We start from the raw sequence: 543102 nt of genomic DNA, 5'->3' as shown, positions 1-543102 counted from the left end.
TACGGAGTGTTTGGTACAACGTGGCCTTTTGTAGAGCTAATAACCACCTACAGCTGTGACATCTACTCCCGGAGTCGATTGTCTTGTTACTTTCTATGTGTCTATAGTACCACCGGGTTCACTACTTCCCTTACAGGCATAGTAGTCCTATATCATTTGGTTTCGTGCACACAAGGCAGACAGTCATGGTAGTTCATTTAGCCCCGATCGCTTGAGCTACAATATATTGACTGAATACCTAGGCTCAAACTCCCCAGCAAAGGAAGGCCAACGAAAGGTTCGCGAAGCAGGAATCTGCAAAGCGTGGTAAAGGCAAGACAGTTGTCAAGTCAAAGCAGACTCCAAGGTCGCCTGTGTCCACTGTGTGGGTGGGTATGTTGCGAACTGCTTTACGGCCACCTCAGTCACCAAGGCTAACTTTAGAACAGCCATTCTCGCGTTCGTTGTCTGTGGAGGAATCTTCCTTGAAGTTCTAGGGATCGTACCGAAGCTTTGGTCCACCGTGGTCGCAAGCGTCAGCCGCTTAATACTTTGAAACTATGAAAGCTTGTAAAGACTGTTAAAGTTGCTTTTAAGAACAGCGGCGGCGATAATAGTGATGCACCTAACTGATATCCCGAGTCTCTTGTTTTGCGCGTTCTTGTTTTACGTGCTACCGACGTTTTGGTATCTTATTATTTGTCATGCCGTGAAAAGCGCAGGTCGCATGTGCGGAACTTCTATTAGACACCACTATGGTGACTACCTGAATTTATTTCTCTTAATTTCAAGTTATACTGATTGACAGTCATCCTCAAGAAGATGTCACCACCCTTTGGTTTTTGGGCCTCTTCTTCTTCGGCTTGCGCTGACTATTTCCATCTAGAACTGGTTCATGCTTCTGTCCACTATCCCGAGAAACAGGGGCCGTAGTCTTCTTTACCCGTTTCTTCTTTTTGACCAATGTTCCCTCGGAGGGAACTCCTGTTGGATGAACGCGCTCTGACTCCCTTTGCAATTCCAGTCGGAACCTTTCCACTTGCTGCATTGCCTTGGCCATTTCCGCATCATCTTCGGCCCTTGGGACGCTTCGCGTGTATCCTGAGGATACCCCCTCCTCCCCTAAAGTGAGGCGCTGTAAACCGCTGGAATCCACTAAAAGCGGTGACCGATTTGATTTGTTAAGGGAGTTAGTGTCTTTGACACCAAGCTCCTCTTCGTGTCCGATCATCTCATCCGGGATTACATGATATCTTCTAAGTCGTGATCCGGCCGTGGACTGGGTCTCTTCAGGCGGGGGAGAAGACATGTGATCGCTGTGTCGTTCCCTCGTTTCACTCAATTTGAGATCAATAATAGGAATGGCGTCGATGTTTAGCTCGCCTTCGTCCGAGATCTGCAACTGGGGCCGGGAGGGCTCAGATATAGCGGTCCACGCATCTTCGGTTCCAATGTAGAATGGGTCATCTCGAGTGCGCTCTTTTCGGTAGTGTTTCCGCCTTACAAGGGCGGCCTGATCATCTAGATGATCCAGTCCGGTGGTCGCAAACGGCATCAGTTGCAAATCATCTGAGGTGCTGTCCATGCCCTGCTTATCCGGGACAAATGTCTCTCGACTATAATAATATTCGTGGAATGGCAGTTTACTCTCTTTCTCGTGAGAATTCCCTTGTTCATGACTGAAGAGCACCCAAAGATCTTCGTTAAATGTCTGGTGTAACTGCAGCTCGTCTGGCGATTGAACTTTCTTCTGGGCATTAACAGAGACCGGGTTTAGCTCGAGGCCATCGAAAAGACCAGGGATCACTGAAGATAGCAAAAATGGGATATCGTGGGCATCTAGACTCGTTGAATGTGCGGCGTCAGCTGCCAATCGCATAATCTCTAGAAACTCGATGGCCCTTTCCTGCACATTCAAATCTGGATGTGCCCCCAGGGCTTCCAAGAAGTCGATGATTCGGGCCAGGTTCAGTGCAACCTCGCTCCTTTTGCTCGAGCTCCAGTCTCGACCACCGCTGCAAACGATTTGGGTGAATATCTTCGGTATAGCTTGGACGTAGAGGGAAAGAGTTTTTGCTGGCAATGAAACGTTGGACACGTCTATTAACGAGTAAAGAGTCTGTCTAGGCGACGAGAGGTATTGAGCATACTCCCCAACGACCCATGCAAGGGGGCCTAGAGCACTATTGTTCGACATTGGTACTCCAGAGAACAGGGTCTGCCTGTTGTCAATAAGAATTAGAGACTCCGCAGCCCTAGTCGCTTCCATTCGAACATCTCGAACACGGACAGCAATATTCCGTATCTCTGAGCCAATTCGGTCCGTTATATTGCTCTGAGACAAAGTTTCTTGCTCATTATGTGTAGCATTCGTCATAAAGGTATCCTCGCTGTCTGCCGGGAGAAGGGTCACCAGCCGTATCAGCACGTCCACATACCATTCGAAGTCTGTCAGGTTTGAGTAATTGTCAAAGGAGCATATATCTAAAATGCGATGTATCACTTGAACCCTGTATTCTGGCGGCAATATAAGTGGCGCCTTATTCGTCCATTCACTTCGCTGCTTATCATTCTCCCATTCGGGGTACCCATCCCCAGGTTCAAGGTGGCTTCCCTTCTTGAGTGGCCGGGAATCCATAAGCTGGGAAATCAGCCGACCAACGATTGACTGTAGGCTATCACTCGTGACCATTCTTGCTGCAAGCTCAAGTGCTTGGAGACGGATGGATATATCGGCATCATCTAAGCAATGCATTATCACATCCTGTTGCAATGACACTAGGCCTGGATATGTGAGCACGATCTTGTTGAAGGCCAGGAGCGCCACATATTTGACTTGTGCTTCTCTGTTAGCCTCTCTTCTGGTTCAATTATTCTTATGTTTGTGTTATAGAAGGAGCGCTCACGGTTTGGATCCGAGTCAGAAACTACCATGCCCCGAAGTTTGCCAACACACAGACTTGCAATTTCATCCTTTTCTTCGATCCCCGCATCGAAGTCAAGTATACCGCCCTGAATCAGACCGTTGATGCACTCATAGAGTAATGACATGGCCGTGGTCGTTTGGATTATGTTCACCAATGGACGGTGCAGCTTTCGTATCAATCGCGGTTCGAGAGGCGTCAAAGTCGCAAACTATGACTGTTAGGAACGTGATATGATCTGAGCATGGGGACCAACGTACGAGCTTTATTATCTTGATGGCCATCCAATTATTACCTCCATCTACCAGCAGCTCAAAGAATCTTGGAGCAAGTGGCAGAAAATCATGAGGCCTCCGCCACCCTAATTCACATACAACGTTGAGCACAGCCGTAGTCACACTGGTGTCCTCCTGGTCATCCATGAGCCTCTCCTTGAGCTTAGGCCATGCTAGTTTGAGTGCATCAGGGTAAGCTAAAGCCAGTCTATAGAGACATATGATAGCCTTCTTCCGCACCACGGAATGGGAGTGAGAGATTCGAGACAAGACGTCTGGAAGTAAAGACATTGAGAGGGATGTCGTTGCGATGTTTGGCAGTGTGATCAGTGGAAGGGACATATTCGGTATACTGTGAGACACGAGATCCTATAATATGCTAGTCAGCGGAAAGTTGTCACTTCATTGAATGGGAGTCTATGACCTTTTTTAGAAGGTTTGTTGCAAGCATCAGCACCTCTGTATCTGGTCTGAAACTCTGGACTGCTCCGAGGTACCCAGCGCGTTTCTGTAGATACTTCGCGGACGACATGACCTCCAGAACATGAAACGATGCCCACGACATGTCATAACCAAACATCTCCAAGTATATTAGTTTGAGGAGTGCTGTGGCCTTTTTGTCTACCAGGAGTAAGTTTTAGGCAAGCCGAGCTGAATGAATGAACGCACGTACCCATATCCTGTGATCTGATTTCGGTCTTGCATTCTCGCAAACTGTCTTGTATATATTCCTCCTCTGTTCCTTTGTGGTGTCGGAGACCCTTTATAAGATCATAGAGTGATTTCTCAAACCTGGTTTGACCCGGATTAGCATTTGGCAAGGATATCAGAGTAACGGGTGCTGACATTGTGCCTGGGCTGATACTGGCGCTCGAACCCCACTGGCATTTGGTAAGGCTTGTTGATGTTGGTTGGATTGATTCTATTAGTACCTGCAGACGTTGGGTTACGTATTCTGGTATGAGACACTGGGCATGCGAGGTAGGCGCAGTCACATAAGTAGCTCACGCCATACAATTTTAAGTACAGACTACGGAGTACTACTCGCGTATCTGCGGAGTAGCTAGTTATCTAATACCTATACCGGGCAGTCGGCGGGTAATATCCCTCCTTGCCCAAGTTGGTTAGTTAGTTAGTTAACTGATAATCAACCAATCAAAATGTTAGTTTCTAATGCTCAGCTAGTACCCGCCTGTGCCAGCCACCCATGTAACGCCATACAAAAGACATCTTTCTTAGATTAAGCTATATCCATCACAAGATCGTCATAGTAGTAATTGAGATAAAGTACTTCGTGTATATCTTATATATATTATGACCAAATGCTAGTATATTTATGAACTTCGAATCATACAAAATATTGTAAGCATGAAATCTATATATTTAAGCTTCTATAATAGTATTAATCAATAGTAGATGAAAGACTCTAAGAAAACTAGATAAGTTACTACAGAGACTAAATGTATCTGTTCGGTATTTCACATTCAAATGGCTCCTACACTTATTGATCTATCTAAATTTTATAAAATGACACTTTTATAGTAAGTACTGCAAGGGAGGATGAGAACTACGTACGTACCCATTTTAATTAACTAGATACGGCAGACTGGCAGCTGACTAACAATGTTACTTGAATCCTATTGGCTTGTTGGGCCATCCATGTACTAAGCAGTACAGTACTGATGCCCCTAACTACTAAGTACTAGTCACGGGAGCTACCAGCATAAAGAAAGCGATACCTTGGTTGACCGATAATGTTGGACAATATGAATACTACCACCTGGCAGCATTGTCGAATCAAATCATTTCCATCTCTGGCTAGCACATCAACAGATTTTGGCTTGGATATTCGCATTCTATCCTGACCCAAATATCCTCCTCTCACAAAAACAAGATCAGAAACTGTCACTGTGGAACGTCGTGGTACCTCTAATACAGTCCTAGCTACTTCATCGCCGGCTCCATAACATGCAGACGACTCCTGAGCCCCATCTCGCGAATGGTTCGAATTTGATAACCACTTTCCATCTGGCACAGAAGGCACCTCTCATACTTAAGCGTCAGTCTTCCAGTGTGGAAACGGTCGCATCCTCACCGGTACGAGGGATTGAGAACTATGGTGTAGTAGAGCAACTTTTGTTTTCATGCCTACAGTCGGGGGACGACAAATCTGCGCTACTTTGTACTGAGCAACTAGCAGCTCGATTTGGCATGACTGATGAAAGAATAATAGGATTAAGGGGCATGTATGAAGAAGCGGTCGCCGAGAATCCTACCAGACTTGAAGAATGCTTGCAAACATATGACCTCGCGCTTTCCGAAAACCCCGTAAACCTGGTCCGTCCTCCCTGCCTCTCAACAGACTCGATGCTAATCTACAAGGAAGCCCGTACTAAAGCGTCGGATCGCGCTCCTACGCTCGCTGTCCAGGCCTGTGGATGCCATTTCTAGTCTCATCAACCTCCTAGACGCAGTCCCAACAGATGCGGAGGCTTGGTGCGAACTCGCAGATCTCTACCACTCTCAGGGGATGAGCTCACAAGCAGCTTTCTGTCTTGAGGAGGCCTTATTAATTGTGCCAAATTCTTGGAATGTATGAATATAGGATCGTGGGAAGGGCAGCGAGCCGAAAGCTGACTCAATCCACCTTTAGATTCATGCGTTCCTCGGCGAAATCTTGTATTCGGGTGCCTGTGCTTCTGAAACAACGGATTGTTCCCAGCTTTTGGAGGTGTCGATACATCATTTCTCTCGCAGCATAGAACTCTGCACTGATTATTTGCGGGGATTTTACGGATTGGTTTCAGTAGGGCCCCTAATATTTTACCTCGATTGGTGTTGAATACAAGACTGACGCTGAAGCAGGCGACATCCCTACTGGGAAGGAAAAGACGTCTAATGGATCACTCTCGTGACTCTTCACCGGCTCAAGCAAGCCATCTTACTGACAAGCTCCTCGACGAGCTGACCCTTTTCGCAAGAAGCAGACTCGATGAGATTGTGAGATCCCGTTCTTCAGACCATCAGGCTTGGAAGGATAACCAAGGCGAGCTTATTGCGGCGAAGGAGCTCCTTCACCGGCTCGACGAATCTCCCCTATAGCCTTTCTGTCACGTAAATTGAGTGTCTCGTGGCGCTCTGCAATTGCAATAATATTCCGTTAGCTGTCGAGCCCACAATAGTTAAGCATTGCTCTCGAGCAAATAGATAAGTAAACGTTTCTCTCATATATATCTCTTACAAACATCGCGAATAGCTTGACATCAGGTCTAAAATGGCCTACATGTCTTCCTATCTCTCTTAACACTACTGCCTGGTTGTTATTCATTATTTGCATTTTTTTCTTGCTAATTCAGTTTGTGTCTAGAGAGCGGATACTTCTAGAATCTGTGGCATGACAGCGATGAAATTGCTTTGGATTCAGACCGGTGGAGCTTGTCTTAGGCCATCGGGCGCGTAAAACGGGTTGATCTTGTACTTTGTGTGAATGTTGCCCTTCGTAATTATGGGTCTATACTTCGTAGTGACTAGTAGTACTGTGTAGTAGGGCCGATCGAATCGCGCCGTCACACCTCGCAGGTACGGTAATCAGTTGTTACCAGGCATTCAAGTTGACTAGGCGTCTTTGCGAACCTCCCATTCGACACTGACGTACTTGACGACGCATGCAATTCTGATTTCCCCTGCTTATCTATCACTGTACCTGAAGACCGGCTATTTACTTCTTGGAGGTGTATATAAATAAGCTACATACACACACCTGACCTTAAAAGATACAAATAGTGCACTGAAGTTACTGATAGACACATACACACACACACACACACAAAGACACAGGGTGGGGATCTGTTGCAAGTAGCCTGGCATTCTGGTGGGTAGCACTCACTCTGTTAGTCCTACGTACCAGTATCATTAGTGGAGACCGAGTACGGACTGTACAATACCTCAACTCGACATGGAAATGATTGGGCATTTGGGCAGCGGACTGGCTAACACCTGAAGGGAGAGAGGGCTGCCAGCTCAGTGCCTAATAATACCTTAATAATAGCCGTGACGCCATCTTAAAATCAAAACTTGCCCTCGATTTATGTCTGGCTTGCCCGAAGATCCACTACCGAAATTCCAGTAGGCCCAAACAGTTGATCTAATCGGGCCGTCAACTCTGCATTCTTCGTTCGTTATATTTTCCCCGTGACAAGGTGTTTCGTCCCATCCCCGCTTCGTGCTTCCCTGCTGTTCATTCCGGACTCGTTGCGCTATATGCGAGACGCTCCCTTCCTCTTTCATTCCTATTTGCTTTGTTGCCTGGCCTCAGACTCGAAGTCCTGCTGTGCTCCGCAGCTGATGGGCACCCGATCCCACTAAATTTCAACCTTAAATTCCACGTCCAATTGCACACCCGGGAAATCTCATTTGGATGGTACTCGCCACTATCAGACATAAACAATGAATACTACCTTTATACCCCTCGGCCATTAAGGGTTAGGACGTCTCATACAACTCAGGCTAGTCTGCAATTACCCAACTCGTGAAATACATATAACAGTCAATTTATCTCGAGCCTGATTGCCGCCGTTCAATCAACACCAGCGCATTTCGGATACCTTGAAGTATCCCACTCGTTTCGCTGATTTGAACTCATTGCGTGACCCTGTACAAAACTTGAATTCCAGAAGTGAGGGTGATGAAACGGAATCAAGGACTACTTGGCATCCATCATGACGTGTGTCTCATCCCACAATGAAACCTGATAGTCACGCCAACTAACTTACCTGCAGGCTCAATATTACCATTGGTCCTAGCGCACACGGTTCAGACCGTTCCTCCATAACTGATGAGGAGGACTCCTCTGGAGTACAGGTATCTCCAATTTCCGACTCTGAAAGCCACGGCTACAATGACCCTTATGAAGAATGGGCGCATCTCACGTATCCCGACGAATTAAAGCCGTCCGATTCAGCATCTCGGCCCCGGACATCACGTCATCCTCGCCCTCACAGTACGATACGTGGCCCGACCTCGACCACAAGCCGCCGACACTCAGCAAGACGACATATGGTTCAGGAACGGGACGCGTACACCCGTCGTTCTCGCCGACATCCTTCGCCAGATTCGCCTGAAAGCGCTGACTCGGCGGATGAGTACGGAGGGCCTTATGGTCACACAGCACAAGAAAGACGATACTGGTCAACCGTACCTCAAGTTCCGGGCTACGCCCGCAGTTCGTCACCTGGGCAGTCATACGTTTATCCTACCGGGCCTGGTATGCCCCACGGGCAGTTCATGCACCCACCTGGTTTCCCCTCTCCATCAGACCAACTTGTCAGACTAGGCCATAATGGTCAAGCCCCCCAGCAGACGGCGTACCCTCACCCTGTTTACGGGTATGGCGCTCAGTTACAGCAACCTCATGGCCCTCCTATACCCCCATTCTTCGTTCACGAGCATCACCCCGGTCATCATGCACACCAACTTCCGACAGCATCCCATGGCCGAGGAGAGGGTAACAACCCACCTCAGCGCGCAATGTCTCATATGTCGACTCATGGTCCCCCTCCATATGGTGGGCCACCTTTGAGCCCTCACGAACTGGTCCCTTATGGCTCAGGGGGTTATTACCCTTATCGGGAACCATATTCAATGGTTCCTGGGATGATCCCTCCATACTTCAACCCCTATCCACGCGTGCCTTCTCCAAGTCAAGTCGAGTCGCCCGAGTCGCCCGCCCCCGCCCCTGTTGATACAGTGAAGGATGAGGCTATCGCAAGGTTGGAGAAGTTGATAATGGAAGAAAGGACCGAACGTGAGGCCCGTGAAGCCCGGGAAGCTGCTCGACAAGCCGCAATCGAACAAGAGGCCGCAGAACAAGCCGCCAGAGAGGAACGAGCTGCATATGAAAAGAAGATCACAGAGGAGGCTGCAGCGCGAGCTAGAGCAGAGGCCGAGCAAAAAGCTGCTGAAGAAGCCGCAAAAGCAAAGCAAGAGGCGGAAGAAGCGGCGGCAGCGGCGGCGGCAGAAGCAGCGGCAGCAGCAACAGAGGCTGCGAACGCAGCAGCGGCAGAGGCAGTCGCCGCAGCGACAGCAGCCGCAGCCGCAGCCGCAAGCCCACCTCCTCCAGAGAAGAAAAAGCCTATAAAGTTCAAGGATGCTATAGGAAGAAAATTCAGTTTTCCTTTCGACTTATGCTGCACTTGGCAGGTAATGCACATCCCGCCCCATGCACTATATGTCTTGAAAGATTGTATATCTGACTACAGTATCCATTAAGGGAATGGAAGAACTTATACGTCAAGCTTTTCTTCATATCGAGATAATCGGACCTCACGTTGCCGAGGGTCACTATGACTTGATAGGACCCAATGGTGATATAATTCTTCCCCAGGTCTGGGAGACGGTCATTGAGCCCGACTGGACTATAACGATGCACATGTGGCCTATACCCGAGAAGCCAAAGACCCCCGAACCTGCCCCGCCACCTGAACCTGTTCCTCAAGAGCCGCCGCCTCCCGAGGTTCCAGAAGCGCCCTCTGAGGAAGCTGTCATTGTACTTGAAGAGCCCAAAAAGAAGCCGGAGCCGGCAGGTACGAAACCCAACCAACCCCCCTTCATATTTTCTGTTATAATGAACCAATCTTTGATTATCGTCATACACATGCTTCTTCTGATCTCATACGTCCCACTAATCAATTTATAGGTTCCAAAAAATCACGCACCAAGGCCTCTGACCCTGGCCCACTTGCATTATGGATGGTTGGTGGTAATCGTTTGCGCCTAAACAAGGCTTTAAAAACGGGAAAAAAGCCTAAAGCAGTCTATCACGGAATCTCTTGCCGTGTCATGTGAAGTTTCTCGAGTTTACGGTCTGTACTCACATATCACAAATCCGTCTATCTATATGTGTATACGATCGGACTGGACTATTTTTGAGGAAGCAGCTCCATCCCGATTCGGGAGATATTAACACGAGGTACGTGTCATTCATTACACCATAGCTCATCACCAAGTTCAGGAATACTAACCGGATCATTGTCTCATACAGTAGTACTTTGTGTGACATGTGTTGTGAATCTCGAGCTTTCTTCACTCTTGTCTGCTTTAGTCGGGGCATGGCTTTTCCTCTCGATTATTCGGGATTGGTTTCTCATGCCCCTGGGGTTGGCTGATGATACCTCTTCACTTCATTTTCTTCATGCCTCCTTCCATCCCCCAATCTTTCTCTTTCCTTGTCTACTTCGGCAGTAACCTGCTATCCATGTCATTGTTTTAGAACTCTACCATCAGATGTTTCTTATATCGAATACGAACATGTACATATACCCATAGAGTATTGCTTGTGACCGAGTGTTATATAACATGTCTATTTATTTACCAGACCTTTCAATCTTCAAGCCACCTTACAGGTGTCTAGATGCAATACAAACCAAGTCAATGAAGGGCGCCGAGTAATCTGATATCTAACTATCACAGCCCTACAAATGAAGTCACAGGACGTGTCACTCGGGTGTAAGCGGCCTCCAATTTAGGTCATCGCTAATGGCCTCCCCAAGAAGGTCTTTCGTATTCGTATTTGGTCCTCTTTCCGGAGATTCAATGCTTACACTGGGAGAATCCAGGTCTCTCCGCTTTTGCTCGAAAACATATTGGTCATCTTTGAGCCACTTTTCCGTTGAAGAGTCCCTCTTCCGCAGGGAAGACTTGGAATCAGGCCGTGGTGGCAACCGAGGATTTTCCGCATTGGTGTTGCTGTTGCTTTCGGCAAGTAGAGGGGTAGGACACCAATTAGCAGGTCCGTCACATAAGAAGGGGTTCGAGTCCCGATGGATATTTAACACATAATCCTTGGCCGGGGGGGCTAACTGCGACTTCACAGGGATGCCTTAAGCATATAGATCAGTATATTTATTCGAAGAACAGTCAAGGATTGATGAGTACGTGATATTGGTTCTGTAACCTAACATACCATGGTTTAACCACCATTTATATTGCTCAGAGCTAGCAGGTGGAAGTTCCGAAGCAATGTGCTCAAAAGCTATCAACTCACCATCCACTTTTTGTACCTGAGTCGTCATGTCACCGAGCCTGAGATTGTTTTGTCGTTCTTTGTATAGGGATTGCTGGATCTTGCTCTTTCGGGCCTCATCGACAACATTGATTATGCATGTGAACACAGCCCAGACTGGGCGATGATCCGAAATTCGGAGATCTGCAGAGCCATAATTTATTTGTCGGAGATTGGTTCCTCTCCAAAGAATCCGGTCACACCATGCGGGAATACGCGCCTTTTCCCTATAAGCGGTTAGCTACCTTCGAATATATCGTCAACGGGGCCCTTACGAGTTATCATAGTCATTTCTACCGATGTTATATTTGTAAGTCGGCGGGAAGCTAATAGGCCCTTCCGTGTAGAATTGGAAAGCCCTACCCGCCACCATCTGTAAGTTCAACTGCGCTTTGTTAATGAAGGTCCACGAGCCTTGCAAGAGAAGCACAAACCTGATCATTATCGTATAGCGTCTGAAAATCTCCTTGCTGCACAAGCTCCCTCGCTTTCTGATTACTCAGACCAATGCGATAATTGAAGTCCCCTAGCCATATGACAGCATCATGGTCCTCGATTGATCTGTTCCTTAAAAACCTCAGACCGCGAAGAATAGTCTCATAGTCTCTATTCCTCTCGTCGTAGTTCGCAAAGCCAGCAGCAAGATGGGCGGTAACGAAGCAAAGTCGAGTGTTAGAATATTCAAAGCGGATGGCACAGCCTCCTTTATTACCAGCCATTCCCGAAAGGCCCGTCTATGCGGGTCAGCTGAATTGTCTCACAGAGTACTGATGGTTCATACCTTTTTAACGTTTCCCTCAACATTTTTTATATCGCTTAAAGCATCTTCTCTCGCATATATCATTAAAGCAGAGCCCACAAGTTGGCCACTTCGCAAGAGGACATACTTGGGAGTGCCCATGGCATCTGCACGTTTGTTGAGGCAGGTGTGTACTGCAATCTCCCACGCCTTACGGGTGGTAGGGTCTGTGGACATTATCTGCTGTGGACTTAACGTGACGATTTCTTGAAAACCGACGGCGTAAATCAGGGGGTCCTCGCCCTGAGAATCGTGCTTTGGGAATAACCATGCCCTCAAATCACCATCGGGTCCTTCATGGCGCCCATTGACATTAAATGTTCCCGTCCAAACCGTGACAGATTTAGAATAAGAAAATTCCTCAGAGCGTTGACTTAGTTCCTCTAACACGAGATCATTGATCGGGTCGTAAAGATGTACTGGAACTTGGTCTGTCAACCGTCCCAATAGAAGATCAATTGTGTTTTGACGGGCCTTGTCCGCGAAGTTGTTGACATAAATCCGGGTAGCTGTTTTGCGCGCATCGGCGAGTGCCCCAGCAATGGACATTTTCCCGTGTCTTGTGAATGAGCTTTTCAGAGCACCAGTTCCAGCGTACATTTTTGATAGGGCATCTCCATTATCTGCCCAGAGAGTCGAGTGGCGCAGTTGCAAATCGGGGCTAATCGTTCCTCCTTGTTGACTGAAGAATATTTCAAGCGCCATTGAACTGATGATTGTTTGTACTAGGTTAGTTCTGTCGAGACAATCCAGGCAATTTGTTCTGAAAACCCCCTCTTGTTGCAGGATTACGGGAGCATTTCTTGACGCATGGTGCTTGTCATATAGAGCTACCGGTCCAATTTCGCCGGATTGAAAATATGCGAATCCTTGTAAAGAGTCGAAGATTTCCTGCCTTATCTGAGCGCTAGCTCCATATCCCAATGGCCCTCGCGCTTCCGCATGGAAATCGAACTCTGTTACCTGCAGCAGAGTGTGATCCGATGAATGCTTATTGAGTGGGCTATTCTGTAAGTGGTTCCGGAACCTAGTCGTGAGACTATATTCACCGGGCTTCAATTCACTGAGAAGGTTAACCACATGAATTGCTCCATAATCTAGTTCAAGAGATCTGAAATGTTTATCGAAGGCATGCTTCGTTGCCTCAACAGATCTGGTTATCTCGATCTTTTGCTGACCAGGAAGGAATCCTGTGGCCTGCTCCCAGAATATAGGCACTGAGCCACGAACCTGAACATAGGAAAAAACAATGTCAGGTGGAATCCAGAGTATGGTCTCTGTTTCCACGAAATTGGCGACGTGACCATCGTCATCGATGCCTCGAGCATTGAATCTCGTACCAGCACGCCGAGACGACTGGCGCGATATTATTGTTAATGAAGACGGAAGGTGCGTTTTGCGGGTACCAGGCAAGAGTTGAGTAGAGGCAGGAACAGTCAATGTCCCACAGTATCCCCGTATGACGCACGTCAGAATTTGAGAGGAGTCGAGATGCTGCTTTTCAACCGAAGAAAGCTGATTTCTAAAAAGGAGAAGTGGGTGTATCATGTACGAATTCCACAGCATGTCTCGATCAAGAGACTCTATGTCAAAAATTCCCGTTTCGTCTGAGCTAGAGTTCATCAGTTACGGTGCCGTTTGGCAGAAAGGGGTTGGTTAACTCACCGGTCCTGCAATCGATCAGTAAGATTGAACTCACAGCTGTAGTAGAAGCTGCCGTCACTTAAAAGCTTCTTTAGAGCTAGGAAGGGAAAGTCTGGATTCGTCTCTTTGCTCTCAAAGTTAAAGTCATGGTCGAGGTCCTGACCAGCGATGGAGGACTCCAATTCGTAGTCAACTCTGTCATCGTATTTCGAATGATTCAGGCAGACTTCTCTTTAAGGTCAATTTCTGCACGACAGTGACCAACAGGGTCCGTTGGGGGCTTACAGAAATCCACACTGTGTATTCTCAGGACAGTCTCTCCAGGCCTGATGGATGCGGCCTTGGAGGAGCCAGTGACCACGCACAGAAAGACCTCATTATCTAGTGTAACCAATCCGAGAGTCCCATGTCCATCACCAATGACCCTATAGCCTTTCAGGTCCACAGATGATAGGGGAGCAAATTCAACCAAGCAGCGCGGCGGAGTCTTGAGATGAGACGCAGTGTTGACATCCGCTCCTGCCAAGCTATGGCGAAAGATAAGTACGTATTCAGATGTGGCTAATGCAATAGTACGATATGGATAATTTTGAGTATAAATGCGTAGCCCGGACATTGTTAACTTATGACCGGATCCTCCTCGGTCCTCATGATGGAGCGCTCAACTTAAGTCCAGATTGCAGCACACGCTTCGGTTGGCACTCAAAGCTTGGCACTCTTGCTACCAGCATTGCGGCGCGGTCTTAAGTTTGCATGAGCGAGGGCTAGCAAGAAGTGTTGTGAGAAGTACAGCAATAATGCAAATTTTGCATTGAGACTACATTGGTATTTTACGACCGAATCTTGCCTACTTTGCAGGTAACGCAGAATCTATACTGATACGGATGCAATAGCCAACAGGTGTCTGCCATGAAAGCTGACGAGAACGGAATTCAGTGGCTACAGGAGACCATATGCTGTTCTACATATCATGAGTCTCAGTGAATTAATATGAACAGCAACTTCGACGGTCTTTCTTCTAAACAACTGAGAAGACAGAGATACCTAGTGACACCTAGTGACACTTGCGCTTCGGAATCTTTTCGAGAGATTGCGGATGTGAATTCGGAGGAACCCCGCAGTATCCATTTGCCCCGGGTCGAGACCATCTACAGTCACCGAATAAAGTAAGCGGTCACGGTAGGCCGCCGGAGGAAATTTTTCAAGGTTTCTTCTCGATCATTATCAATGTCATGACTTCTCTGTTTTACTCCCCTTAATTACCATCCTTGCTTTCAATCTTACGAATCCGCACAATTTTGCATAATCTTTGGCGATAGAAAAGGAGAATAAAAGTCCGTGAAAAGGGGCTAGAGAATCCTAGGAATCCAATTTACCTACTAAAAGGTGAAATAGGGCAGTGGAAACCGAAGTGCACTTTCACTCCTTTGTTGAATTCTTGAAATCGCTGCCTTACTCTATCGCAGCAAATGGGACTTGCAGCACCTCGCAAGTATGTTTTCACGGATTATTTCTATGTCCTCCACTATCTACCTTTGCGGTGTTCTGACCAGGCAGTGACCTAGGAAAATCAAAATCTCCCATGACCCCAATAATACCAATTGGGCACGGTCAACAAGCGGTTTCGGACACAAGATCTTGAGCTCTCAAGGATGGACGCCCGGGAGCTTCTTGGGGGCGCGCAATGCCGCACATGCTGAAATGTTTACTCAAGCGAGTGCATCTCACATCAAGGTTGTCCTGAAGGATGATACACTGGGCCTAGGGGCGCGGCCTAAACGTGATCCTTTAAATGAGCCCACTGGACTTGATGCATTCAAGGGACTTCTTGGCCGGCTAAACGGCAAGTCAGACGCGGATTTGCAGGTCGAGCAGCAGAAGCGCGACAACGTAAAACTGGCTCGATATGCTGCCACGAAATGGCAAGCAGTCACATTCATAAGTGGCGGTTTGCTAGCTCAGGAAAAAATGACCCCCATTGTTACTAAGGAGCCGCAAGGAACCAAAAAAGACAAGCAAGAGGACGGACTTTCTGCTACGTTACCTGCGCCGGATAAAGATCAAGTGAGCTCTGATGGCGTGGAGGGTTCAGGTTCAGGCAATGTTGAAGACCAAAGCGATCACCAAAGCATCAAGAAGAAAAAATCGAAATCCAAGAGCCATCGGGAGAAGAAGGACAGAAAAAGGAAACACACTGACGGGCCTGAGTCCACCGACTCCGGAGATACGAGCAAGAAGTCAGCAGAGGAAAAGAGTAAAGCCCCAAGAGATGATGAAGAAAGCTCTTCAACAGCTTCTAAAGGTCCGTCGAGGGAGCGCCGTCCGATGGGGAGACACGTTTTTAGAGGCCGAAATATTGCGCAGAAGAAAGCGGCTCTCATGGACGAGAAGTCTCTCAACGAGGTGAGAACCGAACATTTTATTGTTGTATTTTCAGATCGCAGAAGCTAATGTGTTATAGATATTCATGGTCAAATCATAGCGCCGCATATATCTCTTTCATGACATACCCTAGACTTATAGACATAGATATACTCCTTACTGGTTTGTTTCGGCAATTTCCTACAATCGTCCATGACGACCCTTGACACGACACATACTTGCATGTAATACATATAGGTAGACGGGAGTCTTTGGTGATTCAGGCCAGGTGCTGTGCCGTCATAGATTATGAGGCGCAGGGTTCGCATCAAGCAAAATATGTTGCACCAGAGCCTAAATATTCTAGGCACAGGCCTTTTCTTTGTGGTGAGGGAGCGGGAATATGGCATGCGCATACCATGTACGGAGTATTATCAATCCGTCCCCTATCCGGACGTACTCACTTTTCATTGATAATCAATCTTATAAAAAATATATAGAATTGAACCTCTCTCTATGAGATGCTGTTAGGCTATCAAAACAGCTACAAAGACACAAATATACCACCAAAGCTAAGGTGACTATGAAGTACACAGTAGATAGCCAATTAAATTTGAACAGTACCTGGGTACTTATTGGTCCTACTAGTCGCTACTTAAGTATACACAGTAAGGGAAAATGACGTGGGGTGCCTGCCCACGGACCCACAGCCTAGAAACCAACCCCGTCCTGGCAGCAACCTAGTTGTTACGTAGTCTCTCACGGTCTCACACTTCGACGAAGCATCTGCATCTTCTAGCCGCTAGCTCCAAGGCTTTTGGGATATATTCGCTGTCTTGGGCGCTATCGAATTATTTGGCTCTCAATCATTACCTGGTACTCAGGTGATAAGCCCACAATTGAAGCCCAGTCAAAACAAGTTCGGATTCTTTTGACGTGTTCATCATCCAACCCCAGATAAATATTTCAGAAGCGGTGTCTCGGACTCGCTCTGGTCTATTTTCTACGCATCCGGTCAACCGGATGTCGCCCTCCGATACACCACCAGGCCTTGTTCCATCTGGCCAGGAAAATGCAGCGCTACAACCTACAGCTACTGAAGGGTCTCTCAAAGGGCTCTGGAAACGAGCCAGTTTGCCATACAAGGCAAGGTCGTCCGTAATGTCTGATGGTGCTGCTCCCCAAGCAGCCCAAGAAACCATGCAGGAGTCAAGGGGGCCAAGGTAGATATCCCATGCGAGATTTCCCCCTCGAGTCTCGGTCTCTAACAAGCGCTCTTCTAGTATCCGTTGGGCCCCACTCAATGTTGGACTCGAAAGGCGCTTACAGACTCTGGTGGTGTTATGCCATACTCTGACCATAGCGATCCTGTTAACAGCATTTTTCTTCGTGTGTGCAATCCCCTTGTTCTGGCCTATCATACTGCCTTACCTTATCTATATATCCCTTTTTTCAACGGCAGCCACGTCGGGTGATTTGAGCGGTAGGTGTGACTTCTTACGTTCACTCGGCGTGTGGTCAATATATGCATCGTATTTCCCGGCCCGCTTGCATCGGTCAGAACCTCTCCTCCCAACCCGGAAGTATATTTTTGGTTATCATCCGCATGGAATCATCTCTCATGGCGCTTTTGCAGCGTTTGCTACCGAGGCTCTTGGTTTTGCAAGACTCTTCCCTGGTATCACCAACACCTTGCTTACGCTTGATTCAAATTTCCGAATTCCCTTCTACAGGGAATATGCGCTAGGCATGGGGATTGCCAGTGTCTCGCGCGAGTCATGCGAGAACCTGCTATCAAAGGGCGGCATTGATGGGGAAGGAATGGGACGTGCTATAACTATCGTCATAGGTGGTGCTCGCGAGTCTCTTGATGCTCTTCCGCATACATTGCGCCTTGTACTCAAGAGGCGTAAAGGTTTTATCAAGCTGGCAATCCACACTGGCGCCGATCTTGTGCCTGTACTGGCCTTTGGTGAAAATGATCTCTATGAACAAGTGCGCTCTGAAAACCATCCTCTTATACACAAATTGCAGATGCTGGTCAAACACACTTTGGGATTCACTATCCCGTTATTCCATGCCCGTGGCGTGTTCAACTATGACGTCGGTTTGATGCCATATCGTCGGCCACTCAACATTGTTGTCGGTCGTCCAATCCATGTTGTACAGCAGCGCGATAGGGGGAAGATCGACGATGATTATATAAACCATCTCCATTCCTTGTACGTGCAGGAATTAGAAAGAATATGGGAAGAGTGGAAAGATAAATATGCAAAGGATAGGACATCGGAGATCGAAATCGTTGCTTGACGAACGCTAGCAACGAAATCTATCGGAGACAAAGGAGGGGGTTTGTTCTGTATCTTTATCTTTAATCTTTATACATATGCTTATACATACTTGTGTCTAGATATTTAGGTTATTAGGCACATAAGGTTTCAAGTGAGAACGGAGTTAGGCTCAAGGTCCGACTATATCTCTGACTATATCTATTATTATTATCATTATAGAAGGTATAAAAATGCGATTACTATTGATCATTGACGTATATCTACATAGAATAGTCAATTCTGAGTTAGCTCTGGGGCCAGTGCTGATATATATTTAGAAACCAGAGGGCTCCAAACGTGTACCCATCTAGACCTGTCTAGGTCCTATCAGGGTTTTAGTTGGAATGCACCAAATCTTAAAATCTCAGTACTAGGCTGTTGATTTCACTTACAAGCCGACCAGCAGTGTTTTGTTAGGAGAATGTAATTTTATATAGTATTCATCTAAATACCGCATGATTGCATGCTGGATACACCCTACTACTCCTCCTGCCGCAGAGAAGTCCGTTGGCAGGAAAGGTATGCTTTGACCACAAAAGTCAACTAGCTGTATCAACACCTGTTCAACTAAAGGCCCAGGTACATTCCAACAGTTAGACCTAATCCACCTAGAACCAGATTCAAGAAACAAAGATCCCAAGTCACCATCCCCATTCCACGATATAATGACCACTATTGGTTGCTATGACACGGTCCCAAGCAACACTTCCCTAGGAATATATGTCCAGGCGGAACCTCTTAGGGACCGGATTAGGATTCTCCACTACAGACCATTGGGAATAAAGGTTTGGAAAGGAATGGTTATGTCCTTCTACCCTCTCAACGTATTTTCATTATGTCATTACCAATCAACATGCCTACCACCAGGCAAGCGTAACAGGAATACTAAGACAGAGAAATGGATGAAAAGGAAGCACAAGACGAAGCCAGAAAAGAGCAAGGGAAACCGGGTATCTAGATCAGTCCACACAAAAAGGGTATTATAGAAAGAAACGTGGAATGACAACGAAGAGGGTGCGAGGTAAGGCAAGGCGGAAGAGGTGAGAACCAAGAGCCAGAGATTGTGTGCTGAATGGCGCGTGGCGGAAAGGCAGTCAAACCACAGACATACTGCCTGCCCTGAGCAGAATTATAATAGACATGAAGAGGAAAGAGTGTCCTGCGAAAAGACGGGCCGAATTGAGAACAGAGGACGTAATTCAAGATTGCTGGCCTCAGCCAGAGCTTGCCAAATCCGTAGTGCCCGTGCTCAACCCTGGCAAGCCGGTCATAGATTCAGATGCCCGCCTACTTTCTGCGGCAACGCGAACACTCCCACGAGAGCCCTTGATGAGGTGCCCACTCTCAAGGCGGTCCTGTAACATCTCGTCCAAAATGCGTGACACGTCGTCCATGCCACGCCTCTTTTCTTCCGTTTCTTCCTCTTTGAGTGGTGAACAGAGACCAACGGCCGAGTCATAAGCCGCTGAGTCATCGCCATCGGATTGATGTTCCTGACGCCCGGGTCTCTCTTTTGTGTCTGACACGAAGGAGTCGGCTGCTGAATGGGCAAGATCTCGGTGTCGAGCAGCAGAACGAAGGGCAGCAAGCATCCGGTCCTTATCGTCTAGTTGTAGACGAAGCTCATTGATCTCCATGTCTTTCTTCCGTAAAAGAGCTAGTACATCAGGGGCGTCAGAAGTAGTGCCCCCAGCCTTCACACCTATGGACATGCGGGAATGACTGGACCGTCGTGCTTGCAGAAGCCGCCGCTCTAGCGTAGAGATATAACGATTTTTGTCGTTAAGGTCGGCCTGAAGGGCTGCGATTTGTCTTTGGGCGCTTGCTTTTCCATCCGCGAATTCGCCAATAAAATCATCCTCATCTTCATTCCCAAGATGACCATTTGAGAACGGTTGATTACCAGGGTAATCACTGCTGTTAACAGAAAGAAAGGAGACTGGTCGGAGCGACGAGTGCCCATATGCGCCTAATGTAGACTGGCTGAGTGACGAACGCAAGGATCGAGACCCAGTTTCGGTAGCCGACATCCTTGAAAGGCGACCAAGAGCGGATATGCTTCCATAGGTATTTACACCAGTAGACTTTGAACATAGAATCAAACGATTCAAATGCTCGATCCTTTCCTTTAATGCCGTCCGAGCCAGTTGCATTTCAAGCATTTGCTCTTCGTGGCGTGCCTGTGCTTCTTTTTCGAGCTGCTGCTCTTCCAGCTTCAGCTCCTTCTCAGCTTGGGCCTTGGTCTGACTCTCTAACTGGTTACGGAGCGTCTGAATCTCCATACGGTACCGCTCCAGGAGAACTCTGCTTCCAGCATCACCTCCACCACTACCAAATGCTTCCTCCGCGCGTTTAGCATGGCTGACAATGCTGTTCTTGGCTCGAGCTGCGAACTTCAAGGTGTTGAGCGTTTCGCCGGAATGAGACTTAGCTGTCCCTCCTAGCTGAACCGTGCAAAGAATACTGACCAGTGAGTTCCCTGACAAAGCAGGCTGCAGTAATCTCGTGAGTTTGCTGTCCCGATATGGAAGGTGTTTCCCCTCTTTATCAGTTGGGTTCCCGGTCTTATCTCTTGCCTCCGACAGTTTAGAGATAATAGTTCCCAAAGTAAGCAAGCTTTTGTTAATATGGGCACCTTCCGTACGCCGTTCCTTGTCCTCAGCAGCGCGCTCTGAACCAGCAAGATCGATTAGACTCAGCGTCGACACTCGGACTCCACCTGGGACCAAGCCTGACCGTCTATCTTGAGAAGCTCCGGCAGGCACTCGTTCCCTGCTCTCGACAACAATTTGGACAACCGCGTGACTTCGAGAGCTGCGAGCGTTAAACTGCGTGCTACCAGTCCGCCTAGCATGGTCGCCCCTCGCGATCACACGGAGAAGCTGTGTCGGGCTTTGAACAATCTCTTCTTTCAGTGGCGTGGCATATACACCACGTTTGCTGTCTTCGCGGAGCTTGATTTCCTCCTGTTGAGGGGCAGCGGTTCCGCCAGATACCGAGGCTGACAGCAGATCGTGAATTTTCTCATTGTATATCTCCAGATAGCTGACACGCAACAAGAACTCTCGATGTGGTGTTTCCCTAATGAAGGAGAATATGTCTGTTATTGCCAACGGTATCACTCCCGGGGAGGTTGCAGTTCCTTGCATGGAGAACGTCTTGCCAGTACCAGTCATGCCGTAAGCGAAGACTGTACCATGATATCCTTCCATTACCCGCCTCACTAGACGTTTCGCTGCAGAGTCGTAAATCTTCGCGTTATGTTCATGAGGGGAGAACACGTTATCTAACGAGATAGAGAAGCGTAAGCCACGTATACCTTGCTGTGCCCAAAGAGAATACGAAGGATATCCTTACCAAACGAATAATCGCCGCCCTCCTTTCCGTTATAAGAGATGAGGCCGTGCCTCCCATCTACTGACCATTCAGGGGTCTTTGCGGTTTCGGCACCATTCACATCAGGGCGTACTCGGACGCTCACGATGACATTCCCCTTTGTCTCTTTCGGCCTAGAGTTTGATTTCGGTACGCCTTCATCGGCATCTTCAAACGTAGTTGCACTAGTTGAGTAAGATCCTTGCGCAGATGAGCTTCTGCTTTGTGAAGGGGAGCCTTCCGCATCTCGCGCTTCAGTAGTCGAAATGGATTTCGCATCCCCAGCGCCACTCAGCAACGATGCGGTTTTAGAACTCCGGTAACTACTGGTGGTTCCTGTACTTAGTCTCGAGCTTTTCCTGGCCTTAACACTCCCAGATGGATGGACGCCCTGTATTCCCGATAGTGAAGACGCAGTAGAAGGGCGGCTCCCTGATCTAGGTGGCTGAGGAAACGCTGCAATGCTGATGGTTCGTCGGAGCGATTTATCGGGGCTACTCGGAACCCGGCTACCGGCAACGGTCCGCGATGTGCTGGTATTGGTCATCGAATTAGACAGGAGGTTTCGTCCAAGACTTGATCTAGGGCTAGAAGGGGTGCGCGTCTTGAGGGACGTTTGGGATGGGGACGGTGCCCTTGACGTGTCAGATGCAACAGGTAGGCTTTTCCGTGATCTAGGAGCTGGGAATTGAGGACAGGGTCCAGCCGAAGAGTTAGAGGCCGTCCGCGACGACGGCGGTAAGGTCGACATTCTCAAGTGACTGTCTATTATATGAGGCTTATTATACCATGCGGTGTTGGCACATGGACTTATCAATCGGTGTTTCTTGCGGCGGCCATCCGTATGGGTCCGGTTAGAGTCCGAATTCGCGCCTATATTAGAAGATATGAACCTGTTAGACCTGGCAATAAGAGGCTATCAAAACATGCAACAACATCACCAGATGACTGGCTTTCAGATTGGAGCGCAACACTTTGTTACGCGTTTGTGCCTCTGTGGAAAGGAGCTTGTTTGATATGTGAAGAGACAGGGGGGCAGTACAACGATAACAGGTAAATTCGGCTGTCAAGGTCCGAGCTATCGAGACTCACCTTGATTTAGTATGAGGCAGTTCCGTCTGTCGAAGGCCGATTCTCAAGTCGGACGTTTCCGCAAATCGTCCAAAGACTAGTAGGATGTTGCGGGCTGAGATAAGGGGACTGTAACGTAAACAAGCGCCAACCTTTGCGCACGACACAGATGTGTCCGAAAGCCCTTGCTGGCTGGGTCTCTTGCAGCGTTGGGCACGTGTGTAGGTTATGGGCCGACGTCAATTATCCCGTTTCAGCCCTGGCAGGTTTGAACAGGCTTCTTTCTTATTACGACAACAGCGAACTGCAGACCAGCACTGCCAAGTGATGGATGGCGTTTGAGGAGAGGGCGCTGATCGGGAACGTTAATACTTGAGAAGAGGGCCTGTGTGCAAATCAGACATGGACCCAGAGAATGGCTAGACAAGTAATCAATCGCTTCAGATAGGCAGGATACCCCGTACGCCGCAATCCGCCTCGAACGCGAGGCGTTGGGTTGAAGGAGGCTCCAAGGGTTGGTCCTTTCAATCTTTAGTGCCGCACGGGACGGGTAAAAGGCCGGGAGTCAGGTTATGAGGGGCGTAGTAGTAAGTAGTAGTAGCAACTCACCCACTTCCTGGTTAGAGCAAAATAATTAATTTTTATTTATTCATTTACTACTTGTACTATACCGTCGTACAGTGTGATGATGCTGGTAGTAGTTGAAATCATTACCGGCACCAATGAGTTGACTGTTGCTTCCACCGGTACCGTATAGCATGTAACCCCAGTATACAACCCCTATGTGGTGCAGTTTAACCCCTCTCGGACGGTGGACCTTTCTGGAGCCTGAGATACCGGCCAAAAAAAAAAAAAAAAAAAAACTAAGCTAATCAGGGATCCAACAAAAATATGCGGGAACTTTGTATAGGATACCTCCTATACGGTACTACCTGGAAACTTACAGTAAATTATGGATCTATACCCAAGGTGCCTAGGCACTCGGACGGGGGATTTTAGTAGAAACTCAATTACCGGACGATGTTTTATCTAGTGCTAGGGCTTAAGTATCTTAAGATTAACTCGAAAATTTCCCTGGTAAACCATACTGTTGTATTCGACATCAATACCCATCCAGTACCAGTGTCACACCAAAAACAAACTAAAGTAGATGTGTTGCCCAAATGTGCAGTTTGGAACTCCATATGCGGCAGTTCCAAGTACTTTCTTTCAACACCACAAATTATGACATACTTAGCGCAATGAAACAATTACCTTCCCATTGAACTGTTTTCACTGATTATTCCGCAACACGGTCCCTGAATTCCCAAAGGGCAATATTATCGGATGAGGCACTGTTCTGTCATCTCGAAGTTAAGCAGTGACAATGCGAATAGAGGTACAATGTCTGTGCTGTGTACCTAGTTGGTAAAGGAGACCGAGCATCAGTTGCTGTCTCATTTTTAAAACCCCTCTCAAGTGGGAATACTGTAGGAGGGACCAGACGCTAACAGACGGAGGCCCTCTTTTAATGTTTAATTAAACCTCCGTAAGGGGCTTTGTGGTCTTTATCATTTGTAGCAGCCATCCACTGACCAAAGCGCATTTCACTTCATATTATTTATTAATACTCCCCCCATATTCCCTTCAAATACTTGTCTCGAAAGAATGAGGTGGCTAATTCCCTTGCCCGATCCAAAGGCGGCTGAATAATATTTACATGTGTCCTGCAGGATACAATAATTTCCATCAGATTCAGTGTGCAGTACAGAACACTTATGTTCCCACGATAGGGGGTGGGCTTTGTCGATCAATTTCTCCAAGAAGGTATCAATGTCGATCCCTGCTACTGAGCGATCCTGCTTGCGTTTCCGCACATACGATGCCAAGAAAACAGCATACACAAGCGTCAACCCTTCTAGCCGCAGAGCCCGTTGGACGAACACATGCACACAAGAATTCTGGGGAATTTCTCCTTGTCTGAGACCTATGTGGAATAATACGGCTGACCCCTTCGAGTCATGATGGTTCCGACTCCACAACTGTTAAGGTATTGACGATCACACGAATCCGCGAACCATTGAGCGGCTGGTGTTAATTCGACAACAACTTTCTGCTGAACTTGCAACTCTTGATTTGAGCCCGCATTGATTTGCGATAATCACTCAGTTACCTTTGTCGCTAATCTCACCCGCATATCTGGGCGCAATCCACACTGTCGATGAGCGGGTCTTATCTCAAGAGATGAAGTTCACCAATGATGGGCCGATTGCCATGTCCCTTCCTTGATGGCGTGGCACAGGTCGACACTGCGGGAGATCAGCCCTTCTTCTGCGTCGGATGAATTTCTATATGCCTGAGGATACCTGACATATATTGTTGCTCATCCTTGAACTCTGTATGACTCAGAATTCCCGATGAACTTATGTTAGATTTTCCCCGAACCTTCTGATCTTTGACCAATGGTATGGCACAGTATACTAAAGTACCAGGAAAATGCAAGTATGACCGTGTGCGACTGGGAAGAGAAGACGCACATGCGTTTATCAGTCCCTTGCCGCGCCAAAATCCAATTGTCGAGCGGCATTTTTGAAGGAAGTATCGTCAAGCTCCCCACCTCGCCTCGTTAAATCATCGCCCATCTTTTTGGTTCCGCCAACTTTTCTAGGAAGATCTTGTTTCTTAGTTGGCTTCGGTTCAGCAAGCCACCAGCCGTGTTGTAGGATTTGGCAGGCGGTGCCTCGTTTTCTGGGATCCAGGGTACACATCGACATGAGCAAATCTGCCCCAACAGGCCCAGCCGTGGGAAACTGCCGGAGAAAGAAATCTCGACCTTGTAAAGGCACAATATGATTCGGATCGGCAGGTATGTAATTTGGCAATCTAGTCACGCCTGGCCAGTTCTCCTCAGTTGGTGTCCCGAAGGCTTCGCAAATCTTGGAGATTTGATCCAAGTCTGAATTCCCTGCGACAAATGGAACCCGTAGAAGGAGTTCAGCAAAAACCATTCCCATGGACCAAACGTCGACAGCTCCAGAATACTGTCGCGCACCGAAAAGTAGCTCGGGAGGTCGATACCAGCGTGTGATCACCTGGTGTGTCATATTCAAGTATGGGTCGGCGAAGGACCTGGCCAAACCGAAATCTGCCAGCTTGACCTCGCCGTCAGCGGCGACTAGAAGATTGTTTGGTTTGATATCTCGGTGCAGAATGTAATTCTCATGACAGAACCAAACACCCCTGGCAAGCATGCCCATCCAGGCTTTAACATCGGCGGCACCGTAATGGATATTGCTATCCCTGATGAGCATCTCAAGATCACCGCGTGGCAGGTATTCGAGGACCAGATTGAGGTTTTGATCCTTGGACGAGAACACATCGTGGAGTGCAATTATATTTGGATGAGAAAGCTCTTGGAGATATTTTACCTCTCGGATAGCGTCCATAGAAAGCCCATCCTTGTATTCAGCATTGACCTTGATCTTCTTTATTGCAACAAATGACGATGGGTCGGTGCGGAGGTGTCCGAGAAACACTACGGCATAAGTTCCCTCACCCAACTTCTTATCTGTGAGTTGGCTATGATTAGTATCGTAATGCTGGCACCACTGAGATAGTAAGGAAAAGACTTATGAAAATGACAGAATATGTTTGACAAAGGAGTTAAGGCAAGTGATGGGGAGTCAGTACCTTTTATGTACTTGTGCCTCACATCGTCGTTAAGTTGCTCCGTGATTTCACGGTCAGGGTTCTTCATGCGCTGGGGCGACGATGAGCGCTTCGTCTTGTTAGGTGAGTTGGTGCCAGAGTCATTCTCGAACTTATTGCCTGCATTTGAGCTTGAAGCTGCAACTGATGAAGCGTGGGGGACCAAAGGCGAAACCGCCATCGTCTGCTTATATGCCCTCAAACCCAATGGATAGGGAGAGAATGATTAGTATCACCGACGCAGCAGCAGCAGCATGCCAGAGAGTGAAGACTGATGGGCAGTGAAAGTTAACAGCCAATAATGTTGGTCTGGTTGGCAAGATATGGCACAAGTTGCCTTGAGTATATATGAAGCTAGGATCAAAGTTCGGAGTTTTGTTGATCCCGGGACTTGCCCCGGAACTGCGCATCCCGCCGAACTTTTCTCCAGGATAGTCGGGACCGACAGCGAAGGCATCTAACTCTAACTACGCTACCGATTCCGGACGATTATCAGCGACGGGGAAGGGGCCCGATATTTTCTTATTTCAATTCCGTACCCTCCCAGATCTCGTGTTTTTCAAAGAATTGTCGACACTTTTCAATCCACATCTCCGAGACCGCATCGGTTGTCCTGAAGAAACCCCGACGACAAAATGGCGACGCGCAGCTCGCACCGCTTGCCCTTGCAAGTGATGAGATCCTTCACGATAAGCAAACAGTTCATACGAAGTTTTCATAAGAACACGGGCGCCCCTTCTCCGCCGTCACCCACTCCCTTTGTTCCTGATGTCGAGACCTTTCTTAAGTTGATCGGGCGTGGGATGCACAAACATGCGAGCAAGCTACCTTCCTGGGATAAGCTATTCACTTCCAGCTCCTCTGAACTTCGGGATCTAGGCATTGAGCCAGCACGCCAGCGACGTTACCTGCTTCGCAAGATGGACAAGTTCAGGCAGGGCATCTATGGGCCTGGTGGAGACCTGGAGAACGTGGTCGATGGCGTTGCGCAGCTTCGAGTTGTTGAAGTTCCGACATTGAACAAGGAGACATCGAACCCTTTGAATTCCTCGGCTACTTTATCTCCAGGGATGAAAAGAGTCATCGTCAACATTCCGCCGGATGCTTCTGAATACACCCATGATCCCACGAAACCCCTCAAGAAGTTTGCGCGCATGAAAATCACTGCCGGTTCTGCTATCAGCGGCCCGTATCTTCAACCGATCAAAGGAACAAATGGTAGTGCAGCCCTAATCAAAGTCGAGGAGGGCATGTGGGAGGACAAGCTCGGCCACAAGGTGGACGGTGGTGAAAGGAGACGTGCTGAAGTTCGGGCTAAGAAGCGAAGTGAAGAGAGGAAGAAGGGAAACTAAGGACCACGACACAGAACACACACATACTTGTCTTTCCCACCTCTGTTGTATCTTAAAGGGCGCTTATATTGCAGTCATGTCACATGTATTATATTTCTCATAGATCAACGGTTATTCCGATTGTTGACACTGTTTTCCATCGCGTTCAGGAAAAGTATTATATTTGTGGTAGAATGGCTGTCCCATATAACGCCTGTATGGGACAGTTAGATTGGCTATAGATACATTAAGGCCTCTTCAAATGCGAGCAAATCGCGTACCCAGAATACAATCCTCACTCATAGTCAACCCTAGATCAAGACATTGGATTGAAGTACTGTACAAGCAGACATTACATGAGAGGAAACCGGCCATTAAAGCCCCAAGAGAGAAACGAAATAAAAACAATTCCATGAAAGACTGTTATTCAGTCATTTCTATCATATTACATAAGAGGTTTGAGAACAATCACAAAAGGCGGTTTCTATGCAGTAACAGAGGCAGGTCGTTATGATTTAACGGTGGTAGCGCGCTTCTCAAATTGAATGATAGACTTGCCAGCAGGCTTGGAGAAGAGAGACTAGAATTGGTCAGCCTTGTCAATCGTAGCCAGAAAGGTCGACGCATGATCGCTTTGAAGATGGCGTGACTTACCGAGTAGTCTGTTTCCGGAATATCCTTGACGTTTGGCAGGTTGCGGAATTTGAATAACCTCACCAAAGCCGCGGTAATTGCACCAAGTTGCACGTAGGCGAATTGTTCACCAATGCATCTGTGACGTCCTGCACCAAATGGAAGGTAGGGGCTATTAGTGCCTTTGCTGACAAGACCATATCCATAATCAATTTGATCTTCTTCTTTCGCATTGGCTGCAATAGTCTCATCCCAGCGGTGAGGATCCCATTTGAGAGGGTTAGGGAAATATTCCTCTGATCTTGCGGTAACACCAGGCGATGAAAGGACATTGTGACTGGTTGGGATAACATATGGCGTGCCATCCACAGGCATTGGGTTTTTGACTGCGCGGATGATTGAATGGATCGGCGCGTGAATTCGTAGTGTCTCTTTGATGACCTTAGCGTGCAAGTCAAGCTTCTGCAAATTTTCATAAGTAAGAGGTGGAAGATCTGACCCAAGCACACGGATCTGTTCGGCATATAACTCTTCCATGATTTCTGGATTTCTTGCAAGGTGCAAAACTATCCATGAAGCTGTCGATGAAGAAGAATGCTGGCCAGCCATAAGCAAGGCAATCATCATGTGTGCGATTTCCTCGTCTGGAACAGGAGTGCCATCTTTGTATACGCAGGACATGAGGTTCCAGACCATATCCTCAGAATCCTTCTTGTTTCCACCCGTTCGGCGTTCTTTGACAATCTCCATATAGGTTTCGGTCATCTTTTTCTGTGCAGCATCACGTTTCCGGTTGTGAGGAAGGGGTGCCCAAGGGAGCATGAAGTTGATAGGAGCAAACCCCATGTCAAGATCATGGTATAGTTCGGCGAAAGTAGAATCAAACCGACTGCGGACTTCCTTTCCTTGAAGAGAACGTGACGCAGTGTAGATGGTAATCTCTGCGATGGTCTTGCAGACGTCAAAAACGCCACTTGATCCCTGGAAAGCCGCAGAATGCTCGACAAAGTCATCTACCTCGTTGGTAATCAAACGAACGTACGAACGCAGGGCATCTGATGTGAGACCGAATTTGACAAACTACAATCATTAGTATACGTGTCAATACTCTCTCCATGCTCAAGCTCACCTTCTTCTGCTCCATAAGTTTGGCATTGGGACAATCATACACCACGTTACGCCCAAAGACAGGGGTTGTAAGTGGGGAGTAAACTTCTTCAGCACAGACATCACGTAGCTTTCCGTTTAAAATGAAATCATTGCCCCTGGTTCCCAGATAAACTGTTGTCTTTTTGCCGAGAAGAATGAAGGTGAAGATATCGCCGTACTGTAGGTAGACACGAGTCAGCATAAAAACAAAAGATCGATACTTTCATATTACTAGTCCATACCTTTGCGCGACAGTCGAAGAAGAATTTATAAGGATCCATGCCATAGCTAATTGTGCTACCTATGAATGGAAACCAGTGAAACACCAGAGGGGGCTCATTGGGGTTCTTGAATAACAACTGTCTTAGTACATTGAGAATGACGGAGACAGCCAGCAGGGATGACAGTCCGATCCCCAGAAGTACTAGAATTGACGTGTTCGAGCAGCGCTCGCAGAGGCTGTCGAGAACGACCGCGAGCAGGCCCATTATGGGACAACAGCGGAAACAGAATGACCGGAACAGACAATTGGAGTGCGTTGGTTATGTTCACAAGGAAGAATGATTCAAGCAGAGGCCCCTTCCTAGCCCTCGGCGTGGAAGCGCGACAGATGTGTGAATTGCTTGCAACGGCGAAGGAAAGTGCACTTTTGGGTAAGTACAAGCAAGAGAGAAAAACGGCAGCACGCCACTTGCCAGTAGGTGAGCGCCCTTAGTAAAGTACTACTACTAGTAGCCTCGACCCGCTCACGGATTCTTGGTGGGCGTACCAATCTGAACGGCTCCGCGCCCGCGGCTCCTCCCCTAGCAGGAACTGGACAGTCCAGAAGTCTGAAAGGTACTGGTACTTACTAACCCAGCCGCTCCTCCGAGTGGATCCAGGCCCGTTCCTGCCCCTGGTACTCCGAACCGCGTACAATACGAAATACGCATTTCGCTACCCAGTTACCTCCTAATTAGTAGTTAGAATCTAACTAGTGATAGTACTCCATACTAGTACTATCATACGTTCCCATAGTGTACTAGGGCGCCGATTCACCCTACCCTCCATGCTATACATTGTGGAGTAGATGACTCGTCCTAATCATTCTGCTTCTTAAAAAGAACAAGCCCGACACTCACTATGTAAATGTGTGTGCCGGATACGCAACCCACCGATGCAGGTAGGTCTTGCATACAAAACAAGTAGGATTGCCCGTCTATTGAGGAAGCATTCCCTTGCAGCAACATGAAATCAACTCTTTTTCTCCCTCTTTTGAGGGGGCGCTTCCTTGGTTCTTTTCGGATTTAACTCGCACGTTTCATTGTAAAAGTAGCTATCGTATGATATTGGGCCGCTCTTGTAAGTGTCCCTGGCTAGTAATTGATAGCTAGTGCGTTTACGAGGTGAAGCTCCCAAGTCTATGTATGCTGTAGACTGTCAACTCAGGCTATTATCACTCTAAGTATTAAAAGTCGATTAGAGAGTAGACTAGACTTTATGCCCATGCCCTCAAGTACTTGTAAAGCGCGCTAATGTCACCCAGCCAAGGAAGCGACAGTCCCTGAGAAATACACTTAAACCGACCTTGGTTTCTGCCACGGTCCACATACTCAAGTCGATGGCTTCAGAGAATCTTCAGTCGCAGAAGGCTTTCTTCTCTTCAGTTACGCCCCTTTCTCAGGTTATCATCGAACAAAACTGGATCACCTTGTTCTCCAAGGTTGACGAAGTTATTCGGGGCACTTTTCTCGTTAGGGGATACTTCACGCTCTTGTGCATTCTTTGCTGGATGGTTGTGAACACGTTTGCCAGCATTGTTTTTGTGGAAAACTTTGACAGGAGCACCACTTTTCTGCTCATGTTCACTGTAGCCAACATCATTGATATTGCTGAGAAGTGTCCTTTCGCGCGCTAGCTTTCTTTTTGAGAAGTCTAGCTTTCCCAAGGCCCCAGTCAGGCCGTCTGTGCTGTCAGAAACACTAGGCTGCTTTCCTGTAATCCAGGGGTGCTCCAAGCATTCATCCACCGTAATTCGGTCGTCAACGTTAACTGTGAGCATTCGGTCTATCAGATCCAATGCCAGATCACCCACAGTGTCCCAATACGGAGACGGATAGTCGAAGCTCCCTTGTTGTATTTGCTGTGCTAAAGTGTACGGGTGCTCAGGTGTGTATAATTCGTCAGAGAATGGGGGAAAACCGCAAAGGCATATGTATAAGACGACTCCGAGAGACCAGACATCCACAGCCTTTGTGTATTTCCGATAGCGCCGCTCCTGTAGTATTTCTGGCGCGACATCTACAGAATCAGTATTGATTATCTGGCTTTCGAGCGGATTAGAAGACTCACAGGTTGGTGTGCCGCATCTTACCAAATATAATCGTTAGCACAAAAACCAAGAATATATGGGAGTACATGCCATACAGTGTGGTAGTAAACGAGTCTTCACCGATAATCTTGGCTAACCCAAAATCACCAAGTTTCACGGTCAACTCTTTGTCTGCGACCAGAATGTTTTCAGGTTTAATGTCACGATGAATGATACCTCGATCGTGCTAACACACGGCTTTAGTCGCTACTATCGAAAAATAATGGACATGGAGGTGGTAGAACATACCAAATACTTCAGCCCCTCAAACAATTGGATAAAGATGCAACGAGTCTCACTTTCAGAGAATTTCTGCCGGCTGATAATCAAGTTGAACAATTCGCCTTCTGGAGCGAGTTCCAGGACAAGATAAACGCCGTCGCTTTCATCGAATGTATCTCTGAGGCAAAGCAGATTCGGATGACTGACGCCCTTCAAGATACCGATTTCCTGATGGAGAACCTCGTTCTGGGAGCGCTGCGAGTCACCAGAACGTTTCTCAAAAACTTTCACGGCATACTGAGCCCCCGTAGACCGTTCTACGCAAAGGTAGACTGTGGCGAAATGGCCTTTCCCAAGCTGTTGCAGAAGCCTATATTGTTGGCGGAAACGATTGGTGTCTCGTGTCCGAGGATATCTGAAAACAAAACGTGCTTCATCTAGGATGGTGACCTCATCGCCATCTTCAAGTTCACGGTGTTTATTTTGGCCCACCATTGCATCATTGACAAAAGTACCATTAGTGGAGAGATCCTGGAGAAAGGCAACGGCATCGCCTTTCCTATTTTCGGAAAATACCAAAGCATGTCGATTCGACACAGTAGGAATGTTTATCACCAGGTCTGGTAAGCTTCGTTAATTGTTTGTAAGACAACATGATCTGGATACCTACCGCATTCAGGATGTCGGCCTATTAGGTAGCCGCTAGGTGAATTCTTTTGTTTACTAACGGAACCCGCACTCGTTTTCTTGGGGTTGGTCGTAGATGCTGCGGATTTGCGCTCCTCGCATCCTCCGCGTTTCCTCAGTACCAGAGGACGGCGGACCTTATCATCAAGCGGAAGAAGGTATCCCCAGACTCCCTCTGCAGCTTCGTCTTCGACTTCATCGGCAAATGCTCTAGGGGGGTAAACGAATTGAGAAAGGGCTTGTGTATCGCTAGGAGGTGATGAACTATCTTGAGGGAGTTCCGAATCTGAAGGTGTCCGCCGATGTAATTTCCGGCCAGGCTCATCTGGTGTAGCAGTCGTCTCCTTTTCGATGTCTGTGGCAGTTGAATCTTGTTGGGTCATGGGTGTAGGCAAATAGGACTGATCGTCTAAAGCCTGTGCTTTGCTTTGGGGATTGTTCCTCTCGGAGCGTCGTGGCTTTTTAAGGTCTTGTGAATCATTATCGGCGGAGGCCTAGATGTTTACGCCATCGTCAGTCCAATTAGTCACAAGCGAATTGATGGTAATAACATACTCTGCCACGCTTGAGGGAGCTTTTTTCGTTCTGTGGTGCCATTTTATTGCCTATTCACATCCTGGCAAGTACCAATAGTCACAAAATCAGCTTGGCTTGCACGGCTCAAAAGTCAAATAAGGCATAGCAACCAGAGTAATAGCACTGCAGATATCGCCAGGTCTCTCCTATGCTTCGAAGCTAGGGGAGAAATGCTCAAGTGGAGAAGGTCAAGAGGGTATGTATGAACACTGGAGAAAATACGGGCGAGCAAATCAAAGGGGCAGCAAGAGAACCGAAAAAGTAATTTCACTGGAAAACCTAGATTTGGCTAATGCAAAGAGATAGACAGAGCGATCTATTGTAGAACAAATCAAGGCTGCAGTGTACATAGAAGTAGGTCACAAACAACCTTGAGCGCGTGGTACCTCAGCTCCCGGTATGGGTACGGCTTAAGTCGTCATTTATCATAAATACTGTCACCGCTTTCGACCCAGCACCCCTCACATTGTATAGATACGTGTGAGATTAAATCGGAGATGAAGGATATGTATACTCATAGACAATTTACTTAGCTGAAAATTTCTGCCTCCCAAATCGACTTTAGCATTCTTGACTCAACCTACAGGTTCAAAAAACGCCTGATACTTGAATACTGTAGCACACGTACTTTGTAGTTGGTTCTGAAGTTGACTCCGATGTCATCAATTAAATAACGAATGGAGTAATACCGGCTCTGACATTGAGCGACTTTTGGTCGCTAATTAAATTGGGTACCATTTAAGATCATGTCGCGATTGATGGGTGTGTAAACTATTATATATGGTATACATAAAAGCTTACACAGTAGAGAGACTGCAGGATTTGAGTGGAGATGATAGTATACTATCATCAACCAAACACTGCATAGGAGCATAACTCACTATGTAAGTGAAGACGGATAGAACTCTGCATGAAATCCTTATTGGTCGTTGAAGTCTCTGGAGGAAGCATTGAGCTCCTTAAAGAGACGCCTTCCCCAGATGAAAGCTAAACAGTCAATGTTCATGAGTGCAACTCAGAAGCGTTGAGGCCCACGTGTCTGCCGTACCGAGGTTCTCCGGGAGGGAACCAGCTCCCCGTACTCCGCGGGACGCTAACACATAATCTCCTATCAAGGGGCTCCCCCTTGCTACCTTTAGCAATTGACATTAGTGCTCAGGAAAACAACAGTTTATTCGTCACCACACGCACTTAAAGCCGATTAACGCTAACTAGCTGCATTAATCTGGGACTATGGATGGGTAGGCTAGCTGCAAGTCTAATGGTTAAGTTTTGTGCTGATAGGATCCGTAGCCCCTCGACTATCAGAGCTTCGGCTTTGAATAGGCTTGCGGCATTAGCAGTCAAGGGACCAGAATGCGGCAGCGATTCAGACATCGCACGACTCGCCCAGCAGTCACTATGCCCCGCACACCCGTCGAACGATACCCTTAACGGTATCTTGCAAGCCCAAGCTCCTACATCGCGGGTGCCTATGGTTCGTTAGCTCCTTTTCTCTGCTTCGTAGGTGGCTTCTAGACTGACCTCCTCAGGGTATGAAAGAGCTAGACGTGCTGGTTGCTCTATGTAAAGCGTCTCCTTCCGTGACCAATGTCGAGCATGCTTCGAGACTGGTATCACTTTTGTCACAATACCTTCCCGAATCGCATAGCCAACTTTTCCGCCCTTCACCCTTTCTTCACAATGTGAAACCTTCACCCTGGGAGAGCCTGACTCATAATCTCACGTTGGCTCTCCTCTCACTGGGTTCTAGCCATCCACAGCTGCGTAGTATCGTGGCCGGTGCTTTCAATGAGTATCTGAGCAATTGTGCCGAAGCTATCAAAGCAGTTGCGCCCCTTCATCACTACCAAGCGGAAGCAAACAGTCGGGATGCCGAACATGAATCAACCAGCGTGCTATCGATATCCGCCTCTCTTGTCGGCTTTCTGGGAGCTTCGGCTGCACTTTCTTCATTCTGGGCTCCAAGCGAGAAGCTTCATTTAGCCAACAACTTGCGGTCCATGCTCTGCGAGCGGTTCTTGGTAGCCGTTGAGACTGCCTCGTCTATAGTGCGGAATGGAAGCATGCCTGGTTATCTGCTCAGGGAGTGGAGAAAATACACTCGCCGTTATGATGCAGATGGCCGTCCTCTAGGGGCTATGTTGCTCCAGGAAGGTTTCATCAGGTTTATCAAGTCATGCGTTACACGTGCGGCCGACATAAATGGCACATCAGGTGTCGAGTTTTCACACGATAGCCTGCCTGAATTAGGCACCGCTACAAGTTCTGACGACACAGAGATCGCTCTTATCGATCGGGTGGCAGCCATCATCGCTGATGAGATCCAGCTCCTAGAAGATGGCTCGGATTATCTGCAACTTGGCTCCCCCTGGAAGCAACGACTTGCTTTTTCCATGAAGGCCCTAGCTCTAGTTGGATACTTGAATTGTATCATTCTGTGTGAAGATACAACGAATAAGGAAGACTTTGTATCATGGCTAGAAGACACACTTATGGATCCGAGACAGATGGCTTATGCCGAATTAGCAACAGCGGTTCTGACAAGCATGGCAGTCGTTTCGCGAGCTTCCATAACGATGGCATCCTCAGGGAGCCGCTCTTTGTTGAGATTCATCGTTGAAGGAGGTGCACCGACCGGTACCACCGGTTCTATTGCAGGCAAATGCCTTGCACATGTTCTTGGTGGTCTATCTCAAGATTCTGTTATTACTACACTCTACTCCCTAGGGAATGTTCTCAGCTCTGGCTCAGGCACCGACAAGTCGTATCAAAGCCACATGCTTGGGGATAGTTCCGCCCATGGAAATACACCTCTCGCATTTCCTACCACCAGAACTGGCAGTGTGGTTTCGTTTTCAGGTGATGACGAATCAAATAATCTTTCGTACAAAAATGTCGTCCGAGCTATTGTACAGATCGCAGCCAGCTGCAATGATGAGAAAATAAGCGCTTTGGCACAGTCCATGTTGCTACAGAAGATTGGGAAGGTGAATGCTACTATTGACGCTTTTATCATTACGGAAACAGCTGCTATATCATTGAGTACCGGGCAAGCCGAGTTTCAGCTCCTGCTCAAGTTCTATGATCGAGCATACCGTGATGGCATGGCCAGGGGCTACAACAGTGTTACTGATGCTGTTAAGAGTGCATTGGCATATCTCTCTATCACGTTGAAAAGAGACTCGCCACTATACGGTGTATATCTGGTTCATCTGCTGGAGAATGTCGTAAACAAGGGCGATGCTACCAATCTCGAAAATGAGAGGCAGAAGGAGCTTGCTCTTGCAGCCGACGAAATCGGTCCTCTTCTAAGGCCCTTGGCTTTGCTCGTGTCGTCAGACCAGAAACAGCAGGATAGTGCAGATACTATCACATACTACGATCAGGATGTGTCTGCTCTATTCCGAGATGCATGGTTCAATATCGCAGTACATGGGATATCCATGCATTCAGCTGTTGGTCAAAGTCATTTTGAGGAGCTGCGCTTACTTGCCAAGCACTCTCCTCCCCTTGTCTCCGAAGATCGTATGGAGGCAACGGAAAGCGACGTTGAGTTGAACACAATCCTTAGGCGAGGAATGGGCTCACAACGTTTGCAAGAGCAGAAGCGAACTCTCCTTGCTGAACTCCCTGGCCACGAGGCCGAAACAAAGCGATTAAGCTATCCGCAAGTAGTTTTCCTCAACGCTACGATCTTGGTCGAAAAGTTTCGTGCGCTGTCCGGCAAATGTACTGGGTTCCTTGATTACTTCCGCGACCCGGCCATAGCTACTACAGAAATGACCAGCTGTATGAGTGCGATCGCAGAGAAGGTAGTGGCCAGTTACCTTTCGCTGACGATGTCCGGGAAATCCGAAGGCTTCTCTGTTGCTTATCTATCAAGAGAACTAGCCGGTTTCTTTATCGCTTGCAGTCATCGTGTTGAAAGGGTACAGAACGTCGCTGTACTCTGTGCTAACAAGATTATAAACGAATGTCCATCGGCTCTGTGTGAGAAGCACTCCCTTTTCGCTTTGCTCGAGCTTCTGACCGTCATGTGGCGCTCATGTCTAGAAGGAGAACTGGATGAGTTTGAATGGAATCCGTCATTCACTTCACCCACAGGGTTGGTCAAAGCCGATCTACCCGACAACTATAACTTCAGGAAAAGAACATTAGATGTTCTGCTTGAACGATCTAAAACATGGGTAGCGGCGGCTATGGATATTGCACCCTTGGATGTAAAAGGCCTGCTCCAGGTATGACATTCTGCTATCTAAATCTCCGGAAAGCGACTGACCCACCTTGTCAAGACATACCTATCTCTTTCGGACGACCATGCTGGATATGGCAACATCCTGTTGGGGCGCTCTTTCGCGCTTGAGATGGGATCGCTTATCCCGAGCAGTGATCAACGTCTTGGTAGGACAACACTTCGGTCTTGACTCAGCTACTGTTTTTCTAATGTCCCCATTTTCTTCCAGGTTCAATGGACAGCCACGGCCTAAGCAAGATAAATGTCGCTTCCGACTTCATTTCCCAGTATTCCACTCGTCAGAACTATAGAACTTTGTATGCACAAAGTGTCAGTGGCCCAACGCAGGGACCCAATGGGCTTGGTGGTGGGTAATATCTCAATTTGTGAACGTTCAAGGTGCTAATATGGGATAATCAGCTCATAGTCTGCTTTCCGGGTCTTTGCTATCTGCAAATAAAGTCATGGAGGATACGCTGTATCAACTCAACGCACGATTGAAGTCAGGAGAAGTTGTCCCTACCGTCGCCGTTCGTGATGTGCTACGGCAAGCTGCGGGCCTCCTGTGCAGTGATAATGACCCTTCTTCTTTCATTGCTCAGTACTTGGTTCAGATACCTTTTGAGATATTCTCGAAGGAGTCGATGGACATTGGTATACCCCTCTGGCTCGGAGTAATGCATGAGAATCCGAGAGTGGAGTCCAAAATCTTGGTAGAAGTTATTGGATCCTGGGAAAAATCGATTCAGCGCCGAAAGGGGCTGTTTGACCTAAACTGCAAGTAAGTAAAGATCGTCTACTAGCACTTTCTGTTTCAATGCTTATTCAAGGGTACATAGCTACGTCGATCCAATGTTCAGCAAGATCGAGCTGCTCCCCAGCGACAAAGCTCTGATGGCGAAGAATCAACAAAAATCCCAAGGTATCCTGACACCACATTTCCAGCTTCTGCAGTTCTTCGAAAGTCATTTTGCTGCTGTTCGGCTTGCAAACTTTCAGGTCAAGTCACTTTTCGGCCGTTTTGTTGATAAAACAAGTGTGGGACTATTGCAGGCCAGTGGTCACCCCCTGGCCAGGGAACTACATTTTCGTATTGTCTTGTTTGGACTACGGGTATTGAAGGACTCCCGGTTACCAGACCGAAATCTTGAGTGGAAGCTCAAGGACCAGATTTTGTCCGCCGCTTTGACTTGGTTTAGACACCCACCGAGGTACGTTCCATCTGGTTACTACTTTTGAATATTCACACTAAGTTCACTCATGTGTAGGTGGTCGTTCGGTGGCAATCGTTTACAGATCAAGGCCGAGGACAGGATCCTAGGAGACGTTTCCTCCGCTCTAGCAGATGTCGCTGGAGTTACTGGTCACAGTCGCAGCTCTTCTAGGACGCTTCAAGCAAGACAGGAGCTTCTCCAGATCCTGCTGGAGGACGAAAGGTCACGCCTGAGGGTTTGGCTTTATCCCTTGGAACCAGACCGGAAACATAATATGGCACAGTCATCTGCAGTCAGAGTGTTTACGGAGGTATGTTATCCTGTCAACGAGCATACTGCTTGATGCCCGTGATAAACATAATTGCATCTAACACCTCGTCCAGGATGCAACCAATCTACTACGTCTGGCGTGGTCCGAAGCCCCAGCGTTGGCCATACATCTTTCTACCCGCTTCCCGTCTACAAAGTTAAAGAACGACATCCGGTGGTTGCTGCTCAACTTTCCGGACAAGGCTATTGATGAGCCAAGTGCCCTTGAAGTCCTTTTTGGGTCTGCTCTTCCTGCCGACGTCCATAGCCAGCTGAAGGTATGTCAATCGTCGCTTACGTTTCTATGATTCTGGACTGATGAGGATAGTTCCTCCTATACTGGGCCCCTGTCAACCCTGCCGAAGCCCTGACTTACTTTCTACCCACCTATGGAAACCATCCCTTCATACTGCAGTATGCGATGAAAGCCCTAGAAAGTCATTCAGTCGATGTTCGTTTCTACTTTGTGCCACAACTGGTCCAAGCTTTACGGTATGATGCACTGGGCTACGTAGAAAGATATATCATGGAGACAGCGAAGTTGTCTCAGTTGTTTGCGCACCAAGTCATATGGAATATGAAAGCCAATTCCTACAAAGATGAGGATTCTCAGATTGTGAGTACGACTGATGTTATCTGTCAATGAACTTATTAACGAGTAACATTAGCCGGACCCTCTCAAACCAACACTGGACAAATTCATGGATGCTTTGATCTCAAGCTTCACAGATGAGGAGCGTGAGTTTTATGAGAAAGAATTCTCCTTTTTCAATGAAATCACGGGAATTTCCGGAAAGCTTCGACCCTACATCAAAAGAAGCAAGGCAGAGAAAAAGGAGAAGATTGAAGAGGAACTTCGTAAGATCAAGGTGGAAGTCGGTGTATACCTTCCGAGCAATCCCGACGGTGTTGTTGTGGGAATCGATCGCAAATCCGGCAAACCTCTCCAGAGCCACGCAAAGGCGCCCTATATGGCGACGTTCAGAATTCAGAAAACCAGGGCACGGTCAGAAGATGACAAAATCACTCAAAAGACTGGTGATACACGACCTTCAAATGGGGATCAAGAAACCTATGAAGTATGGCAGTCAGCCATTTTCAAAGTTGGTGATGATTGCCGTCAAGACATGTTAGCTTTGCAAATGATTGCTGCTTTCAGGGGTATATTCGCTAGTGTTGGCCTTGATGTTTGGGTGTTCCCATATCGAGTTACTTCAACGGCCCCCGGTTGTGGCGTTATTGATGTGCTTCCCAATTCGATCTCTCGCGATATGTTGGGTCGCGAGGCAGTCAATGGCCTGTATGACTACTTTATCTCCAAGTATGGAGGGGAGGAATCTATACGATTCCAGGAAGCACGCACCAATTTTGTCAAGAGCATGGCTGCTTATTCTGTCATCTCCTATCTCCTACAGTTCAAAGATCGGCATAACGGGAACATCATGGTTGACGACGCTGGCCACATCATCCATATTGATTTCGGGTTCTGTTTCGATATCGCACCGGGAGGTGTGCGATTTGAGCGTGCCCCCTTCAAGTTGACATCCGAGATGGTTGCGGTGATGAGCGGTACTCACCATGCACACACCCATCCAGGTAGCGGCTCGGGTAGTGGGCTCGGTCTCCCCGGTGGTGGTTCTCATAGCCCTACTAGCACGCAGCCTTACAAGTGGTTTGAGTCACTGGTTGTGAAGGCATTCCTTGCCTCGCGTCCGTACAGTTCTAAGCTGTCCCACATCGTGTCACTGATGCTTGACAGCGGTCTTCCCTGCTTCAAGCCGGATACGTTGAAGAACTTCCGCGATCGGTTTGTACTCGATAAAACCGAGAGGGAAGCAGCTGAATACATGCGTGAGCTCGTTCGCAAGTCGTACATGAGCGTTTCGACAAAGGGATATGACCAATTCCAGCTTTTAACCAATGGCATTCCCTATTAGACCTCATAAGCTCTTTCTATCCGGGGAACGGAGCGGGTGTGAGGTCCTGCTACAGACTCCCTTTTCCCCCTCGTTTCGTTTGGCTCTTGGGGTATCCGCTATTGGTGAAGTCAAAGTCGATCATTCAACTCTGTTTCAATGCCACCATTCATTCTCATTGCAGTTACTTTCTTGCTCATATAAGGACAGAGTGGTGTCCAGTCAAAGCCCTAGAAATACCCGCGCCCCTTATCCTTATCACTTTGTGTGGTGCTTTCAGATGAAGGGCAGAGCCCGAGTTGTGGCTCAACGTGTTCGCGGATGTCGAAAACAATAGCTCTGACCCACTCACTTAATGCTCTATAGAAAACATTCTTCCAATCACTTTAATTTTTACTTGCGAGTAGTAATTAGCTTGGGCCTTAAGAACTTATATAATGCCGTCTGGCACATATTAAACAATTCTCTCGCAGTAATCCTCAGTCCCGTAGGTGTGGCAGTTGAATGTTTGTATGATTTATATACACTTACCATCTTACCTGCTACCTATACATCCAAAGTATACTACATGATCAACTCGAACTTTGCATTCTACCAGAAATAGACCAGACCACTCGCCATAGCCACTAGGTTACCAGTGACTCATATGATTGGAGCGTGTTTCAAATCCGTGAAAGATCCTGTAAATCAACGTCAGGGAACGATTCACTATATATAGCCAATCAAACACTTGACAAAATCCTCTTCCTGCCTATCTTCCTTCCCACTAATGTGGTTTTCACGTGCACTCTTTATGACATTCTTCCCCGGCCTTTTCACTTGGGGAATGTGGACAGTAGTACTGTAGTAGCCACGGATCTGACCTGGACACCTGAAGGGCCGACAAGATATATATATATATATATGTAGTATTAGTATAGTAACGGACAGATGATACCACTGGGCAGCCTAAACAACCGAGTGATCGTGCATCAACTATGTATGTATGTATGTATGTATGTATGCACCACGGACTGCTTCCCTGAGGTCATACAATACTTAAGAGAAGTTCACGGTATTTTCTGTGCTATTAGATTCTTTTTTTACATTGTTCACGTGGAAGAAGAACTCCTACTACAATGGAGTAAGAAAGAAAAAAAGAAACAAAAAGATATTCTTGTGTCCCCAGGGAGGATCGAACTCCCGGCCTTGGGATTTCCTGAAGGTTATGGCCTTCAAGTCATACTTGTTCGTATGAGACCCACGTGATAACCACTACACCATGGAGACATGTGCTGGTGACATCCTGGCAAAAATAGTGCATTATAAGCCAGTGCTTCCGATGTGATAACAAAAGATGGAATTAGATAACCGAATATGTAAGTGCAGCTGTATTACTACGGAGCAGACGTGAGAACTTGCCTATACACACCGCTATCAACCAAATAGTATCATATACTGTTTTTTATACTTCGGACACATAAGCTCCTGTTCGATATTCAGATGCTCCCAGAAAATAAATCAGCGTTCATTCGAAATAACGGGCAGTATCACATTGTAGGCAATTTGAGGGACCCAAGGATAAGAATCATAACTGGGTCTGACCAGCAAGCTCCGGAGTAAATCAAATCATAGATGAAGATTATATCACGAGCTAGTCCGCACGTGTACGGAATGACGGAAAGTGATGCAGAAACAAAGAAATTCATAAAAAGGTGCGTGCTAAAGGAAACGTTCGTCAAAGTTGTAGATCATGTCAATATCCATGCGACAGTAGGAAAATCTTTCCTCTTGAGTGTCTGAGCAATCCATAAGACAGCCGCCGTGATTGGAGCTGCCCGAATAAGTCCTTTCGTTTCTCTCTCTCCTCTCTCTTTCTTCCCCTTTCCCCATTAATCTCCTAGGTATCTGAGTTTCTTTTCTGATTTGGACAAGGAAACTCACGGCTTTTCAGTGCTCTTCCCCGAAAGGGAAGGACAAAAAAAGTACAATGAAATAAAGCATAAATCTGACGCACATAGCGAAGACAACATGGAATAAGGGAAAGAAGGAAAGGGGCGACAAATGAAACACCGCTTAGGCAAAGATGATATAATCAAGAAAACAGCCCTCATCTTCAGTCCATGAAATCACCCCGAAGGATCTTTTCCTGAAAGAAATCAGGCTTATTTTGCTTGGGCTGTTTTGGCATCTCTCGAGCTGGCTGCTCCATTGAGGCAATCGAAGCAGCCCTCTGATGGTGATTCTGGTTGCCCATATTGACTGCATGCTGGTTTTGAGGTGAATTAGGCGATACAACGCCCAAAGACGGCGCTCGCTCGGCCCGAGTCCGCAAGGCCTCAGACCAGTTGAAGCCTTCGCCTACTTGTCGCCAAGACGGGTTAGATCTATCGTTCTGGGGAAAGGCTTTGTATGTACTTGCAACAGTTGAGTTTGTGGGGCTAGGGGCAGAGGGAGGGCTGGCTAACGACGAATTGCGCCGCCCTCCAGCCGCCTGAGATGCAGAAGAGGGATATCTACCATTACCAATGCTTCCTCCACGGGCATCACGCAATGCCTGCGCACCAAAGGAGAGACGTCGAGTGAAAGGAGAGCTAGGGGTGGCATTGGGAGGTCCATTTTCGTTGTCTTCCACAACGGCTTCCTCTGGGTTTGCCGAATTGGATCCCACGGAACTAGAGATACTTCCATGACGGATGTGTCGAGGCCCAAAGGGAGAAGTTTGGGTTGGGGAGCCAGAGAGTCCCAATGTGGTTATCGACAGTCGTCGTCCATGATTCGGCTGACTGCCAGCGACCGTATTGGCCATAGAGCTAGGTGGTGCACCAGCAGCCCCTTGACTCCCGGATCTCGAAAGATAATCTGAAAAGGAAAGCCCGGATGCCAGAGATGCTCGACGCTGGCGCGACGAAGGGGGTGGTACGGAGATGGGAGATGTTTACCGGTCGTTTGACATGATAACAGAGATGGGTAGTCGATGGTCCCAGGATATTTATCACAAGCACAAGCACAAGCACAAGTATAGAAAAAAAAAGGGTAGATGGACGATGACAGACAGTCAAGTATAAGGCGTGAAACGATAATATCTAGTCTCCCAGACAAGGGTAACCACTAGGTGGAATGGGAAATAGATATACCGAGATTAGAGTTACTAAGATGAAGAAGAGTAGACTGAAATTGGAGATATTGATGATGAGCCTTCAAATCAATACCAGACTTATGACGTCAATCGGGTAGCCGCTTCGATAGGGAGAGCAACGGAAGAGGCAGCAGAACAACCCCCATTAAGAAACCTAGATGGGAGATACCGGAAAATGTCAGTCGGAGGGAGATATTCAGCGAAGAACCCAAACTTGGGACCTTCCATGTGGCGGTGGCAATACAATCCAGTGGTAATGGTTGAGGGTGTATCTTAGGAGCAAAAGGAACGGAGAACCAAAAACCAGCGCTTGAGTGCTATGGAACACTGCGCAAGGGAGGAAAGGGATGAAAGTGAAGGGAGGTCCAGACTCAGTGCTAGGAAGGAAACTAAGAAACAAATGATGGATTCACTACCGGTGTATTATGGGCTAAGCCAACTTACTGGAAATATGCAAACACCCAATGCTCCCCAATACCTTGAATTTATATGATGGTAGTGGCTAGGTGGGTAGTAGCTAGAATAGTGAGGAATATATGTATTGGTTCTTCTTTTGAGAATAAGATGATGGAGGGGGAAGATGCGTGAAGGAATGATTCGAAGAGGGGTGGGTAAAGTCAGTAAGCTTTCAAGTAGCCGTGGCTCGTGAAGAAGTGAAGAAGGAGGGGAAAGAGAAGAAAAGAAGAAAGCCAGGCCGTAGCCGGCAGGGATCTTGGGAAGAGCAATGTGACAAACGGTTGGTGATTGAAGAGAGGAGGGGATGAAGAAGAGGAGGGAACGGGACGATTCCAGTGGAAAGAAGGGGGAGGAGGGGGAAAAGAGAGGGAGAGGGAGAGGGAGAGAGCCTTTAACAACAAGAGAGCACAAGGAAAGGAATGAAAGCTTGGGAAGGTTTTACCCCACAAAACCACCTCGATTGACTCTTGACCGTGGGCCAGAACGGGTCTAGCCTTCTTGGGCAGGGTGCAGCTGAACGGTGAACCAGACAAGACGATCCGGGGTCGATGATTCATGAGTCGTTCCATCCATATAGACCCAGTAATTAGAGATCATCTACGAAGTACCTAACTTTTTTACCACTGGTTCGTTCTCTTCACAACTTGACGTTGAAGTAGGAGAAGGAGAAGCCGTAGGTACCTTTTATCAGCATCACTCATGAATATTCTTTCCGGTCACAAAAGTACTGTTTTGGCTGTTGTTGAATTTACTCAAAAGTAGGCAAGGGTAGGAAGGATGCGGCATCTCTGGTATGCATGGTATGCCAAAAGTACATACCTTACATAGTACTGTTGTTTCTTAAGAATATACCATATAAACCCGGTATGTTACGTACGGGTATTATTCTCTATGCATATTAGTTAGACCTTCGTATGTATGATGATACGGTATTGATTTTCAACCTATCCTTTTGCAGAAGCACTACCGAATACAACTGCAACTTATAGGTATTTGGAACATATATATATATATATATATATATTGATCTTGTTATGCGCTTATGAAAGCCGTGTTGGGAGCTGTGCCTTTTTATTTCGAGCTAGAAAACATGCCAATACTCATATGCCATGTGTCAAGTCTGTGGGCGTTTTTTTTGCTTTTCTTTTGGTCTTTTGCTTATATCCCAGACCATGTCCGTTTTTGTTTTTCTTCTAATGCAGTATAGCTTTCTATATAGATATGGCGTAGATAAGGTACGTGTACTGTCTTATCTCGGCCCCAGTGATTGAGGAGTTATTCGTATACCTCTGGTCTTTGGCCAGTCCTCAGGATGTGTGTTTCCTTATCCGGGAAGCAGAGGGCGTGTGGCCCTAGAGGCAGACATACTCCAGGTGAAGCATGTCCGCTTTCGACACACTCCCAGTGGGATGGGAAGGTCTCTCGGGGCAGTACCAACTTAGGTTGCAACAGTATGGCGCCGGACGATTCGTTTTTCAGCATCCCAAGCCATCTGTTCCTCCCTTCTTCTCACCCTCTGCCCTTTGTTCATTTCGCTTATGCATCTTCAAGTCTTCCTCGCGGTGGTCACATTCCTTCTCACGTTTTCTTCTGAAGGATATGCAGTGTGTCCTAGTCTTGAGGCTGTGAGTGGAATAACTGCAAAAGTTTCCACCCCACCTCCGGCTCGATCTCCGTACCGTCGCGAGCGATCTTCACTTCTCGGTTTGAGTTCCAGGGATTCCGCAACCCTCTGGTACGATGAAACGGAACTCGTGTAGTCGAAAGCCATCGAATTCTGAACGGTTTCCCAATCAATTGTGCCCCCATATCTGTAGCTTCTTCCGACTTTTCGTTAATAACCTTCTCCTTCTCCTTCTCCTTCTCCTTGCTCGCACCGCTCTCATCCTCTGAGGTCTCCGCCTCCCAGAATATGGTCTCCCGCGCACTGTCGTTGATTATTCGTCCGTTAGGCGCAGTGGATGTTGCTGGAGTGGGCGTCACGTCTAGAGCCTCAGGATCAGGGGGGCTGTCCAGTCGCGAGGGCATCTCCATAGCCAAGTTCTCGTCATCTTGTATCGGCGACATCATACGGGCATATCCATAATATTCACCTGACTTATTGGCGGAAAAGATGAGATAGACATCATCAGCATTCTGCTAGATGGTCAGCGATCTAATATTCTCCCCTGTCGACAAGACTTATCTGGTGGGGGCACAGAGCTCACCTCATAAGCCTCGTTTAGCTGCTTCTCATTATGAGTTTGAGTGGCCCAGATACTGTTCTGTCGACTGATTTCAAGGTCATCAACACTTAGGCTTTTGACTATAAAGTATCTGCTAGGGACCCGAGTATGCGAAAGGCTAGCTTCTGTAGCCTTCTTCTCAGTCACAGCGTCCGATGGCTTGGTTTCTTCATCCTGATATATAGCAGGGGTAGAAGAGCCCATAGATTCGGGATTGGAACCCAGCGAAACAGCCCCTTGGCGTAGCCGACATACAAGACGTGCTCCATGGAATCTAGAGTCGTTGAATCTTGACAATGCCGCAGCACAGGCGGCCTCCGTTTTGTAATTGATGAATGCGCAGTTACTCTTAGAGATGAGGAAGACGCTCTCGAGTTCCTTTGTGGCGTCCTGAGAAAAGTAGTCCTTCAGGTCAACAATATTGGTACCGGGAGGAAGATTGCCGACCCACAGTGCATGTCCAGATTGCTTTGGCTTTCGCGGCGGTCCCCTTGGAGCACTTGACGTAGTGGTATTAGATGAATGCGATCCTGAGTCTGGTATACCGAAGTCATGTCAAAAACACATAACTCGCTGCTCGCATGGTCGGGCCCAGACTTACCAGCAGGAAATGTTTGAACGGGGTGGGGCCTCATAGGTGTTGATCCGTCCACGATGGTCTTGGAGACGTCATATTCCAGATCCAGACGCCGTTGCTTATTTTCTTTCCCCAAGCCGGGTGTCAATTTGGTTTTTGGACCCAATGTATTCCGAGGCTGAACGCGTGGCTGCACTTGCACTGGAGATGATGTAGTCGAAGGACCCGGGCCGTGTCCAAGGGCTGCTGTGTATGTGGTCTGGGTGTAATAGTTTGGACCGTATCCAGATTGGCCAGGTATATGGACATTCATGTGAGCGGCTGAATGGGGCCCCAAAGACTGGTAACCCGCCACACCGGGAGGCAGAAGAGGGTCCTCGGGTTGCTGCTGAAGATAAGGCGTGTATACCTGATTGAAGGGACCGTTGAAGGCCATATTAGGATTCATTGAAGGCCCCGTAAATGACGGCAATGGCTGCATTGCGTATAAAAGGCCGTGAGGGTGAGCTGTCGGAACAAAGGGCTGCTGAATATGATGCTGCTCATATAGGATGGAATGGCTCTGATACCCAGGCAATGCGGATCTCATGTCACGCATGCTAAATGGAGGCGCCCCTCCCCGTGCGGCCTGTGCCATCTGGGCCTGTGATTTGGGTTGTTGTTGGTCATTATCCGATCGAGGAGCTTCGCGGGAGGTGGTGATTGTCGACACTGAGCCAGATTTCAGTTCTACCAGAGATCCCACAGAGCAATTATCCCAGGTAAGAAACATAACTGATTGTGGAGGAGGCTCTACTTCATGCGACTTATTGAAGGCCTGTGGTTTGGCTCCGTTCGGACCCCCCTGCGTTGAGTTCGAGAGAGCCGAAGGAGCGTCACCATTGGGATATGTCATGATAGACACAAACAAACGATAAACCCAGCACAGGCACACTCCTCCACATGATTAGTTGAATCATCTTAAATATACCTGGGGGGTTCGGAAGCCTAAAAGGGGGGCTGGCAAGGGACTGGTGCAACAACTTACCTTGCCCCAACCTGTGGGTTCAAGTACGCTCTAAAAATTGCGGGTAATAATTCCGCTGGGGAGCCAAGTGATGTGCCTAGGACATGCAAACACTGGTTAGAGCCTTGACGGTGTCTTAAAGATTGATTACTTCCACAAAAAGTTCAGACGGTGTGATTTGCAAAGTAAAGGGACGATGAATGCAAATGCCCACAAGCGAGGAAGACTGATAGCCTGAGGCTGCGGTAAGAAGAGACAAGAAGAAGAAGAAGACGAAGAAGAAGAAGACGAAGAAGTAAGAGGGGGGAGAAAAAGCCACAAACAACAAGAAGGATCAATAAGAGGGTGGAAATGTCCCCGACAACTGGGTCGCGTAAGAAGGCATGGACGAGTGGGATTACTGACTTGTACAAGCAAGAACGTGAGAAAGAAGGACGCGGAATCTACACATGAACCAATAGAACAAAGTGATGTAGGCCAGAGAGGATATGTAGAGTGAAGAAGAGAAACACTTAGACGATTATAAGAGGTTGAGCGAGCACACCAAAACACAAGGGAAGGTCCGCCTGACATCTGAGTGCTAAATCGTCGGGTTCTTTTTGGGGGCAAACAGTGCAGTTGTAGGACTGGGCGAACGAAGACACGGGGCCACTCAGTAAAAGATGCACGCACGAATCGCCGCGCTGCCTTAGGAGAAAAAGGGTGGAGAACAAATCAAGCGTGGAAAGGATTATAAACGGGACAATTGGGTATCAGAGGCATAAAAAAAAGGGAGGGGCATAGGCGGCTACGCGCACAGAGGCACGGTGCAAAACCACGACCAGGAAATAATATCCATAGGCCAGGGCAAAAATAAGACAGTATAGAAAGATGCACGAGGGGAAACAGATGGTATATAGCAGCAACTTCCAGGCTCTTTTACGCCACAGAGACCAGAAAACGAGCGTCGCGGCGAAGAGGTACGTAGGGCACAAGCACTGTGCCGTAGTGGCCCTTAATCACGCCAAAAGACGATGGGTCACTGCAAATTGGAGGAAATAGGGTGTCTGTCCCTCGAGCGCCTGTGGCAACCACCACAGAAGCCGCGTTCTCCGTCCCCCTGGCAGTTTCAGAGGTATAGGAAAATTGGCAGACATTTGTGACTGTTGAGGTGGATTATCCAGGTATTGGTAGGGGAAGGCAATTAATTGCGAAAGGGTGTGTTCTCCCCCATGGGCGTTGAGCCAGGGGGGGTGGGTGAACTTGCAAAGTGAAGGGTGAAGGGAAATGAAACACCAAACAGTCCTGTGGGATCGCAACCGAAGAAAAGGAAAAAGAAACGGAAGAGGAGGGGGACAGATAAAGACGACTATCGCCAAACATACCTTAGGATGTGAACAGGGCAGGGAGAGCGATGACAGAAAGACCGTGCCCCCCACGATGATAACAGAAAGAGGAGCACCCTGCAATCAACAGTTGGTGGCTTTGATGTCGGTGACGGGAGAAATAATCACGATAATAATGAATAATCCTTGTGTAGACGCACCGTAGCCAGGCCTGAAGCGGAGACTATGGAGAAGGAGGGCCCTTCAGACCAACCAGGTCAGCAGAGCCCAAGTAGTCCAACGGATCTTCTGACCGTCAGAGCTCGGAAGGGCAGGTCCTTCACAGCCAGGTGGGTAAAGAAGACTATCGGAACGGAAATGAGGGCAATAATGGGCCCCCCTAGGGACGTGTTCGTCAGAACCCAAGCCAAGTCTATATTGGCGACTGGCCGGTGGTGGCGCACAGAGGATCGTGAGACCGTGAAAGCCCAATGATCTGGACTCCTGTCTCTCTGCCTTCCTCCGCCCTTCTCTCTCTTTTCTTTCTTCCCCCCTTTGTGGCTGTGGCTCCCTCCAGCCTAGAGGATATCCACAGTTTAAAAATCGGGGCTGCGATGCGGATCGGGCCTTGCTTCAACGCTTTTAGTTCTTTTCCCATGCAGAGGCCCAATCAACTACCACACACGATCGACAACAAGCTCGATCCCGATCTTTTCCCGGAAATTTCACCCAGACACAGGCAAGAACAAAAATGTGGTTTGCTCGTACCGGGGATCCGGAGGGAAGAGAGGTAGCGAAAAAGGCGCCGATGAAGTCAACTGGCCACCAGATGAAGAGGCCCTCTCGACCTATTTTATTTATTTTTTTTGTTTTCGCGATTTTCCAAGATGACTGTGGATGCACAAGGAAGACAAGAGTCTAGGGGAAGGTTGAGGATGAAAAAGGTACAATGGAAAAACAGGGGTTGGAAGCACAGGGAAAGATAGGACGGGGAAAATCAATACCACAACCACAACCACAAAAAATAATAATAAGAGTAATAATCATAATAATAACAACAGAAATGATAACAACTGTAGTAATGGCAGTAATCGTAGTGATAGGAAGGAATCAATAAATGAAAATAGAATAAAACAGACAATTATGGAAATGGAGAGGAGAGCATCCACATGGGCAAAAAGAAAAAAATATAAGTAAAAGGAAAGGAAAGGAATAAGATGAACAAGATGGAGAGAGAAAGAGAGTATACTCCAATCACACTGAGCGGGAAAGTGGCTCACTTCAGGAAGAAGGCCCGGAAAGGTGGCATGTCCCCCCCTCCCCAAAAAAACGACAAAACAGCCACATTCATTGAGAAATGGGACTGCGTCGTGCTTAGGGTTACTTGGGTTAAGTCAAAAAGGTCATTTGGCAAGAGGGTGAAATGGACGGTCTCGATGGCATCGATGGCTTTTGTGGGAGGCCATGATTGGGTACCGGAATTCTGTCCCCAGCCGGTGGAATCCATGGATCTTCCTCTGACAGTTTAAAAAAGGGATTGCCAGTGATATTGCGAGGACCCAAAGGAGCGTAGCCAACCCGCTTTGGTGGTATGAGTTAGTAGTAGGTAATGTTGTAGTAGTAAATGACACTGCTGGAAGGTGGCAAATTCGAGAGGGTCCTGCATGTACTGGTTCCGAGCGTTTGATGGGCCTTAGCCCGAGGTGCATGCGTGGCAGTGACCATCGGGATTGACAGCTGCAGGAGATTTATAGCTCCAGAGAAGAATTGATCTACAGCGCGACACCACTCGCCAGCATGTGTCTTTTTTAATTTTGTTTGCTTTTCTTTTCTTTTTGCTCCGTGGTTACAGCTGCCCTTAGGTCCGTGTCGACGGCGGTCACTAAAACGACGTACTTAGTAGTACTAGTAGTAGTACGCTGAAGAATCGGGGTTTCTTATTGGATGATCGGAGGATCTAGGCAGCGTTAAGAACTTGAGATGCATTAACAATCAACATCATATAAGGAAGAGATCTGGACCGAAGTGGGTGGCGATTGCAGATTCCAGAAAAGCTAGGTAGATTATTTTCCAGGTGGCTTCCTTGAAAAATTTACCGAAAAGAGAAGATGGCAATGACGAAAGATAATAATAGATAGAGAGAAACAGAACTTGAATGGAGAAAAGACCAGATGAGTTTCGGGGGAAGACCGTTCGGGAAAGCGAACATGCAATTGGAAAGGGGAAAGAAGTGGGGAGGAGGGACAGGGAGGGGTGTGCAGTTGGGGGTGGGAAAGAAAAAAAAGTATGAGAAGTAAAAAAACAGAAAAAGCGAATAAACGAAAAGGTAAAACGAAACAAAAACCACTGGCCCGTGTGCATACACACTTCTTCAGATTTGTTGCTCTGCTGTGTTTGGGGAGGGGGGCGTGGAAGAATAGTAAGAGAGAAACTTAAGCCACGGCCAGCCCTAAGACCAAATAGACTGGAGGTGGTGGGGAAATAAGAACAAGGCTTTGGTGATACTGCGTACCGTGATTGTCGAAGCTCCAGACGGTGTTCGGAATGGGTCACCCAAATCCCGTCATGGCCCATGGCTCATTGTTATGCGGGATCAAGGATCGGTTCACCTCATAACTAGTCATTCTGAGAGCTGATAGGAAGGAAAAGAGAACAACGGGGAGCGATTGTGGAGGCAAAAGTTGGGATGGGGATTACCTGTGAAGAGAGGGAAAAAAAGAAAATGAAAATGAAAATGAAAAAAGAAAAAAGAAAAAAGAAAAAAGAACGAAGTAGAAGAAGTCGGCGTTTGTCTTCATGGACTTTATTTTCTTCTTCTTCTTTTTCTTTTTTCCCCCCTTCTAGTACCTCAAAAAAATAGTATATAATAACGGACTCATTGTAATAGTAATGATAATTAATGGATGGTGATAGCGAAAGCTAACCTTAGTACAAAATAGTCTGCCACCTGACCAGGCAAGGGTACTACATTCCCACTAGGGCCCGATCTCCATCCCGCCCAGTGAGCATTACCTCCTACCTACTACTGTGTACAGCGTCAAAACAACCACTCCTGCTGCTCGGCTTTCTGCGGGAGTTGTGGCACGTATGCAGCCCATCCCTTCCCCCCTTTTCTTTTGGTTGTGGCTGCAGGACCTGTAGGTTATGAAAGCCTCTATGGGGATGCGATCATCCTACAGAATTCTTCTGCCTGCATCGTTAACCACAAAATGAAGTAGCTTTGGTCCTCTGAAGTAGTACATGTTAAACTGTGAAAGTCCTTCCTTCCTTTTTTCCCTATTTACTCAGACAGAGGGAATTAGAACAAAAGCCACTAGTGCTGTGTAGAGGATACGGATCCAATATAAGTGATCTCTCAAAAGTAGTAGTGAAAAATCCGGCACTGTTGCCCCTCTATGCAATACATCAAGTACTCATATTGTCCTCCGGGTCTCCAAGGTTAGCTACTGTAGTACTTTGATCGTCTGCATGGGAATATTGCACTTCTAGTATGTACCAAGATTTGAAGTCCGCTCAATCTGTGGTACTAGGACCTGAACATTTGGTTCTCCCGCTGAGCTGGTTATACTTTATATATATTAGCCTGTTTCGCTTTCACCGGCTGCTCCTCGTCGGTTCATTCTTCCGTCGCCTAGAGCTTCTGATCTCCCTTGATCCATTCTTTCCCACCTCCACCCCCTTCTTGTGTCTTGGTTCCTGTTTTTTATATTTCTATTCTAATTTTATTTTACTATTATTCGCTTCGTCTCTGCTGATAGCCATCCTTTTACCCGTTCCTGAATCCAGCCCCGTCCTTTGAAACACTGTCTATTGCCTATTCGGTATCTGGAAATTTGTGGCACCGCATGTACCGGAGTATTTCGTACTAGCAGTGCTTCGGAAGGCTCCACACCTGATTTGGGGGACCGGATGGGATACCAGCCAATCAATGCAACACCACTTCAACTTCATATCGTCCTTTTCCGGAAACCCCTTGGTCCAATCCGAGCCGCCACCAGCGGCGTGGCTGGGTCCTTCGTAGCATATGTCGCGGTCAGCACCATGGCAAAAACCCCCCACTATCAATACTTTTTCCGAGCTCTCTTTCTTTCAAAAAAATTTTTTTTTCCCACTTCTCATCTCCTTCTAGCCCCAGGCGCGTCTTCTGCCGGGGCCACTGTCGGTATTTTATTTTGACTTTTTCCAACTTTTCGGGGGTTTGATCCCGAACGGTTGTAGTGAGTCAAGCAACCACAACTAGTAGATAAAGACCCCAATGATCAAACCCAGGATGGGAAAATGGACGAGTTTGCTAGGGTGCAGAAGTCCGGCGCAGAACCAATGATAGCTGCAGGAGGCTGCTGACGACGGTGCTCCTAAGGTCACGCTAAGCGGCAGCTTTGTTGAAGTGGAGATCGCGCTGTCTTCTGCGACTTGAGACCTGAATTCGTTGAAGTCGTTGAAACTGTCTCATCATAAGTGGTAGAGCTGGAGAAAGACAGCAAGGCTTCTTCTCTAAAGGCCCCTTTGGCCTTGTTGGGTACTTTCATGCCTTTTGGTACATGGCGTGTCCCTCAATCCAAGCTCCGACCGGGAACCTTTTCTGAGATGCAAGGAGACTTCCAACGAAAGGGACGATCTTCTGTATAGGCTACCTTTATATCCATCAGTATCAATACCAGAAGGAGTGTGCCAAAGTGACTCTTTCATAACGATATGTTCTATAGGTGGTCTGGGATGTTAGTCGACACAAAGCTACTGTGTGATGCGTGACAAGAGTACTGCTTCTCATGGCCTTGTTAGGATGCCTGAATGGTGCCCAAATGCTCAAATTTTTCATTAGTCGCTGAATGTTAGCATTTGTAAACATCTATTCTGTACCTATACCTCGGTATTGAGATAATAGATATCAGTGTACACAATACTATTCGCGTGGGTACCGGTTTAGATACGACTAGAAACCCCCAGACTGGGTAAAGTAGTAGTAGTAGTAAGTACTCACACGTACCACTAGTAGATACGTAAGCTCAATATCCTAGTATAGGATACTCACTGTCAAGTAGAGATGATGCTCCAGTTCCATTGAATTGGTAACCACACAATCTCTTCGCCAGACATCTTCCAGCCAGAATTCCATGGTATCAATAAAATGTTGACGCCCTTTTCTGATGTGGGAGAGATTCCCGAGAATCGATCGTTCCAGAACCTCCCCAACAGCCTCAAAGCTTCAAACCATGGCGAATCAGCAGCAGCCTCTACCTACCTTTCTTTCTACCACAATTTTGCCTCGAGCCTCCCGAAAGAAACAAGACGGACAAGAGGGAAACCAGTCGATATGATCTAAACGATGGGTTTCACACAGTGTCACCCTTCACCGAGCCATTGGCTCGTTCACCTAAGGCTGTGTAATCACTAAGCATGCTTCTCCGGCCAGCTCTGCAGAGGCCATCATGCATGCTCCAGCCAGGTGATGCACCCACCCAGGATTGAAAGCCCCTCTTCCCTTTCACCATTCATGGTATCTGATCAGTCTGTTGGAGAAATGTTTGAGATACACAAACACAGGGTCTGCACCCACTTAGAATATGCGGATTCTTCATCCGTCTCGGCTATCATTCTGTTCCCGCTATACGGAGTGGTGAACTGTCACGACTATCACTGCCATAAATCACCAGAAAGATGGAACCATTCGGCCCATTGCAGGCTAATTTCGAGCTATGGACTAAATCCTGTTGCATTAGCACGGACCCATCCAATCTCGGTGAAGCCCCATTTTGTCGACTGTGCCTGGTACCTTACTATGGAAGTAGGGGTAGTGGATGATGCGATCGGTATACAGTGGTCTCAACAATGAGTGATTCATGCACATCATGTACACCGTATGGCATGATCGATCAATCTCTCATACAGAAAGGGGGGGGAAAGTGGAATGGAATTTGCCACCCAAGAGGAGACAGACAGGTGGAAACCAACTCCATCATGGCGGGGATTGACATGGGACTAGCCAAGTGGGTAATGGATGTGTGTGCTGCGTGTGTGTGTGTCTCTCTGTGTGTGTGTGTGTGCGCGTAGACTGACTTGAATGCATTATTCAAAGCACACACCACAAAGGAGCTCTTCTCCTGCCCCCCCGGGCTTGCAAACCACAGACCATCCAAACGAGCTCCCCCCCTCCACTCCAATTCATTAAATTGTTCTTCGCCCCAAATTGAATCTCGAGATCATTCCCGACCAGGTGAGGGGGTTTGGAATCTCATCGAAGGAAAAGATTGACCGCGATCGTCCGTTTCTTTCCACCGCGGCTGCCCTCTCGAACGCCACGCCGAAAGCAAATGACTATGACGTCATCGAATGCTCTTGAATGGGGCCGCGAACACCTCGCATCCTCCAGCCTTCTCGTACCCCCCTCCTCTACGGCCTTTGTTGATTCGAGCATTCGGAAAATGAGAATTTGGATGTGGGATCCCTACAGCCACGGCGTCGGTACCTCTGCCTGACTATGAATAACCCACCAATTGGTACCGGGAAAGCGCTGGACAATCTTACCACGGGACGAACGATCCGCTCATCGATTTCATCATCGGCCGACTAAAATTCAATATACATGGCCCTGAATAACTATGCATGACCGCATCCGATCCGATTTTTAGGAGGGAAGGTCTGACTACGGTACACAGCACACTCAGGTCCAGCGCCGACCCTGCCACTACCTAGCATGGATGCTGTCTCTAATTTACGTTAGTATCTGCCTGCACCACTCCATAGCACGAAGTCCCAGGCTCGTCTCCACAAACGGGAAACGCCATCTCGCCAGCTCATCCCCTTTGAGGTATTAGGCGCTGCGGTGGCTTGTGTAGAGCTACTGCGATCGTCCAATGGGGGCGTCGGTGGCTCTGTAATTCGCACGAGGGGGGCCAGATAGTGATGCCTGTCGCCGACATCATGCGCGCTTATCAACTCGGCTCGGCGGCGGCATGTGTCCCTTCATCCGCCAGGACCGCCAGGCAGGAGGATCATCCTCATCCTGTCGGATACCAGTCACACCGAAGGACACAGGTCAACTACGGTGGCAAAAGCACATTGCAGAGGCTGCGCCAGCTGATTACCACCCCCCTGTTCAATCAGAATTCCCTTACAATGGATTCGCGTGCGCAGCTTTCTCTCATGGGCAAGGGCTCCACTACTATTGTGGGTGGTCATGCTACGATAGGTTCCTTCTCAGCCGATGTCTTAGCCTTCTTTCTACGTCGCATAATGTTCTGCTCACCGTGTTCCACCATCTTGCCGTGTTTCTGTGCCACTTCATTCTCGATGGCGTTGGATTCGGCCTTCCGGCCTTCTTCACATCCAAAAGGGCGAGCTCCATCCCGCCATATTTCGAAGGGATTATGACCGCGTGGCGCAGTCCACCCTATGTGTGAGATTTTTGCGAGGCGAGACGACTGCTCTGGATCTAAGCTTTCCCTGGGAGGGTTCATTTTGAGTTACCTACGAGCCATGGTCTATGACAGGCACGCTGCGACCATCTTTCTACAAGCCTGACGGGGATAGGATCGTGACTAATCAGGTGTATAGTCTGCAGTAGTGTCTAGAAGCTCATATACGGCATGAATGTTCATTAGTATCAGCATAGCAGAACAGGTTCTGGGTCTAGGTGGGTGAAAAGCTCGAACACAAGCGTACGATGCCGGACCAGCCGGATCTTGCTCGAGTTTACGCAGCACTTCCGAAGATGAACAGGGGACATCAGCTGACAAAAGGTGAAATGACCACCCTGCACATTGAAGGTTGGGTAGAAAGAAAACAGGGGCAAGGCAGAGAAGACAATGAGGGCGAAACACGGTGGATAGCGGTGGGAGCAAAAGGAAGTAAGACCGGGGGTGCTTTCCATGTGTCAGGGATAATATATCAACAGAAAGAGACAAAAAGACTAAGTGTATATTGTTGCATAACGACAGAAGCATATTGTTCCGCCGGCAACTATGCAGACTGCAAACGTCTCAAACAAGAGCTTCAACATCACGTCGTGTCTACTTGAGCTTCGTTATAATTACTATTAAGGAATAGTCCCACCACCATGTCTGGGAGAAAGGGCTCATGAATAATGTAAGAATAGCCCTCACGGCGAGGACTTGCTAGCGGTCAATTCCCAGGGAGGCAACCTTTCCAGCAAACCTGGCCCCGGCGCTGCCCCTTTTCTGTAGTTTCTCACGCTCCTTGCTGTCTATGGAGCTCGGCGCTTGAGTTGTTGGAATGACATGGTCATTCCCTGCGCCCCGAGTTGCAGGTCCTGAACCGAGAGAGTCGGATGTAGCTTTCCCAGGTGATGGAGCAGCTGGAGGTGTACCAAAAGCAGATACTCTGGCGGTTCTTTGGCTCAGATATAACTGAGCGGCTGATGAAAGAGGGATGGGAGGCGGCTGCGAGGGAATCTCGGCCCCGTTCTGGACCAGCAGCTCTGCGATAGGAAATGGGATGGCTTTCACTGTTGGTGCCCCGCTGGGTTTGACGGAGAGGTTTGAGGCCGCACCAGGTGATGCTGGATCTGCTGCGGCTAATGCAAGAAAAATGGCATGCGTGCTGCGAGAGCGATCTGTAATGTTCACATTGGCACGAAGGGCAATACCATATAGCACGCCCTGAATGTCATTTCTTTTGATCGCGGCCAGAAGAGTCTCGTCTGAGGTGGTAAACCGCGACAAGGGGGAAGGAAGTGGCTGAACAAATGCCCGTTCACTGTATTTGGCAGTGATAAACTTCAGCCGCTGCTCACGAGTAGAAGCCGCCACCGGCTTTTGAGCCTGATCGAGGGTTGCTTCCCAAATCATATTGCTGACACGGTTGCCAATCTGCAGCAGGATTTCAACGATGTCATTCGAAAAGGAGTTGACGTCCAGTGTAAGCGAACGTATCTTAGAAATGTGTGTTCCAAGTGACCGGTGGATACCACTGCACTCGATGCAGAGGACAATCCCCAGATTGATTGAGACCCATTCAACCTTGGATGTAGACCCGCAGTCTGCACACCAATTGTTACCCTGATCTGCGTCTCGGATGGTTTGAAGCAGTTTTGAAGGATTTTCCTCAAAACCGAGACCGTCACCGCGTACGTAGCTTGGTCTTGCACCCACAGTTGTACGACGGGTGACACTGTTGTTGGAGCCTGTTGACTGGGAGTGCTGAACAGTGTACGAAGTACTCTTCCCGGTTAGCACTGAGCCAATATCGCGGCCAATGGACGCGTTGTCATTGCCGGACGAGACTGGGGGTGGAGACATGCCGCGGCCCTCCACGGCGCTCTGCAGAGCATTATTGATAGCTCGAATCCAGTTGGCCATGTCTTCCTCTGATGTTGCCTGATAGATGCGCTTGTACTGTGGTGTGATAACCTCGAAACAGAATCGGCGTTCCGCATTCCGAGCTTCTCGCACGGAAGCCATCCGCAAGTCGATAGGATCCATGTGCAAATCCAGTTTCTGTTTCCAATTGCTATACTCCGAGAGCTTTCCCTGATCTAAAACGATCCAGAATCTGCGAGACAAAGATCAGTTTGGAAGCCCGAGTCTGTCAGAGTAGAGGACAAGCTTACTTATGCCAAGCCTGCTTGTTTATTCCCTTAGGGTCAATATGAGATCCTGGGCGCGACAGTGCCCAGAGTAAGCCTTCCTTCCTCTGCTGGCCTGTGACGATACCGGTTAGTGATAAGGCTAATATATAACTTGAGATGAAGAATGTACACTCCCCAGAAAGACTCCATAGGGTACATACCGGTTGAACTACTGGTAGAAGCGAGCATCGAGGGACCGCCTGACTGGCTGCCAGAGTTGGTCTGCGGCAAAATCGAAGAACTGTTGCTGATGACACCTCGCAATTGGGATCCTGTGCTATCTGCACGTCCGAGCTCGTTCTCAGACTTTGGGTTGCCGCCACCATTTCCTGAATGTACCGATGATGCACCCGCATTGGCCAAAGAGTCAGGCTCGATATACATGTTGCTGCTTTTCTCCAGATTCCTTCGCTTTTCTTCCCTTTCTGTCCGCTGGAACTGGAATTCTTTATCCGCTTGGTTCACCTCATGGATAAGTGCATCCAGCTGAGGAACCATATCATCAACCTGTTTGGCGGCTGCCAGAAAACTCTTCGCTTGGGTGTCTGCATACTTGGTAAGATGGGAAAGAACCTCTTGCTCCTTACGGCCACCATGGAGATCCTGCATGAAGGACGAGTAGTCGAAGCGCTTCAACTCGAAGTTGCGTCGCTTTGCCTGATACTTTGAATCACTTTCCACCCGCTTCTTTTCCTTCAACGAATCCTGGCGTTGACCGAGATAGCGGCTAACATAGGCGTAGTAATCCCTGCTCTCTTCCTCGAATTCCTTCTTCTTCGCCTCCGCCTGTTTAATGTCATTGTTGTATAGCTTAACCAATGGTTCTATGACGAGCCTCTGGAGCTGGATGGTATTCAAACGCTCGTAATTCAATATTTGAACTGCAGTCCTTTCAAAGTAATGATCAAGGGCGGGCTGTATGGCGTTCGCGTTGGAGGTTGAGGCTTCCTTTAATGCGTTGAGGAAGGCTTCCACGGCTTCGTTGCAGGCAGTCTGTGCCTGCTGAGCGGCTTCAGCTTTCTTGAGGACCTTCTTTATCTTAGCACGCATATTCCCTGTCTTCTGTTCCAGAGCTTTCATAGTAGCCCGAAATAACGGACCATCTTCAACCACACTCATGTCCTCTCCGGGACGCGAATGAGGAAGGTCGACTTTGACAGGTGGAGGCGGTGCTGAGACGTGGGGCAGTGTGGCTGTTGTATCACCAGCTTCCGGGGGTGTAACAGGGACATTTTGGGAATTGGATGCGGCGTCCGCATCGCTAGAATGGGAGAGAACGGACTGCGACGAGGGAATGCGATTGCGGAAAGGGACATTGACTTCCAGATTCGGGGAAGAAAATTGTGGGCTTGGAAGCGAGCGTACTGTATTATGCACCCAAAATGAGAAGTGAGCAAGGGTGTTCAACCGGTTCGCTCTTTGATCATAATCCAGAAAGCTGCAGCTATTTCTCCAACCACCCCCCTTATCTTCGACCACTTTGGGGGGTTTCCATTTCCAGGACCAGTCGAACTGGACCGAGGGACTACCTGCGGTGGAGTAGTCTCCGACTAGCTGTACATTGGAGTTATTTTGCAAGTTGGGGTTGGCATGGAATTCTCTGGTGATCAAGTTGTCTAATTCCCTTGAGTTGGGCGCATGCGCAAAAGTAAGGCCTGTGAGCACCGTGTCGGCGACCTCGGGCAATGATGTTGAGACACCATTGACAGTCGAATTCGCAGCGGTCCCCGTTTGTGTCTGTCTCAATATAAATGTGAAATTGAAATTCAACTCGTCTTCGTTGTTCAATCGCAGAAGGAAGGTGGGCACAGGGGCAGACGGCGAAACATCGGGATCCTGATAATGGTCGACGAGAGCAGTGGTTAGCTTCTGAAAGGGCATGACTGGTTGCGCCTGTAATGGCAACGGTCTCAGGAAGAGATTCTGCTGATTACCTGTATATATTCTATTGGGCTGTCGTCGCCGGTCTCACGCTTGGCAGCATATCTCGTCGCGGGGAAGGAGTTCGGTGCAAGGCTTAAAAGCACGCGCCGTTTGCTATTCGTTATGGTCACGGAAGCGATTGTGACTAGTAGGCGTAAATCGGGTTAATAACGATAGAGAAGGAGACAAGGACAAGGACAAGGACAAAAATAGGGACCATCAAGGGCGCGAGCATTTGGTACCAGCGCCGCGTGGGCAGAAACTTACACTTTGTCTGATCCTTGAAGTACAAGTTCCCAGAGTCATCTAAGCGGCTTCCAACATTGCCCATGGTGAAGTTGCGGGGCCTTTGCTATGGAGATCGAATTACCACGCAGGAGAGAGGTCAGAGACGTGACCGTGGCAGTTGAAGGTCACCATCGACAGTCAGCGTGCCCGTAGTCGGATCAGAGGCCGGCCTGACGAGAATGCGGCGGTAAATGGGACCACTCAGTAGAGCACTGGTCGTCATCCAGGCACAAATGCGATCGCCAGGGAGGTCGTAGTCAAGCGTTTGGTCGTAGATTGGAGCGCGAAGAGGGTCGGGAAGGAGATTCAGAGGGATAATAATATGCGGGAGTCAGGAGGAGTATCAGGTGGTCGCGGGCGGAAATCAATAAGGGCGACAAGCGGGGGCAGGAACGGGGGGGAGGGAAAGTCTCGTTGGCGGTAATTATCCCGGGTGACCCTCAGCAGGTAAGTACTGATAGTAGAATACTATAATTACTATTAGGGATTGGATGGAAGTGAATTATGTCGAGATTGATGGAAGAAGAGCAGAAGAATGAAGGAGCGAAAAGGACGACGTGTACAGTCAAGTTATTGCGGCATCGCAGTAAGATAGATGGGCAACATTATTATTAGTAGGAGCGGGAGGGAAGCAGTAGTTCTGACTTGTTGACTTTGGTTGGTTAGTTCACTTTTTTTTTGGTGTATGTAAGACGGATGAAACAGGCGGGCTGGAGAGAAGAGAAGAAGAGATAAACTAGTAGTAAAGTAATTGGTACTTGGTAGATGGGAGGGCTGAAAATTGGGGCTGGAAAGCCTGAGGTATGTATGTATGTATGCGTGTCTTGTATGTATGTATGTATGACTGAAAAATGCGTGTATGTAACATCATTGATCCGATCCGGACTTCTTTCTATTCTACAACTGCCAAAGACAAGTAAAATAAAGGGAGATCTCGTAACTTACTGCATGCACTATACCACATGGATAACTGTGACATGCCCCGAGTTTGATGGGTGACATTGTCTTTTTACCCCCCTTGTTCTTTTCAGTGAGAGATGATAAATACCATATCAATACAACTTTAATTATCCTACATACATCCGCGGGGTTACCCATCTGATACCTCACAACTACATGTATTCTGTGCAGAATACTAGCAGTAGACAGATAGAGGGACCATGCACTGGGGCCGAGATTGGCTCGTGTTCCTTTCCCCAACTGTGGGGGTATGTTGATCTGACTCGTGATCTCTTAACCTTTTCTACCAAACGCAACTTGGTTTCATGATACCCACCATCATAGAAGCTTATCCGTCCAGCTTTCATCCTCGTGCTATGTCGTCGCTCCCTACTATTGGGCCGCGCCACGAATTTATCACAACCCTCCCTGCTTAGTAGTAGCTTTGATGGCTAATACAGGCAGTGATGAGAGTTACAAAAAATTAAAAATTGCAAGAACGAAGAACAGGCATGGAGACCCCTTCATTAGCATTATTTTATACTGAATGAATGATAACCGGCAATTTTCTTCGGCCTATCAACACAGAACCAGCCGTACAAGGCGTATTACAAGATATCGTCAGTAATGATATTGGGAATGGAGTAAAGGTCATGGAAAAAAAGATAAAAAGGAAAAACGTAAGGTCATTCATGGAGGCACATTAGGACGGGTTATTTCACCACATGAGGTGGGGTGGACTCCCTGAGCTTGTAGGTAAGTTGGTAATGTAGGTAGGACAGGGCAGGATTCATAGACGCCTCAAGAAGCCCACACTGAGCTTGTATGGAAGCTAAATTCGGCCGTCAGCAGCGAAAGTGGCTGTGCTTTCATCCACGCCATTCTCCACGGCGGGTTTTGATGCTTCTGAGCTGTGCGCTGCCGCGGTCCTTTGGCGCCCGGACCGACCTTCAGTATCATCTGGTCTACCATGATTGTCTGACTGGGCCCATTTCATCATTTGACCCTTCAGGTCTCGCATATCGTGGACCTTTTGCGCAAAGCCATCCTTTTTATGAGGCTGCAAATCATTGCGCTCATTGAGCTCGTCTTCATCCGAGCTGGATATGGAAAGAGAAGAGCTATTGCTGCGCTGGAGGAAAATCATATGATTGCCCTCGTTCTTCTTGAACTCTCTCTGCTCATTTTTCAAAGCCGCCATCCGCTCTGCATCCTCCTTGCAATCAAGTGTGGTGACGTGAAGGCCTGGTAGATTGGCGGAGATGAACTGTTTCAACAAGGGTAGGTATTGGGCATTGGGACGATAAGTTCCGCTATCATTGTCGATGAAAAGTTCATAGTCGGCCGGATCAATTAATATCTCCGGCTCTACCAGCGACTCATCACCGGAGTAGCGTGTTTCCGAATGCCGGATTGTCTCCGGGTGTCGGGAATGACGATGCTTCAGGCGACGCAAGAAGAACTCACCAGAGTATGCGATATATATCGATACATCACTATGCATTGTGTGTTTACTCAGCAAATCAATCCCGAATTCCTTGCCTGTTTCTGTGAAGCGGAATTGCCCGTCTAGGGTGATGACATATGTAAAGATCCTCCCGCCTTGAGCATAGTGCACAAATTCAAGAAACTTCTGCGTGAGCTCGATACAGGGGGAAGGAAACTGTCCACTGAGGGTGGTCTTGTCAAAATTATAGATACGCTCGTGTTGATGATGCAGCGCTCGATTGAGTATTCTTCCACGAAGACTTTGTGACGTGAACATCCCCGCTACAAACGGCTTAAACTCAACGTAACGGTGATAGAGCGGCGTAGGCACAGGGCCCTTGAGCTGTATTTGGATTGCCTGAAAACTGAACAGAGAGACTGTAAGCGTATCATCTTCTTCAAAGGGTTTAGGGCAGGGGGAGGGACGAACTTATATCGAGTAATGGTTTTCTTCTCATCACGATGGCTTTGGACTTCATCTTTAGTGCCCGCTATCCTCCCGATGAGGGGAGAAAAATGCTTGAACCAGTAATTTGGTCCAACGGTATACATATGAGCCCCTTCATCTCCTGGTGTTTTCCCTAAGCACTGCACGCTGATTACAATATGTGACTGCACATCCAGACGTCGCGACGCCAGCGCAGCAATGTTGCCGAACAAGTAGACCCGTTTGCTGCCCATGCGCTTCTTCAGGCGAAGGTTCTGCTCCTTTATGCCGGGCCACTGTCCATTGACCGAATCCACGTCGATATAAGCGTTACCGAGTTTGTCGTCATGGTCCGCAGCGTCTTCATCGTACACATGACATTTTAGATGGAAACCCGACGCAGGGACATTGGCAACGATCCATTCGCTATTCCATTCTGGATCGCGATTTTTGCGCACAGTTGGAGTCCGGAAAGACATAACGGGGTCCTGCTTGTGGCGTTGGGGTAGGTCGACGATCAACTGGGCGAGAACATAAGGGTCGGAAGAAAATGTACCAAAGTCTGCGCAGGGAAGGTTGACTCCACGATGGAAGGTGAACTTCAGTGTATAGCCCGGTGGTGCATAGGGGTATGGAGTGCTATCGAACCCCCCAGCAGGCTCTGACTGAGACGGGTGGTCACCACTGAGAGCAGCCTTCATAGCGGCAGCCCGACCCTGCATGTGCTCGGACTTGTCATAGAACTTTGGGCCATATTTATCGACTGGATGCCGTCGCCGGGTTCGCGGTTGGGGGTCTTCCATGATTTGGGGGCCAAGAGTGGTGGCGATGATGGTGGGCGGTCGTTGTCGCTCCTAAGTAGTCACTATGGTTGTTGCCTGTGCGAGGTTTGGCGAGTAGCGGACGGGATGGGGATGTCTGTCGCGTAGGGTCCAAAGTAAATAACTAGGACGGATATCAGACGATCGGCAAGTTTAGATTGGAATCCCCCTATTGATGTCAGTGATAATCGGAGAGCCCAAGTGATAAAAATTGCGATCCACACATCCCGGGCTGATTAATGGGGAAGAGTGAGAGATCCAATGGTTCTTGGCCTTCCCCCTTTAACCCCACGGGATGGAGATTGGAAAATGATGAATCTACGCAAGCCTTGCAAGGCTAAGGCAGTTTAGTTTAGTAACTTTGGCCGGAGGGCGGCTATGACGATGGCGGGACACGCGGACCCCGACGGATAGGGCAGATAGAGATAAGGAAGGAGAAGAGCGCATTCGGGGGAACGAAGAAAAGCAGGTTGGTGATCTTCCTCCCATCATCAGAGGCACTTTAGTGGTGTGTCTGACATCATTTTCAGCGCCCTACAGGGCTATCTGTGCAAGGGAGGTACGTAAGAGGAGACACGAAAAGTACCAACCAGGATGATGGGGAAGTAAGAAGTGTGGTACGAAGGTAGGACTTAAGAATAGAATGACCACGGAAAATTAAGGCAAAATGCCCTGCAGAAGAGATTGTTTGGTTGACCCCCAGGGGCCTCCCGAAGTTAAAACCTCTTACTAAAAAAAACCTCTCCTGAGTGTTTATGATTTTTTTTCTTTACTTTTTATTTTACTGCATAGAGTAGTATGTACCGAGGCCCCAGAGCATACATAGACATCATGTAGATATGAGATCCTTTAATCCACCGTCATCAAGAACGCCGTCATCGTTATGTACCAGCGAAATCACAGAAATCCCTCCCCCACCCCCCACTGATACCAGTTTACATAGTTACTGCCCTTCATTTAATCCGCTGTTCTCTTGACTGAGTTTCTGACCTATGTCTATCTCTACACGCTTGTTCCCCCTCTTTACTCTTCCCTTCCCCTGCCTGACCAAGCCTTATGATCCTCTAAACAAGAATTGCATGTCTTCCGGGGTAAGCTTCTCTAGTTTCTCTCCTTGATCTTTGTTAATGGTACCGTTGATCATGTTGGCCTTCTTCTCTTGTAGCATAACTATTCGAGATTCTACCGAATCTTCAATGCACAATCGAGTTATGACACAAGGTCGGCGCTGGCCGATGCGGTGACATCGGTCTGCACTCTGCCATTCTGCAGCTGGGTTCCACCACCTAGCACCAGTAGAGTTAGTTGGATAGACATTCGTTCGCGTTGCTAGTCAATGCCACTTACGGGTCAACGATAAAAACCCTCGAGGCCTCGGTTAAATTCAAAGCCACCCCGCCGGCCTTGAGGGAAACTAGAAACACTTCGACATCGACATTGTTCATAAAGTATTCGATAGAATTTTGGCGTTGTGCCGGTGTCATAGTTCCATCGAGCATGACGGTGTTGAAACCAGCTCGACGTAGACGCCATTCCACAAGTTGCAACATCGAGGTGAACTGGGAGAAGACAATTGACTTCAGTGTCTGCTTCTTGCTTCTCAGTTTATAGAGCTCGTAAACAAGCATCTCAATCTTGGTTGACGATGTCCAGTCCTCCATGCGGATCCGATTGATGATGGAATTTTGCTTGATGCATTCTTCCTCTTGCTCGATGTCAGGTTGTTCGAAATCGATCGACAAAGGGATGTGGCACCGAGGGCAATCGACGATTGAGCCCACATCGAACGACCTAACATAGTCTTTGGCGCATCTTCGGCAAAACTCATGATGGCAACGGGAACGAATTGCTTCTTCCGCCGGTTCGTCGCAAATGCAGCAGACAAGTACGTTTTGCCCGGTTTCTGCGTGTTTCTTCAAAATGAGGTCCGGGTGATTCGCAACCTGGCGCATCTGCATGATAAGGCCGAAGATATTTGCATAATTGTTCAACATGACACCACGGCTTACATACGTATCAAACTGCCTCGTCGTATTAGTCATGATGCTCCGAGAGAAATCACGTTCAATCTCTCCAAAGAATTCGTTATGGAGAATGACGCTGGTATAACGTTAGTACTTCTCTCAGTACACCTGTGCCAAGAGGTTACAAACCGCTTTGGTGGAAGCTCCATCGAAGCTGTATGATCTCTTTTTACTCGCCGCAGCATGATTCTATCAGTTATGAGGCGAAGCTTCGACAATGCCTCCTTGCGTCCTTCCGGATTATCCCTCTCAGTGACTCCCGGAAAGTTAGTGAGGTCTCAGCGTACATTGATACACAACTTACTGGGATTCAAAATTTCCTGGTTGAAAATTGAGACATGGCTGAACCCACTAAATTGAGAATGACATTAGCGACTTGATCATTGTAGGTGCTGATGAAGGACCGTACCTATGCCCGCAGTCAGTGCATTTTTTGGCTGCATCCTGTGACCAGTGAAGCTGCTGGCACTGGCACTGTTTGCAAAAGTAGCAGGCAAACGGCCGGACATCCAGAAAGCGAAGGAGAGAAAAAAACTCTCCAATCCGATTTTGGACAGGAGTACCCGACAGACACCATTTGTAGTTTGCTTTCAGTGCAAAGCATGCACGGGCGACACTAGTTGTACGTTGCTACAGACGTAAGCCGTCAGTGTTTGATGATATGGCATCATAAAAGAAAGACCGACTATACCTTAATGCTATGCGCTTCATCCAGGATCAAGCGATGATAATGAATAGAATGGATGACGCCTTTCCTGGTTAATATACGCTATCTTCTGGGTCATCGACGGGAGTTCTTACTGTTCTCCTGGATGATTCCATCATCGCGATTCCACCCTTTCAATTCTTTGCGGTGAATTGATTCGAGACCAGAATCTAAAGAGAGTACATCACGTCAGTTCTTAGTGTCCTCGACTCATTTCTTTTATAGTCACCGTACAAGAAATCATTATCACATCATAGGCCAGAAGATCCTGCTTTGAGAGGGTTTTGACCTTCGGGTTCGAATTGTGGTAGATGAGGACATTCAATTGACCATTCGTATATTCCTAGTCCAATGCATTAGCGATACTTTGATCCCAGGGTTTCATCAGACATACTTTGATCTCTGATCGCCATTGCATCAAAGCAACTGGAGGAACAACGACAAGCGATGGCCTACCAGCCGGGTAATCAGACATAAGAAGGGAAACGGCCTGGATTGTCTTTCCCATGCCCATCTCGTCTCCCAATAACCCTCCCTTGTAATGTGATTCTTCTTGTTGCATCATCCAGCTGAGACCTTCAAGCTGGAATGGCTTGAGTGCTCTCGATATACCCGGAGGTTGTTCCGCCATTACCGGCTTCATCGGGGGAGTGTTCCTCAAATCATCCCACATTGTAATGACGCATGGATGCTGCCTTTCAAGTTTTAGTCTTTCCTTGAGAGCCTGTGTGCTTTGTCAGACATAATTCCAAAGATAGCTCAAATGAGAAACATACACGGGACCCCCTCCTTCCTGTCTCTGCTGGCTCTGGGCGAGGATTTCTGCCCGCTCTGCGTGAAAACCCTCGTGTGGCGGCTCGTCCTCTAGCATTACGCATATTTCCGATCCTGGAGCGCCTTGGTGGGACTAGAACTTCATCCTCATCTGAGGAAGATACAGAAGACACCGAGTCAATTTCAGTCAGAGGATCGTCGCTTGATTCGCCATCGCCCACATCAGTAGGGGATATCTGGCGGAGGCTACTCTTGTTAGCTGATCGAAGAGATCTCCTTACCCCGCGCGAAGGGGCCGGTTCCCTGGATAAATCCTCATATGCATCGCGATCAGAATCGAGCCCAAGGACATTATCTTCTTCGGCCGAGTCTTCCATTCTGGAGTGAAGCCGTCTCGAGGTCCTTCGTAACTTGAAAGGTGGTTCTTGATATTCTTGAGCTTGAAGATGCTGAGCCAATACTGCATCAGAATCTTGCAACGTGGGATGGCTTATAGAAAGTGCCGCTGAAGACCTCTTGGACCCTGGCGGTGTATGTAAAGACATAGCACTCGATCGTAATTCCTGGGCACGTGTAGAGGCGCTGACCCTCTTCCTCGGTCGGCTTGTATCTGATTCCACAGGCGTGACTGCCATACTAGTTGCGGGTGTACTGTATGCAGGCGTTATGTCTTCATCGCCGGATATATCATCGGTTGGAAGGGGAGAAGCAGATGAAGATGAGACCGGATATCTCTTTAGAGGTATTGCAACTTCGATAGAGTATGGTCTATCCCCAGAAGACATCGCCCCTTCCACCGCGGGCTTCCGGCCTATGGGATTACCTCCATTTTCTGAATTGTTCGAGTTCCCAGTATCAGCTGCTGAGGATGCTCTAGCCAGTCTCGCAGAGGTTCGTCTAGGTACGGACGAGGTATCTGATTTGCGCCCAAAATGTCAGTTACTGCTAATAAAAGTCCGATTGACTTGCAATCATTTCGTTTTGAGTTGAGGTATGCGAATATCTCCTTCTGGCGTCGTTGCTCCTTCGGAGTGGAAGTAGACAAGAGGGTGATCCGACAAAGAGACCTCACCAGCTAGTGGGGTCATTCCCCTCCCTGTAGTTGATGATTTCCGATTCATTCCTGTGAACCAAGTGATCGAATGTTCGTGAGAGCTAATAACTAAGGGCTGGAGATTGTTTGATGGCTGTCACAGGTGTATCTGACGAAGAGTGAGGCAAACGGCTGAAGCAACGCCACCCGGGGATGGATAGCTAGGGGACGTTGTGTACTCCGTACCTTGGCCGCGGTTATCGGAATAATGTGCCAGGATGATGGGACTTTGGGGCGAGGGAAAATTTTTTCTTTCTTCCCAAAAAAGGTTTCACTGCATCGATCTAGCCATTCGATGGAGCAATTTTAGGCACCAAATCACCGTTTTGCTGACTGTTGCCTGGCCTCAGTCTGCCTTACACATTTAATTGTTATCTTTCCCCCTTGGCCGAACACGAAGCCGATAAGCCCGCCCGGCGACTCTCGCGTTAAGTGGAACGCGAAATCACCACGGGTTCCTGTGACCTGCAAGTGTCGCCACCTTGAAGCCCTTCAAGGAAAAAGAAATCACTTTATCAACTATATTCATCTACACGATTCAATATTGTATTCGGCTTGAAGAAAAAAAATGTTCGTATCCGATTTAGTGTTGAAGATATATATATTGGTCATTGACAACAGTATATCAGGGCAAACAGAAGGCAAACGAGGAATCAGATTCGGGGCCCGTATGTTCTCAATAGATTCTGTCTTTCCCCTGTCATCACCCACAGCCTTTACTAAAAGTCACTACTACTTAGGCACTCTGCTCTAACCGATTTTCTGGCTGTAAGTAAAGTGTTTCTGTTTGTTCCGGCTTCCGCTGTTTCCCCGATCATATGCGAATTATCCTGGAGCCCCCCACTGATGAATTTTTGATAAAATTCAGTCGAACAACATATCTGCCGCTCAAATTCAGCAAGATCACTTGACGCGGTTAAGGCAATTTGAGCGCCAGACAGCTGTTGAACGACAAGAAACTGATCATGTCAATGTTGATGATGATGATGATGAATACCACAATGTCGATGAGTCGGCAGCAGACAAGAAAAAGCGGAAAAGAAAAGAGGCTGTCGCTCTCGCGAAGATAAAGAAAAGCAAAGAATTCGCTCGTCGTAAGGCTCAAGGCACAGGCGAATCTGATAACGATGATGATATCGCCCGAGAGATGATGGGCGCGAATTCTCAGCCCTTTGCATTTCAGCTAGAAAACTGTGAGATATGTGGCAAACGCTTTACAGTAACCCCTTACAGCAAAGCTGGTCCCCGTGGAGGTCTCCTTTGCGCGAAATGTTCGAAGGAGCTAGCGGATGATGAGAAGAAACCCAGAGCTAATAGGCGGGCCCCAAGAAGTGGTCGTCGCCAGAAGCAAAGTAATCTGCTCGATGGGTTTGCTCAACCGGGCGCTCCAAGCCTAGCGGAGATGTGTACGAAGGTACGTCAGGGCTTGTTCAGAAACATGACTTTTTGCTAACCTCCGGCTACAATAGAAAGTAGCTGACAACATTAACGATATCGAAGAGTTTGGAGATTTGCCCCCGCAATTGCTTCATCGTCTCGGTCAGATATTGTGCAAGAGGCGTGTCTTGACTTCAAGAACTCTTAATTTGTTTCTTCGGTCGGATCTTAATTTCATTGATATCTATGATGCTGCAAGTACGTTCTGGCTTTCCACTTCTTTCTTCCTTCTCCCTCCCCTTGAATTCTACCAGCTTTGTCCAGTATCTTTTCGTCATCCCGCCACTTTTGATATCCTGCTCGTTTTAATCCTACTTATGCCAATGAGTCAAGGTATGAGTGTGCTAATTGCAGCAGAGCTTGAAACACAGGACTTCGAAAAGATCTTCGCTTTTATGCCTAATCTATATCACGTGAACTTTCGCTTTGCTAGTCAAATGAAAGATAAGGTAGTTGATTACCTTTTGGATCGCGATTTGAAGATCAAGCGCTTGCAGCTAGATGCCGCAAATTTGATATCAGATGCATGTTGGCAGCAGCTGTTTCGAAAACTGGGGCCCCAATTGGAATCTCTAAAGTTATCCAATCTCGATTCCTCCTTTGACGATGAAACAGTGGAAGTGATGTGCAGGGAGTGCACGGCGCTTCAACGTTTGAAGTTGAAGCAGTGCTGGAAAATGGGCAATCGCTCTCTCCGAGCCATTTCCGAGCTGCTATCTTTACAGCATTTGTCTTTGAACTTTGTTCAGGAAGTGGATAATGAGATTCTCCTCAACACAATCTCAAAGACCAGCCCACGCTTGCGGACGTTGTCCTTGGAGGGGATATCTACCGCAGATGACCGTCTCCTAGATATCATACATGTCAATTGCCGCGCCTTGACGAAGTTTCGCTTTTCTGACAACGCAGTGTGTAGTGACAGAGGCTTCGTCGCTCTCTTCACTGACTGGAGCAACCCACCGCTAGAATTTGTGGACCTTTCATCCACGAGAGATGTTGACAATTCGAACCCTGATGGACCTGCGGATGCGATTGGCCTTGCATCCCACGGTTTCATGGCTCTCATGAACCATTCAGGGCCCGGGCTACAGAAATTAAATATCGCATCCTGTCGCCACGTGTCCCGCTCTGCTTTTGAAGAAGTTTTCGCGGCCGGGAAAACGTACCCCAATCTTGAGGAATTAGACGTGTCCTTTCATACAGTCGTCGATGACTATGTTGTTGGTCGGATCTTTCAGTGCTGTCCCAAACTCCAGAAATTGGTTGCTTTTGCCTGTTTCAACCTGCGAGATGCTCAGGTTCCGGCCGGAGTTGCTCTGATTGGCGGATTGAGGGCCCAAGACCCCATTGTACTTGAAGGCCATCACTACTAGATAAGCTTGAAAGCTCTGCGTGGCCTATACCCCTCGCCCCTGGTTGCTCGAATGATGAACAGTTCATTTGCCCTGGTGTTGACAAATGCTGTTACATCATCCCTTTCAGTCTTTGTTTGCTAAATTACTACTTAATAGGGTGAATTATAACTGTTGTTTGCGGTCTGCCGAGCCTGAGCATCTCAATGGAACGGGCATAACGAGCTGTTTTTGCGAACAAATCTCAGTCCATGTTTCGGGAAAGCTTCTTTGAATGGGGATTGAACTTTATCATAATATGCAAGTGCTTGGTTGCGTCTTTAATGTACTGAAAAGCAGGCGCGATTAACAATGAACCGTCGACGATAACAACGTAAGATGGAATCGGCTGGAGGGGTTTACATATGATTAAAGGGTACTAGATAGTACAACCTCGCAGACTTGCCAACCCACAATGCGGCCGGAGATCATGAACAATCAAGCATCCTGGTTAGTCTAGCATGGATGAAGATTATAAGATACGAAATCCCGAATAGATGGTTATCCAGATATAAGGAAGTATGTTATAAGAATATGATAGTACAATTCATACTATATGCTTTTGAGATACTGGGTGTGTGTATCGAGTGACGCTGAGGGATTCGACAATGAATCCACTTTGTAGTATCTGATTACACACCACTAATAGTGGGACACATAACTAACGTACTAGAATGTCAACATCGGGCATAATCCCATTACATAGAGAATACTCCGCAAGTACTCTGTAGTCACCAATGCAACACCATTGCATCCAATAGTCCAGCTTGATCGAGTAGCATCTATATAGTAATGCTGACTGTGGGCGACTAGATACCTGGTAAAGTGATCATCTTCCGAACGTCGAAACTGACTAACGAGAAATGTTCAATATGACAGGTACATATATCATGTGTAAGTAGCACCACTACCTAAGTCCGATAGGTTTAGCAGTGGGCCGCCGAACAAGAAGAATTGAAAAAGTGATGGAATGGGATACCTATAAGTGGGCGGCGGTAAGAGGGAAGAGCTATCTACTTCGCTACTTTGAGAAAGGAATGCCTTAGCCATCAGGTGGTACGTCGGATGGCGGTGGTTAGTCGTTTGGCCCCCTTACATGACATTTGACGGCGGTGGAATGGTGGAATGCCTTGGAACGGACCGTGTCCCTATCAATTCATCTACCTCGGCCAGTTCTAGGCCTGGTACCAACCCCCTCCCTCCCCACCTTTCATTGATTTCTCTGTTTTTCCTCTTCCTGCATTTTCGGAGATGGGAACAGACATACTCGAGAGAACCATGTTTTATGTACATTTCCGGTTTCCTTTCAAGCATCTTCTCCTGCACCAGGGTGGTTGGTTAAAGTGCAAAGAAACACACATTAAGTGAGTGACTAGTAACTGTAGGGTCTAGATTGATTAATACCTGACAGGGTTGTCAGCTACCCGGGCGGCAAATATTATTAGTAGTCATCCATAAGTTACTACGTAGGTCGTAGATAAATAGTGAGGGTGTTTATGATGTTTATAATTAGTCTTAGAACCAAGGGAAAGATTTTCAATCTGGGATGGGTCTGACCAACCAAATCGGCGGTGCCGACTGAGTTTTGGCTGGCATTGCTCACTCACTACTAACCGCTCAGAGCTCGGAAGACTCAGAGCCAGAGTCAGAGATACTATATTTGGCGTTGCTCGCCGCCGGACTAACGCGCCGGGCTCCACCCTCCACATCCACCCACCCTCCCAGGGTCTGCTGAGTGCTGAGTGCTGACTGCTGAGAGAATGTGAGACTGAAAGTGAGAGAGAGAGAGAGACAGAGAGAGGAAGATGTCTTGGGTGGATGCCGCTTGTTTCTATTCCTCTTCAGCTAACCAACCTTCTACTCCATAGTCCTAGATAGATAGGACTATTTCAGTCTTTTCCCCATGAAACATCTGGGCTTCTTAATTCAAGCGGCTGCTACCGCTGCTATAATTATGGGTTATGGTTATTACCATTACTGTTACCATTACGAAGTACTATTCATTCCCTAATAGTACGGAGTAGTAGTATGATCATTATTTAAGCCAAATTTGCATCAGGCTTACTTTTAGTATGTCCATAACAAAAAGTAGATAACCTGAACTAGTCCGGCGTAGTCTTTTTTTTTCTTTCCCATTAGTTTTTCTCAAACTCACTAAAATACCGACTGATCTGCGCCCTTTTCCTTTCCATCTTCCCCCGCCCCCCTTTTCCCTTCCGAGTCGTCAACTGGGTGTTCTGATTCTGCCCACTACTATTGGATTTTTCCCCTGATTCCCTTTTGTTCCTTGTTGTCGTTGTGTCTTATTATTATCATTATTATTATTAATTGATTTTACTTTTTTCTTCTTCTTCCTCTTCTTCTTCGTATTTCCTTTTCTTGTCTCTCAATTTCTTTTTTGTCCCTACTGTATTCTTGTTGCGGTTTCTGTTTGGCATTTCTTACAAGAGAAAATTCGCCTTTGTCATCGCAAACTTATCCATCATCCACACGCCCGCCGCCCCCCTTCTGGTCTCCCGGGTGGGTTTGTTTTATTTACCCTTCTAAAACCGATCGGAGGAGAGGTCCCCATCCTCGCCAACAACGACCGGAATCCACACCGATGCGTACCTATGGCCCTTCTTAATTTATCATAACTGCTAGTCTCTAAGCCCCGCTGGCCGCATGTGAATCAGAGGGTCCTGGCTGCTCTTGATCGATTATACGGTGTATCAGAAACCTTCTCTCAGGCCACCTCGCCTATTCTCTTGATCTTCTCCTGTGACCCCCCCCTGAGTGAGCTCAAAGCATCCTTATCCACCACAGGATTTTCTGGACGCTATTTTCGCCCATTCACGTCATTCACTTCATTTCCCGGCAATCTCTTGACCAGAAGCCCCGCTACGATCGAAATTCGTGTGGATTGGACAGGCCCAGAATCTTCCCAAGCCCATAACCCCTCCCCTCCCTCCACCCGTCGCGGAATCCCGGTTCATGGGAATCGAGTAAAGCAGCCGAGAAGGGGTTGGGACTTTCGTGGACTTTGGAGCCGCTGGCTGCGCCCTCAATTTCTCTGAAAGTGGTTCCGGCGTCACTAGTGGTCGCCTTGGTTTCAGCCCAATGCCAATCAAGCTTCCTAAGGGCTTCGCCCGTCGAAAATCGTCTAGCAATGCTCTAGAGGAAGTGCAAAATCCTCCCCAGTCGTCATTCCGAGTCTTTGAACGACCGTCCGGAGACAAAAAGTCTTTGAGTGATGGTAATTTAGTGGCAAAGCGCTTAAGCGAAGGTCAACCTTTGGATTCCCCCTCGGAGGATGACAATAACATCTTTGCTTTGCATAATTCCCAGCCAACAAGACATCAGTATGAGACCCCTCTTTCGTCCGATGAGTTCTTACCCCTTTCCCTCTTCCCGGTAGGAAGTGGCTGAGCTGACCTGGAGTGGTGGTGGTAGTACATTCGAAGGTACATCATCTGCGCGACCTCGCACATCTGCACGCCGTTCAACAGACGGGCCACAGCCCGAATCGCAGTCGCCACACACTCGAAACCTCTACGATATACCAATTCCTCCCCTATCAGGTGCGATTCGCGCAGCTGGTCGCACGTTTTCATTCGGCGGGAGATTCTCCAAGACATCTGCGCCGGTACCTCCGCCTCAGCCATCTACACCGGGCCCTTCTAGAAGCAGGGGAATGACAACAAGCACGTCAAGCACTGCAACACCACCAAAGCTTCCCGATACAGAACTTCGAATTGGAAAAATTGACGACGACTTCCAAAATATGTTTGGTGATATTGGAAAGCGCTATTATGGGTCGAAGGACTCTTCTCTTGATCAGCCAGTAGACTTGGTAAGATGGGATTTCCTTTTCTGTATTCAGTATCTCGGTTTCAAGCCTTTCTTGTTGCATCTCCAATCCCATGAAGTAATGCAGCACAACGCTAAACTTCTACTGTAGGACTCACCCGGACCTTCCAGTCGACCAGATGCCTTGCCTCGAAAGGATGAGAGGGTCTCACGTCCTGCTCCAATTGATACTGACCGTTCAAGGGAGGTTGAGCCATCACCATACTCTTGGGATAGCCGACATTCGGAGGAGGGCCTGCTAACCACTCTTGATTCACCCAACGAACAACCGACAACACAATCATACCAACGCAATATCGATCCAGTCTCCGTTGGAGACCGGCGCAAATCTATGCCTCTGTCCGGTACTACGCCTTTGGCTACTACCTCCCATCGTTCTTTGGCAAAGCCTCGAACGACGGCGGACACCGGTTTGAGGAGAAGCGGGGTTTACTCTAACAGGCGGGACTCTGTACCTGTTGAAGACGAGGACGCGAAATTAATCATGGAATCTCTCTACTCTAAGAGGAGCTCGCAAATACCATTCATGGCTGACCACGCGGCTTCGGATGCGGAAAATGATGGGCCTTTATTCGACCAGCCTGGGGCAAAGTCTTCTCGTCCCGATCGCCGGGAATCTATTCAGAACTCATTGAGCTCCCCCGTGCTGTCAGATCACCTGGATCCGTCGATTGCAGCCCATGCCCGTTTGGCTGCACAGTACGAAAAAGCACAGCCAGTATCGGTCTCTTCGACGAACAAAGTCATGACACCATCTCAATTCGAACATTATCGTCAGCAGCAAGAGCTCAGACGGTCGAACAGCGACGCCTCGAAGAGTGAGAATTCCGCAGAGAGCGATTACGATGACGATGACGAGGTGGAGAAAGACCGTGAGGCCGAGAGACAGCGGCGCAAGCAAGAGGCCCATCTTTCAGTTTATCGCCAGCAAATGATGAAGGTGACCGGCCAGGAGTCTCCTGCACCAGCTATGAGAACCGAAATGGACCAGGCTAGTAAAAGTGCGCCGAATCTATTACAACCTGGAATTACCTCGGGGAGCGGGAAAAGCAGTGATGGTGATGATGACGAAGAGATTCCTTTGGGCATTCTGGCAGCTCATGGATTCCCCAACAGGAATCGCCCCCCAAGCCGTCTGGCACCATCTAGCTCCATTCCTAACCTTCGGGCATCTTTCCAGCAACCGTACTTGCCTTCCCCGTCTCCTGCTTCCGTCGCAGAACGGGATCCAAACAATCGCGGGAGCCTGCCTGTTTTTGCGCGAAACTTGCCGCGAGACCCTTACTTTGGAGCCAGTTTGGTTAATCAATCCAACAGAGAGTCTCTGGCCTTTGGAGGAGGAGCATCGGTCCATGGTGGACCTTCGCCAGCGCTACCACCCGGAGGCCTAGTAGGTGTCATTGCCACGGAGGAGCGAGCAAGGGCAATGCGGCGAGGTAGCCCTAATACCCAAGCCATGTACGACTATCAAGGAGGAATGCCTGTGCCACCTGTTCAACCTGGCGGCATCCCGAGGCCTTACACGATGATGAGTCTAAGCTCGCCGAATACCGGTGGCGGTCAGCCGGCGATTTCTGCGACTGAACAGGCGCAGATAGAATTGTCTCAGCAGATGACGCAAATGGTGCAGATGCAAATGCAGTGGATGCAGCAGATGATTCACATGCAAGGCGGACAGAGCACCCAATTAATGCCACCTGGCGGGCCTCCACCCGCGCTAGGTGCCAACCTGAATGCGCGCCCATCTTCAATGCCCTCAGCTGGCAATATGAGTAACGCCCATGCTGGATACTCGGGCGATCAGCGGACACTAAGCATGCTTGATCCGAATGTTTCCTCCCGTCTCAATAGTGCAGCTATGCCACATGTATCTGGGGCCCTCCGGCCAAGCACGCCGGCTGGGCAAGGGTATGCGCCGTCTATTGCACCATCGGAACGCAGTAACGTTGGTCTGGCGCCTCGTTACAGACCCGTCTCAACATTGCAACCCGAGTTAGGAAATATCGGCTCTTCGTCCATACCGAAATCATGGAATGATGAAAACCGCAAGTCCTCGCTTTCAGCCGCAGTTCCGGCGGCGCCACAGGCGTCTCAGATGAGCCACCGTCCCATGCCAAGTGATAGCAAACCGATAAGGGCTAGCAAGCCGAGTATTGGTGCGGAGCAGGATGACGAGGACGATGATGAAGGCTGGGCCGAAATGATGAAGAAACGAGAAAATAAACGCAACAACTGGAAGATGAAGAAAGAAACGTCGAGCTTTGGAGATCTGTTGAATGCTGTGCATTAGACAGGCTGTCAATTGACATTGTTTGCCCTCGCAGCAGGGGTATCATGTCCTGTGCATGTTATGCTTTCGCTTATTTTTGCTTGGCTGTGATTTTGCCATCGAAGTCCCGTGCTCTTTATAGGGACCTGAAGGAGTTTTATCTCACTTTGTGCATTTGTGAGCAGTGAATATGTTTTGTTCTCCAGCTATTTCCTATTATTGTTGGCGCGTTCTCCTCTTGCGTGCCCTTTTACCTTCCCTTCCGTTCTTTTCTATATTGTTTTACCTTCTTGGACATGACCTGATCTTTCTCTACGTTTATACGAGGGGTCTTCTCTCCCTGATCTCCCAGTTTCCTAATCACTATTAAAGCAGGGTGCGGGATCATGACAGGCGTTTCTACGGATTGATGATTTCCAACCCAATGAGGGTTGTAATTGGATTGCCTTAGCAAGTTGTGCATGCATTTTCTGTCTTGTATACTCAATGTGTAGCCGATTAACATCACAATTTATGGTTAAGGGAGTTGATATCTGAGGCTGGTATCTATATAATAATCTGATCGGAGCCCCCCGCCTGCGGACGGGGAAGCCTTAGTTCAAATGCCATATAATGCGTAGTTTATCTCTATGATCTAGCGCAGCAGCTGGAGTCAAAAGTCGTGCAGCGCGAAAGTAGCTTAGTAACCAAACACACTCCACTTGGCCCACACGGACAGCGCCCCAGTCACGTGATGAACATCACGGGATTTCAACCTTATTGGAGCTTGCCATGACCAGCCATTTTGCAATCCCAGCATTGCAGCATCACTTTCTCAACAGTACGGCGGGAGTTTCCAGTCGTATTTATATATAAATACTCTATCAGGTGATTCAAATATTTTTTATACTAATGGCGTGTCGGTCAGACAACTAACTCAATTCAAAGGTCCAACTGAGCAAGGGAAACAGTGGCAAAACCAACGTGAAAGGCCAGAAGTTGCACATCAAGTGGTATTCATATCTATTGGATACATTGTTTCATTCCCTGCTTCATCTATACAGCACTCTGCTCGTCCTTTTTGGTGGCCATCCACTTACAGGCCTAATAAAACCACGAGATATTCAATATCCCGTCCAGCTATTTCACTCTTTTGGTATACGCACCTTTGGATATAACCAAAACTACAAAATGAACGCACCAGACCGGTAGGTGGAACGTTCTTCTTACATATACTTAATCCATATTGTATCATGTTCTATTTCACTTGGCTTTCCACCCCTTTTCTCTCATGTTCTAGGTCCGGGAGCTGTTAGCTGGTGTGAATGATGTGACAGTGAAGTCTCACTGTGGACGGAGCTATCAACCGGGCACATGCTCTTGCCTTCCCGCTCCATTCACTGCCCCAGGGTGCTGGACCATGTTCTGGACTTTACTCGTGCTCCCCTCTTTTAACCCCATGCCATTTCAGTGTTTATGCCCCTTTGTCCAGATTCTTCATTGAATGGATCGATCTCGAGCTTTGCGTTGTCTTCACCCTTTAGCATTTCTGTCATATGTGAATCTTTCCCAGACAAAAACCCTTTTCAGGATGGAGTCCATCATGCCTGCAGAAATGGTGTATGCGCGCCTAAAGAATGGCAGTGGTGGGTCTCGCGTCCGCTGCCAGTCCACCATCAATGTTTCTCATGACCAGCAGCCGAGGTCCGCTTCGGGTTTTCTTTGATGATTCTATTTTCCTTCATTTTTGAAGCGTCTGTTACATCCAGTCCACTGACGCAGTCCGAAACCTAGATACGAGTCTTTCGTTCTTGCGAATGGCGAGAACAAAGTTGAGATGGAGATCGATACTCGTATGTCATCTTAACCTCGGACCTAAACGGCTTGCGTTCATTGCTAACATGAGCTTCTCACGCCAGGCATCCCTTCTTCTGCGATCTTCACCTTCAACAAGGAAGATCACACATTGGGGAATTTGATCCGCTCTCGCCTCTTGCAAAGCTCCCATGTTCTCTTCGCTGCGTACAAGGTATGTCTGCAATGGTGATATATACTCGCCTCTAGTTCCGGGCGCTCTTTATGCTCCTAGTTGTTGCTTTTCCTTAGATATATTGAGTTAGTATGCGTCAGGGCTGACGTGACTGTCACAGGTTCCCCATCCGCTTGTTCCCAATTTCCAGCTTCGAGTTCAGACCGATGGCGATGTCTCCCCCAAGGATGCGGTAATCGCAGCCTGCCATGAGCTCGTTCGGGACCTGGGTATTCTCTCCCGGGAATTTACCAAGGAATATGAGCTCCGTAAGATGGTAGGGGCTACCGCTCAGCAGCAGAATGGCGTCCAGGATGGTGTTTAGCCATCGACAGGTGGAAATAGAGCATGAAGAGCTGGGTCAGCGGTCACATACATGCTTTCGCTTCGGATATACGCAGCTGGTCATGCGTGTCTTTGTTTCTTGGTCATACCCTTTATTCTATGTTTGTTCTCTTTGCTTCCAGTGATTAGTCGGACCAAGCCTTTCGCTCCAACCTGCCTCGGGACCAAATGTCAATTGCTGCCGTAGCCGTTAATCATTCAACTCATCCCCCTGTCTGTCTCGTTCCAATTTCTTGTAAATTTGGGACTGGTAGCAACATAAATCGAAGAAAACCGTATGGTATGCCCAGTGGGGTAGCGTAGATAGTGTAGACAGCTTCTGGACTCATCGTGATAGCTACCCGATGGAGCTTAGTGCACCGCTCCGCGGATTCCCCCATCGGCGGGCGTCCCTGATTACGTAACTGGGGGCAGCGTCACTGCTCCTGATCGGATGGATGCTCCTGATCCCCCCTCTCCGTCGTTGCCTGGCCACTTCCTATGCTTCTCCTCTTCCTCATTGTGCGCCATCAGCTTGGTTTTCTGCTTCCTCGGCATTGTTAATCGCTTCTTCGTTAGCCTGTCTTTGATGTTCGTCCTGTCTTTGATGCAACCCTTACTCCGGTAATGTACTCTTCATCCAACACCTTCCTGGGCGGCGCCAACAGCGCACGTCCGGGACAGCCTTTCATGCAGCAGTCTCCATACTCGCAACAATTTGCCCCTGGCCAACATCAACAACAACAACCGCCACAGCAGGGTGGATTTGCGCCTCAGCCGACTGGCTATGGCCCTCAAATGTCCAGTTTCGGGGCCTCTCAGCTGCAGCCTCAAGCCACGGGGTTCCCGGCTGGTCAGCTCCAACCTCAGTTTACAGGGTTTCCGGGCGCAGTACCACAATCGCAACCAACTGGCTTCCAGCCCCCGGTTCAGCAGCCCCAGATCACCGGTTATCCCGCACAGTCGCAGCCTCCGCAGTTCCAGGTTCCCGCAAGCACTGGCCTCCCTGTTCGTCAGGCGCCTCGGACTTCGTCGGAAATAGCGGATTCGTTCCAAGATGTTGCTGGCATGGCTCCGCCTCCGCCACCTAAGGCGTCTGCCAGTAAGATACCAAACATTCGGCTCTCCTTCATCACTGCGCAGGACCAGGCGAAATTCGAGCAGCTCTTCAAGTCTGCGGTTGGAGATAATCAGACAATGAGTGGTGATAAAGCAAAGGAGCTTCTTCTGCGGTCAAAGCTGAATGGGAGTGATTTGTCCAAGATCTGGTGTGTATCCGGTTACATCCCATAGATTGGAGTGAAGTGTTAACCATTACAGGGTGCTCTCGGATTCTACCAAGTCTGGCCAGCTCTTCTTCCCCGAATTTGCCCTGGCTATGTACCTGTGCAACTTGAGAATCACGGGTAGAGAATTGCCTAGCGCCCTCCCTGAGAAGATCAGGAACGAAGTCTCCAGCATGGTGGACATCATCTCCTTCCAAGTCCCTGATACTCAGCCGGAACCTGCTGCTAGAACGAATGTACCAAATTTCGATGCACCTCTCTTAGAGAATAAATCTGCTCCCCCCGCCCCCCAGCAGCCGCAGCCACAGCAGCCGAGTAATGCGCAGCTTCTGACGCAGCTCACAGCGCAGCCCACGGGTTTCCCTCAGTCGACGGGGTTCCAACAAAGTCAATCCCCTTTCCCGGGCCAAAACTCTGCCCTTGCCCCGCAAGCCACTGGGTTTCCTGGACAGTCCCAGCAATTACAGCCACAAGCCACTGGTTTCATGACCAATCCTCAGCCGACTGGGTACAGCGGTCCTCGTCCTCCAATGCCTCCAATGCCTACCGGCTTCGGGTCAAATTTGAGTCCTGCTCAAACTGGAGGAGTATCGGCTCTGACCGCGCAGCCTACCGGCATACCTGGGCAATGGGGCTTCGTGAATGCGCCGGCAACTGGCTTGCCTAACATAGAAGCTCTCAAGCAGCAGCTGATGCCGCAGCCAGGCCGCGAAGGTGGATTCACTACAGTCGGTCTTTCTGGAAACGCTCATATTCCCTGGGCCATCACCAAGGAAGAGAAGAAGATTTATGACGATCTGTTTCGAGCCTGGGATGGTTTCCGTAAAGGCTTTATCGGTGGTGATACTGCTATCGAAATCATGGGACAAAGTGGTCTAAACCGGTCTGATCTGGAACGCATTTGGACGCTGGCCGACCCAAACAACAGGGGACGCCTGAACATGGATGAGTTTGCCGTGGCAATGCATCTAATCTACCGGAAGTTGAACGGGTACCCAGTCCCGAATCGTCTGCCCCCGGAGCTTGTTCCCCCATCCACCAGGAACCTGAACGATTCGATAGGCACGATCAAGTCCCTCCTTTCTCAAGATGCAGAGAGCCGAAAGGCGTCTGGCGCGTTCTTGCAACCACAGAAGACTGGTGTGAGCTACCTGAAAGAGCACTCCTTTCGTGGTGGTGCGGTGTCTCCGGGTGTAGGTCGGAAAGATGCTACACTATTCAAGAATAACGACGAGGCGGCTGCTGGGTATCGCTCCAGCGCGCGTCGTCGAGTTGGCAACAATGGACGTACGCCATCACCTGCTGCTTCCCAGGCTTCCGAGGAAGAGCTGTCCGTGGACCAGCTGAAGAAGAAGATTCGTGAAGCCCAGATCATGTTGGATGCGGTGGATTTCCAAGACGAAAATCAAGCGGAAGAGGATGATGCTCTAGATCGGCGAGACCGCAGGGAAGCGGAGAGTCTTATGGACCGGATACGACGGGTACAGGACGATATTGACACCCATCCTGATGCTTCCTTCCGTAATCTTGATACCGGGGCCGAACGGAGGTCGCTACGTCGTCAGCTGCAGGCTTATGAAGATCAAGTCCCGCAAGTGGCATCAGAAGTAAGGCGTGTTGAGCGGGAAATCGCGGAGGTTCGACTTGAATTATTCCGCCTGAAGGATGCAAAGGAACATCCTAACAGTGCATCCTCTATCGTGGGTACAGGCCCAGGGGGCACAGTCACCGAAGCCGATCGTATTAAAGCCCGTGCCCGTGCCAGAATGCAAGCCCGCGCCGCTGAACTTGCCGGAAGGCCCGTTCCCGCCAGCCAGGACGACGATGGAGCTGCAACTCGCCGACTCGAGGCCGAGAATGCTACTGTTAAAGCTGAAAGGGAGAGAAACGAGACCATGACTCGCGACGTCGAGGAAAGTGTCAGAGAGTTTGCGCGGAGTCTGGAAGACAGTCTTAAAGATGGTGGTGAAAGTTCGACGCGTGAGCATGAACGGCGACGCTGGGAGGACGCCTTGGGTGTTGAAGATGTGGTTCGCGACTTTATCTACGATTTGAAGCGTAGCAGCCGCACCGCGCATGTTCGCAAGGAAGAGTAAGTATCTTCACTCTCTCCTTGGAAGATACGAGTTCTATCATACAGAAGGGCATACACTAATCATTGACCAGACAACAAAGAGCAGCAGATACGCAAAGCCAGCGGTCCCGCTACGATGAATCGCCACTGGGAGGCGCAGCTGCTTCGCAAAATTCCCCGACGCCTACCGGCTCAGTCGTATCAGCTGGCTCTACGCATGAGGACCGTGTTGCGGCTGCTAGGGAACGTGCGCAGAAGCGGATCGCTGAACGGATGGCTGCTGCAGGGCTCAAGCCCCACAGTGACGCAGGAGAGACTCTGCTCCAACGGCAGGAGCGCGAGAAAAAAGAACGTGAAGAGCGGTTGAGGCGAGCAGAAGAAGAAGATGCTAAGCGGGAGCAAGAGCGACAACGTCGTCTGGCCGAAGAGCAGGGTGGCCCTACGGCGCAATCTGCTAAGCCGGCTGGCAAGAAGCCTCCTCCAGCACCGCCTTCTCGTAAGGGTCGGACTGACAGTGCAGGCCAAGCCGAGGCAAAGAAGGCAAGGGAGGAAGCAGCTAAAATAGAGCAATCTACACGGGAACAAGCTATTAGAGAGGAACAGCAGGCGCAGGAAGAAGAGACAGCCCGCCTAGAGTATGTAATCCTTGCCAGCCCTACTAATGACTGTTGATGCCGTTACACAAACTAACATCTCTTACCAGGACTGCCGCCAGAGAACGCGAAGCAGAATTTCTGAAGGAGAAGGAGGCCCAGGAGGCCCGTCTTGCCGCACTGCAAGAACAGGTCCGACAAGGGAAGATCAAGAAGCAGGAAGAGAAGCGTCGCAAGGAAGAGGCAGCCCGTGCGGCCAAAGAACAGGAAGCGAGACTCGCCACCCAGCGTGCTGAGCTTGAGATGGCCAAAGAACGCGAGCGTCAACTTCAATTGGAGCTGGAGGGCTTGGATGAGAGTTCCTCGGATGAGGAAGGCCCTATCAACATCACGCCGCAGGACAGTACTCCGACTCAGAGTCAAGTTCTTCCTGCCGCAGATACTACAGTGCCGACCCCAGCTCCTGCGCCTTCGGTTCCAGCTCCAGAGTTAGAAGTCGTGACCAGTCCCGCTGAGTCTGCTAGTAGCCACGCTCCGCCCACCAGTCTTAGCCCAGAAGCTGAGTCCAAAAACCCTTACTTCAAGAGAATCAGCCAGTCCGACAGCCAGGTGCCGCCTCCACCACCTGCACCTCAGCCTGCCGCTCCAAAAGCCGAGTCTCAGTCGACCAACCCATTCCATCGGCTGGCACAGCAGCAGGAGAGCTCCAAGCCTGCATTTACTGCGCCCGGTCCGCTGGAGCGCAAGTCTCGAGTGCGTCCCGAGGCGGATGATGACTGGTCGGCGGCTGGATCGGAGTTTGACGACTCTTCTGATGATGACGATGAACGGCCGGGTGGTGGTAGCGCGAAACAACTCGCAAGCATCTTGTTCGGCACCATGGCTCCTCCCCGGCCTCTGAGTGCTATGGATGACAAGACTCCTTCAAAGTCGTCTACTCCCGTCCAGGATAGTCCAGCAACCCCCGCACCGCCGACTGAGGCGGCTGAACCCCCCGCTGCCCCCGCTGCTGTGCCTCCTCCCCCGCCGCCCCCGCCTGCCCCCGCCCCGGCAGTGCCCAGCCCCAGTGCTGCGGCACCGCCGCCGCCGCCGCCTCCGGCTCCCTCCATGGCGCCTCCAGTGCCACCTCCAGGCGTTCCCCCGCCACCTGCGCCCCCGGCTGCTCCCATGGGCGGCTCTGGTAGAAGTGCCTTGCTAGCGTCGATCCAGGCGGGAACGGGGCTTCGAAAGGTCCAGACCAACGATCGCAGCATTAGCTCTTCCGCGGGGCGTGTTCTGGACTGAGCCTTTACGTCCCCACGCATACCCTGTTGGATACACTTTTGCGCTTTCCTCTGAAACTACCTTCGTCATGGGTTGTAGGGAGAGCAAAGAAGGAACCATGCTCATTGATTTTCTCTATCCTTCTCTCGTCGGTTTTCTGTTTAATCACAAGTTCAAAGCATCGGATGCTTTTTGTTTTTTTTTCTTTCAGCCTGTATTGATTCTGGACTTCATACTAAAGAAGACGGTAATAGCCAAGGTTGCGTCTTGTGTCAGATGATCACTGTATTCGTAAAACCAGAACATGCCAATATATACATAAAATATGTACAGTATGTGTAATGAGAACACACAAGTATATCCATAGATATATGGATTGGCGAAAATCAAAACCACAGAGAGAAAAGAAGCGCTCGCAACACTGAAGCAAGAGCCAGTCATTATAGACCCTGAAAAACGCTTACAAAGAAGGTAGTTGATAAAGGGCTCTTTCTGACTTACGCTTGAGGCCTGACCCTCAGAATAGAAGCTCGGCGAGGACATTGCCAAGCGTACTAATGACCCAGAGAACAACCAGGCCCCAGCCAATTTTCTGGTCCATCCTCCATTTATTCAAGGGGACGACGATCAGCAGACCAATCAAGGTGATGAGTAGAGTAGCACCACTGATGACGAGGACCTTGGAGACTTCAATCTCGTACGATCCGCCCGTCGCGGCGATGGCTTCTGGCTTGGCGTTCACGGTCATGTAAAGCCCGCCTAGGCCAATACCCAGAAGGATATTCAGCATGGGGCCTCCGAAACAGGCGCTCAGCGCCATTACGGGATATCCTAGGCGGGCCACCGTGATGTCTGCTACCAGGTCGCCCAAGGAATTACCCACTGCAAACACAGTCAGGCCGAGGAGAGAGTCACTGATGTTCAAGATTACGCCTAGGGTCTTGAGAGAGCTGACAACCTCGGTGGCGATGGTTGCGATCCAGCAGATTGCGACGATGAAGCCTAAAAATGCTAGAACGGGACGCCAGGCACCTGGAGGCTGAGAAGTGAGGTCGTGCCGTGTGCTGATCATCAGGCAGGTTGTGCATATCAAGGAGAAGAGAAGGGAGACCATGGACGGCAGGAGAAGATTCTCAACATCTAAATCGGAATCAACTGTCGTCCAATACATCAAGGCCACGAAGAAGGGTCCCACGAAGAGTTGAATCCAGACTAGCCAAAGGCACCACTCTTTCGCAGGTGGCGGTGGGGAATCCATGTTTGACTGGATGGCCGGCAATTCGGAATCGAAACGAGAATGTCTCGGGATAGGTTCTGGCTTGCCACTCTGATCAATCGTGTTTCGTCGTGAAATGGACTCTTGGTCAAGCGCACGAAGAAGTGGACTATCTTCAGGCAGTCGCACAGCAGGTGATGGTGCACCATCGCCGTCAGCCGAAGTTACTATGACGGGAACAGCGTTTGCACCCGTATCAGGTTGTACAGGTTCAACCACTGGGAGGGTAATTGTCAGGAGCAATACACTGGGGGCAGCAACAATTCCCAAGAGTCGCTCCCAGAAGGACTTGGATTTCCAGCCTGCCAAAGTCGGGAATAAGGTGGGAAGGATGGGCTGGGAAGTGAGTTGCAGGTGCGGCCACCATGTCGGGGTTGCCGTCCGGTTACTCCCAGCATCGAAGGCGCTATCGTGAATCTGCAACCGCTCCGTCGGACTTGATGCGGCTGGAAGGCGCAGGCTGGGTGCCCCAGAGGATGGGAAACTGGGTACATCTTGAAAAGGTGGGAATGGGCTAGTAGGGCTTTCCGGGAAAGCATTTGCTGGGCCCGGGGAGAGGGTCGTTCCGCGCGGGGACAACGGAAGCGGGGATCGAGGACGAGAACTTGACACTTGATAAGTTGGTGAATGGAAAGCACCAGGGGGCGCAAGGAGGTTCGGGCTCTGAAGATGCGTGTTCGACTCGGTACTGGGGGCTTGCGAGACGGCCAATTGAGGGGAGAGTTGTGATCCTGGGCTCTGATCGGATGCTAAGGCGCCTGTCGTTTCTGAGGGCGATTGAGTATCCACCGAAGGCCGACGAACAGTGAGCAGCGGCTGCTGAGTATTGACAGTGAACATGCTTGTGTCTAGTTTCAGATCTGCGGCAGCGTTGGCAGACACCGCTCGAGTGCGGGCTGAACCAGCGCCTCCATTGGGAGATAAGCGGTCGCCCAGCGAGGGACGACTGGCACGCGGATGAGACACAACGGAAGCATTGTCTGACAGGCGCGAATGCGAGCGGGATCGTTCACCATCTGAGCATCGCTCGAGATCAAACGACTCGTTGCGATGAATATTCCGCGATCTTTGAAGTGAAGAGAGGACGGACTGAAACTCCAAAGCACCCACTAAACTTGGTCTAATGGGATTTAAGGTATTGCGCCTCCTTGTAGTGGGCCGATAAACGTGCATGTTGTCGCGGATCTCAGCAAGGTACCGATTACGGGTTTCATCGTCCTCCTCCCCTTCTTGCCAGGCTGGAACACCGGATCTCTCAAGGGCGTCGAAATCTTCGCCATGAAGGAGACTTGTAGCCTCTGACGCGACGCCAGGGTCATCTTCCTCCTCTTCTTCGATGTCAAGTTCTTGGTTGTCCGGGATGTGAAAGTGTGACCGAGCAGCTAGATTCCTCTCGTAGGAGCGACGCTGTCGAGTCAAATACCAGTGCCACGTCACCACCAATACAACGTAGAAACAATAGAGCGCCACCATCATGGCCGATTCCCAGACATGGAGGCGGCCGTCGCCCAAAAGAAACATACTAAAGGCCACTGCTAGGATAAAAAATCCGACGTCACGAACGAAACTCCTCCGGGCGACCCTGAAGGGGCGGACCAGCGCCATTGATCCAGCAACGACGGATGTGATGAAGCTTGCCGCACCGAGCAGCTCTCCAATGGCCAGACTCCCACTATTCGAACGCATGGCGGCGAAGGTGGAGAACACGTCCGGACTGCCATTTCCGAATGCAAGAAAAGTGACACCCGTGAGACTTTCACTCAAACCGAGGACACTGGCTAGGGTACTTAGATCTACACAGAGAAAATCGCTGGCAGCAATGCCAATGGTGCTAAAGAGAAGCGATAGCCACAGGACGATGATGATAAAAGCGATCGGCTTGGCCTTTGCCGCAGTGCAGTAGTAGAATTGAAGGTAGGAGAAGAGACCCTCTTCGTGATCGGCGCAGTTCGATAGGACGAAGGCACATTGATCTTTGGCTTGACGGACGAGACGACACTGTCAATCAACACAGCAAGCTTAGCAAATCCCCAATTCGATAGAAGGTGTTTCAATTGTCATACCTCCAGCGCGTTGTCCCGCTTCCGAAGCTGAGCGACATTGTGAACCGAGACCCGCTCGGTTGGCTCGGCCAGGCGACCAGAAACCCAGCTGAGAATAGCCAGGAGAGAGAAAGCAAGTAAACACGCCCAAAAAGGTCTGGCCGAATATCCACGCTTCCGAGAAGCGGGACGTCGAGAGAGAAACTTGGGTATCAATAGAGGAGACATGGTGGACGATCGGATTGCGGCATCCTGGGCGATAAGCAAGCGATGGTGGAGAGTGTCACAAGGCCGGATGAACTAGTTGGTTAGTTTAGGTTGAGGAAGCCTGGAGGGAGGAGGGATGGAGATGGAAATCGGAGAAGGGAAGACAGGGGAAGAAAATGGAAGCAATCAAAGCCAAGATAGGAGAGTAAGCAAGGGGGAAGGTAATGGGATTAAGATTTGGGCCGTTTGCCAGAAACTTGACGATTGATAGACATGGATTGGAGAAAGTGACGGAATTGATGTCAGAAGAGCGGAGAGTCCAAGCAAAGCACATCAAGCTAGATCGGGAAGGCGGTGGGAAGGGAAGAGGAGCTGAGATGCCGACGATGATCCATTTAGTCGATCAATTGAGTGGGTACAGCTTGCTTGGACTGAGATAAAACCCATTATGCAAAATGATTCAAACTGCATGAAAGTTTCACACAAGATCATTTTATGTCTTCATCTCTAACTACTCAACAACCAAATATATTGCATGTACTGTGTAATAACTCTGGTATCTTTCCGATACCTACAGGGAATATCTATACGGTACCGGGTACCGTACCGGATACCGAGTGCATGTAATGTCCTGTAATGTATTGTGGATCACTCAAAGAAAGTGCGCGGGTGGTTGCTGCCGCGCGGCCGTATGTTTATGTTGATTGTTTCCCTGTCTTCCAAGTTCCTTTCTTCGGCTTCTTCTTGGAGTGGACTTTCTGCCTCTCCTTTTTGCGACACATGGAAAGGCGGTGATCGGGGCACGCTCAACTTGATATTGCGATATTGATCTTTTGCCTTTCCCCTCCTATCAAATATTGATCTGATTCTTCTTGTCACCAAAGAGGAAGTCGCTACAGTTACCGTCGTTCTTTCCCCCTCCTCCCCCCCTCCTCTACGGCCAGGGGATTAGATTACTTCACAATGCCCCGCGTCGCCAAACCCCAGAATCGCCGCTCCACCGGCGGCGCATCGACCCCTCATAAGCACTCACCTATGAAGTATGTCCTATACTATCGCATCCCATCTCATCCTATAATGCAGCCATGGCGCTGACCGTACTAGGATCCCGCTCAATGATGACATGGGCGAGAAGGCGGCCCGTATGGAGGCCAGACAGGCGCGACATGATCGCCAGATGGATCAGATCAAGGCCGCCGTGAAGACCCCCATGCCTCCTCGACGATACACCGGTCACGACTTCAACAACATGAGCCCGTCGACGCCCCGTGGATCAGGACATCGTGGTCGCGACAGTGATGTTGACGGACGCCGTCGGGCAGTCACCCCAATGAAGCGCGTGCCTATCTTGGCAAACTTTGAAGAATGGATGAAGATGGCGACCGACAACAAGATTAACGCCAATAACTCCTGGAACTTTGCCTTGATCGACTATTTCCACGACATGTCTCTCCTCAAGGAAGGAGATGGTGTGAACTTCCAGAAGGCCAGTTGCACCTTGGATGGATGTGTGAAAATTTATACAAGCAGAGTAGACAGTGTGGCAACGGAGACGGGTAAGCTGCTGAGTGGTTTGGCGGATAGCCGGGATAAGAGAGCTCGCGAAGCTGGCGCAGACGAGGAAGATGCCGAGGATGATGAGGACGGTGATGAAGGTGCGGCCAGGAAGGCGCGGAGAAAGGTTTGTAGGCGTATCAAACATATAGACATCCTTCAGGGTAACTAACTTGGCACTTTTAGGCACAACGGACACATGAAGCTACCCTTGCCCCCTCCTTCGCTTCGCTCCAGCTGAAGAAGTTTGAGCTGGAATTTTCAGTTGATCCTCTGTTTAAGAAAGCCTCGGCGGATTTTGATGAAGGTGGTGCTAAAGGCCTGCTCCTTAACCACCTATCAATAGACAGCCAAGGGCGCATCGTGTTTGACAGCAGTGACGATGCCGCTGAGGAGACCTCCAAGGATGCAGAGGATGCCAATCAAGACTTGGAAGAGTCAGAAGAACCCCAGCAGCCAGGCTCACCATCCGGCCCCAGCCAGTCGGCGGATAATGTCTTTGATGATAACGCAAAAATCGACATAGCTCCGCTGGCGAGCAAATTCTTTCCGGATCTGGACCGCCTCGAGACCCAGGATATCTGCCCATCACTCAAGAACTTCGACCTCGGTGATCCGAGCGGCTCGCTAGATATACCCTTCCTGAAAGCCCCCGAAGACTGGCGTAATGACAAGGAGGAAAGTCAGCACCCCAACGATGCATCGGGCATCATGCTCGATGACGATAATGCCGTGGGATTCGATGATGACGACGCTACGTTAGCCGGATTCGACCTGGGTGGCGATGCTGGTTTTGGTGACGGTGGTGAGGCGTGGGCACGTGAGGCTGCTCTTGAACCAATGCTCAAGGTGCACCGCGTCGATAGGGAAGGTGACGAGAACGCTGATGGTGAAGAGCTCGACAATGAAGATCCATATACTATCTCTCTCAGCCACCAACCAGAGAACCGGGACCATGAGAACATCCTCAGCTATTTTGATAACGCCCTGCAAAAGAACTGGGCTGGCCCCGAGCACTGGAAGATCCGGCGAATCAAGGAGCAAACGGCCACAACGAATGCCAATCTGGCACCAAAGCAGCGCAAGGAGAAGGAGCCCTTTGAAATCGATTTTGGTGCTCCTTTGGATCCGGCTATTGCTGAGATAATATACACTCCGGCCAGTTCCAACTCCACCATATCCCTGCCCAAGACGCAGTGGAAGACTAAAGGACGCAACCTACTTCCGGATGACAAACACTTCAATTCGCGCCAGCTACTTCGTCTGTTCTTGAAACCTAAGGCTAAGATGGGCTCAAAGAAGCTGACAGGTCCTCGGCAATTCACTCAGCGACGACAAGACCAGACGGCAGGTAACGGCGAGATGGACGAGGCATTCTGGGCTAATCACAAGGTGGAAGATGCTGCAGCGTCCGAAGAAGGCGCTCAGGGTGCTTATGATGCCAACTTTTTTGCAGATGATGATGGTTTGGCATTCCCCAACGGCTTCGGCTTGGATGATGATGACGACAACCTCCCCTTTGCAGATGCCAGGGAAATGTTGTCTCCCCCTGCCGATGGACCTCCAGGCACATCTGCGGGCGAGGCCGGCGGTGCAACAGGTCTTAGTGCCCTTCTCAATATGATGGGATCGGGCCCTGGGGCCACGCAGAACAGTGGTGGGTTTGGTTCGCAGCTGGTAACGCAGGGCGCACGTAGGGCACGACCTGACTACGTGGCATATGCACGAGTTGCCAAGAAGGTGGACGTCCGGCGACTGAAAGTGGAGATGTGGAAGGGCATGGGTGAGCGGCTGATATCAACTACGCATTTCGAGCCTGCTCCCCCGGCTGAAGACCCTACAAAATCCTCCGAGGAAGCAGAACCTCATGATGCTGAAGCTGAAGCGCAGCCGGAGCCGGAGCCGGAGCCGATGGATACCAGCCCAGACCATGGACCGGAGGACGAGAAACAAGCAAACGAGAGCCTTCGATTTACCCAGATCATGAACTCATTGAAGACAGTGTATCCCCGAGAAACTCTACGCGACATCAGCACCTCCTTTGGGTTCATTTGTCTGCTTCACTTGGCCAATGAGCAGGGTCTGGTCTTGCGGAACGATGATGGGTCGGACGGCGTCGGTGCCGGCAAGCTGGAGGAGATCTTCGTTTCGAAGGATGCAAATGCCGTTCTCGAAGAAGGAGCCATATAATCCAGAGCTCATGTGACAGTTCTGCCTTTGCGTGTGTGGACGTGAATGATTGTACAGTCACGGTCTTTGTATGGAATGCCAAACGATGCGATACGAGGGATGTTCATTTTTCTTCCGGTTGGATATAGGCTTTGGGTGCTATTGGGAGGGAGTTTTAGTGGCTGGGTGGGTGGTGTGCGTTTCTTTAAACTTATTCGCGTTCCACTTGGGTAGGTGATAGACCTACATGTCAGGGATGGTTAACGTTATGATTTCGTATTTATTTTACATGTTCATACGTTGCTGGATATGTCATGAACGCCATGACACTTCCTTGTTTACATAATAACTAAGAGATCCGGTTACTCTTTACTTGTAAAGATCTTAACTATTTGTCCAACCACCATCCTGGCTGTTGCACAACCGAGAACAACAACACTATAATTAACCACCTCCAACCAATATTTATATTCCGCAATTACATGCCATGATACGCCTGTATAGGCCACGGCATAAGAAAACAGAGAAAATGATTAGACAAAAAGCCAACGTAGTTGAGTGTATCACTGGTATAAAAACAATTGAAACAACAGAGCTGACACTTATATAGAAAGTGAAGGGTAATCAGTAGATAGGGGGAAACGGCCGTGAGGTAGTCCAGAAACAGGCGAGGGACCACGTCATATCGAAAACAGATCAATCATCATCAAAGAGTACGAGAGCTATAGGCAATGTTTGAGGGCCAAGTCTTTGAAAGCTGGACTGGTGCGTCAGTATTTAAAGACATGATCCTTTTCCTTACTTTCTCTTCTGGACTTATGTCCAGCCAGCAAGGCAACGGTCAGGGGTTTTACTGGTGGGTTCCGTGCGGAAAACTAGGACTCATAGGGCCGGCATAAGCACCGGGAATGGGCACAGACTCATAGGTGCGTTCGCCGGGTGCTGCACCCATGTGCTGGTTAGGAGCGCTTGGAACCGGGGCCGGTGCAGGTGGCGGTGGGAATTCACTCTGCACTGGTTGTGGAGATGCCTGCTGCACCCTAATCGGGGGCGGCTGAAGCTGGAACGCCGACTGCTTTTTAGAATCAGTCGGAGGAGTGGCGAACTGGGTTGTGCACATCTGTCCGTTCTCAGCAGCAGAATACTGGTCTTGAGGAATTGAGGTTGACACGAAGGGAGCCTTGGGCATGGTGGGAAATCCGGGTGTGTTGGGGTCCATGTTCTGGCGGAGCTGAGCGATGTACAGGTCTGTTCGTGCTCTGTCTCGACGGTCCATCGACCTGGCCAGCTTTCTCTTGCTCCAGAAGCGGTAGAAAATGACACCGTAGATTACGAGGACAAAGACTTCGAGGACGATTTCAATGACGGCACAGACCAGTCCCCAGTCCTATAGATGTTGGTTAGCATGTAGCAGGTACTGGTTAGATAGCTGACCTACCTGCAGACGGCAGAGGAGTGCGTAGTCGATTTGGTCCTTAAATAGTTGTTCTCTCTCGTTATGGACACAAGCCCAGCCCCATAGGTCTTTGTCGTCTCCAGTAGCCTTCGAATGTTCAAAGATTGCGGCGGCAACAATCCACATGACTAGTTGGAAGATGAAGAGGAACACCGACAGGAGCGAGTAATAAGCCGCATATTTCTGTGCACGTCTGCGTCCCCCTCTCCAGTAGCCCCAGAAGACACCAAGGCAGGCAATCAAGGAGAGACATGAAACGGCTAGAAGCAGATATTGTGGCCAAGGATTTGTACCAAATTCCCAAGGAGGGGAAGTGTTTCGCTCAGGCAGTGACTTCGTTGCGTTGAAGACAGTCAATGTCGTTCCCAGGATGGTAAGGACAATCATACTGCAGCCAAGGTTGATGAAACGAAGGAACACCTTGGCTACCCGAACACGCAACTTGATGCGCTATAGCAACCCGGGTAAGCATCCCGACAAGTCAACGAATACACTCGCATTCACTTACCAGGTCTCTCTGGTTTTCCTTTTCCGTAACCTTTTCTTGCTTCTCCACGAAAAATTCCTCTCGAAACGTTGGACTCAACGGATTCAAAGTCCGGCCTGGTGTTCCTGGAACCTTGAGAGCGCCCTTCTGGTCATTGGCTGGGATATCGTGATGCGAGGCATGCTTAGCAGGGTCACTCGCAGCTACATATCCGAAGCCGAGGTCAGACACGTCAGGGGGCGTCTGCGAATTGCTGGGAGGGTCGGCAAAAGGAGACTTTCCGCTGTCTCCGGGACTAGAAGGGGAGTGAATCATGGTTGCTTCTGCGAAGCGAGCTGTTCGACCACCCTTCAGCGAGGAACTCGACCACTCGGAAGAGCTCCGTTCCTCTGTAGTCACAGCAGGCTGTGATGGTAGCGCCATTACCCCGGGTTTGCTGTGACTGGATAAGAGCCACAGGCGACACTGCTTCTAGAGGCCGAGGGGAGCGATAGTGACTGTCGGGCGGTGCAGGCAGGCAAAGTCGCTGAGCGCAAAGGAGGCTTGCAGAGAACTCGAAAGGTATGAAGAGAACCAGCTCTCAACCTTCGCCCGGTAGATTTCCAACTGTGGAGTACGGCAGGCTCTTGTGACAGCACAGCTATACAAGCATCAAGCCTAAAATCACACTAATTAACTTCCAAGCAGAAAAAACGAAGGAGCCAATGCAAAGTGTGTAGGATCATGTCCCCATGAATCGTAAGCTGAATACCCAAAAGGCACGTACCTAAATGTAGGACGACGATGAGGCAAGCGTGCAAGCCCTGACTGTGAAGGACTATCAGTTGGACAAAGTTGACCTTGGGAGACATAGGGTAAGGGATCAATGTGGAAGAGAACGAACCGATGGCCTACTGCTTGGCTTTTCACCTCACTTGAACTCACTTCTTGGATCGTGCACAGGTTGAACCAAGGGGCGGGCCACAGCGCAAGGCTGAAGTGATACGTTTGGAGTCAGAGAAGAAAAAGAAGATGAAGGAGCCGCGAGGGCAAGACGATCTCTGGGCAGCATGACCGATTTGAATATCAATGATGGGCCCTGGCCTCGCCATCCGTCGCCTGGCGGGGGAGCGCACATCGCGAGCTGGATTGTATGGACTGTATGTGAAGGGGAAAATAAGCGCCCGGCAACATGCAGCACATCAAAGGGAAGCCGGTGATTGGGTGGTCGAGGGATGGTCTTGGGTGTGAGTAGAGGACGACAGGGGTGAGGAGCACGATGACTGGATATCAAGCAACACCACTAGAGCAGTTGGACTGGCTTATCACAGTGGGGAAAGTCGCGATACGCCGGGGCAAAGGCCATGGAGGTTCCCGTGCTGTCACTCCAGATGCACGGCCTGTCACCCGTGGAGCGAATGAGGAGAGTCAATCAGCCGGTCTGGCTTCTTCTTCCCGGCGCCAACTGTTGATCGTCTCGGGGCCCAGCCAACCACAGGTGTTGCAGAACCGCCGGCCATCAACGCCCGCGAGAGTCAACAGCAGGATTTCTGCTGCAGGTTCCGAGCAGCTCCAAAAGAAGAAAAAGCCATGAGGGGTTTATCTACTAGTACTGTAGGAAGGGATCAGTCAGTTGATATGGGGACAGTTGTGTGTGTGTATGTGTGTGTGCTTTCGGAAAGACAACGGAACAGAATGAACACTCACCCTGGCCTGATCCATACTTAGTCGCTGCGAGTGACATCGGGGGCAGGGGAGGAATGAGAGAATTGAGAGAACCAAAATGATGGGTTGGGAGTGGATGGGGTGAAGGTGACACCTTCCCTTCCTTCCTTCCTTCCTTTCCTTCCCTTTCCCACCCCTCTTCGTCCCCTCACGTGTTGAGCTACTAGTCCCTGGCCAGCTGCACTGGTTATCACATCCACCATTCCCGTCACGGCGCTTAAGCGCCCTCTTCTCTGGACTCTTCCGGCTGCTTTTCTCCTCCTTCTGTGCCATGACAATTCTTCCTTGTTGACATGCCAACCCAGGCCATGAATTTCTCGTCCAGGATAAGGAACCTTGCATCGAATAGAGAGGGAGGCGAGCACTCAATGATGTGATCCCAAATCCAAGGACCAGATCAGGTACAGGGGTATTGTCTGTATGCGCACCGAACCGACTTAGGGCGTCTGTGATATCTCAGAAGCAGTATAGATTGAAGTCTAGAAAATCGGCCTCTCCCTCCAGCCTAGACCAATGAGCTGGCGTAAATCCAAGCGTTCGTGCTCTTTAGCAACGAATTTGGTACTCCAGCATCAGGGGCTGCAGCATGTGTTGGGACACGAACTTTGAGAACATGGAAGGGGCAATGGTCGTGCACATTGCCTTTCGTGAGCGCTAGCTCAAATTGCAGGTCATTTCTTCCCCCTCTCCTGACGGTTGAGAGCTGCGGAGACACTATTTGTCGGACGGTCAAGCTCAATAAACGCAACGTTCAGCCCTGCGATTCCTGTTTCTCGGTCGCACCCGAAACTTTTCACAAAAGCTCACAGTTAGGCCTGCCCAAGAAAGGAGATGCCGACATCTTTCCCTCGAGCGTTGGGTGGCATTTTCTGTGCTCGTAAGTCTCTCAAACCCGGACTATAGAGGACTCCGATAGGCGAGTTGTGGTCCAACATTGAGAATACATGAGAAGCATAATCACGGATAAAGAAAAAGATAATCCTCGCTCAACACAAATGGTGCATTTTGGCCACATCACAGATAGAGTCTTACGCTCCCCAATCTTATTATAAGCCGTGGACATCTTCTAAGGGAGCTCTATCCATTACACCAGCATGGAACATAGTAAAATTTCAATAAACAGTATGAAAATGTCAAGTAAGCAATTCTCTATCATGACAAAGCATGAGCGAGCAAATTGAGCCCTCAAAAAAGATCAAATATTGTAGGAATCTGGTTCATGAAGAATACTCCCTTTATTGCGACGATCAAAAATCGGTGACGACATTGTTAGCTTAGAAGTCGACGATCAACAAGAACCCTAGACTTATTGTCCCGGGAGATGGAAACGGCTCGAAATCAACTATCATTTATTGAGCTGAACCGAAAGCCATATATATGCTACTACCAAAGTAAGAGGAAACATGGTTATACAGAAGAACAGTTGCCCCCGGATAAGCCGCCTGTAGCTGCCTTGCTAACAAACTGGGTGCATCATGACATGACAGATAAATGAGCAAATCTATTGAATATTCACTCAGTATATTGTTCTGTGCTATGTAGCGTATGACATTCAGAGACTGATATCACTAAAGAATCTGCCGTGTATCCTCCCATACTATCATCACGGCAGGTAGTTATTGAACCACATGGCCATGTACCAGTGCGTAGGTACTTGGTAAGCAGGGTCTTACTACCAACCCTGAAATCCCACTGATAGTACAACTTGCTATTGTATAAATAGGACATATTCTTCATCATCGTGGATGCCTTGACCACTAGCACATGACATATCTGGCTCGATGTTGCCTAAAAATATCATGACGAATGCTTTGGATCACCTACTACTGATCCACCTTCCATGATACAGAGGGCCAAGAAGAGTTTTCTACCGAAAAAAAAAAAAAAAAAAAAAAAAACCACCGACTCGTTATAGCACCCTCAAGTAGTTCACAGCCCAGCGCGTAATTCAAGGGGTCTACTATCAGAACCATGTTATTGTGGACAAAGTTTAGAAGACACGCATGCCATGACTCAGGGCTATCAGAATTGAACATCAAAGGGATCCGGAGTACTCCGAGAAGATGGATAATGACATAACGGCAAGGGGGACAATAAGGGAGCTTGCGGACGGAGATCGCGGCCTCGGGAGTAGTAGGAGGAAGGATCAGATATTAGGCGTATGGCCTCTTCTTAGCTTCAGATTCACATATTGTAAGACCCTAAATGTCTCGATATTAAGGCAAAGGCAAAAAAGGAAAGTAAGTACTAACGACTGGACCTAGTAAGTTTGGCGTGCAGAGACCATGAAATAGTAGTGAGTAGAGTACTGAGTAGTGAGTGAAGAACTACATCCTATGTAGTACCAACCTGGGTCACAAGGGTAACGAGCAGCATTGTTAGTACGACACAAAGTACTACTCCTTTACTCTGTATGAGTAGTAGTAACATGAGTAGGAACAAAACATGGCAGCTGTTGGTGGGTGGAGAACAAATGAGAAGAGGCCCAAAGCGCATGTCGGGCAGGCGGTGGGCCTGTACAGCCACCGTGTGACCCCCCCACTCGGTTCTAGAAAACGGGTTCCAACTGGTCAGGCGCCCAGAGCCACCAGCTTTCTCCGCAGCTGGACTGCCAGCCACAATGAAGTTTCAGCCTAGCCACACAGCCTCATTTTCCATCCGTCTCTCCTGAATCTAGTATAGCCTTCCCAACCCAGTGGCCCAATGTAGAGGAATTTTTCTGTAGTTCCACTGTCCCGCATACGGAGAACACCGTACTCTATTGGCACCTTCAGCTTTCTCTCCCTTTAGTCTCCTCTGTGTGTTTTTCTCTCTCTCTCTCTCTCTCTCTCTCTCTTTTTTTTTTTTTCGTCCCACTTTTTCATGCATAAATGGGAGTCGGCAGACCCTGTCTGTATCCTCTCCGGTTCAGCCACCCAAATATGGCTGTGTCTTGTGCTTTACGCTCATTTCTTCAGGCTCTGGAATGTCCCATAACTGTGGCAAGGCGTCGCTTGTCAGCTAATGAAATCAAGTTTTCAGCTGTAGGGTCTGTTCAAGCCAACCAATAGACGTAAACGTACTATGTAACCTGCAGTAGTATGGTCTGTAGTAAGAGTAGGCGATGCTCCACAGTTGGACATTACTTACGTACAGTGGCAGCAACCCCTTTATTCCGTGATTGTTTGATAGAGACAGGTTATTGAACTTACACGACATCCTTGAATGAAGCAATTATACACAACACAAGATGATCAGTGTAGACTGCGTGGATGTGGATCATAAGAATGGTCTACTATCTTGCCTCTCCATGAATGCCAAGACGCACTCTCTATATTAAGCTGCTTCTCAGTTATCGAGACTAAGAACTTTAGTGTATCTGGTAAGGCAGGCACTCTGTACACCGTGCTCTGTAGTAAATTACTAGTGAGTAGTTCACTAGTAAGTACTCCGTAGATCTTGTATACTCAGCCCCAAAGGCCCATGCTGAGGGGAAAGGTTCTGCATCATCACCCTCAATATGGAGGAGAGCATCACATTAAGATATCCAGTAACTGTATAGTAGTAATCTTCAGAATGATGCCCAAAATGGGCGAATTTACTTTTACTTCATACTACATACAGGAGCATCTAGTTCTCTGCATGCTTTCAGTTTGCTCAGCCCATGCGGCGGTGATTAAATACGCAACGCCTCAAATGGGACGGGAAAGTTGGAAAGTTTCCGGTTTCCTGACCAGCGTCCACCCGGCAGAGCCGCCCGTAACCTTGGTCATCAATGGTACGGGCCACTTCTCCAGCCACTCTGCCTCCCTCGTGTTCTTCTTCCGGCTCTTCTTTCCTCCTCTTTCTCTCTCTCTCTCTTTCCCCTCTCTCTGTATGTGTACGCTAAGTTATATCAGACTTATCTTGGTCTCACGGTGAATATCTTCTCATTTTTGTGATTATACCTTTTTTTTTCTCCTCTCTAGTCTTGTTTTTTTGATAGAGATCTTTTTTTTTTCTTTCACCTGGAAGTCTGTTTCGCTTTGACCGCCTGACCCAATCAGGAACGATCCCCGCGGCTGCTCCCTAGGCGACCCGAAACCAACATTACAACCTTTCACAGTACTTTACTTATTTAGGATTATTACTGCTGCTAGTTATTCACCTCCTGCTTACTACTGCGAACCAAAGTGAACTAACTAATCAACTACACTATTCTCTTGCCTGCCTGCCTGCCTGCCTTCCCTCCTGTATCCATTCTGCCACTGTCTGTCTGCATCAGGTTTTATGCTTCTCTCTCCACCAACTGACTTCTTCTTCCTCTTTTTCTTCACCTCCTTTGGCGTCTCTCTTTATTCACTCCACTTCGTAATAAACGCGGTCCCACCTCTTCCATCTTCCTTCTGACGCTTCATCACCGTCCAATAGTCCTTGTTCTTTGGGGATTTTCGTTCATTTCTACATCCTTCCGCCAACAGTCCCTCTTCCGTCTCCCGAAAGCTCTCCATCGTTCCTCCCACCCTTTTCTCCTCTCCCCCTTGCCTTTTCTTTTTCTTCTTTTCGAAGACTTCATGCTTTGCTGGAGATTCATGTCACTTGTACATTGACCAGCTTTCAACGACATAGCTCTGCATAATTCTCCTGACGTCGTTGCTTTGACAATCGCGGGTTCCAGCTTCCTCCCTGCAGCCTAACCCAAGCATTGTCATTCCGCCGTACAACCCCGGTCTCATACGGCTTTCCACCAGATGGACTAAAGTCCCCTCCACCCCCCCCTCCTCCCACCAGATCCGGATCCAGATCGTGCGGGCGCTAGACTCAACCTTCTTCATCTGATTGCAAGGCTGACCGCTATTTTTACCTCCTGCGAGGCCCGTATCTGTATCTGTGGGACCTCATTGTCTGACAAGACATCGCGCGAAGGCTGAACCTCCCGTCAGCTTGCGCCACACTCGGTTCTAGGTGAGCGCCCCACGCAACAGTGCCTCTGATCAATGTTACTCGTTCTTTTGTCCTGCCTCATTGCTTTCTATATGTCCGTTGTGCCCTCGGACATCTGGTGCCCTTTTATCCCCTCTTTCTTGGTCGCCCCGGATCTTCCACGACTCCCCACTCATCACCGGAGAAAGACTACTCCTACTGACATGGCCTCTGTTGACTTAGCTTTCTCACACCTTCGCCAACCATTCCAGGCTGGCGCAAAACATCCATTATCCATGGCTGCATTGATGCAATCGAACAACGAACCTGTTCCCATCTCGAAACCATTGCCAGGGCCATCGAACCCCGTAATATCCGCTCCGTCGGAACCGCTCGCTTTTCTGAAACAGTCAAAGCCTGATTCAAGCCTGTCCTCTATCGCCAGTGCAGGTCTGAACGTTTCGCGCTCCGGCGATTCGCTACCACCGATGACGACGACCGCACCGCCAGCCACGGCTGGCCAGACAGATCGCCCGCTGGAGCACGAGAAGGAATCGGAACAGCACAGCTCACAAGTTGCGAGAGAGGCCCTCGGTGCCAGCGAGAAGCAGACAAATCCCGTGAATGAGGCCATGCAATCTTCGTCAGACCAAATGCAAGTTGATTCACATTCAGGACCAGGCAATGCACCTGATACGTTCGGGGCAGCCGATAACAATAACACACTTATCGATGCCTCAACCGTGGCCAGTCCTGGTCCTATCGAGGATTCTGGCTCTGCAGATGGCGATCATCCTCGCCACCGTGATGACGGAGAAATGCCGCAAGAAACAGGCAACAAAGCCTTCTCGTATCCCATGCCCACGGCTAGTTTCAATGACCCTCGCCGTGGTCTCAGCTTACCCGGTTCTGGGTTTCACAAAGGCCAGCGGTCACCGTCGGCCAAAAAGCATCGTTGCCCATACTGTGCTACGGAGTTTACCAGGCATCATAACCTGAAGAGCCATTTACTTACGCATAGCCAGGAGAAGCCATATGTTTGCCAAACATGTCAATCGCGCTTCCGTCGGTTACATGATCTGAAGAGACACACAAAGCTTCATACTGGCGAACGGCCCCATATTTGCCCTAAGTGCGGGCGCAGGTTCGCCCGTGGCGACGCTTTAGCTCGCCACAACAAGGGCCAAGGCGGATGCGCAGGGCGCAGGGCAAGCATGGGAAGCTACGTTCCCGAGGATGAATACGGCGAGGCTCCGGCCCCTGGAGCCGCGGATGATACGATGGATGGACTTGTGTACACAGCTGAGCCAGAGCGCATGGATGAGGAAGAAGAGCGGCGACTCATGCCCAGCATCAAGAAGCATGACATGTCTACGGACTCCATTTCACGTTCAAACACTACGAGCTACCAACCACGCCAGCCCAGCACATATCCACCGATCGCTTCAGGAAGACCTTCCCCGGGGGGTCTATTTCCTCCTCCAAGCCATGGTGGCTCTAGTGCGTCAACGTCTCCCGTATCGCAGTCCGGCAACATGACATTCCCACCGCCTGGTCAGCCGTCAGGGGCATCGGTTTTCCCCACCAACATCACGGGGAGCCCGAAACCATTGTCCCCAAATGCACTGTCATCGCATCAGCTTGGCCATGGGCCGGAGAATAACATTCATCATCGTGCTCATTCGCCCGGCATGGCTCAGTCGTTCCAGCAGCAGACATTCGGCAGGACAGGATCTTCCTCGAGTTCGGTAACGAATCATGCTGCTTCGGGCTTGGGTTTGCCTCCACCGCAACCGGGTGCTCCCCAGCTCCCGCCGCCCCCTGGGATGAACTCGTCTGAATCTCGGTTCGGCCTTCACTCTCAAGGATCAGTGCCGCCGGCGCCTTCGACAGCTACAAAACACATGACCCCTCACAATCACACAAACAACCACGGCGGTCCACTACCGACAAAACCTGGATCAGAAGGGACCTCGAATAATGGCAACCAAATGACCAGTCCTCACGAGTCCAACCTCATTGAGCAGTTCCGTGAGCGGGAAGACAAGCTGTGGGCTTATGTCCGCTCGGTGCACGACGAATTGAATGGACTTCGAACGGAAGTCGCCGCTCTAAGAGCCCAACTTGCGTCAGCTAACGTCAACGCACTAGCAATGTCAAACCAGAGTGCCCCTCAGTCTCAACCCGAGACAAACGCTGCTGGTACATCCCAGCGGTGAACCAGTTCCACTCACGGAAGATCCGTGTCAATGTCTAAACATCTCCTGTTCCTTTTGTTCATTATTAGATATCACCTCCCCATTCCTTCTGTGATGGATTCCAAACGCGCTGATGCGACTCACTATAATACCCTTTCTATAGCCAAGTGAATAATTCTCCTACCGTTGACGACTGTCTTAACTCCCAGTTCCTTTCCTTTTTCCTTTTTCCCCGGTTCGGTTCTTCAATCCCATCTCCTGTTTGCGCGTTGCATTATTCTACTTTGACTATACATCTATGCTACTCATGAGGTGGTCGCAGAGTCGACCCGCCCTGTTTCCTCTTTTTCATATCGACTCGCACGTTTCTACGTGTGGTATCTCATGATTGTGCTTCTTTTAAGGTCAAAATTCTTCTACTTATATGTGGTAACATTCCATCCGCCTGCCAGTCTCTGAGTATTGGCAGGACATGTTGGAAGTTCCTGATTCACAGGGTCATTCGCAATTCTTCTCTACTTTAGCTGGATGACAGCAACTCTTGTCTTTTTATATCACGTTGTTTTATTGGGCGTCTCATAGCCGCATGCCCTGTATGTATCAGCATCCCATTGCCGTGAGAGAGGAGCCGGGAGTCTGGAGGCCAAAAATTCGATTTATTAGCTCAGGAGACCACTATGCGTGAGCGACTGGCTTGATTAATTCAATTGTTTATTCAATAACGAGAAGTGATGGAATCGTAATCTACAACTTCGCACCAGTACAATCTCGAGACCGTGACACATGAAGCGGTCTCGAAGTGCAATCCATCTGTAGTACTTCTTCTTCTGCACCATTGTACCCAGTAATTACCTCCACACTGTCTTAAGAGTCGCCTATGATCTCCGGCGGGCCGTCCAGGCCAGAAACAAGCCCACATCAGCGACAACAGCCTTAGGGACTCCGCCCATGGTCCAGCTCCGCTGGATCCACTGAGGAATCGCCCCGCCAGCATCGGAAGTAGTCGCCATGGTCCATTGCAGCCCGTCCGCCGTCGCAACGACCTCCTCCACACTTGCATAGGACGCGAAGATCGTATTCCGGGGCACTGCCGCCATGATCTTCTCCCGGATAGCGTCGGGACTCGACTCAACAGCAAGTGGGATCTGAACTGTCACAAACCCTTGCTGCTCCCCAGCTGCTGCTGCTCGGTCTGCCGAGATCACTAAGACCAGGAACGAGCGAGGCGCAATTAGAACTGTGGGTTGGAAGGTATGCGTGATTAGGTTCACTGCATAGATTATAGTATGTAATTAGTATACTTATATCCCTATACACACGCGCGCGCGCAACACACCATAACTCCAATGAGGATTAAAGATGTCGCCAGACAAACGAGGAAAATTGAAAGAGGAAAGGAAAAATAGAAGAGAAAAGTACGGGGTAATTACTAACCATGAGCATCCACCTTCTCCCAACCACCTTCTACATCAACCTCAGACGGCCACTCCAGCAACTTCACCACGGACGTCACACTCGGCGTATAATCCATTTCATTTTCGGAGTGGTTATCTCGTAGTCCGGAGCGGAATTCGTCCCATGAGGCGGACCCCGTCACTGCTGCGTCTTGGTGCGTGCTTTGTCGACATACCCAGTAGTCTCCGGATCCATTGTCGGTGCGCGTGTAGAGGTGGACGGCGGCGGTGGATGGCGGTGCGCCGCGGGGTTTGCGGTGGCGGCGGAATGTGGTGGGGACGGAGGAGAGAAGGACTTGGGATTCGGTGAGGCAGGCGTGGAGGAAGGAGCGGAGTTGGGGACGAGATGGGGTTGATGGTGTTGAGGAAGTGGTGTTTGTTTCGTCAAGAAGGGCGGGATGAGAGGGGAGGATGGAAAAGGGGTGTGGGTTGAGATGGAGGTACATTGTGAGATAGTCGTGTGTTGGTGATAAGGAGAGAAGGGATGAAGAATTGAAGAATTGAAGTAGTTGGATACTAGTGATGGTTTGGGTTATAAGTGGAAGGAGTTCATGTAAAGTAGTATCGGGTGGAAGGTGGCATTAATATTTTCATCATCCTTCCTTCCTTCCTCATTGCTTGCTTCCTCTTTCGGCTCATTCCTCTTCTTAGACTTCATCATGGGGTCGGAGTATGATATGTCAGTGGGACTCAACCCACAGAATGCCATCAAACTTCAGAATTACGGGTCAGTATTACATATATTCATTGTATATCTGGCGCGCATGCGACGTGTCTCAGCTGGTCGCGTTGACCAGCACGGTTGAGGCGCAATATATATTGCAGCTTCACGAATGTATAATATATATAGGCTTCGAGGCACATGGTGGAATCACCAACAAAGCCAGAAGTCAGAGGCCACCATATTCGCACCGCGATGGAATTGAATAGCTTGCTCTGTCGAAAACCGTCACTGGCTCTTACCTGCCGAATATTATCTGATCGTCCGCATCAACTCTACGCATTAAAGATAGATTGGTCTGGGTATATGCTAGGCTATGTACATGTTCTATTGGTTCATATATTCATGAGCTCACATGCTCCGGAGAGCAACCTGGAGCATTGACAGTCATTTGGTCGTGAGAAGCCGTCTGGTCCGTTCGACTCCGCGCCTATCGGCATCGCCTCCGTGGCAGACGGCTCTGTCGAGCACGCATTGCAATGCAGCCAAGATTATATGGCAGCATGCTTCACGTCGTGCCTCAAGTCTTTTGGTCTAATAATCATCTTTGATTGGACAACCTCTTGATCACAAGCAACGCACCCCGGGGCCAACGCTGCCAGTGTCGAAGATTTCGACCAACCCCGCCCCGAGCGCCTCCTCCAGAGCCCAGCGGAAGTTCATCCCGTAGAGATCCTTGTACTTTTTCGTCCGGCCTGGCAAGATGCCGGAGAACTCGCCTCGAACTCTCTTCGCCACACTGAAGCTCTTTTCACTCTCGACTGCCCCATCCCAGCGGTCACGCAGGAGGTAGACAGGGATCTCGTTCGAACTAGACCTTTTCAGAAGAGAAAGGAGGTGTGAGCGGCCAGCGCTCAGCAGACGAAGGTAGGGACCTGTGTTTGGAAGCGAAAGAAAGAGTGTCGTGGTAGTTGATGATGAGCGAGGGTTCGCTCCGACCTCGTGTGGTGGGTAAGAGCCACTTCGACTTGCAGAAGCCGGAGTAGTCGAGGTTGTAGGGAGAATAGGGAGGGAAGCTAAGCTGGATGAGCCTTTCGCTAGGGACGAAGAAGAGACGAGAAATCCAGCCCGGACCAGGGCCATACACTCCGGCGGAGTGAAAGCTGCTCCAGGAATTGCACATGTGTTTCCGATCCGACCAAGCAGCGTGAGAAATTTCTCTATTATGGATCAGCTTGCTGTCTGAATGACTAAATGAAAGCGATAGCCTCACCTTTCAGGGGTGCTTCCAATGCAAGGCTATCTAGCACCAAGCGGTTCCATTCCTCGAGCAACACTAAGCAATCGCCTAAGCCCGCGGCATCATTCCCTCTCCCGGGGACAATCAAGCGGCGGACCCGACCGGCGCGAACTAGCTCCATGATTTCCTTCTCGACCTTGGTGGGTGCCTCCAGCAGAGTATGAACGTGTGCGACGGAGGCGAGGGGAGGCAGGGAGCGACGAAAGTTGAGGACCTCGGCGATGCGCGTGCTATTCATGCCCGCTCGGCGGGGCAGATCTTCAAACATGCTGTTGCGAATGTACTGGAGAGCCTCGACCACATCTGTTACGGGAGCAGTTTCGGGGATGTATCGTGATGGCCCGAGATCTGGAAGGGGGCCTTGCTCGTACTCATCCTGCTCGCTGGAGATCTTGGAGATGCCGGATGATGACGGCGCCGAAGGTTTGCGACGGGCATGGGCGGCGAAGGGAGAGGCCCGCGGCCTCGAGGTAGCGGGTTTTCGGTTCTTCCTGATACCAGAAACGGGAGCCGATGTAACGCGCAGGGACATGGCAGGGTGAGTAAGTATACAATTGAATCAGGCACTAGGGAGGGGAGAGGAAACGAAGAGGAAGAAGAGGAAGAAAGATAGAAGCGGAGAATCGATGCGCCGGAAATGGAAGGGAGGGAATTAAGCACCTGAGGCAGCCGAAACTGATCGGCGGAGATAAGGTCATGTGACCTACTAGCATGATTTGGGCCAATGGCGGGACCGAGTGGAGACCCGTGAAGAACATCAGCAGAAAGACTTGTTCAAAGTCCCCCAAAGCAGGGGAACCATTTAGGCACAAAAACAGGGAATGCCAGAATAGTACTGAAATAATTTCTGGTCGACAGGAGAATCGTCTGATGGAAATGGAGAGAATTACCTAAGAATGGTGTCAACTTGGAACCAGAATCAAACAAAAAAAACCCGCTGGGTTGCTTTGCTTTTCCCTTTCCCCAGCACATGACGTAGCCATGAGAACTTGCACTTTTTTGTTCTTCCATTCATCTTCTTCCATCTTCTCTCTCCCCGTTTCCTCCCTGTCCATCCCTTCCTCTTCTTCCCATTGTCCCGTCGCGATCTGCCTCTAAGTCGTAGGTTAATTGTCAGTCTTCTGTACATCTCGCCCTCGTCTTCTACTCCCTCTTCTCTTTGGGTTACTGGGTTTGACTCGTCCCGGGGTCCCAGCTACCCCGCTGTCAACATGACTATCTACATCGCCTCACTGTAAGTGATTACCCACTATACACATACACAACTCTTAGGGTTCTCTCTGACCGGCGTGTGGTTCAGTTTCCTACCCTACACGGTTAATTTCCATCAGAATGAACCCGAGATTCGTCCGGCGGAGGGGACGAGCCCTCAACCAACCAATCCCGCCGAGAATCCTACTCCTAACCCGAACGCGACTCTGAGCTTGTTCGAGAGGAACAACGGAGCGCCCCAGGTCGGCCTTACACCTGGTGCCACTACTGAACATGAATGCATTTTCTCCACAGATATTTCCAAGGCGGAACAAGAGCACACCGGATTTCCTTTTCCCAAGACCGACGGCGATGTGGCCTTGTTGACGGAGAGCGAAGCTCACTCCCCAGCCTGGGGTTCCACCTTGGCCCTGAACCAACCTCGCCCGCGAGCGGCATTCCCGGCCTCGCCCTCGATTCTCAAGCATCAAGAAATCAGACCTTCAGGGACAGAAGCGCCCAAAGAGAAGCCGCGATCTGTCCCGAAGACGCCAACCTCGCATATCCGGGACAGCTGGGCGGACCACAGCCGCAAAAGCTCATTCTCATACGCCGACTGGACCATCGAAACGGCCGAGCAGGGCAACGGAGGCTTGCGCAACGCCGTGCGATCGGCCACGGACGCCGGGCAGCTGGAAGACAAGGTCTGGGTGGGTACGTTGGGAATGCCCACTGATGCGTTGCCGGAGCACACCAAGGAGGCCATCGCCGAGAAGCTCGAAGATGAGTACGGCTCCGTAACCGTTTACGTCAGTGACGGTGACTTTGATGGCCACTACACACACTTCTGCAAGACGATCCTCTGGCCCGTGTTCCATTATCAGATTCCGGACAACCCCAAGAGCAAGGCCTACGAGGATCATTCCTGGATCTACTACGTCAAAACAAACCAAGCCTTTGCCGAACGCATCGCAAAGAACTGGAAGCGTGGTGATTCCATCTGGGTGCAGGATTACCACCTGCTGCTGGTCCCGGCCATGCTGCGGAAACTGCTTCCCGATGCCCAGATTGGCTTTTTTCTCCACATTGCCTTCCCATCATCGGAGGTGTTCCGGTGCCTGGCGCCTCGCAAGGAGCTTCTCGAGGGAATGCTGGGTGCTAATTTAGTCGGATTTCAGACGGATGAGTATTGTCGGCACTTCCTCCAGACGTGCAGCCGCATCCTCAATGTGGAGGCCACCAATGATGGGCTGCAGTTGGAGGATCGTTTTGTCAACGTGAGCAAGTTCTCGATTGGCATTGACCCGACTTCATGGGATCAACGCCGGCAGGCTGCAGACGTGGAACGATGGATTAAGACCATTTCGGAGCGTTACGAGGGCAAGCGACTCATCGTGTCGCGAGACAAGATCGATCAGGTACGCGGAATTCGGCAGAAACTGCTGAGCTACGAACTCTTCCTCAACACGTATCCCGAATGGCGAGACCAGGTGGTGTTGATCCAGGTGGCGACCAGCACCACCGAGCAGCCCGAGCTGGAAGCAACCATTTCCGATATCGCGATGCGGATCAACTCCACTCACTCCACGCTTGCGCATCAGCCATTGGTCTTCTTGAAACAGGATCTGGCTTTCCCACAATATCTTGCCTTGATTTCCGTGGCAGACGCCTTGATTATCACCAGCTTGCGTGAAGGAATGAACTTGACCAGCCATGAGTTCGTCTACTGTCAGGACGGTAAATGGGGCAACAAAAAGTACGGATCCCTGATACTGAGCGAGTTCACTGGCAGCGCGTCTGTGTTTGGCGACCATGCCCTTCTGGTCAACCCCTGGGACTACCGTCAATGTGCGGAAGCCATCCATACCGCCTTGTCGAGGGATGAGCAAGAGCGCCAGGAAGTGTGGACGAAGATGCATCAGGCAGTGCTGCAGAACTCCACCCACAACTGGGTCAAGTCATTCAGTGAGACGTTGAGCCGGGTCTGGAACGAGCAGTCATCCCGGGAAATCATGGCCGTGCCTCGGCTCCAGACAAACAAGTTGGAGGAAATGTATCATCGGTCGTCGCGCCGGCTGATCATCGTGGACTATGAAGGCACACTCGCCTCCTGGGGCTCACCAAAGAGTATCATCGTGACGACGCCGCAGCGCGCAATCACGACGCTGGCCGAACTAACCGAGGATCCGCGGAACGTGGTGTATGTGATGAGCGCCCGCATGCCTGAGGAGATGGAGCGGCTGTTCCGGCTGGTCACCAACCTGGGTCTGATCGCCGAGAACGGGTGCTTCGTGCGCGAGCCCAACTCGGAGACCTGGCTCAAGCTGACGGACAAGGTTCAGACGGACGCGTGGAAGGCGGCAGTGTCACATATCTTGGAGTACTACCAGGAACGCGCAGAAGGCAGCTGGGTGGAACAGCGGCACTGCTCGCTGATGTTCCACTACGAGTCGGCGGAGGACCAGGTGGCAGCGTCGCGGCTGGCGTCGGAGTGTGCGGGCCACATTAATGATGCCTGTTTGAGTCAAGGGGTGCATGCAGTGCCCGTGGAGCGTGCGCTGGTGGTGGAGCCAGCGGGCATCAATAAGGCGTCGGCAGCGGAAGTGGCATGGCGGTCATGTCTCAAGCAGAGCCAACGGGACGAGAATGTGCCGCGGCCGGATTTCCTGCTGGCAATCGGAGATGGTCGCGATGACGAATCGGTGTTCCGGTGGGCGAACAAGCTGGACAATGCGCGGGCAGTCAACTACGCCATGACGGTGACGCTCGGATCTCGTAGTACAGAGGCAAAGGCGACTCTGACACAAGGAGTGACTGGTAAGATTTTCTCTATGATTGTAATGAGTGGAAGGATGCTAACCGCACGTTGATGGATAGGAGTCTTGTCGTGTCTGGAGAAGCTGGCGGCAACCCGAAGTGGGCCATGAAGAGATGAACGATGCGAAATGAGCATATCTACGAGTACATGACTTGAAGCGTACATGATGGACTTGCGTTGCATGAAATGGGTACATATTTCGGGCATATGAGTACACTGTTATTTGAACATCTCCAATTACAAAAGCAAGAACAAGCAGACAGGCGTGTGGGCTGGATTTCAATGTATTCGGGGGTGTGAAAAGAAATATAGAATGAGAGGGAGAGAGAGCAGCTGCGGGAGTTCAAGGGGGTCACATAGATGAGGCCATAATACACGCAGAATCTCCAAACCACATAGTCTAATATGAAGCCGTGAACTATGTCCCTGATAGTGATCTACACAGTAACAATCAATAGATAAATAACTACGTAGTTAACTAAATCTTGTGACGGGTTAGTAATCCGCCAAGTGGAAGATTCAACCGAGGCATTTTCCGCCTCGGACTTGATCTCCCTCGGTATCCATTTTCGTTTTAGATAGAACAGTAAGATAACCAGATAACTAAATTTTTTATCCCTCAACTTTGGGTCTCTCCTTTTCTTCCATGGATAGAACATACGACTATCTCTAATACCTACACATACATACACCACACCACTTTCCTTCCTACATAGAAGACCGACGTACATACCGATAATGTCTCCCCCTCATCCTCCAGCCCACGGCCCGGCCTTCGAGTCCGCGATCAAAGTAACTCCCCTCAGCTCGCACCGCTACTCAGCCCATCTTCGCAAAGAATGGTGCATCGGAGCAGGTAGGATATATACATACACCTTACCTTCCCGCTCCACATATCGCATACTCACTGTCTTACTACAGTCCCCCACGGCGGCTACACCACCTCCGTCCTGTACCGTCTCGCCCTCGTGCACTTCGCACATACCCACCCAGCTCTCTACAAGAACAGTCCCGCGACCCCGATCTCCATGCAACTAGCCTTCCTCCGCCGCACAGCGGCCGGTCCCGCCGTGCTGAAAGTCGAGGATACGAAGCTGGGACGGCGGACGAGTACGCTGCATGTGATGCTGCTTCAGAAGCCTGATAGCGGCAAGCGGAAGCAATCGCAGTCATCTACTACGGAAGGGAAGAAGGGTGAGGACGACGACGAGGACCTAGAAGTCAAGGTGGCAGGATACATTACCGTTAGTCCCGCGGACGCTGAAGAGGGACTTAGTGCTACGACTGGGTGGAAGGTTAGCAGTCCTGCGCCGGCGGCTGGATCGAATGGAGATGGGTCGGTGAACTTCGAGACGTTAGGGAGGACAGGGCGTGATGGGGCGTGGGGGAAGCTTATACCGGAGCATTCGGAGTTCCGGAAGGCGACGGGGCAGACGGAGTTCTATGTGCCTGTTGAGCTTAGTGAGGAGGAGAGGAAGCAGAGGAAGATGAATGCGGAGCAGTGGGCGAGGTTCCGGCCTGCGGGGGATGTGAATGCGCGGTGGACTAATGAGGCGCTGGTGTATTTGACGGATATGTTTCCTACGGCGTTGGCTGGGTTTGATGATGCGGCGGAGGAGGCGGCGGTCGGGGGTGGGAAGGGGTTGTTTTGGTTCCCCACGGTCACGTTGAATATTGATCTGAAGAAGAGGTTGCCGGAGGAAGGGGTCGAGTGGTTGTATAGTCGGGTGTATACGAAGAAGGTGCGGGATGGACGCACGGATTTGGATGTCACGGTCGTGGATGATAAGGGGGATGTGGTGGCGTTGAGTACGCAGGTGGGCTTGGTGTTGAGTGCCAGTCGCAATATCGGGTCTCGTGCGAAGTTGTAGATGCTTTCGCTTTCTTTCTTTTCACCTCCTTCTTTTTTCTGGCTCATCATCATCCTCGACCCGGTTCCTTTCTTTCTCTCTTTGTCTTTCTTTCTCCGAACGACAGGCTCTATCTACCGGTCGATGCAATATGTACATATACTATATACACGGGTAATAGAATCTAGATCTATAGAACACACAGCGGAAAGAAAGAAGAAAAAGAAAGACTTAGAGCGACGGTCCTGTCTGCATCCAGAACGCCATCGCATCCGTGGTAAGGCGCATTGGTTCGCCCTCTGCCTTGGGAGAGGTAACAGCACCTTCTGTATCCTGAGGCTGGAAGGCCTGCGCGCGCACCCAGAACTTGCGACCCACACGAGCGAGGACCTTAGTCCGAACGACCAGATACCCCGGCGCAGCAACGGGACTCTTGTAGCGAATGTCCAATTGGGCAGTATAGAGCATTCCGCGCGGCGTAGGCGGGACATGCGGGCCATCCGGCTGCTCGTCCTCTACCAGCTTCGGGCCCGTCTCCGGCGCATACAGTGCCACAGCATAGGACATGGCCTCGTCGAGAGACGTAGCCAGGACTCCGCCATGAGCAGTGGACGGATGGCCCGAGACACCGGGGGCAGCAATGTCGAGGATGAGGATTAAATCGGGGTCTTCTATTGGAGTCGGGGCGCCGGTGGGAGCGGGCCAGGTGGGCGGGGAGTTGGGGAGAAGAGAGAGGAGGTGCGGACGTCGACGGAGTGTCAGGACGTGGGGGATAGTGCGGGCGGTGGCTAAGGTGTTGGCGAAGTAGCCATCCTCGCCGGTGGAGGGTTTAGGAATGCGCGAATAGGTGCGGACGGGGAGGTAGTCTGGGTGGTGGAGGAGAGATCGGAGAGATGGGGAGGTGGCATTGAGGAAGGGGGATAAGGAGGCGGGGTCGGGGGTGTCGAGGATTGAAGAGGACATATTTACAAGTCGGGTAATGTATGAATTGATGTGGAATTAGAGGGATAGGAGGTGGTGTGGTTGTGTGAGGTGTCGAATTGAGATAGATGATATGATGTTTCGGAGTAGAAGAGAGGGAGGGATGAGGGGAACGGAAGCAATAGTCTGGATGGAAGGAATGAGTGGAGGAGATCAGCCGAGGGATAACTCGGCGGAATCACATTGTTGCAGCTTTTCCCGCAAGGTACAATACCGTCAATTTACTCCGGTTGGTATGGTTCCTGGTAAAGAACGTCTGTCTCGGACGGTACTGAACCGGTTACTATTGGGATACCGGAAGTACCTTGCCGGATTGGGGTATGACTGTTTTGATATCATGTGCCCAGCCTTGAATTCGGCAAAAGAAAAGCGGAGTAAATCCTATTCATTTTCATTCAGGATTGCTCGCTTCTTTTCTATACAGTAAGACCGCCATCTATTTATTCGACTTCATATTTGGCTAAACATATCTCCGTCGCCACGCCCAATTATTTGCTGGTAGTTGTCTGATGATAACTATTAATATCGTCCCATCAACACCATTCCCCTGACACACCGGACAAAAATTGACTAGACTGCTTGCTTCCCTTCTGCCGAACTGACTGGCTGGATAAACCTTTGGAAACCACCTGAAGCCCGAGCTACGTATGCCATGGACGCCCGTCGCGACTAACGCTCGACTAGTTTTTAGGCTCCAGTTCTGCAGCCACTCATCTGTTGCGCCGGTCACTTTAGCTCACGGCGCTACCGGGGATGAATCGATAACAAAGAGGAGAAATCAGTCCTGCGAGGGCCCCAAGAGGGGACTCACTCACACCGAATATCCCGGATCAACCAGCCGCCAGCATTCTCTCATGCCATTCCATTCAGGAAAAAAAAAAAGAGGGGAAAAAAAATTGAAAAACAGTAGAAGTAAAAAAAAAAATAAAATAAAGAAAATTGGAGAATTGTTGCACATTCCAGGCAGCGACAAATGGGTAGAAAAATTCTTCAATTCTCCAATTTTCTTTACCTTTGCCTTTTTCTTTTCTACTGGTGTCTCTCTTGTCTCTGTGGTGAGTACTGAGTATGTCTTGGAGAGGAGTTTGTCTCTCTTGCAGGTGGACCAATGGAAACCAGACAGGGCATCTGCAAGTCTGCGACTTCCTCCTCGAGGGTTAATTAGTATCCCTCGCGTAGGGCAACAAACAAATCGCCGGCCAAATCATGAGTCCGTTGCTGCACCAAAACAAGGAACGGGAAATTGGAGCCAGAAATGAGGGGGAAAGTCTGAGAAACAGTCAGAGATGATTATCGACTCTTTTTCATTTTTGCTTTCGAATTGAAACACACGACGTATGGATGTTATCTATTAGTCTGAGTGTTATTATACTATTGTTTCTTATTATTATAATTATTATGATCAGGACTCCTGCATCGTCTCTCCTCCTGCAGACCCAGTCAGTACTTAGTCGTACTTAGTCCAGCTAGCAGCAGTATCTATCTAGTTCCTTTAGTTATACTACTTTGCTAGTTTAAACGCATCCAATCACTCTCCTCCCACTGGTTCTCATTCACGTCCCGGAAGCAAGAATCTTCTGCTCGAATAAAATAAAATAGACTAAAATAAATAAACAGCCGGAATTCCTGTCTTGTTTTTGCTGCCCCTTCCCGTTTTGTCCTCTTATCGCCGGCTTTCTTCTTTCTTCCCTCCGTCGCTTCCTCTTCTTCGCTTCTCTTCTCTTCTCCTCTTCCATTCTTCTGCTTGCCTCTTCTTCTTCCTCTCCTCCTGGTCTCCCTTCTTCCCTTCTCCTCTCCCATTCCATCCATCCATTGATTGTCTGCCTCTTTTATCTCATTGCCAGACTATCCAATCCCAGATCAACATCTCATACCTCACCCAACAATCTATCTTACTTCCTGCATTTTCAGCTCAGCTCTACCGGCAGTAGCTCTTTCGCCATGCTTCCTCTCGTCTTGATGTCTCTGGCTGTCGCGGCTACCGCGTCCAGCAACTACACTCTTCCCAGCGACTTCAACATCAGCGCCATCAGCTTGTCGGAGCGAAGTAGGACCCCTTGTGGTGGATGCATGACCAGCACTCATTTACTGACTACTGCCCTCTAGACTCCTGGTGCACTGCTGAGCGCAACTCTTGCCCTGAAATCTGCGGAGGTGTTGCTACGAGCAACTCGTGTGATCCGGTAGGTGGCACCAGCACTCTCGGCGCTTTTGTACCCTTGCACCCGCTAACCGGTTTGGCAGAGCACTCTGGACTTCTCCTGCGTCTGCTCCAATGGCTCCACTGCCGATGTCGCTGAGTACACTCAGACCATCCCCTTCTTTGTCTGCGAGGCCACCTACGCTCAGTGCATTGAGGACTCGCCCTCTCTCGATGAGCAGGAACAGTGCCAGGAGACGCGCGACAAGGACTGTGGCACGTTGAATGCGTCGGCCTCAAGCACTACCTCTTCGACAACCACGACGGCCGCCTCTCTGACCACGTCCACCGGCTCGTCCAGCAGCACTGGTTCGGGTAGCAGTGGATCGAGCGCCTCTACCACCACCACCAGCAGCTCGTCTTCGACCACTTCCAACGCGGCGATGCGTCTGGCTCAGGAGCACGCCACGGGCCTGTTGGCGACCGTGCTGTTCGTTGGTCTGCGCCTGATTCTGTAAATGATCAGTCTTGGGTGAAAGAGAGATGGGGAGTACTGTTATTGCTGGATGTAATAATCACATTGGGGTCGCAATTGGCCGTGTTGTAATGAGAAGGGGGAAGATGTTGTAATGATGGCCGGGGAAAAGAAGGAGGATTCCAGTTGCAGTTGCATGTTCTACGACTTGATGGTTCTTTTTATTTTATTCTCGTACGATTCCCCCAAGCGCGCCTGGGAGTTATTCTTGTAATAATTGCAGATTGAGTACTGAGTTGATTAGTATGGAATGAAACCAGAAAAAAAAAAGTTGTGATTGTTGTTAAAACTTCTGGAGTAAATGAACAATAATAATAGTACTCCGTAGTAAATGTCGAGACGATCTCCCGATGCAGCGGCGCCAAGAGTTTTTCCCACACTGAATTTTCTCCACCGCCCAAATCCCTTCCACAGAGTCAGTCTCGCAACACCAAGTCGATTCGATCAATCCCCAAAGCCTCTTCTCGCTTCTTTCCCTCTTTCCCTTCCCTCTTCCTTTGATTTCTTTCCCTCCCTTTTCCCCCTCACCCTTTTCTCACAACCTCCCATCCCATCATGCCCGCCCCCTCCACCACCCTCCTCATCGAGGGTTCTTTCACCGAGCTCGCCGACGAGTTCGCCCAGTACATCGACGCCCTGCGCAAGTCGGAGGCCTCCAGCAGCCTCCAGTCCGAGATTTCCCCGCTTCTGCAGCCCCTTCGTGAGCAGGAACAGTCCGAAGCAGAGCCCGACCGCAAGCAGCGCGATGAGGTCCTCAAGAAGTTGGTCTCCGCGGCCGTTGTCCTGAACAGCGCCCCCGAGAAGGGTACGTATTATCGATAGAACCACCCCTCTATACACGAGACGTGGGATCCAGAGACTGACGGACGACGACGAAAATGAATTATATTATACAGAGATCATCTCCGCCTACAACCTTCTTGTCCACCTTGTTCACCAGGCCTCCGACCCGGATATGTTCTTGTCGCGCATCTGTACCTACCTCGCCAAACCCATCTCCTCCTCCCCTCAGTTCGGCCCCTCCTTGGCCATCTCCATCCTGTCCACCATCTTCAACACTCTTGCTCCCTCCGACTCCAGCCGCTACCATGTTCTCCTGGCTACCGTCGCCGTCATCCGTCAGTCCAGCTCGTCCATTGCCTTTGACGCCCTCAAGTCCCAGCTGGTCGCTCAGCTGCCCAGCTGGCTCGCCGCCTGGGAGCTGGACGCCGACGAGGCCCAGCGCCTGCACCTCGCCATTGCCGATGCCGCCCAGGCCTCTGGTGACCCCGAGTTGGCTCAAACCCACGTCGTCCAGGCCCTGCAGACCATCCCTGCCGCCAACGCCAGCGCCCCCGAGGCCCGCGATCTCGCTGTCCGCGCCCTGACCTCCGCTCTCACCCACCCGGCTGTCTTCGACTTCACCCCCCTGACTGCCTCCGACGCTGTCCAGGCCCTCCGGTCCAGCGACAGCACTCTCTTTGAGCTGCTCGAGATCTTCACCGCCGACACCCTCGACGCCTACGAGGCCTTTATCTCCGCTACCCCTCTGGCCAGCATCTCCGGCGGCGTTCTGGCTGAGGCCGGCGAGGCCCTGCAGAACAAGATGCGCCTGCTCACTCTGGCCTCTTTGGCTGCTTCCACCCCGTCCCGCTCCCTCCCCTACGCCACGATCGCTACGGCCCTCCGCGTGGAGCCCACCGACGTCGAGAAGTGGGTTATTGACACCATCCGTGCTGGCCTCGTCGAGGGTAAGCTGTCTCAGCTGCGCTCCGAGTTCCTGGTCCACCGGGCCACCTACCGTGTCTTTGGCGAGAAGCAGTGGGCCGAGGTGCAGGGTCGCCTGATGGTCTGGCGCCGCAGCCTGGAGAACGTGCTGGGTGTTGTTCGCAGCGAGCGGGAGCGGTTTGTTCGCGAGGGGCTGCAGGCGGCCCAGGCTGCCGAGGAGGCTGCCCAGGGCAAGGGTAACGACAAGAAGGGTGGTGACCGTCGCCGTCACAACAACAACAACCAGCAGCAGCAACAGCAACAGCAGCAGCAAGCACCTGCGGCGCCCGCCGCTGCCCCGGAGGCCGTTGCCGTGGAGTAAAGGACTGATGACCGTTTGGTTGAATGATTGATTGATACACAGAGAAGCATACACATTGGGATGAATGAATAAAAAGTTTTCTGTGTGTTGTTGTGAGTTGTGGGCTTGGAAGGTGTTCTTTCTATGTTAATGTTCTGCTGTGTCTACACTTTTTTTTTTATCCCCATTTTCCCTTTATTTCCATCTCACGGGCTCCAATTTCCTTTTATTTCTCTTTTTTATTTATCATGGTAGCTATTGGATTCTAGACAGGTTTATATCCACATTTCATCATGAGAAGGTGGGGGGAATGCCTGACTGACAATGATACGAGTTATGCCGAGTGTGTAACTGAGTTTTTATGTATATTCCCAGTACTACTTTCAGACATACATAGACCAATTTGGGGTGTTGCAACAAGGGTAAATTACTCAAGATATAAGCATATATATATATATATATACTACTAGGATCATAATGTAGTTGAAATGTACTACTCATCAATGTGGCTCTCACGTATCTACCGACCATCTATCCATCTATGTACTACCCAACAATACACATGATATAATATTTTCAGAACCCCCAAAAAACCAACCTTACAAAGGATTAATGCCCTTACTTTTGAATCCCTCGCGAATGCGCTCATACACCTCATCGACCGATCCCGTCGCCGTCACTGAAACCACCTTATTTTGCTCCTCGAACGCCTTGACAACAGGCATACTAGTCTCGACGAACGTACGGAACCTCTTCCGGATACTCTCCGCATTATCATCATCCCTACCGGAGGTCTCTCCACGCTTCAACAACCTCGTCTCCATGACCTCCTCAGGACAATCCAAGAACAGGGTCATCTCCGACGGACACACGGTATCCTCGAAGAACACGGCCTGGTCGAGCTTGCGGGGGAATCCATCAATGAGGAAGCGGGGCTTGGGGCCACCTTCGTGCTGTTGTTTCTTGCCGGAGGCCAGGGCGTCGGCCATAGCGTTGGACAGCAATGCGACGGTGATCTCCATGGGCACGATCTTGCCCTCGCGGATGTAGGTCTTGATGAGGTCGCCGTATTGGCTGCCTTCGCGGACTTGTTCGGCGCGCAGGAGATCGCCGGCGCTCAGGTGGGTGAAACCATAGTCGCGGACCAGGTTGCTGGATTGTGTGCCTTTGCCACTGCCAGGGCCGCCGAGGATGAAGACCACGGTGATGTCGGTGGGGGAGAAGCGGGGTTGGGTGGTCATTTTGGTGGTGGTGATGGTTGGTATTGTGGGATCGGATTCTGGGGAGGGAAGAAGAGGAGGTGGGGTGGTCAGTTTATGTGGTTGTTTGTTTGTTGGTAGGTAGGTAGGTAGGGGAGGTTGTTATTGTTGGAGGGGAGAAGAGGGGGGTGGTGGTGGTGGTGGTGGGCAATGGTGTGGGTTTCAAGGTACAGAAAAGAGGGACATACAGTTGGAACCGGGCTTGGGTTTATGCACGCCGGTGCGGGATTTCACGAGTAAGACGTAGGAACCTGTGCCCACAGCGAAGAGGGCAACAAAGGGGAGGACTTTGAAGTTGGAGCGGCTGTATTGGGTAGGGTTGTTGGAGGATTGAGAAGAGGAGGAAGAGGAAGAAGAGAGGGAAGAAGAGGACGAATAGGGGCGATGGAGAGACAGTCGGAGATGTCGGTGGGGGGCCACCACGGGCGGCAGTGTAGCTCCTCGCTGTAGTAACTTGATAGACATTGGAAAGAGATGGGATGGGATGGGTTGGGATGGGATGAGGATCGGGGGAAATGAGGATAAAGTATTAAAGGGAACTGAAGGGGAATTGATGACAATATAAATTGAGCTACTAAAACTGCAAGATTTGCAAAGAAGTAATGCAAGAAGAGGTCAAACCCAGATGAAGGAGAGGAAAAGAAAAGCAGGAAAAGGAAAGTTGGAAGTTCATCTCGCATTTCGCTACTTTGGGACTAGCGCGGATGGCCTGATCTATACAATCTGAGAGTTGGTGTTACATACTTCCCTTCCCCATTGTATAGTTTCATCTTCTTCCTCTCTCTTCCTTTTTATACGTACAGTCACTTGAATAATCTTATTCATTGGATTGTGGCATCTAATAAAGGTCATGGACAGGTAGGATAGATACTATACGTTCACCTCTTGACAGCTCTTCTTGCCAACATTCATCACACCAAATACACACATCTACAACATTTCATCCAAGTGAACAATTGCTCGCTGCCACTACCTATATCGCATCATTCTTGCACGTCTTCCAACCATATCTCTTTGTCTTCTGGCTGTCTCATTCACCCCAACATTCTCGCCATCTCATAGCTTCTTCCTCCCTGCTCGTGCAGTCTCCCCCAGCAAGATGCTCCATCCTCACCCCCCAGCTCCAAGAAACCATCGTGCGCTTGCAAGAGCACCTAGAGCACCCAGAGGTCACTTTCAAGCAGCTCTGCATGCACAGCCTCTTGTACATTCTCAGCCTTTCTCCCGAGGTCAACAGCACCATCCTTTGAGCGTGAGTGGTCTCTCCCAACATGAAATGCACACACACTCACACACCCAGTCCCGCGGAGGACAATCACATATCTACCAAAGTCAGAGAGGTAGTCCTAGAGGACCAATGTATACAGCCAACTTTCAGCCATCATGGAGAGCACCAAACAGTAACGGAGCTCCCGGCCGTAGTCGTTCCAACTACAGAGGCCGCAGATCCAGGAAGAAGTTTCCACCCAACGCTAGAACTCAGAACTCTAGACATCTTACTACAATGTCTACAGCTCCATATTTCAACCTCAAACATCAATCTTCCAATTCGACTGAAGGGAAAGCAGTAGCGCAGACACCCTCGCCCTTTCAAAGGCTCCCACCGGAAATTCGCGACCAAATATATAGCCATATATTCGAGCCTCACCGTGTCGAGCTCATACGAAGAAGCGAAAAAGATCCGATTAAACACCCAAAGAGAGTGTACTACCGCCTATATCACAAACCCATTCGATCGCGCGATCCAATCACACAGCAGATCCAGGACCCCTGTCGGAAAAGTCAGCTCCCTGTGCCCATAGCCCTGGTTTTTACATGTCGTAGTATCTATTGCGACACCCTTTGGTGGCTGTACTCCACTACCCAATTTGTCTTTACTTCGACGAGGACTATGAATCGCTTCTTTAACACCATCCCCTCGGAAGTACAGCCTGCTATTCGACACGTCGAAATTAACCAGGAAATGCACAGTGAACCAAGTTTAACCGAGCATCGTATCCACAAGGTCCGAAGTGACTGGGCTTTCACAATGGCATGTGAGAACTTGGTGAGGTGCTGCTCAGGACTGCAAGTCTTGTACATTTACTTCCGCATCCGTGACTGGCCTATGAGCCTCGAGATCGGCGAACCATGGTCATTGCCAATGATGGCCTTTGCGGAATACAAAGGTAAAGGCGGCTTGGACGTCGTGACCATTAATCTCGACATGCCGAGATTTGGGGTACAGAAGTTGAAGAATATGGCAAAAGCCCTCGAGAAAAGATTTATGAAGCCTGAGGCGTTTCAGATCAGGGAGGATGAGCGACTGGCTAGAGAGTTAAGTTGCTCTTTCATGGAATTGCGGGTAGAGGGACATGACTGATATCTCTTTTCGTTCATGTCCTGGTCAGATTGATAGAGAAGATGAAGACTATCTGGTATGTTCGAAGGGTGGGGGAGGGATGATCGGTGATATTCGTTTCTTCTTTTTCTTTCTTTCTTTCCTTCCTTCCTTCCTTACTTCTTCTTTCTTTTTCGTGTTACTCAGTTATGGATTCATGAGATAACCACAGTATGTTTCTATGATACGTTTCTTTTCTCAATACCCTGAACAGAAAAACAAAAATGGAAATACCACTCCGTTGAGTTGAAACAAGGTGTACTGGCTGTCTATTTATGCAAGTCCAATTAAATGTAGTCAATATGTACGTCAGTCGTCAAGGGGGGAATATACGGTACAAAAATGGTGGGTGTCTAGACATGCATGAACGCCCGCGATATGCAAAAGATAATGACCCGTCTTTCCTTCCTTTCTTTTTCCTTCCTTAATGCCCTTCAAACAAGCGAGCAAAACCCCAAGTCTTGCCCGCGCCTATATCATCTTCTATCCGCAGCGTGCTTCCCTCTCTTTTTCGGGTTTACTCCCTCGACCTGTCAACTTCCGTCAAGGATTGGCCCTCTTCGGACGGAACCTCGTGGTATGCCTGCATACGACGACGACGAAGGAACCAATAACCGCCCGCCAGGACCCCGCCCACAGAGCAGATGACCAGAACAGAGATCAGCAAGCCACCGACTCCGTGAATAACCTCGTACGCCTTGTCCACGGCCATGGCTGCTTGCTTGGCTGCTTCCTTAGCCTCCGCATTGGGGTCCACCTCTTCCACATCTTCTTCCACCTCGGCCTGCTTGGGGCCGTAAAGAATGGTCGGATCATCGGCGGTAGGCTTCGTGTCACCCTGGAAGCCGGCCAGGCGCCAGTTCTGTGGGGTCTCGGTGCGGTGGATAGGAGAGGAGCCGATGACGTTGCCGTCCTTGTCGACGGCCTCGACGGAGATCCAGTCGAGGTAGCCGTCTGCGATGTACATGGTCTCGAAGTCGAACTTGGTCGTGTTGCCGATCAAGACGGGGATGCCGTGGCGGTCGGCTCGAGCGTAGAAATTCCAGGTGGCTATGTCGGTAGCACCGTTCCAGCTGACATGGAAGATCGTCGCCAGGTCGGTCTCATCGGTTCCGTAGACAGAGGCGATCACGTCCGGGGGAGTGTTGGGGCGGCCGACGAAAGGGAATTTGTACGACCGGTAGGTCGAGAAGCGGGTGGATGCGAAACGGCCTTGCATGAGGACCTTGCCGTCGGGCGAATGCTCGCTCTGCATGCCTTGTTCACTCCAACCCACGAAGACGTTTCCGTTCGGCAGGGTCTGAACACTACCACGGAGACGGGTCAGGCCGTTGTCTGGGCGGTTGTAGCGCTTGAGCAGACGCGCGGTCATGGGGGTCGTCGTGGTGTCGATCTGCACGAACATCGCTGCGGATGTGTCTTCCTCGTTTTCGGCCTCATCAGAGGCATTGTTCAGGAAGGAGACAATGGCATGGGTGGCGTTGGACTCGACAAAACGTGCGTGGTGTTGCTTGGAGAAGGTGAAGTCCTGAACGAAGTCGGAGTACTTCCCACCAAGGCGCCATTTGATCTGTCCATCCTCGCCAGAGATCAGGTATAGGGTGCTGGTGAATCGTGCAGACAAGAGGTAGTCTCCTGTCGTACTCTTATCAATGGAGTTCACGTGGACATAATCCCAGCCGGGTTGAGAAGCCGGCGGCGAGCGAGAATCGACTTTCACAGACTCATGAATAGGGATGTAGCCGAGAGAAGACCATTCGTAGAGGACTTCGCCGGTAGCGGTGTCCAGCTCGACGAAGCCACCGGCGACAACCCAGCCGTACTCGTTGGGACGACCGAGGTCTCCCAGGTCGACATATTCGTTGCGGTATGCGCAAGCCAAGGCAGTCTTTCCACCAGGAAGGACATTGAACTCGTGCATGTTAAATGCTGAGAGATCGTTGGTCACCGGCACAGCAGTTTCGACCTCATAGTTCTGGTCGAGAACGTATCCGTATCCTTTGTCCCTACCACCATCTTGATAGCCATGCTGAAGGATGAAGGACAGATGAGATTTGTCGTCGATATTGTTGACGGCTTTGAAATCGAAAATGTTGCGGTTGTCGAACATGCAAGATCCGGCCCAAACCAGAGTCTACGTATGGCCGGTTAGTAAGCTACTTGCTCCTTTCGGGGATCTCACTCATTTTTGAGAGACATCCCTTTCCTGACGAAAGGGGGAAATGAATTTCTGGGATAAGGAATGAGGAAACGTACGCCATCTGCATCATAGATGTAGGGTCCAACTTGGCAAGGCTTCCATTGCTTCGTGGGAGCTTCTGGGTCAATCACGCCATATGGCGCAACGAACCAGTAGCCTGGGCTAACCGATTCGCGATCGTAGTATGCAACATTAAACTTCAATGCTCTCACTTCCGGAAGCTGGCTGCTCGTCAGCAAGAAGATCATTTATATATATACGCTGGAAATTCTCCTACCGTCACAAAGGACATCAAATCATCGTCCGCCTCCGCCTCCGCGACAATCCCGCGAAAAGAAAGAAACAACAGAACCCAGAAGAACAACATTTTTTGAAGGAGTGGCTAGGAGAGGAAGAGTTCCTCCCCCAAGAAAAAAAAAATTGTGACGATTAGCTAGGGAAAAGGGCAACGATTAGCGGAAAGGAAGGAAGGAGGACAGCGGGAGACGACCGGGTCATTAAGACAGACGGTCGCTGTCTGTCAAGCAGCCAAGTGGACGTCGGTCGATGGTATCTATCCGAAAGATCTTCTCCCTGGCGCGCAGGGAACAGTAGTCAAGTATGGAGGTGCCCCCTGCAAGCACACCCCATCCACGACACCGTCGAAACGGAATCCCATGAGCCAGCACAAATTGGGAGAGGCTAAGACTCCGCAAAGCATTACGGAATCTCCATAATTTGGGTCGGGCACGGCCAGTGACAACGTAAGTGCTGATACGGCCGCTGACGATCAGACGAGGCGGACACTCTTGGCAGCGTTTCGGACAGTGGAGCTGCGGGCCACGCTGCGAACTTCATCAGCGCAGGAGACGCTCTGATTGCTGGATAAGGTGCAGCCGGAAGTCGCCCAGATTCGTGGACGGGTCATCCCATGATCCCACTGGGTGGCCACGCCAAATGAAGCGACTTTGACCCGGCAATTCTACGCTGGAGGTGTGAATATATCGAATCCTCTGAACCGCCACCCCCAAACCCTCTTGTTCCCTCCCTATACGTGGAAGGGGGAGGAGGGGAGGCTGCGTTATGCGAGTATGTATGTGAGCAGCAGCGCCACTAACCCCGAGCTGATTCGGACCTCGGGCATGAAACATTAAACTCTTTTCCACCCCGAGTTTACCCCTTCCGGAGATCTAGACCGACTGAGTCGCGAGTGTGTGGCTGAAATGGACTATTGGGAGACCCATGGCTATGGCCGGTTGTCTGATTCTACCCGCAAAATCAGTTGTCAATTGGCGACGGTCCACGTACTCCCAGTTTCTTCCCACGGACTTGGCGCACTAAGCGAAATTGGCCGTCTAAGACTTACTTTTCTGGAAAGAGTTCTATGGTGAGTCTCCAAGCCGGTTACCCGCAACCACGAGCGAACCGTGCCGCCTGGGGAGAAAATTCCTGGCGGATTGGCGAATGAGAGAATCCATGGCATGCCGGTGTCGGTGTCATTTGCCATTTCAGAGTTCTCAGACCCATGGACGCCTCAGGCTAACCGCCGACTTCCATCCAGGAGAAGCGATCGGCAGTCCATAGATATAGGCTCTCTTTTCCATCGTCCCAGACAGATTATCTTAGTGATTATCAAGGATACGCTTGTTTTGATCAGCGGGTCTTCTCCGTTAGCACCGGTGGTGGTGAGCTGAGTCTTGCTCCGTAGCTTGGGCGATCTGGTATGATGGTATGCGTGGTGCAAGGGGGTGGAAGGAAGGATCTGGATAAAAATTGAGTCTCTTTTATTGTTTTCCTTTTCCCGATCTCAGATGGACCCCTGGAATTGGATACAGTGGTATCCTGAGAGGCCACGATGCACAAATTCCGGGGTAGCCCAACAAGCTATGGAGTAAGTATGGCGAAAGATAAGAGTCGCTTGAATTGGCGAGGTGAGGAAGGTGTGCAATTGAAAATGGACTGGCGTGACCACCTGACAAGCCACGTGATGGGTATACAATTCCTTGAATTGGCTTTCGTCCAGCCATCCATTTTTTTTATCTTTACTGCGATCAACTCCTGTTCGTTGCACGATCTACCAAACCATGGCAAAGAGGTTTGGGTCTGCGACCATGACTTCTCAGCACCGGAGTAGAAAATGCGGAAAATTCCTATTCCCTGTTTCCTACCTAGGTCAGGCGGTTTCGGTTGTGTGTGGACTACGTATACACTGAACGACAGTCCCGCCAAAATTCCGTTGCGGTGGGTTGATCTCTGCCAATACAGTTCGGGTGAGGGAGACGATGACGGTTGCCACTCAGTTCTTCCGGCTGGATCTGATCCACTTGTTGAAGACTTCCGTGAAACGAATGCATTAGCCTATAAGGTCAAGCTCATCTCGAGCCACAGGGATCCCCTTCTGGGAAGTGATCGTTGGCCTGCGCAGAGAGTGCTTGGCTGTAGCCAAGTATAAACCTAAATACAGATGTGTACGTATGGGGTGCAGTGACCACCTATCTGCCTACTACTTCTCATCCTTCAAGTTCGGTATTTCACCCCTACTCCGGGCGCTGAAGCGGCATAGCCTATGATTTCGGGTTCCGCGAATGTCTTCGGTCTATACCTCAGGGTTTCCGACAGAGCTACTAGTACAAGTCCTTCCGTGCCTAGCAAGTCGTCCAGACCGAGCTGTGGAGGAATTGGTTGCTGACACACGGTGGTGACGTTGACTCGCGAAGGGTTACCGGGCCCATCATGGGTTAGCGCGTCGATGGTAAGCGCCCATGTAAGTGGGTTGTATAGCACTCCTTTATGCGTGTACAATCCTCCTGCGGGCTTGTGGGCGCAAATAGACTGTAAGTGATTATTGGACACGCCAACTCCACGTGCATCCTGGAGGATCGCGGATGCTTGGTCTCCATCCATCGGCTGCACAACCTCGTCAAATGAAGAGTAGATGGTCGTTGTGTGAACATACGCCGACTCCCCCCCGAGTGCCCTCAGGGTGCGAACGAACTTAGCGTCCCACCCCTGCTGCCACAGTGCGGGGGTGCACATTACCCCCGCAAGCCAGGGGCACACCAGCCTGGCCTCGACAGTCCCTCGGAAATCAGGGCTTATTGCAATGAAATCCTCCACTGAGGCCCGGGTGGATGGCCAATATTTGAGGGCCCACTGTGTGTTCAACCCGCCCTGGGACCAAGAGATGATGTTAACCTTGGACTGGTAGAGACTGGACATGTAGTTAATGGCATATGCGATGTATTCAGCGGTAACCTGGACATCTCCCAGAGAGGCTTGGGGTATATTAACCCAAGCCATGTCAACTTCCGGGATAGCGTGACCCAGCTTCCCGAAATTATAATAGAACGATGTTCCAGCAGGTGCGGCCGTTCCTGGAACCAAAATCACTGGTTTCCTTCCACTGTTGTTCACCTCTTGGGAGAAAGATGGCATATGGATAGTCTCTCTAAGAGCTGCTTCTGGGATGGAATACGGTGCATCCTCGGTTGCTTTAGACGGGTATATACGCCCGCTTTTGAGGTCAGGATTTAGGTTATGAGCCGAGTTAATTTTGGCGTTCAGATAACCATTCAAGACGGTGAGGATCTTGGGAGGAACTAGGCCGGAGGCCACTATGTCTTTTGCAAAATCCAGCATTGTCGAGCTGCTCTTCTTGGTGAATATTGCCTCGACCTTTTTTAGTGCCAGTTGCACCTGCTCATCCCCAGAATGTTGCAAAGTCTCGTTTGTCGCAAGACCTGATATGATGTCTGCAGCCACAGACGATACCCTCTTATTTACCATGGGATCTTGGGCTGCATTCGACAAAACAGAGACAAGATCAGGGTTCGAATCTGGCACAGGCGCCTGTTGTTGGGGAATTGAGATACAGAGGCATACGGGGCTCAAGAGTACCCCATGAAGGATATGTCTAGCTAGGGCAGACAGCCGCATGTTATGCAGGTTCAGTGATACACGATAGAGAGTTGAGAGGTGCACCCGCGATGAATGCGCCTACCGGGCAGAGAGGAACTGCTGACGGATATAGCCAGCAAAAGTGTGCCTCGTATCTGACAGCACAGAGTGTTCCGAATTTTCTGACAGGCCTCGGTCTCATATGCTGATATACTCCTTCGTCATTGATTTGCGGTCTTGACCTGGAGAGAGCCAAGATCCAGTCGCGATCCAGACATCAGAATCGCAAGCCCATGGTTACTGAATAATGGAGCGATTGGATGCGTCTTGCTGAGAATAGTTGCATTATCACTCGAGGGTCAGCATTCTGTCTGACCTTCAAATGGTCGGTCTCCCACTCCGCGGGCCACCCGTGAGATATCGGGAAACTAAGACAACTTTTATGCTTTGCCACTAACTCCGAGCCTGCACAAGGCATCGTGAATTGATTTAAGAGGTATGGTGTATGAAGCTAATCAGCAGGTATCTGTCATACAATTGGTCCAAAGCACAACGTCTGCAGCGGTTCACTTGATCTCCCTGTCGCCACTCTATTTCCAGTCGGAGGAAATCAGTGACGGGCAACGGGAACGTGAAGATGATGGTCAAATGACCATGTTTGCGACGTATGAACAGCTCAGTGGCTTCTTGGACCGGTACTTTTGGTCGGTTTAAGCAATAGTGGCTGGCTGATGCTGATGTGCCATTGCTCCAGGGCCTTTGAAAGATCAAGCTTGGAAGCAGGTGGTTGAGAAAGGATGGAAAGAGCGATTGAGATCCCAACCGGCGCCCATGTTCCCCGGATATACTATCGCTACTGGGAACCCAAAGCACTGTGACAGTACCCCAGGCTCGAGTCATCTACATTGCAGTGCAGTCCGGGGGGAGGACCACAAGTGCAACCACCACAAAGCCAACAACACCCAGCTGTCATCACTCCAGTATTTTCCAAGAGATTTTCGATCCATTAGTGATTGTTGGATTCTTAATGGCTTCATTATTTCACAAACACCTCAGACCTCCGTGGCTCCGCCCCGACATCATCATCCCACTTCATTCCGTCTTATCCAAAGTCTTCGGATTATGTGCTACACGATGTCCATGCTGATCGTGAAAGATGACCTTTGAGAGGGGTGAAAAAGGACCGTCAGCCGCATGTGCTCGATGCCTCGAGTCTGGTCTGCGGGGACTTGCTTACTTTGGGTGGATTGGCTACCTCTTCTTCATGTGCTTCAGCCTCGTCCGTAACGACCTTGTCAACCTGGGTTGGTTCAGTTAGCCGTGTGCGAAGACTAATTACTGAATTGCGAAGCTAACATAAGCCGTTCAACAACGACAATGGCACCGAGATGGGGAACGGTAGGCTTACTTCTCCCTCGTGGGTTCCTCCACGATACCTTGTATACACGTAGTCTCCTTCGTTGATCTGTTCTCCCGTCTTGTCTTGAACTCTTCTCGTCGGCATGATGCGAGAAGTGGTTTCAGTGTTTATAGCAGTATGTAAATTACTGGGTGTGCTCGAGGAAAAAAGAAATGCGGCTGTTACAAAAGAAAAGAGTATACCTGAGTGAAATATACGATGGACTTGCTAGTATGCACACTTATTTCACAACTGGGGGTGATGTCATGATGAGGCAGGAACGAACGCCTCCCGCTGGAGCCTGAAACTATACTAAAACTCTACACAAGTAAGCAAATGTCAATCTACACATGGCCGCTGTCAATCTCTCTCTCATCTTCATGTCGATATTATTCTCGATCCCCGAGCACAGATCTAAACTGGGGATTTAGCTTCGGTACGGTCCTATACCACCACTGTTCAGACCACCTTTGTCAAGTATATCTTAAATAATTTTCTTGGAGAATTTATTCGTGCCATTATCCTTCTACTAGTAATATGAATATAATGAGCGCTGTTTAGATGGATACTGATAGAATTTAGTACTAATAGAGAGTGCAAGCACACCGCACAGCAATCCCATAGGAATATATACTTAAGTACTGAGGGGTCCCCTATGACAGAACTATGATGAGATTATTATTTACTGGGGACTACTGCCATTGGAAATGAAGCCATCACAAACACATGGATCAAAGAGAAAATGAGGATAGGAACCACGTCACTACCAGCAGTTCTCTAAACCCCCATCCCCTCTCTCCCAACAGAAAAATAGAAAGTAAGCGCGAATACCGAGCCATTGTCACACAGTGGCAGTGATGCAAGATGGGGAGTGGATGATGGTGGTAGTGCAAGGCTAAAAGTTGGGTGGACCAGGTAGTTGAGCACGACAGTCTCATTGAATGTATAATATAAGTCCGACATGGTGTGAGTAGCATTATATCGATGATAGTCATAATGATGATGGTGGTGAGTGGTGTCGCCATCTCTTGTTGGTCTTACAATGTTGCAGCAGTCAGTGGTGTTCCCCTCTCGGATGACCCGGACTACTTGGACTTGGCTCATTCGATACGAGGTCATGGAAAATATGTACCCGACCCGCGTTATCTTTAGTGAGTGAGTAGATCACGTTGCCGGGGCTTGGGTTGCATGACTGCTCACTGTAGATGGGTAGATGGTGCTAGGATTGTGGGTCCTGGGGCAGAGGATACTGTCGACACGGTATCAAATGGTTCATCATTGTAGCTCTGTCTTGCTAGCAAGGTATCTTCGCTTGAGAGCAAGTAGTAGTGACGTGGGCTGAGGGAGAGTGTGATTTCCTCTTAGTAGGTGTTATAGTGACTTTGGCGTCATTTGTATAGGAGATGATGATGATGATGACCATGATGTTACGACCTGCCTGGGCAGGACTTGTGGTCGTCGAGGTTCTCCCATAAGCAAAGCTCGCATCGTTAGGATCAAGGTCTGGTGTTCTGGTGGGCCACGTAGGTCCACAGACACACGGGGTTGAATTTATGGCGTTCAGCCATGCCATGAACGCCATAAATCATGCTCCGTGGAAGATATGGGGGTGATGGATGGTTGGGAAGTCATGAGAACCACGTGGGCAGAGAGTATCTTGGCCCGTATCAGCAGCACCTATCATCTGGCTGCTATGTGGGAGTGAAACTGAAAGGTGCCCGACTCATCGTATACAAGTAGTAGTTGGTATATGCTATGATTAGATGAAATTTACAGATTGGACACTGCTGCCGAGTCATGACTGATTGCATCAGGGCAGCACAGCACCCCGACATCTATCAGAATGGAAATTTAGCGGGGATAGCGCCCCTTGCAGGATCAAAATCTCCTGGGTATCTTGACAGGCATTTGGTCCCTTGCACCAACCTTGGCCTGTCTGAGTGGTAGCGAGGAGGACCCTGAAACGCATGAGTACTACTAGATAACAGATCGGGCTAGTAGCGAGTTGGTCAAAATTGTCCTTGCCGATAGAGATCGATCACTCCTGAAATGCGGAGATGGATGATACTGTTGCTGATTGTTATTCTTGATGTGGTTATCGATGATTACCTTCCTGACTTTGTGCGTCTCAGCACATGTCCCGTTCCTTGGCGGAATCTTAGGAATGCGCAGTCTCTCTCACTGAGGTAGAAATGTAGTACCCCTACTTAGAGGTATTTAAAATTGATATGGTGCTCTGATGATTAGAATTAATTCGGCCAAGCACTTCCATGGCAAGTAAAACACCCGCATAAGAAACCGATCAGATACTAGTAAGTAAGTAGTGAGTAGATAGTAGTAAGAGTACTACTAAGTAACTTGCCGAGGGAGAGACGGTGATTGGTGGGGAGGAGGATGGGTAAAATGTAACACTCCCGGCCATTGGGAGCGGGCCCACTACCACCGTTGCACCCAGTCGCTCCTTTCAACCAAACGAAGGTGTCACATTCCAATTCCCTCTGGCTGCATCAAAAGTCCATCATGGGGGATTCTGGGAAAGGAGAAGGGAATGCCAGGGAGGCTGCAGTATATCCGATCATCCTCCTTGAACCCTACTCATCCCACTCATCCCGTTTGTCTGTGAGGAGTCACAGTATACCTACATACTCGGTTATGTGACTAGCCGGAAGAGATTGAATTTATTTGAATTAAATTGATGATTTCTCTGCCCGACCAACGGTTGGAGAACCGGTATAAGGATTACCGAAACAATGTCCAAACCGTATCCACAGACACAGACAGACACACACAGGGTTGATGTACTGAAGACCAAACCAGGCGGAGGGTCGATGACCTCCCCGATCCATTTTGGATGCAACTCTGCCGCTTCTAAACTTCACCGGGCCCCACTTGGTTCATCTGTTCCCATCACGCCGGGTGGTACTCTTCCCTTCCTTAGATCTAATACCGAGTGAGTATAGGGAGACCCTTTCCTCAGCACGGGAAACCATGTCAATGTCATTGATGGGTATTTCTTGTGTCTCATTGTTTCAGTCACCTATCTTCACTAGTAAGGATAAGCTGACTGCAGTTGCAATCAAACTTCCAGTGAGTTATGCTTATTCTTTATACCCCTGAAGAGACTACTGAAATACGGAGTACCAAGTCAATGATTAGATCATGCATCCGCCCGATTTCTGCGGATGATTAGATGACGATAATGATGATAACGCATTCGATGACTATTTTGGAACTCTTTCGTTGCCATGCGGTGTTCAAATGATCCTTGAATCTGTCTTCTTCTTAGAAACAGTACCTTCCGAGCATCCGAAGCTAGCCCTGGTCGTTCTAGACCAGACATGGATCCAGGTCTCACATAAAACCCAATCTTAGTAGTATTCTTTTAGCCGGGATGATGGATCAGATAACTATACCATCTCTTAAGTATTACACAATACACCACCACTGCTACTATGTAGGCAGTAGTAGTATCTGTTTCATGCACCATCGCATCATCCTTAGGGGTTCATGACGGCAGAGGTTCTCTTTCGGTCGCCATCAATAACTTCCGGGGAAAGTCCGAGTAATTACCAGCCGACAAGGTAGCAATCGGTCCTTCTCTGAATCAGTACATCAAATTGATTAGGTAACTAATAGTGTCTCGTTCACAATGGATTGATTTCTTCAAGTGAATCTCGAGTCAGTGATTGAATGACGGCATCTGTGTAAGTAATGGAGTCACAGGTAAATACAATACGGAACGAACCAGCTGCCAGGAACCATACCAGACAGACAGAGCAGGGAGAAAGTAGTACCACCCAAGTAAGTCGCAGTCGCAGTAAGTTAGTAGTCAGAGTGAGTTACCACCCTGCGACCTGACCGGCAAACCACTGGAAAGTATGATACCGATGGCCTGCAAATTCATGACTTTCTCTTCTTCTTCTTTTTTTTTTATTGAGATTTAATTTTTATTTTCTAAATTTTATTTTTATTTTCGCCTTCCTACAGTGCTGGATGGGATTTCTCTTTATCTCCCCCCCCCCCTTTGAATTGCAGATTCCTCAAGCAAGCCATTCCAGCCTGCGGGAAAGCCAATGCGGACGTTGGTTCCTGACGAGGAATGAAACACGCGTAGGTTGGTTCCCTTTCCTTCAATCGTCCCTCTCGTTTCCCGTTTCCTTTTCCCACCAAACCCGGTAGTACCGCTACTACCACTTACCACTAATACTACTACTGCTAGTTACCACTATTACTATTAACTACTACCACCGCTACTCTCCTGCTAAGAATACTTTGCGACTCCCAAAACTACAATACAATCGATACCACTCACGACTACTACCTCTTCTTTCCCTTCACTCTTTCTAATTTCCTTTTCTCCTCTCCCCCCTCTCCTTTCTTTCCTTCTCTCTCTTTCCCCCCTCCCTTCAATCAAATTCATCTACTCCATATTTTCCCTGGAATTATAACGCTACCATCTCTCGGGGCTACACCTCCATCTTTCCTTCCGTGCAACTCGATCCAGTTCTCTTTCCGCCAGGCACTGGAACGCCCGCTCGTCATCCAACTCCATCCATCCGCTCTCTCCCTGCCAGGTTCATCTACCACCTACTACTACTTACCTCTACTACTACTACTACTCCCTTTGCACTGGCAATCCCCGTCTCAACATTGGTTCCCTTTCCGCTGCACCCTGTGCAAGGATTCATCATCCCGGGTAATCAGCGGTACTTCTTAAAGCCTTGTCCATTTCTCTTGAATTACTTCATCGCCTTGGGATAGAGACTGGTTCTATTCTGCATTTGCATTGCGCATCCTTCCCGCTTCAGCGATTGTTATCACTTGGGCCAGCAAGCCTTGACTTGGCTTCTTTATTATCATCTCGAAGTGGCATTTGCTCGTATCGATGCTTCTTTGACCCTCTCCCAAGTTTCACTTGCCCGTATGAGCCCTTATCTGCGTTGACCACCACTACCCGCTCATACAACTACACCCCCTCATCCCTCATCACCATCAGCTTGGGATTGGGAAACCCTCTATGATCGCCTTCCTCACCCAAGACCCAAATCTCTCCCTCTCTAAATCATGTCGGCCCCATTGGTCAAAGTCTTGCATCGAATGCAAGAACTTTTTACAAACATAGTTGCCGCCTTGGAGGCTATGCTATTGTTCCCTTCCCTCTTCCGCGACCCCTCCCGTAAGCGGCGGAAGCCTTTCCATGGAGCGTATTGGGGACGTCGCTCCCTTGATGCGTTTGCTGACGAGGTGGATCGTCTGTTCACGGCGCCTTTGTCTGTGCAGAACATGGTCGCCATGTCAGACAAGATCCGTGCGCAGTTCAAGTCTTGTCTACAATCTAGCCCCGTCTGCATGCTACCTTCTTACAACCATGCCCTGCCCTCCGGAACAGAGACGGGAACGTTCCTCGCTCTGGATGTCGGTGGCTCAACGCTGCGGGTAGCATTGGTTGAACTACGTGGGCAGGGAGACATGCGCATCCTTCACGTCTCGTCGTCGTACATTGACGAAGATGTCAAGTTGCTGGAGGGCACTCTCTTCTTTGATTGGATGGCGGAGAAGATCGACTCGATGCTACGCGAAGTGGGCACCAACTATGGACGAGAGGCCGTGCCACTGTCGATGGGATTATCGTGGTCGTTCCCCATTGAACAAACGTCCAACAGTAGTGGTCTCGTTATCCACATGGGCAAAGGATTTCACTGTTCAAATGGCACCGTTGGGCAAGAGCTGGGTGATCTTATCGTTCAGTCTTGTCGGAAGCGAGACCTCAATGTCCAGGTGGATGGGATCGTGAACGACAGCTCCGCGACACTCCTCTCACGCGCCTACATCGAACCCAAGACACGCATGTCGCTTATTCTAGGAACTGGAACGAATGTGGCAATCCACTTTCCAGTTCATGAGATTGGACTGACCAAGTTCGGTACGAGACCGCCAGGTTGGTTCGACTACGCCAAGCACGTTATCGTCAACAGCGAAATGAGCATGTTTGGCGGCAGTATCCTCCCCAAGACTCGCTGGGATGAGGTTTTGAACCGAACACACCTTCGGCCGGACTACCAACCTCTGGAGTATATGATCACTGGGCGTTATCTGGGCGAGATCATCCGTCTCATCATTGTTGAAGCGGTGGAATCTGCCAAGCTCTTCGGCGGGGAGTTGCCTCATTCGATGCGCGATGCATATTCCTTCGACACCAGTATCGTTGCAGCACTGGAAGCTGATACAACCCCGCTTCTCTCATCGTCTGCGGCGCTTCTACAGAAGGAACATACATTTACTGTGTCACCGTCTGTCGAAGATTTGCGCTTCCTCCGACGAGTCTGCCAGGTCGTCTCTAAGCGAGCAGCAGGATATCTGGCAACGGCAATCCACAGCATGTGGTGCCTGCGGAATGAGTCAGAATTTCCCGCGACGCCCCCCTCGGCCCCCCCTTCGATCAAGGAGACTCAAGAGGTGACCGTGGTAGAAAGCGAAGAGAATCACCGGAGTCTGTCAATCGCATGCGACGGCAGTGTCATCAACAAATACCCTGGGTTCCGGGACCGTTGCCAGGGTTATCTGAATGACCTTGTCAAGGAGACGAACGCGTCGCGGCCATCGTCGGATACCACCACGGAACCTCAGGTGTGCCTGGACCTGGCACCTGAAAGCGCTATACTGGGAGCGGCCGTAGCAGTGGCTGTCGCCGTTGCGGAGAAGAAGCTCGAGTAGACTACGTTATCCAGCGTTACCTTGTCTCCCATCTGAACTCCATACTCTATCTCTATATATTTGATCCATCAGCCCATCGGCTACATTCGCATTCCGAGGTGTTGTGCGGCAGCTTTGCATTTACTTGGCCAACATTTCGCTCTTGGTGCTCTGGGTGTCGGACATTGTCATTTCCATTTTGTTGTTCTATTGGGGCTCCTCCTAAGCCACCCGATTCATGCATTTGTGCTTCCATAGGAGCATTCATTGCTTTTGCATAGACAGAACAGGTTCATCAATAACGGGGGCGGAGCATTTCTTGACCTTTTGGCGGACTAGACGGTTAGGCATGTGGCCTGAGATAGAAGCGGGGATTGTGCGTGTGTACATAATGTTAATCGTCAATACAAGAGTATCGAGCCACTGGGCGCACTGAGGGCCCAGTGAGGCCGAAGCCGAGGTTTGGGTTTTTTGGGTGAATCCCCACATTACAGCGTGCACCCTGCCAAGGCCTTGCCAACGAAAAGAAACAAGACCAAGGAGAATCATTTGTGCAGCTTCGCCAATGAAAAAGGGACAGACACACTCTCTAGCCCCATGATGGACCACAATAGTGAAATCTACATCAACTTGTTGCTTTTTCAAGCATCAGTCATATCATCGTATTGATACCAATCACTCCCGACAAAGATCCTGCAACAACTCCAACATTCTCAGTTGAAGCGCCGACAATTCCTCTCGGGAAAGCTGCTGCTGCTGTTGCTGCTTGACCGTTGGGGCAGTAGTTGTTGTTCTTCCCATATTTGATGGGTCCGACTCCGAAACAAGACCCTTCTTAATAGTGAAAAAGGGAATCCTGAGTGCCTTGAGCTCCGCTATCATAGCATCGGACATTTGTCTGGAGGCTTTGTATACTTTGGCGTCGTAGTTGGTTAGTTCCGCGCGGTCTTCTTCGGCTGTCTGTTTCATTCATCATTGAGTATTAGCTGTGTAGGTAGTTTTCTGTTGTGTTTTGTTTGTCTGTGTGAGAGATAAGGATAATCACCAGTACTATGGTGGATAATCTTCCTTGTGCTTCTCCTTCATCTGTATCCAGATCCGCATATGACCTGCAGGCAAGGAAATACATACAGAAACTTGCTTATTCTCATCAACGGGAGCGCCGACGGATCGTCTAATCCATTAATGATTAACTTATCTCTTTCCTGACTTCTTTCTCATTGTTGTTTCTTTTTTGTCGATTGATGACTGGGGATACGTAAATAGGAATAACGTAGTAGACTCACAACACAGCATCCAACTCCTTCTTCTTTTCCGTCCGGGCAGATTGTTTCTTCAAGAGCGCTTCTCGTCCCTGCCACCATTGTTTCTCGTGGTCGTGTTGGCGTTGGATTAGCCAGCGGAGACGGCGTTGGATTTCTTCGTTTTGGGCTACCGTGCGCATTACGTAGCGGAGGGCCGTCGGCCAGGTGGTTATGGTGGAGGTGTCTTCGGTGATGGGTCCTGCTGGTGCTGGTCGTGGCTGTGGGTGTGGTTGTGTTTGGGGATGTTGGGGTCGTGAGGAGGTGGGTTTCGGGGGGATAGGGAGCTGGGGAAGGGATTCGGTGGGTTCGTAGGGATCATTGTCTTCTGTTGGTGCTGTTTGTGTTGTGGGGTCTGGGTTGTGAGAGTAGGGAGGGTGTGATTGTGGTTGTAATTGTAGTTGTGATTGAGCTTGTGGTTGTTGCTGGTTGGATAAGGCGGAGAGAGTTCTGAGGACGGAGCTCAAGTCTGCTGCGTTGTAGTCCATAGTGCGATAATCATAGGAGATGTGATGAAATTAATGATTGCTGTAGCTCGACCATGAAGCTAACTAGAGTTGGTGTCAAGGCAAATAGCTGTCTAGATGATAAACTATGGAGTAAATCGGAAGCGGAGTTGTAGTAGTAAGTTAGTGTCCGGCTCGGCCTCGAATCGACGAGGTTGGATTTCTTTCCGCTGAAAATTTCCCCGGCCGGCAATCATTCCCAATTCCTCCTCCTCCAAACTCCGCCTGACCCCCGTTGGCTTCAGCTGCTCTCCCCTCGCCAGCTCGACATCTCAATCTCGTGCCTATTGGATTCGACCCTCCGTCGTCCTCTCCAATTAACCCCGACTTATTCCCTTGGCGCGCGCAACCCTTCGCCTCTCCCACCCCCCCGCCCACCGCCGAATGTACCGTTCCGATTGATTCCATCCCGGTCACATCATACCATATCACCACCAACAACTACTGCTACTACCACCCTCGGGCATCCTCACCGACAAATTCATTCTCGCCGACTCAATCTAGAAATGTCCCGCTCCGCTGCAGACGCGACCCGGTTCACGGCCACCGGTCCCTACGCGCACTCCAAGCCCGGCTCGGCCAGCTCGGCGGCCCCCTACAAGCTCCCTAGCTCGATGGCCAAGCCCACCTCCCAGCAACAGCAACAGCCGCAGCTAAACGCCAATGGCAGACCGGAGTCTCCCAAGGAAAAGGTCGAGCGGTTGAGGGCCCAGGCCCGCGCGGCCCGGTTAGCTCAGTCGACATCGCGGGTGGATCAGATGATTGAAGTAGGACGTCGATTTGCGAACAAGGCGCATAAGACGATGGTGTACACGCTGATTGCTGCATCCGGTATGTTTTCATCATTACCATGATACAAATGGACTACACATATGTGTTGGCCGCCGCGAGGATGTATAACGATTGACTGACGCGTTTCGGGAATGAAAAAAACAGGTGTCTGCGGAGCTCTAACAGTTTACTCTGTCATCTCTCTAACGCTATACAACCGTCGGCAGCGGGCTCTGTGGGTGGAGAAGGAAATGCAGAGACTGCAGGATGCGAAGACGGCGTATGCTGCCGGTACGGCCAACACGGAGCAATTGGAGCTGTTGAAGAATGAGAAGATCGGGGAGATCTTCCAGCAGAAGAAGGAGGAGGCTAAGGCGCAGCGGCCCTGGAATCAGGTCAAGAATTTCATCTTCGGTGGTTTGAAGCAGGATGAGAAGGCCGCCGCTGATAGCAGCAGCTCTATCCCCGATAGTGTTTTGGAGGGCGGCAACAAGTCCGCTGTGCTGGAGGCGCTGAACGCTAAGGCTGCGGAGGATGCGGCCAAGTCTACTGCTCCTGCTGTTCCCAAGGGCCAGCTGGATGCGTTGGCTGAGAACGCCGAAGATGCTGCGAAGCAGTCGACGCGAAGCTGGAAGAGCTGGTTTACTGGACGGTAAGGAGTCCAAGAAAACAAGAAATCTTTGGTATATGGAAATGGATGTATGACATATAGAGCGGAGGGAGGTGGTGGGTGGGTGTGTGTACGTGAGTGAGGATGGGAAAACAAGGAATGTCTCAGAGACGACGCCTATCACATTTACTTATGCTGCTTTTCTGGTTTGCATGGCATCTTCTTTTATTCTTTCCTTCTGTTTTTCCACATTCTGGGGTTGCGGCGTCTATGCGGGTTATATTTTATTTTTGTCTCGTTTTTTTTTCCCTTTCTTTCTAGCTGTATTCTTATCTTGCTGTTGTTTGCTTTCCTCAACCTGTGTATTACTGGGTGAGAGTTCTTGTCTTTACTCTTGTGTACATATACATATCTACTATTCTCTTATCTCTGGTATCTCTCTCGTCTCTTGGTTAAAGTAGTGTTGTCGATGGCTCAAGGTTGAAACTTAATCAAGAGGGTTCGGTTAATCGAGCAAAGTTGAATTTATACGGGCAATCAGATCTTATCATACTCATCATTCTATTATTGATTCATTACTGTCTACCGTGGACAGAACCTAAGTGAACAGGTACAGGCAGAAGAAATTATAAAAAGTGTAAAGAGAAGTAGTCAAGACTTTTACTGGAACAAAGACCGAAAATGCTGCCCGCACAGGCAGAGGCTGTCTGTCCAACACACCCATAACTCAGGAACTCGTGCCCGCAAAGTCAGATAATGAAACCAAAATGAGGTAAAATAAAGCACCCTGGCTATGGTATCTAGATCGGATTATTCGGAACAAAAGGAAAAGGGAATCACACTCGCTGGGGGTTTCGTAAACGCAGATCATCCATCCTCAATCGCTCAGTGGGTGCCATTAGTGGTCTTGGCCTGAGCGGCTTTGGCGGCGCGTCTGGCACGAACACCATCAGCAAGGTCCTCCAGGACCTGGACGGTGGTCTCCCAGTCAATGCAGGCGTCAGTGATGCTGACACCCTTGCGCAGGCCGGAGGGACCCTCGGGGGGAACCTTCTGGTTACCCTCGTTGATGTTGGACTCAATCATAACACCGATGATGGCATCCTGGCCCTCACGGAGTTGGTCAGAGATTTCCTTGGCGACCAGAGGCTGGTTGCGGTGGTTCTTGTTAGAGTTGCCGTGAGAGCAATCGACCATGATGACCTCAGACTGCTTCTTGCCCGCCAGGGCCTCGCGGGCGGCCTTGATGCTCTCGCGGTCATAGTTGGTGCCCTTGTTACCTCCACGGAGGATGACGAATCCATGCTCGTTACCAGCGGTCTTGGTGATAGCAGCCAGACCCTGCTTGGTGACACCCAGGAAGCGGTGGGGGTGAGCAGCGGCACCAATGGCATCAATGGCAACGGTGAGGTTGCCGTCGGTACCGTTCTTGAAGCCAATGGGGAAACTGAGACCGGAGGCGAGCTCACGGTGCAATTGCGACTCGGTGGTGCGGGCGCCAATGGCACCGAGAGAGATCAGATCGGCCAGGTACTGAGGGGAGATGGTATCCAGCATCTCACTGGCAATGGGCATGCCCATGCTGGTAAGATCAGAGTAGAGCTGACGTGAGACACGGAGACCCTTGTTGATGTTGTAGGACTCATCAATGTCGGGGTCGTTGATCAGACCCTTCCACCCCACCGTGGTGCGGGGCTTCTCAAGGTAGGCACGCATGATGACACAAAGGTCGGAGGAAAGCTTCTCGGAGAGCTCCTTCAGACGGCCGGCATATTCGAGGGCCGTGGCAGGGTCGTGGATCGAGCAGGGGCCGACAACAACCAGCAGACGGTCATCCTTCTTCTCGATAATCTTCATGGCCTGGTTACGGCCAGAGCGGACGGCCTCGAGGGATTCCTTTTTCTACTCATGTCTTCTGTTAGCCCCAATGGTCTGAACCGAGGCATTGACGATGAGAATAAATCTGAATGTGGTCGGGTTAAGAACCCAACCAACATGACAGGAAAGACTTGGAAAAATTGGTAGGGAAAAAGCAAGCGGGGGGACGATGTGACTCACACCAGGGATCTCATTCTGGAGGTACTGAGGGGGAAGGAGGGGATCATATCCCAGGACTGAATGGATTGACAAATCAGTACAGGCTCATTGGCACTCAAAATGAGGTTTAATTACTAACCGCGAGTGTCCTCATTGACTTCTGTGGTGCTGATCAAAGGCATGGTGGGGGGGAATTGGCTGTGTGGAAGGGATTATTCTGTATGAGGGGAAAGGAAGAAAGAGGAAGAATGATGGAAGAGGACAACAATACAGCCTTTATAAGGGGTCTAGAAGGGCCAGGAAGTGTGCAATGGAGATGAGTCAATGGAGAGAAGACAACCGAAGCGAAATCGGGGGTCAAAGAGAAAGCGAGCAAGGCACAAGCGAGAAAAGAAAAAAATAGAGCAGGGAAACGGAGCAAATGAGAGAAGATGGAAATGGCATGAAGAGACAGAAAGTGTGGGCCGCGGGAGCGCGGACCAGCCGATGATTCACACACTTGCAAAACTTAAGGTTGGTTGGCTGCAACCTACCGGTGGCGGTATCAATACCGTATTGTCTGTCCCATGTTGTCACCTTCCATCGTCCCATCGCTCTCTCTCTCTCTCTCTCTCTTTCTATCAACTCTTCCCTCCCTCCATCCACCACTTGAGGTAGATGCTGCTTCAATTGACCCGCTTCTAGAGTTCAATAGTCCTCCCTCCCCACCCCCACCCATTCTTGATACATCCATGGGTCCCCTTCCCCTCCCATCATGGCCCAGAACCACTGCCCTCGAGTCTGATGTGATCAATGCATCAAGGCTCCATGGTGTGTGATACTGCATGATTTGATCACACTCAGCTTATCCCTCCTTCTCGCACAATTATCCACCTCAAAAAGCTCATTCATGGTACGAATAAGGTTCCCGCTTTAGGTTGTGTCAATTCAACCCCCAGCATCTTATCGAAAACGATAGCCTACCGGTCCAGATCGGTCACTCCATGACTTAATGCTCTCTAGAACACATCATGATTCGGATTACTCCGGTTCTCGGTTTTTATCGTGGATTCTTAAACCGCTGGATGCCATTGTTCCAAGGCCTTGTTCCAGATAGCTTACGTCAATCAGCTTGTGACTCAAAAGCTTAGACAACCAATGCTCGAGCTGTTGCAGTTGAACGAGAGAGCGACTGAAGTCGGCCATTGTAGCGTAGCGTCGCGTCGGAGTTCTAGATTTTCGCCTGCATCTGATCACATAATGTGGATAGGTTTGTCTTCCTGATGCATGAGATCATCCGATATACGATTGCGGTCTATGCACACGAGGCCTGTGTGATAAGTGTCGTATCTCTCAAATCGTCTTATGGCGAACTCCGTCCGGAGAATTAAGTCGCCCAAGGCGGGGGTTATGGAATGGACGGCTCGCATGCAGGGTCATATGTACTCCATAGTAACACTGCGTATCGAGTGAGCCTGCTTCGTATGGGGGGGTAAGGACCTCCACATCAGTGGGCGTTTGTCCAAATTGCTGGGCAGTTCGATCACTGTCAGCCAAGCAACGAGGAAGCAGTGCGCGTCGCCATGCATGAGGCTTATTCTGTCTTCGGCCGAGCCTCCCATATTATTTGCTTAAATTGGATACGCCCAGTCACACGGAAGTAGGATGGCGGGACATGCTGTATCTCGCTCGGCTAACTTTCAACAAGCAGCATCTCTGCGAGACTGCCCCGGCTCCTAGCTGGATGGTGTTTAGGCTTGACAACCCCATGGGGCAAACATGGTGCGAGTATCCCCACGAAGGGGAAGTTGGGAGGCCAGTAACTCGCCCACCTTGTATGGTAACAAGCCCCTGTATGTACCCCATGTTGAGCTAGACGTAAAACAGAGTGGCCCTGGGCGGCAGTTCCCGTGTGGACCTGGGGAATTGACCGTTAGACCGTAGATCTACTCGATCTAATCAATTTGCATTCTGAATCCCTCCACTGGAGAACCATTACCACGGCTTGAGGGGAAGGGCTCCGATCTCAGTGGACTCTGACTGGACCTATGGTCGAGCTTGCAAAGGAAAAGGGCGAGTCAGACAGATCCTGTGGGTCTTCAGGGATGCTTCAGCTCGATTTCAAGAACTCAGAATGACCAAGAAGTGTTGGTAGCCAGTCGAAAAATCGTGTTGGGGGGGTGTTGAGGCATCCTGAGCCGGAATAGCGTTTTAGACCGGCTCGCGTGTAATCGCTTTGCCGCCCACCCACCGAGTCGAGGGAAGAACGCTTCCCCATCACGGCCGACCCCCAGCCCCTTCATCCCCACAGAATTGCCCTTACTGGGTTTCCCTGCATGCAGCCTGCTGTCGGTGCCTTAAAAACCAAAATACACACTAAGATAATTAAGGTGCTTTCCGTGGCCCACTGTGTCCAAAATTGCTGCTACGGAAAATCAGCTAAGATGCTCGTATTGAAACCTGTATCTGGTATGGTTCCAGCACTTACCACTCTCAAGCATTGTGCTGTTCATCTCAACCGACACCTCATGAATCTCGCTCCACACCTTGACTGACCGCAACTCCACATACGATACAAGAAAGAAAGATAATCGAAATAACAAAGTTGTCAAAATAAAGATCGGCCCATACATGGCATACAAAGACCCAAGGCATGCACTTCCTATTGTACCATCCACATCGTTCAAGGCAGAACCTCCTCTCCCTTCCAATCCCAACAGCGGCCCCGCCCGTCGGAGTCACCGGTCTGCATACCACAGAGATGCTGTAATAGCTTCACCGCAGATTCTTCTGGCTGCAACATGTGTCTGCCATCCCAGTAATCTTTCGTGAAATCAGTCTGGACTGTCCCGGGATGCAACGCCACCGCCAACGCTCGGTCTCTACTCCGTGACCGTAGGTACAGATCGAAAGTTTTGGTCAGCTGAAAGACGGATGCTTTGCTAGCACGGTATGAATACCAGCCCCCAGTTGAATTGTCCGATATGGACCCAACTCGTGCGGCCATCATCGCGTAGATCGCATGCGATGGAAGCTTCCACGGCCGTTGTACATGGGCCGACAGAGATACGTCCGCAAAGGTTGCAGATGACTTCGTTGGCAAAAAAGGTGCCAAGTGCTTCATCAGAAGCATAGGACCAAGAGCATTGACTTGGAAGCTGTGCAGAGCATTGGCAGCATCAATCTGCGTCGGCGACTTCTCCACATGCAGAACGCCAGGTACGGTGATTGCAATACGCAGGGGAGTCTGTGGAAATTCTTCTCGTATCTGTGCAGCCATGGCGTGTATGGTTGCCTCATCTAAGACATTGTTCAGAACCAGAACGCATGAGGAGATGGTGTACTCAGTACCAGTCACGTCAACTTCAAAGACTCGTAGCCTCTCATCCGCCTTTCCAGTCTCATCATTGACTTGCTCCAGTAAGACTTTCCGGAGTTGTCCAGTATCTCTCCGCGCAGTCGCAAGAACGGGGAGGTCCGTGTTGGACAGCAGCTGTCGCGCAAAGGCGAATCCCAGTCCTTTCGAAGCCGGAGTCACGAGGGCGAACCCACTTTTTGCAGGTGACATTTGAATAGCACGAATTTGATTGCATATATTGAGAATTGAGCTACCAAAACCAGAGAGACTGAATCCACATGGAGGATTATTCTGAAGGTCGAAGCTTGAAGCCTAGATTTCCGTGACGTCATGCACATGGCTGCTACTTTGTACAAAGTACAAAGTATGAATTTTCAATTTGATGGCTTTCCGATGGCTGGAAAAACAGGTGCCTTCGGTGGATATACATCTGCTCGCAAAGTAAAACACCATTGTTTGTCCGAGAGTAAGCTGGCGAGGGTTGTTGGTCGCAGACAGCATCAGACTCTAGACGGACTACTAAGCCTACTACGGAGTTTAGAATCGTCTTACTTTATTAGCCAATGATTGCACAAGAAGGCTTCTAAAAAAACAAAAAGCTATTAGACTGGTGTATTTACTATCCGTAATTGGATAATACATATGTGGAAATGTCAATAAAGACATACTTGGTACTTTACGAGTAATTGTCTTCCCCATCACCGAGGAGAGAAAGTTGTAACTAGAAAGAATGTACTCTCAAGGTACCTGATACATCCGCGGCAGTATTTATCAGTAGTGATCGGACTGAATCCGTAACATGTGACGGTACCAACCGTACGGCGCTAAACCCCGGTTGGACATTGAGTGATAAGTCCCGGTCTTTGCTGCGATGATCTATCCACGTTCCAGCTCCGGTTTCTTTGATTCTTCAACTACTTACTAGTGTGACTCCATGCATGCTTTGGACCAGTTATTCAGCGTGCTGCATAGCCATGGCCTGTCATCTTATTAATTACTAGCCTCCTTTTCTATATTACTTGCTTCCTCATTGGAGCCCCTATTCTCATACGCGTGTTGCTTTCCACATTCCTACGGAGTAGATTCATCAGACTCAATGTGACCTTGACCCTGGCTTGAATCACACTCACCGCAATACTCTGTTTATTCAACTCCACATCTTGGTCTCCACTGCCCTCTTTGTACGGCCTGGCGCCCAAAGCGCCATGTACGCATTTTCCACCAAGCGCCAGAGAGACCAGGACCAAGAGGACTTCGATGGAAATGTGTTCCGCGAGACAAAGGTCCGTGAATTTGAGACTGAAGGACACCTGCTATTCTCGTCCCGCAACTAATGGTAGTCAACAGAAACACAGGTCTCTTCCTCTCCGCGCGTCCCCAAGTGCCCTCCAGTTTTCTTCCCCCCCACAAAGCAACCGGCTTGCATCTGGCTTCGGTTTCTCGACTCTGACTCCAGTGGAATCCTCGGATGATGACAAGGAGGATAATGGTGCTGACAAATTTGCCCATCATGGTTCGACACAACCTCGGGATCAGCCATTACCATCGGAGCAATGGTGTATTCCTATAATGAGCGCAAGCATGGATATCGATAACGGAAAAGACGCACAATGTTCGACCAATAATGTTGAACACTCCAACCCGGGATCTGTCGCTGGATATACCAATTACAGTCTCCAGCCGTCGCCGATCCCACATAGTCTTGTTGACCAGTCGCTGGTTATAAGCGAAGAGCCGACTACACACTCTACGGAAGGGAACACTCCTGCCCCGAGAAGTCCCGTCGTAAGAGACATGGTGCAAAACTCTACATCATATACGTCGCAGGGCGTTCCTAGAGGTCCGTACGCGAGCCATGACAGGGTCTGGTGGTGTGGCCAACGTCTCCCCAGTCCGGTCAGTGACAATGGCGATGCCATGGCGATCAGCAGCAAGGACTCTGTGAGCGACGCTGATATGACATACATGTCCCAGCCAGCGTCTCCGCCACCATGGTATTCAGAAACTACGCCAGATGTGTCACAGCCGGCGGGTTCGATGGGCAACTTGAGACGAGAGCATCATATTCCCTCTTCCTCGAAGAAGAAGGCAGCGATCTCCATGGGCTATCGAGCGGATTGCGACAAATGTCGGCGCAGGGTCCCAGGTCATTACAGTCACATCATCCGTCACTGACATACTTATCCCTTTCTGTTCCTTTGCTGTTTTCTTTATTTGTTCTGCTTGACTTTTATCACTTGACGAGCTCATGATACCAGGCGCTATGGAAGGGTATGCACAGGGAAAGGCGGCTGTGCTGTTTTTACTATGATACCAACGGTTTTCGGGATTGTGGGGCTTTATTGGCATGACTTGCATTTGTAGATGCGACCAGTTGGGACAGAGGACTGGTTCTAGTGTATCGGAAGAATCAAAGCTTATACTTCGATAATGCATATTGTTGTCTTTTCTCGGCCCTGGAGAGCATTTGACGGCGAACATCTAGAAGTTCTATATAAGCGATAGAGTTCGGGCTATTACTCAGGGCCCTGTCAACTAACTAGTGGCTAGTTCGTTAGTTGATGGTGTTTTCCGAATTGCTCTTCCGATCTGGCTGACATAAGCGTCCGCATCCGATGGCGGAAGAGCAGGTGACTGGCACCGGATGTCTTTGTCGGACGTCAATCCGACAGAGATAGAGAGAGAGAGAGCTACATTTATATTGGACAATGGGGACTATTTGATAGTCGACATGATCTTCGAAGGTTGACATTGTAAGATTGTTCTCCGGACACACATCCCCAATCAGAATCTTAAGCAGAAGACGGGGAAACCCCCAGACCGGGACTGCCGACGACTCCACAATTTCCCAAATTTGCCTTCGTCCAGAGTCCCCAGCGGCAGTGCGCTTAGCCGATCTTCATTGCCGGTAGTTCGAAGCCAGCGTGCAACTGGCTCAGTCCGTACGCGAGCCATCCCGAGCCCCGGAATCCCTTCGGGTGGCTATATTTTGATATAAGTATGTTGCCGGGCCTTGGTTTTCAACCGGGGCGAAGCGAAAGTCGAGATCCTCTCCTTCCATTCCTCCCTGTGTCTCTTGCTTGATTCAGCAGTCGAATATCCGTCATCATGGCCTCTCCCATTCCCCGAGGCCTGCGCCAGGTCCTCCAGAAGTCTCCCTCGGACATTGTCATTCTTTCTTCCCTCCGTACCCCGGTTACCCGTGCGAAGAAGGGCGGTTTCAAGGACGCCTATCCCGAAGAGCTGCTCGCTCACGTCCTCCGGGCCACCTTGGAGGCGAACCCGAACCTTGACCCTGCTCTCATTGACGATGTCGCCATCGGCTCCGTCCTCCAGGAACTCGGTGGTGCGAAGGCTGGCCGTATGGCTCAGATCCACGCCGGCTTCCCCCACAGCGTGCCTTTCCACACGATCAACAGACAGTGCTCCTCCGGTCTGGCTGCTATCTCCACCATTGGAAACGGAATCCGCTCTGGAGCCATTAACGTCGGTGTCGGTGGTGGAATGGAGTCCATGACCAGAAACTATGGCTCCCGCGCCATCCCCACCGTTCTCTGGCCCGAGCTGAAGGAGTCTCACTCCCAGGACTCCCGCGACTGCATCATGCCCATGGGTATCACCTCCGAGAACGTTGCTTCGCGCTACGGCATCTCCCGTGCCGACCAGGATGCGTTCGCTGCCGAGTCCCACAAGAAGGCTACTGCCGCCCAGAACGCCGGTCTGTTCGACAAGGAGATCATCCCCGTCAAGACCCTCTCCTATGACCCCGAGAACCCCGATGCTCCTCCCAAGGAGATCACCGTGACCAAGGACGACGGTATCCGCCCCAACATCTCGGTTGAGAAGATGGCTAGCCTGAAGCCCGCTTTCTCTCCCACCGGTGCTAGTACCGCTGGAAACAGCTCCCAGGTCAGCGACGGTGCCGCTGCCGCTCTGCTCATGCGCCGTTCGACCGCCACCGAGCTCGGCCTGACCTCTCAGATCCAGGGCCGCTGGGTTGGTACTGCCGTTGCGGGTTGTGCTCCCGATGAGATGGGTGTCGGTCCCGCGGTTGCTATTCCCAAGCTCCTTCAGCAGCTTGACATGACCGTCTCGGATGTTAACGTCTGGGAAATCAACGAGGCTTTCGCCTCCCAGGCCCTGTACTCTATCCGCAAGCTGGGTATTGACGAGGCCAAGGTTAACCCCAAGGGTGGTGCCATCGCTATCGGTCACCCTCTTGGTGCCACCGGTGCCAGACAGCTTGCCACTCTGCTGCCTGAGATGGAGCGCACCGGCCAGGAAGTCGGTGTTGTGAGCATGTGCATTGGCACTGGTATGGGTATGGCTGGTATGTTCGTCCGGGAGTAAAGGATGAGCAAAACCAAAAGGCAGAAACAAAATTTGGGGCGTTTCCTTCTTGTACAGGTTATAGCGACTTTAGTTATCATGATATCAGCGTAGAGACGCATGTAAATACATACACGCACAAATACTATTTATACCCTGTATGAAGACCTATATTCCCAGAATGACATTCAATGAGACTATCTTCATCAACATACTATTGCTAGTATTGATGACTTCTTAAGCGATAAGGAGCTCAACTGATCCAACGATGTTGGAAGGGGTTATAAATTCAGCGATGTAAATCGACATACTGTTGCTAAACTTACGAAGGGATGAGAGACATGCCCTAGGGATATAGATGCAGGAACAAAGTAGACCCGAGAAGCCCCTTCCTCCTCAACAGTACTCTGTACGACTTTGAAAATATCCATCCCTATAGTTCCGTGTGAAAGTATACTACTAAATAACTCCCGACCGCCAAGCCGCATCCCATGCACGCCCTTCTCACGTGACCTCCCCGGCCGGAACCTCACCACCGCGAAACTTTTCGATCCCCCATCACCTCCGTCCGGGCACCCGCCAGCAAAACCCGCAACCCACCCCAATTGCACAGCACCATGCGACCGTCCGTGCGATTGCTGAGCCTCGACGTCCAGGGCGCCTCGCGGACCCTGTACGTCTGCTCAGTATGCAGAAACGAGGCGCGGCCGCGGCCAATTGTTGCCCGGCAATTCCTTCGCCATGCTTCCAACACACCGCTGAGTGAGCGAGTGAGACGCAGACTTTGGGGTACGGATAACCCGCCGGGATTGAAGGATCCGTACGGAGAGAGTTTGCTTGAGAAGAGGTTCGGGAAGGCTAAGGCTCAGCCGGAGGGCGAGACGGAGGTGGTGAATGCGGCGGAAGCGGCACCTGAGGCTGAGGCTATTGATCAGTTGGAGCCCGGGGTTGACTATGAGCCTGCGACGACGTGGGATGGGTTGGAGCGTGTGGGTCATTTGGGAGGTTGGAAGAACGTTCCTCGGGCTGAGGCTGATCGGGTTGGGACGTAAGTTGTTGTTTTTCTTCCGCATGGTTTTGGATTACGCGGGTTAGGGTGTTGTTTTTTGGCTAATTGGTTTATTTGTTTGATGGATAGGTTCGGTCTCAAGAAGAAACTCCGCAAACAGGGTCCCCTGTTTCTTGCTGCGCATCAGGCCGCTGTTGAGATCTGTCTGATGCATGCGCTGAACAAGCCGTTGACGAGCGTCTGCAACGTCACCGAACATGACAAGGCCGTTTTCAAGATGATCTGGAAGACTAAGATCGTGCCTAATGAGGCTGGTAGCTGGGGCAGCGCGCTGGAGTACCACAACAAGCAGGCTAAGGAGGCCCTCGTTTACATCTTCGAGCAGATCGGTGGTAGTCAGCCCGAGGCTGTGGAGCAGCAGCAGGCTGCTGAGGAAACCGCCGAGGTCGAGGAGTTCGAGGAGGCTGCTTGGGAGGGTGAGGAAGAGGAGACCTCTAAGGTTCCTTTCTTCGGATACCAGGATGCTCGTGATAAGGGATTCTTGACTTTGTCTTTGGAGGATCAGGAGACGAAGTTTGCTGTTAGTTTCCCGCGTTACTATTCTACTTGGATTGATGTGCTGTGCGGACAGTCGCTAACCTTTCTTTGTTGAACAGTTCCTCAAGAGATTCTCCCAGCTGAGCGGCCACTTCTTCCCCGACAACATCGTCCACCAGATCACCACCGTCAAACAGGCCATCGACTACGTCCAGGGTCAATTGAACCCCAAGCCCAAGAAGCTGGCTGAAATTCTGGAGCACAATGACCGGCTCCAGTCCCTGCCCAACATCAAGGTCTTCTCGAAGAGACAGACCCGCTTGCACCGCGATGACGAGATGGGCCGGAGGAAGATCATTGAAGCCGAGCTTCGTTCCAGAGGACTCCTTGCATAGACTGATTGCATGGCATACATATCTTGCAGGTTTGTTTGGTTGGCTGGCTGGCTCAAAGATTATCTATCTCTAGTTCTTGTAGCATGTTATATCTAGTACGAAATTTTGCTGTACAATAGGAATTGACGTCTTTTTTTGTTCATTTGGCATTGATATAGATCGCACCGCGATCTATCTTGAATGGCTAGCATTTTAGCATATCTCAAGCGTAATATGATATAGTGAAATAGAAAAGACCGGTTCCGTAGCCGGGCCTGAACCCCATACGCCTAATGAATTAACACCCATATATCTGTATCGAAGCTGCAAAAGCAAGCACCGCCACGTTCAACAACTACTTCCTAGCCGCTGCAGGAAGACTAAATCCTCTCGTCATAAAGTCTGTATTTTTGGCATGGGCATCCTTAGACTCCTTCGTGAAGAGACTGCTGATGTTGTCACTGGTCCCCAGCATCTTCCGCCGCTTTTTCTTCTCGTTTTCCTCCTCCAGCACCCGCTGCGTCAACAACGCAGTAGCGGCATTCTTGATACCACTCGAGCCACCGGGCGTGGGTGTAGACGTGTTACTCCGACTGGCATTGGCACTTGAAGATTTCTCTGCGGGCTTTGATTCCTTGCCCGCATCCGTCGCATCACCATTCGCGGCGTTCTTCTTGCGCTTCTTCGAGCCGGGAGCTTTCTTCAGCGAGTGCGTGAGACCTTGCTCTGCGAGCTTGTGTCCACGCTCAATGAGCTGCTGCTTATCGGATTCTTTGGTCGGGAGGATGGGGATCACATTGTCGGCGGTGTATGGCTCGTCGCACTGTAACTCATTAGCCCCCGATCCCACCAACACGCATATAGAAATCCCAAAAAAAAATGGTACAGGACGGTATAACATACCTGTAGGCACTTATCCCCCTTGAGTTGGCGAATCGCCTCCTCCGAGAAAACATGACCGCACGGCACCAAATAAACCGACTTGACATTCGGACCCAACTGCTTCGCCGTGACGGGACAGATCCACCCCTCACGCTTGTCCTGCTTTCCAGAGGCGGGATGGGCCTCGCGCTCGGTGTCGACTTCGAACTTCAGCTCCACGACGTCCCGGAGTCCCTTGACCCGTCCACAGAGAATCTCTTCGCAATCTGCCTTAGAGCTGATGCCGTCGGTTTCGTCGCCGGGGAGGAGGAATCTGAGAATGGCGTCTTTATTGTAGAGGTTCCCAACGCAGTCGGAGACTATAGGTCGCATTAATTGGTTGTGCGATATCGGACACGTCGTCCAGGAGTGTTCTTGTTGTTCGCGCTGCGCTTCTTTTACTTGCGCTGTGCTGGGGTTGCGGGCCGCTTCGCGAACGAGCTCGCGACGGGTTGGGATACTGGTGGTGCAGTTGGTTAGTGATTTGGATTTGATAGACTGGGAGGGTGTGAAAGAGGTTTTAAGAGCATACCTGCCACCATCATTACCCATATTTTCGCTGAGAAGTGCTATGGTAAGTAGTTGTGAATGAGAAATGAATGCGGACTTGTTGCGGGCTTGCCACTCATTTACAGAAACAGCGGCAGGCCGATAAGGAGCTGAGTCAGCGAGCCCCAGAATGGGCGGGAGATTATCACCAGCTGGCCAGAAGCTCTCTCCGCATTCCTGGTGATGGATTGATTGATTGATTTATTGATTGATTGCTTTTTGTCTCGTTCTCGCTAGTTTGTCTTCTAGTGCCCCTACACAGCATTGGTCAGGGAGCTCAATGCCGCCACTGCCACCATGATACTTCCTCAGGGATCGCTCTTCTTGGTGAGCATTGCTGCTTGCTCGACCGTCGTGGCTGCGGCGGGTGATGCCTCCTCTCGTCCCCGGGGTGTTAGTCCCGAATGTAAGTGCCATCTATATATCTAAGCTGAGGTCGTGCCACGCACACCCATTATACCTCAGGCTGCATCTTCGTCATTCATTCATGATCTGTTGCATTGCTCGTGCTAATTGGTTTCGTCTTTGACAGTCGCCAAGTTCTACAAAGACACCACCACCTTCACGTGCATTTCCCACCCGGCCATCCAAATTCCCTTCTCCGCCGTGAACGATGATTACTGTGACTGCCCGGATGGCAGTGATGAGCCTGGCACATCTGCCTGTGCATTCCTGTCCCGCAACTCCGCCCTAACACCGGGTGAGCGCCCCGGCAGCGACGATCTCGAGCTGGCATCCGCCCTGCCGGGATTCTACTGCAAGAACAAGGGCCACAAGCCCGGCTACGTCCCTTTCCAGCGGGTCAATGACGGCATCTGCGACTACGAGCTCTGTTGCGACGGCAGTGACGAGTGGGCCCGCGTTGGCGGCACCAAGTGTGAAGACAAGTGCAAGGAGATCGGCAAGGAATGGCGGAAGAAGGAGGAGAAGAGACAGAAGTCCATGACTGCGGCTTTGAGGAAGAAGAAGGATCTGCTCGTGGAGGCTGGTAGACAGCAGAAGGAGGTCGAGGACAGTATCAAGCGTCTGGAAGTGGAGATTCAGGCCCAGGAGCTGAAGGTCAATGATCTTCAGGCGGAGCTGGAGGAGGTGGAGAAGCAGGAGGCGAGCAAGGTCGTGAAGGGCAAGGCGGCGGGCAAGGTCAATGTGCTTGCTGGGTTGGCTAAGAGCCGGGTTGAGGAACTTCGGAACGCCCTGATGGACGTTCGCAAGGAGCGTGACGATACCCGTGCCCGTGTCAAGGAGCTTGAAGAGATCTTGTCTAAGTTCAAGGTGGAATACAACCCCAACTTCAACGATGAGGGCGTTAAGCGCGCTGTGCGCAGCTGGGAAGACTACGCCGCCAAGGGCACTCTTGAGGGCGCTGTGAACAACGCTCAGGACCGTGATTTGGATGAAATCGCCAAGCCTGATGATGAGAAGGCGGGCATCAACTGGGAACAGTGGGAGAATGAAGAGGATGGGTGTGAGGCTGGTCTTGGTATGTGATCTATTCTAATGAGGGTCATCGAGTTCCCGCGCTAACATCAGATTTAGTCTACCAGCTGGCAGCCTACCTTCCGTCTTCCCTGGTTGAGTTCATTGAAGGCAAGGTGCTCTTCGTCAGAGGCCTCTTGGAAGATAACGGAATCCTACCCAAGGCGGCCGAGACGTCTACGTCCGAGTCCAAGGTTGTGTCAGAAGCACGCGAAGCCGTGAAGTCAGTGGAGAAGGAGCTTGAGAACAAGCAGAAACAGCTGAAGGATCACAGGTCCGATCTTGAGACGGACTATGGTGTCGGGTCCATCTTCCGTGCTCTCAAGGGCGTCTGCATCTCCAAGGACTCGGGTGAGTACACGTATGAGCACTGCTTCCTGGACCAGACCAAACAGATCCCGAAGAAGGGCGGTGGATCCACACGTATGGGCAAGTACACCGGCATTGGATCCGTGAGTGTTGATGTGCTCAACGAGGCGGGCGAGATTGTCCCTGAAGACAGGGTCACTCTTCAGTACGCCAACGGTCAAGGCTGCTGGAATGGACCAGCCCGCTCGACGACGGTCATCTTGACCTGCGGCGAAGAGGACGCGATCCTGAAGGTGGCGGAAGATGAGAAGTGCGTGTACTCGATGCATGTCACGTCGCCGGCTGTGTGTCCCGGAGGCGATGAGGGCGCAGCCGCCCCGAACCGCAAGGATGAGCTGTGAGCGGCGATGGAACCATGTTCAGGGTTATATTAGAGCGCTACAATTTCATAGGTTTTGCTTATTCGAATTGCATACACAGCATCTGTTGTACTGAGAGTATCCATGAAGCTACTGACTTAATAGCCCTAGCGTTGGTTAGGCAGCTGCTACTTAGCAGAACCGCTGATTAGCGGATGGCATCGGAGTATCTTCTGGGGAGGTTATCAGTATCCCGGGCTCCCCTTCCCTGGTGTAGCCGACCAGTGAAGTAGTAGTAGTAGTGTCCTTTTGACGCAGCAGACAGGATCAGATAGGTCCGTCTGACCTGATGGGATTTTCCCATCCTGCAATCCCAACAATACAGTAGACGCAGTAAAAACTTGGTGTAGCAACCCCACAACCCTCAACACCGATCAGGCGATGCTGCAAGCAACTCACTCTGTTGGCTCGCCTCGTCTATCAACAAGCCCCATACCAACCAGGCAATGATTAGCAGATGGAAATAATCGTAATGACGCTGCTTGGTTGTTTGGGTGTTGCTTCTTTGGTATTTCTCTCGACCCATAGTACCCAAGTATACATACCCCGCCCGTGGGGCTGCTGATTAGTTGGTGGTGACTGCGAACGAACCTTCTTTTTCCTTTCTCTTATTTTATTCTACCTTTTCTCTGATTAGCGCGCCTTTCGCGGCTGGAGATACTACGTACCTACATACTAAGTTTTGCTTCTCATAAGCAGTGCTGGGAATTCAGGGTTCCACTCTTCTCCGGGGCCTGCCACGATCGAGGGTTTTGAAACACCTGGTGGGGGAGAGAAAAAAAGACTCATTCTCCATAGCTGAAAGAGGTAAATGGAGCAAGACATCGCTTTGGATGGAGTTAGTAGGGAAGTTTAGATACGAGGTATAATCAGTATCATCATACCTTGATCGTTCTGGAAGCAGCAGGGCATGTACAGTGGTGGAGTCTGTGGATGGAGGGGTTGCCATTAGCCATTATCACCACTAGCAATAGATACTAGTTGTACATAAGACTCTTCTCAGTTCTGGCTACATCCCCTACATGCAGTGATAGTTATTACAAACAACTAGAATAGATATGTAGAGAATGTGTCAGAGAGGAAGTGGAATATGATCTCACCGATACGGGTCCCCCACCCAGTAAAGCAAAGCAAAGCAAAGCAAACCCCTCCTACATCTCCGACTTGCTGCCTCACTTTGCTTTGCCTTTTTGACTCCACCTCCACCACACCCTCCTCCTTCTTCTCCTGATTCAACGTGGCATGATAGCTCCCCAGCATCTTAGTTGCAGGACCACTCCCTATTATTGACCGATTGGTCGTTGATCTGCTTCCCTTCCCAAACTTCCCCCCACCTTGACCATGGTAGACCAAACATCATCCGTCTAACATACCCAGGACTAAGTTTCCAGCCAGGGCACTTTTGGGATCAAGACAGAAGAAAATAAACCGGCTAGCAAGCGGGGATAGTAGTGACCAGGGTGTTCCATGCTTGTTACTGGTAAATTAACGCGGTGGCCTGTTTCATCTACTCGCCTTTCTTTATAGGGCATCTTTCTAAGCTTGGGGGAATGGGTGGTAACGATATCATCCATGCACGCAACACACTACTACTAGTAATAGTAGTAACGAGTACAAGTACAAACAAGTAAATAGAGACAAGAAAATACAAACCAAAGTCCCTAGTACCGGTGACTACTACCAAACCATACTCTCCCACGCCTGCTGCAGCAAGCAAAAGTAAACTTGGACCCAGTCATCTATAGCACGAATCCACCTCCACCTGCAGTTGCAATCTATGAAGTACACTACTACTACTAGTAGTAGTACTACTGTGGGACACAGCAAGTAGTAGTACCCATCGTGTATCCACTACAACTCAAAACCGATTATCCCCATCCGTCACCTGGCAGATTCTTATTCCAGGGATGGATGAATAGGATGAATTGAGGAGGGGCAAAAAGTAAAGCAAAGTAAAGCAAACAGTCGTACAGCATAGCGTTTTCTTTCCTGAAGAAAAGCATATAAAGACCCTCTTCTATCCCACATCCTCGCTCTTTTTTTATTCTCGCTCATCCACTGCTGTCTGTTCATTACGAAGTATACTTCACTCCTTCTCAAATACTTTCATAGTATATATACTACCCACCTACCCTATCTATCACCATGGCCCCCTGCGAGTGCAAGTGCTGCTCTGGCAGCTGCAACTCCTGCTCTTGCGCTAACTGCAAGGTGTGTTACACATCCTCGAATACTATATTCCATCTTAGTCATGAGAGGATAGTAGTAGTATGGATGTGGAATGATACTGACAGGCTACTATGATAGCACTAAACAAACCAACCCCAATACATTCCTACTATGACAGCAACAACAACGCCTCGTCCCTTTTTATCTTCGCTTCGCTTCGCCTCACCCCGCCTCGCATAGTTTGCCATCGTTGAAATATTACAGAAAATAAAACAGATGTCGAGTGCAAATGTCTTGCTTGCTACTATCATTATCATTATGTCTTCTTTGACTTCGATGCGACGGTTGAATCTTTAGGGGAGTGGGGGGATTAGGGCCATTGGTGTAGGGGAGATTGGTTTTGGTTGCATAGTGGTATGGGTGATGAGGTTATGAATTTCAATTATATTGTGATGTTTTGAGTGTTCAGACGTATATATTTTTGATTATATTATTTCAATGATTTAACTTGACTTATTGATTGAGAATTGCTTTCTTGGGTATTGTTGGTAGTGGTGTAGATTCTATTAGCGGGGACTGGGGTACAAACTAAATACTAATTATGTTAACTGATTTTGTAATTTGATTTTCTACCAGGTCTGGGTATATCGTTTGTTGCTATTATATTTGTTTCTTGATTGTGTAAGTATAGCTACCAAGTGATCACTTATTCTTCTACTGGTAACTGCTTTAAACTAGCTTGAAGACTATAACATGTATAATATACCATATACGATAGAGTTCAAGAAACCGAGCCATGAAGGGGGGGGAGGGGGTCAGCAGGACATACTACATGCATCATGCTATGACCACTAGCATTTTCGTATTTCATCACATGTCTCTTACTGTGTAGTATCTACGTTTTTTTGTTATCTACTAGGCTTGTCATAGTAAGATGATAGAACAAGACATAGGACAATCAGCATAGCATCTTCTGTTACTACTCCATGAGATCTAGACTCAGATAGGTACAAGCAGGTCGTCCACCGATTCTATTCGTATATCCCTTAGAGCGAGATGTTTATTTCTGTAGGATGAGAAATATAACTATCAGTATGGTCGTCAACAAGTAGTAGTAAGTTAGAAGGTGGAAACGTACGGGGCACTGGCACTGGCCGGCGGGGCACTGGCAAGAGGCGCCGCAGCTGCAACCGTGGTCGTTACCTGTCGGTCATCGAGGTTAGCGACCCTGTATACCATACTCAGGTGATGATAGTGTAATAAGATAATTATTTCAAGCACAAGTATTTGCCAGGACAAGGATGGTGATGCGTTAAAGCAAACATCAAACTGATTCGAGTCCCATCCATCCGTACCCCGCACTAATAAACAAACAAAACAAGGGTACTTGATGAGGGCTAAGCAAACCACCTACCCATGATGACTGGTTTTAAAGACGAGGAAAAAGTCTTTTAGATTTGGAGTCAAAGGACAAAAGTCTTCTTTTCCGTGGAGATTGGAAAGAAAAGTGGTCAGAGTGGCAGTGATTTGGGAAGACGGGAAGAAAAGAGAGGAGCGGGGTATTTATAGTTAAGTTGCGAGGGTCTTAGCGGGTCTGAACTTGAGCACATTTCTGCACCTCGTCTCCAGTCACCCTCCGCCATTCATCTCCCTGACTGGATACTACTAGTATTCAATCTTTCCTGTTGCTGCAGGTTGGTCGTAAGCTCTTTTCTATGCTTACCCAAGAGGATGCAGCAGGGCAGATGCATGCATGCATGCATTACTAACTACATCATTGTCTTTTACTCTTGTTTTCTCTCCCAGCTAACATGATCCTGACCCAGATAGTGAATGACCCTGCAGCTGAGCTGGGTTAACATTACTACTGCTCTACTGTGAAATAAACCCACTTACTTCCATCGCTATTGGCCAGCCCTCAAACATGCAGGAAGACAAAGTGACACCCATTTCTTGCCTGTGCGGAGGTGTGGCACAGGAGATCGAGCTGAAGCAATCTACCGACCATTCGGCACTCAATTTCTGTCATTGCACGGCCTGTCGCACGGTCACCGGAATGCTGTGCTCGACCTACTACCTCCTGCAGGCTAAGCCAGAGAGCCTTGACAGCCTCCAGGAGTACCAGGAAGCTGATTGCATAAGCCGCTATTTCTGTAAAACCTGTGGCGCTCATGTCTTTGCCCATTCGAAACACACAGGACAATATTTCGTTGCAGCCGGACTGCTGGCGGGGAGACTACCCCCAACCAAATCTATACGGCATTGGCGGGCTGCCGAGACGCGTGATGGTGGCCTGACACCCTTTCTCTCTGGACAGCCAGAAGAACCGGCTCCAGCATGTTGGCTACGCACGGTTTCCAGCGACCAACCAAGCCAGCCCGAGGCCGGACTCGAGCTGTCGTCCCGGAATCCGGACGAGCTACTTGCCCGTTGTCATTGCGGGGGTGTTGAATTTCATATCACGCGGCCCGATTCTTCATCCACCAAGCCGACCTCCCCGTGGTCCGATGTGCTTGCACCGTATCATTCACAGTCCTCAAGCAATCCCCAAGACGTGAAGTGGTGGCTGCAGGATGAGAATACTAAGTATCTGGCGGGTACCTGCGCCTGTCCTTCGTGTCGCCTAGCCAGTGGTTTCCCTATTCAGCCGTGGGCGTTTATTCCTCTATCGAATATTTACAATAAGGACAAGGTGCCGCTGGCATTTGGCGCCGGCACGATGAGACAGTACAAGAGTTCCCCAGGTGTCTACCGCGAGTTCTGCAGCCGCTGTGGCGCATCCCTCTTCTGGCATGACGACGAAAGACCACTGCTGATAGATGTGAGTGTTGGCCTACTTCGAGCAGAAGAGGGTGCTAGGGCCAGTGGGTGGTTGAAATGGGCCACACATAGAGTAAGTTTTGCGGAGATGGCAGCGGATAAGGCGTTGATCAAACACCTGCAAGATGGACTGAAGGAATTTGGGGACAGAGCTTGAATGCAGAGCCGTTTGAATTATGCTTGCCATTCCATACGTAAACTGCATGTTTATCTAGATAAATCGCTTGTAGTAACTAAGTTAATGGGCCGGCGGAGATAAGCAAAAAGTGGGATGGAGGGCTATCCTCACCGCCTTCCCAACGCAGCTCCAGACTTTCATTCCGCCGCCGCCATTTGAAAAAAAGATCCGCCAGGCGCGTCGTTGTGGGTTGATTGCATCTCAGCCTGTGTTGTCGCTGCACGTCATTCTCCCATTTTTTGACATTATTTTTCGATTCTCGTTCCTTCCTTTCTCCCGTCATGCCGCCGGCTTTCGAGTTTCGGGGAAATGACCGACGGTCAGGACACCAACCCCGACATGAGTTCACTTTCCGTTATGCGCGCCCTGGAACCTCCGAACGGCCGCTTTTGAGATCTAAGCGAGAGACAACCCCAGAACAGCTACTTCCCTCCGGCGCTGCGGACTCGAAACCGGCTTTGAAGTTCGCGCCTGTGGCGAACCTTAGCGATAGCGAGGAAGCCGATATGGACGTCTCTTCGGAGGATGAGGATGAAGCAGCCCACCCGCGCAAAAAGCGTGCGGTCGATCCCAACAATACCGGCACCGCGACGGCTGCTCCAGCACCACCACCGGCCCCCAAATGGTCCAACCCCGATCCCTATACGGTCTTGCCTCCTCCGGATGAGACCCAGGGTAAGCGAGTGGACGTCGTCAAGTTGATTCGCAAGGCCCGGATTGCTGCAACCGCGGCGGCACAACCCACACAAGAAGATGCGGTGAAGACCAACGAAGATTTTATTTCGCTGAGTGGCTTGGTTGATGAAGATGAAGGCGGCGGAAACGCGCCCGAAGGTGCACCAACCGGACCAAGGCGCCAGCTGGAGGGCAAGGACTCGGCGTTTGGAAACAGAAAGAGGACATACGATGATGAGATCAAGGGTGTCTCTAAGAAGACTGGGAAGCCGTTGAGCAAATACTATGATGATGGCTCGATCATTGACGAGTGGAGAGCCCGCTCGTCGGAAAATGCAACACCGTGGGCAAGTAGCATGGCTCCCAGTCTACATGTGGGCGCAAGGTGCGTGTCAATCTATGGTGAAGGAAAGAAGCAATTATTCTGACTCAAAGCAGGCTGCACAACGAGATCCTCAGCTTTTATCACTGGGTCAAACCCGTGCGCTATGAACAGATCGTGCGAGAGGACTTGGTGGCGAGGCTACAGGCTGCATTCCAGAGCAGGTACTATGGGGTGCAACTTCGGCCTTTTGGCTCTTTTGCGTCGGGTCTATATTTGCCCACTGCCGATATTGACCTTGTACTACTCTCCACGAATTTCATGCGCAACGGTATCAAAACATTTGGTGAGCGGAAAGGCCAGATCTATGCATTCTCTGCATTCTTGAAGAACCTGAACATTGCGGTGCCCAACTCGATCGAGACGATCGCTCATGCCCGAGTACCCATTCTGAAGTTCGTGGACAAGTTGACTGGCTTGAGGGTGGACTTGTCGTTCGACAATGACAGCGGGTTAGTGGCAAACGAAACCTTCCAGCAGTGGAAGGCTGAGTATCCCGCAATGCCTGTTATCGTGTCCGTCATTAAGCAATTCTTGCTCCTTCGCGGCCTCAATGAAGTCCCAACTGGCGGCCTGGGAGGGTTTTCCATCACTTGTCTCGTCACGAGTCTTCTGCAGCACCTGCCGCATGGTCATGGGACACCGAACCTGGGCAGCGTTCTCATGGATTTTTTCGAGTTTTACGGTAACGGTTTTGACTATGATTCCGTTGGAATTCGCTTTAACCCACCGGGCTACTTCAATAAGGTAAGCTCTGCCAATGATGGTTTGTGTGCACACCGACTAATGAATTCCTGTGTAGAGGGTCTATAAGCTTTCCTTCAATAACAGTCCCCGTCTATCAATTGAGGATCCCAACAATGCCGACAACGATGTTTCTGGTGGAACACGGGAGATTGCATTGATTTTCAGAGCGTTTTCAGAGGCCTATCAACGTCTCAAGGAGCGCATGATCTCCACAGCCACAGCGGGCCAGACGCAGGCCAGCATCCTTGAAGCCATTATTGCCGCAAACTATGAGGAGTACACTGAGCAGCGGTGGCAGCTCCGGCAGGTCTTTGACACCGATGAAAGATTTGCCCGGTACCGTCGGGATTCCACTCCTCCGCCCCCTCCTCCTGAGTCCCCTCCGGCTGATGCTGCTCCACCTCTCCCTCCAAACCCCCCTCCTGCTGCACCCAAATCGCAGAAGGATAAAATGACTAAGCTGCAAAAGAAGCAACAAGCTGCGCGGGAACGTTCTGCTCGTCTCAAGCGCTTGCGTCCCGACATACCGTCCATTCCCTACTCGATCAGCAATGAGCAGGCCATCAGTCTGGGCGGCTACAAGTCGCAATCAGATATGGACAGAGACCTTTTGATGCGAGAGAAGGGGATGTAATATCTCCCAGCCAGGACTAGGGGGCTTCTTTCAAAAGAAGTCGACTTAAGACTTGTACAGTTTTCTTTCGTCTTGGGTTACCAGTGGGCACACATTTTCTGTATTATACCCTGGGATAGTTTCCTCTTTCTCTCACTTTCTGATTTCTTGTCCGCCTTTGAGCGTCTGATACCCTTCTTTTTTTCCCTTGGCTACAAAAAAAGATATCTGGGAGCATGGTTTTACACTGGGGTGGTTTTCTTTTGCTGTTCATTCGGGGATATCGGAGCAATGCTAAATGTGGATGACACTATGCTATGGGCTATGAGCGCGAAATGGACTATTCTGAAGATATCTCACTAACAAGCTCAATAGAAGCTGTTGCTTGGATACTCAATTTCACTTGTCAAATCTGGTTGGTATTCACATTACCTATCATATCATAACCCACTGGCCAACAGCCCACGCCACACGTCCTTCCGCTAACACACACACACCCCCCTTTCTATAGGTTTAATAGATCTGTGTGATATGATCTCAGGCCAGATGTGAGTCCACAAACAACCGGCCTGCTATCGATCAGTCAAACAGAGACGGATTTCCCTTCCATGACCTACCTACCTGGCTACGCCAGCAGCAGCAAATTGCAAAATATTGATTGAAATTTAGAAGCATGAAAAAATCGAATTGGTACCGTACGTTCACACGGAGACCCTCGCGGGTTCTCTTGTGGATTTGCAAAACCTTACTTCCATCCCTTTTTTCCCGTATCCTTCTCATCAAGGGGGCGCTATATGCGGTCGCTTGGAGAGGAAGAGCGAGGTTTGGGAGTTGGTGGAGATTTGGACTTTGGAGTGCGGGATAGGTAGGTAGGTAGGTAGTCTATTCTATGCATGTGTGCGTGCTGGAGTTGTGTTAAGATCATAAGTGATATGTCATGTACAGACATTGCAGGAATGGTATGCGGTCTAGTTGTTTTAAATGAAGGGCATAGTTATGCAGTGAGCAAAGAGATGGAAGAAGCATCAAAGCAAACAGTCGTGTCTTAACAATGCATATGCATAAGTCATCATCAATCAGGCCTGGAATGTATAAGATATAAAGGGATCAACTATCTTCATCACAGCACAACATCAAGCGCTGCAGCAGTGGGTATCTTCTCAGCCGCATCAACTGCCTCCAGAGGCGGCGTCACCATGGACTCATCATTAGCGCAAGTAGCAGCAGCAGCAGCATCCTTGTCTCTCGCAGCTAGATGCTCAGCAGACAACGAATTGACAAAATCCGGAGACGGGCTGTCCCAGGCATAATCAGCCCACTCTGGGCCCAGGATCGTCCGGATATGCTGAGCCAGAGACGAGATGCGACCACGTCTGTCTTTCGACCAAGCACGGTCGGTAATGATCCCCTCCGAGGGGGTCAGGATAGCAGGCGCCTGTGCGGCAGAAGGCACAGCGGACGGGGGCTGCAGTTCTGAGGACTTCGGTTCGACGTCCTCGTCCTCGTCCTTGTTCTCCAATCCATCCACGATGCTATGCCAAACACGGAGGGTCTCATCCAGCTCTTCGAAGTTGCTCACACCCATCACACTAACTCCCAGTCTCTCCCCAGTGCCCATACTAGCCACGGAGATGAATCCCGGATCAGCATCTCCGGCCTTAGCCAGCGGGGCACCCAGCGCTCCAACCTGCTTTCCTTCGCGCAACCAGCTCTCCAACGAAAACCGGATAGCCACAACCTCCAACTTCTCACCCTGGCCATCGACCCAATCCGAAACCTCCCGGATCTTGTTGCGCAATCCATCTGGCGCGGGGTGGAAGTCACCCATACTCCCAATCGGCACGCCCTGTCTCCGCAACAGACCCATGCCCAACGGGGACGCATTCGTTACAACGTCCACGCCTGCACCCACAAACCTCGGCAACCCGCGCGACAAGAGTCTCGTATTCTGCAGAGTGTAATTCGCATACGACTGCACGATATCCAACGGCTCGCCGGTCTCGCGGAGAACCAGCTCCGCTATTTCCGCCAACACGTCAATGGGGAACCCCGAGATGCCGACATACTTGATGGTGCCCTCGGTATCGCGAATGCGACGCAGTTCCCGAATAGCGGCTAGGGCTTCCTGGCGGGAGACGAACTCGACGTCGTGGCAGTAGACAACGTCTAGGTAGTCGGTGTGTAGGCGCTGGAGACTGCGACGGACGCTCTGGCGCACCCAGGCAGGGGAGTAGTCGAAGGAGGAGGAGGCGATGCGGCCGACTTTGGTGAGGATGTGGTAGGATGAGCGGGGGTGTTGGGTGCGGACGTAGTCGGTGGCGAGGGCGCGGCCGAGGAGTTCTTCGGCGGGACCGTAGTAGGGGGATGTGTCGAAGGCGCGGATGCCGGAGGTGAAGGCGCGCTGGACCAGTTCAGTGGTGGGGAGGGCGAAGGGATCGTGGTTGTATTGGTTGTTGAAGGTTGCGGTGCCCATTATCAGTGGCGGGAGGGCCGCTGAGAGGGGGGTGGAGGGACGGGGCATTGTTGGTGTTTCTTTATGTTTTTGCTGTGTAGATGGAGTCGAAAGTAGGAGAGAAAGTATTTACAAGAAGAGAATGAGAGGAAGAGGGTGAGGAAAGGAAGAGGGAGAGAGGGAAGAAGAGGATGGCGAGGGGAAGTAATAAAAGAGCAAAAGGAGGGGAAAGAAAATCTGCGGCGGAGATAAGGGAATCTCACCCGGGCAATATTCCCCGCTGGGGCGTTTCCGCTCCGCGATGGCGCCATGATGGCTACCGATGAGCATTGCTTGATGTGATGTTCTTAAGATGATGGAAGATAATTTCTCATGATTGATTGTGAACGATGCTAGCATTTGTACACAACTCTCAGTGGAATCATGACCTTCCACGCAATCGTGGAGGGTACTAAAGTACAGGTATCAATCCTCTGAACAGGACACAAGAGGGGAGAAGGGATCATTAAGAACAGAAGAAAAAAAGAAAAGAACACAAAGATAGGGTCATCCTTGTGCCCTGCTAGGCTCGTAGGCCCTTCGTCTTTCGAATAATATACACATATACTCTCAGTCAGGACGTAAAATGGCCCGGCGAACAAGGCGCAACCAACCCAGACCGTCGACTCAGCCTGGAATCTGATATGCCATATGCCCTTCATTCAAGTCCGAGTCCATCTGTCTCGACGAGATGCAAGCCACCATATAAATATAGGAATCTAAACTCTTTCCAAGCTGCAAGTTGGAATCACCAAAACGCCATGCTATGCCGCGAAAACCGAGAGGGAGAAAAACAGGAGGTCGAGGAGATCGTTAAGAGGGGCTTCCGATGGTCGGTGCAAATGCTTCAACCCTGTTGATGAGAGCCAAGCTTAAATCGATCGAAACGCAAGAACTCCCAGATGGCAGCCCGAGAGCAATCAATCATTCCTGAAGAAGTTGAGCCGGGTGCTATAGGTAAAAAGAAACGCATTCACCGGTCCTTATATACCTTGGGCTTCCAGCCGTCGCGCAGCTCCTTCTCCTCGGCCATCTTGCGCTCGGCCTGTCGGACTTCCATCTCTAACCTCTCCCGGGCCCGAAGAATCTTGCTTTGCAGGTAGAAACTACCACCCTTCTGGGGATCGTTGAGGTCGAACAGCTTCTTGAATCGTTCCATCACTTGCTCCAGGTTGGCCTCGCCGTTTTGCGGGGGCTTGACGTTGAGAATCTTGCAGGCCTCGTCGAGAGTCAATCCGGAAGACATGCTGGCGCCGACCTTCTTGCCCGTCTGCGCGGCGTACTTGGAGGAGGCTTGGGCTTGCTTGTAGGCCTCGGCGAAGGCCTTGCCGAAGACACGGGCGCCCGTGACGACGACTTGAGTGACGATACGATGAGCCTGTTGGGTGAGAAGAGAGTAAGGTTAGTATACCTGAGCATGGCGGCCGATCGGGATAGAGAAGGCATCATATTGGCTTCAGAGGAGTGAGGGTGTCTCCACATACCATGATGACTGGAGATGATAGCCGATGAACGGACTTCAAGAATTAATCAAAGCTCCAGGAGCAACAGCGAACAAAAGAAATGATGCGACCGGGGAGTAGTGGAGGGAGTCCCTGGCTGGATCAAGAAGGGGAGCGGAAAGCGGATTCGATGGCGATGGAAACAGACGGAGAGGGAAAAATTCGGCAGCGCTTTTAGTCCGTTTTGCCGTACCGCCGCGGCCTGAGGCGTCCCCGGATTGGTTCCTGGATTGGATGTAAAGTAGACCAACCAACTATTGGACTCGATACTATTTGACCGTCAAAAAGAAAGCACTCACCCCCTACCTGATACAGTACTTCAGCTGCTGTGTATCTGCTGATTTGTCAAATTCAATAGAACAATGATTTGTTATTGCAGGGTCTCACTGTGTGTCTCTCACCTCATCTTCCTTGACTGATGCATCGCATCTATACGTATGTAACGGTCACTGACGGTATCCATACCGGCCTGTCACTTGATATCCACATTGTGTAAATTGTGCAAATTGTGTATGGTATGGTAATATCCGGGCGAGGCAGGCTGTCACATGTTCCGAGCAGCAGACGAAAAGCTTCAATTCTCAGCTGCACCCGCGGATCTCAGGCTATTCCCCCCTTCCATCCCCGCAGATGATCGGCCTCCAGGGACCTTGTCTCTAACTTTTGGTCCCCCATCTTTCGTTGGGTCTGACCAGCATTTATTGTGTGTCTCTCGCCCTTTTCCTTCTCCCTCTCTCTTCTCCGCGTCTCACCGCCCGCAATGACCTTGGATGCATATGACGTCTCTGTTGTTGGATGGCAGCTCTCGGTAGGTGATACAAACAAATGCACTTTCTGACTCTGACGACTTTCCACCTCCTATTCTCTTCGAATATCTGGTCCACGTGGACGAGCCGCACTCATCCACTACCGCCCTGAATACTAATGTCGCGACAGAAGATATTCCGTGGATAGATTCCATGGCCCCATCATCATCCACGCAGGACCATGCTGACTCTCAGCCTCCGACGGTCGCTGCTTTCTCCCCCACCACCATCTCAGGCTCGTCCGTCACATCGAGGCAGCGTTCCAGCATCATCGTGCATCGAAAATCGCCGCTACTGGTGGCCACGCCCCCTCAGATCACCCGGGCATTGGCCTACTCGCATCCGTTTATTCTCCCGTTGAACAAGCTCGTCGGATTGCTCACATGGACCACTGGAGACGGCTGGCAGAGCTTCCTGCTGGTAGCAGTATTCTGGACGCTTGTTCTCTATGGCGATGTGATTATTACCTGGACCGGGCCACTCCTCGTGGTCATCGGCCTTATTCTGGGCATGTACTGGCGACGCTACTCCCCGTTGTCTTCCAGGGCTCACTTGAGTGAGAAGCAAGGTCATCAAAGGGCTGCTTCGGAGACATTCCCCCATCAGCATGAAACGCTGGACGAAATCGTGGAGACGCTAAGGACATTTACCACGCGCTGCAATATTCTCCTAGAGCCACTCGTGGAATTTACCGACTTCCTGTCCACGCAGAGGACAGCGACTTCTGCCACCACCCGACCGGCTCTTACAACCTTGTTCATTCGAATCCTCTTCGTTACACCAATATGGATTGCCTTGACTCTTCCACCGTTGTATCTTATTACCACTCGCCGGGTTATCATGACCCTCGGCACTATCATTCTCACCTATCACTCTCGCCCGGCAAGAGTGTCCCGTGTCATTCTTTGGCGATCGTTAACGATCCGCCGGATATGCTCCATAATCACAGGCCTATCCTTTTCTTCTACAGTTGATAAGGCGCACTCGCTGTTAATGCAGAGCCAGGGCCATGCGATGAGCATTGCGACAAGACGTCGAGGAGACTCCTCCGGTGTGAGATTCACCTTTGTCATCTATGAGAACCAACGTCGTTGGCTTGGAATCGGCTGGACGTATTCTCTGTTCCCTTCCGAGCGAGCTGCTTGGACAGACGAGCATTTGAATCACGTCCCGTCTAAGGAGGACTTTGAGCTGCCCGGTGTCGCAAACGGAAATGCTCAGTGGCGCTGGGTCGAAGGGAGTGACTGGCGTATTGAAGGCGCCGACGATTCAGGAAAGTCGGACGCCAAAGCTGATGGCGGGGGCTGGGTCTACTATGACAACAAGGTGGGACACATTGTTTCCCATGTTCTGACAAATGTCCAGGTTCCAGGATTACTAACAGCATGGGAACAGTGGAACGACGGTCGCCGTGGTCAAGATGGTTGGGATCGATACACCCGTCGTCGGAAGTGGTGTCGTGACGCCGAACTGGTTGAGATTCCCTCAGCGGGCGAGAGCACCTCAGTGGAGACCAAATCCGGCATCGCCCAGTCACTGGAGCAGGAAAAGGCCGCCAACGCCCATGAGAAGGAGATCTCATCTACGGTCGACGCCGACGCAGAAAGTCTCGCCCCGTCAACCTCATCCAAGTCCCGCAAACGACGTTGGTTTGGGAGTACGAAGAGTGTAAGCGACAAAGCCAGCAGCATCTCCTCTGCTCCACCAACGTCCACCAATAACTCCTCCGTAGATCTCGGAAAATTGAAGTCCGCCACCCCTACCGGCAGCTACACGCCAACCGGGAAGTCCACCGCAACTGCAACCCGACCCATCAGTATTCCGCACGCCCGGAAATCGTCCAATTACTCGGGAGGCAGCGCCAGTCACAGCAGCAGCTTCGGCCGCGAGGGGAGTATCAGGGAGAAAGAGATGTCTCTCGCTCAGGACCGTCTAGACCGCTGGGGCACTCGCGCCACCGGGGGTACTGAACGAGCCGAGCGAGAGATGGGATTAGGTGATGAGGTCAATATGGGATTGAGCTGATCTTAATCAGTCATGAAGGAGAGGTGAAGCTACACTGCAACTGGCGGCGTCTCAAGAGAATGGCATTTTCTTTTTCTTGCAAAGCGGACTTCTTATTCATTGTTTTATTTCGGGCTTTTGTTGCGTCTGGTGGACGGGGTGTTTTGGGTACTTCTCTTCTTAGCCTTTATTATTACTCTGTGCGGTTTAACGCCTTGATGAAATGGAGATACCCTTGTTTACCCAAGAAAGATCTGCTCGGAGCAGTGCCGTAAGTCGAAGACTTGTCAAGTTGTGGTATCAGAAGTGTTTTTAGTGGTTATCATACGGAATTTAGTATTCACTTATTGTTCATACATACAGTATGTAGTATAGTGGTACGTGGTATCTAAGCAAGAATCAAATCCCACTGTAAGCGCTCCAACATATCAAGCCAATGCACATTCCCTTCTCCCGCCCAGAGGATACTCAACATCTCTTTTGCTCTTCTCACATTGCCGATGCCAAAGTTCGCCTCTAATTTATCCAATGAATGTATAATGAGCTCCTGGTCTGAGGGATGTTTGCTCTCGCAGCCAGCAATGAAGAGTGGGAATGTAAGGGCAGAGAATTCGCAGTGTTCGTCGAGTGGGAATTCCCTAATTCTGGACAAGAGCTGATGTAATGCGGTTGATCGGGGGAGGGAGATTGATGGTGATGGTACTGATTTGAATGGCGTATGTAGTGTTAATTGTAATGGGGCAGCAAATTGTGGAGATAGTGGTGATGCCGTTCTCTGGTTCAGTCTTTCCAGAGTGGAATGGAGATAGATGTACGCAGCATCGCGGAAGCAGTTGGCGACCATGCGCAGACGAATAAGGTTCGATTCGGTTATGCCCCGTGGGAGGATATATTCGGTGTTGGTGGGTGCCCAGTCTCGGAGGGATGTGTCGCTGTGTGGTTGATGGTTAGCGGGAGCTGTGGATGTTGTTGAGGGAGTACTTACATTAAGTGGACCTCTAGGTCCAAGGCTACAGGGTCCTGAGATAGGGTGGGGAGGTCGGCTATTCGGGCGCATATCTTGATGAGGTCTTCTGCGTAGCCGATGTAGATGTCGAGCTTGGAAATTTTGACGTTGCCAATATCAAGGTCGTAGTTGATGTGTTTGCGGTTGCTGATTCTGGCCATGTTATAGGCATAGATGTAGCTATGGTGTGGTTAGCTTTGGTTTCAAGGCAGGTAATTTGTAGAACGAGTCTTACAAGCCGCTTAGAAATTCCCTCATGTCATCTTTCAGGGCATTAACTCCACCGCGAGCCACTATGAGCTCTTGCAGGGCGTTCAGATGCGCGGTCCACTGCTGAACGCTTCCGCGTACGATTTCATACTTGCAAAGCATGGCTACCGCCAGGATGGCCTCATCGGGAAGGGTCCGCGCTGAATATTCGGCAATTGTCGACTGCAGTCCACTCAGCGTTTGAACGTAGTAGTCTGTTGCGGCTGTCTGGGCCTCCTGTTTGTCCCGGGACCGATTTGCAAAGTGTGTTGCAGATACCGCACACAAAGCTTTCATCAGAAGAGGCGATGATAGGGCCCGGGGTATGAGAAACGATCGAAGGGGGTTGTCGATACTCTCGAGGTTGGCTAGTAGCTTGGAGCCCAGCTCGGTGTGATACTGGAGATAGTGCGTATCGTGATGCGAAAGATGACTGAAGTACCTACTTGGCATGGGTGAAGCCACGGTGAGTGTATCGCAGGAGTCAAAGTCAGTTATGGTAACCTGTTTGTCTTCATATTCATTGTTCTCATTGTTCCAAGAGTATAGACTGCTGTTGTCAGATTCCGCCGGAGTTGTTGGCGCTGTTGATAGACTGCTCGAGACTGAGGAGCTCGGGGACAACCAGAGCTCTTCCCCCGCAACACGCGAATAAGTTGTTGAAACTGATGTTGTACTAACTCTGCGCCGTTTCGGTGCTCTGAATTGGCTGAAGATATTTGCTGATGGATCTAAAGGCTCTGCCCACATTGAGCCATAGCCCTCACATTTCAAGCCCAACCTGGCACAACTATGGCAGCTATTGTAATCGAGTAGTTAGTGCCTCGTATACCCTAGTACCGGGGGCGAACTTCATCATACCAGGGCTTCGCTTCATCACACCGCTTCCGACGACGCTTGCATGTCAAGCAGCCAGACCGTGTCCACTTGGCGCCTTCTCGTCTGCATCTCCGCCTCGTCGGGGTCCGAGTTGAAGGCTGTTGCACCATGGTTGCAGGATTGGATACTGTCATGATATAGGAGCAGTTTTGTAATTAAAAAGGATATTCCAGGCTATCTAGGCTTATAGAAATCAATGCTGCTGGTTTGTTCTCTCGATGATGCGTGGGACTACTACTAGTATGGAGTAGTCTGGTTCGGTCGTGGATGTATATTTCCGCATCGGCAACTTGCATCAACCGGATACTAAGCAGATGGAGAAAAGCCGGCAGCCAATGGATCTGTCAGGACACCAGCCGGTTGACCGTTAGACCGAGTCACCAAGCAAGTGTACCTTGCTTGAAGCAGACCAGATGGAAATAGTTGAAGGACAGAAAGAGAGACGAAGGATGAGCCTCCAAGAAGGGCCGGGGAAAGTCGGCGCTAAACCCAAAGAGGAAGGAGATACGCTGAGATTTGGCAGCTTTTATCGGAGATGGAGAAGATTCCCCCGCTTTTCGAGATTCCTTTGCTGAAGATCTCCGGGTGAGTAATTGAGAAATGCAGGGAAAAAAATATCGAGTATGACATTCGAGTACTGACAATTGCACTCGTTTATCTAGCAAGCATGTGGCTACAGAGATAAGGAAAAGACAGCCGTTATCGGCGGGAAGGGGGGGAAGTTTATCGTCGAGTCCGATCTGCTGGATGCCACTATACGGAACAAGTATGTTGATGGAATGAATGTCCAGTATTACGTCTCTCGGCAAACGAGCGCCTTTTGCATCGCTTATCCTCGCGTTCCTCGGACCCCGAAACGGAGGAGGGAGACCGCAAGGGGAATTCTATGACCAATGCACGGCGGCTATCAGGCTGTCAATCCATGGCAGATTAACAAATCGTCGAGATCTTGAAGCCGCAGTCCCAGACTTACCGCCGCCCCACTTGTCCCAATTAGGCATGTCCATCCAGACCGTGGAGATCCTTGGGTCTCTTGCGGCTTCACCTTCTCCATGAGCTTCCCTTTTTTGCCTTTGTGCTGGGTCCCTCGCCGAAAGGGTGAAGTGCTCAATGGACTACATATATCTCGGTTTGCCCCCCCGGGCAATGGACACTTGCTGTTCAATCTCATCCTTCTTGATATGACCTGATTCCCCCAAGGACTTTGTCCCAATATATCTTTCATCATTTCCCCAGTCGCATCATCTCTCCCCATCAAGCACACACACGCGCGCCTTCCGAACATGTCAATTGCATCTCAGGGGCCCAGCTTGGCCACTTCGGCCAGCCCTCACCCTTTTGATCCCGTCCGGCCTCAAGAAATCCGCTTGGCGGTCCGGATCCTGGAAGCTGCCTTCCCAGGTGTCAAGCTGCGCTACAATCGTATTGATATCCAGGAGCCCATCAAGAAGGATGTCGTCCCATACATCGAGGCTGAGAGGTTAAGGAAACCCCTTCCTCCGAAGCCCGCGCGTCTTCTCTACTCCTACTTCTATCGCCTTGATACCGGCGCATGGTGCAAGGCGTTGATGAACGCGGACACCGCATCCGTCGTATACGTCAAGGAATTACCAGAGGGAGTCCAGGTGTGTACAGTTTGATTTGACTATGAAGTTCTTGCGCTAACAGTTGGCCTCAGCCTCCAGTGGATATCGATGAATTGGCCGTTATCGAAGAAGTTTGCATGAAGCACCCCGCAGTGCAGGCGGAAATTGCAAAGCTTCAGCTACCCCCCGGCATGACTGTCTGCAATGACCCGTGGATGTACGGCACCGAGAGTCTGACCGAGTCAAGACGGATGTTCCAGTGCTTCATGTACATGGTGGAAGTAGACCACCCCGAAAACAACCACTATTCCTTGCCTTGCAAGTTCTCCCCGGTGTTCGATGCCTTTACACATGAGTTGATCCGCATGGATTATCTGCCGGGTGGCTCGGATGCACAGGAACAGGCCGTTGAGACTCAGCCCTGGAAGCCCGTCAAGGCAGTCCAATACGCCCATGACCTGCAGGATGAGCCCATTCGGACAGACCTAAAGCCCTACATTGTGCAGCAACCCGAAGGACCCTCTTTCTCGGTGGATGGCAACTTTGTCTACTGGCAGAAGTGGCGCTTCAGGGTTGGCTTCAACAACCGGGAGGGCATGGTTCTTTACAACGTCACCTATGATAACCGCAGCGTCTTCTACCGCCTTGCGGTATCAGAAATGACCGTCCCTTACGGAGGTAGGCAGAACCGGACATCTTTTATGTAGAAAGATATGCTAATATGGATGATAGATCCTCGCGCTCCCTACCACCGCAAGCAAGCTTTCGACGTTGGCGATGTCGGTTTTGGTCTCAACGCCAACCAGCTAACGCTGGGTTGCGACTGCCTGGGTCATATCAAGTACTTCGACGGCTACCGGGCTGACTGCAAGGGAAACCCGGTCCTGCTGAAGAACATCATTTGCATGCACGAGCAGGACAATGGCCTGCAACACAAGCACACCAACTACAGATCCGGCGCTGCTACCGTGGTCCGCAACCGCCAGCTTGTCCTGCAGATGATCTGCACCGTCGCTAACTACGAGTACATCTTTGCCTACATCTTCGACCAGGCCGCCAACATTGAACTGGAAGTGCGCGCAACCGGAATTCTATCGACGGTGCCTTTTGATAACACCAATGGCGAGACTGTCAAGTGGGGTACCAACGTTGGTCCGGGTGTGATGGCTCCTTACCACCAGCACATGTTCTCTTTCCGCATCGACCCGGCCCTGGATGGCCACAAGAACACTGTTTACTATGAGGAAAGTGTGCCTCTTCCCGAAGACGAGAAGAACCCTTGGCTCGTTGGCTACACCACTGAGCAGACTGTGATGGACAAGGCAGGCTCCGCCGACCTTGACATCAACCGCAACCGGGTCTTCAAGATTCGCAACGACAACGTCATCAACCCCATCACCTACAAGCCCATTTCCTACAAGCTCCACCCGGCACCTAGCCAAATGCTCCTCCAGAGCAAGAGAGCCATTGGCTACGGTCGTGCCGAGTTCGCCACCAAGCCCATCTGGGTGACCAGATACCAAGACGATGAGTTGTATGCTGCGGGCGAGTTCACCAACCAGAGCCGACGCGCTGTTGGCGTGGAGACCTGGTCCAAGCGGAATGACCCTACTGAGAACGAAGACGTGGTTCTCTGGCACAGTAAGTCCTACCACTCCCTACCCCCTTTGTTGTACATGTACAGAGATCAAGGATAATTCAGCTAACACGTACATTCTAGCATTCGGCATCACTCACAACCCCCGCGTCGAAGACTTCCCCGTCATGCCCATGGAACGCATCAGCGTGATGCTGCGTCCCGACGGCTTCTTCACGAAGAACCCGGCCGTGGATGTTCCTCAGTCGTCGCAGACCTTCAACAAGTCTACCCTCCACCCGGAACCTGCTGCGGCAGTCCCCTCCTGCTGCAGTGGATCCAGCAAGGCCAAGCTATATAAGCGCATGGACTAAAGGAACACAACCACTTTTGTTTAGAGATTTCGCGATGCATCTGGGATAGGGGAGGTGTATGATTTACGATACATAAGCACGTTGCTGGCGTTGTGATAGTATAATTATTATTTTGTATATACCATGAATCAGATGGATTCAAACTTCATACTTCAGCATTCATTTTGAGCATTCATTTGTCATTAAGAGTATGATATCAAGTAGTATATCCATCGGAAATTGTTCGCCAAACCAGCCCTACCTCGGGCCCGATCCATACCTGTCTGTTATTGGCCACCACATTGGTCCTTAGCAGACAATCCGGGCCCGAAGCAGCATCCAGCTTTACGATTGGCTGATACACACACCACCCATACAAGTATATAATCACAACATCGATATAACGACAATAGTATATTTACACAATCCCCCAACCCTAAACCAATAAACAATTGCAGCAAAGCCAAAGCAACCGACCAAACAAAAAAAAAAAATGACCGAACTCGACAAGCACGACCTCGAAGCATCATCCCCCACTCCCATCTCCATCCCCAACTCCACCAAACCCTCACCCCCCAAAGACAAAGACACATCCCCCAACCTCATCACCTGGAACGGACCCGATGACCCAGAATCTCCCCAGAACTGGCCCAGAAACCTCAAATGGAAAAACACATGGTCCATCTCCCTCTTCGTCTTCATCTCGCCCATCTCCTCCTCGATGATCGCCCCAGCAATGAACGATCTCGCGCAGTCGCTGGACATGATACACTCCGAATTCGAGATATATCTGTCCCTGAGTATCTTCATCTTGGGGTATGCGATTGGTCCCGTGTTTTTTGGGCCCGCGTCGGAGGTATATGGACGGGTTAGGATCTTGCAGGTGAGTAATTTGTGGTATTTGGGGTGGAATTTGGGGTGTGGGTTTGCGAGGCACAAGGGGGTGTTGTTTGCTTGTAGGTTTTTGGCGGGGGCCGGGGGGAGTGCGCCGTTGGCTGTGGGAGGTGGGGCTATTAGGTTAGTAGTTCTTTTTTTTTTCTCTCTCTCTTTCTTTTTGGGTCTTTGAGATGGGGGAGTTTGGTGTTGTCTGTGGGAGGGTTCGAGATGAGCTGAGCTGACTTATTGAGGACAGTGATATGTGGGCTGCGGAAGAACGGGGAAAAGCTATGGGTGTGTATACTCTCGGACCATTACTGGGACCTGTGGTGGGACCGATAGCCGGAGGGTTTATCGCCGAGTATTCGACCTGGCGGTGGGTGTTTTGGGCTACGTCTGCTGCTGCTGTCGTGGTGCAGATTGTTGGGGTGTTCTGGTTGAGGGAGTGTCAACCCGGGACGATTCTACGGAGGAGACGAGATGCTCTTGTCAAGGAGACAGGGAACCAGGAGCTTCATACCGCGGAGAAAGTCGAGAGTCTGGGATACAAGCTCCTTCATGCGTTTGAGCGGCCGGTGCGCATGTTCACGACTCAGCCGATTGTCTTCTGTATGGCGCTTTATATGGCGTACGTCTTCGGCGTGACGTATTTGATGTTTGCGACTTTCCCGGATATATGGACTGAGGTGTACCATGAGAGCTCTGGGATTGGGGGCCTCAATTATCTGTCCATCGCGATTGGGTCGTTCATCGGGCTGTTTTTGAACCTCAAGCTGGTGGACCGGATCTATCGTGGTCTTAAAGCCCGGAATAATGATGTTGGCAAACCTGAGTTCCGAATGCCGTCGTTGGCTGTCGGGTCGGTGATCAGCATCGTTGGGCTGTTCTGGTATGGTTGGAGCATTGGACATACTCATTGGATTATGCCGAATATCGGTGCGCTGATCTATACCATGGGCACGATCTCCTGCTTACAGGGCATGCAGACGTATATTGTGGACAGTTATCAGACTTACGCGGCTAGTGCTTTGGCTGCTTGTGCTGTGCTGAGGAGTTTGTGCGGCTTTGGATTCCCGCTCTTTGCTCCTTATATGTATAACGCCCTGGGGTATGGTTGGGGTACCAGTGTGTTGGCGTTCACGGCTATGGTTTTTGGATTGGGCGGGCCGTTTGTCTTCTGGAGATTCGGGCCCCGGTTGCGTGCCATGTCTGACTATGCCTCTGGTTGATGAGTGGATTTGGTGGCTGGCGATTCAAGCCAGGCGGAAGTTGTCGTTGGATGGAAGGATGTCCGGATGGGTGGTATGCGTATTGTATCATAGATTATTGTCATAGAGAAACTCCCCTATTGAGTACGAGATCGCTGTTATATAGTTCGTTGATGATTCACTCCCATTTAGATAGAAAGGCGCATATAACTGGTTATTCGTAGAATTTGTGGTCAAGTGAGCACGAGCATGACTGCCTGCACTCAGAGGTGACTTTGAGTCGATGACCACACGCACCTCCAACTGGCCGTTCCAGCGTTGGGCGGGCAAGGTAGCGGCACGATGAGACGACGTGATCATAGAGCTCATAGGCCATGGTATTTCTTGCATGAGTTACAGATGCATAATCTCAGGGTCTGCGCTCCGTAAGAATGGAGCCGTAGATATATTGATATATATGGTGAAGGGCATCCTTCCTGTCAGCCCAGACTGGTGTCTCCACACATTTGGTCCCAGAATAGCCAATCGGCCGACGAGTCGAGCTTGAAGGCATTGGGGTCGGCCCTGCTCATATCGTCGAAAAGCTCGTCGAAAGAAAAAGCCCCATCTGTAGTTTGGTCAACAGCAAATACGCTGCCATCTCGCTGATCGATGCCTTTGGGTTTGTGTTGAGCGCGCAGCGTAGTAATGAAACCCGGCTCGGGCGATGAATTACGAGGCGGATTTAGTAGCCAGGCCTTTAAAGTGACCTTACCAATCGTAGCATACAAGGTCCTTCGGCCCTGACTCAGTGCTTCGTGATCCGCGTAGACCTCTGAGACCCTTTTCCAGGCAGCATCGAGCTCTGATGTTGAATAAAACCCAACCTTGGCAATGCTTCTCAGAATGCAAAGGAGGGAATCCCACACGAAAAACGCTTGCAGCTGCCAGCGAAACTTTTGGGTTGCGGGATTACTATACATGGCATTTCTGGTGTCGAGCACCTTTTCAGCAAGCCTGCAGAGTTGTCTCTGCTGTGTGTCGGTTATGGTTTCTTGCTTGAGCAACGGCATCCTCGCGCGTAACCGGACAGCACTGATGGCGGATCGCATAACGCCGGTAGTCAGAAAGTGCAAAGGGCTCAAGATGTCGCAGTACCGTAAGAACTTCTTCTCGATGAGGTCTTCCACCTCGTCGATCAGTCGCTCGATCTCCTCTGGGGTGCGGAACTCGATTGTCCCCCCGCTCCCCTTCTGCTGGACCCCGGTTCGAGTGTAGAAATTTGACAGCTCCATCCGGGCCAAGCAAAAGATCATCTCCGATGCCCCTCGTTGGTCATGAGGCGGCTCGGTCATGCCGGGGAAGATCTGGTCATCGTTAATGTTTAGCGGTAGCTTAGTATCCCAGCTGCCGGGTGAGATGGATATACCCGTGCCGGATGTTTGACCTGCGTAGCTGTCCAGAGGTAGCAGTTGCCAAAAGAGCCGCCGGCGCATCTGGACCTCAAATGGGGGTAAACCGATGCTCTCGCCGTCTCGGTGCAGTCCTATGCGTTGAGCCAGGCGAATTCCAATACCAGTCAGAATCCAGAAGGTATGAGAATCGATTTGAGTGCGCAAGGAGATAAGGAAAAGAGTGTAGGCCTGTAAAACCGGTAACGAGTTCGTCTTCAGCCAAGACGCATTTACCAATGCCTGGGTGACTGCGGTTCGATATTTGTGCATCAAGTGGGCCCTGGAATTATGGAGTTCTTGTGAACACTCGTCGTCGGACATTGAGAATACGGCGAAATGATAGATGGCAAACAGCAAGCATTCGTCATTCTTGGAGGCAGTGGCTGGGTGCTTGGAGATGGTTTCAACTATCTTGGCGACTGTCGGAACATGCAGAATCTTACAAAGAGGCTCGACGTTCTCCACGTAGGCACACCAGAGCTTGGCCGCATGCTCGTAACTAGGGTGAAGGTCGGTGAGGCCTATCATGCTTCTCATACTTGCGTCCAAGATGGAATGCGCGGCGAGGGCACCAAGAAGATTGGTTGGAGTGGCTTTGTCGGGACCAAGCTCATCTTCATTATGATTTTGTTGCTCGGACTCGGACAACTCACCTAGGTCACCTTCTCCAGCGTCGAGGAGCAGAACATCGTCAATGTGGCGAGAATTGCCATAGTTGGGAAGCAGTTTATCCGCTGCAGCGTCAGCCTGCGAGTCCGCTGTCCCCGGAGTCGGTGCCTGTATACTATTTGCTGAGGCCTCCAAGTCTCTTCCGCTAGTAATCAAGGGAGTGGCTATCGGAAGAAGATTGTGGTCGTGCAAGATGCGCTCGTAACGTGCCAGACGTTCATGTACATCTTCCTCGCCCGGGCTACGTTTTCTCTTGCGCCGTGGCGGTGGTGGCTGATAGACACACTCGAGCTTGGCCTTGATGCAGTTGGCACACTTGGGCACCGCGCGGTTGCATTTGATCTTCTTGCGCACACAGGCTTGACAGTTGAAGCGGATCGGGGTTGACGAGGCGGATTCGCAGGAGCTATTGTGCGCATCAAGAGAGAGGTGCTTTGCCGGGGCGGAAGCAAGTGGGACAAGGTTCCTTGTATCCTCCATTTATGGGGAAGCGATGTGTAACACTCTCTCTTGTGCGGCTAACACTGCCGTAGTCTTTCGTAGTCGGTGTTTGGGTGGCATGGCTTGGGGAGGGACCCCCGGTCATTCGTTCGCGCTAACTTATATTCCACCCACGAGACTAGCTCGCCAGTCTCTGAGACTAAACATTGGCCAGTTCAGGGGGTGATTGATAGTTCATATACTAAGTAGATCCTATTGTTACATCACTCTGTTCACCCTCATTATAGCAAGTACAGATCAGTAGAGATAAATGATATATATAGAAGCATCGTGCCTAAACTATGAATAGAAAGAACAATAGATTTTTAGACTACATAGAAGCGCATCCAATCACAACGGATGTAGACGCTGCATATCACATCTTCTAGTATTTTCATTATTACATGATTTCATTCTGATTGCTATCAATCACATACAGCCTTTTCCGGAGAAGAGAAAAGAAGTAGTATATAGGTCAGAAACATTGTACATAAAAAGTAATGTGTCGTTCATTTCCATTTCCATATGAGAAAAGAAATCCCACTCCTCTCATTCCGGCATACCTTAGATAAAAAAAGATTGAGACATGGTTGTCATCCTCCTTTGTTCACTTCCACTGTCCAGAGTTTCCAGTTCGTTTACTGAAATCGATGTTTTAGAAAGTGCAACAGCCTTCTCAATGGACGGTAAATCAGTGCTATAGGCTGTTGGCAATGTCAAGACGCCTATTCGACCGGCATATTGCCGTAAGGGTACATTTAAGCCTTGTTAGGAACGTGAGCCTTGGGGACAGCACCGGTGCCGGCACGGGTGATGGCGGCCTCACGGGCACCGCTGAGACCATACTGGCTGGGGATACCCTCAACACGGTGGGTGGAGTTGATGTTCTTAACGAGGGTAAGCTGCCAGCAGGTAGCACCACCCTGGCGGGAGGTGATGGTGGAGTAAGCCAAGAAGTATTCCCAGATCTGGAAGTAGTCATATGTTAGTATCGTCCTGTCGTATACACTGAACGGGGGTTGGAGAACTCACTCTGAACCATCTCTTGCCGTACTTGGCCTCAACCTTGTCACGGTTGCCCATCCAGTTCCGGTACCAGCGCCACAAGGTAGCAGAGTAGTGAACACCAATAGTGTCAATGGCCTTGATTTCGAATCCAGCAGCCTCCAGTCTGTCAACGACGAAGCCAAGGGGAGTGCTAGCGTCAGCGCCAGGGAAGATGTATTTGTTCATGAAAAGACCCCAGATGAGATCCTCGTACTGCCAAGACTTGCGCAGACCAGCGATCTGCAGGAAGAAGACACCATCGTCGTCCAGCATGTCGTAGACCTGAGAGAGGAAGGAAGTGAAGTGACGGACACCGACGTGCTCGGCCATCTCAAGGCAAGTGATCTTCTTGTAACCGCCATCAACCCGAGGAGCGTCACGGTAGTCAAGGCACAGGATACGGCTCTGAGACTCATCAACACCGGCATTGCGGAGACCCTTGTTACCCCAAGCAGTCTGGTTGCGACCCAAGGTGATACCAGTGACCTGAGCGCCATAGTGAACCGAAGCATACTTGGCCAGAGTACCCCAGCCACAACCGAGATCAAGGACAGTGTCACCGGGCTTAACGCCAATCTTTTCGCAGACCACAGCCAGCTTGTTGTCCTGCAGTTCCTCCAGAGTCTCTTCCTTGTTGGGGTCGCTGATGATACCGGAAGTGTAGATCATACGGGGGCCCAAGAACCAAGCGTAGAAGTCGTCACCGCGGTCGTAGTGGTCACGAACCTGCTCCTCATCTAACCAAAGTCGCTTGAGTCAGCACGAAACCCCCACCACCGGGCCAAATGTAGTTAATTAAACACGTACCTTGGGAGCGGGTGTGCATCAGCATCTCGGGGATGAAACCGAAGAGGAAGTGCTTGTAGAGACCCATGGTGAAGCGGAAGTTGGCCCAGTCGTGTCTGAACTCCAGAGCCTCCAGGGCATCACACTTGAAGTCCACCTCGCCATTGAAGTACTTCTCGTAGAAGACCTCCATGGGAATCTTGCTCTTGCCACGGTAGGCAGTACGATCATGCTCGCTGTGGAAGTTCAGGTAGTACTCGACGGGGCGACCAGCATACTTGGCCTTTTCATTCTTGCGGGGAGAGATGGAAGAGGCGATGGACCAGAAGCCCATCAGAATGGGGACGGTGGTGAAGATGGCGAAGAAGATGGTGGTGTAGAAACCACCACCGATCTGGCGGGCGAGATACCATGGGACAAGGATGAGGAGAGCGAAGAGGAGGGTGTTGGAGAAGCTATCGCTACCCTGAGAATCCGCGGGGACGGGGGCATTTTTGATGGCCGGATACTAGCAAAAAACAGCAGAAGATTAGCTTACTGACATTGCGAATTGAATTGACCCATTCCTGTTCCGAAAAGTAGGTGTCAAGAACCCTGGAGGAGCTCTTCAGGAGCTGTTCATGTGCTACAACTAACTCACCGAGGTAGTCCGCACACCGCAATCGTCGGCGGGAGTAGTGCAGGAGGCGGGTGGAGTTTCAATGAACTCGAAGTCCTCTGGGGACTCGGGATGGATATTCGTCATGGCGGAGGAGACGAATTGTCGAGAGGGAGAGGGGGAGGGGGAGGGAGAGGGAGGAGGAGAGGTGGGAGGAGAAAGAGAAGGGGAAGAGGAGAGGGAATTGGAGAAAAGAGGGAAGAACAGGATTGCTTGTGAGGCGGGAGCGAGTGGATTATTGCTTGAGCAACTGATCAACCGCCAGGGTTCGGAAGACTGCGCCTAAGCAAAGAACATGAGAACTTCCTCCTCTCGTTCTGTAATTGGTCTACTAATTTTATCGAGTGATGCTACAGGGGTTTGAACAGGCATTCGTTATATTTATCTGGGTGATAACATGATGATAAAAGTAACTGAACCACCACTACATGAACACTCCTGCAGCAGCAGCAGCTTTTGCTGTAAGGCTGGGAGAAGAAGTGTTGATTGCTTGGACAAGTTTCCAAGGATTGATTCTAGACGAAGTGGTCCAGTCCAACTGGGTCTCGCCCGGGAGGACAAGCGGTGAGCGTCGCATAGATTAGTTAGTTAGTAGTATCGATTAATTAGTAGTTGGTAGTTAGTTATATTGGGGCTCTCTCTCTCTCTTCTCTCTTTCTTGCGTCAAGTGCCAAAAAGCACTCCTCACAACCGAAGGTCCTTTATTTGGCTGATTGCAAACCGACCTAGAACAGGAACAACCTTCTCACGTTCCGCGGTCGGGGACCAGGACACCTCCTAACCAGTTACTATCTTTATAAACGATCTCAACTTCCCCATCCAAGGTTGGCATTCGGTCTTTTCCTCGGGTCTGAAACCCAACTGCGGTGCGTGGCCCCTTTTGCTTGGTCCAGTGGGCTTAGTCATGGGCGTTGCAAGTGAAGTTGCCCCTTAAAGCAGCTTAATCAATTGAGCCATCAAACGGTTAGCCTGGGAGGGAACCACTGTTTGAGGGCCGGCAACACCCACTACAGGAGGGTCCATTACGAATATTCTGGCTATTAATCATACAGCCCAATTTCATGCTCAAATAGGGACAAGCCCCACGCCGGGGTCTTCCGTGGGACTCGTCAAGTCATAACAGGATAACACTGTAACCCCCATCGTAAATAGATACATCATAACTTTCTAGAACGCCCCCCCCCCTTTCAAGTCCCGTGCTCCATCTCGCTGCCTCCGTGAGGTTTCTTTTTCCATGACTGTTCTTGCCAGTCAGGAAAAGAATACTTACACGTTGGCGAGTGCAACGAAACATGGAAGACACATAAAAGTAAACCGGGAAACCAAAGAACACCACTCAACTACCAATAACATGAACCCATAAAATCCCATATAATACGCCGGAAGTAGACCTCTGTATTCGCCTTGGTTCTTCACACATCTCACGTCACAGCGTTAATTGAAAGTTCTGAGCTTCTTCATCTTCATCAAATGTCGGAAGCCCCTCCGCATTCTCCAAGTCTAGCCCAATCGTGTCGGCGATCAATGGTGGAGTTCCACAGGGCTGCAGATAGGTATCGGGTGATAGTATTCCTTGGGGGACTGTCTCCAGCTCTGTTGGACTGGCCGTCCTGCCATGTAACTTGGTCGACACTTCCCGGCCCCTACTATATCCCACCGTCGTTTGGGAAGTTGCAGCAGCGGCCGTTTGACGCATAATCGATGGATTGGTCGGTTCTCTTGGTTTTTTAGACGGGAACAAGGCAGAAGTAACCCTAGGCTTGGCCGAAACAGCCGGTCTGGTGCGTGGAACAGAACGCTGTGTCCCGGACAAGGCAGCAGCAGCATCACGAGCTCGGATGGTGGAGATATTGCTGGTATGTTTCGTCTTGTTGTTGGCCGCTCTCGTTCGTGAACGCGTTTGAATTTGGCGTTGAGTAGCGTCCGCTGCAGGCGGCTCCTCAATTGGAACGGTCTCGTATGTTTCTTCGAAGCCAATGCTCTCGACTTGCTTTCGAATCATTTCCTCAACCATTCTGTCGCAAGCAGCTGAATCTTCTTGAAATTTCCGCTCGCGTTTAGTGAGCCCATCGGGGCCAACCTCATTATCACCATACACACTTTCCAGTCCTAAGGCGAGATTTTTGGGCTGGAATTGCGGAAAGGTGGTATCATAAGTGACATCGTCCGGGATGTCAGGAAGATCTGCGATAAGTCAGACACAACGAGCCCCTTGATATCTCTGCGAGAACCCCGCGAAAGGACTACTGACCTTTGGGCTTAGGGGGCATATACTCAATGTCAGGGACATCATCTTCTACCGGTTTCGCCTGGACCTCTGGCTGACTTGGCTCTACAAAGGGAGCAAATTTCTTCGCTCTCTGCGTAGAACCTCTTTTGATGGTCCTGTCAGGCTTCACCGTCCCTCCAGGAGGGGCTGGCGTCTGCAATCCCCTGGCTTTGGCATTTGTCGTCTTCATGCCGAGAGGGGCACGCTGACGAGGATCTGCTGCAAAGTGTGTTAGTCTCATGAATAGCGAATAGCAAGGATCAAGTCATGCGACTTGAACATGGTCGTAGATTCCCATTACGTACCCGCCGGAGTGATGAAGGCATTTTTCGTGGTCAAGTTGATATTCTCCTTCTGTTTACCCCCCTTCACGGTTTTCTTCCCAAAAGCCAGCGGATCGTTCTCATCATTCTTCAAAGGGACTTTAAATGGCGTTTTTGGTACTCGAGCGCCGGGGGTCTTGGGTTGCAAATGTCTCACGCCTTGATTGAGTGGTTTCGACGCGGCAACGGTCTGGTGAGAGTGGACCAGGTTTTCTTGGTCGCGTACAGCCAACATGGTGGCAGTTATGTATTCACACGGCTCATTCAACGAGCGAAGATCGATTGGCGTAGGTTATACTGGAGGTCGGAGCTAAAGGTGCTGGAAGCGGCGCGTCAGCACTGAAGGAAGGAGAGCGGAGCTTGTCGACATGGTTCTAGATGCAGCGTCACGCAACCGAGATGTTTTCGTGGCGGTTGCCCGTGGAGACAATACAACTGACTGTATTCCGTAACACCGGGACGGTAAAGTATCAGCCACAGCAACTGTGGCACTGCCCATCCAGGGGGGGCGATGGCATCCCCTACCATACCAAAAATGGATCGGGCCCAACCACTAGTCGCGGCTGACCGCCAGGCCAGGCAAGAAAGTCAACCTTACCTGAAAGGCCCTCCTCCACTTCTCTTCCTTTCTCCCTTAAACCCAAAACCCATTTGTCCTTTTGACTACTTGCTTCCCTACTGCATCTCTGTCTGGTTTATCGCTGAGCGAAAGCCGTCCCGCATCCCCAACCCATCGAAACATCTACTTTCTACCATACATATTCCCCGTTCCTTCACTGCAAATAACTGCCCAACATGGATAAGATCAAGGAGGTGAGATTCCTTTCCCTTCCCCTCCCCCTGTTGGCGGGGTAGCTTCTAAGCTGCCTGGAACTGCAACATGCACCACCACATGCGTTCTTATGTCTCCCACCGCATCACTCATTATGATCCATCTATCTTCATTACCACAAACAGAAATGTGTAAATAAACTGGAAATATCCGAAGACTGACCACCATGATTCTAGAGAATGAACAACCTCCGCCTCGAGGCCGAGGAGGCCCAGGAGAAGGTTGAGGAGCTTAAGAGCAAGGTCAAGACGCTGGAGCAGGAGAACCTCGCCAAGGAGCAGGAGATCACATCCCTCAACCACCGGAACCAACTTCTGGAGGGTGAGGTCGAGAAGCTCGAGACCGCTCTTAAGGAGGCCAAGGATTCTGCCAACCAGAGCGCTCAGCACGATACTCAGAACGAGGCTCTCCAGCGCCGTCTGCAACTTCTGGAAGAAGAGGCCGAGGATGCTGACCGGAACCTCCGGGAGACCAACGAGAAGTACGTTTATTTCCCATTTCCGCCCCCTCCCCGCACCGCATTTCTTACGTGTCCGCAACGGAGCAACACATATACTGACTATGCTCGTGCTCTAGGCTCCGCCAAACCGACGTCAAGGCTGGCCACTACGAACGCAAGGTGCAGGCTCTCGAAGCGTCCCGTGACCAGTGGGAGAGCAAGTACGAGGAGATGGCAAAGAAATACGCCGAGTTGCAGAAGGATCTGCACGACCTCGAGGTCTCCATCAGCAATGTTTAAAAAGGAGATGGCGCCGAGGCCCGGAAGATGCTGGATTTCAGCCTTTTCCCCAAATATACTTTTACCTTTGCTTTCTTTTCCTGCACATCACAGTCTGATCTATATGTCCTGTCTGCAGGGAGACGGATTTTAGCTGTATCTTTTTTTCGTCGTGTCATCTAGCTGGCTTCATCCGCATCATCAACCGGTCTCTCCGCTCGTCCCCGTGACCTTGTTTAACCTTTTATTGTTTACCATATTAGTCATTGTGAAGGTACATAGAGCATATTTAATTGGGAGCGCCCCTCTTCTGGCTTCTGTATTCTCATCCGTATGCTGGTTCATAAATGTGCTGTGCTGTGTTGTATAGGACTGGATATTATGAGCGGTCTCGTCGAGCCTGGGCTTTCCTCGATTTCGCCGCGCGCTCCTTCACCCTCGTAAGCTTGCGTTCCTCTTTAGACTCGTAGCGGAACTTCTTCTTCTTTTTTTTCGGCTTGTTATCGGTCTTCTTTTTCGTCTTCTCGCCGGCCGCGGTTGATTTGGTGTCCGGTGCAGGTTTCGTCTCCGTCTGCTCCTCTTCCTCGTCGTCCGACTCATTGCCTGCCGATCGCAGTAGGCCTTCCCTGGAAGGATCCATTTCTTCCACTGTGACCGTCGTGTACTTGTCTTCGTCTATGTATTCGGCCTCGTAATCCACGGCTGGGGGTTCTTCGAACCCTTCCCATTCCTGGTCGTCTTCATCACCACTTCCCGAACTCGAGTTGTCCTCATCACTGTCCTCTTCCTTCAATCTCTTGAGTTGTTTTTTATGTTCCTCGATAGCGCGCTGGAATTCTGCGGTTCGCTCTTCGCGGATCTAGATTGCAAGCAAAATTAGTTCCGGTGCAATTAAGCAACCTGATCGCCGGCGAATAGACATACCCTTTTGCGCTCCTCACGCTTCAGTTCACGGGCCTTCTGCTCGGCCACCTCTTGTGCATGTTTAATGCGTTGTTGTTTGCGCTTGCGAAAGCCTGTGAGAAACTGCTGGCGATCGGCAGCGTCGAAGGTAACTTCTTCGACTTTGCTGGCCACCTTTCTCCTTTTCGCTGCTGGCCCCATGTTTGTATATATGCGACAATTCGAATGAATCGTCTAAAATTATGGAAGAAGTGATGTTGTTCTCTGAGGCGGGGATTTTTAGTTCAGGGAAAAATTTCCAAAACGGCCGCATTGCCAGAACGTCACGGCCGGGGAGACAAGTCGAGCTAAGCCGTGCCGGTGGTTGGCTCGACCGCCTCCGAGCCGTCGTCGGCCAATCCACCAGCCTGGCTCCAACATCATCATTCATTCCTCCCGGAGGTTCTCTAGATAGCCGTCCGCTCGTCTGATAGCTACCCCCCTATTTCACCACCATGCGTTTGGGAACCTTTTCGCTGCTCGCTCTGGGAGCGACGACGGCGAACGCAATCCGCGACACCTCTCCCTTTTTCCTAGCATCGACCTCCCAGTATGCGTGACACTTGCTCGATTGCGGGACTCCCATAGCATGTCCCAGCTAACTAGCTTCTACAGGATCCCTTCTACGTCGGCACAGCTGCGGACTGCTCCCGCTATCTTAGAAGATCTATCCACGGGGCTGAGTGGCTGCCCTTCCGACTACTATGTTATTGCTTCTCAGCCCGGTGTGCACAGCACCGACTTCGCTACTCGCCAGTCCGCACCGCGTCTTGGTGGGAAGATGACGGGGAAGGACAAGAACATCCGGACAAAGACGATTGTGAATGAAGTTGTGGGCGAGATAGAGGCGAAGGATGTCCAGAAGTTGCTCGAGAAGGAGTGCGGGGCTGAATCGACCGTGATGGACGCTTCCTGTAGGTGCTCACTTGTGTATGAGTGGTCGATTGATGAAGGACATGACTGACAGCAAATGATTAGCTGATTCTCACTCTGCCGACTTCGATGCGGAGTCCCGCATCATCGTTGTTGACTTGCCTGTCCTGCCTGCGGGACATGATCGGAAGAAGCAGCTTTCGAACAACGGTTGGTGGCCCACACGTCTATACTACTCCCGCAGAGATGCTTATTGTTTTTGTAGATGGCTTGCTCTTCAATGTCATTGACCGGCTCCCGGAGTCCAAGGGCTACACGATCCTTTACGTCACTTCCCCGAGGGAACTTGAAGACACCGGTTCCGATTTCTACCAAGCGGAACAGGATCCCCTTCACATGGACCTCAAGCGCGACTACTCTGCTCATGACAGTCAATCTTCGTCCAACAAGACTCTTTTCCAGGAATACCAGTTCTTTACACCCGGTATGTAGACCGAAACCAAGCCACCGCAAGACTTAATCTGACCGTCAACAGGCATTTGGATGGGACTTCTCGCGACCCTGGTGTTCCTGATGATCTTCTATGTCGGACTGTCTGCTCTTTTGAGCTTGGAGGTTCCCTATGCAGCATTCGAGAAGGACACATCGGCCGCTGTGCAGAAGAAGCAGCAGTGATTAGCGGTTGTTCTTCCAGATTCGTGTCATTAGTCTTGCTTCTTCTTTGCATAACTTGCTATATTATGAATAGGCTGTATATCAGCGAAGCGGCGTTTGCTTATTTGTGGAATCTATCATATTGTACGAGTGAAAGTGGCACCCAAGTAGGTATCGTTTGGGCGTCGAGGTAGATATCTAACCATCGAACATGATTGATGACGAATCCTAGAATGTCTCACATTTAGAGTTAATAATTAAGGGAATGGCCCAATAGCCTGAACTTACCTCGCCGCTAAGAATAACTTGGGTATCACGTGGGCCATAGTGTGGAAGCCTCAGGCCGGCCGAGGATGGCACGGGGCAACCACCGCTTGGCTGTCAAAGACCTCGTCTTTGCTCGCTCTCTTCATGCTCATCGCTCGCTTTGGGGGGTCCTCAAGACACGGATTAACCGCACAGCGGCTGTCGCTGTAGTCCCTCGTTTGGCTGTCTGCCCTACCTCGGTGATCACCGTCTTACCCTTGCATCCATCGCTTGTTGACCCTCTTGTTTTGGGTGGAGACCGATATTAAGTCCCGCCCGCCTGCCTGGAGACACCCGCTATCCATGCAATCAATCTACGACCAGAGACATCCGATTCAGTTCTTGTTTTGCTGACGATTTCGGATCCCTCTTGACTATGAAGTTGCGTCTCTTGCATCAACTCTAATTGCACCGGTCATTGCTGGTTCTACGAACTCTCGTTATCACTCGATCTGATACGTACCCAGGAGTCTATATCAACCATGGTAGCCCTGTCGGTGGGCCTCTCAAGGGCCCGCCAGCCTTCATTCATACTCCTTCTATTGTTTATCATTGTCTTTGTCGCGCAAGTTTCAGTCGCTCAGGATTCCACTACCGACGACTCTACAACCACTGCCGCCACAACGGCGGACACATCTTCAACTACGGACTCTGCGACAACCTCGTCAGATGACAGTACTACCACTTCAGCTGCCACCACGACGGACTCATCGTCTAGCTCAACGACAGATGCTTCGTCCACGTCAACTGACTCAAGCTCTTCTTCTTCCTCTTCCTCAACCAGTGGCTATCCCATCGTCACTGTTCCACCCACGGCCGATGCACCGTACATGCAGAAGTCGAAGATCCCCGAGGGGACTCTATTCATCGTTGTCGGGGCTGTCCTTGGTGCCATTGGATTCGCTATTCTGGCCTGGCGCGCCCTCGTAGCCTGGTCAGTCAACCGTTCCGTTCGTCAAGCCGCCATGGTTCGGTCATCCGAAACCAAAGGACTGCTTCGCACCAAGAAGCGAAGATCTCGCTCTAGGAGATCAAGCTCCGGACCAGGTGTCACCCTCGAGAAGCTGGGTGGTGGAGGGCATCATCACCACCGTCACAGCCACCGACACCATAGGTCACCTTCCACAAAGACCCCCAGCTCGAATAGCGCGCTGTTCTTTTCGCCCACCGCCGGAATGCATCGCAGCAGCAGCAGTAACAGGCGGTCTGCCTATCTCCCTGCAGGCTACTACAACACCGGCAGTGCAGCGCCTCCTCGGACTCACGAAGCACGCTTTTCGGCGGCCGATCTACCAGGCATGGGACCACAGTCGCAGGGTTATACGAGGGCCAAAACAGCCCCTAGCCCTCCTGAATCACCAGGCCTATCCCCAGCAGCCAACGAACAGGACACGACGCCCCGTCGTAGTGCCAGACGGTCCCGCGCAGAAGGCCCTTCTACCAGCAGCGTGAATCTCTCCTCTCCTCCTCAGGGTCGCACACCAAGCGCATATCTGGAAGATTTGTTCGATAACCACAATACGCCTCAGAACAGACATTGATATGACCTATCTATGCTGTTGTACGAGCGACGATTTCTCATTATTTTCTTCATTTCCATTATTTCCTTTACCGTGTTGTATATTTCGCATCTCTTCCATTATACAGATCTCTTATCTTGAACTTCTTTTCCTGCTTATATGTTTATTACTGTATTGTATATTTTATTCTATCATTTTTCTATTATGTCAGCTAAGCCCCTTTCACGATCAACGAGCATTTATCTAGTGATTTATTGTTCTACCTTTCTATCATTATTTATTCCTTCCATTCAGCGTCCATGCTATCACTGTAACTACCTCCACTAGTGAAAGAAAAGCAAGCAACTTATTAATAATCACCATTAGTATTACCGATTAAAGCGAGTGCACTGTCCACGACAGCCCCGATTATCATACTATCCAGCACTATGACCAACCCGCAGTCTTTCCTCCACCCCCAAACAGTACCAAAACGAGTGGTACTACTAGGTACCCAATACATAATGAAAGAGAAAAGCTACTACAACGAAAGGAATGAAAGGAACCCGAAGAGAGAGTGGCAAAGAAGAAAAAAAAGAGGGAGTATAAGATATAGGAAATAAAGAAAAGAAACAAAACAGACTGAGGATTTATACTATACGTTTTAGCGTATACGAAACAACACATGAACTGCTCCGCAACACTCCCTTTCCCTTTGTTTCCTGCCCAATATAATATGATACAGACGCCTCTCCGCCTCCCAGTAGAAAAATGGAAAAAAAGAAGAGAAGAAGAAAATAAGTATAGGTGTGTGTGTGTGTGTATAGAACAGACAAGTGTATAGTAAGAGGAACGGAACCAAGCCAATCCAAATCAAATCAAGTTTGAAAAAAGTAAATGGGCCGGATGGGCTCTAGACGCACCAAGCCAAACCAAGAAAAGGGTGGAAGGCAGGAGATAAAAGGCAGAAGGAAGAAAGATGTTCTTACATACGTAATCACAATAACGATGAATGCTGGCTACAATGTTGGATACACAAAAGTCATGTCAGTTTATAGAGGAATGGGCGAGAAGCCTTGTCTAGAAAGATGCGGCAAGGTTGTATAAGTTCAGTCTGCGTCCAATTTGCCGCCGAACTCGCCAAGGAGAATATCGTCGGGGGCAGGACCGCGGCTGTTTCGGACTGTTTTCGGTGCCACGAGTCAGTTGAAGGTGGCACGGTAACGTGCTTGTGTGATGGATGGGTGACTTACTCCACTCGGCCTCGACGCGGAGGAAAACCCACATCCAACGACGGGCGACCTCGGAGAACATGAGTATAAAAATTCCAAACTCGGTCTCACTCATCCAGACAAATCCCGGCACGTATCTAGAGAGCCAGGAGAAACGGATGGCCAGATCAATGATGATCGCGAGGTAGTATTGTCGGTTGGCGAAGTAGCGATGGCGGCGCAGTCCGTATGGGTGTTCGTGACTGTGGCGTGCCGAAGAGAAGAGGGTCAAATCCCAATCCTTGGTGACATCCCAGTAGAAGGAGTATGCGGAGTTGATGAATGTAAAGAAAAACCTGTAACAGAGGAAGCGCGGTTAGACAGAGCCACTCGCAGAAGGCAGGAAAGAGCAGTCGAGCACGTACAAGAGCCGCGAAAGGCTCATCTCACTGTAGCCGTAAAAGTCTAGAGGGTTGTAGTTCTTTAATTTGGCTGCCAGGATGATAACCGGGAACGCGGTGGCGTATTTCAGGGCGTTAGCCAAGTGCTGGCCACCCTGGCTGCCTGCGACTTGACTACGCTGGGTAGCCCGACGCACACGCAAGTATTCGATGAGACATTGGCGAAGTCGGATAATACTGGGAAAAGCGATGATCAAGGGAACGACGTAATCGTTCGTGCGACACTTGCGGGTGGGTTTGGACGTGCTGGAGACGTCCGTGGTAAAGAACATGCAGAAGGTAACAACCAAGTCCGCGAGGACTCTCGAATAGCTTGTCAGAGCATCTGCCAGCAGAATATCCCCGAATTTGCCATCTTGTGCTTCCGCCAGACCTCCAAGACTGATGCGCTTCAAAGTCATGAAGAACCGATATCGGCCCGAGCGCGCGATTCGGTAGAAGGGCAAGATGAGGATAAATAGTCCAATGAAGAAGTATGATTGCGGAATGAACTCCACCGCTTCGACGCGTTCTGCAGAGCCATGGGTGGCAGGCCAGAAGATAAGGAGGGAGACGACGAGCGGGATGGTCAGGATAGTGGCCAACTGGTATGTCGAGGCATAATGCGGGCGTTGACTGGAGGATTGTCGAGCAGGGTATTTAATGAGGGCAGGGACATCCTAAGAAGAAGCCAGTCAGCGAATGTATATAACTATAGACAAAAGAAGGTGTAAGGGAAGGGGGATGAAGAGGGAGAGGGAGGGGCATCACCCACAATATTGGCCTTTAGGAGGTACTGCAGATTAGCACCCCAACCCCAGAAACCTATCGATAACGAAATGTCAGCCAAATGAAATGCCGGGGATTAGAGGAGGGGGGCGATCATCCAAGGGGTAGCATACCAGCCAGCAGTATCACCGCCACGCGATAGGGGAAGGGGAGGAAGAGACTGAAGCGATCCAATTGAGCATGTTGATCGACACCCATATTCCATTGAAGAGACGGCGGCGCCGGGAATTCAGCACCAGAGGGAGACCGAGAGGGAGATTCGGAAGTGACTCGAGGGAGGCTCGAGGCACGGAGCCAGTAGTGAAGAGTATGTAGCGACAGTGACTGATCAGGCGAAGGGGGGAGAGGGGGGTTGGAGGGGGGGGAGATCAAGGAGCGACTCGGGGTGAGGTTTGACGACCACAAAGGGCACTCAAATCATGACCAGCGAAGCAGTTTAAGCAGCGGGAAGTGAAGAAGCTCAGGGACCGCCGGTTTCAGGTCGGCTTTCCACTTTGGACGGGGCCCAGCGGCTCCGCGCGGCTTTCCGGCTTGTAACGACGCGCACTGGTCCCGCTTTGGGTCTAGCCTGGCCTCTTTGGGACTTGACCCTTAGCACGTGAGTTGAGTCATGTGATAGGGGTCACGTTGCGGCTGTCTAGAGCATCACGTGAGTATTACCGAGGCACTGGCGATACTCCTCCGCCTTTCGGGGATCCGCCGTTGCATGCCGGCGCTGCTATACAATTCCACGCGCCTTATCTCCCTCCCTCTCTTTCTTTCTCCATCTCTATCCGGCCATGATAGCTGTCTCAACGAGGGAATAGCTCTCTCCCCACAGTATCTCCGCATTTCTTCTTCAACTCTCCACCTCTCGCACTCTCCCACTTCCCTCACAATGGCCGACGAAGATCTCTCCCTAACTACCTCCGCTCCGACACCGTCCGTCTCTCCCTCGGCCCATTTCTACCCTTTCGCTACCTCCCCAGATATCATTCGGTCGCATGAAAAGGATGTCTTCATGACAGGGAGCTTGACAAGCCAAGCCCATTCAATTGTTCGCTCTCTCCGCGGAGCTCGCTATGCACACACCCACTCCGATGCCATCAAACACCTAACCGAGATCCTCTACTTTGCCTTGACCACCTTCATCGGAAACCGGACCCTAGGAGAAGAATACTGCGACTTGGTCCAACTAGAAGACGACACCCTTCAGCTCCCTTCTCTTCCCAGACGAGCCGGGTACATCCTCAGCAGTATCCTGCTGCCCTGGACGCTGCAGCGAATTCTCCCCGCTTTCCGACAACGACTGCGATCGAAGCTGGAACGCAGTATCGCTCGACAACAATTCAAAGCATCCCAAGCCAAGAAGACAACAGTGGAGCAAGCCAAGGACAACAAGTCATCTAAGAAAACGTCCTTCTTCACGAAACTCCGGATCCAGAAATACATCCTCGAGCATCTGGACTCCATCACGTCGCTGTCACCCATATACGCCGTTAGCATCGCAACGTTCTATTTCACGGGCGCTTACTATCATCTCTCGAAGCGGTTCTCGGGCCTGCGGTATGTCTTCACGAAGAAGGTAGAGGAGGGTGAACAACGGGTTGGTTATGAAGTCTTGGGTGTGCTGCTTGTCTTGCAGATCGCTGTTCAGGGAATCCTGCACATCAAGAAGGTTGGGGCCGACTTAGGACAGGAAAATGAAGATACTGGACTTGAAGCAGATGCCGGTATGAAACAGTATGGGGGCTCCTTGATACCGTCACTCGAGAATCCCTCCTCGCTTCCTCTCCTTCCGGCTTCTGCTGCCCGGTACGATTTCTCGGAAGACTCCCATGCGATCCCGTGGATCCCTGAAGGACAGCAGCGCAAATGTACGCTCTGTCTGGAGTTGTTCAAAGATCCGAGTGTCACGACCTGTGGACATGTCTTTTGTTGGACGTGTGTGCGGGACTGGGTACGGGAGAAGCCGGAGTGCCCGCTTTGTCGACAGGAAGTGCTCTTGTCGAAAGTGCTGCCCTTGAGGGGATGATTTTGATGGTTTTATGACTTTACAGCGCTGTTTATATACATGTCTGGACTGTATCATGCTTTCTTGTCTATAATTATACCCCATTCATTTTAGAGGCAATTACTTTGGCAGTCTCGATTGTAAATGACTCTGATTTTCTATTCAGTTTCTGATGAAAATGTTGTATATATTGATGATTCTAGCAAGGGTATCATTTCATGTTCTAGTTCTGAGATCTATATAGATCCGATAGTCAAAGTCTAGGGCCCTGAAATCTGGTCATTTCAACCACAGAGGATATATCACGTCGCTCTATGTTTAAACCAGGCAGCAACTGACCTGGTTCATCGCGGGAGTTTGCATATGCTGTGGCAACCACTGTACCGTTAATCTGTCTCAAGCAAGCCATTAAGGCTTAACCACTTCGACATCATCAGGGACCGTCGTCACAGTCGGCTCCTGCACAATACGAATAGGCAGATCCAGATCCGCATGAGCAGGTAAAGGTGGTCGAGGATCGAGGGCTTTCCGCTTCGCATCCATAGTATCAAACAAGCAGATACAAGCATACGAATCGGATGCAGCATCTACACATACACTCATTATTCATGTGTCGGCACCAGGGGCGGGCGAATAGAACTTACATTGCACCTGGCGATAACTCAAAGAGACCGTCCAATCACTGCACCTCACATCTTCCGCTTTCTCCAACGGAAGCCCCAGGTGCTCCTCCACCTGCTCACTGAGATTGACAGGTCGTTTGTTAATCAGTTTCGGGTTACTCTGACAGTATTTGACCAGTTTATGGAGATGGCTAAGCTCGAAGATCCCGTGCGCATCGATCTTAAGGTACTTGCGGAGACGCGTGCAGTCTGCTTTGATTGATACTCCGAGCTTCGTGATGTCTGGAGATTCGATGATTTGTTTGAGAGATGGAGGGACGAGGTCGCTGAGTTTTCGGCCTGGTCTAAAGAGCGCGACGTGGAAGAGAGCGATTCGCTCCCTGTTTGCGACTTGGATCAGGGATACGTTGTCTTGGATGCTGTTCCAGGCGGAGGCCTGCGCTTTCCATTCCATGTCGAAGCCGAGGATCTTGTCGTTTAGGAAGAGTTGCGCGACGTCTTCGCTGCTTTTGAGTGTTTTGCAGTAGTGGACGATGATGTTTTTGCCTTCGGGGCTTTTGAGCATGGTGTGGCTCCAGAACTTGGGTGTTGGGGGATCCTCGGCGGGTGTGAGGACCGGTTTTGATTCTCCTGCTGGGTGGTTTTCTGAGGCAGACTCATCTATGTCATTGTTGCTTGCACTCAGTGTTTCTGACTTGGCTAGTAATACTGGTGATTCTGGTGTCTGGAGTTCTCCGACGTCTTTACTGTCGATTATATGCTCAATCATTGGTCGCAGGACTGTATTCGAGCTATAGCATCTTTCTTGTGCTGGAAATGGATAGGTTATATGTCTGTGGCTATTAGAAACGGCATTTTGGCGACACGTATATGGAGAGGTCTGATTGCAAAGTGTCGTGTCGCTGGCCTGTGAAGGCCGGGGTTTAAGTTCGCAGGACCGACTGTCGATCCTGGAAGAGACATGCCTTGTTCCAGGTAGGCTCTGTAGAATGTCTTTCTCATTTTTGCTCGAGCTGGAACGTGGAGAGCAGCTACTACTATTCAGAGCAGAGTACGGCCTGTTTATTGAGCCATTCAGCGTCATATGCTGAATCAAGGCGCACGACCTGCGCAGCAACCTTGAGCGAGTGGCTGTCATGGCAGCCTGGTTTTGCATTGTGCGTATGCACATATATCCATTGGTCGAGCTAACACATATATAAGAATTTGTTCAGTCATAAACGGGGTAGAAATACCAAGACATAGCTGCGTCGCGGAGAGCCATCATAGTAGACCAGATCAAAAGAAGTAAAAAGTGACGCTTGCCGCCGGCTTCTATCACCGCCACCGGTCTTTATAGATCGCGTCAAGTCTTACAAGTCACGCAAAGCACACTGACTGAAAGAAGTCCATAATAGAATATAGAATCATAACAATCTGCTCAATTAATATATCATGTAGGATTTCAGCAGCCTTGAACCGACAAAGCGACAGGGCGTACCTGAAAATCACACCCGATGAAGCGGAGTGGGATTGTAGATCTGATTGGGGGAGGCCATCCGGGCCGGATAAACTCTGCCACCGGGGCCCGCCAAGATTGTGTGGATGGAATCATTCCAGCATCCGTTCGTCAGTCCGCCCGCTTCATTTTCTATATCAGATCTAGGCAAGGGGCTCCTGTTTCCACCTAGAAGAAAAACAGTAAGTTGTCTATGGGTATAGATTGCATATCTTGGGGGATATATGCTGAGTTGGAAGTAGCTGCTTAATAACCTAATCAATCCACAATGGCGTCACAACTTCTTCCTCTTGGTAAATGACCCTGTCAGAAGCCGTGTATACATGGCGTACTTGTGATGATCTGCTTATTAACATGCGCGACAGAATTGATCGACAAGTGTGTCGGATCCAGGATATGGGTCATCATGAAGAACGACAAAGGTCTGCATGAACATCTCCCTGCGGGGGAGGGGCAGACGATAAGCTAGATAGCTAACATGCATTCAGAATTCGCCGGAACGCTGCTTGGATTCGATGACTACGTCAGTAAGTATTTCTCCTGTCGTGGTGTACGATGTGCGTGAACTGACCTGCTGCAGACATGGTTCTGGAAGACGTGACTGAGTTGTAAGCCCCCTTATCAGCAAGCTATCTGGATGGAAATCTCCTATCTCTGAGGCTCTCCTTCCCTTAGCTATCACTCTGTGTGTGAAGCAAAGAACCATTGCTAAACATGCGACAGCGATTACTCCGGCTCTCAAGTGAAACTCCCCAAGATTCTGTTGAACGGAAACAACGTCTGCATGGTATGTCTTCAGCCATACCTTGTGTTACTGATTATGCTCCAGACTGACAGTATCTATTATTCAGTTGATCCCCGGTGGTGAGGGACCCGTCGGTAGCTCTTAGGTCATGATATCCACGATTCTTCTTGTTTGATATGTCAAAATGGTAATAGAATGAACGCTCATGATTGAGATAGACAGTAGTAATGATGAAGTTTACTTCAGACAAATCCTGGCTACTAAGGTCTTGAGATCTACAGATGCAACTTGATGTAGTTTTATTCAACAGGGCATAGTAGTTTCCTTCATACATTCTATCTGAAATCGAGCTCTTGCTACTGTTCCTCATCCTAACAATATCAAGTTTACACATCACGTGGAAGAAGCATAACTCCATTCATAATCATTCATATATCGCCACATATTACCGTGCTTACACTCCGAGACTACATGCTCAGGTACAGCCCTATGCAACATAGCCTATGCTGCAAGCAGCCTCACGCAGGTACCGGTCAGGGGCTCCTGGACCAAACACCAAACATATTATCGTGCAGGGGTCAATGGAAAAGGAAACACATACTAGGACGTATAAATTTTATAAACTACCACCTAAAGAAGCCACATACCCTATACATACTACTTCTACTACAGAAGGAGCCTCTTTCCAGTAAGGAACAAGCGCACAAGGAGAACTCCTATTCACAATATCTCCTATAGAATGCACCTTCGCTACGACTTTCCTATTTAGAACAACAGCGTATCAAAAGGCTGTGTAGCAATGGCTATGCAATATGAGGTAGATCTGTACTACATTTGCCAATTCACTATGTACTGTACATAACAGGCTCAACAGTAGTGACGTAGAAAACTCGCGGAAGGGCAAGAACCTGAAGTGAAGTAGCAGCTCTAAACCTAAATATGCCGCGGTACTTCTTCTCTTACCTGCGTAGCAAATAAGAGCCACCTAATTAGCTATTCACTACTACTAGATGAAATGAGTAGTAGTGCCTAAATAGGCATTATACTTGACATTCAGTCCCTCTCTACTAAATTCCAGAATATATCCCTCCAAACCCAAACCCAAACCCCAACCGACTCCAACCCCACACGACGACCACCACCACAATCCCAAATCAAACCCGCCAACGTCGCATCAACCCAACCTACCAAAGCTAAATAGGACTACCCCAGACTTTCCCCCACCCCCAGACCCAAGGCTGGTCAAATGTATGTCGGGGTAAAACATACATAATCTTACATGAGACAATGACAGGTACTTTGATATTTTGCGGGGTTGAAAAGGACTGAAGACAGAGAAAAGCGGGAATGAATTGAATCTGTTATGTAACAGAATCTCTTCCCCGCAAAAAAATAAAAAAGTGGGCGAGGCTAGTCAGTCAGCTGAGAAGTTTATACCCTCATCTAACTTTAATTTTTACTTACATACAAAAACGTATGTTAGTAAGTTTGTCGGACTTATTCGAGACGGATTTGAGCCGTGGTTTGATTATGGGAGTTGATGTTACGTAGATACTTTCTTGACCTTGACTTTCTTTTTGCTTTTGTGAGGTGCAAATTATGGGGTTTTTGTTTTAGTGTCGGATGGATGGGGGTTGGATTGCGGGGTTTGGGTTTTCTTGCTTGGTTCTGCCGAGGGACGGGAGGGATACTTACTACGTACTACTAGTTGTGTCGGGAATCAGAAAAGAGAGTATTTTGACAAATGTTGTATTGGGACTTTTGTGTATCTTACTTATTAGTATGCATATGTCAATAATGGTTGATTCTAGATGCATTCGTATAGTTCTGCGGCGTGATTATGCCCCTGGATAACAGCCTACACAGTAGTAGTAATAACTCCATCAATATCTGGCTGGATTCGCTGCCTGTGCAGTAAGGGGCATTTTCAAAACAACAGAGCAAAAGCGCATAGACCTAGTCTAGAGCAGCTAGCACAGCCTGATTCTATTCTTCGATCAGTAATTTGAACGTTGACCTCGGTATCAGCGCTAGGCTCCATTTCCAGCTAGCTGGCTCTGTCTCCAGTAAGCTCTTCCTGCACGTAACCGGACCGGTCGCACAGCTGGGCAACCCCAGCGCTTCATTTGCTGGCAGCTGCAAGTCGCTTGACCAAACAAAACGTTGTAGATCTTTTGCTCGGACTGACACCACCGGGCCGGTGTGTGAGTACACGTACTTCTGGACGGAGGCACAGATTGTTCGTGCTAGTAGTGGAGATTCTCCGCTTCTTTACAGGTGCTGATATGCATGATCTTGGGTGATACTTGGTACTCTTCTCTCGAGTCTCTTCAGCTGACTATGAAGATGTGCTGCGGTTTTTGCTTTTCCTAGCCTTGCGATGGGTATGTTGATCATAAATCCTTCCCACTCTGAACAGCTCACAACTCTGAGAAGGGGGATTCCGCAGTATAACACAGCCTGTTATGAAACTACCATGGCAGGGCTGCATGTCGGAGCATTCGCAGCAACCAGAGCGATAGCTCAAACGGAGCGGCGGCCCAGGCGTCAGGCTACCACATGTAGCTTCGAAGCACAGTAGCACCACATTTCACATGGCCACATGGCTCACACGGCTGTACTTTGCCCGAAGCTATCCCCAATATTGCCATCGGTGTCTGACATGTCATGTGAAAGAAGTGAGCCATAAATTGATTCTCTCTATCTGTGTGGAATGGATGGCACCACCCACTCAAGAGGCAAAATCAACGAACAAAAGAAAAAAAAGAAGCTCCGCAAGAGGCAAATAAACAAACCCGTTGGCGTTAAAGGATGACCTGACTACGAACCACGGATGGGGCTTATACGAGCCGGCGATATCCGACCTTGCCACTAATTAGTAGAATCTGGAATCCTGATTGAAGGGCTCCGTAGGGGAGTACTAGACTAAGCAGCAATTCGGATATCCTGATTCAACGTTCCTCGAGGGAGGAGGGCGTGGGCTTAGCCTTGCAGGACTCGTCGGGCTATCGCGCCGCAAAGAAACTCCAACTGGCTTCTATCGGTCTTCCATGGGTTCAGTCCCTCCTCCCCCTGCTACCCTAGCAGCGACGCGACGGGACGAACGAGCGGGTGGTAATTGTGTAGTGCGAAAGCTTAGAGGCCCGATCGATCAGGAGAACCGAAGCCAAATGACAGGACGACGTTCCAGAATTCAGCCAGGTTTGGAATAAGCAAGGGGTGGTAGCCAGTCATATTTTCCAACCGGACATTCCTTCGGGATCCTTGAGGAACAGGAATACAAAGTATCACGATGTGGAAAATGGAAAGAGAAGTTGGTAAAGGGTGGCAAGAGGTGGCACAACTAGTAGTTACTGTAGTTACCTTTTGCTTCGTTGAGGTGTGCGAGATGAACTCCTGAGTACTTAGTTACTGCACTTACTGTCAGTGGTTCTCTGTATATTTCGTTACCCTGTTCTTAATTTGCGCCATCATGACACAGGCATCAGGAGTGATGTACCTGAGCGCGGCTGTATAACATAGTGGCCCTAAATGGATATTGCACTTGTTGATCACGTAGGGAGTAGCGACGGACAACGACGGAGGAGACTACTACTAGGGAGGCTATTGGGGGAGTGGATAATGTCTTGATAGGCAGAAAATGAACTCATCGAACCGACCGCAACGAGGGCTTATCAACATCCCTGCATGCGCGGCCTGATTGGTCCCAACCCCGGCCGCGTAAATTCTGTGGGTTGCGGAGATGATTTAGTTTTGGCCTGCGCCTGCCAGCCCGTTGATTGCGTTTCCTTCTAGTAACTTTGGAGGGCTCTCTTAATTCTCGCAGGGCCCCTTTTTGTACTAGAAGCAGGAGAAGAGGGGGGTTGGAGTATTTCCTACGAGGTCTAAATCACCTTAGTTAAAGCATATGTTGCAGGAGAGTTGTTCGTAGTAGTGTAGATAATTTCCCCTGTAGGTTACGCGTTAGCTTAGATAGTACTAGTAAGGACCAACTTGTCATAATTCGGGCAGAGGCGGGACACGTGGATTATGATAGGCGGCAGCGGACGGATTCCTACTGTGGGATAATACGAGATGCTAAGAGGATAGACTACTACCTTCCATGCAGTGTACATGGATGCCAAGCACAAATCTGATACTCAGGAGTAGAGTAGTGCAATCAGATTGAAATAGAAAGCGAAAAGAAGCAAAGATTGACTACGAATTATTATGTACGTGGTTTTGGCCCCCGATGAGACACTACTAGGGGGGTGGGAAGGTGCCATGATAATAAGATAAGTAAGGAAGCGAAACGGTTAGCTGGGGGAGAAGCAGAGATAAGGTGAGGTACAAAGTGACACTACTATGACCACCGGAGATAAGGGTGGATTTGTTTGGGGCGGGTCTCCACCCCAGAACGGAACCCTGGGGTCCATGGACCGCAGGAAGCCAAGATAGCCCGATAGATAGCAGATAGCAGTCCTACTGGGTATCACCACATCCCTGAAACTCAGCTCATACACAGGATTAGTATGATTGTGAACCATGAACCATGATGGCAGGAAATAATGCCCATCTCCTGCTTTGTCGCTTTGGAATCACACGATTAACCTACTGGGTAGTAGACAGTGGTATTGGTTCGGAAATAAACGAGCTTAGTGGCGTGGAAACCTTAAATCATGAAAATGCTACCTTCTTCCGTCACTGATGATGAGGTGATTTTCAATTCCATTATTATTTCCCCGGGTCAGGCTGAATTCCCTCGTCAGTGTCTGGTGTATGACTGCATTGTGTGCCATCAGTCAACTTGGAGTAGATGATGAAAGCAATGCTTCATCATTTTTCATCACTTTTTGCCCTTGTACAACTGAATGCTAAAAATCTCCTGGACAGAATAGCAGTAGTTATTTTTTTTTCTTTTGATAAAACCCAAGTGGATCCAGAAGGGGTTACAACGTGCCCATCGTAAGACGCAGTGCCGGGAGCCTAAAGCAGAGAGGAGAGGAGAGGGCTAGAGGGTGGCTTGGTCGTGCTTATCAGTGGCAGTAGTGAATCCCCCGATAACCAGTTATCTTGGGAGGCGTTTAGTTGGTGTAGGGTGTAATAATCATCCCTAAAGCAAAGAGTAACAGTTAATAATACCTTGCAGAACCACCAATCAGATCTAGTGAGAATCTTATTTTGCTCTTAATCAATTAATGAGGTGGTACTCGAGGGAGCCCCCCGGGGCCATGGTCAACTTGGACGCTTTCACCGATTGGTTCCCCCTCTATTTGTCGCGCACCACCAGTTTAGCCTTTTTTCCCCATAGTAGTAGAAAGTAAAGTACTCCAAAACTAGCCAGAGCGCATCCGGCTACTCATGGGCCCAGCTCAAAGTCGCAGCAGACCTACATTTGCCTCCACTATCCTGCGGCCTTCCTGCCCATTTAGCTCGGCCACATGGATTTGTGGCCGATATCAGGCCCGCAACTGGAGTCTGCTGAGCTTGTTCAGTGGTTCTTCCCACCTCTCGTGGATCGGGGCCGTATTTACTCCCATGGGTGGATTGGAACTGTCGGGGATTACTGCTGTGACCTATATCGCCCGGTTCTTATTTAAATAATAATAAAAACCCCTGCATCCTGACCAGAAATAATTAATGTCTCAGGGAATTTTCCCATTTCCCGGATTCCGCTTCTCAACGGAAAAGAAATAAGTAACTCCTGCCGCCCGGTTCCCTCAAGAGGTGCTCATAGTATTCCCCTAAAGCCCTCCCCTCCTTATCATTACTATCTTGGGATTTGAGATACCCTTCACTTGCACGGGCTGCAAACAACACAGTCACCATCGCTGGAGTTCCCCTCCTCCTCCTCCCTACCTCACTCTCCTACCTCACTCTCTCACCTTCTCCTCACCCCGCCCGTTAGTTTTTTCACGTGGTTTCTGAACTGGCTTTGGTGAACACTTTGTTCCTTCTTCGTTCCGTCGTGAATTGTTGCATTTCTTCGCAATCTGCATTACACCTCTTCAGCCATGGAGAAGGATTTCATTGAACCCAAGTCGGAGCCCTCGTTCGGCGACGCTCCCCCTCTCTACGGCGAATCTGAAGCAACCAAGGGCAGCTTTGGCCAGCGAATTATCGATAGTTTCAAGAGAGATCCTAATGCCCGTGCCTCGTCGCACCATGAACCTGGTCAAGATGGGAAGACCTTCGATATCGAAAATGCTGCTCAGAACACCGCTAGTTCTCCACTGGCACGCAAGCTCAAAGGTCGCCACCTTCAGATGATCGCGATTGGTGGTTCAATTGGTATGCATGGTCCCTTGATGCCGATGCTCACGCCATCCGGGCTTCGTCCTTGCTGACTGCATCGCGCTTTAGGTACTGGTCTTTTTGTCGGATCTGGAAAGGTCCTGGCGGCCGGTGGCCCAGCCTCGGTCCTGATCGCATATGCTTTGATCGGCTGCATGCTTTACTGCACTGTGCACGCGCTGGGTGAGATGGCTGTTCTCTTCCCTGTTGCTGGTTCGTTCTCGCATTATTCCACCCGGTTCATCGATCCTGCTTGGGGTTTCGCCATGGGTTGGAATTATCTGCTGCAGTGGCTCGTGACCCTTCCCACCGAAATTGTCGCCGCCTCGTTGACTGTCGACTACTGGGAATCGGGCGTCTCCAATGCTGCGTGGGTCGCTATTTTTTGGACTGTCATTGTGTGCATCAATATGTTCGGTGTTAAGGGTTATGGTGAAGCAGAGTTCGTGTTTTCCATAATCAAGGTCACCGCCGTAGTTGGCTTCATGTGAGTCTATTGGAACTGCCCCTCCAACATTAGTATGCGATGAGGAGTTTACTGACTTCATACAGCATCCTCGGTATCATCCTGACCTGTGGCGGCGGGCCCCATGGTGGATACATCGGTGGAAGGTACTGGCACGACCCAGGCGCCTTTAACGATGGCTTCAAGGGTCTTTGTAGTGTTTTTGTGAATGCTGCATTTGCGTTCGCTGGTACTGAGCTGGTTGGCCTTGCCGCCGCGGAGACCGCTAATCCTAGGAAATCGCTCCCGACCGCCGTCAAGCAGGTGTTCTGGCGTATCACCCTCTTCTACATTGTGTCTCTTACCTTGGTCGGCCTCCTTGTCCCCTACACCGATTCTCGACTCCTCGATGGTTCATCTAGCGCCGATGCCAAAGCGTCTCCGTTCGTCATCTCCATCGTGAACGCGGGAATTTCTGGATTGCCTTCGGTGATGAACGTTGTCATCATGATTGCTGTGCTCTCCGTCGGCAATGCAGCTGTCTACGGCTCTTCTAGAACTCTGGCGGCTCTGGCTGAGCAACAGCAGGCTCCAAAAATCTTCGCCTACATCGATCGCAAGGGCCGGCCTCTTCCGGCTCTCATCGTTGCCTCGGCGTTTGGTTTGCTTGGATTCCTGGCCGCTTCCGATAAGGAGGGTGAAGCCTTCACATGGATGATGGCCATCTCAGGTCTCTCCTCCATCTTCACCTGGGGGTCAATCTGCCTGTGTCACATTCGCTTCCGTCGCGCTTGGAAACTGCAAGGGCACAGCCTCGACGAGCTGGCTTTCACGTCCCAGCCTGGTGTGATTGGTTCCTGGATCGGACTCATTTTCAACTGCCTCGTTCTGATTGCTCAGTTTTGGGTTGGCTTTGCGCCCAGCGGATATAGTGAAATGTCGGCTTCGGCATTAGTTTCCAACTTCTTCTCCGACTACCTTGCTGCGCCGGTCGTGTTGGCCTTCTACATCCCCTACAAGCTTTGGTTCAAGACCCCCTTCATCCGGGCCAAGGACATGGATCTCCATACCGGTCGACGCGAACTCGACATCCAAGCGCTCATCGAAGAAGAAAAGGCAGAACAGGCGGCCTGGCCTGCGTGGAAGAAGGCGTGGAAATTCTTCTGCTAAAGCTGGGTTGGGTCACATTTCAGAGGTGTTAAGGCTTGTTTCATGCTTGGGCTGCGTTTTCTTCCATCCATATCCCCTTTTTGCGCTTTAAATAATGTATGATAATGATCATGCCTCCCTCTTCAGTTTATGTTCCTTAGGTAGCATATTGATCAGCGCTGAGCCGATGCATCGGGATGGCGAATGAATGTTCTTCACTAAATGAGAAAGTTCACTCGACGACGAAGACAGTTCGACGCTGCTTAGTGATGAAGGAAAGTAGGTTGACAATGAACAAATTGAGATCAACTGTATGGACTTCCTATTTAGAAGTAAATGATTCAGACCCTAAGAATAGAAGCATGTCAACTGCGTGGTGCCAAAAAAGCAACATGACAGAAGCTATTCGGCAATGCCGTGTTTTGGATCTGCTGCTGGCCAGTCTCCGGGCTTGGCGTGTTTGCATCTGGAGAACAACAACAACGAGTCAGCAGCAACCATCTCCAGCCACGTAAATAATACCTTACATGAAGTATTGACAGCGTCTCTACGCTGTCTGTACATACTAGCAGTCATACAGGGGGAAGATCAGTGGGTGAAGATGTGCCAGATTACTAACGCCTGGCGACCACCAGTTCCCCTTCTTTGTGTCTAGTGGAAGCAATCGTCTTCAGAGCCTTCCTTCTTGGGAAATGATCTGAGAGTTCGGCTCTTTTCCTCTTCCCATTATTTTGGGTTACCGGTGCTGCGCGATGGGTCTTCCCAAAAATTCCCACCAGCCCTAAAGACTAGGAAATATCAGGCGTGGTTGGGGAAAATCAATCTAAGACAAGTGCTGTAATCTCTGTAATATCGGTAATATTTCACGGCGCCCCCCAAAAATAGCCACCGGCAACCACACGTGATGGCTGAGGCGCCAACGGTCTAGTTTCAGGTCGGTAAGGCGTAAATTACGCATGACGGAGAAGCCCAAGAAGAGCCGGGCGAGAAAGTGGAAAGTTGCTTGCCTTTCCTTTCCAAAAGATCTCGGCCAACCTGAACCTAAGATCCAGTCTCCCCTGTTGTCATCCGTCTGAGTGTCTCATACTGCAACTAAACTAACTTCTTCCTCCACCTTCCACCCCCGTTGCAATTTGACCACCTTTTTCTTTTTTAAAACATTCCTTCTACTTCTCTCTGTCACTTCAACTTTATTGTTGCTTTTTACTCTTCTGCCTCCCTTGTTATCACGCTTTCCACCCAATTCAACCCCCCTCCTCTCCTCCTCACCACCTCACTGGTCTCCTGTAGCCGCCCTCGCATACCCGTCACCGGGCCTATGTCTCCTCGCAGCCGTTGTGTGCCACTATAGCATCCGTCAGAGGTGGATATTTATCCGGCGCTTGCAAACAGAGCTGGTTTCTCTCCGTTTCTTCCAGGCACTTTCACCGGCAATTACATTCAAATAAGCGTTTTCTGTGGTTCATCGGAAAGTTTACACTAGTCGCCTAGAGTCGGTGACGAACGCCGGCCGTTTCTCCTCAGGTTCAATCTCGCTCTCAGCTTGGTCGCGCATCGCTCCAAGCCGATACCAAGCAATCTTCCGTTGACGTCGGCTTGTTTGGTTCCTTCTTCAATATGCCTGGTTTCGCGGATTCGTTCTGGACCCCCGACTACGCCACCGGTCTGGGGGTGCTTTACGGGAAACTCCAACAGGGCGCCGTCGAGAACAAGCAGATCATCACCATTGCTTCTATGCGCGCAGATGCGGAGGAACAGTACGGTCTGAAATTGGGGGAAATTGCGCCGACCGTGGATCGGGTCACGCCAACGGGGTTCGGAAAAGATGACGGGGCAAGCGTGAGAAAGGTTGGTGCCTTTTTACTCGTACGGAAAGTTCTGATCTAGGTGATACTGATATTAGGTCTTTTCGTCTAGGCTTACGAGGGAGTTCGCACTGAGATGGTCGAGGCATCCAAGAACCACCAGAAGATCGCGTCGAACATCCGGGAGCTAGTCGTTAGCCCCTTCAGGCGTTGGTGCGATCAGCATGAGGCTCGAATTCAGAACTCACACGATGATCTCCAGGCTCGAATCAAGGAACATTCGAAACAGGTGGATCTGGTCAAGAAACTCCGAAGCCATTATTTCAATAAGTGCCGTGTGGTTGAAGACCTCGAGGAAGAGAACAAACTCGCTTTCCAGGCCCCCGAAACAAGTCCGAAAATTAAGCCCACCCCCAAGATTGTCCTGCCAGAAGAACAGGAGGAGGAGGAGCCGGTGGAGATTGGCGATCGGATCTACCCTCCGGAGGATTTGAAGAGGCTTCTGACACATATGCTGGAAAACATCAAGATTGGCGAGGTCAAGGTGCCGATCATCGGCACATATCAGAACACGTCGACCGGTGCGGATATTGTGGAATACACTCAGAAGCACCTGAACGGAACTAGCATCACCTATTCGGAGAGAATCGGGCAGGATCTCGTGGACAATGGGTTTCTCCGTCTGGTCGGAAATATGGGCAGCACCTTCGCGAACAGCTCCAAGATGCGCTACCAGTGGCGCCCTAAGGTGTTCCAGATCACCGGTGTCCCAGAGAAGAAGAAGCCTCTTATGCGCGTAACCTCTGTGGCAACAAGCGAGGATGGCAGCGAGTCTCCGCTGTCTTCTGTTTCTGAGATGCTGGCCGGCTGGAACCCTCTCAACAACCCGTACCCTAACGAGACACCAGCGGAGAAGTTGCGCAGGGAAGCTCGCGAGGCCGATGAGCGGTATAAGGCTGCGGTGCGCAAGCTGGACATGATCAGATGCAAGCTCGAGGAAGAGGTCGTTGAAAATCTGCGCTTCATGGAGCAGTGTGAGCTTGATCGCCTCAAGGCAATCAAGGCCGTGATTCTGGATTTCTCGGGCGCCATCAGCAATGTCATTCCCAACCTGCAAAGCACTGTCGACCACATGATGCTGTACCAAGAGACCATCCAGCCGCTAGGCGATCTCCGTTACCTTCTGGAGAACTACCGAACGGGTGGTTTCGTACCTCGTGTGCAGGCGTATGAGAACTACTACGGATCTGTGGAAGGTATGCGCTCTGCCGACTGGACATTATGAAGATTCAGTGTTTGCTAAAACTCTCCAGATCAAAATTTTGGTGTTGACCTCGAAGCGAGAGCCAGAGCCGACCGCAAGCGCGTTCCCATTGTGGTCACCACTCTGCTGACTTACCTGGATAACCGTAAGTTGTCTTTCACCCGGTCCTTTGGAGCGCTTTGAATCTAACTTGGAAAGGCTACCCTGACCTTGAGGGTGACGAGGCACGACGTGCGATCTGGCTGTACGATGTGCCTTTGGCAGCCACACACCACCTCCGTAGCGCATTGAACAACAGCAAAGCGGATTATAACGAGATACTGGAGAAATATGAAATCCCCATCATCGCGAGTGTTCTGAAATTGTACCTCCTTGAGCTGCCAGGTTCGTGTTTATTCAAACCTTTACTTATGATTCAGGTCTAACAGCTACCGTAGACTCTTTGGTTTCCTCCCAGGTTTATGAGATTGTGAAGACGATTTATTCGACTACTGCCCATGAGACGACCGAAGAGGGCCGCATCAAGGTCCTTCAAAGCACTCTCGGACAACTTCGTCTGAATAACATTGCTACGCTTGACGCCATTATGACCCATTTTACGCGCTTGATTGATCTGACATCTGCCGATGAAAGTTATGTCTCTGCACTTGCCCAGGCCCTGTCACCTTGCATTCTCCGTCCTCGCACAGAAAGCAGCCTTACGATGAACGAACGGCACAGCTACCGTCTCATCCGTGATCTATTTGCTCACAAGGACGCCATCTTTGGTGAGTTGAAACGCCAGTCAAGTGCGCTGGGGATCAGTGGATCCACCAACCGTCCTCGTGCCATCAGCACAGATGAGAGCAACCGCCGGGCCGCAATGGAGGCTCGGAACCGTGCTATCCTCGACCGCAGCCGTGCCAACAGCCCGGCTCCTCCGCAGAAGCATCGCCGTGACCGTTCCAGCGGCGCTTCAGAGACCAGACGTTTCCCCATCAATGTGACCAGCCCCACTGAAAGACGGACTGTCGCTCGCAGCAGCCTGGATGTTCCCATCAAAAGCGAATCTCCCACCGCTGCGGAACAGATGACAAGCGTGAACATCAACGGTCCTGAGCCAGTCACCAACGGCGCCTTGAGCGAATCTCCTGTATCCGCTGCGGCCAGCGCAAGCCCCTCATCGGGTAGTGCCAGTCCTCCCCCGGCTCCTGAATCGGACGCTTCTGTGACCCCAACCACAACTCCCACCCAAGATACCGAGAAGCGCTCATCAACGATCTCCCGGTCTAGCGTTTCCTACACTCGCAAACCCGGTCTCGGAAACCGTTCCAGCTTCCCGGCCGTCGCAAGCACAGAGGGCACAGACAGCAAGCGCAGCAGTCTAGCCGAAACCGAGCCGAAAGGCGTCACATTGGAAGACAAGCCAATGGACGATGACTAGACGTGTCTATGACTTATAGAAGCCTTTGACCTGTCTCCCTCCAAACCAGGAGAAGACAGAATCAGGCTCATAAAAGAATGTTTGTTGCCTTATTCTTATCCTCTCTTTCTTTCAAGGACACGAACGATGACGCTGCTACCACAACTTCCCGGGGAATACACGACAAGACAAGACAAGACAAGGAGCCTACCAATACCAATGGTACCGACTAGCATCCGTAAAAATTCGAGCCTTGATCCTTGGACCAGCCATTCCACACAACACAACAGACACCATCTCAACCTAAAGCAGGCCTTATTGCTTGAGAATGGCGTCTTGTATGTGTGTGAGGATGTGTGTGCTTTGTGTTTTCATTAGCGGCGGTCCTATCGAACTGTTTCACCTTTTGTCATCAGCTATTCATCTACCTACCTACCTATCTATCTATTCATATCTATATGCCTCTCCTTCAATGTTCTTCACATACCCAACATCTTTGTTGTCCCTCCTGTTACCTTTTGTGTTATCATTATGTATGTATGCATAGCTGTTTATTCTGTATTTTTTTTTCTTCTTACCTCTTATCGATTCAAGTTGACTTGGTCTGTTTTTTGCTCTCTATAAGCGATATCATTCATATTTGCTTTGGATTTCTCAAGTCCAGTTCAGTGTATAGCATCATCATCATATCATATCATTTCACCTCACATGCAGAGTCAATGTGTTTTGATTTGAGAATTACGTAGAAAAAATGATGTTCTGAAATCTACTGCTTCTGTTTTATCTTCCTGTGTAATGGTAGTCAATTGTTTGTTGAAAGCTGTCATTATCATTTACTAGTTGTATGTATGTAACGCCGTATGCCAATGTGGGGATCATCGCTAAGTGGATATGTGCATATGCATCTCTTTATCCAACGCCGAGAGAATGGACCAACTGCCTGCAGAAGACATTCAAAAGTGCAAGCTCGCTGGGGTTTTGTACAGGAAATGGGAAACAGAGGGAACGTGTTTACAGCCCTTGACCGGTAAGCAGTCTCCGGAGGATACCCTCTCCCGCTCCGGTAAGTTGTGTCTCGATCTCTTTCTGAGAGACGAAACAAACCAGGCTCTGCTCATCCAAGGCTTTGCTGGGTGTCATTGGCCCGTGGAGCTTGGAAGGACTGCGTCGCAGATCGGATCCGCCGGCGACTGTACCACCTCGACCACGGCCCTGGTATTCACCTACAAGGCCCATCGTCTCCAGGTTGCTGAGCACGTCTTTGAATTCGGTAGATGTAAGAGGGTGTAGGATATTGTCTTGCCGACACAAAGTACAATATGTGTCGTACACTTGCTTGATCGTCGGCGGCAAATGCTTGGTCTTGGACGGTGTGCCCGGGAATTCACCTTGCCGCCGCTTGCGGTCCAGGGCGATCAAAGCACATATGGCTGCCTTCTGCTGAAGGTTGAGCCCCTGTAGTCGCTGGACAGTCCCCTGTCCGAATGCCGCCGAAGTGATACGCGCAACATGCGCAATGCTGGCTCGAGGCGCTGTGATAGCAGTGTAAGATAAAGTAGGAGTCTGTTTGGGTGAAGATGACTTTGAGGATGAGGAAAGATTGTTGTTCTCGACAAGGATTGTTTTGGTAGGACTCTCGGGGTTGGCATTCTGTGCCTCGAGCTTTTTGAGTGCTTCTTGCTCAATAAGATCGATGGCACGCTTGACCAGTTCGAATGCCTTCCGTAGATCGCCAGTCTGCGATGCCACCTTCTTCGAGCACAGTTGAATAGCTGCTGGTTGGACAAAGGGAACGAAATTGGGCTCCACCGTTTGACCTTCAGGAAGTAAAGAGCGAAGACGATTTGTGATTACGCTGGCAATCTGGCCAGCATTGTAAGGCAAGAAGGGAAGCAAGCGAGGCTTCAAGTTCTTGGCCTTCAATTGTGGGAGTGATCTATCAGTCAAGTCTAGCGCATTGGCAATGCCGATGAGCAAGAGTCTAGACTTTTCCTGCAACGACCACTCAAACAAGGACTGGAGGATACCGGAATCCGCGGTGAGGAGATGATCGATCTCGTCCAGAGTAACCAAATAAATATCATCTTCCTCTTCGGATGTAAACATCAGTCGTAGCCGATCTGCTTCGGTCTTCTTGAAGACGTCATGGTCGTTGCAGAGATCGCCGATAAGCCTGCTGTAGACGTCACGAGCACCCCGCATACTTGCGCAATTGAGGTGTGCGATTTTGAGAGACTTCAAGTCCATGTCGTGACACACTTCCTGAACCAAGGCACTCTTTCCAGTACCCGGGGGACCACTGACATACAAGCAACCACCTTTGCGCGAATCAACACCATCTTGTATGAACGAGGTCAATTTCTCCCGTTCGGTATCCCGACCTACTATCCGAGTTGAAGTTGCACCCCGCGCAAACATCTGCCTTGCTTCGGAATATATAGTCTGCGTGGTGGTTGGCGTCGATATATGTCGAGGTGTGCGTGGAGTCATAGATTTCCCGCCAATCAGGACTCGGTGTTTCGGTGTTGTCGGAGGAGGTGAATCGAGTGCATCGCGAAATCTGGACTTCGAAGGTGTCTTGAACTCAACTGGTGTCGAGTTTTCGTCTAGATGGATTAGTTCTATTTGAACAGGGAGATCGAGGGAGAAACCCTACCATTGACCGGATCTGTAGCATGGCTGCGCTTAACAGGTGATATGGCCGCCTTGCCAACCTGCACAGTACGCCTTGTCTGTCCACTATCGACCGAATCATTCTTTGATTCTTCCTGAGGCTCTTCTTGAATAGCGGCGCCATTGCCGTTTCTCGTCCGTGACCGAAGTTGGCGCGGTTGGGGTGCAGGGGGCTCGCTTTCTTGACGGACGTGAGGTTGTTGTGTCCGGCGCCTGCTTGCTCGACGCACGGGTAATGATGGTACTAATACAAAGGAATGTCAGTTAAAATGATCTAAAAGAAATTACGGAGGAACTGAGGGATATGGAGGTCGTACCTTCCGGTTCGATAGCACCTCGCTGGCGCTTACCGAGGACCGAAGCAGCCATGATATGATAGATTCAATGGTAATTGGCAAGAGCAACCGAGGTAAATAAGATGAGAAGGAGATAGATGATCGATGATGAAAGGGAAGGAGCGGGTGGGTGTTAGAGAAAATACTGTAGTAGTAGTAAAGTAGTATTTGGAGTGGAGGTACTGCTATCCACCACAATTTTCCCAAGGAGGCATAATTAACAAGACGCGTCGAGTTAAGGTGCGCGTGTTACTACGCGTAGCTTGCTCTTATCACGTGACTGGATGCGAGGCTGACGCGCTTCGGCTACCAGTCACGTTTCTTCCCGCGGGGTTCTACTCAGCTGCCAGGTCCTGCCTGACTTCTCAGGCGTGGCAGCCACAGGATCGGACCGCGTGATAATCCGCCTGCTCATCGGATGCTGTGAAGTGCGTCACCAACTCTACCTGACGGATAGTACCTAAACTATTACCGCCGCGCATCCTGGTTGTTTGTGCTGCATTCCCTTGTACAATCTCCTGGTTCACTACTGCGGAGTCTCCTCAAGTATCTCCTCTCTATTGTCTTTATCTTTATATGCATTTATCTCGAATTTCTTTCAACTTCATTCCTCCATCTTCGTTGATCACCGCCTAGCACTGACATTGCTGTTTGCAGCTGTTTGCATCACATTGCCTGCCTTCGACCTTTCTGTTGGGATTCCTGCTGCATACACCCTCCTCCCATCGCGACGATCTCTTGATTCCCTTCATCCTTCCTTCTTCGCCTCTTTCTTATATTAATACCAGTGCTGTGCGCCCGCCATGGAAGGCGACGTGGTAGCGCAGTTCACTGAAATCACCGGCTCAAAGCCAGAGCTGGCTACCCAATATCTGCAGCTGACTGATTTCAACATCGAACAGGCTGTACAGCTTTTCTTCGAGAATGGCGGTGCGCCACTGACTGATGATCCCTTACCGTCTGCCTCCACGCCGCAGCAAGCTTCTCATGCTGGCGGCTATGGAAACGAGTCCGGGGTGGTCAATATCGACTCCGATGACGACGTCACAATAGATGAGTCTCGCTCTGCGCCTCGGAACCACGGCGCTATGTTCGAAGACGATGCCGCCATGGCCCGTCGCCTCCAAGAAGAGATGTACGGCGGAGGAGATGCCGAAGAGAACGTGCGTGCGCCGATGGCCCGTACAACAGAAACCTTGGTGGGGCCTGAAGCGGACTTTGACGATGGCGATATGCATGCCAGCATATTGGGTCAACTGCGCGCGCGCCAACAGCGAAACAGTTAGCACTTCACCCTGCCTTCCATCACTATTTCTCCAAATGCACGGCTAACTTTGCTTCTCCTTAGACCGGCCGGGCATCTTCAACCAGCGAGACACGTCGATATGGTCTGGAGAGGACGACACCTCGGAACGTGAACGGTTGGCTGCAGCGACTGGAGGAGCTTCCGAGGCCTCGAATAAGTCTAATATGTTAGCTGAGATGTACCGCCCGCCTTTCGAGATCATGTCCAGGCTTCCGTGGGATGTCGCTCGTCAGGAAGGTCGTGACAATGAGAAGTGGTTGATGGTCAATATCCAGGACCCTTCGGTCTTTGATTGCCAGGTACTGAACAGAGACCTCTGGAAGGATGCGGGCGTGAGAGACACCGTTAAGGAGCATTTTATCTTCATGCAATATTCCAAGGACGACCCTCGCGCGGGACCGTATCTGCAGTACTACTTTCAGGCCAGCGACGTCTCAGATAATTATCCCCACATCGCGATTGTCGACCCCCGGACTGGAGAACAGATGAAGGTCTGGTCGGGGCCTCCCGTGATCAAGGCGTCGGACTTTTTGATGCAAGTCCACGAGTTCCTCGACAGATACAGTCTGAAGCACAACGTGAGAAATCCCGTGGCGAAGAGGAAGCCGGAGAAGAAGGAAAAGAGTATCGATGCAATGACTGAAGAAGAGATGATGGAGATGGCAATGAGAAACAGCCTAGGGGATGAGGCGTCGCAAGGTCCGAAGGTGGAGGACCCCGACGATCTCACACGCAGCACTGATGATGTGAAGGGCAAGGGACGGGCTGAAGACGTTGGGATGGAAGAGGCCGAACAACCTGAACAGAGCGTCTTCTTGTCCATCCCGGACAATCGACCCCACACAGAGCCCCCCGCCGATCCTGCCACAACCACGCGCATCCAGTTCCGACACCCATCGGGGCGAGTGATTCGACGTTTTGCTTTGACGGATCCTGTCCAGCGGATCTACGAATGGCTCAAGGCTGATCCGCCCTTGGAGGATAAAGCCGGTGTGGAGTTTGAGCTGAATGCCATGGGCCGCAATCTTATTGACTCGCTGGATCAGACCGTCGCCGATGCTGGACTGAAAAATGGTACAGTCATGATAGGGTATGTCGAGGAATAGACTGCATTGGGACATGGCACTTGAGGAGAGACTCGGAAGGTCCAGGACGGGGGCTTAAGGAGCTGTCAGGACTGGTGCCTGTTGCTCTTCGGTCCAACTTGCTGCTCTGGGGATGGATGCCTTTGTTTAACACGGATGAGCATCCCTCTGGAAGCCAAGCACCGACATCAGGACTACTGAGTGGTTCTTTCCAATTATGTAGATCGGGTCATGCTTTGACTAGTAATTGTCCTCTATATTTTGCGAGTCTGCATAAAGAGGAGATGGATCTAATGGCTTCATGAGAAAGAAATCAGAGAACAATCACACATTTTACCCTTGATATCCCTTTCTACATCAGGGCAGTTCCGTACTTTGTGCAGCTTCCACAATAAGCAATACCAGACTAGGCAACTCATCTCTTCACCGCCTGCTCAACTAGGTGCTAAGACATGGTGGGGGTTTTATCGAAACCAAATCAACTCACCGCCCGGCCAGAAACAACCCCGCGTTGCTCCCCAATTAAGCAATCAATCAGTGGCCGGTATTCGGGTGGGTATTTTTGGTAATCGCCGGTTCCTGTTCCTGGTTTCGTGGTTCCAACTTGTCTCCAATTGTCATTGTTATTGTTGTTGTTGTTGTTCTTCTTGTTCTGCTTCTGCTTCTTCTTCTTCTATTTCTCGTTGTTGACATGCAAGGGAATTAATTCTCTCCCTCCCATTCCTTCCATCTATTCTCATCTGCCTAGCTTATATCGCCTACCCGTTTTTCAGCCCTTGCGCCCTGTTTCTTTCCCTTTCAAATCACGCAAGGATCGGTGGCTGTACCCATTCTTCCTCCTCTTTTCCCCCCTCCGCCTCCCTCGGAGACACACAGACACTCCAGCCAGCTAGCTATCTGTCGGTTGTCATCCCCAAAACAATCATAGTTGAGCGTCAGCTTCTGCTCCCAATGCATTTGCCCGAAATTCTATTTAGCATCTCTCCTTGAACCGCATTCATTGATTGATTGACCGATCTATCTATTTCGGAAATTCAATGTCTCCTTTCTTTACTTGTTTCCTATCTAAGCCCTACCTCCACCTCCTAGCCTAGCTTAGGTGATAGGTATGTCGCCCTTGATCCTCCACAACCGCCCGCGCGAAGCTGCCTCCCCATCATCTGATCTCTTATATGTTCTCGGTCTTCTGCGCATGTGGTGCTCGCATTCCGCAGACAATCATCTCTTCTCATATATGGCAGAACGCTGATTTTCATTTGCCAGTGTTGCAGAACCGGGCGAGACAATTGATTTCTCCTCCGCCGGCGGTTAGTTACAGCCAAGATGGAAGGCCTAGTGGATCCAGAGACGATCTACATGAAGCAGAGCTGCATCGGTACGTACTCGGGCATGGTGTGATTCATCTTGCCGCGCAATCAGCTTCTCCTAACTCAGTCATACCGTTGCAGGCGGCGGGAGCTTCGGACGAGTCTATAAAGGGTATGTATGCTCAGGCACCTCTCTCATCTTGCTCTGATTGCGCAATATATTCTGAGAACTTGGCGGCTTACACTGCTATTACTCGCAGCGTTGATAAGCGTACCGGTGCCTCTGTTGCTATCAAGATCATCGACGTCGAGAATGCCGAAGATGAGGTGGAAGATATTATCCAAGAAATTGCCATCTTGTCGGAACTCAATTCTCCTTATGTCACTCGATACCATGGTTCTTTCTTGAAGGGATCCAGTTTGTGGATCATCATGGAGTTCTGTTCCGGTGGCAGTTGCTCCGATCTTATGCGCCCGGGAACAATCCCGGAGGAGTATATCATGATCATCATAAGAGAGCTACTCCGAGGGCTGGACTATCTACATAGCGACAAGAAGCTGCACCGGGATGTCAAAGGTACCACCTGATCTCGCTTGCCATACCACCGTTATCTTGGAGACTAACATCAGCGCCAGCTGCAAACATTCTGCTTACCTCGAACGGCCAAGTGAAATTGGCTGATTTCGGAGTTTCTAGCCAACTGTCAGCCACAATGACTAAGAAGAATACATTCGTGGGTACCCCATTCTGGATGGCCCCGGAGGTGATTAAGCAATCTGGGTACGACTACAAGGCCGATATCTGGTCTCTTGGAATCACTGCGATTGAATTGGCCAACGGAGAGCCTCCTTACTCGGACATCCATCCCATGAAGGTGTTATTTTTGATTCCAAAGAACCCCCCGCCCGTTCTGCAAGGCGATTACAGTAAAGCGTTCAAAAACTTTGTGGAACTCTGTTTGAGACGAGATCCCAGGGAACGGCCGTCCGCCAGAGAGCTGCTCGAGCACCCGTTCATCAAGAGGGCAAAGAAGACAACCTATCTGACCGAGCTGATTGAACGCTACGAGCGCTGGAACGCCATTCACGGCAATAGGGGGGCTGATGATGAAGACATTCAGGAACCTCCCCCTAAGACGTCTCCGCCTGAGGAAGAGGACGATTTATGGGACTTTGGCACCGTGCGGCCGGCAGGGAGAGCACCCCCTCTCAAGCCGATGAAAGAAGCGGACATGAATGCGAGAAGCCATGAATCCAATGAGTGGAACTTGAAAGACGAGCCCCGTCGAGACATTTTACGGCCAAAGAGCAATATGCCTTCTACACCCCTGCAGACGAAAAACATGCCTAGTGCTATGCCCAAGCCATTGTCGCCCACCAAGGTTCCCTTGCCACCTTCACCCATCAAACAAGCATCAGATTTCACACCTCAGACACCTTCACACCTACAACAGCCAGTCTCACGGCAACCCAAGGGGAGTCCTGGTAGTGACTACGATAGAGCTCTACAACAAGCTCTGGCTGAAGATCTGAGCTTCCTCCAGCTAGATCGCTCCCCAGGCCCTTCGACAGCCTTCTCGCAAGCCCGTGGTGCTCCCCCAGGTTTACAAGGATACCAAAAGGCTCCGCAGTCACACCTGCCGGAAGTTCCATCCTATCAACGCCTACCAGATCCACCGGCCTCAAATGCTGTGAACCAGAACGTTAGACCTGCCAAAGAAGCATATTCGCAACGTCCACCATACGCACAACCACCCGCACGGCTTCCCCCAGCACCAAGGCATATGTCACCGCCATCCCAACCATCACGGCCGCAGCAAGCGTTGCCACATGGTCCTCGGCCTACTTCCATGAGGCCCGACCCTCTCCAGCTCAATACCACAACCGATGGGGCCCTTGATGAGCGAGTACGGGAGCGGGAGGCCATTCAGGGTCAGGCCCAGATGCCCCCTTCCAACGAGATTACAGCTCTAAATAGTGTGATACTACCTGCTCTCAAAGCAGCCATTCGTCGCCGGACGCGGCGTCTGGAGCTCATTTCACCTAACACGACGAGGGATGCTAGCGGCAATATCAGCGAATATCAAACACGTGAGGAGTATGTCCATGGAATGATGGAAAACCTGGTGGGCGATATCTACGGCATGTTCACGAAGCTTGAACGCTGGGACAACGAGGCACCTGTGGGAATGGGCGCTCAAGTTACCTCATTCTTAGAGGGATTTCTAGAAGAGATCCTTGTCCGGGTTGAGCCTTCTGACTCAGACTCGAACCCAGGCAGAGCCTAAGTGTTACTCTGGTTTAAACTCGAGCATAGCACGATTAACTAACCAGGCTTGCCTCTTGAGACTCTGACTAGAATGACAGCCCTTCTTACTGCGAGCACAGCCCACCTGCAGAGGGTCGAAGCTGGAACAGGCTGGCAAATACAAATTATTCGTCACTACGGACTTATTGGGGTCCTATTTTCACGATCATGGCAGCTATGCAGTTCAATTTGGTTTTTGTGTGTCTTGGATCGACTCACATACCATCTTCATCTTCTTTCTCGCTAAATTTCCTGCTCTTACACCCTTTTCGGATTCAACAGAACAAGAATTGGTGGCGTTCATATCCAATTATGCACATTCTCTGCTATTGGTGCTCTATCCACGATTGGGTGCACATCAAATGAATTCTTCGACTTGGATTCCCTCCTTCATACCTTATTCGTCTCCACATTGCTTGCTATCCTGGAATTTTCTGGGCTGGAACCATCTTTGACTTAGTGAACAGGAGCTTGCCTACTGGAAATTGGCCTCCTCTGGTTACATTACGTCTCTGGGACATGACACTACTTTCAAGACTCATCTCTTCTCTCCTTCATGATTTCCTTGTCGTCTCTTTTTCCCTTTCCTTTACTTTTTTTCTTTGTCTGCACTTGTAATGGTATCAGAACGATGCGGGGAGTTATGTAAATTGTTCCTTGTTTGTCTATCAATTGTTCTCGAAACACTCGAGTACCTCAGTATTGTGCGTGTGTGTGTGTGTGTGTGTGTGTGATAACTCGAAGAATGAAAACTACAGACATCCAGGTGATGCATTCATTGTCATGATCGCATTACATCGTGAAACTCATCATTCATAATCAATGACGTAAATTAACACGGGGTTATTGGATACTATACATCAAGCCCGCCGGTATCATAGTCTGACACAATAGTTTCAGACCACGCACTAGGACCGGGTGGCATCTCAACGCCATTTCTAGCTGCTGAGGCAGCTGACCTAACCAACAGGAGTCACACAAACTCCATCGTTCTGCAGCATGGCTTCTGAAATCATTCCACTAGCAACCCTTTGACTGACATAGACAGGCATAAAGACCGGTCTTCATGAGCATTCATCCACTCGGACGGAAAAGCCAGTCACTTTCTGGGGTGGGGATCAGATAATTCGTGATATTGAATTCATTGGCGTTAGAATGCGAGCCATCGACGACGTGATTGGTATTACTGCTGCTGCTGCCGCCGCCGCCACCTGTCCCGGTCAAGCCGTTGACTGACATGGGGTTGTTCACTGGGTCGCCGATATCCAGGCTGAGGATATCCGTCGCCCGGGCAGCAGGAACACGGGGGACGTTGAAGAAGCCGAAGACGTCTAGGTATTCGAGCTCGTTAGGGGCTGGATTCCTGACTGCTGCTGGTGATGTGGAGGGCTGGCTGCCGGCTGGAGAGGTGCGGGGTTGGCGGGAGATGAGGAAGTCGAGGTCGAATGCACAGCGGCGCATGTCTGCTAGGATCTTTACGGTGGATGGAGTGGCTCGTTCCGAGTCGGAGACTCCGGATTGTTGGTATTCGCCGTATTCGTCGAGAACGCGCTGCAGAATTGAGCTGTAGCGCTCTGCCACTTTCCAGTGTTTGCCCATCTGGGCTAGGGTGTCGACGAAGAAGAGGATGTCGGGGCTGACGGTGTGGGCTATTGTTGACCCGTGGACGAGGAGGAGCCGGGCGGATACCCAGAGTGTGAAGGCGAATGGGGGGCCTAGTTTGTCGAGCATGTTGTTGTCGACGACGAAGCGGGTCACAGAGAGGATGTTGTCCACTGCAAGCAGGCATCGCTGGCTTGCGCTGTATGAGGGGGTGAAGATTGGTGATCGCGTGGTGGGGTATGCTGCTGATGAATGGAGCCGGATAACCGCACTATATGGTATGAATGTTAGGCTCGAGTAGCTCTTGATGCGATTGCTTGTGATCGAGGTGGTAGGAATATCTCACGTTTGGTAAGTGGCATGGAGCTGAACCCAGTCACAATGGATCCCCTTGGTAAACTTGGATCCATTGAACAAACGGGAGGAGTTCTCGTAGGCATATTCGGCTGGGAGGCCGAACTCCCAGGACGTTAACTCGCTGTCTAGCTTGCGGTATGTGGTCTGCCACTCTTCGACATCCGACAAAGCTCCTATATCGACAGGTCGCTTCAAGAAAGCATGGATCCGCGAGAGGATGCCTAATACTTCGACATAGAGTCCAAAGCTGCCGACGTTTTCGGCACGAGTCACGTAGTCAGCACGATCACTTGAGCGTTGGAACCATCTTGTCTCCACAGGCTGGTTCTTGATAAAATATTCGTCTTTGCATGGTAGTTTCCGGTCAATGTCCTTATCATCTAGGGCGAAATCAAAGGCGGTTGCAATGGTAGAATATCGGTCCAGGAAATACACCATCCAGAAGAGCCTCCGTCTGCTCTCATCTTCGATCCAGGATTCGGGCTCCGGGAGCGTTACCGCCCTGAGCGTATAGATGGACGGGTAACTGGGAGCAATGAGTGAAGATTTAGCTTCCACGGCCAATCCGAGCTGCACCACCGATCGTGTAATCAGTGCGAGCAGTTTCCATCCAGGAGGGCCGTTGGAGGACCCCACCAAATCCAAGGCCAGGATTACCAAGGCCTGGAGAGCCTTGACTGATGAGTTCTCTAACCCATAGAGCAGAACTTTCTGTTTGGAGGAGTCATGGTATCGTTTGCGGTTTTGTTCGTTGAGCCGACTGTCGCTTGAGAAACGAAGAGTGGTTGCAACTATAGCATAGAGCACTGTTCTGTCCGCATCTTCGAGGGGAGACGGACCAAAGAATGTGTCGAGAGTTGTACGACGATGGAGAATGGGACACCAAGTATTGATATGTTCAAAGTAGAGGTCCACCAGCGCATACAGGAGATCGTACGGGGGTAGATCGAGCTCTGGATCCGCAAGTAATTGTTCCTGGTTGGCGTACAGGTTGACCGGAACCTTTAGCGATGATTCATTTCCCATATAATCGTTGGCTTGTGACACGTTATTCGTCGACCGTGGTACCGAAACGGGCGCAGACATAGCACTCGCCAGGTGATTTTGTATGGTGTTCTTGACCGATATGTCCGAAGGACTGGTGATGGATGGTTCAGACTGACGCGGTTGGGGCACGATAGATGGTGGATCATGGAAATAGAATGCGTTATTGGGACTGGGGCCCTGAGCTGTCTCTGATGGAGAACTGTATGAGAAGGGTCCTTGGTGGGAGATATCATGGCTCCTAGTCGGCTGGCCCTGGATAATATGCGTCTCGATTAGGCGAGCCTGCGTCTGAATAACCTCTTCTAACCGATCTGCATGCCTAGTGAGTGGAAGCTTCAGATGGACCTGCCAGAGACTAGCGACGCACCTAGCCTTTGTTCCAACTCCTTCCCGTAACCTGCCCGTAGTCCGGGCTTTTTCCGCTCTTTGTATTCGCATAATTGGCCGTTGCGAGAGCACCACCCACAGCTAGGCTGCGCCCGATCTGTGCATGTTAGCCTGTACCCATATGGAGCAAGGATTGAAGATGAGGGGAAGCCACCGCATGGGCAGGGCATACCTACCACACTTGACTTTCCTTTGCTTACATAGCTCGCACCTTAGTCGGTTAGTGAGATGTCCGATGAATGGCACCAGCCACAGCTCTCTCGGAATATATATTCCAAGGATTGGAGTGTGATAAAAGGGGATCTATGCTTTCAATGGTTCGAAGCAGGATGGGACGGTACGTACGACACTGTGAGGGGTCGTTTACGTTTCAGCGCACGAGGGACGCTCGACCCGTTCTGCACAACACGGTCATTCTCGCTATCGGCAGCGGACCAAGATTCATCCCCGCTGTGATCCCGATCCAGATCGCCAGTAAGTCGGGATGGTGGTGGAGTCTGTCGAACAGAGACAGCTGCAGCAGCGTTCGGCATGGTACTTTAGCGAGTCCGGGGTTTGTCGGGAGATAGACAGGTCCAGCCACAGTAATTCGATCAGCAGCAACGAAGCATCCTGGCAGGAGGGGCGGAAATCGGTGATATTAGACCGAATCGACTGCTAGCTTCAAGGATTGTGCGAAGCGAACGAAAGCGACACAGAAGCAAAGGAGAAGAATAGGAAGGAATGAAAGAGACAAAGAGAGCGTTCGGGCTGGCATTGCCTGAGCCAAGAAAAGGCACGCGGACCCCCGCAAATGGACCTCCACATCTATTCTGCCGTTTGTGAAGAACTCTCTGGTCTGGGGAAACACTTTGCCCTAGGAATGACCTGAAATGTGGCGCCCCTTAGGGTCCGTTCACCCGCCCATCGTTTTCCGACCAAGACTTTCCCTTCATTCCTGTGATTTTTGTTGGCGGCGCAGGTTGGAGACCTTCTCGGGGTAGCATTGCCCCGAGGCATCACCAGCCGAGGGGAAAGTGTGCCGGATGCCCCTCGACGCGGAGTTGCTCGTATGCTTTCAAATATGCTCCAATTTCCCTGGGAAAAAAAGTTTATCGCTTTCTCTTTTCTTCTTCTTCTTTTGCTTCTCATCCTCTAAACTTTGTGATATTCTTCATACCCTATCCGCTAAAGTACTGCCAATATGGGCTCTACCGGCCAATTTCCCCGCATCAAAGAGATCCGCACCTTCATCATTGATGGTGTGGGATCGGGAGGTGATTACCACAATGTATGCTCAGCAGTGCCGGGAAAATTATTTGCAGACCGCTAATCTTCTTCAACTCAACAGGTCAAAGGAGGTCACTGGTTGATTGACAGCAACATCTCCACCCCGATGACTCGCTGGGCACAATACCGCGGCTCTCGCACATCATGGGGTATCAACGTCCTGGGCTCTTTCTGCGTCGAGATCGAAGCTACCGATGGGACCAAGGGATTTGCCACGGGATTCGGTGGACCTCCGGCTTGCTGGCTTGTTCACCAACATTTTGAGCGCTTTTTGCTCGGTGCAGGTACGGGCCATCAATATCGTCTCCCATGGATGAGCCAGGCTAATATGTATCCCCTCTATAGACCCCAGAGATACCAATGACCTGTTCGAGAAGATGTACCGGGGATCGATGTTCTATGGCAGAAAAGGTCTCCCTGTTGCCGTCATCTCGGTGATTGACTTGGCTATCTGGGATCTTCTGGGTAAGATTCGCAACGAACCCGTCTACAAGCTCATTGGCGGCGCTACTCGTTCGCGTCTGGACTTCTACTGCACTGGACCTCAGCCCGCTTCGGCCAAGGCCATGGGTTTCTCCGGAGCCAAGGTCGCTCTTCCCCATGGCCCTGACGAGGGTACAGAAGGACTGTTGAAGAACGTCGAGTACCTCCGTAAGCAGCGGGAATCAGTCGGTCCCAACTTCCCTCTGCGTGTCGACTGCTACATGTCCCTGAACGTTCCCTACACAATTGAGCTTGTCAAGCGTTGCGAGGCGGAAGGAATCAACATTGACTGGTGGGAGGAATGCTTGACTCCGGATGACTTTGACGGTCATGCACTTCTGAAGAGAGCCCACCCCACTGTCAAATTCACCACCGGTGAGCACGAGTACTCCCGGTACGGTTTTCGGAAACTCGTTGAGGGCCGCAACTTGGACATTCTGCAGCCCGACGTCATGTGGGTTGGTGGTATGACGGAGTTGCTCAAGGTCTCCGCCCTTGCCAGTGCCTACGACCTCCCAGTCGTTCCTCACGCATCTGGACCTTACTCCTACCACTTTGTGGTTTCGCAACCCAACACGCCCTTCCAAGAATACCTCGCCAACTCTGCAGATGGACACACTGTTGAGCCCGTCTTCGGAAATCTCTTCCTCAACGAGCCGATTCCTACCAAGGGATACCTGGATGTTTCAATCCTGGACAAGCCGGGCTTCGGCCTCGAGCTGAACCCTGCTGCGCCTCTTATCCCAGCAGCCTCCATTCTCACTCCTGCGCCTCAGAAGGCACTGGCTGCCCCAGCTGAGAGCCAGCAGGAACCTAACGGCACTGCTTAAGCAGGGTTTTTACGAGATCTCTAGATTACGGCTTCTACAAGATGCTTGATGGCATATTTTCAACCTGTGACGAGATTAGCATTTCTTATACATGTATACATGCTTTACCTTTGTTTCAAATTTTCTTTTACAGAACAATAGATAGGGGCAATGGAACAATCCTCAACAAGACTTGCGAGCAATCCTCCAATGTGGGGTAAATGCCGAATGTGGGGGTGGTCTCGGGGTAACAATGCCACGAGAGGCCCGAGACCGACTCCACTTATTCGAACGTAGATTTACTTCTTTGGTTATGCTGAATCTCCCCGGCGGGGTTGACCAGAAATACCAGCACAAGACGAGCACTCAATCCAGGACTATAAGCTCGCATTATCCCTCTGTTCACTTCAATTCCCTTCAAAGAAACCCCAATCGACCATCACCAGAAGCAACCACCACCACAATGCCCCTCCCCCAAATCCTAGTCGGCAAAGTCGCCGCCATTACAGGCGGTTTAACCGGTATTGGCAGGGTAAGACACAGCAACAAAAAAACAGAACTCATTTGAATATACCAGGCCAGCCTAACATTCTCTTCTCTCTAGGCCATCGCCCTCGAATACCTTCGCCACGGCGCCAAAGTAGCCGTAAACCACCTCGGCGGACCCAAAGAAGAGCCCCTCATCGAAGCAATGCGCAAAGACGTATCTGAAATTATCCGATCCAACAGCCACAGCGACAGCGAGCAGAGCAGCAGATTCATCCTGGTCGCAGGGGACGTAACACAGCCCGAGACGGGGCGGGACTTCGTATCCAAAGCCGTGGAAGCCTTTGGCCGACTCGACGTGTTTGTGAGTAATGCGGGAGTGTGCAAGTTTGAGGAGTTTCTCGAGTACGTTGCCCCCCCCCAATCCCATTCACAAATATTTTCCCTTATCTTTCTACACCCTGAAAAGAACCAATACTAAATACCACATGTCACCAACGGTATAGAGTCGACCCCCCACTCCTCGGCCACACAATCAACACCAACCTGAGCGGCGCATTCTGGGCAACGCAAGCAGCAGCACGACAAATGGCACTAGCTCAATCGCCACCGGGGGGTTCCATTATTGGGATTAGTTCTATCTCTGCGCTTGTTGGGGGTGGACAGCAGACGCATTATACGCCTACGAAGGCGGGCGTGCTTAGTCTTATGCAGTCGTGTGCGGTTGCGTTGGGCAAGTATGGCATCAGATGTAATGCGCTGTTGCCGGGGACGATCCGGACTCAGTTGAATGATGAGGATATGAGTGATCCGGTGAAGAGGTCGTATATGGAGGGGAGGATTCCGTTGGGAAGGTTGGGCCAGCCGCCGGATTTGGCGGGACCGGCGGTGTTTTTGGCGAGTGAGGAGTTGAGTGGTTATGTGGTGAGTATTATTATTCCCCTCTTGTTCTATGTTTGTGGGAAGGGTGTGCTAATGTGGATGGATAGACTGGAGCGCAGATATTGGTGGATGGGGGTGCTTTTGTGAATCTTCAGTAGATAATGATATGATGTGACGATGTTGTCTTTATTGTGGATATACTTCCTCATGGAAATCGGTGTACATACATACATGCATACATACATACATGCCTTCAATATATGATTTGAATACTACGTATTAACTTAGAGTTCAATCCCATATGCCTTGATGGCAACACCACCCCATACACCCTCCTTTTGTTCCTGCGACAAGCCCCTCTTCTCCAGAATACCCTCTACCACACTCCTCCACCGTCTCCAGGCGACTGCACTACCGCCTCCGCCCACATTACACACAGGCCAGTCAGACCCAAACATGACTCGCTCCGGCCCGAACGCATCAAAGACCACATCCGTCCACAGCTGGACCTGGTCGACTAGAGAAGCAATATCCGGCTCCGAATCCGCCGTGAGCGGGGGAAGCTCCGAGAATCCACCGGAAAGCTTCATGTACGCCGTTGGATGCTGTGCCATGGCTGTGATGAGGGAGCTCCATTCCAGGAAATCCGGATGCGTAGCGATCGAGTCGGGCGAGGTGTACGGCAGACGCAGGTTCGGCTTGCACAGGTGGTCTGCAGATACTCGTTAGCCCAAACCTCCCCAAAGAGAGAGGAGCAGAAACTCTGATGGGGAAATAAGGAACAAACATACTAATAACAATCCTAACCCTATCCTTCTTCTCGTCCACCCCCCGATAAACCGTATTCATCATCTCCGCCGCCTCCCTCAACTGCCACATCCCACCTTGACGCGCATCCACCCCCAGATCAAACGCCAACTGCTGCCTCCCTAGCCACCTCAGCCCATCAATGAATTCGGGCTTTAGCATGACTCCGCTCGGCTTATCCTGAACGAGGTACCGCACTCCGCGAACCTTCTTGAATACTTCTTCCGTGCGAGTCCTCTCCCTCACGAGGGAGATGTACTTCTCTAGCGCAGCAGGACCCCCAGGTACAGGCGCCCAGGGTATCATACCTAGACAGAGATGGCGATCTACATCTTTGTGGCCTTCCCCTGGGATAGGATCTCCGGTGATGATCCGGGTGAGGAAGGAGACTTCGTCGAGGGCGTGGCCCCAGCCGCGGGTTGGGTCTGACTCTTCAATTGAGGAGATACGGTCGGTTTCGAGGAAGATGAAGCCACGGAGGTAGTGTGAATTTGTTTCTTCCGGGGATGTGGGAGTGGAGGCGGTTGCGAGGCGGTATTCGTCGATGGAGTGCTGGGAACCGAGTGGGCTGGAGGGGGTGTACCAGGCCAGCGTGGGGAGATGGGATGCTGGGAAGAGGTGGATATGGGAGTCGATGATTGGGGTTGGCATTGTTGTGGATGTAGTACTTTTGTCTTTTTTGTCTATGTGTTCGTGTTCGTGTCGATGTACTTGTGAGGGGTTGAAGTGGTGATCTTCCCGGGAATGCGGGGTTGAGTGCTGCTTGGGATGATTGAAGAGAGGGAAGATAGTGTGAAGACTACAGGATTGAAGAAGAGTCTTGTTGATTAGAATACAAGGTGAGTAGAGCAGCTATCGAAAGAGGGGAACTAGTGATTCAGACTCTCGTGAACATCATGCAATTCAATTCCAGTCAGCAGACGAGGGGATGATGATGATCGGGGATGCATTAGCCCGAGCGCAGGCAGTCCAGACTCCATCGCGACCAACCGATCTGCCTTCTCCCCTCTACTTCTCTGCCTCCTCACTGGCCAGACCCTTGGCAAATGGTGTGAGGACCTTCGGCAGCTCCAGCAGCAGATTTATATACCGAAGTCATAACCTTCTGCTGGATAGTTTTGTGTTCTGTTCAGTGTTCTCAGCTCCACGACTGAACCACAAATTGGGGCGGACCGTCACTCCTCGCCAATCACACTCCGCAACAAACACGATCTGACTTCGGATGCGGGGTTCTTTCAACTGATGCCTAGGTACGAGATCAGTGGCGGGGGTGATATCCGGGATTCCGTTGAATTGGCTTCTCATTATTACTGGCACTTGGCCGATCATGTTCTCTGGACACAAAAGGGAGAAAAAAAAAGAGGGGTTCGGTGGATGACGATGTGACTCGCCTCCAGTTTGTGCCTCGGTTACGGGCCACTTGCGACCTTCATTGCTCCTTTGAATCGACTATCGACACCATAATGTGAAGAGCATTTCTTGGCCCATCTCAGCGATGATCCATCAGGATGATCCCGGTTCATTTAGCGCGTCGACTGGGCCCCCCAGTAATAAAGAGATGCTGCGCCCTTGATCTGCAGCTTCTGAGTCTCGCTCCTCGCACCCTTCATCGTCCCCCCTTCCTCTCCTTGCAACATCGAAGATACCAGTATACTACGAAGATGACTATGTCTGTGGGTGATAGCAATGGCAATGGCAATGGCAGTACAGCTGTGCCGGTGATCCCTGCAAAGCAGAAGGCTGCCATCTATGACCAACCCGGCACTGTCTCCACCAAAGTCGTAGAGATAGATGTGCCCGAGCCTGGTGTGGGTGAGGTCTTGATCAATCTGTATGTGTCACCTTTAGCTCGAACTGGCTGGACATGGTTTATCCAATCACCGAGTGCATTCATCGGACTAATGGCTATTGTAGCACCCATTCAGGCGTCTGCCATTCCGATCTTGGAGTAATGACCAACACCGTAAGTATACAGACGTACCTCTAGCTCAATCACCTCCTAACTCGTCCAGTGGAGGTCTCTACCCTACCCCACACAGCCAGGTCAAGTCGGTGGCCACGAAGGTGTCGGTAAGATCGTCAAGCTAGGCCCTGGAGCCGAGTCTTCGGGCCTGAAGGTCGGCGACAGGGTAGGCATCAAATGGGTGTCCAGCGTCTGCAAGAGCTGCGGTGCGTATGCAGTTCTCTCTTGGCCAGATAGTCCATACTGACAATCAATGACAGAACCATGCCATGCAGGCGCCGACGGCATCTGCTTCAACCAAAAGGTATCCGGATACTACACCCCCGGCACATTCCAGCAATACGCCCTAGGCCCCGCCAACTACGTGACACCGATCCCGGACGGCCTCGCATCCGACGAAGCCGCGCCGATGCTCTGCGCCGGCGTGACCGTCTACGCAGCCCTGAAGCGCAGCAACGCCCGACCAGGCCAATGGGTCGTGATCTCCGGCGCCGGCGGCGGCCTCGGCCACATAGCCGTGCAACTAGCCAGCAAAGGCATGGGACTGCGGGTGATCGGAATCGACCACGGCAGCAAAGAAGAACTCGTGAAGGCCTCCGGAGCTGAACACTTCGTCGACATCACCAAGTTCCCCTCGGACGACAAGGGCCAAGCCATCGCCGCGCACGTCAAATCCCTCGCCGGGGGTCTAGGCGCTCACGCCGTCATCGTCTGCACCGCAGCCAACGCAGCCTATGCCCAGGCCGTACCATTCCTGCGCTTCAACGGTACCCTCGTGTGCGTGGGAATCCCCGAGAATGCCCCGCAACCGATTGCGACCGCGTTTCCTGGCAAGATGATCGCGCAGCATTATACGATTACCGGATCGGCGGTGGGGACGCAGCGAGATGCGATCGAGACGCTGGATTTCGCGGCGCGAGGGATCATCAAAGCCCATTTTCGAACGGAGAAGATGGATGCTTTGACAGGCGTGTTCGAGGAGATGAGTCAGGGGAAGTTGCAGGGTAGGGTTGTTCTCGATTTATCTTGACGTGACGTCTGTGGCTGCTTTGTGTGTTGGTGTTTTAAGGAGTTAGCTGGAGGTCAATGGAAGTTCAATCAGATATATTTCAAGGAAACATGAACGATGCACATAAAGAAGACAACACTGCAGTAACACCATAAACGATGGTCCCATGAACAGGCAGAATAAAGAACCTCAAAGACACACCCAGATTACCATGCAAATGAATGAAACAACCCCGAAAAAGAAAAGAATCCACAAACCAGTCAGTCCCCGTCCCCATAAGAGAACAACAAACACAAAGAAAGACAAAGAAACGAGCGCAAAGAAAAAAGAAATAAAAAAGAATGACCGACGCAGGACTCGAACCTGCAATCTCTTGATCCGTAGTCAAGCGCCTTACCATTGGGCCAGCCGGCCAATTGATGAAATAACCGGTGGATCTTTGGCTATATAAACCAGCCTTAATGTCATTGCTCTCACACACACGCAAAATAACGCGGTGGTGTGGTGGCGGGCGGCCCAAAGATTCTTGTGCTTAAAGCCGCTTATTTCCGGTCTGTTTGGTCTGTCTGTCTGTTGGGCGGGGTGTGTGGTGCTAGTCTTTAGGTGGCATTGGAATGGCTTTTTTTTTTTTTTTTCTTTGTTCACTGATTGCGGGGAATTGGGTCGGGGTGTTACGGAGGATCTGCAGGGTAGTATTTATTGAAGTTTATCTAGTCTTGTTGTAAGGATTAGTGCTGGACGCAGGTGGTGGGCATCTGTGTACTGCGAAGGGGGTAAAATATCCGGAATGAAGGAAGAGGATTGATTAGTGGAAAAAGGACGGGAAAGTATTCAGTATAGCTACGTAGTAGCATAGCAATGCATGAGCTCATTCGTAAAAAATTACAGCGACTCCGAAGGAAGGGATCGATTACACGAACAGTTCCCGAACAGTTTCCCTCAATGCTTGCATTTCGATGGTAGATAACTTCATAACTACGTACTGCTGCGCAATTCCTGTCCAACGACTCTTCCTGCTCAGTCCCGAGTCCACGGGCCTGCGTACCGAGCAGCTGGGAAGGAGGGTCTCAGTCAGACGTGGGCATGTAGTAGTAGGACATGTGGAACTTTCTCCGGGAGGAGCTTATTGGTCTAGCTACCAGACGTATAATATCGAGCGAGGTCGATAGACGTCATTAAGCAGATTCTGAAAGGGCCGCTTTGCGTCGGGGAATCCGACCCAGCGATTCAATGATACCAGAGAAAGTGTATATTTGGAATGGGTAGTTGGGTGCGATGGAAAACCAGGCTGTTGTCCCTTGCTTAATGGCCTTAATGGCCGGTTTGGGGTTGATAACCTTGGTCCTGGGGCGGCCGTTCGGAATTTGAACCGTTCCCTCGGGACCTGAAGCACGCAGTGGGTGGTATTAAGGTTGGCTGATCATGCCAGGACACATTCCTCTGGTACGAATGCAACCATGGGACTGTCTGGGAGCTGCTTTGGTGCGTGTGTCACATCCCGCTAACAAAGTTGGACAGGTACCGTGGTAGCCCGTGGCGGTGCTGTTCCCTTGCACAAGGGACAAAGCAGAAGCTAAGAGGCAAAAGGAAATGCTATCACGTCATGGGCAGAGTGCTGATGCCAGACCAGCTGGATAGTAGGGCCACAGGAGAATTGATGTAGCTTATCTATCAGGTGAATCGAATTGAAACAGTCTCGCGCCTCCGTAATGCAAACAGTGGTGTATAATGCGTATCAATGACAAAGCCGCCCCAACCAACCATGCAATAACAATAACCAAATCAACTGGCCCCTCCAAAGTAGGGGAATGAAACCCTGAGATTCCTCACCGCGTGCGCTTGCTGTAGCCCCGGCTTGTAGACGAAGACGGTCGCTTTTGACCAGCATTGGCAAGAGGTGATTCTGCAGCACGTATCAACGCATCGAGTCTCAGTATATAGGCCTTGGGAGCTCGATCCACTTCAATCCGGCGTAGAATAGCTTTCAACCTGCCCACGAATTGGTGGAGCGCCATAGCCGGTACATGCTCTAGGGCATCAAGAATAAAGAATTCACCAGTTTCATCGGCCTTGCCAATAAGCTGGTGGAAGAGATTGCGTTGATCCTCGTCCTCTCCGTGGAATGTCACTCGGCCACGTTCGTTCCCCTCCAGCGCATCCTTATTACGGCCGCAGATATCCTCCAGCAATGTGACCAAAGTCTTCGCAGCCCCTTCCATACCGTGCGGTGCTCGAGCGATAATGTTTTCCCGGACGCGGTCGACGTTCTCTTGAATTTTTAGAATGACAGTCTCCACGTCCAAATCTCCAGCCTCATTTGAAGCTTGTCCTGTAAGGCAGTAGCGGTCGAAGTCTGCTAGTAGCTTCCGCAATCTCTGATGCACTTTGTCGAAGAAGATCACCGCGCAAGCTGCAATGGGCATCGCCTTGCATAGACTGGAATACACACCGTCGTCGTGCACGGCGAGCCGAAACATTGTGGCTTCAAAGTCTCCCTGTACAACACACTGCTCAGGGGTACGCGACTGTCCTGCATCATCAACAAGATCGAGACGGAACTCCTCAGGCAGTATCACCGGACTAAAGGCCGATAAAATGTCCCGGACTATGTCCTGTCGGCTCATTCCCCCCTCGGCTTCGGAGCGAACATATTGCCAACACAGCTGATCCGCAATGGTTTCCAGCTTGCCATCCAGCAGTTGTTCAACGCGACCAAAGTTCGGAAGACGTCCATCGCTCGACAGAAGAATGTCGGAGGGAGGCGGTTGAGGGACGAAGCAGCCATGAAGCTGATCAAGAAGCCACTTTTACTTCGTGTTAGGATACCGGAAGAGAAAGGAAAATTTTACTCAAGGTGGGGGGATGAGGTTGCTCACAAAAATGTGCTGGCAGGCCACATTGGGCATGCCTGAGAAGGTCGAGCAGGTGCACGTATACCCCTCTGAACCGAGATGAACTCGGGGCTGCTCAATGAATTGGAAATCAAACCCTGTTCGTGTCGTACAGCAGCTGACTACCTTGAACTGACTCGTTAACCCAACGAGAGCCCTGGCTTCGGTGTCGGAGTCAAGCCTGGCGAGATCATAGGTGATCCCTGACTTGCCTCGTACGGACGAAGACGCAGCTGAATCCCCCTCAGCATGACTCTCATCACTTTCGCTTCTCAGGAGCTCGCTGCTGTCGCTATCATCTCTGTGTGGCTCTTTCTCGGGCTGGGAGCGTGTCGTCGGCATGTCGCCTGTTATTGAGAGGTCGTGAAATTGTCTGGTGGGAGCAGACATTGAGAGTTATATGGCAATGGAATTTACTGTGGCTTGTGTGTCCCCTGGCTTGGATTTGTATTTGCTGGCCTCTAAGGCGAGACCGGTCAGTTTATATAGAGTTTGTTCCGAACCAAGGAAGGAAGCGGGTACATTGTACCAGCAACTGCTCCAAGCTTGCCGCAATCGCCTCTGCCACAGCGACCAAAGAGACAATAGAAGCTTCCATATGAACTACCGTTGGTATTTTGACTAACCACTGAGCCTTGGGACCCGCCGTCAGTGGCCCCGACTTTGCCGCATAATGAGTAAATGAGCCATCGTTTGGATATACTCAAGCATACACGTTCCACAATGATCTGGAATTTCCAATCTGCGGTTAGTGTGTCCGGTTAACGCCCACCCACTTGGCACAGGAGACATGAGGATTCTGCGCCACAGATGTAGAGCTACTACAAGCTGCGTGGGATGCTGGGAGAGAGATTTCGTGTAGCTATAGGATCAGAAGTTGCGGCAGGAGAACCATGAAATCACAGGATCCTCCCGGCTGAACCATATTAAGAGCCAAACGGCGATCATGCGCACTTGTGTGTACGAATCATAATGTGCAGCCGAGTTGGCACATCCAACCAGCCTGTAAACATAGTTAAATGTGTCGAAGGAATACTGCACAGGCCCTTGACAATCTGCACCGTTGCAGCAGGTACTTGATCAGTTGGCACAGGCTCCAATGTCAGGCGGCAACCGCTAGGAAAAAGGGGACGCGGTCGAAGCACTGGCTTCGGATTGTATTGCCGCAAGCTGCGCAACTCCTCTTCACATCATGACAGCATATTGCTGTATCCAACGCAGGGATTCCTATGGTGGAAAATTATACTATCGATTATCCTTCCCTGTGATACGTATGCATCTTGTGGCACTGCATTTCTACGCCATCAAATGGCCGAAAGATAGGGATCTCCCTTCCTCAGCCTCGTAATCGAGTCGGAGGGAGAACTTCTGGGCCGCGGGTTCCAATTTGTCGTATCCGCCTTAGGCCGCAAGTAAGGGTACCGGATTTCGTGATGCGCCGCAATCTCTCTCGTACCACATCTGCGGCACTATGCAGCCTGATTAGACGTTCTCTCCATGTGGCACAAGCGGCGCTGCCTCAGAACTGGGTCTTCAGATACTATAGATTTCCATGGTGGGTGAACTCGACCCACGATTCGCTTGTAGAGAGTTTGCGGGAAGGAATTAATAGGCGCCCCTCTCTCGACCACACACTCGGAACGCCTATCTCTCCTTCCCTCTGCGACCACCGGAGACACCGAGCTGGACTAGATTGCGACATTCAGTGCAGCCCAAGCCTGTACCACTGGAACAAAGAGAGTAGCCACCCTGAGGCTGTGTGCGGTGCTTCCACCTATCCTCTTACCGTGGCTACCTTCCATGCCACCGCAAGACTGGCAAGCACTCGTAAATTCTGGTGTGTATCAATGCTTGAATTTCCTCCCGATAACGTAACAATGGGGTCTCTGACTCTGGGAGCTCCGGTATTACCCATAGTGCATGCCTTGGGCTCCGTAAACTGGGTCCCAGTTTGATGAGATTGAAACTTCTGCTCTCACCGGACTAATCAGCTCCCAGGTATTCACGAAGAATTACTCATTGCTCACCATATTATTGTATGCTTATCTCAAAGTGGGGTAGAACCCTGACGGCGCCAAAGAGGAAATAGAGGATCACAGCCAAAGGTGCTCGGCCACTCCTCAGTTAGCGCTGAACGTGGGACTGCTGTTTCGAATTCGCCATATAAACGAATGGCGCCAGAGAACCATGATCCATTCAGCAGAGGAGCGCAATGTGGCTGTAATCTCTGCGTAATCGGAAATCTTTGGTGTTTGACCGAAAGTGACTGCGAGTTGTCTTGTGGGGAGCTGGACCCGTGACCACTGGCAGCAAGAGCCTCCTTCCAACGCCGGCTCTTCTACTCTCTCACTTCAAGAAGCTCAATACAATTAGCAATGAGACAGTAAATCATATACTCTTGACCTCTCTTGATTGTACGTAGCTTATGTAAAAATGAACTTGTAAGAGCCTATACACGCTTATAGTATTAATCATATACAGAACGACTAAAGAAACGGGTAATAGTGCGGAGAAAGAAAGCTAAAAGTAGAAACCAAAAGCATCTACCGTTGTCTACTAGAGACAGAATATGAAATTCGTCATGTCGTCAAATGCCTGTCTGGCAGAAAGTGATTAATAGCTATCCTCAAGGGCGGCTTGTTTCAGTGTTCATCCTCGCCGCATTTCTCCTTTTGGCATTCTCCAATGCTTTCCGAAGCCTCTCCTGATGCTCGGGATCTTCTTCGGGCTTCCGTGGTGCAATATCAGTCGTGAGATGCTGGGCTACCGGCGCTAGCGTATCGGCAGGCATCTGTGATGAAGAACCAGTTTGATCAACTATAGGAGGCTTGCCTAAAGACTCCAGGAGACCATTTATGCTAGTGATAATATTTGCAGGCCCAGACCTGATACTTTCGAGTTTGGACTTGAGATCCGCTTGGATCTTTGCGTCTTCCTTCCTTTTCTCATCATCAAGCCGGCGGAAAACATCCGCATCGGCGTCTGAATAACGCGCTTCGGCCACAGAAACACTGTAATCAGCATCGTTGAGTACCGAATCAGCCATGTTGAAATTGTGCAAGATGGACTCAGAATCTTTACGCAAAGACTCAATCAGGTTGTATACTGATTTCAGCAACTGTTCCACCTCGGAGTCTGGCAGCCCCGACGATCGAATGGTCGCGGTATCGACCTTGGCCACCTTCGCAGCAACTTCGTCAAGGAGGCTCTGGTTTTCACCCAACCCGTGCATGATGGCATCGTCAAACGAGTCCATCAGACGGTTAGCTCTATTATCTCGCTCTCTAGCCGCTTCCAGGATGTTGCGTTTCTCCATCTGGTCGAAATCGTGATCCACGCCTTTCAGGGCCACGGAGTCGCCCATGAAAACAAGAGGCCGCCTCTCAGCCTTCTTCCGCCGGCGCTCCCGATCCAAAGCAATTTCGAGACGTTTTTGGTAACGTAGCTCGAGTTTGCGATAAATTTCATTCACCGTCCTCATTGTGTGCGACAGATTGTACCTGTCAGTGGTCGCAGACTTGGCCCGTCCATTTTCATGATCAAGTTGAGCAAGCGCGGCTTCGTAGAGCGCCTGAAGCGCAGCTATTTCTTCTTTCAAGCGTTGATCCAAAGGCTCGAAAACATCGGCAACAAACTTGTCCAACTCCTGTCTTTCTTCGTCTAGCTGAGCACGAGCCTCCTTCTGACGGAACTCCTCCTCCAGTACATTGATATCGGCATAGCCAATCTCCTTCCCATTGAAGAGCGCATCGATGCGCTTCTCCGACACCTCCTGGCGTTGGATCCGTTCCCTATCCAATTGCTCTCTGCGCGGTTTGCTTGAAACTTCCCAAGACTTTACCGCCTCCCTGATGTACGAGAAGTCATTGGAGTAATTCTCCAGATCCTTCCTAGTCGTCATATTCCACGAGCTTTCCGATTGTTTGGACATCGGCGATGAAGCCATGGACCGCAAGTCGTCAACTGGACCAGCTGGCTTGCCATGTCTGAGAGAAGCCGGCAGTGGTGGCGGAGAGGACGTTTTCCGGGGTGCTCTCTTTCGGTAGGCAATGCTCTTCTCCCTTATCAGCCCAATGAACGTTTCATCAAATTCATTTCGACGCGGGGGCACTGCTGAACCCGGTCTATCTCCGGGATGAGGTGGTGGAGCGTTCGACATTACCCGCCCACTCTCAGCTGACGCCTGCCGCAGGTCGGAATAGGCTTGATATGCAGGCCGATCAAACACAAGCACATCAGAGCCTCGTTGGGGGCCTTCAGTATAGCGAAACGGGGTATAAATCGGCTGTGGAGGGTTGGTGGTCAGAGGGGGTAAGGCATGTTCATGTCGGGCATCACCGAGCATGGAGGGTGGCACTGATGTCGCTCGTGACGACGTAGCATGAGCGACAAAATCAGTGTGGTATTTATTGCTCCCTGTAAGCGAGGCAGATCTCTGTAATTTTGTTACGCTGGGTGTCTGTATTTTGGGAAGAATGGGACGTCCTCCAGGACTGTAGCTGCCATCTTCCGAGTCGTCATTCCCACTATTCGAGAACACATGGTCGCCTTCGGTTTCGACTGGTATCAGACCGGATCCCACGTCATCATTCGAGTCTTTGGTCGATGCGCGTGGAGTGGACGTTTGTTGCCGCGGACTCTCTCTGAGATTCTCATCCACTGGCGCCGGTTCAGGCTCAATGTTGAACAGGATCTCTCGTAATTTGGTCTCCTTAGCCATAAATGCTGTGAATATATTGAAACGTTCCGCATCGGAGTCAGCCACTGCCTCCTTTCGAAGCATTGCGACATATCGTTCCAACGAGGATTTGGACCAGGGATCAAGATCATCATACGGATCGAGTGGTACAAAGGCAGGGAGGATTGTCCGTTTATCCGTAGTTGGCCCGTTGGTGACACTGTTCGACTCCACTGAGCTTGACCCAGACTGAACTTGCTTTCGAGGAATTATGGATTCCTGTCTAGGCGTCGGAGTCTCGATTGGGCTCTGTTTTCGCGGAGGTAAAATGCCTGTGCTGACCCGAGACACTGAGCTCTGAGGATTCTGCTCAGCTGATGTTTGCGCGATAGGACGGTTCCAAGCTTCGATGATGCCGTCAATGCTTTCAGCGGTTTCATAAGTGGAGTTGTTACTCTGAACAGATACAGTACTATCCATCCTGACTGGTTGGGGTGGAGTACCCTTTACCGCGGGCTGACTGGTCAAAGGGCTTTCACTTTGACTCGTTGTTTGGAATGCATTACTGGGAGGCGTTATAGGGCTGACAGATTCAGCCTTTTTCACCGGCTCTTCAATACTTGTCGGGCGACTCTGAGGCACCTGTGACTGTGGGCCCGAAGATGGCCCATCCTGGGGCCGAGAGCCAAAGGCATCTAAATCATCAATACTCCCTGGAGTGGGTGTCAGATGCTCCCAGTCTGAAGGCCCGCCAGAGGCTAGGACAGAAGCGCTAGTCGGGGCATTGAGAGGGCTGGTCTTGGGAGGCACCGGTGGAGGAACGACGGGCGGTGTTCCATGTGCTGTACTCAAAGTCGCAGCCACAGGAGCCTGCGGAGGCCCGGGTAGTGGCTGGCTCTCATAAGATACTGGAGTGCTTGGCTTGGGGGGTGGAGCTTGGGAAATGGCCAGATTAGGTGCATTATTGCCGGTGGATTGTGGATGGCTTGGCAAAGTCGCTGGCTGCTGCACCGAGGAATCGTGATACTGACCCAATGGGGAACCAGAGTAGGGAGGAGGAGGAACCGGAGGTGGTTGCTGCCATAGGTTGCTCTGCTGGGCACTTGGGCTCTGGTAACCAGTGGAATTAGCCGGGGGCGGTGGTGGAGGCTGTAACGGCGAAGCGCTGTCAGATTGCTGGGGAGCATATGGAGGATTCGATGGCCACTGCTGGTAGGAGGTATTATCCGCTGGTTGGGTCGCCCAGCCTGGAGCAGCTGGTAAAGGTTTGTTTGGGTCTAGCGGGCTCACAACTGGAGACTGCGCCTGTGGTGATTGCGCCGTGCTTGAAGGCCGCGGCTAATTGGTTTATGCTCGTCAGAATATTGCGATCCCATCAGGGGGTAAATCAATAAAACGTTCAACAACACTCACAGGTAGTGGTGGGGGCGACTGCGCATGAAGTTGGTGCCTGTTGTACTTGACTCCCCATGAAGTGGTGTCGGAGCCTGCAACGGCAGAAACGGGGGATATGCTTGTACCGGGATGAACATTAACTGCTGAAGGAGGATTGGAAATTTGACCGTAGATGGTGGGGTTGTAAGGAGATGATGATGTAGTTGTCGGACGCGGAGGAGGCGGTGGAGGGGGCGGGGAAGAAGCGCGCCATGATGGTTGTTGCGGAGGATGATGGCGAGATGAAGCCGATTGCTGCGTGTTGGAAGAAGGCAGACGCCATTCGGGCTGTGGAGGACCCGAACTTTGCGACCCATACATCTTTGGAGGGGGGGGAGGAACTCTTCCGCTACGTTGATGCTGGTCGCAAAAGTAAAAAAAAATAAAGAAGAGACAGAAAAGAAGGAAAAAAAAGGCCTTCCGCAAGGTCGTCTCCCTCCGATGAATCTTTATTAGAAGAAGAGATGAAGAGGAGGAGGGATGACCTCAAGCGACAAGCTGCTCCCTAAGGCAGGCCACGAGGCAGATCGGCTGACCGGAAAGGAGGTCACTCACTCTCTGTGCCTTATCTTTCTCTCCTATTCTCTCTGTCTGTCGCTCTTTCCTGTCTTTTCTTTCCCTTCCCTCTTGCCCTCTTCTCAATCATGCAAGTGACCAAAATAATCTCAGCTCTGGGGAGAATCAGGAGCAGCAGAGCTTCACGCTTGAAAGTTGCCGAGTCGCCAAATTTCAATCCAATGGATGCTATCGTCCCTGCCACGATCCATTTATATCCACCATTCAGTGACGCCGCTACTACTACTAGTTCATTGCGTTTCCCGCACTTGCTCCACCATCATGAACTGCCATCATCCCAGTGTCCACCAGCACCTCTACCAACTTAAGTATACTTACTATCGAAGATATAATGCTAGACCAAATCAATTCTGGGTCCTCTGCTTGAAGAATAGCCATCATGGGATACTGACTCAGATAAATACACTGATGACCCCACAGCAGAGAGTCATCATATACTTATTGGTTGGATTGTCAGTCATTCCGGTGGGGATATAATACCCTATATTATACTACTACACTTTTATAGATCTACCGATTACAGTTTGAACCCAGAAACCCTGACCCATCTAACACTCTCTCAACATGAACAATGTCAATGAGCTCAATATACTGCTACCATTCTCTCTGAATTGGTGGTTCTTATTCGCGCACACAATGGCGACGCCTACAAAGAATTTGTAACTTTATGGAACAACATCCTCTTTGTGAGGTTCTTTCATGATGATATCTCCTCTTCTATTTATAGCCTCTCAAAGAAGGTATTTACCAGAGATTCATCAGTCAAGCACGCTCGCATTATAAAGCGCAGCTGCTACTTCCTTTACATTATCTGCCCCGACTATCATTTCATTTCCAAGCTTTCTGTTTGCTTCTTCCACCCCCGTGCAAGGCAGCAGCACATACTAGAAGCGATATTCTTGGATACCCAGCAGTCCTTCTATTAGTACACTATTGACGAGGCTCGCCTGCAGTCTGATCTATTTTGCTACGAGCCACGTCTCGGAAACTAGGTTAGGTGCTTCAACTGGCAGCATCATGTCCAAACGTCCATACGACGATGATAACGATGACTCTGACCTATATGCCTTTCCCCCAAGGCCTGATCTCTTTGATCAAACAAAATGGGCACCGCATGTGAGCAGAGAAGATGCAAGGATCGCGCATCGTTTCTGGTCCCTTCCGGACACTGTACTTGGAGACAGCCTAGGAGAGCAACCCCGTTATACCCAGCCCAGGGATGCGGGCGACAATCCCGCAGCACATGCGCTCGCAAGGAATGTCTATGACCACTTGATGCACGACGAAAGATTCCTAACGCCAATTAATCCCACAGATTGGCAAAGGGAATGGACCAATTCCGGGCTGAACAACAGGGTCTGGTCATTCCGCGACATCTTTGAAGGGCAGGGTCTCGATCTTGGGGAAGCCACGGAAGATCTTAATGAGGTGGACGGGCAGCTTATCAGGGATATGAAGGCCCTCCAGCTAAGAGCCGCCCTAGGGAGCCGAAACCTCTCAACTGAAGGGACGGTTCCCGTATTACGCCGGCGACTTCAGGACTATAAACGCAAAGTGTATCATCAATATCGCGTCCTGCCTCGAAGTGATCTGTCGCAATGGGGTGTCCACAGAGATGACGCGCGAAAGTACACTATCGAGATCAGCGACGATGATGGTATAGGTGCATTGGATATGTACACTTGTGCTATTCTTGCCAGCCCATATAATCCAGCTTATTGGCTGAGCCGGGCTTACTGCCATTACCAACAAGCGTTTTTTGACCTTGCCATCGGGGATGCTTATCGAGCAGAATATCTCTGTGACGTTCTTTATGATGCACATCGGCGAAGTATCCAGCCTGGGCTCTATACGCGGATATGGCACGCTCTGGAACAGCATATTATGGTTCAACCTAGAGATCCTATCACCGGTAATTTATCTGCAGAAGCTACACTGTTTCGCAGGTTCAATGGGGTTAATTTCTTCGTACCCACTATCCGGAAGGCCACCCAGCACGTTCTTGCTCTTAGTCTCATGGCGCTCCAGTGTTGGGACGACTATAAAACAAGGGGTCGTCTTCTTAGAGCTAGGACAGTGAATGCGGACCGTGACTTGATGCCATTTCAAGAGCGCGCCAAAGTCATGAAATCCGTTGCTGACAGAGCCAAGACGGCCAAGGCAAATACTGAGTACTATTATTACGAATCACGAGCCGGACACACTTCAGGAGACAGGATATATCCCCATGACGCAGACGACATCGATCGTGCTGCAGTCGCCTTTACGGAGAAGGCAACAGATGCCTTTTTCAACCAGAATGGAAGCCTCCCTTGGAAGAAGTGCAAGATTGCCGCCAGCAATGATCAAGGTAACACACAACTGAAAGTGGTTGCGACAGAGGATATTGCAAAGAATGAGGTCATCTTTGTCGAAAATCCCCCAATCAGAGGCCATCTCGAGCTGCCAAAGCTACCCATCAAAGTGGTACCATTAAAGTGTGACAATTGCCGGAGAACCTTGCCCGCCGAGCATCTGGAGGAATACACTCGTGAATTCGGACAAGGGAATGTCCGTGAAGCATGCAAATGTATCACACAGCCTGTCCCCATCCCATTCTGCCCTGCGCTAAACGATGACGATCCAACTTGCGTCGAGAATGCTCAAGCACGGTATCACTATCGTGTCTGTGGTGAAGACTGGGAATGGCTACACGACTCCATGCGGCCCGTAAGAGTCGTGGACCTCGACAAACGTCCCCATTACGAGTGCTCGTTTGAAGCACAGGCGACTTTACTGAGTCTCCTCCTGCGTGAAATATTTGACATCACCCTTCACCGAAGAGAAACCCAAGATCCCAACCTCATGGCGCACGAAATCGACGAGCTTGTCGCGCTTGAAAACCCCCATAACTGGACCAATCGAAGGTTTCCCTTCAGCCTGACCGCCAACGTCCATGTCCCCTTTAATATCCTCTTACAACTCGGCGTCGACATCTTCCGCGACCTTAGCTTCGACACCTGGGTCATCCAACTCATTTTGAAGAAGCTGACTGTCAACGCCATCCCCTGCGGGGGTAAGCGTCTCCAAAAGACGAACATTATCAAGAGTAAACCCTTGCCAAAACTGGAAGCTGACCTGACGACTGATGATTTACCAACTTTTTGGCCCACTTTCTCCAAACTATATTTATATCCTGGACACAGTCTGTTCAACCATGCGTGTCCTACTAAGTACAACGCCAGCTGGGCCTATTACGGCGACGAGAACCCTAATCTGATCATCTTGTGGTCATTCAAAGACATCAAGAAAGGTGATGAGATCCGCATCCCGTATTTTCACACTCTCGATACGGGTGTCTCCACTAGCACTCTGGAACGTGCTCTCGGAGGACCTTGCAACTGTGGCGGGCCTCATCTCGATGAAAAACATATACCACCACCACCCACTTAACAAGAAACAAGCGACCTGAAAGTACGCGACAGAAGAAAAAAGCGAAACCATCATAACGAAGGATACAGATAGGATCTTGGTGATATAGTCTGTTTGTTTCTAATCTTTATATATATCTATACAATTGATGTCAAAGCTGATGATGTTTGGCCACTGAGCCATCCCCGCTACACTACTCTTCGAATTGCTTCGTTTACTTGGCGTGTGATCTGTTGTTATTTCTTGATTACTCTCTCCGCATTGGACAGTGGCATTTCTTCTTCATTTACTATCAATTATCTTCAATCCTCTCTCTTGTTATAGTGTTATAGTAGACTATGCACATACGATGCACACTTCCTGAACGGCCTTACAAAGAAAATCCGAGATAAGATACCGAACAACTCAAGACTTGTTACACCACTTAGACAGCTTAAGGGAGAGTAGCACATGTTTTCGAGGTTTCATTATATGCATACAGACAGAACAGAACAGAGGGACGAAGACGAACGCGCAAGAAGCCCAAAATGATCAAGATAGTAAGATAAAATACAATACAGGGAGATAGATAGATAGATAGATGACTCGAATCCATCCATTGGCACAGCAGGATGGAGGGTCACAGGGAAAAAAAGAGAAAATGGGGAGATAAGAAAGAAGACAACAAAATGGGATAACCACATGGGCAAGCCAGTATAATCTTTACATACACATACAGAGTGTCTCTAATGCACGCCATGGGGGGGAAGATGGAAATCAGACAGACAGACAGACAGACAGACCATTAAGCAATGACTCTCAGCCGTCTACCGAGCTTCTCGAGCTCACCGATAACGCCTCCACCGGCCAAACTCCACTTCTCGCCAACCCAGGTGTCGGTGATGTTCTCACGGAGGAGACCGCTGCGGGCGAAGTATTCCATGAAGCCCTGGGCCTCGTCACGAGTGAGACCGCCGATGGTCTGGAGCTCGAGAGAGCGGTCCTTGGAGGCCGGGGACTTGGTAGAAGCGGAGTCGTTGAAGACGGCGAGGACGCGCTTGTCTGCGTTGAGGTAGGGGTCGGGTTGAGGGAATTCCGGAGAGGAGGGCTTGATGCCGGCCTGGCGGGCAGCGAGCTGCTGGAGAGCGACTTCGAAGCCGTAGACGGTGGGGCTGTTGGAGCCGGAGGTGGCGTAGAGGATGAGACCGCCGTTGGGGAGGGAGGGCTTGCCGGCCTCGGTGCTGGGCTTCAGGAGGGAGAGGAAGTGCTGGACGAAGACGAGGTCATGGGCGTGGATGGGCTTGCAGTCAATGTTGTTGTACTTGGTCTCCTTCATCCAGTGGGCCAGGTTGTCCAGGGTCACGAGCATGGGAGGACGGGGCTTGAAGCCCTTCTCGAAGCCGGCGGCCGGGGCCGTGGCGGTGAGTTCGGTCCACAGGGCCTGGAAGACGCTCCATGCGACAGCGGGGTCCTGGATACCGGGCTTGGCGAGAGCCTCGAGGGTCATGCCGGGCTTGACGGCCGTCTTCAGAGCGGGATGGGGCTGGGAGACGGTCAATTTGGACAGAACCTTCTGGTTTGCGGTGACGATGCGAGACAGGAGAGCGGCGGTGGCATCGTTCTGGACGTAAACGTTCGGGTTCTCATCGGAGAGGGGTGCGTAGGCGGTGTTGGCAATGACGAGATCCTGGGCTAGGGCAGTTGTTAGTATTGTTTTGCGTAGCTGCATATCAGTGCATGAGTGACGGTCTTACCTTCAGGAACCGTGATCACAACCCACTCCTTGGTGAAAGCCATAGACATGGCCTGCAGCATGTGGACGGACTTTCCGGAGCCCTTCACACCGGTGATGATCTTTCTGACGACCTTTCCCTTGTTCTCGCCCTCCTCAGCGGAGATACCGTCAATGAGTCTTCCCAGCTCGAGCGTCTCACGCCTAACCACCGTTCCCGGCCGACGGAATATAGACCAGCCCTGCTTGGGCTTGAAAGCCTGGACAGCCCTCAATTGATCGAGCATGGGCACAGGAAGACCCAGGATGGAGCCACGAAGGCGCGCATCCACCATGTTTTCCGCAGAGAGGTCCTGCATGTCTTCGACTTCGAGAGCGTTAGGGTTGCTGAGGACGATGCGTTTGCGGAGCGCTCTGCGTTCTCCGACAGCCGGAGGACGCGTCCTCTCAACGGGCTTCTTCTTCTTCATTTTGGCGGATTTAGCTTGACGGTACTTGGCAACCGGTAAATCGCCCTTCTTCTTAGCTCCCGCGAGGAGCGGCGTTGACGAGTGGAATGCTGCTACTCGCTGTGCTGTTAATGTCGGCGGGAGGATAGCTCGGGGAGCGGTAGGAAGCCGCGTAAGGCAGCTCCAGCAGAAGGAGGAAACCATCGCGCTGCGATACACACTGGCGCTGTGGCCAGCGTCCTAATCGGTCAATTGGGATTGATTGCGGCGGGGATGGGGGGTGGGAGCGGAGGATTGCGCGGAGGAGGAGTCGCCCAAAGACATGGAATGGATTGAAATTCGGAGCACATTTTGGAGCCTCGACTCAGATTCCTCCTCCCTTGCCCCTTTGGGACTAGTGTCAGTGCCGCTGGACCCGAAGGCGGTGTGACAGGCCTAAAAGCAGCATGGCGATTTTATCTCCCGAACTTTTTTTTTCCTCTTTACCCGATCGGTCAAATCACTTGCTTCCTTTGCGCCCAGTTCTCCATTCTTCTTTTGGAGTCCCTGTGTGATACTCTCAACCTCAATCCCCAGAGTATCTTGTTCGCCAGTTGCGCGACAGAAGGACAAAATGGCGTCTACCGACTCCAAGCCCAAGCCGGAGAGACTGTAAGTCGAATCCACCTCCCCATTTGCGTGGGGAAAGATTATCATCTATCTATATAAACTCCGGTGAATTTGAACAAACACACATACTGATTCTTCAATGATCATGCTATTAGCCCCGTGACTGTCTCCAAGCCTACCCCTTACACATTCGACCTCGGTCATCTGCTTGCGAACGACCCCAACCCTCTCGAGATCTCCCGCTCCGAACCCTTGGACGTCAGTCTCAAGGCCACAGCCCGGGATGGCACCCAGTCTCTTCTCAACCAGCTCCTGACCACCTGCCCCATCACCTCTTCCCAACAGGGTGTCCTCCTGACTCTCCCACCTCCCACCACCGTCCTCCCTCGCTTCAAGCCCCTTCCCACCCCCAAGCCCCCGACCAAGTGGGAGCTGTTCGCCCGCAAGAAGGGTATTGGCAAATACAGCAGCAGGCCTGGTGCGGCATTGGCCGACAAGGAGCGTCGCAAGAAGTTGGTGTACGATGAGGAGAAGGGCGAGTGGGTTCCTCGCTGGGGTTACAAGGGCAAGAACAAGTCCGATGATGAATGGCTTGTTGAGGTGAACGAGAAGGATTGGAAGAAGGAAGAAGAGGCGGCCGCTAAGGGAAGCTCGATTCGTGGACTATCTCGCGCCGAACGCAAAGACAGGATACGCCGCAACGAGAGGAAAATGAGAGCGAATGAGCGCAAGAGCCGGAAGTCGGGTGGTGGTTAAAAAAACAAAAACTGATGATGTGTAATATGTGCTGTGTGTGTCGTTGTTGTTGTTGTGTCTGATAACGATTTTTGTCAAGAGTCGAGGCCGTATAACAAGTTTCTGCGGATCTTGCCTTGGTTTTAATTTTTCGTTCTTTCACCTGGGGCTCAAATGTTACGGCGTTCGGTTTGGAGTCGCTGGGCTTGGATGTCTGTCAATGTTGCCTTTGGTTTGGGACTTGTTCGTCTCGCCGGGCTCGAAAAGCAATATCACATTTTACTACCCCCTTTAAGTATTTGTCTTATCTCTCGATCTTCTGTGGGGTCCGCACCATAATTGGGGATACTACTTGACTTCATCTGCACTACTGTTTCGCTTGTAGATACGCCTCTACATTTTTCAACTACCAATAGACCAACCAGCCTGCCAATACTAATTTCAATTTCTCTTCAAATTGATGCATCGCCTGTCATTGGTCTATCTTACAGCTATGTACCAACATACGCCAAAGAATTGAGAAATAGTACAAAGCAAGGACCAAAAAAGTGTCATGAGTCGCCAAATTCGGGGGAAAAGCACCGTAACACAGCTCGAGTGGGGAATCAATAGATGAATAAGCCGGTAGGAAATGAGATAAGGAAAGAACATGCATATGATGATTCCAAAAGAACAAGAAAAGGCTATAAAGGTAATATGTCGCCAACGGTGCCAAGAAGTGGAAATGTGATCGAGCAACGACGGAAAGAGAAGACGAAGAGAAAGATTTGTACAACAAAAGTCAAAGCGTCATGTAGGCCTGAACTGAACCGACTCCAAGGCGCCAGGCATGCAGTCTGATGGTGGCCCGATATAGCTGGAAAATCGTCGCGGAACTAAAACTGGTGAAGGCATAAAGATGAAAAGCTGAGAGTTCATGTATGCGCCAACGTCTAGAGCAAGAGATGGGGAAATGGTGTAGGAGCCGGATCACAATCGAAAGGTATAATCTCACTCATCATGCACGACCTGCGGATCCAGTCCCAGGCCCTACACATGGTGAAGTAGAAATTCGAGCATGTAGGCCAGCCTATTCGGGCAAGGAAATGTAATGTTGGTGGATACAGCGTATTGTAATATCGCTGGTGAAAGCTCTATATGAAATGTTGATTAGATCTGGATCGGGGAAAGTGGGGGGCCGAGTTCGGGAAGCTGTGATATGCTTCTCGTATGCGAGGTCTCAATGTTCTTTGGTCTCTGCTTGCGGTTCTTCGGTACTTCGGGACGCGGTGGCTCTTCTTCCTGTCCAGGTTGGCTGCTACCGGAAGAGACAGCCCTCTCGTGGCTTTCGTGAGCTTGATGAGGTTGCTGGAATTGCTGAATTTGCTGAATTTGCTGAGGTTGTTGGGCCTGCTGACAATCGTGGACTGCTTCATCCTTCTCCTGGGCCGCCTTTTCCTTTTCATCCATTTCCTTCTCAATTTGAAGATATTCTTTCTCTGTCCAGCAGCCTTGCCAGCAGTTCTTCCAGTCGCAGACCAGGAAGTGGAAGCAGAATGCATCAATCTTCATGCAAGGCTGGAAGCAAATGCAAAGGTTGCGGTAGTCCATTTTGTTCTGGTCGACATAGGAGTGCAGGAGGTTTAGGTGACAGGTGATGGCGAAAAGAAGGTAATAGTTATAAGGCGGTAACTTGGAAAGTTCATCTTTCAGCATTTGTGGCGCGGTCGTTGCACCCTCGCATTTCTCAGCGATTAAGGCTTGTGTCTCCTTGGGGAAGAGCTCATCTGGCAACTCACGAAGCCAGGCCTTGAACATCGAGCCAATAGTGTTAATATCATAGAGGTCTGGCACATCGAAAAGATTGATGTCAAGTTCTGAATGGAAACGTCAGACTCGATCAGAGAGAACCAGAATTAGCAAAAGAGAGGTACCTGTATCGAAACGTCTTTGCCAGTGTTTCACCTCTTTCCCACTTCCCGGGACTCGGTAGAGTCCCTCTTCTTCACATCCCTTGAAGTTGAGGTAGCTAGCATGTCGTTAGCACATCCATTCCAACATGCAGGTTCATGATATTGCTTACTCGACGCAGCGGTAAGGTAGTGCAGGCATCCAAAACTCGGTTTTGTCTCTACAATCTTCAAGTCGCTTTGCGATACGAGTCCGCCTTGCCTGTTGTATGAGTGGCAGATTGATGACTGAGCAAACATAATTGTCGTCATTCACGAGCTCCCGCTCGTTTGTGCTCCCGCTCCTGGTAATCTTGCCGAAGAAACCCTTCCCAGCCTTGCCGATACGATCAGCGGCACCGCTTGACTGTTGTTTGAGGTTATTGAATAGCGCAGCGGATGCGCCTGACACCTGGCTTAGGGAGGCGGACGGAACCATCGATCCAGCATAGTACTTGTCTTTACGCATGTGGCCGTTATGATATTCTGCGGGTCGGTCGGCGGGATAACTGCGAGCCGTAGGATTCCCAGCCGTCCTGATATTGCGCTCATGACGTGGGGCAGTCTTCGGGGGCTCTTGCACCTCCTTCCGGGTGTTTTCTTCCAGCCTCATCAGGCTAGTGGATGGGCGCCGATGTGCTATCCTGTTCATAGACGAGTCGTCCAGCCTGATCGAGCGGGAGCGAGAGAGAAGGTTTGCGAATCGTGGCTTGTTTTTCTTGGCTAGATTGAAGGCGTCCGACTCCGTACCCACCTTCTTCACCTCTGCTGGTTGGGGACACTTCTCCTCAGCACGATCACCACCTATTGAATGGACTTGTCAGCGCACGAGACAGATGTATGGCTCGACGTATTCACTTACGATTCTCTTCTTGAGCTGCCCGCTCAATGGCGCCTGGCAGATCAGGAGTTGATTCGTAGAGTTTTGTTGAGATCTGAGTCTTGCGATCTCTGGAACTACCGCGGCTCTTGGGCTTTTCGCCCGAATTCCCTGAGCTATCCGAACGTTGGGCCCTATGTGATGACTTTGGTGCTTTGAGGTTCGCAAAGAAAGAGCGTGACTGATCACGCGTGTGCTTAGGGGTGTCTTTCGGGGAAGGAGGATACTGGGGTATAGCCGTGATACCCGGAGTAGCTGGTTCTGCAGGGGCAATACCCGGAGAGGTTGCTGGGAACGTAGGGCTACTCGACTTGCTGTTTGATTCTTGTGTGACGGGTCTGATAGTGGCCCCTTTGAAAAAGGGCGAGCTCGATGATGACTTGGGGGAACGGGGTGTCAGGGGACTTGGCCCCTCGGAGCTTTGGGCACCCAGTGGAGACGAGATCTTCGCATCCGCCTGCAGAGTGGAAGTGCTAAGATCTAAATTCGGAACAGTGGACTGTCTCGATGGCATCTTAGGTGTCAATCGCGGGTCAGCAGGTGACCCTGAAAAGTTGAACCGGGAACGCGGTCTGGGCTGAGGAAAAATAGTTGTACGTCAAGGATCGGCTGCGACACCAAGTGGACGATGAAAAAGGACCTAGGGGCGAAAACAGGTTAGCATCCATAAGGTCTCATTGATGGTGCTAAATTTGGATATGATCCGGCTCCCGGCAAAGCTCCTGATTCTAGAACTTACTCCTTTTCAAATAGAGAGCCACGAAGAATTGGTCTCGGGGAGCATAAATATCCTAGCGCTCCCTTGGCAAAAGAAATGCGAATACCCGATATTTGAGTGGTGTATGAATATTGATAAGGAAATGATTGGAACCGGACCAGCCTTGGCCAATATTTCCGGATATATTGGACTCGCGGAGCACAGTTGAAGGGGGGCTGTTGCTTTTCTGCAAGGATATGTCGGGGCGATGGTTCTAATGTAGAGTCGCATAGTGGTTAGCTAGATGGAAGTTCAAGACGCGTTCCTGAGAGATTCAACGGCAGGGGAGACGGTGCACTGGATACAGAATCATGGGTAGCGATCTGTTGGATAAAGCTACTACACCCCAGGGAAGAGAATTGAAACACCATTCCCCTAAAAATAGCCAGCAGTCTCAGGGCAAATGAGCTCTCTTGAGGGGAGCAGATAGTGAACAGTCGATTGAGGATTTGACTCGAATAAGAAAAAAAAATAAAGTCACCACACACATACCAGATTGCGCCGCCCCTCATGTTAGATGGAGACTCCCCCTCCGGTTGTTACTTATCCCCTCCCACGACAATTTCGACCGAACAGCGATGCGAACTGTTGCTCCTGGTGACTTAAATGTGGTGACAGAGGTGGTCCAAAAGAAAAAGACGCTCGCCTAAGATTCTCGATTTGTGTGTCTGAGCGGTGTTGAAGAGGGCGGTCGGCGTACCAAGGGGACGAGTAGGTGTCGGCGAATTTGCTAGCTAATCCGAAAGCGATAATGAAGATGCTAAAAAGGAATAAAAATAAAGGGAACAGGAACAGGGACAGGGGAGAACAAAGAATTTGCGTCCGCTTGACGGGGTTTCCCCAAGAAGTGGTAATAGCGATCAAAGAAACACGAGAGCGCGAGTCCGCACGGTGTTGGAGGTGTTCAGACTTGAATGTCGCAGCGACGACACATTCCTGGACGGTGTTATGCAAGCGCGGCTGTGTGTCAGGCTAAGAAGCCTCCGTTTTTTTTTAAGGGGGGAGTCGGTAGTGGAGATAGCGTTGCAAGGCTCCGAAATAGTTACTGGGTGGCTTCAGAGTGCTTATGGGATTATGGAAAGCCTATCGTTTTAGTGCACAGACAACCAGATAAGTGGCAGGTGGATGGATGCCCTTGGATTCTTGGGAAGGGAATAAAATAATAGTAATGAGAAAAAAAAAAGGATAGTGGATAATGTCTGTAATTAAAACAGGTAAGGACGGTTTAGCATGTTACTCCCTTCCTGAAGAATGAATGCTGGAAGAGATTCTCTTACTGATCGATAGTTTCAAACTTCAAGTCAAGAGCCAGATATTGGTGGGCAATAGATAAAAAGTAATAATAAAAATAATAACAATCCCAGAAAAATATCAAGTGAAGAATTGATGAAGCACCCTAAACCAAATTTGAGGGATAGAGGTTAAAAAGGGAAAGGAACTCGTGGCTGGTACCAGGAGGATGACGTTGGTCCAACCCACGTATTGATGGGTTAATATCTGCAATAGTCACCGAATTACCCAAGTACCTTACAGCTGGGGGAAGAGAGGGGGGGCAAACTGGAAAGGTTAAACTTCCCATGGGGGAGAAAATCGAGAGGCTGTCCGAAAGGAAAGTCAAATCCACCATTCAAAAAATTAACTCTTGACTACAAAGTATATTGTTGCTATATAATCGCTATATAATTCGCAGTTGCATTTCATTACCATCGAGAAGAAAGAGAAAAAAGGCAAGAGAAGGAGAGAAGAAAATGTTTTTTGGAATATTCAGCAATTTCGTTGTGGTAGGTAGACTACACAAAGTGTACATAGGTAGTTATCTTTCGTGCCTGTCGGTTGGTTGCCCCTGAACACGCTACTGCGCAATAACCCTTGTGATGATGGCAACCCCGGGGCTGCAATGGCCACCTCCTGCGTGGACGGAGTACAGGCCATTGGGATATACACCGAAAGATCGGACGGACCCATCCAAACACTCGAAGCGGTGACAATGACTGGCCAGAAAAGATCGGGTCTGGCAGTTGGTGCCTTGGGCGGGATGATGCATGCCCGGTCTAAGAGACAGCCATTGCGACCGTGGATTGGCCAACCAAGGTCCTGTGGACGGGGCTTCAGTCGCAGGGCCAAATCAGAAGCACCCGGGAGACACGAGTACCTGACGCGGAGGCCCATCACAGCATTTGAGTGGCACCTTATCTGGCTGCTTAGTATGCAGTAGTCCAAGAGTCCTATGGCCCTAAAAGTATTTTGTCGGCTCCGCAGACGGCTGCTATTGTTGCGTGGGTTGTTCCCAAAGTCTTCATGGTGAGAAAAATAAAATAAAATAAAATAAAATAAAATGAGATGTTTGTTCACAAAGTGTCTGATTGTATAAATCCCCAAAAAGATATGTCTAAATATTGAACCTCCCAGCAAGTGGTCTGATTCTTGAAGCTGTATGGGTGATCAACCATGGTTCAGTCAAGACAAATTTGATACAGTTAGTGGGGATGATGAGGAAAAGAGGAATTAATGCGTACTCGGTGCCTGGATAGTGTACCCCGTACCCAGGTACTACTGACTTCCTAGGTACCGTTGAACGAATGAATAATGGTTATCATTGTCTTATTGCCCCGCTTTACCAATGACATTTATAGCACCAAATGTCTACACTTTCTGGTTGTGCCTCTTATTATGTACGGTACATTCCGGATGGCTAAATATAGACAAGGGGAAGGAAAAAGAAAGCAAGAGAGCCCTGAAGAGCAGGTTTACGACCCTGGAACTGTCATTTGAAAAATGCGCTCCTTTTTGTAAGCAATGCTGGGCTGAAAACAAAACATACTCTGGCGCTTCCATGTGTGAAGTATATTCCGGTAATTCCACGGAGCATTATACGCTGCCACAAAGAGCACGCGGCTTCCCACCTCTGGTGGTCTAGCGCTTTGTTGCAGTGGTGGAGTAATCAACTCAACCCTTCCGGTTAGGTTAGCAAAGGTAGCGTGCTCCCCCTACCGCTTTAGTACTCCAGGACAACTGGCTGCTTTTGACATGAGATAATTAAATGGGACTTATCATCAATGTGGACTGCTGAGGGTCATGCACCTCATGGCACTTATGCGAAAGCGTTATGGGCGTTGCCCCGTTTAGCGATTTCTGCCTGGAGCCTAGATAATCTACTAAAATATATACATAGTAGTAGTATCCAGTTTAGTCGACGGCATACTACTACTACTTAGTACTTACACGTGGGACAATGAAAGACTCATATGACTACTACGCCATACCAAGTCAATAGCCCGGCACTACGTAATTATGCCTAGCTAGTACTATCGGAGTAGAGAAGACAGAACCCACATTCCCCATTCATACCTGCAGTTCTGCACCTGGTGCTCATCATCGCACAAGGATCCCTCTTACGCTCGGTAGAAACCTTCGATACTACCTGCCTACCTTGGACTTACATGCATTTGACAAATTTGATTGACATTGCCACCAACTTACTTTGTACTTAGACCAGAGTGGGACACGGGAGCCCGGCCTCCATGGCATCGGCACAAGGGCCAGCCACCGAACATTTCAGAGCGAGCAGGGACCCAGGGGCAAGCAGTCTTTGGCGCTCAGGGGTTTCACACCGCTGTCCGTGGGAGACGGCGATCCTGCCCTAAACGCCAGGCTGAAACAATGGGCCCCGCTTTTTGGCCCAGCGGCTTTCCCGGTGGCGCTTAATCACGTGATGGTCAGCCCTCCCTCTCGTCACCAACCGCCCTCCACCACACACACACTTTTTCCCCGAAGCTTGCTTTTTCCCCCCCCTCCCAGCTTCCCAAGTCGTCCACGACTAACCTCCAAAGACACCTCATACTAACCTCACCTGCAGTGAGGGGGACACGTGCAGCGGTTGCCTCCCTTGACGACCCTGTGTTTGCCACCCCCAAAGCTTCGAGCCTGCTTCTCCGCCTTGATCGCCCTTGTGTTGGCAGGCACAAGCTTCGTGGCCTTGGTCGGGACAGCGCATAAGGCTACCTTTCTAGCGCGAGCAGGAAAGCTCTTGACTAGTCCGAGGCTCAACCACTAATCACACTGCTTTCAGCAATCCGATCACAAAAATGTCCTTAGTTTCGGGTCCTGGTAGGGCTGCTGGGACTGAATCCAGCTTGAACCTTAGTGTCGAAAGACATGTGGATTACATCAAGAACTTGGACAGCGTGCGTCATTCTTACTATAACCATGGTTCTTCTCTTCATGATGGGGAAGATGGTTGACAGGTGATGCTAGAGGAGGGATGAGCTAGAATATTGGCTTACAGAACACCTTCGCCTGAATGGGGTGTATTGGGGCTTGACAGCTCTACATCTCCTTGGCCGTCCCGATGTCCTTCCTCGTGAAGATACCATTGACTTCGTTCTCTCGTGTCAACGGGAGAATGGAGGCTTCGGAGCAGCTCCGGGCCATGATGCACACATGCTGTACACAGTGTCGGCAGTGCAAATTCTCGTAACCCTAGACGCGGTGGATGAACTGGAGAAGCGCGGTCTAGGAGGAAAGGAGAAGGTTGGCTCGTTCATCGCAGGGCTACAGGACAAGGACACTGGCGCTTTCATGGGTGATGAATGGGGTGAGAGAGATACACGCTTTCTGTATGGCGCGTTCAATGCACTCTCCCTTCTTGGGCTTCTTCACACAGTTGATGTACCCAAGGCCATTTCCTATGTCCAGCAGTGTGAGAACTTGGACGGTGGCTATGGCATTCAACCTGGAGCTGAGTCACATGCCGGTCAAATCTTCACTTGCGTAGGAGCTCTGGCAATCGCCGGACGACTGGACTTGGTAAACAAGGACCGTCTTGGTGGCTGGCTTAGCGAAAGACAGGTTGAAAATGGTGGTCTGAACGGGAGGCCCGAGAAACTGCCCGATGCATGCTATAGCTGGTGGGTTGGAGCGAGCTTGGCTATGATCGACAAACTCCACTGGATCGATGGTGGCAAGCTCTCTGCTTTCATCTTGCGCTGTCAGGTATGTTATCCCTTTCGCCATGGCATTGCCGGCATGGCACTGACGCAGTTCAGGATTCGGAGGCTGGAGGCATCGGAGACAGACCAGGCAGCATGGTTGATGTGTTTCACACCCATTTTGCCATCGCTGGTTTGAGTCTGTTGAAGTTCAATGGCATCCAAGAAGTAGATCCAGTCTAGTGAGTTATGCAACCTGCGCAATGCAAAATTGCGGATGGCTAACCTTGTCGTTCAGTTGTATGCCGAAGGCAATTACACAGAAATATCTGCAACGGTAATCTTTGGCTGTATGATGACATCACCTCTTGAGTATTTTTTCTTGACGTAGGCCTCACCTCCTGCAATCTAATAACCCGTTTTTCTTTTCCTCCATGGATTATGGGATACAAGGCAGGAGAAGAGTGATTGGCACTGTGACTTATTTCCGCTTCATACCCCCTCACAATAGCCTTACGGAAAGGCTGTTAAGACACAGTGGCACATGAACCGTAATTATAGTCAAGATATACAGTAGCTATTCAATCAACCTGAAAGATGAATGAAATTTATTGTATCCTTGGAGATGACTGATAATGTTTCGAAGTGATTAATGTCTGCATCGTAGCCATAATTCACCCAATGCTTTTTTATATTGCCAGATGCTAAACGCATGCCGTCCATTTGGTCTGCAACCACAAAACTGCCTTGGCCACCATAACGTTTACTAGCCACATAGCATAGGTTTATCTTTACTGGGACGTTGGTCGATTCGTGGCCCTTTCCTTACTGCTAGTTAATTATACATATATAAAAACGCACGTTTCCAAAATCCCAGTAGTAAAGCTCGGGCTCCCAGAACGGCCAAGATATATATTGTGTCAATAGTGGTAGTGTATAGTAGTCCGACAAACGGTATTACTACTCTACTACTAGTAAATTAGTAGTTGTTGGCTCATCTGGTATTCCAGTCTTCAGACGTACTAGTTTATAGAATATAGATAGGGTGCTAAATTGGCTTACGGTAATGCCTCTCACACTGGTTGCACCGAAACGATGAATTGTGTGATTGATAATCGGACTGTGTATCATACATAGATACGTCTATTCTAAAGTATTGTGTTCCACCTACCCACATAAACGAAACTACTGTAGTAACTACTGCAAAGTACTGCATTTATTTTGTATTGGCATCGCCCATTGAGATCCCCCAAATAGAGGTCTTGCAATTGGTAAGTATGAGTGTCAACTATGATCAATCGATTGGCCTACTGTATTGATACATGTCTGCCTCGAGAAAGCTGGTCTTGGTAGCTCTTTCTCCAATTGTGGAATAACAGTGAGAAAGTCAGCCGGGCAAGTCCCCCATCTTCCTGCAACGCCTTTGCTTCTGGAGCTTCTCATCCTCTCCTTCCGAGGCCGGCTTATCACATCTGTTGTTGATAGAAACTCCTCCTTGTTGTTTCCTTCGATATTGTCTTCAAAATCAGGAGCCGGTCCCTATTACACCACTTTCCGAAATGGATGCAGCTGCACTTTTGTGCAATATCTGCCCAAAACGGCCCACATTCAGCGATGTATCGCACTTGCTTACCCATATCTCGTCAAAGGCTCACTTGTCCCACTATTTCAAACTTCAAGTACGCAGTCATCAAGAGCAGCAAGCAGTAGTCTTGCTACATGAATATGACAGATGGTATAAGAGAAACAACTTGGCCAAGTTGCTTTCGGATCGGATGTCCTCAAAAGAAGCCCGCAAGAAAAAGATACACGAGAAGTCATATACGGAGAGCGAGACTGATAATGCTACAGTGCCAGTATCCACTGCAAGTCCTTCATTCCAGAACCCACTGTTTGATTATCTGGACCCGCGTCTCTCTCGTTCGTATGTCATTGCGGAACCTGAGACTGAGGACACAAACACGCCATACTCTTCAGCCAATGCCGCTTCTTGTGACCCGTCTTATAATCTCACGCATACTTACCCTGGACTGGAAGACCACTCGCTGGCCCCAATAACCTCACCGACAAAGACATTACAGGCTCTTTGCAGCCCCTGGAAGCAAGAACCACTGCAAAGGGCGGAGGACGAGGACGTCCCGGTGCAAACCGCATTGTACTGGGCGAAGGCATCGGATAACGAAGCAGACGTGGCTCCTCAGCCATCGGACCAGTACAGCTGCGATCCATTCGTCGACGATAATGAAACTGAAAGCATTTATTTTCCCACCATCAATGAGATGGAGAAGGAAAGAGCAGATGAGATAGCCAGACTGAAGGGTGTGCTGTGGCCTGGAATGGATATATTTGACTCGGCTACCGAACAGATGAGACGCAGACGCAATCAGAAGAAGGACGAAAGCATCTTGAAGCTCATGGAAAAGACGTCCCTTTGTGTGGAGCCAACAGAGCTTGTCTTTTCCCCTACCGGAATTTTACGGAAGCAGCGTGTGATCTCAGGTAATGTTGAGGACAGCAGCCCCCTCAAAGGGGAGACGCCCGTTCCCAAACGTCGAGTAAATCGCCCCAAAAGAGCCCTCTCCCAAGTTGATCCTAATATCCAACGTGGGCAAAGTAGGAAACGAACCAGAAGGACTACCAAGCGCATTGAGAAACTGGTGGATAGAGATACAAGAGGAAGAGACACACAAATCCCCAAGGGATCCCTAGGGCCTCAGCGGCTGCATCGATATGGCAGTCGCGGGGATGACATGGACGAATTTGAATTATCCTTCAGAGGGACAAAGCTAAAACCTCGCACTGGATTTACCGTCTTTCACGATAGACCAAGTCAGTGTAATGTTGGTTCTACGGATCATAAACATGGTGATGATGGAACTCATGCTGTGGCGTCGGCTCCCTCTCATCCTCTATACCTCCTCAAGGATTTCACACTTCATCATGATGCTTATCCACTATCACCTGGTGACCAATCTACCGCAGTGGCTGGACGAGCGCATGATATGACCAAGGACAAGGAGAACATTGAACCACTCCTGGATGTTCGTGGCCGCATTGATCCTCTGATGGACTGGCAGTCCCCTTCCCTTACGGAACATTTGACCAGCGGAATCTGTTACCCACCGCAGTACTTCTTTAGAGATCCTCGACCAGTCGGCTTCAGATCGTTCGATAACCAGGAAAGCCCCACTGGATACTCGTTCAACCCTTTGGCCGTTTCACTCTCTGGGTTGCCCGCTGACGATGGTCCAATGTATACTCCAGAACCAGAACTTAGATCGAACAACCAGTATGAACCACAGCTTGGCTCACCCGAGTCAACAATTTCGGACGTTGATGAAAGCGAGTTTGGCCGACTTTACCTGGACGGGAGCTCGTTCTAAGTTCTGGTCCTCGTCTGTGTGGCCTGAGTTGAGTTCGGTTTCTGCGGGTCGAACTATATCTTTACATGGCCCTTGCACAATCTTAGTCGACTTCGGAACCAAAAGTGACATGGCTTTGTAGCTTTCTTTGCATTGTCTAATATACAAGCACTCCCGTTACGTGGTATGAATACTTGGGTGGTGAGTACTGCATTGAGGTCAAACTCAATGGTAGCCGCTATACATTGACTGTCGGACGACGCCCCTTGACACTGTATACTAGTATGTTATAATGTATAATAACTCCAACAACATCATGCTTACACCAAGAGAAAGACAGGGGGACGAGGAGGGAGAAAGTGTATATTCCGTCTAGAAAGAAGTCTCGGTGCCTCGAAGTAGTTCAGTGGTCGATTCTGCCTCAGGCATAAAGATTATATCATCTTCATGTGCAATTAAGGGAACTACGCGTGACGGGCGTGACGGAGCTCCTCCACGCGTCAAGGTCCCCGACCCGCGGATACCCATTTGACGCTAATAGGGATACTTTGGCTCTGGATCCCGTTTGATGCGATTTGATTGATGTCTGACATATGAATACTGAGGTCCTTGGTTGTTATCGGACTCTAGGGCGCGACCAGCAGGCGCTACCGCCACCGCGAACCCTTTCCCCTCGGTGTTGCTAAGATCATTTGCCTCGGCGACTGTCAGTGGTTTCGATCACAAAGAGAAAATGCCTCTTCCCTCATCACAGACTTCTTCGTCACCGGGAGTGAAGCGGAAGCAGTCAACCCTCGCGAGCTTCTTCACGAAGAAACCACAAACAGCTCAACCTGCTCCAGTCAATGTCGTTGAAGAGAAAAACCCAGCCACAACCCCCGAGGAAGCGGACAATAAGGAACGAGCGCCAAAGAAAGATACCGCCCTGACCGATGATGAGGAGGATGACATAGTGGCACCGGCCCCTAAAAGAGCTAGAACAAACGGCCTTCACCCCGCAAGCAAAGAAGAGGTTCCGAAGTCAACATCCACTACAGAGCGACCACCGGCGTTGACTAGTAGCCAGAGGACTGAGATCTTCAAATTCAGCAGCTCACCTGCGGTGAACACTGGGGCGGAAGGGCCGCAGGCGGCAGATGAACTTGAGGCTAGACAAAGACAGAAGGAGAGAGAAGCGTTACACCAGAAGTTCGTTCGGAAATTGGGTGGTGCGGACTGTCTCATTGGCATTGGTAGAAATGCTATCAGCGAAGCTACACCCGAGGAGGGGGCTGAGGCCGAAGATGAGGAGGAAGCAGCCCCACCTCCTGCCAAGGGCAAAGCTGCTGCAAAGAAAGGTGGAAGCAAGCTCACTCCAATGGAGAAGCAGGTCATCGACATCAAGCGCAAGCATATGGATACCGTCCTAGTAGTTGAAGTCGGCTACAAGTTCCGATTCTTTGGTGAAGATGCGAGGGTCGCCGCAAAGGAGTTGTCTATAGTCTGTATCCCTGGAAAACTAAGATTTGACGAACGTGAGTATGGTCCCGTCGCCTCCTTTCCATCTCCTACTTTATTAGTGAATCGTGCCTAACGTAGGTCTTGTCGACTCTAGATCCTTCTGAAGCACACCTCGATCGTTTCGCCTCCGCTAGCATACCGGTTCACAGATTACACGTTCATGTAAAGCGCCTCGTTGCCGCAGGTCATAAGGTCGGCGTGGTGAGACAAATTGAGACTGCTGCTCTGAAAGCAGCGGGCGATAACCGCAATGCGCCTTTCGTGCGCAAACTCACAAACTTGTACACTAAGGGTACCTATATCGACGATGCGGAAGGCTTAGAAGGGCCTATGCCTGCAGCATCTGGTGGCGCCTCACCAGCAACCGGCTACTTGCTGTGCATTACCGAGACAAATGCAAAGGGCTGGGGCAATGATGAGAAGGTTCAAGTGGGAATTGTTGCTGTCCAGCCGGCTACAGGAGATATTGTTTATGACGACTTCGAAGACGGGTTCATGAGGAGTGAAATCGAAACGAGGTTGCTGCATATTGCACCCTGCGAGCTTTTGATTGTTGGCGAGCTTTCCAAGGCTACGGAAAAGCTCGTCCAGCATCTCTCCGGTAGCAAGTTGAACGTCTTCGGGGACAAGACCCGCGTGGAAAGAGTGCCTAAGTCGAAGACTGCCGCCGCGGAGTCACACAGCCATGTCTCCAGCTTTTATGCAGGAAAGATGAAGACGGCCAGTGCCGCAGATGATGCACAGGCGAGTAGCCTACTTCAGAAGGTGCTCAATCTACCAGAGCAAGTGACTATTTGCCTTTCGTCCATGATTGAGCACATGAAAGAATACGGCTTGGAATATGTTTTCGAGTTGACCAAATACTTCCAACACTTTTCTTCCAGATCACACATGCTTCTAAACGGGAACACTCTGATGAGCCTCGAGATCTACCAAAATCAAACGGACCATACGACTAAGGGCAGTCTCTTCTGGACGCTTGATCGGACACAAACGCGATTTGGACAGCGCATGCTCCGGAAATGGGTAGGACGTCCTCTGCTAGATAAGTCGAGGCTGGAAGAGAGGGTGAACGCCGTTGAAGAGCTGAAAAATCCAGAAAAGACGGTAATGGTAGAGCGGCTCAAGGGGTTGCTTGGAAAGGTTAAGAGCGACTTGGAAAAGAGCTTGATCCGGATCTATTACGGCAAGGTTAGTTCTTCGTCTCTACCTTTTTATCACCTGAATAAAGACTAACAAGACAACCAGTGTACTCGACCGGAACTCCTCACCGTTTTGCAGACGATGCAAATGATTGCGCAGGAATTCTCTGACGTGAAATCACCTGCGGATACCGGTTTTGCGTCTGCTGCCATTAATGAAGCGATCACTTGTCTCCCGACGATCCTGGAAGACGTTATAGCTTTTCTTGACAAGATTAATATGCATGCTGCGAAGAGTGATGATAAGTATGCCTTCTTTCGCGAAACCGAAGAGACAGAAGATATCAGTGACCAAAAGCTCGGCATTGCAAGTGTTGAACACGAGCTAGAGGAGCATCTCTCTGTTGCTGGCCAGAAGCTCGGGAAGAAGACGGTCGAATACAAGTCTGTTGCGGGGATTGATTATTTGATTGAAGTCGAGAACAGCTCGGCTTCCATTAAACGTGTGCCTGCATCATGGGTGAAAGTGAGCGGCACCAAGAAAGTATCAAGATTTCATACGCCGGAAGTCATTCAGCTCATGCGACAGCGTGACCAGCACAAAGAAGCGTTGGCCGCGGCGTGTGACAAGGCGTTCATATCCCTTCTCGCTGATATAGCAACTAAATACCAGCCCTTCCGGGATAGTGTGCAGGCATTGGCCACGCTTGACTGCTTGATAGCTCTGGCGACTATAGCTAGTCAACCGGGTTACGTGAAGCCCGAATATACGGACCATACGTGCATCCAAGTGGACCAGGGACGTCACCCAATGGTCGAGCAGTTACTGTTGGACAGTTATGTGCCAAACGACATCGACTTGGACAGCGACAAGACACGCGCTCTTCTGGTCACCGGACCCAACATGGGCGGAAAGTCCAGTTATGTACGACAAGTAGCGCTCATCGCCATCATGGGGCAAATAGGTTCTTATGTTCCCGCGCAGTCGGCCAAGCTTGGTATGTTGGACGCTGTATTCACACGCATGGGTGCTTTCGACAACATGCTAGCTGGCGAGTCTACCTTCATGGTCGAGCTTTCCGAGACCGCAGACATCCTCAAGCAGGCGACTCCACGATCACTTGTCATTCTGGATGAACTGGGCCGGGGCACGTCCACGCATGATGGCGTTGCAATCGCACAAGCTGTCCTTGACTACATGGTACGGTCGATCCGAAGCCTTACGCTCTTCATCACCCATTATCAACACCTCTCTTCAATGGTCCATACCTTTGCGGACCACGAACTACGCAACGTGCACATGCGGTTTACCGAATCAGGTACCGGAACAAACGAAGAGATCACATTCCTCTATGAAGTAGGTGAGGGCGTGGCGCACCGCAGTTACGGGCTGAACGTCGCGCGGTTAGCAAACCTGCCAGGGCCATTGCTGGATCAAGCCCGGCAGAAGAGTAAAGAATTGGAGGAGAAAATCCGCCGGCGGAAACTGGCTGGTCTTGTGACGGCCGTCGGAGAGGTCATGGAAGGCACCAAGGATGGAAATATGATTGAGCGCCTCATCAGCAGCGCCGAGCAGCTGTAATAAGCATATTGGTGTGTTGTCATTGCTTTCTATCGAGATGAGCGTATTGGCGGCGTTGCATGATCAAAAGCGTTAGGCTTTAGACATAGATTTATGAGAAACATTCAATGACTCGTGATAAGCGGGGTCTCCACAACGCTGTTTCATTCAGCTTCTACATGTAGGGCAGTAATGTCTACGATGGGTAACAGGCAGAATGGACGTATGAATCGTAAGCCAGGACTCACTCACGAGACACCGACACAAGGTATAATGTCCCCGCAAGACCATATTCCCCAAATACCACCTAAGATCCAAACCGAGCAAGTTCACACAAAGGTCCATCCGATTCGAGTGCATCGTGCATACAACACGAGGGAGAAAAAATTTAGAAGGAAAAAAAAGGGGGTAATCTAGACAGAGACTTGATGAATAGAAGATCACCTCGCGCCCGTGGGGATTTCAAATTTTTTTCCTTCGTTTTTTGTATTTCAGGTTGATAGCCTCGTTTTTTTTTCTTCTCTTGTTTCTCTCTCTCACTTTCGCTCTATATGAAGCCCAGTAGTAAGGAAATATGAGTCTGGACACACAGGAATGATAAGAAGAAGAAGAAAAACAACAAAAGAATTTTGTCAAACGAAGCCATAACAACCCGGATGCCGCATCAGCCCATAAGATAAGATAGTTTCTTTTTTTGCCTTCCCGACCAGACCTCCCAGAATAATCATTTCCAACGCAAGCAAGGGTACATAGCCTCGAGAGGGAAAAAGATGTTGACGAAAACTCGGAGTTGTTGGTAAAGGAAATTAACGGAGACGGCGGGCCTCGCGTTCGGACTCGAGCAGGCAGAGGATGTCGTCGACCTTGACTGTTTGCGACGAAGAGGGGTTTGGTTAGCTTGGTGTGTGTGCCATATATGGGTTTGGTTTGGAGATGACGGAGCGACTGGTTGGTTGGCTGGATGGACTGAATGCGATATTTCTTTCCCCGTGGAGTTGAGATTATCCCGCGATACTGCTTGTCCCTTTATTCCCCCTCTTCAGTTCCTGCGTGCGTCGTGTTGGGATTTTGAGATTCGTACTGTTCGCTGATAGAATCGTGGGTGTTGTTGACTTCCGATGCGTGCGCACTTTTTCTTTTCACTCTTTTGCCATTCTTCTCGCGGGATTCTTCTCTTCGTGGGGAAACAATTCGATTCGGTCCAACCAGCGCCACCACCATAGCCGTAGGAAATGTATATCATCAATTGTAATCAACGGAGAAATCGCATACCTGGGCCCTTGACGTTACGGATGATGCTGCGGGAAGTGTCGTCCATGAACTCGACGCGGACCTGGGTGACACCACCACGGGATCCTATAAAAATGAAATGCTCGTTAGAAAATCTTCTCTCAAGCCAAAGGTACCGATCCACACGCCGTCGCGGAAACACCGCAACTTGTATATATCCCAGGCGAAAGGCATCGAAATTCGATAAATTGAGAAATTCACGACGTACCGGTACGGCCGAGGACACGGGTGACCTTGACGAGCTTAGCGGGCTGCTTGGCGGAATCCATCTTGGAGTTGGGCTTGACGACAGCGAAGGACTGACGGGATGCGTGAAGATGGCGTTTTGGGGGGGTTGGCAGAAGTTGAAGCCGTTCGTGAAAATCGAGGGATTTGCGGCTTGTGTGGGTTGGGTTTCTGTTTTGGGCTAAAGGCGAGGGCTCAGGGCTAATGTGGCCTGAGCCGTCAGGCAGTCAACTAAGGCTGGAATGTCAGGCCGGTGATGAGGTAATCGACTTTCTTGTAGCCTGATATATGAGGCATAAATGTCAGGCAGCCAGTAACCCTGAATCTTTGCTGGCCTGAGGTATCTGTGAGATGCGGGCCCCTCCGATGACGGGATTTCAGACTCTTTTCTGCGGCATCTTCTTCCTCTTCCGCTACGCTGCTTATTCTCCCCTCTTCCTCTCCCTCCCTCTTACCTCTGCTTAACTCTTGTTTTTCTGTTCGCAATACCCTTTTTAGGATATTCGACAGTCTCTTGGATCTTGGATCTATCTCTGATTCTTCAATTGCTCCCTTTCTTTTCTTTCCTGTCATCTCCAATTCCTTGCCGGTTTACCCCGCGCCGTTGATCGTCAGTATGGATCTCGTCAACCAGTGAGTCAATTGCCCCGTAGCAAGCATTGAACCCCACGATCGCAGCATGCTATTCACTCTATACATATATAATTACTAACATATCCCCTACAGCCTCGAAGGAAGACTGCTCTTCGCTGTCCCTAAAAGCAAGTTCCCGCCATGACTCACTCTCCCTGACCGCAAAGCACCCCCCCAAACTGTCCAGCCCACCAATGGCCCCTAAACCAAGCACCGGACTAACGCCTGTCTTGCCATGAACAGAGGGCCGTCTCCAACAAGCTACGCTGGACCTCCTGGCCGGCTGCGACATCCAGTTCCGTCGCGAAACCCGCCTGGACATCGCTCTGGTCAAGAACCTTCCCATCGCCCTCATCTTCCTTCCCGCCGCCGATATCCCCACCTTCGTCGGTGAAGGCCGTGTTGATCTCGGTATCACCGGTCGCGACCAGATCGCCGAACACGATGCGCTGCTGCCCCGCGGCGAAGTCTCCAACGTGGAGGAGGTCATGGACCTTGGCTTCGGCGGCTGCAAGCTCCAGGTGCAGGTCCCGGAGAAGGGCGACATCACTGAGGCTAAGCAGCTGATTGGTCGCAACATCGTCACCAGCTTCACTGCCCTCACTGAGGCGTTCTTTGCCAAGCTCGAGGGCAAGAGCGACGCTGACAAGAGCGAGCTCAGCACTAAGATCAAGTACGTCGGCGGCAGTGTTGAGGCTGCTTGCGCTCTGGGTGTTGCTGACGGCATCGTCGATCTTGTTGGTATGATCAATGATTCTCATTCCCAACATTATTATACCTTTTAGCAACTAACCAAGCCCACAGAGTCCGGTGAGACCATGAAGGCCGCTGGTCTCAAGGCCATCGACACCGTCATCGAGACCATCTCCGTCCTGGTCAAGTCCAAGAAGACCCAGAACCCTCTGGTTGACCTGATCGCTTCCCGTATCCGCGGTGTCATCAGTAAGTTCCTACCATCTGCTTTTATCATCTACATTCCATATCACCCGACCAGCCCTATTGACTCATCTCTCTGCAGCCGCCCAAAAATACGTCCTGTGCCAGTACAACATCCCCCGCGGAGAACTGGCCACCGCCTCCAAGATCACCCCCGGCAAGCGCGCACCCACAGTGACCGCCCTGGAAGAAGACGGCTGGGTTGCCGTCAGCTCGATGGTCGAGAAGAAGAAGATCGCGACGGTCATGGACGACCTGACCAAGGTTGGCGCAACGGATATTCTGGTCCTGAACATCGCCAACTCGAGAACGGGTTAAGCTCGAAGTCAATTTTCGTTGTTTTGCAAATATTTTTTTTCTCTTCTCTTCTTGTTATGTATAGGGCGCGCTTCTTCTTCTCTTTCGCATTATATTCTTTTTTTTTTCTTATGATCAAAATATTATCGGCATTCTAGATGGTTAGACAGACGGGTATAATTGAGTTCATGAGGTACGGTTCATTGATTAGATTTGATGTCTTTTTTCCCAGGGGAGATGTATGATCAGTGTGGGGATATATCTATCGATGTGATATTCCAAGAGAGTATGTGATTCCAGAAATGGGGTAGTTATCTATTAAAAAAAAGAAAAATATAACCTATCAGATAAAACCAGACCCCGCACATTCATCCTGCAGGATCCCGAGGTTCCATACTACTAATCCTCAGTTACTATCAAGGATGATCATACTATTGACTTGCTGGCATACCTGCATACCTCTCTTGGGACTGGAAGTTAGCGATCGATGTGCTAAGTTCAATGTATTACTTACTACGTACTAGTAGTATCTCCTTGAAGTAATTCACTGTCTTTATGCGCTGGATATCACTCAAATTGCTGATGGCATTTAAAAATTGTAAGGGCCTAGTGTTACTACCTACTTACTTACTTATCATATGATCGTAGTACTACTATCTGTGGACCGGCGATATATATTAATACTACGTAGTAGTAGTCATTATACTCGAAGAAGGTAATTCGAAAGGATTATTGTTTCTAAAGTGATAGAAGATAGCTGTGAACAGAACAACTCTTTGAATTGTAGATGATATAATATACAGACTAAATCTAGTCATGGATATTGTATGAACATGGTGATGATGAGTAGGATGCTCAATCGACATATCAATACACTGTTTGTTTATATCATATGAATATTGTTTCATTATTCATTTCATAGTCGTCATAAAACAGGATAAATGCAGTGCGAAAACAATATTTATAATGATAGGGGTATCGTTTCTAGTATGCATAGGCGGGAATAACAATGACCATATGTATGTATGTATGGATGCATGCATGCATGGTGTTTGTCTTGTTGTGTTGGGAGGGGAGAGGAAATAAGAGATTTGAGGATGATGAATCATGACGAAGATGACTGTTGCTGGGAAGATTCACCTCCCAGTCCAACACCCTCTTGTCGGCCTCTGACTAGCGCCAGAAGACACTGACCTACACCTTCTAGGTCGCCTAGAAGTCCGACGTGGCCACGATCGCTCTTCACCAGACCACCCTTGATGATCCGGTATCCTGGCGGCAGCATGGCCGCGGAGGCAAGACAGACACCGTCGCCGGCGGCGAACGCCAGATCGTCGTAGGCGTCTTGGTATGGGATGCGCTCGCGCGATTCGACGCGGGCTCCGTAGACGGTGGGCACGGACTTGCCGTATAGCACGGCGAAGGGTGGGTATTTGTTTTGAGACTGATGCGAGGAGTTGAATGCAAGCTCTTGCTTGAACCGAAGGACCTCTGCGAGAGTGCGCTCTAGATAGGTCACGGCTGTTGCACGGGGTATGGTCGTGGTTGTGGTAGCCTTGGTATTGGCTGAGCCCTTGAAATTGGAGGTTGGTCCTACCGCGCTCTCCAATTTCGGGGCAGAGACCGGTGCATATTTTCCGGTGGACTCATTGGAGGGATTTGCTGTTTCATTAGGGTTCTGGGTGTGATTGTGTGATGCCTGCTCGCCATTGGCATCATCCGTCGAGGATAGACTATCCTTGCTGCCTAGGACGGTGGAGATGCGCTTTCCGAGAAGAGGGAGGTTGTCCTTGAAGCCTCTGCTGTTTGGAAGTGGAAGAGCCGGATTGATACAAGGAGAAAGCCGGTAGTCATCCCACGCCTGGGCCGAGAAAAAGTCCACACGGTACTCTTCCTTCGTCCGCTTGTTGATAAAGCAGTGTCCGTCCTCTGGAAGGAGGGCGAAGCTGGTACGGAAGGTGAAGTTCACCTGAGCTGTAAGGACGCGGGAACTAAGCAGCACATCATCTCCATTACGGAGAGGGCCCAAGATGTTGACACAGTGCTGCGGGACGCCCGCATAGAGGACTCCTGCGAAGAGATCCGGTCGCTGATTGACAGCATGCCGTGTGATGAGGCCGCCCAAGCTGTGGGCGATGACATAGGCTCCGCGCTTTTCGCGGGGGACGTCTGGGGAGTTACAGGGCAAGCCCTCTAGAAACTTGACTAGTCGTTTAGCAAGTAGATGCGGACTCAACCGCCAGTCGTAACCATAATCGTGGACTCGGAGGTCACCATTGACGGCGTTCGGGCACTTTTGAAGGCGTTTCATCAGCCGGCGGCAGATGTCGACCGGGCCAACATGGGACAACACGCCGGACGGAATGATGGTTTCTTCCATGCGTTCCTCATCTTCCGGGTTTAAGCCCACCTCCAGATCCACCTTGCGAAGATTCAGGCCGACTTTCATCGGAACCCACAGTTGGCGTTGCGGCGGTTTGGCGGACCGCAAGACTGAGCCTCGATAGCCTCCCAGAATAACGACATCCCCGGTCATTTCGGCCATGGCCTCGGTCAAATTGGGGTACTGTGCACTAATACTGGTTCGCGGAGAACGGGCCCGAGGTGGAATCGAGTCATCACCCGGCATCTCCCGAGCAGAGGGCGGCTGCTCTGGCGTGGCGTAGGTGTGGCCCCTGCGATTAGTGACATCGGACAAAAATGGCCTATAGCCCCAATCACTTCGAAAGTCTTGCAGGTGCAGCGTGGGCATACTAAGTAGCCGGCTGCTGGAATCCTGAAGGCTGTCCTTGATCGCCTTGAACCGGCTGTTGACTTGCGAATGGATATGCTCGTAACGGGGACGCTGTTCGAGCGACGAGGCGGTTGACGAAGCTCTCAGGTATAAAGACTGGTCTGAAGATGATCGCCGTAGGAGAGAAGGTGGGCGGCCCGTTGTGCTGGGCCTTCGCGCATATGAGTGTCTAGCGGTCGTGGCGCCCCCGAGAGGATCGAGTTCAGATACTTGCTCCTCGGGACTATCTCTAGATTCTGGGTCGGAGAACGACTTGCGCCGAGACTGCAGCGCTGACTCGTCTTTTTCCTGTTCCAATGCCAGCTTTGACACGGGCTTCAGGGTCTGACTGCGAGCCCGGACTTGCGATGACGATCCGGGTCGGAAGGAAAGCGATGACCGTTTAGTCAATAGATCTGGCAGGAACTTCTTAAGGCGTATATTGGTCAAGGAGTCGCCGGACCATGCCCTGGGTCGAAGGGGCAATCCGGATTTCAAGATCGAACGGGTGAAGCTGGTTCGCTGACCGTCCTTGGATCCCCGGGCGCTGTCACGCTGTGGCGCCGCCAAGTCCGCTGAAGAGGCTTGAGCATCACCCGGCTTAGCAGCCGGTTCTTCAGGCAAAGCTTCTGGTTCGTCGGTGATTTCAGATGCAAAAAGACCCTCGGGTTCCGGCGTATCCGGGATTGTGTCGAAGTAGCTACTTTGCCGTTCCATCATACGGGTTTTCTCTTCCGCAGGCGTGAGGCGCGCCTTCATACGGCTCTGGGCGCGACTCATGCTAACTCCGACGACTTCATTGGCTTCATCTTCGCGGACGGCGTCCGGGAGATTCGGATCCTCGCTGTCCGAACTCGAATTGACGGTGAAGGTGGGCGAGGGCTCCGCAGCTGGCGAGGAGTGTGCAATGACGGGGACCTGACCATTGGTCCCCGCCGGATGTGCAGGAATCGCCATGGTTAAGGTGGGCGGAGAGGGGAGAAAGAGGTGAGATTATGTATGACCCATGCAGGGAGAGAGTTTAAAAATCGAGTGATGAGGGAAGATAAGAATAGATGGGAAGAGAAAGGCTGAGACAGACTAGAGAGGGCAGTTCAATTAGGATCCATCACATGTCAGAGTGGATAGATGGATAGGTTACTATGGAGTAGCGCACTAAACTAACGGTTTGAATGTCTGCGATGGAGCATTCGTATTCGCGTTAGGGTGGCTCCATAGGGGCGAGACTGGAGCGTGCTGGAGGCGATCAGCAAATCAAGCGCATGGAGTCATGGCAATAATGGGGACGCGAGAGAGCGTGGGACGGAAGACAAGATAATAATAAGAAGAAATGGACAGGTACCATCGAAGGAAGGGAGAAAAGCAAAAGGAATAATAAACCATGACGAGCAGGGGAGGAGAAAAATGGAAAAACTAAGCAAGAGGGCCAAAAAAAGTCAGAGAAAGAGAGGTTCCACCGCACAGCCTCCGGGCGTTCCGGAAGAAGCTTCCTGTCAGTCGCGACGATTATTTCCAGCTTCCAAGCAATAGTGTAGGTGAAACTAGGAAAGGCTGTACTCGCGCGACGGGGGTTATTCTTGGGATCCGACCATGGATAGTGCCGGATATTTCAGCATAGCTGAGCGTTAGTGGGATGCTTGGCTGGAGGTTAAGTCAGTGGCTGATCACCAGGAGGATTTGCTGTCTCGGAACGGAGCTGAGGTCAGCTTGGGCTTTCAGCAGAGCAGTTAGTTCAGGAAGGGGAGAGATTCAGCAAGAGATTGGGTGGAGAGGCATCGGAGAGCATCCGTGAAGAGCCACGCGGTCCATGGGTTCATTCTCGAGTTCCGTAGATGGCATTCTCGCATGTAGATACTGCACACAATCAGACCATTGGCGATAATATTGCAATGAGATCATGCCCCAGGGCAATAGCATAACCATCGCATCACATCACCAAACAGAGCAAAAGTCGCTGCATATCGTCATAGTAAGTAAGTAGCTTGGTTCGGTTGGCGGGCAGCCGAAGCAACAGAACAAATGAGAGAGAAGATGATTTGAGGGGAAAATCAAAAAGAAGATCAAGATGGAGCACCTCAGGCGCCAATCAGCTGACAGTCAGCGGGTTCCATTGCCACACCACAACAGACAATTGTTCATTCACTACTTATCACGGTTCGACTAAGTACAGTCAGAAAGTAGTTTGGACTGATCTCAACCACAACAAAGATTAGTACAACTATTTTCAGACTCCGCATGCCAGCACGCCGGAATGTGGCTATCCCGACGCTAACTGGCATCCGTCCACTCATCCAACCCGGGTTGCTACGTGCTAATTTAGAGCCATCTTTTAGGTCCAACCGACCTTTGCGCAACAAAGGAAACTCCGCGTCATGGTACACATCATATTCATAATTTACACTAAAAAAAGCACTAGCATATGGCGTATTCGTATCTCATTAACAAAAAAAAGGCGGGGTTCATCCCATCACAAGAGACCATGGTGTTCAAAATCACCGCTGGGTTCTGCTAAAATTTCCCGATTGAATCTCTCGCTCCCCTTCTCGAGCAATGGCCGAGTTTTTGGCGGCCCCTTCTTCGTGCCCAAAGGCCTTGTCGACCGCAGCTGTGAGCCCGCCTCGCAATGACTCCCCCGCTCCCTGTGTTTCAGGTCAGCATCAGCCGCTCGTTAGTGTCGGATAGCCCGCGGCCACTACGGATGAATGTGCCTGGCTAGACTCGACTGCTGGTTGGGACTTACATGGATTCCTGCAGCTGCCGACTTCACACCGCCGCCAACGGATTCCCCGGCAGCTGCCGACTTGGATTGGGTGCCATATGTGCTACCGGATGATTGCGTCGGTTGATATCCCACTCCACTGGTGGTTTGCGATCCCGAGACCGGGGCCGTGTTGTAGCCAGCTGCGCTTGAGGCAGCGCCTCCGGCAGCGGTAGCCGCTTGGTTCGGTTGCTGGTAAGCGGCCCCGCCGGTGGTGTCTGTAGGTTCACGCATGGCTCCAGAGCCGGTTGCGTTGGTCGACTTGGAAGACATCTCGCCCGTCTTGCTGTTGACGCGGGGGTCGAGCTTATTCAGAAGGGAGGACTTGTGAGGGCCCGCGGTGGAGCTTTGAGGGTTCGATACGTTCTGGGTGGCCTGGGGATGTACGTTGCCGGTGGTTGTCGCGCCAGGGGCGTACTGAGCGCGGTTGTTCAGATCGCTATCGACGCGGGGATCGGCCTTGTTGGCGAGATCAGATTGATGCGGTCCGGCAGTGGTGCGCGCAGGGCCAGTATTTGCTTGACCGGTGCTGGTGATGCCGCTGCCAACTTGGGTCCCAGTTGCAGTAGTTGCGCTGGGGTTCTGGTTGGGTTCACCGAAGGTGGAAGAATAGTAGGGAGGCTGAGTACTGCTCATGGTGATATTTCAATAGGTAGGTTTGATATGTTGATGATGATGTTAGGTAGTATTCATTCCCCACTGTCTGTCTTCATCTTATATAAGGAGGCGAGGGAGAGGGTTGAAGCCTTCGACATCATCGATCAGCGGGTGACGTCAGGCAGGACATACCATGGTTCAGACGCAGCATCACTGCCCGGCCATAGTTGGGCGTGCAGTTTGCAGTGAATAACACGAGCAAACGAGACCAGTCACAGTGAATGCAATGACTGGATAAGAAATGCTGATGATTCTATTCAACCTCAATACACTTCCTACCAATATACTATCACGTGATACCTTATCGATAAGACTGCAGAACACAACAATGATGTCATGACATAAAAACGTGCAGCAGATGCAGAAACAAAAAAACTAACAGTGACAGCCCGAACAGTCATCCCCTGCAGAAGAAATGGCCATAAACCGTATACAGACCGACTAATCAAAAAGCCAACACAATAACTCCGAGCCGAAGCCCATCAAGGAGAGAAGCACAGCCGCGGGGAGGGACACGCGGAGGAGTTACTACAAACAGAGCGAAGGCCTAGTGTGGAAAGCGAACGAGCCGAGGTTCAGGACGGCTCAGGGTCAACGACAAAAAAGATGGACATTCAGCCCCGATCCCCCTTCACTTACTATTCATTCTACTGTCTTTATTCACTGTATAACAGTTAATCAATATTCATTGAATCAGCAACCAAAATGACCATCACAAACCGCCAACTCATCTACGTCAAGGCCCCCACAGCCGCTATCGACCCATCCGTAACAACCGGCACCTTCAACCTGAAGACCACCACCACCATCGACAGGAACAATGTCCCGGATGACAAAGTCCTCGTGCGCATCCACTACCTCGCCCTCGAGCCTGCCATGCGCCAATGGCTCACAGCCAAACGGTCGTACATTGCGCCCATGAAAATCGGCAGTGTCATGCGCGGCCAAAGCATCGCGCAGGTGCTCTCCGTCGGTAGCAGTCTGACATCCCAATACCAAGTCGGCGACTGGGTGATTGCCTATTCTGGATGGCAGGAATACGCTGTTCTAGGCGCCAAAGAGGCGCAAAAGATCTCCGTGCCGGAGGGGTGCAAGCCCACGGATGCGATGTCCGTGCTGGGGATGACGGGTCTGACGGCGTATTTCGGGATGATGGATGTGGGGAAGCCAAAGGCTGGCGATACGGTGGTTGTGTCTGGGGCAGCGGGTGCGACGGGGATGGTGGCCGGGCAGATTGCGAAGATTCAGGGAGCGAAGAGGGTGGTTGGGATTGCGGGAAGTAAGGATAAGTGTGAGTTTTTGGTGAGGGAGTTGGGGTTTGATGTGGCGATTAATTACAAGGATGAGGATTGGAAGAAGCAGTTGAAGGAGGCTACGCCGGAGTATATTGATGTTTACTTTGATAATGTGGGTGGGGAGATCCTGGATGCGTGTTTGGGCCGGGCGGCGCAGTTTGCTAGGTTCGTTATTTGTGGTGCGATTAGCCAGTATAATGTCGCGAAGCCGAAGGGGCCGGCGAATATTATGCAGGTTATTGTAAGTCCCCCGCCCCTTGTTTTTAATTTAATGATGTTCTTGGGTTGGGAGGTTCTAACGGTGTCAGTCGCAACGAGTCAAAATGCAGGGCTACATCGTGTTCGACTACGCCAAGCAGTACCCGGATGCGTTGCAGGATCTGGCCAAGTGGTTGACGCAGGGCAAGATCAAGCGCAAGGAGCATATTGTCAAGGGGGGATTGGAGTCGGCGCCGAAGAGTCTGGTGGATTTGTATAATGGAGTGAATACGGGCAAGATGATGGTGGAGGTGGTGCCGGCGGAGGAGGGAATTAAAGCCAAGTTGTAGCCCTACCACCTTGTACTTAGCATTTACAATCGCAGTAACAGTTTATTCTAATTAAAAGCCAATTAATTTTCTCGGAATGGTGCTAACTGCTAGCTGTTAACTCATTATGACCACTGCGGCTGCAACCATGGCTGGACCACCATTACTTCATACTCAACTCACGTCATACTGATGATCTCCACCAGCATCATCATCACCTTCACTATCATTATCTCCATGCACAGTGGCACATATAAACCGGATTCAACCCTAGACTAGACACCACTTCACCATGTTACAGCGTCAATTCCTTCGTGCACTGCTACGTCCTACCCACGCAATTCACACCAGTAATACTATCCGTCCAGCTATATATACCTCAAGCAGACATCTCATCTCTACCCCGTTATACAACTATTCCATAACTCAACAACACTACTTCTCTCACACACCCATCAGACCTCAGTCGGACCTCCACAAAATGGCCTCTGCAAGCAACGAGAACTTTAAGCTGGAGAATCTCTTCGGTGTGAAGGGCAAAGGTACCCACCCTATATCATCCCCCTATACCCTCCTACATCTCTACCCCAACAGCATACTAACAAAATACTGCCAGTTGCCCTAATCACCGGCGGCGGCTCAGGCATCGGCCTAATGGCGACGCAAGCACTCGCGACCAACGGGGCAAAAGTGTACATCACGGGCCGAACACAAGAGAAACTCGACCGGGTAGCAAGCCTCTACAACAAGAACATAAGCGGGGAGATCATCCCGATCGTGTCAGATATCACATCGAAAGAATCCATCAGTAAGCTCGTGAAGGAGATTGAATCGCGCGAATCGCACCTCTCCATCCTGATCAACAACGCAGGAATCAGCAGCAGCACGGATAACACGGAACCCAGCGACGCCACGGAACTGAAGCAGTCGCTCTTCGATGATGCGACCCCTATGAGCGAGTGGGAAGATACCTACCGGACGAATGTCATGCAGTTGTATTTCACCACGACGGCTTTCTTGCCGCTGTTGCAGAAGGGGTCCGAGAGGGAAAAAGGGTGGAGTAGTACTGTGGTGAATATTACCAGTATCTCGGGTATTGTGAAGGTGTCGCAGCATCATTTCGCGTATAATGCTAGCAAGGCGGCGGCGATTCATTTGACCAAGATGTTGGCGCATGAGGTGGCCGATAGTGGGTTGAGGATCAGAGTGAATAATATTGCTCCCGGGGTGTTTCCGAGTGAGATGACGGCGGGCGAGAGTGATGAGAAACAGAAGAGTGCGTTGGCCAAGGAGAAGTATGAGGGTAAGGTGCCGGCGGCGAGACCGGGCAAGGATGAGGATATGGCCAGTGCGGTGCTGTTTGTTAGTACGAATCAGTATTTGAATGGGCAGACGGTCGTTGTCGATGGGGGGTATGTGTTGGCTGCTGGGACGGTTTAGTGTACTATTATGTGTGATTGTGAATGTATGTTATTGATACACATCGAGGTTATACATCCATTCTGATCTCATCACTTCAGATGCTTTGATCCGTCGTTTGGCATCGGGGTTTAGCATCGCGTATACCACGTTCCTGCATTGTGCCTGTCTCACACACATACCACACATTAGCCATATACCGCAGACTATCATCTACAAGAACATGATGTAATGAGAAAAAGGGATAATCTTACCCCTCCTAACCCCTCAATAACCCTATACCCCTCCCTCCTCTTCCTCCCAGCAAGATACTCCGCATACCGCCCATCCTCCTCCTCACTCGCACTCCGCCAGAGAATCCTCCCCAGTCTAAGGACAAGGTATATAATCCCGACAGCCCAGACATCCACAGCCCGGGGATCATTCCCTACTCCCCCTAGGGAAGGACTTCCATACCCACGTCGACGATAAGCCGAAGAGTAAGGAGATGGAGAAGGAGAATGAAGTACCTCCGGCGCAGCATAAGGATTATTCCTCCTCTTTCTCCTATCACATCTTCCCTCCAACTCCAACTCCTCAAACTTCCCTATCCCCATCGATAACCCCCTAACTAGGGGATATACATCCTCTTTCCATGCTGCGTAGTACCCATTACCATCACCATCTTTCACCCCAATATGATCGTGAGAGAGTTGAGAGTCCAGCACCCTCGCATCTCCTAAATCCCCCAACTTGACACAAACCCCATTCCCATTCCCATCTTTAGAAGAAACCAAAATATTCTCCACGCAAATACACCCATGAACCACCCCCATCTCGTGAAGAAATTCCACTGCGCTCATTATCTGATACAGAATCCTATCTGCTTCTCTCACACCCATTACTCCATCCACATGGGAAGTAGAGGAGGAGGAGATATACGTCCCTAAATCACCTAGTTCACAATACTCACTTACCAGACATGTTTCTCCACGAGAGTTGGGGATGATATCAATGGTCTGGAGGAGATGTGGATGGTAGAGTGTTGACGAGAGGAGGGACTCGAGGGTGGATTTTAGGGTTTGTTTTGTCGAGGAAGGGGTTGGACGGAGGGTTTTGAGGACGTGCAGTTTTTTGTTTTTCTTGGTGGTGGTGGTGTTGGTGTAGAGACGAACGGAGCTGGATGTGCCGTAGTGGAGGATGGTGGTGCAGGTGCCGTATTTGTCTTTGAGGGATTGAGGCGTATTTTGTTGTTGGTGGTGGTGAGGAAGGAGAGGACTCTCTTCTGATATGCCGGTTGTGTCTGTGATAGTAGCAGTGGTATGTGTCTGTGTATGTGTATGCCATGGAAAAGGCACCGAAGGGATTGAGAACGAGTACTCCGAGAAAGGGAGTTTGAAACACAAGTAGTTTTTGGCGATTGCTATTGTTGATGGCATTTTCCTCTCCCTTCTTTAGTAGAGAGTAGTGTATATACTATGTAGAGATGAAGTAGGGTAAACTAGAAGTGAAGTAGTAACAGGGAAGGGAACCATCACGTATATACCTCTGCTACTACTAGGTACCTACAAAGTATGCGGCAATTGTCGATCAGTCAGAGAGTGCGGAGGTAAGTAACTAGTTAGTGGTTCTACCTCCTGACAGACAACCCTTAACTAGCTAGTTCAGTTACAGTAGTTAGTTAAAAAGTAAATGTATGGTCCCAGCACGTCCAACTTAATCCCTCGCCGCGCGAAGGATCACTCACTCACCTTACTCACTTCACACCATCAGGTATTACTTACTTCATTCATGGCTGTAAGCTACTCACTACTAAAGTAGGAGAGTAGATAAGGATATGATGACTTCTCATCACCACTTACGTAGACTGCCAGACTACTACGACTACTACTACCATGTATGTCGTACAACATACATATAGCTAAATTATCAGACAGAAACTAACTGTAGCTGCTCCTGCCACCTGCACAGCATCAAGCAAGGGTCACAAGCTCCCTACCGTCACCGCCAGTCCCAACCGATGTAGATGAGGGATTTCCATCGCCAATCAATTATTCCTATTTTCTAGTTAGTAGACAACCCCGCGCCACGACAATCCAGACCAAATATGGGGCTGGTTGAACCGCGGGACGGAATTGACCTGAACCAGTGATTTAGTTTACTTTGTCTACTGCCTGCATGCAATGCATCATTCTAGGTAAGTTGTAAGCTGTAGCTGTAAGCTGCTGAAATATAATAGCTGTGTCTATCAATACTCCATATCATACACCATGCAACGACAGAATCCCAGTCCATCAAATCACCGACCAGCGAATCACCCTGCCATAGTAATATGTTCATCGAAGAAAAAGAAGATAATTATCTAAATGGTGACTGCGAGGCAGCAGCAGCAGCAGCAGCAGCAGCATCACCGCACCTTGCCTGCCTCGCGCACTTCATGCATAAATCCGTCCTCGTCACCCGCCGAGCCCAACATCCAGTAGTCACCCATGCCAGATGCCATCTGCCCCCCTCCAAACCCAGTTGCGGCCGGGGCACTGTGTCGCTCCTGCGTCCGAGTGCCCCCCTGTCGCGGTCCCCAGCTGAGAATGTCCTGCACCGCCTTGCGACTCTGGTCGTCCGGCTTGGTGTACCCAAACAGCTGGGGCTGCAAGCATCCGAGGATCGCAACGGCCGCCCGGATCATGATCCGGTCTCCTTCAAACACCCAGCAGTCCCAGACCCGGCTGAGACGCTCCAAGTCCAGCCCGTTCGTCAGCAGCGACCGGAACATCGGCTCCCAGATCTCTTCGTCGCTGAGTCGGAGCGTCTCGTGCAGATGCGTCATCAAACGCGGGAATTTGTATTTCAGCGTCGCAGACGCCAGTGAATATGTACGACCGATCGCCCCGCGGTCCAATGTAAGAAAAGCAACAGGGAGCGGCCGATTGAGCGCGTTGGCCATGGCCAGGAACGCGGACGATGGCGATGGAAATTGCAGGACAAGGAGGGCAGCGATGGTCTAGAATTGTTAGTGATGAATCATGGAAGGCACGAAAGAGAACTCACATGCAAGCCACTGACATAGCCCACGTCGCTGCGATACATCGAGTACGCCTGCAACACATCGATCAACGTCTCGCGCAGCGGACCGCCGACTTGAAACAAGTTCAGGTCAGGGAACGCCTTGGACGCATCAGCGTCAATCGCCTCGAACCAATCCCTCATGCGCTTGTTGGTCTCCCCAGAATCGCCCTCGGGCCGCGCCCGCACGTCCTTGGCGCGCTGCAAGGCCTTTTTGTATGTTTCCTCGGAGAGAGCCAGCTCATTGCCGATGGCACGCTGCCAGGTCGAGCCCCGGATCCGAGGCGGCACTCCGCGCCACCATAACTCCCGCGTGCGGGTTTCATTAATGACATTATCCCAATTCGGGTACACGTACTCGTCCCAGATCTGCTGCAGAGTCTCGCGAGTGTTGTCTTTTTCGCATTTCGCGGAAGCAGCCTTCGCCGCACGGCGTTTATCTAGAATGGTCAGTCGTCGAAGATAGCAACGAGACAAGTCACATACCTGCTTCCTTGGCCTGCGCCATCATCCGCTTGTATTCCTTTAAATGCCGCTTCTCCTCCTTCTGGTCCTTCGGAGGCAGCCAGCTGGGCCGCGTCCGCGTCAGGACCTTCTCCTTCTCCTTGCTGGGAGGTAACGGATCAATCATGATATTGGACTTTTGCAACGGGGGCAGCTCAATGGTGCTCTTGGATCCGCGCTTGGACTCCTCGCTCGACCGAAGAGAGGAGAGCCCGCTTTGCAGACGCTCTCCCCGCTGGCGTTGGCGCTCATCGGCGTGGAACTCCAGAGCTTCCGTGATGATCTTGGCTTCTTCCGACAAATCCGACATCATGTTGTTGTATGAGTAGGCTCGCGGATTGCGGGGCGAGATCTGGCCGCGCTCAGGTCCTGCAGAGCTGGAACGATTGTTGCGGGTCGTGGGAGATCGCGAACCGGAAGGCGACCGGGGCACAGTGACATCGGATACCGAATGCGACAGCGGCAGGGGTCGAGGGCCTGGACTGCGACCGTTGGGGCTGGAGGCCCGGGATGGCGCCCGATCCTGCACCGGCCGCGGGGAGATGGGAACATTCCACAGACTCGCATCCTCGGGTAATTCTTCATCGGAGTCATGGTATTCATCCTCCAAATCCTGCACGGTTTTGCGCGGTCGCTGCCACGAGGGTTTCCGGTTGAGGGTGTGGGTATTGACGGGGGTCAGGGACAGGCTGTGTGTAGACGGCGACGAGCTCAAGCTCGATGTCGGTCGCAGTGGAGAGGAGGAACGCGAACGATGAGGCTTCGTGACTTGGAGGGCGGATTGCTTGGTGGAGGCTGGATCCCGCTGATTGCCGGGGCGGTGCTTGGGACCACGGCCCGGCTGAGCCAAGGTGCCATTGACCTGCTTTCCGGTAGGGTAGGGTGTCTTTGTTTTCGTGGCGGTCAGATCGCGTGTTGTCGCAACCGCCGATTTCTGCATGATGGCCGCTGAAGCTCGTGTGATTCCAGCATTTTGGACGTACGGGGTTGTACCCTTGGTGTAGGAGACATGCACATCATCCTGGAGGTCCACTTCTTCGAAATTGGAGATATCAGTGAAGATGGCTTCGGGGCCGGAGTGTTGCGAGGAAGAACGAAAGGAGGAAGATTTGGAGGACTTGGACCCGGAGAGGTCAGGAGGGGAATTCGGGGTGGTCGTACAAACGGTTGTCATTTCGGCGGGAAAGCTGCAGAGTTCAAGACTCTTCCCAGATCAGAGTATGGGAAGAACCTCAGGGGATGATCGTTAAGCAGCTGCGTATACCAAGGACGAGAAGGAAGACGATGTAAACACGTCCGATGGTGTCGCGAATTGAAGACAAAGAAAATAAGCCGTTATCGAACGAAAGACGGGGGGTGAAGAGGTGGGATGATCTCCGGATGGTATTAATTAATAGGTGTGTGACGGAAGAACCCCAAGCAGGATGCTGCATGCAATGGAAGCGGCAGAACAAGTGGCGGATCAGAAGATGGTCGGGGGCGAGGCTGTTTTTCTTTTTGAATTTGGTTTCGTATTATTCTTGTCCTCCTCTTACTATGCACTCAAGGGATTCAGGAGTTAATCGTGCAGCCAGCAGTGCATTTGGGGGCCGGAGCCGAAGGGGGAAGGGGACGCGGAGAGATGAAACGATCCCCGACCAAAACCGAGACAAGAAGCAGATGAGACAAGCAGCGCGGAGGAGAAGATAGGTTGGGAAACGATAGACTAGACTAGACTAAAGCGAAAGACTGGAATGTAGGGAGATATTAAGAAAAAGAAAAGGAAACGAAAGTATGAGGATGAGAGAGAAAAGAAGAGCGAGTGAGTGAGAATTTGGGAGGAGGAATGAATGGGGAAAAGAAGGTGGTGGAGGATGAATGAAAGCAGAAGAGAAGGAAGAGGAGGAGGAGAAGGGGGATGGGATGGGATGGGATGGAGATGGGGATAAGATTAGGATGGGGATACAGTAATACTACGTACTACTAGTAGTAGTAGGTACTAAGGATGGATGCAATCAGACCAGCACAGAGAGAGAGAGAGAGAGGCTGGCTGCAAACGAGCAACCAAACGGCAGTTCTGGACAAGGTCTGGCCAATCCCACTGGAGGCACTAGACGGCGATGGACTGGCGATCATTGGCTGTCTCTTCCAGAAGGATGTCTGCCTCGACCAGCGCACGGATTAATGGAGGGACGATAATGACCGTGAAATGAGGGTGGATATTCTTCTCACCAGGAAACGGTTCCAGTTAGTCCCGTTAGTCCAGTTCAGTCCAATTAGTCGAAGTAGTCGAAGAAGTCGTGGGTAAAGTCAACCTCGGAGTGGTATAGTGTTGGTTTGCAAGTTTACTAAAGCATTACCCGCACCGCCACAGCCGAAATGAAGGCTGATACTAATTGGGTTTCCACCCGGTTATTATTTGCCCAGGAGAAATAATAAAAAAAAAAGGAAGAGGAGAGACGAAGAGAAATATGAGCTGCACACAATTACTAGATACTAGTAGTCTAGTCTATACCTTGGATAAATCCTCATGCCCTTGGAAGAAGACTTGTATGGAACTTCATTCCTTTTGTTGACAATTTACCGTTGATGGGCAACCACACCCGCCCAACTATTTTGCCTCCCCCTTTTCCAAGGTTCTCTTCCTTCTCTCCTCCTCAGGGCTCCTCCCTTCAGATCTCGCACCCCCTGATCCAATTCTCCGTTGTCCATGGCCACCAGATCCGTGGTATGTGTGCTGCCCTGCCCGTCTTTGTTTTTTTTTTTTGCCCGGCGGACGAGCCGCGGGTCTCCGGACTGGAGTTCTCCCCTTAGTCACTATAACTGCTAGCTGCTAATTAGTTAGATGAAATGGGTGCTAACTGATTAGGGCGTAGTTATTTAGTGAGGGTACCTAAACTACTCCGTACTGGGTACACCGTCCATACTTACTTACTTAGTTACTTACGGTCGCGGTAAGTGCCCGATCGCAGCCAGAAAAACCTCCCTCGGCCTCTGCCTCCACCCCACGACACTAAATCGTTCGGAACCAGGTTTCTTGATCGAATCTCAGGAACTACCCTGCCCTTTGCACCCTATACCGTAAGATTCATTGGCTACAAATCCTGCATCAGGCTTTTCTGTGCACTTTCCCCCCTCCGTTCCACTCCGAACTGATTGGGCTTTGAGATCGGACGCCACCCGCATCGGGGAGTGTTTGAGTGAGTGAGTGTGTGCTGTTTCCAGTTCGATACGTAGTACAGAGTAATCCTGTCGTCATGCCCGTTCTCATCCTTCCAAGGCCACCGCATCCAGATTACATCACCCGCTCCCCCGTTCTTGTTGTTACTGTGCTTGCACTCTGCAGGTCGACTCTATGCTAGTCTGGACTCTTGCTCAACCTTGATCTCCGATGCGGACCCTACGATCCCCCATTCGGCATCTTCTTTCCCAGCCTATCTACATTCAGCAAGGGGGTCTAGCCTCCCCACTCCGGTCATCTGCTGTCTCTAGTCTCTACTATCTAGAACTTCCAGCCGCCATATGTCGCATTGCCGGTTCGCACCACCTGCCCCAGCTGCCAGGCCTGGTGCTGGGAATTGGGCTGGCTCTCTCGGAGAATGACATCCAGCCAGCCCAACACCCGCACGTATCGGGCTTGCTTGCGTCCCAGCACGAACCGGAAGGCCGCGGCAGCCAGGAATTCAACCTCGCAATGATGCACCCCGCGACCAGCTGCGGCTGGTACGTTCGCCTCACGTCGGGCTTGGACCATGCGGGTGGCTAGGTGTATCATGTCTCGAATGATTCGAATCACCACCCCGGGGGCTGGGTGCATCTGCCCGGATGACTTCAAGTATCGGTACATCTTCATTCCCGATATGACGAAGTTTGCATACAGGTTCGACAGGATTACCCCAATCGTGTTGTGTTGCCTGTCCAAGTACATGGGATGCATGAGCAGCTTGAAGGACCCCAGCAGTTTGCGGTGAAGAGTCCGGCCCGGTACTCGCGTCAGTTCGACCGTGAGCGAGTTCGAGAGACTAGTGGCGACGGATTGCCCCCCTTCCAGAATGCGCTCATGATCCTTGTAGATCTCTAAAGAACGGGTATCGATCAGACATCCACAGTAAGGGAAGAGCCGAGTATCCACCAGACGCGGGACCTGAATCCCCTCCACAGCGGCGGCGAAGTTGACCAAGCTTTTGGCTGGATTGACTGAGACGCCATAGGCAGGCTGCCCGGGGATCATCACCTGGAGGAAACGCATAGCCAGTGAGGACTCGGTGGTGACGAGCAGGAAGTCGTCAACTAAGCGAACCAGTAAAGCATTGTCTGACTGCAGGAATCCCAGTACTTGCTGCTCCATGTCTGCATAGAATAGGTTACACAGCATGCTCGATAACACTGAGCCCTGGGGAATGCCATTGCATTGCCGAAAGTAATTCCGCCCGAACTTAATTAGATTGTTTCGCACGTGGTCATCGAGGAGGTCGAGTAAATCTTCCGCATTGAATTCTCTCTGCATGAGCGTGTCGACAAAGACGGTGTTTCGCCTCTGGCTGGTCTCGCCGTTGGTCACCGCCTCTGCCAGGTGCTGTGGCCTTGCAGCAGGGGCTGCTCTACCGACAAATCGCCGCCTAGCCTTGCTTGGTCGTTCGTGCGATGGCCACAGGATGTTGAACTCATCAGATGGCGTCATTTCGACGTGCTTGGTATAATGGTAGGCGGCTTCAGTGATCAACCTTTCAATAAGATGGACCAGGCTTTGCTGAGGGATTGTATCAAAGCAAGACTGGATATCGAGTTTGACAAAGTACAATGGAGGCATTGAGCCCTGATTCTGTAGGTGTCTTTTGAAGTTCTTCAATTGGGAATAAATCTCCCCAACCGACTGCACACATGAGCCTAGTTTGGACGGCGCTCGTGTCTTCTCGTACTGGAGCATGCTATGAATCGGGGCAACAACCGAATTGACACTCCAGAATTTACCGGATTTTGCGTGGCCCGCTAGTACAGGTTTTCGCTTGAGATTTAAGAGAGGGCGAATGCCTGTTGATTTAGGCAAGAGTCGTAAGGAGCCATATCCCATACCGCTCTTCTCTAATCTCTTCTCTACCACACGCTGGGCTGTGGCCGGTTCCAACTCTTCGAAAACGCCAGCCTTGAGCTCAAGTATCGGTCTTTCAGTCAGCTGATACCAAACGTCGTGCCGGAAATAGAACAAACGGTTTCGACCAGACTGGGACTCGGTGACATAAAAGTTGGCACGGATGAGTGGTATCAGGATTGAGTCGAACAGGTAGTACACAAACTCATGAAGTAGCTCTGTTCGCTTCTCGAAATCGGACCTCGACAGCTTGTGTCGCAAGGGACTGAGTGCTTGTCTTGTATTGGAAGGAGGCTCAAGCCAAGGTATACAAGTAACCTGAAAATATACAGTTAGTAGTAGAAGACAAGGATGTGGTTGTGATTGTCAATGAACCTTGATCCCCTGGCACACATCCTGAAGACTCAGGTTTTCGAAACGCCGCATTTGCACGAATTGATCAACATGTTTCAGGATTTTATCTTGATGCAGAATTCTGTTCTGACCAGTTCCGTAGAATTGAGGGGGAATCAGGTTCTTCATGACAGCTCTGCAGAAGGCGGAGACAGATGAGGCAGGCGTCGCATAGTCGGTCAAGCTGAGCTTCGGTGCTTGTAATTTTGGCATGTCGCTGATACTTGGATCTACCGAGGGACTACCATCCGGGATTGACGAAGATGCCTGCTGGCAGGACAGTCGTGACTGGGTGATCAAAGACTCTGATGTCGACAATTTGTTATCATCGAACGGTTCAGGGCCGAGTTTCCACGGTCCAGTACGCTAAATTATAAGCATCAGCCTACAATGTTATCGGTGAATCAGCGAGCATACCTCTGCAGGACAATAATAATTGAGCAAATGCGCATAGGAACAGTGCTTGTTCCGGTTCTGCAACTGCTGGACCAACTCTACAGCTTTGCCTTGAAGTCGTCTGGGGATCATGCTTTCTGAGTGTGAATGGGCTCGCTTTGCCTTCTCCAACTTTGCAATCTCATCTTCGCGATAAGCATAATCTTTGAATATGTCTTGCCCATTTGACACGCTCGAAAAGACATTGTGCAAGCCAAACTGTTTGGGAAATATGTATTTCAACACATGAGTAGTGTGCGCGAGCGATGTGGAAGAAGGGAAACGGTTCAGAACATCTGCAACGTTAGCCAAGGCGCCAAACTATTGATCTTGACTGACTCACGACTCTTCATCCCAAATTGTATCTTTCCTTTCGAATCAAGCACTGGAGAAGCATACAGAATACGTCGGCGATGGAAGACAATAGGAGCTGGCTTCTGTGTGGTCGGCTTGCAGTCAGAAGTGCTTGTATTCATTTTCGTCTCCTTGCGATCAGGCGCTGGTCCAGGGTTGCTTGTCACAGAGGAAAGTGCATTTTTTGGAGCCAAATGGCTTTGAGGCACCTTGTTTACAGGTTCAAGTGTTGATAGAGGGAGTCCTAGATTGCCATCTTAGTAGTGTACTGTAATCCCTATGGAGCTGGCTTACCACTCAATTGGAAATATATTCCTCTTTGTTGATCAACGGCCACAAATATTCCACAATCCAGGAGAAGTTTTAGCATGATCTCTTCCCCGCTGTCTCCCAACAAGCCAAGCACTTCTGTCCATGGCGCCCGCTTCAGTTGCTGAACACTGTCATTAGGGAACTGCACCTCGAGGCCTGAAATACTGCAGGAGATCGTTCGCTTCCTATGAGCAGGATGCACGCTCTCACGTCTGAAGCCCCGGGTCAATAGATGAAGGGGCCTTTGGCGGGAGAATTTGTCACGACTGAACAGAGAGGATATGACGAAATCTACAAGCTATGATGTACCGTCAGTACCTATCGAGCCAATCCAGAAAAGTGGATTGTACCTCTGCCTGAGCACATGCTGGTCCAGTGTCCGTGCTGGTTTGTTCAGATCTGGACTGCGACTGCGTGAATGCAGCTAGCTCTTGCCGGCGCTTCTCGTTGCATGTCGGATGCGAGTCGGTCAATATGCCTATTAGCGTCGTATCAAGAAAGCTAGCAAGTTGTCCTGAGCCACCATCGTCATTGGTCTCGACAGGAGCCTGCTCATGACGTATGGACACAATTCTCCGACGGCGGGATTTGGAGGATAGGGGTATTTGGCGTAGAAGGTACTGTCTCAGCGTTAAAACCTGAGAATAGTATAGTGAGATAACTGGATGAGAGTGCCCTGCAGCATCATCACGAGCCAGGCTGCGCTGTCCCTTGAAACAAGTGGATGCTGGAGAGGTGCATGGCTGCGACAACCTGTCCAGCGCACGGTCACCCTTAATGGGTCTCTTCCTCTTCTTTCCCATTAGGAAAGAAATTGAATCAATCAGGACCAGTTCGCTTAATGCAAGCGACTGTCTGCCTCACATGGATGGGTGGTCTGATCATTACATTTGGTATGACGGCCAGGTGTTGTGATATGCCCCAAAAGGGAAGCGCGTTGAGACGCGCTCCGGCAACGCGACAGCCGGGGATCACGGGAGCAGCCGTCCTTACCGACCTTCTGCAACCAGTCAACCAATACCGAAATTGCTACGGATACCCCTACTGACTTTGCTGATTGCTCATGCTGCCATGTCCGTTTGCCAGGGCCCAGGAACCTAGAGCCACTGCTTCTTTACTCAGGATCATGCGCCAGCATGAACCAAAACCAACCCCTTAGAGATGACCCAGAGAAGCCGAGTCGAAACTCGCAAGCGATCGAAGAACATGGGGCGCCATGTTTGGGAGTGAAACAATTCTCCACTCGCCAGCGCATATCCCGAGAACAACGGTCAATAATCGAACCTTCCAAGCGGTAGCTCGATAGGAGACGTTCCTTAATGGGAAGCCTGGTAAGGCAACAGAACCACTGCTTCTGTTTGAAGTCGAACTCTATTTAGCTTCTTGCCTGCGTCGTCGAACTATTCGAAACTATCGGCTTCGTTGGACTATTGTTCACTCGAACTTTCAGAGCGAAGCTCCTCCTGAAACGAGTTCTGGGAACGTAGATCGTCAGGGTAAGGCGGCTATCTACAGGCAACTCTCAAGAATATATTCTTGGGAGCGCGGGTCACACGTTCTGACAGAAAACCGTCAATAGAAGCGGATTATAAAAGGATCCCTTGCTCCATATAGGCTACCACAATCCCACTGGTCATTGGCGGCATCGGATCAGTAATGCTCGCTTCTCGAAGGGAAGATCTGTAAGCGACCGCCGATCTTTGCCAACTCTTGCTCGGCGGTTCATAGTTTAACTGGTTGATGCACAGAAAGATTTTTCCTTTTCATGACCTCAATGAAAAAACCGACACATCACGAGTTAACCGAGCTAGGGAGCTCTTCACTCTTCAGCCGTAGGATGTGTAAACCTTAAAAGACTACATTGCAGGCGGCAGAACAGAGCCTGGCGTGTCCGTCAAAGGGATGGCGGATGCAGGAAGGCGACATCCGGCGGGCCGTCGGGTGACCAGCTCCTCCGTCAGTGGTTGAAATTGGATTAACTCATTACCATTGCATTATTGCGACCGGGAAGATGTATCGTAGCAAGGGTGAAGGCGTAAGACTGATGAGTGTGAGAGGGAGATACACTTACACAAGAGAGGACCACTTGAGTACGTAGATTCGGATCCGTGTGCCCCACTCATCTTTTTCTTCTTTTTTCTTTCCTTTCTCTTTCTCTTCCTCTCTCTCTCTCTCTCTCTCTCTCCACTCACCATGCCTTCATTTTCAAACGGAAAGTGAAAACGACATTGTTCGCTAATGCTGGAACTCGGATCCGGATTGCGGACGAGACTGGGTTGGAAAAGGAAAGAAAATCTATCCAATCAGACTAAATTTCCGTCGATCCCTTGTTCCTGAAGACACCGCCGGATAAGAATAGAAATCATAATGAGGTTGTGTTCAACTATCGTAGCCACGGTGCTCGCACGGACAAGGATGGGGGAAGCTGAGCCAGATCCTTGGAACGACGGCGGTCTAGAAAGGTCGCCGCTAGGCTCTAGCAAGTAGTAGTACCAAGAACCAGCATTCCCGACGGTGGTCAATCAATCGCAATTGATTGCGTCCCCACCGCGTCAGCCTCTCTCGCCTTGCGGAGTCTGGGGGGTTAATTTTTCTTTTCTGCTACAGGCTGGCTGAAAACTACAGCCCCTGGTAGGCATGCAAAGCATGTTGACAGACAGTTCCGTCTCCTGTCTGTCTGTTGGTACCTGATCCAAGTCCCGGAGCCCTGGTTTTGCAAACGCCTCCCCCGAAGGAAGGGGGTGAAGAACGAGAAAAGAGTAGGCCAACAGAATGTAGAATGTCGCTGCATGAAACCGCCGATTGTCCCGTATAATTATATCATGCAAATCAGTCCGTGGTACTTTTCATCCTAACTGCAAGGACGCCCAATTGCCCACAGCTGTGAAATAAGCGGTGTGGTGGTAAGGGCACCTGTCCTATCTAAAAGGACGTCCTTTGTTAGTCCGTGGCGGCGATGGTATCTTAGCAGTGCCGGTAAAAAGGACGGGACTAGTTGAAAGCAGTCGAGGTTACTCGTCCATTCAGATTGCAACACGATTCTCTGTACTAGTGTCACTTGCCAGTACAAAGTATATCCATTCAGGAAGCACTCTAAACTAAATTAGACTCTTCCACGACCACCCCCCCAAGACTGGGCCTAGTGGAGCGAACCAGGTACGTCATGATTATTATTGCAGGCGGTAACATGCGAACGGGATATTGACAGATGCATGCTACATACCAGAGCAGAAGCAATAGAGTCGACTACTATGCGTCCCGCAGGCATAATCTGCTGGTTCGGATCAATTTAACCAGTGGTGATTCATCTCTGAAAAGTGAAAGACAATCGGAAAAATCAAAGTCACTGTCAGCCGTACTTACGGCACTGGATAAAAAAGTAAGGCAGACTTGTCAATGATTATGCAAACCAACGATTCTACATGGGTTGTGCAGTTGGTGTGGAACAGAATTCACACTCACTTCGTGTATGATAAAGACATATTGGCAGCAGGTCGGCTGGTACTCGGTAGGCTGATAAGGCGCGGCACATATCCTTTCTACCTCATGAGGACTTTCCGCAGGTAGTAGTACTTAATCTACTAGACCTACAGCAGACCAATAGTATGGCTCATTCAGGTGTCACAATAGGCACTTTTATGTATTATGTCCCACTCGAATACACCTATAAAGGCATGCTCGTGTCGTTGGGACTGGCTCGATGTAGTTATTCCGACTCACCGACATGGCAGATATGACCCCTTTCCTCCTCCCTTACTCCCACGGTGCCACTGTCAAACGGATGGGAAAGGCAGAGACGAGTGCACTTCTCATCCAGGAGGGAGAAGACGGATGATCACGGGGGATATCCACTTCCTCCAATCATCTCATGAGAGGAGTCACATCTCCTATACGCAAAGCTGCCACCTACCTTTCAGGGATGGACAAATTGATAGTAGCAATAGGTGATTACCGATTTAACATCGTAGAATGTATGCTATTATCTGTCACGTCTTGATGGAAAGAAAAGTACTCTTCCATGCAGTAACTGACTCGAGCAATAAGACAGTGGAACTTCATCGGCTGGTTTAGAAGCATCAGACAATAGATTACTGTATTGTCTATGTAAGTCGTACGCAGTACGCACCCAATACGTAAGGTACAAGGATGATGAGTTAAGCATTGAGCACAAGCATATCAGAAAGAGATCATGATTATCAATGATCCTATATACTTGCCAGAAGAACAGGACTCAACGTAGACATTGTGCCACTTGCAAGACAAACAAGGGAAATTTCGACGAAGGAGAAATCCCTCAACTAATATCTTTCCATTCCCGACAAGACTGGACGACCACGGGCTTGAGAAGAGTAATCAAACAAAGACTGGTGCATGAGACCGAGTCCCATGGTACACAACCCAGGGAATGAAGGGCCGGATCATGTAATCAAACTCTCTGCCCTTTAATGCATTTCCCTTTTCTTCCCTTGTGTCAAACGATCTAGAAGAAATTTTCTTCTCTAGAACGTCTCCTGATCCGAAGACTGATAAGGCGCTAGCATGCCTCGCAGCGGATAGGTCTCTCCCTTCACCATATAGCCATTCCTTCTGCCTCACTAAATGCAGACTGCGGGAAAGCCGGCCACTAATCGGTGGGATCGGCAGTAAATGGTGATCTAGATAGTAGATAGATCTTCAAATTTTGCCAGTCCTATTCCCCCTGGGGCTGTTATCTTTGTTTACATACAGGGAAAGCCAGGATGTGGCCACAAGATGGATCAAATACCGACTTTTCTCGAACTATTCAAGCGAATGAATGAGTTTACTAGTCGGTTATCTATCAACTCTAATCTGCTTCGTCATCTAAGCACATTACGCCGTCTCTGAAAGATCTAAGACCTGGACTAGACCGCCGGCTAGTGTCCGTTCTCCGTAGCGAACAGGTCGTAGTAGTAAGTAGTTAGCGCTAATCAGCGGCCAGGAGTTTCAGGTATTGACAATACCGTACACAGCGAATCTTTCCTTTGATGGAGCTTCCCGCGAAGCCAGAACCTTTCGGATGTACAGGCCCATTTTTTCGGGTCTGAGTGGGAGGGGGGAGGGGGAATGAGACTGGATGGGCATCAGACATTGAGACCCTCTTTTCACTTACCTTTTTACTGCTCTTTTCCCTTTCCTCATTCAATGTCTCCTGTACGATCCATTCGTCTTGAGGTTTTCTCGGCTAGCTTGGGTTGGTTTTATTACTTAGTTATGTCGTCTAGAAGAATCATCGCTTTATTGCACATCCATAGTTAGCAATAGAATGCATCCGTGGGTGGCTCCAGCTTTCCGATTGTCCCTCTTCTCTCTCTTCTTGTTCCTCTTTCCTCTCTCCCCCCCCTCCTCTGCCTCCTCCAATTAATTAATTTGTTCGCCGGCCCCTAATCCACCTTCTCCGCACCCACACCCAAAACTGTCGCAGCTACTAATTAATACCCAATTTAGTATGGAGTAATTCTTAGTAGGAGGGCCATCGTAAGTAACTTAACCTGCTAAAACTAGATCGAAAAAAATAAAACATTTAAGAAATAAAAAAAGAATAAAAAATAAAAACGGAAAAACCAAATAAAAATAAAAATAAGTAGAAACACGGACACTTTCAAACAGGGCTGCTGGTTGTTGGCCCACCTGCAGCCCTTCTCAATCGACAGGACCATCAGGCCGATTCTGGGCTCGTCGCCCATGATTTCTATTTGATGAGTATCATGTTGCTACTGACCCTACCTGTTCGTCATCCCCGTTCTTTTCCCTGCTCTTTCTTTCTCTCTTTCTTTCTTCCTTCTTTTTCCCTCGTCTTATTATTATTATATTATTGTTACTGCAGTCTTACCCTGTCACTTTGACCTCAGCAAACCCCTCCTCCGACCCGCTTGTAACGGACCTTTTCGCTTTCTCCCCCTCCTACTCCTCCTCACTCCCCTGTTAGACGCCGTGCAAACATTCGTCCCGCCCGTCTTACTTGGGCCTGTCATCAGGGTTCCCTTTTCCTTCTTTCTGCCTGTGCTGTGTCATTGTTCCTCTTAGTCGTCGTTGTCCTTCCCAACGGAATTTACCTTTCCACCCTACCTTGTTCACATCACACCCTCCCCTGGAACCTTGTCCCGATAATCATCCATCGGGCTTCGGTTTCCTTCGCCTCTTTTCCATTTGGAGGGGTTGGTCAATAGTGGGACAATTCCTCCGGTCCTTAGCAGACGGGTCGAGGATCGTCCCCCACTGCTGGCTTGGTGATCACATTTGATCTCAAATATGACGCCGTGCTCGGGTGGTACTACCCGGTGACGATTGTGCCTTGTAGTTCTGGCCGGTTAACCTGCAATAGCATCTGTGACCTACCAGCTGTGAACAACGCATCGCAAGATTAGCACCCTTGAACTGGAGCAATCACAGCCAACCAATCTGCTGGGTACTTCCTTTTCCCTTTTCATTCTTTTTCTAATTCCCCATCATTATGATTTCTTCGAGAAAGACACAAAGGAGCATCCCGCTGATTCTCTGCCTGAAGAATGCAAGATGTCCGAGGGTGATGTCGAGCACGTTTCTGGCCTCTTTGACGGCAGTCCCCGTCAGTTCCAGCGCCTATCCTCCCAAAGCACCACCGACTATTTCTATGACGCCCTGTCGAATGGCTCTCGCGAAGACCATCTAGCCGCCCTGTCCTCCACTCCTGTTCCTCTGTCCGGTAAAGCGTATCCCACTCAGCCGGGTCTCACAAGCCTGCAACCTTTCCCTACACCTACCAGCATACCCCCCGCAGGTCATCCCAACAGTTACGATCGCTCTTCTCCTGATCCAGACGACTATTATCGCCCACACCTGCCCACCGTGGCCGCAAACGACGAGCAAGATCTCGACCTGAGCGGCGGTCATCCCATGGTGGAAGTGGGCAGCGACGCAGCCGCAGATAACCACCCCCCGAAACCTTTCCAACGTGTCTCTTCAGTACCGATACACTTGCTCGAATCCACGAATACTAGTTTGGGCCAGTATCGTTCCGCTTCCGATTCATCATACAAAGGTGTTGGGCACGAACCTGCCTGGGGATCATCGGTGCGGGCCTCGGCGGCGAGATCGGGGCAGACATCCTTCAAAGATCTTATCAACAAATTCAACAACAACGTCGACCAAGTCCTTCCCGTTCCTTCCACATCCTCAGTCCGGTCGCGGGTAACCTCGAGAGCTGCCAGCCCGACCAGTCCTACCCAGTATTCGCAAACTAGAGCCCTCCCTCGCCAGCGCGAAACACCCAACCTTTCGTCGAGGCCACAGTCTGGCCACTGGCAACCTAGGAGTGTATTCGACACAGAGTCCTCGTCAGACCTTCTTGCAGATTCACTCAGGACGGCTAGCATTGATGACAATCATTCGAGTAACTTCGCTTCATCAGACGCGATCCCACGACGACCTACCCTTGGCGAACCGCTTCGAATTGACACGAGTCCGCAGATTCCTGGATATGGAACTTCGTCGACGGTACGGCGGCGAGGTTCTGACGGGATCATTCCTAGCCCGAATCCAGCTTTCCTAGACCCTTTCGATCCGTCGGCTGGTGTGACGCCGCTGACACCCACTGCGTGGTACCTAGGACGCACACCATTTTTGGAGTCCGTCAGTACAGGGTCAAATACAAACACTCACCGGAGGACGAAGAGTGATATTCCTGGAAATTGGTCGGTCGACGTGGGAGCGAACCCTCCCGACTCCCACATGGCGGTCCCGGCCCCCTTGCAGGCCAATTCCCAAGCATGCCCAGACAACAGCCCGCATACCCCAAAATCACGCATTCCGATTTCATCCCACCGCTTGAACTCGCCTTCCGTTTCAGACGAGTCTCCTCCCCCTTCAAGAGCCGGCACTCATTCCGGAAACCGTCCTGCCGTTCAAGTCCATCTGCCACCAAAAGGCACCAGCCGCCTTCCCAAACCCTCGCCCAAATCCCCGCGTGATATGCCGAAAAATGATCAACTACCAGGTTATGCTGCATCACCACGCGCAAAGCGGGAAATGGCTCATGGTCGGTCGCGCCAGCAGCTTCCTGAAAGAAATGCGCTATTAGAAGCCTACATTGCCGCTCCTCCCCCGAAAAAGTCACCCCCTCTACGCAGCTCCCGACCACGCCAGCCTATAGCACATACTCAATCGTCTCGTTCGAAAGTCGTCGAAACGGTATCAAACTTTCAGAGGCAGATCAACCGCGATCGGGAATACAGGAACTCCAGGGCGCGCGAACGAAGATTGCCGGAGCTCGGCCATGTCGACTTCGCGACTAGACGACAGAAGATACAACAGGCTTTCAACCGTACCGTCGAGGAGAATGAGCGAAAAGAGGAGAAAGCTGCTGAACTCAGACGTCAAGCAAATGCCCAGGAAGACAAGCTTGAATTCGCTCGCGCATCCACCCCTGAACCACCGCAACCCACGGAGAGTCAAGTACAGCCTTCTCCCCACGCCGAGGATAGCGCGACCGTCATTGAGGAGGCAGCAGAAGCCCCGACTGAGGAGGTAGACCAGGTACCCGAAACGAAGGACTCTCGGCCACTTCCCGAGCTCCATGTCGACACGGACATCCCTACTACACTGGAGAATGTAGACGGCGCTTCTGATGCACACCTAATGACCATGGATTCCCCAACTCTGGGACACGCAGCGATAACAGAAAGGGACTTGACATATGAGCCCAAGTCTCACGCTCCCCCCGCGTCTGATGTTACCTCGGAGTCTAACGAGACCCATGTGACTGCTTTCGATACCGAGCCCCAAGTTGAGCTGTCACGACAAGACCTACATACTTCTCACAGGACTCTGTTGAGTCAGATCATGAACATTCGCGAGTCCAGTCCAAGCAGCTCGTCATGCGATGAGCAGGAGTGTAGCTTCTCCGAGAACGATGAGAGGGATGCGTTGCCTACGAGGTTAAGAAACGCTTTCGCTTTCGATGATCAAGCAGACAGCAGCGATAACCCGGAGTCATGTGATATTTACATGCGACATGGTCCGATGAACGGCGAGACATCTAACCGTTGGAGCATGAGTTCTTGGTCTTCATCCCTTCGCAATCAGCACTCCGTCGACGAGCAATGCGACAACAGTGGAGATGACTTCTCCCAGCTACAACAGTGCACTGAGGACAGTGAGGTCGCGACCCAGTCCTGCTCTGCATCTTCTAGCACCCCATCAATAACCGACCATCAAATACTGCGCTCCGCATCTCCAAAGAAGGGAAGCGCGAATGATGGGAGACAAGAAGCGATATCTCACCCGAATGGCTTTGCATTCTCTAACGCTTCCAGCTTAGCAAGACTAGGAGGCTGGGATTCGAAGAGGGTTGGACAACTCTATCTGCAGGAGCTGGCAAATGGCAGGAGTCATGGGCTTCCGTTGCCAGCAATCCGCGCCTCTCCGGAGCCATCACAGACATACTCGGACAAGAAGGCAGATCAGGGATCCGACAGTCTAACTGATGACCCGGTTGTTGTATCTCGTATACGGGACCCTCCTGCTTTGGAACGGCCGGGACATACAGCAAGTCTAGTTTTGCGTGACGACTGGGAGCATGCCTCCCCTTCGATCATGGACTGGATGCAAGTGGCTGCTGCTGAGGATGAGTCTGCTTTGCAGGCACAAAATGGCGACACAGGTCCTGTACATGATAGTGCTACAACTCCCCGGCTGGTTACCCCGAATCATCAAAGTTCCTGTTCAGAAGAGGCCGATGAAGGATTAGGTCTGGCTATCAAGGTGCACCAGCCTCAAGAGCTTGACTCCCACGAGAAGCAGTTGCCGTCGGTCCCTGAGCCACCAGACGAAGACATACAGACCTTGAATGTCGCCCCGCAACAGCGAATGCAACCGCCTTCAAATGTCAATGTTACAGAGCAACGCCTAAGTACTATCATATCTGGCATCTTCGCGCCATTGGATCCTGTTCAAAGCACCGGTAGTAGCGAGGATTCCTCTCTTCGCAGGCTGGACCCTATACCGTCTCCCCAAACATTCGACTCGTCTTCCACATCGCTGGTCCCTTCAACATCAGAGCCATCCCGTCTAAAAGCACAATCTCCATCTCCAGAGCAACGTCGTCTTAAAAAGCGCCGGCATGTGATCAAGGAACTTGTCGATACAGAGTACACTTTCGGACGAGACATGAAAGTCGTCGACGATATCTACAAAGGAACCTCGAGTTCTTGTTTAGATCTTTCCTCGGAGGACGTCAAGATTCTATTTGCGAATTCCGATCAGGTTGTGCAATTCTCGATGGCGTTCCAAGATGCACTGAAGGAGGCAGCTAAGAGCGTTTACGTGATGCCCAAGTCCCAACGCTGGAGTAGCAAGCGTAGTGCCCGCCATCACGCTTCTAGGACTGATTCCGAGAATTCGAGCACGGCGGGCATATCCGACCTGGACAAAGATAAGATGACATACATTGGTCAAGCCTTCATGAATCAAATGAGCTACATGGAGAAGGTCTATGCGGATTATTTGAAAAATCATGATGCTGCTAATAAGAAGCTCCAGACACTGCAGCGCAACCCTAAGGTTGCTATCTGGCTCAAAGAGTGCCGAGACTGGGCTTCAGACCTAACGACAGCGTGGGACTTGGATTCTCTCCTGGTGAAGCCAGTGCAAAGAATTCTGAAATATCCCCTTCTGTTGGCCGAACTGCTCGACTCCACGCCCGACGACCATCCCGACCACCCGGCACTTGTCAATGCCCTAGAGGAAGTCACTAATATCTCTGTGCGTATCAACGAGATGAAGAAACGGGCAGACCTGGTGGGGCAGGTGGTCGGCCGCAAACGCAAAGAGTCCGATGTGAGGGCGGGCCTGTCCAAGGCTTTCGGTCGACGTACCGAGAAGTTGAGGCAGCAGGTCGGCCTCTCTGACATGGTCGAGGACAAGGAATACGATACACTGGCCCAGAAGTTTGGAGACAACTTCTTCCAATTGCAACTTGTCATGCGCGACGCCGAAATGTATACACGCGAGGTGCAGACCTCCATGGACGGATTCAATGAATTCGTTGAGGCGATCCAAGGTTTCGTCAATGTTTCGCCATCTAACTATGCAGAGTTGGAAGGAAGGTGGCGTGAGTTGAAGACCTCTGTTGCGGAGATAATGACTGTGGCGTTGCCTGAACACGTAAGTGGAGCGTCCCAGGTTCTTACCCCTTTGGTAGTGCTTTCATAGCTAATTCGTGAATATCAAACAGATTGCGGTTGTCCGAAAGAGTGTCATTGACCCGATGGTCACGTTGCTCAAGCTCCACGATGGTCCTCAACGAGTAATGAGAAAGCGCGATAAGCGCCTCATGGACTATGCCCGCTTCAAAGGCGCGAAAGAGCGGGGTGACAAGCCTGATAAGAAGACTACCGAACAAGGAGAGCAATTTGTGGCGCTCAACGAGACCCTTAAGGATGAGCTTCCAAAGCTCTACGCCCTGACTGCCAAATTGATGGAGGCGTGTCTCAAAAACTTCGTGCACATACAGACTACTTGGTTCCGGCAACTACAGCACAAGCTTGGTTCTCTATTCGAGTCATTCCCGGAAGACATCCAGAAGATCGTGGAAGACTGGTCCTGCAATTTCAACTTCTCTGAATCGCAGGTCCTATCACTGGGCATCTGCAATGGCTCCCTACTTGCTGATACTGTCAACCTTGTCAACTTCAACACGCCTTCAACAGGAGCCACCATCAGCTCGCCGCGGCGGCCTTCTACGGTCAATAGTGTTAGTACACGCGTGGGATCGACAATGGAGGATTCGCCCAAGGTGTCTCAAGAGTTTGGCAATGGCAGTCATTCGTTCCACTCGCCCAACTTTGATACTCAATCTCAGGTATCCACTGGCCGCCACCGGGCAGATTCCACCTTTTCGGGCCGTACGGGGCATGAGACGGCCGAAATCCCACGAAGTCAGATGCTGCAGCAGATCACTAGCGCTTCAACCGCGTCTGTGCCAGCTTCAACCTCCACCACCGAGGCATTCCCAAGCCTACCCCGGCTCAGTCTCGACTCACCCTTCCTGGTGGACGTTATTGGTCCTTCGAGTGATGGGAACGATGGCGCAAAGGCCGAGGAGCTTCCCATGTCTCCTGATGGACGGTACTCGGGATTCTTCTCATCAGCGATGCCAATGTCAGACAACCCGCAGGATAACGCACCAACTCATAACGAACCTCCCCATGAGCCAGCGGTCCTCTTCCTCGCGGCAAGCATCTATGAGTTCAATATCGACCGCGCACGACGCGAGGCTGGCTATCCTTACCTGACGTATGTGGTCGGTGAGATTTTTGATGTCATTGCGGAGAAAGGAGAGCTCTGGCTAGCCAAAAATCAGGACGACCCTACCCATCAGGTTGGATGGATTTGGAATAAGCACTTTGCAAAGCTTTCAGCCTGAGATGCAATTTGCAATCAACGTCCTTTATCATTATATTTCCCACGTGGAAATTTCTGACAACGTGCGCCACAATTTTGGCAGGGGCCTAGGCCCCCGACGAGCTCTGTTTACCAGCTCATCACCCTCTGTTTTTGGCCCATGTTGACCTGGCGTCTTCTACGGCGCGCTACCTAGCATTTGCCTTATAATCTGTTGTTTCTTTGTTTGCTTACGTTCAGCGGGTCGGGTAGGATATAGTGTTGGCGAACTATCTGGTTTATCTGATTTGATGTTATGTTAAATGTTGAATCACCGGACTGACTGGATGGAAGATCGGTGACCATGTGTGCTCCAGGAGAGTTTGATATTACTTTCCTGACCATTGTTGCGTCGGACGAAAGATGTTAAGATGTACTTTTAGATACCCCTTGCTTGAAGTGAATGAATTGCTTAGCGTGTGCCTCTTACAATATTATTTTTAAATATATAGAACCCATGTTTACCCAACAATCTATGCATCTTCGATATCCTTAGAGTGGAATAGTAAATAGGCTATCGTAACAGGGCTGAACCACGTGAGCGCACCGCCACAGGTGACGTCTGGCGGCGCCTTCCCCAGAGTGGCTGAGAATGGCTGATGAGGATCGCCGGCCGACGAGGAACTTGCAACCTTCGCTCGTCGGCCATCGTCTCTATCTCCCCCGGTTCGTTAATTGCTGGAACTAGCATCATCTCCCTTGCTCCGATTTTTTACCATTCGCAGTTGAACCCCCGACATCCTGCCGTATGTGATCCAAGCACCACAGCCGGGGATCGTATCGACCAGCCGATTCCCACCTGTCTCTATTGATCCTCCGCCCACGGAGACCCACGGACCAGGCAGACGAATACCAACATCCCCTGCCTAGGCCTTCGTCTACCCATTCGTCTTGCGGGCTGTCGCAATCACCCAAGGATACCCCTATATAGCCTTTCTCGAGCCCTGTCTCCCTCCTTGTTGGTTGTGATCGGAACCTTATTCCAATCCTCGACACTTCGGAACCTCGGTGGACGAACAATTAGATCGACGGCAAGAGTGACCAGTATAATCTGCTTGGAGTGAACACGATGCGTGACGGCGGCCTGGGAAAGTTACAAAGGAGGATGAGACGATTTGGCGACACTGTAGGTCAACGGGAGTTCTCTGTCCCTCGTCCTTTGCCCTTCACATGTGCGGGGTCTTGTCGGCTTGGGAAACAGACTAAACGTGGCGTAGTTGAACCCAGATGATGCGTATCTAAGTTGTAAGTTCTCTCGCTTTCTTCCCACACTACATGTTGAGAGATGTAGATGGATATTAATGGATTGAGTTGGATAGATCATGATGTCCGATGTACGTTACTCTGTCAGAATAAAACGACTCCTTGATCCCGGTCTCTAACAAACGGATACAGTAACACGAGGGGACATGCAGTCGCTGAAGAATGACTGGCTGACCGACAATGTTCGTGAGATGCTACTATTGATCTACTCTACCGTTACATGGGAAGCTAACCATCGAATCATGATCCTAGGTCATCTCTTTCTGGGAGGAGTAAGTTACCTGCCTACCTGAAAAGTTCCCGTCCATGGGGCTCACCAGATCAACAATGGTAGATACCTTGAACACGAATTTCTCGTCCAATATAGGTCCTCCAACATCGTCCTCCTTCGACCGAGCATGTCATTCATGATCCTGCAAACGCCAAACCCACATTCTCTGCGTGAAGCGCTCCCCGATTTTTCTCGAACTACGCATGTCTTCCTCCCGATCAACGATTGTCGCAATGTCACGGAAGCAGAGGGAGGCACACACTGGTCATTATTATTGATTTCGATTGTGGACGGGATAGCGTTTCACTATGATTCGCTGCCACCGGGCAATTTCTGGGAAGCCCGGACGGTGACAATGAAATTCGCGGCACTGCTTGGACGACCCATCAACTATGTTCATTTGGAGGATTCGCCAGTACAAGAGAACGGGAGCGACTGTGGCGTGTTCGTCTGTTTGAGCATGCGCCATTTGTTACTGAAGAGATTGCTCACTGCCAACGCCAATGAGAAGGTCAGCATGAGTCTTGGTGGGCGCAAGGTTGATGCTCGGTCGGGACGCAAGGAAATGGCCAAGATTATTGAAGGCTTCCGGAAGGAGGGCGAAAGACGAAGATCGTACGTGACTATTGCTAATATTAAAGACTCGCCTGATCTAGTACTGACAATCAAGTGCAGAGCGAGTCTAAGCCCCCTTGGCAAGAAGTCGACCAGTCCTCCACGGATCGAATGATATCACGATCAATTGGAACGAGTCAGGGTCGGCGTCGGAAAGGTTTGTACATTGGGAGTTGTTGATACCAGGTCTCGGATACTGCATACATAAGCCAGGGGGATTGATTTGGTTGTGCTGGGAACTCGGGCGTGATAGCGCCTTGGAAGCCCTTCTGGCTACGCATTCTTCTTGTATTGTCTCTGCTGTACTTGCGCTGTGCTATTATTGTTCTAGTTATTAGTTCGGGCAGCATTTCCTATTGATTGTTGCATTTTTATGTTATATGATATGGGGTAATGAGAGACGTGCATTCGACTATGATGGCTACCTTCAGTTCGTTGCATTCTAGCTTGAGCATTGATTTTGATCATTTCCGACTCGCGTGTTTGTGTTTGGATGGACTAGTTACGTTACTGTGCCATGGTTGAATTAATATGTCTATTGTGGTGGTTTGTTTAGTATGTCTTGAATACTATATATATTACTACCACGTTCTTTAGTTTATATCATACTATACCACTCTGACCAAAGAGACACGCATACGGATATATATACTGAGTTTAGAACTGTGAGCACATTACGATCTCTCATTCTGATTTCCGGAAATTGCTTTAGTCTACTGCAGCCAGTGCTTTAACGCATCATACTGCTTCACAGCAGTCTCATACTTCCCATTTACTATGAGCCATCTAATATCAACAGTAATTTGACATTGTCACTCCATTTCTCATGTTGATCTACTACTATAAGAATAACTTGAAGATGAACGCGTAGCCAACGGCCCATGAAACCACACCACTACTGGCAAACTACTACTACTACTATGCAATCTCCCAACCCTATATACTCCACCCTTATACTCAATGCTACACCATGATACCATGAAAATCGTCCACCAAGACAGCCATACCCATCTCCTAAGGTAGCTTGTTTACCCATCCTCTCCCATCCACTTCCCTTCTCACTTCGTCTTGTTATGGCTCATTACCTCATCCCACCCTGTCTCCCAGGAAACACGTTCCTTCCTTACATGAGACTCATAAATCTGTTGTAGTGAACGAAGCGGGCTGTCTCCACTATAGGGCTGTCGATCTACACACGGGGGATCGACGCCAACTGCTTTGACATGAGCTTGGCTTGACTTGGCCTGACATGTTGCTGTGCGTGCCCTATGTGGTGGGAGGATTGGTTAGTCGCCGTTGTGCTGCTTCTGGCTCTACTCCGTGAGCTTCCAGAGTCTCTATACAGAGCACTTCCTACCTACTCCTCGAGGAGGAGACCCGTTGCATGGTAACGGTCTGTTGTTCCCTCGTATGGTCCTTCCTAGATCGTAGTCATTGTCGTCGTTCGCTGGCACTCTACCATGGCAACGAGGTGTTCCTACCTTCTCTTGTATAGCGTTCCTTCTGCTTTCTGCTCATGAAGAGTAGTTGCCTCGACAGTCAATCCCCCCCAGTACATAATGGCCCTCTTCCCCCCCGAGCCCTCTCTCTTCTCTTCTCTTCCCTCCTCACACCGTTTGGTCCCTTGATGCTAGTACTGTGATTTATCACTTTGCGTTCCCTCAAGCCCATTCGTGTTTAGCTCAGCTTTTATAGCTTCTGCTTCCGCTGCCTTGTCCCTTTCTTTTCTTCCACCTCGCCTTCCCCTTACCCTTCTTATCCGTTTTTTGACCAGGTATTTCAGATGACTCACCTCTGGATACCTGGGTTGCCCTACAAGAAGGCTCCCGTAGCCGACCGGTTCAAGTCGAGTGCGCCATTTCTTTCGTTTCCCACGGCACACACGGCGCGCTTCGTCTTTCGCCGGAACTACGAGAACACCTCTTCCCGCTCCTTCCAGACAGTCTCGCCCCCCCGAACTGTCGTCCGCTCTCTCCTGCCAGTCTCGACTGGTGTCCGTTCCCTCCCCCGCAAGTCAGCTTCGCCTGACGTCCGTTCTTTTGCCCAGTTGCGACAGGGCTCGCAACTGCCGGTCTCCGTGAGACCATCCACTCCTTCCCCTGCTTCCCCACCTGTCCCAGCTGCCACTGGGGCAGGGCGTTCGCTAACAGGCTCCGTCCTTTCCTCTCGCTTGGAGGAAAGGCGGGCTTCTCGACAGGCACGCTCTCGGCCTTGGGCTGCTACACCCAAGGTCGAGGGGCACAAGAAGTCCCCCGAGGGACACCGGTCGACAACCCGCCCTTCCCCCCGAGTCGAACGAGCCTCTGGTCCGTACACCCGGGCTATTCGCAGCCCACATATGGCGGCACGTACTCGACGAGCGCTCAGGCGGATCGACGAGGTTCTTGCTAAGCCTGCCCTGGTCAAGGCTGGGGCGGGTGAACGTAAGGCCAAGTCCGTGAAGTCGGTTCGTTTCGGCGAGGACACCATCATCCCTGTGTCCTGTTGGATAGTTCGGCGCGAGCATGTCTTTCCTGCCCCACTGGCGGCCATGGGTCACCTGCAAGGTTGGAAAGTCACTCCTCGTGCGGAGCCAGACGAGGAGGGTGAGATGGAAAAGTACACCACATACTGGGGTTCAGACTCATATGTGATGCTTGACATCCACTCTGCCTCGGAGCCATGCGGACGTGACGGATGCCAATACCAGCGCCTGGCTAGCATTGCTGCCAGGAGGCCAGGCTGGGGTCCGGCCACGGTCTTCTTGGCTTGGAACATGCTGAGAGAGAAGGTCCGGCAACGTGGTGGATTCCGGCTGTGAGTCGTTCTCTTCCCCGTTCCTGTCACTCATTTTACCCTTCTCTACCCACATTCGTTTGTCTCCTTGACTTTCTTCAGTCGTCCTTTCATTCTCGCTTTTCCTTTGTCAGCGTCTGTTCTGGACTGGCTCTGGTCTGTTTTGGGGGAAACAGACCATCCAGGTTATGCTGATCAGGTAGCAGATGCTGGCGTGTATCCTGCTGTGGTATTGGTGGCGCATTATGCACCGAAGAGAGGTATGTCTGTCACCAGGGTGTGTGTGGGGCGAATACTGACGATTGAATAGGATTCTGGAGCGAGGGTTCCCTAACCACGAGGGGTAATGACGCAACCCTGTACGCAGGGTTTAAGTCGTAGTCCCTTACTCGGAGCGTCAGCAACCCGTTGTAGCTCCCGACGAACGAGACGGACGAGACGGACGAGACGAGACGACGCCGAACGACGACCGACCGACCAGCGACAGCGACATCAACAAGACAACGACACCGACGACGACAGCGACAGCGACAGCGACAACGACGACACCGATTCGCCGGAGGCCGATTGGGGGTAAGTAGCTTTCTATTGACATGATGTAGGGAAGAGAAGCTAACAGCATGTAGATGGTGGTGGGCCATCGACAATACGACAATATCGACGCCTCCTTCGACAGACGACGACGACGACGACGACGACGACGACGACACGACGACAACCGACGGAGCTACACCGGGCGGCTAATTACGCTTCCCGGAAGCGAAAGAAGGTATGTGTTTCTTCCAGTATAGCTTAGTATATGCTAACTGATAATGTAGACGGAATATTCCCAATCATGCGGATGTACTGGGAGGGAATGTTTCGTCTTGGGTTGAGTTTGGTGGCTGGTGACGGAGAGGTTGGAGGTAAGCAGCTGCTTGGGATGATGAAGAGGAAAGAAGCTAATGAATGAATAGATCAGGGAGATTGTTGATCAGGAGGATAGCTGGACTGAGTCCAAGCGGAGTGAAGTGGGGTGGTATTGTTAGTAGATAGTTCAAAGACCATGGCATCATGGCACATTTGCTTGGGTTCATGGCGTTGGGTCACGGTTCATTATTATCTTTCTTTTGTTCATTTCATATGGCCCGGGCGTTTGGTGTTGGTTTGGCTTTTTGTTTTTCATTTCCTTTTGTTTGTTTTATTGTTGATGAGCAGGGATTCCTGTCTCTAGTTTGCTGCTTATTTTTCTGGAATGGATCGTCATTGCTGTTCCATCAGTGTTCAGTGTAAAGCAGAAATTGTAGTTGTAGTTGGTGGCATGACTTCAGTGACTGAGTGGTGAGCAGATGTATTAAAGATTAACCAAGTATGCAGCAACCCTAATGCAGACAATAAGATGCACCGATGCACCAATCAAGAACAGAACAGGACATGATAGAAAATAGCAACTCAACAAACACAGATCAACCAAACAATGCAATAAACCCAACGCAAACTCCATATCTCACTCATCCTCACCTACTCAACTCTAACCCCAACTCCCTTTCCGAAAACCCATAAATAAACCAAAGAATGAAATAGACAGACTAAGCCATCAACTCATTCCACAAATCCGCCGCATCCTCCCCAACAAGCCCACTACTATTGACCTGATCCTCAGCCGCATAGCACGCATCAATCGTCTCCTGGGGCGCATTACACGGACTAATCAACCGATTACACACAAAGTTCATCAAAGTATCGATGGTAGTGGAACTCCCATGCCCGAAATCCACTTGGTTGTTCGTGATGAAACTCCATTCGGTTCGGCCGTCCAGGCCGTATTGCCAGGAGATGCTGGGGTCGGAACATTGCCCGTAGTCGGTACCTCCGGTGGTGTTGTTGTCGTCACCGCCGGGGGTATCGGTGGGGCAGGTTGTTGTGTCTGTTGTGGTGACTGTTGCTGTTGCTGTCACTGTAGATGTAGAGGCAGGGAGGGTGATTGTAGATGTAGATGCAGGGAGGGTTACAGTATCGGTATCTGTTTCTGTTTCTGTGATGGTAACAGTAGCAGTAGCAGTCAAAACATCCGTCTCGGTAATAGTCGGTCCCGGGATAATGATCGTGTCTGTGTCGGTGATGGTGAAGGAGATGGTATCTGTTGTTGTGGAGATTGATGTGGCAGTCTCTGTAGTGGTCACTGGGGGTTGAGTGATAGTGGATGTATCGGTGATAGTGGCGGTGATGATGTCCGATTCGGTTTCTGTCACTGTTGCTGTTGCTGTTGCGGTTGTGGTCGAGGTGATGGCTGGGCCGGGGATTGAGATTGTTGCTGTTTCTGTTGTTGTTGCTGTTGTTGTGACTGGACAGTCGGTTGGTGGAGGGATCAGGCCGGCTGTGTTGGATTCGGTGGTTGTGGTGGTTACGGTGATTACTTGGGTTGGGCTGGTGTATTGTTAGTCTTGTAAATAGATTAGAGGTGAATGGGGGAAGCATACCCAGGCTCGATGGTCGTGACGGTGATGGTCTGCACGTCGTTGTCGTTGTCGTTGTCGTTGTCGTTGTCGTTGTCGCAGCCGTTGCCGTGGTGGTGGTCATCTTCTTCATCTGAATCAGAATCAGAATCGGAGTCAGAGTCATCGTCACTATCGCTGTCGCTATCACTATCACTATCCCAGTCTCCATCGTCATCATCATCATCATCATCACCCTGGTCTTTATGATGATGTTTATGACGGACTTGGTCTGTGATATCGTCATCATCATCATCATCGTCATCCTTTCCGCCGTGGATGTTCATAGTACAGTCCTGACCATCGGCACAGGCGTCTGCATCAGGCACTTGCACGTCCACGTTCACGGCTGTAGGACGCGTCACGGCGAAGGGGAGGGCCTGGAGGAGTAGGAGGGGGAGTATCCAGGTTGTTTGGCGGACCATGGTGGTGGTTTAGTATATTTTGTGGATATGGACTGGATAGTATTGACAGAAGTAGATGCTATGGGGCTGGATAGCTTCAATTGGATTGCAATTGCTTGATAGGATACAGAAAGCTGGAGATATTGCATCCTGGAAAATAAGGAAACCTTATACATCTTTATACTCAACCTCATCGCTATGGAAGTAATCTCCGTAGGTAGGATATACTATCTCAAAGCAGACCTAACGATGAAAGCAGGCTTCCTCAGTAAGTATGTTCTATTGAGGACGGCTACGAATGAGGCGATGAGAGTGAATTCGTCCATGCCAGAAGTATACGTACTATAGTATCGAACTTCCAACATATTTCACTGGTAACACAAGATATCCTAAGAATAATATGTATGATAAGTTGACGACCTCGTCAAGATTGACACACTCCAGAATTACTCAATAACAATCAAACAATGCCCTTTGTCACCCGCTTTCGCTGGTCCGGCCAGTTTTCTTATTGTAGGGTCGGCCCGTTTCCGGTCCACTGCATTCCAGCCATGTCTTTAGGCATGTCGGGCCAGTATGTCTGTCTTCCTTTCCCGGAACCGACCCGTACTCTGGAAGATGAACATACTAATACGTACTTGAATCATTTAAGACCTAGGATATCCTCTGGAAACGGTTCATTCTTTTCACGTTTGTATCAAAGGGGAGATGCGGATGTTGAATCTTGTAATCACGCCTTGGCGGTTCCGGACGCGGATCATGATGTACTACGTATGCATGCATCGTTGGTATGCTATGCCATTGACCCGCGGGGAATTACCCCCTTGGTCTTCTCCAGTTCGGCCCATCTGGAGTAGAATCTATGGTGTGGGTGCCGAGTCAAGTCTAGGGTAAGCTGGTTCTGAATCATGGTGATGTCTTGATCAGCGCTGGTGATGTAATATCCACTTCCTGACAGGATCCGCGACAGGCACGACGCTCTACGTCTTAGCGCCGAGATTAACTTCCCATACCACTGGGTCGGTGGATACACAGCACACCCAACTTCATCTTGCCACTTCCAAGCACTCCGTATGCAGTCATAAGTTTTGCAGTTAACTACTCAATTCATTACTCGCTCCGCGCGCTGACAAGATCACAACTCGACCAGTTGGATGAGGCCGAAGATAGACAAACAAAGCGTAGGTACAATGGACGAGAACTCCTGTAGAGGAATTTATAGCCAGAAACCCGGAGCATCCCTCCGACAATAGTCAGTTAACAAACAGTATAACAAACAAGAACCCCGAAACGCCGGCCAATGTGGAGAAATAGACAAAATGCGAAACAGAAATTGTGTACACAGAGACAGAAAAATAAGCACCCAAGGTTATAGAACGTTGAATCATGAGCCAGAGTGCCGAGCGTATAATCTATAAGAAATATGAAAGGCCGAACCATGAGTGGAAAGGACAGTGCTAACATATGTACCAAGAGGACAGACAGGGTGCCAACGAGGAACTTGCAATGGGGCCGCACGCCCAGACAATCCCATCACTTCTGATGGGGATATACCCAGAGTCTAAGGCGGCGTAGGCGTTTGGCGGACTTCCTGCTCGTCAGACCGCTGCTTCTCGCGCGTGCGCATATACATTCCCTCCGACGGAGTTTCCGCTGCCGCAGAGGGATTTATCGAGCGGGGAATCGCCTGAGATAGTTGCTGCTGTTGCTGTGCGACAATCTCTCTTGCATAAAACTCCACAAGCATCGTCCCGTATGCTTCAAGCTCTTCAACGGGAATTGATAGGCGAAAGTCGTTCAACAGTAAGAATTGAAGTTCAAGGTGGTTGAGCTCAACCAGCGGCAGACCGCCAACCTGTAATCGAGTTAGAGATCATAATCTAATCGTATGATATGAGGAAGCCACCTTTGCATATCGAGAATTAGTGTAAAATACGTCCGAGAAGAATTTACTGGCACAAGTTACGCCTGCGATAACTAGCCGGTGAATGTTGAAACTATCAACAACGAAAAAGTGGGAGAACTGATCCTCATCCTCCTGTGGTTGGAGAGAGGGCGATATGGACGACGGACTGGACGGGTCTTGTGCTGCGATTCCCGACGAGGATGGCGGGGTTACCAACGGCGACGCTTGTGTCGCATGTGTGGACGACCGCTCAGCCGACGATGGCCGTGAACTGTTGCCACTTGGCAAAGTAGACGTGCCATCCCAGCGACGTCGTAACCGGTCGAGCTGGCCCTTATTGACCAGTTCCGTCATGCGATCGAAATATACCAACAGACTGAGAAAGACCTCATACGTTGTAGGACAGTATTTGTGTATCCTTGTCAGATAGCTGAGAATACTGATGCTGGGCACATTTTTGCCGTGGAATGCAAGCACACTGGTAGCTTGCGAGCTCAGAGTGGTGGTGCCATCCGGGGGCGGAATGTGTCGATGAACCGACTCGTGATGCAGGTCATTCGTCGTGGTAATTTTCATCAGCAGTCCAGCAACCATCTCGATTATGTCCGTGACCGGCATGGAACTAATCTCGTACTGGCGCTCTTGGCCCCACTGCCCGGGTGCCTGATCCCTCTGCGCGAGGAACTCTTCGCTGGCAAAGTTTTGGATGTGTGACAAATCACGGACTTTGATCCGACTCGGAGAGTTCGCCTCGGAACCCCCCAAGGAGCGGAGGGACTGGAAGGTCGGTCTTAGCTGAGGCGAAGCTGGAGAGGACTGACTCCCCATATGCGGTGCCGAGGTTGGTACCGTTGTTGTTGATGTTGCATGACTGCCACCAGTGTGATGAGAGGAAGAGTGTGCTGCAGGATGAGAAGCGGAGCCCGGGCGCGATGATGGATGGTGGGAGGTGGTCGAGGTCATTGAGGCTGATGGAGGATGAGTGTAGACGGATCCCGGAGTGGCAGAGGAGGCTCGCGTGGATGGTTGGGAACTGGGTTGAGAGGGCCGACTGATGTAGGCCGGTACATCATGGGTTGGGTGGGAGGGGAGGCGAGTAGAGCCGGCGGCGAAGGTTGACGGCGGGGCTGTGGATGAGGTGGGGGTGGTATTGGACGAGGCCGACCTAGAGCTCCCGGACTCCAGGTGTGACGAAGGGTGGTGAGAGGGCTGCTGATGAGTCGAGGACCGATACACTGATTCCGAAGAAGTGATGGCGCCTCCCAACATGTTGTAGGAGGTATCCATATAATCCGATCGCGGATGGTTAACGACGACCGATCCCATATCAGAGCCGACGGGTTTAGAGAGGTCAGACGCGGGTGCTTCTACTCGGTACAGAGCCGGCGGCCGAAAGTCAGCGATTACTTTGAAGACCAGTGATGAGGGGAAGGCCAAACAAGGAACAGATTCCTCCGTAAGGCATCGCAAGAGGAACAAAGCACCAGACGGCGAGAGGGGAATGGAGAGAGATACCGGCAGGATGATTAGGTTCAGTCAATGATCCAAGAATGGAGGACAGTCTGGATCTGGAAGATCGTGGCGTGGAGGGTCAGAGCACCTGGGGAGGGGAGGGTGTGTATGTAGTAGTAGCTACAAGAGTAAAAGTAGGAGCAAGCAGTTTAAACGTGAACCCGACCCAAGCCTGAAGCGGGAAGGGAATCACAAGCGATAGATGGCAATGGGATGGTCCATTGCGATGAATCAGCGAGGGACAGGACAGGACAGGACAGAACAATCCGGGGCGAAATGGGGGAGAATGAGGAGGAGGGATGAGCAGACAGGCACGGAGAGCACTATCAGGTTATAGAAAGAAACCGGACTGAGGGGAACGGAGGATAAGGGGAATGGGGATTAGGGTGGCGGAGAACGGATGGGAAAGGTGGATTGGTTTGGGGTGAGTGAATGGAATGGATGGATGGATGGATGGATGATGCAGGAAGGGAACAAGAGACTCTCGTCCCGGCAAGGTTGGGGGATCCACACCCGGCCATGGCCCAGTCAATCATCTCAGTCCCATCCACCTTTGCCCATGTTACCAACATCCACACCCTCTACATCCCATCCCCCCCAAGTTGATTGATCAAATGGCAGGAGAAGCAAGACGAATAAAGACGAGGATTCATTGACACCTGGAAGGTTCTCAAGAATGCGACCTGACGAAGATATGATACCATGAGATGATCCATCATCTCTTGATTCACCTGCATACTGGCTATCGACCTTACCGGGTATCACTAATTGTTCTACTGGATCTACTCGGGTCCAGGCTGCACCGGAGACATCCTTACTGATTGGTACAGCAGGGTCTCCCCATGAAGGTTCCTTGCAGCGATATCAAGCAAGTCACCTTACCGACCGCGCAGAATGAGGAAGCCCTGTCGTCATGAGATCGCATCAACAACCACTCTTAATACCTGCTTATCTTCAACCAACTACTTACTACTTACCTGATAACTAGGGAAGTAATATTGTGACTGATTGATGATTATCTATCTATCATCCCAAGAAGAAGGATAAGGCGAGACTGCGACTAAGAAAAGAAGGAGACGCACACCCTCACTCACTCTCACTCACTGTTCAGGCCTAAACCAGATAGTCGCATTTAGGATCATCCTCTGCTTGGGGGTGCAATGGGCGAATGGCGGCTCCTCTGCCGCGCAGGTGTCCAGCAGCGCCGACTGATTGGTGGCGGCTCCAGACGCTCTGGAGGCAATGGCAGCCGTCATTGACCTACCATCTATCTTGGCCTGGCCCCCTAATTCCAAGCTAGCAGTTCCTCAGACAGTAAGTCTTACAGTAATTAGTTGATGGCTCTCAAGTTCAGTCTGTGGGTAAGCAGCGGGGAAGCTATTAATCTAACGGTGCTCCGTAGTGGTATTTAGTCTAGATGATGTGATCGTGCCATACTCCGCGCGTGGGATCCATGGATGGTCAGGACTACTGCCCCGTAAGTAGTCTGGGATATCCGGAATTAGTCGACCCCGTCTAGTGACCCTGGCTCCCCTAGATAAGGGCGGATCCATTATTGGGGGACAGTCTAACGGTCAAGTGATAGTGCCTCAAGCAAGCAAACTATAAGATGACGGGAAGCGACTCCTGAAGAGCGCTATCAATTACCCACGCTATCACATCCCCTCCCCTAATCTAATATCCCATTCGGTGAAGATACTCCCCATCTTGATTCATATCTAGCAGTCTCAGATCTGGAAATTTCCTGTCTTAATCTGATGCAATAGCACTACTCTGTAGAACATATGAATAGCTCGTTTAGCAGCTAACAACAATTAAATCATCGTCCCGTATAGATACATTCGTTAATTGGTAACGCCCGGTCCAGTGTAGCCCGTGTCCGGCAGGTAGAGGTGTCGCTGGGCGCCCCGAGACGTCAGCACCACCAGTCGGATGACACCACCCGAACTGCCATCCCACTTGATCGCTTCTTGCAGTGCTCCGCGGACGAAGTTGATGCCTTCCTCCTCTGTCATGTTCTCCCTCCAGTGAGTATCACAGTAACCATAGATATAGGTCGATCCGGATCCGCCAATGGAGTACGGTTGCTTGTGAAGAGACCCGCCCAAGGGTATCGAATACACCTGACCTCCGTGCTTCGGATCGTATCCGGCAATGATAATACCGGCACTATGAGTGATTGGTCAACAAAGCTTGCTCCTTCCAGGCTGACCCGATGGTATGCCTACCTTAGCATGTCCTTGTTCTCGTAACATAGCTCTTGGAACAGCGATGCGGCGACCTGAGTACTCGGCGCCTCGTTGTTGGTGATTGCGTACATGTTGAGGTGGTAGGACACGATGTCTGCCACAGCCTGGGTGTCCGCGGCGGAACCTGATCGACAGCACCAGATTGTGTCATGGACCTGCGTCAACTTGTCGGTGACTCGGTTGGCGATGTAAGCTCCGGTTGTCGTCCGACTGTCTGCACCCAATATAACACCATCCTTGAAGTTGATCGCCATGCTGTATTTCGTCAATATATCGGACATTGCCTCGGGGACTGACTGAAACTCACATCGATGTTCCTAGGCTGTACCGATGAGTTAGTGACTGTTCTCAAGTCTCATTGAGCAAATGGTTGGGGGACATACTTTACTTCTCCGCTCTTCAAGTGGTTCATATCAACATGGATGCCATCTGCAATAACTCATCAGCTCCTGCTCGACACATTATCAATTCATAGCACGAGACCACTAACCCTCGCCGAGCATCCCCGTCATACCGTGACCGACCATGATGGCTGATTGGAAATTGACAGACTGGGTGGATATTTCCTGTCTAAATAAAGCTATCCCACCGAAAGAAACAGGGTGTGATGGTGATGAAGCGTGGATGGAAAGCAAACGTTAGTGCAGCGATGGTCAGAGGTGGTTATGAGCTCTGACGGAGCTCTCCAGGCAGGTGAACGCGTTACGTTGGCAGCTGGAGCTGATTCCGCCGGGCGGTGAGAGACAGCCACGTTCCTACTGGGTGGTTCCTCTTCCCCCGCAAGCCTCCTGAACGACTTCCCCCAGCCATAGAAAGCAGCCCCCGATGAAACAAACCGACGCATTATCTCCCGCTCCAGGCTGCAGGGTATCTCGCCGGATCGTGACCCTCACCACTTGAATTTCCCCCTTCCTGCATTCTCCAGCGCTCCGATCGTCAATTCAAGCATTTCCACCTTCTCCGTTCCAGCCGCACCGCACCGCCTTATCTCTCCGCGACACTGCCTGGTTAGCCAGTCTACTACCATGTCGGAGTCGCCGCCCCCACCGTCATGGAGTATCGCCGGCATGGCCAACAGTGCCGTGCAGTTCTTGCGATTGCCAGTTCTGGCATCTTCCGGATTGGCTGTGGTAGCCAGCGGCCTTTTGTACTTTAAGCAGAAGTTCGTACCCCGGCATCAGACGTCCATGGACCACATCTCAGTGGCGTGTCGTTAGACGCTGACCCCTTTTGCAGTGAGCTCATTTATCCTCGCAACGTGCCCGTGGATGCGCGGACAAATGTTCCCAAGCCCCAACAGTTTGGAATCACAGACTACGAAGATCTACAAATTCCGACCCCCGATGGAGAGTCGTTAAATGCCCTGTTCATTCACCCTTCGCGCAAACGTATAGGCCCGAGTATCACCGTGTTGATGTTCCATGGAAATGCCGGAAACATCGGGCATCGCATACCCATCGCAAAGGTTCTACAAGATGTCTTGGGTTGTAATGTCTTGATGGTCGAGTACCGTGGTTACGGTCTGTCAACAGGTACACCGGACGAGGCGGGCTTGAAAATCGATGCTCAGACGGGGCTAGAATATATCCAACAGCGACCGGAAACCCGAGACAGCAAGATTGTGGTATATGGACAGAGCTTGGGTGGAGCCGTGGCGATTAATTTGGTTGCCAACAATCAAGCCAATGGTGCGATCGCTGGACTAATCCTTGAAAACACATTCCTGAGTATTCGCAAACTGATTCCCACGTAAGTCCTGCTCTATGACTGGTTGCCGACCCAGGCGATGTTGTCCACGTCCTAGGCCAGGCAATGCTGACTCGTCTTATAGGGTCTTCCCTCCTGCTCGTTACCTTGCCCGATTCTGCCACCAGTACTGGACCAGCGAGGATATCCTACCTAAGATTACACAGGTCCCCATTCTCTTCCTGAGTGGGCTGAAGGACGAGATTGTCCCGTGAGTGCCCTCAGGAATTGTTGTACAAGCTGAGTCCCAGCACGTCACTAACATGCAGCTTATGACCAGACCATCCAACATGACTCAGCTCTTCGCGATCTGCAAATCCGACCGCAAGGTTTGGCGCACACTTCCAAATGGAGGACACAATGACAGTGTTGCTGAGCCAGGCTATTTTGAGCACATCCTCTCTTTTGTGAGGGAGGAAGTCCTCGCGGACGGTCAATAAACCGGCCGCCCAGATGGCATTGGGAAGCTTCCACGGACTTCGGCTATTGACGTGAATCTGTCATCTTTATCTCTCGGATCGCCCTGATGACACTGATGCTTCCTGGATTGTGTTCCTTTACCAACTGCCAACGAACTCATGACCACTTTCGACCCTTTGCTCCTCACAATATACCATTCTGCAAGGACTATTTGTCCGCAGTCATGTTTAGGGCGAAGTTCTTTTCACAGTGCTCCTCACATGTGGCTGTCGTTACATGAAGAAGAACTGCTCCTTATACACCCAGTTTAATTACCCTTACTGCTTGTCCTCGAACAGTCCATCTGCTGCGGTTTCTAATTCAGACCCCTTAATCCAACGCAGCATTGGTTCGAACACTGTACCCATATCAATTATGTTTCGACAGCAACTTGCTCGCCTGTTCTTTGTCATTGCTCCCTGCGTGGAGTCTACCTTTTTTGTCTCATGATATTCATGCTCATGGCGTTATTGACTCTGGCTATTTTCTCATTATTTTCGCACTGCTTTCAAACCCAGGCGGTGTTTGGCTTGTCTCATCTGGCTGCATTGGCTGAATGCACTCATGGATTTATGAGTTGTGAATCTACGCGTTCGCACTAGAATTAGGAAAGACCTAGCAGCCAAGACCGTCTATCTAATGAAGATTCCATCTAGTCCAATGGACCAGTTGTGTTTAGAACAATTATTCTGCGACTCTTGGGATCGATCGTACTGTGTACTAAGTTATAGCTTCATAGTAGTAGGCATGCCATGCACTGCTAAAGAACATAATGACTCAGCAACATAGTGGCGCTGCACAAGGCACGGCCCCACGTGGATAATCGGCGAGCGGAAACGTCCAAGTCAAGCCATCAAGTAATGGCTCATGCCATCATGCAAAGTTCAATAGTCATCCCACCCGTTCGTTGCTGGCAACCTCCAGCTCCCTAATTCCTTCATTCTACATACTCGCCGCCATTGTTTTGCTGTATATTTCTTTTGTTCCACGTTCTTTCGCCTGTCGTTCCTTCTCTGATTAAACAGGACACGAGTCCTCTAACCCCCGTACCAAGCATACCCTAGACGGGCCACTTGGCGATCTGGCCCGCCATTGACGGCATTGATTTGCGATATCCTTGAAACCCACCACTTTCGTACCCACCATGGCGAACCGTCAGATTACTCGACGCATTCTCATCAGTACCGCGATTGCCGTCTTCCTGCTCTTTGTTTTCTTTATCCGACCTGAAGGACCGCCGAGTCCCGCGATCCGTGCCCCTGGTCACCTGGAGAAGTCTACGCAGGCCGTGGTCTCCAAAGATGACCTCACCAAGGGCGAGGTTGTGATGCCCCGGCTGGGGAATGCAACCGCGAAGTAGGCTAAAGCCAAGTGCTATTTCGCATTCTTGACATTTACTGATTATTCACCACCAATGGCAGAGCCGAATTGGGTCGTGCGACATGGAAGTACTTCCATACCATGCTAGCTCGATACCCCGAGGACCCGACGGAGGAGCAGCAGGAAACTCTTCGCTCCTTCATCTACCTTTTTGCGCGACTCTATCCATGGTACCTACCCACACTCCTTTCTCTCTGCGCTGATCGTGGCTGCTGACTATCTATCAGTGGGGAGTGCGCTTCTCATTTCCAGGGTCATCTGAAAAAGTACCCGCCGCAAGTTTCGTCGCGCAACGCGGCTGCAGGATGGGGCTGCTTTATCCACAACGAAGTGAACACCATGCTCGAAAAGCCGATCTTCGACTGCAATAATATTGGGGACTTTTACGACTGCGGCTGCGCCGAGGATGAGGAGGGCGAGGGTGGTGAAACTTTGAAGGATAAGAAGAGTCAGAGCGCTGCTCGAGACGAGGTTGATAGCGATGATGCCGTTTCGCCCGTTGAGATATCCAGGGAGCCGTTAGTTACGTCTTTTGATTACCATGGGAGCGAAGATACTGATCAGACGATCTAGGACTACGCGGGGTTGAACAAAACCGCAGAACTTTGGTATCTGATCCGTGCACCTGGTTGCGTTTATACCCAGTACTTGTTCTTGCATGCTCCACCAGCGCAGGATCGCTGGGTGCATGGGGCCAGGAGCAGTACATTAGCGTATGATTTCTACAGCCACACTCATTCAAATTTCGCATTATCGTCCAGACTTTGTACTTTGCATGTGAATTTCATCTGCCCTGTAAGCACCCGGACTTCCCGGAAAGGGCTTCGCTTCTCACACAGCAATTGTGGGAGGGTAACAGGAATTCTGCAGTCACCCAGCTGTAAACGAAGCTTCTAGCAGGTTCTCAGCAGATGCGAGCAAGCGATGGCCGGGGCGGCCGGTAAGGTTGCGAAAGTATGCGGCATCGCGCGCATGACTGCAGAGATGCATCTGACTGGCGCGGCTGACCAAGACTAACGTAGCCTGTTGCTGAACACAACAAGGCACGGTGTATTGCCTCGCTCCGCTACAGCAAACCTCTATGAACAATTACCCAGTTTGCGATATAGTCAACTAGTCAACTAGTATTACCGACACCACGCTGGAAGTGTCAGCGACAAGGCTGAAACCTGACTTCAAATAGATGAAACACTCCGCCATGAGGATGCCCGATTCGCGCGCGGCCCGGGCCACAAAAATAGAAATAGATGTCGTTAAGCCAGCGCCAGCGGCATCGCTGAACCGAGCCTGGCTGTCAACCAGAGGGTAGCTCACACCGAAAGTCTAATCAACTATAGACTGACGATCTCACCCACCTCAAGCCTATGGAACAGGGAGGTATCACTATGCCTAGATAGCTGGCAACGGACTCGTATCGGAATTCTCCCGCATCATCTGTAGGATCGTCTTTCTTTCGCACCCAGCGCCACACTAATCGACCCGGTGAAGGCGGGTGAAGCTGGCTGGTGACTGGTTGATCCGCCCATCTTGCTGCACGGCGTCAGGTCTCCTGATAAGTCCGTGCTGATGTCCGGATGCGCAAGCGCTACACCCGTGGTCTACTTGATCCACAGGTCATCATGTCGGCGTTTGCATGGGAATCCTGGGCCTCGTCGACCGAAGGGCGCGTTTCAGGTCTGGGAGTCCAAGTCAATCTGACTCCTGAAGGTCATGGTGGAAGATGAGTATGAAGAGGGGATATGCTGTATTCGACGTTTTTAGTGGAGCTGTTCTTTGAGCAGGTCGTATTACCAGCGGTAAGAAGGAGGCGCATAGATTCTATCTAATTATCTTGTCTTCTTGGATTTGATTGCGGGGTTGGAAGGTCATGGCCTGATTCGTCAGGTACCAAATGCCTACCATAAGGTTTGGAACAATCCCAAAGCAGATAAGCGCCACCCAGAGTTAATTCTGGACTTTTTACTTTTTGGCCCTTTTTTGCCCTTTTCTTTTTTTGGCGAGGGAACAAGAAGCAAAAGCACAGCAGTGAGACGCAGAGGCGAGAACAGGGAAGCTTTTTCTTGAAGGCGCCGAGTGCTTGGGATCCAGTCCGCATTTATTTATCTGACCTGCTTTGCTTATTCTGCTCGGCTTGTCCGACCATCCCTCGTATTTGTTTTTGCGCCGTCAACAACAATAACAATCACCACCACTTCCACGACTACCACCATTACCCATTTGTTTAAGTTGGATTGAATTGGATTGGACTTCGTCGTCGCGCAGGGATCCATTAGTCCCAGAAAATATTCCATCGCTTGGTCGGCTTATTCCCCGACAGGTTCAGTGCGGGTCCCGACAAACTAGCGCCCTTCTCAATCGCCGTCTTTTCTTCTTTTTCTTGACTTGCGACTTTGAGTTCTCAATATATCACTGGGAAAGTCCCGACTCGTGCAGACACTTGAATAGTACGCGCACCACATCGCCGGGTCATTCAATATGGTTTCTTTCTCCTGCGAGGTGAGTTGTCCTTTACTCTCGTTTGTCACGAGCAGCATCCTGCGCGGAACTCTGCTGGAACTCATGCTAACTCGCTGCCTCTTCTCGATCTCTAGGCTTGCGGTGATATCCTCACCAAGAAGAAGCTTGATCCCCATCGCAACCAATGTCGCGGCGCCACCTTCACCTGCATCGACTGCATGGTGCACTTTTACGGAACTGACTATCGGTCGCATACGGTATGGCTCTTCTACCCCTCCGCTTGTGCTTGTTCCGCGAACTATATACTTTGCGCTTCGTCCAATGGGTCGGAACTCTGCTATAACTGCTTGTCTGATTGGTGGATATGAGGGCTCGGGCTCTTGTTGGAACAGTGCAAGCGCACTTTGTGACCAAGAATGAGCGACTGACTTGTCTTCTTAGTCGTGTATGACCGAGGCGCAAAAGTACCAGGGCGCGCTCTACCGGGAGAAGCCTACGAAGAACCAACGCAAGGCACAACAGAACAATGGCAAGCAGAATCAGAAGCAGAACAACGCTCATGGTCACCGCGCCCCGTATGTCGAAGATGCGAACGACACTGATAACCCGCCTGCGGCTCCTACTCCCCCGGTGACTGGAAACGACAAGTCCCAGGAGGCTTCTACGCAGAATGGAGACAAGCAAGTTAATGTCTTTGACTACTTGGTGGCAGAAAAGACTCCCAATGCGTCCAAGGTCTCTCTGGGTGGATCCAAAGAGCAGATGAAGATGGTCGCCAATGCTCCCTCTGTCTTCGAGCCCAGCAAATCTCTGACCCGCGCCGACACCGATGCGGAGGAAGAGAACAAGAACTACGACGTCGCATACGAGGAGAATGGTTACTCCTACGGAGCTGGACCCATCAACCAGTCGGTGTATGACGGTAAAGCTCCGAACGCCTCCATGGAGTTCATGACCCCGGCACCGAAGAAGAAGAAGGATCGTTTGCGCGGCGAGGACAAGGTCAACGGCACGACCAGTGAGAAGAAGCGCAAGCGCCGCAACGACGATCACGACATGGAAGAAGCCGACACCCCCATGTTGGATGCGCCATCCAGCGTTCTGAACAACCCGGGCACACCCATGCTGAAGCACTCTGGTTTGACTGGTGGTCTGGATCGGATGCTCCGCTCGCCATCTCAGGACGGAGAAGACCACCCGCGTCGTCGTTATCAGGACCCCTCGTCACCCATCAAGCGTTCTCGCCGGGACAACAAGGACGCCAATGGTGATGGTCTTGGAATTTCGATGAAGAACCGCGCTGAACGTCTTGTGTCGTCCATGTTTGGTGGATCGTCGGTCTCAGGAAGTAGCGTGAACAGCCGCGAAACCGGCAAGGCTGCCCGGGCCAGTCGACGCGGGTCTCCAGACGAGGGTCGTTCCAAGAAGTTGCCCAAGGTCCGCAACGCCTCGAACGGCCAGGCCGAGTCTGATGTTAGCAAGAGCAAGCGTAAGAGCAGCGCTCAGACGGACGGTGATCGGCCTTCGCGCCGTCAAAAGCAGATCGACACCGACTCTCGCCACGACGATAACGGCCGTGAAGTGGTGGTGTACCAGCAGAGCGGCGTCCCTGATGGCTTGCAGCGCCAGATGGCTACTCACTTCCTCTCATTGGTGACCAAGGGACCCGAAAGCACGCGCGGGTTCTCTGTAAACAAGGTTCTGAAGCGATTCCACCGCGATTTCACGGACGAGTTTGACGACAGCGACCGTGGCCGCGATCAAGGCCGCAGCCGTGCGGATCGGGAGCGCAGAGCCGATGATGAGAAGGAGCTGTGGCGGACACTGCGGTTGAAGCAGAATGAACGGGGTGAAGTGGTGCTTTTCTTCTGATTTTGATGGGTAATACGAGCATGGCATGGAGGCAAATATATTCCTTTCTTCTCTTCTGATATCTTTGACTGCACTATTTTTGTTGTGCATAGCGATTGTGATGTTTGGATGGCTTTTTGAGGATTCATTTCAATATGTATATTGGCTTTATTGATTGCAGCTAATGGTTTCGCTGGCAATCATTGGTTATTTCCCCTTTCAATCTATTTCTCGGATCTAGAATCTGTAGAATATGCGGTCCCACTATGAGTAATCTTCGATACAGGATGACTCGAAGGCGCAGCAGCACCTCTTCCAGCATGAGTCACTGGCCGATAAGGCCCTGGTACAACCCTATTAGGTTAATTCCCTAAAATCCTGCCATGAATGCACTGTAGTTTATTAGCAGTGTTAACCCACAAGCCATCATTGGATGGGACATGACCCGTTGCCAGCTGCCACTCTCCATCAAATCTTTATCTGTCGCCACCCGAACCACCTCCGAGCTCAGGAACCATCCGAACCACCATCAAATTCCATCCCTTCGATCGCGTTCTCTTCGCTTACAACTATCTGCTTTTTTAGCCTGCAAGGCATTTCTTCTTCTTACCTTCATTTCCTTTGTTTGCTTGGGTAGTGTGTCTACTGTTGAGGAAGGGTTGTTGTATTCCCTCGTTGTTTTATTTACCTATTTTTTCCCCCCGGTTCACACTACTACTCATTTAATATCTGGATCGGCGGTTATCGCCCATTAGCGTTGGTGCATGATTGTCCTCCCACCACCGCCACCGCAAACCTCCCACCCACTCTCAAGGACCCTGGAGACGCAGACCATGTCCGCTACTTCTGCAGCTCCAGCTCCAGCTCCCGCGGCTGTTGGAGCTTCCAATCCTCATTCCAATACCCCACGCCCGAGACGCGGTAGAGGCCGTGGTGGCCGCGGTCGACAGACAGCGAATTCAGCTCAGGCTCAGACGCAAACGCAGACTCAGGCAGCACCGGACGCACAGCCTCACACTCAACGCCAACCACCTACGGAAACGACACCGAATGGAGATGCACCGCGTCCGCCGCGAGGACCGAGGGGAGGCAACAAGAGGGGAGGAAGAGGGGCAGGCGCGAGTCGTCGGCCACGCGGTGGCGATCAGGCTACACTTCCCGCTGGACGGACCTTTGGAGGAAGATTGACGAGGCCGGAGCAGGAGCAGGATGGTCAAGCGATACCGGGCGGTGATGGGGTGGATGAGGCAGGGTTGAGGGCCGATGCGCCCGTGTTTGTGCCTGGTGTTGTACCGCAGCAGCCAAGGGAAGAAGTTCCCAATGGTGCAGCGTCTGCGTCTGGTACTGAGAGAGGAAAGGGAAAGTCGAAGGCGAAGAACAACGGCAGCAACAGCGGCGGTAATCAGAAACAGCCTCGGTCTCAGCCACCGCCGCCTCCGGCGAAAGTTACGACAAAATCAACGGCTTCCGATATCGCCACTCGGATCCACGAGGATATTGCGCACAATCTGTACGAATGTCCGATTTGCACGAGCGAGCTGGGAAAGAGGTCGCGTGTTTGGTCTTGCGGGCTCTGCTGGACGGTCTTCCATTTGAGCTGCGTGAAGAAGTGGTCGAGGAACGAGGGGGCGGCGGCTGCTCAACGACAGGATGGTGAGAATGGGGAGAGTAGTGCGCCTCGCGCGTGGCGCTGTCCTGGTTGCAATCTGCCTCAGGAAGTATTTCCCTCGACTTATACTTGCTGGTGTGAGAAGGAGGTTGATCCGCGCTCGTTTCCTGGCCTGCCGCCGCATTCGTGTGGACAGACTTGCGCGAGGACGCGCAAAGGTTGTCCCCATCCGTGTGATGCGACTTGTCATGCTGGGCCTTGTGCGCCTTGTACGGCTATGGGGCCGACGCAGGATTGCTTTTGTGGAAGGAACTCATCGACGAAGCGTTGCCAGGATACGGATTATGAGAACGGCTGGAGCTGTGGTGAGATCTGTGGTGATTTGTTACCTTGTGGAGAGCATACCTGTCCCCGGCCGTGTCATGAAGGCTTGTGTGGCTCTTGTGAAGAGAAGATCGAAGCACGGTGTTACTGTGGAAAAGTACAGACCGAGATGCTGTGCAGTTCGAAGGACGAAGAGTTGGATAGTGAATTGATGCGGGAGGACGACATCGAGGAGTGGACTGGCTGCTTTAGCTGTGGAGATGAGTGCAGTCGCCCCTTTGATTGTGGCGTTCATTTCTGCCAGAAGAGCTGCCATGCACAAGATGCACATCCAGCTCACTGTCCGCGGTCTCCGGATGTGGTCTTTGACTGCCCTTGCGGAAAGACACCTCTGGACCAGATTGCTGGCTATTCGCCTCGGACGTCTTGCGAGGATCCGATCCCGAATTGCACCAAGCCTTGTGGAAAGCCGCTGGCCTGTGGACATCCATGCACCAAGGTCTGCCATACCGGATCTTGTGGGCCCTGCTTCCAGAACGTCCCCATCGAGTGCCGCTGTGGACGCAACACATTCACAACAATGTGTCCTCAGGGTAAGATGGAACCGCCGCAGTGCTTTCGCATCTGCAAGGCCGGCTTGCACTGTGGCCGTCATGCCTGCACTGAGCGATGCTGCCCCGGCGAGCAAAAGGCCATCGAGCGTCAGGCTATCCGCCGGAAGCTCAAATCCCACCTGCGGCCTAGTGACGAGGACTTTGAGGCTGAGCATATCTGTACCCGGGTCTGTGGCCGTATGCTGAAATGCGGACGGCACACATGCCCGGAGATCTGTCACAAGGGGCCCTGCAACACCTGCAGAGAGGCTATCTTCGAGGAGATTCCGTGTAGCTGCGGTCGATCTATCTTGCACCCGCCTCTGCCCTGCGGGACACAGCCCCCGGCATGCTCATTCCCTTGTGAGCGCCCGAAGCCGTGTGGCCATCCTCAGACTTCCCATAACTGCCATACCGACGACGAAAGTTGCCCCAAGTGTCCATACCTGACAGAGAAGACCTGTCTCTGCGGCAAGAAAGTTCTGAAGAATCAGCCCTGCTGGCTTACAGACGCCCGCTGTGGCCAGGTCTGCGGCCAGCTGCTCAAATGCGGCTCCCATACCTGCCAGAAACACTGTCACCGGCCTGGCGAGTGCGAGGATGCTACGAAGCCCTGCCAGCAGGCATGCGGCAAGACAAAGACAATGTGTGGCCACCCCTGCACCGACTCATGCCATGCACCCTATCCATGCCCGGAGAAGACGCCCTGCAAGTCCATGATCACGGTAACATGTGACTGTGGACGACTCCGCCAGGAACGTCGCTGCAACGCAGCCAAGGCTGTGGTTTCCAAGGGCCAGCTCCAGCAAGCGCAGCGCGGGCCAGCCGTGACACCGCTATCATGCGACGATGAATGCGCTCGTCTCGAACGGAACCGGTCTCTTGCCTCCGCGTTAGGAGTCGACATCAACCCGACAACCACCGTCTCGCAATCCCTCACTTCCACCAACCTCCCCTACTCCGCCGAAACCCTCGACATCTACATCCAACTTTCCTCCTCCCACCCCTTGTCCACCCTACAAACCATCGAATCCACCCTCCACACCCTAGCTACCACACCAACCGAGAGATCCACGCGCTTCCAACCCGCTAAATCCTCCCTCCGCGCCTTCACCCACTCCCTCGCAGCAGACTGGGGCTTCGCTAGCGAAAGCTTCGACCCGGAACCCCACCGCCACGTCTTCGTATTGAAGTCCACTCTCTGGACCCCGCCCGTGTTCGGCACCGGCAACGGCACGGCCATTGGTATCGGCGGCATGAGCGTAGGCGACTGCGTCAAACTGCGTGATCGCCAACGCCTAAAGGAACAAGAAGCGCAGCGTCTCGCCGCCGCAGAGGCCAAAGCCCAACGTGAAGCGGCACGCGCACATACCAATGGATCCGGTGAGGGCGGCTGGGCACAGGTCGCTGCTTCGAAGAGAGGCAATCTGACTCTCGGTGCGGGACGGGCTTCAGCTCCTTCTTCTGCGTCTACGTCGGGAAGCGCTACTCCGGCTGCCGTAGCACCGTGGTCTACTTCTACTATGTATGCTGCGCTGGATCGGGATGTTGGCGATGCGGCACAGCCTAAGAAGGAGAAGTTGGTGCTTCGGTCGGGAGTGAAGGGGTCGAGAAGTCAGGGGTCGTCGGTAGAGAGAGAGAAGGATGGCTCGACTGCTGGTGGGGGTGATGCTTAGTTCTGAATGAGTTGATGAGTGATTCTTCCAAGGCTAAACCCTTCTATGGGTCTAGTGTGGGAATGTTCATGTTGTGCTTCCTTTTTCATGATGAATGCCATTGTTGCAAAGTTTAGCGTGCATATATGGCGGCTGGGTAGTTTCAAGCTACGAAAAAAAAAGCAAAATGGATGTTGTAATTGATAAAAGCAATAACAAATAGGAAAAATACAGAAGAATCTTATACCCTTCTTAGCATATCATATCAATTATCAGTCTGGTCAAAACGAAGTAGTAGAAACATCATAACAATTAAAAATAGAATCACCCCCATTGCCCTACACCCAGCTTTAGAAATAGATTTATCCCCATTGACTAACACCAAGAACGATCATCATGAACCACCCAGCCAGCCAGCCAGTCAGCCAGCCGCTATACATCCATACCAATAAACCCAACCCATCCAATGCTTACTTCTTCCATAACCTATTCCATTACTAATAATCAAACAAATTAAGCTTCCCACCGCCGCACCTCGTAATCAAACCCCATGTGCATGTGCGGAGTACAGACTACGAACATCCTCGTGATCGGAAGACAATCCCTCCCCGTCCAAGATCGAATCATAATCATCAGATATGATAATTGATAAGATTAGATCAATTGTGACTGGACGTGCAAAACACACTAGAGAGTAGAGATAGGTTAGGTGCTGTGCTATGCTGATCTCTCGTTTCAGCTTTTCCGTCAGGCACGATTGCGTTGATCATTATTCTCCTTTTTGAGGGTTAGTCTACAGTAGTAGTGGTTAGTCTAAATATGATACGATGTGCTGCGTGTGTGTGAGTGAGAGTCTTGTTTAGCGTCCGCCCCATGGCAGTTTCGGTGTGTTGAGTGGCTGAGAGATTTAAATTACTGGAGTGATCGTGTGGGCCCACACTTGGGACTGCACGTCCAGTCAATTTGCTGGCTTTGCGCCGTGTGGGTGGGAAGGAATAGACCCTTGGAATGATTCTTTGGGGTTTGGACCCTGGTGCAGATTCCACTACGTACTGTTACTTTGTACGGAGTACATACCCTGGTTTGTTTTGTACTCAGTGCAACAACCATTTGATGTATGTTTACTGGTGATGGAGGTTTGTGTTTCCCATCGGAAGGAAATATGCAATGAGAAAAGGAGCGGAGGATTTTCGTGGTCGTGTGTACGACAACGTGGGATGATCCCCATGATGATACGACGAAGGGGTGATGAGCCGGGCACGCCGATGGATGGATCGATTGATTGGATTGGATTGGATTGGACTGGGTCTGATTTGCATTCTGTGCCCCAGCTGAGATTCTGTTTGCTGTCTTGTTACTCTGTACTCCACCCGGAGTTCCCGTTGATGACGATCGGGGTGTTGGGTTGGTGTTGGTCACTCACATTCACGGTTGACTTATTCACTTGGAGGGAAGTGTGGTTTCTTTGTAGGATGTTATCAGATTGATATGGGAATGTATCAATCAATCAATCACTATTTATCAATCTAAGGAGTACAGGTAAGATATTCATCATCATCACACCGTCGGAACACCTGGGAATACACCATAAGACTGACCAAGTGAGACAACCATCCGGACTGGCGATCGCCGAACAAATCAAAGCCGTCAACAAACCCAGTAAACTTTTTCACGAACCGAGTCGCACTTGTCACTCGCAGCCCTTGATTGGTGTCGATGGGGCAGTTTATCTGATCCGTCGTGGGTTATCAGATCGGGGCCAGTGGGATATTTTTTATTTCTTTTCTTTTCTTCTCTTTGGCATTTGCTGCTGACACTGACCTGACTCTCTAGACTAGAGTCTAGGGGTTTAAGTGATCGGCTCCCCCCCTCCCCCCGCCGTTCGTTCATTTTTTAACTTAGTTCCATCATTTTCGGCTTTGCAGCGCGTCTCGTGCGGGTAGTGATAAATTATAATCCTTTTGGTTGGCTTGTTGGTTAGATACAAATACGGCTGTCTGACTGTGTCTGATGAATTCGGCTCATCCCTGGATTTGATCTCCATCCCTTCCATTCCTTCCCTTTCTTTCTTCCCTTCTAGGTTGCTTGGCGATTGGGGTTACTAGGGGTCATATACGACTCTAAGAAGCACAAGGCTTCGAATCTTCTTCGTCTTAACCATGCGCTTCTTCAAGGAGGAAAAGACGACCACCGAAACCAATCATGAGGTCTCTGTGTCTGCCGAGACCCAGACCAAAGAAGTTGTCTCTGGCCATGACGACGGCGTCTTCTACAGCTCAGACCAGTCGCGACTGAGTCTGGAAGCGCAAAACGAAAAAGAAATCGAGGCTCACCCGGACCAAGTCACCAAGGATGCCCAGCTGGGTGTGCAGAAAGCTGAAGCCGCGGCCCTAGTCTGGAGTAAGAAGGCTGTTTATGCTACTTATGCTTGGTAATATACCCTCCCTTCAATGTAACGTACGATCCAGCTAACTGGTATAGGATCTGGGTATGCTTCTTCCTCCTCGCCCTCAACAACTCCATCAGCGGGACCGTCATCAACCGCGCCTACGCCGACTTCAAAGCCGCCCCCCAAGTCAGCACAGCCAGTATCCTCTACAGCATCATCGGCGGCGTGCTGAAGCTGCCGATCGCGAAGACGTTGAACATCTGGGGCCGTGCCGAGGGTTTAATCGTGTGGGTGGTCATCTACACCATTGGACTGATTGTGCTGGCTGCGTGCAATGGACCGGATTCTTATGCTGCGGGCTATGTGCTCTTCTACGTGGGCTACTCGGGTATCTACCTCGTGCTGGATGTTTATATTGCCGATACCTCCGGCTTGCAGAACCGGGCGTTTACGTTCGCCTTCGCTAGTACCCCGTTCATCTGTACCGCGTTTACGGGCCCTCTGGCGGGTGAGTCGTTCCTCAAGGTGGCGACGTGGCGCTGGGCGTATGGCGTGTTTGCTATCGTTATGCCGGTGGTGTTTGCGCCGTTGGTGGTGGTGTTGAAGTATTATCAGCGCAAGGCGGAGAGTATGGGATTGTTGAAGAAGGAAGACAGTGGCAGGACGACGATGCAGTCCATTGTTCACTACATTCATGAGTTTGACTGTATGTCGTGCCCTATTCCCCCCGCTACTTCCCTGTTATACTAACAAGCAAAGTGATCGGCGCCTTTCTGCTCATGGCCGCATGGGTCCTGCTCCTCCTCCCCTTCAGTCTGCAACAGTACGGACGCGCGCAATACAAGAGCGCCAAGTTCATCGCCATGATCATCGTCGGCTTCAAGCTGCTGATTGCGTTTGCCGTGTGGGAGAAATGGTTCACGCGGAAGCACTTCGTGCGGTATGAGTTGCTGCGACAGCGCACTGTGCTAGGAGCGTGTATCATGTCTGCGGTGTCGTATTTCAGCTTCTACTGCTGGGACCTGTACTTCTACGACTTTTGCATCGTGGTGTTCAACCTCAGCGTGTCGATGACCGGCTACATGACGCAGATCTACAACGTCGGATCATGTTTCTGGGGCGTCGTCTTCGGTCTCTGGATCCGCTACACTAAGCACTTCAAGTACACTTGTCTGTTCTTCGGACTGCCGCTGCTCTGTCTGGGTGCCGGACTGATGATCCATTTCCGCGGCGAAGGCGGCAACGATATCAACTACGTGATCATGTCGCAGATCTTCATTGCCTTCGGCGGCGGCACGATCGTCATTGGTGATGATATGGCGGTGATGGCTGCTGCGGATCGCGAGGGTGTGCCCATGATGTTGTCGCTGTTGGGGCTGTTTTCCAGTCTGGGCGGCGCTATTGGGTATGCTGTTGCTGCGGCGGTGTATACCAATATCTTCCCGCAGGCGTTGGAGAGTCGTCTTCCTGCGGATTTGAAGTCGAATGCGACGGACATTTATCTGGGTGGGTATACGACGCAGATGACTTATCCGGTGGGATCGCCCACCCGGACTGCGGTGGATTATGCCTGGGGAAGAAGTCAGATGTATGGGTCTGTTGCTGGCACGGCGATTTTGGCGTTGGGATTCCCGGCGATTGCGGTTTGGAAGAATTACCGGACTGATAAGAAGCAGAATAAGGGTACGATGATTTAGTTGGATATATACCTGTTGATGGGTAGTGGGAGAGGATTGTTGGTATTGGGTGTGTTGTTACTTTCTTACAATCTTGTTGTTCTACCTTAATATCCCTGTATTATTACTCAAGGTTTAATCGATTGATCCCTCTGTATGCATCTATCCCTGCCATCCCTGCATAACCCCGCTTGAATGTCTCCCTGCATTGCTGTCTGTCGATCTCCCCCTCCACAACAATGATGTCTCCTCTATTCCCCGTATCTGGTGTCACATATCCCCTAGGGAAGTTCCTACACTCCCATCAACACCATCACCCCCCACCCAACCATGCGCCCCCTCCAGCCCTACCTCCTCCACATCCTTCCTCTCCTCCCACTCACCCACAGCACCAACACCACCACCGACATCCTCACCCACATCAACCCACTCATCGGCACCACCAACGGCGGCAATGTCTTCGCCGGCGCGACCCTCCCCTACGGCATGGCCAAAGCCGTCGCCGACGTGGACGGCCAAAACACCGCAGGCTTCTCCCCGGACAACAGCAACATCACAGGCTTCTCGGCCCTCCACGACTCTGGCACCGGCGGGAACCCATCCCTAGGCAACTTCCCCTTGTTCCCTCAATACTGCGTCGACGATCTCCTCGACAACTGTCCCTTTCCCAAGTCCGCCCGCGCCGTACATTACCAGAATGACTCGGTCGTGGCAAGGCCGGGGTACTTTGCCCTGACGATGACGAATGGCATACATGCGGAGATGACTACGACGCAGCATGCGGCGCTGTTTCGGTTCAGTTTCCCGGATACGGGGTTGAGTCCGATGGTGTTGTTGGATTTGACGGACTTATGGGAGAGTAGGCAGAATGCGTCGATTAATGTGGATGAGAGGACCGGGGGCATTAGGGCCAATGGCACGTTTTTGCCCAGTTTCGGGGCTGGGGAGTATGCTTCGTATGTGTGTGTGGATTTCGCGGGGGCGGAGGTGAAGGATACCGGGGTTTGGGTGAATGATGCCGGGGGTGTGGAGAGGAAGGAGTTGTTTGTCACTCGGGGGTTTAATAACTTCTATCTGCAGGCCGGTGGGTTTGTGAGGTTTGAGAGGCCTGATAATGGGACGGTGAGTGCTAGGGTTGGGGTGAGTTATGTTAGTACGGAGAAGGCGTGTGAGAATGCAAGAGTGGAGATTCCGAGTCCGTTGGAGGACTTTGATGTCATACGGGCAGCTGCGGAGGATGCGTGGAGGGAGAAGCTGAGTCCTGTTGAGATGACGCCTGGGAATACGAGTGCGAGTGCTGCCCTGCAGACTATGTTCTGGACGGGTATTTATAGAACCATGCTGGATCCGCAGGATCTCACGGGGGAGAATCCCCTCTGGGAGAGCGATGAGCCGTACTTTGATTCTTTCTATTGGTATGTCCTCATCATCACATCACTGCAAGCGTGGTTGGTATATTGACATCTCCAGCATCTGGGACGCCTTCCGCGCCCAACACCCTCTCCTCACCATCATCGACCCGACCACTCAATCCCGCATCGTCCGCAGTCTCCTCGACACCTACCGCCACGAAGGCTGGCTCCCAGACTGCCGGATGAGTCTCTGCAAGGGCTGGACACAGGGCGGTTCCAACGCGGACGTCGTCCTCGCCGACGCCTTCGTCAAGAACCTCACCGGTATCGACTGGGACCTCGCCTACGAAGCCATGGTCAACGACGCCGAGAACGAGCCCCTAGAATGGTCCTACCAAGGCCGAGGCGGGCTCCAAAGCTGGAAGACCCTGAACTACATCCCCTACCACGACTTCGACTACCTCGGCTTCGGCACCAACTCGCGCAGTATCTCCCGGACATTGGAATACGCATACAACGACTTTTGCGTCGCGACTGTCGCCCGCGGACTAAACAAGACAGACGACTACTTGAAGTATCTGGCCAGATCGACTAACTGGAAGAACCTGTTCAAACCTGACCAACGCTCCTTCTTCCCGAATGGAACTGATACGGGGTTCGTGGGCTTCTTCCAACCCAAGTATCGCAATGGTACTTGGGCGCATCAGGATCCGATGGATTGTAGTCCCCTTGCCACGGGGCCGACGTGGTGCTCGTTGACGAGTAATCCGTCGGAGACGTTTGAGTCCAGTATTTGGGAATATCAATTGTATGTCCCCATCCCTCCCTCCATCCACCCCCTTCACATATCCCCAACACCCTACTAACAACCACCAAACAAACTAACATATGAAATAGCTACGTCCCCCACGACCTCCCCACCCTAATAACCAACTACCTCTCGGGCCCAACCTCCTTCACATCCCGGCTATCCACATTCCACTCCAGCCCACTAGCAGACTACAGCAACGAACCTGTCTTCCTAACCGTCTACCAATACCACTACGCCTCGCGGCCCGCTCTCTCCTCGCGTCTCATCCACAGTCTCATCCCAACGGTATTCAATACCTCCCGGTCTGGTATCCCCGGCAACGACGACTCCGGGGCAATGGCGGCGTTCACGGTGTTTGGGCTCATGGGATTGTTCCCGAACCCGGGACAGAATGTGTATTTGATCTCGGCGCCGTTTGTGGAGGAGGTTAAGGTGAAGAGTGGGGTCTCGGGGAGGGAGGCGGTGGTGAGGGTGAAGAGTGATGTTGGGGTGGGGGTTGGGGGGAAGGTGGTGAAGAGGGCGTGGTTGGATGGTGAGGTGTATACGAGGTGTTGGATTGGTCATGAGTTTTTTGTTAAGGGGGGTGTGCTGGAGCTGGAGTTGGGAGAGGCTGATGGGGAGGATGAAGAGGAAAGTGAGTGGGGGACCGGGGTGGGTGAGGGACCGCCGAGTTGGGGGGGGTGGGATGGAGGTGTAGTTGTAGTTGTAGATGCGTTGGTGAATGAGGATGGGAATTGAAGGGTATAGATGGTGATGTTGTGGAGTGTTAAGTAACCACTCTGTTGGTGGTGTGAAGCACTAGTCCAGAGGTTACAACGAATGGCAGTTCTTAAATTTAATATAAGTAGTAGGTTTGTAAGAGGATAGTAGTCAACAACAGCATCAATTTATAGTTGGTGGTAAAAATATCAACTATATAACCTCCCCTTCACCGGCATCGTAACATCAAACGAGGTGAACGTGCAATGAGCATACGCTTCGCCCTGACCACCTCCACCTCCACCTCCAGCTTCAATCATAGACCTCGTCTCTACACCCGTATCCAAATCCACCTGTACAAACTGATCTATCCCACCAACCTCGCCCCACGCAACAGCCTTAAGCCCCGCATCATCATCACCATGAGGAGGATGACACGCAGCACTAATCGCCGCACTACAATGTGCCGCGATCGGCATCCGGGACCGAAACTTCTTCATTCCCAGTGCCAACAGCGAGAAAAATGACACACCCTCCAAGATAGTAATGATAAAAATGGCGATAGGAGAGAAGCCGCAACCCTTAATAGAGCTATTTGTATCCTCATGGCCGAAAACATCATACACTGTGATGTTGACGTAGAAGAAGCTTTCAGAAAGCAGCCAGTGCAGCGTAACAGACATGATGAACAGCGGGATGCTGTAGCGGTAAGGCAGGGCGAGGTAGTACGTTGAGCGTTGTTGGCCGCGGGGCCAGGAGACCCGGAGGGGTTTGCGGTCGACGGCGTAGTCGTTGTATTCGGCTGTGACGAGCATGCAGGAGAGGAGACTGTTGGTGGTGAAGTAGATGATTGAGAAGACTAGTTGGGGGGTGTTGCTGAGAAGGACGAGGGCGATCATGTTGTCTCCTGGAAACCGGATACTGGTTTGGGAGCTGGCGGAGCCGAATCCCAGGCTCCATTGCTCGGAGAGAGACCAGCCGTCTCCCTCGATAATTAGGTCGAAGTATATCAAGTAGGAGATGAAGAAGCAGACGGTGAACCTATGTGGCTGGTTAGTTTATGAGGATATGCGATGTATGGGGCACGAACATGACTACTATACTCGCCCAGCGGCACAAACTGGCCGCCCGAAACCATCGTTTTCGACGTGGTAGCATTCTCGGGGAGGTTTCTGAAAAATCTGCCTGCTCCAACATGCGACGGTTTTCCATGGGGATGTCTGTCTGGTTTTCTGGGTCACGGCAAATCCTCTTTCGTATGAAGTCCTTCCATCGGGGCAATGGCTCCCATCGATGCGGTCCTCGATCCATATCAGCCCGGGACATTAGACAGCGGCCCTTAGTTGTGGGATCTGGATGGGCGAGGAAGGACGATATGGCATCTCCTACTCGCAAGAAGATCTCAGAGCGGTCCGTTTTGGCAGTCAAGTACATGCAGACTACCTTGGTGAGGTTGAACAAAATCACGGCCAGCGCAATTGATGGACTGAATAGAAGCCGACACCGCTGGGACATGGTCTTTTCCATACAGTAGGAGATGGGGATTTCCGGGGTATTAACAGCAATTGTTCGTTTAGTCCATTCCAGTCCTTCGGCTGTCCACCTCCCTTCATCAACTAACTTCTCAACGTTGCTTTTCCCCACATTCTTGACGTAGTCATATACTGATGAGTAGCTCCATTGGAGACTGCTTGCATTGCCAAAATACTGTCGCTCAGCCACTAAGATCAGGGTTCCGAGATGCGTGTTAAATTCCACATCATACTTTTTCACGCACTCAGCATTACTCAAATTCTGAAAGGTACCGTTGAATATTTCGGTCTGAATCAGCTCCGGCGTGCTGCCGATGGCTTTCACAAAGGCGCCCCTTCCTCCCGCGCTGACCAAGGACTCAGTCGGCGTTAGATCATCAGGGATGAGTATTGTGCCATAATCGAGCGCAGAGATGGATGAAAACACCACTGAGTTATATCTGATACGCAAGTTAGTGGTGGCAGGGTAGGAGTCACTATTACTGACATCATATGAATAGGGACTGAGCTGAGAAGCAAAACCAGCCAGAGAAGTTTCCGCTTGATACTCATGGCTCGAAAGTTCCGAAAGCTCATCACCCCAATATCTAGCCAACGGCGTTTTCTATGAGCTTTGTCGACATCTGTGCGGGATGGTCCCGACACGCATTGCATGGCGTAATTACTGGCCTCGAGGAGGGTGGTGGACAAGACGTTGATGACAACATGGATGCCCGTTGCCCATCTACTGGACAAAGTGCAATTCCCATTGTACAGTTCAGTGCTAAGGAAACCATGCGAGTTGGCGCTTTGGGAATAGCTGATGCCAATGGCAATGAGCGCTAGCAGGATATTCAGAACCGAGATGCCTCCGGCGGCCCATGTACCGAGGAGGACACCATGAATCCACTCCTCGTCGGGATGTGCAGCAGACGATGAAGTTCGGGTTGAAAGGAGCGTTGCATATTTGGCACGGACAGGCCATTTCCAGGCTTTGGATGATTCAGCATCATTGTTTGGTGGCTCGTGTCCGTTCCATATTGTTTTGACCCTCATATCGAGCCAGGGAGAATACAGTGCACAAATCAGATGACTCTTTCATTTTTTCGATACTTTAGCCACGCTATCTTTGCATATGTATTTACGTTCTAATGAAAATTTATAATCCCTCGGGCTACTCAAGCAAACGCCTCCTAGCTTAAATTTGGTGCACATTGACCAAGCCCAATAGTGCTAGTATTGGTCGGCCCGGCGTTCCGATTGGTGCTGCGCCCTGAAGACGCGTATACAGGAGCTAGAAACATGCTTAGCATGTAGTAGCTCGAGCTATGACTGTGGGTATTGCAGCAGTTCTTGCTCGACGGGGCTGAAGTGGGTCGAGTGGCGAGCGCTAGACAGTTTTGAACAAGTCCGAATCTTCGGCCAGTTAGCATGTTTGTCGCCAGTAATTTTTTTTTTTTTTTATCACATCTAGGGAAGTCCTATAGTCAGTATATATGCATTGCGTGCTTGCTGTTTAAAGGTGTACTATGAGTCTCCATTTTCTTGCTTCGGGGTGGGTAGTGGAGTGGATGTGAATCACTAAATACACCCAAGACGTAAACTCGGATTGGGCACCTACATGCCAGATAAGAAAATATCAAGTGTGTCCAGGGCAATGCAGGAGCAGTCAATGGTCGAAATATGAACCGTATGCAGCTGTAAGCGACAAGTGGGCTTCAGGCTAATGGTAAGTAATAGGATCATTCCCTCATGGATGAAGTTGTGGAAAGTGCACTTCGCTTGAAACAGTTCCTTCAGTTGGTACTCTTCTTAGTGCCTTGCTTTAAGTTGACTGTATCTAGACTGCTACCTGTATGGTATACCGTTCCGATTGGAATGACCGTCGACGCGACATCACCTCAATAGTAAGATAACAAGGAAATACTATAAGTATCGACTTGTTCGATGTAAGGCCAGCGTGGAAGGTTGAACACATGCTGTGCTTGTCTGGCCAAACTCATTCTATGTGCCCCGTAATCTTGCGGGACAACATCAGGCTGTGTTATCTACACTGAACCATGTTGCAAATGAGCATCCGTTCGGGCGACCGGTGGCCAGTCACGGTGTTTCATCATATCAACAGGTGGCACGGTTGTCGTGACCCCCGCTTGCGAAGGATGAAGCCATAGCGATTCTGTGTGGAAGTGTGGCTCGCTACTTCGGCCCTGTGGGAAGGTGGTAAACGTGATGGAGTATACAGGGTGGTCAGCCGTCGTTGCCGGAGTTGGGCTGATAACAAAAGTGTAGATGCGGGCGTGATCTGGGGGAAGCATCTCTTTATATATTGCACCTTCCTCAAGCTCCATGATCCGTGTGCAGACGGCGTGATAGTTCGGAGTATAGAAGATCAGTTCTTGCTTCGGAATTCGTTGTAGAAGACCCAGGGCTCGACGGCGAAGGTCCGGCCAGCGGCATTTCCAGGCGACGGCCTGCAACGGATACAACAGCTGTACGTCCAGACTTATCGTTTTGGAGACATCATCCGGGTAGTGGTCTGAGTCACTGAGCAGACGTTCGGCAATTGAGACAATATCCTCGTAGACAGCGCGGAAGTCATCCCAGCCGGATTCATTGGCCACACGATACCGATCAAGTCCTAGACGGTAACAATACCATAACATGCGAGTAGCATCAATCTCGTTTTTTATGGCCGGTCCGCATTCCGACTGCTTCCGTTGCACTAGCAATTCGAAGCTTGCCACCCATCGCTGGGCGGCATGCTCAAAAGTTTCGGCCCATTGCTGCACGGGTGAGTGCGGGAGGTTCGTCAGTCTGGCCAACTCTTGCCGGCTGGGGAATTCTCCGATGCAGTAAAGCATCAAGTCGAGAAGGGCGATGCGTGCCTGATGGAATGTTCGGAACCGCCAGTTCAATAAGAGCTTGCCTTGAGCATCCACGGGATTGACATGTACTTTTTCTTGTGGCGCACTGACGAGGTGTTTGAGTGCCGACATTTCGTACGTATTCAAAGAAAAGAAGTTCAATATAGGGGCCAATTCAGCATCCACCCAATGTGTCTGAGAACTCTTGGCGCAGCAGGATCGCTCTCGATGCGCCCGCCAGGACCGCACCAGATTCAGCCCGCTTGTGATATGCGATGTAACCCCAGTAGCATTTCCTCGGAGAAACTCGAGGGACGCGAACAAAATGCTGGTTGCTATAACTAGAGGCACCGCGTCTATGCCTGATGAAACCTTATCAATGGTAGTGCGAATGGCCCGGTTATAAAGATGTAGTGCCAAGTCGGGCTTGGAAGATTGCCAACGGTGTGCCATTGCCGGAGTCGTAGACATCCCCTCTGCTTCATACAGAAACCCAATCGCAGCAATAGCTTGGCGGATCGTAGGTTCGGTCAGGCTGAGCTGTAAAACCGTGCGGGTCCAGAACGAAGCAGTGAAGTAACCAGCTAGATGCGCTGCAGACTTGCGAAAGAAGAACTCGAGGGCTCGGGACTCAGCCGGACTGACAAACGCAGTTACTTGTGCCAACTGCTTTGCGATGCGTATCGAATAAGGCATGGACATATAACCATCACATTTTCGGTTCGTACTGGTACATCTATCCGGGAGGTTAGTGCGGGGTTTCCACAGCAAAGGCGTCATCCCAATGTTTGCATACCGAAGACAAGCCGGCTTGCGTTCATCACATTTGACGCGACGGATCCTGCCGTGGCCGCCAGATGAAGGGTTTAGCAGACTGACCCAGAAGAGCAGGTAGACGGAGGGTTTCTCGCTCACCGACATGTAATGCAGCCCTTCCGCGACCTGGTAGATCCAAACCGTTGCCGCTGGTGCGGGGAAGAGTCCTCCGCATTCATTCTTGTCGAAGAGAGATGGAAGATCTGAGCAGTCACGTTCAGATTCGAGGACCACTGGTACCATGCACCTTGGATTTTCTTCAGGCTGATTTGTGTTCTGCAATGCTCAACCTGCTCAATGGCCCCCATCAACCGCCGTCACGTGGTCTTGACAGGGATCTGGCCGCATTTCGGACGTTGACTGGATGAATGGGCTGCTAGTCACCCGTAGTGGAAGACCGGGCATCTGAGCCCCACTACTCGTTCAGCATGAGGATATACTTAAGAAAATACCTGCTAAAAATGCTTTGCGACTAGTGATGAACGGTCATCTCGCACGTAGGGATGCTGTGAAGATGTAAAGTAGCAGGTGCGATATAAATTGATGTATAACAGCCCGAGTTGTTTGGAGAACACCCATTGGAGATGGAAGCAGAACGTTTGAAGAGAAAGTCTGTTGATCATAGTATACAAGTAAGACCATAAGTGCCAGATAGTATATCCCGTACGGTGTATGACGCTCAAGGCTGGAGGACATTCCTCCTCCCTCGTGAAGCAATTCGGGGTCCTGAGTGGGGACGATGAGTTGCTGCTGCTTCGGACTGGACAGGAGCCTAGTGAAGGGTTCTCGAGCTGACCTGAAGGCTCAGTAAGAGGACTCTTAATCAATTGTGAAACAGGCAGCCACGCGGATCAAAGAAGACCAAACGCATTGCAAATGAATGGTCCTTGTGGACCAGTCCATCTAAGAATAACATAATTTGTACAACTAAAGTTCCACAGGATCCGCCCATGTCAGGTACATAGCTGAGTAAGCAGGATACCACCAATCAGCAGCCTTGTTAGATAAGCTGACACCGGCAGAACCTGCCACAAAGGCCACAGGCCCGGCACCAGCTTCCATTCCCCGAACGGCGAGACCCGATCCCGATGGATGGTGGATAGACAGTCGGGTTACCCGCAGCTCTTGTTTCTCTTATTTCCATCGTTCCATCTCCAACAGCCAATTTCTATTATATTTCTGCATTTGGGCTTGGTCTGTCCGCTGCATTGATTCTCTTGCTATCGGACTGTGTGCCGTGGTCATTCTGATGATTCTTACCCCACGCACTATTAGTACTGCTTAACCTATTCATTACAACTAAAGACTACCAGTACTATCGTCGCGCAGCTTCTACCTTAGCCGGAACTAGATAAGTTTGCCCTTGACGAACTACGTCATTCCCCTTCCGTGCCTGGCACTCTTCCGAATGCCCTCCCGCCGCAGTCATACCAAGTCCCGGAAGGGTTGTCTGCAATGTAAGAAACGGCATGTGAAGGTCTGACTTCCTCTCGTTTTCTTCTTTCTCTTCTCACTGGCTCGCAACCTCTTCCCGCTCCCCGGAATTTATACCCCCTCGCAGTCGTCGGTATAACTACACTATACATGCTGTTCCATTTCTCCCAGCAGTATCATTCGTGCTATCGATCTCATGCTGACCCACGGAGTAGTGCGACGAAGAGACACCACGATGTGGCCTGTGCAAGAAACGAAGATTGGAATGCACATACCCTCCATCAAGTGAAGCGGACAGCCAGCATGCATCCACACCCCAGGATATGCCTGATGCGTTCCCTGGTCCCGAAGGAGAACCGCATTCAGACAGGATGCTTGAGATGAAACTATTCCACCACTATGTAACAGAGACATACATCACGCTCTGTCAAGGCCGTCTAGATGCTCACCACTTCCAAGTGGTTGTCCCACGGATCGCGGTCTCTCATGCCTTCTTGCTGGACAGCCTACTAGGATTGTCTGCTCTTCATCTAGCGTACCTGAACACTCACGATAACCGTTCATGGCTAGAAATCGCACTCAAATACCAGAATCGAGCATGTTCAGCATTCACCCGTGTACTCGCAGAAATGACTCCCGAAAATTGCGCACCAGCCTTCCTGTGCTCCATCTTCATTATGCTCTGCGCAACAGCCTACCCGTGTGTTACCCAGGACAAACATACATTCGAGCCTCTATCCCATGTTTTGGAGATTCGACAGCTCATAGCGGGCTGTGCGTTTCTTTTCGAGCAGCTTAGCGGCATGGAGTATCGGGGCGACCTCCAGGGGTGGCTGAAGTATAAGGATGGCGAGGTCGACCAAGATGGAAATCCCTACCAGTACTTGCCTGCCCTCTTTCTTCCGATGACAACAGGATGCTAATATATCCATAGTGTACAGGAATCTCAGATCAAACTACGCAGGTATGTCTCTAAGATCTCCGCGGGAACTTAGTCAAGGAATGCTAATAACTACAAGTGCCATCATGGAGTCTTTGCAGCGGGTGCAAGACAAATTCACCAGCCTTGGTGGGCCGAACCAGACTGCATACCAAAATACGTGGGATATTCTTCATGAAGCCATCAAACGATGGCCGTTCGGTGGCCCAAACGGTGGCATCATTGCGTGGCCCATAAACATCAGCGAAGACTACATTGCTCTGCTGAAAAGTGGAGACTGGGTGGGCCGCGTGCTATTTCTACACTACGGGGTAGGATTGCACCTTCTCTCCGACAAGTGGTTTGTCCGCGACTGGGGCCGGCGTCTTATTGAAACAGTCCTGCAATCGGAGGAAGATATCCCCCCTATTTGGACCGAAACCATTACATGGACAAAGGAGGCCGTGGAGCTCTGAAGGTGATAGGGGCAAACGAAACTGTTGCGGATGGGCTCTGCTATATACGGGAGGACAGCGCAGATAGCGACAATGATGTGACACTATCAAGTAGTCAAAAGTCAAAGCAAAGATGTGAGGTAAGGGTTTCTGTCAAGTCTATGGGCGATTACATACCATGACTCGACGATCCGGGGAACCTCAACGAGCTTGGCGTGGTGGCTGCACTTCAATTGGAGAGGTCACGGTTCGGCTCATTACGGTGAGCAGGCCGAACCCGGCCAGCGTTATCGCGTGACTTGGGTCCGCGGGTGGCGGCTGACTTCCCGTTGGCGGAACCACCCTCGATAAGCACGACCCAAGAATGCGGAGTCCCAGTCATGACTCTTGATTGCAGGCGGGCATCCACAATCCCTCGCTGCTTATCTCGGTCAGGGCTGTCCCCGATATGGCTGGGGTGAAGGCTTTCCTTATTTCTTATTTCCCTGCGTTCGCTGGGGCAGGTTCTTCCCCCTCCCTTGTACTTTCTTAGGGCAGTGTATCTGCGAATAGGGCGTCCTCTAACTCTGGCGGAAAGGCTCACAAGGGCTCTCCCATGCTGATCCTCCGCACCTGCTAAGTCTCGCGGACGTATCTACCCTGTCGCTTTGACCCTCCCCATCCGACTTTGAATTTCTTTGCAACATGGAGACCTATCAGCCAAAGAAAAGTTCGAGCCAAGATGCGGAGAAGCAGGTATTTAGACCGAGTCGCTCTGTCGACCCTCTTTCGTGCAACCTTGCGCGATTATTGAATTGTGTTTCTAACCCGCTCTGTTCCTACAGCCACTTCTCGAAACCTGGGAGACCCCGGCTGAGCGATCGCAGTTGACCCTGTTACATGACAAGCGACCCAGCGCTTCAACTATGTTCCGCCTTGCGAAATTCACGATATTGTCGACGCTACTCCTCACCATAATAACGATACATCTGCCAAGTGTGCTCACCTCGCCTCTTGATTTTGCGACTAGCCGGCTTGACCGAGCGAGTAAATTGGAGGATGGGAAGCGCGGTGCAGTGGCGAGCGAAAGTGCTATCTGCAGTCGACATGGAACAGATATTATAAACATGGGAGGAAATGCAGCTGACGCGGTGAGAACGATCCAGCCGATCTGTCATCATGCGGCACCCTGCTGACTTCAGTCTCAGATGGTTGCAACAATGCTCTGCGTTGGAACTGTTGGTGAGTTGGCCTACAATAACCGGAGAAGTGCTTGGACCTGATGATAGTTGGAAGGCATGTACCATAGTGGAATCGGAGGAGGTGGATTCATGCTGGTCAAGACCCCTGAAGGCACCTTTGAAGCCATCGATTTCCGCGAAACTGCCCCAGCGGCCGCTTTCCAGGATATGTTTGAGAATAATACGAAGGCTGCCGTTAGCGGGGGCCTTGCAAGGTGGGCATTCTTGGGCTCTTTGATGCTGCAATAACTGATATAATCGAAGTGCCGTTCCTGGGGAACTGCGTGGTCTCGGGTATCTCCACAGCAAGTATGGCTCGCTCCCCTGGTCAACTGTTGTGCAGCCCGCCATCCAAACCGCACGGGAGGGGTGGTCAGTCGGGCATGACCTGGTCCGCTATATGAACGCTGCTGTCGGGGATGACGAAGACTTTCTGTCTCAGGACCCTACCTGGGCGCTCGACTTTGCTCCCAATGGAACCAGGCTCGGTGTAGGTGATACCATTACGCGAAAACGTTATGCGGCCACGCTGGAGACAATCGCAAACGAGGGCCCCGATGCCTTCTACTCTGGATCAATCGCAAAGACTATGATAGATGCGGTACAGAAAGCTAACGGTACAATGACGCTTGAGGACTTGGCCAATTATACGGTCGCTATCCGCAACATCTCAGAAATTGATTATCGCGGCTATCGGATTACTAGCACCCCAGCCCCTTCCAGTGGTATCGTAGCTCTGAACGTTCTCAAAGTTCTGGGTACTTACGATAACCTTTTTAGTCCGGATACTCTGAACCTGAGCACTCATCGATTGGATGAGGCTATACGGTTTGGATATGGATTGGTACGCTTATCCGCTCTAGTTAACTAGTAGCCAGCTGAATCAGTGGAGGCGATGCTAATTTGTGATATAGAGAACTAATCTAGGAGATCCGTTCTTCCTCGATGGCTTGGACACGTATCAGGAAATGATGTTAGCGGATTCCACCATTGAAGAGATTCGAAAGAACATTTCCGACCAGCATACCCAAGCCGTGTCTGCCTACAATCCGCAGGGATATGAAAGTCTTGAAACGTGGGTGAATCTTGATGGTACCATAGTATTATCACACAACTGACCTAAGTAGACCGGGTACCTCGCATATTGCTGCCATTGATCACAGTGGGCTTGCCATTTCCGCGATTACGACCATTAATCTGCTTTTTGGCTCCAAAGTCATGGTTCCTGAGACTGGTATTATAATGAATAATGAGATGGATGGTATGCTTCATAATTGCTCCCGCTCACCCCAGTTACTGACTTATCCTTGAGACTTTTCTATTCCTAATTCGTCCAACTCCTTTGGCTATATTCCGTCCGAGGCAAACTTCATACGACCCGGGAAACGCCCACTGTCTTCTTGCACTCCGGCCATTGTTACCCATCCTAATGGAACAGTGTTCTTCGTCGCCGGCTCGGCAGGAGGTAGTCGGATTATCACTGCCACCATCCAGAACATTATCCATGTCGTCGACGAAGGTCTTTCAGCGGCAGAAGCCTTGGCCCAGCCGCGCCTTCACGATCAACTGGTCCCGAATCGTGTCACATTCGAGTACGATTATGACAATGAGACTGTGTCCTTCATGGAGGCAAGAGGTCACAATGTGACCTGGGTAGGTCCAGGGGAGAGCACGGCGCAGGCCATTCGAGTTTTACCGAATGGAACCTTCGATGCTGCAGGGGAGCCTAGACAGGCTGATTCTGGAGGGTTCGCTGTCTGAGGGATCTATAATGCATATATGTCTACCCTGACTATACATATCTGAGGGTTTTATGAGCGATACTTTCTGTCTTGGATTTACACTTTTGGACTTGAGTTGCGAGAGATAAAGTATACATATAGCATTAGACTTGAATATCGAGACGAATTATGACAATATCCGAGGCAGGTATGTCCTGCTAATATTATACGACGCAAAGAAACATCTACTCGACTGCCCCGCATGGTATCTCCGCACTTTGTTGCGGTAGGGACAACCCTACCCAGGCACATCACGACGTGTGAATACTTGAAAGAAGTAGAACAGTAATCTGTTACGCCGACTACAATCCCTGCAGCCTGCCACCCCCTTTCACTCCTTCGAGTCGATCGGTCTGATGCGAGTCTGTAACAGATGCAAGGACCTGACATGGAAGGGGCGGGACACATCAGATGGCGGGCGTGATCTATCAGAGGTGGCCCGTGCGCTGCCCGGGTTCCGCGTCGGCGCGCGCCAGCAGAATGAGGAATGTGTGTGTCTCTTTGTTCCAGTGGCTTCCAGTTCATCCTCGCCTTGTGGTCGGCGGTTGTGAATGACTTGAGATATTATCGTCTTCAGCTGATTGGATGAATGGCTTGAAGACTTATCATTTGGAAATCCTGAGAAAGGCTTCCGTCGTGTTGGATTCGTTCACTCTTTCGCGGTCGATGTGGCTGCTCTAGCTTGCGCATATGGCTGTTGGAGTTGCGAGGTTTTGGATATGGTGGATTGGTGTTACTCCTGTAAGTGGATCTCCTGCAGATAGATGGAGAGAGGTATGGCGTACTCATTCACTAATCAATTCACTCCCTGTGTTAGTCTTTTGACTCTTCTCTCTCGAATTCATGACCATGCGCCTCTACTTCTACAATCTATTCCAACAGACCGCTGCACTCTTGTTATACGCACCCAGTCGGCATCTACCAAACGAAACCTAGCAGATATATTGTCAAAAATACACAACGCAGCCATGTCAGGTGGCAAAGGAGTCCCCACGTTCCCTTTGGTCCGGATCTCGCCTCCACATATCAACGTCGACCTCCACAATTCATTCGATGAGGTGACCCAACGCACGGTGGATCGGATACTTTCAGACGAGGCAAGCTTTGAGAACAGCTTTGACGACTATAGCGGTAGCGATGGTATAAACGGAGAGGATGACATGACACGAAGCGGGGGTCACCGCACCTCGGCAGTTACCGCTGCTACGCAATCTGCAAACGTGGACTCGCCTTATTTTCCAAGCAAAAAGCGCTCCAAGACCCAGAAGGTGGCACAGAGACACATCAGTCGCATGGACTTGAATGACGAAGAAAACGATACCGAGTCTAGTACGAGTGTGGTTGGGCCTAATGGACACACAATCGTCGATGATGGCGAAACTCTGGATGACGCCTCCGAGGAGGACATCGTCTTCGCGTCTGTGGATCTAGATAAGAGGATGGACCTGCTTACCTTCATCAGCTCACACCCTTTCATGAAGAAAGGCGAATATCCTGTGCTACGATCCGCGCGACGAAAATTCGTTCGTGAATTACGTCGAAAGAGTCGATCGCTTGGTATGGAAGAGGCTGATCTTGGAAAGCTCGTTGCATATGTCAAAAAGATCTACCTTGAGCTCTATGGCAGTGGCCAGATGAATCTGGATGGTTCTGGATTTGGCGAGGAGATCAAGGATGGGCAAACAAGCCCACCGAAGTCGTCTAACAAGGACAACAAGAGGAAGCGAGGCACCGGCAATGATCAGGTGACAACATTGAAACCGGAGGAAAAGAAGACTACATCGAAGAAAAGAAAGTCGCTCGAACCCATCACAAATGGACACCGTAAAAGGTGTGAAACTGATGGTCCGGACACAAGCGTTTCGACAGCGAAGCCTCCCACGTCTCATTCCAAGGTCAGCGGGGAAAGAATTACAGATGCCGCTAAGGGCATGCCGGCAATTACTATTGATCTATGCCCGAGTGGTAACGAAAGTCCCGAGCCAGTCACCACGCAGAATGTCCCGGTCAAATCTCCAATTGCTGGACAGGCCGCAGATAGACATAATGATGAGAATCATAGACTTCCATCACCGCCACATTCTGAGGAAGGACATAAACAAAGCTCCGTTGAGAAAAAGACCACTCAATCCAAGGAGGCGAATGCCGAAACACTCCCATCGCAGCAAGCATCAATTAAAAGGTCCATGACACTTCACTCCTCTCCCAAATTCCCAGGCCAGCACACCATTCGTGATTCGGAGGACGAGGAGGACGAGGGTGAGGAGGATAAGAAGACTGGATTATCTCAGCCGGTTTCGGCGAAGAATAAACTCCCCTCGGCTACGCAAACCAAGCAGCCTGAATCTCTGCAGAGCGATACAACGCAGCATCCCGATCGTGTGCTGTCCAAGAAAGAAAAGAATAGAAGGAAGCGTGATAATCGCAAACAGCGAAAGAAGAAACAATTTCGCGCAAGCCTTACGAACACTGAACAAGTCGCATTGTCGACGAGTGCAGATGACGTTCAACAAGGACGCGATTCTAAAGAAGCAAATCAAACAGCAAAGCCCGATGCCACAGTGGTTGATGATCTTTCTATGTTGGACGAGGCATTCTGGAATCTGGAGGATTTTTAGATACCAATGATTCGCAAAGTTCAACCACCAGCGATGAGGTGAGGTCGAAGTATTTCATCGCCCCCCAGAAATTGCCGAAAGGGAATGTGCATTGCGGAGAGAGAAGAAATACCCACTCAGAGAATGTTCTTGGTCGGATACCCGAAGAGACCCGAATTCTCCTATCCAAGCTGAATCTCTCATCAGATTTCCTTTCTACTGATTCAGACTTGAGTGATGTACCTAGCGATTTCGATGGTATTCCATTTGATTACTCTCTCGATGTCTCACATATTCAGGCACAGTGTGTATCAGAGGCTGTAGAGCCAAGCACGCCGACTAAAGCAACATCGATAGGGGCTGCTCCTGTGCTGCCTAGAACACCGCGTCTGAGGCCGCAGAAGATATCCCCATACTTTCCCAAACCTCTGGTCGACCCTGATTCATGTCTTCCGTTTCCGCCCATCAATGCGCCATCGTTCGGCTTGGTACAAGAGCAACTTGCCCATGATCCTTTCCGCCTACTAATTGCCACCATTTTCTTGAACCGTACCCGTGGGGGCGTTGCGCTTCCAGTACTATTCAAAGTGTTTGATCGGTTCCCAACGGTGGAGGCGATGGCATCGACGGACCCGTCAACCCTGGCATCTATGATACACTGTCTCGGATTCCAGAACCAGCGAGCGAAAAAGTGCATTGCACTAGCCCAGACCTGGCTGGCCTTTCCACCTACGAAAGGAAAGCGCTATCGCAAACTTCACTACCCCTGCAAGGGTGACGGACGTGATATTGGCGCAGATGAAACCATTGCTGACGATGACGCTCGCGTGGGTTGGGAGATTGCTCACCTTCCCGGTGTTGGACCCTATTCTTTGGACAGCTGGAGGATCTTCTGCCGCGACGAAGTCCGGGGACTTGCCTCGGATTGGAGAGGTTTGGGAGCTTCCAAGACGTCTTTCAGACCTGAGTGGAAATCAGTGTTGCCGCAAGATAAAGAGCTTCGAGCATACTTGACGTGGATGTGGTTGAAGGAGGGTTGGGTGTGGGATAGACACACTGGAGAGAGAACACCGGCGAGTGAACGAGTGATGCGAGCAGCACGTCGAGGGGGGGTGGCTCATGAGGAGGATGGGAATTGGGTTCTGGAGATGTCGCCTGTGAAGAAGGCGTCGAATGGATTGACAGCATGGAGTTAAACCTTGGCATCTAGGGAAGAGGAGTTAATTGCTACGCTTATATGGGTCAAGTAGCGTTTTGATACCCTGTTCATGACAGACTACCTTTTGTTTCGGAGGCTTGATTCGGTTGATACCGTAGATGTTCATATTATCATATTATCCTACGGATAAAAACGTCTTTCGACATCGTATTCGATCTATCACATAACTACAAACTTAGGGTATAGTGTAGATGGCCACTCAGCTAATCCGGGCATAATTCTGATCACTTCAGACATCACGGAGACAGGCTTCATCCTATTTGGATACGATCTACCAGCTTCCAGTTCGCTTGTGCTGATCCACTTAAAGAGTGAGTGAGTGAGTGAGTGAGTGAGTCATTGGGTAGCCATCTATCCTTGCCTCAGGCACAAGCCGAGCATACTGCCTGAGGCCAACGGGATCACGCCCCTCGCGATGAATTAATTTAATTTAATCGTGAACTTTGGATCTTCTTTCTTTCTTATTGCTTGGAACAACAACCTCATTGGATACAAGAAAGTGAACCACTCCCAGCATTATCCCTCCCAGACAGCAGCAGCATCCAGACCAGCCCATCGCAGTGGCGTGGTCCTTGCTGCTATTTATTTGTACTGCCTTTCTGTGCTCCCCATTTGGGTTTCTATGCAGCACCACGTCACTGGTGGTCTCCGAGCTTCTAATTGCTGCTAAACTTGGGAAAATCCCACCACCACCGAATCGCTGCGGGGATCCATCCTCTCCGCCAGCCCGTCTCTCACCGCAAAATCCCCCGTCCATCCATTTGGCTTGCCATCTTTCCCTTATGCATCGTCCCTGAACTACTCGCTATTTGATTGTTTTATTCCCCTCCACCCCCTTCTTCTTCTTCGCTTCTGTCACCTTAGCTAATCGACGTGATCTTCTTCACTTTCCTCTTTTCGTCTTTTCCCCCCGCCCGCCCGCCGCCCACGGGATGTTGCATGCCCTTCAGCAGCGCCTTTGGTGGTTTGGCACAAGCGCCTAGTCAGGCATTCGACCAGTGAGAGTTGCATTCCTCGATATCTCTTAAGCGCCAGACGAACATCAATCGGGTCTCGGGTCATCCGACTACACCCTTCCTTTCGTGACATTCTCTTGGGGAAGCTGACGACTACTCCTCCGACACTGCTCTTTACTTTTTTGATCATTACTTGAAAACGAGGTAACTAGACGAAAAAAAAAAAAAATATCAACCGATCGGACAGTGGGGACGAGAGCAGGAAACAAGGGGTGGAAAGGAAGAACGACAACGCTCTATTGCCGTCTTCTACCCTTCCTTTCACCCTCTTTTTCGAAACCTTTCCACCTTCTTCCACATAATGTTTCTACCGCTGAGACTAAATGAACGAGATCGCGATAGGGACCGGGAGAGAAAGACTTCTTCATCTTCGACCCTTTCATCCAAATCTATACCACGCAAGAATCGCTCGTCCCACGGACAGACCTCCCGCACTTCAACCAAGGAACGCGACCCCGACACTCCCACGGGCCGCGCCTCAACCCCTTCCACATCTACTTCCAATTCCCGCAAAAAGCGCCGCTCCTCCATGCCTGGGGTCGACAGCGCCAGCCACTCGGGCACAGCCTCGTTCCTCGAGTCGAGGACCAGCCTCCCATATCCGACCTTCTCCAAAGCCCACAGCAAAGAAGTCATCAGCAAACCGAACATCCCTACACCAGACCCGACCGATCTGACCGAGGGAGGTAAAGAAGGTAGCAATGGAGATGCGAAGACCCGTGCCGAGAATAACAACCAAGCGCCCCCCAGCCCGCCGCTGACAAGCGTGGACCAGCAATCACACAAGGCAAGCACTGTTGGTAGTAAAGAAGAGAAAGGAGCGGAGGAGAAGCCAGAGAAGCCGAAAACCAAGATTCGGATTCGAGCAGAGTCCACGCGGTCATCCTCGAGTCTGCGGTCGAAGAAGGATGACGGTTCCAAAACGAGCAAGCCAACACGGTCGGAGACGGTAAAACCGAAGCGCTCCAGCTATGAGTCTGATTTGCCCTCACGGACGGCCAGCCGCAATTCGACCCGGTCAAAGATTGTCGAGGAAACGGTTACCCCCAAGCGGTCATCCACTCATGCCACTCCCCCTCGCTCCCCTGCGACAGTGCGCGACGTTGGTCCGGACTCAGCAAATGGATCGGACGCAACCATTGCGCCGCCTCATCAGTCTACAGCTTCTCGCAAGCCGAAGAGTCCAGAGAAGCCGCCATCGCGCAATCAGACCCGATCGTCGGCCTCGTCTCGCCCGAGCTTTGGGGCTCGTACACCGGTTGACGCTGCATATGATTATGGACGACCACCCACAGCGAGCTCTGCCTACGGTGCTCCACCACCACCTCCTCCTCCTCCCGAAGTTCCTGTCTCAATTCCGAAAGTGGACTATCTTCTACAGAATGGTGGGCTAGACCATCGTGTTCCGAAGTCTATGCTCGGCCCTTCTGTTCCCGAGGGTTCGCCGTATGCGCCATCGCCTTCTCAATCCGCAGCAACCAAGATTTTTGAACCGTTCAACAGACTTCTCGAGGATTACAATAATGTAATGGCCAAGAACGGATCGCTAGCGGTTGCCACGGGGTATCGTTCTGTCGCGCGGCGCCTGCTCGATCGCTTGGAAGCGGTGTTTGCCCGTGACATTTCATGCGAGTACTGCAGTTGTCTGATGTGTGAGCATGAGACAATGGAAGAGCGTCCATCAGGCGTCAGCTGGGGTGAGGTATTGGAGCTTGTCTCGGGTCGTCGTGAACTTCCCAGCTGGCCGGCTTTCATATTGAACCCAGCTGTGGTTGACGCGAACTGGTCTGGGGAGGAACATATTCCCATGCAGAAGCTGGACATTGATGTGCCGGAGGAGTATCGCGACCACTTTATTCGTCAGTCGCGCAAGACGAAAGTTGCTGTGGACAAGTGGCTCAACGAGCAGTCCGGTCAGGCTACGAGCGCACCTGAGGAGGTAGATGACGAAACCCTGACCTTTGCCATCTTAACCCATCTCGGACCTCACGAACGTCAACTATTCTCTGCTCTTCTCGGCCTCAGCTCTACAGTGCCTACGCCGCGACCGGAGGGACCACCACGGCCCCGACCCGCACCATTGGTGTCATCGTCGCTCGCCATCCAGCGGCTGTACCGATTGACCTCCGCTCCGCGTGATCCCGAAGCTGCCATCTATATGCTGAACAATCCCGGCATGCACCATGTTCTCGCCACCTTGGCAGCAATCAGTGACGACGAGTGGGATATTCTAATTTCGGGTCGGTTCGATGGTTTTCTGCGGAGTGGTGCTGAAGACACCTTCCCTGGAGCTCCAGGCTCCACCCCACCACGTTATAGCTACAGTCGATCCAACACTCCGTTCACCACCGGCGGGATCTCGCGCGGTCCGACACCAAACCCAATTGACGGGGGAATCCGACCCGCTAGTCAGCCATATGGCCCATCTCCCTCGCCTGCCCCAGCTTCATTCGGTGGCCCGATCGCCCTGGACGAGGAAATGGAAATCGCAGCTCTGGCGGAGATTGAGAGGGACATCTACCTCGGTATGGAAGCACTTGAAGATGCTTTTGAGGCCCTTCACTGCAAGGCAGAGGTGGTGCGGCGCGCGCTCCGCGAACGTGGCGCAGGGCTGTCGATTGCAAACCAGAACCGTCGCGGTTCTTATGTGGAGGCTCGCCTGGGGACGCCAGCCTCCGGCTTAGGTGTATGGGATGATGGGGCAGACGACGACTTCTTAGACGACGCCGTGTCGTTGGCCCCAGATGACTCGGCCAGCAACATCAGCTCCAACCGCCGGCGCCGTCCAAAGCGTCGCACTGAACGACGGACACCTGCTCCCGTCGAAGAAGAAGACGAGGAAGAAGTATACGACAGCCGACGGGGCTCCCGGAGAAGATAATTCATCAAAGGAACTATTCCTTGACGGCGGCCAACTCCCTTCAACTCATATACAAAAACAACACGAATAACGCAACCGCATCCGCATGGTCTCTTTATTTCAGTTTCATTTCATTCAGCGTCATACACGACATCTAAACGAGCGCACGGAACCACGAATCCATGAATTGCGATGAGACGAGACGAGATGAGATGAAATGTATCAACGCATTGAAGACTCGAGGAAGTCGAGATGGCGGGTGTGTATGTAAATGACATGCACGACACCTAATGTTTATGTATTTTAACGAAGTTTCCTTTTCTTCCTGTTGTTCTGTTCGTCCGGTTTTCTTGTTTCTCGATTCCCACCCATCAACTGCTGACAACGATGATGACTTCGTTGTACATACGCCCCCTCTGATGTTATGACTTTATGAATCGATGAATACCAGCTGCATATAGGTGTCCTTTTATATTTAGATATCATGCTTGAATAGTATTTTGTCTATACTATCGAAATTGGCTTAGCATTAAATCTGCTTACTCTCTGTGCGTCTCACTCGCTCTGTAGTTGATAGTAACATCAGGCAACACTTGTCTTAACTTGAATGAATGTCTATGAGTATGAATTGGATTGACTTCCCTCACAACAGGAAAACTCGAAAACACGGTAATTCAACCACAGAAGTAAAAGACATCTCAAGAGGTCCGACGCCGATATCCCATTCAATTACATATTTCAATCGACAGTGATTAATTTAAGTAGTACCTCGAAGTAGTGTACCATCGCATCATAGTTTAGATCTATCTACTGGTGGTTTGTTGGTTGGTTGGTTGGTTGTTTTACCCGGAGCTTTGCTTTAATGCTGTCCCTCTCGAAATGCACTAAGTTGTTGCGTTATATATAACCTACTGCGTAGTTAAAGAAGTAGTAGTATCTTATATCTTATTATATATAGCCTTTTTGGGTTCAGTTGTCAGTTTATTTTTTATCCAGTCTTTTATAAATATATATATATATATCGCACCACTGGGGAAGTGTATTACATACATACAGACAGGTCTTCGATTTCTAGAGCATTGATAAATTAGATATGTAGATCTGTGCAGATATACATACTACTTGATGGTATTCCAAGCTCATGGCATTGGTTGTTGTTCTGGTTGAATGGCAGTAACGTGTATCCACAGGCGGGTGAAGTACTACTTGCATATCAAAAGCATCGTTAACGGACGTCGATCAATAGTAATTACAATATTGTTTCCATAACTTATCAGGCCTCAATTTATGTATATTTAAATATATCTACACTATTTCAATGAATTTCTTCCTTTCCCTACTAACTCTTAATATTGATCTTTCAATTGGACTTATCTTCCTTCCAAAAGCAGCGAGAATTCCCGAAGGTGAATACTTAGTATAGGATCAAGTGTGACATCAAGTATACCTCTCTTAATCTGCCTGCAAATTAGTGGGATGAATATACCGTCCATTTCCTCGTCAGTCAAACCAACAAGCTCGGCACCATTTACTAGAAAGTCACACGGTGAATTCGATGAGGTGCAACAGCAAGGCAAGGAACTCTGTCTCGATCCGCACTATTCCAGAAATGTCTGCCTATTCTGCGGGGAAGAAGCAGGACGGAAGGTTATAGAATACGAGGTGGGGGAATCCGATGGTGCGTCTTCCTTCACCCACAGACCAACGAAGGATAGAATCAAGTGAATACGAAGCGGGGAAAGATTCATTCAATGTGATTGATTGACTCCCTTTAGTTGTATCATTCTTATTATTTGTACCCCGCATGTGTCTTTGTGATGGCTTTGCATTGTTCTTGGGGCGTTTCAGTCCAGTTCCATATTGAGATACGGTGCCCCTTGATGACAACAACGTTGTCCGGAGAGTGAGCTAGTAAGTCAGTCAAGGGTGACCAATGCATTGAATGTAGCAAAGGGCAGCGCGATGGTACTGCTTAGGGGCTGTCTCAGTCTGTGTAGAGCTCTCTGTCTAGATCAGTGAATCGATTCCTTCTGCAGAGGAAATCAAGCAAGCCCAGTACTGTCCATGGGGTCATTGCCTTCCCCTTTCTTCGTAGACGCTAATTTCTCACTCATCACAACAAGGTTCAGGGCATGAAAATGTGCTCCGGGCTAAGCCCAACTCAGTTATTCCTCATCGCAGTCTGAGTCGGAGCAATCCACCCCAGATTCGCAGCTCCATAGATAGGGTGGACGATTGCGACCTTCCGGATCAGCTTCGATATCCGTGCATTCTCATTACCTTATCATTTTCAAGTGATTGATTCTCGTGCTACTTACTGCATCTGGTTCAAGATCAGCTGGTGAGTATCCATGGTTCATCCAGAAAATGGATCCTGTAGCCACAAAGTTCTTTGGTTCCGCACCCGGGAGGGGGAAAACAAATTTAGAATTTCGGCAGCAACCCTTCCGAGTAAGCACGGCTCGACTTGACTTGATCTTGGGTTCCTTGGGTTTGATAGACTATAGAATGTGAAGAGGGGCAAAAAGGGGAGGTCGGCTTTGCCCATTAACAGGGTAACACTAGTTGCGATAGCCCTGCGGTTTTATCGAAGTTAAACCCCGCCTTGGTCATTTCTTTTTAAAGCTAAGCCCGCAGTTGGCTTTCGGTGGCCGGCCGGAGAGTTTGTGAGGGGCTGTCATTGGTGTTGTTTGCTGGAGACAAGAGTTCCGAAAGCTACCATAGTCCATGGTGGAAACATTATCGCGAGATAGTAAGGTCTCGGCATTCGTGGAACCAATTCCGGAAAGCGAAAGCCACCAGGGCAGGAATGTGCGCGAAGGGACCAACAGACTCTTCGCAATTGTAAACTTATTCTCCACATCAAGGAACCATGTGAGACAGGAGGGAAAGAGCATGTTGGGGAACAGGGAAAGGTATCTGGACTATGTCTTCCACGCGACTGTCCAGGCGGGAACAAGCCGCCTTTTAGTCGGCCGTTCAGGCAAAAAAAAGAAAACGATAGCATCTGCTGCTTAGTCTCCCAATCAGAAGGTCATTTGACATCAACGGATAACAATGCCGGGGTGTTGGAGCATAAGGCGGTTATACACCACACAGGAGAAGCCTCCTGATGATTGACACCGGGCTGGATTTACCGATTTCTCGGGACTTCGGTTGTTGAAGATGAAGCGTCCCACACAGTGTGAATAGCTCAGGACGGGACTGGGCCGAGTCAGGACGCTGGCCTTGAGGGGCAGCCAAGTAATTTAACTGGAGACTGCCAAGAGGTGAAGAGTTTTTATCTCACCCCTTTCCGAGCTGTCAAAGTTTCGTAGTTTGTTTGTAGTTGGAACCCATGAGGCAATGACATTCATGCATGAAAAGCAGCCACTGCGACAGAGACAAGGCATGCATAAGGTTATTGTCATGAGATAATGCGAAATTAAGTTATGACGGATTCTTAGTTCGAGAGGATTCTGAAAGACGGGTAGTTAGACCAGAGACAATTACCGTAGGGGCGGCCAGAAATGTCGATCGCTTGGCAGTAGCGGAAAGTGATGCCTGGTTCTGCCGGGCTGCCGACGCTGGATGCGAAGGCGCCAAGAGCCCTACTCTTCATGGTAGCAATAATAGTGATCGCCACGAATTGTGGACCCCCTTAACGGCCATGACACCTTCGTTCCAGCGTGACGGTAACAATCCGGTCGTTATGGACAATGTCTCGAGCCGGGGGTCTACTCTAAGAGGAAACTCGTTGACGACAACCTATTTGAATTTGCTGTTCTCGTGAGAGCAGCCGTGTGCTGGATCGACAAAGATCTATCATGGAGCAGATCTGTCCTGCGCTGACACTGAGAGATCAGCAAACGATGCCATAACTGGACGAACCGACCGTGAGAATAATCTGCATGTGCTTGAGTCCACATGTTCTACTTGGATTTGGTCAGGCATATGATCGAATCTCGACATTCTTTGACTAAACCAATGTCCATTTTGCGCGATTGCGCTGTAATATATCGGCTCACAAATGTTTTAGTTGAGCCTTTCAGTACTGCAAATGCAATGTTTGGACGCATTTCTTTCTGGATCATATACATTTTGGCATCTGCGGCTTGTGATAGACTGCCCCGCGGCAATGTACACAATTACTGCCGTTTCCCTTGTAAGCGGGCCACTTTGCGATGGCCATCTAACTTCCAAGTTGGGTGCACGTTTATGCATAGAGTCATGATCTTCACAAGGACATGTCAGCCTACATGATAGCATAAGATAGCCAATCTTGGCAAGGTACATCTTGCTGCTTTGGTACGACCTTTGGCGCCAAAGGCCTTCAGAGCATGTGCTGTGATCTTCCTGAGATCATCCAAGTTGATAGTATTACGATTCAGGAAGTAGCTTGAGGGAGTCTCATTATTGGAAAGGGGTCTTCGCATACTGGCAGCGGCAAGTTGACTGCTTCTGACGGTTGTCAATCCAGTCTACACTGGTCTGCCAGGCATGTGAAGATTAGATACACCTGACAATCCGCCTGTTGATAGAGCCCTAGTTGTGAGCACAAGTCCATGCGCATGGGATTGTCAAGGGTTCACAAGACGTTCGAGGCTTTGCGCTGAATGCTTATGTCTGAGGCCATGATAAAACAGACCAACAAAGAGATCAGAGTATGCTTGGTATCACCAGGACAGCATGTAGGGATCACTCGGCGGGGTGGGTTCTCCTGCTGTAAAGTACCAATGAAAGAAGCTCATTAGCCAAGGAGCGTAGGTGTTGTACCAAGTAACCTTATGTAGGCTAGTCCGAGGATTCTGCCAGGCCACTGTACCTAGTATGGAGATACAATATGAACTTATACACCCAGCCCAAAAGAAACCTGTTGGTGATCTTGGTAGTACGAGCGCAGACGTAGATGACGCGACTTGATAAAGCAGCGTCACCAGAGCGGTACACTTGGAAATAAAACGAGCTGCATCGTGAACAAACGCATGCAACTCCAAAACACGACCTTTGGCAGAGGCGGAGAGTTAGCTGGCTCGACAAGAAGAGCAATACAGTCCCGACGTAGGTGTTCGAATGGATGGGGTTAGTAAGTATACTAGTAGTACTTTTGTCAGGCCAGTGGGAATCAATGGGAGGGTGTGATTCGTCGACACTTTCCTGTTCTGGGCAATAGCGCCGGTCAACTGAACTGCACTGCCGGTATTGGGTTGATTAAAACCGTTGGGTGGTTACACATCTCCACTCGGTCTGACTATACTGTTTCTGTGGACACCGCTGCATTCCTACAAAGTGGAATGTCGAAGAAGCACCAGACCTACGTTGCTGTTGTTCTTTTGATGCCAACCAGACCCATCATGGTACATCTCGTGGGAAGCAGTAAAAAAAACCGCCTCGACTCACACCAGCTGTTCGTTTCTATTCTTCCTACAAGGGAGGAACAAGTGGAGTCGATTCATATGGATGATAAGATGATGCATAGGACAAGCATACAGTAGTGCGGTGTACTAATGAAAAAGCCCTTATCAACTCCTCCTGAAGGCCATGATAGGACTGCGGTGGTCAGGGATCCATTGATACTCAACACTAAACCGACCTATGTTGGTGCAATTGCAGCAACAGTGGTATCAGATCCTCATCATGGAGACACTACAGTGCAGTCACCGGGTGAGCCGCGTCACCTCCAGGGTGCTCTTGCAGAATTCGACAAGAATGCCTGTTTGGTGTTGACGGCTCTTGAAACTCATTCGGATACACTAGTGCCTCCCGCTTATTAAAGTGTTCCACCCTAAGTTGCTGGTTAGCCGCAACAGAATACACATGCAGAACACCGCACCGACAACGATTGATAAAATTACACTATCTCAGAAGGAGTCGGAGACACTTCTATATTTGCATGGTGCAATTACATCTTACACGTATCATCAGTGACGGAGAGGGTCCTTGCCGTGTGCTCATGCCATTCCATGGTTCCTCCCTCAGATACCGCATCGCAGCCGCGAGACCCAGAATACATACTTTGTAGTATCTGGCATTCCGATACTGCCGCTCAGGGACGATCGAGGCCCAGTGCAGCTGGAGGCGGGTGCTTGCTTGACCCAATCGTTCTGTTCAAGTCCGCGATCGCCACGATCCTGCTATTGCTCGCCTGCGTGATTATTTCCTCTTGCTTATCTTCAAGGTAATCGATTACCCAAACAGAAAGCAATCTAGCGTCATGATTTACACTTGTAGTAACCCGGTGGATCCTCCAAATCAATTTCTAAGCCGATCCGCGAAGCGGGACCTTCAGGCTTCTGGAATCAATGGCATGGCACGCTCATTGTCTCTCGGCGATGCTAACGCGATACCGACTGGGGCGTTTCCCGCTATGTCAGTGAGAAAGAAATTTTGCGCTCCATAGTGGCCAAAGAGTTCGAAAATTTTCTGTTGGTGTGTTACTTGAGCAGTTCAATGTCGCTTGTCCACTGTGCAACATCGCTTACAACGAAAAAGACTGGAGTCCTGGTGACAGAAATTATTGTCCCCGCGGCCATGGTACTGCATGGGGAGTGGCCACTCCTGTTTGGTCCAAGTTTGACTCGCGGACCGCTTTCCTTTGGCCGCGGCACAAGTCGAACCCACATTTCCCATGCTCCTCCTCGCAGACCCGAGGTCCCGTCAGAATGCTTCTTCCCCTGACACGCTGCACCTTTGATAGGCCAATCTTACACGGCCTAACGATGGTGGTTTGAAGTTTCATCCTCGAATTGTGCCACCTTCGCTGGAAGCCAACTTGCCAGACTGTGGCAAGAGGCAAGATGATCCTATCCTCCCTAACTCAATGCTCCTATCTACCTCCCAGTGTAGACAGTCGAATTTAGGCTACCGGAACCAGTCCGTACCAGCCCGCTAGTAAACATTCCGAACCAAAAAACCCACGTTCGTCCCCTACGCTTGGCGTCGGGTCTCCCATCCAAACTTCAAGGTTTCAGGAACCACTTGTATATACTGCTAGGCCGCTATAGGTCAGAGTACTTGCTGACCTTGTCGACCTTCCCAGTTCAGACTTCAGAGCCCCCTGGTTTTGACTTCCGTGAGGGGCAACCCTGGGGGCTTTCCCTCCCATAGGACAGCACGGGATACGTCGGCCCAGACCGTGATATGGGGTAGACTAGCTTCGACTAACTGATTGACTTCCTAGTTTTCACTTTTTACTTCTGTAGGCTCATGAGCAGCAGGATCTAAAACTAATCTGGCGAAAAGCTTTGCGTGGTAAAGGGCTGGCCCTCCACAGCATATCCACTCCCCGTGGCCGGTAGTTTAGCCTTCCATGTGCGTGGGTGGCTCGTCCATTTCCTACTTCCATTGTGCAATGTCCCCTTTCCCCTCTTCTTTTACCTTTTGACTGTTTCTTGGGTAGTCCTGGCAAGTACGTGCGAAGGCTTGACCCCTGACTCGAACACAGATCGGCCTTGCACGACTTTGCCCATTCTTGTCGACACTCCAGGAATTATCTAGATCGCCCCAACCCACTATCTTCCATCCGGGGCTTCTACAAAACTCGCCGTCCTATCTCCCGGGCCGAGCTGCAGCTTTCTCCGCCGCTTGAGGAAGAGAATAATGACCGCAGCCTACCCCGGCATCCGATTTACAACACCCGTTCAACAATGAGTCTTGTACATGTCTTGAGTGCCCTGGGGGCATTCGATGAAGGGGGACGCGACCTATTCCGCCGAACGATCTATGGCCCGGGTGGCGTCACTCTGGACATTGATCCCCTCCCCAGCACGCAGCGCAAAGGTCTTATTGCAGTCTCTGTCATGGCCGTTCTATCCTTCATAGCGACACTGGCCTTGATCTGTTTCATCAGCTATCGACTCATCTTCTGGCGCGGTTCCTATGCCCGGTACATCGGTTACAATCAATATGTCATTCTCATCTACAACCTCGTTTTGGCCGATCTCCAGCAAGCGCTCGCCTTCCTGATATGCATCAAATGGATCGCAGAGGATAAGATCTCCGCGGACTCGGCAGGTTGTTTCCTCCAGGGATTCTGGCTGCAGGTAGGAGACCCAGGAAGTGGACTTTTCGTCATGGCGATCGCTTTTCATACCTTCCTTCTCGTCGCTCTCGGGCGGAAAATGAGCCATCGCGTCTTCGTCACCTTCGTCATTGGCGTTTGGATCTTCGTCGCCGTCCTAGTCATCATCCCTCTTGCTGCTCATGGCCGCTACGTCTTTATCCCATCAGGTGCCTGGGTAAGTCATCCTTCCTTCATCGACTGGGCCCACAACTAAACTTTCGCGCTTTTAGTGCTGGATCAGCGAAGACTACGAATCTATCCGTCTCTGGACTCACTATATCTGGATTTTCTTGGCCGAATTCGGCACGGTCTGTCTATACGCGGTGATGTGGTTCCAGCTGCGGATCCGGATCAAGCAATCCGCCATTCTGGGCAGCAGTCACATCGAAAGTCTCAAGCGCCTTCGCCGCGTCATCGGATACATGGTTATCTATCCGATCGCCTATATTGTTCTGTCCCTCCCTCTGGCCGCAGGTCGAATGGCGACCGCGCAAGGCAACTCCCCAAGTGTAGCCTACTTCTGTGTTGCCGGTGCTTTGATCACCAGCTCCGGACTGGTTGACGCCCTGCTTTACACCCTGACCCGTCGCAACCTGATTCTGGAATCGGAGCCCAGCCACGATCGCAGTTACAACCGCTTCGCCAGCAGCAAGGGCCGAAAGACCACAGAAAACCATCTAACCACCATCACCGCGGACCCCAAGATGAACCGGACGGACATTAGCGCTCTGCGCAAGGGCTTACATCATGAAGATGATGATCTCGAGCAAACTGTGCGCGACGGCTCCACCGACAACATCGTGCAGACTGCCGGCGTTGAATTGACCCCCATGGGTAAGGTGTACCAACACACGACGATCGAGATTACCTCTGAACCTGCATTCGACAATGGAGTCGAAGAGAGCAGCGATCGCTCGAGCAAGGATTCAGACCGTCACCATGGGAGAATCAATGACTCGTCAGCACGGATGTGGGGGAGGTAGTCGCCCACCGAATGTCTTCAAAATAATGCCCTTTTCTTCCTCATTTTCTATGTTATACTACTTCTCACGCCTATATTTGTACCACTATATACGGTTTATTCTATACTTGAGGTGGCAGCTATTCCAGACCAGAGCACCTTCATTCTCTGATGACCCCAACATCTATCCTTCGATCAGAAGATCTATCTCTATCCCTCTCCGCGGAGGGCCGCGGAGGAGCAGAAGCATGAGATTCCTTACCTTTCATCTTGCATACATTTCTATGCACATGTATATACCTTGCACCAGATTTTTCCTTTTTCTCTTTTCTTCTTTTCTCTGAATACCTCTAGGAATGATACCAGACAATTTTCTATTCTTATTCTTATTTCTTTTCTTCTTCTTTTGTCTTGGGTCCAAATTAGCAGAAGTGGTGCACTGCGGAATCAATAAAAGTTCTTTCTGTTATGATGAAATTTCATCTTCGGAGAGTTGTGATCTTTCCCTTCCATTCTTTATTTATACATCACTTGCTTCGTTCTCATTCAAAAAAGTACCATACCGGTATTTCTATATCTTGATCCAAGAATACCGTTCTAATAAGACTATATACTACGATGAGAAAAGAGAACCCATGGCTATTCAGTCAGTGTGCTATCTATGAATAGGTACATAGTAGTAAGTACTAACTAAATAAGTTTTTATCGAAAGTACAGAAAGTTGATCGTTTCGCCTTATGATAATAAAAGGAAATGGGGTAGTTGCGAAACACATGGGACGATTGGGATCATCATGGGGCGATCGGTGGTAACTTATTGATGGAGTAGGTGTTAGTAGTAGTAGTAGAGGGAATCTGGTACGTGATTAATGAGTATGTTATCTGTGGGTTATGCATGAATGACTGCTAGGGAGTCGCTTGCTGGTCGGCAACCACGCTTGCTTTCCTTAGTCAGTGAGTGGTGTACAAATTACTTTCAAGCTCGTTCATCTCGATATCTCGCTTTCTCTTTTGATGTGACTGCCTGGATGCGATGGCGACGTGGATAGATAGCTGCGGTGCGAGCGAGAAGTTAATTGGGGCATTCAGGCCACTACATGGTATGACGCATTACCAGCAATTGAGAAAAGTTATGCCTCAATTTTACTTCTCTGAGCAAGATCACTTGAGACTATAAGTTGTAATATCTGCCCCCTATACTCTTGGTCTTGTCGACTGGGTAGGACAATGCTTCAAGCTTGGCATGGGATTCGAAATTGCTTGTCTTGCCGTACACGCCTCATCTGACGGCTATATAGCTGGAGATGGCAAGCTTATAGTAGGTAAGATATGTATGTCATAGAACTTGTGAAAAAAAGGACAGGGGTGAGTAAAGTCTCTTCATCGTACCTTTGGATTTTCGAAACCGGGGGGGCCTCGATGGTATTTCGAGCAGAATAGCCGCGTGGGGAGAGCGGGGTTGGAGCCGAGCTCCGAACAGCAAATGAGGAGCCTACGTTCATGACTCAAGGGCGTGACCGGGATGATGTACATATAAAAAATCGTGATTTCTCAAGGATATTTCTGTTTTCTCTTTTTTATTATTCATGGCAATAATTGCATTCCATTGCTCCGAATAACTGTTGTACTGATTCAATGCTGACATGGAGCAACATGTTGCATTGTGCGCTGTGACTGTGGTGGCGATCTGGGTTTTGCAGGTATGCATGTCTGCAGCGCAGCATATCCTCTGCAGGATGCTCCCTACAATGAGACAGTTACTGACCAATAGTATAGTTTACTTACAAGTTCCTCAGATCTCCCCTTCGTCACATACCGGGACCTCTGTACACAAGAGTAACGAGGTTGCCGCTAAAGCTATCGATCGTCACGGGAAAGCGCATCTACTTCATCCACGATCTGCACCAGAAATATGGCCCTGTAGTGCGTATCGCTCCGGACGAGGTTTCTATTTCCTCACTGCCCGAGTTCAAAGAGATCCATCGTGTCGGGTCGGCCTTCCTGAAGACCCCATGGTATCAAAAGTTCTCCTGGGACCGAAATCCGGGAGTCTTTACTATGCGGGATCCCAAGGAACATGCTGCGCGTAGGAAGTTGTTTGCGCGTGCATTCTCCAAATCCGAATTAAGACAAACATGGGAGCCCGTAGTAAGGGAAAAAGTCCAGTTAGCAGTGTCTCGGATTCGCGGTGAATTGCTGCGGGATGGGACATCCGATGTTCTGAAGTGGTGGACGTTTCTCGCCACTGATGTGAGCGGACATTTGATGTTCGGTGAATCATTTGAAATGCTGCAGTATGGAAAGGTGAGTTATTTAAAGTGCCCATTGCTGCATGACAGACTCGGCTAATGGTTAGAAGAAAAACAAATATATCAATATTTTAGAGTCCACCATGATGGGCTCGGGAATCAACGTAGAGCTTCCCCTTGTGGCACTCATTGGCCGATATGTCCCACTTGCATCCTTCCAGGAGATGTTTCGCCCCAGTGACTATCTTACTGAATATGGAAGGCGAGCGGTGTCAAGGAGTCGAGCGAATAGCAACTCCACCCGGAATATTTTCACCGGAATAGTGAATGAATCGGAGAAGGCGAGCAGCACGCTTTCTGAGGAGGACGTGGTAATCGAAGCGGGCAACCTGATTGTGGCTGGCTCCGATACTACTGCTGTCACGTTGACGTACCTGGTATGGGCTGTGCTGTCGCAGCCGAAGCTCCAGCACGATCTGGAAGAAGAGGTCAGTGCGCTGGCTCCGAATTATAACGACGCTGCGCTGGAGGAACTGCCGCTGCTGAATGCCGTCATCACGGAGACCCTACGACTCTATGGAGCAGCTCCGGGCTCCTTGCCTCGGGGCGTGCCGAATGGCGGTGCGACCTTTTGCGGATACCAGATTCCTCAAGGTACCACGGTCAGCACGCAGAGTTACACCATGCACCGGGATGAGGGACTTTACCCAGATCCCGAGACCTTTGATGTCACTCGCTGGTTAGGAGGGGATGGACATGGATCCGATGCAGCCAGGCAGGGTCTCTCCCCCTTTGGGTACGGCACCCGAATCTGCCTAGGGGTGCATCTCGCCTGGATGGAACTTCGCTTAGCAGCAACCGAGTTCTTCCGTGAGTGTCGAGGGGTGCGACTGGCGTCGGGCACAACACGGGAAAGTATGAAGCCGGAAAACTATTTTCTGATCGCTCCGTCTGGACATCGCTGTGACATTCAACGTCAATAAACGAACGAACTCCATTAAGCTGCATGAGGTGTCGCTCGCTTGGAAGAATGGTCTGCAGACGGGCTCGTCTAGCGGCAGTAAGCGCTTGTGTGGGGAAGGACAAGGAGGTATGTGATCGAGATGGATGACGATCCGGTTCGAGAAGGTGGATAGATCATAGGACAGGACAGGACAGGGGGATGGATTCAATGCCGAATGGACGTGCAGAAGGATTATGTATTGCAGACCCGAAGGAGTGAGGAAGTCAATGGATGCAGGAGAATGGAGGAAATTGACCGAATGGTGATGGAGACTAGAGACTAGAATTATCTAGTAGCCTTAGTAGTGGTAGAAGAGATGGTAAGAGAGGGGCTGTCCGTGTTCCATTATTGTGGGTCCCAACCTGCAGCTTCGGCCGAAGCGGCATGGAAAACCCCCAAAGAAGAAGCAGAAGAAGGCAGAATGGCAAATGAAGCCAGCCGCCCGGGGTCTGGCCGGGCTGTTTGTTCCCCACCGCCAGGCCTGATCAGGTACAACCTTTGGTTCAATCACCGGCTACCGTCTCCGTTCCCTCCACTCTTTCCCCCCCCGAGAACTCTGGAATGTCCTTTCATCTATCAGCTGTTTGTATTCACTGCTAGTACTAGCAAGCAACGAGTCCTCCGTCTGTTCATCGTGAACCATTCCCGATACCCAGTAATCCCGACCTACCGCCAAGTAAGCAACCACGGGTCTGGCCGTACCGGTCACTGCCAAGATGATTGTTGCAAGGGCGCAGCTCTCGTTTGTCAATGAAGCAAAGCAAATCCCACCCTCCAACTGTCTATCCCCGAAATCTTGCCCCTCTCCGCGGCGTTAGCCCGCTTGTCGGGATTTGAACCGCCTGATGACCACCATATAAAGATTTTTTAAACTGCTGGCCGGGGCATGTGTCTTCTTTCCTTTCCGCATCTCCTAATTATCCCGTGGAATACTATCTTGACAATGGGGGAGCGATGACAGTCACAACAAAACCAGCAGAAGCCGGGCGACGACGGCGTCTGGAACGGGATCTGATGGAAACTTCGACCCAATCGGGCCACAATGATGGGTAGGTGCTGGAAGATGGATGGAGAGACTAGGGATACTAGTCGTCCTGTCAGTACTCTTCCCCCCTGTCCAACGACTGGACGGACCGATCGGATTCAGGGATTATCCGGGGAGGTGCTGCAGTAGTTCGGACGGAAACTTGACTGATCTTTGCTTTGACAGCCGTGGGGGGCGCTTCCGTTTCCATGGCTCGGGTCTCAAACGGTGTTTTGGCCCCTTCGTCAGGAATCCCTCTAGTCTCTATATATTCCGTGCTAAGACGACAGCATCAACCCCCGTCGCTCCCGGCCCGCGCATACTAGATGCCAAGGCCATGTCAGATCCGCACTCGGCTCAGGATGGGCCCTTAACCAAAGGTTCCCCCTCTGCCGGGACAGCATCAACTCTTGATGGGAATGGTATACTTCCTGCCGCCTTTCACCTCTTCTCCCCTTACTCACGAGTCCTGCGGATCAACGGTTGCTAACTGCCGAGTCTAGAATGGATGCAGAAACTGGCTAAACTATGTGGCCCCAGCGCTACCCTGCGCAACGTTGGAACTCCAATGGCTGAAATAGAGTCTATGTTTGACTCTGTTTTCCCGCGAAACCCAGTCGAAACCATTCGGGATTTGCAGTCCGCTCAGTCCGTCAACACGGTCCAGCTATACGGCAGCAATGAGGACATGTAAGCGGGGACGCCATAATAATACGGCATCGAATCCCGCTGACACGTTGCAGACTGGATGCATACTACATTTTCATACATTCATACTATCCCATCCTTCCTCCGCCTGATCGTTTGCCTGTTACCCACAATCCAGTTAGGGTGGACCATCCGGATGAGTTCAGGCCGGCAAGTCCACTCGCGCTAGCCATCTCAGCGATGGTGGCGCTGGTTCCCCACAAAGATGTGAAATATCCTGCCAGACCAGAATATGTCAGCATCCGAAGAGAGGTTTCACTGCGATTTGCCAAAGCCGCATATGCGGTGATTGCTCGGGATTACCAGCCGCTACGGGCCCCTGGTCGGTTCGAAGGCTCTTTGCGCGATTCTATCGGTCGGCCACCGTTTCACTCCAAACTCCCTGTGTGCCTGGAAGGAGTTATTGCACTATCTATCCTGTGCTTCTATGAATATGGCCAGCAAGGGAATCTCGATAACTCGGCAAGGTTAGCGAATGAGGCTTTGGAAATGGCCTTCATGCTAGGACTGCATGAGTCTCTGGAGGAGAATGAGTATGCCTTGGCCCGGCGCAGGTCATGGTGGTTTGTGGTTGGTTTTGTTAGCTCTTTCCATCCATACAATGCTGATTTCTTAGTATATGGCCGCAAGCCATATGGCAACGGTGACTGGCATGGTGAGTGCTACATCTGGCAGCAAGGTGGGCAATTGACTAATCCTTTACAGCCGGCCTCGTTTGATGTGTACGATCCTTCATTTGTGACCCCATATCCAAAAGTGTGTTTCCGCCTAGTTCGAGGAACCCATGCTTATGCCTTCTAGGACTGGAGGCTCCGTGTTGAAGCCCAACAAACTTTATATGAAGCTGGTATTTTTGCCGTTGAGCTTGACGAGACTATACGGCGCCGAGAGGATGTGTCATGGATTCAAAAGCGGATGTCCGAGCTCGATAATCAGATTACCTCACTGCTATTTGAGTGCCGAGATAAACTGTCAGCAACCCAGGGCCCACAGCCAAACTGTGTCGAATCGGTGGCCGCAAGCGCTTTGAGATCGTATGCTGAGATTAAATTGCACAGGTGAGTATTCAGGTTTGTTATTGTCTGCACTGGCGGACTGACTGTGTAGTGCTCGGATCAAATTGCACCGATATTGTGCCTTTCAAGATGTGCCCATGTTCTCTGAACAGCCTGGTCCGCATCCAGGCTTGTGTGCCAACAAAAGCATAGACGAAGGTCGAGCATCCAGTGATACGACCTTGCTGCAGCGTCCCGCTTCGATGCAACAATTTGGCATCCAGTTCCCCTTCTCATCGCACACATCCTCAGTGATCTGTGTCCATGCAGCCATAAACGTTGTAACTTTGTTGGACAGTCTTCCATTTCCTAACCCAACTAATGATGACTCTCCGACCAATTTACCGTACATATTCCAGAACTATGAGGTTCCCCGGGCCATGCCCACTTTGATCTGTTGCGCCATGCAGGCGGGCTATACGATGCTGACTCTGAGTTGCAAAACAAGGCCTTTCGTTACAAAGGTGCCGGATTCGAATGCAGGTGACTTTCCATTAGCAGGACTGAGGAACGAGCTGGAACAGAGCCTACGAGTAGTAGCGAAGTTCCTGGCGAATCATGCAATTGCCTTTGAGGCAATCCAAGGAATGCGTGGTACGTATACGTACTCCACCTTGTGGTTGATTGAAGCTGACCCTAGTAGACGAGATGGTGGAAGCAATAGAACGTGAATTCGGCAAGCCTTGACAGAATGTATGTCTAATGTGAAAGCCAGCACTTCACGTCCTTGGGTTATTGCCGATGGTCACCGTTGAGTGCATGTTATGGATTCACACAGATATACCGAAGTTCTGTTGATATCGATTTCTTCCTCAATACCAAGGACCCTGTGATGGCGCGGCACAGATGCAGTGAAATGACCAAGTCTATGCGCATACCCAATTACTATCATACAAGAAGCATTAGCGTACTGTTAGAATTTGATACCAAAAACCCTGACAATATTCAGTTCTGGGAAGTCATCTGACTCTTTCAACGATGTTTTCACTGACAGCATGCTCCGTGATGCATCTAAGCGGCTGAGATTCGTGAATTGGTATCCATACGGCGCTAAAGCCACCCGTGATAGAGACCTCCTAAGTGACGCACACAGCATTCTACGATTCACGCTGACTCGTGTGATGGGAACTTCCCGTCTCTAAGGAATGAAAAAATTCACACGGCGGGTCATCCAAACGGTGACTCCCACGGAAACTGATTTCAAAATTGGCTATAAAATTCTCGCTGTGTTCCTTGCCTCCTCCTCTCCCCCTTTCTCTGCATCGCCTCTCTTCTCTATCAATACATTATCAGCCAAGCTCATTCCTACCTTATATATGTATTCGTCTTAGACATAAGATGGCTAACATGCCTCGAGCATACTTTGATATTTATTGACTTCATCTCTTTCTTGCGGCATCTCTTCATGTCGAGAGGCGAAACCTTTCTGACATAGCATGACGACCTGTCATTGCACGAGTCATCCCAGAGTCTTCGGTGTTGATATATACGCTGACCGGGGACTGGAAAGTAAAGCAACATAGTCGAAATTATGGGCACAGTGCCATTCTCATATCGAGACTTGCCAAATGGGGGCCATAGAGCATACAGCTTACTGCTAAGCTCGCGCTCATTACTTAGAAAGGGTAACAAGATCTAATGACACATACACTTGGGACTTTGGGACTTATTTTACAATGGATAGAGAGACCTACCGTCGAGCATTTACAAACACGTCCTATTATGAAGGCACGATACAAAGATTATCATACTCGAGGACGATCGTCTCCTTCTCAACGAGAGATTGTCAGTCGCGCTCCTCTAGCTGCACTGTACTTGGTGGAACCGTGTCCTTCCCTCATGACGTGAGCAAACCGTACACAAGGGCTTGATAGTGCATGCAGGATGAATATCGCATGCGACGCTATAGCCCAGTCAGGACTTTACTGTAACGGAAATGTCGCCTCACGTATGTCATTCCTCTGTTATGTTTTTCGGTGACAGCTAATAGCCACTTTTATTATAGACGAGCGCAGACTGGCGAGATAATCAGCTGAAGGCACACTGGTTCTCCTCCCAAGATAAAAGGGGGGATCTGATGATCCTCTGCAATCGTTACGGTAAAATATACTATATCCTACATGCTCTCTGATATATTGCTCAGCGGACCGACGCGTGGTTGAGGTGCTGATTGATGCCTCGTATATCAGTGACTGCTTCCTTTCTATGGACCGAACAACCGAGGGTTCCGAACGTTATAGCGACTTACCGCTGCTTTATCTTGTGCCCTTGGCGTCTGTCGTTGAGCTCATCGTCTGACCCATGAACGAACGTGCCATATATTCTTTCTAGCCCTGCAGTCCCAGCAGATCCCATGGTATCATTGTCTCCAGCATGTTGGCGGAAATGCATTTACTCTTGCCTGACGCGTCGACCCTTATGGCAAGCCACAAGAGAAGAAGGAAGACAAAACAGAAGGCAATCTGGACTTAGACATGCTTTCTTTGGTTACATTGACGGAGCTGTCTATCCACAGACTACAATAGCGATGACGTGCACGCCGTACTTGACTCGCCTGAGGAAGCGCAGCACTATAGATTTAAGAAATGGTAGCCTTTGATGTTACCGTGTGGCACATGATGAATACTTCCACATCAAAAATGAATGGAATGGCCTACACAGTTCAAGACACAGAACAGTCTCAGGTGAGTACACAGAAGCCCCATGGACACCGTGGACCTGGCTAACTCGTCATATAGCAGCACTTCGTCGTCAGTAACGCCTTTCCTCTCTTGCCAAGCAGCTTGTCCCGGTTATGGACGATTGCCAGTTGGCCGATGATTATCCGATGAGAGCAGGAAGGTTTTAGAAACAGACAGGATAACCATCGAGAAGAGGCACCATGCCACATGTCTGTTCATATCGGACTTATCCAGTGCTGAAAACAGCCATAAGATACTTTCTGGATTGCTTAAGAAACATGTTACGAAGCTCCAGATCGCGGAGGCAGCTACTCGATTTAATAGTATGCTTGCTCATGATCACGGGATCCCCTTGGCCTCTTCCTCTTTCGCAAACCCATTCGACGACCCAGGCCTTCCTATAATGGCACGCGTGCGTTTAGATAAACGAAACAGCTGGGAACGGTCGCAAGGAGTGATTGTTTTTCTGGGTACAACAGCACTTATGCAGTCTGGCTCATGTCGGCCACGCCTTACCCCAGCTCCCCGGACAACATAGCGGAGTTCATAATACTCAGTGAAACAGAGAACTGGCGGAGGGGTCCGAAGACCACGCCCTTCAATAGCACAGGCTTTCATAACCTGGGCAAGAGGTTCTCCAGGCTGTCTCAATGGAAAGAAAGCATCCCATAACAGCCGGCATGAGGCACACCATGGGCTTCTAATGATGTCCGACTGCACCAGATGATGAAGTGTAGACATCACCGGCTTCACGGTGTGTGTGGGACGAAAGTGATATTGGTCAAATACAGGGCTGCTTGCTTCAAGCAAAGTCACATGTCTCTGATCACAGAACTGTCTCCTGAACCGACATGCTCCCAAGGCACTGGGCTCCGTACTGTGATCGTCCAGAGGTGTCTGCTCCTGAAATTCATTCACCTCATGTTGTTGGCTCCCTTTGTTATCTCCATGAGATAAAATTCTTTGCAATCATTCAAAGCCAGCCATGGTGTTGGCCACTTCATGTGGCCATTCGTTGACTGGATTTGCCGCTGCTGGACAACCCGGGAATTTGCTTTCTGGATATCATGACCTTACATTGAATGAATGGATCACTCGTTCCACTAACTCAAACTGAGCCCACTGATGTATAATAGTATCCGCAGTCAATCTTCACCTGCACAGAAAGACCAAAATTCCCAGCTGGAATTCCCTGTTTAATGCAGACTTGGATACAGCGAAAAGCCGTCAAATCCCAAGAAAGCCAAATGTCGCAAGACTTAGAAACCGGAAGACGGAGGCTGAGAAGAACGCAATGGCGGGAAATTTTAGAGAACTTGTCAAGGACAATAGAAGTGGGTTCTTACTATTACCACTGACAGCTCATTTCTCTGGACAAATGTCTACCCAATGACCAAGATATATAAGATGATAATACGGAGAAGGATACGACCGAGCTGCCAGATTTAGGACTTTGATTTCCGCAGATTGAGCTCCTGAGAAACAATTGCTCAGCACCTGCTGATGCCCTTAAATGCAGGCAAAGGCTCGGTTAATCACCGCCAGCTGCAGACTGCCCCTTTCCTTGATGATTCCACGAAACGTGGCATCGCCTTGAGAAGCTGGTTCAAGAGCTATGGATTATTAACAGGACTGTATTGTCTATGGGTGTTTTTCTCCTGGAACCACTGCGCCCCACTAGCAAGCCAAGGTATACAAGTTGCCAATCGACCGACCGCGCTGGCCGAATCACTTGGTACGATTATTTCCAGATGGGAGAATGAAAGCTACCCCTTCGACTGAGTGGAGTCGAGTTCCAATCGAAGAAAAGACTGGTAAGGCAGACGATCTTTGGCGTTCCAAAGCAAGCACAATAGACATGCACACGGCAAAGCAGAAGTCCACTGTGGAATTACATTTACCCTATCTTCTCTGACTGGGATCACACAATTCCCATCCAGGTATGGGGGGAAATATCAGCGCCATGGCCATGGCCCCTGCGGGCTTTCGCGGGGTGGTCGGTGGCTGTAAGGACTGCCGGCCACTAGAGTTCAACGCTCTCATCCGCCCGCACAAATTTATCCGCACATTGCCTTGACGGCAAGCGCACTCCGCGCCTGAAGGACTCCCTCGCTGCCGGGTTGCCGTCTGGATCTACCGTGCTGTTGACTTTTGAGGATCTGCGGTCTTTACTGTCAATCAATCAAACGGCTGATATGTGTCGGGAAATCGCCGACGAAGTATCCTTCAAGGAAGGACAAGAAAGCGTGAATTCATAGCTCATCTCTCAAAATGGGCTTTTGTACGACAGCAAAGGCTGAGGTACTTGATCCAGATCTTCAAAATTCCGGTTCGAACAAAACGGTCTCTATAAGTGGCTGTGTGTTTCGAAGCCGCTTCGACTAAAGGTAACATTTGTGACACTTCAGTCAATGGAGATGATCAGATGGACGGTTTCGCTAAATCTTTGGCCCAGATAGAGAATTGTCTGCGGAATGCGCCAATGACCACAACAAAAGAAGCATGATTGCAAGATACCAATGATCAAGACCATTACTTCTGCCCAGCCGTCAATGATCATAGAAGGTCTGCAGAATTCGGCCTGCGTCACACTCTATTGTCTATTATCACTGCAGCCAAGATGTACGAACAAACCAGGCGCCGATGGAGCAGTTCCACCTCCACGCCGAATGTCGCACACACAAAAAGGCTGTCTCTGGTAACTTGGGCTAGCAGTCTACTTCGGTCTCATTTATCGCAGCTAACGACGAATCCCAAATACATCGGTCATGAAGAGCGCCATGGCATCTAACATTGAAACGCACACACACGATCTTCATATATGTGTCTCAAAATCAACATCTTCACTCTCCTCTGGGCATGAGTCGAGAGGCTGTACATGTTGCAGTTCAGCTTGTGAACCCATCTATCAGCACACTTGGGATTCCGGTTGAACTCCTCTCTCAAAGCAAGGGGGAAGGTTGAATCAACAACCTCTCCCGATTGCTGTACTTTCTATCGACAGGAATAGATGATGTTCTACCAGCTGCCTATCCAGGGGTAGTTGGTCGAGCAACAGAGCCAACGAAGTCCATCCTAGCATCAATTCCAAGATCCAAAGTCGAAACCGAAATTGAAATTTTGAAACAGGAAGAAATGTCTCCAAGCCCTTTCCGATGAATCGGCCTTTCCAGTGCCGCTGAACTTTCCAATACAGCCGTGAAGGATGCAACGGAATACACCTCACCGAGAGATCAATTGTGTATTTATACTATTCCGGCTTGGTGTTCAGTAGTATGAAGCTGCACTACTGCGTTCGCCGATGTCTCGCTCTGGATTTTCTCGAAAGCACCAGGTGACGAATCGGATCGTGACACAACTACGAGTAATGGTGAACATGTGCGCAAGATCATTGAAAGCGGAATCTCGCGGGGGAATCCGTCGTGTTTTCTGAGTCCCTGCTACTTCGCCGACAGTCGCCGAAAATGCTACGGGGAGCAAAAAGAGACTGATTTTCGGATCTGTCATACACGGAATGGGAAGAATGTCGGCAGGCAGGTGTCACGGCATGCTGCCGTTGACCCCCTCAATCATCATGAGCTTGTCAATGCGTCCACCGGTGTTTGGTTTTGTCAAAATTCTAGGTACGGAGAAAATTCCCATAAGTTGTGGGAAGGATGCGTCAATATGGTACCAGAAGCTTCGAATTGAGGGCACGCAAGAAGGTGAATCTTCCAGGAGAAAACTATGTCTTCAACTTTCTTACAAACAACTAAGGAGGCATTCTCTGACCTGAAATGTGCCGACACCACCTTGTGTGCGAAGAATCCATGGATTTTGTGGTCTTTGAAACGTGCATGTCCAGTCACAAGAACCATTGTTCCGTGGTACAGCGATAGATCGATCCGCCTCAGAGGGCTGGGAGTTACGGGGCAGGTAGGATGGTTGGGATGGGATGCTATTGCATCCGCCATGGGTATGGACAAGGGCAGGCGTCGCGGATATCTTGCAACGCGCATTTCACTATTCCACCGCTACCGTACTGGCGAGGACGGAGTTGCTAGCTGCATGGCTGGAACTCCTGTTAATTTGACTCATTGGGTCGCTATAACAATAAATTGTGAGGAGTTACGTGACGCGCGCGAGAACTTGTCGACGCTGATTCTCCGGGCAGAATGATTCGACAAAGCTTCTGCTGCCATTCGATCGCGCTCCCGAACGTCGACGCGGACGGCTATGGTGCTACCGTTTACCTGGCCCAATTATCAATATACCTCAAACTAACTATATATCATTTTACGGTGAGCATGGAGAGAAAACGACTGTTTCGCGCGACCTCAATATAGATGACGCGCTTTCTAATCATGTCCTGCCCTTGAAATTATACAGGCACGATCAGGTCAGCAGAAGGAAGATCGCGATGGGGCTTATGTGATAGTCGCTTGCGCACTTCAGCCTCGGTTTGTTTGGGCTCTAGAGCGTTCTCTTGTCTGATCAGACCGAAGCAGCGCAAAATTCGCTATGTAAAACTTCCTTTGCAGCATCTAGATAGCATGTTGTTCCAATTAGAATCAACACTTCATATTTACAGTTATGATGAGGCTAGGATGAAGACGCGCAATTCATTCGGCTTGTAAATATCATGAGTGGGCGACGATTGTTGGGTCGCCGACGGTGGACTCTGCTCATGCGAAAACCGACTCGGGGTTATATACTCAAGACACAGTGAGATCGCTGTCATGGAAGCGGAAAGAAATTTGCGTGCCTCCAGAATGGTCACCAAAGCGACATCAGACCTCTGGCTTTGTTGAAATGCCTTCTGGCACCTTGAAAGTCAGACTACCCAATTAACACAAAGTACGTTGGAGAGTGCGAACTGCACTCCCTTGATTCAATCTTCATTGAGTATATCTCGTCGGACGAGATTTCAAACAAATCAACATGTGTCCAGCTCCTTGCAGTACAACGACGATGCCAACAAAACGTCCAGTTGCACCACAACAGAAACCTGATTGGTCGTTTCGCAATGTGCCGGATTCTCAACTCCAAGCGAGGGGATCAGGATGGTTCAGACGCTACAGTCCAGGGAACATCACTGCCAGGTATGAACTCACTTAACTCCCTTTTCCAAAACGGAGGTTATTGACAACTGCCGTAGACTGAACAGAACCAATCCTACCACCGGTGAGACTCTGTCTAGCGTTGAGACAGAAAGAATACCGCCTCCAGAAAATGCGGAGCTGGCGCTAAAGCTCAACACAGTTTCCGGTCTGGACTGGACAGCTTGGCTTTCAACTATCTGATCGTCGTCTTACCGCAGGCGCCCGACTTTGGGGCTCTGCGAAAGATCCAGGAACATCTATGAGAGGGACATCTACAATTGTACGACATCGTCGGTTCATTGACACATTCAGCAGCATCTGCCGATGGGTCAGGGCCAGAGTCCGAGGTCCCAACTCGCTAATAATGGACATTCTAGCACTCGAAGGGCTAAAAAGCAGTCTAATTCAATTAATTACGATGCCTATCACTGATATTTCATCCTTATGAAGCTTTATCATCCGCTTTTCTAACGGGTTACTGTGTGAGTGCGCCGCGTCGAATCTGACATACTCCTCATACTATGATGGCGTCGAAGTTTATTATATTCAAAACTTGGGGCACTGGAGAACAGGCTGACACCATGGCGGCCTTTTATCGTGTGATACCCGAATCAAGTGTCTGGGTCAGAAAAGGGATCCCAACTATATTCATAATGTTGCTGCTATGGTTGAGGTCGTGCCCAGCAGGACATCACAGGAATGGGACATCTCCGTCTCCAGAGCGTCTATTGTAAGAAGAATGGTCTGCCAGAGCCTGGTCTGGTCTGGAACCGTTCTTCTGGAATATATGATAATGGGCCCAGAACACTATGCAGAGCAAACGCACGCCGGGTCAAGGCTATACTTGGCTGGAAAGATACTATATACTAACTCCATGTCCGAGTCGCAGAGAGAATAGCCAGGGACTTAATGTGACTCGAGAGACATTCCACCACAAGATTAAGCACACGACGATATGTGGTATTAGGCACCATCGCGACAAAAAGGATCTCAACACAAACGCACGTTCCAAGTGCACACCGCAAAATGGTCTCTATACTCAGATCTTTCTCAACAGCCATCCGCGGCTACGCAACCATCTACTCATTTGAGCTGTTTAGCTGCGGCGAGAGGCATGGTAACAGATCATCATCCGAAGCTTTTGTGTTTTGCCATGAAATTCCGGACATGAAACTGCCTGATTGGGTAGTCTACTCTTCCATCACCAACGAATGGGTTGCTGTGTCGGGCTGTTTTTCTCGGAGGGGAGATGCGGCAGGCTGGGCTTGTTGATGGTAAGGTCATGATTTAATATTGGCGACAGATTGCGCTACCGTATGTTAGAGTATGGAAATGACACCGCATGCAGTGTATTCGATCGTTGGAAGCGAAATGCGGAGATTTACTATAAATGAACAATATGTCTACTAAATGCCGTTGACGGGGGCCGATGGCCAACAGTAAGTCACCCAACATGATACTGGGTGTGCTGCGGCGCCAGCAAGCTAACAACCGGCACAGCGCACTCGGGAAAGAAACTCTACATGGAGAGACACCAGAAAGCCGAGAAGAAGAGACTCGTCGTGTTCAGAGGGAGATGCTACTCGATGTTAAGAATTGCTCCGTTCAGCAGAAGCCACCATCTGTCGCACAAGAGCAAAATGAAAGCTATTTAGTACAATCTGTCTATGGATCCTTTCATTTCTTCTTTGTTGGTTTCAGAACTGATACCGAAAGCTCAAGCCATGAAACCGTTGATGAGGTGGAATGGTAACACCAAATCAATAACAATGCAACGGGTCCTGAACAAGTACTGGATCTATACCCCGAAACATGCATGGTCGAGAGGAGAACAATGACAACTTCAGTATGGTTTCCTTGGATATGGTGGAAGAGCAAAGGTGTCAGAAGACCTATTCAATGGGAAGTAACTCAACAAGCTCAGGATAGATCCGGGTGTCAGCCAGACATCATCGGATGTCTTTGATGCCTACTGAAGGGTGGGATTAGAAGTCATTAGCGGCATTTGGGTGAAGACAACCGATCAAAAGTTGACCATTGCACGATGCGGGCCGCGCTGATGCTACGGCGGGTGAACCTGGCCGTGACTCTCGGGTTTCCCCTCGTGATGTCGATAGATGTGGTGGTGGCTATTGTTTGAAGGAACCATGCGGACGTTGTGGTTATATCACTGTGCCTGAAGCTTCAACGAAGCCTAGGTATTTACCGATGTGGAAGAACTTCGACGTCCTGTCAGTCCGAGCAGTGACCAGAACACAAGATGCATGGTGTGCACAGTGCACCCCGAAGAGGGCTGTAATGCCTGGTTACGAACAGAGACAAAAGGAAGAACTAACGAGTAACATTACACAATAACGACATTAGGAGAGCTTCTCCGAGGTGCAACGAAATGACGCATCTGTCTATGCTTCGGGTTTGCTCCTTGGATATACCGCCCAAGAAAAACCCCTGGGACGGATCCACGCCGGATAGGAAACCGGGAAACGAAGAGGAGAAGTATGAGTTGGCTGTTGCGCTTAACTGCTTCCTAACGGAAACTTTACCAATGGAGCACGGAAATAATCGCGGCAGCATCCTTGCTAATGTTCTTCCTTCAATCGACGCAGCGACCGAAGGCAATGATAACCAGGGCACATATATACGGGCACACCAAGGAGTTGATCCGTGTTCTTGCAACTGCCAATCAACCGAGAGTTTGCCGGAAAATTCATTGGTGGGCTATGTTAATCCTAATCAACGTCACTCTGCCGTTGGAACCATCGTCCACAATACCAGGCGCTTACTGTCGTGTGTTGTCGTTCCTCCCGTTCTGTCCTTTGACTCTCAGAGAATATATCCGTGGAGTGGCAGTCCTCTGTTTCTGGTATTCATCAACATCCACGCAGGACAACATGAAACACCAACAGGGAAAATGAATCGAACTACCTAATCATTCTAGCCATAGTGTTCTTCTCACCGATAGAGAAAGATGAGCAAGATGCTCTGGGAAAGGTACTTCCCACCTCGTTCCATTGCTCGTCCCGCTTAATCTCTGCGTCTACTGAGCAGAATGAGCAAATTTCAAGATGACCTGAGATAGTTCAGGTGTCATATAAACGGCTTCATGGATGGTGGAGCATCTGCTTTGTGTCATCAATGCTAAAAGCGCAATATATATGATGCCAACCGACCAGACTCAAGTGGGTATGTCGGGAAACGCTCGTGAACTAGTCAAGATACCCGAATGGTACAGCGACTCTATTTCTCCAGATGATCGTGACAAGTCCGAATGGTACTTTGAATCCCTCAAAATTGCTAGTCACAAGCATCAAATCTGTGGTGGTTTTTGCGTCGGCTGCGCCGGCTGATTGCCGTTGGAACTATATAACAATTTCAAAGGCATAAATGATACCCTGAAAGAAGCGAGACACGGTCCATATTTTCATCATCTCCAAATTGTGATCCATATGCAGAAGTCGTAACTTATTAGGAAGATGCAAACTCGCTATGGCTGTTCTGGTATGGTTCATATGTTGAGCTGCGCTGCTCGCCATGATGGTTGCCAACCTACTTGGCAACTTTGCTTGCACGTTGCACAAGATGAGGTATACAGACAGTTCATTATCTGTCTCTCTCTAGGAACTGAAGCCGGACTTGACGAGAAAGAAATGGGAAGAAGATCCACAAAGGATTACTTCAATCAATCGGATTCTCTATTCGTGATTGACAGATCTTAGAAAGCAGAAGGTAACCACAATTGTTCGCACATATTCGGAATTCATCAGATCACCTCTTGAGAGTGGACACCCTGCTAGTGTGGAATGCACTGTGAACCTATTCTTCATTTACTTCGCCTCGGACGTGGAGAGAAGTTCGTAGGGCTTTCAGTCCCATCTCCCATTACATGACCGATATTGCAAATGCCTTCAGACTCGGCGATGCTGGGAAAATATTGATGGGATGAGATGGTAGTGGAATACCATGCGGGTATGGTGGTAGCTGTGAATCTCACAGCACTGCGGATTTGGGCGAAATATAGAAAAGAGATGAGGAGGATGTATGTGGCCGATGGACACTTCTACTCCCAACATCGGCATGGGACGGTCATAGTACTGGATCATCAAGGCGTCTATAAGGTGGTGCGATAGATTTACACCTATTCGAATGGATACTGAAGCTGAACAGAAGGAGAAAGACCAGCCAAGGGATGCTGGACCTCACAGGCTAAGAAATATTTGTCTTTCTCGGGAGCCTCGGGAGCCTTGAAAGGCTACACGACGAAAAAGGAACAGAAAATATGATCTAAGCATCAACTCGGTCGGTCAGTCACTATATTTCATGGGCACTGATTCAACAATTTCAAGAAGAGAAGAACAATTGCAGCCGACCACAATTGTTTCAGCTCTGTCCCAAATGGACAGCGACATGGAACATGCCGAGTGGAGAGGCGAAAGGTCGGCAGAAGAGCCGTAGAATTTGACAGATGTTCCATCTCTTTCCAGAACTTGATGAGGAATGTGATGAGAAGGAAACGAGCAATGTCATCAGTGTACCACCTGAGCCACGCTCGAGACATGTAACATGGACTGATTGCTTAATCCCAAATCGGAACAGGAGACTGCACACAGTGAGACGTCTCCCGGTTGATCGCAAGTTGAGACTGACACGGATGACAATGAATGAAAAGACAAAATCAGCAAAGGGAGGTGCAACCCGTTGACCAAAAATGAGGTGGTGGGTTATCCTTCATTCATAACAGGCTACAACCCCGGATAGATATCCAGACGCCCTTTAATTTGTACAGATCACTGGGGTTGATTAAGCTCGTCGATTGGGATCAATTGACAGCCGAGAGTGATCAAGAAGCTAAATATAGGAGAACGACCGCCAAGGGAGGTTGAGCCTGACGACCAAAACTCCCTAGTGGACATCTTTCACTCAAAGCGGTTATCACTCGAACCATGTCGGCCATGTGATTCAAATTGCCGATCGGCCTCCGACACACTGCTCTCCTGATATGTTGATTCAACTTCAACTCCATGGGATAAAGATCACCAAGGACATCGAGAATGGGAGTGCCTGCATGCAAGGACGCTGGGAAACCGTCTTTAAGATGGGTGGGGTTATAGAGATGAAAAGCACCAACACAGTCATGACAGGAATTCATTTGGAAGATAGTGACAGGTGTTTCTGATACACATAACATCTCATCTCAAACATGTCTTCCACACCGAACATGGGTTACTTCTAAAGGATTATGAGATGATGGCGATGTTTGTCTTCCCTGCTTGATAACGCCCCACAGAATGGGAAATGCGAGTGTCATGAAGCAACATAACCTGCGTGCCTACCTATCCTCCATGGTAGGCGAAATCGATACTGATGGAAAGGAGGATTAAAGAGATGAAGAAGGTGGATGAGGGATGTTGCGAAAGCCAAGCGAGATCAGCTTCAAGAAAGGCAACAATGAGATTGTGACAGCAGCCATGGGGAGAAGAAACAGCTCTTCACGGTCTGCAAAATAAGGGTCTTCAGAAGGAACTGCAAAAGGGACATAAGTCTCAACCATTAACTCATACTCCAACCAGAAAAAAGAAGAGATGATACCTAGCATCATGACGATGAGCAGATGCTCTGGATTCTCCTCTTTTGAATCGTCGTGACTATGGCTTCATCCGGGCCTACGACTTCAGAAATCTTGCAAGTATCGGTCTATCAACAGGTGCATAAAGCCAGTAAGACTGTCCCATTCGCGGCAGTGATGTCCTACACACACGCGAGTGCATTCTCTCTGTTATCAATGTGTCCTCAATCTGGGTATCCTTGGAGAACCGATATTCGATCTATCCCCAATACGAACCATTGGATAAGGTCAATTGCTCGAGTACCAGGCTACAAGGTCCTTGAGCTGTGCCGAAGCGAAATATGGATCGGGCTGGTTGTTGTTACCTTTGCTATACCCAGACCAAGGATGAGCCGGAGAGATAATTCATTTGTAGCCATGGCTACTTACTATCGCCGAGACTTCGAGCTATCAACTCACAGGCAATAAATAATTGCCTTGATGGTGATAAAATCGAAGCACATATCTTTCAGTTTGTGTGGTCACTTTGACTTGTTGTAAGGGGAGGGTGTTAGAAGAAACCAAGGACAAGGTTTGAGATACGTGAACCACGGGTTGGGAATAAGATGGTTGGTGTGATGGGTTGAACTATCGGTCAGGGATACTCACTGCACTTCAGTGGTGGTCTGTCTTATTATGACCATATCTATGACTTCCTCTTCCGACGTCCCCGAGTCCCTTTAAGGGATGGATCATGACAGCTGTAACCCAACCTATCCTGGACGTACATTCATCACACTCACACATATTTGGAATAAAGGAAATAACAGAATATTCCAATGGTTCATCTATGTAATATCTATCGTGTACTCGATCATCATAGCTACCAATTATACTTTCTATATACAATCTTCACCACCAAACTTCCCCCCTCAACCAAAAAACACAAGTTGTAAGTAGTATGTAGTAATGGGATAAGATCAACACCTCCCTCGATAAACCTCCACCATCTCCCCCCTCACCCTCCTCGCCAGCGGCCACGCCCTACCCAATACCTGCAACGCCCCAACACCCAACTCAATCCTCGCTTTGAGTGACTGTTCCCTCCCCGCCCCAGTCTCATCCTCATGCTTGATCGCCAGCGATGAGGGAGGTCCACCCGCTAACGCAGCGACATGGACCACGGCCGCGATGGCGAGACCACAGGTGAAGAATGGCGTTCGAGAGAGGACGGTACTTGGGAGGGTGGCCAGGTTCGAGAGGAGGTCTGCGGCGCGGAGGAGTTTTTGGGAGTGGGTGTTGGAGGCGGGGGAGTCGTGGTGGGGGATGTGTGTTGTTGTTGTGGATAGGGGGAGGGATTGGAGGGTGCGGAGACGGGTGCAAGATGATGATGTTGATGTTGATGTGGATGAGGAGGCGAGGGTACTGGTAGTGGTAGTGGGGTGGTATGAGGAGAGGCGGATAGTGGAATGAGGGTGGTGGAGGTAGATTAGGCTTCTATCCTTGCTGTTTAGCCTCGTCTTTTTCAAGTGTTGGATTGGATGGGGGGAGATGGGGATGACATACAGGTATGTTATCATTAGGGTTTGAAAGACCATTTCGTCGACGGTGGCGGTGTCGTGTTCTGGGAGGGAGGAGGGGAGGCGCATTAGGGAGGTGGCGAGACGGGCGTCTAATGTCTCGGTTTGGAGTTCAGTGTCTGGGTCGAGGGATTGTGTTACTTGCAGGACGGCCCGGAGGTCTTGCGTTGCGAGGATGCGGTGGGTGAAGGGGGAGATGTGGTGGAGGTCGAAATTGGGGAGAGTGGAGAGGGTGGCGGATGGCTTTGGGGGTTTGAGTTGCTTGTGGGATGTTAGTTTTGAATACAATCGTTGGTTGGTTCACTGGTTATGTGGGGGTGGATTTACCTCGAAATTGTATGCCTTTTCGTCGCAAGGTAACTGCATCTCGTCGTTGATCCATTTGTAGCTGGGCAGGATGGGCCCGCTGCCAAATGCGGATATGAGCCCTTCCACGACGACGAGTTCCCAGTAAGTGCGTCGCCAGCTTTCTTCGAGGATGGGACTCCCGCGGGAGTGGCTACGTGCGAACGAGGGACTGGTCATGTTGAGGTGGCATGCTAGTTGGATGGCCTCTTTGAGGAGTTTCCGGGCGGTCTCTTCATGTCCGTAGGAATGCTCGAGGATGGCGAGGAGAAGTAGTCCCTGGACTTTGAATCCGTCGCTTGGGGCGGAAAGGGCCGTGTAGGCGGGTGCTCGGAACGCATCGCTGAATCCGGGCTGGGGATAGTAGTGGCTGCCGATGTAGCGCATGATATGCGTGATGTACGCGGGGATGTGCTGGCAGAGTGAGGAAGCGAGACTGCGCCGCGGCAGGAGGATGGGATGCGAGCGATGAAAGTGGTGGTAGTAGAGCTGGATCATGGCATCATGGGCGAGGGGTTCAGACTCGGCCACTGCGGGTGTGTATGCTGGTGGCGATGGAGGCAGGTCCTGGATAGGATCGGAATGTACATCGTTGAGGTCGATGTTGGGGTCCAGGCTGAGGAACTCTGGCTGGGTTGGTTAGTATGACGTTCGTGTTAGTGGATGGAGAGGCATACATCTAGGTCAATGGTGTTGTTGAGCCAAGTGGTAAAGTCTGGTAGGAGATCGACATCGCCCGGGGGTGGATCAGGACTAGATCTGTTCCGCAAGCCGCGCCGTGAACGAACATAGCGACAGTCACTGTTACTATTGTGGCAGCGAGTGCAGATGGGCATGCGAGCGTCGCATTTGACATGGCGACGACGACAGGGTATACAGGCGAGGGGAGAGGGTCGGTGGTCGGCCATGATGATGATGATTGTGCATGCACGAGCCAAGTGCAGGGTAAAGGGAGGCCATTTGAAGGATATATTATTTACAATGTATGGAGGGTTGGTGGCATGGAATGATCGGACTCCATCGAGGCTGATTCCCGAGTTCTGGAATCAGGCCTGCATGCCGAGATCCCCGAGGTTCGGGGACCATCACCAGCCCTGATCATTTGCAGACTTCGCCTACATTCAAGGAGTATGTTGGCAGTGGCACTCCGATCGACTCAGCATGCAGTCGGTGATAATTCCCAGTGAATTTGCATAATGTGAACAAGGCTACATCGTACCAGCTAGCCACTGCCAGGCACAAGCCATACAGAACTCGAGGGGTTCGCCCGAGCAAGGCCTAGTGTGTGGAGAGGCCGCTGCAAGATAGGGCGGGTCGCCGGTGTACTTTTAGTCCAACAGAGGTGTATCTATTTATTTGATGCAGGTGTTCCCCGACTGAAGGAAAGGACCCGAGAAACCGGATCAGCCGCCTAAACCCGGTGTGTTGGGATGTCACTCATCACACCATCACCTTGTCGATCGACATAGTGTTTTGGGTGTTGGTTGGCTGCAGGCACTGGCGGAGATGTTCGCTGGGTGGTTCCCGATATGCATGTTCTCGGGCTTCACTTGACTAACCCTCGACAGAGGCACATCTAATCAATGCATTTCCTCCACAATTAATTGTCGGCGAGTGGTCCGGTGCCACAGTGACACAAGCAAATTAACCTTCCCACCCGGTCGGCGACTATCGACGGCGTCTATTCTAGACTCCTTCTTCTAGTCTACCCCCTTGGAATCATGTGGGGGAGTGGCTCCGGGTCCCCGTCTGTTTAAATGAGGATCCCGACTCCGAGTCCCTGGACAATCCCCGACTGGCATTGAAATGGTCCCCGACGCCGCGTGGCCGTTGCCAATCATGACTGGTGTGACAATGTCACGGTCACAGCGTAATGCCCTGATGCCCGGAAGTATCTGCAGTAGTCCTCTGCAATCTAATCATCATTAGTACGAGGGGGTGGCTGACTGGCGGGGAATGGAAATGTGGAAATGTCATCCCAGTCGCCGGTCGCAGCTTCATCATCGGAAGAAAGTGCCCGCCCGGGATCCCCGTCTGGCTGGGATTGAAGTACATCGTATGGAGTATGGAGTACACTCGGCATTCAATATGTGTTTACTGTTTACTGTATATTAGGGTGAAGAATAATGAAGAAATCCTGTGACCTGACTGACCCTCCTGCTGACTGATCCCATCTCCACTGGCACTGACGTCTTGGTGTGTCAGTCAGGGTGTTGTTGCTTAGTCCTTTCCCCTCCGCAGCACTACTGCAGCTTCACTGCATCACCACCACCTTCCTATCCCAACAAGGAACGTCTTCCCCGAAGTCCGCCTCACTATTGCTGGTCACACCCTTCGTACTCCAATATGATCACTCACATCGTCCAATTCCAGTTCAAGGCCTCTCTCGCCCCCGAGAAGGTCCAGGAGGTGAGTCAGCATCCCTTACGTCATCTCACAAATCACACCACAGCAAGTGATGACTGACTGACTGACTGTTTTCTGGCTAGACATGCGCTCATCTCGTCTCCCTGAAAGACAAGTGTCTACATCCTACCACTCACCAGCCATACATCAAGTCATTCAAAGCGGGAAAGCAGGATTCGCCGGAGGGTAACAATGTAGGTCATCTCTGCCGAAGTTGTTGGATTGAACAATCGACACGCTAATAAACGGCTAGAATGGAATCACCCATGTATTCGTCATGGAATTTGAGTCCGATCAGGACAGAGAGTATTATCTCACCAAAGACCCCGCGCATCTAGGCTTCGTCAAGACCCTGGATGGTCTGATCGAAAAGTCCCAGGTGGTCGATTTCACCGAGGGGGTCTTCTAATCCTTCGCAGACATGATGACCTCAAATATACTAAACCGGTATAATTGCGCAAGAATAGAGACGAATACATGAATGTACATATGATGCAGCAAGCGAAGAAATCAACTTTTAGTGATGTTCTGCCTCTGTTCGATTTTCCGACCGTTGCGTCGCCGCCAGCATTGCGGATATGGTTGTCTCTAATCCAGCCTCTCCTCCGGCGTAAGAATCCAGCTGGGCAAACACAACGCCGCAGTCACCGTGGCAAAAACTAGCTCATAAGCGAATGTCCGCACAGGGAGAGGTATACTTACCTGGAATGAACTGATATCCGTACTGCAGACTCGACCGGATAACCGCCTGCATGCCCTCCGGCAGCGTATCGACATAGCGTGCGTCACTCAGAACTTGGCGGGCAATCTACTCCTGTTAGACTGTGACAAACCATCACACCGTGAAACATACTTCTGGGGTCCTCTGCCCAAACTTTCCGGCAATATCCTGCATAAATCCCATCCGCACCAGCAACGGTGCGATCGATCCGCCAAGAATTACCCCCAACTGTTGGCTGAGATAGTATGCCCCTACACACGAGGCCATGTCTTCCGCTGGTGCACGACCGGTCATGCCAATAAACTCTCCCGAAATGATGATACCGATGGGTGTGCTCATCGGAATGACGAGGAGCGTTTCCCAGACGGGGCGATCGAAATGCCACGAGAAGAATAGCAGAGTGGATGCAACTATGCTAATCGCGGCGGACCCAAGGCTCATTTTCTTATACCGTTTCGTTCTAAAGAGTTAACACAGCCAATCAGAGGAGTAAACGGTGACTTACCGTTTGATCGAGAACCCCGAAATAATCGAACCCATGGCCAGAGCCATGGTGCTCAGAACGAGGAAGAAAGTCGCCCCTTCCTCCTGCATTTGTCTCACTTGTGTCAGGTATTGCGTGATGGTGGTGGTGACCTTGGCTTGTCAGTGAATTGCGCAGCAATGGCATTGTTGCGACCTACTCCGCATCGTCCGCTAAACAACACTACTTGCACCAGCCAATATTGTCCGACACCCTTGGTGACCAGTCGTAACGGTACCAGCGGCCTTGTTGCCCATAGACATTCATGGCAGACAAAAGCCACAGTAGCTAATGCGCACACTCCCAGCAGAGCGTACACTGTGGAGAGCCTTCCGTCAAGTGTTCCAGCTGTTGTCAAAGCTAATAGTAGGGTGAAAACAGCCGCCGCGAAACTGAAAATGCCGAAATAATCCAGACTTCTCAGCTTTTCCATCTTGGACCTCTCAGCGACCGGAGTGGCTGTGCGAGGCTTAGTAGGGAACTGCACCCGGGATAGAAACAGACACAGCACAATAAGAGGTAGCCGACCGGTGAAAGCCCTGTGCTATTAGCCGTGCTCAAATAATTAGACAGAAGTCTTACCATCTCCAACCTAGTGAATTCACTATGACTCGTCCCAGCGGAGCTCCGACACCCCTTCCAAGCATGTTCACGACGTTGGTGTAGCTGCGCAATAAAGCGACCTCGCTGGGCGCCGCCAGATCTATACACATTAGCTTTCGAGTGAAATGAAGGCGGCACATCATCGTACCCGTTATAATGATGGAAATCATGACCACCATGCCAGAAGACCCCACGCCGCTGATGATCCGTCCGGCTATCAATTGGTTCATTGAATTGCTGAGGGAACTGCTGGAGTCAGAGGAATAATGAACGCTACAGCTGGAGTCCCACCGACCTAATCAGACAGCCAAGAGCGAATACTAGGTATCCCAGGAGCATAGATCTCTGGCGTCCCAAGGTGTCTGCAAGGGTGCCGTACTGCATCCGTCAATGTCAAACACCTTCATTGCCGGGTAGCACTACTTACCACCGGCAAGGCAATGCAATAGCCCAAATTGTACCCCGTCACCAGCCATGATGCTTTTGACAGCTCACGGAACTCGGAGGCAATGATATCGTAAGTCGCAATGACGAGTGATTCATCTGTGCTGGCCAGGAAGGCACCTGTTTGTGTCAGCGATTGCTTCATCCCGTGCGTGAGCAAGAATACCTAGGTATGCGATGAAGATGGCCAGTCCGGTACTCCGAGAAATGCTTCCAGTTGTCTCATTATTTTCCTGATCGGGTGAAATCCCGTCTTCGGGTCGTGGAAGTAACCGAGTAGTCTCATCCGAAGCCATAACCGTCAAGAAGGGTGAATTCGATGAACGCCAGATGAACAATTTAGTGGGATGGGCAGAAGCAAAGAAATGGAACAGATAAGCCGAGCTTATCAGGCAGCATCTGTCTGAGTGCCTTAACAGCAGCTACACCTCGATGTGACTCATCATAAAACATGCTTGTTAACGTTAACTAACTGTTAATCATGAGGGAAGGTAAGTTAGGGAAAGGATTTGATTACAGGCAGGTTACCCCGCTAGCACGCGATCGGCGATAGGCTTGATGCTATCTCGGCCGACGAGCAGATGTCAACAATATAAATAGAGGTGGGCTGTTGCCGCCGCTAATTAGTGTCAGGAAGAGACTAGAAAGCTGTTCCTGGGCTGAATCCTTAGTTGATTGTTAGCGTATCATGGCCTAGTTAACCAGGGTAAAGCCATGTGTTGGCTGTCCACCGCTATCCTCGTTGTCCGTAGCCTAGTCCTGCTCAAGCCACCAGACTAATATATTCCTCGTGGCTCTATAGATTGGACCCTGCATAGTAGTTCCTCTCTGATACCTGTCAACGATCTAAGAAGGAGTGCGTTTCTTGTAAACCTAATTTGTATCATCACCGTTATCACGACGACGTCGAATATGTTTTGCAGGCTCCGTCAATTACTTACTGTTGGCATAAGTGTCCTGTGGAATCCTACTATTTTGGGGTTGACATTTGTCGACTCGGTGGTGCAGCTTCCGCCAAACAGCTCTTGTGCTATTAACGATCGCGAGTCCTTGAGAATGAAAACTTCTGATGGAGTTATACATCCTATCCGCATGTAAGCTGAGTTCCCAATCGCCCATGGTTCCGACCTTTGAAAGCGGTTATAAGTTGGAAAAAGGGTATTGTTCTGGCCTCGGGACTTTGTAATGCCCGAGATCTGGCACCCGCTGTTGGCCAATCTCGGGTTTTACTACCACCCGAAGGCTCTTATATAAAGTCTCGAATCTGTCATTCCTCCACTTATGGCCACAATCAATAATAAAACAAAGACTTCACAATGTCCCGATTACTCTCACAAGCTACAAGCATACGAACAACCTTCTCCCCACTGACATTACTCAAACCACACCACTCTCCTGCAGCCCGCACCATCGCCACCATAAGAAAGCCCGCCCCGATAGCCATTGTCGGCGGTGGTCCATGCGGACTAACGTTCGCACGTCTCCTTGAGACAGCTGGTATCGACTACGTCGTATTCGAACGCGATACCTCGCCAGAAAACGCCCTGCAATTTCAGGGTGGCACACTCGACCTTCACGGGGACACAGGCCAAGAAGCACTGCGGCGCGCAGGCCTAATTGAAGAGTTCGAGAAGCTGGCGCGTCGAGACGCAACGACTGTGATAGTACAAGACTTCCGTGGCAACTTCCGCAAGAGGTTTGGTGAAGGTCGTGATGCTCCTGAAATCGACCGCTTGCAATTGCGACAACTGCTGCTGAACTCGTTACCTGCGCATCGCATCCGCTGGGCCAGTGCACTCCAGGGGGTGGAACGGACCAGTAAGATCGGTCATGGACATGTTGCGGACTGCACACTGCAATTTGCCGACGGTTCAACGGAAAGCGGCTTCAGACTCGTTGTCGGTGCTGACGGTGCGTGGAGCAGGGTCCGCCCATTGGTATGTAGCCATCCATCCACTATCATTATCACACCAACTGACATATCCTACTAGATAACTCCTGCAAAACCACAATACTCTGGAAGAATCTTCATTGAAGGTCGCATATCACCCGGCAATCCACAGTACGCAGCAGCACATGAAATGGTAGGCGCTGGCAACTCTCTCGCCATGACCCGAGGCTGCACCCTGTGCATACAGCAGATGTCCGACCGCTCCTACCGCGTCTACATGGGTCTTGAAGTCCCTTCTACATTTACCAAACCTGGAGGCGAAGCCGACATAACCAACCCTGAGAAAGCGCGCGCCGCAGTACTGAAGTATTACGCTGAGTGGGCGCCGCACCTCCGCGCCTTCGCCGAAGCAGCAGAGGGTCCCTGGCGTCCGTGGCCACTGCACCGACTTGACCCGGATATTTTTCTCGATGGAAGCCCGAACTGGACGCGAGTCCCTGGAGTCACGCTGCTCGGAGATGCAGCGCACCTGGCGACGCCGAATGGCGACGGGGTCAACATTGCCATGTATGATGCGTTGGTATTGTTCGATGCCCTCATGGCTGAGACGAAGAAGCGCAGTGACAGCCAACAAGCAGATGAAGACGCAGCAGCAGTAGAACGCGCTATTGATACCTACGAAGCAGACATGCGTGCCCGCGGACGAGCGCATATTGTGGACTCAATCGAGGTCGAGGATATGATGTTTGCGGAGGATGGAGCAGCGCGTATGCATGCGATGATTAACCAGGTTGAGGCCCACACATAGGTTCTGCCTAAATCTTTATCAATAATCACTGGATAGTACATAGATATAACCATACACTTTAATTCAACTATACAGAGCTTCGCAATACATGGCTACCCGTCGATCACTGCCCCGCACACCCGATATAGTAAAGTAAGCAACATGGTACTAACCGTACCCCACTAAGAGCCAATATTCCTCGGGAATATTCTCCTTTCTTCATCCCCAACCCCCTCGTTCCCCTTACCACACACCATTATAACCACATCACATCCCACTTCCAACCAACTACATCCATCACCTCAAAGCAAACTCTTAGTCTCAAGAAAAACCACCAAAATGACCACAAACGGATATACCACCCTATCAGAAACAATAACAACCTACTTCACCTCCATCGACGCCGGCGACCTCCCGACCACCATGTCGCTCTTCTCCCCCACCGCAACCTTCACCGTGGTCACGGCAGGCAACGTAACCTTCACAGGCCGGGATGCTATCCAGGCCATGCTGGACGACTTCATCACTCAGTCTACCTCAATGGAGCACCGAGTGGTGAGCATGATTGTTGATGAGAAGGCGGGGAAAGTCGCGACGCAGCAGCGGTACATTGGAGTGCCAGAGGATGGGATACAGAGGGATATGCTGAATTGTAATTTCTTTGATGTGGATGAGCAGGGGAGGATTCAGAAGGTCATGGTTTGGATGAGCGGGGGGAGTCCGTTGGGGTAGATTGAATGGTTATGGGCACTGGAGACAAACAGGGATTGAGGATGGCAAGGAGAGAGTTAGAGAAGCCGGTGTGTTCTGGGATTGTTTGAGCAGTTGCTATTGATAAATGAGTTAGTTTGAATGATACTATGACTCAGATACTACATGCTAACATGGATTGTTGCAGAGATTTGCAAGATTATACATGCTGCTTACTACCTACTCAGTAATGAATATCGATGACACTGCAACTTATGACTAGAAAGGATACACTAATTTCAAACAGATATAAAATTCCATTGTGCTTGTTATTAGAGAATTAGTTTGCTTGCGACTTCTGAGAGAACAAGCTTCACATCAATTGTACAACTGTAAAACCCAACAAGTAAGAGTGTCCAAGTTTGAAATGATGCATGGCTTCCATTCCTATCAAGGCAAACGAACGTACAAGTGTCTCACTATTGTCCCTTCCCCGTTCCCTTTAATGCCTCTTCAACTATTGCAGTATCCTCACACCCTCGATTGAAACCCTGTTATAGCCGTAAGGACGAACCAGACACAAACTGAACGGATTCACCGTCCGAATGGACCACCGAGCTCTGATTTCTTACAGTAATCATTGTGGCCCACACCACCATCCGCACACCAGGACTTAAACTCGCACTGATTCTCCAGTTTAAGTGTATGGTCATCATTGCAATGGAAAACGAGGTCGTCCCACAAGCCAGCATTCTTAACTTTTATACTACTGTAGCCCGCAACTCTCAGTGCTTCGCGGATGGCCGAGTCGGCATCACCTGCCAAAGGAGTAAATAATATGGTTAGCTTTCATTACCGAAACACGGACAGGTAATCGAGAAGTAAGGGGACTACCTAGTTTATTCAGCGTCGAGGCGCAATAGTTGAAGCCTGGCTTGCAATTGGCAGTGGCACCAGCCGGGCACTGTGCTGCGGCAGATCCTGCTAGAGCCATGGTGGCTGCGATGAGAGCAGTGAAACGCATGGTGGAAGATTTGGCTTGGTTTTGTTTGAAGACGAGTTGCAAGGCTGAGATTGGGATGCTTGGAAATTGGCTTGAGGAAGCTCGATTGTTGGATGTTCGAGGGAGGTTCTAGTGAGCGGCGAGGATTTATATAAATTCAGGACCTCTGTTAGCGAGAAGACTTCGATAATCATTGCCATGTTTGACTGTTGTTTCCCCTTCGTGATGAGCTTGTGCTTCCTACTAGAGTGATAGTCAACTGCATCACATTGCATCATGTCTCATGTCTCGAATGATTAGGGCGTCGTATCACTGTGATGTCTTGGTAAACTACCAGGTTGAGTGCACACTATACCATCTTAGCACTCATATGACGATGGGAAGTAACGTTGCATACAACTATCGACTTAGCTTCGAAGTACTTCTTTTCACGATGAGGTGCCGCGTTGCCCAATTGGTTCAATAGGAGAACGCAAGGCCGCTTCACTAGAGCACAACTTCTGGTACGATCAAATAGAGTACCACTTGCGTAGTGGTGTCCTAAGAGAGACATTTGTCAATGTCATAAATAGACGATGTAACTGTGATTAGTCCGCGTTAGTGGCTCTGTACAGCGCCGAGGTCAAGGAATACTTCACTCATGAGTCTCCGATGCATCCGAGATGCAGTACGGACGTAGTCAGAAGCGATCAAGTTTCGATCGGGCCGTGAACGTCCTGCGAAAGATGGTTCGCCGATCGTGTCTACTGATTTCTCATAGTTGGCGCCTTTGGGCAACATGGAGCTGGGACCCCGGTCGGTTGGAAAATCAAATTGATTTCCTGGTCCTGTTGGCCCGGTGAGTAAATAGGCGGTTAGTAAGGGGATTCTTCTCACTTCTATCGCGCGCTCCAGCAACCTAAAACGTAGCTTACCTTGTGTCCTGGGCATATAATATCATGGGTTCCTGACTGGAAGTGGACTTGAAACACCAAAGTCAAATTCCTCAATACCCCGGAAGAAGCAGGGTACACTTTGAACTGCGGAATCGGGACGGATCTAGCCGGAGGATGCCTTCCATAGTGTATCACAGGTGCATATTTAGTCCACTAGTTGTACTCTGTACATTGTGCGACGTGTGATGAGACCTGCACCCCGAAACCAGTGAAGGAGAAATAAACCTCAGCCCTACCATATTTGTAAGATGTACTAATCATGAGAACTTCCCCAGGGTTTTATCTGGTTAAACAGACTCTTCTGGATTGTGCTGCATAGGGACATAACTATGGTTTTTTCTGAATACTGGGAAGTACCTACCTCATGTGAGAGTGGTTACGTTTGTAAGTCTTCGACATGATGCGAAAGAACAAGTGTGAAAATGGACAGCACGATTCGATTCATCTCTATCCTTCGCCTTCTTGAAGGGTTGGTCTCATCTCCTCTATCCTTCCTTCTCAGTTTTCCCGGGCATAAACGTACCAAATATTGAAGATATGAATTTAATAACCTGCAGTCTTTAGTTCCAGCATATATGACTTCCTTGCTCCGCTCAAAAGTGAGGCGGGAGGGGGGAATCCCTTCGGAGAAAGATTTCAGCGGTGCTATATACAAAATAGGATGTAAGACAATTGATACTGGCTATTTGTCAATAGTTACACTCAGAGAACATGTTATGGTGTCAGACAATGAATAGTTCTCAATACTTCGATCAATAGTGACAATGTACACGCTAACGTCCACACCAATAAGTTTCATCACTTGGCTAAATCCGATTGTACATATTGCGCAGTGATGCCTATCCTTTTCTGATGTCTAAATAAAACCGAGTAATATTCCATAGACAAAGATAGAAGAAACATCTGCCTTGCATGGCAGCGAACCCAAAGAGCGGAACGGATTTATCCGCCGACCGCCATCGGAGCACTGCCGAACAATTCATCCATCCGTCAAAACAACACCATTTCAACGCACCATGCTGCGCCAACTTCACTATACCCTCCTATCAGGGTCCCGGACTCAGCACGAAAAGGCAGCAAACTATGAGTAGGTAGACTTTCTCGTGTGAGCTCTATCGATTGGGCAGCCGCATATGGCGATGCCGATTACAGTGGCATTGGGTGTAGCGCCTGCAGCACAAGTGCTGGGCACTACGGTATTGCGGGTGGTCCGCGAGAGACACTGAGGCTCGATACAGTAGTTTTTTTTTTTAATTTTTCGCAGAGCAAGGCTATCATTTGAGGGAAAGATTCTTTGGAACTTAAGGGTAATTGTGGGATATTATTGACAACTGCTATCGGCCGGTTACTTGTTTTGTGGTGGATACTACGAAGTATCTGATAGGCGACCTTGGCTACTATCTAAGTGGGCACTCACGGTGCTTACAAAATTCCTTCCCAACTCAAATGTCAAATGGCGACTCGGTGGCCCGTATTATGGCGGAGAATTACCTGATTATCCGGCTTCTTCTCGACATCCTTGTCATCCTTCATGTGTTTCAAGTTCCAGCCTCGTGCTTGGCCATGCCTCAACCTCGCCAAGCCCCGTCCCGTATTATCTCCGCACCAAACCAGCAGCTGGTTGGACCAGCAGTCCCTTGCTTGGAATGAAGTGGCGCCCAAGTGGAGTTGGCGGCAGGGATCAGCCTCGTATCAACACTTATCCGCAAGAGACCCATGGTAGGAATGCTTGAATCGCTTCCACAACATGAGTGTTTACAATACTTTAAATCAACTGAATCATGCTACAGCCACCCCATAACCTTTGGACAAGTCATTTTACATATTGGATAACCCACCCAGGGCACCATCAACAACCACGGTCGTACAGCCTTGCCGTCAGCGTCTCAAGCACGCAAAGGATCAGGCTATGCAGGGATTGACGGTGGGCTGTGCCGCTGCGACAATCCCTTCCCCAAAATGTCCTTACTTATACCTGACGCTCGAACCGCCCCCACGTCAGATATTTTTAACGATGTGAATACCGTTGAGGGAACAACTGACAGGCGGTGGTGCTGTTGGTGCTCACGGCCTATATACGTCTGAAATGTTGGGCAATATCTTGCCGAAAGGAAAGGCCTTTGCGCGCCTGCCCGGGAAACGGCCATCTACAGATGTGAGGGGCGCGTCCAGTGAGAGTGATGGCGACTCGCTACCTGGGTATGCGCGGCAGCAACACATGTGGTCACCCGTGATATTACGCTCCGTGTCTCTGGCTGTGTTCGTGGTGCTATTCATATGCTTTATTATTGTTATTGAGGTGTTGTATTCAGTATCTACTCGGAAGGAAGGCTTGAGCACAAGTGAGGAAAGATATCATTATCTGTGGACCTATGGCCCGACTGCAGGTAAGACATTCTTTGCTTATTGTCTTCTGATGGACCATACTGATCCTGTAGTTCTTACGATTGTCGCGGGGTTCTGGGGCCAGGTCGAGTATCGAACGAAACAACTTATGCCTTGGAAGCTCATGAATCAAGGACCAAAACCCGCTACACGATCCTTGCTGCTAGATTATGTGTCTGATTGGAACGTGGTCATCCTATTTCGCGCCCTGAAGCAATCATCCTGGGCTGTTGTTCTTGCCGTTCTCGGAACACTGCTCATCAAACTAATCACCGTGGTCTCGACTGGTCTGTTCATGCTGCAAAATGTCTACATGAAGGATGTTCCAACAACACTCACGACGCAAGCGAGCTTTGACGGTGCTGGGTATAATGGTGTCAAGGTCGATGGAACGGCGGCAATGGTTGTAGCTGGGGCTTGGTGGCTTAACCTGTCACATCCGTTGGGATCGACCGATAAATACGCCTTCCAACCGTTCACAACCTCCGGCAAGAAACTCGGTGGGACTGATTGCTCCACTACCGGTTAGACGCGTCACTGACTTCTTTACAGGTGCCGATGCTGTCATTTCAGGAACAGTCGACATGTTCTCTGCTGATCTTCAATGCGACGTGGCCACTGTCGCGAACTGGACTTCGGGTTGTAGCACACAAATGTGTGAGTACGATGAACTCAATATGACACTTAGTACTCCTTCGTGTTCCAAGTATCCATTTACAAGCTTTGAGAAAAGCTCCTCTTCGGTTGGGGGATACTATGCCGACGTATTCAGCGCCACATGTACGGATACAGATTCAACGAATAGTCTGAATCAGAAACGCCTGATTCTCGCCGCCGCCCACTGGTCTGAGAACAGCACCCAAATCCAGGCGCTCGTTTGCAGTCCCATCTACACCATATTGCAAGGGTCCGTCTCGCTGCTTTACGGCAATCAAAGTGTGACTAGCATCCAACCATATAACAACGATACTAGCAACAGAACAATTCCAGGGTTCGAGGGTATGGAGCTAGGAACAGGACTTATTTCTTCCCTATCGCTGGCTGAGGACACCTTGGATACGCTGAACTACGTGGATACGTCAACGCATGCTCTAACAACCTATCAATACAACCTTTCAGACCCGAACAGCACCTATCCGAGTGCATTTTACCTGGTCGCCAATTTGACCTCTCCCCATACGATGAAGGACTTACTGGATGCATCAATCTTGGAAAAGGTTTCCCGTCCGACATTCAGTGCTATGGCTGCCCAAATAGCAAGGCAATACCTACTGTCTTCTGCAGACGAGAATTTCGCAGGGACATACTCCGCCCATATACAGAGAGTGGTTGTCAGGGAGCTCTCAGTCCGAATAATGGAAGCTACCCTAGCAGTATTGATTATTCTGACTGCAGCGCTATGGCTCTGGAGACCGGTTCGCTGCACGTCGCGTGATCCTGGCACAATTGCTGGGCTAGCAAGCATAATGAGCCGCAGCCCCAAAGTGTCTGAACGGCTCACAGGCTGCAAAAACGCGCAAGACCTCACCACCAACCTATCAGATGGGAGGTTCTACACCCGTGTCACAGATAACGATGGCTGGAGAACTTTTGGCATCGAGGAAGACCAGAAAGCAACCGAAGCGACTCGCCCTGGAGCCAGCTCTGGCCCACTGACCTGGTGGCGGCCAATTTCGGTAAATGTCTGGTGGTGGATCATATCCATAGTGCTCCCACTTCTCATTATCGCTGGCTTAGAGGCATCCTATCAGGTATCTGCCCGTCAGGACGGACTCGGAACTGTCACCTCAGGTGGCTACATCCACTACGTCTGGGCCTATTTGCCGGCACTGATATTCCTTATCGTCCGCATCTTCTTCGACTGCATCCACTTCTCTGCCATGGTCTTCCAGCCGTACCTGGAGCTCCGACAGGGTGGCGTGACCGCACCGGGCAGCCTTATGGAAAATCACCTGTCTAAGCTGACATTGTTCTCATTTTTTACCGCAATCAAGCGGAAACAGTGGGCCGTGTGCGCAACAGGATTTACCGTCCTTCTAGCCCCTGCGCTCACAGTGGCGGTCAGTGGGCTGTATTCAACACAGGACATTGTATACACACGCCCTGCTTCCATTGCGCGAACTGGCACCTTCAACACGACCATCAGCCCTCTTTCTTCCACCACTACCGACCCTGGCCTCGGCCTCACAGGAGCCCTTGTAGTGGGAGCCAACCTATCATACCCCGCTTGGACGTATGACGAGCTTGTTCTCCCTACCCTCAGTGAGGCATCCCTCACCGATAAGGAGGGGGTGGTTCGAACCAATTCCTCCTCTTTTAACAGCACATCTGACAGTCCGATCCTCCTCAACGTCACCCTCCCAGCCCTCCGCGCCAACCTCACCTGCGATGCACTCCCCCAAGACATTGTTTATTCCATCAGACCAGCCTCGGATCTTCTCTTCCATGTTCACCCTCCGCATGCAGCTCGACAAGAAATGCCAGGGTGTGGACACCTCGACTGACTTCGCCATTGAAACCGAGTATCCCAACGCAACACGCACTACATTCGGTGCCTTCAAATACCTCAAAGATGCAATCGATTTTGGCGACTGCCCGGCGCTGATGGGATTCTACGGTGTGATAGATGGGAATTCCACAGCACAGATCCGCGGGTTCACCTGCAACCCACAAATCGACGAAATCGATGCGACAACCTCGTTCTCACTCCCCGGTCTAGAAATCCAGTCTGCGGCCGCGGACGACTCAACCAGCCGAGTCTTTTCAACAAATATCTCCACCACTCTCAAATTCGAAAGCTTCCTTTCCCAGCCTGTCAACAAGCAAGACCAAGCGTTTGACGCCTTTTTCTCCGCCATACTCAATGACCAAAAATCCCTCTCCTTATCCGACATCACTGACCCATCCCATTACTCCACCGTCATCAACGCAACACAACATCTCTACCGCACCCTTATGGCCCAGGCCATGAATGGCAACGCACGAATCCCAGCCAGTGACAACCAAACTACCTTCCCGAGCACAATCGTAGACCCGAATCGTACCCGTCTCACGCAGAGTGCTATATCTACCCGCATCCTTGAAGCTTTTCTCGCTGCTATGGTCGTGTCCACCCTAGTCGCATCCTACTTTATGCAGACGAAAGAAGTCCTTCCTTTCAACCCATGCAGTATTGCTGGCGCGGGGGCGCTCATTGCTGGATCGGATGTGCTGAAGAGTGATACATTTCCTGCTGGATCAGAATGGTGCGATGATAGGGAAATGCTTCGAAGGGGGTATTTCTCAGGATTGGTGTTCGGGTTAGGATGGTGGGCTGGAGACGACCCGAGATTTGGGATCGATGTGGGGAGGGCGACAGAGGAGAGGGAGTAGACTTCCTTTTTATTTTTCACGATTTATATGAACACAATGAAGATTTACCATTGACATGATAAGGTTTTATCACATGATACAGAATTATCAAAGGGAATAAATTCCTTATACAGACTACTAGCGATTCACATAACTTTGCTCTCGCCTGTCCATAAATCCTTTAAAAAGCCACTTACCTATCCGGTTCCTTTCCTGCAAAGCGAGAAATATCGAGACGGGAATATTCTATAATCTACGTAAATACAGGCATGTTGTAGACTATCATTAACCGAACCACCCATCCACACATCGCACATCACGTATTACCTATCCAACTCATAACAAGATTATTTACAACAACTACTGCTCCTGCTCCTGCCCAGTACAACAATACACACCATCGATATACATCGTAGGAATCTCGCGACTACCACTAACTCCCCTGAGAACCGGGTCGCCTTCGGGACTGTTGTACAGATAACAGGTAGCAGAAGTAGACAAGTAAGAGTAATCGCCGCTTTCACAGCTATATTAGCACACTTGAAGATACAAAATTCGAAAGGGAGGGCGGGTGTCATACGGGCGATCCGGTCCAGTAAGCTGCTGCAATTCAACCCTCTGTTGGTTGGTCGTTGGTCTCGGATGCACTGGATCCGTATTCGATCTGTCTGGTTTGGTAATTGATATTCCATGATAGCTATTATACTACCTAGGCTTTTCATTGTGACTTTTGTCTTGTGATGTGAAGGGGATGGGGTATTGACATACCTCAATGATTTGGCTGGCGACTCCGGAGGCGAGTATAGCCAGAGTAGCGGCCAGGATGGAGGGCTTGTTGAAGAACATATTGCTTTCAATTTTTTTGAGAGTGTGACAAAAAGGTAGGAGGTTGCAAGGTAATAAGATGGTTTACTTTTCTAGTTAAGTGTGTTTATTGCATCCGGTGAGTGGACTTAGGAGAGGAGAAGGGGTGGGGGGGAGGAAGGCGGATTTCATATTATTGAAAAGGTGGCGGTAATCAGCAGTCAGGGTGAGATTAAGCTGGGAGACTTTGGAGAAGCTTTCTTTGTAAATATCAGCAATTCGAGGGATTCTTGAAGAGAGAATTAATAGTAGACGATCTTGTTAGTAACTTTAGGAATATACATAAACACGTCTAAGCATATATATTATTAGATTTATCCATCCCCTGCATATAGCGTACACACTCATTGATCAACATGCTCATTCATATATCCAAACCCATGGCATAACTCATTTACAGCAGCCCTTCCTCCTGCTCATAGGTGTAGCAGTACACAGCTTCAATGTACGTCGAAGGAATCTCGCCGCTACCACTGATCTTTGAAAGGGTGGCGTCGTCCTCGCTGTTGCTGTACAGATCGCAGATATCGGGCGTAGAGAAGTAGGAGTAAGTACCGCTGCATAGATACAATTAGTATATTTCTGGACGGTTGAAGTATTTGGAAGTGGGGATGGGGTGGGGAGAAAGTCGTACGGATAGTCGAGCTTCTCATAGTCTTGCAATTGCACCTCCTGCGTGTAGGTGTCGTATTCGCTGGTGCCGTATTCGATCTGTGTGCATTATGGTCATATTAGTCTTTGTCTCCGTCACTTCAGGATGCAGTGGAGGTAGCAACGTACGTTGATCAACTGGCCGACAGCACCGGAGGCAAAAACGGCCAGAGTAGCGGCCAGGACGGACTTGTTGAAGAACATTTTGTTTTTGTTGTGGTTGTGTAGGGGGTTAGACAGGAGTCGGGGTTTGAATTGGTAGAGATGGTTTGTTTTTTGATTGAGTGAGTGGTCTATTGCATCCGGTGAGTGTACTTGGAGGGGGTTTAAGTACTATTGAAGAGGCGGCACGTTTAGTTTCCCTCTATGATAACGCTTCAATAGTCTCGCCAGCTGGTGTGCCTTTTTGGGATGGTTCTGCTGGCCTGTTTTGTCGATCCGGATAATTGCTCGGAGCCGTCGGGGGAACTCGATGCCGGAAGCTTGATATTTGTAGCTCTTGGTTAGCTTAGGTTGGTGATCGACAGCTGGGCTGAGATTTAGATCGAGTGTTTAGAAGGCTTGGTATGATGCTATCGGGGATTTCTGAAGACATGTAACCATGTCAATTGTGATGCCATAGCTTAACACAAATTCTTTTATATCATTACTCAACAGTATTTCACTGCAATGGTATTATGTTCGCAGTGAACAGGAGTTTCTGCCATCGCTGGGGACAATCGGTGGACGCGTGCACGCGGGCCATCCAGAGGCATCCGCCGCACTAGTGCGATAGTAGCCGATCTCGCCAGCCACTATATGTCCATCGCGACGATCAGCGCTGCCAACAATTTGAGATACTCGTGTTTGTGTCCCTCGCGATGGCAGACATTTGGCAGTCCGTGCATGAGAAGAGTCGGTCAGCTAATTCAATTCCAGGATCGGAGAATATCTGGCTCGTTGCCAGTCTAAGGTCGGCAGTTATTGTCATCATTTACCGGCAGGATGGATGGAGAGGTGTGTACAATAGCTTGTTGTTATCTTGAAGTTAAGGTTACTAGCTAGCTAAGGTGGCTGGACGGACGGGAAGCTTGGTTTATTCTAAGGGGACTATATGCTGATCGGCTATAGATCCGATCCTGGGCTCCATAGAGCGGGTTGGCAGGCGTAGCCATGGCTATTGCGCGTAATGAAAATAGTGAATAACGCATAACTCAAGGCAAATTACAAGATGGAGAACAATCTAGTTAGGATTTATATCAGAGTAATTGAATAGCGATCAGAATGTGCTACTAAAAGGTGCCTTGGATTTCATTATCTTCAAAGTAATCTAGTTGTGCTTTTGCCTCAAAGAACAAGTCATATCACAAGACCCTTAAATGCATATTATCCTGAAGCTCCGGGACCAACTAATTATAGCAGTGACAGTGTGGCTTTCGTGAGGAGTTATTGCATGGTGGCACCTTTCTCATCACACCAGTCACCTGCGTCAAGACAGAAAACCTTTGGAGCCGGTTATGCAGGATCATACGAATGAGCACCAGGAGGGGCATACAGTTCGATGGAGCTTTTACTATACGAAGTCTGTTAAATGGAACCCGAAATCATACTTCCACGGCGCGGCCAAGACTTACGGGTTGATCTCGCAGGTGCCAATATTCTGGAACGTGGTGATGAGGCCTCTCGTGTGATTGTTATTAGCTCGGCTTTTCAAACATGGTTTATATATCATATTGTATATTCCTGAATGAAGAACGCATATGGGTAGTCAAGGTCAACAAGTTCACCACACGGTACCTCTTGGGTGTGGTCAACGCCGTCCGAGGTATAGACAATCTATACATGTTCATATACACATTCTAGAGATAAATGGAAGAATAAACTTTGATTGTATCATGTTCATAGGAATGGTACGCTGTGGACATACGTCTAGGGGCTCACTAAAGACGCCAGATGAGAACGCCATTGCAGTGGCTAGGATATATGTGGTGAGTTGCATTGTGAATGTTCGTGTCGTGATTGCGTAGGTGTGAGGTGGATCGCCTGATTTGAGATGAATTGATAATCAAAGAGTTCGGCTACACTTCGAACATGTTGAACGTTTTATGTTGATGCCCTGAATATTGTGGATTAGCCGGACCCCTTCACATGCCCAAGTTGCATTCTCCGCGGGAAGGGTTGCACGAGACAACCGGAGCATGGTAGACACTGTAGGGAATGGTACATTGCAATTAATATCCCCTTCTGGAGTAGTGATCAGGGAATAGTACTAGCGCATGCAAATAAGAAACAATGCAACACATGCATCAGTCGCTGACATCGTAATGTCAATGAATTCGGATGTATTTCTCGGGTCTGCTGCGACGGGGGTAGCCGGCAGATCTGATGTAAATTAGTGACTGAGAGTGCGCTGGCCGTCAGTATTCCCCTACTTGAGAGGGATCTAAACCGGCTCAAGTCAATTAAACCATGTGTAGTTGTTGCAGCGTATTGTTACATCAATGCGCAATATGCAGAAGAGTCTATCACACGCTTTCTTTTTATCAAGTAACCTATATTGCACCTTTAGAAGGATGTTGTAGGGTTACATAGCATAGTTGAGGATGGCTGTGCAATACATAACAATGTCATGTGTACATCCCTTCAAGCTGGAAATGACTGGTGACCAAGGCGGACAGCCCCAATAAAACCCAGAGGTGAGCAATTATGGTGCTACGCTTTGCTGCTTCACTGGAAAATCCGTTCGTTTGAGTTGCTTGATCAATGTCATATCGTGGCTTTGCAGTCAAACTTACAATGTTGATAGATCCCACGGAATGCAAATTTACATTGTCGAGTTTTGCAATGGATTGAAGAAAAGTCATTAAACCTTAGCAAGGGTGTGGCAGGAATACTCGGCATATGTGGAGATGGCCGGGACAAAAGCAGCATCATCATCTGAGACAATACATGAAAGCCGCGGTTGTCTCACAGTGCAATGACACTTAATATCTCCTCCGCGGACATAGTCCTTTTCGAATTATTCCAGTATGCTACAAGCGCTCACCATGAATGTGTTATCTAACTCCGCTTGGGGAAGAAGACCGTCTGTCTTTTTCATACATGAGCAAAGATTCTCCGTAGGCAGTTGATCCCTACTATGCACCCTCAGCTGACACGTAGAACTACCCAGTAGCACTTCAAAAACACCGAAATTGCAGCAAAATTGGAATCTATCTTACTTTATCTGGACCAAGTTTTAGTGAACATTCTATCGAAATGGATACATATAGTTGCCAAGAACCTTCTCCCCTTATCACCAATCGACAGACAGTTGCAGAATATGTTGCCCATGCATGTGTCATTGAAGCATGTTATTAAAACTATGGCATTCTCTGTAGCTAGCTACCATTACTTCATAGGACTTTTAATCTGGCCTTCCATCAACTCTCCCACATACCCTTGCATACCCAACAGTCTTTCAACCTGGCGTACAGGACTCTGTACCCGGATGCGTGGATACAATGCACCGTCAAAGATACCAATGCATTAATCATATCACGTCAAGCCGGCACTTATCTAGTTGGAAGAGGGATCTTGGCACTCGACGGATGCAGCGTTGACTGGAGGGTCGATGTTCGTCGCACCCGCTGCAACATAGTAGACCTCCTGGCCATAGTAGCTATAGCGGTGGATGTTAGTGACAAGTCCAGTTATAACCACTCCAATGGGAAAGATGTTATTTACTTGAAGAGATAGCAGTTGGCAGTGTTCTGGAAGGTACTGATGGATCCACTGTGGGATTATTAGCATTGTACTTGTACAAGGTCTTTAACGCGATGAGGAACATACGGCTGAGTCAACGGAGTACGTTGGTAAGGCTCGACCTGCTGGTTGTAGTAAGCGCCATTGGAGGTGTAGGCGATCTGAATGCATATTGGTTAGCAGATGGACAAAGGAGAGATCTCGAGACATGGATGCCGAATAAGCAGGTGTAAAATGATTGATTTCTCCACATACATCGACTGTGCTTGCAACAGCGCTGGAGGCGAAGAGAGCAAGGGCGGTAGCCACGATAGACTTGGAGAACTGCATTGTGGATATGTAGTTGTCTTTGAGGACTTTGTTGTATGTGTTTGTGAGGTAGATTGCGATGGATGATACTTTGTTCTTGGTGGGATATCTCAGCCATTATATAGCCCTGGACGGAGTTTTAGATTTCATTACCGAGGAGTAGACATTAGGCCTACCATCCAGCTGATTCTAACCTGCAGAGCCAAGAATACCCGGAAACCCCGGAGGTCCTCTAGGTGTAGAATAATTGCATGGAATATAGAATTCCATTGGATATGTTTTGATCAAATGCTCATAGAAAAGTGACATGACATCTACAAGCAGACAACTATCGGATGGCTGCAGATACAAAGGTCCCGATTGCTTTTGCCAGGCCATGATCGACACCCCGGCTGCTTCCGAGTGGACTTCCCCGCGCCTTACCGGGAGTCACAACACTAAAGCCCGACTTTCCTAAGTTTGCGCCTTTCTACAGTTGGAAACCATACTGATATTATGTGTCAAGCTTTCTGGGATGAACGATTTGAACCCAGCGCATAAGTATCACGTCCCTTAGGATACACAACATATTGTCGGAGGGTTGGGCATCAAATAACTGCCCAGCCGATGCTCAGAATATGAATTTTCTGGTAATATAAGGCTTTCTCAGGGGACTGGCTTGGATAAAAGTTTCATTCTGCACATTGCTTTTATGTTCCATATACGGTAATTGTTTATTGTGTACTTGAGCAACAACAAAGGCATTGTGTTGCTCCCAAATGTTCGAGTTTAGGTAAAAAGGGCTACTGTGACTAGTTAAAAAGAACATGGAACATGGCCATCTAACAGCGGTGCAAAAGAATACTGAATACAGCGCACATTGATGAGAATTTCCGTACTCGGACCCAAAGCCAGAGTGATGGGTCCGAACCTGCCCATATATTTGACTATCCAATACTTCATGCAAGTATCGTGTTTAATCGACTTGACACTCAGCTGAGCCACTACCAACTTTTCCAGCCCTCCCTTGATCACGCCCAAGCTAGGACACCCACTCATAACTCAACACTGGAATAACAAAATCTGGCGCCGTACATGTCGCATTGAAATACTGATCATGCGTGCATGTCAAAGTAAAATCCGTACTACCAGAATAGGTAATCAGGCTACCGTTTGTACATTCCAGCGCATGCCCATCTCCCAAGACATAATCCATATGCCCCGTGGAGGTCGCATAATTGGAGCTGCCATAGAAAGATACGATCCTTCCCTCGCCCCGATCAGCGTATCCACAATTAGATGCTCCGTTTCCGATGTCATGAACTCGATACCCGATGTACTCGTCGTGGCAGGTCAACCCATCTGCAAAGTCGATGTCAAGGGTCTCGGGCGGACCATATCCCCATGGTTGATAATTGGGCATTCCGGTCCAGCAAACATTGACCATGCTGCCGTTGCAGGTGGCCGGGTCGGGGGCACACCAGCCATTGCCGCATAGACAATCTTTGAAGTTGATGTCTGCCTCGTTATGGACGCAGTCTAGGCTCTTTGACCCGTTGTACCAATGGAAGGTGGTAACTTCCCAGGTGGGGATAGGACATCCCTCTGGGGGGGTGATAGAGCGGGGGTGCAGAATGGCGGTGGACGAGGCTGCAAGAGCCACGAGAGTGGCAATTGTGGGGAAGATCAACATGTTGGGCATTCCAGAATGTAGCCCTCAAAAAAGCAAGCTGATGAGTCTGACTGGAAAGAGTGGGCTTTTCTTGTCTCTCCAGGGGGCTTTTATATCTCTTCACTCTGGCATCGACAGAATTTTATCCGCCTCGTATCTTGAAGAGAGATGAACGAAGAGAGCTGTTCGATTTGAGGAATCAGGGTCCTCTACATGCACATCAGCTGGTAGAGGTGAGACATCGCGAATGAAGAGCGGAGGGAACCGACGGGTTTGAAACATTTGCCTCGCCTAAGCTATAAATGGTCGCGGTGGTTCCTTGGCATCGGAGATCCCAGGTCTTCCCGCGTACTGTCTCAACACGATTTTCCTAAAGAGGCCATAATGTCGGGAACACCGTAGAGTTGGCCACTTGATAGATCTCATCGTGAGGTTTTTCTTTTGTGTGCATACGAGCTTTGGACGGTCCCGCACTCAGCGTGGTGGGTGCGGGGATGCCCAGAGACTAGCGCTTTAGAGGATCAATGAAGGCGAATTGAATGTAGAGGGTTGAGAATTGCCTATTAGACGCAGTACTTGGTTTGGAAACTTGAATATGCAAGAATGGTGAACAAGACTTCTGTTCATACGACTAGTAGTCATAGTACTTAGTGTCTACTGAGGGTTATGCTAATGGTCATACTCCCGCTTATATATATCATGGCTGACGTGACTTTCACTTACAAGTAAATTCTATTTATTCTGCAGAATAGTACCCGACTTGAAGAGATCACTGAAAAGCCTGTAGATCAAATAGAAATGTTTTTCACAAGTATTATAGATATGGAAGCTAGTAGAAACAACTGACATTTATAGTTCTGTTACAGCAATGTTCCTTGGATAGTAGTTGTGAACAGTCGGCCGTCAAAGAAAGACAGGCCCCAGTAACCTAGCATAGGCCATCTACGTGTGTAGTGCCGAGTGAAAGAAGCATCTACATTTCAGAGTGATTATAAAGTCGACCATGCATACTTTTATCCATGAACTTATGCACAGTTTACTTTTTGAAATCATCATAAATCCTCCGCCAGTCTGCTATGACGTCACCACATCCGAACCCGATCTTAAGCTGCCGAAATTGCTCGGCAGACCGAGTCTACCCTGAACTCAACTTCTGGCATTTTACGCCTTATAATATAAAGCTTTCAGCCAACGGGTGCTTTCAGATGCACGGGTAGCTCATATGAGAGTGGAGGGGACCCTGGATTACCCATACATTTTACACACGTCGACCATTTCCCTCATCATAATCACTGCGCCCCGACCAGCTGGACAAATGTATGCATTTAGTAAGTACTGGTGATGAAGTCTCCAACAACTCAGTTTATGTCGCTAGGATAGGCGAACCCAATGCTGTCCATTACATTGATCATCAGTTATGCAAGGGACGCATGCTGCACATCTACAAAGTGAAATGTGGGGTCATATATGGGTCGATGCAGACTCGCCGAAGTATCCCCGAGCACCACCATGCCATGAACAATGAACAATTGAGACTATGAGACTTTCAAAGTTGTCAACCTTCTGTGACGCTGCAGCAAAGTACTATAGTTAATACACTGGACTTGCATTCCTGGGCTACAACAAAAGTGCAACCCCAACCCATCACACCCAAGCTTAAGCTTATCTCGCGGAACTGGAACCCATAAGCTTCATCCTCGGATCCTCACCGAGAACACCTTAACCAGTAACTCATCCGCCCCACCCCAACTCTTAAAAATAACTCAATCTTGCCCGCCCACGTTTAAGAACCCCGTTACCCCTCCATCCCCTCCTTCTCGCCCACAACATCCCCATTTGATCCTCCCATCACACCGTCAAAATGGTTTACACTATCGTCGTCCGTACGTTTTCCAAGCCCCTAACTCTATTCCACTGAACCCACCATTGGCACGATTATACTGACATAGCAATGTGATAGACCTCCGCGCTAAGCCCGACGAGGAGAGCATCTCCAAGCTCCACGCCAAGCTCATCGAAGCCTCGGCCGTCTACTCCAAGGACAAGGAGACCCTGTCCTGGTTCGTCATGCAGAGCGTCCACGACAAGCAGGACTTCTGCATCGTTGAGCGCTACCTCAACGAGGGCTCCCAGAAGTACCACCTCGAGAACCCCTACTGGAAGACCTTCGACCCCTACGTCATCCCTCTCTTGGAGAAGCCCATGGACCTCAGACGCTTTGAGGAGATGGAGGAGAAGAAGGAGTAAATGTGCATACTATAAAAACTGGAATGGCATGTATATAGAGTGAATGATATTGTCCGATGCCGTGCGTCGGACATTGTTCGGAATAGCATTTCTGTGCTGAATAATTGCTTGCAGTGATACGGAATACACTGTGAACCATGGTAATCAATGTTTACAGGCAATGAATTTTGAGTGCAAAGCCGGAGCATAGCAGAGCTCTTTCATATCTCAAGTAGCATCTGAAAACATCCGAGGTCTATCATACAGCGTTTCGGATCTAATAGACGTGTTCTACCTCCGCATCGATCAGCGAAGGTCATAAATACGGCCGACGATAATGATGACGATAATGAACAACATTAGTCTATCCACGTCTATTTGTCTGACTGAAAAACGGGCTCGACACATAAAATGGTCTCTCAGGCACATTTCTCTCCCCTGCTTCACCACCACCAACACCACCACTACTCTTCTTCCCCATCAACGTCTGCATTCTCTCCCGAAAAGCTTCATTATCCTTCAACTTCCCTATCTTCTTCTTAGCCCCCTCATCCTTAAACCTCGCATCCGGCTCCCCCTCAAACACCACCTCCGGCCCATCAATCCACTTCCTCCCCGAATCCCCACACGCACGCTTCATACTCTCTGCCCCCTCATTGATCATACTCTTCCAGAACGCTCCCTCTCCACTTGCTAACACACCAGCATCCTCAAGCATCGCCACCGCACCAGCCACCCAATCCTGACAATTACCCACACCGAATTCTGGGATATTCGATGCGTCGTTTCCAAACGCCGAAAGTAAGCTGTTCACATGTTGACATTCTTCCTGTCGGAAGGTGATCAGCTCACAACGTCCTCTCAGGACAGGATCATCTTGCAAAGGCTGGACACGTGGATCGTAGATGAAGTACTCGTCGGTGGGGTTGCGGATATGGTGCATTTGGCAGGTTGACGCGCCGATCTCGTATACGGCTATGCCCATGTGCGAAGGGCCGTCGCCGAGGGTGGCATCCCCGCGCCCGTAGATGTTGATGGAGATGGCGTGGGTGGGTGGTTGTGTTGGAGGGTCCATTTTTGGTTTTATATGAACGGTATGGAGAGGTAGTTTGGGAAGGACAAAGTTGAGATACTGGTTGCCTAGTTGTGTTGTCTTTGGTGGAAGCCTGGGCGTTTAATGAATGGATCACGTGGAAAGTAAGTTGGAGGGAAAGATACCGGGGAGAGGGGACTGGGAGAAGAGGGTTCTTTATGTTTGAAGTGTAGAACTGGGCGCTAAATTCCTTTTATTCATTGGACATTTCCGTTATCTACTGCGACGCGGTTGTACCTAGTCTGGGCGGCTGGTTGAGTTTCGGGAAGCAAATAATACAAATTATTATGATGAGAGAGGAACTAAAAACAACATAGCAGGGATTTAGAGACATGTGGTGGGGTATTCTATGATGATAATGTAATTCCTGTATACTCGAAGGCAAACGTTCTATCAGACTATAGGAAGTCAACAAAACAGAAGACAACACTCGACTGAGGCCATCAGTAGTTTGTGACAAGGAAATGATAGCCGCCATGATCACAATGCACGGACATGAGTGGTCTCTTTTTCATCAAGTGGGTATAGCTGTCGTTATTTGGTTGATATTCAGCCTTCCCAAATGTCGCATCTGCTGGTGATATATCGTGGTAGGAGTAGACTTACAACACTGAGATGACAGGCTACGCCTGCAGAGCAGTGGCGGCTATTCGCCTATACACGCATTCATCTCCCCCGGCTACGTAACTGTCCCGTGCATTCAATCGGTACTGCGGAGATTATTCACGCTTCTAAGCCTTTGCATGTTGAACTGCCTTCGTGCATCGACATCTTATATCTGATCCTGGCATGGATGGCATGATTAAGATTATGCAGTTTTTCACCTACATAGACGCGGGCAGTCTTTCGGTAATTCTGCCACCAATTCCCGCAGATGCGCATTACACGGACGCTTTTGGTAATCAAATATGTGATGACGACGAGTTATATTATGAATTAGTGTCTTAAGAGGTAGAGTATAGCTCCTTAGGGAATACAATGTTTGGCTCCACCTTCTTTTCCCTGGCCGGCTCCAATTATAATACTACTATAAGATCAGCTCGGAGCGGAAATCTGTTTGAATGACACATGTAAACATATTGAAGTAGACCTAAATATAACATAACATGGATGCAAGGTGCAAGAGGTTGGAGGTTATACATGAATCGACATATAGTCTAAATACAAAAGAAATGCATGCGTAAAGGAAGCAGTAAGCCAGAAAAGGAAAAGAAAACACGAGAGGATAGCGAAAGAAGCACATAACCACACCATGAGAGCGAAAGAAAGCTTTGTCAACGTAGCTTCCGCGTGACAGATGTCATGCGTGAAGGGCTAAGTACGCTTTTTTGCTCCACCACTGAGATTGGCGAATTTGTCGAGATTCAGCCGGCCTACGGGCCTGACTTGCTGACTCTGGCCGAACGTCGCATCAGCGGGCGCCTGACGGGGTGGCTGCACGTTCGACTTGGGGACCCAAGACATGCCATCTTTAGTCAACTGGGCTCCGATATCTTCGGATGCCTTCCCAATATTTCCTTTCCAATACCCCTCTGTTCCCTTTGGGGCAAGGTTCTGTCGTTCAAGTGAGCCTAGAGCCCCAACAGTCCAATCTTGGCAATTTTGGTTTCCTCGGGGCAAGTTCGAATTGTTGTTACCGTAGGAATCTAGCACCTGCGCGGCCCGCATTCTGCCAGAGTTGGACAGCCGGGTGATGTCGCTTCTGCCGTAGGTGGTAGTTGACTCCACAGGACGTTGTTGGGGATGGTAGTAGAAGTCTTTGTTCTTGCGGACATGGTAGAGGTCACCAGATTGTTCACCGGTTTTATGAATCATGGCCCCCCAGTGGGCAGGAGGGTCGTTCATGGCCGGATCACCTCTTCCGTAGATGTTAACGCTCAAAGTGTGCGTTTTCTCACTACCATGGCTGGCATTGCTAGAGAGAGAGCTGCTCCTGGAGGACTTGGAGGACTTGGAAGACTTGGAAGACTTGGAAGAAAAAGGCATTTCGAACAGCCGGGGTGGTAGTATAATAAGCTTAACAGTTGCTCTATCAATGAGACTTTTCAATATAGATATGCAGAGGTCCGTTTCTTGTAGGATGAAGAGTGGATTATGGATTACGGTCTTGTGATGAAGAATGGAAACTCCGAACGAAGAGCATACGCCACCATCTTATAGCAGAAAGGATCGAAGAATATCACAGTTGAAGTCATCCTTCCTGGAAGACATTGGCGCTTAGCCGCAGGATATGCATGGTAGCCCTTTCACAAGTACTCCAAAAATAAGATTGGTGACGGAGACGATATGCCCTCTAGTGGAAGGATTACGGTCAACGACTTTCGACAACCTATCCTCTGAAGAGGCTGTAGAAGCGCAGAGACATCAATAGCGGTTACATGGCCTAGACCATCGATGTGAAAGCTAGGATAGTGCATGAGGTGGGATGCAAGTACATCTATGGTCATAAGGCGCTGAGAGCATACAAGGCTGAATCCAGGTGTTGGGGGGTAGGGTACGGCGCTAGAGGAACTCGCGTGCTGGTTGGAGACCGGTAGCGCCAGATAGAACTGGTATACATCTGCATATAGATGGATTTCATTGCCCTGTGTTGAGTTTGCCGGTTTTTGTTAGGCTCCATATCTATGATTGGATGTCCAGTAACTTTTCATTTGCCGCCGTCAATTGTAGGACTTTACTCGTCGCTATTATGGTAAGAGTAGTACTGTTAGTAGCAGGTGGGGCTCGTAGTGGGAAGATCAGTGGTCCGCGGCTAATATTCCGCCATCGAACTTCGGTTTTCCCCCACCTCCTCTACATCTCAATAACCGAGACTGTGCAGTGTAGTGGGTGTAGTGCCCAACAGATGATATCTTGTGTTAGTCTTTAACATTCTAATCGATACACAATTCTCTCACATCATCGTCTTGGTCTTTGTAACGAAGGCATGGCCAATAGCGGGGATCCCTGCACCTTGGCAGACGTGACCAGCATGCTTGACAAGCTGCCATCAATCATTGCGGAAGCGCGTTACGCTGAGTTGTGGGGCACACAGCTCGATAACGATGACGATAGAAATAGAGAGATAGTAATCGAGAAGGTAAGGCTGTCTTCTGGTTCCAGAACGTCAACCACTTACGCGTCAGCAGTTCCTAGAGCAGCATTCCATTTTACCCATGCTTCGTCAATCCAGAGCGAGCGCTTCGCTTAGGAGCGCCTTGGAATGGAGACGCTCTGTCAAGCCTAAATCAGCTCTAACTGAAGCAACGGACATTCTCACAAAGACAGGACTTCAACGCCTAACACGTACGGGTAACACGCATATCATGTGGATAATCATCGATGAGCAGACTATAAGAGGCCTGCCGTTGCTATACGAAGAGTTCATGAAGAAACATGGACTCGCGAAGCTTGGCATTGCCGCCCTCGAGAACCTTGCATCTCTGATTCTTGATGTCGATCCTGTGGTTACTGGTGGTCGAAATCTCAAAGCATCCTGTGTTGTACAATTCAGGCTTTCCACCTTGCCGACCGGCCGCGATCTAGGCATCCCATTCCGCCGCCGGGTCCGCGACGTCCTTGCAAACACCGCCCTTGAACTTCAGAAGTATTACCCAGGTCTTATTGACCGCACTTATGTTATACAACCCTTTGATGGATACCTTGACACTTTGGACATTCGGGAAAGCTTGCTCAAAAAAACTACCGTACTACAAAGCCCTGAAGAGCTGGCATCCTATTTGGGTGCCGACATACCACCTGAATTTGGGGGCAGAGGTATGCCACTGGACGACTGCGACGTTCTGAGCGCTATGAGCAGTGAACCTGTTCTTCCGCCTACCACGCCACAAGAACCCCAAGACAAGCCCCTAAAAACTGAGTCAACCGTGGACATATGGGAGGGAACTAGAGAAAGAGCAATGCCGTCTCCACATGAGATCGTCGATGATCCTACGGGGGAAGGGCCCCAACCGCAATTAATCTTCTCGGAAGACATTGGGCCGCCAACAATAATATTGGACCCATCTGATCTCGAGACTGCAATCGAGCTCTGTCCGGATAAGATGGGTGCGCGTCTCGTTTGGGCCGATTCGGATATGATTGTTAAGTACGGCCACGGGGTCCGGCTTGCCGAGGCAGAAGCAATGCATTTGGTGTCCAGCCGGACCAATATCGCCATTCCCAAGTTACTCAGTGCCTACATTCTGCAAGGGGTGTGTTATATAGTAATGTCGTACGAAAAAGGGGAACCTCTCAGCGAGTACTGGGATCGTGTTTCAGAGTTAGAGCGGCAAAATGTCCTTACCCAGCTACGCAACTATGTCGCACAAATGCGGCAGATAAAGGGTGATTTCATTGGGGGGATCGACTCATCTCCCTGTCGTGACGGTATCTTTGAAGGAGGATGGGGTGCCTATGACAGTTATTCGTATGGACCGTACGCAACTGAGGACGAGTTCACTGAGGGGATAGTTCAAGCCTTGAGGGATCGGCTGCCCCCACAGCGACGAAACGGGTCGCCTGACGTTGACTCCAGGTTCTTCAAAAATGAATATCTGCTCTACCAGACCGTCAGAGAACTAAAGAAGATGAATCATTCCATCGTCTTCACACATGGAGATTTGCATCCAGGGAATATATTGGTACGTTCTGATAGAACTGTTGTCATCCTAGACTGGGGTTTGGCAGGATACTGGCCTGATTATTGGGAGTTTTATCGTGCGATGTTCAATGCACCTTGGCGGCCATCATGGGATACTATGGTAGAAAGGTTCGTGCCGCCTTTTTATGTCGAGTGTGCTATTTTGCAAAAGGTGTTTGCCATCATATGGAATTAGCAATTCTCTATTGGGTTGCTACTGTTTCTTTTTTATCCCCAACCGCTTATCTCTGTCAATATATGTCTATCGCAAGTTACGGTGCTCGCATTCACAGTGCACTGTATTCAGTATCCTCATGACTCAACAAAGGCGCAGCGCCGAAACGTAGATTGGACTCGGAATATGGAAGGCTCGCTATCCCTACGGTGGACCAAAAGCTCCCTGTATCCTGGTCGCCTGAAGCGAAGAATCATAGACTAAAACTAGATAAGAACGAGATATCTCTAAGACAGCTTCTAAAACTTTAGGTCACAACAATAAGGCCTGGTTTCATGGTTGATGAATTGAGTAATACCCACAAAGAAACGATATAGTTCTTCAAACGACAAAGAATATGGCCAGAATAAAAGCAATGGCTTTGCCAAAAACAAAGAAATTCAAGAAAGACAGAAATTACCCAAACTACTGTCACTAACATCTTTGTTTAGAAGGTAAAATCAGGTCGATGACACAAAGCGCACAAAGACAAAAACATATTTCATTATCAGTTTACGTTCAACATAAACTCAATGGAAGGTTCCCAGCTAGGTGCAGGTATATCCCGGAATACCAGTGACCGACTCAGAGATTATTCCTCCGGGTGGGTTACACCCCTTCTTACCGTTGTAATTGTAAAAGCGCCCTACATACTGAATCAGCGATAGACATAAAATGGTGGATTGTTGTTGTTTTCACCTACCGTCAGCACACTGGCAGTATGTTTCGGAGAGACCGCAACGAGGGAGAGCACTATGATATCAGTCAGCGAATGTATCTCATGACATCAAACAAGGCACACATTATGGTCCTCGGGTATCTTCATACAAGGGATAGCAACCACTGGCAACGCCGCGAGACCCCAGGCCGCTATTTGGCGTGTCTTGGCCTTCGGTAGTAGGGGCCGCCAGGGCTCCACAAATGATTGCAATGATCGTGGACATAATAGAGAGCTTCATTTTAGTGAAGAAATCGGTGCTTTCTGGTGTATCGAGAACAGTGTAGTTAATATATAGTGTATGAAATCCATGAGATAACATGGCAGCAAGGGATATAACTGGACTATATATTTTTTATTACTCAGAGGTCGAATAAACAAAGGGATTGAGCTAGCACTGTACAAACAGATGGTGCCATAGATGAATACCTTTTTGCTCAGCAAATAGAAAAATAGATGAATAGACCATCGCGTGATACGCTGTTATTGTCTGGAAATAGTTAACAATAGTATTGGTGCTATCTGGAAAGAAAGGCAAAGAAAATGGAAGAGACTTCGGACAACGACAAAGCATAGGCTTCAAAGCCTTGCATCGTCTGATACTATTTACGCATCTAGAACTAGAGTCTGAAGACAACCTACTTTGTCAAAACAGATATAATTGCAAGGAGGCAAATAATTGTCTATTTAGTACCTCTGCATGCGGTGTGTACTTTGACTTCGAAATATGTCCAGGTATGGGTCTCAACCAGTGAAGTCTACTATACGCGTGGATTAGTGACCTTGTCAAACAATGAGCGCACTATAGCCAAGTGAATAGCTTGAAGTGGCACACTATTTATGTGTTAAATAAGTCCATGTTCAAGAAATACGATGTGTTGGAGTGGTACCAGACACTATGGCGCTATCACATGACCTATCTTTGTAACGTATTGTCCCGCTGGGAGGCAGTCGTGTTCAACTCTCGGGACATCTTCCCATTCCCACCCACATACATTGAAGTAAGCTTCGTTGGCGTCCATAATGCTCACATCATGTTATACTTGCCGGCGTAGGCATGTCGAATGTCAAATGACCCTACCACCGTGTAAGAAGTGCCTAAAGGCAGGTCTAGAGTGCCTTCAAAAAAGACCCCTCCGTTGGGTCGACGGGCCGGCTTTTCGGAATAAATTGCGAACTTCACAAGCCCATCGCTTATATCAACCCAGCACCTTCAACAAAGCTACTGACGAGGTATTTTCTCTTTGTGATTCTGGCTTGGCAGCACCAACTTTCGAAGCCATAGCCCCTGGCAAAAGGAACGGACAGTCAACCGTTTCACACAATAGAGGTCACAGCAGTATCCACATAAGCATTCCACCCAGCTTGAAGGATCCCGCCTTTGGCAGTCTGGATGAAGCTTCCATGTATTATTTGAATTACTGTCAGTATGCTCAAGAGAATGCGATGTGATTCACACTTAATGACAGAGTCAGATAGCAGATGTGTGTGCAAGTTGTTTGTCATGTTCGACAGTCAGCGAAACCCTTTGAGGCAACTCATTCCGGCAGCGTTGGCTAATCCAATCTTGACTGCTTCGGTCATGGCTTTATCAGCGCGCCACATGGCAAACGGTCAGCAACTAGATTGTGAAAGGCAAGATGGAGACCACGCGACGCGCTTTCAGGCGCATCCTGATGGTTTGATGTACAAACAAAAGGCCATACGCGGGTTAATCCAGGCGCTCAACGATCCAGTACCGAAGTCGCGAGACGTTCTGGTTCTGAGTGCGTTCATATTGATCTTCCTCGATCTCTTGGAATCGGGGCGCGACCAGTGGAAATCCCATCTTGGTGGCATCAAGCAACTTGTTCATGACATGCATACTGCGGGAACTTCGCAGAATTTAGAATCAACCATTGAAGGCATGCGGGAATTTATTCTGGGGCAAATCTACCTGTAAGGCTCCAGTATCAAACCATCGGATGGAATGGCCGTTTTGACATGTTGTCCGTTCCAGTATTGAAACGCTTGGTACTACATTTTCCGGTCGCAAAGTATTGTCCGGGGCGGATATGTCCCTCGCTGCACCGCTACAAATGAGTATTGACAGGGCCTACATCGGTTGCCCTGAGTACCTGCTATCTGCTGTTCGATTCTTCTCGGCAGCCAGGGACCGCTTATCTGGTCCAAGACACCTTAATACGCCTGAAACCTACTCTTTGCTCCAGTCAGTAACAAGTCTGCTTGATTCTGCCAACTCCTTTGATTGCTACGATTGGGCGAACCAGACTCTACGAGGATCATCCCTCACTTCAACAACCCAGGGTGTACAGCCGCTGGAACATTTAGCCCAGGCTTATAAATTTGCGACGCTAATTTACGGATGGCGCATATGTGATGCGCTAACTGGAAACAACACTCCATTGAGTGACTTGGTAACAGGCCTGGTCCACGAGGTACACATATTGAGGAGGGATGAAGCGCTATTTAAGTGCATACTATGGCCCCTTTTCATTGCAGGGTTGGAGTCTGAAGACCAAGCCCAAAGGAGTCAAATCAGAGAATTTCTAGACAGCTTTTGGTTCGAAACTAAATGCATCAATGTGATAAATGCGGTAACAATCCTAGAGAGGTTTTGGGTTGACCCATCAGAGGTGGAAGACGCCTCATGCAGCTGGATTTTTCGAATGGGCCAGGTAGAAGGTGATTGGTTACTAATCTAAATGAGCGAGCTGCACTACAGTTTTACGATATGAGACGTGCCATTTTAGCCATTGGTGGTCAACAAAAGCTGGAAGAAAACGCCTTGTGCCTTCAAGAAGGTGATCACAGTGATGGTGATAACGGAAAGAAAATCGGACATCAGCGCAAGAAGACCCGCTGGCGGATATCTATCTTGCCATTGGTTACATTATGAAAGCCCCACTCCAAAAGACTGCCTAATCGAGTAATCCAAATCAGTGGGGCGTGCCGATTCCACTACCCCAGGCCTGCAACATTGTGAACCAGATAAACCAGCAGGACACCACGTCGAAATACTACCCAAAGGAGTTAAATCGCGACGACAAGATGACGCAAATATCAGCGGAGTCTGAGCAGGATATAATAATCCAGCCCTGCGCTGTAGGATATATAAAGGTCTATTTCGACATTTCGCCATTGAAATGAACAGCTCTTCAAACAGGGCAGCCACTCCTCTTCTACTCCGCCTAGCACTAAGCCATCATCATCTCCTATAATTAAACGAAATGTGCAACGACGAAATAAAAGCCAACGGCTGGTCCAGCATGCCCGCCAATGCCGGTGCCATATTTACGGACCAATCCTTCATCGAAAGGGCAGAAGCCATGCAGCTCGATACAATCATATTCCCCTTCGACGATCCTGTCGTTTCAAAGACCTGGGAATACGCCAGGGCTGTTCTTCACCCCCAGACATTGAACCATTCCATGAGGGTCTACTTCTACGGTATGTCTATAGTCAACACATCAAAATATATATATACTCACTACGTCATATAACGGCAGGAATGGTAATCACCACCCAGCAATTCCCTGAAATAGCAGCATCCCTCAACCCAGTCACCTGGGCTCTGACCTGCCTCCTCCACGACATCGGTACTGCGGAGGAGAACCTAACTGCAACGCGCATGTCATTCGATATCTATGGCGGTATCAAGGCCCTCCATGTGCTGAAGGAGTTTGGTGCCACTGCGGACCAGGCCGAGGCCGTTGCTGAGGCGATCATTCGACATGAGGATATGGGCGTCGATGGAACTATTACATATTTCGGTCAGCTTATTCAGTTGGCTACTACATATGATAATACCGGAGTTCATCCGCATGTGAAGAGTTTTGAGGGCTTGGTGCATCAGACAACTCGCAAACAGATCAATGAGGCGTATCCGCGGTTGAAGTGGTGTGAATTTTTCTCGGGGATGATTAGGAAGGAAGAGACGATCAAGCCTTGGTGTCATTCGACCCATTTGGTGGACTTTGACAGGGAGATAGAAGAGAATACGCTTATGAGGGAGTGGGAGTAATGGTCTTACGGCGGGACTTGGTTACGCTACGATATGCGGTCTCTAGAATGAAATTGTGATACAAAGAAATATCGTGAGATATGCAGATGCTACGGCTATTCTCTCAAGGCAATACTCATGGAACAACAAGTACAGGAAGCCTCTTAGCTTCACCACCAAACGTAATGCTTCGGATAACCATCATAGCCCGTCGAGCGGACGCCAGACCTTCATCCAGCGCTATAGTCACGTCAGTTATTTTTCTGTGGGATTTATGCCTCCAGAACATACCTTGTCAAACGGCTCATTTGAATTCACGAATCTGAGATCAGTAGCCAACCGAATTCTCCTTTCAGGGTCCTTGTTCTTGCAGCTAGCATGCACCAGGAAGGGGTCGTGGAAGATCACATCCCCAGCTTCATATTCGGTGATCAACCACTTGCGCTTGGCATTTTCGCCATACGCGACTGTATCACGACTGAGAAAACCCCCATCATTCATGTTCTTATTGAACGCCGAGACACGCTCCTCATCAGTCAGATTTACTGCATTCCGTGCGAATTCTTCCTCGGTCTGTCGACCGATATCGACCGATTTCTCAAGGTACATCAGCCCGCTACCCTCAAGCGAAACATCTCCGATCGGGACCCACGCTGTAAGGCTGGTGGGCGGACCCGCGCGAAGGTACATTTGATCGAAGTGAACAGGTGTCAACTCGCTATCGGGCACAAAGGCACGAAGCATTGTCCGCTGCAGCATCGTGATGTCTTTCCATTCCGTGAGTTTGCGGATGAAGTCACGCAGTTCGGTACTCCCGCACAATTGAAGATAAAACCGCTCCTCGTGCGCCTTGATCATCAGCTCCACATACTTATCCGACTCGTAGTCATCCTTCAGGCCGAAAAGTCGCCGCAGATTTCCCGGGGGTAGGTACTTGCGACTATCTTTGTCACTGAAGATTCCATCGACGGGGTCTGTTCCTTCTCTGAGAAGACCAGAGGGCTCCATGTAGGAGAAATAGCTCCTGCGGCATTCCAGTACTTGGTCCCGTGGGAGCAGATTCTTGACCTAGATCTGGATTGGTATGGGAGCCATGATGATGAAAAGGAGGAACTTACGAATAGATACCCATCACGAATAAGTCTCTCTCGCATGACCTCAATGGGCGTGTCTTTCGATGTGGGTTGGATGTATCCAATCTTCTCCGGCAGCATGGGCCCAAAGTTGGATTCGAGCTTGAGATTCTTGGGATCTGTGGGATAGTATTCTCCGTATCTGTCATCTGGAGGTAGTTTGCAATCGCTTGCTACGAGACGAGCGGAGGTAAAGACCTCGGATTCACAAAGAGCCGTTGTTGACATCTTGTAGTAGGATAAAAGGAGAGCTGACGATGGCTGCACTTCGTTACAAACAGGCAGAATAAATCAAGTGAGGAGATTGAATCAGAGAAAATGTCAGGAACTCGATGCCGTGGATGGCTTCTTCTTGATATAGGGCAAACCATCGCTCGACAAGACCAACAGACCTACAGCCGTCTATTGCCGACCTGGGAAACCCCGCATCTGTCCCGCACTTCTACAGCCGACGCCTCTCTCATCCCCATTCTGTCTCTCATCTGAATTCGATTAATCCGTCCATCGGTCATGACTAGAAGTACCGGCGCAAGGCTCTACCGGGCATGTCTTCGTTGTCGACAACGGAAAACGAAATGTGATTTGTAGGTACTACCCATATCCCACACCGTTCATTCCTTCTCACATCGACCATCCCAGGAAATATACGGAAGAAGGAACCAATGCGCCATGCTCGAAGTGCAACCTGGAAGGCCACCAATGCATGCCAGCCACGTCCCGAAGAGGAGGTGACTACTCTCGATTTCGGGGTCGTCGTCGGGGAAACACCGAGACGCAGACCCCGAGGTCCAGTGAGCAGAGTGAAACCAAGACAGAACTAAAACCGAATGCCCGGCAGGCGGAAACGGTGGGCGTGGACAATGATACCCTTTTCCGTGGGGGTGTCCGGAATCCCTTAGAAGCTCTTCAAATCCTTGCTCAGACAGCTGCTACTGTGGGGGAAGATGACAGTATACCTTCGCCCGAGAGGCTCCCTAAAAGATCGGATGACACAGGGCATGAGGTGGTGAAGTCTGTACCTTCTAAGCCTCACAACCAACCTAGGGCATCCATAATGGCCACAGAGATCGTCAAGGAGGGAGTCATCGACGCAGTCGACATTGAACCCCTGGTACAATAGTATGTCCCGGTCTCATGGCTATAGTGCCTGCACTAACACATAGGATACAACAAGCTATACCATAAACTATCATCCTTATTTTCCTGTCGTGTCCAGCAGTCTATTATACACAGAAGACCCCGAGCACCAATGGGCTACTGAGACGTTTCTCCTTACCTCCGTCCTTACAATAGCCACTCAGAACAGGCCGGATCAGAAACATCTTCACACCCGGATCAGGGGGTATATCGATAAATTAATCCTACGTGTCACCCTTGGTGCTCGGAGCGTGCGACATGTTGGAACTGTTGAAGGCTTACTACTTCTAGCTGAGTGGATGCCTCATCTAATGCTTTCCCAGGATCAGCCTTACAGCAATAACTCGGAGCAAAGCAATGCATATGACGAAGACTGCGTAGCATGGAACCTGATAGGCCTTGCAGTCAGACAGGCATACTTATTACATTTAGACACACAATCCTTTCCTTTTGAGGTGGAATCCGAGCCACTTAGTATGCGCTGCCGGAGACGACTGGCGTGGATATGTATGCGATCCCGACCTCAGATATCATGACTCAACATAACGACTAACTGTTTTAGTTACTTATCTCGCCGACCGGCAAATATCAATCCAAATGGGCCAAGCATTCTGGTCCCGCGGACCTAGTCTGTCGACCCGATTCCGCACCCAAGATTACCCATCCCTCCAACCGGAGATCACTGGCGGAACGGATTACGCATCCTTTGTCCAGGCTCAAGTAGAACTAACAACTATCTTCGGAAACACCCACGACATTCTGTACGCATTAAAGTCGCGCACCCTACAGATAATGCTCGCTGGCGACTACCCCAAATACCTCGACGATTCCGCTAAAGCAATGGAGATGTGGAAGGGAACCTGGTCAAACGTCGACATTCCCCCGTCTCTGCGCTGTCTCCTCACCCTACAATATCAGTACTTACAACTATATGTCAACGCTTTCGCATTCCAAGCAGTTCTATATCGCTCCTCTAAAGCCCTCACCAATACGAGTCATGACGACAACGCACCCTTATTCCCAGACGGCGTCATGGCCAGTGCCGATGCTCGCCATATCTACGCAGCCATCAGCGCAGCCAGAGATTTACTCCAAACATTCGTCGAAGAGATAACCCCATCCGATATTGTGAAGTTCCTTCCCGTTCGCTATTACCTGTGAGCCTTCCCCCTTACTCCTCCAGAGGACAATCCACTAACAATGTAGCTACGAAATCTACGCCTCCGTCTTCCTCTTCAAAGCTTACTCCGTCGGAGCCATCCCTCCCGACGAATCCCAAACATACTTCAACTTAACCCGACAATTCATTTCTATGCTCAAAGCTACCGCTACAAGTCAAAAGCATATTGCCCATCGCTACGCAAAACTACTAGGTCATCTATGGTGTCATGGGAAGGTTACTCCCGAGTTGCACCAGGGTGGTGCCATCCAAGAGGACGAATATACCACTCTCCAGGAGGACGCAGCTGGCGCGCCTGCAAATTCTGACGGTTTTTTACAGCCAGTCAACGTGGATACTGATTTGATGGATGTGTTTTCGGGTTCTTTGCCGCTGGATCTGGGCCGCTCTTGGGATTCCGATTTTTATGATGAGACGCTGTTTTCCAGTTTGCCGTTCTTTCGTGGGTTTCGGGACCTGGAGGGTGATTATGTTGCGTGAGGCAAGCTTCCTGGGTGTGCGATGTACTCGTTCTAGGAGTTGTGTGTCTTTGACGGACTGCCTGTATGGATTTCAGATCGTGATCAGCTCACCGCAGCCTAAATGAGGAATTGAATCATGGATAAAATTGTCGTTAATGATAGTTTATTATTTCGTTTAGTGGTTGTAAGTGCCAGAGTGAGTATTCCCAATGCCATGATTCATACGTCTTATACTAAGTACCACATTGCTGATGCCATCCAAAATATATAACTACCAGTAACCAAAGAGCTTCAAGTAGTCCTTGACCAGTTTAGCTTTGCTCTTATACACCTCATCCGGCTTGGCATCGGCTGCTGGATCGTCACGGTACAATCCTCGCCCGCCGACAGCTGCACAGAAGCCAAAAAATGCAATCAACGTCTCTGCTCCCTCCATATCTTGAGGCCTGTCTACCTCTGCCATGTGCAAGGCCTCGTATAGATTCTTCGCTATGTTATAGTGGCATTGCGCACCCATGCCGTCATTGTAGTAGGCATAGTTGTCAAGATCTCTCAGATCGACGTCCACGTCTCCATCTGGAAATCCTTCTAGGATGCATCGGGACATGGCACGGCTGTCCTTATCAAAGGGAAATAATAGCGCGCCATGTAGGCTGTTGTAGGAGTGGATGAACTCCTCCAGGGGATGACTGAGAGAAGCATAATTCCAGTTGAGGATGTAGGATATGATCGGTGTTTGATCTGGTCTTTCTGAGATAAGAAAATTCCCAAGTTCTAGAGTATTATGTTAGCTGAAGGGTTCAGGGACTGGTTATGGCTCAGGGGGGAGTGCTTACCGATCCTGTTCAGGGTGAATGTTGGGCGATACTCGGGTATCTCAGCCACTACATCTGTAACAGACTGCTCAACGAAATTCTCAAGCTTCCTTCTCAACTCTGGGCTCCTTCTCCATCCGTCGATATCTGGTCGCTTTTCCGCCCTTCTCAAATCTCGCCGCAGTAACTCTGTGAGGTAAGTACCTAATTTGCCAAACGGACCGCCGACGCCGTTCATTAGGGCCTCGCCAGAGCGAACATATCCTTCCTTTGAAAATCTAAAACCCCCGTATCCCTGACATATAGCCATATGATCATAGTCTTGAAAGAGCTTGTGTAGTGTCGCAATCTGTCCCAAAATCTCGCCTTGGTGTTCCGAAGACATTTGATAAAACGACTGACTCAGTGGGGCATCCCCGGGTGGATGAGAGCTATGGATAATCCATGCCTTGTTATGTTCATCATCGCTTCCATCGCTCCATGCATATACCTCCGGCACAGTGCGGAGAAAGACGGTGTTGTAAAGAATCGTTCGCGCCGTGTACATAGCAGCGACCTTGTTCTCCGCCCAGCGCCTCTTGTCCATGTTTTGCTCAGGGATTTTAAATTGTATGATTACTTGCTTCGTTCCTGATGGCATGCGTGCCACTCCAGGCTGTTTAGGAGTATCGCGTATGTTCCACATAGTATGGAGGAAGTAGACTTCATAAGAGATGGTATTTGCGTTGTAGTCAAGAATGGGAGCGCGCTCAACTCCGTCAACGGTGATACCAAATGTCTTTTCTACCAATTCTCTGGCGCGAGCATCGAGCCTGGATGCTCCGGTATTAGATGAAGGGGGTGAAGGTGGGAAGGTAGATCCGGCCATAGTGAGCAACTTCTGTCGACTGTAAATTAGTGAAGTATGCCAATTATGTTGATAATGACTGCGATGAGTGTGATGAGGAGGATGGCCAAAGTTCCTGGGGTTGCTGTTGAGGCACTATTTAAGAACAATGGAACGGGTGACATAGGAATTATCATTATATTTAAACTTCACTTGCTTCGACAGGGTCAACTATCGTATATGAAAAGAATGTATCAAACTAAAAAGAAGTGTTGATTTGAGAGGAAAAGATGGCCAAGCCATAGGGACATGCCTCCTCAGGCAATGATTTCTCTTGGGGTATAGAGTATGGCCGTGATGTTTTGTGAGTTCTATACTCAACATTCTCCCAAAGGTGGCAGGTACCGGTCTCGCCGACCAATATAGAAGGTTTGTCCCAGACCTCGCTGGGTATTTCTTGAACTCTTTGTGGCCTGCAAGTGTTATTCTTTTGTTCATCCATAATATCATTAAAGTAGAAGCATAGTTGGCAGGCATCATTCCCGCCCACTGTAAGCTTTTCGACGCCTGTTATAAATGCCACAACTTTTCGAAGGAGATTTCCGATCGCTCAGGCAAATCGCTTCGCCGAAACTGAGTCATGATTCCAGCTCTAACTATCTTCGTCCCAGTAACTTGTTATCACATCATAAAGAAGTGTGATATTAATGCCATCTGTTTGGTTCAAGTCGAGAATAACTTCGAATGTCTTCGACTGGCAAGTTACTCCAGGACCTCAATTGAAAGAAGATTTACTGTCAATGAGTTGACTTATACCAACTCAATGTGGGCGCAATGGCGTAAGCTGACCGGATATACCTGAGACAGGAACACTAAAAGTTTAAGCACCTTCGCTAAGGTTCGCCGCTTTATTCCAGTACCGGTCTTTCTAATGAACACGACTAATAAAACTTTAAGATAGCTCATGCATGGCCCCGAATATACCCCCACAGGCGGAAGGCACATGCCTTAGCGGCAAGCAAAATTCCGTGTTACCACGGACAAGTGATGCCACGTTCGCTTCACATTATACGTGGACTGATAATGCTATGGATAGACATGAGTTTGGTTATGGCTAGACTACCACGTGACAAATTCTAGGGTTCCAGAATAGCAAAAGCCTAACTTTTGATCCCCATCCTGACAAGAATTGTCAAGTATGCCATGTAGACAACACCTAGCAGTCGTGCTCAGCCCATGGTCAGCATACGGCGAAACAGGGAGACCGATCCGAATTATGGTACACTGTAGCTTCTCGGCATCACACACAACAATTGTAGTGGAGATAATGGGGTGTGTTGTGATAATGGGGATTGTTGCCATCGGAGTGAGTGCGAGATGCACTTTGTGTGAGGGGAAAATTTGTAGTATCTTAGTCACTCTTCTGCCTAGCCATGCTGCGGGAGATCAATCTTCACATGGCAATCCTTCTCAATCAATACCGAGAAGCTCGTTGGTCCAGCTGGGTGCCATGGCGTTGGCAGAGAGGATAGCTCACAAGTCAAGCGAATCACGGAACGAGCATCGGCAATTGACAGCTGGGGGCCTCGGTTCGGGATGCAGGAGTAGCAGGGATAGCAGCAGCTAGACCCTTATATAATGGACAGGAGCGCCGCTGACAGACGGGCCAGACGCAGGAGACCGGCAGTGATGGAGGGCAGTCAACTACCGCCGATCCACCAGATGGAGCCCTCACATTGGTTGACACTCCGGGGACCCCGCGCTACCCCAACATTCTCCCCGGACTAGTCTGCCTTAGGCTGGTCCCTTATCATTGATCCTCATCAAACTCGCCAGCCAGCAAACACGCGGCCATGAATCCACTCGCGCTTCCGGACAAGTCATCCCCGATCGACTTGGGCCCCCCTGGTGGGGTGGGTTAAATCCCCAGTTGCCTGCTGCTCCTCGTGGGCTATCGTACGATCGTGAAGCCTGTCTCTCAAACGCATCGTGCCACCCTGCAGCACCCCATCTAGCCATCCAATGTCCAGCATGTCGCTCGAAGACTCCTCCAAGTCGCGATCAGACTACATTGAAAAGACCGAATTGGGCGATCTGGCCACGGAATTACCTGGGAGTACCCTTTCGGAGCCGCACAAGGCATACCTGCTACAGCGACATGGCACGTTAGATCTGGATCCGGTCCCTAGTATGGACCCTGCGGATCCGTACAATTGGCCCCTCCTGAAGGTGAGGAATCACATCTCCGTCGACATTGTTAACGGTAACTAACGAGTCAGAAAATCATCAACCTCCTTCTAGTCGCCTTCCACGCCTGTATGGGCACTTTTACCGCCGCAGCCGTCATCCCAGCCTACGAAGAAATTGCCGAAGACGTGGGTGTCTCTCTGCAGCGAACAAGCTATCTGACCTCCCTCCAAATCGCCATTCTCGGTGGTGCTCCTCTTTTCTGGAAGCCACTTTCCCAGCGCTACGGACGCCGTCCTATCTTCCTCCTCTCGCTGATTCTCAGCTGCGTCTGCAACATTGGCTGTGCTAAGAGTCCGGATTATGCGTCCATGGCAGCATGTCGTGCCTTGGTGGCCTTTTTCATCTCCCCGGCTATGGCGATTGGCAGTGCTGTTGTCACGGAGACCTTCTTTAAGCGCGAACGAGCACAATATATGGGTATCTGGGCGGTGATGGTCACTCTGGGAGTGCCTGTGGGCCCTTTGATATTCGGTTTTGTGGCTCAACGTGTAGGGTATCAGTGGATTTACTGGACTCTGGCTATTGTAAGCATCGGTGCTGCAACCTGTAGGGGGACTAAAATTAACAATGGATTTTCTAGACCAACGCCGTCCAATTCATCCTCTACGTATTCTTCGGCCCCGAAACACGATACATCGGCACCGACACGCACGCCTCCTCGGCCTTCAAGCACCAATACCTCTCCATTCGACGCATCGACCCCACCCCCTTCCAACTCGCCGAGTTCTACCATCCCCTCACCCTCATCACTAACATTCCCGTCCTCATCGCCTCTGCCGCCTACGCCATGGTCTTCCTCTTCGCGTCTGTCATGAATTCCGTCGAGGTGCCCCAACTGCTACAGTCGAAGTTTGAGCTCAACGCTGAACAACTTGGGTTGCAATTTCTGGGTCTTATTATTGGTTCGCTGCTGGGTGAACAGCTCGGTGGTGTTCTGTCGGACACTTGGATGAATCTTCGCGCAAAGCGGACCGGTCACAAGCCCGATCCCGAGTACCGTCTGTGGCTCAGCTATATCGGATACTTGCTTACTATTGCGGGGGTGGTGGTGTTCCTGGTCTGCACGGAGAATGCACAGACCGGAAAATGGAGTGTCAGCCCGATTATCGGCACAGGGATTGGTGCGTTCGGGAACCAGGTTGTCACTACGGTGTTGATCACATACGCGGTCGATTCGTACCCGGCTGATTCAGGGAGCGTGGGCGTATTCATCAACTTTATCCGGTCTACATGGGGGTTCATTGGACCATTCTGGTATGTCGTCCATGTATATTGCAATTGACTACCTCCTAACATTTATTAGGTTCCCCGATATGTTCGATACTGTGGGCATTGCAAAGAGTTCTGGCGTGGTGACGGCGTTGCTGATGGGCGTGAGCTTTATCCCTACAGTAATCTTGCAGTGGCGGGGAAGCAAGTGGAGGAGTGCTTAATTCATATACCATAGATCACATCATATACATTAGTATGATAACGAAGTGAAATTCGATCAATCAATCACCCCTAACATAGACTCTTTCCCTCTATGCTAACCACACAACTCTTATAGTAAAGCTTCCATCACATCTATCACGACATTACCACCCAACCCTCCTCCTCTAACTCCCAAAGTAAACTCAATTGACCGTATTCAAACACTGGCTCCTGACCAACCCCCCTTCCCCATCCCTTCCAACCCTACTAGTCTGCACCGGCATCATCCCACAATCATCCAACACCCACGTCAAGACCCTAACCACCTCCCCCTCCGTAACCCCCTCATTCACCCCCAACTCCACCGCCCGGATCCACGGCGACGCCCCAAAGCACATATTACACATCAACTTTCGTCTCTCCCAACAGACCTTCTCCACCATGAAGCTCGTCCGAAACGCCGATGAGTTCGAGACCAGGATGCAGTCTCGGGGTGTTTTGGCATCTAATTCGCCCATTATGTCGATCTTGAGCGGGAGGTGTTCCGGTACGCATTCGATCACGAGCCACGCGTCGCTGACTGCGGGGGTTATGTCCGCGGAGGAGAAGGGGTGGATTTGGCCTGCTGGGCGGGAAATCAAGGGAAAGGTCGTGTAGTGTGGGAGGTTCTCGGTTATGTATTGTTGGGCGGAGTGCAAGGCTCCTTGGCTTGGGTCGTGGAGGTGGACGGTGTGACCCGCTGCGGAAAAGATGCAGGCGATGCGGCGGCCTAAGTTGCCAGCGCCTAGGATGGCTAGGGGTCGGGTGTAGATTGTGGGTGGGGTGTAGGGGATGGTCTGGAGGTCGTCGATGTGGTCGGTGGGTAGGGTTAGAGTTGTGGTGTTGGGGTCGGTGGGTGGTGTGGCTGGGTTGGTTGTGTCTAGGTTTGTGAGGGACATTATAGTGGTTGGTATTAATGTATATTCCAGTGTAATGAGGAGGGAGATATATTTAAGGGGGAAGGGGAAGGGGGGGATGTGGTTAGCTAGTATAGTTGTCTATATATGAAGCAGTGCCCGGGGCCACGACCGGTTTCTATCTCGGGCGAAAGCAGGATCTAAAGCAGGATCTAATCCCCGGGAAGATATGATATATGAACACCGTCGGGGTTCATTGTCAGTATTATGCAGAGGCAACGCGGAGGGGATGAATTGTTCCTTGATGAGGAATATCCCACATGACATCATGGTCAGTGATCCTCTAAGGTGATGCCTGATTGGGATATAGATTGGAGGTGAGAGTTCGGATCGGGGATATGGTTCCATGTGGTGGCTGGCCTTTTGAACAGCTGTTGGCAGCACTATCCTATGACAGGGAATTGGAAAATTTTAACCTGGTCAGAGTCTACCCAGACAGGGTTTGCAGATCTGGAAGTGTAAAGCCTAATTGGGTTGTTGGGATCATGCAACGCGAGAGTATGACGGGTATCAGTACTATGCACTTCAGCCTGTCTCGGGAACACGAGGGACCTGCTATGAGTGGAAGTACTCATATGAGAGACTGAAGCTGTCATATCCTGTATTTTGTGTTACATCGTTAAGGAGCTTCCGTTGAGAGTGACGTGCGGCGCTGCCTGGAACTTCCGAGGCCTATATTCCCACCAATCAGTGAAGCTTATATCAAAATGAAAACAGTGAGAATGGTTCCCTGCCTACAAGGGATCGCGTGGGTAATCCGTGGTCAGAAGTAGGTAGAGGGGTTGCAGATGAGAAGATCTGACTGTTTGGGTCACAGCAGCATCTATCAATGATCGACTAACACCCATTGACCCGAACGTGGGTTTATGTTTGCAGCTCAAGTCCAGCATCGTCCTATGTGACATCACAATCTGCTAATACCCCCAAGCAGTTCAGCCTCGCTGCTCAACGGCTATCGACATCTAACAGCTAATATCGTCCGGCACATTCTCACAATCAGAGCTGGTCTTCCCTCCACTGACATCCACATCCGTCCAAGTCCAGTCTGTGCAGCTGTCCGATCCGCAGACAATATAGATATTCGTACCCGAGCTCTCGACACTCCCTTGCACATTGTCAAGGACAAAGTCCTCAATGGTAATGCCATCGGTCGGGGATTTGCTCGTATCGTCATAGTTCTGCTCCACCACAATACCGTAGTCGGTGATATCGGACAGGGTTATCTCCTTGTAAGTAACCTCGCTTACCGACCCAGTGTCGCCGTAGATGGTCTTGATGCGCACTCCTATACCCTGCTTAGCATGTGATCGCACCGAACAACAACCTTAATACAAAACCTACCGTTCTGAGAGCTCTTGATCTCCGAGTCGTAGAAGGTCACGTTCTTGACGGTGTTGTCACTGCGACCACCAACGGAACCGATCGACAGCCCGTGGCCACCGGAGCAGACGCCGCCCGAGAAGTAAATGTTCTGTTCCATCAGTGCCACATCCATAGATTGAAGGAGAGTATACCCACCTCGCCCGAGTTCACTGCCACACAGTCGTCTTGGTTGTATACATTTGCGCCCGTGATGGTGATGTACGTACTATCACCAATATCGAAACCATCAGTGTTTGCTGCCTCGCCATCATCGCCATCCGAGTTGTCAATGGTGATGTCCTCCATAGTGAGATAGGTCGATCCATCGATGCTGAACACCTGCACCGGCGAGTTCTGGATGTAAATCCCGCTGATCGTGGACGAGGTCAGATCGTGGGCGTAGAAGAACTTGGGCTTCGTCTTGCCACCATTGCTGCCCTCGCCGTCCCACCAACGACTGCCGTCACCGTTGAGATACGCGCCGTCGGCTCCGGTGACAGTGATGTCAGTTCCGGAGACGGAGACAAGGGGTCCGCTCCATTCCTCGTACCCAAACGTGGTTTCGCCTTCGAAGATGACCTGTCCACGTTAATTGTGAGAATCGCGCGTCGAGGAACAGTAACTTACGTGAGTCCCATCATTCAGATCGGTCAAATCCAAAGTGGTACCTGAGGGCACTGCCACATCGGAGAGCACAATGGTGGAGCATGAGGTCTTGGACTTGCTGGCCGACGAGGCCCCCTCGGACCCGGAGAATGTGCACGAGGTTGCGCGCTTTGCCAGATCATCGAGCTTAGGGGCAGGAGTCACCAGGGGATCGGCAACGGGGCTCGCACTGACCAGTGCCGCCCAGAGCGTTAGGATGATCACCGAACTAGAAGTCACCATTTTTGAAGACGCCGCAGATCAAAGTTTAAGACAAGCTTTTAGTTAATGTCTTGGTTCCTCTTGGAGTTTCTTGGCTGGCAGTAGGTGCTCATTTTATACTCCTTGCATCTGTCCTCGGGGCATCTCTGTTATCTCTGTGGTGGAATATCTCCCTGGTTCCTGTGGACGGCACTTCGCACCTCCGACGGAAGAACTGCCGTAGCGCGCGGGACAATGTGATAGTTCCTGCAGCACTTCTGCACGGTTCTTCTCCCCACGGAGCGCCACACTATATTTCCCGTGCCTGACGCGCAATTCCTGTAGTGAACCTCATCCGGTTACCCGGGGCGTGCAGCGATGAGTGGTGGGAAATTCTGATCATTCACTGTACCTGAGGCAGCCATCATGGTAGCATAGTGCTTGTGAGGGGTCTATTTTCCGATGGGGTCGGCTGTCGGACGCCGGGATTATCTCTGAAGAATCGATGTTGATCGTGGTAGGCTTGTTGGAGGAAGAGTAGCGGTTTGCGAGCCTCCAAGGGTGTCATCACACGGTCTCATACAAGTCAGGCCATATTGTAGCTTTGGTGCATAACTGTGACCGTATCAAACTGCATTATTGACTGACTGGGCCTATCTGTGACATGGCTGACATCTCCCTGTTATGGAGGCGACCATGGGGGTGCAGTTAGACCAGAGGCAGATGGTGTTTGGCAATCCAAATTTTGGAGAACACTGGTCGTGATGAACAGACACCACAGGGGTAGCCAGACATCCCATATGACCTGAGAGACTGGAATTATGGAGATTCGCATGCCGATTTGGTCAAAGAAAAAGGGGTTTCACAGACATTATCTGACTCCGTCCTAATTACCAGGAGCCTTAGCAGACGCGCATGGCAATTTCGGACCTAGTTGGCCTCACTGTCGAATGTTGCCCCGTTAACAGCACATGACTTCCCTGGTCTGTTGCCTGACATCATATGGAGTCATGACTAAAACAAGCTATTCTCATTCCGTCGATCAATCAGTTAATCAATCAATGATTGATTTCCCCTTGCTGATGGCCCAAGAGAGACTGATTGATAAGGCGCGATAAGACAGCGATAAGATAGAACGATCGGCCTCTTCCGCGACCGGGACTGCCCGATGCCGATGGAGGCGTGGGGAATGCGACAGCTATTTAACCATTGTCCATTGCTCGCAATTGTGCTAGAATCCGGATCGCTTCTGAAAGATTTGCACAATGGCTCCTACAGTTCACTCACTACCTCCGCCTCCAGGCTCCGATATTGATTTCGGAGCCATTGTCGAGAATATTGACCTCGAGAACTTGACCGGTAGGATCAGCTAATTGCGATGCCATTGGAACCGCTGCTGATACTTGTTAGATGACGACTTCGGCGTCATTCGCAGAGCGCTGTACGAGAACCTCGTGGTGGTGGTGAAAAACCAACACCACCTCTCTCCGAAAGCACAATACGAGCTTACCCGTCGATTCGACCCGGCCGCCTCGCAGTACGGCCACGGAAAGACCCTTGATGCGAAACGGAGCATTCTGCATCCCGACCTTAAGACCGTTCCTCATCAGCCTCAGGTCCAGGTGATCGGCCATGGTTTCGTGGAGGCTTACGAGGGCCTCACCAATATCCAGCTGAAACACCCCCACCATCGTACATTCCACCGCGACGCTATTTCCGACGAGGAGGACTATGATTTCACCCGCTTCTACCGCTGGCACATCGATGCAGCCCTGTATGATTTTTACCCACCTAATGTCACGACTTTATTGGCAGTGCGCGTCCCCAAGGGCCGGAGACAGACATTGCGGTATGACGACGGATCAAACGAGACGCTAGATGTGCCTTTGGGAACGACGGCATTTGTCAGCGGCGAAAGAATGTTTGAGATGCTCTCGGACGAGGACAAGCAGTTTGCGCTTACGAGTCGCGTGGAATATGCGCCCCACCCGTAAGTTTAGCCACTCTTGTCATAATCGCGAAGCCTGCTGACATGAACAGTTACATCTGGATGAGCTCCGCTCGTGCTCTTCCTACCGGTCTCGGTCTCTACTCCGAGGACAAGGAACTCCCTTTGTCTGACCTACCTCCTATCGACGAATCCAAAATCCAAATCTTGCCCATGGTATGGAAGAATCCTTTGACGGGCAAGCCTGCCCTTCAAATCCACCCGTCTGCGGTGCGCAAAATCCACCGCAAAGATGGCACCGTGATTGATGATTTGGCTCGCGTGCGAGAGATTGTGTACAAACTGCAGCGCCCAGCGATCAGCCCCCCTCATGTGTATCCGCATGACTGGGAGGAGGGTGATCTGGTACTGTTCAACAATCGGGGAGTTATCCACTCGGTCGTTGGGGCGTTTGGCAAGGACGAGGTGCGGTTGTTCCGGCAGTGCAACCTGGCGGCGGGAGAGGCGCCACTGGCGTATGAGGCATGATCAATAGACTTATATAATTTAATGATATTAATCTCACGACTCTCGAAAATATCGCTTCATTTTCATACTTGTGCTTCTGGTGGTGGTTTGCTCTTGCTCGTTCTAAGCAGATATACGACGGCGAATGTCCTGCAACGCGCCCGCCTTTCAAGTAACACATCCTATGTATTCCGGTTATCGATCCATCGAGAAGACCATCATCATCATCATACCCTCATATGAGGGGTTATATGCATTGGGTATATAACAGCCTGTCTAATTACTATTAGGTATGTTCACTTTTACTTTTATGCACATCCATCGTCTATCGTCTATCATCTATCATCGCTCATCCATCCATCCTTATTTTGTCTAGCGCGCGAGTTCCTATTATTGTTAGCTTGGCAAATAGCATACCACGGATGTGAACTTACACTCGCGAGCTTGCTCTTCGCGCGGATCCGACCGCCGTATAAGACAAGAACCCATGGTACTAGAGTCAGAAGAAGGCCCTATTATTATTAGTATCATACAGGGGCGGTGTGGGGATTCAAACAAGACCTACAATTCCACCAAGAAGACTCGATGCACCAGGATATCCGAGGTTGGTGAACATGGCATTGGTGACGAGAGGGAAAACACCACCCAGCAGGTTTCGGCCTGAATGGATCAGCATGTTGCCTTTGATCCGGAGGTCTTGTATTAGGAGTAAAACTTACAGCACGACTGGGCAGCAATCGCAGAACTGGCATACCGATGGTAGGTATCCGCCAGGTAGTTGAACACGGCCAGGTAGACCGCGAATATTCCCATGGTAGCGCAGGCAATTGCCAGCGTCGGGACAATCCACGGAACAGATGAGTATGAAGTCCAGCCAAACCAGAACAGTCCGATGGGCATCAGAATGGCTTCAACGCAGACAAAGTACAGTCGAGCCTCGGGTTTCTTGGGGAGAAATCCGTACTTGTTGGCGATCTTGTCTTGCAAGATGCTGACGACCGTGATAATGATGGCACCAACACACATCGCTGGTCATGTTAGCAACTGGCAGGTCAAAGATAGGAAGGGCAATCATACAGGCAAAGACAGCTCCAGTCTGCTCGGTAGTGAAATGGTGATTGGTTTTGAAAACCAAGGGAATCGAACCGAACTGCAGGTACAGAACAGCCCAGCTAAAAGATACCCAGAGGGAGAAAAAGAAGACCACAGGTTCTGTGAAGAGCATGTCTGAAACTACATCAGTCCTGACCCCTAAGTTGTTGTGAGCGATACTTACGGAATGGACGATAGCAGGAAATGCTGATCATCTGCACAAGAGACTCGCGCTGCTCGTCACTCTTCACTTTCCATCTGATTCGTTTGGCCTCGTTCTTCTCGCCCATGATGACTCCAAAGTGCCCAGCAGCCTCGAGCTGCTCATAGTAGTTGTTAACGGCCTTTGCTTTGTGGCTCAACAGGACACTTCCGCGCGTCTCTTTGAAGAAGAAATAGATGACCACCACGAAGAAAGCTGACACGATGGCATGCGACCAGTAAATCCAGCGCCAGGACGTGTGCGCTACGATCGCACTGGAGCATAAAGGCGCCAATCCAGTTCCAAAGAGCGCGGCACCGGAGAACAAAGCCATAGGGGTATTGCGTTCCTCGGCATGGAAAATGTCGCTAATCACACCACCAACCATGGTCGAAAAGGTCGCTGTCGCCAGTTAGCTACGCATCCACGGTATGATCTTCGCCGTCTGTACATACATGCACCCACACCCTGAAACAGTCGCGCAATAATAAGTCCTGCGAAAACATGCGTGCCTCCGCAAGCAATAATGCACGCTATGCCTGTCAGCCTCCATCGTAATCCACGGGCGCGAATTGCATACCAGTAAAAAGCACACCACTTGCGACAAAAATCGGTCGCCGACCATTAATTTCCGAAAAGGGCGCCAGAACCATCGGTGCCAGCGCAAAACCGACACAGAAAATCGTAATGCTCAGATCGTATACCACCGCACTAATCCCCCACTCAGCCGTCAGCTCCGTCGATGCTGGGTTGACCTCGCCTGCCGAATAACCAGCCAGTGCGGTCACTGCGCACGCAATCCATGTCATCATCCACTTGCGCCATTTCGGCCAGAGGAACGGGGAGGTGTATTTCTCGAGACTCGGGGGTTCGGGAGGGGGCGATTGACCGGGACCCGGGGGTGCAGTGATTAACGGTGTCGGTAAGGGTGTTTCCAGCTCGAGGTAGAGGTATTCGATCTCCTGCGCAGCGGCATCTTTTTCTTGACTGAAGATGGGGTTGATAGGGCGATCCAACTCGGGGGAGTAGACGGTATCTGCGGAGCCCGACTCACTCGGAGAAGGGGCCTCGTGAGTATGCATTCCCGCGACAGGCTGCTCTGGCTGTGAGGCTATTATTGCTCGAGGCAGAAATTGTGTGTGCCATTACTGGCGCCGGGACAGGGCCCTTTTTAAACGATGACGATCCAGCGTTCCAGCCAGCGCGGGAGTTTAGTGCCGATGGGACCAATTTGGAGAAAGTTGATTATCAACGTCGAAGGATTGATTACTTTGATTCCACTAAACAGTTGGTAGGTTTGTCAAGGCCGCTGCGATCGACGGGTCGCCACGCCCTATAACCACACTTGAGAGTAATCCCTCGGCAATGGCTCCCGAGGCTAAAGCTGAGTTTACATGCAGGACAAAGCACTATGCTTCAAAGAATCGACATGGAGTTTTCTGAATTAGGAGTGTTTTTCCACGCCAGGGAACTCAGAAACTAGTTGTTTAGTGGCTGCAAGCTGACGCACTGCGACGGGGGCCATGGAATTTTGGCGTGAAAAACCCGGCATTCCCCACTTCGGTTTCTCCAATTTGGAGATTAAATCACATCAACATTCCCTTTCCTGACTCATCGATTTGCCGTTTGCCGATGCAGAAAGTTGGGGAAGTTTGGGGAATCGGCCGAAATAGTTCTATTTCTACGTATCTTAACTGAGCCCTACCCTGGTCTACATCTTATTAACCATTGTTGACACATCCCTGCACAGGGCCACATGTTCCTCCGATTTTCTGATGGAGATGCGATTCTATTAGCTCATGGGCTCATCTTGGGCCATGTGCCGTTCGGGGAGATGCGTTACAACTCCGAATCATGCTGCTCTCGAAGCTGCAGCCTGCAACTGATAGATCGATTCTGAACTTCGTGTCTCGTGGCTGATAAGGATTCCAAACAATCACACAGAAGGTTCTCCGCAGTGTCTCGGATAACCGGTTCGACCACTTCAACGCTTAAGCCCTTCGGATAAGGCATGGCTACTCAGTACGCACTTGCCATTCAACTGCGGGGTAAAGTGTGGACACATGATGCCTACTCAGCCTCTACGTCTCACTGGCCAGGTCTATCGAGGGCTGTCTTGCGTTTCCTCGGGCATGAATGAGCTATGCATTGCATCCTGGCCGTGAGAAATGCCAAGGACACTGGTGCATCCCTTCACATCCGAAGGGATGCGGTGGGTGAGTCAATCAGCTTACATCCTGCAGCTCCTTTCACCGACTGTTTGCACCGAGAGGAGTCCAGTGCATCTTATCTGGAGGGCGCTTTTCGCGGGTGTCTGCTTTACAAAAAGAGACGAGGCATTCTTGGCTGTATTGTGTCTGGCCCTGGTATGCGAAACGCTGTCGGAGTTGCATTCCAAATCCGAAATGTACGTGCGACATGTCTATTGCTGAAACTACAGAAAAGGCTCAGCTAGTAGCCGCTATCCTTGATACTCGTGCTCCTTGACTTATGATTTGGGTTAATACATTGATGACTTTGTTTCAGTAAGCGTTGACAACATGTATGTCAGATTGCGTTTTGCTCAACTCAGAAAATTATCGCAAGAGTGAAGCATAGGAAGCACACGTTTACTCATACCCAACGCAGAAATGCGGTAATCTAAACCTTTGTTGAGCAATGAGTTTGTACGACTTAAGCATCTTTCCTGGTGATGGCTCGGGGACTATGGCATATGAACTACTAGTAGATGTACCCTGCTATCAGGGTTAATCTATACCAGCATGTTACTGACTTCGTAATTGGCTATTCTTTTGTAAAAGCGATATGGACATGTAGGTATTCCCGCATAATTTCCGAAGACAAACTGGGTGCTTATGTGAACGATCCATAGCTAGTGAGGATAACGTCTTACAAGAGCTTTGACACAACGAATCCTCTTATATCTGAAACAGTCCGTATGCTATAAGCGAAGTTGCCTTATATGTGCCTCGCACAATACCTCGCAAGACCCTCCTTGGCAGCAGCCTTGCCTCTATAATCCTCAAAGGGAAATTGGTAGTTGCTCGGTCTGCCCATGGATCTGGTGTAATATTGGAATACTAATTGAAAGCTATTTGAGTGCTGGGTACGCCAGCACACTTGAATTCACCTACATAATTGGCTAATGCTCACTAGGTGTGAAATGTTATGGTTCACTGACATCACGGATAGACTTCATGGTGGCGAATTCTATCCCGCGCTGTCATGATCCCACGCGGGATGCTGTAGACAAGATCGAGCACCAATTTCACATCCCGGCCAAGTCAGATTTGATAATCGATGATCGAGGACTTCATCTAGAATGTGGAATAATGTGAATAGTCGACAGCCATTATGCATTCTCTACCGTTATGAAGTCCTTGATGGGCCTCAAGGCCGGCCAAAAACCTCCCCTTTCAATATGGGGCGAATTAAAGTAACTGGGGAGTTTCGAATTAGGACATGCTAAGAGGTTGATCCTATGGTTCCGGAAGTCCCACCTTGGGTACGAGACATCCCGCACCTGAGGCAATGTGGCAGTGTCATTCTGCGATTTAAATTGTATGAGGTGATGAAGAGTGCGATGTATAGATTGACGGATACATCATACGTTCCTTCCTGGTTGAGAATATGTTCCAAAAGAACCCATGAGGATCATAGAATATTAAACTGGTAGAAAGCAGAAGGGTAGATTGAGTTTATGTACTATCAACAGGTTAAGTGCTATCCATCAACAGATGTCTATGTAGTGAAAGGCCTGCGCTACTCGAGATTGCAAGTTCTGCTTGCCTGAATGAAACAACAATCCCATTCGAAATGATCTACGCTGTCTGGTCCAACTAGTGTCACCAATATTCTGCCACTCCTACACTGCTGCTCAACCTTACTCGGCTGGAACCATATCAAAAAGCTTCGCTGAAGCCAAGGAACAACAACAAAAAATGGCCTATCATGCACTCTAAAATTTTCTGACAGGTTTGAGCAGGACAAGAAGCAATAAATCTATGACCCGTCTATCCTAGGCATACAGGGAATACTATGGCACACATTTCTTCGTGACAACCTTCTACAAGGCACAGATGGAGAGATCTTGCAATCGAGAGAGCTAACAGCCTGTTGCTCTCTGCAAACAACATGTGGCTTGATGACATAGGGAGCAGAGTGGGCTCCCAGCTATCACGTCCCGTTACCTACGTCATCACCTCTTTCCTCTCCATCGCTCTCTATAATGTCGTGGAGCTGACCTTCATTCTCTTGCTGACGTTCAAGCGCCGCAAGGGACTTTACTTCTGGAGCTTCGTGGTCGCTACTTGGGGCATCGCCGTTTACTCCATCGGGTTTATCCTCAAAGACTTTAACCTCGTCGACAATGCCATCTCCTACTTCTACGTCACGCTGATCGTGGTCGGCTGGTGTGCGATGGTCACCGGCCAGTCGATGGTGCTATACTCTCGTCTTCATCTTGTCGTGCGACATCATATTATGCTCCGGTTCATCCTTGGCATGATCATCTGCGATGTCTTCCTACTTCAAATCCCAACTGTCATTCTATGCTACGGCGCGAATTCCTCGACCTCTGACAGATTCGTGCTGCCATACGCCATATATGAACGAATCCAAGTGACCGTGTTCTTTATTCAGGAATCCATAATATCCGGCGTCTACGTATACGAGACGTTCAGATTGCTTCGTTCGGAAGATGAGGTCTTGGAAGGGACACACCGAGAGGCTGCGCGGAGGCTGATGCTACACCTGATTCTCATGAATATAATCGTCATATGTTTGGACATCGCGATTCTAGTCCTCGAATGGGCGGGTCGGTATGCGGCGCAAACGGCAGTGAAGGGGTTCATCTACAGTGTCAAGCTGAAGCTCGAGTTCGACATCCTAAACCAACTGGTCACATTCGTGTACCACTCTCACACATCGAATTCGGGCAACTTGGATGTAGACAGTTCGTCGAGGAATCTTTGGGATATGAACCAACAAACTGAGCCCAATACTGCTTCTGGCCGCCATCTTCATCCTAGGCATTGCGCTTGGGCTAGCGTGGCCAGCAGAGTGAGACGCGACTTCACTATCTCGGCTGAGAAGAAAATGTCCAAGATCATACAATATGCCAGGAAGCAATCGGATTCCAGTGGATCCCCACAAGATCAGGGTTCGGTGCGTCCAACATAAGGAGCTGTCTCAGGGCAGTTCCAAAACGGTATTCGGACAGCTATCTGGGAACAAACAGCGCTAGAAATGTCGAACGATTCCTTGGGGGGTTTCCAGCTGATTCTGATGTTTAGTCTCACTAGGACAGTGAACTATTCCATGATATTGTGACAGTCGTGCAGGTGCCACCTACATTTCAGATACCTCATGACGCCTAGATATCTTCGTCTCGGTTATGCAGACAAAAGGGCGCTAGTGGAGCGCTGCTAGAAACAAGGCAGGTCCCGAAATTCTGCTCAGACAAAGAAGGGCGTACCTAACGTTCCTGTGATGAGCCACATATCTGAAACATAATTTCAAATCGGGAGCTCTCAGATCGCTGTCCGTGTCAACCTCTCATAACGATGACCCGGAACCGCAGGAGAACAACCGAGCACTATATGTATGGGACCGGGAAGAAATATATCTCGGCAGTAGCCCACCATCCTCGACAAAAATAATGATTGATACACAGAATATACTGGGTTCCCTGAACAGGCTTTGTACATTAAGCGACAGATACACTATAAGCCCATAAATGTTACAAATATATCAGGTTACACCATAGATGTTTGTAGGAGATGCGATAAGATCAAACCCACCCGGAGTGGCGCCCGTCCTCCCCGAGACCGCAGAGTAACCCAAAACGGCAAGTCTGCCTCCGGGTGTCGGCATTCTAGCCGAGGCTTGGCACTCGGCTGGGTTGCTTTGCGATTCTCAGCTGCAATGCATCATCACCACCATTACCACGAGCTAGTAACCTGTCTCTTGCGCAACTCTCCAGCGGGCTAATCACCGGCCTAGTGATGGTGAAGCCTTCCAAGCAATATCAATGCCAGCGATGTTCCCGAACCTTTGCTCGGTTGGAACATCTCCAACGCCATGACCGGTCGCGTATGATCCCCGCCCATATTTGGAGATTCCTATTGACCCCAATTCCCCCAGACACCAAGGAAAAGCCGTATCTCTGCACCCAATGCCCCAAGTCGTTCACGCGAAAGTACGGCAAATTTCCCCTACTTAATTTCTCCACCAGCATTACTAAGTTATATCTCCCACAGAGACCTCCTGGCCCGCCATGAACGTCTGGCCCACAGTGACGCCGCTCCTGGCCAAGGAACAACATCATCGCCTTCCGTGGCATCTCCCCAAGTCTTTGATGGCCTTAATGTCCTGGCCTCCGCGGTAACTGACCATCCTACGCCTGCCACCATATCAGGCCCACAGGCCCTACTCCCAGGTCCTCATGAGCAGTTCACTCCCGGCCTGGCTGCCTCCGTGCAGGGTCATCCGATAGCCACTTCCAATCCATCCGGACAAGGACCTTCAGGATCTGCTAGCTTCAATGAGCCATTCGTCGGTTACGGACCGGCAACTTCTTACGACGGTGATGATTTTACGACCTTCCTCGACAGTATCCCGCTTCCCAGCCACCCATTCTCACCTACCTATCAGCCCCTTCCACTATTCCCCGCGTTCCACTTCGACTCCGCATCAGAATATAGCCAACCTGTTGCGAAGACAAACAACGAGGTTACGACCCCCTCTAGCTCCATCCTTCCTAGACATGGAACACAGCTACCATCGCTTCAGCCCGAAGGAGCTCACACGCCTTACAAGTCTCGTGACCCGAGTGCACCTATCTCGGTTACCGCGCAATGCCGTGATCGCATCGTCGCCGAGTTATCGAGTTACTCAAATGTTGTCCCCAATCCCTACACACCATCTCGACATGCCCTGTCCAGATGTATCAGCGCTTACATGACCAACTTTCACTGCCATTATCCTTTCATGCATCCACCCACCCTCGATGTTGATTCCTTGCCTCTGCATTTGATTTTTGGTATGGCTTCCGTGGGTGCCCAATACTGCCGGGAACCAGAAACAAGCATGAGCCTCTACAAAGTGGCCAAGGCTGTGACCCTTGAACATGTACGAAGAGACCTGCAATGGGGATGTCTAAGTCCGCAGACGGAGGGTCCGATGGACCCGGTATCCAGAGGTCAGGATATCATTGAGACGGTGCAGGCGCTATTGCTCCTTATATCTGTTTCGTGTTGGTTTGAGCGCGACCCGCCTCATCACGAAGCGTTGCATATTCGAAGTTCCATGGAGACTCTTCTTCGGCAAGGAGGGCTCAATGACTTACCGGCTCAAGATGGGTCATGGGAAAGCTGGATCCGCTATGAGATGGTCAAACGGACAAAACTTATTGTGTTCTGTTTCTTTAGTGTCCACACCATCGTGTTTGATATTCCGCCGCTGATTCTGACCGAGGAGCTGACGCTGGATTTACCCTGTACTGAGCGAGAATGGACAGCAACCAGCGCAGCTCAGTGGCTGGAAGAGCGCAGCCAGAGTCGTGGGGAACCAAAATTACAAGATGCGATGAACTCATTGTTCACTCACACTGGTGCAGCCAAGACCAGCTTGGAGAGCTTCTCTTCTTTGGGAGGATACGTGCTCATCCACGCGATGATTCAGAACATCTGGTTAATTCAGAAGGCTAGCAGGCTCCCTGTCTCGAACGGAAGCTTTCTGTCTCCGTCTGTGATTACATCCTTAGAGCAGGCTCTGGAACTCTGGTGTCAATGCTGGGAGCACAACCAAGAATCCTCGATCGACCCTTTCAACCCTCACGGTCCTGTGTCCTTCACGTCCACTGCTCTCCTCCGTCTGGCGTATATCCGACTCAACGCTGATTTCAGCTCCGCCCGTCGACTGGAAACATGGGACCCGGATGAGGTTGCCCGATCGCTCAAGAATAACCTATCGGTACAGAGGAGCGACCGTCTTACTCGAGCTGCGCTACACTGCGCCCATGCACTTAGTACGCCCATTAAACTGGGCATCAACTACGTCGCGCGCACCCTCGTCGTATCATGGTCAAACCAGTACGCATTATGCTCCCTGGAATGTGCTGTGCTACTCGCCAAGTGGCTTGAGGTGGCCACGATCTCGAATCCAGAACCTAGTTTGACTGAACAAGAAAACAAACTACTTGAATTCGTCCTGGAAATGGTCATGGAAGCTCAGCATGGGGTGTCTCGTGAATGGCTGCTCGCTAATAACACTCGTCTCAGTGCTACTGTCACCAGGCTATGGGCCAGGCTTTTTACGGCTGATTATATCTGGCAATTGGTGAATCTGATTGGAAGTTCTCTTAACAGATATGCTGATATTCTGGAGAGTGATGAGTGAGCGTGGTATTCTCGGTGGCATCCACCTTTGAGGTGATTCCTAGGGAGTCGGACTTGCTAGCAACACTTTTGAAAAGGAAGATTTCGCTCTGTGGCCGGTGGATCCTGGCGATGACCGCATGACATGTGCGCGAAGTAAACCTTTAAAGCTTATAAAAGTCGCACCTTGTGGCGACCGTCGGCAATACGTCGGCAATATGCCCTTACTGTATATACCCTTTTCCTTGGTATTTAGGCACCTCTACTTGAGAATTACCAAGGCCAGGTATCTTAATAGGATTAGAGAGATGACTAGTGGCTGTCCATGAGCTTCCTTTGGCTACAAGACCTCTTATTGACATTGACTGGTCGTGTATTCCTATCACTCGTATCAGTCCGACAGGACCACTGTTGGCCCATTTACAACAAAGATAGTCCATCAACGACAGGAGTAGATCCTTCGCAGCATCCCCCAAGAACACTACATCCGACTAAGTGCTATTCCATACGCACAAAACTACTAACCAGCCATGGCTTTACCTACTCATCCCAAACCACAGAAACCACCTCGCCAACCAGAGACTTGTACGCAACAAGCGGCACCGGCTTTCCAGTCTTTCCATTCCACTGCGTCACACCCACCGCATGGGAATTCTGCAACGCCTCGGCAATCATCTCGTTGCGCGCCGACATCTCAAATTGGCGCGGCGACGATCCGTAAGCGGGGTATAGGCCACCAAAGGTGACGTTCGTAGGACGGCTGCCGGTCTCGTCAGCGCAGTTGAAGACGGCGATGGAATCGTTGTTGGTGCCGAAGGTGTTGTCGTCGCGGTTGCTGACGACGAGGCGGTTGTTTTGGGGCTATATGTGGAAGTCAGTCTTTAGCTAGTTGCTCCTTGCAACCAAGTAAGGGGTAGGTGTGGTTTGGACTTACGGAGATGGCAATCTCAGCGACCTTGGATCCGTTAGGCGGGACAGCACCGCCGTAGGAGTTGGCGGTATAGAATTCCGTGAAGGAGATGGTTCCGTTGGACGGATACGTCACTTTGTAGCCGGTGACGTGGTTGTTCAGTTCTGATGTCAGGTAGAACATGACATCTCCGTGCTTGGCCTGCTTGGCGGTGGTTCCCGCAGGTGTCCAGAAGACACCATGACGAGGACCGGAGCCAGGTGCTGCTACGAGGGGAGCTTGGGGTTCAAGGAGGCCTGTAGAAGGGTTGATGAGGAAGATGCGAATCAGGTCAGCACCGAGATCCGGCACGAGGACGAACCGTCCTGTTGGGTCAACGACGACACCGTGCGAGTGGGGTGCGTCCTGTCTGTCTGGAACGGGACCGGGGGCCGGAAGGGTGTATGTGAAGGTTTGGGAGCGGTTGAAGACACCGCTGACGGGGTCAAGGGAGTAGCTGGTGACAGCGGATCCCTCACTGTGATGGGATGTTAATAGTGTAGTGGTAGGGATGGGAGGATCGACCTACTAATGAGCCACGGCGAAGAACTTGCGGTGAGGCACTCCCGGTGCCGAGTAGAACTGCGACATGACCGGGCCGGCGATAGTCTCCAGCTGTACCACCTTGGATAGGGTGCCATTAGGCCGAATGGCAAAGGAGGTCAGGGTACCGTTGGCCAAGTCAACAGCTTCGTCCAGGCAGTACAGGACACGGTTGTCGTGGTCCAGCATTAGCCAAGACGGGTTGGTACCACAGTCAGTGGACTGGGCGACTGTTTCCAACTCATACTGTCCTTTAGAGGATTGGGACAAGGACAAGGTGGTCACGGTGCCTGCATATGAGGCAGCATAGAGTCTGGAGGCAACGGCGGAGGTTGCTCCGAAAAGGAGGGGCACGACACTGAACCTCATGGTGACAGGGATACTCAGCTCGTAATCTCTGCAGCAAGAACAATGCCCACTGATAAGTAATCGGAGTTCTCTTGATCTGCTGAAGAATTGAGTGGTGGAATTTGTCAACGACCTTGTTGGAGGATTGAGTCTGGACACGGCGGGATTGGTAAACGAGGTGATTTGCAAGCAGGTGAGTTCCAGAACCCGAGGGAGCGTCTGAGTGATAAGCGCCGGTTTTAACTAGAACTGGCTGCCTATGTCTTGGCTGCAGACCTCGTGAAGAATATTTGAACTATCGCCAAGCAGGGATAGCAGAGTCTCCACGCTGAGACAGTCCCTTCCTTCATGGCCCCAACTGACCCTCTAATTGGCGCTCGGCTGGCTACTAGTTTCCGACGGCGTTTCTGGGCGCGGATGCTATGCTCTCGTGTACATCATCTTGGCCCACCTACCGGCATTATGAGTACGATCCATGGTTCCCGCTGACGGTCCGTAGATCATACTGTGCACGGGACACTGCAGGTACCTGAAGACTGGTTAGTTTGATCACCCTGAAACCGGCACTGCCTGTCTTGACCTTGGTGATGAATTTGCACGTGGGCAGGCTGTCCAAATAAACTCTCCAATTGCCCTTCTCCCCGTGGAGAACATGCCAAACACTATAGGCTTTCCATTGAAAGCATGACGAGGACCCTATGGTTTGTGCACTTGGCGAGGGTTGACCGGAGTACGAATCGGGAAGGGCAGAACTTAGAATTCGGTGTTCTCGGCATGCCGAAAGTCGGTAGCCCTTGGCGGCACCATGATTTGCGTCTAGGATTCGTATAGTTCCTCATCCACGAGGCTGCCTATCGTCAGCATTAAGTCGTGAGCTATTATGGGGCAAACTGGGCACTACGAGCAGGACACAGCCTCTACAGAATGAGAGAGGCAAAGGATCAGGACGCCAATTCTGCGCCCCACCTGCCTAAAGGATTCGCTTCTTTACTATCCAGGATAATGGCTTCGGATTAATGTATTCGGGATGCCGACGGCTGAGCACACGAAGGATGAGATTCAGCTCACAGCCCCTATCAGTATGCAATATGAGGATGGCTTGTTGGAAAGCAGAGGAATTGGATTATCGAACAACTTGGTTCTGGACCGTTGACTCGAGCGTATAAGTAACCTGGTTCAGTCCTCCTGTCACCTTCTAACCAGCAACCAGCCTTTCCTGTCTCATTCTCCCCTCATCTGCCCATCATGCAAACTCTTTTTGTGAGCTCGCTTGTGGTCTCCCTCGCTGCGGCCCTCCCACACTACATCAGGAGCAATGGCATTGAAGCCAGCCTTCTGACTGATCCCAACGATGTTGCCGGCCGCACTGTTGACTACATCATCGCTGGTGGAGGTCTGACTGGACTCACCACTGCTGCCCGTCTGACGGAGAACCCCGACATAACTGTGCTCGTCATCGAAAGTGGCTCCTACGAGTCAGACAGAGGTACTATCATCGAGGACCTGAACGCCTACGGTGACATTTTTGGCAGCAGTGTGGACCACGCCTACGAGACTGTCGAGCTCGCCACCAACAATCAGACTGCGCTGATCCGCTCCGGAAATGGTCTCGGTGGCTCTACCCTGGTCAATGGTGGCACCTGGACTCGCCCCCACAAAGCACAAGTTGACTCATGGGAGACCGTCTTCGGAAATGAGGGCTGGAACTGGGACAACGTGGCCGCCTACTCCCTCCAGGCTGAGCGTGCTCGCGCACCAAATGCCAAACAGATTGCTGCTGGCCACTACTTCAATGCATCCTGCCATGGTCTGAATGGTACTGTCCACGCCGGGCCTCGCGATACCGGTGATGACTATTCACCCATCGTCAAGGCTCTCATGAGCGCTGTCGAAGACAGGGGCGTTCCCACTAAGAAGGACTTGGGATGCGGTGACCCCCATGGGGTGTCCATGTTCCCCAACACCTTGCACGAAGACCAAGTGCGCTCTGATGCCGCTCGCGAATGGCTCCTCCCCAACTACCAGCGTCCCAACCTGCAAGTCCTGACGGGACAGTATGTCGGAAAGGTCCTGCTCAGCCAGAACACTACCACCCCTCGTGCCGTTGGCGTTGAATTCGGCACCCACAAGGGCAACACCCACAACGTCTACGCTAAGCACGAGGTCCTCCTGGCCGCTGGTTCCGCTGTCTCTCCCACCATCCTCGAATATTCCGGTATCGGAATGAAGTCCATTCTGGAACCTCTTGGAATTGACACCGTCGTTGACCTGCCCGTTGGTCTCAACCTTCAGGACCAGACCACCTCCACCGTCCGCTCACGCATCACCTCCGCCGGTGCCGGACAGGGACAGGCCGCTTGGTTCGCAACCTTCAACGAGACCTTTGGCGACTACGCTGAAAAGGCCCACGAGCTGCTCAACACCAAGCTGGAGCAGTGGGCCGAAGAAGCCGTCGCCCGTGGCGGATTCCACAATACCACCGCTTTGCTCATCCAGTACGAGAACTACCGCGACTGGATCGTCAAAGACAATGTCGCATACTCGGAACTCTTCCTCGACACGGCCGGAGTGGCCAGCTTCGATGTGTGGGATCTTCTGCCCTTCACTAGAGGATACGTCCACATCCTCGACAAGGACCCCTACCTCCGCCTTTTCGCCTACGACCCTCAGTACTTCCTCAACGAGCTCGACCTGCTCGGTCAGGCTGCCGCTACTCAGCTGGCTCGCAACATCTCCAACTCCGGTGCCATGCAGACTTACTTCGCTGGAGAGACTATTCCCGGTGACAACCTCGCGTATGATGCCGACTTGAGCGCCTGGGTTGAGTATATCCCGTACAACTTCCGCCCTAACTACCATGGTGTGGGTACTTGCTCCATGATGCCGAAGGAGATGGGCGGTGTTGTTGACAATGCTGCCCGTGTGTATGGTGTTCAAGGACTCCGGGTCATTGATGGCTCTATTCCCCCTACGCAGATGTCGTCCCATGTTATGACCGTTTTCTACGCCATGGCGTTGAAGATTGCCGATGCCATCTTGGAAGACTACGGTTCCATGCAGTGAGGGGCGCCGTGGGGATGTCAGAGGACTTACTTAGACTGAGGATGTTAGGTGTCCTATTCATGTGGTAGGAGGTTATGATAGAATGGATAGAATGGATAGATTACATAGACAGGTTCACACGAATAGACGTTCGCTTATTGCAATTACTATCGTACAATTCGCACACATAAGCCCATAGAAACCCGATAGCATTATTCGTCACATTGAGCCATAGATGCTTCATTAATCTGACATGTGTGACCGCCTGAAGAGCCTAAGATTGCTTTTCTTGCTTCTGACCTCTAGTTATCAGCTCACGCTAGGAGGATGTCCTCCCACTCTGGCCGCGCGCTCCCAAATGCTTCCCATGTGATGATAATCAGAACAACTCTTCCGCAGAGCCCACTACGGGGATGTAAAAGAAGCAAGAAGGGGACGCGAGTGAATTCGTCAAACTCGAATTCGATCCAAACGACTTTCTCACCCCAGAGCTTCGGCGTAGAGCCTTTGCAGAGCACAAAAATACTACCTGCATTTAACAATGATACCACACGGCACGCCATGGGCGTTAGAGAATGGCGTGCAAGTTGAATCACCATGGCCTAGACGGTCGGGGCGGTGTTCGTAGGAAACTCTGGTGACCGGAAAATACAGAGTATAGAAATCCAGAATGCTACGCCCTTTTAACATAGCATTCTTTTCGCATGGCAAGTATTGAAGGATTGTGTCCCTGTAAGAAAGTAGGTTTCTCCCATCGGAAATAGTCGGCAGGAAAAGGATTCAGAGGCTGATAGACAGTCACTTTATTGTCATTCGACTTGAATAGTGTTATTTTGAATGGTGTAAACATCTCCTTCGGCCAATGTGGTGCAAGCGCAGATGTATTAATGGACATATAATGTATAGGACAAATCCAGCCCGCACAGGGCCAGCTTGGAAAGTGTTCTTTCTCTGGCGAGGAGTTCTCTATATCCGCTCATCTCATACTCAAGGCATATGACGGGCGAAATACCCGAAAATGCATCCAGAATATCAGTCGGGTAAGCCAAAATTCGTTGGCATTGGCTGGTTGAGCCGGTGTTCCTCAGGGTAGACTAGAAACGTGTTCGACACGAAGGTTGGAAAATTATCCTTAAAGCTTCGCTCTCGGCTTTCCCTCCTGATATGATCGGCTTTGGATGGCTTCCACGGCTATTGCGCACATTGTGCAATTTTCGTCAACTGTTATAGAACCACGAATACCCACATATGTTCCCTCAGACACTTCGAGAAAAAAAGCTACTACTCTCTACATACAATAGCGGATTGTTCATGGGCAATCCCGCACAACCATGCCAAAGGAGACCATCCGTAGCGTTGGAGGATCGCCCGGGTGCACATAACTGCCACCTTGAGCCTTCAATTTGTGTCGTCGGCGACGAACATTTGTAGAGGTAATTTTCACTCGTGTCATACAATCAATATCCGGGGAGAAAAACGTCCGTAATTGATTGTAGAAGCTTATCACGGTAAGAAAGTTGAAATGATCATTCAGGGTGTGGGGTTTTCGGTGATAAGATTGGGCATCCGTGCAGCCCGCTCCTGGCCCAAGAGGACCCCGCCAATGAGCACTTAAGTAGTCCGATGTCGCTCTAGCTACGGATCATGCAATTCGGAACTACTAACTTAAATTGAACTTGCTTATGGGTCCCAGTCTCAGCCAACACCATCATTAACATTCTCTGTTGCAGTTTCTGGTGGGAGTGACAGCAGTAGCCGCATTGTATATTTGCAACAAGATATGTTACTACATTTTTGAGTCTCTAGAAACATGCACAAAACATTTCTGACCAAAGACCATATAAATGAAAGACATTAACACGTGAAGCAGAATTAGTTAACATAACACATATATCCCAGGTCTTCAAGTCCACCAATACACACTTCGCCGCACGGCGAGTCTATTACCCGACACAGTGGCTATACAGTTCCATTACTGCAACAAACCTAAGCGCTATGCTGCACGTGGATTTCCGTGTCTCATATCGATGATATGAGCTGTTTACCAGCCACCAGCGGGGCCGCTGGGGACAGGAGTCGGTGTAGGGAATGCACCGAACTGGCGCTCCTCAATGGCACCCGACGGGGTAGGGACCGGAGAAGGAGCGAAGGAAGGGACGCCACTGGGGAAGGGAGGAGCCTGGTCATGAGGGCCTTGCTCGTGTCCCTCTGCAGGAGATCCGAACTGGCGCTTGAAGCCTCCGAAGCCTCCGAAGCCGCCGGGGCCCTCAGAGGGGGCAGGACCGGGGGCACCTGAGGGAGCACCCGCGGGGGCAGACTGGATGGGGCCACCGAACTGACGCTTGTCGAAGCCACCAAAGTCACCGAAGTCACCGAATGGGACGGGAGAAGGAGTGCCGGAGGGAGGAGGACCAGCGGGGGTGGACTCAGCGGGACCGGGGAACTGACGCTGTTCGAATCCGAAGCCGCCTCCGGGGAAGGCGGAGGGAGTAGCAGAAGGAGCGGAATCGAAGGGACCACCGAAGCCGCCGAAACCACCGAACTGACGTCTACCGAATCCTTCAGGGGAGCCGGAGGGGGCGGGGCCGAAAGAACCGGAGGGACCAGCGGGGGGACCGGAAGGCTGGGGGCCACCGAACGGGCCACCGAACTGGCGCTTCTCGTAGGGCTCGGGGGTCGCGGAGGGAGGAGCACCGGAGACGGAGCTAGGGGGAGGCGGAGGAGGGAAAGAGGATTCCTCAGGAGCGGGAGCCACGGAGCCAGAAGGAGGGGGAGGAGGGCCGTTGAAGAAAGGCGCTGGGGGCAGGGCAGCAACGCAGCCGACAAGGCTGGCCAAGACAGCTCCGGTAAGCTTCATTTTGGAATTTAGATATGAAAGAGAGAATGACTTTTGAGTGTTGATTTCAGAGTGATTGGGCTGTAAGGAGGGTATCTCAAGGAGCGGAAAATGAGAGTCTTTTATAATGTGTCCAGCTGCCCTGAAGCGCCTAGCCATACACCTTCTTGGGGAAGGATCATCGTTCAGCGTGGGAGGTGAAGAGGTTACAGAGCACCTGGTAGGTTCTCTCCGAGTTCGGCACCGTCCAGGTACCATGGGGGTTTGCTTGCGAGGTTAGGCCACTCCAGGTCCTCAGTTGCCGAGTGGAGCGATCAGCAAGGACGGCTCATGATCAAACCAATTGGAATACATTGTTCCTCAATGCCCATAGTCTAAGCTTTGAAGCCAGTGCAAGGGGCACTGGCAGCGTTTGAGAGCATATTGTGACGTGGAGGTGATAAGGCGGCAATCCAGAAGAACAGGGAATCCCAGTGAAGTCACAACGGTTTCAGTATTGCCTGAGAGGATGTCTTGTTGTATTATTGTACCAGCCACACTGGACGTCTTCCGCTGTATCTGGGTCCCTTGTGAGTTGTCTGTGACCGATCGGCACTTGAAGGTGGGACCAGAACAGGCTGTGTCGATCATCCCTCCAGCCATCCCTGGAGAAAACTGGTCGTGGGATATCAGATCGATAATCTATGACCAATCAGAGAGACATCTCGGGATAATCCTGTCGACAATGGAAGCGAGACGCTGCTGCTCTTCCCCTGTGCCTGGGCCAGACTTGGGCTGAAGCTAACTGTTCGGCCGTGTTGGCCATATTGACTCAACAGTGTCCACCATTTTGATTCCACCGGACGACCTGCAAGGCTGGAATCGTGGTTTTCTATTCTGTTTAGGTAATGCCGGTACAAAAGTAGTAGGAGAACTGTCATTCACCATGTCGCCAGCGTGGTAGCGATGCTGCGCGATGGTTTTTCCCCGAATGCAAGCCTCCAGTTAACTTAATTCCGACGCAGATACCATGTGCTTTGATGACTTCGTATACCAGATCAGTTACTGGAAATTATTTCATGACTCCGTGGTGCCTACCTAAAGCGCCTGGACCCTGTCGCTCTCCAGGGTGTTGCAATAAGGGACCAGGCGGTCAGCCCTGCCCTGAAACGCAGAATGATGCAGATTCAAAGGGTCCCAGCCACATGAGGTCAAGGGGCCCTCATTGAAGCTTGATCTGGGAGGTCGGGGTGGCGGTTGTGGTAGCGATACACTTCTGACTGTTGATGGGGAAAGCTGGCGTGGCCTCCTGCCGATCATCTTCGGCTCGAGGTTTGAGACTGACAGATCTGCGCACCAGTTAACCCTCCACGGTATCACTCCGGCAACGAGGGTCCACAGAGCAAAATGATCGGTGAAAGCGGCAAGGACTACGCTACTGACGTAGGTACGATGCAGACTTGATGACGGTTGTGAGCTTATCCATGTTTTGGGGCGTTACAAGTTACTCCTATCAGTTTAGTGGTTTGCCGAACTTCCGCTGACTACATTTTGCTCCACAATGAATGTCCCTCAAGTACTTCAAAGTAGGCAAAGCGTGTCCTGAATCAAGAAGTAAGTGCCCATGGCTCGTGCCATTTCCCGGTCCTGAATATGCGACAATCCTCCGGCCGAGTAGGTTGTCGAGTCAATTGCTCGCGCCTAGGGTTAGCTCGGCTGCCGCGGTCCCGCACAAGGGGAAGATGCGACAATAAGTGACACCATGTAGGGCAGTGTCGGTTCCCTGTGCTCCTATGGGCAGCCCATGCTCTCGACATTGCAGGGCTATCTCGCAGATTAGGTATGAATACTGAGTAGACCAAAACGATATACTGCGGCTTCTACGACGGACGGCGACAAATCCCTGCACAGCAGGTTAGTATACGCCCATGTCGTTGGAACTAAGGTGATACATCAATCACAGCTAGTGTATGTAGTACAGGTCCGAAATTGCCTTTAATTTGCCTGGTAAGTCTTGGCCATGCTCAAATTCAGGCCAACTGGCCGTAGACCCGCTTCAGGGACTGTTATATGCCCACTTTCGCATATGTGCTTGGATGCCCTGAAGTTTGGCAGAACCTTTAAGTAGCATATATCACCACTTTTTGATATTGTCAGTTGATCCGAGAACCGTGTCAGATTAGCCAGCTTCAGCCGAGCTTCGCACTCCAGACTAAAGTATTATTCTTTGGACGGATATGATTTTTCACGCTGACGCAGATGGTTTAGTGTCCATGTATATGCAGTTTTCATTTCCTTTACGAGTTTTGTCCTCTTTTGCAAGAAAGTGACACAAGATGAATAGCCGAGCGATGTGTCATTAGCATTAATGAGCTATTCTTCAGGTCATGCGCAATAAACGGAAACGCATCCCGCGGGATTTCCCAAGCACCGCGTCCGAAGTTATCATTCACCTAGGTTCGGGTTTGTCGCATTTAGAGTGCAACAGGTTTTATAATAGCCGGCTACACGCCAGCTATCCTGTGGATTTCTAAGGCGAAATTGGTCGGGATCAGAGTCAAAGAGCCTCATATCCAACAACAGGAAATGCTCCGCGCATAGCGGATCTAAAAGCACGGGCGGCTGAAAAATAGTTCTTGAATATATTACACATCGAGGTATTATAATCTAATGTGTACTATGCATTAATATACCGACAGACATCCATTCACTTACCGACTCACAAGGCTGCAACACCCCCAGAAGATTCAACGAACTCAGTGACCCACAAAAACCCTACCAAAGTTCCTCAGGCTAGACGGATCGACCAATTATAGACAATAGATACGAGGTCCGAGCATTCGACTACCCAGTAGTGCTGATGCCAACCCAATATTAACTGCATCAGGAAACGTTCAAGGCTCATGCTATTGGACGACGAGATTGGGTTTGGACTTGGAACAACTGTCCGCGACCTTAGGGTGGTACCACACTGGCATTCATATGGGTGAATACACAGTAGAGCATCTACGATGTTGGAAATGATGAGGTGAGATATGGAACAACGGTCCGCCTGTGCCAGAAAACCTTACACGATTTACAAACTAATTAATGACTGCATGGCTGTCAGCAAGCTGAACAGCCTTACGCGACCCCTCTTTTGCTTATTATAAATCAATCATGAACACTTCACTCGTTTCATCCTCAATTATCCCTTTTCAAAATCATACAGGCTGGCGTCATGACCGGTTCCACGCCACTCACAGCCCTGGAGGCCTTTCTCCTCTCACACCCCAGCATTGGCTACATCCCGCCCACCTCCGCCGAGTATGTACCCACAGCCAGCCGGGGGTGGATCGCCGGCATCAACGCCCGTCCGCTGGCCATCGTGCAGCCCCAGTCTCCCGCTGATGTCGCAGCGCTCGTCAAATTCGCCAAGTCTCATGCTGTACCCTTTACCGTTCGCTCGGGCGGCCACAATCTCGAGGGTCGCCCGTTTTAGATGGCGCCCTCCTCATCGACCTGCGCGCCTTGACGGCCGTTACTATCGCCCCGGATCGTCAATCCGCCACAGTTCAGGGAGGTATCCTCCAAGGTGAACTGGCTAGTATTCTTTGGGAGGAAGGGCTGTGTACTCCGACCGGTTCTATCCCTACCGTCGGATATGTCGGCTGGGCCACGTATGGCGGCTATGGGCCATTTTCGTCTCATTGGGGGCTGGGGGTCGATCAGATTCTAGAAGCCACGGTGGTGGATGCTAACGGGGAGATCATTGTGGCTGATGAGTGCCACCTGCGTGGTATCCGTGGTGCAGGGGGAATTTTCGGCATCATTGTCGATGTTACTATCAGGGTCTATCCGCTTACAAAGGTATCTTCTCATCTTTCCCCGTATTATACACGATCTAAACTGGAAGTATAGCTCCTCGCCGGCGCTATCATCTTCGACTCCTCTGATATTGCCCAAACCATCATCACCTTCAATGCCGCCTACGAGGACCTCCTCAACACAGAGGGCCTTCCTCCCCCAGTGACCCTGCAGCAGGCCGCCCTCAACAGTCCTCACGGTCGCGTTTTCGCTGTGCTTTTCACATGGAGCCATCCCGACCTGGGAGAGGGCCAACGATGGGTCGAGAAAATATCTTCCCTCGCCCCTCTTCTCATGAGCACCGTCGCCCCTACGACCATTCCGGACTGGTTTGCAGGTAATGGTGCCCTCGTCCCCGAGTCTGTATATGGCTCCCTCCAGACGCATAACATCCGGCGCATCAACCCCGTCGTGGCGGAGATGATTGGGCGGAATGTGGCATCGATGCCGTCGGATCCGGGCACGATGCTCTCAATTCATCAGTTGCGGGGGCAGTCTGCTGGTGAAGATGCAAGCAAGCTTGAGCATTCCGTGTTCGCAACGAGGGAGCCTCATTATATGCTTGAGATTCTCGGATGTGGTACGGATGAGCAGAATGCGGGCACATCTGAGGAGTGGGCGGTTAAGACGGCAAAGGAGGTTGCGCAGGTCGACGAGGGGAATGTTGTGTCCACGGCGTATGTGTCCTTGATGAGATTGGCGAGCATGAAGCCAGATGAGGCAGTCAAGAAAGCGTTTGGTACCAATGCGGAGGTGGTGCGCGAGCTGAAGGAGAGGTTTGACCCGGAAAATGTCTTTGCGTTGGCGCTGCCGGCGTTGAAGTAGCTCATGGTGGTGCTATGATAATTCTGATAGATTAAACCGAGGTTAATCAATTCGTTTCCCTTACCGGCTCACACTTCCAGCGCTGGAGGAGAGACAATATGTCTCACTACCCCCTTCCCTCGTTAGCATGTCCGCAAAACCCCCCAACGCATCGCCAATCCTCCGAACCAGGTCAAAGACATGAATCCCGCTTGATATCTCCGCCCATACCTGCGCGGTCATCCTCGCCAGCCGCTGGATCTTCTCCGCTTCGCTCTCTCCCTCCTTGGCGTCCTCCTCCACAAAATGTGTCTCCTGGATCAAGAACTCCACCATGCGGAGCAGCTTCCGTTCATCCTCCCGCAGACTGCCCATCCCACTTGCTGCCACTGCAATAGACAGTATCTGCATCCACCGTATCAATAGCACCGCACACTCGAGGTGACAAATGGAGTGTTGTACGCTCCAGTCCAAGGTCTGTGTACGCGCGACGTAGGGAATTCCCACCCGCACAGGAATGCTCAGCGCGTGAATGCACTGGAGAATAGCGCGATCGAGGGAAGGAGAACGACTGATATGGTTCGGCGGTGGTGTTGAAGAGATGAGGGATTTAAGCCGAGTCGTATCGCTAGATAGGAGCTCATGGCAGTGCCCTGTCCGGCAATTCAAGCGGATGTAAGCCAGTCGGAGCAGTGCGGTTGCGTTGAAACCCAAAGGCCCCTTGGGAGAGTATGGGTCCAGACTGGAATCCCACGTGCTCTCCCAGCTGGCTTGCCAGTGCTTCAGTGCAGATTCGAGGGATTCTATGAGCGGGGCGCGCAAACTACCGCCGGCGGCTTGTCGCTCAAAGTAGATGCGCTGCACCAGGCCATGAATGAGGATATAATTGGAGAATGGAGATATGAGACTATCGTTGGTAATATCGTTTCCGTTGAGAAGGTCGTTGAGTGTCGAGGTGAATGCGCGTTCATGTAGCCGGGACACGGCGCGATGTCGCTCCCACGCAGCGGGTGATGAGGCCCTCCATTCTGATTCGCAGGATGGCAGACACACGGCCACCTCGCTGGTAAGAATCTGCGGTGGAATGTTGAAGATGATGCTCTGCAGGTTAAAGACGATGTATGCGATCAAGAAGGTGCGTCGCCGCTGTTGGTGTGCCACCCACGCCGGCCAGCTCAGTTCGGCATCTGCACAGTTGTCTGTTTCTTGAATTCCCATTTTCCGCACGAGCACCGCCAACTGGCTGCTCATCGCTAGACTATCCTGCGCAAGTACTTCCTCACCCCAAGAACTCATGGCTGTAAGAATGATCAAGGCTTGTGCTCGCTGAAGTTCAGTGGTGTTGTCTTCAGCCAGCTCATCTGCACTGGTTGGGTTTCTCGAATTGTGGCGACTGTTCGAAAAAGGACTAGCATATGCTGCAGACCCTGGCGAACGGCCGACTAACTGGCTAATCAGTCTGCGACGATGATCCTGTGTGTTCTGGTCGATCAGAGACCGCGCTGCAACGTACAACTGGTGACCCTTGTGATGCTCAAAGCGATGCAAGGCGCCGACAGCCGCCATCGCAAGGAGGAGCTCCGGTTCAACGGTCTCTGCGCGGAAGGTCGGCACATGCAGGAACGGAAGGTGATCATGAAATCCTCGGAAGTAGCCTTCCAGATACCGCACGAGAGCGCACCTGGATGGTAATAACAATTCACTCAAGGTGGTCCGCCTCGCGGTCAATTTGTCCATGATGACCTTGTAAGCGACAGCGGAGATTGCCCACGGACATCCTGCCGCGTCGAGCTGCGCCTCCAGGCCACTTTTGTGCGGCTGGTCATCTAGCGTTGGCAATCGTCGCTGTAACCGGTACTTAGGATCAGGCAGGTCACCAGAGTAGTCTGTTGTGTCGTCGGGAGAGGCAGCGGGCGGACCAGCTGGCGTTGAAGACGGCCGTGGTCCCTGAGACTCCAGCCCCTGTGCGGGAAACTGCTCGAGAAGCTCTGAGAGAGAGATCTCAGTGTTGAGGAACTGAGAGGGGACAAAGTTGGGAAATGCAAAGGCAAAGTTATCGGAAATTGGGTCCTGCCCCAACTCCATCTCGGGGAAGCTTTCCAGGGAGGATTGTAAGAAAGCAGGAAGTGTCTGGGATGGCTCGTCCCATGCGGTCGGAGTAGTTATACTCGGAAATGGGGCTGTCGAAGCAGACAGATTCGACGCCGAGACGACATTTTCCAAGCCTGCAGTGCGTGCTAGGGACGAGTTGTTTGAATCGAATTGATCCGGACCAGCGCTCGAAGACCCAGTATTGGAAGATTTCTCTGGGGGCGACTGGAGTGCCGTGGAAGAGTGGGATACCCGGTTATGGCGCCTCAGAAGGTCCCTTCAATATGTTGGCAGAACATTATTAAAGTTGCTTTTACATGATAATGGCTTACTGTCTGGCAAATGCATGGCCGCAGTGGCATTGGAACGGCTTTTCCTGGGTATCTACAAAAAGGTCAGTGTCGTACCGGATTGGAGGGTGATGCGGTGAAGGGCCACTTACGAATCCGCTCATGTCGCCGCAGGTGGTGCGACCGATTAAAGGTCTTGCCACAGAAGGTACAGGGGGGGATATGAAGTTTGGGTCTTCCTGGCGCCATTCAGAGTGGTATGGAAATTCTGCTTGGGTACTGATGATGGGGAAGGGTTGGGATGGTTATTCGGGGCACATATTGGGGCAGAAATTGGAGCAGAATCGGGGCAGAAAAGGAGGACAGTGTACGAGATGAGTCAGCATGCCAGATGGCCCCAGTTATTTGGTTGATTCGGATGCTTATTGGCTACTGGTTCTCAATGAGATCATGACTTTCCCAACCTATAACCTAACTGGTACCTAGATTTCTGCCCCAATCGCCGCCTTATGAAGGTATCATTTTGACCCCAACGAGAACCCTTCTGAAAACCACGTCTTAGAGAGGGGTACTCACTAGATTATTATTAAGCTTTATATGATGGTGTTCAGTACTCATTCTTGATTTATAATAACGTTATCTCGCATCGCGACCATTATGACGATACCAGTTGGGGCAGAAATACGGCGACAGCATAAATATATATGCTGGCCGCCTGCAAGTCGTAACTAGACATCACAATCAAACTAAATAATCAAATAATACTGAAAAATCGTGCTATCACATCAATAGTACCGTTATTCAGGACTACACTCAACTCTTCCTACACCTTAGAAACATATCTCAACATGTCCCAAACAGTTCTTCGTCTCTCCGCCCGCGATTCCTGGGACAAGCTGGCCCAACACCAAGAAGCCATCCCCTCCGCCGGCAAGCATGAAGTTCTCATCAAAGTCCGCAGTGTTGCCCTGAACTTCCGTGACATTGCCATCTCCACCGGCAAATATCCCTTTCCTGTCAAGGATCAGGTCGTGCCGGGCTCTGATGCTGCCGGTGACATCGTCGAGGTTGGTGAGGGCGTCTCCGGACTGCAGCAAGGAGACAAGGTTATCGTCAATTTTGACCTCGCTACCACGTACGGCCCCTTGAAGAGCTGGCATTGGGGCTTGGGTGGTCCTGTTGATGGTGTCATGCGGGAATACTTCTCTGTGCCTGCACACGCTGTGGTTAAGATCCCCGAGTCTTCCAAGTTGAGCTATGCCCAGTGGGCGGGTGTCGTGTGCACCGGAGTTACGGCGTGGAATGCTTTGTACGGAAATCTACCTCTGCGCCCGGGCCAGTCGGTGCTTTTCTTGGGTATGTTGTCATGCATAATTCCTCTTGTTTGTGATTGCAGTATCTGATGATCTGTTTAGGAACCGGTGGAGTGTCCATCACTGGTCTTGTCCTGGCCAAGGCGGCCGGCGCGACTACTATTATCACCTCATCCTCCGACGAGAAACTCCAGTATGTCAAGGAGAAGTATGGCGTTGACCATACTATCAACTACAAGAAAACGCCCGACTGGGCTGCTGAGGTGCAGAAGGTTACGAACGGCCAGGGTGCAGATTACATTTTTGAGAACGGAGGAGCGGGAACCATCAAGCAGTCACTCGACGCCGTCGCGTACGGTGGCAATATTGCAGTGATTGGTTTCCTGGCTCAGGCTGCCCAGGAGGAAATGCCGGACGTTGCTGCATTGGCTCTTGGCAAGGGCGCCGTGGTTCGTGGTATTATGACGGGATCCAAGCAGCTGCTGGAAGAAGCGGCGCGTTTCATTGGAAACCGGGATCTTCCCGTGCCGGTTGAGAAGACGTTCAAGTTCAGTCGTGACCAGGTGGTCGAGGCCTATAACTACCTGGCCAGTGGGCAGCATGTTGGCAAGGTTTGCATTGAATTTTGAGCTGAGCACAGGGTTATGGTGGACGGTAAATAAATGAGATGTTATGTGTACAATAAAAAATCATTGCTATAGTTGGTCTACATGAACAGAATCTCAGATATGGGTTTGACTGGTCAGTTATGGAAGCCCAATCACCTAATCTGTATCAGTCTATTGTCTATCTTCGCGCACCATATTGCGGTAAGGGTTGTTCGGGTCCTGCTCCTCCTCCTCTGCAGACGGGATGGTCTTGCGCACGCGACAGGGATTTCCCACGGCCACAGAGAAAGGAGGAATATCCTTGGTGACGACGGAACCCGCGCCGATAGTTGAGCCCTCGCCAATGGTCACCCCAGGCAAGATGACAACGTTGCCGCCGATCCAGCAGTCATCGCCGATACGAATGGGATGGCCAAATTCGACAAACTTGCGGCGCGAGAGTACACTGACATCATGTCCGGCCGTGAAGAGGTTGACGTTGGGGCCAAACTGCACGCGGTCGCCGATGATGATCAAGCTGGTGTCGAGGGCAGTGAAGCTTATTTACTGTTAGCGACAAAAGCTTGCCGCTTGTACGGATGAACTCACTTGAAGTTGATGAAGCAATCACGGCCAATGACAATGTTACAGCCATAGTCTGGATTGAATGGGGGTTCCACAAAGGTTCCCGAGCCGACTCTCCCCACCACCTGTTGCAGCAGCTCAAATCGCACGTCTGCGATCTTCTCGTACGACACGGATTTTGCATCCAGGTTGTTGTAGTCCTGAGTGACTCCGCGGGCCCGATGACGAGCTTCCATCAACCGGGGAACAATGGGATTATATCTGAGAGACCGTTAGGGGGTGCATGCATTGCACATGGAATGAAGTCTCCTACAGCATGCCGGAGATCATGCGCTCGTAGTCTTCGCACATGGGAACATGATTCAGATCCCGGGCAATCTCAATAATCTCCGGTCGCTTCTCTGTTGCAGCAACAGACATTGTAGAGATGTACTAGAGGAAGCGAAGTAGAAGGAGGCTGATGGGTGTATGGCGATGGTTGTGTGGAAGGAGAAAGTTAATGTTAAAGGACGCTTGGGCTCCGGGAACCGCGGGGGAACCTAAAAGATGTGCGGGGCATCCTGATTAGACTGCAACCGCCGTTATTCGTTGCTGGAGTAACCGCATGTCTCACTGCTTAGGAGCAGATGAACTCTAGCTAAATAGAGAGACATCTTTCAACAGGTCTGAGTTATAAAAGGTGAATGTATGTAGTACAGAACTGGCCTAGCAATGAACAGACTCATGATTGATTCCACAAGCATGGGGAATTGGTGTTGATATTTAGCATAGTTCCAGGAGGCGAGAAGATTAAAACGAGAGTAAAGCTGTCGATCATGTAGCCACAGCACAGTGATCATAGTTTCCCGTATAACCCCATTTTGTGCGTGTCTCCAGCCTGTTATGACAGTGTATGTGCACCCTGCCTGTCCTGCGTACAAGTACATGGCGGGCATTGCACACAAATAGGGAATCCATGAATCGTAACAAAGCTGGGTATACCAACGCGCCGTCCACTACATATCAAAAAGCGCTACATGTCTATAATCAGTAAAATGAAATCATTGTAATGCGTAAAGGTATCTGAAGGGGGTGGACGGAAATTTGTAGACCGGCATTTCCATTTAAAAGGGAGGGTAGAAGGTGATACTAAGCGGTAGAAGAAAATGAGATGAGAAAGGTAGCTGAAGAAGGAAGTGGAAGACTGCCTCATCATATCTTGAAGGGCTGAACATAGTACTAGCCCCTTCTACGGGTGAAAGGATGGCCGTAATCTGCCGTGTGGGCAGATTTCGTCGGGCACCGGCGTGAAAACCATGCGTTTCAACTAGAATGTTTCTCCCAGTCAGACAATTTCTTGTAATGGCAGCCTAGTGTGCAGGCTCAGCAAGCTCCAGATTGAGGGGTTATCATCACCAGAGATATTCCTTTGGTTCCATATCAGTGGCTTGTCTGACGTAAAATTCCACCCCATCGTGCAGCCAAGAGTCTGCTCTGGTGGACCACCCTGCCTTGCTAGAAAAAGTCGCATCGCACTAATAATCAACCAGATACTAAGTTCACTTCCGGGCCCACAGCTATACTACTCTATCACCAGGTGTGCCTGCCTATTGACTCCCTAAACTGTGATCGTCAACGTTAACGCCAAGTGGAGCCATGACGACCTTATCACCGCAAAGATATACGGGGCCCTCTTTTGTGGAGTCCGACTGCGTTCTGTTGAGCTCTTTTTGTGACTAGAAATCCTGCTGCCTGAACCCATCAGTATCTCTCCTGCCGTCAACCCTATGAGGGAATTGTTGCGCTGACTTACACTTGATTCACAGATTCTGTTTAAACATGATATGTAATTCTGTGGAAGAAAAGATGAATAATGGGCCCAGGGAAACCGCTGAAAATTAGGGGTTCCCCACGGATTATGTTAAGGGCTGGTAATATACAGTCAGATTGTAGCTAACCAGCCCACATGGAGGAGAAAAGGTTTAATACTTTGGCAGCGGGGCAGAGAAATTTACTACAGAAGCTAGACTAAGATTGGAAGTCTCTACCCAGCACGCAGAAGAAGTATGAATTGCGATAGGTGGGAACTGCGAGCATATAGGCATACAGGTGTATCAAATAGGCATTTATTTGTCAAAGGTCACCTGAACTGCCATGAAATTGTCTCTCATATGTGTTCGGCACAATGACCCCTGCTAAGATGCTCTGTTTGACTCCATGATTCTTCAAAGACAGGAGTGCTTATAAAACCAGTACAATTGATATCCTTCTACCCATGTAGCAACCAAAACATAACCATGCGCTAGATACCAACCAAGGTTTAAGCCAAAAAAGCCACAATTGAACGTGATAGGCTAAATGATCGAGATTTGCGTATTGACTACTAAAGCTGTGCTGTAGCGTCTAGTGCCATCTTCTAGCATTGCGTACCTGCATAAGTTGGTCAGTGGCGCAGATGAACTACGTCCTATAGGTAGCACCACCTCCATATTGCTCTGCAAAAGGTTGGATTACACGATAGAGTTTTTTATACCCGTTTAGCCTTCTTTCCTGGTCCGCATAAAGAAATACCCCAGGTCCCACCAAGATACGGGGTCGCCACGTAAGGTCTCGTACCAAAAAACCTATAGCGACTTCTTTGACGAATAAATCCCCGAATATTCGCCGATAAAGAAGTTCCACTTTCAATCAAGCATATTCCAGATCATTCACAAGCTGACCCAACAGCCTGCCTCTCAGGCTCAGAAGCTGGTGCCTAGAAAGTGAACAAAGGTCTACTATGCCCATACGTGACGCGGTCAAATAACGTATAATCAAGGGATGCTCTGATTGTTCCAAGATATAGGAGAGCGTGGTGGATGGTTTCATCATCGACAATCTTTTACGTACAGGGCGGATAAAGTTTTTGACGGCACGGGGCGTCAACGAACCCTGCCTAACTTGGACCCTTAAAATAGTGTTTGCTCTCCAACCGCCGACATGAGTAACAGTGCCATGCCATTAAAGATTATGTAGAAAACCAATTAAGATGCTCCTTGTGCAACGGATGCTGCGCTTGTGGATGTGAAGGCTTACTGACTCATGTTCGTGGCATGGGAGTCGAGAAGATCCTGCAGTAGACCTACTTTCTTCAAATTTTGATCTTTCAAGATTTAAGCTCAACACCGCGCCTAGCCATGGTACCATGCCCAATATCAGCCGCTGCGGAAATTGACGGCATCTCGGAACCTGCTCAAGGAGGAGCATCCATATTTTGCTGCCAAAGTCTCGGCAGCAGGTCTGCTGCTATGTTCTATTACTAGTGGCTTCAGTCTAAGTGCAGGTCCGCCTACATTGGTTTGGGAACAAGAAGGGCAAACGCTGTGGAATCTGCCTGGGGTAACGGATTCGATCCACGCCGTGGAATACCTTCAATCCTCTATAGACCGCCTGAACAGGAGTGATTAGAACAACGATGTGGAAGTAAGCTACAAGAGATCATCAACTGGTACTCGGAATGATGCTGGAAACATTCCGAGCACCTCTGCAGACAATGGTGCCTTGGACCCACTCAGCCTCCCGTTGTGACGAATCTACCAAGATGCGTTCTAGCGTGTTCCAACTCGGAGCTTTCAACCGATCTGTCTACATCGTAGACACTATCTATTAGGCTACCATGCTAACTTTTTCGGTGGACCGTAGTACACGCAGTCTTGTATCAACCAGTGCTCGGGGCCGGGAGAGGGAGGTGTTCGAACTCCATAGTCACTGGCATCTACTGGGAGCGTCTCCTGACTAGCTTTTCGCCTTGTTCTGCTACAATGATGGTCTCTCACATGGCAGACCAAACGAGAGCCTGTCATGGTTAGATGCTAGGCTATATAAGACCCAGGCTCCCTCCGACCACATCTATTGCCCAGAAGACATCAATCGTTCATCCACTCTTTCCCTACCCTCTTTAACGAGGTTACTTAATTCTATATCTGCCTGGACATCATTTGCACCATAATTTCATCTCTCGTTTGTTGCAAGCCCATCATGCGTCGTGCTGCGATGATGGCGGGTTTGACCGCCACTACTGCCCATGCAGCTTCTCTGGCTGATGTCTGTACCACTGCCAACGTCAAGGCTGCCCTGCCCACCTCTGTGTACGGACTCTCCATGATTCCTTCCTCTGTAACCGCCTCCCCCGTCTACAACGCCTCCACCAGCGGCCAGGTTTTCTTCCCCGATGCCACCTACGATTACTGCGGCGTCACGTTCAACTACACCCATAATGGTCGCGGTGACACCGTGAAATTGCAGTACTGGCTTCCCGCCCCTGAGAGCTTCGAGAACCGCTTCCTGGCTACAGGTGGCATGGCGTACATGATCAGTGGCGGCTCTAGCTATCTGCCTGGTGGTGTCATGTATGGTGCTGTTGCCGGTACCACCGACGGCGGTTTCGGCGGCGAATTGGACACTGCCTTCCTCCTGGCCAATGGCACGATCAACTACGAGGCCCTCTACTCCATGGGATACCACGGTATCGGCGAGCTGACCATTATCGGCAAGGAGTTCACCAAAAATTTCTATAGCATGGGGGACGAGAGGCTGTACACCTATTACCAGGGTTGCTCCGAGGGTGGTCGTGAAGGCTGGAGTCAGGTACAGAAGTACCCTGGCGTCTATGACGGTGTCATCCCTGGTGCCCCTGCCATTCGCTACGGTCAGCAGCAGGCCAACCATCTTTACTCTAACGTTGTTGAGAAGACCCTCGGATACTACCCCCCTCCGTGTGAGCTGGAGAAGATCGTCAATGCCACCATTGACGCTTGCGATTCTCTCGATGGCAAGGTCGACGGTGTTGTTGCCCGTACCGATCTCTGCCAGCTCCACTTCAACATCAACTCCACCATTGGCCTTCCCTACCATTGTGCTGCCAGCTCCAGCAGCGGAATTGGTCTTGGTTTTGGCAAGCGTGGCACTGACCCCGCCATCAACGGCACTGTCTCTGCCAAGGGTGCTGCCGTGGCTGCTGAAATCCTCAGGGGTCTGCATGACTCCAAGGGCCGCCGTGCCTACATCTCATACCAGCCTACTGCCTCCTTCAGTGACGCCGAGACCTCCTACAACTCCGAGACGGGCGAGTATGAACTGAGCATTGCCTCTACCGGTGGTGAGTGGGTTGCCAAGTTTCTGGAGCTCCGCGATGCCGACAACCTGTCTACCCTCGACAATGTCACCTACGACACCCTCCGTGACTGGATGGAGCTGGGCTGGAAGCGCTATGAGGATGTCATGCAGACTACCTGGCCTGATCTGACTGAGTTTGAGAAAGCGGGTGGTAAGATTATTACTTTCCACGGTGAATCTGATCAGTCTATTCCTACCGGCTCTTCGGTCCACTTTTACAACTCTGTCCGCAATATCATGTACCCGGACATGTCTTACAACGCCAGTGTCGCTGCTATGGGTGACTGGTACCGCCTATTCCTGGTTCCGGGTGCCTCTCACTGCGCAACCAATGATGTCCAGGCCAACGGCCCCTTCCCCCAGACTAACCTGGCTGTCATGATCAACTGGGTTGAGAAGGGCATCGTTCCTCACACTCTCAACGCCACCCACCTGGCGGGTGAGTGGGAGGGCCAGAACGCCCAGCTTTGCTCCTGGCCCCTTCGTCCTCTCTGGACCGAGAACGGCACCAAGTTCAACTGTGTTTACGACCAGGCCTCTCTTGATACCTGGGATTACACCTTCGACGCCTACAAGGTACCCCTTTACTAAACAGCCAAACAAGGCTGCGCATTGCATTATTGAGACATAATATCTATTCATGTATATTAACTTAGTGTCATTTTACTATGTGTATACTTAGACTCTACAACGCTGGCCTCCCTGGGCCATTTGCGAAAGCATCACATTCATTGAGCGTATCATTTACTACCACTAGCGTAACTCTATTTGCATCTGTGAATCGCCATTTAAAAGACGTAACACTGATCAGAAAACAAAACATATTTTCGGCCATAAGTGCCTAGTGAAGCACATAGTTCATATGAAGAATAGTTGATGATAAATTTATTATTGCCCTTAATTTTGGCCATAGTCCCCTTCCTACCAACCTTGACCCACGGAGGATCGCGCCGTCATCATGAGGAGAATATACGTCTATTTTGTTTTGAGTATCATTCTCAGGATGATATACTACACAGAGAGATTTCTATGGTGATCCTATACATTACTCGGACTCCAGTCACTTTGTATCTAGTCCCCACACTCACACCCAGGGACTAGAATCTTGTATCCTGCAACAGAATTTCTACATCAAAGCCCCTACTCCGGCCGCAGCAGCTAACACCAAGACCAATGCGTTGGAACCGAGCAACGTATTAGCAGCGGAAGTAGACGTTGCCGACGGAGCAGAGCTACTCCGTGTAGCCGTGGAAGTGATGGTTGCCATATTCCCAGAGTTTGTAGCAGACTTCAAATAAGGCCCGTTAGTTACATCTGGATGTGCTACCAGACAATTGATAAATGACATACACTATTGGAGGCAGCTGTTGCAGTGGCTGCAGCGCCGGTAGCGGAAGATGCACTAGGAGTGGCACTGTCTCCGCAAGCCTCGGCTGCAGACTTCACGTCGTCGCCGTAGTACTGCCAGATGTTGTATGTCAAAGCACACTTCAGGCAAGCACTGAGCTCGGACTTGTAGGTTGAATTGGAGCAGTAATCATCGCTGTCTTGGGAGATAAGAATGACGCCACCTGTGACATTTCTCGGGTTAGCTGCATGAAGCGGTTGGACTGGAAATGATCATAATAAAGGAGCAGAGGCATCAAATCGAGTCATTCTTGGAATAACACTTAAATTGGTGCTGCACCACACGTACCGCAATTGGCATGGCATTCATACAAGGGACTGCCAGGTTCAATAGATTCCCTCCTCACTACAGGGAAAGTGCCAGGGAAGCTCCATGAAAGGCCGGGAGTGACAAGAGCTGCGACAGCAGCGAGAACGAAAAGAAGTGACTGCATCTCTAGATCTGCAGCCGTGTCGGTATCAGGTAACGTGATACAGAGACGAAGGATGCTTCACGTCCAATGAGCTTGTAATGTGGGATAGGTGTGCTCAGTGGGATCAGCACGGTTATATGCTCCAATAAGTCCGTATGCGACACTGACTTGTATTCTGTAAGGCAGTAAATCGAGTCATAATTCGCTCCATTATTGCAACGACGCCGGTAACCTTGGTAAAACTGTCAGGCCACCGGATCTGTCCCGCCATATCTTTTGGGACCCATGGGATTCCATTCCACAATGTCTATAGACTAGTAGATATTTCTCGGGTTCAGGCGGGTTCCTGGTCTGGTGACCTCCTTAGAGTGCAGTGCAGACTGGATCTGCAGTACAATATAAGAGGAGCTAAGGGTGGCGCTCGCCAGGACTCTAATAGATTAATCCCGCAAGCGTGCACTGGTTTCCGGACTAGTCAGCTGTCTGAACGGTGGAGGGCTTTTAGTAGTATGTTGCAAGGTTACATCATAGGGTCTACAAGCATGACATTCGAAGGTCCGATTTTCGGACGTTCATCTCCTTCGGCTCGGTATGCCAGTCAAGGTAGGGAATTTCTGGTGGAGCTGGTCAGCCCGGGTAAAATATTCGAGTACGCCCCTGGTCAAAGCTTGTCATTCTAATGAATGTGGAACCCGATGAAAATACTTATCTGATCCGAAGGCAATGACCATGAATTGAGCTAAACCACATGTTTCTAGTCATCCCGGTCCCAGGATACCCACTCAGGGAAGAAGATTTTGGAACGCCAAGGATCCGTCGTTAGCTGGCATGGATGCTCGGAGATATTGTACGAAGGGAGGAACTCGGCCCACTATTTCATGTGTCATGGCGAACAGGCCAAGGCCTTGGCAGGAAAGAAAACGGCGTACAGACAGATTCTGCCATCAGGATCCAGACAGGCATATTTGCGCGATTCGGGACCCTCCAATGCTCGGGGCCCACCGGGTACCCTTTCCAGGAAGCGGACCCACGGCCCATTGTTCCCTTGTTATGTAATGTCCATCGTTGACTCTGGGTGCCTGGTGGAACACGTACGATGTAGTTGAACTGTCTTATCAAGAGAAAAATAGCAAGGAGTAACGGGCTCCTAGAGTTTTGCTCTTCCAACCTGGAGTAAGCTTACGGAGAATCGAATTAGGCCGCGGTGGAGCCCTTATCGATCTGATATGATACGATGCCGGGAGCTGCCCTTTCCGACTGTCAATTCCCGGTGATTCAGATGCACCGTAACGGCAAAGGAGGAGAGTTTGCGATTAGTGCCATTCCTTCCTTTCCAGAACCAGGCTAGTTCTTACTGATTGATAACCTAACTTACCGTTAGTGGATTGCCACCATTGGAAGCCCGACCCTGTTGGACCAGCTCGCCTAACGGCGGAATTTGGAACCGAATGCATGGTGACATGCTCCAGAAGAGAGTGGATGTCCATCACATGCCATTGGCGTTCACGAATATTTTCCATTGGAGATGGCTACCTCCATGACCCCGATCAGTAATGGATTGGTACAATTGCATGGTGATTGAACCGACGAAACAGCGAGCTTTCGGGCGCGATGTCTGTTATATAAGGGGTGCAACCAACGGATCGTCCTTCGAATTCCTCTTTTTAATCCACGCCGATCCATCTTCAACCTCAAAAGGGAGCCATCAGTGCCTGAAAAAAACCACTTTATTGGAATCCACCTGTCTTGGGAACGAAATGCCTTCCATGAAGATGTTCACTAGCTTGCTAGCAACGGCTAGCTTGATGGCTTCCAGCGTATATGCTGCCGAAGCCACCGATATGGGTGCCGCGGCATTTCTGTGGCCGCCGGACAGAGCCTGGGGAGCCACCTGGGACACCACAGCCCCCTGCGGTTCATCAGCGGGCGTTACAAACCGAACCGAGTTTCCTCTCAGTAAGATGTGTTCTGTCTTAGTATAGTTGCTTTGCCTATGGACTGATGCCTTTCTTCAGCAAATGGTGCCGTTTCTATAGTCCTTCAGGACGAATCATACTCCGTCAACCTTGCTATCTCCTTTGACAATGGTAAGTTCCCCGGGTTCGTCTTAAACTCAAAACACAATTAACATACATTAGACCCAACCAAGAATGCCGATTTCAGCACTGTTGTGGCTGGTAGCCGCTTTCCCGACGTCGAGCCCGGTCACGAATGTTATTCAGTGCCCAATCCACCATCCAACATCACTTCCGGATCCAACGCTACTCTTCAGTTGAAATACATCTCCGACTTCGACAATGAGGGTAACGAGACATACTATGCCTGTGCCGATATCACCTACGTACCGTATAGCTCATTCACCACCGACATCCCATGCTTCAATGTCTCAGAGGCCGACACGAGCAGTTCGTCTTCGTCGTCTTCCTCGTCGTCAACCACATCAACTAGTAGTTCCAGCAGCAGCAGCAGCTCTGGAGGCTCGAACGGACTGTCTGGAGGCGACATTGCAGGAATTGTGGTCGGAACAGTGGCAGGTGCTGTGCTTATAGGTGCAGCCGCATTTTTCCTCGGTCGGTACTGGCAGAAGAGGGTGCAACGCGAACATGAAGTCGCTATGAACATGATGAACCCGGTGCAGAAAACATGGTCGGCTTCGACGGCTGGTCGTCAACAGCAGCAGGCATAGAGCGCCAGCAAATTTATGATATAAGGATAGGGATTATGTTATTTATTGAGGAGGACTCTTTGGCCGTTGTGATAATGAGCGGCTTGAGGGGCTAAGGACTATCTCATAGAGTCGGAGGGACAATGAACGATACTTGTACGATTGATGTTGTATATGAAGAGCAATTGATCGTTATGTCAGCTTGCCGAAGAAGGTAGTGCGGGGAACGTGGACCACTCATCTGGAGCATCTATCCTGAAGCTGTATAGGCGGGTTAAGAGCAGTAGCAGCCCGCAACACCTCGCCGGCAGTAGTCAAACCGTTTCGCAGCAACACTAGTGATTCCTTCACATTTCTGACATGTTGGTTGCCTCGCACCCATCCTATCAGCCTCTCATTTGCCGTTGGTTGGGATTCACCAATGGACGGGACTCACGGGTCTGACATTGCACTAGAGATACTGGTAGCCGCCAAATACCAATAGCAAAAGTAGTCAATCTCATTGATTGCAAGCCCTCGAACCAATTAGCTGAATGAAACAAAGAAAGTTGGCGGGTGGTGATATCGCCAGCTGGTCAGTTCAATAAGTCTAGCTGGAATGGGAAAGGCTTGGGGCATGTCAGCACTAACCACTTCCTTGGCTATCGCAAGGCTCGGTGACAAGCTTCTCGGATGACATTCACCAAAATTTCAGTGTTAGGCAACTGTGCCATACTATATAAATAACTTCCAAGGCCAGCGGCCCCCTCCTTCTAAGCTCATCACTCCATTATCGCATCGCCTCCTGCGAGAGTATCTCATCACCTTCCATAATGGCAACTCTTGTCTTCATCCCCGGTGCTTGGATCACCCACGAACTGTACCAGCCCTTCCTCAATGCCTGCTCCGAAGCTGGATACCCTGTTCACTATGCGGATTATCCATCCATTGATCCGGCTGATCCCACCGTCGCAGACTGTAAGACCGACACGGACGTAATCAGGAATCAACTGCACAAATTGGTCGAAGAGGAGGGTAAAGACATCTTCCTGATGATGCACTCATATGCCGGTATGCCTGGTGCAGCTGCCGCGCTCGGGTTGGCCAAGTCACAGCGAGTACAACAGGGCAAGCGTGGCGGCGTGATTGGAATGGTGTTCATCGCAGCCTTCTTAGTGCCGGAGGGAGTCAGTTGTGCAGGACTGCAAGGCGGCAATCTTCCCCCATGGATTCTGCTGGACAAGGTGAGTTCTTCCATAGGCTATCTTCCCAGGGAAGACACACAACGACTGACGTTAATACAGCCCACCGCCGATCTTAACGTACCCGCTGACGCCGTCGCCAACTTTGCGGGAGATGTTGATCCGGCCCTGCTCAAGGACCTCAATGAGAAGGTCAAACCGCATGCAACTCTGGCGTTTACCTCGCCCCAGCCGGCTCCTGCATGGGCGGAGCAAGAATTCCAAGGAAGCTTGGCTTTTATAGTCACCACGGGCGATCTTGCCGTTCCGAAAGAAGCACAGTATGGCATGATGGCTGCGACTCAGCAACAGTGGATCGTCAAGGAAATTGACAGCAGTCACTGTGCTCCATTTATTGATCGGATTGGGGAGACGGTTCGATTGATGGACGAGTGTGTGAAGGAATTTCAACGTTGAAGTGCATGCTAAGATCTTATTCTGTAACTATAGTAACTCTCTAGCGATGATCGGTGTAGAACCATAAAAAATAACAAAAAAACACAAATAACCGGGAATGAAACCAACCAACACGCCGACTGATGTTGCCCAAACTCTGGAGTTAATATAAAGTATAATCAAGTCTACGCCTTCAACAATTCCCGTACAGTTTCCTCCACCTGCTGCAGCATCTGTGCCTTATCCTGACTCGCGTCTACCGTAAGCACATCGCCCTCCGACAGCGTTGGCTGCTCTAAAATATCCAGCTGGGAATCCACCATTGTTGAGCGCATGTAATGATCTTCCTTAGCCAGCCGTGCAACCATACGCTCCTTCAATGTCTCCCGGTCGTCAACAGACAGGAGCAGAAAGGTGACTGTAACAGGGAAGTCCAACAGCTGAGACAACCGTCGCAGCTCATCACGGTAGACAGTACGCAGTGCGGAGCAAGTTACAGCAACAGCCGGCGCAGTGGTATGCTGCAGTCGATCCATCACTGCCCCTCGGATATGCGCCAACCAGTCCCACCGGTCGCGATCCTCCAGCGGAATCCCATTAGCCATCTTCTCCCGCGCGGCCGGCGAATGCAGGTTGTCGCCTTCGATCACCGGGATCTCGAATCGCTGTGCCAGTGCTTGCGCAGCGGTGCTTTTGCCGCATCCGCATGGTCCGGTGAGGAAGATGACTTCGCGTGCTGGTGCTGCGGTGGTGGTTGCGCCCGTAGACGTGGACCAGCAGTGAGTGCGGAAGTATTGGACGAACCGGCTGACCAACTCGGGGGTGATTCCGCCAGCCTCGCGTAGAGCAGGCGCAGCAGCTACGGCCTGCTTGATATCGTACAGCAGCACACGACTAGGCTTGTCATGGTCGTACTTGCTGGCGAAAAATTCGAGCAGCTTGATGGGCGGGTTGACATTGGGATCCTGGTTAGACTCGCGCAACCGCTGCAGCCATTCACGTCGGGGGAGCTCCTCAAACTCTAGCCCAGCTTGTCGGAGTAGAGGAAGCAAGTCTCTTGTCCAGTGGCTCAACAGTGGGTTGGTCAGATTGACCACTTCGCCTGCCCTGGATGCCATGGTCAGGTCGATCACACTGGTCGCCACGACATCTACAGGCGTCCAGGAGAGGAGATCATCGAGCTGCGGCAGGGCGTGGATGGTTTCAGCTGTCTGGAACATCATAGGAATGGCCTCGGTAGCGTTCCAGATCCCATGGACGCTGTCGGCGATAATCTGGCCCACACGCAACACCCGAGCGGTGATTCCTGCTTGATGAGCGGCGCGGTTCACGATGTGCTCTGTCACCAGCTTGGATTGCGCGTATCCCATGCCCTGGGCGCAGGCTAGACTGTCTGGCAGCGCCTCCGGGACCCAATTGCCTGGCGTCCGGGCGACGGTGCTTACGGATGAACAGAAGGCAAACCGTGCTGGTTGAGGTCCATGAACGTCCAAGCAGAGGTCGAGAAGATGGCGGGTACCAGCGATGCAGCTGGACTCGAAGCTCTCCAGCGCCCAGTTGAAGTTGACTGACCAGGCGCAATGCATCACCGCTGTAACAGACTGCACCAGTCTGTTATACACGCCTTCGTCCAGGCCTAAATGTACTGGATTGGCGAGGTCAGCGGGTAGAGAGATGATCTTGTGCTCGGTGGCTGGTGACATAATAGACGACAGGCCACGAGCACGCAGCGATTGACGAACACGACGGAAAGCTGCTTCGCGGGACCCTGCCCGAACCAGGCAGTAAATGGTCTTGACATGATCCATCTGGGCCAACTGGGCAACAATATGGGCCCCCAGAGATCCAGTAGCGCCTGTCACGACGACATGCTCACCAGACTCTTCGCGAGGCGCTGCAATATGACGCTTGAAGTGATTGCCGTACTTTTCAATAAAGTCCGTCATCCGCTCTTCGACCGGTCGCTGCTCTTTCGGTGCCTGTCCCAGTCGCAGGCGTGTTAACTCGTCCGCCATGGCCTGCACCGAAGGGTGCTCGAAAACAAAGTTCTGGGAGAGTTTGTGGCCTCCGATGTCTAGGATCCTGAGTAGTGTCGTACGCAGACGGATCGACTGCAGACTATCCACACCCAGACTGAAGATGTCGGTTGTCGCACCCAAGGTAGAGGGATCAATACCTGGTGCGACCTCCAGTAGCTGCTCACGGAGGAATTCTTCCAGCTCCGCCCCCTCAAGCACCTGGTCACCACTTGCATCCTCCGCATCGTAGATCTGGTCAATTTGTTCCTGATAATCGCGATAAAAGGCGGCGCGAATGACAGTGCCCTTGTCTGTTTTGCGATAGGGCGCATCCGCGGGGAGGACATGGATCATATCGCGGGAGAGGTAGGCATAAGCCGGCAATTCCGCATTGCAGCGCTCGATGGCTGGGAAGACCGCCTCAATTAGCTGGTCATCTGTCTGGCACTTGCTACTTGTTGCTGGAATAAGAAACAATCCGAGACGCGGCTTGTTGGCCCCAAAGGCGATCGCTTCGGCAACGTTGGGGTCGTTACGCGCCACGCCCTCGATGATGAGTGGATTTGCCTTCTCGCCGTTCTCCAGAACCAGGGTGTCATCCAAGCGGGCATAGTAGCGCCACGCGTTGGGCTTAGTCGGATGCTTCTCGAAGAGATCCTTCGTTGCATATGAGTTGTCGGGCCGGTTGCTGGCGACCTTGGAGGGCCAGCCTTCCAAGACGCACAGCTCGTAAATCCCCGACATCTGTTCCTCCCAACGCAAGTAGGGCAGCAGGGATGGGCCCGGGCGAACATAGTCCCAATCCAGATCATCCCTCTCGCGGAAAGAAGTCATCAGTTGACCGGTCTCGGTGGTTCCATAATGGGAGACCAGACGCACTCCGTTCTGCACCAGCTTATCTCCAATGGGTTTCGGGCAGGACGAACCTCCAAACATGACCAGCTCTAGACGGGCCATCATGTGCAGGCCCTCGTCGGATTCGGACAATAGCTTCAGTGCATAAGGTACTGCATACAGGATCTCGATTTCTTGGTGGTCCTTGAGCGTTGCCAGTAGATGCGGGGCCGTCAGTGGTAGATTCGCATTGTAGAGGTAGATCAATTTCTGCGAGTGCATGGCTCGGAAGAGACAACTGATACCGTGCGCATGAAATAGCGGCAGGGTGATGAATCCCCGGAGGCCGAAGTTGTTGGCATAGTTCTTCAAGGCTCCGGAGTGCGTCTGGTAGATAGGCTTCGGATGGCCAGTGGAGCCACTTGAGTGGATAATCCAGCAGATATGCTTTGCCTCTATGCTGCCATTCAACTGCGCTGATGGCAAGCATGGGGTGTCTGCGCCGGGGAAATTGTAGTTCTCACTCGTCAGTACCGGTTGCTGTACAATGGCCGTCCGCGACGCCACCCTCTCCCCAACCGCCTGGAAGCTGGGATATGTGATGAGGAAGGCAGCCTTAGTGCTTTCGATCAGACTGACATAGGCATCTTCGGCAATGCGCGTCGATAGCAAGAGCACTGTGTGACCCAGACGGGAAATAGCCAGCAATGTGATCATGTACTCAAAGTCGGAGGGACCCAGCAATCCTACAACCTGTACAGGATCCTCTGAAGACCGTCGCTGTGGGATGACCTTTGCATAATGGACCGACGCGGCTTCGACGAAGGTGTTCAACTGGTGGCAGAAGTAGTCAGTATCTCCTGTGACTCCAAGAATAGATGCGAACGCATGTTCACCTGCTTGGGAGTATAGTATGTGTACTCCGTACCCGACGATGGGTAAGCGACAATAGGTTCGTTTCCATGAAGTCCTTTGGCTCGAGCCTGTATGAGGTGGTTGATTGTGTCAATGGTTTCTTCTGCAGATTCCGCCTCCAGCTCGTCTACCGACGTTGCGGGTGACGATGCACTCAGTCTATTTGGGGAGGAGAGCGACGAAGGAATTGGAGAGACTGCCACGGATGCCATCTTGAACGCACAGTGGCGTAGGGGAGGGAGGAAGAGTAAGATGATGGATGTTGAGAAAAATCCCAAGTAGCATGGGGGATTTCTTGAAGTTTATGAAATGCCATTCACAGGCAAGTCTTATCGCAACCTGCTCATGTGTCTGGACTCCGCATCTCCGGATTAGTCTACGGGTATTGACTAGATTGCTCATTGGAAGATGGAATGGAGATGATGCAGATGCCCTCCATGCCGCATTTCCGCCTGCATCCCCGCCCTTTTCCGCCATGGTTTTCTCCACCGGCGGAAATGCCTCGTGCGGGGAAGGAAAGAATCGGAGGCACCGGAAGCCCTGCTCTTCTTATCATTTGCGCTATGGATACGCTTTTTTCATCGATTATTCGATGCATCGGATTATGTTTGGCGGAAATGCTCTTAATGGAAGGGTACCTACAGACTCCATGTGATAGTTACATCACCGGCTGTGACTTGAGCCATTCCTACTAGCAACAACCTATACCAAGGTAGAAGGCTCAGTAATAACGCTCATATCAGTAGAAACCCATGTAATGAGAAAGATTTGTTCTCTAATTACTGCCAGTAAATGTCGAAGATTCTAGCTCTGGATCATAATGTACAAACGAAACCAGCCGCGACAGCACCGCAAACTCCAGCTTCAACTTGACGGTATAGAAAAAGGTCTTCAACGAGGTCTGCAAGATAAATAAGTCCAAGTATTCCAGCGCTAGCAGCGAGATATCCATCAAGATAATCGCCGTATTAATACCCAGTAGCTGCTCCATGATATTTGTCCTCCGCTTGCTCCGATGCGGGTAGAGATAGAGCAGCCGAAAGGTCTGCACGATGAAGATCGTTGAGATGATCACCTCCTGTACGAAAAACCCCGTGAGCTGCACCTTGGCCCAAATGTTATAGACATATGCGAATCGCGCCCCGCCGTAGACGGCACCATAGGACAGGGTGATCTGCGGAATCTGCAGGATGATGGCGTCGATGATGATCATGTAGAGGACGAAGCGGAGGATCTTTTGATTCGACAAGATGAGATGAAGTCGCGAATATAGCACCACAGACTGTCCCGTCACCATAACAGCCCAGCCGAATGTTGATAGAGTTACTGGAATCCATAGCGGCGCCAGCTGGAAGTACTTCAGCAGCAGTCCGATCGCTTGCGGGATGATGCCGAGCCCGGTTGAGACAAGCAGACTCCAGAAGTAAAGGCCCCCATAAACGTGAAAGGTAAGAAAGACCAGGATAATGAGTTCGATCGAGCTGTACAGCGCACAGGCTAGCAAGCTGGCTAGCACGGCCTGGATTGCGAAGCTGTTGCCCGTATAACCCCCGGTGATGCCCTCAACGGGGGCCGAGTAATTGGCCATGTTCCCTGGGGAGCAACACCGTCATCCAGGCACATTCTGAAAAGCAGCGATTCCCCCTGAAGGATATATGCCACGTGCTGATCGACATAGGAACGAAGTCGGGGGGGATGAGGATGTTCCGGTGCTCGGCTACCTTGACCTCGTCTGACCTACAATCCATGGATCGTCTAACGTGGAACCCCGGTTCATTCGCCTGAGCGGCCAACCAGCCCCATTCAACGCAGGACCAAAAGCTGGGGTTGGCACCGTTAGCCAGTAACTTAAGATGGGCGCGCTAAGGCCAACCACATCTGGAGATCGGGCCCCCTGTTTAAGGTGCTGACGCGTGGAGTGGCCGGACTGCATCCGGCTTTTTTCGAACTTGCCCCAATCACTCAATTCTATTATTCTAAAATACATTGTGATCGGCTATACAGTAAACTTAATCTTGTTACTGGGACCCGCGGCCAGTGCAGTCTGGCGTACCGCCTCCTCACCGACCTCCTCGAAGATGTCGTATCCCCAATTGCCCGGGAAGTTGAAGCGTTTGTGGCGTTCCAGCGAGGTCAACTGTGCAAAGGCCCCCTCCGGCAATGCCCGGACTCGCAAGTTCGCTGCAATGCGAGCCGGTGTGACACTCTTGGATAGCACGACGGTGCCACGCTGCACGCCCCAGCTGGCCAGCAGTGGTCCGGGGTCCATGCTAAGCTCGCCCGCCACGCGGTGCACCAGCGGGTCGTCGACGGTGCGCGGCTCCCCAGTCTGGTTGTTGCCCAGCGGAGAGTAGGCCTCGATGAGAATACCTTTGCTCTGGCAGTATTGCAGCAGGTCCGGCTGTTGCAGGTAGGGATGGGCTTCGATCTGGTTGACGGCGGGCATCACGGAGACTTGGCCAAGCAGCTCCTCCAAGCGACGGACATTGAAGTTGGACACGCCAATGGCGCGTACCTTGCCCGTCGCTAGCAATTTCTCCATGGCGCGGTAGGTGGTGATGTAGTCAATGTCGGCCAATTCGAACACTCCATCCTCGTTGAGGGGAAACCATTTGTCGCCACCCTTGAAGGCACTGTACAAGGGGTCAATGCTTAGTCTCCACCAGACAATCCCGAATGATGGAGTAGGTAGTCACTTACCAGGGCCAGTGCATGAGATAGAGATCGAGGTAGGCGACGCCTAGATCTTGCAGGGTCTTGTTGAGGGCTGGCTCCACGTCCTCCGGGGCGTGCTTGGTGTTCCACAGCTTGCCAGTGATGAAGATCTCTTCACGGGGCACCCCGGACTTGCGAATACCATTGCCGACTTCTGTCTCGTTGCGATAGATGGCGGCGCAATCGATGTGGCGGTAACCCTCCTTGAGGGCTACTTCGACGGCGTTTTCTACCTCAAGGGGCTTGGCTTGCCAGGTACCAAATCCCACGGCGGGGATTTTGGCGCCGGTGTTGAGGGTAAAGTGCGAGGGTAGGGACATGTTAGGCAACACTTCTATTTCTCTGTCTTTGACAAGGAGACAACTATTCAGCTAAGATGGTGGTGGTGGTTCATATAGTCAAGCAGCACAACACAAGTGGGTCGGAAATCCGACAGCCAAACGGCGGATAAACCTAGAGTTCGGAGGAAATGATTCCTAGAGCCAACAAGATACCAATTGACTCCATTCTCATGATCCACTCTTCGTTTCTACCCCGCCAAACTCTCTCTCAGGCGAAATAATAGCCGCAACGCAATGCCGTTCAGCAAGAAGCCCGCCTTCGATGACTTGCCGCTGGACAAGACGGGTCCGCCCGGCAATGCATGGGGATTATTTGGACCCGACGACCAGTGTGGTATGTTGAATCTTCTCACCCCAGATCGAACGCGTGCTGCTGCAAGCGAAATCCGCGATGGGGTTCGCATTTCCACCGACTGGCCACTGGATCGTATCACCACGCCCGCATTCAATCGGATCCCATTTGCCCAGACCATCTCAAACATCGCCCCCACATCTGTCAACGATGACATTCTGCACTTCAACACCCAGTCTAGCTCGCAGTGGGACGGTCTGCGGCATTTTGGCTACCAGGAACAGCGACTGTATTTCAACGGCCGTACCCTCGACGACATCCTGACTACGAAGATTAATGGGATTCACAGTGCGTATTTCTATCCGAAGACAAGAAATCGCTGGAGAGTTTGTTCTAATCGGTCTTGCAGCATGGGTGGAAACCGGTGGCATCATCGGACGGGGAGTCTTGTTAGATTATGTCGCTTGGGCAGAGGCCAACCATGTCCCTGTGAAGCCTTTCACAAGCCAGTCCATCACAGTCACTGATCTGGAGAAAGTGGCCCAGGCCCAAGGCACAGAGTTGAAGCCCGGTGATATCTTGTTTATCCGAGCGGGCTGGGGACGGGGATATGCCCAACTATCTCAAGATGAAATCTCTGCGATGGCTATCATCCCCACGCCCCCGGCGATCGGGATCGAGTCGTCAGAGGCCACACTCCGGTGGCTCTGGGAGAAGGAATTTGCTGCTGTCGCTAGCGACACCCCGAGCTTCGAGGCCTGGCCGTGCCAGGACTTCAAGTACTGGCTACATGAGTGGCTGCTGGCCGGTTGGGGGCTTCCGATCGGGGAAATGTTCGATTTAGAGCAGCTGAGCGAGGAGTGTCGAAAGAGGCAGCGCTGGTCATTCTTTTTCACCAGTGTTCCATTAAAGGTGAGTTATACTGCCGACTGTGATCCGTTTATTCCCAAATTATTGATAATCGGCTTCCTCGACTAGGTTCCCGGAGGAGTGGCTAGCCCGCCAAATGGAGTTGCCATTTTTCAGTGCTGAAAGATGTTTATGTGGCCAGCTGGCCTGGCGTAATACACTGCAACCTAGACTATTCGTCACCCAGGTTTTCATTGTAGCTCTGTACGACGTCACACAGGGACGGGAGGTTGGAAGTAGATGGGCATGAAGAATCGTTGGGGAAGACAGTCCTGGAAGCTGACGAATCAAACAACGGTACGTTGAAAGGCCTCCAGTAGACAGCATATCCGACTAGGAGATATTCGAATTCAGATTTGTAAAGATGATTATACCTGCATGTTGTTCTACATGGAAATCTGCAAAACCTTACCCACAACTAGTGGTCTGAATACGGTACCATGCTATAGGTACGCCAGATCAACCCAAGCTCTATTACGGAGTGAGCGATTGTGTCATGACAGCACAACTTAACTTTGACCATAATGTCTTCACCCATGACACGAGCGGAGGGTATGGGATAGGCTACTGACATAGAAACGTACCCTCCACCCGACTTTGTCGGGAAAGGGATTCATATCCCAAGGTGATGTCGCAGCTTCGGGATGCGGATATACATCGGAAATGTCGGGAAAGACATAGCATTAGAGCAGTGTCAATATCATGGAGAGTTTTGGATTCCATGTTGCCGTCGAGTCGGGTGGCGAGTTAGGTTAGCGACCGCTAGGGTGAAAACGGATGCGCGAAAATGAACAGCCCGAGTTTACAATGATACAACAGTACAATGTCCAAGTGGGCCATTGATAAAAAGGTCTGGTACTTGGATGCATATAAAGTGCTGGATGGAGAGATGATGAGATGGAGATGCAAAAGCTCACACATTGCGGACATCCTTTGTCTAAGCACCGGCACAGTATTTAAGCATGACCGAAGCATATGAAAGAGATCTGGGGAAGTTGACAGGCAACCCACATGATTCCGGGGTGGATCCAGCGCTGGTCTGATGCTGAAGTCAACACGAGAAACCCGGAACAAGTCCGGTCTGGCCAGTGCCAGTCGCCAACCCCAGACTGGGGGATATCCGCTCCTTTCCCGCTCGTGGGGACCCCGCACTGACAGATGGGAGATAGTGTCATGGCATCTGGGGTACAGCAACCCGACTGCAGCCGGGGAGCATTATAAAACCAGTGATGCTCTGATGTTCGAAGGATGTTGAATCCTCTTTCCTTCTCGTCTTCTTCTCGTTACAATCTGCCCATCTTTACCCCAAAATCAATTTTCGTTCTTAGCCACCCCTGGTGGCCTTGGCCCTTGATACTGTTCCGATATCGGCTGTTGTAGCCCCGGCAGTACATACCAACATCATCTGACAGCATGGCAGAGATTGACAACAAAGCATCATCTCGCCATGTCGAGTCCACTGGGAAGCCATTGGACTTGGTGGATGAATCGTTCGAGGGGTTGACTCCGGAGGAAGAACGGGCCCTGGAGAAGCGCCGTAAGAATACACAGTGGTTCCATACTACTGGGGTAATCGTGTGATGCTGACTGCCGGCAGTGGTGCGCAAGATCGATCTGCATCTGATTTCTTCGCTGTTTCTACTATTTATTTTCAATATCCTGGACCGGTCCAACATCGCCAATGCCCGTCTGGGAGGGCTACAGGAAGACCTGGGCCTTTCTGACACACAATATCAAACTGCGGTAGCCATCATGGTATGTAAAGTGCCCAATCCTGAGACGTGAAACGGTGCTGATCGATGTCGGTGCACAGTTTGTCGGCTACCTGGTAGGCCAGGTGCCGAGTAACATTCTGTTGACCCGTTTGAAACCCTCCCGCTACATTCCAGCAGCCATATTCATCTGGGGAGGGATTTCGATCTGCATGGCTGCGGTACATGGGTACGCCGGCATTATATGCGTGCGCATATTCCTGGGGCTCGCCGAGTCTCCATTCTTTCCCGGGGCTTTGTAAGTACCCAGTATCAAATCCGAATGATCTTGTCTGTGAACGAACTCTAACGAGCGTTACCATCAGGTTGCTGATAAGTTCCTGGTACAAACCGTCCGAAATTGCGGTGCGAGTAGCCGTGGTGTATTGTGGTAACACCATCGCCAACGGGTTTGGCAGCATGTTTGCCGCGGGCGTCATGAGTGGATTAAACGGCAAAGGCGGGCTGGAAGGCTGGAGGTGGGTATCTCCTGGCATACTCTGGGAGCGTATAGCTAACCAGTGCGCGAACAGATGGCTATTTATCATTGAAGGGGCTGGCACAATGGTGGCCGGCCTTCTCGCTGTCGCGCTTCTCCCAGACTTTCCTCGTTCCGGGCAGCGGAAGTGGCTATCGGAACAGGAGCAGCGCTTTTCCGAATGGCGTCTCGCCCGCGCCGCAAATGATGAGGTCGATGAGAATGGTTCCATCCGCGAGGGCTTGCGGGATGCATTATTAGATCCCAAGGCGTGGATGTTGATTCTGATCCAGGTTTGCCAGCTCACATCTCAAAGCTGGACCTACTTCTTCCCTGTGAGTACCACTCATTATGTTGTCCGCTACTCTGGTTCTGACTCATGTACTATTAGACCATCGTCAAAACACTGGGATTTAGCAACATCATCACGCTGCTGATCACGGCTCCGGTGTACGTCTTTGGCTTCATCGCCGCTCTTGGTAATTCCTTCATTGCGAACCGAACGAGCCAGCGCGCAGTTCTTATCGCGTGGCCTCTAATTATAGACATCGTGGGAAACGTCATGGTCATATCGTCTCGAGCCACTGCAGTCAGGTACATCGGCATGTTCTTAATGTGCGCTGGTTCATATTCCGCTTTCAATGTCGTTCAAGCCTGGATCGCCAGTACGATCCCGCGGACACGCACCAAGCGGGCCATTGTGTACGCGTTGGTCAACCTCTTCGGTAACTCGTCCAATATATACGGCTCGTACTTCTTTCCCACATCCGACTCGCCACAGTACCGGCCTGGCGGTATCACCCTTTCAGCGTTTGCTGCTGCCGGAATCGTCTTGACTGGGCTGTTGGCATTGTATCTCCATACGCTCAATGTGAAGGCACAAAAGGCAGAGGAGGAGGACGGGCAGATTCGTTATAAGTATATCTGGTAATTGGTTGCTGAGCAAGTGCTGAGTGCCGGGGTGGAATAAATGGAAACTTACCAACTTGCGAGACTTCCCAAGATTACTGACTGGGCAAGCCGGTCCTGCTGTAGCTCTGTCGTAGACACCCTACCTGGATATATGGCGCAAGAGCAAGATTCCAATCGGATTCCCAGTAAATATGTGAATAGATCTACTAATTGAGGTTCTCGCGTCCCAGTCACATTCGAACTCCGCATCAGCCGGGGTATGCTGGGTTAATTAGCACCTACTAGGCGTTCTTGTCGACTACGAGAAGAATGCTTACAGATAGGCAGGCTTTCTAGCTGTGGCCAGAAATCGAGCACCACGTTTTCGCCCATGATGAAAGTGTCCAAGAGGGACTGTGTCCTGGGATCGAGCAGCCCTGGGTCAATAGCGCGGTCCAGTCCAGAAAGTATGGTCGGCAACATATTAGGATCAGGGTCATAATCCCTCACCGCGTTGCCTTCTGCCTGCTGCTCACGGCGGCCCATCTCACCGCTATGTTCGGTCGGACGAGGGCTCCGTTCGGAAACTGGATGAGATAGCTCATTCGGCCCGGTAGCTTGAGCGTCGCCAGTGTCCATCGGGGAGACGAGGCGGGCCAGCTCGTGTCGCAAACCCTGCAAGATGACACTGTATTTCCAAGAAGGGGCGTTGCGAGCTGTTGCGTCGGCGAGGTGTGTCACTGCCGTCTCGGACAGTCTGTAGAGCGTGGGTTCATCCAAATCTGCATGCAAGGTGTGTTCCGGGCTCCGGACAAAGTCGAGACCAGCAGAAGGCAGACGGTTGCGTTTGACCTGGATCAGGTATAGATAGATGATTGATAAAGCATTGAATGCAATGTACTGTGAGTACCAAAATGCTGGGAACAATTCATCCTCGCGCACGAAGCTAAGTATCAATTCTAGGGCTTCTCGCGCTGCGGTAAGACAAAGATGCAGATGGTATCGGTAACTGCTTCGGTGTTCAGGCCACATTTGCCCATAATCCAATAATAGGAGAGGCCGTGTGATGAACATCAATGCATGATGACGAGCCAGCTGCAGAACTGTCAACTGGCGCCGAAAAACCGGAACCAAACTACTGGGTTGGATGACCCCTGAGAGAAAAGGAGGCAGCTCCGCTTGCCATTTCGCGATCTTGCCACACAGGCCTCGAATGGTCTCAACCTCCGTCCGATCGGAGAGGCCCGAGAGAACGTAAGGTTCCTTGGCCGCCTGGGTAAGAATCTGTGCCAAAGCCGCATGAAAGACTGGCGCATCCATTACACAGTCACGTCTCGACAACCGCCTTTCCCGCGTTGTTAGGTCTTCGTCATTGACGCGCGTGGGAAGATCTTCGTCCAAGTCTTCATCATGCCACAGTCGCGGTCGACCAAGGATCACACTGAGATACTTGTCCAGAGTGTAAGAGCACCATACAAGGCGCCGTTGACACTCCTGCTTCACCAGATCCTCCTCTTCTTCATGGTGCCTCCTCGCCCATCGATTGTGCAAACCAATGGCCATCATCAGCTGGACTGTTGTGCCAAACACGAACCACGCCTTCTGGGCTCGAGAGGAGCTCAGCAGATAAAGCACCATCAAAAAACGAGCTTGCACCGAGGCCAGAGTAGGGGCACCAGTCTCGAGCGACAGCAGATGCTCTGCCTGCGCGTAATAAAGCTCGCTGTTGCGCCAGCCATCCTCGTCGGCATCTCTCATTCGACCGTCCTCATCAACGCGGAACATGGCTGCAGTACTCAGGAGTAAGAGCAAGACGGCTTGGGATGCTACATCGAGCTGGCTGCCGATCCGGTTGCCCTCTGAATTCTCCTGGTACAAGCGCTGGACCAGGGTGTGAATGGTAGGCTGATGAAGCACGCGATATGTCGGTGCTGCAAACTCGAAATATCGGCGGATCAAGCTTTTGGCTCTGGCCTGGCTTGGCCAGACAAAATCTGATAACTGAACCTCGGGAACTACACGATCACCGTAGGAGAAGATGGAAACTGTTGCTGAGGCATCGGGATCCTGTGCCGGGGCAATAGGCTTGGAGGGACTGGCATGTAAGTCCTCCACGACCCTGCCCAGAAATGAATGTGCTGAGCTCGGACCCCAGTACTGACCGGTCCCGTCTACTGAGCCTCGTCGAACAGATGCATCGATGATAGAAGACTCGGGGAGTGTACCTGGCCCCGATGCAGGGCTGCTCTGCAGGCCTGGCTGGGAATGCTCGGTAACTGAGCGAAGGACAGAGGGAGACTGCAGGGGCTGGATCGCACCTGGAGCCGGATCTGGATTGCTGCGTGAGCTGCCGTGCTCCCGCAGAGGGCGATGGTTCTTGGGACGCGATGATGAGGGAGGAGGGCTGAGCGCCACACCCCGATTGTAGGCGGAGTCGTAGGTGCACGCCAAGTGACGGCGGGAGCAGGGACCACAGGGGATGTTGCCCGTACAAGCCTTCTTTTTGGCCTTGCAGGCATCGCAGGCGCGGGTCACCTTTCGGATCTTTCTCGTGCGCGTGGCGGGTGAGGCCTCCTCGCTGGCCGTCATTTCCGCTTGCTGTTGGAAATGCTCCGCACACAGCTTTAACGGGCGGATGTAAGTCGATAGTCAGCCTCAGAACCCGCACATATGCTCTTTCGGATCAGATAGTCGGATGCTGCAGCTCATGTGCTTGCCTGTAGGATGATCCAGGATGGTCCAGGTAGATTGACCGGCTATTACTGGGAGGGAAACCCGGTTCCCCGATCAGATCCGCCCGCTTGTTTCCTTTTTCCGCCACCATTTTCCGCTCTCGGCTGACTGGCAGCTGACTCATCCCGAGTTGCAAGAATGAGGAATCGGTGTCTATCAACAGTCCATAGCATTAGTTTTCTGGGGAGTAAGAGGAAGTAAATGGGCTGAAGTGTAAAAACTTCTGTATAAGCACAACCGATTTGTAGTATCAATGCTAGTAGTGCTGTCGAGTAGTGGTTCTACTAGCCTTGGATGAAGAGTTAATAGTACCAACTAGTAGTACTGGGAGCGGTTGTTATATATATTTCCGGTCCAGCGCGGCCAGGACTGATGGTAATGATACTTAGTAAGTACTAGTAGTGGCTGACGGTCATAATCTTCAGACTAGTACCCAAATAGACAGTAAGTAATGAGCCTTATGTAGGTTTTAATAGTAGCATATTGAATAACAGGATTATTTGCAATTGTTCATCTGTCAAGTGCTGCAAAGCAAAGCAAAGCAGTAGTAGATGAGGGGAAGGGAAGATGCCGACTGGGAAAGCCGTGAGTCCCGTGCTCTGATGCCTGAGGCTCTCATGGATCTCAAATGGTCTCCGCCTCCTCCACTTTTGGAGAAGCACATCACACCCAACACCCAACACAAAACACAACAATATCACCACCACCGCACCTCTCCTCCAATTGCAACAATTTATTTTTCTACTATCTACTATATCAAAGCCCACCCGCGAGTCCATATATCGCATGTACCACCAACACTGAATGCCTATGGATCCCAAGGCCCAGATGCTCGACGACCGGTCAACAGCTCTGCCTCCCCACCCTCCCGCACCAGAAAGATGTCTTCGTGCCGTACCCCGAATCGATCCACCAGATACACCCCAGGTTCCGAAGTGAACGTCATGCCGGCTTGAAGGAGGGTCGCATGGTTCCCTTTGTTCAGATAGGGGCTTTCGTGGGCTATCTCGCAACATCAGCATGAGCCCGATATCACAGACAAACCTTCAGGTCCCCCACACAGACCCTGGCGACTCACCTTTGATTCCAATTCCGTGCCCAACACGATGGGTGAAGGCCTCCCCGTACCCGGCGTCCGTGATCACCTCCCGGGCAGCAATATCGACGCTGGCAGCACTAGCGTCGACCCGGAACTGCCTGATGGATTGCGTTTGAGCTTCAAAGACAATGTCCCACACCTACAGCAGTCAGCCAATTGATCTCGCTTGTCCAGGTGAGGATCGGGGTTTACCTCCAGCTTGTCTCTCAAACGCGTCGGGGCGGGCATATCCGGTGTCGGTGGTTCAAGGAACGGCGGGAAAAAGGTTCGACAGATATCCGATGAGTACCCAAGGAGATGGGCGCTGACCTCGGGTCAGCAGTAGCTACAGTGAGACAGGCAACGATCCTGTGTATCGACTTACCCTACATCAATCAAAACAAAAGTCTCCGGCTCAAGCACCTTCGAACCGTTGGTGCCTCCATGTGGGTTGGCGGCATTCTCGTCTATCCTCCACGGTCAGTCTTGCACCTTTGCAGCGGTCGGACACCTACCAAACAAGACAATATCAAAGAATGGCTCCAACCCAGCCGAGCGAAGGGTATTGTCCAGGGCCCTTGCGATCTCACTCTCGGTTAGACCGGGGTAGAGGCCTACTTAGTGTCAGTCCGTCCATAGTGCGACCGAGTGGGGGATCACGAACATTTGCGCATCTGCCGTACGGCTTCCACGGTCCCGGTATTCACGGCGCGGAGAATTCCCACCTCAGTGTCGGATTTGATCTGCCGGACGCGCTCCACTTCTCCCATCAGCCCGACGATTTCGAACCCTGAGTGACCGAGACCCCGTTGGATAAAGTCCCTCATTTCCTCGTCCACCATGAGTCGCGGTGCTCGATCATGTGCCGAGAAGATGACAGAATCCTTCAACGTATCGTATGGGTTCCAGTGTTCCTCCCAAGGAATGATGTCGATCGGCTCGAGAAACGGCATGTTTAGCAGTCGGGCTCGCTCCGCCTCAAATGATGGGGCTAGGAATGTTGTCTTTGCGGTAACAAGGCCCGACGAGTGACGATAAGGCTGCACCACCATAAGAAATGGGCGTTCCTCCGGCTGAGCGATATTAGTAGACACAGGAGTTCTTGGGAAGAAAGAGCGCTCACCTCCCAGACCTCCCATTCCGGCTGGCTCACATTAGCATAGTATTTGAACGTATACCCCGGCTCCACGACAAAGGCGTCTGCCCCATCGGCGATCAGAGCCCTCGCGAGGCGGTTCCGGCGCTCATCGAACTCCTCAACTGAGATGGGCGCAGCGGTATCCAGAAAGTAGTACTCTGTTTCTCGAAGATTCTCAATTGAACATCGCTCGAAAGATTCATATGGTAGAACCGACGACGGTTGCTGGAAGGGGCTGAAGAGCGACAGCCTCTGCCTTCGAGTCAGACCCTGGCCGTCGACTCTGATGGCGACGCGTACTTACCGGGAAGAGCGCGTAGATGCTAAGCAGTAGTAGACCAGCGCTGGTAAAAAGGTGCAGAATAGACCTCCGGTATCGATGCGGTGGTTGACGGAGTAGCGGTCTTTCCCCCGCCAGTGGGAGAGACTCGGTCTGCTTGTTCAGCATGATTCTGCCGAGAGGGGGAAGAATAACAACAATTGTTTTAAGGGATCCAGACTATGAATTTATCGCCGTGCTTCTGCAGGAGTCGGGGGAGATCCGAGCGCCTGCAGGTCTGAAAAAGAGGGGAAGATGCGCTGAAAGGATGCCAGTTGGAGATTCCCCGCCCGGTTGGATTTCCCTTGATTGGATTCTCTCGCATCTCCCTTGGCGACTCGCAGGTTATCGCCGAATGTCGCGGTTGGTCCGCCATTCAGGCTGTTCTTTATTGGGCTTATCAGAAATGTTAGTCCAGTCTCTTGCGGGACAAACGAGGCTTGGATCGGCCGACAGACGGGACAGATAGGCAAGGACCAGCAGAGATAAATACACGCACCTCGTCATGGCTCGATTGAGTTGAGATTAGGAAAATGCTAGGCCAGTGAGGCAGACGCAGGGTTGACCGCTGAGATGGCTCGCAAAGAGGATCAAGACTCGTTACAGAGGACGGGAGCAGCTCAGCCTGCCAAACAGACACAGGTGCAGATATCACCGGACGCCGCCGAAGATGTCGCTCCAGATCAAGGCCGTCCAAAGACCTCCAAACTCTCGGTCTTACTGATGATTGTGTTCTCCGGTCTGGCCATTGGCTCCGACGGTTTCAACGCATCCATCATCGGCAACCTCGAATTGGTCATGGAGGTCATCTACCCAAAGGCTCTCACCACGGCTGTCGCATCTCGTTTGTCCAACGCCTTTATGGTAGGTATGATCATTGGCATGTTGTCCTTTGGATACTCGTCCGATAAATTGGGCCGCAAAACCGGCGCAGTCTTGACCACCGTCATCCTCGTTCTAGGGATCGCTTTGAGCGCGGGTGCTAGCGGAACAGATCGAGATGGAATGTTTTGGATGTTGATTATTGCGAGAGGCATCGCTGGCGTCGGCGCGGGTGGGTGAGTTCAATTGTTATCTCAAATACTCTTGCAATTGTTACTCATTCGTTCCCCAGGGAGTATCCGGTTGCCGGGGCTGGTGCTGCAGAAGCCACCGATGAAGATCTGGGTGTCCGAAACAAACGAGGCTTCATCTTTGCCATGATTGCTGACCTGTCGGCTTCCCTTGGGTTCGCCTTTGGTGCCCTAGTCCCTCTGCTGTTGCTTCTGTGCTTTCACCAGGAGGTCCGTCATTATGAAGCTGTCTGGCGGATTTCACTCGCGCTGGGGGTAATTCCTCCGCTCTCCATCTTTTGGTTTCGATACCGAATGGCTGTCAGCTCGGCTTATCGCAAGAGCGCGATGCAGAAGCAAACAGTGCCCTACTGGCTGGCACTAAAGCGTTATTGGCGTCCGTTGTTAGGCACGTGCGGCTCTTGGTTCATGTAAGTAATGCAGTATACGCTATTGTCCGTTGTGATTCTAATCCTATCTCCAGTTATAACTACATCTCGTACCCGTTTGGGCTATTTTCATCAACCATTGTCGGTCGCGTGAACCCGAGCTCCTCTCTCGCACTGACAATGGCCTGGGGCACGCTCATCAACTGTTTTTACATCCCCGGGGCATTCATCGGGGGCTTCCTGTCCGACCGGGTTGGGCGGCGGCGGACCATGGCGCTCGGGTACTTTCTCCAGGCTGCCCTGGGCTTTATCCTGGGTGGTGCGCTGGGACCCATCGAAAAGTCGCTGCCACTCTTTATTGTGCTCTATGGCGTTTTCCTTACGCTCGGAGAGGTGGGTCCCGGATCGACGATTGTTGTGACAGCCAGTGAAAGTTTCCCGACCGCGATACGCGGGCATGCCGTGGGATTTGCAGCGGCATGGAGCAAGGCGGGGGCAGCCATTGGGACGGCGGTTTTCAAGCCTATCCTGGCTAGCTGGGGAGACGATGAGTTTCGCGGCACGCAGGCCGTGTTTCTCATTGGCTCCGGGTTCGCCGTCCTAGGGGGGCTCTTGGCCTGGTTTGTGTTCCAGGATGTGGATCACGCACTGGACAATGAGGACCAGGCTTGGAAGGACTATCTCGCTGTTAATGGCTATGGGGATGTGCAGTGGGGCATTGCAAGTAGCTCAGCGCATGAGCCGGAACCAAAGGCAGCGCAGACGTAGTCTCGGGGACTCCGTAGTTATTATAGAGTTGTCGGTTTGCAGGTATGCTGCCGAGCAGTACTCGGAAGTAGCCCATCATGATTGTATATTCTCTAGCATCTTAAGCATCCGGGGGAACCTCGTATTGTTCAGCTTCAACGAGGGCATTGCCGTCGCTTAATCATTTCAAATCCAGTCGAAAGGGAGTGCGATTGGGTGCCGCAAGCCTGCCCTTAATCTTGAGGGCATATGTTGCCGTTGTAGACCCAGAGGCTCGAACTTAGCTTCATGCAGGAACTGACTGGGTTAGGTCAGGCCATATGGGTCATCGCGTGCGGTGAAAGTAGCCGACGGTGCGCAGCATCTCAGGTCATCTATATGCGTTCAAAAGGAATGTAAGACTAGAAACTTGCACACAATGGTCTCGATACGTTCCAGTAGGCACATGGCAGATAAAGTCATATTCAAAATAATATCATCGTCTGCAAATATTCATTACAACCTCTTTCTGGCTTTCCCCACAGATGGAGATCGACGGCGCAGATTCCCTCGGCAATTTAGCCCTGATCGAGAACGACAGAGCCACGAAGAACGACCATTACGACGCGGGGCAAGGATCGTCTCCCAATCGCGATGGCAGTACCAATGTGATAGTATTGAGGCTGACAGCGAAGGCAACATGACCCTCGGCAGTAACTGCCTCGCGCAGCTCTCTAACCCCTCGTATCCTGTATTTCGGTCGCGATGGCATATTTAGAACGCTAGTTCCATCAAGATCACATCAGTAGGTGGGAAAATCAACCAGCACGCTCGTTTTCATACCTCAGTGCTTCGTGATTACCTTTATTGACAAACGAGCGAGATACATCTCGCCAGAGCCAGAGAATTCATGCATATAAAGAGCAGCTTGTATCCCATGAAGTCTTTAGTTCCCAGCAGAGCTTACCTTCTACATTGACAACACAAGTTCTCTCTAGTCATCACTCTGCCATACATCTTCAGCCGTGTCTGTCACTGCTGGAACGTGGACGCTCGCAAGAACCACCAGCGAAGCGGTCGAGTCCTTCTTCGGACTACATGAAGAAGGTAATGAAGCCATCTTCGAAGATTACCGTGAGCTGGTGGACCGCAAGCACTTCGCCCCAGGGGGGAAGTATCACTGTAAGTATCTCAAACCCCTGCACACGATTCTCACCCCATTGACAGACACTAGCCATCGTCAAGCTATTCATGCGATACGAAGGCCAGGAGCCTGACGACCAGCGTCATGCCATGGGCACGGGATGGCTTGTTCGCGATGACACCCTCGTGACCGCTGGTCACTGTGCCTTTGACTGGAGCCAGAACGATGGAAAAGGGTTCGGTCGGGCGATCGAGGTTAAAGCGTACATTGGCTACAACGGCAAAAGGTCTATCAATGACCCCGACGTCCAGTTCCGGCACGGCGTCCAGATCGTGACTACCGAAGGATGGCTTCAATCTGGGGTGAATCGCCATCACGACGTGGCTTTTATCCGGCTCGATCGGCCCTAAAATGTCACTACCCTTTTCAAGCCGACTGAGACCCCATTGATCAGTAAGGATATCATTGGCGTAGTGGGATATCCCGGTGACATGCAGATGGATGGAGAGTTTGGCGCGCAGATGTATGAAGAATTCAAGACTGTCAAATGGGATCGGCGCAAGGCAGCGAACCAGATGCTGGAGTATCGCATCGATACATACAAAGGTGCAATGCAAAGCTGATATTATCCATTCTACCTGCTAACTCTCATCTTAGGTCAATCAGGGTCTCCAGTCCTTGTGCAGAACCGGCCTCTGACCTCCATCGGCGCTCATGTCTACGGGGGAGCTGGAAACAACTCGGCCAGCCCCATTGGAGGAGAGTATGGGAATCCATACCATGAGTACATTTCCGTTCTCCAGAGACAGTATCCTATCCAGACTACTAAAGCCGGCACCAAGTACGTCCGTGTGGGCGGGAACAGCATGGACAGGAAGTCGGATGCAGAGGACGGCTTCTGGGACGACCTGAAGGATGTGCTCAAAGTCGGCGCACCAATGGTCTCGGGCGCCCTGCAGATGGTCAGTCCATTCTTGGGTCCTATCGGAGAACCGATTGCCGCTCTAGCTGGCACTGCCATCTCCATGGCCGCCAAACGGAGTGTCGAGAGTGGGCTTACTGATGCCCATCCGGGTGAATTTGCTCAGTCTCGGACGGCCGAAGAAGCCATTCTGTCCGAGGCTGCGCTGCAGGTCTTCTTGCGGGCGGATGCCGACCGTATGAAACAACTCGGTATCAGCATACGGATTATGGAGGGAGTACAAGAAGGCAGCTGCAGATGTTGATATCGTGGCGCCTACGATCTTACCGGCCATTTTGCCGGCGGCGTTGCATCTCTCGCAAGATATCTATACCCAAAAGGGTGCAGAGGCAGATAGGGAATCATTCCATCCAACATCGTACGGTCGGCGGGAGCCGATCCGCCTCCCAAGGGATTTTCGAGATGACTCTTTCACGCACTACCTGCTCAAGTCGGTGGAGCGCGAGACGGTGGATGAGATCTTCTGGGGCATGTTGGGTTCAGTGCTGTCGGCTGCCTCCAAGGGGGCGAATGCCGTTCAAACTGGACTATCTGTCATTAGCAAGATGGTGCCGACGACTGAGGCTGCCTTTGAACAGCCAATGGACCCGTACCTGAAGCTGAAGGTCTTGGGCTGTCGTGTCCTGCTCGCCGGGGCGACTCTGCAAGTGCTCCGCAATACGCCACCGGAGCAGCTCGAGACAGAGGACTTCTTCACCCGCATCCAATTTATCGTGCAGAAGATCGGGCCTGCGGTGATGAAGTATGCACCTGTGGTGGTCTCGGCGGTTCGTCCAGTTCTCACGCCTATTATTCAGCCTCCAGCAGGGACTACTTCTCTTGCTGCATCCTCGTCGTCGACCCAGGGCAGCAGATCTTTCTCGACAGCAGGTCAGTCGACCCTGGAGGTGCCAGGAGGAGGCGTCGGTGGGCTGAAGAAACGACCGAGTCAGACCTTCTTCGACAAGGTGATGGGCACAGCCAATGGTAAGATTTTTGCCTTTTTCACGATGGTTAGGAATGAACTGAAAATAAAGTAGGATTTAGAGTGCAAGCTGCTCCTGCGTGAGCGTGTTTCCGAGAGCCAGGATGCGACCGAGGCTAGTGGATCCAATCAAGATGGGTTGATGTGGACCAGTATGAATGACGCTTGAAGAGTCATATAGACCTTCTGTGTGTAGACTGTGGAACGCAGTGCCCGGAATTCACTGAACTTCCATCCACTCTCGCAGGATATTTCGATGGTGATGAAATCATTCGCCAACATCCCATCCTTGGGCTGCAAGGAGTAATACTCTTGGAAGAGATTCTAAGAAATGTTCTACGGCAGTCATGGGTAAGACGGGTATTTTATGAATATATGTATTGTCTTTATCATCAATCATACAGGATCTATCTTCCTTCTGTGCCATGCTAAGTCTGGAGAGATCCGAGAATGTACACGTCTCCGACAAGGCTCAGCTTTTCAGATGAACTTTTCCTCAGTTCATTATCTCCTTGCAACCCACCACTGCATAACAGTCTGTCATCTACTTCCGAAAAGGCACCGGACTAGGCAAGGCAGTCGGGGTGTTGTCGCGGGATCGCGTCTGCACCAGATGCTCAAAAGATGGCGCATACTCGACCCGCGGGGTGAAAGGGTCAAAGTCCCAGAGGTAGCCCAGGGTGCGCAGGATCGACGAGGCAGAGTAGGACACGGTGTCGCCGGTGATGCTAGTGCCCTTTTGCTCGACATATCCCTTACCCACCCAGGGGGAGATCAGGAGAGTGGGGATACGACCACCCAAACGGTTGAAGTTGAAGGTATAGTCCTTGCCATTCGGGGTGGTTGCCGTGTAGGTGAGGTTGTCAGGCCGGGGAGCCAGGGGCGGAGGCACATGATCATGGAAACCACCAGTCTCGTCAAAGCTGAGGATGAAGAGGGTCTCATTCCACTGGGGACCGGCGCGCAGAGCGTCGTAGACGTTCTTGATCAGCTTCTCGCCGTCGGAGATCAGACCGCTGGGGTGCATAGAGTTGGTGCCGACACCGCAGCACGAGGGGTTAACGTAGCTGAATTCCGGCAGGGCACCAGCGGCGGCATCCGTGTAGAACGTCTCCAGGGCCTTGACCTTGTTGGTGTTGTTGGAGGTGTAGGTCCAGTTGTAGAACTCAGCATCGGGACCCGTGCCACCAGCCGTGTCCCAGTAGTTGATCCAGGAGTGGCCGGTCTCAGTCAGCTGCTGGAAGATGGAACGCTGCGGAAAGGCGTGATTGTCAAAGGCCTCGTCGTTGGTTCCGTGACCATACTAGGTACCCGAGGTGAGAGCAGCCCGGTTGGGGTTTGTTGGCTGCATCTGAGTTAGCAATTTCCCATTTACAGCTCACAAATGGAAAGGAGATACGTACGCCAGGCACATCCGAGTGCCAATGGTTGAAAACGACAAAGTTCTGGACGAGCTCGGTGAGCACAGGCACCTGTTGCTCGGTGTAGTAGTTCATGACCTGCACGGACAGCTCAGTGCGGTTGGCATCGGCGCTGTACAGGCGCAGTTGTTCGGTGACGAACCCCTGCTGGGAGGGGGTCAGCTTGCCCTGGGCGATGGCCGCATTGTCGGGAGTGAAGGTGCCATAGAACTCGATGTTGTTGCCATAGACCGCATGGTCCGGATCATCGGTGACTGAGTCATAGTCTCTGGCTGCACTGCAGACGGTGCCCTGGGAGAGATCGGTGATGTTGTAGGGGTTGCAGAAGGGGCCGTTATTGATAGGGTTCTCCAAGCCCTTGATGGTCTGACCTCCCAACAGGTTGTCCACGGAGCGGTTTTCCATGACCAGAACGACAACATTCTTGATCTTGGACTTGAGATTCTGGATGGTGGAGTCGGAGTGAGCCTGATGGCTAGGGTTTGCCGGGATGGCCGAGGCAGCGGCAGCAAAGGCCAGCAGACCGACCAGCGCACTGGGATGCATGGTGAGCCAGTTGGAGATTAAGGTACAGATGGGAGAGGCAGAATGCAATTTCCTGGTGATAATACAAGCCACTGGCAAGATGGTCGAGGGGCAGCCTTCTTATAGCATCTTTAGGGTGGATATAGAGCTGTCACTCGGACAGGTTTTCTCCTCATCCCTCCCCCTGCAGGGTCTGCACGTGGTGGTGTCAAGTGGTCGAGAATCCATCTATTTTGATTAAAAGAGTCCATCTCATGAGTTAAGCGAGCCATTCGCATGGACTCCATTATCCATTATTCACCACCCCTCTTACCCATCGGCAGGAACACGAAGCACGGGTGTAGCTCCAATGGCATTGATCTGCAGGGGCACGAGGCACGGGGTCGGAGGGTATTTCGAAGGGGTCTCCCCACATCTGAAGACACAACCTATCTACTTACTACCAAATACTACCTTGACTGTTCAGGGTGGCCGAGGCTTGTCCTACCGTCCGTCTTCATTGCTTGCCGATGCACGATCATCGGGGATCGACAGCCCCCGTGCGTGGTCACTTTCGCATGATTGGCTGCTAGCGGCCACCCGGGATAATTACTGGTACTTTGACTGGGCAGTACTCCATACGATGTGGTGGTGTTACATGAGAACATGTCAAGCAATCATGCCAGAAGAAATTCCTTTGTACCTGGAATCTATAGATTGGAAAAGCAGAAAGGTGCTTAAGAGAGTAAGGGCACAGCCGTGGAATGAAAAAGGTCAGGAGGAATCCGGCGATCGGTAGCTTCCGGGCCGCTCCGATACAACACACACACACACAAAGAGCAGAACAGGAACAGGAATAGGAACAGGAAGGATAGTAAGGGTTATGGAAGTAACAATAAGTTTACAATAGAGTGTCAAGTCACAGTGAACAGCCATGACATATTATCGGATGATGGGATGGTCCTCGCATTGACACCCCAGGGGGCAAGGCCACAAGGCCATAAGGCAGCAAGGCGATAAGGCGATAAGGCATAGGTAATATGATGCCTGACTGCCTGACTGCCTCGGGATATATAATTTCGATGGCATATTTTCACTGTATGCGGATTCTTTGATGGTGATGTGATAATCTCGTTCCAGCTGCCTCAGTAATACACATCAATGTAGTCATCCACATTTACCCCCCTCCTCCATCATGAAATGAACTTTTTTGGTCCCGTTCTATCCTAACTGGTCCCTTCCTCATCGCATCCGCGCACCGCATTGGGAATAGTACCCTCACCCGGATTATCCATCCACCTGATATTGCAAACCACAGGAGGGCCCTTATAAAAATCATTGCGCAGTCGCAAACATGGCGACGGTACCATTTCTCGAATTTACAAGTGAACCCTCCACTTGGTATCATCCACCATGACCGTGTCACCCAACCCATTACCTCGCGACCCCGTTCCCGGTTATGTCGTGACCTATCGCGGCAACGTCGTGGAAAACAGACACCAAGTCCATGCCGCCGTCACCGATGCCACGGGTCGCATCATCTATGCCGTGGGAAATCCCACGCGTGTCACTTTGGCCCGCTCGGCTGCGAAACCTGCCCAAGCCCTGGCAGTTCTGGAAACCGGCGCCCTAGAAAAGTTTGACTTCGACGAAGCAGATCTGGCGCTGATGTGCGCCTCCCACAGCAGTGAAGATCGCCATCTTGCCCGTGCCCGCGCCATGCTGGCCAAAGTTGACCTGCAGGAAGAGAACTTGCGTTGTGGGGGTCATGCGGCCCTGTCGGAGTCCGTCAATCGAGCATGGATCAAGCGGGATTGGACGCCGACGGCCATCGCAAACAATTGCTCAGGCAAACACGCCGGCATGCTTGCCGGTGCAAAAGCTCTGGGAGCGCCTCCTGCAGAGTACCACTGCATCAATCATCCTCTACAGCAGCAAGTTACGCACGCCGTCGAGGAGCTGGCGGGCCTGCCCTCAGATCGTGTCCAATGGGCCATCGATGGCTGTAACCTGCCCGCTCCCGCGCTACCCCTGCAGAATTTAGCCAGCATTTACGCCCGCATCGCCAATGCGGCCAATGCAGCCCCTACAGATCACCCGTCTCCACGGGAACAGGCGCTAGCTCGCATCTTTCGAGCGATGGCAGGCCATCCAGAACTGGTCGGGGGAGATGGTCGGTTCTGCACCGAGCTCATGCAGGCATTTGAAGGAGTGTTGATTGGTAAGGTGGGAGCGGACGGCTGTTATGCTATTGGAGTGCGTGCTTCAGGCTACACCCAGCAACTGGGGATTAGCGGGGCTTTGGGTATTGCGGTCAAGATTGAGGATGGCAACCGGGAGGTACTTTATGCCGCTGTGGTCGAGATCTTGCGCCAACTCCAGATCGGCACTCCCGCGCAGCTGCAGTCGCTGGAGGTATTTCATCAACCCGAGATCCGAAACACTGCCGGCGTGGTGACGGGGCACACCTCGCACCAGTTTCAGATAAGCTCGGTATAGTTACTAGTAGGAGGGAAGTTGCATATCATGGATTCATCTTTCAATACAGAAGATGAGGGATTGATCTGTGGGGGAAGGCCACCTACAAAGCCTCAAGGCGTGGAAAAGGATACCTACTATAGCCCTTGAAGGTACTACATAGAAGAAACATATTACTAGTAGAAACTACTGCTACGAGTAGTAGATAATTAAATATCCTGTTTGTACTACGTATCATCTTCACGCTGACATCGATATATATATTGGTTCGGAGGTTTCAGATAGTACTATCCAGATGCGATGCTACTGCCATTAAATCGCAACAAATGTCAATCCGAGTGCGGCAAACTGATGACGGAGGTCTCTGATGACAGACAACAAGATAAGATGACATATTGCCTCGCTGTCATGCAGATAGCGGCTTCCAGAAGGATTCCCTGCCTTATCGCAAAGGTAAATGCTACCCTCGGGTGGACCTTCTCCGGCAGTTGGGCTTATCGTGGGAGTCAACACCGATATCGGGGGCCAAGCCCTTTATCAATCATCATTCTATCAGTTTCCGTCTACTAGTCTATGGACCCTGAATCCCTTCTAGCTGGATAGACTAGTAATCTTCCCATGTCAACTCCATGTGGAGAAACTTTGATAAGACCATGTGGAGGAGATAACAAGCCTCCACAGAACAAGACCATCTCCCACTGCAATCACGGCTGGGTTCCGAACAGACCCGCGTGCCAGCACAAACATGGTGGCATATAAATTGCTGCATCCAGGCAAGACAAATTGTAGAAGAAGCCAGGAGCTATCATCTCATCAATCTGCATTATGCCTCTCAAGCCCTTTCTCTTCTCCGCACTGGCCACTTTCGCCTCGGCCTCTCCGCTGCTCTATACGCGGACGACCAATGAGACTTTCGTCTTCACCAATGCCAATGGCCTCAACTTCACCCAGATGAACACCACCCTGCCGAACGTGACCATCTTTGCAACGGGTAGGTGGACTGAGTTCGATTCCGGGATTGCGACCGATAGCTAACCTCAGCTCACAGGTGGTACCATTGCCGGTTCTGACTCCAGCTCAACAGCCACGACCGGCTACACCTCTGGAGCAGTCGGTGTCCTGTCCCTCATCGATGCAGTCCCGTCCATGTTGGACGTGGCCAACGTTGCCGGTGTGCAGGTGGCCAACGTGGGAAGCGAGGATATTACCTCTGACATCTTGATTTCCATGTCCAAGAAGCTGAACCGCGTCGTGTGTGAGGATCCGACCATGGCCGGCGCCGTCATCACCCACGGCACAGACACCCTCGAGGAAACTGCCTTCTTTCTGGATGCCACCGTCAACTGCGGCAAGCCGATTGTCATTGTGGGTGCTATGCGCCCGTCCACGGCCATTTCGGCTGACGGACCCTTCAACCTCCTTGAAGCTGTGACGGTGGCTGCCTCTACTTCGGCGCGCGATCGCGGTGCCATGGTCGTCATGAACGATCGTATTGCCTCGGCCTACTACGTGACCAAGACTAATGCAAACACCATGGACACCTTCAAGGCCATGGAGATGGGCTATCTCGGCGAGATGATCTCGAACACCCCTTTCTTCTTCTATCCGCCCGTCAAGCCAACCGGCAAGGTGACCTTTGACATTGCCAACGTGACTGAAATCCCCCGTGTGGACATCCTGTTCTCCTATGAGGACATGCACAACGACACCCTGTATAATGCAATCTCTAGTGGTGCCCAGGGAATTGTGGTAAGTGATATTGCTCGATATGTCGGTGAAGCGTGAAAGGGATGCTGATGAAACTAGGTTGCTGGTGCCGGTGCTGGAGGCGTCACGACCTCCTTCAACAAGGCTATCGAGGACGTAATCAACCGTCTGGAGATCCCCGTCGTGCAGAGTATGCGCACTGTCAACGGGGAAGTGCCGCTGTCGGACGTGAGCAGCGACACGGCTACCCACATCGCCAGCGGATATCTGAACCCGCAGAAGTCGCGCATTCTGCTGGGATTGCTGCTATCTCAGGGAAAGAATATCACAGAGATTGCGGACGTTTTTGCTTTGGGCACGGATGCATAGGTATCGATGGGAACATTGTATATAATAATGACCGCATGTAATGATCATGATAGATTGCAATAGAAAGTGACTGTATGTATATCAGCAAAGGTCACCGAGCGCTTTCCCCAGAGCTTCGTAAATAACTCTATCCTACCGACGACAATTCTTGATCTCTTATCTCTTCGCCCCCTCGTATTCAGGGCGTCGGACATGCAGGGTGCGTTGCGCCCGAAGGATCCGAGGACAAAGTGACACGAGCCAAAGGCTGATCCTTGCATACCGTAGGGCACCTCACGTTCATTGCCGGTGGTTTTTTGTGTCGAGCACAGGGTCAGGTAGGACCCAGCCTTGTGGTACTCTGTGGGACAAACAGATGTAGCCCACCTACCGAAGGGATTTCGCAAGGATCGTCACTATTTACTTTAATATTGATCAGACGCACCACGCAAAGGCTATCCAGAGATCCCTTGCGAGTTGATCTGGACCATAATCCTGTTTCAGAGAGTAATAATGAAGCATAAATGGTATACCCAAGCCTTAAAAATGTCGTAAGCTGGGATCTTACTTTCGGTGTAGATAGAGGGGTTAGGTGGTATTGGGGCGACTAGTCTTTCTGCTTACAACCCATGCGAGACACTTCACTTGGGTTTACAGAGATTGCCGATCAGGCGTGACAGGATATAAGGCACGATGATCAATTGGCATGTCGTCCGCGGACCTGGAGGGGGCGAAAACCCTTAGTTGATCGGTATGATTCGCGGAACTCCCGGGGTCTTCACGGCTTTCGATAATGCGGGATCAGATTCTCTCAGCCTCGTTTATGCAAGTGAGATCCCGAAGGGCTCTCTTGCACCTTAGCTCTCTGACACTCCCATTCCTTGCTCGCCTGCAATAGATTCTATAGGCTGATTTGTAAACCCCTTAGCTCGGGATGGGCTGTTTGATTGTGGCACGAGGTCTCGTCAAGTAATCGTAGCCTGCTGAAAGAGGCCGCTGATGATGATACAGGGCAATCTATTTAAAGAATGGAAAGATATCCTTGATCGATCATCACACAGGTCTGTTAATTATATTAATTTGGGGATCAGTTCGAGCCCATCGTCGATAATTATCCTCCGAAGATTCTGCCACTGCATCATGGAGCCAGGCAAGACCGGGTTTCGCACGGTCGCAGAACCGCATCCAACACATCTAGTCGAGGGAGGGGTAGGCCTAACCATCCGTCTGTTGTGCGAATCAGGAGTGACTGATTAATCATTGTGTAACTACAGAGTCTAAATCAGAAGGTGACGGTGGATGACCTTCGTCGCGCAGTGCCCGACTACTGCTTCACGCCGTCCCTGTTCTGGTCTTGCTTTTACCTGTTGCGGGACCTGGCATACACGGGGATCCTACTGACCGCACTGCACCAGCTGCTACAAACCAGCGCAGTCCAAAATTCGTCACTGCTCTACTACCTCACGGTCAATGTGTATGGAGTATGTCAAGGCATTGTTTGGACGGGACTCTGGGTGATTGCACACGACTGTGGCCACAGCGGCTTCTCACGCTGGAGTGTGGTGAATGACAGCGTCGGATTCGTCCTGCACTCCTTTCTCCTCGCCCCCTACTTCTCCTGGAAATCAACTCATCGGCGACACCATATCTATGCCAATCATATTGAAAAGGACCTAAACTATGTGCCGCCTCTGCGCCAGTCCTACGCCGACAAGATCGGCCAGGCGGTCGAGGTGCTCGAGGATATAGGACAGGATGCGCCCTTCGTCCTTTTCCTTCGCATTTTGCTGCAGCAGACCATCGGCTGGAACTGGTATATCCTAACCAACATCACCTGCCCTCCTACAGCTGTTCCCAAGAAAGGTATGTTGATTTGGCGTCACAGCCATTTCGATCCCCAAGGGGCATTGTTCTATCCCTCCGAGTGGCTGTCCATTGTGCTGTCGGATGTGGGCTGCTTCACTGTGATCGCCGGCCTTTATCAGCTTTATCAGCAGTTGGGTTCGTTCGAGACGCTGTTTTGGGTTTATATTGTGCCGTGGACATGGGTGAACCACTGGGTCGGTATGTGCAACCCTCCCCTTTCCCTGACAAATGAGGTTATCTGACAAGATCTGTGTGAGTGTTTAGTGATGATCACGTATCTGCATCATACCCACCCATCGGTGCCCAAATACACCCATGAATCGTGGAGCTTCCTGCGTGGCGCAACCGCGACCATGGACCGCGACTTTGGCATCATTGGGACGCATTTCTTCCATCATATCTCAACCGACCACGTCACTCATCACTTATTCTCACGCATCCCGCACTATTATAGCCCTATAGCTAGCAAGGCAATCATCCCGCTACTGGGGCAGCACTACCACGGACGGGGTGCATTCAATTACCAGGAGCTGCAGACGGCCTTCAGTCGGTGCCAGTGGGTGGAAGAGGACCCTGGAAAGGACGTAGCCTTTGGTTTACGGGCAGTGGAGACGTTAAACAACAGGGACGCGAAGAACACAGGGTTGTGGTATCGTGGGGGACGCAGCCCCTTGCCAGAGTTTAAGATGCGCGAAGCCAAATCATTCTAAGGACCAAGGCGCAGAATCCATGGTAGTGAACTTTGGAAGGAACCTAGACCGGTTGAATTCACTGTCTCGATTGCTTACCTCATATCTTCCCTTGTAATAAATGCCTGCCATTGCCAACACATAGCACGACTAATGGCGTTATGGTCATCACCTTAAACCAAACAACATTTCGCCAATACGTATCTATCTAAAGCGAATTCACGATGGGGTAAGTCCACTGTGCCGATAGGTCCCAGCCGGAGTCTGACATTGGACAGATACACCCACTACTACGGCGTCCGTGACACTCACAGCACAGAATGGGTCACCGCATGGCCCCAGCTGGTGCGGGATGCTCAGCGTGTGGTCGACTCGACTGATGTTCCCTTGTCCGGTCCAACCGACGACCCCCGGGACGACCATGTCACGGTACCCCTGGTCGATGAGATCGAAGGCATTGACATCAACGGTGTTGCAAAGATGTCGCATGACCCTCTAATAATTCATCCTAAGAATATTCGTAGTTTCGAATTCGTGAAAACGGCCGGCAAGCCGTATGATGCGGCGGTGGGCTGCATCCTGCTGCGGGCACATGTCTTGGCCCCGAAACAGTTTCATCTAAGGTAAAGAGATGCACTACCCTGGCTAGTACGAGTCTAGGGTCTGATATGTGCCAGATCTGATGGGTCCTGGGATGAGATGGAATGGAAGTTGGCCCGTAATCTGTACGAGTCTCTCTGGCCAGAGCAGCCCCTGACGCGGCAGTTCTAGAGAGACAGGCTGGGAGAAGGTACAACCGTTCAGCCAATTTGCAAAGCACTGAGACCGGCTTATTCTGACAGTTAATACCATTAATTAAAGTCCGTAGTGCTCTGGATCATGGCTCATGGAATGAATTCTCCCCTATCTATCCTTACTCTCAGGTATTCTATATCCCTAAATAAATTTCGGCCCAGCAAGCAGTTCACCAGTTACCATCAGTCCCCAAGCCAGATATCCCCGGTTGAGGGCACGCCCACAATCCATGACTGGTTGAAGTACTTCTGAAGGACCTTTTGTGCATAGGTCTGATCATTGACACAATAATCTCCCCCTGTTGGCCCGATATGTGGACAGTGAAGCGCCGGATCATACTGCACCATGTGCTCATGAACCTCCCGACATAACAGGGTGTTCCGACCTAGCTCGTAGTCCTTCCCGAGCGGAATCGCCGTGGTCAGGAACTCAAGACAAGCCGTATTGTTATCGTATTGTTGGTTTGCACCGGTGCAGTATTGATCATGCGTTGCGCAGATGGTCGTGGCGAGGATCTGGGTCAGTGATGCCGTAGCCTGGCTGGTCGTGCCGTTGATGGACTCCGCCAAAGCCTCTACCAGGGTATCCAGCAGAAATCCGAACCAACGAAAGGTGGCATCATATTGCATAATGCGTCCGTCGGAATCCCACATGATCCACGTGTCAATGGTGACTGGTACCAGCAGATTACCGAACGAGGTGGCATTAAAGGTGACGACAGTGGTCGCGGATGCGATATTCCCCTGGGCGATGAACTGCGTAATACTATAGTCAACGGGAACCCCAACTAGACTAACATGGTCAGGGTCCGAAAACAGTCCGAAGATATACTCTGTGTTCAATTCGCTGCCGTTGAACACGCGGGTGATGTCTACTCGACCTTGTACCTGCAGGGAGATGTCAGCGACTATGTAGAAGGACAACTACCCTCCACATACATCCGGAGTAAACAAGGTGGAATTAATGGCCTCCATCTGCTCAACATTGGCAGGATATAGGAAGTTGTCCCAGAAGGTAGTTTCCAACTTCCACAGCTCATCGACCGTATAATTCGGCGCAGTCGTGTTGGCCCTCCCCAACACCTGGGGAAGCCACAACACCCCGGCTGATATAGTAGCCAGCAAGAGACGCATGCTGAGTAGAATACAGGCTTTGCTGAAATTTCGAGTAGTCAAGAATAGCTTGCCTGAACCTCTGCACTGGAAGAGCATTTAAATATTGGCTGGTAAAAATGTCAGGTGGAGCCAAGACCAGGCATACACCTAAGAATGCCGGTTGGTATGCAGAGAGGCCAATCATGAGAACGCATTGAGCAATCATGAGGAATCGTCAATTGCACCCACAACAGCTGTGGCATGCCAATCTGGAGATCTCATTGGATGTACCAGTTCGCAGAATCCTCAGCTTGCCACGAGGGTTATTACTATTATATTCTGGCCTACCGAGAACATCACCTGAACCGGCCTTGGGGTCTACGTGTGGAGTGGCTGAGGTGAGATGTGAAATCCCGTGCTATAGTTCCACCTCTCCTACTTATTCTAAGCTGATCAGCGACATCCTCATACCCTGCTGCGCGGACCTTGAGAGTGGAATTCCTCGGGGGTAACCGGAGGAATATTATAGTATTGTGCTAAATTGCTATCTGAGGTTGTATGATGGGAGCGTCGACACTTCACTGATATAGCCTAGAGGGCAACTGAGGTAGCAATGTGGGTTTGTGATGGGGACCCAGAATATAAGAAATCTAAAATTATTGCGATATGTACTAGATGTACTACTAGCACGGGATCACATCACAGTACATTGAGCATAGAGTTTACGAAGGTCTGAACAGGCAATAGTAATTAACATGATTAACGATAATCAGTCTGAGGGGGGGAGGGTGACAATTAAAATTTCCCAGCCAAAGGAGAAGACCATGCGAATCAATAGCCGAGAACACCCGGGGTGCGCGGCTTCATGGTCACATCAAGCTTGACGCCGGTCCAGTGATATGATGAGAAGGTGTCCCGCTCAATATCAAAGTCATTGTTCACCAACTCCAAAGAGTAAAGATATACAAGTTTGGCGACACATACCCGGAACATCTGGTACGCCATCTGTCGCCCTGGACACTGGCGTGCGCCGATAAGAAACGGCCGCGAGGCTTTGAAATTATCCTTGCAGTTTTGATCGATCCACCGATCCGGGTTGAAGATATCAGGCTTCTCCCAATACTGAGGGGCATGGCCCAGAGTATAATGGTCTACCGACACCGCAACCTGGCCAGGTGCTTAATGTCAGTGAAGTGTCTCCATAAATCCAGTCTAAAGGAAGAAAACCGTTAGACCTTACCCCCGGTGGGACGTAGATCCCATCAACTGTGGCGCCGCAAGACACCCGTTGTAGTATGCCCCCGTTGAAGGCAGGTGTGATACGGAAGGTTTCGTTGATGCAGGCGTTGAGATAGGGCAACCTGGCTAGACAGTCGTCCGATAGCTCATCCACGGCGGCCCCCACAGACAAGACCTCCTCTTCCAGTCTCCTTAAGCATTGTGGGTCTTTCAACAGAAAATAAAACAAAGCGTTTAGCATGTTGTCTGCTGTCCCGTAGATGCTGAATCTACGCCGATGGTTTAGTCTAGGGGCGCCATTATTCCCTACTGGCCTGGGACCGATGCTCACCGGAGAACAAAACAATTGACCTGCAATAAGGAATCAGGAACCTGGAGCAGGGTCCTCGAAGCTGCTTGCCGGAGCCGACTGTGAAGGTTATCCGGGAATGCAGATTCATCCTTGTCGTATTCGACTTCGCCTGGATGGACGGGCCGTCGGAAGATGAAGCAGATGGCCTGCCATACTCTTAAAGCAATTGAAATGTGGCGGTGAATGGTAGCTCGTGAGAAGAAGACTAAGAGTGTCTCAAGGAAGCACATGAAGGGGTCCAGCCAGTCAACATGAGGATTGAAGCTTACTATTACTTCGATTAGTGCCGGGTAGCTCGACCCCATTAGTAAATTGTGGAACCTACCTCGCTCCGCTTCGTCGCCGCGGTTTCCAAAGGCCGCCATGCTCGCGAACTGCCACAAGTACCGATTGTTCAACGTGGACAGGGAGACGGGTGCGGCTTCCGTCTGGCCTACATGATGGAATGCTAATTGCTCGGCCATTGCTAGGTGACAATACTCCTCGCCTTTGGCGGCTAGCAGCTCATTCAACGAGGTAGCAACCAGGGGACGTAGCTTTCGGCGATTATCCTTCTCTGTTGAGTTGCCTAACGAATCTGCCATGCCGCCCAGGCTTCCCAACAGGCCTTTCCGACTGCCGTAAAGCGAGAAGTTATTGTCCCCATGGGGTCCATAGATGGTATCGAATGCGCTATTTGTTGCGAATGATAGCTCACTTGGTCCGATGCGAACTACTGGGCCTGAAGGAAAGTCGGGTGAGCTTTCTGGGGATTGGGGAGAGGCGAGGGGTACGGAAACAGATTAAAGCCCACCGTAAGTGTCATGCAGCTCTTTGAAGGTGAACATCAGTCGGCCGGTGAGGACCATTTGTATGCTACAGATCTGGCACAATGAATTAGCTGCCTGAACAAGCGCATGGGGAGATGGCGAAGATAATTGCCCTACCGGAAAGAATTTGGCCAGCAAAGGACCTGGAATACGCGACAGAGGGTCTAGATGGAGGCGGTATATCAGCCATCCGACAATGACCGCTGCTAGCTGTATATCGAATAGTCTCGGTTAGTTGTGGGTGCAAGCTACATGAAGATCCAAGAACTATGTGCCGCATGGCACGTACTAGATAGAGGATCAGCATTGTGTACTCTTAGGCTCATCGGCGGAAATGGTAGTTGATGGGAAGTGAATGCTCCCTAGAGCCGTGAGATCATAGCCTTAGGCCTCGGTGTTGCTCAAATACAATACTCGTCGGTCCACCATTTCCCAGTGGCCCCTCTTCAGGTATTGGTCCTCAGGCACTCGTCATTTCATTTTCAATACATTTTTTGTGGTGATGACCTCGATGCAGGGAGGAGACGTGGGGTGAGGTGACACCAGTTCTGGTCCCAACTGTGCTGTTCATCCATGTGGTAGTGTCTTTCCATTACTACTATCGGCTGTAGCAAGGGTTGGTCTAGACCATCCATATGTCGAAACAGTAAGCCTCTTTCGCTGGGTAACATGAAAGGGGGGGTTGCCCCTTGCTTTGTCGAGGCAGCCGTGAACAGACCACGAAGCGCGGGATTTGTCTACTTTGTCAGACTGCGAGGGGCCATTAGTATTACCAGTGGACCTCTGAATACCGGTGCACTGATATCGCAGGTTATATCTATTAGGTTTCAGTTACTGAACAGCTCACATGATTACTCTATGAGGAGGCGGTGGTGCCTATAACATATTTGCCACAAAGGATCTAGTATATCTAACCAACAGTCTTTATGCACCCCATTGAAGTAGAATACAGGTGATCGGAATCTTATAATGAAATCAATAGCTCGAAATTTTGGCCCCTAACCTACGTAAGACAATGATTAATGCATAATTATTACAGAAAACAAATGTTGGCGTATGCGCCCAGCCATCATTCACTTTCGAGGCCCAGAAATTCCGACCAAAGACGGCAAACAAGAATGTTGCCCAAGCACCAGGAAGACCGAGCGACCTATTTAGCGCGATAAAAAGGTGGTGCAATAGCTGACTATCTATCCTCACTACTGACGGAAAAGCTGACTCCGGGCGCATCGTGGCGCCATTGTTGTCACACGCACACAACCCCCTCTCATCCGTCCTCGCCAAATGACCGACTGTCATCTCAGAATACTGCCAGATGGCTACTCCGCATGCCATATGAGGGGGAAAATTTCAGTGTGTATAACATACCATTCCAGCTACTTGGAGACCACCATTTACGATAGTTCAATGGAGTTATACTTGAATGCTGTTCTTTCCATGGAGACGCTGCAACTTCTTTTCTGGCGGGCAATTATTAGAAACCATATGAGCAACGCAGTATATTGTGCGGAGAAGGCAATGAAGACCTATCCAATTGTTCAAAGAGCACGGCTAGCATAGGATGGCAGATACATAGAAAACCACGGGGACCATAGGGACATGGTCGATCCGAGAACGTCATGCGGCAAGGGATGATTGTTAACTTCTTGGTCACGTAAGGATCCAGGGGCTCCCGCCTGATGGGGTGGACCTGATACGACCCTCCGACTCAAGAGGAGCCGGACTGGCTGATTGATTTGCTCGATGATCGTCACTAAATGACAGTTGCAGCGAAGAATGAAGCAGCAGATGAGCCAATGGCTGGATGGAAAGTGTGCACCACGACATGATTATTCATAATAACTAGACTCGAGGGAGTACTACTCGAATACACTCTCTGGAGACTGGTAGGTCCGACATTATTTGCCGCGCGAGGGTCCAGCATCGGTAAGGCTGTGTGGATGCCCGCCGATAACCTATTGCCAAAGATATCTTGCGCAACGAAAACGAAGGTGCAACCGCCAAGAAGCTGAATGAAAGTCAAGTCATCAGGGCCGTGGGGGTGGAGATATCCGTGGATGATAGGATGGTCTGCACAACGAACACAGGCAACTGGAAGCCCACGCCGATGCCCTCCTCAGAACCACCTCGTATACAATCCATTGATATGTCCCGAAAGCTCACTGCAGTGTCGAGAGCAGCCCAGCGCTGATACTAGTCATGGTCGCCCCAAGGAGCATATAGGGGCCAAAGTTTTCTGCAATCCTCACCAGGACGCCGCAAATGATAGCCAATATAACGTTGATTACGATGAGCGGCAGGTTCTGAATGCCGGGCTCGGTGGCAGTGACCCCCTGAACCACGTGGAGCAAGGTGGCGAGATAGTAAAAAAAAGATGAACATGACACCAATTCGACAGACGCCGTACATCGCTGAGATCGGGATGTTTCGGACGCGGTGTAGGCGCGGTAAAGCAGTGGCTCGTTGGCGGGCCTAGATTTGCAGCCCTACAAAGCAAGCAAGTAGGACCACAAAGAAGAGATAACAGGGTAACTATACGAGCATTGGGCCAGGAGCGTTGTGTACCTCCCCATTGGGGTCTTAGCAGCAGGCACACCATAGATGGTAGGAAGATGGCCGTCCCCAAAGGATCAAGACGAACCACGTTTTCCCTTAGGCTTATCGGTGCGACAGGTTTGGTGTTTTGGAAGGTAAAGAAGATAACGACGGGACCCAATAGCCAAATGGGAGATAAATATCGAAACACCAGCGGCACGAGATGTGGTTTTTGAAGGCCCCGCCCATCCTAAAAACCGGCAAGTCATGAGGTGACCTCGCACTCTCTATCATTTGATCTTGCGACGGAAGGGCCATCTGGCCTATAAGCTTGCAGAGGTACGATTAGGTTCGCCACTGAAAGTACGCTCATTGGGTACCCTGAGAAGTCTGTCTGTTGGTGAAATGGCCCTCTGTGATCAATGATGATAAGAAAACCCAAGAATGGCCCCCCTCCCCCCAAGCCGGCCATTGCACGGGACGGGATGAGGCCCGACAAGGACGGGTGATACCGCAGAAGGAGAAGCGAAGTTCAAACACAAAGAGGCCACTCATGTTGATACAATTCATGGGGAAGAAGGTTTTTAGAAGGCTGAAAGAGAGTGTCACGGCGAGGGTAGTGAGCAGGTAGGCACCTGCATACTACCCACATCATCCGGCAAGTGAAACTGCTGGGTGATTTCTGGCACCGCGGTGGACATGATGGTACAATCGAGTGATGTAGAAGACGTGGAGAAAAGAGCCCGATGGTGATCAATACCAGTTTGTACCCATTTGCAAGAACCGCGTCCTCTTCCCGCACAGGGTGTTCTCGGTGATCTGCTGGTCTGTCTTTGCTCTCACTCACAGTTGGGGATCCCAAGTTCATCTGGGAGACCATTTGACAGTTCTCTCACTCCACACTTCCGCCCAGTGGCAAAGATGCGGTGGCTCCGCTTGAACTATGTGCAGCGTCTAACACCGGGACAGAATACCTGTAAGCGTAGTCGGTGGCTGGGTAGCCAGAACGCGGATACTAGTGTCTGATAAAAGCAGTCAGCTGTCACAACCAACTGAATCAGCAGGGGTGACTGACATGCCTGCAATGCAAGCCAAAACTAAGACCATCCTATGAGAGCGGAAATATGATCGGTTGCGCATGTTCCACGGGACTGCTTCGTGGGATTGCAAATGTAGAATGTTGTCCTGATGGTTTCACCCAAGGCCGAGAATGTTGGCAGCTGACTCTATCTGTGGCCAGACTCGGCTCGGCCAGTTCTAGGCTGTACGCAACGACCGCAAGCCGAGTGTCGTTGATTCAGAGATTCGAGGCGTTGATGTATTGTGTCAGTGTCTAGGCCCTCCGCCTTCACTCGTCCCTTGCCTACCCTTTAAATCTAGCTATGGCTCGCCAATGCCCTCTTCTTTCGGTTACTCTGTCCGTCACTTTTAGAGCGTTTGGAAGGGCTTGTATGTCCCCTCCCCGCTCCTTCTCGATACAGACTTGCATGGTTGCCGTTCATTGCAGTGGAAAAGCAAGACATAACAACTGGATTACACTCGGTGATGGATGAACGTCTCTCTTCCCAACTGGAACGCTATGCCAGCCAGGTAGCTTCTAGTGCCGGTCTCATCGCCGAACACCTTAAGTCACTCAAAGACGACCCGTCGATGCTGCCTAACCAGACCACACTACCAACAACAATTGGCGCAGCCAAACTTGAGTTGGAGGAAGCCGCAATTCAGCTGCTCCATCTAACCCGGGACCCAGGTGATGTGCTGACAAATTTAACGGTTGATGTTCGCATATCCTTTCCTACTTTGGCCTCCTTTCTCTGAAACTGTGCAAATGTATATGGACGGCTAGCTGATAATATAGTAAATGTGTGGTTTCATTTTCCAGCTCCAATTTATCTGTGCCGTGCGATGGTTACTCCACTTCAAGATTCACACTTTTGTGCCACAGGATGGCACGATCTCATACCAAGAGCTGTCTCACATGGCAAAAGTGCCAGAGAAACTCTTGCGCAGCTACCTACGACTCGCCATGACCGGTCACTTGTTCCAAGAGTACGGAACAACGGGAATGGTTGGCCACAGCCCTGTATCGCGCAAGCTAGCCGGTGACCCGACCTTGGACTATTGGGGCCAGTACTTTGCTGAGACCGTTTTCCCAACTGCGGCCAAAAATGTGGATGCGACTGCTACTTGGCCAGATAGCAATAAATTAAATGAAACGGCGCATAATCTCGCCTTCGACCACCATGGCTCCTTTTTCGACTACATATCGCAGGATCCTGCCCGCACGGTTGAATTCGCCAATTCCATGAAAGCAGTGTCCACTACCAATCTGTTTGACACTTCGCATTTATGCAAAAGTTTCGAGTGGTCATCTCTCGGTGACGGGGTCGTAGTCGATGTGAGCCTCTATATCTCAGGTTCCCTTCCATGCACTGCTTAACGAATACCCCTAGATAGGCGGCTCTACTGGTCATGTCAGTGTAAGCCTAGCAGAGAGCTTTCCGAGGCTACGCTTTGTGGTGCAAGACCGCCCAGAGGTTGTTCTTAACAGCATCCAGCGACTGGAAGAGCGCGAACTGCCCGTCTCAGTGACTACTCGCATCCGGTTTCAGGGTCATTCTCTCTTCCACTTGCAGCCAGTTAAGGGTGCTGCCGTATATCTGCTGCGCCAAATTCTCCATGACTGGCCGGATCAGGAAGCTGTTCAGATTCTTCGCAACATTTTGCCTGCTCTGGAACCAAAGAGCAGGATCTTCATCGCTGACATAGTTCTACCAGAAACGGGCTCTATCCCGGCTACTCAGGAACGGGTGATGCGCTGCAATGATCTACTGCTTCACCAGTTTACCAACACGCTGGAGAGAACGCTAAAGGATTGGCTGGCCATCGTCCGTCAAGTGAGTGACAAGCTACAAATTCAACACGTGTATAGAGATCCCGGTAGTATCCTGTCCCTTATAGTCTTAAGAACTGTTTGAAAATAGGGCAATAGAGAATAAAATTTGGTCGAACACCTGATAATGCGGAAGGGGTGGTCACAGGGCATGCTGTCCTCCTTAGAAAGAGGCGACCCAAGGGGAGAAAGTACATTCGTTCTGGACTGATAAGAGTACCGGCCGGTCATTGCCCCTTGCGTCGCACAGCCCAGTGGGGCAATCTACGGACTGCGCATAACGTGGTGTGTCACCACCTTCTAGTTCTATAGAACCTATCATCGCTGTCATCAGCTATCATGTTCCTACCTAGTGTTCGCACGATGGAGACTTTGCTGTATTAGATGTAAGCTGACTACTGACTGCACGACATAGACCGTAGTATGGCCGGGTATCACTGAACGTGCCGCCAATGATGGTGGCTTGCAATTCCCCAAGTGATGTGGAATGGAGGTTCAGAGTTTCTTATCACCAGCGTAAGCAGTAGACCGCCATCAATATTCGCGCACACAGGTTCTGGCCCTAGGTAAACATTATCCACCACCCCTGTCAGGGGCTCAGGACATCTTCGTGGCTTGGTATGGGCAGTTTGATTGTGCATGCGCCAGGTATCCTGCCTATATTTATTGGTGGCGGCTAGGGTTCGATAAGCCTCGCGCTAGATTTGCATGCCCCCATGCACCGCTCTGGGTATCACTGGAAGATGATCGTCAATGGCGTGAGATAGATTAAATTCTGCGGGGGGAACGATGGCTAGCCGTGGAACGACAAATGATAAGCAGATGACCTGGGCTTCCCTATATCTAGAGGGTATATCCTAGGATGTTGGTCTTCCAAAATCCTGTACTTTGAGCAAAACATCGCACTCCAAGGTCTCCACAGGCATGGCCGCTCCGCAGAATGCCCCCATCCCTGAAGCTGGGAAGAAGGTCCTGAGCACTGTCACTATGGTGTGTCTGTTCCCTGCCTCTTACTCAGGGTTATATTATCCTTGGTGGTTTTATTGCATGGTCATGCTCATGTTCTCCCTCTGCTAGGCCCCTTCTCTGGGGTTCGTGCCCATCGCTGTTCATTTCGACCTCTTCGGCTGCCTGCAAGACATCGGTAAACCAGCCACCGCGGAGGAGGTCTGCAGTTTGCATCACACTAAATATGGTGACACTGACCTGTGTATGTCATCCAATGGTTTCTTTCGTGGAACGTTCGTGTAGCTAACCATGTGAACCAATCCTAATGCAGCGGTGCCTCTGGCCAGTATGTTGTTTCTCTTGCAGACCTCTCCATGACCGAACAATACTCACAAAGCTTGACTACGCCGCAGATGATACCCTTTTCCTCATGGGTGGGTTAGGGTTCTTAGACCTTCTTCCAGATGATGTGTACCGGGCCAACGACGTCACCCGATTCTTGGTGGAAACGCCCTCTGCCCAGCATGGAGCCATGCATTTGTAGGAATCTCTTGCGACACACCTTAATCTGTGATGTCGGTAGCTGACAGCAAGGTTCTCTCACTATCCAGCACATCCGAGGGGCTTTTGGCATCGGCATTTCTCATGCGGCGCCTGATAGATACCAAGTTTGAGTATCCGTTCCAGGAGTGCGACACTCCGTTCCAGTATGCACACAAACTCATGGGCAATGACTTCCTTGCTCGGGAACATGTGTATTCAGTGATGCATCACACGGGTCGTCTTGATAGCTTTAACACTTTTATGACGGGCAAATTCGGCCGCTGGGGCACAATGCCCGATCGCGTCCGCAAGCTCGGGTATGATCTGGATGGCTTGCTTCAATCAACGGCTCCCGAGAAACTCCAGGTAGTTGACATCGGTGGTGGCCGGGGCGAGCTGCTCTTGGAGATGCAAGCGGCATACCCACACCTACTAAAGAAGGAAAACCTCATTTTGCAGGAGTACAATGCAGACATTGGTGTGGTTCCCGAGGTCACAGAGATGGCCTGGAATTACAAAGAGGATAGCAGCGAGCAGCCTGTCAAGGGAGCTTTGCTGTATTCCATGGCTCACGTCCTCCACAATTTGTCGGATATTGAGTCCATCAAGCTGTTGGCCAAGGTCGCCAGGGTCATGGCCCCGTCTTCACGTCTGCTCATTCAGGAGTTTACAAAGAATGCAGCTAGTTCGACCACCCATGCCGCGATGATCTTGATGCATGCTGGCCGAGAACGGACCCGCGCGGAGTGGAGGGATCTTGCGGCCTTTGCAGGGTTGCAAATAACTTTCGAGGCGTACCCACCAAATGGCGAGTGTGTTGTCGAGCTGAGAAGAGTACTTAATTGAATGGCCAACACAGTCGGTCTCGAAGCTTAGGCACCAAGTCTAAAATGTTCGTAAGCTGGTTGCTTAAGTAGGTGCCGCAGGATTGGCGCTCAGTGGCCTTGAAGAGAAAGCATTTAGGGACGCTCCCTGTATGTTCTGCCATTGGGCCATTGTTTTACAATATAGAGCCTCCTAATGCGATATTCCTACGCTGTTTCCAGTATTCCCGTGCGGGATGTTTGCTGCAAGATCAAGGTTCTACGAGAAAGGCTGTCTAGTACGTAGTGTCACTGAAAATGCCAATAGAATCACGACTGTCTTTGCGAACGCCACATTCTGAGACCCAATGACCTTGCGCTATATTTCTAATGTAAATCACTACCCATTTCCCCAACCCCTCTCCACAACTTCGATCTTGCTTCCTCTTGGACTATCTTCCACTGTGGCCACCATTCGGCATTCGAACATACCCAAGAAATTCCTCTCGTTCCACTGGTACCAAACTAAAGCACACTGTCTGGTGATATGTGCCAGAATTGGAGGGTACCCAATAAGGCAAGAAATCAGCTTATTCAATCCTGCACGAACGGGGAGGTTATTCTGATCCATATCAGCCATGGTATCACTGGGGTATATATGGTAGCATGCACTCACTAATCCTCGATAACCTTGACCTGCTGAATATAAGGGTCCCCACTATTAAAGTTGAGGGTATGAGTGCCGGTGACAAAGACCAGCTTGTAATACTCGTCCCCTTCTGAGTCAAAAAACACGTAGGTACTTGCGTGTTCGCCTTGTCTTTCGGTGACGTCAAAATCGAGCTGATACTTATAAATCAGTCCGTCAGCCTGGAACAGGCGGTACCTGGAGATGCCCGTCTCTCGCTGAAAGACGGTATCGGTTGTCTTCCATGTGCTATCACCGACAGGCCAACCGGCATAATAGGTGCCGGATCTGGCTGCAGAGACTAATTGCAGCAGCCCCAAGAACAAGAGGAGCAGAAAATGCATGATGGGCACTGGTGGTAATATTAAAGAGCCGTTGGGTGAGGAGGGTCTGCAGTCGTGCTGTTGTTACGCGATATCAAAGATATGTGATGATTGAGAGGAAAGATGCCAGCAAGGATACCTTTCCAACTATATATAGTCGGGCGGTCGCACGCTTCATTCTCCTGCCAACTAGCGCCATGAACCATGGTGGAGCTCTGAACAAGTGTGCATTGTACACTTTGGGAGCAGCTGAATAGATCTCGGGTCGGTCATGCAATCTCGCACATTGTGGTGACCACATTGATTCGATGTTCAGCATCATACTGTGCAAATTAGGGAGCACCGCAAATTTGAGACTCCAACGCAACCGCCACTTGCGATACAATGCGCCCATCTCCAAGCCTCGAATACCACTAAACTTGGGAATTCGGGAATTGACATGCAGATCCTTGCATTTGCCTCTCTTCATTCACGAGTCGAAAGCGCGATCGATTCATTTTGAGCTTTAGGCTGGTCATGGGTCGGAACTAATGGCCACACCAGCGATAGATAGTGTGGCTAGTGCTGACGAGCTAGGGCCCGACTACTGTGGCCGGCGTGCGGCTGAACCTGTGCAGATCGGAGCAAGTCCCTATGGCATTCTAGTAACGTAGCTCGACATTCTATTTGTCAGCTACTTTGCTCAGCACCCATTACTTACCTCCGATGCCTGTTGCTTACTGGCGATATGCTTGGGGATCAGCGATCGGCTTGAGCCGACTTTGTGCATGGCAAGCTGCTAGTTCCCAGTGCTTTCGGCGGTCTGGAGCAGTGTGCGCATCTGAATTCCGGGGCTTATTACACCGAAGAAGATGCCGCTATTTACACTACTGGGTGGTATTCACCGGATATTCCGACTGAGACTCCGGTATCCATGGTTCATGTCAAGATTTGGAAACCGATTGGGACCGATTGTAGATCATCCAGTGACCCGCCCATTGTTGAGTCGCTTCTCATATGCAATCTAATTATTCATATGACCCAACCCCGTCCAGCCCCGGAGCCAGGTATTGGGTAGGGGAGTTGATCGTATGTGTACGATGCGGGCTTCGAACACCGGGGCAAAAGCTCCGGATTCCCACCTTGAGTACATTTCAAGATTTAAGAAGTTTACAGGAATATCTAGAAGGTATGGAAGGGACTACTCTTGAGCACCATGATACAGCAGAGTTCTGACCCTGACGATGGAAACGTCACTATGCGACCGGGGAGCGCAAGAAAGAAGCAGCGTAGCGCTGGCGTAACAAAGTACAATCGCCTTGACAGTCCTACCGAGCTTCTAGACAAAATGATCGGTCAGAAGAAGTCAAGAAAGAATCAGAACCCCCTTCTTCATCGTGAAACGTGGTTCTGGGGGTAGGTGGTAAGAAAGTAAAGAAGGCACACATCTCGGCTTAACTTGGGAGGGGCGAGGGATCGTGCCGTTGCAGGTGTGAAGGTGACAAAACAATAAGCTATTTCCAGCATATGTGCATAATTGTAAGCTTCATATCTCCTCACCTGTGCTTCTCCAAGCTCCATATATAGTCCAGAATAAGTTCGGTAACATATGGGTATCGCAACTGAGCAGTTGACAGCCGGTCTTTGCATTTTCCACGTCTAACCACAGCGACCACGGCCTCCACACTCAGCGAGCGAGGAATTTTACTACACTGAAAGGACTTGGCGTCAGTCGATAACGCTTGGGATTTTTTATAGGGCAAACATTAATGTATAGGTACAACGATGTTACGATCGCAAATCTAACCATTGATAACTTATCACCTGGGGAGAGAAGACAGGGTTCAAATGCTGTCACAATAACACCCCATAACCGATACTCAATAGGGGAACTAAGGTCTTGACTGTTTTACAGGTAGAAATGTGACTGGTCCCAAATACGCTGAATTATTAGTCCGCCTTCCTAAGCTAACATCGACCTGGACCATGCCTGTGCACGATTCAGTTGTACTACCTTCGAGCGGTCCTTCCTACGTAGACTTTGATGTTAATAGAAGATTGATTGTATGACTAGTAGAGGGTGTTCCAGTTCTATTTAATACTCAAATAGGAAGATACTGTCCCGGAATCGCTATCTCGTGTCTCAGGAGAGCACTCCAAGTCGGTTGATGGTAGCAGGAAACAGAGCACGGCCCCGCAACAGAATTGCGACAATAGAACCGTTTGTAGTACATTCGATTTACTTCATTGGTATTCTCAACCTCTTAGTGCATGATGTTAACTATAGATAAATCAATAATATAAGATGCTTAAACCCGGTACAGCTGGTAAATGGCCTTTTTCTAGGGACTTGGCGTGTCACGTGGATCGTTCAGGGACGCAGACCCACGCACCATCAATGACAGCACAGGGTCTGCAATGCCCGGATAATGCAGATTGCAAGAGAATGCTTACGTCTATAGAGTTTGATGTGATCAGGAGCGGGTCATCTCATGTTACAGTTCACTTCTCCTGTTTCCTGGAAGGCTTATGGGCTATCTCTCAATCTCTGAAATGTTATATGGTTCTAGAACTTTTTCTCACCCGACTTGCCTACTTTGGTTACCGTGCCCCACTCTTTCGGATCTCCAGAGTTTGGAGACACAAACTAGATATCTACCTTAGGGACATGGAGTTTTTGCGTGCGATGGGTAGAAAAGGGTGGTCAACGCTGATTTCAGGCCTGCTCATGCCGCCTTTCGAATGACCGTTCAACCATCCCAAGGTCGCCTGCCTCCTATAACCAAGTTGGTCCCCCATCACTCCGCTCATGTCCGCATCAACCGACGCCACCCCGGCATCCAATGTTCTTGGCACTATCGGCACCGTTTTCTGGTGTATCCAGCTTGTCCCCCAGATATGGTATAACTGGCGACGGAAGAAAACAGAAGGGCTGCCTCCTGCAATGGGGTTCTTGTGGGCTATTTGTACGGACCAATTCCCCCCTCCCCCGTGCTGATTATCCATATATCCATATCAGTGTAGTAGTAATATCCGCCATTAGGAGCGTTAAAGATGGGACTGCCAATTCTAGTAATACTGACTGGATCTCTGTCAGGTGCTGTGCCCATGGGCGTTTATCTGATCCTACAGGTAAATAATATCCCTCAATTTGCCGTTCAGGTACACGTAATGGCTTGAGACGAGATGCTCACAACAATGACCGCCAGGAAGTCAATCTCCCGATGCAAATCCAGCCTCAGATTTTCGGGACTTTTTCGGCCATTATCTGGGCCCAGATTCTACATTATGACCAGTGAGACCTAACCATGCTTGGACACTAGGACCCAAAATATTTAAGCTGAAGCGGTATTTATGTTTGTATGCTGACATGAAGAACAGCAGTTACACCTCCCAAAAAGCCACATTCGCATGTGTTGGCCTCCTAGCGATCATGGGTGGGGTCGAAGCCCTACTCATTTTGACACTAAGGGCATGATGGCTGGTCTACCTACTCATGAAAATATTGAATAACTAATTCGATCGTGGTCGCAGATCCCATACAATAAGGGCATCACCTGGCCGGATCTCCTGGTGGGTGCGATAGCCACGGTACTTCTCGCTGGCGGCATGCTACCAATATACTTTGAATTGGGGAAAAGGCAAGGACGGGTGATCGGAATAAGTACGTGGTACTCATGTTCCCCGGGGGCGAAGGCGCGAATTCTGATCGACATAGATTGGGTCTTCTTATGCATCGACACGCTGGGAGGGCTTTTTTCAATTTTCGCCCTTGGTATGGCCACTATACCTTACATTGTGCGACATGCTAACGGAGTCCAACAGTGGCACAAGGGTCATTCGATATCCTTGGCGGGGTTATGTATATCGTCGTGTGAGTCCGTTGCTTGCCTCGCGGTATATGCTCAGAGTATCTGACCAGTGACCAGTGTGGTACTCGAGCTGGGAATTTACCTCAGCCACATCATTTGGCGCATTCGGTTCCGTGAGGCCCGAAAGGAAGCCAAGCTTTCGGGGAGAAATGTGGAGGACGTTCTCCGAATGTCTAGCCCGGCGTAGTAGGCGACCTTAAAGAATAAGCATACGTCGCTCCGGTGCCAGCCTCATGAACTGGATCCACGTGAGGTCACTTTCTGGCAAGGCCCAGAACCGCTTCAAGAAGGACAAGACATTTCGTCGGTCCAATGTGCCGCTGACCTCCATAACCAGTTCAATCTCGTGTGCGACCACTTTCTGTTTCTGCGGGCACCCACGGCACTCGGTGCCTGCAATGAAAAGCGGCCACACAAGGTCATGAGCGAATGAGTGCTTGTCAACGAGAAGGGCGAGATGGATAAAGATGGAATCTCTCCAAGACTGACATATCATATCTAGAGAACCATTCCTAGCGAGGACGTGGTGGACATAAATTAGACCGGCGTAGTAAAAGATCCACACCAGGTGCTGAAAACTGAGACAGGCCTGGTCGGTTTGCCAGCAAAGTATAAGGCTGAACTCCAGCATGCGGGCCTTGGCGGCTTCCAAATCCCCTATCATCGTGTCAAGCAATGAAAAATCCATCCCATAGTCATCACTAGATTGCAAGCGCTCCACATGTGTCGTTCGACTGATTATGTCGACAAAGTCGCTAAATATAGCATTCGAATCAGTCAGCGGAATTGCCTCGTACTCCCCAAGGGCATCGAAAGTGGTGAGGCTAGCAAGAACACTGGCGTAGTACTGCTCGTAGACTAAAAAGGCATCGATTTCGTCCGTGCCTCCGGCGTCCATCAGTGTGTGTTCTTTCCATCGGCGGATCACACGTGCGGCCTCCAAGTGCATCCGCCACTTAGCCGATGCAGCGCCGAGGAGTTCGACGTTATAGAGGATGAGCGTGGCGGCCAGTGCGCACTGGGCCTGATTGGAGGAAGAGCCTTCCTGCCTCATGTGGCGAAGAAGCTGAGCCACCGAAGCCAAGGCCTGCTCCCGGCGGCATACAGAGACGACCTGCAGCTGCTGGCGACGCGGATGGTCGTTCGGGTAACGCGCAGCAAGATCTTCCGACGAAAGTGCAAGCATGGCATGAAGGACAGTCGACGATGCCCCCGCCAGCGGAATGATGACCTGTCTCCAGGGGTTCGTCGGGCCATCGACCCAAGCCAGCTTGGCAGACACAATCTGATGGTAGTGATACATGAGTTCGGAAGTTACAGCATCAGGGTAGTGGGCAATAGTCGGGAGCATGGTAGAGGTAGCTGCCTGCCCGTGAGTCTACCTCTGCTAGCCACTCCTTGGCCCCATCGGAGGATGAGACCGTATCCCGGACATGGAAATCCTCGTGTGGTGCATTTCCGGCATGCTGGGACCGATCTGTCGCATTTGATGCGACGGGTACGGCACTTGGGACAGTCTTGGTTCTGGTTAATAGCCCTGAAGGATTGGCCGAGAAGAAAGGGAGGGGATGTTGGGGTATGCATACGCACCTTTATCTGGAGATATGCTCGCACGTCGAGGCGTTAACATTGGAGGCGCCAATGACGTTGCAGTTGGTAAAGGCCTTCCTTTGATCCAGGAGTGATTGCCAAGGCTGATGCCCAACTGGACTCTCTTAAACAGTGGGCGAAGGAGTGGTACTAACAAGTGCATAAACCTATTACTAATATTCATCTGCATAACTAGCATAGTTCCCGCCCCGACCAGGCCACCCATGTTTGACTGTTGATATTTTCCTTCAGTATGACTAGTTCCCATTGGTAGCAGTAAGAAGAAGGGGGAGTCCTCCCTAGATGTTTGTAGCATGGATATCCAGGAATGTAATTCGATGAGAACTTGATTGAAAAATAAAACGCAGAAATAGAGACAGAGAAAAAGAAGTTTAGAAAGTAGTATAGTGTAGGTTTTACTTATTCGTTTATATATTTATCCTACACGTGATAGATGTACGCAACTGACTTCTTAATTAGTAGTATCACTTTTTTTACGTGGAACAGAAGAAAATAGAAACAGTGCTTAGAGTTTCAATAGCATACAGAAGAGAATTACATCATCAAACTGAAAAGATCCGTGAACAATGTCTGCTATTCAAGACTAGAAGTAAAGTGGGATCTTCGGCTTCGCTACACGAAATTTCCACTAGTATGTACATGCCTGCCACGTGGTCACTCGACTAGAATAAATCTCAGTATAGAACAGTCCAGCACTCAGACGTTGATGTAATATTTGTATCTTTACATTGTTTTCTACATGTGAGCGAAGCGGGCGCAGACTACGGAAAATTTACATCGCCAAATCAGTTATGTTGCGTTGGCTTCCTAAGAACATCCCATATTTCAGCACAGTAAGGAAGATAGCCTTATGAGTACATTGTTGGTGAGTAGTGTCAGAGTATGACCGAAATCGTTGATGAAGATGCTGCTAGGACTGGGTACTTGATAATAAACTATACACTCTGGCCCTAAGACTTTTAAACGTTCGCCCGCATCTTGAAACAAACATTGCAGAAATTTGGAACACGTAAATGACCTGCACAATCTATCCTTTGCGGTTTAGGGCCACACCCCCTTTCATTCGGGGTCTCTGTCTGTTGGCTCTTTCTCTTGCCACAAAAGGGCATTTCCATCTAACAGGCTCCGTAGATCTTTTCCAACTTGATCTGGTTCCACTCATACGCCGTCATATGGGGATACTTGGCCGGATTGGTCTCGGACACAAACTGCCCGAAGGGGTAGATGGAGTTATCGCGAGCCACCTTGGCAAAGTACGTAACGGACATGCGTTCCTTCAGCTGTCCTTCCTCTCGCTCCCGCGCGGAGATGGGCAGCGTCACGCGATGGCTGACCGACGTGAGGTAATCATTCGTTAGCCGCTGCAGGCTATCCCCAATATTGACGAGCATGACATGCTTGTTTTCGCACTCCACGGGGAAGTAGGTGCCCAAGTTGGACTGGTCCTCAACTTCCAGTCCTCCGACGGAGTCCTGGAAGAGCAGGGTGACTGTCCCAAAGTCCGTATGCTCAGAAATGCGGCTCATGTGGCCGGATCGCAGATCACGGATATCAACCGCGGGATAATAATTCAAGCGCATTTCGCTGACATTGGGCATACAGTGCTTGATAACCTCGAATGGCTGGTCTTTGGTGCTCAGGGCCATCTCCAGCGCCTTCAGAATGTTCAAATGAGCCACGTGAAGAAGCTCGTAGAAGATCTCGAAGAAAGAGCGGAAGCCTGGTGCCTCACTCTCATCCGGCCATATGTTGTCGTACATCGGGTCTTCGGGATTTCCGATGTCAAACGACTCCTTTTACCGAATCGGCGGGTCAGCAAACCAAGACGGATGAAGATTGTTGATGGAGATCTATACTACCTACCTTCACATCAAAGACCTCCTTGTGCTCCTTGCAAACCCCTTTCTCAAAATCTTTGATCGCCGAGCTCTTCTCTTGACCGAGGCTCACCCATCCGCGGTTGGGGTTAGCACAGGGTGGATGAGGATACTTCTTCTTGATGTCCTGGGGCAGTTCGAAAAAGGAACGGTTCTTTTTTGCTCACAATTCCATCAGTCCACCTCCTCTAGTGACTAACCCAAATTAATCAAAGGACTTTCTTACCCATTCGAATGCCTTGTCGATGGCAGCATTAGGGACGCCGTGATTGATCAGCTTAACAAACCCCTGGCTCGCAAAGCATTGCAATAAGTCGCGAGAAAACTGGGCTCGTTCTTCCTCACTCCCGAGGAAGAACTTTGCCATGTCCAGCGTAACAACAGTTCCAGCAGCCATGATTTGGGTGGGTTATGGGTTGATGTTGAAGGTCTCGGAGAAATCGTGGGAAGTTGAGTTGGACATGTCCTCGAAGACTGCAATCTGGTCCACAACACAGGGCATTTTAAGCATCGACTGTGTAACGCAACAAACACATTGACTATGGGAGCTGAACTGACATCCTAGATCTCCACACACACAGCGCCGTAGGGTGCGTGGCTTTCGTAGTGGAACTGCATACCGCGGAAGCTTCCGACAGTCATCCTCTGGCTGAAGATGCGTTGTTTTTCTCACTGGAATGTAAGAAGTCAGGATAGACATTTGGCTTTCCATTCCTGGTGTTTTGAACGCGCAACACTGACTTCGCCAGGGCTGATTGTTCTTGCTTAATGCCCTAGGGCTGATCAAAGCACCTCCTCCTGACCAGAAACACATGTCAAAGCACAGCCACCTCCTCCCCCCATAAGCTGGGAGGTACCAAATGATCAGCAAAGCATTAGCATTACTTCAGCTAGCCGCAATATGCTCGGGGGCGGCATATAGCCGATAGTACGTTGTACGACGATCTTGGTATGAATCTGCACCTCTCGGAGGCCTCCGAGAGGTGCTGCCGCTATAATATCGATGTCCGACAGCTTGCGTGATGTCGTCTGCATATTCATTTTCCAACTTACTTCTTAATTCTGATCACAGCATATGGCAGTACAGTTTCACCATAACTAGCTAGTTCTCCCCTACATCCTACACCTGTTCGCACAATTATACCGATGGAAGCCAGTATCTTGCCCAGCGTCCCTGCGTGTGCAGGCATCGCCCTGGTGGCCTTGTTCCTGTACCATTTCATTATCTACCCTAGCTTTCTTTCTCCACTGGCGAAGATCCCTAACGCTCACCCATTGGCTCCTTACACTTCCCTGTGGATCTTGTGGGCGAGATATCGGATTCGTGAAAATAACACGGTTCTCCAAGCACATCAGCAGCATGGCGAGGTCGTCCGTTTGGCGCCGAACGAGGTCAGCATTAATTGTGTGAACGATGGCATCAAGACAGTGTACGGGAAGGGTTTCGAGAAGCCGCCATTCTATACCGTCTTCGTGAACTATGGGTACGTTGACTTGCTGTCCTAGTATCGTCGCGCTGCTAACTTATTCTTCTCCGCAGAGCGCTGAATATGTTCTCCTCCTTACACTCACCTGAACATGCGATGCGGAAGAAGCGTATCTCGAACATCTATTCCAAATCGTTTTTACAAGCCTCACCCGACGCGTCGGCCATAATCCAGGAGGTAGTGCAACGTCGACTTCTCCCGCAGTTCGCCAACCATGCCAACGCCAAGAAGCCAATGGATATTTATCCCATTTACAAAGCAACCGCCATGGATCTGACTACTTCATACTTCTTCGGTCTGTCGGCCGGCACCCAGTTTGTAACTGACCTGACAGCTGCCGCCCGTTGGCAAAACCTGTATTTGGACGACCAACACCCGGTGTCGCTATTCTGGCTGCAGGAGTTGCCCGGTCTCACTGCATGGCTGGAGAAACTTGGAATCTCCCCTGTTCCCCGGGCACGACATATTGCACATGATCAGATCGCTGCTTGGTGTCTCAACATGAGTGATGGCGCAGAAATCATGCTAGCCAAAAAGGCAGGCGGGTCCACCTTGGAGCCGGGCCACCTTCCGGTAGTATACGAGAGACTCCGTCAGAGCACCGAGAAAGAGGGCGTGTCTACCACACCCAGTATCACCCAGAATCCCGTGATCGGCGACGATGTCTCTGCTGCCGGCATGAACGGAAATGCAGCACAGACTCTCCGGACACCGCGGTCCCCACAACAATTGCAGGTTACCAGCGAGTTGCTAGATCAACTTATTGCTAACAATGGCACCGTGGCGACGACGCTGCTGTATGTGACGTGGCAGCTGTCGCAGAATTCGGTGGCATTGGCGCGTCTTCAGGATGAGTTGCGCAGCAAGCTGGGTCCCGAAGCCTTTGCATGGTCAGCCTCGAATGCGGGCGATGACACGCTGCCCAAGGCAAAGGATGTGGACGAGCTGCCTTACTTGAACGCAGTCATTATGGAGACCCTGCGACTGCACGCCCCGGTGGCCGGCAGTCAGCCACGGATTACGCCGGCGAATAACCAAACCACGCTGGGTCCCTATGAAAACATACCCGGAGGAGTACGCGTAAGTGCGGCTGCGTGGAGCCTGCACCGCAATCCCGCAGTATTCCCGCGCCCAGATGAATGGCATCCAGAGCGTTGGCTGTCAGAAACGCTGGAGGGCGCTGATAAGAAGGAGCGCTGGTTCTGGGCATTCTCCAGCGGGTCGCGCATGTGTATTGGGAGTAATTTGGCATTGTACTGTAAGTGTTATCCCCGCCTTTACCGCTGTTCCCTTGGCTAACTCTTCTGCTTTAGTGTTAAAATATGTGGTGGCAGCTATCTACGCCAACTTCCGCACACATATTGTAAATGACGAGGGAATTGAGCAGGAAGACGGCTTCATTTCGGGACCAAGGGGGAATCAGCTAACGGTTGCCTTTGAGAGCGTAAAATACAACTGATCAATGTGACCCTGGACTGTTTATTAGAATATGATGCCTCAATCTGTTCCGATCCACCATGATTTCGAAGAAAAGTATGTTTGTATTCAATCTACCTGATCTCAAAAAGGATCGTTTCGTGGTTGGAAGAGGTGGTGGTCGGGGACCACGCAGGAAGAAGAGGCGAAGGATCAGTCAACCGTAGCTGGACTGAATTCCTCAAAATAAGATGTCTTTCTAGAGTTGATGACGGTACCTATGAATTGCATAAATTAGGCCCATTGAAGCCATAGCGACGTATCCCAAAGAAGTGCACAAGGAAACCATTTACTCAGAATTGACCCAAGCGCTCAACGAATCCGACCAGATCTCCAATTTGCCAATTCTACCCTGTGCATCGAACCTCCCAAACAAGAATACAAATGTCTCCACCCACTTCTTCCCAGTTGCGATGCTTCCCACTGTGGAGGTCAGTTTGACCATGACAGCATCGTCACTTCCATTCGATGCTGAGACCAAGAACTGATCGGGCGGCGACGTCGGCTCTCGGTTGTCTGGCTCGAAGAACAGCGTCTGCCCAAGAACGTCGAAGTAGGCATCACAGGTGGTGTCTTCCTCGGACGACGGTGTAGATGAAGATCGTCTTCCAGTCCAGGACCGTCCCAGGTAAGGAAGTCGTGAACGCGCCCAGTCGGGGCCGTACTCGTAGATTTCAGGATTGCTAGTGAAGCGCGTGTCGAGGATGGTGGTAGGATGAGTACCATTAGCGAAGTCGGCACAGAATGCTTCAACAACTGTGCGGATGTTCATGGCTGTGACTATGCTCTTTACAGAAAGTCCACTATTCGGTACTGAGATTGGAATATGAGATAGGAATGTAGAACGAAAATTGAGGGTAGCTAGTGTCCAGAGCTTTTTCTACACGAGATTCAAAATTTATGGGAAGTGGGCGATAGTATTTATATCTATCTACCTCTATACTACTGCCGGAGACCCCCTCCGAACTATGCATGAGCGGCAGCCATTCACCTAGCTGCGCTCAAACCCCACCAATGGTTTCACACTCTTGACCAAGATGGGTTTGGCCATGAGCTCCTCAGCGCGAAAGGTAGCATGCATGGCTTGGAAGTCGGGTAGTTCAGCATGGAGATCATATGCCTCTTTGTTCACATATCTAGTAATGTTAGCATGGGTGCGACCGGGTCACTCAATGTGAAGAGATGGAGAGAGTCCTACTTCTCGACCAAAACCAGCTCCTCTTGGCCGGTCTCCCGGTCAAAGTCCTTGTACAAGTGGAAGCTCAAAACCCCGGGTTCATTCTTCTTGACACATGCGGTGAGTTTGGTGAGGAGCTCAGCGACCTACGTTCAAGATTAAGTCAGTAAATCGGCAAGACATAGGGTACCAAAACCAAATGCCGGCAGACACCGTGAGGAGTAACGCACTCGGTCCAACTTGCCCGGCTTAGGGGTAAGGACGGCGACAATGTCGCATTCTTCGCCAAACTGAGTGTTGGTCATGGTGGTGGTAGATTTGCAAGGGATGGATAGATGGAAATTGTTTGTTTGGGAGGGAGTTGTGTTGGGATGATGCTTTCCACATTTCAGACAATACTTTATAAGTGTTGATAGTTCGGTACCTCCGACTACGGAAAAGACCGAACTCCTTTCTCTGACTCCCTTGCAGTGGTTGATGAGAGGGTCAGCACTGTGTTCAAATTCGGCCCCACTCCGAGCCCTGCAGATACTAAGCAATTCAGTGTGGGGGGATGATCTTCGCCATCCGTGTCAGACCGAGATGTGCAGCACGGACACAGCATTCTTCACCGTGTCTCTTAGTCAGGGCAATCCCTTGCGGAGCGTGGTATGTTGAAAGCTGCACAAGTAGTATTCTTTAGTAATGAAAATTATAGCAAGTGGCAATAGTACGTAGATTTTTGTTTTGATATATCATAATATTATGGTTTTTTGTATCTGCTGGGATTCGCGTCTATGCTCTCTCGTCCTCCCGCCCCGGTTGCCATCCGTGTTGTAAGTAGTAGGTACCCTAGAAAGAACATCCCTTTGGAGATGTATAATGTACGTCATTACAATATACATCATTATACGAATAAATATACAAAAACTCAACTTGATGATGATAATATCATTGACTGTATACGTAACTACCCTACTTCATGACGGCCCTTAAGAGTCGGGTGGAAAGGGCATAAGGAGCAAACGTACAAGGTAAGTAATTATATATGGGATTTTTTGCCGAATGAGCTGGAAGGCAGACGTTCTATCTCTAAAAGCGCACCAAAGAAGAGACCGCAACATTCTTCACCTCAGCTTATATTCAGTTCTTTGTTGAACGTAGTACTGTTATATTCCGAGGTATTTCGACTTGAGTTCCGAGGCAGTAATTTAGTGTCTGGAGTATATACTATAAAGTGTGACAGAGTATTTCATGACATTAGCCGTTATGCTTATGTTCAAAAGAAAAATTACAAGCTTGGAGAAATATATCTTGAGTGGTTGGTAAGGTTATTGTTCTCCTAAACTTCTTTGAGTTTTCTAAGCTCTAATATACGAAGCATTGGACCTACCTGGCGGATATTGCTACAGGGTCCGAAGATGTTGCCCGTGTATATATCACAGACTGCATGATGAACCAGGATAACTGCGAAAAGCAAGCCAACTGCCTGCAATGACCCAAGGAAGTAAGAATTATAGGTGATGTACAGTTTGAGTTAGACAAAAAATAATGGATTCCAGGCTTGTATGAAACGGTTAAGCAGTTGGCTCAATAAAAACCATAGAAACATTTGCTGTCAGAATATAGCTGAAGTAGATATATATAATTCTGAGAGCGCATAATTATAAAAATACCATACTTATCAATGCATAATTTGGATGACAGTCCCATTTGATTTGGATGTTTGTTTTGTTATGATATATATGTTGCTATATCACAGATACTTTCTTGTTGTTGGGTTTCTTAAATACTCATCTAATGAAGACACAACCACCTGGAGAATAGGGTTTTAATTTTCAGATTCCTATACGCACCGTACAAAATTGTATGCCAAGGTGTACCAAAGTTTGATAAAACCTTCCTTAGAGTGCGAGGTAGACAATATCTATATAAATACTCTAAGAGGGTTCTCTTTCTTCCAAAACAAGACCTTTTAGTCAGGATCTAATACATAGAATGAATGTGCTCAGGGTGAAGTTATGATCGGCATATGAAAGTCAATCACAGCTGATAATGACAATGGACGAGGGCTGTCAAAGTTATTGCAGGTCATTCCCATCCCGTCCATTTACTCCAATGTCTGTCTCCTGCTTCGGCATCAACTCCGTGTCTCCTGAGCCTCCCGAGCCTGCCGATCCTGCCGAGCCCCCCTCCTTCTCATCCACAGTCACTTCACTCTTGGCGGGCTTGATCTTCACAAATAGCACCATGATTATCAGTCCCAACCCGGCCAGCCCCACCGCCATCCAGAGTGCGGCCTGGTATCTCGCGCGCAAGTCTCCATGGACCTGCGCCGAGGTAAAATCACCCCACCCCAGCCAGAAACTGATGCCCAGGAATAGAACGCTGTTGGCGACGGCGGCGGCCAGCCCTTGTTGTCGCTCGGGAAGGGAGGTGGTCACAAAGATGTTGGTGACATTGTAGGTGACATCCATGCCCAAGGTGCCGCAGATCATGGCCGGGAACACATAAGGCCAGTAGCTAGCCCCGAGCGGCATGATGGCAAACAGCAGTGGTGCCATTAGCCATCCAATACCGGAGATTACCAGAAGAACCGTACCCGGAAGAACATGCAGGAATAAGCCCCCAATCAAACTGAAGAAGATGCCACCCAGTGCGAAAGGTACAAAGTACGCCACCACGAGCAGCGGCGAGGCATGCATGATGTTCTCCATGTACTCCACACAGTACAGCAGCCAGATGCCAAACACGCCGTAGAAACAGAACAGACCGAGGAGGAGGGACGATAACTGGGGGATGCGGAAGAGACTAAGAGGAAGCAGCGGCTCCTTGGCCACCCAACCTTCGACGTACAGTGCAGCCAGCAGCACGAAAAATCCCACAATCAACGTGACATACACATAGGGAGTGCGCCAGCCGTCGGGTGCATGACCGCAATCGTTGATAGCAAAAAATATCAACACAAGACTGCAGAAGAAAAGACCGGCGCCAGCCCAATCGATAGACATGTCAGGATGCGGAGGCTTGCGGCGTATGCTGGCTGGGACAGAGAGCACAGCTGCAATCAGGGCAAGGAAGAGCAGCATCGTCCCGATCCAGAAGTACCAGCGCCAGTCAAGAAATTGCCCGGTCATGCCGGACACGAAAATTCCAGCAACAAAGCCGATGGGAGCGCAGGCGCCGTAGATGCTGAATACCAAGTTTTTCCGCCATCCCGGGCGGTAGGTAGTGCCCAAGAGCATGATCCCTGCCGAGAGAAAGGCAGCAGGGCCAAAGCCCTGTAGCGCTCGACAGAAATACATCATAAGGGCGTTCTTCGCGAAACCGGCCACAAGCGACCAGACCAGATGCCAAGCCAAGCCTCCCGCGAAGACTACAAACCCTCCATAGCGATCGGCCAGACGGCCGAAGAAGAGCAACGAGCCACCCGCCGTCAGGGCAAAAGCACTGGACGGCCAGCTAGATGAGGCTTCCGGAATGTCCAGTCCCTCGGCCAAAGAGGGCAACAGAACATTGAAGCCGGAGATAAAGTATTCCTGATGAAGGTTAGCCCAGAGGTCCGCCCAAGACGGCTGTCTACACCGACTAGACGGGGGATATTGTAATGAGCTTACTGCCATAATTTGCGAGAGCACGAGGGAGAAGCAAAACCCAAGCTCCGATAGCAAATTGGGGAAGATGGTCGGCCTCATGCGACCAAGTCGCTCCAACTCGGCTTCCGAGTATATGTCGCCCATTCTGGCTAGGTGGTACGGGGGGTAACCCGTGAAAACGTAACAATAAGGAAAAGGCCGGGTTGTACAGCCACCGTGACCAAAGAGACTGACTTCGGGAGACTAGTTGCGAAGCATCGAAGAAGTCCAAAGAACCAAAGCAAACCGGAGATGGAGGAAGGATGGAGAAAGAGCAAGAGGCGGAAGGAGGAGAGCGCATTCACGAGGGCCAGCAAGCAAGGGAGGGTACCGGGAGTCGATTTGTAAACGGGACCCTCCTAGTGTCTCCGAAAGGTGCAGGAGGCAGATGCACACCCCGGGGGCCTCCGACCATTAATTGGTCGGTGGGCGATCTATGACGGCCCCGTGCATGCAAGGGCGTCATCGGGCGGGCCGAGTATGGAGGCCCTCGAGGCTGGAGACGCATTCGGAGAGGGCGAGGTATGTCGCTATAAATCGATTGGCCAAACCACCCAAACCCTACGCGTCCCTCCCTCCCCACCTGTTCTCCAATTACAACCCTACACATTGTTGCTGTCACCCACCAAAATACCTTGGTCTCAATAATGCGTTACTCTCTGTGGTGCTCCATTTTTGGGAGTCTTGTTGGAGGCGCCTCCGCCACCCAAGCATCTCCAGCTCACGTGCAGGAGCTCAAGGAACGTTGGGGTGAAGATGTAAGTTGAAGGCCATTGAGGCACAAACCTAAGCAAAATTGTGATCGACGGAGATGAGCTTAATCTTGTTTATTAATCAAACTTTTGTTTAGTGGGCATTTTCAGGCATTACTACTTTTGGCCACTTGGAGCATGTCCATTGTCTCACCAATCCCGACACGCCATTTGACATCGGGATTATTGGCACGCCATTCGACACGGCCGTGAGCTATCGACCTGGTAAATTCTGCCCTTGTTGTAGGCTTCACTATTATTGATGAACACCGTCTGATATTATTTTTCCCCCCACACTAATAGGTGCGCGTATGGGCCCGCGTGCCATTCGCACCGCCTCTGCTCGCCATATCCCATCGCGCGCCTTTCATGCCGCAGCCCAAATCAATCCATATCAGTCATGGGCACGCGTGCTAGACTGCGGTGATATCCCCGTCACTCCATTCGACAACGCCGTCGCCGTCCATCAAATGACTGAGGCCTACCGGGAGCTGGGCTCCCGGAGGACAACCACCGGGACGGGCAAGCCCAAGCTCATCACCCTCGGTGGAGATCATCTCGTGGCGCTTCCCGCCCTCCGAGCTCTTCGCGAACAGTACGGCGAGCCCGTGGCTCTCTTGCATTTCGATTCCCACCTTGACTCGCTGCATCCCGATCGGTACCCCTCAGCTTGGACTTCCATGCAATCTCAGTTTAACCACGGCTCTGTCTTCTGGAATGCCATGAAGGAGGGCCTAATCTCGAATTCCTCATCTCTACATGCCGGTATCAACACCCGTTTGAGTGGGAATTCCTTCCAGGACCTAGAAGACGACGACAAGCAGGGTTTCCTGCGAATTGCCGCCGACGAGGTTGACACGATTGGCGCGGCCGGCATCGTCGATCGCATTCATCAGCATATCCCGAAGGATCAGCCAGTCTACATGAGCATTGACATCGATGTATTGGATCCCGCGTTTGCCCCGGGTAGGTTTACCTTATCTGGCCCCTTCTCCTTCCGTCCCGAGTATGCCAGGCCGTTGATGGTTAATTTGGGCGATATTGATAGGAACGGGAGCTCCTGAGCCGGGTGGTTGGACCACGCGCGAGATGATCAAAATCTTGCGGGGTGTCATGGATCTCAACATTGTCGGAGCTGATATCGTCGAGGTGGCCCCGGCCTACGACACTCCAGGGGGTGAAACCGCATATTTGGTACGTTCCTTTCCCACTGAAAGCAGCAGCCACTCTGTCATGACCCCAGGCATGAACCTCCGTTATTAACTGACTGTATCATCTTGCAGGCGGCAAATTTGGCGTACGAACTGGTCACTGGCATGGTGGCCCGAGAACAGAAGTCCCGGGCGCCGGCAGGCGGGCAACAAGTGCCGGTAGGGATGATGCAAGAGCCGAACGAATATGAGGTGTGCTACCGCCTCAATCCCGGCGCTGAAAACGTCCTCAATGGCCTGTTGAAGCAAATCAGCTAGCCAGTTCATCATATGAGCCCGGTGTGAAGGGTTCCATCCTGTCGCCCTGCTGAGATCCGGAACGGGCCCGCGTCGCATCACAACCATGTTTACAGGGCACCTTCAGCCGACGTCAGGTCCATCTATACAGCCTTTCCAAAAGCCATTGTTGCAACAACCGATGTCTCCTTGTCTTGCCATGGGGTTCAGTACAACGCATATTACGGGCGTATATGGTCAGCATGGTACGCAATAATTACGATTTTCGTTTCTCAGTTCGTCTATATAGATATGATGTAATAGACAAGGTGAACAATCATGCCTTATAGCCCTTTGTTCCACATATCCGGGTTCAGGAATTGCGAAAATTACTGGATCTTCAACATTTCTGATAGAACTTAGGTACACCAATCACCGTGTCAGTCCCGGTAGCCGCAATGTATCATGTGGGGAGGACGCCACTAAACATGAGTCTATCGCATCCAGGTTGGAATCGATAGACTCAGGATGGCTCACAACGCCAACGAATGAAAAAGGGTCGCCACCAGCTTGACCCATGACTTCGGGACATAACGGAGCACCTGTCACAGACAGAATGGTGTCGAGGGATAGATTCATGACTGACTGGTCCTGGTCCCTCTGCTCTTGTCCGACACAGGACAACGGTAGTGAAGAAGCCCAATGTTGTCCAGAGTCCAATCGGGGTGACTTCCCAGCACCGTTCCAGTACACATTTTCACCTGAGAGCTGATCCCTGTGATACCCAATCAGATCGGATGGGGGCAAAACGAGTTTTATTAGTGCGATACTAAGGCGAAGGCTGTGACTGGATTCCCAGCAGGAGATGGTGTCGTAGAGAAACCTAATCCAATCCCTGCGGTCCGGCGCATCTTGTGCCGCCAGCAGGATGTGCTTGGTGATGATAAAGAAAGGAAATAGACTATAACTTCCCTTCGGCCTAAACATGTCACTAAACTAGCAAAGATATGAAGGAGAACAGGGTGATTCTTACCAACTGCGCCGAGCATCGGAGAATAGTGTTCTCCCCGCGGGCGAGGGAGGGCACAGTTGGGACAGGGCATTTCGCGAGCTGGCCAGGACTTCATTGGGCGCATCGGGAAACATGCTGTGGGCGAGAACGACGGCACGTGTTGTGTAGTATTCATATAATAGCGCCCGCTGGGTCATAGTGTCCCATGCCCCCGAGACGATGTTACCAGAAAATTCGGACGAGGAAAAATGGGTTTCTATCCAGCATTCTAATCGGTCTACCACGTCAGTAATGGCTTCCTGACGAGTCCGATTATTGTGGGTGTTCCCCGAGGCTAACAGGATCTGATACGCGCGTTCCTGAATTAGCGCCAGGCCAATCCTCGCCGATAGCCCTTCCACAGGGACACTGTGGAGCGACATATCTGGAGTTGGGGTGCTGCAATCAAAGCTCGGAAGCATGTAAGCCCTGCCAAGGTTAAAAGCGATGGCTTTGTCCAGAATGAAGGTGGTCCAGAAAAGCAATCTCCGTTCCTCGGCTTCTTCAACATGCTCATCGCTTGACTGGCGCTCTCGGTGCAAACCCATTCTTTGCGCCATGGCACAACATCCATGAAAGGCTTCATCGGCCAGTAGAAGGTCTTCTGCCTGTAAAGCGATGATTGTCTGTCCGCTCCAGTTAGTTTGTCACGAATTTCCACGACCAGCCCTGATGACGTGTGGTTCAGGCTTCAGGCTACGTTCCCCCGACGGAAGTCACTCACAATGCATGCCAAAGCTTGAACATTGACGAGCGTGGTTGCTTGCAGCTGACCCTGCACCAACGACGCCCTGGCGGTGGCACAGAAATCATCGCAATTTGCCTGCGCTAGGCCGTGATCACGGCTGTCGGAGCCATTTTCCTTACTTTGCGTGTTGCTTTGTAGCATGAGGTACTGCAGGCACAGTTCCATACCACTTCCAGACACCCCCAGGGTACCAAGATAATACATTTGGATTCGGGAACGCAGGATACTGGGGTGAAACAGGTGCTGTATATAGCTTCCCTGGGAAAGGTACCGGTCGGTTGCTTGCATCACGGCCTGCTGTGACAGCTGCAGGAGTCGGGTCGGTTCCGCGGAGGACGAGACCTTGAATAATTGGGGCCCAAGCAGGTTGCACAACTCCGATACCTGCTTTAACAGGGGGTCAAAATTACCGTTCTGGTCATGTCGCCTGGACCTCAATATTCGTAGAATCCCCAAACAATTGGCCATATTTGAGTAAGGTCCGTAGAGAAACCGCTGACCATCTTCAAGGGTGAAGAGAACGCGACCTTGGGGATCGTTTTCTACCAAGGGGGGCGTCGACGTACGACGGGGCATTGGTCGGTCTGGCTGGTGGCAGCGTGGCTCGTTGACCAGCCGGTGCTCGATTATCTGCGTCAAGCGTTCCACGGAACTCTCTAGCTGGGCCAGTCGGTTACCAAAAGGGCTGATGGTTCCTTCATCACTAGAGTTGCTCGAACCAGGGGCAAAGACTTTTCGGTCTCTGGAGGTGTATTCGCAGGCGACACACGCTCGCCGGCAGGCTCCGCAACGCGGCCGCGCCCGGTCACATCGAATTTTTTTCCACCGACAGTGGTCGCAAGCCGGATCATGAGTTGAGAATTGTAGCGATGCGGGGCTCTAAAAGAAGACAGGTGTGAGTGTGGTGATCAGTTGACTCGATATAAGTGGGAGAACAAACCGAGGCACTTCCGGAGGACTCCATCGTTGCGGGTAATCACGGTGAACTACTATTGCATCGCAACGTCCCATTATAACGGATTGCTGATCATGAAAGGAGCCGTTGCGCAACACGCTCTGACCGATATTTTCCTGCTTTGAACTTCATGAGCTGAGGTTTCCTTGCAGCTCACCTTCACCTCCCAACAGAGAAGCTCAGTATGATGGCCTCCCAGTGGTTCCCACATTTCGAGTGGACACCTGCTGATGACGGGTAAGCATGCAAGGGGCCACTCAAAACTGTGGGGGGGTAGTATTGCGAATAGCAGTTGATGTAAGCTGATGAAAAACCCATTATCCTACATACTAAGATCCACGTTGTGGCTGGCTGGCAATACCTGTGGCTGGCTGTCACCGCTTGTTGATTGTTTTATTGCTTATGCACCGGTAAGATGATCCCCGGAATATAATGAGATTCGAAGGCAGAAAGGAGAAAGGGATTAGATCTCAGTACCTTCTGCCCTGCTGTATGCTTTCTCACGTAGTCTAAATCTATTTTTATCTTGGAGAGTATGAAGACTAGCATTTTCAGATAAAATAAGTGCAGTAGCCAATCGAAGGAAGGCCAAGAAGTAATATGTATTCTGAGCTGCTACAGCTAGAACTTTAGTGTAAACAGGCATCACACCGTTAGTGTCGATGAACAATATGGACTTAGAAATGCCCTACTATTATCACTATTGCTGCTATTTGTCCTCTCTTAGGGAGGCCTTGGCCCTCCTTGTTTTCTCACGTGATCTCATCACTAATGAGGACGCAGCTCACCTGACCCACGCCGATTTCTCGACTGACCAGGCCAACCATCATGAGACTGAGTCATCTCATCAGACCTAGACCCCACTTTTAAAGAAGACGATATGGATTTATATTATATATAGAAAATATTCTCAATCCCTATAGTAGTGGTAGTAAAACACTTGCTTTCGTGTGCCACATAATAAGACATAGGATGACTGAGGTCTTACAACAGAATTTATATATCATGGCTGCGAAAGCTACATTTAATAGGATATATTGAATTATAATACATGCTATTGATATTATAGGAGTACAAGATTGTATCTAGTTTTATTATTCATAACATAGGTATATAGCTTCAGGTCGCTCTTATCAGTTATCTTTTTCAATGATGAATTCCAAAGTTTGGTCCAGATCAGCCGCTCCATTAAGTTACTATAGTTCTAATATTATTGATATATCCTGTGACTTGACAGTTGGGTTTCCCGGGAAAAGTTAGGCCTCGGAGTCATATCTTTTATATCCTGTATCTGTAGCTCAATGATTCAGATTAAGTACAGAAGTCATCTTGCTATATTACTTTCTGTCTTTCCTGTGCTACTCTATACTAATAAGTGACTATTCTGTTTGCCTCTACCTCTCACTGGTCCAATAAATTTTTATGTTATATAACAGTCATCTGGAAGCCTGTATACCAAGCACCTCAGCTCTTATCTGACTTCTATGTCCGGGCCATTTCATCATTTTCTTATCATGACATCCTATGGTTTGGAATCTAATCGGGCTGATGATTGGTTTATAGGAGGATGACTAAACATACTCAGGATTAACTAGTTACTAACTAACTATTTAACGTAAGATATTCTCAAGCGGATGTCGCTCAACTGGTATGATGATAGTGGTGGACCTCATGTGTGGATTAAGATGATATATAATGAACTATTTACTTTGGGTTTTCTATTTATCCTCTCTTTCTCCTCATTTTCTTCTCCACCTCATGTCAAAAATCTTCAAGAATAGCTACCATAAATCATAAGCTGATGGCTTATGGATTGAGCACCATCATACAGGCTCAATCGTCTCCAATCGTCCCCCGGACTAGTAGTAAATTTATGCTTAGAAAACGTAAATAAGTAAAACTCAACCTTCAATCATCCAGACTAAAAATATATTTACGGAGCGAGCGTATAAGAGTTAGAGACAGGCAAACAGGTTCTCCATCACTAGCGGAAGGCGTAGAGGGAAAGTAATTCAGAGAGTCCCTCCCATCGTTATACTTAAAACGTGGAGACAGCAACAGCAGCATTCAACTGCGTTGCTTCAGCTTCTTCGCGAGTTTTTTCTCTGCCCTTGGCCTCGACAGGTAGCTGTCTCGCAAGAAGGTTTTCAGGTTCACCTCCAACCTCCTTCAAGTCACGATGAACAGTAATCTTCTCACTTTGAATATAGATACCCTTAATGGCCTTGTCAGTACGAAAGGTAACATGACGCCAGTGTAGTCCCGGAAGTTCGGGATTGTGATTGAGATAATATTCACTTTCAACAACGGCGGAGAGATTGCGCTGGTCTCCCTTCCACTCAACTGCCATGACGGACTTGATCAAGCCTGGTCCAGATGGAATGAAAGTCTCAACTAAATCCTGTACATCCCAGGTCTGTCCAGCAAACGCTTCGCTGGGAAAGTCGCGGGTAGTGAAGCAGCCACTCAGTCCTTTCTTCTCGTCGAAGCTGATATTGTGGAAACTGGAAAAGGTTGCACCATTGCTGAAGCGATATTTGCGTTGGTATTTGTAACCACCTATTTATCATCCTATCAGTCAATATCGCTTTTAGACTTTTCCATGGCAACTGATCAGGTCTGGAATAGAGATGGTTTACCAAGCAGAGTGGAGGGTTTAAACAAGTCTGTGGCTCCCTCTTTGTACTCAGAGTACGATGGGTAACCCACGATAAGGTGCACAGCCAATATTTCTGGGTCAAAGTTGAGATCATGGTTGAGCTGAGAGGTCAGAAGACCATTGTTGGCTTTCCCAACTCCAAAACCTTGGTATTCGATATCATTGATGATGACCTTGGTGTTGTGCTTGACTTCATCGAATATGGACTTGTCAAACTCCATCATGTTAGCTTTGGAGTAGTTCAGGAAGAAGAAATCGTTCAAGGTCTGAAAATGGTAGGCAAATTATCCAATGGATTGGGTTGTATTTCTATGTATATAGTACCTCACCAAGACTATGAGATGTTGAACAAATTTATCCCTTCACTTCCCAGTATCCTTCGGACTCTCAGATATCGCGGTAAAGCATCGACATTACCAGTGGTGTTGTCTGTACTTTGGGGCTTTAAGTAATCAACTATGCCGTTGCTCATTGGCCACTCTGATAGCCCTGATATCAGAGGTGACATTACCCCGCACGCTTCAAATTTTGAGGTGACTATATCCTTGTTGTTACGAGCCAATCGAGATGAGGACAGATGTCTCGCAGCTATTCAACGAAAGAATAAAGTCTTAGGAGAGAAGAGAAAGGAGGAAAATGACAAGCATGCGAGTTGGGTCTTTTGTGGGCATCCAGCCGCAAGCATCTTCCCATTTCGGAACCTGCGAAGCATCCAAACAAACAAGGCTAACCAGCAGTTGCTCCTCTGAACGGACTTGAATGTTCCCAATCATGAAATTGGACAAGATAGCACGATACTTGTCAAGATAGCACGTCGGCTCCTCTCATGCGGTGCCGCTTTCTTAGCTCACATGAGCTAACGTGTTATCTTGACAAGGATATAATTCCCTCAAAGTTTCAAGCCACCCCTGATCTCAGGGCTGTCAGAGTGGCCATTGAGCTGACGTGTTATCATGACAAGGATATAATTCCCTCAAAGTTGCAAGCCAACCTTGATCTCAGGGCTGTCAGAGTAGCCAATGAGCAACGGCATGATTGATTGCTTAAAGCCCTAAAGTACAGACAACGCCACTGGTAATTTTGATGCTTTGCCGCGATATCTGAGAGTCCGAAGGATACTGGGAAGTGAACAAAATACTAAATTTGGATACCTCACTTTTGGAATTGTTAGAAACCCATAAACACCTCCAGAGAGTTGGAAGACTAGTGGATAGATAACATGGCCTGAATTATTAGTTACAGAGTACGGAGTACACTGATGTCAATCATGGATCTGTCAGGCGGTAGGCCCGAACTGGATTTGCCGGCAGGGATCTGTATGGTAGCCGGCACAACTACATTAAATGATACACTAGACCGCCCACTCTCGAGTCCTGCTCCTGTCTACCGACTGCGCTGTATCAACCCTTCCTCCGAATAATACGGCGCGTGTCCCCTGCTGATCGGAACAGCTTTGTTCCGACAGCGTCCTATTAGTACCTTCGAATGAGTCATTAAGAGTTATTCCCCAATTTACTCAATGCCTGAGTCATCCCTACCTTACGGTCCAGCTTTCTGTCCTGTTTGTGACGAGTGCAGTACGATCACTAGAGTCAGATATACGAATATCCCTCCAACATGTCAGTCCACAGCGACAATAAGGAATCACCGCACCTACCCAAGATGGATGAGGCACACGAAGAGATTCAGATAGCTGAACAGCCATATACCATCTTCAATTCGCGAGCGAAAAAATGGATCATTGCCGCAGTTACTGTGATTGCGTGCTTTTCTCCGCTCGCCAGCAATATTTATTATCCTGCTTTGAATACCCTGGCAACTGATCTCCATACATCTTTGTCGTTGATGAATCTGACCCTTACCTCGTATATGGTAGGTAAGCTCCACACAAGAGAAACTGTATATTGCAATACCGATTAGTGCAACTCAAAACTAGAATTATCTAGATTATTCAGGCTATCTCACCCACGATTATCGCAACGTTCTCTGACGTCACTGGCCGACGGCCTGCATACTTTATTTGCTTTATAGTATTCATAGCAGCCAATATTGGCCTCGCGCTGCAAAGCAATTACGTTGCGCTTTTACTCCTCCGTTGCCTCCAGAGTGCAGGTAGTTCAGCAACAGGGGCATTAGCAAACGCGGTGATTGCAGACACTGTAACTTCGGCCGAAAGAGGTAGCTATATTGGATATACATTTTCCGGTAAGCGGCAAACTCAAGTCCTCTCTTAGTTTCCTCTCTAAGTTCATTTGTAGGTGCATTTGTCGGCCAATCGGTCGGCCCTGTCCTTGGAGGAATTCTGGTATACACTGTCAGCTGGCGGTGGATATTCTGGTTCTTGGCTATTTTTTCGGGCCTCCTCTTCATCGGTTTTGTTTTGTTCATTCCTGAGACATGTAGGAAGATTGTGGGAAACGGGTCGTTCGCTCCGCCTCGATCGAGGATCTTCCCACAGCCCGTGTTCTCTTCCTCTAGGACCAGCTCCGCTCCACTTACCCCCAGAGACGGTACCAGAAAAGGATGGGGTGCCAACTTCTCTATTCTGCTCCTTTCTCTGAAGATTTGTTTATTAAAGGAGGAAGGAGCAATCCTTCTTTACAGCGGACTTATTTTTGCGAGCCTGGCAGCTGTGGCTGCAGCTCTACCCTCCCAACTATCCGCGCAGTTCAAAATGAATGAACTTCAAATCGGCCTTTGCTGTATTCCTATGGGAGTCGGAAGCTGCGGCGCTGCGGCGGTTATGGGAAAGCTGGTCAACTTTAACTACCATCGGCATGCGCGCCTGAAAGGAATCGTCACAGACAGCCATAACGACACTGACCTGCATGGGTTTCCAATAGAAGCTGCAAGATTGCAAGTCGCATTGCCTGTTCTATATCTTAATTGTACTTTGCTAGTTTGTTATGGGTGGATCTTGCAGAAAGCCCACAGCCTGGGAGCAACTTTGACGTTCCTCTTCTTTCTGAGCTTCACGGCGACAGCGACGTTTAGTGTGCTCAGTACTCTTCTCATTGATCTTTTGTCTGACAAGCCCGGAGCAGCAGGCGCAGCAAACAACCTTACGAGATGCTTACTTGGGGCTGGAAGTGCTGCTTTTATTCTACCCCTAATACAGAGGATTGGAGTTGGGTGGGCTTATACGGTGATAGCTGGCCTCCTAACTATATTGAGCCCCATTGTGTGGGTGATATTAATCTATGGGCAGCAGTGGAGGAGGGCAAGCCAGAATAGTTGAAATTGGAATCTATTAGGGAAAATGCAGGTATTGGTTACGCCACAAAATCTGGTTCTATAGTTTGATAATTACTCAGGTGGTATTTTTTCTATAAAAAATATAAAGCTTAATATATATGCTAATACTATGTTTATCTATAATTTTTTTTTTTTTAAATTTAGTCCTCTCGCCTTTCTTTACAGCTAGTAAAATAAAGAAAGAAAAAGATTACAAAGAATAAGAAGAAAAAATGATTTATTATTATATTTTAACTAATATCATTCCGCTGAGTTAATAGATAATAAAATAGATAATAATTATCATAATGCAGCAAACTTTCATACCACAAAGATTCTCTATTTTCTTGATATATTCTATCATCTTATCTCTCCGTGCAGCTGGTAAGGTAGAATGTAAAATATATATATATATATATATATATAAAGAAAAAATCATCTTATTATTATATATTAACCTCCACATTTTCTATAGAAAATAAATAATAAAGCAGGTAGAAGCACTCCCACAGTACAGATAATAAAGTAGGTAGAATTATCTTTATAGTACTGGAAGTTCTTACACTGCAGGAGTTCTCTAGTTTTTTTAATATATTTTGTCCTCTCGCCTCTCTGTATAGCAGAGATTATAAAAGAAAGAAATAAGAGAGAAAATAATCCTATTATTATATTTAAATCTCCGCGATTTCTGCAGGAACTAAATAGTAGAGCAGGTAGTAGTGTTGGATTCAGGTCGGGTTGTCGGGTCGAGTCAGGTTCTTGGGTAGGTGTTCAAGAAAATTTTTGACCTGATCTACGGGCTGGGTTTTAATTAGCTAACCTGATCTATTAAGAACTTAAATCAGATTCTAATTAGCTCATCTAATCCATAGAACAGGTTAAGATTTTTCAGTCTGATCTATTAAGATTTGGTTCAGGTTTATTAGATGGAAATCCTAATTTAACCTGATAATCTGATCTGACCTATTCTAATAAGTATGTGTAAGCTAGCAAAGATGTGTAACGGAGCCAATAGCTAGCATTTCTGAGACTCTGCAGATCAGGAGAGTGAGGGTTTCTGGACATGCGCATATATTATGGTGTCTATTGTAACAACAAATATAGAATAGTTGGTAACATGGCAAGCAAGCCATTTGCAGCAGGAAAACTCAAGGTATTGAACATCTCACCCTTGGACTGCTTTATTGCATGATAATCATCGAGTGAGTGCAATTATAAACATCATGACGGGCACCACTCTCCATTTCCCGGCCTAGTGCGCAACCGCTAATGAGCGAGCCTGGTATATTCCCCTACTGCTGGCCGTTCCATGTTTCAGTTGGTAATCCCTGTTGAAGCGGCAGTTACATGTACCCCATTGGTAAGCTGATACTGAAGTAGACACCCAGAAAGGCATTGAAGATAACTAGTTACAATTCTTTATGAACGGCACGGCTTTGTTTGACCTAATGACATTGGATATCATGACCAGTACTGTAGACCAAAGCGAAGTCTCTTTTTCTGCCTACCGGTCTAGCTTGGTTTCAAGGCCCACCATTGAAGCAATTCTTCTGGCCCCCAGTGTCACTTGCTCCTGATTGATGGGCGAGTTCTCAACATTAATCGACCATTTATGACTGTTACTAATTGTATCGAGCTGTCAGTCCGAGACAATTTGTTTGCTTGCACCACGGGAACTAAACCGCCATTTTCACCGACGTACAACGCTGCTCGTGTTCTTCTACTCTGTTTCTACTACCTCAGGAATGCCCAATCGTCCTCTGAGATATTCCCCGTAGAATGTCGGTATCTTGGCATAATAAAGGTTTGTGATCGGCTTGGTAAGCTCCCATAAACCTCGAGCTGCGGCTACATGCGGTGACAGATGATGTTCCCAAAACGTCCGGCGCCCCTTCTTCCTTTCTACAGTAAACTCCTTTTCTCCATCTTCCAAACTACATTTGCGAACAATCTCCGCCTTGGATCTTGTCACCTTCTTATAAATGGCCGCCATCTCACAGCAGCGTAAGCTCGCCGGACCGGACGCGGAAGATGCCGCCATTACCTGCCTGGACACCTTTATTCTTGCATAAGTTTGAACGGTATATGCGGCAGCGTCAGCCATTGTAGTCCAGTAAATCTATATACCATCTATACCACCTCAAATCTAACATCGAATCTGTCTGTCCTCGTCGAGACGCATAGTCCATTCCGCGAACGTGCCATTGATGAAACGCACAGGTCTTATCGTGCTGGTCATCGCCGCCTGGTCCACAAACGCAAGATTGGGGTCGTAAAGCTGAAAGTCGCCGTAAGAGATATTTGTCCGGTCCTGAGTCCAAGACGCAGCAAGAAAAACCTTGACCTTCGCAGCCTCGGCTGTGCAAAATTGAACGGAGACCACCCTCGAGGTAGAGCTCAGGATCGGTTGTGTAAGCGCATGCAATCGCATCGCACCCTTACGACCGCGGTACGTAGTGCAGAGGTGTCATTATATGATGTGCTTTGAGAAATGTTTCAAGCGCCTCCGTATTTGAGGTATCGGCTTTCTAATCCTCAAAAAAACATTCCACGAGCCAACGCCTCGCTGGGGAGGCGTTGACCGAATTCGCTTGTGACCCTGGCTATGAGATGGAGCATCTTGTAGTATAGCCCGACATATATGGCTTCCAAAGATCAGGTGACATTGCAGCATGCAGACGAGATCTTAGAGAAAATAGTTAAAGTAATAGGAAGGATAACATGGGTGACAATCAGTGTGAGTGAGAAAATTGGAGGCGGAACGGCTTCGTATAGCAAATCACTGGTAAACTCGTATTCGTGACTGGACATAGGCTTGAACAATATTGGCTAAGAATGTAGATTGGTGGGTGCTTTGAGGAACCATGTAACGAACTCGGAAAGCTAGCCTAAATTGACAACAAAGTGACGAGTGCCCAGGACCAACAAAGTGGAGGCACCTTCATGCTCCCCAGTATCAAAAACGATATTCTAATAATGAGGTCTTATAAATAGCTGGCTAAACCGAAATCAATCCCCATTCAACACTTCATGTTATCAGGTTCAAAAGTCTCAATTCAGACTACACTTGAGGTACTTTAAAGATGACTACGACTACCGGAAGCTGCCTATGCAACGCATGTACCTATTCCTACACTGGCGAGCCGACGCTTAAAGTGCGTTCGTCTTCTCCATCTAGAGTCGCTAGCTAATTCTTTAGGCTATATGTCACTGCGCCTCTTGTCACAAAATATCCGGCAGTAGCAACACACTCAACTATACTGTGCCGGAAAAGGCATTCAGCGTTACGAAAGGAAGCCCAAAATCCTTCTCTACGACCCACGAGTCTGGGATGACACTTACAGTATTCTTCTGTCCCAATTGCGGAAGCACACTGTGGAAGGAGGCTACGGCCGAAAATTTCAAGGGGCTGAAAGTGGTGCAGGCGGGCACGTTGGCCGACGCATCGAAATTGAATGAGGGGGTCGATGTAGAATTTTATACTTCAACGAGGGCGCCGTGGCTTATGCCGCAGAAAGACGTTGCGCAGCGGACTGAATTCTAGGCCAGCGGAGTCTAGCTATGGAGGTCAGTCGCTTGAACGTGATTTTGCCAGCCATTGGAGGCAATGTAGCAAGATTCACATTCATGCTTTCTAAATTGCTTTAGCTGCCAGGTTCCTTCAAAAGTCAGTTAGCTATCGAGGTGGAAGCGATTAGGGGAGACCTTTCCAGTCCGTCCATGTTGATATATTTGAAACAGTCCCAAAACACTTTCACAATGCATATCTTTAGTTGATTGCTCGACTATAATGTGAGGTTGCGATATGTATCAGGTCTTTCTTTGCAATCTACTTGGTGAACCATAATCCCAGCCTGTGTATTTTATGTGTCGCAAGCACTATATCCCCGTACCACCTCAAGATGAACACAAGCTGCATAAATGCACCCAAGTTGAGTTTAATTGGAAGGTTAGGCTGGAAATTCCCCTGTGCGAACTTTAACAAAAGAGAGTACCTGAATTTTGACTCCTCCGCAGCTTCAGGTTCTTCCACAATCCGAAATTTGAGATGGCTCACTAGGATTCGAATAGTTTGAAACATCACTGCTGGAATGGTGGAGCAAAGATCGCCTTCACCGATCCCAAATTTCTCCAGCCAGTCATTCGACTTGTATCAACGCGCGACAATGTGAAGCGATGGTATGGATCGAATACGAGCATTGAAGTTCGTGAAGATATAGATTTTCGCAAAGGTCAACGTCATCCGCGAGACTTTCTAGCCGGAGGTTTGAGGAAGGAATACAATAATTCTACATTTTCGCAGTTCCCAGTCTTGTGTGATTGAAGTACCTTGGCCACCTAATGCATCGGATCGAGAAGATTGTCTATTTAGGGTTTTATTAGGGTTTTAGGGT

At 50.4% G+C, this 543102-nt stretch overlaps 194 protein-coding genes and 2 non-coding genes across 196 annotated transcripts; 106 read left to right on the top strand and 90 right to left on the bottom strand.

Moving 5' to 3' along the window:
• Nucleotides 1-185: 185 nt before the first annotated feature.
• Nucleotides 186-535, top strand: AKAW2_20194A (RAMP4 family protein; the record flags this gene model as incomplete). The annotated part of the gene is made up of 3 exons (XM_041684881.1): nt 186-188; nt 243-372; nt 429-535. The coding sequence occupies 3 exons, from the start codon at nt 186-188 to the stop codon at nt 533-535; spliced, it is 240 nt and encodes a 79-aa protein (XP_041539020.1).
• Nucleotides 536-793: 258 nt separating this feature from the next.
• On the bottom strand, nt 794-4026 carry APL5 (putative AP-3 complex subunit delta; the record flags this gene model as incomplete). Its single annotated transcript, XM_041684878.1, has 5 exons — nt 794-2814; nt 2886-3114; nt 3164-3547; nt 3603-3799; nt 3852-4026. The coding sequence occupies 5 exons, from the start codon at nt 4024-4026 to the stop codon at nt 794-796; spliced, it is 3006 nt and encodes a 1001-aa protein (XP_041539019.1).
• A 1120-nt stretch (nt 4027-5146) lies between these two features.
• Nucleotides 5147-6020, top strand: AKAW2_20192A (uncharacterized protein; the record flags this gene model as incomplete). The annotated part of the gene is made up of 3 exons (XM_041684877.1): nt 5147-5515; nt 5565-5771; nt 5832-6020. 3 exons carry the CDS (start codon nt 5147-5149, stop codon nt 6018-6020), a joined length of 765 nt encoding a protein of 254 aa, XP_041539018.1.
• Nucleotides 6021-7896: 1876 nt separating this feature from the next.
• On the top strand, nt 7897-10021 carry AKAW2_20191A (uncharacterized protein; the record flags this gene model as incomplete). Its single annotated transcript, XM_041684876.1, has 4 exons — nt 7897-7901; nt 7957-9376; nt 9447-9759; nt 9873-10021. The coding sequence occupies 4 exons, from the start codon at nt 7897-7899 to the stop codon at nt 10019-10021; spliced, it is 1887 nt and encodes a 628-aa protein (XP_041539017.1).
• A 650-nt stretch (nt 10022-10671) lies between these two features.
• On the bottom strand, nt 10672-14296 carry INP52 (SacI domain and endonuclease/exonuclease/phosphatase family protein; the record flags this gene model as incomplete). Its single annotated transcript, XM_041684875.1, has 7 exons — nt 10672-11054; nt 11139-11464; nt 11513-11622; nt 11672-11971; nt 12019-13648; nt 13702-13906; nt 13966-14296. The coding sequence occupies 7 exons, from the start codon at nt 14294-14296 to the stop codon at nt 10672-10674; spliced, it is 3285 nt and encodes a 1094-aa protein (XP_041539016.1).
• An 853-nt stretch (nt 14297-15149) lies between these two features.
• pxr1 (telomerase inhibitor/ribosome biogenesis protein PXR1) lies at nt 15150-16162 on the top strand (the record flags this gene model as incomplete). The annotated part of the gene is made up of 3 exons (XM_041684874.1): nt 15150-15172; nt 15246-16083; nt 16142-16162. 3 exons carry the CDS (start codon nt 15150-15152, stop codon nt 16160-16162), a joined length of 882 nt encoding a protein of 293 aa, XP_041539015.1.
• A 902-nt stretch (nt 16163-17064) lies between these two features.
• Nucleotides 17065-18351, top strand: DGA1 (diacylglycerol acyltransferase type 2A; the record flags this gene model as incomplete). The annotated part of the gene is made up of 2 exons (XM_041684873.1): nt 17065-17264; nt 17325-18351. 2 exons carry the CDS (start codon nt 17065-17067, stop codon nt 18349-18351), a joined length of 1227 nt encoding a protein of 408 aa, XP_041539014.1.
• Nucleotides 18352-19585: 1234 nt separating this feature from the next.
• AKAW2_20187S (putative kinesin family protein (KipA)) lies at nt 19586-22497 on the bottom strand (the record flags this gene model as incomplete). The annotated part of the gene is made up of 2 exons (XM_041684872.1): nt 19586-21657; nt 21729-22497. 2 exons carry the CDS (start codon nt 22495-22497, stop codon nt 19586-19588), a joined length of 2841 nt encoding a protein of 946 aa, XP_041539013.1.
• A 2845-nt stretch (nt 22498-25342) lies between these two features.
• On the bottom strand, nt 25343-26685 carry kin28 (TFIIH complex serine/threonine-protein kinase subunit KIN28; the record flags this gene model as incomplete). Its single annotated transcript, XM_041684871.1, has 2 exons — nt 25343-26364; nt 26487-26685. 2 exons carry the CDS (start codon nt 26683-26685, stop codon nt 25343-25345), a joined length of 1221 nt encoding a protein of 406 aa, XP_041539012.1.
• Nucleotides 26686-27139: 454 nt separating this feature from the next.
• On the top strand, nt 27140-27856 carry AKAW2_20185A (mitochondrial 37S ribosomal protein mS41; the record flags this gene model as incomplete). The annotated part of the gene is made up of 1 exon (XM_041684870.1): nt 27140-27856. The coding sequence occupies one exon, from the start codon at nt 27140-27142 to the stop codon at nt 27854-27856; it is 717 nt and encodes a 238-aa protein (XP_041539011.1).
• Nucleotides 27857-28343: 487 nt separating this feature from the next.
• Nucleotides 28344-30105, bottom strand: ERG11_1 (cytochrome P450; the record flags this gene model as incomplete). The annotated part of the gene is made up of 4 exons (XM_041684869.1): nt 28344-28415; nt 28490-29548; nt 29598-29795; nt 29860-30105. 4 exons carry the CDS (start codon nt 30103-30105, stop codon nt 28344-28346), a joined length of 1575 nt encoding a protein of 524 aa, XP_041539010.1.
• A 1154-nt stretch (nt 30106-31259) lies between these two features.
• On the bottom strand, nt 31260-32684 carry AKAW2_20183S (serine/threonine-protein kinase; the record flags this gene model as incomplete). The annotated part of the gene is made up of 4 exons (XM_041684867.1): nt 31260-31897; nt 31949-31965; nt 32024-32154; nt 32217-32684. The coding sequence occupies 4 exons, from the start codon at nt 32682-32684 to the stop codon at nt 31260-31262; spliced, it is 1254 nt and encodes a 417-aa protein (XP_041539009.1).
• A 2001-nt stretch (nt 32685-34685) lies between these two features.
• Nucleotides 34686-41149, top strand: stt4 (1-phosphatidylinositol 4-kinase STT4; the record flags this gene model as incomplete). Its single annotated transcript, XM_041684866.1, has 11 exons — nt 34686-34693; nt 34746-34929; nt 34985-37693; nt 37748-37856; nt 37919-38056; nt 38110-38470; nt 38529-38900; nt 38958-39213; nt 39287-39490; nt 39541-39828; nt 39881-41149. The coding sequence occupies 11 exons, from the start codon at nt 34686-34688 to the stop codon at nt 41147-41149; spliced, it is 5898 nt and encodes a 1965-aa protein (XP_041539008.1).
• A 1138-nt stretch (nt 41150-42287) lies between these two features.
• AKAW2_t20002S lies at nt 42288-42397 on the bottom strand. The gene has a single exon. It is a non-coding gene; the product is annotated as a tRNA-Met (tRNA).
• Nucleotides 42398-43223: 826 nt separating this feature from the next.
• AKAW2_20181S (uncharacterized protein) lies at nt 43224-43916 on the bottom strand (the record flags this gene model as incomplete). Its single annotated transcript, XM_041684865.1, has 2 exons — nt 43224-43468; nt 43628-43916. 2 exons carry the CDS (start codon nt 43914-43916, stop codon nt 43224-43226), a joined length of 534 nt encoding a protein of 177 aa, XP_041539007.1.
• Nucleotides 43917-46313: 2397 nt separating this feature from the next.
• On the bottom strand, nt 46314-48399 carry AKAW2_20180S (putative YT521-B-like splicing factor; the record flags this gene model as incomplete). The annotated part of the gene is made up of 3 exons (XM_041684864.1): nt 46314-46838; nt 46910-47463; nt 47529-48399. 3 exons carry the CDS (start codon nt 48397-48399, stop codon nt 46314-46316), a joined length of 1950 nt encoding a protein of 649 aa, XP_041539006.1.
• Nucleotides 48400-56717: 8318 nt separating this feature from the next.
• Nucleotides 56718-57185, top strand: AKAW2_20179A (uncharacterized protein; the record flags this gene model as incomplete). The annotated part of the gene is made up of 1 exon (XM_041684863.1): nt 56718-57185. The coding sequence occupies one exon, from the start codon at nt 56718-56720 to the stop codon at nt 57183-57185; it is 468 nt and encodes a 155-aa protein (XP_041539005.1).
• Nucleotides 57186-57928: 743 nt separating this feature from the next.
• AKAW2_20178S (putative ARF GTPase activator (Csx2)) lies at nt 57929-61654 on the bottom strand (the record flags this gene model as incomplete). The annotated part of the gene is made up of 5 exons (XM_041684862.1): nt 57929-59324; nt 59383-59473; nt 59562-61236; nt 61335-61468; nt 61591-61654. The coding sequence occupies 5 exons, from the start codon at nt 61652-61654 to the stop codon at nt 57929-57931; spliced, it is 3360 nt and encodes a 1119-aa protein (XP_041539004.1).
• A 1728-nt stretch (nt 61655-63382) lies between these two features.
• Nucleotides 63383-65268, bottom strand: AKAW2_20177S (C2 domain protein; the record flags this gene model as incomplete). The annotated part of the gene is made up of 2 exons (XM_041684861.1): nt 63383-64403; nt 64469-65268. 2 exons carry the CDS (start codon nt 65266-65268, stop codon nt 63383-63385), a joined length of 1821 nt encoding a protein of 606 aa, XP_041539003.1.
• Nucleotides 65269-66340: 1072 nt separating this feature from the next.
• RAD16 (DNA repair protein RAD16) lies at nt 66341-69911 on the bottom strand (the record flags this gene model as incomplete). The annotated part of the gene is made up of 11 exons (XM_041684860.1): nt 66341-66572; nt 66634-67386; nt 67440-67566; nt 67615-67661; nt 67720-67940; nt 68002-68060; nt 68112-68186; nt 68251-68359; nt 68411-68740; nt 68793-69706; nt 69863-69911. 11 exons carry the CDS (start codon nt 69909-69911, stop codon nt 66341-66343), a joined length of 2916 nt encoding a protein of 971 aa, XP_041539002.1.
• Nucleotides 69912-71030: 1119 nt separating this feature from the next.
• On the top strand, nt 71031-72693 carry rad7 (DNA repair protein Rad7, protein; the record flags this gene model as incomplete). Its single annotated transcript, XM_041684859.1, has 3 exons — nt 71031-71297; nt 71353-71518; nt 71678-72693. 3 exons carry the CDS (start codon nt 71031-71033, stop codon nt 72691-72693), a joined length of 1449 nt encoding a protein of 482 aa, XP_041539001.1.
• A 3117-nt stretch (nt 72694-75810) lies between these two features.
• On the top strand, nt 75811-78850 carry AKAW2_20174A (uncharacterized protein; the record flags this gene model as incomplete). The annotated part of the gene is made up of 3 exons (XM_041684858.1): nt 75811-76052; nt 76144-76543; nt 76652-78850. The coding sequence occupies 3 exons, from the start codon at nt 75811-75813 to the stop codon at nt 78848-78850; spliced, it is 2841 nt and encodes a 946-aa protein (XP_041539000.1).
• Nucleotides 78851-79999: 1149 nt separating this feature from the next.
• Nucleotides 80000-81162, top strand: RPB11 (DNA-directed RNA polymerase II core subunit RPB11; the record flags this gene model as incomplete). The annotated part of the gene is made up of 4 exons (XM_041684856.1): nt 80000-80016; nt 80603-80661; nt 80728-80837; nt 80959-81162. 4 exons carry the CDS (start codon nt 80000-80002, stop codon nt 81160-81162), a joined length of 390 nt encoding a protein of 129 aa, XP_041538999.1.
• A 626-nt stretch (nt 81163-81788) lies between these two features.
• On the top strand, nt 81789-86398 carry pan1 (actin cytoskeleton-regulatory complex protein PAN1; the record flags this gene model as incomplete). The annotated part of the gene is made up of 4 exons (XM_041684855.1): nt 81789-82429; nt 82482-84539; nt 84614-85156; nt 85225-86398. The coding sequence occupies 4 exons, from the start codon at nt 81789-81791 to the stop codon at nt 86396-86398; spliced, it is 4416 nt and encodes a 1471-aa protein (XP_041538998.1).
• A 496-nt stretch (nt 86399-86894) lies between these two features.
• Nucleotides 86895-89923, bottom strand: AKAW2_20172S (sodium/calcium exchanger protein; the record flags this gene model as incomplete). Its single annotated transcript, XM_041684854.1, has 2 exons — nt 86895-89651; nt 89717-89923. The coding sequence occupies 2 exons, from the start codon at nt 89921-89923 to the stop codon at nt 86895-86897; spliced, it is 2964 nt and encodes a 987-aa protein (XP_041538997.1).
• A 942-nt stretch (nt 89924-90865) lies between these two features.
• On the top strand, nt 90866-93646 carry AKAW2_20170A (condensin subunit BRN1; the record flags this gene model as incomplete). Its single annotated transcript, XM_041684853.1, has 3 exons — nt 90866-90942; nt 91007-91583; nt 91643-93646. 3 exons carry the CDS (start codon nt 90866-90868, stop codon nt 93644-93646), a joined length of 2658 nt encoding a protein of 885 aa, XP_041538996.1.
• Nucleotides 93647-94475: 829 nt separating this feature from the next.
• On the bottom strand, nt 94476-95991 carry AKAW2_20169S (uncharacterized protein; the record flags this gene model as incomplete). Its single annotated transcript, XM_041684852.1, has 3 exons — nt 94476-95012; nt 95064-95531; nt 95590-95991. The coding sequence occupies 3 exons, from the start codon at nt 95989-95991 to the stop codon at nt 94476-94478; spliced, it is 1407 nt and encodes a 468-aa protein (XP_041538995.1).
• Nucleotides 95992-96826: 835 nt separating this feature from the next.
• Nucleotides 96827-97141, top strand: AKAW2_20168A (uncharacterized protein; the record flags this gene model as incomplete). The annotated part of the gene is made up of 1 exon (XM_041684851.1): nt 96827-97141. One exon carries the CDS (start codon nt 96827-96829, stop codon nt 97139-97141), a length of 315 nt encoding a protein of 104 aa, XP_041538994.1.
• A 5086-nt stretch (nt 97142-102227) lies between these two features.
• AKAW2_20167A (C2H2 zinc finger protein) lies at nt 102228-104372 on the top strand (the record flags this gene model as incomplete). The annotated part of the gene is made up of 1 exon (XM_041684850.1): nt 102228-104372. The coding sequence occupies one exon, from the start codon at nt 102228-102230 to the stop codon at nt 104370-104372; it is 2145 nt and encodes a 714-aa protein (XP_041538993.1).
• An 854-nt stretch (nt 104373-105226) lies between these two features.
• On the bottom strand, nt 105227-106251 carry AKAW2_20166S (SRPBCC family protein; the record flags this gene model as incomplete). Its single annotated transcript, XM_041684849.1, has 2 exons — nt 105227-105621; nt 105786-106251. 2 exons carry the CDS (start codon nt 106249-106251, stop codon nt 105227-105229), a joined length of 861 nt encoding a protein of 286 aa, XP_041538992.1.
• An 842-nt stretch (nt 106252-107093) lies between these two features.
• Nucleotides 107094-108298, bottom strand: AKAW2_20165S (Stk19 family serine/threonine-protein kinase; the record flags this gene model as incomplete). The annotated part of the gene is made up of 2 exons (XM_041684848.1): nt 107094-107686; nt 107740-108298. 2 exons carry the CDS (start codon nt 108296-108298, stop codon nt 107094-107096), a joined length of 1152 nt encoding a protein of 383 aa, XP_041538991.1.
• A 679-nt stretch (nt 108299-108977) lies between these two features.
• AKAW2_20164A (putative alpha,alpha-trehalose phosphate synthase subunit TPS3) lies at nt 108978-111884 on the top strand (the record flags this gene model as incomplete). The annotated part of the gene is made up of 3 exons (XM_041684847.1): nt 108978-109000; nt 109067-111774; nt 111835-111884. The coding sequence occupies 3 exons, from the start codon at nt 108978-108980 to the stop codon at nt 111882-111884; spliced, it is 2781 nt and encodes a 926-aa protein (XP_041538990.1).
• Nucleotides 111885-112513: 629 nt separating this feature from the next.
• On the top strand, nt 112514-113646 carry AKAW2_20162A (thioesterase family protein; the record flags this gene model as incomplete). The annotated part of the gene is made up of 2 exons (XM_041684845.1): nt 112514-112631; nt 112697-113646. 2 exons carry the CDS (start codon nt 112514-112516, stop codon nt 113644-113646), a joined length of 1068 nt encoding a protein of 355 aa, XP_041538989.1.
• A 210-nt stretch (nt 113647-113856) lies between these two features.
• AKAW2_20163S (PaaI family thioesterase) lies at nt 113857-114588 on the bottom strand (the record flags this gene model as incomplete). Its single annotated transcript, XM_041684844.1, has 1 exon — nt 113857-114588. The coding sequence occupies one exon, from the start codon at nt 114586-114588 to the stop codon at nt 113857-113859; it is 732 nt and encodes a 243-aa protein (XP_041538988.1).
• Nucleotides 114589-116547: 1959 nt separating this feature from the next.
• Nucleotides 116548-117264, top strand: AKAW2_20161A (uncharacterized protein; the record flags this gene model as incomplete). The annotated part of the gene is made up of 3 exons (XM_041684843.1): nt 116548-116653; nt 116713-116789; nt 116851-117264. 3 exons carry the CDS (start codon nt 116548-116550, stop codon nt 117262-117264), a joined length of 597 nt encoding a protein of 198 aa, XP_041538987.1.
• A 572-nt stretch (nt 117265-117836) lies between these two features.
• On the top strand, nt 117837-119349 carry AKAW2_20160A (PCI domain protein; the record flags this gene model as incomplete). The annotated part of the gene is made up of 2 exons (XM_041684842.1): nt 117837-118086; nt 118178-119349. 2 exons carry the CDS (start codon nt 117837-117839, stop codon nt 119347-119349), a joined length of 1422 nt encoding a protein of 473 aa, XP_041538986.1.
• Nucleotides 119350-119927: 578 nt separating this feature from the next.
• ura6 (uridylate kinase ura6) lies at nt 119928-120569 on the bottom strand (the record flags this gene model as incomplete). The annotated part of the gene is made up of 1 exon (XM_041684841.1): nt 119928-120569. One exon carries the CDS (start codon nt 120567-120569, stop codon nt 119928-119930), a length of 642 nt encoding a protein of 213 aa, XP_041538985.1.
• A 2047-nt stretch (nt 120570-122616) lies between these two features.
• On the top strand, nt 122617-122949 carry AKAW2_20158A (uncharacterized protein; the record flags this gene model as incomplete). Its single annotated transcript, XM_041684840.1, has 1 exon — nt 122617-122949. One exon carries the CDS (start codon nt 122617-122619, stop codon nt 122947-122949), a length of 333 nt encoding a protein of 110 aa, XP_041538984.1.
• A 535-nt stretch (nt 122950-123484) lies between these two features.
• On the bottom strand, nt 123485-125534 carry AKAW2_20157S (uncharacterized protein; the record flags this gene model as incomplete). The annotated part of the gene is made up of 3 exons (XM_041684839.1): nt 123485-125101; nt 125224-125388; nt 125445-125534. 3 exons carry the CDS (start codon nt 125532-125534, stop codon nt 123485-123487), a joined length of 1872 nt encoding a protein of 623 aa, XP_041538983.1.
• Nucleotides 125535-127663: 2129 nt separating this feature from the next.
• Nucleotides 127664-129082, bottom strand: AKAW2_20156S (putative lipase; the record flags this gene model as incomplete). Its single annotated transcript, XM_041684838.1, has 1 exon — nt 127664-129082. The coding sequence occupies one exon, from the start codon at nt 129080-129082 to the stop codon at nt 127664-127666; it is 1419 nt and encodes a 472-aa protein (XP_041538982.1).
• Nucleotides 129083-130229: 1147 nt separating this feature from the next.
• On the bottom strand, nt 130230-130547 carry AKAW2_20155S (uncharacterized protein; the record flags this gene model as incomplete). The annotated part of the gene is made up of 2 exons (XM_041684837.1): nt 130230-130343; nt 130452-130547. 2 exons carry the CDS (start codon nt 130545-130547, stop codon nt 130230-130232), a joined length of 210 nt encoding a protein of 69 aa, XP_041538981.1.
• A 4959-nt stretch (nt 130548-135506) lies between these two features.
• Nucleotides 135507-137156, top strand: AKAW2_20154A (putative hexokinase; the record flags this gene model as incomplete). The annotated part of the gene is made up of 1 exon (XM_041684836.1): nt 135507-137156. One exon carries the CDS (start codon nt 135507-135509, stop codon nt 137154-137156), a length of 1650 nt encoding a protein of 549 aa, XP_041538980.1.
• Nucleotides 137157-137810: 654 nt separating this feature from the next.
• On the bottom strand, nt 137811-138924 carry AKAW2_20153S (uncharacterized protein; the record flags this gene model as incomplete). Its single annotated transcript, XM_041684834.1, has 3 exons — nt 137811-138095; nt 138267-138309; nt 138422-138924. The coding sequence occupies 3 exons, from the start codon at nt 138922-138924 to the stop codon at nt 137811-137813; spliced, it is 831 nt and encodes a 276-aa protein (XP_041538979.1).
• Nucleotides 138925-139448: 524 nt separating this feature from the next.
• On the top strand, nt 139449-140369 carry AKAW2_20152A (cytochrome c oxidase assembly protein COX14; the record flags this gene model as incomplete). The annotated part of the gene is made up of 2 exons (XM_041684833.1): nt 139449-139773; nt 139879-140369. The coding sequence occupies 2 exons, from the start codon at nt 139449-139451 to the stop codon at nt 140367-140369; spliced, it is 816 nt and encodes a 271-aa protein (XP_041538978.1).
• An 839-nt stretch (nt 140370-141208) lies between these two features.
• On the bottom strand, nt 141209-142542 carry ARO4 (3-deoxy-7-phosphoheptulonate synthase; the record flags this gene model as incomplete). Its single annotated transcript, XM_041684832.1, has 3 exons — nt 141209-142225; nt 142382-142437; nt 142500-142542. The coding sequence occupies 3 exons, from the start codon at nt 142540-142542 to the stop codon at nt 141209-141211; spliced, it is 1116 nt and encodes a 371-aa protein (XP_041538977.1).
• Nucleotides 142543-145022: 2480 nt separating this feature from the next.
• AKAW2_20150S (uncharacterized protein) lies at nt 145023-145907 on the bottom strand (the record flags this gene model as incomplete). Its single annotated transcript, XM_041684831.1, has 2 exons — nt 145023-145639; nt 145691-145907. The coding sequence occupies 2 exons, from the start codon at nt 145905-145907 to the stop codon at nt 145023-145025; spliced, it is 834 nt and encodes a 277-aa protein (XP_041538976.1).
• A 1047-nt stretch (nt 145908-146954) lies between these two features.
• AKAW2_20149A (uncharacterized protein) lies at nt 146955-147872 on the top strand (the record flags this gene model as incomplete). Its single annotated transcript, XM_041684830.1, has 1 exon — nt 146955-147872. The coding sequence occupies one exon, from the start codon at nt 146955-146957 to the stop codon at nt 147870-147872; it is 918 nt and encodes a 305-aa protein (XP_041538975.1).
• A 933-nt stretch (nt 147873-148805) lies between these two features.
• On the top strand, nt 148806-150047 carry AKAW2_20148A (thiolase family protein; the record flags this gene model as incomplete). Its single annotated transcript, XM_041684829.1, has 1 exon — nt 148806-150047. One exon carries the CDS (start codon nt 148806-148808, stop codon nt 150045-150047), a length of 1242 nt encoding a protein of 413 aa, XP_041538974.1.
• A 596-nt stretch (nt 150048-150643) lies between these two features.
• On the top strand, nt 150644-151967 carry AKAW2_20147A (mitochondrial 54S ribosomal mL50 protein; the record flags this gene model as incomplete). Its single annotated transcript, XM_041684828.1, has 3 exons — nt 150644-151074; nt 151165-151615; nt 151692-151967. 3 exons carry the CDS (start codon nt 150644-150646, stop codon nt 151965-151967), a joined length of 1158 nt encoding a protein of 385 aa, XP_041538973.1.
• A 334-nt stretch (nt 151968-152301) lies between these two features.
• AKAW2_20146S (uncharacterized protein) lies at nt 152302-153419 on the bottom strand (the record flags this gene model as incomplete). The annotated part of the gene is made up of 3 exons (XM_041684827.1): nt 152302-152769; nt 152850-153327; nt 153400-153419. 3 exons carry the CDS (start codon nt 153417-153419, stop codon nt 152302-152304), a joined length of 966 nt encoding a protein of 321 aa, XP_041538972.1.
• Nucleotides 153420-153713: 294 nt separating this feature from the next.
• AKAW2_20145A (putative protein kinase C substrate) lies at nt 153714-155602 on the top strand (the record flags this gene model as incomplete). Its single annotated transcript, XM_041684826.1, has 3 exons — nt 153714-153822; nt 153949-154896; nt 154953-155602. The coding sequence occupies 3 exons, from the start codon at nt 153714-153716 to the stop codon at nt 155600-155602; spliced, it is 1707 nt and encodes a 568-aa protein (XP_041538971.1).
• Nucleotides 155603-159713: 4111 nt separating this feature from the next.
• AKAW2_20144A (GFA family protein) lies at nt 159714-160766 on the top strand (the record flags this gene model as incomplete). The annotated part of the gene is made up of 1 exon (XM_041684825.1): nt 159714-160766. The coding sequence occupies one exon, from the start codon at nt 159714-159716 to the stop codon at nt 160764-160766; it is 1053 nt and encodes a 350-aa protein (XP_041538970.1).
• Nucleotides 160767-161068: 302 nt separating this feature from the next.
• On the top strand, nt 161069-163225 carry AKAW2_20143A (putative topoisomerase family protein TRF4; the record flags this gene model as incomplete). Its single annotated transcript, XM_041684823.1, has 3 exons — nt 161069-161847; nt 161901-162591; nt 162647-163225. 3 exons carry the CDS (start codon nt 161069-161071, stop codon nt 163223-163225), a joined length of 2049 nt encoding a protein of 682 aa, XP_041538969.1.
• A 1099-nt stretch (nt 163226-164324) lies between these two features.
• Nucleotides 164325-165725, bottom strand: AKAW2_20142S (D-arabinose 1-dehydrogenase (NAD(P)(+)) ARA2; the record flags this gene model as incomplete). The annotated part of the gene is made up of 1 exon (XM_041684822.1): nt 164325-165725. The coding sequence occupies one exon, from the start codon at nt 165723-165725 to the stop codon at nt 164325-164327; it is 1401 nt and encodes a 466-aa protein (XP_041538968.1).
• An 894-nt stretch (nt 165726-166619) lies between these two features.
• On the bottom strand, nt 166620-167182 carry PAM16 (import motor complex subunit PAM16; the record flags this gene model as incomplete). Its single annotated transcript, XM_041684821.1, has 3 exons — nt 166620-166625; nt 166687-167073; nt 167180-167182. 3 exons carry the CDS (start codon nt 167180-167182, stop codon nt 166620-166622), a joined length of 396 nt encoding a protein of 131 aa, XP_041538967.1.
• An 810-nt stretch (nt 167183-167992) lies between these two features.
• PEX30 (PEX28-32 family peroxisomal membrane protein) lies at nt 167993-170028 on the top strand (the record flags this gene model as incomplete). Its single annotated transcript, XM_041684820.1, has 2 exons — nt 167993-168005; nt 168134-170028. The coding sequence occupies 2 exons, from the start codon at nt 167993-167995 to the stop codon at nt 170026-170028; spliced, it is 1908 nt and encodes a 635-aa protein (XP_041538966.1).
• Nucleotides 170029-170395: 367 nt separating this feature from the next.
• On the bottom strand, nt 170396-172275 carry AKAW2_20139S (Zn(II)2Cys6 transcription factor; the record flags this gene model as incomplete). The annotated part of the gene is made up of 4 exons (XM_041684819.1): nt 170396-170939; nt 170993-171193; nt 171249-172061; nt 172124-172275. The coding sequence occupies 4 exons, from the start codon at nt 172273-172275 to the stop codon at nt 170396-170398; spliced, it is 1710 nt and encodes a 569-aa protein (XP_041538965.1).
• A 1149-nt stretch (nt 172276-173424) lies between these two features.
• Nucleotides 173425-175677, top strand: AKAW2_20138A (amine oxidase; the record flags this gene model as incomplete). Its single annotated transcript, XM_041684818.1, has 4 exons — nt 173425-173766; nt 173820-174405; nt 174460-175368; nt 175448-175677. The coding sequence occupies 4 exons, from the start codon at nt 173425-173427 to the stop codon at nt 175675-175677; spliced, it is 2067 nt and encodes a 688-aa protein (XP_041538964.1).
• A 472-nt stretch (nt 175678-176149) lies between these two features.
• Nucleotides 176150-176791, top strand: AKAW2_20137A (uncharacterized protein; the record flags this gene model as incomplete). Its single annotated transcript, XM_041684817.1, has 2 exons — nt 176150-176660; nt 176784-176791. 2 exons carry the CDS (start codon nt 176150-176152, stop codon nt 176789-176791), a joined length of 519 nt encoding a protein of 172 aa, XP_041538963.1.
• Nucleotides 176792-176822: 31 nt separating this feature from the next.
• AKAW2_20136A (uncharacterized protein) lies at nt 176823-177761 on the top strand (the record flags this gene model as incomplete). Its single annotated transcript, XM_041684816.1, has 2 exons — nt 176823-176826; nt 176875-177761. The coding sequence occupies 2 exons, from the start codon at nt 176823-176825 to the stop codon at nt 177759-177761; spliced, it is 891 nt and encodes a 296-aa protein (XP_041538962.1).
• A 458-nt stretch (nt 177762-178219) lies between these two features.
• On the bottom strand, nt 178220-180322 carry VRTR1 (putative C6 transcription factor; the record flags this gene model as incomplete). The annotated part of the gene is made up of 1 exon (XM_041684815.1): nt 178220-180322. The coding sequence occupies one exon, from the start codon at nt 180320-180322 to the stop codon at nt 178220-178222; it is 2103 nt and encodes a 700-aa protein (XP_041538961.1).
• Nucleotides 180323-181080: 758 nt separating this feature from the next.
• MT2 (putative cyclopropane-fatty-acyl-phospholipid synthase) lies at nt 181081-182900 on the bottom strand (the record flags this gene model as incomplete). Its single annotated transcript, XM_041684814.1, has 4 exons — nt 181081-181290; nt 181355-182106; nt 182177-182663; nt 182796-182900. The coding sequence occupies 4 exons, from the start codon at nt 182898-182900 to the stop codon at nt 181081-181083; spliced, it is 1554 nt and encodes a 517-aa protein (XP_041538960.1).
• A 1339-nt stretch (nt 182901-184239) lies between these two features.
• AKAW2_20133S (uncharacterized protein) lies at nt 184240-185640 on the bottom strand (the record flags this gene model as incomplete). Its single annotated transcript, XM_041684812.1, has 3 exons — nt 184240-184997; nt 185065-185301; nt 185388-185640. The coding sequence occupies 3 exons, from the start codon at nt 185638-185640 to the stop codon at nt 184240-184242; spliced, it is 1248 nt and encodes a 415-aa protein (XP_041538959.1).
• A 560-nt stretch (nt 185641-186200) lies between these two features.
• Nucleotides 186201-186976, top strand: AKAW2_20132A (tropomyosin; the record flags this gene model as incomplete). The annotated part of the gene is made up of 3 exons (XM_041684811.1): nt 186201-186218; nt 186414-186718; nt 186814-186976. 3 exons carry the CDS (start codon nt 186201-186203, stop codon nt 186974-186976), a joined length of 486 nt encoding a protein of 161 aa, XP_041538958.1.
• Nucleotides 186977-187334: 358 nt separating this feature from the next.
• Nucleotides 187335-188059, bottom strand: AKAW2_20131S (rRNA-processing protein RRP17; the record flags this gene model as incomplete). Its single annotated transcript, XM_041684810.1, has 2 exons — nt 187335-187814; nt 187880-188059. 2 exons carry the CDS (start codon nt 188057-188059, stop codon nt 187335-187337), a joined length of 660 nt encoding a protein of 219 aa, XP_041538957.1.
• Nucleotides 188060-188352: 293 nt separating this feature from the next.
• AKAW2_20130A (Ac45/VOA1 transmembrane domain-containing protein) lies at nt 188353-189445 on the top strand (the record flags this gene model as incomplete). The annotated part of the gene is made up of 5 exons (XM_041684809.1): nt 188353-188447; nt 188513-188811; nt 188876-188980; nt 189036-189254; nt 189306-189445. 5 exons carry the CDS (start codon nt 188353-188355, stop codon nt 189443-189445), a joined length of 858 nt encoding a protein of 285 aa, XP_041538956.1.
• Nucleotides 189446-190212: 767 nt separating this feature from the next.
• AKAW2_20129A (uncharacterized protein) lies at nt 190213-191271 on the top strand (the record flags this gene model as incomplete). Its single annotated transcript, XM_041684808.1, has 1 exon — nt 190213-191271. One exon carries the CDS (start codon nt 190213-190215, stop codon nt 191269-191271), a length of 1059 nt encoding a protein of 352 aa, XP_041538955.1.
• Nucleotides 191272-192338: 1067 nt separating this feature from the next.
• ERD1 (EXS domain-containing protein) lies at nt 192339-193867 on the bottom strand (the record flags this gene model as incomplete). The annotated part of the gene is made up of 5 exons (XM_041684807.1): nt 192339-192412; nt 192483-192796; nt 192866-193560; nt 193656-193705; nt 193783-193867. 5 exons carry the CDS (start codon nt 193865-193867, stop codon nt 192339-192341), a joined length of 1218 nt encoding a protein of 405 aa, XP_041538954.1.
• A 679-nt stretch (nt 193868-194546) lies between these two features.
• pex10 (ubiquitin-protein ligase peroxin 10) lies at nt 194547-195683 on the top strand (the record flags this gene model as incomplete). Its single annotated transcript, XM_041684806.1, has 1 exon — nt 194547-195683. The coding sequence occupies one exon, from the start codon at nt 194547-194549 to the stop codon at nt 195681-195683; it is 1137 nt and encodes a 378-aa protein (XP_041538953.1).
• A 387-nt stretch (nt 195684-196070) lies between these two features.
• On the bottom strand, nt 196071-197552 carry AKAW2_20126S (3'-5' exonuclease; the record flags this gene model as incomplete). The annotated part of the gene is made up of 3 exons (XM_041684805.1): nt 196071-196249; nt 196307-197472; nt 197521-197552. 3 exons carry the CDS (start codon nt 197550-197552, stop codon nt 196071-196073), a joined length of 1377 nt encoding a protein of 458 aa, XP_041538952.1.
• Nucleotides 197553-198051: 499 nt separating this feature from the next.
• On the top strand, nt 198052-198673 carry LSM5 (RNA-binding protein LSM5; the record flags this gene model as incomplete). Its single annotated transcript, XM_041684804.1, has 6 exons — nt 198052-198076; nt 198149-198205; nt 198272-198310; nt 198364-198391; nt 198507-198570; nt 198635-198673. 6 exons carry the CDS (start codon nt 198052-198054, stop codon nt 198671-198673), a joined length of 252 nt encoding a protein of 83 aa, XP_041538951.1.
• A 5848-nt stretch (nt 198674-204521) lies between these two features.
• GAP1 (amino acid permease GAP1) lies at nt 204522-206416 on the top strand (the record flags this gene model as incomplete). The annotated part of the gene is made up of 3 exons (XM_041684803.1): nt 204522-204798; nt 204871-205288; nt 205354-206416. 3 exons carry the CDS (start codon nt 204522-204524, stop codon nt 206414-206416), a joined length of 1758 nt encoding a protein of 585 aa, XP_041538950.1.
• Nucleotides 206417-208012: 1596 nt separating this feature from the next.
• AKAW2_20123A (GTPase-activating protein RGD2) lies at nt 208013-210887 on the top strand (the record flags this gene model as incomplete). The annotated part of the gene is made up of 5 exons (XM_041684801.1): nt 208013-208243; nt 208313-209456; nt 209514-209609; nt 209663-209848; nt 209902-210887. The coding sequence occupies 5 exons, from the start codon at nt 208013-208015 to the stop codon at nt 210885-210887; spliced, it is 2643 nt and encodes an 880-aa protein (XP_041538949.1).
• A 990-nt stretch (nt 210888-211877) lies between these two features.
• On the bottom strand, nt 211878-213908 carry CDC6 (AAA family ATPase CDC6; the record flags this gene model as incomplete). Its single annotated transcript, XM_041684800.1, has 3 exons — nt 211878-213472; nt 213523-213783; nt 213857-213908. The coding sequence occupies 3 exons, from the start codon at nt 213906-213908 to the stop codon at nt 211878-211880; spliced, it is 1908 nt and encodes a 635-aa protein (XP_041538948.1).
• A 769-nt stretch (nt 213909-214677) lies between these two features.
• On the top strand, nt 214678-216286 carry AKAW2_20121A (DNA-protein crosslink repair co-factor UBX5; the record flags this gene model as incomplete). Its single annotated transcript, XM_041684799.1, has 2 exons — nt 214678-215155; nt 215223-216286. The coding sequence occupies 2 exons, from the start codon at nt 214678-214680 to the stop codon at nt 216284-216286; spliced, it is 1542 nt and encodes a 513-aa protein (XP_041538947.1).
• A 1151-nt stretch (nt 216287-217437) lies between these two features.
• Nucleotides 217438-219860, top strand: SPS1 (putative Ste20-like serine/threonine protein kinase; the record flags this gene model as incomplete). The annotated part of the gene is made up of 2 exons (XM_041684798.1): nt 217438-218149; nt 218209-219860. 2 exons carry the CDS (start codon nt 217438-217440, stop codon nt 219858-219860), a joined length of 2364 nt encoding a protein of 787 aa, XP_041538946.1.
• Nucleotides 219861-220954: 1094 nt separating this feature from the next.
• AKAW2_20119S (putative C6 transcription factor) lies at nt 220955-223806 on the bottom strand (the record flags this gene model as incomplete). The annotated part of the gene is made up of 5 exons (XM_041684797.1): nt 220955-221753; nt 221829-223197; nt 223254-223370; nt 223450-223484; nt 223619-223806. 5 exons carry the CDS (start codon nt 223804-223806, stop codon nt 220955-220957), a joined length of 2508 nt encoding a protein of 835 aa, XP_041538945.1.
• A 650-nt stretch (nt 223807-224456) lies between these two features.
• On the top strand, nt 224457-225855 carry AKAW2_20118A (L-rhamnonate dehydratase; the record flags this gene model as incomplete). The annotated part of the gene is made up of 3 exons (XM_041684796.1): nt 224457-224543; nt 224604-224826; nt 224888-225855. 3 exons carry the CDS (start codon nt 224457-224459, stop codon nt 225853-225855), a joined length of 1278 nt encoding a protein of 425 aa, XP_041538944.1.
• A 442-nt stretch (nt 225856-226297) lies between these two features.
• On the top strand, nt 226298-227349 carry DHG2 (SDR family NAD(P)-dependent oxidoreductase; the record flags this gene model as incomplete). Its single annotated transcript, XM_041684795.1, has 3 exons — nt 226298-226366; nt 226439-226725; nt 226827-227349. 3 exons carry the CDS (start codon nt 226298-226300, stop codon nt 227347-227349), a joined length of 879 nt encoding a protein of 292 aa, XP_041538943.1.
• Nucleotides 227350-227486: 137 nt separating this feature from the next.
• AKAW2_20116S (uncharacterized protein) lies at nt 227487-228660 on the bottom strand (the record flags this gene model as incomplete). The annotated part of the gene is made up of 2 exons (XM_041684794.1): nt 227487-227914; nt 227994-228660. The coding sequence occupies 2 exons, from the start codon at nt 228658-228660 to the stop codon at nt 227487-227489; spliced, it is 1095 nt and encodes a 364-aa protein (XP_041538942.1).
• An 857-nt stretch (nt 228661-229517) lies between these two features.
• AKAW2_20115A (zinc-dependent alcohol dehydrogenase) lies at nt 229518-231002 on the top strand (the record flags this gene model as incomplete). The annotated part of the gene is made up of 4 exons (XM_041684793.1): nt 229518-229840; nt 229924-229972; nt 230022-230178; nt 230233-231002. The coding sequence occupies 4 exons, from the start codon at nt 229518-229520 to the stop codon at nt 231000-231002; spliced, it is 1299 nt and encodes a 432-aa protein (XP_041538941.1).
• A 321-nt stretch (nt 231003-231323) lies between these two features.
• AKAW2_t20001S lies at nt 231324-231395 on the bottom strand. The gene has a single exon. It is a non-coding gene; the product is annotated as a tRNA-Arg (tRNA).
• Nucleotides 231396-232807: 1412 nt separating this feature from the next.
• AKAW2_20114S (uncharacterized protein) lies at nt 232808-234262 on the bottom strand (the record flags this gene model as incomplete). The annotated part of the gene is made up of 2 exons (XM_041684792.1): nt 232808-233785; nt 233858-234262. 2 exons carry the CDS (start codon nt 234260-234262, stop codon nt 232808-232810), a joined length of 1383 nt encoding a protein of 460 aa, XP_041538940.1.
• Nucleotides 234263-236498: 2236 nt separating this feature from the next.
• AKAW2_20113S (uncharacterized protein) lies at nt 236499-240305 on the bottom strand (the record flags this gene model as incomplete). Its single annotated transcript, XM_041684790.1, has 2 exons — nt 236499-239888; nt 239964-240305. The coding sequence occupies 2 exons, from the start codon at nt 240303-240305 to the stop codon at nt 236499-236501; spliced, it is 3732 nt and encodes a 1243-aa protein (XP_041538939.1).
• A 1272-nt stretch (nt 240306-241577) lies between these two features.
• AKAW2_20112A (uncharacterized protein) lies at nt 241578-243992 on the top strand (the record flags this gene model as incomplete). Its single annotated transcript, XM_041684789.1, has 1 exon — nt 241578-243992. One exon carries the CDS (start codon nt 241578-241580, stop codon nt 243990-243992), a length of 2415 nt encoding a protein of 804 aa, XP_041538938.1.
• A 763-nt stretch (nt 243993-244755) lies between these two features.
• Nucleotides 244756-246335, bottom strand: RSM23 (mitochondrial 37S ribosomal protein mS29; the record flags this gene model as incomplete). Its single annotated transcript, XM_041684788.1, has 2 exons — nt 244756-245642; nt 245705-246335. The coding sequence occupies 2 exons, from the start codon at nt 246333-246335 to the stop codon at nt 244756-244758; spliced, it is 1518 nt and encodes a 505-aa protein (XP_041538937.1).
• A 409-nt stretch (nt 246336-246744) lies between these two features.
• On the top strand, nt 246745-247496 carry RRS1 (ribosome biogenesis protein RRS1; the record flags this gene model as incomplete). Its single annotated transcript, XM_041684787.1, has 2 exons — nt 246745-246782; nt 246896-247496. 2 exons carry the CDS (start codon nt 246745-246747, stop codon nt 247494-247496), a joined length of 639 nt encoding a protein of 212 aa, XP_041538936.1.
• A 1128-nt stretch (nt 247497-248624) lies between these two features.
• Nucleotides 248625-250797, bottom strand: AKAW2_20109S (putative Rho GTPase activator (Bem2); the record flags this gene model as incomplete). The annotated part of the gene is made up of 4 exons (XM_041684786.1): nt 248625-249331; nt 249389-249483; nt 249538-250207; nt 250266-250797. The coding sequence occupies 4 exons, from the start codon at nt 250795-250797 to the stop codon at nt 248625-248627; spliced, it is 2004 nt and encodes a 667-aa protein (XP_041538935.1).
• A 2140-nt stretch (nt 250798-252937) lies between these two features.
• On the top strand, nt 252938-253255 carry AKAW2_20108A (uncharacterized protein; the record flags this gene model as incomplete). Its single annotated transcript, XM_041684785.1, has 1 exon — nt 252938-253255. One exon carries the CDS (start codon nt 252938-252940, stop codon nt 253253-253255), a length of 318 nt encoding a protein of 105 aa, XP_041538934.1.
• Nucleotides 253256-255125: 1870 nt separating this feature from the next.
• On the top strand, nt 255126-256309 carry AKAW2_20107A (Rab geranylgeranyltransferase subunit beta BET2; the record flags this gene model as incomplete). Its single annotated transcript, XM_041684784.1, has 4 exons — nt 255126-255224; nt 255295-256032; nt 256086-256210; nt 256267-256309. 4 exons carry the CDS (start codon nt 255126-255128, stop codon nt 256307-256309), a joined length of 1005 nt encoding a protein of 334 aa, XP_041538933.1.
• Nucleotides 256310-257743: 1434 nt separating this feature from the next.
• AKAW2_20106A (uncharacterized protein) lies at nt 257744-259351 on the top strand (the record flags this gene model as incomplete). Its single annotated transcript, XM_041684783.1, has 1 exon — nt 257744-259351. The coding sequence occupies one exon, from the start codon at nt 257744-257746 to the stop codon at nt 259349-259351; it is 1608 nt and encodes a 535-aa protein (XP_041538932.1).
• Nucleotides 259352-260063: 712 nt separating this feature from the next.
• On the top strand, nt 260064-263554 carry msh3 (mismatch repair protein MSH3; the record flags this gene model as incomplete). Its single annotated transcript, XM_041684782.1, has 3 exons — nt 260064-260844; nt 260925-262021; nt 262079-263554. 3 exons carry the CDS (start codon nt 260064-260066, stop codon nt 263552-263554), a joined length of 3354 nt encoding a protein of 1117 aa, XP_041538931.1.
• A 785-nt stretch (nt 263555-264339) lies between these two features.
• RPS28A (40S ribosomal protein eS28) lies at nt 264340-265092 on the bottom strand (the record flags this gene model as incomplete). Its single annotated transcript, XM_041684781.1, has 3 exons — nt 264340-264401; nt 264806-264889; nt 265032-265092. 3 exons carry the CDS (start codon nt 265090-265092, stop codon nt 264340-264342), a joined length of 207 nt encoding a protein of 68 aa, XP_041538930.1.
• Nucleotides 265093-265664: 572 nt separating this feature from the next.
• On the top strand, nt 265665-266935 carry HIS1 (ATP phosphoribosyltransferase; the record flags this gene model as incomplete). Its single annotated transcript, XM_041684779.1, has 5 exons — nt 265665-265681; nt 265775-265809; nt 265925-266422; nt 266486-266623; nt 266700-266935. The coding sequence occupies 5 exons, from the start codon at nt 265665-265667 to the stop codon at nt 266933-266935; spliced, it is 924 nt and encodes a 307-aa protein (XP_041538929.1).
• A 1084-nt stretch (nt 266936-268019) lies between these two features.
• AKAW2_20102S (uncharacterized protein) lies at nt 268020-270644 on the bottom strand (the record flags this gene model as incomplete). The annotated part of the gene is made up of 1 exon (XM_041684778.1): nt 268020-270644. One exon carries the CDS (start codon nt 270642-270644, stop codon nt 268020-268022), a length of 2625 nt encoding a protein of 874 aa, XP_041538928.1.
• A 1535-nt stretch (nt 270645-272179) lies between these two features.
• dprC lies at nt 272180-272718 on the bottom strand (the record flags this gene model as incomplete). Its single annotated transcript, XM_041684777.1, has 2 exons — nt 272180-272326; nt 272428-272718. The coding sequence occupies 2 exons, from the start codon at nt 272716-272718 to the stop codon at nt 272180-272182; spliced, it is 438 nt and encodes a 145-aa protein (XP_041538927.1).
• Nucleotides 272719-273807: 1089 nt separating this feature from the next.
• AKAW2_20100A (NADP-dependent oxidoreductase) lies at nt 273808-274945 on the top strand (the record flags this gene model as incomplete). Its single annotated transcript, XM_041684776.1, has 2 exons — nt 273808-274638; nt 274706-274945. 2 exons carry the CDS (start codon nt 273808-273810, stop codon nt 274943-274945), a joined length of 1071 nt encoding a protein of 356 aa, XP_041538926.1.
• Nucleotides 274946-275216: 271 nt separating this feature from the next.
• On the top strand, nt 275217-276364 carry AKAW2_20099A (SDR family NAD(P)-dependent oxidoreductase; the record flags this gene model as incomplete). Its single annotated transcript, XM_041684775.1, has 2 exons — nt 275217-275466; nt 275541-276364. The coding sequence occupies 2 exons, from the start codon at nt 275217-275219 to the stop codon at nt 276362-276364; spliced, it is 1074 nt and encodes a 357-aa protein (XP_041538925.1).
• A 30-nt stretch (nt 276365-276394) lies between these two features.
• Nucleotides 276395-277761, bottom strand: AKAW2_20098S (uncharacterized protein; the record flags this gene model as incomplete). Its single annotated transcript, XM_041684774.1, has 2 exons — nt 276395-276508; nt 276598-277761. The coding sequence occupies 2 exons, from the start codon at nt 277759-277761 to the stop codon at nt 276395-276397; spliced, it is 1278 nt and encodes a 425-aa protein (XP_041538924.1).
• A 968-nt stretch (nt 277762-278729) lies between these two features.
• AKAW2_20097S (putative TBC domain protein) lies at nt 278730-281063 on the bottom strand (the record flags this gene model as incomplete). The annotated part of the gene is made up of 3 exons (XM_041684773.1): nt 278730-279323; nt 279371-279825; nt 279872-281063. The coding sequence occupies 3 exons, from the start codon at nt 281061-281063 to the stop codon at nt 278730-278732; spliced, it is 2241 nt and encodes a 746-aa protein (XP_041538923.1).
• A 2307-nt stretch (nt 281064-283370) lies between these two features.
• On the bottom strand, nt 283371-287254 carry AKAW2_20096S (telomerase reverse transcriptase; the record flags this gene model as incomplete). Its single annotated transcript, XM_041684772.1, has 6 exons — nt 283371-285275; nt 285333-285716; nt 285768-286081; nt 286129-286383; nt 286434-286749; nt 286802-287254. 6 exons carry the CDS (start codon nt 287252-287254, stop codon nt 283371-283373), a joined length of 3627 nt encoding a protein of 1208 aa, XP_041538922.1.
• Nucleotides 287255-292985: 5731 nt separating this feature from the next.
• Nucleotides 292986-298872, top strand: AKAW2_20095A (putative Rho guanyl nucleotide exchange factor; the record flags this gene model as incomplete). Its single annotated transcript, XM_041684771.1, has 2 exons — nt 292986-297611; nt 297682-298872. 2 exons carry the CDS (start codon nt 292986-292988, stop codon nt 298870-298872), a joined length of 5817 nt encoding a protein of 1938 aa, XP_041538921.1.
• Nucleotides 298873-299958: 1086 nt separating this feature from the next.
• On the top strand, nt 299959-301153 carry AKAW2_20094A (Ulp1 protease family protein; the record flags this gene model as incomplete). The annotated part of the gene is made up of 7 exons (XM_041684770.1): nt 299959-300015; nt 300107-300134; nt 300209-300223; nt 300285-300334; nt 300405-300424; nt 300487-301038; nt 301099-301153. The coding sequence occupies 7 exons, from the start codon at nt 299959-299961 to the stop codon at nt 301151-301153; spliced, it is 777 nt and encodes a 258-aa protein (XP_041538920.1).
• A 1512-nt stretch (nt 301154-302665) lies between these two features.
• On the top strand, nt 302666-304557 carry AKAW2_20093A (uncharacterized protein; the record flags this gene model as incomplete). The annotated part of the gene is made up of 6 exons (XM_041684767.1): nt 302666-302671; nt 302813-303834; nt 304020-304073; nt 304124-304156; nt 304228-304386; nt 304440-304557. 6 exons carry the CDS (start codon nt 302666-302668, stop codon nt 304555-304557), a joined length of 1392 nt encoding a protein of 463 aa, XP_041538919.1.
• An 824-nt stretch (nt 304558-305381) lies between these two features.
• Nucleotides 305382-306712, bottom strand: AKAW2_20092S (uncharacterized protein; the record flags this gene model as incomplete). The annotated part of the gene is made up of 2 exons (XM_041684766.1): nt 305382-306219; nt 306273-306712. 2 exons carry the CDS (start codon nt 306710-306712, stop codon nt 305382-305384), a joined length of 1278 nt encoding a protein of 425 aa, XP_041538918.1.
• A 1540-nt stretch (nt 306713-308252) lies between these two features.
• On the bottom strand, nt 308253-309923 carry AKAW2_20091S (putative cyclin-dependent protein kinase complex component; the record flags this gene model as incomplete). The annotated part of the gene is made up of 2 exons (XM_041684765.1): nt 308253-308546; nt 308598-309923. 2 exons carry the CDS (start codon nt 309921-309923, stop codon nt 308253-308255), a joined length of 1620 nt encoding a protein of 539 aa, XP_041538917.1.
• Nucleotides 309924-311953: 2030 nt separating this feature from the next.
• pre3 (proteasome core particle subunit beta 1) lies at nt 311954-312885 on the bottom strand (the record flags this gene model as incomplete). The annotated part of the gene is made up of 5 exons (XM_041684764.1): nt 311954-312278; nt 312338-312613; nt 312666-312680; nt 312742-312787; nt 312849-312885. The coding sequence occupies 5 exons, from the start codon at nt 312883-312885 to the stop codon at nt 311954-311956; spliced, it is 699 nt and encodes a 232-aa protein (XP_041538916.1).
• Nucleotides 312886-313383: 498 nt separating this feature from the next.
• On the top strand, nt 313384-314544 carry AKAW2_20089A (alpha/beta hydrolase; the record flags this gene model as incomplete). Its single annotated transcript, XM_041684763.1, has 4 exons — nt 313384-313520; nt 313595-314107; nt 314190-314315; nt 314385-314544. 4 exons carry the CDS (start codon nt 313384-313386, stop codon nt 314542-314544), a joined length of 936 nt encoding a protein of 311 aa, XP_041538915.1.
• A 1163-nt stretch (nt 314545-315707) lies between these two features.
• AKAW2_20088A (flavin-linked sulfhydryl oxidase ERV2) lies at nt 315708-316532 on the top strand (the record flags this gene model as incomplete). Its single annotated transcript, XM_041684762.1, has 4 exons — nt 315708-315919; nt 315985-316113; nt 316171-316461; nt 316517-316532. 4 exons carry the CDS (start codon nt 315708-315710, stop codon nt 316530-316532), a joined length of 648 nt encoding a protein of 215 aa, XP_041538914.1.
• Nucleotides 316533-318618: 2086 nt separating this feature from the next.
• On the top strand, nt 318619-320272 carry AKAW2_20087A (LYAR-type C2HC zinc finger protein; the record flags this gene model as incomplete). Its single annotated transcript, XM_041684761.1, has 2 exons — nt 318619-318657; nt 318842-320272. 2 exons carry the CDS (start codon nt 318619-318621, stop codon nt 320270-320272), a joined length of 1470 nt encoding a protein of 489 aa, XP_041538913.1.
• A 743-nt stretch (nt 320273-321015) lies between these two features.
• FAP1 (putative NF-X1 finger transcription factor) lies at nt 321016-324453 on the top strand (the record flags this gene model as incomplete). The annotated part of the gene is made up of 1 exon (XM_041684760.1): nt 321016-324453. One exon carries the CDS (start codon nt 321016-321018, stop codon nt 324451-324453), a length of 3438 nt encoding a protein of 1145 aa, XP_041538912.1.
• A 2138-nt stretch (nt 324454-326591) lies between these two features.
• Nucleotides 326592-328518, top strand: sit2 (putative siderochrome-iron transporter; the record flags this gene model as incomplete). The annotated part of the gene is made up of 3 exons (XM_041684759.1): nt 326592-326863; nt 326914-327527; nt 327581-328518. 3 exons carry the CDS (start codon nt 326592-326594, stop codon nt 328516-328518), a joined length of 1824 nt encoding a protein of 607 aa, XP_041538911.1.
• Nucleotides 328519-328827: 309 nt separating this feature from the next.
• On the top strand, nt 328828-331398 carry AKAW2_20084A (GH92 family glycosyl hydrolase; the record flags this gene model as incomplete). The annotated part of the gene is made up of 3 exons (XM_041684758.1): nt 328828-329912; nt 329968-330657; nt 330747-331398. 3 exons carry the CDS (start codon nt 328828-328830, stop codon nt 331396-331398), a joined length of 2427 nt encoding a protein of 808 aa, XP_041538910.1.
• Nucleotides 331399-331568: 170 nt separating this feature from the next.
• On the bottom strand, nt 331569-333926 carry AKAW2_20083S (uncharacterized protein; the record flags this gene model as incomplete). The annotated part of the gene is made up of 3 exons (XM_041684756.1): nt 331569-332400; nt 332450-333331; nt 333379-333926. The coding sequence occupies 3 exons, from the start codon at nt 333924-333926 to the stop codon at nt 331569-331571; spliced, it is 2262 nt and encodes a 753-aa protein (XP_041538909.1).
• Nucleotides 333927-334918: 992 nt separating this feature from the next.
• Nucleotides 334919-336793, bottom strand: AKAW2_20082S (Zn(II)2Cys6 transcription factor domain-containing protein; the record flags this gene model as incomplete). Its single annotated transcript, XM_041684755.1, has 2 exons — nt 334919-336470; nt 336531-336793. The coding sequence occupies 2 exons, from the start codon at nt 336791-336793 to the stop codon at nt 334919-334921; spliced, it is 1815 nt and encodes a 604-aa protein (XP_041538908.1).
• A 1165-nt stretch (nt 336794-337958) lies between these two features.
• Nucleotides 337959-339379, top strand: AKAW2_20081A (uncharacterized protein; the record flags this gene model as incomplete). Its single annotated transcript, XM_041684754.1, has 4 exons — nt 337959-338027; nt 338200-338864; nt 338919-338948; nt 339004-339379. The coding sequence occupies 4 exons, from the start codon at nt 337959-337961 to the stop codon at nt 339377-339379; spliced, it is 1140 nt and encodes a 379-aa protein (XP_041538907.1).
• Nucleotides 339380-340042: 663 nt separating this feature from the next.
• On the top strand, nt 340043-342339 carry AKAW2_20080A (gamma-glutamyltransferase; the record flags this gene model as incomplete). The annotated part of the gene is made up of 8 exons (XM_041684753.1): nt 340043-340093; nt 340183-340488; nt 340546-340579; nt 340634-340793; nt 340843-341422; nt 341493-341653; nt 341706-341839; nt 341891-342339. The coding sequence occupies 8 exons, from the start codon at nt 340043-340045 to the stop codon at nt 342337-342339; spliced, it is 1875 nt and encodes a 624-aa protein (XP_041538906.1).
• A 2899-nt stretch (nt 342340-345238) lies between these two features.
• Nucleotides 345239-346152, top strand: AKAW2_20079A (putative pre-mRNA splicing factor; the record flags this gene model as incomplete). Its single annotated transcript, XM_041684752.1, has 2 exons — nt 345239-345260; nt 345314-346152. 2 exons carry the CDS (start codon nt 345239-345241, stop codon nt 346150-346152), a joined length of 861 nt encoding a protein of 286 aa, XP_041538905.1.
• A 1340-nt stretch (nt 346153-347492) lies between these two features.
• Nucleotides 347493-350072, top strand: AKAW2_20078A (uncharacterized protein; the record flags this gene model as incomplete). Its single annotated transcript, XM_041684751.1, has 1 exon — nt 347493-350072. One exon carries the CDS (start codon nt 347493-347495, stop codon nt 350070-350072), a length of 2580 nt encoding a protein of 859 aa, XP_041538904.1.
• Nucleotides 350073-357676: 7604 nt separating this feature from the next.
• Nucleotides 357677-359075, top strand: gprC (the record flags this gene model as incomplete). The annotated part of the gene is made up of 2 exons (XM_041684750.1): nt 357677-358267; nt 358323-359075. The coding sequence occupies 2 exons, from the start codon at nt 357677-357679 to the stop codon at nt 359073-359075; spliced, it is 1344 nt and encodes a 447-aa protein (XP_041538903.1).
• A 1620-nt stretch (nt 359076-360695) lies between these two features.
• Nucleotides 360696-362284, top strand: AKAW2_20076A (cytochrome P450; the record flags this gene model as incomplete). Its single annotated transcript, XM_041684749.1, has 3 exons — nt 360696-360752; nt 360829-361356; nt 361412-362284. 3 exons carry the CDS (start codon nt 360696-360698, stop codon nt 362282-362284), a joined length of 1458 nt encoding a protein of 485 aa, XP_041538902.1.
• Nucleotides 362285-363371: 1087 nt separating this feature from the next.
• AKAW2_20075A (transcription factor domain-containing protein) lies at nt 363372-365778 on the top strand (the record flags this gene model as incomplete). The annotated part of the gene is made up of 9 exons (XM_041684748.1): nt 363372-363400; nt 363515-363750; nt 363832-364018; nt 364072-364606; nt 364653-364691; nt 364742-364792; nt 364838-365094; nt 365144-365685; nt 365735-365778. The coding sequence occupies 9 exons, from the start codon at nt 363372-363374 to the stop codon at nt 365776-365778; spliced, it is 1920 nt and encodes a 639-aa protein (XP_041538901.1).
• A 1249-nt stretch (nt 365779-367027) lies between these two features.
• Nucleotides 367028-367396, top strand: AKAW2_20074A (uncharacterized protein; the record flags this gene model as incomplete). Its single annotated transcript, XM_041684747.1, has 3 exons — nt 367028-367039; nt 367097-367190; nt 367281-367396. The coding sequence occupies 3 exons, from the start codon at nt 367028-367030 to the stop codon at nt 367394-367396; spliced, it is 222 nt and encodes a 73-aa protein (XP_041538900.1).
• Nucleotides 367397-379375: 11979 nt separating this feature from the next.
• On the bottom strand, nt 379376-381228 carry AKAW2_20073S (Zn(II)2Cys6 transcription factor; the record flags this gene model as incomplete). Its single annotated transcript, XM_041684745.1, has 4 exons — nt 379376-379892; nt 379962-380236; nt 380303-380950; nt 380998-381228. 4 exons carry the CDS (start codon nt 381226-381228, stop codon nt 379376-379378), a joined length of 1671 nt encoding a protein of 556 aa, XP_041538899.1.
• Nucleotides 381229-382666: 1438 nt separating this feature from the next.
• AKAW2_20072A (Dabb family protein) lies at nt 382667-383135 on the top strand (the record flags this gene model as incomplete). Its single annotated transcript, XM_041684744.1, has 3 exons — nt 382667-382729; nt 382810-382920; nt 382980-383135. 3 exons carry the CDS (start codon nt 382667-382669, stop codon nt 383133-383135), a joined length of 330 nt encoding a protein of 109 aa, XP_041538898.1.
• Nucleotides 383136-383314: 179 nt separating this feature from the next.
• On the bottom strand, nt 383315-385313 carry AKAW2_20071S (uncharacterized protein; the record flags this gene model as incomplete). Its single annotated transcript, XM_041684743.1, has 10 exons — nt 383315-383385; nt 383429-383534; nt 383580-383907; nt 383953-384083; nt 384131-384509; nt 384553-384673; nt 384722-384819; nt 384869-384951; nt 385001-385137; nt 385184-385313. 10 exons carry the CDS (start codon nt 385311-385313, stop codon nt 383315-383317), a joined length of 1584 nt encoding a protein of 527 aa, XP_041538897.1.
• Nucleotides 385314-386333: 1020 nt separating this feature from the next.
• On the top strand, nt 386334-387716 carry AKAW2_20070A (FAD-dependent oxidoreductase; the record flags this gene model as incomplete). Its single annotated transcript, XM_041684742.1, has 2 exons — nt 386334-386954; nt 387009-387716. The coding sequence occupies 2 exons, from the start codon at nt 386334-386336 to the stop codon at nt 387714-387716; spliced, it is 1329 nt and encodes a 442-aa protein (XP_041538896.1).
• Nucleotides 387717-388034: 318 nt separating this feature from the next.
• AKAW2_20069A (nuclear transport factor 2 family protein) lies at nt 388035-388427 on the top strand (the record flags this gene model as incomplete). The annotated part of the gene is made up of 1 exon (XM_041684741.1): nt 388035-388427. The coding sequence occupies one exon, from the start codon at nt 388035-388037 to the stop codon at nt 388425-388427; it is 393 nt and encodes a 130-aa protein (XP_041538895.1).
• Nucleotides 388428-388979: 552 nt separating this feature from the next.
• Nucleotides 388980-389409, bottom strand: AKAW2_20068S (uncharacterized protein; the record flags this gene model as incomplete). The annotated part of the gene is made up of 2 exons (XM_041684740.1): nt 388980-389203; nt 389280-389409. 2 exons carry the CDS (start codon nt 389407-389409, stop codon nt 388980-388982), a joined length of 354 nt encoding a protein of 117 aa, XP_041538894.1.
• A 3000-nt stretch (nt 389410-392409) lies between these two features.
• AKAW2_20067A (DUF3433 domain-containing protein) lies at nt 392410-395212 on the top strand (the record flags this gene model as incomplete). Its single annotated transcript, XM_041684739.1, has 3 exons — nt 392410-392710; nt 392762-393208; nt 393261-395212. 3 exons carry the CDS (start codon nt 392410-392412, stop codon nt 395210-395212), a joined length of 2700 nt encoding a protein of 899 aa, XP_041538893.1.
• A 100-nt stretch (nt 395213-395312) lies between these two features.
• AKAW2_20066A (uncharacterized protein) lies at nt 395313-396080 on the top strand (the record flags this gene model as incomplete). The annotated part of the gene is made up of 1 exon (XM_041684738.1): nt 395313-396080. One exon carries the CDS (start codon nt 395313-395315, stop codon nt 396078-396080), a length of 768 nt encoding a protein of 255 aa, XP_041538892.1.
• A 1237-nt stretch (nt 396081-397317) lies between these two features.
• On the bottom strand, nt 397318-397778 carry AKAW2_20065S (uncharacterized protein; the record flags this gene model as incomplete). The annotated part of the gene is made up of 3 exons (XM_041684737.1): nt 397318-397480; nt 397558-397634; nt 397704-397778. 3 exons carry the CDS (start codon nt 397776-397778, stop codon nt 397318-397320), a joined length of 315 nt encoding a protein of 104 aa, XP_041538891.1.
• Nucleotides 397779-401111: 3333 nt separating this feature from the next.
• Nucleotides 401112-401627, bottom strand: AKAW2_20064S (uncharacterized protein; the record flags this gene model as incomplete). The annotated part of the gene is made up of 4 exons (XM_041684736.1): nt 401112-401214; nt 401280-401327; nt 401385-401458; nt 401553-401627. 4 exons carry the CDS (start codon nt 401625-401627, stop codon nt 401112-401114), a joined length of 300 nt encoding a protein of 99 aa, XP_041538890.1.
• Nucleotides 401628-402627: 1000 nt separating this feature from the next.
• AKAW2_20063S (uncharacterized protein) lies at nt 402628-403287 on the bottom strand (the record flags this gene model as incomplete). Its single annotated transcript, XM_041684734.1, has 1 exon — nt 402628-403287. One exon carries the CDS (start codon nt 403285-403287, stop codon nt 402628-402630), a length of 660 nt encoding a protein of 219 aa, XP_041538889.1.
• Nucleotides 403288-405118: 1831 nt separating this feature from the next.
• Nucleotides 405119-405504, top strand: AKAW2_20062A (putative quinol monooxygenase; the record flags this gene model as incomplete). Its single annotated transcript, XM_041684733.1, has 2 exons — nt 405119-405140; nt 405218-405504. 2 exons carry the CDS (start codon nt 405119-405121, stop codon nt 405502-405504), a joined length of 309 nt encoding a protein of 102 aa, XP_041538888.1.
• Nucleotides 405505-405847: 343 nt separating this feature from the next.
• On the bottom strand, nt 405848-406558 carry AKAW2_20061S (uncharacterized protein; the record flags this gene model as incomplete). The annotated part of the gene is made up of 1 exon (XM_041684732.1): nt 405848-406558. One exon carries the CDS (start codon nt 406556-406558, stop codon nt 405848-405850), a length of 711 nt encoding a protein of 236 aa, XP_041538887.1.
• A 1332-nt stretch (nt 406559-407890) lies between these two features.
• On the bottom strand, nt 407891-408562 carry AKAW2_20060S (uncharacterized protein; the record flags this gene model as incomplete). The annotated part of the gene is made up of 1 exon (XM_041684731.1): nt 407891-408562. The coding sequence occupies one exon, from the start codon at nt 408560-408562 to the stop codon at nt 407891-407893; it is 672 nt and encodes a 223-aa protein (XP_041538886.1).
• Nucleotides 408563-409502: 940 nt separating this feature from the next.
• Nucleotides 409503-411393, top strand: AKAW2_20059A (aminoglycoside phosphotransferase family protein; the record flags this gene model as incomplete). Its single annotated transcript, XM_041684730.1, has 2 exons — nt 409503-409655; nt 409705-411393. The coding sequence occupies 2 exons, from the start codon at nt 409503-409505 to the stop codon at nt 411391-411393; spliced, it is 1842 nt and encodes a 613-aa protein (XP_041538885.1).
• Nucleotides 411394-413711: 2318 nt separating this feature from the next.
• AKAW2_20058A (uncharacterized protein) lies at nt 413712-414834 on the top strand (the record flags this gene model as incomplete). The annotated part of the gene is made up of 2 exons (XM_041684729.1): nt 413712-414067; nt 414129-414834. The coding sequence occupies 2 exons, from the start codon at nt 413712-413714 to the stop codon at nt 414832-414834; spliced, it is 1062 nt and encodes a 353-aa protein (XP_041538884.1).
• Nucleotides 414835-415359: 525 nt separating this feature from the next.
• Nucleotides 415360-416153, top strand: AKAW2_20057A (putative cyanamide hydratase; the record flags this gene model as incomplete). Its single annotated transcript, XM_041684728.1, has 2 exons — nt 415360-415579; nt 415639-416153. The coding sequence occupies 2 exons, from the start codon at nt 415360-415362 to the stop codon at nt 416151-416153; spliced, it is 735 nt and encodes a 244-aa protein (XP_041538883.1).
• A 180-nt stretch (nt 416154-416333) lies between these two features.
• AKAW2_20056S (phytanoyl-CoA dioxygenase family protein) lies at nt 416334-417493 on the bottom strand (the record flags this gene model as incomplete). Its single annotated transcript, XM_041684727.1, has 3 exons — nt 416334-416372; nt 416424-417200; nt 417251-417493. 3 exons carry the CDS (start codon nt 417491-417493, stop codon nt 416334-416336), a joined length of 1059 nt encoding a protein of 352 aa, XP_041538882.1.
• Nucleotides 417494-417775: 282 nt separating this feature from the next.
• Nucleotides 417776-420062, top strand: AKAW2_20055A (Zn(II)2Cys6 transcription factor; the record flags this gene model as incomplete). The annotated part of the gene is made up of 5 exons (XM_041684726.1): nt 417776-417849; nt 417905-418384; nt 418440-418909; nt 418965-419559; nt 419609-420062. The coding sequence occupies 5 exons, from the start codon at nt 417776-417778 to the stop codon at nt 420060-420062; spliced, it is 2073 nt and encodes a 690-aa protein (XP_041538881.1).
• Nucleotides 420063-420314: 252 nt separating this feature from the next.
• AKAW2_20054S (uncharacterized protein) lies at nt 420315-421726 on the bottom strand (the record flags this gene model as incomplete). The annotated part of the gene is made up of 2 exons (XM_041684725.1): nt 420315-420817; nt 420880-421726. The coding sequence occupies 2 exons, from the start codon at nt 421724-421726 to the stop codon at nt 420315-420317; spliced, it is 1350 nt and encodes a 449-aa protein (XP_041538880.1).
• Nucleotides 421727-423706: 1980 nt separating this feature from the next.
• On the top strand, nt 423707-425367 carry AKAW2_20053A (putative MFS multidrug transporter; the record flags this gene model as incomplete). Its single annotated transcript, XM_041684723.1, has 4 exons — nt 423707-423913; nt 423964-424458; nt 424515-425188; nt 425238-425367. 4 exons carry the CDS (start codon nt 423707-423709, stop codon nt 425365-425367), a joined length of 1506 nt encoding a protein of 501 aa, XP_041538879.1.
• Nucleotides 425368-425550: 183 nt separating this feature from the next.
• AKAW2_20052S (uncharacterized protein) lies at nt 425551-426285 on the bottom strand (the record flags this gene model as incomplete). Its single annotated transcript, XM_041684722.1, has 1 exon — nt 425551-426285. The coding sequence occupies one exon, from the start codon at nt 426283-426285 to the stop codon at nt 425551-425553; it is 735 nt and encodes a 244-aa protein (XP_041538878.1).
• Nucleotides 426286-427265: 980 nt separating this feature from the next.
• AKAW2_20051S (glycoside hydrolase family 28 protein) lies at nt 427266-428553 on the bottom strand (the record flags this gene model as incomplete). The annotated part of the gene is made up of 4 exons (XM_041684721.1): nt 427266-427588; nt 427645-427774; nt 427822-428244; nt 428293-428553. The coding sequence occupies 4 exons, from the start codon at nt 428551-428553 to the stop codon at nt 427266-427268; spliced, it is 1137 nt and encodes a 378-aa protein (XP_041538877.1).
• Nucleotides 428554-429776: 1223 nt separating this feature from the next.
• Nucleotides 429777-430987, top strand: AKAW2_20050A (TauD/TfdA family dioxygenase; the record flags this gene model as incomplete). Its single annotated transcript, XM_041684720.1, has 3 exons — nt 429777-429870; nt 429922-430501; nt 430552-430987. 3 exons carry the CDS (start codon nt 429777-429779, stop codon nt 430985-430987), a joined length of 1110 nt encoding a protein of 369 aa, XP_041538876.1.
• A 351-nt stretch (nt 430988-431338) lies between these two features.
• AKAW2_20049S (uncharacterized protein) lies at nt 431339-433342 on the bottom strand (the record flags this gene model as incomplete). Its single annotated transcript, XM_041684719.1, has 8 exons — nt 431339-431353; nt 431401-431478; nt 431532-431626; nt 431686-431994; nt 432044-432193; nt 432243-432662; nt 432716-432793; nt 432841-433342. The coding sequence occupies 8 exons, from the start codon at nt 433340-433342 to the stop codon at nt 431339-431341; spliced, it is 1647 nt and encodes a 548-aa protein (XP_041538875.1).
• A 1061-nt stretch (nt 433343-434403) lies between these two features.
• On the top strand, nt 434404-434715 carry AKAW2_20048A (uncharacterized protein; the record flags this gene model as incomplete). Its single annotated transcript, XM_041684718.1, has 1 exon — nt 434404-434715. The coding sequence occupies one exon, from the start codon at nt 434404-434406 to the stop codon at nt 434713-434715; it is 312 nt and encodes a 103-aa protein (XP_041538874.1).
• A 1679-nt stretch (nt 434716-436394) lies between these two features.
• On the top strand, nt 436395-437441 carry AKAW2_20047A (uncharacterized protein; the record flags this gene model as incomplete). The annotated part of the gene is made up of 1 exon (XM_041684717.1): nt 436395-437441. One exon carries the CDS (start codon nt 436395-436397, stop codon nt 437439-437441), a length of 1047 nt encoding a protein of 348 aa, XP_041538873.1.
• Nucleotides 437442-438265: 824 nt separating this feature from the next.
• On the top strand, nt 438266-440660 carry AKAW2_20046A (transcription factor domain-containing protein; the record flags this gene model as incomplete). Its single annotated transcript, XM_041684716.1, has 3 exons — nt 438266-438353; nt 438405-438459; nt 438521-440660. The coding sequence occupies 3 exons, from the start codon at nt 438266-438268 to the stop codon at nt 440658-440660; spliced, it is 2283 nt and encodes a 760-aa protein (XP_041538872.1).
• Nucleotides 440661-441178: 518 nt separating this feature from the next.
• Nucleotides 441179-442499, bottom strand: AKAW2_20045S (uncharacterized protein; the record flags this gene model as incomplete). Its single annotated transcript, XM_041684715.1, has 3 exons — nt 441179-441499; nt 441573-442065; nt 442117-442499. The coding sequence occupies 3 exons, from the start codon at nt 442497-442499 to the stop codon at nt 441179-441181; spliced, it is 1197 nt and encodes a 398-aa protein (XP_041538871.1).
• Nucleotides 442500-443723: 1224 nt separating this feature from the next.
• AKAW2_20044A (GMC family oxidoreductase) lies at nt 443724-445541 on the top strand (the record flags this gene model as incomplete). The annotated part of the gene is made up of 1 exon (XM_041684714.1): nt 443724-445541. The coding sequence occupies one exon, from the start codon at nt 443724-443726 to the stop codon at nt 445539-445541; it is 1818 nt and encodes a 605-aa protein (XP_041538870.1).
• A 2020-nt stretch (nt 445542-447561) lies between these two features.
• Nucleotides 447562-448614, bottom strand: AKAW2_20043S (uncharacterized protein; the record flags this gene model as incomplete). Its single annotated transcript, XM_041684712.1, has 1 exon — nt 447562-448614. The coding sequence occupies one exon, from the start codon at nt 448612-448614 to the stop codon at nt 447562-447564; it is 1053 nt and encodes a 350-aa protein (XP_041538869.1).
• Nucleotides 448615-451555: 2941 nt separating this feature from the next.
• Nucleotides 451556-451816, top strand: AKAW2_20042A (uncharacterized protein; the record flags this gene model as incomplete). The annotated part of the gene is made up of 1 exon (XM_041684711.1): nt 451556-451816. One exon carries the CDS (start codon nt 451556-451558, stop codon nt 451814-451816), a length of 261 nt encoding a protein of 86 aa, XP_041538868.1.
• Nucleotides 451817-452475: 659 nt separating this feature from the next.
• On the top strand, nt 452476-453006 carry AKAW2_20041A (uncharacterized protein; the record flags this gene model as incomplete). The annotated part of the gene is made up of 1 exon (XM_041684710.1): nt 452476-453006. The coding sequence occupies one exon, from the start codon at nt 452476-452478 to the stop codon at nt 453004-453006; it is 531 nt and encodes a 176-aa protein (XP_041538867.1).
• A 60-nt stretch (nt 453007-453066) lies between these two features.
• Nucleotides 453067-455615, bottom strand: AKAW2_20040S (FTFMHR domain-containing protein; the record flags this gene model as incomplete). The annotated part of the gene is made up of 3 exons (XM_041684709.1): nt 453067-455353; nt 455409-455460; nt 455519-455615. The coding sequence occupies 3 exons, from the start codon at nt 455613-455615 to the stop codon at nt 453067-453069; spliced, it is 2436 nt and encodes an 811-aa protein (XP_041538866.1).
• Nucleotides 455616-456214: 599 nt separating this feature from the next.
• On the top strand, nt 456215-457308 carry AKAW2_20039A (zinc-dependent alcohol dehydrogenase family protein; the record flags this gene model as incomplete). Its single annotated transcript, XM_041684708.1, has 2 exons — nt 456215-456722; nt 456782-457308. The coding sequence occupies 2 exons, from the start codon at nt 456215-456217 to the stop codon at nt 457306-457308; spliced, it is 1035 nt and encodes a 344-aa protein (XP_041538865.1).
• A 150-nt stretch (nt 457309-457458) lies between these two features.
• Nucleotides 457459-458271, bottom strand: AKAW2_20038S (sugar O-acetyltransferase; the record flags this gene model as incomplete). The annotated part of the gene is made up of 3 exons (XM_041684707.1): nt 457459-457825; nt 457876-458112; nt 458165-458271. 3 exons carry the CDS (start codon nt 458269-458271, stop codon nt 457459-457461), a joined length of 711 nt encoding a protein of 236 aa, XP_041538864.1.
• A 3576-nt stretch (nt 458272-461847) lies between these two features.
• AKAW2_20037A (uncharacterized protein) lies at nt 461848-463575 on the top strand (the record flags this gene model as incomplete). The annotated part of the gene is made up of 1 exon (XM_041684706.1): nt 461848-463575. The coding sequence occupies one exon, from the start codon at nt 461848-461850 to the stop codon at nt 463573-463575; it is 1728 nt and encodes a 575-aa protein (XP_041538863.1).
• A 535-nt stretch (nt 463576-464110) lies between these two features.
• On the bottom strand, nt 464111-464825 carry AKAW2_20036S (uncharacterized protein; the record flags this gene model as incomplete). The annotated part of the gene is made up of 3 exons (XM_041684705.1): nt 464111-464272; nt 464335-464555; nt 464681-464825. 3 exons carry the CDS (start codon nt 464823-464825, stop codon nt 464111-464113), a joined length of 528 nt encoding a protein of 175 aa, XP_041538862.1.
• Nucleotides 464826-466357: 1532 nt separating this feature from the next.
• On the top strand, nt 466358-467490 carry AKAW2_20035A (copper acquisition factor BIM1-like domain-containing protein; the record flags this gene model as incomplete). Its single annotated transcript, XM_041684704.1, has 3 exons — nt 466358-466760; nt 466820-466891; nt 466943-467490. The coding sequence occupies 3 exons, from the start codon at nt 466358-466360 to the stop codon at nt 467488-467490; spliced, it is 1023 nt and encodes a 340-aa protein (XP_041538861.1).
• Nucleotides 467491-468281: 791 nt separating this feature from the next.
• On the top strand, nt 468282-469106 carry AKAW2_20034A (alpha/beta hydrolase; the record flags this gene model as incomplete). Its single annotated transcript, XM_041684703.1, has 2 exons — nt 468282-468692; nt 468753-469106. 2 exons carry the CDS (start codon nt 468282-468284, stop codon nt 469104-469106), a joined length of 765 nt encoding a protein of 254 aa, XP_041538860.1.
• A 164-nt stretch (nt 469107-469270) lies between these two features.
• On the bottom strand, nt 469271-473064 carry AKAW2_20033S (putative NRPS-like protein biosynthetic cluster; the record flags this gene model as incomplete). The annotated part of the gene is made up of 2 exons (XM_041684701.1): nt 469271-472771; nt 472834-473064. 2 exons carry the CDS (start codon nt 473062-473064, stop codon nt 469271-469273), a joined length of 3732 nt encoding a protein of 1243 aa, XP_041538859.1.
• A 563-nt stretch (nt 473065-473627) lies between these two features.
• On the bottom strand, nt 473628-474440 carry AKAW2_20032S (uncharacterized protein; the record flags this gene model as incomplete). Its single annotated transcript, XM_041684700.1, has 1 exon — nt 473628-474440. One exon carries the CDS (start codon nt 474438-474440, stop codon nt 473628-473630), a length of 813 nt encoding a protein of 270 aa, XP_041538858.1.
• A 408-nt stretch (nt 474441-474848) lies between these two features.
• On the bottom strand, nt 474849-475887 carry AKAW2_20031S (uncharacterized protein; the record flags this gene model as incomplete). The annotated part of the gene is made up of 2 exons (XM_041684699.1): nt 474849-475485; nt 475553-475887. 2 exons carry the CDS (start codon nt 475885-475887, stop codon nt 474849-474851), a joined length of 972 nt encoding a protein of 323 aa, XP_041538857.1.
• Nucleotides 475888-476142: 255 nt separating this feature from the next.
• Nucleotides 476143-477232, top strand: AKAW2_20030A (cyclase family protein; the record flags this gene model as incomplete). Its single annotated transcript, XM_041684698.1, has 3 exons — nt 476143-476548; nt 476610-477112; nt 477179-477232. 3 exons carry the CDS (start codon nt 476143-476145, stop codon nt 477230-477232), a joined length of 963 nt encoding a protein of 320 aa, XP_041538856.1.
• Nucleotides 477233-478392: 1160 nt separating this feature from the next.
• On the bottom strand, nt 478393-478785 carry AKAW2_20029S (uncharacterized protein; the record flags this gene model as incomplete). Its single annotated transcript, XM_041684697.1, has 1 exon — nt 478393-478785. One exon carries the CDS (start codon nt 478783-478785, stop codon nt 478393-478395), a length of 393 nt encoding a protein of 130 aa, XP_041538855.1.
• Nucleotides 478786-479033: 248 nt separating this feature from the next.
• On the top strand, nt 479034-480269 carry AKAW2_20028A (uncharacterized protein; the record flags this gene model as incomplete). Its single annotated transcript, XM_041684696.1, has 4 exons — nt 479034-479119; nt 479187-479339; nt 479394-479673; nt 479730-480269. The coding sequence occupies 4 exons, from the start codon at nt 479034-479036 to the stop codon at nt 480267-480269; spliced, it is 1059 nt and encodes a 352-aa protein (XP_041538854.1).
• A 229-nt stretch (nt 480270-480498) lies between these two features.
• Nucleotides 480499-482818, bottom strand: AKAW2_20027S (uncharacterized protein; the record flags this gene model as incomplete). Its single annotated transcript, XM_041684695.1, has 2 exons — nt 480499-480512; nt 480568-482818. 2 exons carry the CDS (start codon nt 482816-482818, stop codon nt 480499-480501), a joined length of 2265 nt encoding a protein of 754 aa, XP_041538853.1.
• Nucleotides 482819-483770: 952 nt separating this feature from the next.
• On the bottom strand, nt 483771-485626 carry AKAW2_20026S (M24 family metallopeptidase; the record flags this gene model as incomplete). The annotated part of the gene is made up of 8 exons (XM_041684694.1): nt 483771-483964; nt 484041-484200; nt 484254-484365; nt 484426-484507; nt 484556-484654; nt 484705-485113; nt 485164-485430; nt 485483-485626. 8 exons carry the CDS (start codon nt 485624-485626, stop codon nt 483771-483773), a joined length of 1467 nt encoding a protein of 488 aa, XP_041538852.1.
• Nucleotides 485627-486070: 444 nt separating this feature from the next.
• On the top strand, nt 486071-487706 carry AKAW2_20025A (uncharacterized protein; the record flags this gene model as incomplete). Its single annotated transcript, XM_041684693.1, has 3 exons — nt 486071-486555; nt 486612-486980; nt 487034-487706. The coding sequence occupies 3 exons, from the start codon at nt 486071-486073 to the stop codon at nt 487704-487706; spliced, it is 1527 nt and encodes a 508-aa protein (XP_041538851.1).
• A 503-nt stretch (nt 487707-488209) lies between these two features.
• On the top strand, nt 488210-490923 carry AKAW2_20024A (trypsin-like serine peptidase; the record flags this gene model as incomplete). The annotated part of the gene is made up of 7 exons (XM_041684692.1): nt 488210-488332; nt 488663-488846; nt 488899-489170; nt 489240-489414; nt 489466-489966; nt 490022-490756; nt 490817-490923. 7 exons carry the CDS (start codon nt 488210-488212, stop codon nt 490921-490923), a joined length of 2097 nt encoding a protein of 698 aa, XP_041538850.1.
• Nucleotides 490924-491298: 375 nt separating this feature from the next.
• On the bottom strand, nt 491299-491781 carry AKAW2_20023S (uncharacterized protein; the record flags this gene model as incomplete). The annotated part of the gene is made up of 1 exon (XM_041684690.1): nt 491299-491781. One exon carries the CDS (start codon nt 491779-491781, stop codon nt 491299-491301), a length of 483 nt encoding a protein of 160 aa, XP_041538849.1.
• A 276-nt stretch (nt 491782-492057) lies between these two features.
• On the bottom strand, nt 492058-492721 carry AKAW2_20022S (uncharacterized protein; the record flags this gene model as incomplete). Its single annotated transcript, XM_041684689.1, has 2 exons — nt 492058-492099; nt 492158-492721. 2 exons carry the CDS (start codon nt 492719-492721, stop codon nt 492058-492060), a joined length of 606 nt encoding a protein of 201 aa, XP_041538848.1.
• Nucleotides 492722-494092: 1371 nt separating this feature from the next.
• Nucleotides 494093-495178, top strand: AKAW2_20021A (asparaginase; the record flags this gene model as incomplete). The annotated part of the gene is made up of 1 exon (XM_041684688.1): nt 494093-495178. One exon carries the CDS (start codon nt 494093-494095, stop codon nt 495176-495178), a length of 1086 nt encoding a protein of 361 aa, XP_041538847.1.
• Nucleotides 495179-496108: 930 nt separating this feature from the next.
• AKAW2_20020A (asparaginase ahrA) lies at nt 496109-497233 on the top strand (the record flags this gene model as incomplete). The annotated part of the gene is made up of 3 exons (XM_041684687.1): nt 496109-496148; nt 496206-496906; nt 496964-497233. 3 exons carry the CDS (start codon nt 496109-496111, stop codon nt 497231-497233), a joined length of 1011 nt encoding a protein of 336 aa, XP_041538846.1.
• Nucleotides 497234-498352: 1119 nt separating this feature from the next.
• Nucleotides 498353-499788, top strand: AKAW2_20019A (uncharacterized protein; the record flags this gene model as incomplete). Its single annotated transcript, XM_041684686.1, has 3 exons — nt 498353-498421; nt 498487-499276; nt 499343-499788. The coding sequence occupies 3 exons, from the start codon at nt 498353-498355 to the stop codon at nt 499786-499788; spliced, it is 1305 nt and encodes a 434-aa protein (XP_041538845.1).
• A 203-nt stretch (nt 499789-499991) lies between these two features.
• AKAW2_20018A (uncharacterized protein) lies at nt 499992-500538 on the top strand (the record flags this gene model as incomplete). The annotated part of the gene is made up of 3 exons (XM_041684685.1): nt 499992-499996; nt 500046-500390; nt 500445-500538. 3 exons carry the CDS (start codon nt 499992-499994, stop codon nt 500536-500538), a joined length of 444 nt encoding a protein of 147 aa, XP_041538844.1.
• Nucleotides 500539-500744: 206 nt separating this feature from the next.
• AKAW2_20017S (uncharacterized protein) lies at nt 500745-501695 on the bottom strand (the record flags this gene model as incomplete). Its single annotated transcript, XM_041684684.1, has 2 exons — nt 500745-501449; nt 501501-501695. The coding sequence occupies 2 exons, from the start codon at nt 501693-501695 to the stop codon at nt 500745-500747; spliced, it is 900 nt and encodes a 299-aa protein (XP_041538843.1).
• Nucleotides 501696-502487: 792 nt separating this feature from the next.
• Nucleotides 502488-504363, bottom strand: AKAW2_20016S (uncharacterized protein; the record flags this gene model as incomplete). Its single annotated transcript, XM_041684683.1, has 7 exons — nt 502488-502823; nt 502897-503164; nt 503227-503515; nt 503573-503968; nt 504041-504110; nt 504174-504266; nt 504346-504363. The coding sequence occupies 7 exons, from the start codon at nt 504361-504363 to the stop codon at nt 502488-502490; spliced, it is 1470 nt and encodes a 489-aa protein (XP_041538842.1).
• Nucleotides 504364-506068: 1705 nt separating this feature from the next.
• On the top strand, nt 506069-506434 carry AKAW2_20015A (uncharacterized protein; the record flags this gene model as incomplete). Its single annotated transcript, XM_041684682.1, has 1 exon — nt 506069-506434. The coding sequence occupies one exon, from the start codon at nt 506069-506071 to the stop codon at nt 506432-506434; it is 366 nt and encodes a 121-aa protein (XP_041538841.1).
• Nucleotides 506435-508136: 1702 nt separating this feature from the next.
• On the top strand, nt 508137-509569 carry AKAW2_20014A (uncharacterized protein; the record flags this gene model as incomplete). The annotated part of the gene is made up of 3 exons (XM_041684681.1): nt 508137-508370; nt 508474-508989; nt 509045-509569. 3 exons carry the CDS (start codon nt 508137-508139, stop codon nt 509567-509569), a joined length of 1275 nt encoding a protein of 424 aa, XP_041538840.1.
• An 839-nt stretch (nt 509570-510408) lies between these two features.
• On the top strand, nt 510409-511821 carry AKAW2_20013A (putative O-methyltransferase; the record flags this gene model as incomplete). Its single annotated transcript, XM_041684679.1, has 5 exons — nt 510409-510474; nt 510562-510694; nt 510764-510778; nt 510846-510972; nt 511044-511821. The coding sequence occupies 5 exons, from the start codon at nt 510409-510411 to the stop codon at nt 511819-511821; spliced, it is 1119 nt and encodes a 372-aa protein (XP_041538839.1).
• Nucleotides 511822-512399: 578 nt separating this feature from the next.
• Nucleotides 512400-512810, bottom strand: AKAW2_20012S (uncharacterized protein; the record flags this gene model as incomplete). The annotated part of the gene is made up of 2 exons (XM_041684678.1): nt 512400; nt 512455-512810. Coding segments are annotated over 2 exons (357 nt in total).
• Nucleotides 512811-516836: 4026 nt separating this feature from the next.
• AKAW2_20011S (uncharacterized protein) lies at nt 516837-517991 on the bottom strand (the record flags this gene model as incomplete). The annotated part of the gene is made up of 1 exon (XM_041684677.1): nt 516837-517991. The coding sequence occupies one exon, from the start codon at nt 517989-517991 to the stop codon at nt 516837-516839; it is 1155 nt and encodes a 384-aa protein (XP_041538837.1).
• A 1375-nt stretch (nt 517992-519366) lies between these two features.
• AKAW2_20010S (uncharacterized protein) lies at nt 519367-520525 on the bottom strand (the record flags this gene model as incomplete). The annotated part of the gene is made up of 3 exons (XM_041684676.1): nt 519367-520044; nt 520115-520282; nt 520355-520525. The coding sequence occupies 3 exons, from the start codon at nt 520523-520525 to the stop codon at nt 519367-519369; spliced, it is 1017 nt and encodes a 338-aa protein (XP_041538836.1).
• A 749-nt stretch (nt 520526-521274) lies between these two features.
• Nucleotides 521275-523074, top strand: AKAW2_20009A (cytochrome P450; the record flags this gene model as incomplete). Its single annotated transcript, XM_041684675.1, has 3 exons — nt 521275-521612; nt 521669-522873; nt 522929-523074. 3 exons carry the CDS (start codon nt 521275-521277, stop codon nt 523072-523074), a joined length of 1689 nt encoding a protein of 562 aa, XP_041538835.1.
• Nucleotides 523075-523380: 306 nt separating this feature from the next.
• Nucleotides 523381-523863, bottom strand: AKAW2_20008S (uncharacterized protein; the record flags this gene model as incomplete). The annotated part of the gene is made up of 1 exon (XM_041684674.1): nt 523381-523863. The coding sequence occupies one exon, from the start codon at nt 523861-523863 to the stop codon at nt 523381-523383; it is 483 nt and encodes a 160-aa protein (XP_041538834.1).
• A 219-nt stretch (nt 523864-524082) lies between these two features.
• AKAW2_20007S (putative quinol monooxygenase) lies at nt 524083-524573 on the bottom strand (the record flags this gene model as incomplete). Its single annotated transcript, XM_041684673.1, has 3 exons — nt 524083-524227; nt 524290-524414; nt 524499-524573. The coding sequence occupies 3 exons, from the start codon at nt 524571-524573 to the stop codon at nt 524083-524085; spliced, it is 345 nt and encodes a 114-aa protein (XP_041538833.1).
• Nucleotides 524574-526328: 1755 nt separating this feature from the next.
• AKAW2_20006S (uncharacterized protein) lies at nt 526329-527987 on the bottom strand (the record flags this gene model as incomplete). Its single annotated transcript, XM_041684672.1, has 2 exons — nt 526329-527786; nt 527865-527987. The coding sequence occupies 2 exons, from the start codon at nt 527985-527987 to the stop codon at nt 526329-526331; spliced, it is 1581 nt and encodes a 526-aa protein (XP_041538832.1).
• Nucleotides 527988-528529: 542 nt separating this feature from the next.
• AKAW2_20005A (agmatinase) lies at nt 528530-530103 on the top strand (the record flags this gene model as incomplete). The annotated part of the gene is made up of 5 exons (XM_041684671.1): nt 528530-528640; nt 528733-528859; nt 528938-529600; nt 529683-529828; nt 529918-530103. 5 exons carry the CDS (start codon nt 528530-528532, stop codon nt 530101-530103), a joined length of 1233 nt encoding a protein of 410 aa, XP_041538831.1.
• Nucleotides 530104-530493: 390 nt separating this feature from the next.
• On the bottom strand, nt 530494-532871 carry AKAW2_20004S (fungal specific transcription factor domain-containing protein; the record flags this gene model as incomplete). The annotated part of the gene is made up of 5 exons (XM_041684670.1): nt 530494-531040; nt 531095-531738; nt 531837-532520; nt 532580-532739; nt 532801-532871. 5 exons carry the CDS (start codon nt 532869-532871, stop codon nt 530494-530496), a joined length of 2106 nt encoding a protein of 701 aa, XP_041538830.1.
• Nucleotides 532872-534853: 1982 nt separating this feature from the next.
• On the bottom strand, nt 534854-535698 carry AKAW2_20003S (uncharacterized protein; the record flags this gene model as incomplete). The annotated part of the gene is made up of 2 exons (XM_041684668.1): nt 534854-535374; nt 535455-535698. The coding sequence occupies 2 exons, from the start codon at nt 535696-535698 to the stop codon at nt 534854-534856; spliced, it is 765 nt and encodes a 254-aa protein (XP_041538829.1).
• Nucleotides 535699-537091: 1393 nt separating this feature from the next.
• AKAW2_20002A (uncharacterized protein) lies at nt 537092-538712 on the top strand (the record flags this gene model as incomplete). The annotated part of the gene is made up of 3 exons (XM_041684667.1): nt 537092-537346; nt 537421-537679; nt 537733-538712. The coding sequence occupies 3 exons, from the start codon at nt 537092-537094 to the stop codon at nt 538710-538712; spliced, it is 1494 nt and encodes a 497-aa protein (XP_041538828.1).
• A 2142-nt stretch (nt 538713-540854) lies between these two features.
• On the bottom strand, nt 540855-541139 carry AKAW2_20001S (uncharacterized protein; the record flags this gene model as incomplete). The annotated part of the gene is made up of 1 exon (XM_041684666.1): nt 540855-541139. One exon carries the CDS (start codon nt 541137-541139, stop codon nt 540855-540857), a length of 285 nt encoding a protein of 94 aa, XP_041538827.1.
• Between the last annotated feature and the right edge of the window lie 1963 nt (nt 541140-543102).

Source organism: Aspergillus luchuensis, chromosome 2 (genome assembly GCF_016861625.1).
Source record: "Aspergillus luchuensis IFO 4308 DNA, chromosome 2, nearly complete sequence".
Taxonomy (NCBI): domain Eukaryota; kingdom Fungi; phylum Ascomycota; class Eurotiomycetes; order Eurotiales; family Aspergillaceae; genus Aspergillus; species Aspergillus luchuensis.
This window is presented reverse-complemented; position numbering and strand designations above follow the sequence as displayed.